The sequence below is a fragment of the Tetrao urogallus genome (genome assembly GCF_951394365.1).
Source record: "Tetrao urogallus genome assembly, chromosome: 19".
Taxonomy (NCBI): Eukaryota; Metazoa; Chordata; class Aves; order Galliformes; family Phasianidae; genus Tetrao; species Tetrao urogallus.
Window position 1 is genome coordinate 785,643 of NC_136832.1, and position 558,474 is coordinate 1,344,116.

At 53.2% G+C, this 558,474-nt stretch overlaps 29 protein-coding genes across 32 annotated transcripts in view; 20 read left to right on the plus strand and 9 right to left on the minus strand.

The window, feature by feature from the left end:
- Positions 1-1,916: 1,916 nt before the first annotated feature.
- On the minus strand, positions 1,917-2,417 carry RNF224 (ring finger protein 224; the record flags this gene model as incomplete). Its single annotated transcript, XM_079544671.1, has 1 exon — positions 1,917-2,417. The coding sequence occupies one exon, from the start codon at positions 2,415-2,417 to the stop codon at positions 1,917-1,919; it is 501 nt and encodes a 166-aa protein (XP_079400797.1).
- Positions 2,418-8,272: 5,855 nt separating this feature from the next.
- On the minus strand, positions 8,273-8,656 carry LOC306953756 (uncharacterized protein; the record flags this gene model as incomplete). Its single annotated transcript, XM_079544728.1, has 1 exon — positions 8,273-8,656. The coding sequence occupies one exon, from the start codon at positions 8,654-8,656 to the stop codon at positions 8,273-8,275; it is 384 nt and encodes a 127-aa protein (XP_079400854.1).
- Positions 8,657-21,894: 13,238 nt separating this feature from the next.
- On the plus strand, positions 21,895-22,716 carry RNF208 (ring finger protein 208; the record flags this gene model as incomplete). Its single annotated transcript, XM_079544894.1, has 1 exon — positions 21,895-22,716. The coding sequence occupies one exon, from the start codon at positions 21,895-21,897 to the stop codon at positions 22,714-22,716; it is 822 nt and encodes a 273-aa protein (XP_079401020.1).
- A 4,363-nt stretch (positions 22,717-27,079) lies between these two features.
- On the minus strand, positions 27,080-28,045 carry LOC306953700 (ring finger protein-like; the record flags this gene model as incomplete). Its single annotated transcript, XM_079544673.1, has 1 exon — positions 27,080-28,045. The coding sequence occupies one exon, from the start codon at positions 28,043-28,045 to the stop codon at positions 27,080-27,082; it is 966 nt and encodes a 321-aa protein (XP_079400799.1).
- Positions 28,046-30,080: 2,035 nt separating this feature from the next.
- NDOR1 (NADPH dependent diflavin oxidoreductase 1) lies at positions 30,081-43,074 on the minus strand (the record flags this gene model as incomplete). The annotated part of the gene is made up of 14 exons (XM_079544624.1): positions 30,081-30,225; positions 32,407-32,501; positions 35,026-35,144; positions 35,716-35,862; positions 36,245-36,359; positions 36,966-37,073; positions 37,449-37,669; positions 39,433-39,554; positions 39,883-40,089; positions 40,470-40,571; positions 41,007-41,105; positions 41,823-41,920; positions 42,398-42,475; positions 42,940-43,074. The coding sequence occupies 14 exons, from the start codon at positions 43,072-43,074 to the stop codon at positions 30,081-30,083; spliced, it is 1,791 nt and encodes a 596-aa protein (XP_079400750.1).
- Positions 43,075-44,071: 997 nt separating this feature from the next.
- Positions 44,072-44,545, plus strand: TMEM203 (transmembrane protein 203; the record flags this gene model as incomplete). Its single annotated transcript, XM_079544735.1, has 1 exon — positions 44,072-44,545. One exon carries the CDS (start codon positions 44,072-44,074, stop codon positions 44,480-44,482), a length of 411 nt encoding a protein of 136 aa, XP_079400861.1. The 3' UTR covers positions 44,483-44,545.
- A 9,145-nt stretch (positions 44,546-53,690) lies between these two features.
- Positions 53,691-59,966, plus strand: LOC306953792 (ectonucleoside triphosphate diphosphohydrolase 8-like; the record flags this gene model as incomplete). Its single annotated transcript, XM_079544775.1, has 9 exons — positions 53,691-53,813; positions 54,632-54,749; positions 55,438-55,588; positions 56,349-56,508; positions 57,020-57,253; positions 58,220-58,492; positions 58,857-58,967; positions 59,572-59,709; positions 59,784-59,966. 9 exons carry the CDS (start codon positions 53,691-53,693, stop codon positions 59,964-59,966), a joined length of 1,491 nt encoding a protein of 496 aa, XP_079400901.1.
- Positions 59,967-62,118: 2,152 nt separating this feature from the next.
- LOC306953759 (ectonucleoside triphosphate diphosphohydrolase 8-like) lies at positions 62,119-66,672 on the minus strand (the record flags this gene model as incomplete). The annotated part of the gene is made up of 9 exons (XM_079544732.1): positions 62,119-62,328; positions 62,502-62,639; positions 62,921-63,031; positions 63,387-63,650; positions 64,531-64,761; positions 65,070-65,229; positions 65,494-65,644; positions 66,277-66,394; positions 66,553-66,672. The coding sequence occupies 9 exons, from the start codon at positions 66,670-66,672 to the stop codon at positions 62,119-62,121; spliced, it is 1,503 nt and encodes a 500-aa protein (XP_079400858.1).
- Positions 66,673-69,985: 3,313 nt separating this feature from the next.
- ENTPD8 (ectonucleoside triphosphate diphosphohydrolase 8) lies at positions 69,986-76,285 on the plus strand (the record flags this gene model as incomplete). Its single annotated transcript, XM_079544814.1, has 9 exons — positions 69,986-70,105; positions 70,524-70,641; positions 71,440-71,590; positions 72,274-72,433; positions 72,946-73,176; positions 74,279-74,542; positions 75,097-75,207; positions 75,349-75,483; positions 76,094-76,285. The coding sequence occupies 9 exons, from the start codon at positions 69,986-69,988 to the stop codon at positions 76,283-76,285; spliced, it is 1,482 nt and encodes a 493-aa protein (XP_079400940.1).
- A 1,413-nt stretch (positions 76,286-77,698) lies between these two features.
- Positions 77,699-90,981, minus strand: NOXA1 (NADPH oxidase activator 1; the record flags this gene model as incomplete). The annotated part of the gene is made up of 15 exons (XM_079544605.1): positions 77,699-77,790; positions 77,985-78,108; positions 78,201-78,306; positions 78,900-79,069; positions 79,989-80,047; positions 80,234-80,306; positions 81,179-81,232; positions 82,516-82,657; positions 83,168-83,205; positions 83,796-83,855; positions 84,570-84,677; positions 85,706-85,840; positions 87,986-88,094; positions 89,478-89,560; positions 90,808-90,981. The coding sequence occupies 15 exons, from the start codon at positions 90,979-90,981 to the stop codon at positions 77,699-77,701; spliced, it is 1,527 nt and encodes a 508-aa protein (XP_079400731.1).
- A 114-nt stretch (positions 90,982-91,095) lies between these two features.
- EXD3 (exonuclease 3'-5' domain containing 3) lies at positions 91,096-333,845 on the plus strand (the record flags this gene model as incomplete). Its single annotated transcript, XM_079544674.1, has 20 exons — positions 91,096-91,138; positions 171,772-171,836; positions 175,870-176,037; positions 177,292-177,459; positions 187,327-187,380; positions 187,868-188,007; positions 188,776-188,876; positions 196,026-196,099; positions 199,081-199,119; positions 216,421-216,587; positions 221,122-221,260; positions 221,629-221,842; positions 222,550-222,659; positions 223,661-223,871; positions 224,902-225,068; positions 229,669-229,839; positions 235,586-235,639; positions 237,169-237,300; positions 327,957-328,050; positions 333,532-333,845. The coding sequence occupies 20 exons, from the start codon at positions 91,096-91,098 to the stop codon at positions 333,843-333,845; spliced, it is 2,625 nt and encodes an 874-aa protein (XP_079400800.1).
- A 6,221-nt stretch (positions 333,846-340,066) lies between these two features.
- On the plus strand, positions 340,067-340,411 carry NRARP (NOTCH regulated ankyrin repeat protein; the record flags this gene model as incomplete). Its single annotated transcript, XM_079544763.1, has 1 exon — positions 340,067-340,411. One exon carries the CDS (start codon positions 340,067-340,069, stop codon positions 340,409-340,411), a length of 345 nt encoding a protein of 114 aa, XP_079400889.1.
- Positions 340,412-352,671: 12,260 nt separating this feature from the next.
- AMBP (alpha-1-microglobulin/bikunin precursor) lies at positions 352,672-357,739 on the plus strand (the record flags this gene model as incomplete). The annotated part of the gene is made up of 10 exons (XM_079544759.1): positions 352,672-352,782; positions 353,534-353,676; positions 353,826-353,902; positions 354,446-354,559; positions 354,816-354,917; positions 355,513-355,550; positions 356,216-356,294; positions 356,372-356,539; positions 356,681-356,857; positions 357,708-357,739. The coding sequence occupies 10 exons, from the start codon at positions 352,672-352,674 to the stop codon at positions 357,737-357,739; spliced, it is 1,041 nt and encodes a 346-aa protein (XP_079400885.1).
- A 1,279-nt stretch (positions 357,740-359,018) lies between these two features.
- On the plus strand, positions 359,019-409,040 carry RABL6 (RAB, member RAS oncogene family like 6; the record flags this gene model as incomplete). The annotated part of the gene is made up of 15 exons (XM_079544756.1): positions 359,019-359,148; positions 365,021-365,155; positions 370,487-370,534; positions 378,676-378,728; positions 380,315-380,406; positions 381,266-381,406; positions 382,471-382,576; positions 386,766-386,869; positions 395,258-395,616; positions 397,784-397,946; positions 403,123-403,341; positions 404,049-404,391; positions 406,192-406,363; positions 408,197-408,246; positions 408,837-409,040. The coding sequence occupies 15 exons, from the start codon at positions 359,019-359,021 to the stop codon at positions 409,038-409,040; spliced, it is 2,319 nt and encodes a 772-aa protein (XP_079400882.1).
- A 9,682-nt stretch (positions 409,041-418,722) lies between these two features.
- AJM1 (apical junction component 1 homolog) lies at positions 418,723-421,980 on the plus strand (the record flags this gene model as incomplete). Its single annotated transcript, XM_079544754.1, has 1 exon — positions 418,723-421,980. One exon carries the CDS (start codon positions 418,723-418,725, stop codon positions 421,978-421,980), a length of 3,258 nt encoding a protein of 1,085 aa, XP_079400880.1.
- A 782-nt stretch (positions 421,981-422,762) lies between these two features.
- On the plus strand, positions 422,763-424,042 carry PHPT1 (phosphohistidine phosphatase 1; the record flags this gene model as incomplete). Its single annotated transcript, XM_079544764.1, has 3 exons — positions 422,763-422,916; positions 423,132-423,256; positions 423,950-424,042. 3 exons carry the CDS (start codon positions 422,763-422,765, stop codon positions 424,040-424,042), a joined length of 372 nt encoding a protein of 123 aa, XP_079400890.1.
- Positions 424,043-425,828: 1,786 nt separating this feature from the next.
- Positions 425,829-435,139, plus strand: MAMDC4 (MAM domain containing 4; the record flags this gene model as incomplete). The annotated part of the gene is made up of 29 exons (XM_079544755.1): positions 425,829-425,934; positions 426,596-426,709; positions 426,797-426,970; positions 427,141-427,266; positions 427,478-427,623; positions 427,701-427,785; positions 428,010-428,132; positions 428,352-428,498; positions 428,604-428,689; positions 428,961-429,119; positions 429,700-429,784; positions 429,880-430,062; positions 430,177-430,290; positions 430,478-430,609; positions 430,708-430,838; positions 430,908-431,013; positions 431,208-431,324; positions 431,550-431,684; positions 431,782-431,912; positions 432,004-432,214; positions 432,376-432,513; positions 432,638-432,759; positions 432,885-432,975; positions 433,092-433,238; positions 433,570-433,704; positions 433,933-434,060; positions 434,135-434,249; positions 434,335-434,510; positions 435,092-435,139. 29 exons carry the CDS (start codon positions 425,829-425,831, stop codon positions 435,137-435,139), a joined length of 3,711 nt encoding a protein of 1,236 aa, XP_079400881.1.
- A 1,268-nt stretch (positions 435,140-436,407) lies between these two features.
- Positions 436,408-439,435, minus strand: EDF1 (endothelial differentiation related factor 1; the record flags this gene model as incomplete). 3 transcript variants are annotated; one of them, XM_079544762.1, is made up of 5 exons in its annotated part: positions 436,408-436,972; positions 437,530-437,623; positions 438,299-438,396; positions 439,124-439,175; positions 439,358-439,435. In XM_079544762.1, the coding sequence occupies 5 exons, from the start codon at positions 439,433-439,435 to the stop codon at positions 436,911-436,913; spliced, it is 384 nt and encodes a 127-aa protein (XP_079400888.1). In that variant the 3' UTR covers positions 436,408-436,910. The 3 variants fall into 3 exon arrangements, with proteins under 3 accessions (XP_079400888.1, XP_079400887.1, XP_079400886.1); XM_079544761.1 differs by having other exon boundaries at positions 438,290-438,396; XM_079544760.1 differs by having other exon boundaries at positions 438,236-438,396.
- A 2,210-nt stretch (positions 439,436-441,645) lies between these two features.
- On the plus strand, positions 441,646-456,754 carry TRAF2 (TNF receptor associated factor 2; the record flags this gene model as incomplete). The annotated part of the gene is made up of 10 exons (XM_079544758.1): positions 441,646-441,833; positions 442,279-442,357; positions 442,732-442,830; positions 449,240-449,401; positions 451,455-451,529; positions 452,285-452,359; positions 453,044-453,403; positions 454,173-454,350; positions 455,849-455,997; positions 456,536-456,754. The coding sequence occupies 10 exons, from the start codon at positions 441,646-441,648 to the stop codon at positions 456,752-456,754; spliced, it is 1,584 nt and encodes a 527-aa protein (XP_079400884.1).
- A 4,559-nt stretch (positions 456,755-461,313) lies between these two features.
- FBXW5 (F-box and WD repeat domain containing 5) lies at positions 461,314-471,727 on the minus strand (the record flags this gene model as incomplete). Its single annotated transcript, XM_079544539.1, has 8 exons — positions 461,314-461,560; positions 462,190-462,402; positions 463,294-463,441; positions 465,688-466,174; positions 467,514-467,662; positions 468,514-468,688; positions 469,298-469,455; positions 471,538-471,727. The coding sequence occupies 8 exons, from the start codon at positions 471,725-471,727 to the stop codon at positions 461,314-461,316; spliced, it is 1,767 nt and encodes a 588-aa protein (XP_079400665.1).
- A 533-nt stretch (positions 471,728-472,260) lies between these two features.
- C8G (complement C8 gamma chain) lies at positions 472,261-474,852 on the plus strand (the record flags this gene model as incomplete). The annotated part of the gene is made up of 7 exons (XM_079544675.1): positions 472,261-472,392; positions 472,955-473,094; positions 473,659-473,729; positions 473,990-474,097; positions 474,208-474,309; positions 474,466-474,504; positions 474,839-474,852. The coding sequence occupies 7 exons, from the start codon at positions 472,261-472,263 to the stop codon at positions 474,850-474,852; spliced, it is 606 nt and encodes a 201-aa protein (XP_079400801.1).
- Positions 474,853-477,194: 2,342 nt separating this feature from the next.
- On the plus strand, positions 477,195-479,148 carry LOC306953623 (lipocalin-like; the record flags this gene model as incomplete). The annotated part of the gene is made up of 7 exons (XM_079544585.1): positions 477,195-477,293; positions 477,812-477,951; positions 478,081-478,157; positions 478,262-478,375; positions 478,518-478,619; positions 478,772-478,797; positions 479,007-479,148. The coding sequence occupies 6 exons, from the start codon at positions 477,195-477,197 to the stop codon at positions 478,795-478,797; spliced, it is 558 nt and encodes a 185-aa protein (XP_079400711.1). The 3' UTR covers positions 479,007-479,148.
- An 821-nt stretch (positions 479,149-479,969) lies between these two features.
- LOC306953703 (lipocalin-15-like) lies at positions 479,970-483,220 on the plus strand (the record flags this gene model as incomplete). Its single annotated transcript, XM_079544676.1, has 6 exons — positions 479,970-480,083; positions 480,828-480,967; positions 481,106-481,176; positions 481,378-481,491; positions 481,900-482,001; positions 483,129-483,220. The coding sequence occupies exons 1-6, from the start codon at positions 479,988-479,990 to the stop codon at positions 483,218-483,220; spliced, it is 615 nt and encodes a 204-aa protein (XP_079400802.1). The 5' UTR covers positions 479,970-479,987.
- Positions 483,221-483,274: 54 nt separating this feature from the next.
- LOC306953704 (extracellular fatty acid-binding protein-like) lies at positions 483,275-485,512 on the plus strand (the record flags this gene model as incomplete). The annotated part of the gene is made up of 6 exons (XM_079544677.1): positions 483,275-483,364; positions 483,586-483,725; positions 484,085-484,155; positions 484,695-484,805; positions 485,147-485,248; positions 485,487-485,512. The coding sequence occupies 6 exons, from the start codon at positions 483,275-483,277 to the stop codon at positions 485,510-485,512; spliced, it is 540 nt and encodes a 179-aa protein (XP_079400803.1).
- Positions 485,513-496,418: 10,906 nt separating this feature from the next.
- On the plus strand, positions 496,419-497,483 carry LOC306953705 (olfactory receptor 2A5-like; the record flags this gene model as incomplete). Its single annotated transcript, XM_079544678.1, has 1 exon — positions 496,419-497,483. The coding sequence occupies one exon, from the start codon at positions 496,419-496,421 to the stop codon at positions 497,481-497,483; it is 1,065 nt and encodes a 354-aa protein (XP_079400804.1).
- An 18,725-nt stretch (positions 497,484-516,208) lies between these two features.
- NPDC1 (neural proliferation, differentiation and control 1) lies at positions 516,209-523,237 on the plus strand (the record flags this gene model as incomplete). The annotated part of the gene is given in 11 exon segments (XM_079544679.1): positions 516,209-516,231; positions 516,564-516,732; positions 516,736-516,766; positions 516,910-517,053; positions 520,181-520,288; positions 521,270-521,446; positions 521,539-521,605; positions 522,013-522,097; positions 522,204-522,283; positions 522,449-522,545; positions 523,160-523,237. Coding segments are annotated over 11 exon segments (1,059 nt in total).
- Positions 523,238-528,054: 4,817 nt separating this feature from the next.
- LOC306953629 (POU domain, class 5, transcription factor 3) lies at positions 528,055-531,001 on the plus strand (the record flags this gene model as incomplete). The annotated part of the gene is made up of 5 exons (XM_079544591.1): positions 528,055-528,564; positions 529,733-529,844; positions 530,013-530,143; positions 530,397-530,561; positions 530,750-531,001. 5 exons carry the CDS (start codon positions 528,055-528,057, stop codon positions 530,999-531,001), a joined length of 1,170 nt encoding a protein of 389 aa, XP_079400717.1.
- Positions 531,002-533,518: 2,517 nt separating this feature from the next.
- On the minus strand, positions 533,519-534,562 carry FUT7 (fucosyltransferase 7; the record flags this gene model as incomplete). Its single annotated transcript, XM_079544634.1, has 1 exon — positions 533,519-534,562. One exon carries the CDS (start codon positions 534,560-534,562, stop codon positions 533,519-533,521), a length of 1,044 nt encoding a protein of 347 aa, XP_079400760.1.
- Positions 534,563-539,517: 4,955 nt separating this feature from the next.
- Positions 539,518-558,474, plus strand: part of ABCA2 (ATP binding cassette subfamily A member 2) — a gene marked incomplete at both ends in the record, with an annotated part of 30,790 nt that continues 11,833 nt past the window's right edge. The window contains 24 exons of one of the 2 annotated variants that reach the window (XM_079544794.1): positions 539,518-539,583; positions 544,919-545,012; positions 547,286-547,397; positions 547,811-547,977; positions 548,135-548,262; positions 548,469-548,573; positions 549,031-549,216; positions 549,315-549,533; positions 550,125-550,456; positions 550,728-550,887; positions 551,105-551,233; positions 551,516-551,683; positions 551,991-552,087; positions 552,472-552,645; positions 552,732-552,834; positions 553,524-553,638; positions 554,284-554,474; positions 554,855-555,005; positions 555,310-555,514; positions 556,123-556,287; positions 556,517-556,697; positions 556,976-557,188; positions 557,486-557,682; positions 558,017-558,199. In XM_079544794.1, the coding sequence (XP_079400920.1) occupies positions 539,518-539,583; positions 544,919-545,012; positions 547,286-547,397; positions 547,811-547,977; positions 548,135-548,262; positions 548,469-548,573; positions 549,031-549,216; positions 549,315-549,533; positions 550,125-550,456; positions 550,728-550,887; positions 551,105-551,233; positions 551,516-551,683; positions 551,991-552,087; positions 552,472-552,645; positions 552,732-552,834; positions 553,524-553,638; positions 554,284-554,474; positions 554,855-555,005; positions 555,310-555,514; positions 556,123-556,287; positions 556,517-556,697; positions 556,976-557,188; positions 557,486-557,682; positions 558,017-558,199 (3,841 nt within the window). Of the gene's footprint in view, positions 539,584-544,918; positions 545,013-545,619; positions 545,840-547,285; positions 547,398-547,810; positions 547,978-548,134; positions 548,263-548,468; positions 548,574-549,030; positions 549,217-549,314; positions 549,534-550,124; positions 550,457-550,727; positions 550,888-551,104; positions 551,234-551,515; positions 551,684-551,990; positions 552,088-552,471; positions 552,646-552,731; positions 552,835-553,523; positions 553,639-554,283; positions 554,475-554,854; positions 555,006-555,309; positions 555,515-556,122; positions 556,288-556,516; positions 556,698-556,975; positions 557,189-557,485; positions 557,683-558,016; positions 558,200-558,474 lie in introns of those variants that run through there. The other variant, XM_079544793.1, reaches the window with a different exon arrangement.

Below are 558,474 nucleotides of genomic sequence, written 5' to 3' on the forward strand. Positions count from 1 at the left end.
ATGGCTCCTTTGCCATTTGGGACCCAGGAGACTTCCTGCCACCCCTGCAGAACCTGCACCCCCAGCCAGATCTGGGATGTTCTCAGATCCGGGGCAGGAGCGGCAGGCAGACCGGTTTATTAATAGCCTCTAGAGGAGCTTTGATTTGTTTATCTACCCTGCAGCAAACTCAGTATGCTGCATTAATCCCCATCTGGAAATAATTCAGAGGAATCTTCCTACCCAGCCCAGCCCAGCCCTGGTAGGGCACAGCCACGCTCCACAGAGCCCTGCAGCACCCACTAATGTGCAGCACCCTGGAATGGATGCGGATTTGAGTTTTCAGGGACCCAGTGCACTCAGAGGTTCATTGCCCAATGCACCAAGGTGCAAAAATGATCAAGAAAAAGATTACAAGGTCATTTCCAGCAAAAGCTCAGGGAGCCCATTGAAGATGTGAAGCATCTCAGAGCTCTCACTCACTGCCACTCTGCAGCACACCTCAGTGACAAGTGGCAAGATGCATCTCCACCAGTGGGCCTGGCACCCCAGCAGTGTCACCACCATCCTCTCACTATCCCTGTAAGTCCTCTGCTGGGCACCCTGTTCCCAACACCAACAGCAGTATGGCCCTTTGGGTCCCTTTCACTCATCCCTTCTCTGGACAGGGAGCATAGCATCTGCAAGTCCCCATCCTCAGCTAGGGCTGCACACCACAGCAATGCCTCCTTTGGAGATTTTGGGCTCCTAAGCCCAGCCCCATGGCCAGCACCAGGTGTGGCTCTGAGCATCCCTGTTCTACAGCAGTAGCACTAGGGCTGTGCTGGTTGGCAGTGGTCCTGAAGGCACTGCACAAGGGGATTGAAATGGGGTGCCCAGACAACAGGCCAAAACCATTCCCAAAATGAAGCGATGGAGATGCAGGTGCCTGGACTCTGCTATACACAGCTCGGGGCTCCGACTCTTCTATGATAGGTGACACCAAGTGGCAGAACTGTGAATGTGCTGCGCACACCGTGGGTGCCCCACCAAGTGAGCGCACTGGGATCTTGCAGCTGCAGTCCTGGCACCTGGCGCAGGGCAGAACTGAGGTGGCACCGTGGTGCCCAGCAATGGGATGCTGCAAGAACTCATCAGCCACATGGAAATGGACTCAGAGTCCACCCAGCCCTCCCCAGGAGCTGCATTAACATCACCCTAGTGCACCCCAGACCTCCACATTTGGCATCTGCTAAGCCCACATTGTGCTAGAGCACAGCAGTTGGAGGCAAGATCAATCCAAAGAGCCCCAGTGACAATGTCATCCTCAATTTTCACTGTCCAGCTGCCCCAGTGCCCCATATTTCTCACGCAAATGACAAACAAAGCAAGCAAAGAAAAGCAATTGGGCAAAGCGGGTCCCTGCTTCCTGCTCTGGGTGCAAGACTTGCCCCGAGTTAGCATGAGGATGAACAACAAATGCAACATGTGCAGCTTAGGAGATGTTTAATGGATGTGGGACCTCCAGGCTGTGGCACACTCCCTGAAGCATCCCTGAGTCAGTGTGCTGTGCCAGGCTCCCATGCCACCTGTCCTGGTGAAGGTGTCCCCACTGCAGAGCTGCATTCATGAAGAAGCTGTGCTGTTAGGTCCTGGGAGCATCTGTGATGGCTGGAGCAGGTTTGAAGCTGCCGGAGGGGTCAGTCGGCAGGGTGAAGGATGGGAGCACTCTCATCCCCCTTGTTGCAGCCCAAATCCCAGCAGAATGGGAAAAAGCCCATGGACAAGCTGGAGCCCTTCCTAGACTACCAGAACAACCCCACCACTGCTATCCACAATGACTCTGGGGCGTGGCGTGGAGATTCCCATAATGTGACCCAGGCAGCACCCCAAGAGCTCAGCTTGGAGGCACAGAATGCTTCAGTCCACCAAACCCTGCTGTCCTCATGTCCCCACATTCAGATCTCAAAAGCTGCCGTCACCCCACAGCAGATGCATGGCCGGCAGCAGCCACGGTTCGGTGCCCGGGGCACTGCGTCCTGGCACAGCCCCAGCGGCTGCTGAGTGACCGGCGGCTCCTTGCACAAGTCCTTGGTGGCCACATCCTGCAGGGAGCGTGCGGCCACCCGGGGATGCTCCTTGTCAGCCTTGACGAGGAGAAAAGTGGCCAGGTCGAGGTCGAGCATGGTGACACCGCCGCGTGGTGTGGGCGTATTTTGGCGGCACTGTGGGCAAGGGATCCAGCGCTGCTCATTGGCGACAGCGTCCAGGCGCTTGAGGCAGGTCTGGCAGAAGGTATGGCCGCAGTAGAGCCGGCGAGGCAGCCGGCCACACAGGTCATATGAGGAGTAGCAGATGATGCACTCAAGCTTCTGGCTGCCCCGGCTTGGGGTGCGCGTGTGTGCCTCGGCACGTGGCCCCCCGTCCTCTGCACAGGGGCTGCTACCAGCCTGGGACATGCTGGGGGGGGGAGGAGGGTGGGAGGGAGGAGGGAAGAAAATGTGTCAGTGCTAAAGCTGGGGAAAGGACATCAGCTTGTAGCCGAAGTGCAGGAAGCAGCTCCATGCAGCTGGAGTGGCTGTGGGTTCCTGGGGCTACTGGGGACCCTGCCCTATGGTGGGCTCTGGGGTGCCCTCATCCATGGGGCTATGCTATCCATGTGTCACCCTGTGTCCCCACCGTGAGCTGTGCTGAATGCCCCTTTCCTCCCAAAAGATTTGGGGGTGGCCGGATCCCAGTTGCCTTCATGGGGCTATGGGTCAGTGGGCACCATGGGGTGGGGAGGAGCTGGGAGCTGTGCACAGAGGGCCAGGCCATGCCACAGCCCTGCTCCATGCCAGCCCTGGAGCACTGTGCTGTGGATGCCAGCAGCAGGGAACATGCAGGTTGGTGGGGGGGAACTGGGGTGGGTTCAGCATCATCTCAACACATTTGCAACCCTCTCCCAGAGATCACCAGGACCCCACTTCCTCTCCAAAAGGCATTTTGGTCCACGTGGGTACCCCTTCTTCCCCCATTCCTGTCCCCCATCCCTACCTGAATGCTCTCCTCCCCAAGTCCTCAGGGGAGGCGGCAGAGGGGCTGCACCACCCTGGGGGGCTGTGTCAGTCCTGGGAGCAGCATTGGGTCTGGCGACTGCCCGGCTGCGTAATGTGAAGGGGCTCGCCTTTCAGGGGCAGATGAGTATCAGATCTGCTGCTGGAAGCCAAGCCTGGGAGATTGGATTACGAGCACCCAGATAACAAAGCCCTCTGAAATCGAAGCCCTCTCCTCCTGGGAGCATTCGTTAGCCACCTGTTCTGCCTCCTTGGCAGGAGAAACTGTTCCTGTGAGACCAGGCTGAAACACAGGAGGACACAGGCTGTACCTGGGCAGCAGCAAAGTCGTCTCCATCTTCATCCAGGCACCTCTGGGCAGATGTCGGCCAGCAGACGTCCCATCGCCCTGTGGATGCTCTGGGACATGCATGGGACAGATGTCACCAAAAGGTGAGGACAACAAGGGCTGGGCTTGGGGAGCTTGGGCTGCTACAGAGACACCACAGCTTCTGCCTGGCACGTGGGTTCCACGTGCAGGGAAATACAGGGAGACGGAGTCCCTGCACAGTGCTCTTCTGGAAACGATGCTCATTGCCAGACTTGGGGGGCAGAGCCTGGACCCTCGGGAGCTCCTGTCAGGTCCGTGCTGGTGCCTGGCCCGGGGGTAGTGGCAGCCTGGGGCGAGTAGCAGCGTCACAGCCGTGCAGGGAGAGCAGAGGGCTTGGAAAGACAAATCCAGAATCCCGGAAGAGCACAGCCAGGAGCCCTCAGCACTTCTGCCTGCGGGCAGGAGAGGGCAGCAGGCAGCAATGCAGGCAGGAGCGGGTTCCCAATCTGTTCCCACGAAGCCAGAACTGGAAGAGCCGGAGGGGGCGAGGGGGGAGTGAGCTGGAGACCGAGACCCCCGTGCTCGGGAGCAGAACAGTACCGCAGCTTTGGGGTCGAAGCAGTTGTATCCTGACGTGTCCTCGGCAGCACAGACCGGATGGGATCCCACTGCCGGGACCGCGTTGGGGGTAGCATCCCCATGCTGGCAGCCAGGGCAGCGCTGGGCATACCGATGGGCACTGGGTGCTCCATTCAGTAACCATCTGCTCGGGGATGGCTGGGCACCCGGCAGCCTGGGGATGTCCTGCATGTCCCAAAGCTGGCAAGGAGAGCAGGCTTAGGGGGATCCCATCAATAAGTGCCTGCACAGAGGGGCTGTGGGGTCTCTGAAGCCACGCGGTCCTGGTCACCCTGTGCTGCAGCAGGGATAGGACCAGGTGGACACTGAGCTGCCTCCAGCCTCAGCCCTGCTGTGATTCCTGCAGACTGGGACACATGGGACCTGTGGTCAGGGCTGGGGTGGGGCAGGGAGACCCCTGGGTGGCATGGGTACACTGAGGGACATGCTGCCTGAAACCAGCTCAGCTCTGCGTGCCCTGCGGAGACACCCAAACCTGGGCGCGGGGCAATTAGCAGCAGCCAGTGGGTGGGAAAAGTGTTTATCTGTTCCCAGCACTCAGCTGCAAACCGTCCCAGGAGCCGTGGGGACCTTTGGCACTGCAGAATAGGGAGAGGCCCCATCTGCAGAGTACAAAGGTCTGCTACAGATGAGCCGGGGCTGCGCATCACCACCCACACCGCACCCACATGGGACAGCAGCGCCCTCCCCACACCCAGCACCCTGCCAACACCCCACCTCTATAGAGAATTGCCCCTATACCAACACACACAGCGCAAGAAAGAAGTAGGAGGAGTTGGGAACCGTGGTACAGTTGGAAAACTGTGACCTTATTGCTGTCGTGAAAACATGGTGGGATGGTTCACATCACTGGAATGCCACCGTTGAGAGCTATAAGCTTTTGTAAAGGGATAGGCGAGGTAGGAGAGGTGGGGGAGTTGCCCTCTGTGTTAAAAAATGGATATACCACGAGGAGCTGCCTCTGAGAAACAGTTGGGAACAGGTGGAGAGCCTGTGGGTTAAGATTTGAGATCAGATGAGTAGAGGACAGCTGGTGGTCAGGGTCTGCTGCAGGCTGCCTGATCACAGGGAACTGATTGCCTAAACGTTCTTGCTTCGGCTGCAAGAACTGTCATACTCACAGGCTCTCATCCTGGTGGGGGATTTCAACCACATGGATCTCTGATGGGAAAACAACACAGCAAGCTGTAAGCAATCCAGGAGACTCCTGGAATCCATTGATGATAACTTGGACAGATAGATCAGAGGCGAAGCGTTGCTGAACCTGGGGCTCACCAACATGGAGGAGAACATTAAAGATATAAAGATGGGTGGCAGCCTGGGCTGCAGTGAGCATGCCCTGGTTGAATTCATAGTCTTGAGGAATGTGGGCCTGGCAAAAAGTGGCTTCAGGACCCTGAAATTCAGGAGGGCCAACTTCAGGCTGTGTAAGGAGCTGTTGGATGAGATCTCCTGGGGAGACAAAGGAGTGGAGCAAAGCTGGATACTTTTCAAGGACGCCTGTCTGAGAGCACGACAGCTCTCCATTCCTCAGAATAAGAAAGCAGGCAGAGGAGGCATGGCATGGCCTGGCCAGGATGTGCTGGTCAGGCTGAGGGATAAGGGCACGTACAGGCAGTGGAAGCAAGGATGTGTCACCAGGGCAGAATACAGGGATGCTGTCCAGACATGCACAGATGGGATCAGGAATGCCAAGGTGCAGATGGACTTGCAACAAGAAGGGATTCTTCAGGTACAGAGGTCACAAGGGACAGACCAAAGAGCTCCTCTGCTAGATGGGAAAGGAGAACTGGCTACAACAGACGTGGAGAAGGCTGAGGCATCCAATGGGTTCTTTGCCTCAGTCTTCACTGGCAGCCAGGATTCTTGTATTTCTCTCATCCCTGAACATCACATCCCAGAACCTCTAGGTGGGATCTGGAGGAGCAAATTCCCCCGCACTGTGAGGGCAGAGCAAGTCCGAGGCTGACTCATGAGAATGAATGCATACAAGTCTATGGGGCTGGATGACATGCATCCCAGGGCTGATGTGGTTGCTGAGCCGCTCTCCATCATGTTAGAAAAGTCGTGGCTGTCAGGTGAAGGGATTGTCCCCCCTCTGCTCTGCTCTCATGAGGGGGCATCTGAACGACTGCATCCAGTTCTGGGGCCCAGCACAGAAAGGACGTGGAGATTTTGGACTGGGTTGGACCCACAACTGAGGGGTTGTGGGTGTCCATTCTTGGATGTGGAAGGGGCCCCGAGCAGCCTGAGCTGGGCTTGATCTAGCAGTTAGAAACCCTTCCTGCCAAACTGTACCTGATGATCCTTGTGGTCCCTTCCAACCCAAGCCATTCCATGGTTCTATGATTCTTACAGAATTAATGATCCCATGAACACAGGCAGCACCCATCGCCCCCCCCCGCCAGCATCACCCAAAGCCCCACGTGGCCATCCCAGTGCCCATCCCCAAGCCCTCCTCTGCCCACCTCAGCTTAATCATTGCCCAGGGGCTGGCAGGCGGCGCCCTGCAGCCGTGTTTGTCATCTGCCCAAGGTTACACAGAGCGAAGGGCAGAGCTGACACACAGTGCTGCTGCAGGGAGATGGGCTCTGCCCCACGGCACATCCCCACACGTGTGTCACCATCATGCCACCACCTCCACGCTGCGGGTGGGCTCTGGGGTGGGGAAGGGCTGACAGCCAGGACAGGGAGCCCACAAAGCAAACACAGGTGGGTGGGTCAGTTTGTTTCGCTGTCAGCACTGCTTGTCTCCATGTCAGCACTGCCAGTGTCCAGACAAGAGCTCCTTGTGCAGGACGTGTGTGGAGCCACATCCCTGCCAGCATCGTCCTGTGAGAGGCAACACCCTCTGGCACCCATCAGCGTGGGATGTGGGCCAGGTGGAAGAGCCAAGCTGGCAGGGCCCCATCCCAAGCCTCTGCCTCTCTGGCCCCGGAAGTCTTGGGGTGATGGGAACAGAGGAGTAGTGGGAAACGAGGGGTGGTGGGAACCCGAGGGGTGTTGGGCTGCCAGTGCTGGTGGGCTTCTATAGGGGTGGTCACCCACAGAGGTAGGCTTCCAGTGCTGGTGGCCTCCCAGGAGTCGCAGCCAGCCCAGGCAGTGCCATGAAGGCCCCCATGCCCCAGCTGCCCCAGCCAGGACCCCAGCTCTTCCCCAACCACCCCCAAAGCTGAGTTCTCTCTTTCTAAGGGCTGGGACTACACACAGGGCTAGGTCAAGCACTTGGGCAGCATCCCCAGGCTGGCCACAGTGGGTTGTGCTGGAAGCACCCAGGTAGGGGGAGGCAGGAGGGGGGCTGGCAGCAGTGAGGTGAGGAGCTCAGCCAGCGGTGAAGGAGTTAAGCTTTGGGGAAGGGCAAGGACTGCGTGCCCCCCACACTGCACTACAGAGCCCAGCTGGAGAAGCAAGAAGTAACTTGAGGATCCCGGAAAAGCAAGGGCAGAGGGAAGAGGCGTACCTTGGCAGGGCAGGAGGTGGCTGTCATTTATTTGTGGCGCACTGAAGTCATCCGCTCACACCCGCGCTCTTTCCAGGCCCCTGCCCCATCCCCGCAGCCGCCACAAGTGCTTACGCAGCTGCCCCAGGACAAGGGCTGGTTTGTTCCCCAGTCCAGACCTGAATGCTGAGCTGCCCTGGCGTGCTGTAAGGAGGGCAGTGGGCCCCGCTCCCACTGCTCGCAGTGCTCAGCAGTGGCAGAGGGCTGGGGATGGTGCACTGCCAGCTTCGTATGGCACAGCAAAGGGTCCTGGCACCCCAATACCTGCACTGTGCCAACACTGCTCCAGAGTGCTGCCAGCACTCGGCTCTGCTTTGTCTGTCTGTCTCTCCTGCCTCTTTCCCTCTGTCAGGCGAGCGGTGTGGCAAGGAGTGGTGGTACCCCCTGAGCTCATCACTGCAGCACTCCGGGACATTGCATGGGGACACTGCTGGGAGAGGGCAGGGCATCCCCAGCCCAGGCAGGGATGCGTTCCTGACCACTCCGCACTGGTTCCCCAGACAGGGCACAGTGGGAAGCTCAGCTCAGCACCATCCCCATTGTGAGCACTTTCTCAGTGGCATCTACATTGGCACACATTGTCCCCAGGGTTCCTTGGCCTCCGCTGGGTCAGCAGATCGAACCTTCTCCCCCACGCTCCATTCTGAGCTCTCAGGATGCTGCAGGTGTCCATCACTGGTGCAACTGGCTGCACAGCTCACGGGTGACAACCAGATGAAATCACCTCCCAGCAGCCAGAGCAGGCAATGGGGCAGCGAACCGGGGTGTCCAGACCAGGTGGCCACATCCCTGCACATCCCACCTGTCCCCTTAGGAGATGACACAGCAGCACTTTCTGCAGCAGGGGAAGCACCTGCGGCAGCCGCTCCTCCTGCCATCTTCATGCCCTTGGCCCTTGGGTGGCTTGTCCAGGGTGACAGTGTAGAAGGAGTTGGGTGATTCCCCGTTGGGCATCTTCATGCTGGCATAGGGATTGAGAGGCCGGGACCAGGACTTCTCTGTGGAAACGGGCTGCTTGTCCCAGCTGCCCGCCTGCTCCTCTGTGCTGTGCACAGGCACGACGGTGGGGTTGGCAATGATGGTGGGTGATGCAGGTTCATCCTCCAGGTAGCGAGTGATGAAGCTCTGCTGGAACTGGGACCGTGGGATGTTCACGCTGGCGTAGGGGTTCTCCAGGGTAACACCGCGATCCATGTCCCCGTCTGTGCCTGATGGCAGCGCTCAGTCCCCACCTCCTGCAAGACAGGGACCTCATGAAGCCAGGGCACGGGGCGGGTAGGTACCTGTGGGGACAGTGGGGAGCAGAGCACTCCCATGTCCCTGGCAGCCCCCCAGGAGCCCAACAAGTGACCCGTTCGTGTGGCCCTCAGAGTGGGGCGACAGTGAAGGTGACACCTGAGCAGCCATGGGGGCAGGCGGAGTGCTGGGGCCAGGAAGGAGCAGGTGAGGCGGGAGCTTCGGGAGGGCGAGCCTGGGAGAAAGGGGGGAGTTAGGAGGGAGAGAGGACAGACGGAGGAAGAGAGGAGACAGGACGGGTGGGAAGAAAGGGAACGGGGCAGGGGGCCGGGGCGGGGAAGGCGGGGCTCGGGGCAGGGGGCTGCCGGTACTCACCGAGCCGCGCGGCTCCGGCCGGCTGCACGGCGGCTCTGCCCCGGGCTGCGCTTCCTCCTGCGGCGGCACAGCTCGGCCCGCCCCGGCCCGCCCCGCCCGGCCCCGGCAGCCGCGCTGGGCACTGGCACGGGCAGCGGGCGGCGGCACCGCGCACCGCACCCTCCGCACCCCGCAACCCTCCCAGCCACGCTCCTCCTGCCCCCAGTCCCCTGCGCACTGTTTCCCGCAGCCCGGAGGTCTCTTGAGCTCCTCCTGGCTGCGTCCCTCCTCAGTGCTGGATCCCCACTGAGCTCCACAACACTGTGCCGGTGAGAGTGGCACAAACCAAAGGGGCTGGACCAGAGCTGCCCGCTGTGGAGATGGGCAGTGGGAAGGGTACAGGCAGTTCTGCTGTGGGACCTTGGCTTCATACGAGCTGGAACCCACTGAACAGAGCCTTTTCCACAATGGATTTGAGAGTCTTAACCCTGTGCCTGCCCTCAGGGCATCTTTAGGGAGTGAAGCACACAGGGAGGGTGGATGAGGGGCGCAGCTGGCATGAAGCTTGGGTCACTGGCTCTGGACCAGCTGTGCTGCAAAAGGAGATGCTGATTTCCAGCACCCTGTACCAGAGAGCGGGCAGGGATGTCACACAGGGACACTCCATGTGAGACCCAACTCCCAGTCCTGCACCAAGGTGAGGCTTTTCAGAAGATGCCAACTGAAAACCCAGCCCCCAGGCCAAGCCCCACTGCCGTGGATCCTTCCACATTCCCAGAGCCACAAGGCCAGCGTCTCCACTATCATCAGCTGCCAGGCCTTCCCCAGCTCCCCACCTCTGCCCCTGTGGAGCTGTGGGCTGCCGGCAGGGGCAGCACTCCCCAGCTCCTTGCTTCCCATTTGGAAGCAAGGATGGAAGCTCCCTAGATGGATCTGGGCCAGCACCTGCATGAGGACAAGTCGCATGGAAGTGGCACCACCACAGCCTCACTGCTACTCTCTAACCTCACAGGACACCCGTGTGTCCCCTGTGTGTCACCCCTGGGTCCAAAGTGGGCATTTTGCTTCAGGCTGCAGGACTTCGGGCTGTGTTCCTGTGCACCACATCCACATGTCAGGTGCTTGGGGACAGATCCCCAGGCATGGGTACAGCTCCTGTCCCACGCTGCCTGCAGCCACATGGTCTCTCCTGTGTCAGTGGCCAAACGCTGCTGGGCAGCACAGGGCTGCTGCGGATCCCCAGCTCCAGCCATGTCTCTGCCGTAGGATGATGCTGTGGTCAGCACAGACACCTCCAAAGTGCAGAGCCCCAGTGCCTTCCCACAAGCGGCTGAGTGCAGGATCCCATCCCACGGGGGAGCTGTTGGGATGCGGGAATGGGGCCGTGCACGTGGAGCTGGGGAGCAGCGTGGCTCCGAATCGCTGCTGACCCCTCCGGGACTCGAACTACGTTTCCCACAGCACTTTGCAGAACGAACTGCCCCGTCCTCCGGGTTCTGCGGGACAGGACTGCATTTCCCAGCCGGCCACGCCGGGAGCGCCGCGCGTAGTGCGCCGAGGTCCGCAGCGCCGGGTAAGTGGGGCTGGGGAGAGCCGGGAGAGGTGGGACCGGGTGCAGAGATCGGGGTGGGCTTTGGGATAACTGCGAGGTCGGACCTCCCCAGGGCCGCCCGGCTCCGTGCCTCAGTTTCCCCCCAGCGCGGGGACCGGGAGGAGCGCTGTGGCACCACGGCACCCAGCGTTGGGTGGGAAGAACCCGCAGCTCCTGATGGCAACGCGGAGCTGTCTCCCCAAGGAAAGACTCCTGCATTTATTGAGATGTAGGCTTAAAAATCCACGACGCAGCGTCCTGCCTGCCATCCCTCTGCCCCGCCGTGTCGCTGCTCGCACGGGCGGTGTCGCTGCGGGACCCGGCAGCAGCTGCCCTGCGCTCTGCCCCCGCGCCCCACGCACGGCCCCGCTCACGAGTGGGCTCCGCTTACCGACACCTGCGGGGATCCCCATTGCCCGTCCCCTCCCGGGGGGGTCTCAAAAGCGAAGATCCCATCGCTAGCGCCTCGGAGAGCACTGCAGTCTCTGTGGTCAGCGGACAGCCTTCATACGAATTCCCCCCCATCCCCGCTGCCCCCCCCGTGGCAGCTGGCAGCGCTGGGGGATGCTCTGGCCCAGCCCACGCTCTCCTGGATAATGTCGTTGCGCGCAGCCTCCGGCGCCGGCTCGGCTCTCTGCAGCCTCCGGAAGCCCTCTCAGCTCTAGCTGCTGCTCTCCTGCTCCAGAGCTGGTGGCCTGCTGCTTCCCAGCCTCCATTTACCAACGGGTGATCTGGTCTTGTGCCAGCTCTGTCTTTAATCCCTGCAAGGGTGCCCGGCAAGATGAGGGCTTCAGGTTCCTGCAGCAAGCAGGGTGTGAGGCTGGGGCTGCTGTCCCCAGGAGGGATTGAGGTTCAGCAGCAGCTGCTTCCTGGTACCAAGAGCTTCCCCAAAACATCCTGTGCTTTGCCCATGTCACACCATCTCCAAAATCCATGCATGCTCCTGTGCATAGACACGTCCAGTTTAGCTCCAAGCTGAAATTTGGGTGCCCTGCAGGGAAAGGAACAGGAGCAGCTACAATCTCTTTAGTCTCTACAGAGTCTTTACCAAGTCAGCTTTCCTGCTTGAGAGTAGTTGGGCTGATGCCTGAAGCCAAAATGTCCCCAGCACTTGGTGAATTCGGGCTCACAGCAGCATGCCCTTCCTCCCCAGAGCTCACCAGCCCTGTGCCATTCCCAGGGAGCTTTGACCCAGATTCTCCCACATTCTGAGAACCAAGGCTGGAGGGCACAGGGCTGGGTTCAGCAGGGAGGGCTGGGCTGGACAGGGCGGCTGGCAGAGCCAATGCTCCATACTGATGCATTTTATCTGAGATGCTTGTAGGGTGAAAAACTCTCTTGAAGAGCTACAATGACCCACAGGATGCTCTTCAGGCATTCAGCACTGAGTTCCAGTCACTGGTGAGGCAGCTGCTGCTGGTGCCTATGCCAGCTCCTCCTTGTTTTCAGCACAGGGAACATTATGGAGCCATGGGTTTGTCTCTGCCACCATAGCAGCCTGGTGTTTTGCTGGTATTTGTCCATGGGACGTTTGTACTTCACCCTGCCTGGGCAGGCTGGGGGGTAAATGGGAGGAATTAGAATGATTTTGCTTTCTTCTGGCAGATGCTGAGAACCTGGCAGAGGAGGAGGTGGAGGTTGTGGCACGCTGAGAAGCACAGGGACATGCTGCTGGGAACACAGCAGGGTGGCTGTGATGACCCTCTCCATCCTGGGGACAATGGTGAGAGCCCTCATCCCAAACATTTCAATGGCAGAGGGCACAAGCACAGGAGGGGTTCAGCAGATGGGCACCAGCGTGGGCATCCTGCCCTGACCCTGTGGGAAGCACATCACTCCTTTGGCCACCACGTCATTCCCCAGGAGGGCAATTCAGAGCAGAAAGCCTGGATCTGCCCTTGGCAGCATCCAAAAGCGTCACCCCTCCTCCTGTCCCCAGAACCGGCCCATCCTGTGGCAGCCACATGACAAAATCCTTCAGTGTCTGTCTGTCCAGCACTGTGCAAGGGACAGACAGTGCCAGCTGAGAGCTGCAGCCACGCACCTGGTGCTTGCTTTGCACATATGGAAATTATGGGCAGGATATGGCTCCAGCCTGAGCTCCGAGCAGCGGACCCAGCTGTGGTTTGGGACTACTGTGATTTGGGACCAGCCGGACTGCAGCCGATGGTTGCTTAGGAACTGCACACTCACAGCAAGAAACGGCTGAGAAGTAAGGCGTGTGATCACTGCAGAACTGCCTCGTTTTCTGCAGTTGTCGGCAGAAAAAAAATGCAACTGAAAGGCAGGAGCCACCCGAGGTGCGTGGCATTCTGGGCGAGGTGCAGGAGGGGAGGCTTCCGTGGTCACGACACGAGTGCTGTCTCTGTGCATCCATTCTCCAATGGACAAGAGGGAGAAGAAGCCCCACTGGCGGAGGCAGCATGCAGAAATGTGGGACTGCACAAAATGGGAAGCTCGAAGGGGCAGACCCCTGGAAGGCACCGGCACTCCCAGCAGGTCCCAGTGTCCCCAGTGCAGGCAGCCCTCCACAGGTCTGCAGTGCAGTGAATGCTGCAGGGACAGATCTGAGCACAGCAGTGAGACAAGCAGTACATGGCCCTGGGGACAGCTGCCCACCCTGAGGCAGCCCCACTGGTCACAGGATGCTGCTTATTGCGTGCCAGCCCTCACACTGCTACTCTGCATATGTCATTTTATGATGTCCAGGACAGGAGGAAGGTGCTGGGCTCAACAGCTTCCAAAATATACTCCGGTCTTCATGGCAGGGCCATGGCACCCACCGCACGGCCCATCATGACCAACTCAGAGCTTTTTGGTGGTTTTTTTTGACAAACACCAGAACCTACAATGATCTCACAGGACACCTCACCCCACTCGAGCTCTGAGGACCCTCACAATCCCTCTGTTAACCCCAGAACACCACAGACAGTCCCACCACAGGGAATCCTTCCGCCGGGGGCCGCACTCCTGTCCCAGGGCTCTCACAGTCACCAGACCTGCACCACACTTTGGACCGGTATCGCATGGGTCAGCCCCCCCCCGGCTGGCTGCCGGGTGTCCCCATGCAGGAACCAGGCCAGCAGCTGCTTTTCTTATCGCCGCCTGCACCCGTGTGCTGTCCCTCTCCCCTGCGGCTTGCAGCCCAGCTCACGTGGGGGCTTGGCAGCAGCACAGGGAAGCTTGCATTGTGGCTGCCCACTGTGGCCGTGCTGCGGGAGAAAGCAAGGATTTCCTGGCCTGGAGCAAGTCCTTCCCGTCTCCTCCCTGCAGTCCAGTGCTGGGGCTGGGAACCTGCCCAGGAGGCAGCAAGTGGAGCTGAGGTGCTTTGATTGGCATCGCACTCCAGCACCCACACGGTGCCCCAGCAGCTCATTCCAGGCACAAAATGCCTAACTGGGGGACCATGGGGATGGGGCTGCTGCGGGGTGGCCTCACAGCATTGCACTCTTGGGAAAAGCCCACTTGGGGAAGTGACCCATGGTGGGATTTGTGTCCCTGGGCTGCAGCTGCCATCCCTTGCTCTGAGCTGGGGGCAGCCCAGAGCGCAGCCAAGGGAAAGCATTTGTGCACTGAAAAATGGCCCCAAGAGCCCCAGCTGGGGACACCTGGCCCGGCAGCTCACGTGCACAGGCACGGGCCTCCTGCTTCAAATATCAGTGCTCCTCTGAGCTGAGAAATCGCTTCCTGCAGATGGAGGGGCCAGGCGTGCTGCTGGCAGCAGCGCTGACGCACAGCCATGCTCAACCACTTTTGGTTTCACTGTGAGCAGCTGTGTGCAGCGACGCCGTGACCTCGTGGTTCAGCGGTGCCACAGCCACACAGAGATGTCACATCAGCTGCAACGAGGGACGTTTTTAGGCTGTTTCCTGTTATTTTTTCCATGATGGGGAATTCCATGTACAGGGGATGGCCTCAGTGGGAATGGTTGTCACCTCTGCGCTGACCCGGTGCCTCTCAGAACTTTGCCATTGCCCCACCAGTCCCCATGCTGGGGACAGCATGGGCATCACGTCCCCAGCAAAGAGCTGGGCTGGAGCAGGGGCACTGTACCCACGGGAAGCTTTAGGCCCGCTCAGCACCCAGCTCCCAGCCAAGCCCTTGGCTCCGGCTCGCTCTCAGCAGAGCTCTGCTTTCTGTCCTGCCGCCCGCTTGTCCTCGCTCGGCTCAAACAGTCCCCGTTTGTTTGGCTCTCACTGCCGGCTGGAGCTGGGGCCGCGTGCCGGGGCCGCCTATGCACAAGGGCCCCTTGTTTGCTGCCGCTCACCGGCCTTCCCCCTCCTCGCTCACCCCTCTCCTGCTGTAGCAATTATCCCAATTAGCCATGCCCCTCCCTGCTGCGGGCTGCCCCACAGACCCCCGTCCTTCCCTCTCCGTGGTGGTGGCATCAGCACTGCTCCATGCGTGGGGACACCCGATGGGCCACCGCCATGGGGACGTGGGCACCTGGGATGGAGCTGCTTGCTTGGAGTGGGCTATTGCCAAATTCTGGTGTCTGGAGGCTGTGGCTCCCTGTATGCCCTATTCGGAGGATGAGCATGGCACTGCCTGGTCCTGCAGCTGCCAGCCCTGCAGCGTTGGCTGCCCCACATCGCACTGGTTTCCATTCTGTCCCAACCTCAGGGTCAGGCAGTGTGGGCGCAGCTCGATGCCTTCCTCTGCACTACACACCTCAGCCGGCACCTTCCTCCCATAGCTGCTGGCCTCACAACACCTAGGGCAGGCGCATGAAATTTCCACTCGCCGACGCAGGCTGGGGTTGTGGCTTTCCCCAGCCATTCCCATGCATCAAGGCCGTCTTCCCCTCCTTAGCCCTGGGATTGTGCTGGGGGTCCTTAAGCAGGAGCACCCCCAGACAGGGCAGAGCACGGCAGAGCATTTATTTCTTCACCCTGGCAATGTGCATCCCCTATGAATCTGGGCAGACAGACCTCACATTCTCTGCCCATGAGCTCTAGGGTGAGCAGAGCCCCACTGCATGGTGGCAGCGTGGAGGCGAGACCCCCCCAGCAGAACCACACAGCGGTCATGCCAGGACACAGCATTGCAGTGCAGGCATCAGGAGGCAGTGCAGTGCTGCTGGGATGGCTCAGAGCACGCCATCTCGTGCTGACAGCAGCCCTGAGCTCCCAGGGTTGGAGCTTGGCGTCTCGAGTCAGCCTGTCTGCTCCCATTTGTGTCTGCCGTGTTTGTGAGCACTGGGCTCACACAGCCTAGCAGCCCCGTGTTGCTGCAGCCTCCTGCACCACTCAGGGTCCTCCCATGACCCCATCACACATCAGCAAAGCCCTGTTCTGCACTTGCCCTCGGGTGTGCACCCAGAGCAGCACTTTCATCCTTGTCGACAGGACTCATCCTCATAGGAGTCCTCATCCTTGTCCAGGAATGCTGCAGAGCATCCTGCAGGCTGTGTGGTGCCTGGAGCTCTGCACAGCTTCCCGCACCCCCCAGATCCATGCATGCCCCTGACACGTAGTGTCAATTCACAATGGTGCAAGTCTGTGCACAGCGCTGCCCTTGGTGGCTCCCCCAGCAGCCAAGTCCCCTTCCAGACTGCAGCTCTCTCTTCCGGCTTTCACTTGGAGCTGGCCCTGGGGTAACGGCTCTGTTCCCTGCACCCTGTGGAAGCACCTAGAGGATGGAAGAAATCAATAAGAGGAAGGAGGCAGTGGAAACCAAGGCCAGGTGATGCCCATCAGCCCTGGAAACCACCTTGTTACTGGAGCACCCCACAGCCATCACTGCCATGCAGGAGGAAGCCCCCTCCTGTGGGAGTCGGGTACTGCCCATTGTGCTGCCGGGGAATTCCCAGCTCCCCAGGCCCCGGCCTGTCCCAGCTCTGCGCATCACTGCACTTTTCCTGTGCTCTGCGCATCACTGTACTTTTCCTGTGCTGAGCCCTGTGCTGCAGCTCTGCGTGCTGCACGCTGTGCTCAGCCCTGCTCAAACCACAGCAAAGGCACAGGCACCTGGGGCCCCATGTTCCCCTATAGCCGCAGAGCCGGGCGGGCTGCTGCACACCCACACTGCTCCCACAGGTAAAGCAAAAGCCTCGGGTTCAGCTTCACCCCCAAGTGAGCTGGAAATGCAATGCAGTGCTGTGTGCGCAGGTGCCAGCTGCCCAAGCTGGGCTGGCACGATAGCAGGAGATCTGGGGCTGTGCCCACACCCTGCTGGGGACCCAAACAAAGCAAAGCTGGGGACAGCAGAGTCACAGCTGCAATGACACAGTGCATCCCTCCCATACAGCAGTCCAGGCACCAGGGCTGCTACACTGACTCCCAGCAGAAGAGCTGGAAAAACCATAGCACCGCTCCTGAGCCCCAGATGGCTGAGCACACCCGGTCTGCAAGCAGGGAGTTGGGGGGTCACGGTCACCACGGCCAGGAGGGAGGTGATGGCAGTCAGACCCCCCTGCCTCAGTTTCCCTTCATCATGTCCATCTGTCCCATCCTGCCATGGAGCACTGGGAGGCATGGGGGCACTGGGAGGCGTGGTGGATGTGCAGCACCAGCGGTGTGATTCAAGCATAAAGATAATGCTCATCACTCCTGGGATCTTGGTGGGGCTTTTGGAACCCACAGAGACTGTGTGTACAGAATTCAGCGTCCCTGCAGCCCCCGGGTGCATGGCAACACAGGGACGAGACATGGACATTATGGGAACTTTGCAGATATTCTGAGCACCTCATTTCTCATGTTGGGGGTCGTGTACAGGGTTGGAAGCCCACAAAGAACCACTTCCAACCCTGCAGATGCATTCAAACAGTGCACAAATGGTCAGGGCCTGATGGCCCCCAGCCCACGCACTGCTGCTGCTGCAAAGAGCAACCAGGGCAGAAATAGCAGCTCACAGCAAGAATTCCACCGCCTCCTTGGCCAATGTTCCAACAGCATTCCTTCTTCAGAGCTGTGTTGGCTCACCCTGGGCAAGCACCCGTCTGTGGGAGCCCAGCCCTGACCCTGCACTGCATGGGGCTCACCCTGTGCCATTGCAGCAGCGCCACTTCAGCTGGGTGCAGTTGGGATCCTATCCTGACCCCACTGCTGCTCAAGACTGCGCAGAAGGAAAGAGACAACCAGGTACCTGATAGGGCCCAGCTGAGCACAGCTGCTCTCTGCAAAGCTGGAAGTGAGCTCATTTTTGGGTGCATTATCAGTGTGCTGAGTGATTCACCTGTACACAACCTGGTCATTGCAAGGAGCTGGCTGCATTTTGGAATGAGCTGTTGATGTGTACAAGGCCCAGACAAACAAACTCCGTAAGAAGAGTGGCAGGCAACAAATAGACAGGACATGAATCATCAGCAGGGCAGGTATGCAGGTGGCTGTGGGGACACGATGGAGCACAGCGTGTGCCGGGAGCTCAATGCTGGGGCAGTGTGCAGCGCCGGGGCTGTTGGCACTTGTCCTGTTGGATGAGCAACAACCCTATTGGAGCAGATCGCTGAACGCACTGTTAATCCAGATGTGCAATAAAGTGCTGAGTGTGTGACTGGATCGAGCAGTTGTGGGGTGATGGGGCTGACAGGGAAGAAATGTAAGGTCAGGTTATCTTATGGCATAACCGTGTGTATCTGTGTGGTTGCACCATTGGTGCTACAACTTGCACTACATCTGTAGCATCAAGGTTTGGAAATGATGGATGTATGACACTGGGAAGCAACGGGCACCTTGGCACCAACACACTTTTATTCAGCAGGAAGGATCCCTGATAGTATTTGTGATTGTTTTTAAATAGAGCTGTTGCTTAACTTGCCAAATAGCAGTGTAATAACGCCGCGTGGCTGGGTCAGCACAGGGATGCCACAGGAATTAATAACAGAAAATGGCTCACACTCACTCACTTCCTGCAATTTCCTTTGCTCTGTGAGTTCAGGCAGAACACATCGGTTCTTGCTATCTGCATCCAAAAGTGCCAGTGGGAAACCAGGCAAAAAATGACATGGAGGACAGGGAAGATCAAAGGGAATCTCTGTTTTGCACCGTGAAGATGTGGGACAGCAGCAGCCCCATGCCACATGGGGGTGGTGATCAAAGAGTGGCACTCGAAGGGACAGCAGCAGCAGGGGGACAAAGTTGAAAATGCATAGGCTCTGTACATGTGAAAGCAGCAGTGTGAAGCACGGTGCCCATTTCTGGTCCCAGCGCAGCCCCAGACTCCACAGCTCAGGGATTTCATTGTGGTGAGTGCTCAGCGGAGTCCTGGTACAGAGATCCCTGGCTGGAAATGGGCACTGCAACTAGGGAGGAGAAGCTCAGAACCAGACAAAATCCTGAGGCCAGCTGGCCAGAAGGAAAAGGAAGAGAGCAAGAGGGTGCCAAAGGTCTGCCCAGCAGTACCCAAAGGAGCACAGTGAGCACCCTGCTCCAAACTGAGAGAGCAGCCCTGCACGCTGCACTCCTGATGCTGAGTTGGGTGCCCAGAGCCGCACACTGTGCCGAGCCCAGCAATGCCACCTTTAAAGCCATGGCACAGCAAGAGCTCCCAGGAAGCGGGATGATGCTCAGTGGGGCTTGGACCTCAGGTGCGTGTGGGGGTTCATCTGCAGAGCTGGGCAGCAGGTCTGGCAACGGAGCCGTGGGCTGCAGGTGGGCTGCGTGGGGCTGGCCCAGCAGCAGGGCCAGGGGGCAGCGTGCCATCGGCTCAGGACATTGCTCAGCCCGAATCCCGCGTGGCACGCAGCGACATCCCCGTGGGCTGCCTCCCTAACCGCCCCAGCAGAACTGCCCCCACCAGCAGCGCAATGCTGAGTCACCGCGCCCCCCCCTCCCCCCCTCCCCACGCCGTAGCTGGGGACGACACGGAGCGGGCGGACCCCCCGGGGGGCAGCGTGTTGGGGAGAGGGAGGGCAGGAAGGAAGCGGGGCCGAGCCCCAGGGGGGGCGGCGGCGTGCGGAGGGGGCGGGCGCGGGGCGGAGGGCGATGCGGCCGCGGGCCCCGCGCTGCCGCTGCTGAGCGAGAGAAATGTGAGCCGGCTGCACCACTGCAGCGGCACTGCGGGCGCCGGGAGCGCGCAGGGAGCGCGGCCGCGCCGCCGGCAGCGCTGAGCCCCGCGGGACGGCGGGGAGGGAACCGGCACCGCGCGGAGCCGCTCGCCTGCACCTGCCGAACCCAGCCGAGCCCCCCCTCAGCCCGGCGGCCGCTTGCATCAGCCCTCGGCGGGGCACGGCGCGGCGGCCGGGGGGGCGGCGGGACCGAGGACGGGGGCTGCCCGGCTGCGGGGCTCTGCGGTGCCCCCAGGGCCTTTGTCCGAAGGATCGTCTCTCCCACCAACGCCGGGAGCGGGGAAGCGGCCGGAGGCTGCCGCCGGGCCGTGGGAAGCGGGAGGGAGGCGGCGCGGAACCGGCAGCATCCCCGCGGAACCGAAGCCGGAGCCGCATCCCCGCGCCTTTCAGATAACCTTTAGCCGCACCGAGCGGGGCCGGAACGAGGCGCAGGGCCGCACCGGGACCCTGCGTCCGGAGCACCGTCCGCAGAGCCGCAGCCCCGCAGGTAAGGACGGTCGCGGGCCGGGAGCATCACCCTGCGGGCGCGCAGGCGCGCATGTATGCCGGGGCACATGTATGTGCATGTATGTACGTGTACATGTATGTATGTGCACGTGTGTACGCGTGTATGTGCACATGTGTGCGTGCACAGCTGGGCTGCGGCTGTGGCTGCGGCTTTGCGGGGCTTTGCGCTGGGAGCGGAGAGCAGGAGCCGGGTGTGCGGAGAGCCGGGGAGGACTGGGGGGGGGGCTGCGTCGCCCCGGGGGTTCGGTGTCGCTGCGGGGCCTGCGCGGAGGGGTGTGACGGCGGACGCTGCCCGGATGGCCGTATCCGTGCGCTGCTGCGGGTGAGTGCGGGGGCTTCGGGGTGCGGGGCTCCCGGGATGCCCGTGGGGTGCGGGGTGCGGGACGGGATGCTCACAGGACCCCACAGCAGTTCCCCCCCCCCCCCCCCCCCCCCCCGTGTCACCCCTCGAGGTCAGCCGGGCTCCATCCCCAGCAGCTCTCGGGTATCCAAGGCAGAACACGTCGCTGACCCCTCCCCAAGCAGATGCCCCCCCCCCCCCCCCCGGCCCCCTCCGTCAGGCCTGGCAGGGAGCAGGCGTCCTGCTAACAGGATTTGCGGCATGATGGAGGAGAGCACAGCAGAGCGCCTTCACACTTCCCGGATTGGGGGGGCTGTCACCGCGCTGTCCCAGGCAGAAAATGTCCCCAGGGAGCTGCCCGCCTCCCCCTCTGTCCCCGAACCCCGGGCCGAGGGCAGGGAGCGGCGGAGGAGGAGAGGAGGAGGAGGAGGGAACGATGGTAGCAGGGACAGATCAGGAGCGCGCGATAGAGGTAAAAATAGATCCACAGAGCAGAGGAGGGGCTAAACGTGAGCGAGAGCCCTGAGCAGAGGAGGGCCGGCGGGAGCCCCCCCGGGAAGGTGCTGTGTGTGCCGGTCGGGGTGCCGGGGACCCCGCGCTGCGGGGCGCATCCCCCGGGGCAAAGGGCTCTGCGGGGCCCTTCCCAAGAGGGGCCTCGGGGGAAATGGGGCAGACGGAGGGACCGGTAGGGCCGGTGCTGAGAGAGCGAACCGCGGGATGGAGGCACGCAGCCACCGCCAGCACTGTGCGGGCAGAGCCCCGGGGAGCACAGCAGCCAACATCCTCCTGCTTTTCATTTGCAGTGAGCACAGAGCTGAGCTGGAAACAGAGGCACCGACACCGCAACGAGGAGGCACGTGGCAGCCCCGGCCCCGGGCGGGATGAGCCGCACGGCCCGTGAGAGCCCGCGGTGACGGCGAGCGGGAGAGCCGGGAAGTCAGCGCTGAGGAATCTGCACCAACGCCACGAGGATCCGCACGGCGTACACAGGAGCCGAGGCTGGGAGGAGGCGGGCGCCCTCCCCGCGGCGCTGCCCACACTCCCGCCGCGCTTCCCTGCCCCAAATCGTCCCGCATTGCCCCGCACCGTGGGCATCCGCTCACCCCTCCCGGTGCGGGGCTGCCACCGAGGCAAAAGGGAGCTGCTGGTGACACCGCCGCTGACAGCGATGTCACGCTGACATCCCGCGGGGAGCAGATGCTTTGATCGCCTGCCCAAGCGCATCCTCAAAGGCAGTTTGGGCAGGATGCGGCCGTGAGCAGCGCCTTCCCGCCTGCACCCTGGGGCGCTCAGAACAGGGTACACAGCGCCCGCACATCCCCCCGTCCCCAGGATGCGCTCCCACACCGCCGGCTGCCCACCGTGCTCCTACTCCAGAACAAGACTGAAAGCACTGCATGCTGCTGGCATGTTGTAGCCTCATGCAGGCGTCCCTCGGAGACCCCAGAGCGGTGGACGGTAATGTGAAAACGATCCTCATGTCGTGTCTGAAAGGGCAACAGGTCATCATTAAAATGGAGGCGATGAAGATCATCCACCCGGAAAAGTTCTCGGAGCTGCAGGCGGCACCTCCACGCTACACACCCGCGCCGCGCCGGGAGCCGCCCCTGGTGGCCAAACGAGCGTGGCCCTCTGAGTCCGAGATCATCGTCAACCAGGCGTGCGGGGACATCCCGGCGTTGGATGCAGCCCCCGCGCCGCTGCCGCTGCCCCGGACTCCCCCTCTGCCGCGGCGCGAGCGTGGGTACCAGAGCCAGCGGAAGGGCAGCTCAGAGGTGTGCTTCCACCGGCAGCCGCCATCAGATGAGGTGATCGTCAACCAGTACGTGCTGCACCCCTCGACGCCCTGCGAGCCCCTCGAATGCCCCACCTGCGGCCACATGTACAACTTCACCAACAAGCGGCCGCGCATCCTCTCCTGCCTGCACTCGGTGTGCGAGGAGTGTCTGCAGATCCTCTACGAGTCGTGCCCCAAGTACAAGTTCATCTCCTGCCCCACCTGCAAGCGGGAGACCGTGCTCTTCACCGACTACGGGCTGGCGGCGTTGGCCGTCAACACCAGTATCCTGAACAGACTGCCGGCCGAGGCCCTGGCCGCCAACCCCGTGCAGTGGAGCAGCGACACCGACCGCAGCTGCTACCAGACCTTCCGCCAGTACTGCGGGGCCGCCTGCACCTGCCACATCCGAAATCCGCTGTCTTCTTGCACCATCATGTGAACCCTGTGCCCCGGCCCCAGGAGGGAGAGGACGGCAGCGTATGTGTCAGCAGCGCCCGGCGTGGGATGCTCCGTGCGCGTGGGGATGCGCCGGCCCTCAGCACGGCCACGGACATGGGCTGGCGGTGGGATGCTGCGCCTTGGGACGTGGCGCAGAGCCGGTGGCAGCCCCCCAAGCACCCGTGGTACTGGGGAGGGGGATGTGGGGGCACGGCCCGTCCCTGTGCGTCCCCAGCGCTGAGCACCCTCCCCCGGGCTCCTTCTCTCCAGAGCAGACGCTGTCCTGATGGTGGCACTGATCTCGTCGCCCCGTGGCTGTGGAGCCCCAAGGAGATGCGGTGCCCAGCGATGGGCACCAGGACAGCCCCACCGCCCCCCTCTCTGTAATTTATTTGCCAAAGCTTTCGTCTCAGAGGCCACGCTCCGTGCGCCCGAGTCGCAGCCACACCGAGCAGACACGTGGCCGTGCCCTCCGCCAGCCCTTGAGGAAAGCTCCTGTTCATCCTCATTTTGGAGGATTTTTCCCCATCCGTCCCAGGCCGCTACGTGTTCACAAAGGCATTGAGCTGCACCTGTTCTCTGTGGCCCACCCACCCGGGGCTGCGATGGACCCTGTGTCCAGCACATCCTGTGCACGGTCTTGCTTTCCCCAGAGCATCTGGATGGGGAAGTTTGCTGCCAAAAGAGCAAAAAACAAAAACAAAAAAACAAAAAACCTAAAATAAAAAAAAGAAGAAAAAAGAAAAAGAAAAAGCCATAATTTGCAAGTGCTCCCTCAGGGCCGAGCACCGCAGCACTGGGGCAGGAGGCTGAGCCCCAGCACGGCCCCCAGGACACCGGGGCTGGGGGAGCCGGGGGCCCCATTGAGCTGCCCCCTCCCACCCTACATGTCTGGAGCCAGGAGCAGCCCCCAGAGCACAGCACCCACTGGGGATGGGGCTGCGGAGCGGTGGGGCAGGCGATGCCTTGGCACTGCCCTGCTGCCCGGAGCTGAGGGCGCAGGGAATGGGGGCCGATCCCGATTCTGTTCTGCTCTGCCAACGCCTCCCGCCGCTGGTTGTGACAATGACCATGTTTTATACCCGGCCTTGTTCAACCCCACCAGTCTCCCCAATAAAGATTATATTGGAACGAAGGGCGAGCTGGCGTATCGGGCTGTGATGCTGTGGGGCTGTGGGACTGCGTAGCACCGGGACACCGCACCATGTCCCCATGTGCTCTGTGGGGCACTGGTGATGTGGGCGGACCCCAAGGATGGGCTTCCCAGGAGCAGGAGGTGCCGCATCCCCCTCTGGTTCATCCCCTCTCCACCCAATGCCAACCCCATGGGCACTCATGGCGGGACACGGGGGCACCTGGAGCAGCACCGCTGCAAGAGCAGGGCCAGACCAGGGGGTTGGCACAAGGGAGGATGTTCTGCGTGACACCACGTGGCTGCACCCTGAGCAAACAGCACCTGCAGGGAGCCCCTGGTGCCTATCCCAAGTGAGCAGCGGGCTTGCTGCTGGAGAGATGTGCAGCTGGGCCATGCAGCATAGCACACACTGGTGCATATCCAGCCTCAGTAGTGGGATGGCCTCAACCCCCTCTCCAGCAGAAACACCGCATTGCCCTGAGCAATGCTCGGTTCTCCAGCCCTGGAGAACTCCTCTGGCTGTCCTCCGTGCCCCAAAGGGAGCGAAGCCCCACATGTGCAGCCCTGGGGCAGCTCTGCCCTCCAAGCAGGGATTTGCCCTATTTGTTACATAAGGATGAAGGGTACAGCGCGTCCTCCCCTCTCTGCGGCACCTCTTGAGCACAGAGCAAATTTAATGCCACTAATTTGATTTTGAGTTGCAATTAAGGAAGAAATGGGGCCTTTCAGGGCTGAGTGCTGGGTGCCAGCATTTCTGCAGACCTATTAACCTCGAACAAGTGCTCACTAGGGCAGGGGCCCAAGCACACTACTAGGGGACAGGACCTAAGTCCCAGCTGTAGGGGGAACTCAGAGCCTGCCAGAGGCCCCCCAGCACCCCAAAAACCCCATCAGGCTCTCAGAGCTGTGACCAGGCAGAGCTATGGGCCTCCAGGTTGTATTTTCCAAGCACGCTGAGTTCCATTGGCTGCAAAAACAACAGAGAGCTCTGCCCCGTCCTGCCCAAGTTGCACAATGCTGCTGTGCAGCCTGCATGGGGAACCTGGGCACAGGGCAACCATGGGAGCAGGGAGGAAGCTGCTTGCAACAGCTCCTTCCAGGAGCCTTGCACAACAGAGTGCAACCCCAAGATGCAAAGATAACGGGATGTGGCACAGAGCCTAAGCAGCTGGGACAGATCCTGGGGCAGCACTGGCCCCACACTGTGGGGCCCAAAAACCCCAGCTCTGAGAACTGACATGCTCAGTGCATGCCTCTGGTGGCATGCAACATGGGTGCTGCCCAGCACGACCCTTCTCACAGCCCCAGTGTCCCCACTGCCACCTGCCAGAAACCCAGGAGAGCTTCAGAGAGAGTTGCCAGGGGAGAGGTGTTGCTGGGTGTGCAGGGATGGGGACGGCCACATCACTGCACTGGGGACACCAGGCACCCCCCTCTTGCCATCAGCTGCGGGGGGCTGTGAAGCATTTGGGGCACAATCGTGTGAGAGGAGCTGGTAGGGCTTAGGGTGGGGGCAGTGGGGTGGGGGCTGGGATGGAGGGGGAGAGGAACTATGGGATACAAGGGGATGATGGGGCAGGTTTAATGTGGGGGGAGGGCTGCAGGGAGATGTGTATGGAAGGGTTCTGGGGGCCACAGGGGGTGTGCATGGGGAGATAGGGCTGTGGGACATAGCACGGCACTGTGCATGTGGGAGCAGCTCTGGGGGGTTGAGCTATGCGCCCCTCTGCAGCCTCCCCAGCCCTCAGCAGACTGCTATCAGTGCTAAATATAACAGAGTCCTTGTGAACAGACACGGCTGCCACATTCCTGCAGGACAGCCCTGCCTGCACTCTCCAGTGCCGCCACCCCATAGCTGGGACCCCATCCCTGGGGGTCTGGGGGGCATTCACCCTCTTCCAGCCCCCAGTCTGGAGAGGGGAGAGCGAATCGCTGGAGGATAGCACTGAGTGTGGTGCTCCCGTGCTGGTCCCCACGGAGCTGCTGTGTTCTGGTTTGCCCCAAAAAACCTGTCCCCCTCCACAATGTAATGTAGAGCAGGGACATGTGTCAGGTGTCCCATGTGGTGACAGAGCCCCCCCAGCAAGCCCTCCTCTCCCTGCAGGCCCAACAGAGCCAAAAAATGCCCCCAGCCAGGCTAAGCTTGTCCTTCTCCTAATGGAGCTGCTCCACTTTGTATAAATAATTGTCCCTCAGTGTGATGGGGGTGTGGGGCAGGGGGGTCTGCTCTTCTGCCTGAGCCATTTTAGGGTGCCCTTCTCCGTCCTGTTTGTCATGAAGCACTGACACAGTGACAGCGCCCTGCAGTCCCCACGGTCACAGCCCTGTGCAGGGACCTGCAGTGCATTTCTAGGGAAGGAGGGCAAAGTGGAGGCACGTGGCTGCTTGCAAAACTCCACAGGGCACAGCGGTGCCAGCCAGGCCTTGTGGAGGTAGCAGGGTGCGGACGGAGGGGGGGACAGCATGGGGAAGAAAGGAGAAACGCTGGTGCTGAGGTTCTTCCCAGCCCATGCAGGAGGTGCCCAGTGGTGCCCAGCAGCACTATGGACTCCTCTCCCCGTCCCCTGTGTCCTGCCCAGTGCTGCCCACGTGCAGCTGTTGGGAGCACAGTGGTGTTTGCTCTCTTATCTCCAAGCGGGGGGAGGTGAGAGGTGTGAGAAAGGTACCAGCGCCGGCTGGCACCATGCTGTGGGGTGCTGGGAATACAGGTGCCCTCTGCCAGGGGGCTGGAGACCACTGTGTGTCCCCGTCCTCTCCTCAAGGCTCTGTTGAGCCCCCAGGAGCAGTGTGGTGGATGCAGACCCTGCCTTGATGTTCCCTCTCAGAATACAGTAGGACCAGCACTCAGCACCCAGCACCTCCCACCATTCCCATCCCCATCCGGCACCCAGCACCATGCCACCCACCAGGCACCAAACTCAGCTGGACCTCATCGCGGTGCAAACACAATTTGTATTTTCAGTCTGTACTTGGAGAATACCAATCCATCTCTTGCAACCACACACAGCTCAGTTCTGCTCTGCCAGCAGAGCCCCTCCGAGGACATGCCCTCAGTGCGGGCAGGCAGAGCCCAGCTCCTGCCCGTATTCACCATCCCTTTGCAGCCGTGGCATCGCACCATGCTGTGCCCCACAGGACGCAGGCAATGCCTGGCTTTGGGGCCGCCTCACCTGCTCAGGGCTCACCGGCAGCATGCAGCACTGCAGCTCCCAGGGGCACAACCACAGCGCTATTTATCGAGGATGAGGAAGAGCAGCACCATCAGGACGATGGGGAGGAAGATGAGCAGCAGGCTGAGCAGCTCGGCCACCAGCAGCAGGGCCAGCAGCAGGAGGTAGCAGCAGCGGCAGCGGCCCTGCAGCCGCCCCAGCGCGCGGATGAGGCCGGCCGGGTAACGCACACAGGGCAGGCACCCGAACATGCGGCTGGTGTGGAAGCGCACCTGGAAGTGATGCTCCAGGGCGCCGGCCAGGCCCGGGCGGCGAGGCGGGAGCACGGGAGGCCGGGGGTCGGTCAGGGCAGTGGGGGGCCCAGGCTCGGCATGCAGCAGCAGCAGCTCCTCCTGCAGCTTGCAGATCTCCCACTCCAGCATCGGGGTCTTCTGGCGGCAGATGGGGCAGCGCACGCGGCCAAACTCGGCGCCATCGGCCGTGTCCATGATGGCGCGCAGGCAGGCGTGGCACAGCCCGTGGTTGCAGTTGAGCAGGGCTGCTTTGTGCCGCTCGTTGTCGTAGGGCTCTGTGCAGATGGGGCACTCGTCCTCGCTGCCCGCCGGCGCGCAGCACAGCCCTGGTGCTGTGCTCTCACTGCTCGCCGTCTCGCTGTCCTCGCCTGAGAAGCTCAGGGTGGAGCTGGAGGAGCTCTCCAGGCCGGGTGACCCCTCCGCGGGCAGCGGGCTCTCTTCATGGGGCAGCGCAGGGTCGGGGGCGGTGGGGGGACCCTGACCGTCTGCCAGGGCGGAGCTGCGGCCAGGCGGCTCGTCGCAGCCACGCAGCAGCGATTCTGTCACATCCTCAGCCACCGCCGGGCTCCAGCCGCCCCAGGCCGCGCCGCGTGCCTCACTGCAGAGCGGGGATGGCTCCTCGGGGCCCCCCCGCCCCCCGCGTTCATCCCGATGCCCAGCTGGGCCGCTTTCTGCAGCTGTCTGTGTGCATCGGAGGCCGGGCCCCGGCTCCTCGCCTGCCAGCAGCTCCATGGACGAGCTTCAGCCCCACTGCCAGGAGGGCGTCAGGGCAGCAGCACAGGATCCCCTCATCCCTCCGGCACGGCCTGGGGGCCGCGTGCCAGGTCAAGCGCTAGAAGCCCTCGCAGCCAGGTGTGTCCCATCAGCCCCGGAGCACCCCAACAGGGGCATCAGCGGCAGCGTCCGTCCACCGCCTCCTCCTCCCCAGCGCTGCCGCAGCACCGACCCACCGCCGTCCGGAGAAATCCAACGCGGCACGCGATGCCAGGCGCTCCCCGCACGGCGCAGGGCCGCCACCGGCCCAGCTCTCACCGGTCTGGTTTGTCGGCTTCTGGAAGCCGCTCAAATGCAGGCGGCCCGGGGCAGGCGGCCGCGGCCACACCAATCAGCTCCGTGGGAGCCGGGGAGGAGCTGGGACCGCGGCCGCCTCTTCCCCTCACCCGGGATCCACGCCCCAGGGAGCAACGTGGAGCCCTGTGGCCAACGCTCTTGGGGACACGGGCATGGAGCTGCGCCCAGCTCAACACCACCCCGGTACGGCCTGCAGCGCAGACCGCACTGCCCCAGCACAGCACTGGTGCACAACCCGCATCATGGCTCCATGTCCCCATTGACCCTTGCTGCCTGCATACGGTCTGGAAGGTCTTGCCATTGGGAGAGACCAGTTCACCCCTGTCCCCTGTGCTGGGATCCTCTCCCTGCCATGACCCTTCAGGTTGTTATGACAGAACAAGGGGAAATGGCTTCAAATTAAAGGAGGGGAGATTGAGACTGGGACATAAGGCAGTTTTTTACATTCAGGGCAGTGAGGCACTGCACAGATTGCATAGAGAGGTGGTGATGCCCCGTCCCTGCAGACAGCCATGGTCAGGCTGCTGGGGCTCTGAGCACTGCTGGAGCTGTGGGTGTCCCTGTGCACTGCAGGGAGTGGGACCTGATGGTCCCTCCAACTCAGTTCTATGGTGCCCACAGTGACTTGCAGGCATTGGAAGAGAGAGCATAGCCTGGACAGTGCCTGTGCAGGACACTGTCACCATCATGACGACTGTCACGCAGCAGCTCTGTGCAGCTCTCCAGCCATCCCCAGGGCACAGAGGAAATGCAGCAGGGTGGGGAAACCAAAAACTTCCCTGCTTCCTCTCATTACAGCTCCAGCAATGCCCTGGAGCACCACACACCCACTCTGGACCCCATGATCCCACGCGTGGGAGTGCAGCTGGGTCACAGGCACAGTGGCACCCCTGCCCCTTCCTGTCCCAGGGATTGTCCCTGGCTCTGAGTCATCACAGCCTGGTCCCTAATTGCTATTTACACTGGGGCATGGAGTTCAAGGAACTGGGTTAGGAAGATGGTGGCACTGGTCCCAGTGGGGCACAAGGAGGGCTGGCAGTATGAGGGATGCCAAGGGAAAGGGCTGGGGACCACAGACTTGCTTAAGCCTGGATTGAGGCAGGTCACCAGCTGGGGCAGAGGATGGGTCCAGCAGCTCATGGAATGGGAAACTATCAGTGGCACTCCAGGAGCTCAGCACCAAACCTCCTGTGCCTGTCCCTGCTGGCCTCAGCCACCAGAGACAGGAGGAACAGGTCTGTCGGGGCAGCCTCCCACTGCAGGCACTGCTGCTGCTGACTAACACCGGGTGGGGAGGCTGCCATGCAACAGCTCACTTCCTTTAGGTCCTACCACAAACAACCGCTGCAGCCAAGGCCATAGCTACAGCAATGCCTGCGGGTGCTGCCGGCCCAGTGTGGGGGCACTGTAAGCTGAGGACCCAGGAAGGCAGCTCAGCGTCATGCAGGAGACAGCCAGTAGCCTCCCACTACAGAGACCCCTGTCCCCAAACCGAGGGGGAGTGCACACAGGGAGCCAGGCCTCACCCACAGCCCCAGCAGGTTCCCCCACCATTCCCTGGGAATGGGATCGGATTAACGAACACCCTCTGCCAGGCCCCTGCCCTGGCTGGAATAACCTCAGCCCAAGGACGATGCCAAAGGCAGATCATTCTGCTGGCTCCTTTATTCAGGCACAGCTCAGGCAGAGCAGAGGCTTATGACCAGGTTTCGGACTGGAAGCGCTGGGACCGTTCCAGGGCTGATAAATACTCTTCTGCTTCAGAGGGCGACAGGCCACCTTCCAGCTGCAGCACTGACTGCAGGGCTTCAGCCACCGCCGCTGGCATCTGCTTGGCATTTCTGGAAAAGAGAGCAGTGGTGTGACAGAGGAGGAGCAGGAAAACCAAGGCTCATCCACCTCCCCCCTGCTCCAGTGGGGCAGCCAGACCCAGTGCCCCAGCACACTGCCTGGCTGCAGTGGTAACCCGCCTCACCCACAATGCGGGCTCCCTGCCACCAATAAATGGCAGCTTCAGGACACAGCTGCACCACTCCCTAGAAAGCAGAGCTGTTACCCCACGCAGGGCTTCTAAGCACTGGCATCTGCAGGCAAAGATGTGCCCTCAGTACCCATTGCGGAGCTGAGAGCACCACAGCTCAGTGCCCTCAGTTCTGGCCCCTGTACTTCCCATCAGCATCATTAGAGAAACACAGGGAACAGTTCCTAGTCATAATTTCACTGCAGGAGGGCGGGAAATAACCCTTTCATCTCAGGGAGGCATTCAATGGCAGAGGTGCCTGATCCTGAGCTGGGCAGGACAACGGCTGCAAGGGAGCAGGATGAAGGCACCACTGCCTCAGCCTTCTGCCAATAAAGCCAAAACGTTTGTTTTGATGGTGGCAGTTACAATGGAATTTAGTTCAAACCTCAAAGTAAGAGAAATGGTGAAGTAAACACAAGCTCCTGTGTAAAAATACCCAAATAGGATTCACAACACTTTCAAGTGCAATTATTTCTAACGGGAAATAAGGAATTCAGACTTTTTCTGTGAGTTTCATTTGAAGAACTGTGTGACAAAAAAACATTCAATAAAGAAAAATTCCCAGGCAGTCCTAACTGGAGCGAGCACATCCATGCTGTTTCCCAAGAACCAGGGAGAATTCTGACTTGCATTGAAGCTGATTAATGTCTCAAAATACACAGAAAGGAGGTCTTCTGTTTTTAGAAGAGTCGTACTGCTTCTGAGTCAGGCACTGATATGTGTGTGCAAGATAGTGGAACCGTGGCTGTGATGGAGAACAAGCCAAATCTGTTTTCTGTAGGAGACACCCTCAGCTCATTGGCCCTGGGCTGGATAAGCTGGGCACAGCCAGCAAGGAGGGACAGCCCTGAGTCCCCAGCTGCTCACTTAGGGTGAACCACAGGTCAAAGCCCACCTATGCTAGTAAGTCCCAGAGTGACCTGACATCCATCCATCCTCATGGCCCTTCCAAAATCCCAGACCAGGGAGCCATGCAAGCTCCGATCTATCCAAGACATTCAACTTTGGGAAAGAAACCAAACCAAGCCCCACACCTGTGGGTTACAGGTCCCAGACAGCACTGCAATACAGTGCACAGTTGAGCAGGCAGCACAACCAGCACAGAAACAATGAGGCAGCCACTGGCCCTTCCTGGGTAGTAAACACAAATCTCATTCTCCCAGGAATGCAGTGAGGCCAGTCTCACCCTGCAAGGCACCGGAAGTGTGAGATGTGCAGGAAAGAGACTCCTGCAATCACTGCTTATATCAACAGCAAGGTACATTTGTTGGGCTTGTGTCCTGCCTTCCAGGTCACGTAGGTGCAGGGCAAACACCATTGCTTCTCTCTTATCAACTTGTGGAGCCCGAAGTCTTTCACGATGCTCTCACCTGGGCAGCCTCCCCCCTGCTCAAGCAGCACCAGGGCAGGCAGGTGAAAGGATTTATCCGGGAAAGGAGCTGCAAACACTGCCTCTGAATGCTCCCAGCTTCTGGACACCAGCTTTTGGCCACTGGTTGAGGATTTCCAAGAAGCTCACGTGAGCAGCTGAGTCAGTCCCAAAAGCAGCCGCTCAAGAGCTACAGCACAGTTGCAGCCCTGTTACATACTGCTTCAGGAGCCTCCCACCCATCCAAGCAGCAGAACTGCAGTTCTTTGGCCCACTTTGACTGGAGGAGAGCAGTGCGAAAAGATAAAGGGTTCTGCCACAGATGGACTTGCTGTGGGTCAGAGCTGAGGCAGCCCTGGACAGTGCTACCATGGTTGCAGCTCTGCCCCTCCTAACTGGAGTGCAGGCTAGGTAAGAAAAGGCCCCTCAACCCAGGGCTTTCCAAGCAGACTGCAAGGAGGGCAGGAACCAGCTGGTCCCTCTGCAGCAGCCATTGCAGCTCCCCAACACCTGCTGGGTGCAGGGTGTGCTTGCTTTGGTGGCTGAGCCATGGGAAAGCCTCCAGGGAGCTGGAGAAGCATCAATGCAAGGCCCTGCTCCCCCTGGTCCCTGTGGAGAAACCTCACTCACCCAGCCAGGTAGATGTGAGCGCTTTGGCCATTCAGCAGCTCCCATAGCAGCCGTCCATTCTCCCGGATGCGGTGCTGAACATACACTTTCTCCTCCTGCAAGAAACAATGCTGAGCCCACCAGCAGTACCAATACCCACCTGGCCCTCAGTGCACAAACAGATTGCTCTCAGGGTCTGCTTGCAAGAGCTCAAGGCTGTGCAGCCCCTTTGGAGAATGGAGGGCATCAGGTGCTCATCAAAGCAGATCAATTCTTGCACAGGGCAGAACTCCATGTGCATGTCAGTGCACTCTGACAGATCAGTGGGAGATAGGTGCAAGCAGCAGGAGCTTCAGAGGGGAAAGCCCCTAAATCCTTTGGCTGCTTCCTGCCTGCTGCCAGCTCCATTGAACAGCCCAGGGTGCAGGGCTGTGAGCCCCATGAAGGCTCCTCCTCTCCCTGAGTGGACAGAGGCCTCACAGCCCCTCATACCAGGGCTGCTGTGAAGTACAGCCTCTCCTGCACCTTTGGCTGCTGGTCGCAGTCACCCACTGGAGGCCTGGAACAGCTCAAAAGTGCAGGAAACCCGGAGGGAGTCCCACCCCCTTCCTCTCCAGTGCTTAGAGACTGGGTACAACTGGCTCTCAGCAAAGCACAGACCAGCAGAGTAGAGTTCCCAAAGGGTTAATCCTCAACACTTCAGGCATCCTGCCTGCAGCCCTGGCGCCTGCCCAAAAGGAACTCCATTGCCAACGTGCTTGAATTCACTGCCGGCCCAGACAGCTCCCCCGTGACAAAGGTGACACTGTGATGCAGACCAGGCCCTCTGCTGCATGTCCCACCATGCTGGGCCCTGCAAAGGGGCGAGGTGAGCCGCAGGCACAGCCTCCTCCCTGCATTGTCACACCTCCCATCCACCCTGAGGCAATAAGGCTCCTGACCCATTTCAGGCTCTGGAGGTGTGTGTGGGAGCACCCCAAGCAGCCTTGGCCCCATTTGTCCCAGCAAGTCTCACAGTGCACTCAGGTCCCACATAGCGCCAGCAGCAGCAGCGCACAGGAGAGTCAAGTCACCTCTGGGCACAGCTACGCAGCCCTGACCCACTGCAGGAGGTAAGTAAGCCCATTGCAAGCACAAACACAGCCAGCCAGCTGCCCGACCTCAGCATAATTAACGTTAATCAGCTAAGTGCTGATAGAGGCTCTATCAATAAGGCCAGGGCTCTGAGCAGATCGTTTATGGACCTAGCTACCTAGAAACCAGAGCACCCAAGAGACAAACTCAGGTCATAATGTCTCAGCTAAAGCCCAGGGCATCCTGCTGAGAATTAGTGACGGCCGCATTAGGAAGGGATCAATCTGCTCTGCAGGGCAGAAGCGATGTGACAGAAGGTCGCTACATGGGAACCTTACAGAAGAAGAGGGAAATCCTGCTCAGCTATGGAGCATCCCAGCTCCTGTCAGGCTCTTTAAAAAGAAATTTTTGATGAGTTAACATCTGTGGCATCTGCTGGAGCTGCAGGCACAGCAGCTCCACATCCCACCTAGCCATGCTGCTGAGCAGCTCCCTGTGCAGAACTGCAGAGACACAGTGGCAGCAGAACCCAATCCGTTTTATGCCACAAAATCTGCAAAGCTGGAGGAGCCAAGAGGAACACACTGCTGTAAGCCCTGGCCCTACAGTCTGCGAGGGCAGGAAGAGTCTCTGGGGCTGCCCTCCAGATTTGAGGAGCTGCGTGTCTCCCATCCACTGTGTGAGCCAATGGAAAAAAGGCAGAATACTCATCCAAAAAGCCTCTGCTCTACCACTCCTGTTAATCAAAGACTCAGAAAGCCTTCACAGAGGCATCTAACTCACGCCTTACAAGTAACCAGATAAAAGACGCTGGCTTAATGTCAGTGCATGCACACAGCCAGGAGAAAAGGACTGGCACAGCTGAGCTACCTAGGAATACCATTCTCACTGACCCTTTTTATCAGATATCTCTGTTTCAAAGGCAGGCTGAGCTTTTCATACCATCAAAGGATCGGGCAAGGCAGTCAAACAGGGACTCACTGAGCCACTCCCGCAACTTAAAAACCTTGCAGCTCAGAGAGGGGCTGAGGGAGAGATGCCCACCAAAGGCACTGGCTGGGAAGTAAGGGAGGTGTGGGGTGCTCTTCCCTCCTGGGAGCTTCTGCCTACACCACTGAGACTCTGGGAAGCTGGCACAACAGTACCATGAAATGGGGCAGGAAGCCAAGCTCTTCAGCTTCAGCTGGTGATCAGAGGGACACAGTGGGGATGGCAGCATTCAACCAAGAAAAGTTATTGCCTGTTGACCCTCCCCCCCATTCCAAAGAGGCCTGAGAGCTGCTCACGTGGCTCAGACAAACAAAGCTGGCTAACACCTTATCTGCTCTGGCACTTACCAGCTGCGTCTCAGTGACCTTTCCAACTCAGCACAGCCAGCTGTGTCACAGATTGGCCCCTGTGCTGCTGCTGGTAATCTTGGCCAGCACCCAGGTGGTGCAGGGGAGCGAGGTGATCACTGTGCCATACCACCAGGTCCGTCACAGGCACAGGGGCAAAAACCCCCGCAGGTTCCCATCAGCGCAGCCAAGGTGCTTCTGCGTACAACCTGCTCCTCCAAGAACTAACCTGGTCCCTGGAGAAGGCCGTGAAAAGCATCAGGAAGCCCTTTGTCACCAGTTCTTCCCACTCTGCCTGGCAGTAGAAGTCTTTGGATTTCTGGCGGCAGCCAAAGAACAAGCAGTTCCCTGTGGAGAGCAGATCAGAAGGGCTGTGCTGGGTGAACGAAATGCCCCGTGAGGGCCATCAGTACCCATGCAACTCAAGAACTGTGTAAGCATGAATGCACGTGACCTGCGACAACCAGAGGCTGGAAATGTGGGGTGTGGTGGGCAAGTAGGGCAGGGCAGGGTGAGCCCGTGCAGGGCTGCCAGCTCCCCTCCACCAGCCTATTAGCAGCCTTCTGCAGAGATACACAAGTGGGCCAGGGCAGTGATGATAGGACAAGGGCAGAGGGAAAACTGCTTGCACAGCAGCAATCTCAGCAACCCAACTCCACTTCCAGGGAACCAAGAAAGAGGCATTTCAGAGCCCTGCCCTGCCCCAACAAGCAGCCTGGCAGCCCAGCCTGTGAATAACCACATAGTCTGCACATATCAGGCTCTCTCTGGTGCTGACCTCCCTCAGAGCCCAGCCTGCTTCCAACTACAGTAAAGCTCGAGCCCGTCCAAACCCACAGGAGCACCCAGTTCCTCATTCCTCCTATATGCTGAACATAGACTTGCCAGCAGCAAGGGGCACCTCATGCCCACCCCTCACCTTTCTGTCCTTGTGCCACTCGCTCCTGTATAGCTGCTCGGAAAGGTGCCACCCCTGTGCCAGGGCCAATCATGATTACAGGAGTGTCAGGGTCACCTGGGAATTTCATTCCTCCTTTCTTCACCCAAAGAGGTACCCGGACATCACCTGCAAACAGACTCAGCATTCAACACTGCTGGAGATGTCCAGCAATAAGAGCAATATCAGCTGCAGGAAGCGAGGAGCAGCCCTCTGTAAGGACTGCAGAGCACACCGGTGCTGGGAGTAGGAGGGTCAAACGAGTGGGAGTAAGTCAGGAGCTCACAGTGCTCAGGGCAAGCTAGGGGAGCACATCATGCTCCAAAGATGGGAGCAGTGAGGAAGGCTGTGCATTTAGCCTGTCCTGCTGGCATTGGTGCTCCACCAACGGTTGAGACAACTCCAGCATGCAGCCAGCACACAGGTTGCTGCCAGCTCCATCAGCGCTGTGCAATCCATGCTGTGCTTTGAAGGAAGCACACAGGACCTCACATAGTCCAATTAATGTTACCTTGCTCTGGGTTGAGAGACGCCAACCACGTAGAGCAGAGACCACGGCGGGGCCTGCTGAGCCGCGTCTTGTACCGCACTACTGCCACGAGGATCTGGATCCGGCCGGGATGAGCCTGTGTGCAGACAGCAGCCATGAGAACCAAGACACCCAGTACAGCTCAGCAAGGAGCACTCAATACCTCTAACAGGGACAGACTCCATTGCCCAACTCATACCAGGCAACACTCATCCCAGCCTGAAACAGGTGCTCAGACACAGACAGAGCAGGCTAAAAGGGTTTTCCTAGTGCAGCACAGCGATAGGAATGCTCTGTGCAGCTGGCAATGGTGACAGAGACACTTCAAGCCAAGAGCCCTCCATGGAAAGCAACTGCCACCAGTGCTCGGGCTGACATCTGCCAAGGCACCGGGGCTGGGTCCCACCGCCACCTCCCGGCAGCAGCAGGAAGCAGCACAACCCTCTTCCTGCAGCCAGGACCTGCCAGCCTCTACAGTACCAGGTCTCACTGCTCCCTGTGACAGTGCAGAGTCTGCACCGTGCCAGCCCCAGTACATGCGAGCACCTTAACCTGCAGTGGGGGTTCAGGTGGGCTGTGGATATTCACAGGGTCAGGCAGTGCAGCCTGAACACCCGTGGTGCACTGTGCTGGTGCAGCACCAGCAGTGTCCTGGCACTAAGTTCAGCACCTGACATGCGGCTGAGAAGGGCCAAGCTCTTACCAGCAAGGAGGAGGCGATGGAGAAGGCGCGGGGTCTGATGCGAGGGATGAGGTCCAGCAGGTACTCGGGTGGAATTGCAGATGTGGTGTGAGGGAAATCCCAGAGGGCCTGCAAAGCCACGGAGAGCAGAGCTCGTGCATCTCAGAAAGCAGCCTGCCTGCTTTTCTGGGGCAGCAGAGGTCGTCCTGTAGCACTGCCACCCTCACCCAAAGGCCCAACAGCAGGGGTTCTCTGAGCACCAATCTGCCTGTCCCACTGCCCTACCCTTGTCCCCAGGCTGCAACACAAAAACCACAATAGAGCCTAAGAATTTGGAAGCAAGCCTTAGCCTGCTTATTCCAAGGACAACTGAGAAAATGAGCGAAGTAAATTAAATTCCTCAGTCAATAAATTGCTGCTCATCATCTGTCTCCTCTGCCTTGGCTGCTTTATTTCTATGGCACAGTCCTCAAGGATGGGTCTGCTGTGCTCCCCCAGGCCAACCTCAAGGGTGGTCCTGCGAGGTCGGTTGCAGTAGCTGTACAACTCTTCCTGGCCCTGTGCAGAGCTGAACTCCTGCAGCTTCTCCCGCTCCAGCTCGTTCGTAGAGAAGTGGGACAAGAGCTCAAAGAAGGAGCGCCGTGGCACACAGGAGATGTCCAGGTAGTGGGTGACCAGGTGTCGGATGGTGCAGGGCTGCAGCAAGTGAGCAGGGAGGGCTGTGCCTGCAAGAGAGGCACCAGAGAGAGCTCAGGGCCAGCTCTGGTACTCTCCAGCCCTGCTGCACGAGGGCATCCACATGCTACAGGAAGGTCTAATGGAGCTGACGTTAGCCACCACCACTGCTGCTTCCCACCATACACCCCCACTCCATCCTGTTCTTCCCAGCTTGCTTTGCAAGCTCACATGCTTGCAACAGAGAACATCAGCGGTGCTGAGCACTCCCTTACTTTTTCTAAGTACTTCTGGACAATGCCTTATCCATATGGTTCCCACCATGCCCACACACCGCAATGGAAATAACCAGCAGCGCCCTATGTGCCAGGCCTGTCCTTGTCTCCTCCTTCTCTTACAGGGGTACAACAAGTAGCTAGAATTTCTCTGGGGTTTGCTTCCCAGGCCCAAATCCCAGCACTGACAGTCAGTCAAGAGACGGTGGGAGAAGGCAGGACATATAGTCTTGAAGTAGCAATTACTGGCTAAAAAGAAGGGGTCTACTGCAACCTCTATGGGTATTCAGAACATCTCAGTGCAACAGCAGGTGGGGTGAAAGGAAAGATAAAAAGAGTTCCAGCCACTGCTACCTAAAAAAAGACCACAGAATCGCTCTGCAAAATCTGGCATCTGACCAATCAAACCAAACCGGTACTGAAGTGTTTCAAAGCATGACAGACTACTGAGAGGACAGGGATGCTCACATGCTGATCTGCAGGTGCACCAACCAGGATCTGTGATTCTTCATGAGACGCAGATCCCTGCAGGTGAACTGAAATGCCAGGACAAATGCTGGGACATATCAGGATCAAGAGTGCTCAGAGATGGCAGGGATGGAGCTCTGGCATCTTGGAGACAGAGCACCTGTTCCCTGCTATGTAGCTTAGACACTTCCATAGAAGCCTGTTAGGAGGTCCTCACAGCGCTGTCTAGCCTCAGGTGGCATCAAGCAGAGGGGCTGGCAATTGCCCTGCATCCTTTGTAAGGTCCAGGACTTCTCCATTCCTGGTGCTGACCACACCAATCACGCTGCAGAGGAGGATATCAAGGGATTTATGTGCTCTCCATGTATGGGCAAAAAGACTGTGATGCTGAAGATGTCTGCTGGGTTCTTTCACTTCTGGAGGCAATCAGGAAAAAAAGGAGCAAACCAAAGCACAGTTTAAAGTACAAAGGAAAGTCTTGGGGTGATGTTTTCCAGTAGATCTCATATTGACTTCCTGTGGTCTTCAGTTCCCCAGACCAGGGAGGTGATGAGCACTCAGTGGGGAGGAAAGAAGAGAAACCAACCACTCCTGGCATCATGCAGGCTGCAGAGCCATAGCAATGCCTGGTGAGTGGGTGCCTCCAGGAGGATTTTCTGGTTGTTGGTGCCAGTGCGTGGCTGCAAAAGCACCTCCATCAGGACTCTGAGGTGTAGGCAGAGCCAGGGGACCTGCATGCCCCAGCAAAGAATCATAGGCATGGATGGGGGCAGAAGTGAGAGCAACCTGATTTGGGTCTTGGGCTGGTGAGCATGCAGGATCTTTCACACTCTGAGCTGGTGAAGATATAAGGCAGCTCTGGTACCACCGGGTCCCTTCCATAAGCCTAATGAAAGACCTATATGCATAGAGAGTTGGGAGAGAAGGAGAGTCCCAGCACTGCAGGGCAGGCAGATGTCTTGTATCAGCCAGGCACAAATCCTTATTTCCTTAACTACTGGATCTAAAGCAAAGGAAAAGCAGATCTCCAGGCTTGGCAGAGAGGTAAAGGAGTGGCCAGCAGCACTTACCAGGCTCTGTGGGCTTCAGCAAAAAGCATTGGTCTGGATCCAAGCGAAGGAGCTGGCAGAACTGCTGCACATCTTCAGGGCAGTTCTGGGGCTGGATCATCACCACGTCTCCAGCGCTGAACCTGCAGATGCAGCAGGAACTGCTGAGCATGGCCACAGGCAATCCTACAGGCAGAGCACTCTGACCCAACCAGCACCCACAACAGAGGAGAGGCCACAGCTCAGCCAAATTCCCACTGCCACTAACACTAAGCTCCCTAACCTGACAAGGCATAGCTGGCCCACAAAACAGGACCCACGCTACTGTACATCTCCTATGTCCTGACTCTGTCATGGAGTGGGACAGCACAGAGGCTGCAGTCTCTGAAGAAGGACAGAGGAAATAAGCAAGATTATAGGACATTTGATCTTGCACTAAAAAAAGCTTGGGGGAGTCAGAAAAACACTCACGTGATCCCTGATCCTGTGACATCGAACTCGATGAGCCGGACATCCTGGAAATGGGATTCAGCCGTGATGCGCTGGTTGGACACCATACGGGCAGCAAAGGGATGAAGCTCAGAAGGAAGAGCCCTGGGTGGTGTTGGCTGGAGCAGGCTGCTGTCAGAGTGCAGAGAGTCCTCAGCCAAGTAGTGCAGGGTGTATCTAGGGGGCAGGCTGCAGGAATTACAGCAATGCAGTCAATTCTATGCCACAGCTCATCCACTTAGCTTTACATAGCTATGGCCTTATACAGGGAGGCAGGGACACTCTGAAGTCTCCCACAACATCCACCACCCACTATCCCTGTTCCTTGGAGCTGACTTATGGTAAGAGATCACAATGCAACAATACTGTCAGGAGGAGATCTCAAAGATGCTGGAACAGAGCAAAGTAAGCCTGTCTAGTGGAAGCAGTTAGGTCTTAGGGATGCTTGGGACATCAGTAGCTTTGTGAGGAGGTGTCTTGGCCTCCACCCTAGAAGCATCTCTCCACTCCAGAGAACAGTCACAGAAGACATTTCACACCAGCCATTTCCAGCAAACCTCAACACTCACCATACATCAGGACTGATGACCTCAAGGCCAGGAGGGAGAGGATACAGGGCAAGGATCTTGTCCCATAAGGCCAGGAGCCACAGATCAACCACTGCATCTGGCCTGCAAGTGAGACACTGAGGTTGCAACAGAGTTGTGCCTCCCTCACCATCCTTCCACGAACCAGCAATGCTACTCCTGCCGTCTGCACTACTGTCAGAGCTCAGGGAGGCTGCAGTGCCACAGACAACTGTGGCTTTGCATCCCTTGGTGGGTCTGACATCTTCTTGGACAGTGCTGGACCTGCCCTGGGACACAATCTCTGATGCCCTTTCGCAGCACAGGCGTTCACCCCTTGCAGTTCCACCAGACCTAGGCAATATACTGGGAGTCATGGGATACCCCAGTGAAACAAGTGACCCCAGCCTCGGCACAGAAGAGCCCTGAGCAGAGACCAGCATGCTCACACAGAGCAGGAGGCCACTGCCTATGTCTGGAGTGTAGGAGCACTAGTGCAACACAGCCCCCCACCTCATCACCTCTCCATGAGGCACTTACCCCAAGTCGTGCTGGTCATCTCCCAATGCAACGGACAGCAGTGGGTTGCCCCCAAGCTGTAGCAGCCGTTTGTGCAGCTTCTTGGCAATAAAATTAAACCTAGGCAGAGAATAATCACAGCTGTAGAGGGCAGGCTCCTCCAGCAGGACAGACATTGTAGCCAATTGGCTACACAGGCCAGCATGTGCAGCACACACAGCCTTGCCCAGCCCTCCATTGTGGGACAGCTCGGAGATGCAGCAGCTGTTACTGCTTGCTAGGCCACACAGGCTGTACCCAACTTTGGAGGGACTCTTCAAGGGGTCCAGTTTCCCTTCAGGCCAGCTCCCAGAGGGAGAAACACTTCCCTCCCTGTCCCTGTCCCTCACAGTCCCACGCTACCACTGTAGCTCTGTTGGGCACACGGGGATAACAACTGGGAGAGAACTGAGACCAGTGGGGCTGGCTGTCACCTCTAACTATGTTTGATGCCTTCTTCTGGCTTGGTCCAGAAATTTCTGCGGCACAGGCTTTCCCGCAATTCAGAGAGCTGTGTGTCTGTAACAGCTGACCAGAAAACAATGTCTGCAACAATACAGCAAAGTATCTGCTTGAAGAGGCTAGGAGGAAGGACGTGGCAAAAGCCTAGCTCCTGGGGGTTAGAAGGGACATAGACTTGTAGGGTAAGAATTTTGAAGGCAGGTGGAATTAGGTTTTGCCTGAACCGCTGCTCTAGAGTCAGGCTTTGATTCTGCTTGTCCACTCCATTCCCCACCCTCTCACCCAAGCTGCCAGGATTAGCTGTTGGGGCAGGCAAGGAGTGCAGGAGCTGCTTACTTGGGATAGGAGGAATCACCGAGGCCCAGCACAGCATAGTCCATCTGGCAAAGGGAAGCAGGAGGCAGGTTCTTCCGGAACAGAAACCGCCAGAACATCTGCAAAGGACAGGGCCAGGAGTCACACTGCTGTGCACAGATGCCTTCCCGCCCTGCTGGAACACACCACAGGGCTCCTTCAGCCCTCTGCTGAGTCCTGACAGAGAGGGGAGCACAGCCTTCTGCAGAAGTGACTCCTGAAAGCAGCTATGCTGGCGATGGGAGGGGGACAGTGCTTTGTGAGCCCTCTGCAGACCTGAGAATGTTACTGTGGCAGGGTCCCTTTCGGCTGCCAAAGCTGCTGAAATCTCACCAGCCTGCAGTACAGCAGTAACACGAGATGCTCCTTAGCCCTACAAAGGTTGGCACTAGGGGACTACGGCCATTCTGACTAAGCCAACATCTGCTTCACACTTCACACTGCCCCAAAAGAGTCCTCTCCCCCCCAAAAATAGCACTCAAGATACTTGAAGGAATAAATCAGATCAGTGGATCAGAGACACAAAAGCAACATGGACATACATATACATATCCTACCTTCATGTTGTCGGGTGGGTCACCCTGGCCAGTGGTTGCACACACAAATACCACCAACAGCTCATTGATGAGGTTTGCCTGCAGGCAGAAACAAGCTTGCGAAGGTGCATCCAGCTGCATACAGCAGCTTACAGATGTGCCTCACTGTCCAGACCCAGCTGCTCTCATGGCACTGGGCTCACAGACAGACCACAGTCAGTATAAAACCCACAGTCCTACCCAGTACAGCCTCCTCTACAGGCACTGCAGCAGCATCTGCTGCCCATGTGCTGACTGCAGCATCAGTTCCCTGGTGCTCTACCTTGCAGGAACACAAAGCATGGCTGAGCAACTGCCACCCAACACGGACTCCCAAGTCATTGTGCAGTTTTTATATTTTCAGCTGGATTAAGCATAAACCACCCTCAGGAGGGGCACAGAGCTGGGGTCTGGTGAAGTACATGTCACAGCAAGGGTGGAAGCTGTCTGAGTCCCAGAAATGATGTTGGTGGGGATGAAGCAAGACCAGAACTGCCTACGCAGCTCCCTGGCTGGCCACTCACCACATCATAGCTGTCCAGAGCCTCTACTCTGCACTGAAAGTGCCGACGTTTGGCTTCTCTGCCAATTCTTTCAGCTGTATCTTGAGCAGTCCCAGTTTGGCTGCCAAAAAGAATAAGGAGTCTTCGTTCTGTCATCTGCAAGAAACAAACCCAAAGAAAACAGCAGGAGATTAGGTGTTGCTAGACCAACAACTACCCTAGCTTCAGAGAAGTGCTGGCAGCTGTGGGTTTGAGTGAAATTAGAATGCAGCAAACAGCAAGCATGGGGGTAGCCAAACAGTATGGTGAGAGTTGCACAATTCAAGGTGCCCATCCCCAAACAGTACTGATGCATGACACCCTCTTCACTGCAGCACCCAGGTTTGCAGGAGCAGCAGGGACACTGCTGTTGCCCAGCTGTCAACACTGACAACAAAGGGAGAATCCAGGGACAGAAATTCACATTCTGGCTCATTTTAGCTTTCCTCACCACCTGTGCTCAGCGCATGGGTCACCCTGCGCTTCTGATTTCAGCACGTCTACCCCGGTGCCATAAGCACCCAAACCCAAGCGGCCTAGGGCAGCACCCAAAGCCCAGTAACGCAGCCAGGTGTGCTGGGTCGCGATGCTTACACTGCACGGCTACACAGCCGCCTCCCTCAGCAAGGGCCCTGAACTCCCATCCCCAGGAAACCCGGCGTCCCCACGGGCAGCCTGTGCTGCTCCAGAACAGCCAAAAAAAAAGCCGAAAGAAAGCAGCGCCCCCGTCACAGAGCAGCTCCTGCAGCACCAGCGGGCCCAGAGCGGAGCGCATCGGGGAACGGGACACGGGAGACCCGGTGGAGAGAAATACCCGAGAACACGGACACCGGGTAAGAGGGGATGCTCGGGGGAACGGAGGCACCTGGGGAAGGAAGTCAGCTGAAAAGGAAACGAGGAGCGAGAGCGACAGCAACACAACCGCACCGCACTCACCGCACATCACCCCCACCCTGCCGCCACTTCCGGCTCAGCCACTTCCGGCTCATCCATTTCCGGTGACGTCATCGCGCGGCGCCGCGTCCTGCTGGGCGCAGGGAGGGGGCGGTGCGGCCGGGCCTGGCCCGGTGGCCCGGGGCCCCGTGAGCGGCGGGAGCGGAGGGACGGAGGGACGATGCTGTTCTCCCTGCGGGAGCTGGTGCAGTGGCTGGGCTTCGCCACTTTCGAGATCTTCTTGCACGGCCTCGCCCTGCTGGTGTTCTCCGTGCTGCTGGTGCTGAAGGTGGACAGCGAGGCCTCGCCGCTCTCCTGGTGGGTCGTTTTCGTCCCCTTCTTCGTCGCAGACGGCCTCAGCACCTATTTCACCGCCATCGTGTCGGTGCGGCTCTTCCAGGACGGCGAGAAGCGGCTGGCAGTGCTGCGGCTCTTCTGGATCCTCACCATCCTCAGCCTCAAGTTCGTCTTCGAGATGCTGCTGTGCCAGAAGCTGGTGGAGCGCACGCGGGAGCTGTGGTATGGACTCATCATGTCGCCCGTCTTCATCCTTCTGCAGCTCCTCATGATTAGGGCCTGCCGTGTGAACTGAGCCTTCGGGGCCGTCCCCGGCCCGGCGCTGTGCAGTGAGGCTGGGTGCAGGGTTTGGGAGGAGCACGCCGTTCTGCTGCAGAGCATTTTGTTTCTTCAGAAACTGCTTTTGCATTTCAGGCTCACTCAGTCCATGGTGTGAGTCTTAAAATATCCCAAGTGCAGGCACTTTATGGTATGCCAGGTGTATTATTTTAAAATAAAAGTGCATGGAATAATTTGGTTTATTCCTCTATTCCTTTCTTCCCCAGAAAGTATCTGTACTTAAAACTGCTTCCTGAAGAGCACATGGAGGTGAAATTAATTGCTTCTGTACGGCCAAGAGCTCTGCAGCCACCATCTCATGCACTGCCTGAGACCGTGGTCATAATGATCCATTATCTTCAGTAGAATTGCTTATTTATCTCTATCTTGCTCCTGATCAGTGCTGCATGCCTTCATTGTGCTGGCAGCATTTTATGGGGCTGAGCTCTGAGCCAGAGAGAGCTGCTGTGCATATTTTTGGACAGAAATGTGTATTTTTATTTTCTATTGTGGATCCGTTCCCTACAGGTAGGCAATGGGGTGCTGGCAGGGGTAGCTCAGCCCTTCAAGAAAGTGAGTGGATCAGTGTGTTAGATGCCAGTGCCTGAGGGAACTCTGTGTCGCAGTGTCACAGCCACCACAAGCATGTCAAGAACCTGGGTCTGCCCCTTGACCTGTCTGTGAGACATCAAGTTTTGCTTTGATGTCGAGGCCCTGACAACTCTTCTCTTCTTTGTAATGAGAGCAGCAAAAAATTCGTCTCCTGGTAGTGGGGACCTCCAGCTTCAGCTGCTCCTCCACCCATCCTGCCTGCCCCATATACGCAGCTGCTGGCACCACCCTGGGCTCTCTGCACTCTCAGGATCTGTTTCATGGAGATAAGCTGTTGAGAAGTGCTACAGTGCAGGGCTCGTGAACCTGGGGGACAACAAGGGGTGTAGCGGGCAGAGCATGCATTAAAAGAAGCTGAGATTTGCTGTGATGTGATCTGAGGAATTCAGTTGCTTCTGAAGTTTCATGAAGGAGACTTTTCCAGCTTTGTACCTGAGTTCTAGAAAACCTGTAATTGTCTGGTCTCTTGCATAACTTGTGTTTGCTTTTAGCGTTTTGAAAGCATGCAGGAAGGAAAGGACCAATGTCCCAATTTCTTCTTTGGTGTGCTGGTTATATAAACTCGTGGTGTGAGTTCAGAGCAGATCTCATGGGATATTCCTTATCACCTTCCCTTTTGAAAAAGCTCTCTACAGCAAAGTGCCTGGTGCTTCATTCAGGGAACAACAGCTTTGTTACAGATTGCCTCTGAGGCCTGCATGAGGAGCACACAGGACATTACCATGTTGATTAATGGCAGAAACTGCAGGCTTCAAGGAGAGAATTTGATAAATCACCCTTCCCAAGGGCTGCTCGTGCCTGGAAGCTGGGATATGAGGACCTGTGTGCTGTCCTTGTGAGCAGATGTGGGCGCATAGGCTAGGAAACGTGGCCCAGGTAAACAAGTGTTGGCCAAGAGCATACATCTAAGTAATTAATCTTAATAATCTAGTATTTCAGTGAAACGCTGAAGCTCCCATTGATTCTTTTGCTTTTTAGCTGCAATTGCTGGAGATAACAGATAACTCAGATAATATGTTGATAATATGTATTGAATATATGTCAAGTTTAGACAAAGGCTAGTAAGTATACTGGAGGTGTGAAAAGCCATTTGCTGCTCCCACAGTGCTCTCATTCACGATGACTGATGATGTTCTTTGTGTCTTCTGAGTTAATGTGACACCAAGCCAGATGTGAGAGCCACCTTGTGGCGTTACTGCTGCCAACATCCCCATATGTGTGATGAGGATTCAGGTCCTGGGCCATGTTGGTGGTACAAACCCTCCTGGGCTGCCTGGGGCTGCTGAGGACGTGCAGACGTGGCGGCATCCACACGCAGCGATGAGGACGGATGGCACCAACCAAACACATGGCTGGGCCACAGACAGATGTCTGCATCTGCAGTGTAATGAGCAGTTAAAGGGCACGGGGGAGCTGTGCCTGCCTGCGGTCACCAGTACCCACGCAGTGAGAGAAGGGGTTGCTGCTGAGCTAAGTGCAGTGTTGCAGAGCAAGGTAGAAGAAGGAACTGACTGAATGTGTACAAGGGAGTGATTAGTGTTGGTTTCGACTGCTCCTGGCATATTTCTCTCACTCTGCTGTGCTGCTGGTGAGTGTGCTTGTGGTGAGCGAGCTGTGTGGCCAGACTGAGCAGAGGGAGCTGGGATGCTGGGGAATCACAGAATGGCTTGGGTAGAAGTGACCTTACAGCCCCCCAGCCCCACTCCTGCCGTGGGTTTGTTGTCCCCCACCAGCTTAGGCTGCCCAGGGCCCCATTCACTGCCTGGGCACTTCCAAGAATAGGCACCCACAGTTTCTCTGGGCAGCAGTGCCAGTGCCACTTCCTATCTGGGAGGTTGGGAAGTGAATCCCACCAAGGAGATGCATACCTGAGGTGCCAGCAAAGTGCTCATGGGCTGACTAGTGGGAGAGGGGATGTGCTGCTTCTCCATCCCAGCCACATCTTCTGGGCCCTGGGCTCCCCTTCTCTCCTTTGCCTGTAGCCAAAGGAAAGGCCCCCAGGCTGCTGCTGAGCCCTTGCCCTTCTGGCTCTCACCAAGCTCAGTTCAGGCTGTCCAACAGGTCTGGCCATCGCTAGCAAGGCATCAGTGGGCAGATAGAGAGGAGCACCGTGGTGGCTTAAACCTTTTCTTCCCCAGCAGCCAGGTGAGACTGAGTGGTTCCAGGCAGGGGTTGGCATTTGGGGCATGGTCAAAGGCAACTACTGCCTGTCGGGACATTGGCAGTGCCCTGTGAGTACAGGGCAGACCTCTCCCAGCCCTGGGAGATGCTCTGATGGCAATGAGACAGATGGCTGCTGCTTTTCTCCCTAGTGAGCTGCTTTTCTCCCTTGTGCACAAGGAGGGAATTTCCACTGGTGATGAAGGTTGTCCCTGCATGCTGGTGCTTGCTCATCCGGGCTGTCACAGAGAGGCAGTGGCAGAACCGGTGTCAGTCGAGCAGGATCCCTCAGCTGGCACCTCAGGCTGGGCCGTGTGGTGTGACCTGCTTCTGGACTGGGTGTCCCCAGTGACTCTAAGTGGCTTGTGCTAGCCTTGGATCACTGCAAATAGAGGACAGGAGTGCCCATTTAGCTTGGTCCTTTTGAACCTTTAGGTGGCGCCGGCACTCGGATGTGGGGAGCTGGCTCCTCTGCTTCTGCATCTCCTTTGAAGTGGTTTTCCAGGGCTTGGTGCCAACCAGGTGAGACCATGCTGTTCCCAAGCTTAACTTGAGTCAGTCCACTTGGAGCCAGCTGTTGCTCACTTGCGTCACGTTATGGTGCCCCAAGGTCACAGCACCTGGGAAGAAGCAGGAGCTGTTTCTCGTCCTCTCCCTGCTTGCACGACAAGTTCATCCCCACTCTTGGAGTCCCCATGCTGCGGTTGCACCCACAAAGCCACAAGTCATGGTCCACAGGCACTGTGTCACCTCACTGACTTCTTCACATGGGGCTGGGGTGAGGACTGGGGGTGGTGTGGTGAGGGTGGGACAGGGCTGGCGTGGGTGGTGGCACTGCCAGGGTCTGCTGAAGTGTGTGAAGGACACAGAGGAGGAAGGACATGGTGGGACATGGGGATGGAGAAGAGTGGGAAGCAGGAGGAATCTCTGAGTCAGGGGAGGACGCTCACTGAGTCCTTTGGGGATGGATGGATGCCTTTGGGCTGCCGGCGCTCCCCACCCACCCAGCTAATTAACACAGGAAAGGGGCACACCACGAGAAGATCAGAGAGATGATGGTATCCCACAGCCTCGCTGTGACATGGGGCAGCTCCTGGCACTGAGCAGTGGTGGGGCTTGCCCAGCCCCATCAGACCCAACCTGACTGTGTCACCAGGCTGTGGGGTGTGACACGGGATGATGCCACATCCACCTGTATGCGGCTCGTCCTGCATTTCGTGCACCCCCAGCTCTGTTCTCCAAGGCCAGGCAAGCTCTCAGGTGCGTTTGGGGACACAGGGGTGGCATGGAAATGTGGGTGCTGCCCTCAGGGAGGGCATGAGGACTGCATACACAGTGGGGAGGTTGTGGTGTTCTGGCACCTGGAGCAGCCAGGCTGCTTCCTGGGAATCGCTTCATGCTCAGGGACACAAGTCCTGCAGCAAAACTTCTCGCTGAACCAATGTGGTTGGGGTGATATGAGCTGTGAATGTTCCTGGGAGCATCCAGGAACCCCCGTGCTGGGGTTGAGCCTGTGGCAGGGGCGGCCCCACAACCGGCTGTCACCCCTCTCTGTGTCCCAGCACTCCCTCTGCAACAGGAGCAGCTCTTGGATAGATAGCTTTGTGTGGGGGTGACCATGCTGGAGGGAGACCAGTCTGGTTTTGCCCTGTCTGTATCATTCCTTCAGAGCATAGCCCAGGCCAGGACACCCTGACCAGGCTTCATATATGGGAGGAACAAGTATCCAGTATGACCTGAGATACCACAGGGACATGAGGGATCCCAAAGCAGACAGCTGTGATGACTTGGTCCCAGCAGCATCCAACTGCATTTTGATATGGGAACACCTGGGAGCCTTCTCAACATGGCTGTGGCTTTCACATGGCAGTGTGCTGGGAGTCAGGAGCTGGGAGCTGCGCCTCTGGAAGGATGCTTGGGCTGTGGTTTGGACAGCATCCTGCTTTGCCCCAAGTTGGTGGGAGCAGATGTGCCATGTGAGCAAGCACACATGGGCTGTCTGAGGAAAATGATGTGGGAGATATAGAGTACCTGGACCAGGTGACACCATTGGTGCTATTGCCATGGTGGGAGCCCCAGCCCCTGGATATGGGCTGTGTTTTCCAGAGCCATTCTGTCATGTGTAGATGTCTGGAGCTGCCCTCAAGTAAACCCAAGTCTTGCAAGCCCTAACTGGGAGCAGCCACTGACTGCTGGGTTTGCTGAGGGAAAGGTAAGAAAAGGCCAAATTTTAGTTGGACTTTGAGGCTGGGCACAGTCATCTCAAATATCTCCACTTCATCTCCACTAAGCACACTTCTGACATCTGCCTCCCAGCTGGGCTGCAGCTGTGGTGCCAAGCCATGCGGCACACTGCGATGTGCACTGCCACCCGGGGCTCATGTCTGGGCTGCCTCATCTCTTCAAATCCTAGAGACTGAGGTTTGTGAGTGGGGCAGAGCCTTTACTGACTCATCTCCATCAGCTGCTCTCTGTGCTTGAAACTCACCAGCTTTTTGCAATGTTCAGTGCAGAGGATTAGTAACCCTGGCAGCAAGCCTGGATGATTTCTTTCTTTCAGCCATTCATTTCCACACGTGCAAGGGAAATACAGCTTAAGTAAGAACCATCTGTTGCTCAAAAAGAAGCCCTTCACTGGTGTGCTTCCCCCTCTCACTGCCCCTGCCAGACTCGCTGCGCATCCCAGATGCTGTCTGTAGGGCAGACCCATCCGGTCCTTGGATGCTTATCACCAGCATAGAGGGCAATGTCACTCGTTGGTGCTCCCCACCTCCACAGCACCCACACCCCTTTCATCCCACTCACTGTGCCGGCCTCTTTGCTGCAAAGTGGTGGGGGACTGTGGCAAGACACGCATGGAAGGAAACCAGGGATGTGGACACTCTTTCAGAGGGCTACAGAGAGTGAGACACCAAGATCAGAAAGGAGCTCACTGGTTTACTGTGTGTGCAGGAGGTAGAGACAACACATGGGTGTCAGGAGTGGGAATTCTATGATGTGCTGATGGGCTTCCCAGCTGATCCTGTATTCCCATAATTAAGCTTTGTTTTGTGTTCAATAAGCTCCTGTTCAGAGGACATGTCTTACCTCTGTGTAGATGACAGCAAATTGCAGCCCTGGTGGCTCAGCTCCAAACTGCTGGGAGCACTGGCACAAAGTGATCAGAGAACACCTAGAAAATGAAGAAATAAGCAGTGCTTCATCTCAGTTTGTCAAGAAACCATGTGAACATAAGCTGGCATCCTTTTCTTATGGGTGACAGTCCCTTTAGAGATAAGAGAGTCCTGCAGCCTCATTTTTGTTGGATTTTGCAACTGCATTTTATTAGAGAACTGCATTTTATCAGAGAAGTGGTCCCAAGGAGCCTGCGCGATGGTCTTCGGTAGTTTGTGTGAGAATGAGCTTGGCTGCCAGGAGTTGGAGCACACAGCCTTACAGCAGTACTTACAGGCACCTCCCAGAGCACAGGGGCTTCCTGATCTCCTGCAGCCTCCAGCCTTGCAGAGGGAAACCTCCACCACGTCACTGTTCCACCTTCTACCTCTTCCCTATGGCCCTGCTGATTGCACAGAGCAGCTCTGCAAGGAGATCTCGATGTTAGGATGCTCTTGTTCGGCTTTGGCTAATTCAGGGCTTGGGTTGTGGAAAAAGTAGTGGCCAGTGGGAGGGAAGCCCAGAGAACAGGACTTTGGTTGTGAGCCCGTCTGTGGGCTATGCGTGGGGCTGTGCAGTCAGAGCCATCAGGGCACGTGTGGAAAGAGCACAGGGAGGAAAGGTCTGACGTGCTATTTACCCTCCAAGAACTGTAGGAGTATGGGGGCGCACATCCCTTGGGCAGCTCTGAATGTCTCCAGCTCCAGCAGTCCTGCTGGAATAAGGGCACCAGGCACTGGCACTGCCTGCACACACGTAGCAGCTGTGGTCAGGTGCTGGGCTGCACAGAGCCTCCTGCTGATCCGTGACTTCCTTCTGGGTCTCAGAGTCACGTGAAGGCCTGGGGACAAAGACATGGCCCTCAAGAGCAGATCAAATAGGTGTGTGCATGTACTCTGGCCGTGCCTCCTGCTAAAAGCAGATTTGTCAGTCTACAGTTGGAAGAATGGGGCTGTTGGGTCACTTTTGAAGTTATGAGCAAACACCACTTTCCGCTCCATCACAGCACATCCCTGACGGCAAACAGGGCCGGGGCTCACCAGAACCAGGACTCAGCACCCACGGCTAAGTGTGCAGCCCCTGCCCATGCTTTTATAGACCACTCCCTCAAGTGGCATCACTCTCTGGCATGGAGTCAGGGCTGCTATCACCTCCCAGAGCCCAGCTGGGACAGTGACACCCATGAGAAAGTGCACATGGGCAGATGTTGGGGGAACCAGCCTTGTGCCTCCTGAGAAAAGATGGGGCTGGTGCTCAACCTAGAGGTAATTATCTGATTTGATTATCCAGGGTGGAAGCAAGCCTACTAAGAAAGGAGGCACTAAGAAAGGAAGCAAAGCTGCATGCTAACGACATGATGCAGGTTTGGGAAGGGATCTACTGCACGTGGCCTCCAGTTCATCCCCGCACCCCACTCTCTCCTGTTCCAGATGTATCTGCGAGGAGAGTTGTGTCAACAAGATCACTAAGCCCTTCCCTGTGACTTGCCTCAAGATTTTCTATCTGAGCTGTTTAAAGGCAGCGTTCCCACTCCCAGCAAAGCCTCTGCCCTGCCCTGTACCTGCCCAGAGCCGTGTGCCCACTGCAGCCCTGCCCCAGCCCTGCCAGCCCCCGGCACCAGGCAGGCTGTTTGCTCAGGGACAGTGCAGGGGAACTGGTTCTCCTGCCTTCACTCCTCCACAGTTCCTTGCAAGACTCATCCATATTTCCTCCTAGGGGAAAGGTGGATGTGTGAGGGATCTCGGCTGGTCAGTGCCCCCGATCCTGCCTGGAGATGGGGCCCCGCTTCTCAGAAAGCCCCGTCCTGGCTGCTGCACAGACAGCAGGAAATCTTCAGACCCAGGGAGGGAGAGGACACTCATCCATTCTCATCCAGTGAAGCAACCAACTTGGGTCCGAAGGTTGTGTGGTGGGTGGAGACTGGAGTGGAGTGGTGCCACAGTCTGGGCTCCAGGTCTCCCTCAGCAGCACGTGGCAATGTGAGGGACACCATGGTGACAGGCTGGGCAGTCTGTGCTGCAGACAGAGAGTTCAGGGGTGGCTGAGCCCCTGATTTCACAGGGAGTTAAGCTGGAGCACACAGCCATAGGGCAGAGTGCTCCAGGAAGGTCAGACAGTGCAACAAGAGCTCCTCCCTACCAGCACCTCTGTGTTTGACTCAGCTGAGATAAGGCAGCCAGAAAGTACATCTTTCCACCGCAACCAGCCCCGTGACAGCTGGGTCATACGCAGGGAATGGCTGGCTGCCCCAGCTGGGCCATGCTGATGTCCTACCCTGCACCCCCTGGCAAAGATCGGGGAACAATGCTGAGACCCCCATCAGGACCACCCTCCTGTTCCATCACAGTAAAACCTCCGGTCGAGTTGCCTTCGCTCTGTGTGTGATCCAGGGCAGACTGGAAACATCTCTCACCTCTTAGCCCTGCTGAAGCTCAAAATGGAAGTGTTAGGACTGGTGAGAGGGAAGAGAGAACAGAAGTGTATGCATGAGAGGAGAGCGGAGGAGTAAGAGTTAACCATGATCAAAGCCAAGGTGTGACCCAGCTGCTGCAGGACTCTCATGCATGATTCCATTCAAATGAGGAGGAGGAACCTACTGGGCAAGGGTAAGGTGTCAGAAAAATGCAGGAGCCGAGTCGTAAATACACGTTAATCAATCAAGAGTTTTCTCTAACTTTCTGATGAAGTTTGAGGTAAAATAATGGGGAGACGACCTTCAAGCAGTGTCCACTTCCAAAGGACATAAACGGAGCCCCAGCTGGGCAGCGGAGGAGCTCTGAGCCGTGGTGAGGACACACAGCAGCTCCGGAGCCACAGGTGAGCTGAACACACAGATTCTGCAATGGCATCACTGCCCCTTTCTGCAATACCTCTCAGTGAGTTTTGTTGTGATTTCCCATGTCCCCCTCTGTTTGGCACAGTGTTTTTGTGCTTCTGCCAGACCTGATCCCTTCCCATAGCCATGAGCTGAGCAGGAGGGGCTGCGGGGAATAGAGGACCACTTGTCCCTACCACGGTTGTGCCAGGCTGCTGGGGACCTGTCCCTCTATCCACAGCCCCACGCTTTTATCCTGATACTGCTGCTCTCAGGAAAAATTTCATTATCCACTGAGGACCTTTGTGCCTGTGATAGCATCAGTCTGGGGAGAGCTTTTGAGGATGCTCTCTTTGCAGCTCCTGCTGACCAGTGCTTCTCCCAGCCAGCTGTGCCCACCCACCCCCCTTGTACCTCTGTTTGGGTTTGCAGGTGCCTTCCTGTGATGTTCATTAACAAGAAGCTCTTCACCACTGCCCTCCTCGGGCTGCTGGTCACACTGTCCATCATCGCCCTCGTCCTCAGCCTGGTGAGGGTTGAAGATGTCACTCTGCCACCCACAGTCCAGGTGAGCCAAAAAAGGGTCCCAGAGCAGCACTGTGCAGGTGAGAACCAATGGCTTGTCTTTGGGGTTGGGGCTGACAGAGTTGCTGGGACCTGCTGTGTTGCAGGTGGGTGTTTCACTTCCATTCCTGGTTAATACAGCCTGAGCAGCAGAGAAAAGCCTTCTCTGAAACCCACTGCACACTCACACGTAGGTAGGGCAGAGTTCTGCCCGCTCCCTCTGCGCTGCAGCACGACGCACCTCCACGTGGCCTTTGTCCCTGCAGCTCCCTGGGCTCCATCCCGGCTGCTCTCACAGCAGCACCACTCTGCAGCTCCTCCTGTGCAGCCTGGCACCCCACCTGGTTGCCAGGTGCAGCGGGGGCCGGGTTCCCATATTGAGTGGAGGTGGAGGGTTTTAGGGGGCTGGTGGTGCAGCTGGCTGCTCACGGGCTGCGTGGGGCTCTGCCAGGCTGGGGAGCAGGGAGTGCTGAGATGGGGAGCTGCTGGCCCAGGGGTGGGGCTGGAGCAGACACGAGAGGTATTCAACCAATAAAGAAAATAAGAAAGCATGAGGAAACCACCAAGCAAATGCTTGAGTGAGCTGGCATTATTGAACGGCCCTGAGCAGAAGGAGCTAAAAGTCTCTCAGCTGCTGTGGTAAGTGCCTGTGCTGAGGCTGTGTGTGGATGGGATGTGTCCTATTACCGCTGCGCTCTGCCCGGTGCACACAGCCCTACCTCACAGAGCTGCTTTTGAGGCACGCCCTGGGCTGATGAACCTGGCAAAGCCGTGGTCAGGCTGCTCCTCCCGCCAGCGTGATATCTTGGTTGTTCCTTCCAGTACGGGATGGTGTTTGATGCAGGCTCATCCCACACCTCTCTGTTTGTCTACGAGTGGGACTCAGACAAGCAGAACAACACCGGTGTGGTCAGCCAGACCTTTTCCTGTGACGTCCAGGGTCAGTATTCCCTGGGCAAGGGCTTGCGTGGTGGGTGGGTTGACCTGGCCTCCCTCTCCTTGGCCTGTGTCTTGGCCTTCCTCTGAATTTCATCCTCCACTTTGTACTGCACAAGTTGTCCTGAGGGGGAAGGTCTCGTCCTGAAACAGTGCATCTAGGGGGTTGTGGTGGGGACCCTCAGATAGCTCTTGCCCTTTCTGGCTGATGCTTTGGTTTACTCAGTGTTTGGAGGTGGCAGGTCCCACTGCTTCTGCTTTCAACTTCTTGGGCTCTGCTTTGCCTCTGTGCTCTCTGTGCTCCTGTTCTGGCATCTAAAGAGGATGCAAGCATGGGCAAAGCCTCACCATCATGGTATGGCACTGACACTGCACAAGGGACTTCTTAATGGGGAGGAAAGGGACTGGGAAGAATAGCGTGCCTCTTGATGGGTGGGTGCAGAGAGCCCAAACCCGTCTAATCGCAGTGATGAAACGTGGACGAGTGTTACACACCTGCACAGGGCTCGGCTAGGACTGTAGGTACAGTGGACCAGCCTGCAGAGGGGGAGATCTGTGAGCCAGGTCCTGCAGGACAGGGGGACCCTGATAAAGAGCCCATTCTTGCTAAGAGGTGACAGATCTCACTGCCCTGTGTCTTCCCATCCTTTGTCTGTTCCTCATTAGCCTGTCCCAGCCTGATTCTCTTCCAGGGCCAGGCATAACAAGCTATGCCAATGATCCCCCGAAAGCTGGTGATTCCTTAAGAGAGTGCCTGGAAGAAGCCCTGAAAGTTGTTCCTGCTGCAAAGCAGAGGGATGTCTCAGTTTACTTTGGAGCAACAGCAGGCATGAGACTACTGAGGTACTGCTGTGGGGTGTGGGGCTGGCGGGGCGCTGCATCCTGTAAGGGGCTGGGCTGCCAAGGGCTCTCAGCTCTCCTGCTGTCCTGAGCCAACTATAGGCAGGGGTCAGGGAGGCTGCCTGGGACTCTACAGCCCAGTAGGGTCCTGTGTCTGCCAAGATGTGATGGTGGGAGGGCAGGGCAGAGGCAGGAGGCAAAGGGGTGCTGCGGGACCTGGCCTTTCCCCATCTAGTATTAATTCTCTTCAAATGTCAGCTTTCATTTCATGGCTCTTGGTTTTATGGTTACACATTTCTAACATTATTTCAGTGCCTTGTTAATGTGATCCCTTCTCTGTGGAGGAGCTGGGTCATACCCTGAGGGTTACTTGCTTCAGACACTGAGCACAGCCCACAGCCCCACACACTCTGCCCCACTCAGAGGTCTGAAGCCATTCTGGCCCTGTCCTGGCAGAACCTCCCGAGCTCAGCAGCCAGTCATATGTGAGTGGTCACCTGTGACCCTCAGCACATTTGAGGATGACACCAAGCTGAGTGGTGCAGTCACATTCTGGAGAGAAGGGCTGCCACCGAGAGGAAGCTGGTCAGGATGCAGAAAAGATGGCGAGGGACTCTGTCATAGAGTGTAGTGATGGCTTTAAATAGGTCGGTTTAAGTTAGATATAAGGCACAAATTCTTCAGTATGAGGGCTGTGAGGCACTGGAGGATGCCCAGAGAAACTGTGATGTCTCATCCTAGGTCCCATCCTTTGAATCCTTAGGGAACAGAACAGCTCAGCTGCAGACCAAGTCCTGGCCGAAGTTGCTAAAACCATACAAGAATATCCTGTGGCTTTCTGTGGGGCTCAGATCATTACAGGAGAAGAGGAGGGAGCTTATGGTTGGATCACCATCAACTACCTGCTGGAGTCCTTCACCAAGGTGAGGGGGGAGAAGCACTTGTTTCTTTGCCAGCACAGAAGGAAGGGTCACTAGCAGTGATCTGAGGGAAGCAGCCAGTGTTCCTCTGACTTGTTTACAGTGAAAGACGGGAAAAATCAGGAATGGGGGTGTTCCTGCAGAAAAATGGGGGCACATCTTTGCACCACGTGGACATGGGAATCCTTTAGGAACCATGCAGCCCAATGAGGACAGTCTGTTTGCTCCTGCTGGCTTTGCCTCACTGCCTAGGGAAAGTCCACGTCCACGTGGTGCTGGGAGGCCTCAGTTTGGGTTCCATTTGTCACACTGAAGGAAGCTGGAGCCAAACACCCTGTTCCCTTGCTCCCAGTGGGACAACGGGACCTCATGTACATGAAGAGCCAGCCTAATATCCTTAATCCACCAAATTTAATAGCAACCCCCCATTGACTTACATGGGGTGAAATTTTGCTGAGGGCAAGTAATTCCAGTAGTCCCATACTCCTCTTCCTCTCCTGCTTTTTCTTGACAGTACTCCCCAAAAGCACACATGTGGGTCCATCCAGAGGCAGACGACAGTTTTGGGGCGCTGGATCTTGGAGGAGCATCAACTCAGATCAGCTTTGTCCCCAAAGGTTCATTTATAAACTGGAACGAAACCTCCAGGTTCACGCTGTATGGTTACAACTACAGCATCTACACTCACAGCTACACCTGCTATGGGCAGAACGAGATGTGGAAGCGCCTGGCAAAAGAGTTAATTGTGGTGAGAGGAGAACTGGGGTGGGTGGGGGAGAATTAGATTCTATTCTTGTGATACCACACACCCTCTTGTTAATATAGTAAAAATATGAATAGATAATGCTCATTCAGAGAGGCATCAGGAGAGACTGAGAACTGGCAAAGGCTCCCTGGGTTTGGGTAGGCTGGCGTGGTGAGGAGCATGGTATCAGAAGGGAAGTCTTGGGAGGGTTTGTCTGGATTTGTGCATCTGTCTCACAGAAGGGTGCAGAAATGTCAGGATCGGACTCTTCTTGGAGATGCAAGGTGACATTTCCACAAGCAGGAGCATGGGACCAGGTGCAGGGAAAACTTCCTTCCCAATAATGGTGGACAAATATCAGATTGGGCCAGAAATGCTATGTAGTCTCCGTTCTAAACTTGATGGGACAAGGCTCTGAGCAACCCAACCTTGTCAGTGATGCTTTAAGGAGAGGGTTGGTACAGTCTCTGATAGCTGCTCCCCAGTTGCTTTATGTCTGTATGAACATGAGGAAAGAGGACAGATACATTTCTCAGGGCATTTCTGGAAGGTCAGAGGGGAAGAAGGTCTTCATGGAGGAGCAGCCTGAGAGCAGAAGCATTTGCTCTTGCTGCACATCCAGGAAGGTCTCCTGGTGTCCCTGGCTGGGGCTGGAACTGGAGACAGGTAAGAGCTGGGATGGAAAGGGTTCTGTATGTCCCAGAAGACCCTGCTGGGGCTGCAGCATTTGACTGCTTCAGTGGAAAGGAGTAGCACTTGGGACTGGACAAGATGTGGGGAGAACCAGAGCTAAGCTCTGGGTGGAACTGTGGACAGACAAGGTCAGAATTGAAGTGTGAAGGTCATTCCCTGCTGAAGAGGTGGGAGATGCCTGCACACCTATGTCCTGGGAGGAAGCCACCCAGCATACCCAGCAAGAGGTCTGGAGGAAGCTGCAGCCTGCAAATCATTGGATTTTGCTGTTCTCAGGAGTCGCCCTCCAGCACGCTAGTTGAACACCCTTGCTACCCCAAAGACTACGAGGAAACCATCTCGCTGTCTTCCTTCCGCACCAGCCCCTGCACCAACCAGAGTGACCCACACCTGCCTCTTGATGACAGAAACGTGACCCTGGAAGGCAGGAGCAATGCCAGCGGGTGTTTGGCTGCTGTCAAGAAGCTCTTCAACTTCTCGGCATGTGGGCAGAGCCAGGACTGCTCTTTCGATGGCATCTACCAGCCCCCTGTCAGCGGGCAGTTCATTGTAAGGCAAACCCCGTCCTCCTCCCCCCAGCTGTGTGTCCCCCCAGTGCTGCAGTGTCCCACTGAGCCCCGTGCCAATGTCACCTCCCTGCAACAGAGCGGGGCAAGCAGCACCCACACTGCCAGTGCCCCACAGCGCACCAGGGGTTCCAGGCAGCTCTCAAAATGGGACCCTTCCAATAAAACAGATGCTTAGTGAGACCCCCAGCCATCATCTCTTCTGGGACAGAGATACTGATGCTTGGGGTTGGGCAAGGCTGGGACAGTCCCAGCGAAAGCCATTTATGCAAGCAGGCTCTGTTGCTTGGAGGGAGAACAGCATCCCTCATTGTAACTCACTGGTATTTCTACCTCTTGCTTTTCAGGCCTTTTCTGCTTTTTACTACAACTTCAAGTTTCTCAACCTGACTGAGGGACAGTCACTGGCCACCGTCAGGGAGACCATTGAGCATTTCTGTGCAAGAACCTGGGAGGACGTATGTTTCTTGTTATGGGAAGCTATGGGGAAGTTTCAAAAGCAAATGGGTGGGGGAAGAGGAGCAGTGACTCTGCCAGGTTGCTAAGCTGTGTCCTACGTAGCCATCCCAGAGTCCAAAGGGGCAAATAAGGCCAAGAGATGTGGTAGCACCACTGTGGGACAGAGAGCAGGACCCCCTTGCACAATAAGGCTGAGATAGGAGAATGTGGAGTGAGAGGACCTCCATCCAATGTCTATTTCACATGGAAATTAGATTTTCCTGAGAGGAGGTGTCCTATGTGGACTGGTCCAAAACACCACAATTTATAGAAACTAGAGCTGGACAAGACCTGCAGGGATCACCAAGACCAACCCGGCCCCACAAAGCACCACTCAAACCCCAACCCTACCGCTGAGAGCAGTGTCCCAGTGCCCCCTGAGCACCTAGAGCCGTGTCTGCTGCCCTGGGAGCTGTGCCATGCCTTGCATCCAGGTCATTAATCATGACATTAAAGACAACTGGTCCTAAAATGGAGCCCTGTGGACCCCTACTAGTGTCTGCTTTCCAACCTGGAAATTGCCTACAAATAACTTCATTTCTTCCTCTAACATGCTCCTCCCAGCTGTCTTCTAATTACCCTGAAGAGAATCCTGAGCGACTGCCTAAATACTGCGCCAACGCCAATTACATCCTAACACTCCTCCTTGATGCCTACAAGTTCAATGAGGTCAGCTGGAACAACATCTTCTTCCAGATAAAGGTCAGCAGGGAACTTGGCCAGCAGGTGGGAACATGCAGCACTGGGCTAACTCAGCATCTCTTCTCCTCGGGCAGGTGGGAAGCACCAGCGTGGGCTGGACACTGGGCTACATGCTGAACCTCACCAACATGATCCCTGCAGAGGCTCCAGTGTGGGTGAAGGGGCACACACCCTCCTTGTGGGCTGCAGCTGTCGCCTTCATCACCCTCGCCTTGGCCTTGGGGCTCGTTGTGCTGCTTGTGCTTTTGTGGACGTAGGAATGGTAACCTCTACCACACTGAAGAACCCAGGGTTGGCTCATAGAACTGTCCCCAGACATGCAGACAGGCATCACAGGGGGTTTCCTGAGGATCCCCTCGAGGGATCAGCCTACACACCACAGCCAGGCCAATCCACCTCCTCACACCATTAATCCTGTAAGAGATTTGTCCTCCACCCCACTGGCTGGAGCTTGGAGAGCCCACCTGGCTGTGCAGGGCCTGAGTGGCAGACCATCATGGGTGCTGGCAGATGGGTGCGAGGTGCTTCCTCCAGTGCTGGGTCTGACCATGGTCAGCAAGGAAGGTTCCTGCCAGCTGTGCCAGTCTGAGTGCACAGATGGTTCTGTGATGCCCCAGCTGGCTTTCCTTATGAACCTACTGCCTGGGCTCAGCTGTTGGCCTAGGAGTTGAAATGCAAATTGAATATCCACAGCCAGAAAGGTAGTCCATGTCCCTGCAGAGCGCATCTCATCATCTCATCTCATCTCATCTCATCTCAACATCTCTTTTCTTACAGGATAGAGGGATCATTATTCCGCAGTGCCTTCCTGGACACCAGACTGTGTACTGTGGATGCCAGGCTGCAAATGCAGATCTTGCCCTGACCTGTGCATAGTGCTGAGCTGGATCTTCCCCATGGCTGTGCCCTTACCTTTGCCTTTGGTTCTGCTCACTCCTTATCTACCCCACGCATGATTCACTTTGTTATTTGCTGGGAGCAAGTCTGCCTCCCAGCAGCACGGAACTGACCTTTGCAGTTGTTGCAGAAAGGCAGGCACCCAGCCACTCTTGTTATCCAGAAGTAAACACTGGAAAAGGCAGTGAAGATGGAAATGCTTGTTATTTTGCTCCTGAGCCGATAAGATTTTATTGCTTCCGCCTCAGAGGTAAGGGCTGGTAATGGCAATGGGGACACAGGAGAAAGGGGACAGGACTTCTGCCTCAGCCGCTGGAAGCAATACGAGGCTCCTCCTCAGCATTGTTCAGTGCTGGAGATCACAGCACCCACCAAACTTTGGTGGGGAATGAGGACAAGGCCCTTTGCTTCCAAGAGGGGTCTGCCAAACTCCTGTGTGCTGAAAGGAATGGTGAGATGTGTGCCTGGCACAGACATGGGGCACAGCCAACAGGAGATTGACCTTGTGCAGGAAAGCAGGGGGGCTGCTGACATCTATTTTCTACCCTGACTTCAGTGGGGCCTCGACACCATCCTCTAGAATAACCTCATAGAGAAGCTGCTGACATAAGGGCTGGATGGGCAGTGAAATGGATTGATGGGCCAAACCCAGAAACAGTGGCAGTGGCACTAAAGCTGATTGGAACCAGACATCTATCCCAGGGGTCAGCACCCAGCCCAGTTCTTTTTAACATCTCCATTAACGATCTGAATGATGGGGAAGAGTGTTCCCTCAGCAAGTTTGCAGAGGATACAAAACTGTGTAGCGTGGCTGATGCACTGGAGGGTCATGCAGCCTTCCAGAGCGACTGTGACAGGTGGGAGCAACCCCAAGGATGACAGCAGCCTCATGGAGCTCAACACGGAGCAGAACCAAGTCCTGTTCCTGGGGAGGAACAGCCCCAGCATCAGGACATGCTGGGATCACACAGCAGAAAGCAGCCCAGCTACTGTTCCTCTGCCCAGCACCGGCAGTGGGCTGTGTGGGCCCTTGCCCTGCAGTGAGGCAGGGTTATCAGGGTTATCTCTGCCCCATGTGGTTGTCTCCCATAGGCAGTAACCAGCCCTGCAATGATACAGTTGCTGCCAAACACATCTTCTCTCTTTCCTGCCCTTTGGGCCCCCCATCTCTAGCTGCCCCATGTCACTGGTGTCCCCATGTCACCAGCGCCAAGCCCTGCCCCACACAGCCATGCCTCCTCTCCAACCAGCAGTGAGAGCAAAAGAAAACCACACAGCACTGTTGTCTCCCGGTCTCCCAGGGGAGCGGAACGGGTGCTTACTGCAACACAGCACACAGTTACAGGGAGGTTTTTACAAGACTTGTGCTGCTCCTAGCTCACCAGGCCAGGTTCCCAACATTACAAGTTTGCAGCTCCAGGACACGGCGTTGATTCCCCCAGCGGCAGCTCTCACAATTAGTTTTGCACCAGCAGCACCAGGAGGCTGCAGCAGGCTCTGAAGCCAGCACTGCTAGAGGCTCTCATAGCCAGAGGAGTCCTTCCAGCAGCATACGGCCGCCATCAGGCAGAAGATGAGAACGAATAGGACGGCCAGTATGACTGTGGCTGCTGTCCATTTGCTTTTTGGGAGCCACACAACTCTCTGGGGCATCTCCGAGGGAATCATGTTGGTGAGATTGAGCATATAGCCCAGAGTCCAGCCAACGTCCACATTTGAGACCTGTGCAGACAGAGAAGGAAGAGAGATGTAAAGGGCTGCAAAGTACCAGGCAATCCCAGACATGGGTGGTGGACTGTACCAACCCATCGTCCTGCACCCGAGGCACAGGGGCAGGGCAGGCACAAGTGAGCAAGCTTTGTGAACCAGCTGTGAAGCGAAGGGGGCCTTCTCACCTGCTTTCGGAAGTGGATGTTGAGCCAGGTCTTGTTGTTGAATTTGTAGCCTTGCACCAGGAGGGTGAGGACGTAGGAGCTGGCTGCACAGGAGTCACGGAGGTGGATCCTGCTCCTGGTGGGAAAGTCCTTCTGCAACTGTAGATGAGGAAGAGCAAGGTGGGGATGCATGTACAGAGCAATGCTCGGTGCACCCAGACTGTAGGGAAAGTGCAGTCAGGAGCAAAGACCTGGGAAGCAAGGAGCACATGGGAGGATGCTGGCTGCTCTCCCACCCAGCCCAGAGACCTTTGTGTTCACTCCAGCTCCCCCAGTGGCCCTTTCACACAGCAGAGGACACGCTGTGGACCCCAAGCCAGGCGGTGCCCAGACTGAGCAAGATAATGGCAGGGATCAGAAGCTCCTGGGCAGGATCTCACCGTCATCCAATTTCTGGAGCAGAATTTCCATAGAGTGTCATTGACGGAACTCAGGGACTGGTCTTCAGTCAGGTTCAGGAAGTGAAGGTTGTAATAAAATGCTGAAAAAGCCTGTGGGTATTTATGACCAAAGGCAGAGGTTAGTGATGCACCCAAGCCCCTGGCAGCCTTCTGCCCCTCACTTGGGGTGCTCTGCAGGGATCCCCAGGGCAGGCCACACCAGGTGCTGCCTGCTGACCAGCTTCAGGAGAGCACTGGGGACTGCACCCTGTGCTGAAATACAGAACATGGCAGTCGGAGTCTGGCACACAGCTGAGCACCCTGCATGTCTCCATGCATCAGGTGCATCCCAGCTTTCAAGGCATCCATTGTCACTCTTTCCTACAGCAGGTTTTCTGGAGCATTGACCAAACTGGTGTCCCACAGCCCCGCACCCACACCAGCACCAACAGCCGAGGCTCCTTACAAAGAACTGTCCCCTCACAGGTGGCTGATAGACCCCGTCGAACCCACACGTCCTGTTGGCCCCACAGGTGAAGTTGAAGAGCTTCAGGATGGCGGTGCGGCACGCCGCCGGGTTCCCCGTCCCTGTTACTGTGAGGATCTGTGCAGGGCTGAGCGTGCTTGGAATGGGGACGCAGGGACTGTCGTAGAGCTCTGCTACGGTGATGTTCTCCTGGTATCCCTTGGGGTAGCAGGGGTGTGATATCTGCTGGGCGTACCGGCTGTCCTGTTGAGAGAGAGGGAGCTGTTGGCATCACACTGGCATTGGGGCTGAGGATGGAAAGGTGAGAAGCAGCCCACAGACACTGCCTGTTCAAACAACCAGGCACAGGACGCAGACACCCTGCCGTCACTCTGGCTCCACTGCTCATGGGGTGACATCTGCACCGGCACAACACCACACTATGGGGTGCAGGCACAGCGTTGTAGGGACAGCCAGGCCGTGCCATGCTGCAGTAAGCAATCAGCTACAGCAATAGCTGTGTGCCCAGGGCACTGGGCGTTAGTCCTCTGTGGTGGGCATGCATACATTTTGTCCCCACTCTTTCATCATAGTGTCATCAGAGCCAGGGGCGCAGCCAAAACTGAGAAACCACTTTATCAAAAATGAAGTGGAGGCTGATTTCTTTCTGCTAACATGCAATGGACATCACCTTTTGCCTATTCTTGCTCCAACCACCACGAGGCACCGAGCCCTCAACCCACAGCCGTGTTACAGATATTAAGGCTCCCCCAAGCAGCAATGGACCTTCCTCCACTCCCCAGCACCTGCCTCTGAAGACCAGCCTATTCAGATTCCTCCCCTTAAACCTACATTATTCCCAGCTTCCCGGCACCCAGGATGTTCTCTCCTCCAGGAAACTCAGGTCTTTCCAGCCTCTGTGAGTGAGTCTGTGCTGACACAGACCCTCTACTGGGACAGGGATGTCTCTGCCCTAGTATTGGGACATGCCTGTGTGGGTCCCTGTTGAGGTATCCACCCTCAGTGGTGCTTGCACAACAGCACCAAGCCCCATGGTTGTGATACCCAGTGTGTGTTGCCTGCCCAGCTCAGTGAGAACATGGCTTTGGCTGCAGCAGAGGAGCACAAGGCTGGAGGCAATTACCTGGTGTAAAGATGCCAAGAGCCTCTTCAGGACTTCCTTTTGTCCGTAGCAGAGGTAGCTGTGGGTGTAAACTGAATAGTTGGTCCCATACAGTCTGAGGAGGGCACTTGTGTTCTTGTCATCTGTTGTGGTCCCAGGGAGAAACGTGATCTGGGTTGAAGCCCCACCAAGGTCCAGAGCTCCGACAACATTCTCCACTGGTGGATGGGTCCATTTGCCTGTGAAGGAGTACTGCCCCACACAGAGAATTACTCACAGGGTGCATGGACCTGATTCAGAGTGAGCACAGGGATACTGGCTTCCCTGACTGAACTGTGGTGCAGCAGGGAGGAGGGACCCACAATCCACAGCCTCTGGAACTCCTCCAGACACTGTAGGGGCTGATAGGCCTCCAGGTTTCCCTGTTTCACCATGAAGCAGTGACTGACTCCCAAGGGGTCCCAGCCTCAATGCCCAGTAGCCTGCAGAGGCTCTAATGCAGCAAGATCTCCCAGTGCAGCGAGATCCTCCTGCTCGTCTGCCCTCTCACCACCCCGCACCTTGATGAGTGTCTCCAGCAGGTAGTTGACGGTGATCCAGCCAAAGGCACCCTCCTCATTCCCAGAGAGGATCTGAGCTCCACGGAAGTCCACAGGATACTCACAAATGGCCTTGGCGACCTCCTCAAAGACCTGCTTAGCTTTTGTGATGTTCTGCTCCCTGCCAAGAGAAGGAGGGAGATGCTGGTGGAGGGAGCACGGTGCTGGCAGCAGATGTGATATGGAACCACAAAGTCAGTGGTTCCCCATCCCAGAAGGCTTGACATCAGGCATCAGAGACACCAGCCAGGATGGCAAAGTGCCACTTCACCTCACAAGGTCATCTCACCAGCATCCCAGACCCACTGCAGCTGCGATTGGAGAGCAGTCTCTGAGGGCTCAGGGCAGGGCTGTGGGGGTGCAGGGATGCAGGCAGTGCCCGTACCTCAGCAGCCGCATCCCCGCTGTGGCTCCAAGGTAGGTGGGTGTCTCCTGCTGCTGCTCTGCAGGGATGATCGTCATGGCCTTGTCCAGGCAGGGCTTCAGGCTGGCTCCAGCCTCAGCGGGGTTATCTGCATAGCTGGAAATGCCAGATCCTGCAACAGAGCACCTTGTGATGGAGCCAGCCCAGGAGGAACAGAAGAGTGGGGACACCTCCTCCCACTCTCACGTCAAGGGTTGTTTCTCATCCTCTTAAGCAATACCCAGAAGCCACAATCACAGCTCAAAATGCTGTGCTTGGGGCTGTGCAAATATATGGAAAAAGATAATTGTTAACTCAAAGTGGAGATAGGAACTGAAAGCAAAAATAGCCAGCAGAGACACATTTAGATCTAGTGAGTTCTGCAAAGCTTCTAGCAGGCCCTGTGGGAAGAAGTGTAAAGAGATGTTCCAGGAAGCGGCTGCAGAGGGGAGGTTACAAGCATTGCACATCTAACAGCCAAGGTGCAAGGCAATGCACAGCAGTGGGCTGCACAACAGGGCTGAGTCCATGAGCCGTGATGCTAACTGCGGGCTGAGCTTCTGACCGACCTCTGGGCAGCACAGCCCCCACTATTACAGGGACCTTTAAACCGCAGCCGCTCCTCTGCACCAGCTCCATCGGGCTCTTCCGGGCCGCCTCCGTTTGGCCCAGCCCAGGCTGAGGGGCTCAGATCCCCCACTGCGCTGCAGGAGCCGGGGGCAGCGACGTGGGGAGGAGGGACGCTTCCCAGCGCTCCGCTCTCACCATTCACAATGCAGGACTCCACCTGGGAGACGATGCCCGTGCCGTTCTCCTTGTCTGCGGGCCACTGGTAGATGTAGAGAGCCGTGTGCGTGGAGCCGGCGTCGAACACCAGGCCGTACTGCAGAGAGAGGCCGATGGTTGCGGGGCGCGGAGCCCGGCCGTCCCGCAGCGCCTTCCGAGCCCGAGCGGGTCTGCCCAGCACCGGGACCGCGGGCTGCGGGCTGCCCGGCCGCGCACCGGGAAGGGCGGGTGGTCGTCCCGGCCCCGGACACCTACTTTTTTCCCGTCTACGGGACGGTCCCGGGACGCGCTCAGCAATAAGAGGAGGGCGGCGGCTGCCAGCATGGACAGCCCGGCCAACACCGGCAGCGCGAGCACCGGGCGCTCGGGCCGCATGTCGGAGCTCCGCACGGCCGGCACGGCGCGGCGCCTCGGGCGGAACCCGCGGGGCAAAGCGAAAAAGAAAGCCGGCCCGGCTACCACGTCCGGGTACCGCCCAGCCCGGCCCGGGGCGGGCGCTCAGCGCGGCCCTGAGAGGGGACGGACCTGCGGGACGGAGCGGCGCTGGGAGCCGCGGATCGGCAGTGGGGACAGCGGGACGGGGCGGGTGGGTGCAGAGCCCCCGTCGTGGGATAGAGGGACCCTCCAGTCCGGGAACGGAACTGTGGCTGTGGGGACGGACGGGGACCTCACCGAGAGGAGAGAGGGACGCTGGCTGTGGGAGCCAGCCCAAATCTGTGGGGACAGCCGTGTGGCTGGGAGGGACCCCAACCGTGGGATGGAGCCCTAACCGTGGGATGGAGCCCCCTGGGGACAGATGGGGTCCTGGCTGTGGTGGCAGCTCCCTGGCACTGGGGATGTTTTTCCGTGAGGACGGGTCCCCACCTGCCAGGTCTCTCCTATTCCTGCCCTGGGCAGCTCTGCCAGCCTGGCCCTGCTTGCAGCAGCAGAATAGAAGAGCAGAGGGTGGCAGCTGGGGTGCAGGTGACAGGCTCGGCCACGCCTTGCCCTGCAGCAGCTGTGGGACTGGGAGATCTGTGGACTACAGCTCCTCTCCCAGATCTCAGGCTTTGTCCCGATGCCAACGCACTCACCAGCTCCCTCGAGGCGTGGATACCGTCAGCATCAAGGAGAGCGCTGCCAGGCACCTCCAAACAGCCCCCAAGGGCGAGGATCCCAGGGCACAGCCTGTCCACCAGCACCGAGGTGGTTAAACGGGCTCTATTCCAGCCCCGGCCCTGCCGCTTGCAGGGGAGGTTGCTGGTTTGAGGCCAAGGGGAGGGCCATGCAGGGGACTCCTGGGCAGCCTTTGTCCCAGGCTCAGCGCCCGCACTCCAGGTACACGCTGACACCGAGGTGAGCAGCAGCTGGCCCCACTGGCAGCAGCACAGGTGAGCATGGACAGGGGATGGCAATGGGCGACCTCGGCGAGGCTTGTCTGTGGGGAGATTGATGCAGGGGTGAGATGGGAGGCAAGTGAGAGGGTGCCGTGGTTCGTGGCTCAGGTGCCTTCAGTGCATGCAGGGGATGTGGAGGGCACTGCTGGACCTCATGTTGGTGGCAGGGTGGGAGGTTGGGTGCTGCTCTGCCTGGCAAAGGGACTCCTAGCTTGCATATCCCCCCTTCCTTGTAACATTAAGAGCCCTTTTGACCCCAAATCCCACATGTGCACAGCAACACATCTTCCCAAGCAGCACACAGTTTATGGCCAGCAGTGCCCATGAGTCTGAACTTTGAGGCTCCCCTCCTTCCTCTCAAGAGACTCTGCAAGGGGCTGTGAGCAGCTGTCAGCACTTTGCTGTGTCTGGTCACATACCAACCGGTGCAGGAGCAGCTCAAGCAGCATGCACAGCTGCAAGCTTTCTGCACACTGAAACATCTGGGCATTGCTCCTTGTGGAGCCATACAGCAGCATGGCTTGACTGCAGCTCTGAAGGCATCACCACCCTTCTATCCCTTCCGCTTGTGCCCCAAACCTGCTGTACAAGGGCGCTGTGCCAGACACAGTAGCACAAAACAGCCTGAAGTGCCACAGAAATTCTGGGCAGACCCATCGGCTTCTCACACCCCTCCCTCTTTGTTTTCTGCTTGCTTGCTCCTTCCCCATGCTCCACTCTCCTCCCCTGTCCCTGCAGACTCAGTGCTGCCTGCAGTTGTTGCCTGCTGCTGAGATAAGATAGAAATTTGGCCTTACCGAGGGCAGGTGAAGGTGGTTTGACATGGTGCAATTTATCACCGTCGCACACTGCCTGGGGCAGAATTTTCCAAGATGTGTGCTGCTATTGGGACCTTTTCCTTTGCTGTTAAACCAGGAGCAAGGGAAGCACTTCTCAGCTGCATGGTTACATCTGTGCAAACCAGCAGGGCTAATAGGTCTGGAGATGGCACAATAGAGTTCATCACCTTGCATATGATATCTTCTGCCCTTCATTACCGTATGGGGCAGGGCTCTTGGCCATAGGATAAGGTCTGATAAAGGTTTCCTATCCCACGTCCCTTGTCCCATGACGTGGAACAGAAAAGAACGTTATCCATTATACATAGCATGTCCTATAGGGCACTGGTCACCCTCATTTATCACTGGAGATACTGACTGAAACAGGAATCGCCGTCTTTTGTGACTTTGCCAAAGGTCTTCCTTTCCTATTAAATTGCTGACCTGGACTGGCTACAAGGTAAGGGTATTTTCTATGTGTTCCTGGGAGAAATGTGCAGCCCAGTGAGCTCTCCAGGGTGCACCCCATGGCAGTGACTGGGTTAGAATCATTTCTTTAGGCTGTTTCCAGGGCTTTCAGGGCATCTGCTGCTCAGCTGCAGCCCAGTGCTGTGCAGGCTTGGCTGTACGAGGTCAGGCTTACTGCCTGCAGTCACACGATGGTAGTACAGAGCAGGGTGATGCAGGAAGAGAAGGGAGAACTTTGTGTAGAAAAGCACATCTGGAGCAGACATGGGGTGCTGAGCATGAGGACGTGTCAGCTGCTCTGTGCTGTGGGACTGTAGAGAACCAGGCCCTTGGGTTTCACTTCTCCATTGCAATTTATTGCTGATGCCTCAGGGATGATGATGCTGGGAGCTGAGCTCTGACCAGGTGAGCAGAGCTGGACCATGCAGGAGACACATGGATGGAGATGCTGTTCCCCTGCCTGGAGAAAGACCAAGGATAGTCTGATACTGTTGGGCAACAGATGTTTTAATTCCCCATTATTGGAGGTTTTCAAGATGGGATTGGTTAGATAGTCTCATTTAGGCTTGCCATGAGAAGCTGGACTTGATTGTCTCTTGAGGTCCTTTCAACCTGTACTGTCCCATGATTCTATGATTCTATATGACCTGCTGGTCACAAGTCTGTGGGATGGATTGTGTGAGGTAGTGCAGGGTATAATGGCAGAATGTGGGTGCCAGGGGGATGCAGCTCTGCACTCCAAAGATATCAACCCAGTGGGAACCTGCCAGGACATGGCCCCGCTCTGGGTGTCCCTGCTTTAGCAGGGGTTGGACCAGGTGGACCCAATGGTCTCTTCCAACCTCAGCCATACTGGAATTCTGTGACTGTGATTCCAAGAATGGTTTAAAGCCCCTTTTTCAGACATGGGAGAAGGTCCATCTTGACAGGTCCCACCCCATCCGTGAGATTTGCATTTCAAATCTGGCCTTGCAAATACAGGAGCGCTAAGCTGGGCTTGGGGTGTTTTTGCAGGTTGGAAGAGGAATGGAGTACAAAGCCAAGGTCGTTGCAGGTCTCCTGGCAGCCACCTGTGTCTTCAGCATCGTTGCCCTCATACTGAGTGCTGTAAATGTGAAGGATGTGTTGCTGCCTCCTGGCACTAAGGTAAAGCCTTTGGCAGAAGCCCATCTACCTTCTCTCACTCGAGTGTTGTCTAACCTCTTATCTGAGATTTTCCCCAGCTTTAGGCAGGCTGTGCTGTTATTCACCAAGATGGGGACAAACTGCCGTGCAGGGTGGCACGTCAAATGGGTTTGTCACAGTTTTCCTGCTTACGGCACATACAGCCTTTTCACTGCAGAGAACCAAGGGAACTTCCCCACTAGCTCACAAAGAGCCTTGGCCTCAGTACAGCTGGCGACTGCGATGTCACGCTTTCCCTGCTCCGGTGACACTTTTGGCTTGGTCACGGGGGCCACTCCCTGCCCACTGGCAGCTCTGCCTGCTCACCTGGAGCTCTGCAGCCAGCTAAATCTGCTTTGCACTTCCTGAAACCCTGCATCCCATCGGCCTCTCTCTGCAGTACGGCCTGGTGTTCGACGCCGGCTCCACGCACACGGCTCTCTACGTCTACCAGTGGCCTGCAGACAAGGAGAACGGCACGGGCATCGTCTCCCAGGTGGAGTCCTGCACTGTGAATGGTGAGAGTGCTGGGACGTGTCTGTCCCTCTCCCCGCCCTCTGCTCAGCCTAGGGACACCAGGCTGGAGGCTGTTCTGGGCAGTCGGTTAAAAGGGACTGACAAAGGCCACTGACCTAGGGCAGAGTGCCTGGGCAAGGGGTGGGAGATTGTAGAGCCTGCCCTGATGGCAAATCAAGGCTCTGCAGCTACAGTGTGTCAGTTACTGGTTAACTGTGCTCCAAAGCAAAGGTCTGGTGAAGGGCAAAGGGTAAATGAAAGGGCACTGGGGCTGGTGGAGGACCTGGAGTGCAGAGCTTGGAGGAAAGGTAAATAGTGATATTGGCTGCCTCCACCCAGTGCAGGACCACGCTGGGAGCTCAGATCTAGCACCAGCCTATAAAAATAAGAGCGTGTTTGTGCTGAGCTGCATGGAGAGCACCTCTGTGCTTGTATCAGCTCCACACGTCCTCTCCAAAGGACAATTGGGAGAATCCCCCTTTGCCAGGGAAGTAAGGAACCGTGCTAACCATGCTATTTGTCAACTGACTGCTGGGAAACTGGGATTAACCACACACTCAGCATCACAGCAGCTCCCCACTCCTTGGAGAGCAGGAGTCTCTGTCTGCTCCTGCAGCATGCATGTGCCACCTCCAGGCAAGCCAGCTCTGAGCAGTGCCCTTCTGGAGATGCCCTTGGAAGGGCATGATTGGTCTTGGTACATGGGGAAAACCTGTGGGGTCCTCCTGGCTTTCAGGGTGGATGTGTCTCCTGTTATCCTGTTCTGCTCCTCCTGGACATCACAAGGTGCTCTGTTACAGGATCTGGCATCTCCAGCTATGCAGATGATCCCACTGGAGCTGGTGCCAGTCTGAAGCCCTGCCTGGACAAGGCCATGGCAGTCATCCCTGCAGAGCAGCAGTGGCAGACACCCACCTACCTGGGGGCCACAGCGGGGATGAGGCTGCTGAGGTACGGGCACTGCTGCCCCCCCACATTTCAGCATCTTAGAAGGGGTGTGGGGTTGGGATTGGGGGCAGATCATCAGATCATCATCACATGGCTGAGCATCCATTTCTGCAGCCCGCTGGGGTTGGCCAACATAGCCAGCTCACTGCTCCATGGGATACCCCACAGCCTACACTGGTGCCTGCCCGGCAGTACCCTGGAGGAGGAACAACCTCCTTTGCTAGACTTGAATTCATAGAATGTCTTGGGTTGGAAGGAACCTTAAAGCCTATCCATTTCCAACCCCCTGCCATAGGCACAGATACCTCTCACCGGATCAGGCTGCCCAGGGACTCATCCAGCCTGATCATGAACACTTCCAGGGATGGGGCATCCACAGTTCTGGGCATCCTGACAGTGCCTCCCCACGCTAATTGTGAAAAATTTCCTTTTATCCAATCTAAATCTCTCCTCTTTCAGTTTAAAACCATTGTCCCTTATCCTGTCATTACAGGTTCTAGTAAAACATCTTTCTCCATCTTTTTTTATAATCTCTTTATATGATTAAAAGCAATGGATGAATGGGGTATATGCTGTCACTGTATAGTCCCACTCCTTTGCAGGTCACAGCCTTTTACTGTTAGCCTGCTCTGAAAGCTCCCCTGCAGTTGCATCTTCCACCACATGGGATTTGTCTGCTTCTGCAGGGAGCAGAACAGCACAAAGGCTGAGCAGGTCTTCGCTGAGGTCACCAAGGCCATTCGTGAGTACCCTGTGGACTTCCGTGGAGCTCAGATCCTCACCGGGAATGAGGAGGGCTCCTTTGGCTGGATCACTGTCAACTACCTGCTGGACACACTTATCAAGGTCCGGGCCAGAGGAGAGGGCACGAGGTGGTTGGGGGGATGCATCGTGTGTGTGTCTTCCTGTCTGTGTAAAGACCAGATTTCTTTATTCCTACAGGGGAGTGAAATGTCTTTTTAGAGTGATGGTCATCCAAACAAATGTAGCATGTTGTTGTGAACTGCACCTTTTACTCTACAGGTGTGATTAGGAGAGTCGAGAGCAGGAGGATCTTTGTGTCCAGCTCATCCTGGTCCTGTGCCTTCCATTGATATATGGGTTGATTTTGATGTCACAGCAGTATCAGAGTCCAGAACATTACACTTTTCCTCCTCAAATTCCCTGGATCCAAGCTGATGTGCAGCAGCCAAGGGCTCAAACCTTAGCATTATACAGAGATCTATGTGGGTTGAGGTGGATGTGGGCAGCAAGGGGTTAAACAGGGACATAGGATGTGGAAGGTCTCCCAGAGGCTTTTGAGATCACAGAACCTTTAGGGAAGGGACAGACTAACACTGACTGCCTTATGGGGCCAGTTTTCCTTCACAGGAAAATGGGAACATCCACAAAACACTGAGGTCCTGGGAGCTCTGGATCTTGGAGGAGCCTCAACACAAATAACCTTCCAGCCTGGAGTCACCGTTGAAGACAAAAACACGTCTGTCCTCTTCAGGCTGTATGGCACCAACTACTCACTCTACACCCACAGCTACCTGTGCTATGGGCAGATGCAGGCCTTGAAAAGGCTGATGGCAGCTCTCCATCAGGTATCGCAGCCACGGGGCAGTAGAAGCTGCTCAACCATTTCCCATCGCCATGAAAAATGTCTTCCAGAAAATTTGTACACATATGTAGAAAAAGTGGTAGGGAACTTTCACAGATTCAAGAACCTGAGAAAGGCTTTTATTTTATGTACTAGACTAAAAAATTTTATCATTTGAGTGGAAGTAATGGTGGTCCCGTGCAGGGCTCTCACCTCCCCAGATTTTGTCATATAACAGCATTTTCCATCATTTCCCAAGTTCAGACGTAGCTTTATATTCTTCCCTGTTCTCACAGATACCCACATAAAGTGTTTCCTTGCCTGGATGGTTTGCAGGGATCAGCTTCATTGTATGTGAAGTGATTTAAAAGCCAACCAGGTCCTTCCTTGGACAGCAGGTGCAGCATTCAGTTAGAAGACACAAAGTGCAGTCAGCCAAAGACATGGTCTGGCACCTCCTGGCCAGGATGATCAAATGTCCAAACTGTGAGCCCCTCCATAAGAGAGCAGATTGGGTGGGGAGCTGAGACTGCACACAGCTCAGTGCAGAGATTATAGCTGTTAATGGGAGTTACATTCACCTGCCCCTTTGACTTTTTCTCAGTGAGGATTCCAGACACCCTCTCCTGCTCACTGCTCCACCAACAGCCAGAAATTTTCCCATCTCAGCTCAGATGGGGAGGTGAGATGCCCAATGCCGTGGGAGATGGAGATAGTTGAGGAGCGTGCAGATGGAACGCACCTTCAGCCCTTTCTGGGTTAGAACCTGCAAGATGTGGTGGGGACAAACCAGGTACCAAAAACGACAACTTCTCCACACAGCAGAGAGGCAGTGGCCATGGGAGCGAGATTCCAGCCTTACAGGCACCTTACAGGCTTCACAGTGGCACCACCACCGCAGTCCTGCTCAGCAGCAGTGGCAGGACTAACAGAATGCATCGGCATGTTAAAGGCATCCAAAGGTTGGATTCTGCTTTTGCTCAAGTCCTCCTGGGATCTAGATCCTGCTTTCAGGGGGGGTGTAAGCACAGGCTGAGCTGCGGGGTAAGTTATCACTGGCATCCCACATTGAGCACAAGAGGTAATGGCTGCTTCTCTCTCAACAGGACAGCCGGTACGCCCAGCAGATATCACACCCCTGCTACCCCAAGGGATACCAGGAGAACATCACCGTAGCAGAGCTCTACGACAGTCCCTGCGTCCCCATTCCAAGCACGCTCAGCCCTGCACAGATCCTCACAGTAACAGGGACGGGGAACCCGGCGGCATGCCGCACTGCCATCCTGAAGCTCTTCAACTTCACCTGTGGGGCCAACAGGACGTGTGGGTTCGACGGGGTCTATCAGCCACCTGTGAGGGGACAGTTCTTTGTAAGGAGCCTCGGCTGTTGGTGCTGGTGTGGGTGCGGGGATGGAGGGTGGAAGTCTTCCCTACTGTTGGTTGTGAGAAGGGGAAGCAAAAGAGGGGACTTCAAAGCTGGCCCCATCTGCAAACCTCTGCCCCTAAGCTGGAAGGTGGATTCTGCCTTCTGCAATGTCCCAGCTCCCCCTGAGGGAAATGGGAAGATTTTGTCCATGAAGAACAAGCCTGAGCTGGCCAGGCTCCTGAGCACAAACAGAAACCAAAGGCTTGTCCATGGCCTCCAAGTGTTGTAGACTATCAGGTAGATGCAGAACCACAGAGATCACATGGAAATCTGCCCCCGGCAGAGGGTCTGTTGGGTCAGGCTTTACTCTAAGATCTGATCCAAGAGGTTGCAGTGAGATGCTCTGCCACAGGCTCAGCCAGCCCTCTTAATCTGATACCCCACTTGTCTGAGGCAGGGATGGCAGTGCTGACCCCAAGCCCAGAGGTGCTGTGAGAAGAGGCCTTCTTTTGGGTGAGGAGGGAGATGCAGTTTTTACCATCCCCCCTTCTTCTCCAGGCCTTTGCTGGGTTCTACTACACCTTCTCCTTCCTGAACCTGACCAGCCAGCAGTCTCTAAGCCATGTCAATGCCACAGTCTGGGACTTCTGCAACAAGAACTGGTCCAAGGTGAGAGCCTTGTAAAGGGCACCAAGGAGTCCTCTGCCTGTCCTCTCCCAAATCCCTGCCCAGAAAGCACGTGCTCTGCTGTTCTCTGGGCCAGGGAAGGTTTCATTCCTCATTATATTGTGTCCCTTGATGACTCTGAAGCTGGTGGAGACCTTCCCAGACAATAAGGAGCACCTACACACGTACTGCGTGGTGGGACTTTACATCTTGACACTGCTGGTCGATGGCTATAAGTTTGATGAGCGCACGTGGAGCAACATCCACTTCAGCCAGAAGGTAAAAAAAAGCCTCGTGGGGCAGAGGGAACAGGCAGGCAGCTGTGGCCACGTCCTTGCCCTGGCCCAGGGACACAGTGCTTTGCAGGGGGGCTGCACTCGATGATCTCTACAATCCCTACAATTCTGTGATTCAGGAGCACCATCCCTGGAATCTCCTGCACCAGAAATGTGTCCTTGCCTCATGTCTGGGGATCCCAGCACAGCTTCAGTCCTGCCTGCCCTCAAACCACTGACCCCAGCTCTTATGTACTCTGATGGAAACATAAGCTAATTTTAAGGGGGTGAGAGAAGTGCAGAGTAAGATTCAGCCACTTTGATCTCTAATGCTGTGCAGAATTCACATAAACAGCAGGGAAGCGATTGTGGCCCCATGAGCCACGTGAACCGGAATGAAATCAAATTTGAAGGATTTTAAGGGGAGGAAAACACAGGTCACAGAGGCACATCTGCACAACAGCAGCTGCCCTTTAAGCCCTTGGGAAAGGGGAGAGCAAAGCTGCTGTGTAACTGGCACTGGTGGGACCAGGTCTGCCACCGTCCCTCACACTAAAGCCACCGCTGCCCCAGGGAGGCACTTTCTGATGATCTCCTGTGTTCTGTCACCTCAGGCAGGAAACACAGATATTGGCTGGACGCTGGGCTTCATGCTGAACCTCACCAACATGATCCCCACGGAGGCTCTGGAACACGTCAAGGGGCAGCAGCCCAGTCTGTGGGCAGGAGCCATCTCCTTCATTGTGCTGGCTATAGTTACAGGCCTGGTGGCAATTCTCCTCCAGTGTTTCTGGAAATCCAAGTAGCTCCAAGTAGCTCCAAGAAGCCTACGGGCACCCTGCCTTCTAAACCAGGCAGGGAGGGTGGTGCAAGAAAAGGTGGAAGCAAGAGAGGGAAGAAGGCATTAAGCCCCACCTCCATTGCTCATGAAGTCTTCTTGAACCACATCTGTAAAGACATCAAAGGCATCTTGAGCTCCCTACAAACCTCAACGAGGAAATGATGCCAGAAACCTCTTCAATCTGGCTGACAAAGGCCAAACTGAGATGTGGCGGCCATAAGAATTCAAGCTAGAAATAAAGCCCTTTTTGTTTTTCAAATACAAAGGTCGCTAACAAGCAGAGCTTCCATCCCTCGGCACTTCCACACCTGCGGGGTTGGCTCTCCCAGCTGCAGCTGTGGAAGGCAATGGGTGCTGGAGAGCAGTGGTGGTCACCTAGGCTCTGGGGAGAGGACTGGCATTTTCTGTATCCTGTCTTGTATAAGATGTGCAAGATTTCTGTAGTATGTGGTAGAATATCTTTCCAAGGACAGACTGTCAGCTGTCTATAAGTTATTTACAATCATATCTCAGCAAAAAAAATACAATTGGAACTTGATTTAAGAGCTGCCAACTCTGCTCAGTGTTTATTTCACGTTCAAGTTATATACTCCAGCTTTGTCAGACACTAAATCCATAGCAGGCTCCAGCTCCAGGCACTTGAGTGTTTTATCTACATCAGCAGAGCCCAGCACAGCTCAGCTGCAGGAATCAGACAGTCCTCTCAGTCCTTCCAGCTCCAGCCACCAGGTCAGCACTGCAGTGCCCAGCCTGCCTTCTGCACAGACCCTCCAAGCCTCTGCTAGAGCCCCAGGCTGGTGTGAGCAGGGTCTCCATAGCTGCCTCTCTTTGCTGCAGGACCCCTGACCACACAGCAAGAAGTAGGAAAATCCAGGCAGGACTGCTTAGGGGCTTGAGAAAACAACCAAAGGCATCTGGGCTGCGAAAGAATCAGAGCTCTTTGGCTCTTTCAGATCCACAGAGTATTCACTGTGTGAAGATGATATATGATGGTCCTAACCATCATGGAGAGGGAGTAAACTCTCCTGCCCAAAAGGAACCTTTTCCCACCCTGCAGTGTGACACATGGCACGTGGACATTTCCTGTAGCCAAACACAGTCCCCTCCTTTCTCTCTGCCCTATACAGGAACATCTTTGGCAGTGGAACCACAGAGGTAAAAATGTCAGGTCTGGGAACAGGCTGCAGGAAATGCTGCCAAGTGAGTGCTGGAACAGACCTCACGGGATCTGTCAGTGCAGGACATCTGTTCAGGTTGAGCAGAGCTCCTGTCTGGGCCAGCTGTGTCCAGATGAGCTGGTTCTGGTGTCTCCTACCCCTGGCAGATGGGACCGATGGCAGCGGGCTCCTCACGTAGTCAGACAGAAGGCTCCTGTTCCCTATGGGAAGGCACAACTGGTCTGGGTTGCAAAGCATTTAGGGAAGATGCCAGTCTTGCCGTTGCAGTGCCCTTCAAGCCAGTCCTTGTTCACTGAGAAAACAAAAAGAATCAAGATAAGCTCTGGCTCACGGGAGCAAGGTTAGTGAGCTTTCATGGCTCAAAGTTAACTCTGGTCTGCACCTCCTGCTGTCACAAACTTGAAACAGCACTGAAAAAGTCATCCACTCCTCTGTCACATTTACATCAGACTTTCAGAGAGCCTGTAGATAGGACTGGAGAGCTACCTTCAGAGAGAATATCCAGCACATCCCCCTTGCTGAACTCCAGGTCTCCTGGTCCCTGTGCAGGGTACGAGTGCTGAGCCAGCATCCGGTAGAGGATGGGTCTGCCTGAGTGGGAGTCCAAGTCCTACAGCAGAAAATCAGCATGAAGGTTGCAAGGAAAAGCAGAGACAAGATTAGAGCCCAGTATAGCAGAGATGCTTGTCACAGCCCACGTACCTGGCAGCAGAGTGTGATCCTGCCATCTGTCAGCTGCTGCCACATCTTCCCTAGATCTTCCTCTCCTGAAACTGCACCTAGTTCTTTGCCATCCAAATGCCTGTAGCTGTAAGGGTTCATTAACATGACTCAAATCATATGATCTAAAGACATTTAGGCAAATCTAGCCTTCTACAACCTTCAGTCTGCAAAACTCTCTTTGTAAACCAGCTCCAAGCTCGTCACCTTGTGCAATGACAAGGGGCCACCTTGCATGCTCAATGGGCACAAACGGGCACACATTTGTTGGGGAGGGTCTTGCCTCCTCAGACACTTGAGGGGTAGGTCTGAATCTCTTATGTCTGCACCAACTGTGAGTCCCCAGGGATGTCATGGTCAGGGATACCCACCCCAGGACTAGCTAACACCGGACTCCCAGATTGCTCTGCATTGATTCCAGTGTGTCTTTAAGGCCATGCATAAGAAAATTCAATACACAGCTGTTGCATTTGCACAGAGTTTTTCCTTCTGTTCCCTCTTTTCTTGACAATGACACAGTTTCCTTGGAAAGATCCTCCAGGTCTCCAGAGCCTGTGGATCACACGCTGTTCCCCATTGACCAGAGACCAGACGCAGTCAGACGCCCGCGTCCTCAGGGAAATCACTGCTGCCAAACACTGCAAGGACAGGGTGCACAGTGAGTGCTGGAGGACGCCATACCTCAGCCTCCCACGCTCTGCCTGCTGGCCAAAACGCTGCCGGAGCAGCGCCCGCAGCGCCGGCACGGAGGGCACCTCGCCTGCCCTCAGCACCACCGTGCACTCGCAAAGCACCCGCAGCACAGCTGGTCTGTCCGAGCTGGAGGAAGTGTCTCTGTGGGTCAGTGGGACCTGTGAGAGATGTGGCAACACAGACAGCCTGGTTATTCAGGGAGCTCTTATCACGAGAGCTGGCAGACGCAGGATCTGGCTTCGGTGCTGCCGCAGAGACCGTGAAAGATCAAAATGAAGATTTGAGTTTTAGAGAGGGAAAATGTGGGGTCAAAGCCTAGGACCAAATGCTCCTGCCATGACCCAGGAAGCCTGTTTCTGGCTCAGATAAAAACAACCTCTGAATGTAAACCTCTATGAGCCGAGCCCCAAGTCCTCCACATATCTGGAGAGGTGCAGCCAGGTCCTGCTGCCTTCTGTCAGAAGTACAGCTCCAAAACAAGACCCCCAAATCCCTGCAAACGCGGGCAGCGAAGGCAAAGGGGATAAGAGCTGATCTGCCCCTGGCACTGCTAGAGAGGTGCTGACCCCAAGTGGACACAAAATCAGTTCCAGCTGCACCACACACCGGCTGGCAACGACATGGAGCTGCATTAGATGGCATTATCCCAGAAGAAAGCTGCTATGGATGTTTGAATTATCATCATAAGCAGACTGACAAGGACAGAAAATGTTACGCGGGAGGAGGGAACCAGGGATAGCAGGTAGTTCAAAGGCAAAATGGCTGCAAACTGGGCACTGTTGTGCCTGGGGCTTTTGGCTCCGGGAGGATGGCAAAAGAGTTCCGACCTGGGAAACCTCAACTTCGGGGCTGCCTCACAAAGCTGTAGGGTCATGAAATCAGGAGCGATGGAGGAAAGGCCCCACGGGCTCTCTGTGGAAATGAAAAATGGACAAAGGAAGAGGTTTTTTTTCCCCAGCGATTCTGGGGTAGCTCAGGAACTTTGAAGCACCTGGCCATAATCTGACCCCTTGCGCTTTTTATATCCTTCATTTCCTAGGGCAGTGAGTGGCAGCTTCAGTTTGTTAAACACCTTACTTCAAAATCCACTTGGGATCCGGAATCATTTGCAGAAACATTTTCTTCCCCAGGAGATTCTGCAGAATGAGAACACAAAAACAGCACCTGCAGTCAGCAGAGGCCACACACAGCACTTCTGCAACCCACCAGCACACAGGCAGCCACTGCTTCAGAGGGCAGCAACCTCCCCATGCACCCTAAAGCCCCTTTGGGCACAGCAGCTTCACAAAACACCCACAGAGGTCCTGGGCCCACAAGACTACCTGGCGTCTGCTTCACGTGGAGCCGGCTGGGAGGGACCTGGGCAGGAGGGAGAGGAATCCCATCATTGATCTTCTGCAACAGAACAGTGTAAGAAAGGAGTGAGCAGAAGACACTGGAGGGTGGGCAAGGCCAGTGTTCAGGTCAGAGGCTGCAACAGATTACAAATTTTCCCAGGGAGACCAGTTCATGAAGCAAATGCCCAAGTGAGCGTTATGGCCAGGGATTCATATGGAGGAAAAGAATCATAGCAGAATTAAAACAAAAATCTCTTGTGGGGAACTAGAGCCTGTATAACACGTTGCAGCATTGGGTTCAGACTGGAGAAGGACTGGGATCACGTGTGGAAATGCCTATGGAGGAGATGGGAGATGAAGAAATATTTCCCTGAGTCAAAGGCAAGGATTGAGGGCTTAAGCACATGGCCTCTGTGCAAAAAGCTGTGTCTGTCTGGAATTTCTGTCCCATTGCAGATTCCCCTGCTCTGTGCTGGTGAACCAGAACATATGAGCACTCCTCACCCATTTCTGTGCTGTCTGATAGCTGTAGGGAGCAGGCTGGCCAATTACACGCTGGCTGCCCTCACGATTATTGTGACAACAACGTGACAGTTGGTCATGAGAGCTGTGGCAGCTTCTCTTGTCAGCCCCAGTAAATAAGAGATAACAACACCTAGATCAGCCCGTGATGTGCGACACCGAGGCCTGGGCATGCATCTACACTTTGCCATACAGAGATCAGATGTACAGAAACTAATAAGCATTTTTCCTGCTCTTAACCCTGCTGTTGTTCAAGAGCACTCAGTCTTTGCTCACGATGTCTAAGCTCAAATGCAGTGCTTGCCTTATGCTACCATTCTATCCTGTGATAGTCTTACAAACAAAAGTTCTGAACATATATTTCTCAGTCATTTCTTCTTCCCCTGGGTTGTGAGGCTGTTCGCTCACCCATTTATCCATCTTTGAGGCAGGCTCCAGGATAGAGGTCGGTATGTGCAGCTTCTGTGGGACAAAGAGCGAATCATTGAGACAGGAGCTGCTGCTGTGGGAGCTCCAGCCTACCCAGCTCCATCTTCTGTTAACCCCAGTTACACTGCTTGTGCCCTTACAAAGCATCACTTGATTGCAATACAAATGTGCCCATGGCAGGTCCAGCCACGGGCAGCATTAAAAAAAGGTTCGTTCCCAGAAATTGCTGAAAAACATCCAGCAGTCCTTTTGCATCGTTTTCTGCCAAAAGCAGTTTTAGTAATCGAGTGGCTGTGAAGTGACAGACCAAATACCCCCCAGGCCCAACACCCTGCTCCTCAAACACATGCTTAGGGAGAGAAGCAGCAATGCTGAGGAGTACCAGCCCAGCAGTGTTCTTTGTCTTCCAACAGTCTCTCCTACAGAGCTATTCATTCCAACTGATCATTGTGAATAATTACGCTTTTTGTTTTTTTTTTCCAGTGTGTGCAACATTTAATTCCTCTTTTCTTTGATATTCATCTGACACTTTATTGACTAAACCAGCACATTCAGATCCTTCTGCGGCTCCAGGTCTGTGCTTCAGGCCATGTTGAATGGTTTGACTGCCTTAAGAAACACACTGTACTGCTGTCACTGTGCCACTCAGGGATCTGCTAAAGGACAGATCCTGGTAGGACACCCTTTCTTAAAAACAAGCAAACAATTAATTTACATTCACCTTTTATTCCTCTTCTAATCTGTTATCAGTCCTCAAAGCACAGTCTCTCTTGCTTAATGAGCTCAAGCTATCTTCCGTGGTTCTGTGTAGAATTTTTTATTAATTTAAAAGCAGGTAAATAACTGTGCGTTGGCTCCTTCAAATAACTTAATTACACATGAGAAGTCATCAAAAGACTTTTCCATGTTGTATCTCTGTATTCCACCCGCTTGCCAATTCTATCTAGTTAAGGACCAAGCTCTCTCTTTGGCTCTCTTAGAGCTCTCAGCTGACAAATCCTGCTCCATACTGTAACCCTTTGTGAGGTCTATGATCCTACCTGATTCCACCATAGGATCCCCCAAAGTGAAGAGCACAAGTGCCCAAAAGGACACTTCTGTGGAGCTGCAGAGGTGAACAGGAGAAGCTGGGGAGAGCCAAGAGTCAGAGACATCACGTCTGCAGTTAGCAACTGCTCTGCAGAAATGAGCTCCTGAACTCAGCTCTTCGGTGCTACAGGTGGGTCCAGAGGACACACTCAGAGGGCTGCATTGAGCTCCTGTTTGCAGACAGGACTGTGGTCTCTGCTGGAAATCCCATCTGTTTTTTTTCTTACCTGCCCATCATGTATGGCTATAGCCCAGCCATCTGCTCCTCTTGCCAGCACAAAGACCAGGCTGCTGGCTTTCACTGCCAACTTCTCCACACCCTCAGGGTAATAATGGGACAAAACTCGATAATAGCCTGATTCACGGTCTCTGGAAAGAAAGAATGAGAATAACGATAAAATCTTCCAGATCAAAGCAATGACTGAATTCAGCTTCGAATTTCTGTTGTTACATTATCACCAGAACAATTTTCATGTTTTTTTGAACCACTTAGTGAATACTTGGGAATTTTATACTGAGAACTAGATCTGGACTGCTGAGCATCCTCTGCCACTGACCGGGGCAGATCCTACAGCCTCTCTCTGCCCCCATTTCCCAGCCAGAATATGATCTTTGCCTATATCCCAAGATCACTGAATCGGTTCCTGCAAACTGTCCCAATATCTCTGTAGAGCTGCTACTGAACTGCCACACTCTTGCCAGGTGCAGTGTTTCTTGCAGCCACACAAGCCTTTATGTATTCAACATTCATTCCACCCTTGGGGCAGGTGGGTGTGAATCACAAAGAGTCCTCAGACAGAGATATGGGAAAACAAAACATGATTTTTTGAACAGAAACAGTGAGAGAAGAGTTAGACCAGGGTAGAACTGAACACATACCTCACAGCATCAGCACTGGGTTCATAAAAGCCCTGTTTCTGTGGGAGGACAACAGCATATAACAGTATGTTACACAGCAACATTACGACCTTATTTACTGTCCCTATGAATAGGAGGGAGCTTCACATATGGTACTTTCTGTAATCCCTGTTTGTCACACCACAACATCCAGAGAGAAGTCTGCTGTTCTACACCTTGCCAGGATGAACCTGCCTCTTCTTGTTCTCCTTCTTTATCCATCGCAAGCAGAGTAGCAAACCACTGACTCCAAGACACTCACATAACTGCAAACCAGCTATGCCTGTGCTGACAGACTTAAGAAAGTAAATTTACAAACGTGCATTGAGTGCAGTGAAATCTCCACTACTCTTCGGACACAGCGAAGAGACAAAAGCGCATCATCCAAGGGTTGGAGACTCATTTTGCCAAGTCCTTCCCAGTCAACATCAAAGCACTCCAGCTGGCTCTGAAAGCCCTCTGGATCTGGTCTTCAGAGACAGAAATAGCGCTGCTTTTCCATTAATATTTCATATTAATATCCATTAACATTGATGGTGTTAGGATCTGAGGCCCTACATGGAGCTCTATGACTGCCCCATTCCATTTTTCACAGCAACGTCCTGCTCACCTGTGGCCTGAGAGGTTCAAAGCCAATGTACTCATCATTGGGAATGATGGATGAGATCACCTGTGCAAGGAGAAAATAACGACTTAATCTAGGCTGGATGAAGAGATGCTCATACTTCCTGTGAGGCTTTCACTCGGACCACTTCCTTCTGACATCTTGAGTGGTCAGGCTTAAAGCAGAGCAATGCATTTAGTGGAAAATGCAGCTTCAACAGTTTTTGTCCATGTATTTTCCATCTTTACAAAGCCCTTCAAAGTATGAGTGGATTATTTTCCCTTTCCTTTGTTCATGCTGGAGCGATCTGGCCTGCGGCACTTCTGCTGACTGTGCTGGTCATGGAAAGGATTGGAAGAATTCTCTGCTGGTTTGCATTAAAGCACATAGCAAAGCATTTTTCTGCAAAGTGCATGTTTGTCCCATTGGGAATGCAGTAACAAATAGGAGGAATGTGCTCCTTTGAAAATGTTGTTGTCAGCAAAATGACAGCCACAGGGATTCGTAAGCACCTGCTCAGCTGTGGTTGGTGGGTTTTTTCCAGTTTAAAGTGGCCAAGATTGGGAAGGATTTTAGCTGCAATGTGCATTTTTGATAGAAAAGGCGTCACTTCTAACAGATTTTGGCTTGTGTGTCCCAGATGCCCTGACTGAGAGCCCTGCCACTGGGTCTCCACCAGTGCAGCGATGGGTGGAGTGGGCAGCAATGACACTCTGCAGATGTCAGAAGGTGGGGTGTTAATCCGTTTGCTGTTTATCTCAATCATCACGTGGCTGTTACCTTGGGTTTCCCCAGGAAATCTTTTGAATCCAGCTGTTCAACTTCCTTCTTTCGCGGTCTGAAAAATTCCCCCAGGGGAACCTGCATAGGCTCTAAAAATAGATGGTTCTGGGGCGTGGGAAGAAGATAAAGGAAAAGCCATCAGTTAATATGAAATGAATCACAGCAGCAAGTGAAAAGCAAATATAGCTTCTGTGTGTGAGAGAGATCGGCTCCAGGAAGACATTGGGGCAAAAAATAAAGCTGTGAACTTGATAAAGGTCACTAAGTTTTAACCAGCACGTGAAAAATAGAAGCCCAGCAGCCACTGCCTAGTATGGAGTCAAAGGCTGACTGTCAGCATAGGAGCAGTGGGAAGGGAGGGCAGTGGAATAAAGTCTGTTAAACAAGTCTCCAAATGTCTCTAGTTGATTTCAGATATTTTGTTTCGCCTGTCTGTGCAGCAGCTGAGGAGCAGGTAAATAGTGAATGTAAATCATATGCTAACGTAAAGCACAAACATGATGCTAGATGGGAAGATTAGATTACTAAAGTGATAACTCTTTAGAAAGGAGACAAACAAAACAAGGAAGTATGGAAGCAACAAAATAATGAACCCTCCAGGGAAAGTAAATCAGATACCTGTATGTCGTTCCTGATCGTAAAAGTCTTTAACAGGAAACTATTATGTAGAATCATCTCCATAAACACGCTTGCACTGTATTTAAGCTCTAAAGGTGATTGTCATTAATGTCTGAGCTGCTACCAATTGTCACCAGAGCCAAAGGGATTCAAAGAAGTCTGCCAGCTTTGTGAAAAGCGAGACTCTCCAAATCTGCATTCAAATACTCCATGAGGCAACTTGTTTCACAGTGCAAGTATGAATAGGGCCGAGCTCCTGAACAGCAAGGTCTAGGAAGTACTGACTTCAACGTGAAGGTAAGCCCATAATTCCCAGCTCTGGTGCTTCTATGCCATAAAGCTCCTGGAAGTGACAGAAGTTAGCTGAAGCTCGCTAGAGCATCACACAGCAATTGCTTGGAGTGTCATCAGGTGACCAAACCGCTGGGGCAGACAGGAAAACCCAAAGACATAAAACACTGCAATTCTTCTCTCGGGTTCCTCAGCTCGAGCCCAAAGCACTTCCCCAGTCTTACCTGCACTCGCTCAAGGGCCAGGGCCAGCGTTGCCGATCTTCCTTCAGGTCTCCACACGACGGCCTTCTCTAGGGTCTCTCTGGCCTCCTGCCACTGCTGCAGCCGGCACTGCGTGGCAGCAGTGCTGTACAGCACCTGAGGCCAGAAAGCAGGGAGCACAGCTGTCCTCCTGCTGCTCCAAGGGCAGCAGCTGAACGGCACCCAGTGCTACCGACTGGGCTCAGCCAGGCAAGAGACCTGGCACTGAACCACCACGAAAAGAGCCTGCTCCCCACTGCTCACAGGAAAGGCACCATGAGGAGCACAGCTGAGAAAACTTCATAATCAGAGTGGAAAGAGATCAAAGCTGTGCTTTCAGCTGGCACTGCCAGTTCTGTTCAAAGCACGGACAGGCATGGGGAAGAACAGATGAAGACTGTGTTACCAAACAGGTTTTCATCTTATTCTTCCTGTGTCCAAAAGGCTAGTAAGGCAAACCGTATGGGTATCTTTCTATATGAAACTAGGTAATCTTTTTTGCTGCACAGAATTGTAATCTTCTCTTTCACTTTGGGATAACCTAACTGAAATTTCTGCCCTTTGCGTGGGTTCTGAAGGTGCAGGTTGCAGGTGTAGCTTGCTACCCAGCATGTAAATACGCTCTTTGAAGAGGTGGTGTGAGAGTACTACGGACTGGGCGTCAGGAAGCCTCAGTCTGTATGCTTAAGTGAGAGGAAGAGAGTTCTTTTCCACTTTCCATTGGGCATCAGAGTATGGAAACGCTGCTGTCCAACAAGGCAGAAGCATGGTCTAACAGACTCATTCAGATAACCACATCATGTAAGATAGTAAGGTATCAGTTTGCAAATTGCTTTCTGGTATTTGGACAAAAAGCAGTACTTGGAACTGAAGTGCAGGCAGTAGGAATAAAGGAAAAGCAACCTACATCATAATTGAATATCGGTCTTTCAAGGTGGAATGATCATGCTGAACATCTATTGGAACTGCAGAGATACTCCTCCTTGGAAAGACAGCAGTCTCAATTCAGCTCAGAAGTATCAGCTCCACCAGAGGCAAAAAATGCCTGGATTTCCAGACCATACACCAAAATCTCTCTCTTGAGAGGATCAGATGCAGCCCACAAGAGGTTTCTCATGTGGAAAGCTGATGGCGCAGCTCTGTAAGAGGGTTTTGTTTGTGCAATTTGAAAAAACAAGCTGCAGGTAGCTGTAGCAGTGAGATAGAAATGAATCAGGATGAGATCCTGAATCCAGTGTCAGAATAGTGAGAGCACACAGCCTGGCAGCACCTGGAGCACATGGAGAGAGGGACTGGATATTCATCACACAACCAGTGCCATCTTCCTCCAGGTGGACTGGGCACTCCTGTAGCCCTGTGCATTTTAAAGGAAGCCTTTGTTCCCAAGTGCATTTGAGCTCAAATACAGCAGTACTGTGGCACTGAAACTGTTAAAAACAGTAAGGTTTGGGAAGCATCACAGATGCCAAGGGTAACTCCTTCCTGCCAGGTACAACGTGATGTAAACTAAAGAAGGCTGAATGACAAGTTCCAAGGCACGCTTGATTTGCGTTGCACAATGACTCCTTGCTCTCGCGGAAGTAAGGTTTAAATATTTGTTCCTGTATCTGCTTCTCGGTCTGTGTACATGGAGTTGGGAATGCAAAATGAATCTTCCCAGTAAGGCATGCACAGCTTTTATGAGTCCTTCACAAACTAAACATGAAGGTGCTTACAGCCAGTTCTGACTCAGACTTTCTTTAATGGCACGCAGCAGGCTGATTCTGTGGGACAGCCTAAGAGCTGCACACAGAGGGTTGCAGTAGCAATATGCTGCTTGCAGCCCAGTGAGGTTAGACACAGAGATAACATTGAGACCAGTTGCTACAGTTGGAAAAATGGCTTTTGTGAACAAAACTTTCAAAAGATCTTTATTCTATACAAATTTTGTTCCTATCTGTCTATAATTCAATCTATTTCAACTTTTTAAAGCTGAAGAGTTGATAAAATTTGTGTATGTATTACTACAAGCAAGCTTAAAAAAAATTTCATGGGAATCTGCTTCAAACGATTTCACATCTTAGAGTCACTTGTTAAAACTCTTCAGAGATGATATTGCTTTATGAGTGCTTTTAAAGAAACTGAATCATGGAAGTGAAAGCATTTTTTCTACTGTCCTAACACAGGGCTTTAAAAAGCTTTTGGGTTACTCATGCCTGCTGCTGAAAACCTGATGAACGACTCAACAGGGGGGAAAGACAGCGGAGTCAGAAGTACCCTTACCTCCCATGCATAGAGAATGTGCCTCAGCCCCAGCTGCTTGTAATCAATGAAGGGATTTTTTCTTAGATGACTGAAGGCCAGATGATAGTCAGAGAGAGCTTCTTCATACCTGCAATGCAGAAATGACAGGTGAAACTGAGACTAAAAAGCTAAACTCTAATTACAGAGTTCAAGAGTAAACCAGCAAAAATACGCACTCTGCCTAACAGCCTGCATGAGGAGAGAAGCAGCAGGGATGTGTGTCATCTTGAGACCACAGAAAATTCTCTGTCCTATCCTTGTAGTTATTACAAGATGAATCTGGTGAGTCTCTCCTCTAGGACTATCTGCACCACTTTACTATTTGGGATAAAAGACAGGCTTTGGTCCAATTTGATACAATTGCATTTCTGCAATTAATGTAAAATGCAAAGAACAAAGCTTTACAAATGCTGTCAGCTCCCTACCCAGCTTGTTGCTGGCAGTTCTGCCCTGGCAACATCTCAGAGAAGAAGCAAGGGTTACGAAACCCCTGCTGATGGTGAACATATACAGACAGAGCACTGTTCATAGAATCATAGCATTGCTCAGGTTGGAAAAGACCTCCAGGTCCAACCACAACTACTAGTAGAAATTTGGAGAAACTCCTAGAGCAGAGGGTTAGTCTGAGTTTACACCACTGTCAACTGAAATCAAAACAGGTCCCACTGAGATAGCAGGCTGAGAAATGAAGGGTTCAGGAAGGGCTGTGCAATGGTCACCCCATCAAGGGGCAGAGGGGAACAGCTGCAGCCCCGGCCAAGGCACAACCATCCATGAGCATGGCTCTGCTGGTGGTGGCACACAGCATGTAACTGCTCACTCATCTCATTTCCAAAGGTAAAGATAGTAGTTCTGAGAACTTAACTGGGAAAAAATGGGAAAAATAACAGGAAAGAGTAACTGAAGGTCAGAGGAGACCTGTGAAGTCTTCCACGCACCTCTGTGAGCAGGATGTCACTGAGGTTTAACCCCAGAAACAGGGAACAATCCCACGATGACTGTGGAGCAATTCTACTGTTAAATCAGTGAGCAAGATAAGGCTGACAGCAACCAGTCAGCAGAGGGTCGGACAGCAGGGCAGACTGTGGGCTTGGGAAGGCCAGACTTGCATGTAACATATGAAGACACACAAGACAGTGCAACTATAAGTTTTTCACTTCTTGTGACAAACTGAATGGCAACGTAACCCTCCATCAGCCCAGCATACAGGAGTGGCTTTGGCTTCTTTCCCTGCGTGTACAGGTCAATAATGGTACATATCAGCCACTGTTGGGGTTCTGAAGCTGCACAGCTTGCATCTGCTCAGTTCTCCTCTGTAAATGGAAGATGAGACTTGCTGACCTGTAACACGGTTTATAAGACCAAACCAGACCATATAAAATGCTTAAAATTAGTGGAGGATCAAGTTTTAGGAATAAAGCTATACTAAAAGCAGAAAACAAAAGAATGAGCAGGAAAGAATATTACTTACATTTCCAACTGCAGGCAAACAAACCCTCTCTGAAAGTAGCCAACAGCGAGGGAGTTGTCCTTTGTAACTGTTTTATCAAATGCCTATGGAGAAAAACAGACATCTTGGGGATGAGTGAGGACTCCTCCATCAGTGCCTGGGCATACGCCCAGCTAGGTGCAGAAGGCACCCCTAGGCTTGTGAACAGCTTGTCTGCTCTGAGAAATGTGGAGCTGTGATCCCAGCTGAGGGGCAGGAAATGGCTCCAAGTCCTCTCTCAGGTTTTGCCTCTCCATGAGCTGAGCTTCAAGATTTTACCCTTCCTTGGGAAAAAAAGACTGAATGCAACAAATGAGCCCTGTCTGCCGTTCGATGTCTTGCAACCTGCGAGCCCTGTTGCCTGGAGCAGAGCTTGATCTAACAGCAGGCTGTTTGAATCTGCCTACAGTGATCTGTGCATAAAGAGAGAAACCGAAGGGCTTCACAAACTGCACTTAAATTCAATATTTCTGCTTCCAGTTTCCAGCTGAATATCAGCAAAGCCGGTAACAGCTTGTGGCCAACGGTTCAAAGTTTCCCACTCTGTTACAGAACAGCCTTCCCGAGAATCTGCCTGAGAATGCTGGGAGGCCTCTTCGCACAACTACTGCAGCGTGGCAGCATGAAGACAGTGAATCGAGCCTGGCCCTCTGGGCGTCCTCATGTTGCCCAGCACCGCAGTGAGGAAAACGCACTGCAGGACTCAGGGTGTCGGTGTCCCTTTGGCAGGGTGTCTGGCTCCTCCTGTGGCTCAGCCAGCACTCCTTGCTCTGCTCTGCTGTTCTATAAGAGGACAAAACAACCAACTGTTGGTCTACACAGAAGCACAGCCGAGCCGTGTCCCCGCTCCCTGGGGCTGTTCAGAGGCTCTCAGGCACCGTCTCTCACAGGTATGAGACACAGCTCTGCCCCTTCCAGCACAGCCTGAATTCTGCCTTCTGCTGTTCGAGAGTACCATATACACCTCGGCGGGCTGCTGACAGCGAGCTGTGCAGATGCCTGGCTGCTGGAAGCTGCAATGAGGCTTTTTCCCAGCACTTGCACGCCCGCCCCACATCGCACCAGACGCGATATTCCGCGATAGCGGCTCCTCTCGGCAAACTCAGCTCGTACAGCATCGCCAGGGGACGCGCAGAGCTGCAGAGCTCCCTGTTTTACGCCCACTGGTTCTCTCTGACAGGCATCAAGACCGGTAGATTTCACCAGTTCGAGAAAGGCGTCGTGGAGGAGCGCGTGGGGCGTTTTTCCCTCACACACCGGGTCGAGCAGAGCAGCCCGAGCCCCCCGCCGCGCCCCGCCGCGCCGCCCTCACCCGCAGGGCGTCCCGCAGCCGCCCGGCTCGCAGATGCACGCAGCCCACGTTGAAGCAGATCCTGGCCGGCGGCTCCTCGATGCCGCAGAACGCGTCCAAGGCCGCGTCCCAATCCCCGTCGTCCGCTGCCAGCACGGCTCGGTGCCAGCGCTTCAGCAGCTCCCGATACGCCATCGCGCACAGCCGGCTCCCGCACGGCCTCACCTGTGTGCGGGGCGGGCGGAGGCGGACAACGAGGAAGTGCTGCGCCCGGCTCCCTCCTGCCCGGGGCGGCTGAAGGGAGGCGGAATGCGGGACCACGCCACGGCCCTGCGGGTGCGAGCCCTGCTGGGTGGGGGTGTGGGGGCGTGCGGGCACTCAGGCACTGTGCGGGCGACATTTTGGGGGAAAAGCTGAGATAAGAAGTCATAAACGCGACAGGAGCAGGGGGATGCGGGCTCTGACCAATGGAAGGTCAAAAAGCCACCAATAAATCAGCGCGGAGAGCAGCCCCTGATGGGGCAGCTGCAGGAGCAGCACAGCCCATAGCGCTGCTTTTTGAAACGTTTAAATAAAGATGCACTCTCGCTGCCGCACCGCATTCCCATTAAGTACAGTAAATACGGTAGGCGGACGGCAGCCCCGCGTTCCGGTCACTACGGTACATCCCTCCCGCCCCGCCCCTCGGGGCTCGCGGCGCTGCTGCGGATTGTAGCGCCCCCTGTCGGCGCAGCGTGCGGTGTCCACAGGAATGAGGTCCGGCGGCGCGCGGGACCGGAGCGGGGAGTTCCGGGAGCGGCAGCTGCAGGGAAGGATTTGAGCATCGGACGCGGGGGGGGGGCTGGCGTTGCCGCTTCCGGGTAGGCGCCAGGTGAGTGGAGCTGCGCGCAGAGCGGGGGAGGATCGCCGTGTCTGTTCGTTTTCACTGCAGAGCAGGGCCGTGTCTCTGTTCGTGCAGTAGGAAGCTGGCAGACAGTGGCTTGCAGGGTTCAGCTGCGCCAGTGACACAGTCTGAACTTTGATGTTATGGGAAGAATTGATTGGTTTGGTTGTTGGTTTTTTTTTTCCTTCTAAAAGAGAACCAAGTTGGAGTGATTGTGTGCTCCTCCATATGGCTCCTAGAGCACGAGCTCCAGTTCTAGCAGCCCTTCAGCGGGGTTTGAAAATCCTGGAGGCCACAGCAGTGTTCTGTTTCTGGAAAACGAGGCCTGCAGCAGATCTGCTGAGCTCGGTGTGCTCAGGAACACCCCAGAGAAGAGCTTTCAGTCCCTTTGTGTAAAGCTGTGCCTATGGCAGAGTTGTTTGGCAGTTGAACGTTTGTGGTCTTTCTACCAAAAGTATAATGAGCCCTGGTAACTGAAAGTCAAAGCTATGCAGATTCTTTAAAATACGACACAATTTGCTAGCAGTGGTGGATGTTAATTACAGGAGTCGTTTCCAAGAGAGGTTAAAGGTTGCCATTTGCTGGGGCTTTTTGGCTGGAGTCAGATAATGCCGTGGAAGGAAGGCTTCAGTGTGGGAGCTCAGGATGCCCAGGTGGCTGGGGGGAAATCTGCGAGTCAGCTGCTGGGACTGCGCTTACACTGCTTGTTCTTCCCCTTCAGAAGAGGAAGAAGCTGCAGAAATAGCAGGATTTTGTGTGTTTCTGAAAGTTTTCATTGTAAATTAAGGTTGCTTTAACGTGTCATGCTTTTGTATGGACCTCCACTTTAAGGAGGAAGCATGATTTTCTTTCCAGGGGAAGTTTAGCTTAAGTTAGTGGATTTCTTCCTCCACTGTTCTCAGTCATCAGAATTGAGTCACAGAGAGCAGAGTCAGAGCTGGGCAGCTGGGGAACTGTGTGAGTTCAGAGCATCCCTCGTTCAGTATATCCTCCACATGGAGGTGACACAGCCTGCAGTCTGCCCCATGCTGGGAGGGATTTCCAGCCAAGTCAAGTCTGAAAGGCATGAGACGGGCTTTTCACCTCCAGATGAACAGTTTTCATGCTGGGACTTCCTGCTGACACACTTTTTATCTCATTAGGTTCTTCTGAAGGGCTTTTGGATCCATTTGTGCCCATTTATTGTTTTGATAGGATAAGAGTGCTTCCAAGGTTATAAAAATATACTGAGTGATGGACTCAACTAGAGGATCTGTTGACTCACTCTGAAATTATGAAGTTTTGTTTAAAAAAGTAAAAAGCTTCCCGTGCTTCCATGAATACTGGAAGTCTCTTAGGCAGCATCGGGTGTTTTGGTGTTCCCTGTGGTTTTCTATGGAAACAGGCTCATGGCTGTGACAGCTTTTTGGCACAAGTGTCACTAATAGCCGTAACTTTGGTTTCCATGTTTTTTTCTCACTGTTTATTGCAAACAATAGAGCAGGAATAATCAGAAATTTTAGCATGGGGAGCAGAACCAGCAAAACACGTACCCCGCAATGTAAATTAATCTGCCAAGAAACTTTGATTTGGAATTTTTTAGGCAGTAATGCTGTCTATTTCAAGTAAGCGTAATGCTCACGTGCACAAAGTTTTGTTGCTTACAGCGTAGCAGTTACAGCAAACTTTTCTCAGCTTTGTTGGGAGAGCTGAAGAAGCTGCTCTTGTGAAACTGCAGTGAAACTGCATCAGAACAGACATTGCTGCTAACAGAGGTTTGGGAGGACTAAACTGCAGCATTTGAACTGGTTCCTTTTCCACTGACATAAAGTAGTGTGAGCTGGCAAAGCTTGAGACAAACGTAACTTCTGTGTGCTCCAGAGGCAGCTTGGAGAGAGGGAAAGGGAGGAGTGGGTGTTCTCTGTGCATAGGCTCAGCACTGTGAGCTCTTGGCTCCGTTAGGTTACAGCTGGGAGCTCAGTGCAGAGGCAGGTAGGTCGGCTCACAGCTGCACCGGGAGCACGCCTGCGCATTTTTGCCCTGTGGCAGCCAGCAAAATTGCTCCTGAAGTAAAATAATGTTCTCCAGAGTTGTGCTGAGTCCTTGTTGGTGTGTGATGAGTCCTGGGAGGAGTGGGGTGAGGGGACGCAACGCAGGTCACCCTGTGCTAACTGAGAAGCAGCGAGTGCTTTTCCCCTGAACTAAGTTCTGTTTTGATGCAAAGGTAATTACTGAGCTGAGCAGAACGCCTATGACTTCAACATAATTTTTTTTTTAATCTCTCTGAGAATCCTTGGTGCTATGCAGGCAAATAGCAGCAGCCCACTCAAGCAGCTCTGTGCTGTAATGGTGTGTGTTGGAGCAAGGGATGGCCATAAAGGAACTGAGAGGCGTGTGAGAGGAGTGGAATTACATGAACAGAAATGAGTTATGCTGAATGCTGAACATCCTTCCATTTCCCATTCTCATCTTTTAATTGAATTAATGTCTAGTAAATTAATACAGTGTGGGAAGAACTGTGGTAGACGTGAGTGATAAAAGCCTGAAAAATTATTGTGAGAAACAATGAAAGAGGAGAGTGTGAACGCCTGGGATAAGGGAAGGCTGAAGAGACACTGCAGTTAGATTTGTATCAGAAGAGGAGGCTGGAAAGCTCCTTTCCCAGGGGATGAAAGTCTTGTTTCTTCTGTGAATACACAATGCAGGTTTAGTGTTGCAACATCAGCAAATGGCATTAAGTTGGGCCTGCAAGACGGGAGTGCTGTCGAACTGCTTGGGACTGGGAGCAGTGTGCTCCCTCCCAGCTGTGTGAATTCCTTGCTAGGTGAATTGGGGCAAAGAATGCTTTATGGTCTGCAGATAATGATCAAACGTAATTAATTACCTCTCTTTGGCAGCCACTCACTTGAGATGACACTTTGGGTGCTTGGTGTTGGCTCCAAGCAGCAGTAGACCTGTTGGAGAGTTACAACAATTGCTGTTTTCAAACAAATTTCTATATAAGAAAGAATGATGTTTTTTAGAACAACCCTCTGCAGTGTGTTCTGCAATGCACAGATAGACCGAAGAAGTTAAAGAAAGATCAAATATCTTGGAATCTGATCGTACCAGCAACAGCTAAAAGTCCTTCAGCTCCTGCCCAGTCCCATGTGAAACATGGGCTCCTGTTCCTCCTCTGAGCAGTACGTCCTGCTGGCGCTCTCTGTGTGTTACCTGCACTTCCAGCTGCAACACTGCAGATCCAGAAGGAGAAAGGAATTGCTAATAAACAGAATGCAGATGTAGATAATGGAAGAACAGAGTAAAAGAAAGTTGGTTCTTATTTACGTTACGTAAACATTTAAACAGCAACAGCGCCTGAAACAGTTTTGAAACCAAGACATGGTTAAACTGGAGCTGCTGTGCCTACCTGCTGTTGCTAGTGATGGTAGCTACCAAGAAAATAAAAGCAGTGGTGTCAATGCATTGTTTTCTTGTGGTATGGAAACCAGGTTCCCCACTGCATGCCCAGGTCTGAAAGCATGGCTGTGTTCTTAGAATTATGTTTGTACCACTACCTGTGGGATCTGCTCCTGTGCAGCTTGTGAAGCGCATCTGCTGAGCAGAGCTGCATGTTAATTCTCCTTCTGTTGCACCCAGAGCAGGAGAGGCTGCAGCTCTGCATGGACTGCACACATTGCAACGTGTTCCTTCTCTCTTGGTCGCCCCTCCAGCTGTGCCAAGGTTATCATCTGACTTTGCGTTAAGTGCAAGTGTATGGCTGCTGTCATTTCAGAGACTTCTTTTCTGGTTAAAATATTGCTGTTCCTATGTTATAGTCAGCTAGGACCATGCAGAGGGATTTATTCTTGGCTGACGTTGCTCTTACCTTCAGAAGCAGAACATTTTACAGTACTGGGGCTTCCCCTATAGGTCTGCTCGCAGCCATGTGGCTCAGGTACCAATGCTCATGTTCTGCAATGAACTTCAATATTTAAACTTTTGCTGTGTGGGAATTGCCACGGCTCAGAGCAGCAGTTACAGCTCAGGCTGCAAAGTACTGTAACTCTCAGTCTGTGTTATTTTTTTGTGCTCACGTTTCCCATTCTGCACCAAAACTTTCCGCTGTGTGGTTCTAAAGGTACTGCGGCCACTGCTGATTTTCATGCGGACTCACTGAGCCTTGTTTGGATTACATGTTCGTGGAAGAAAAATCCCTTTTTCAAAACATGCAGGACACTGCCTGCCCGCTGCTGATCTTTTTAATGTCAAACTCTGCCTGAACCTCCTCGAGGAATAAGCTGTTATGTCAGAAAAAGAGTTGCCTGGAACATAACAGTGCTGTGAGGAATGTGTGAAGATGTGGGAGGAGGACCTTTGCACTGCTTGGGAAGTGCTTGCTGCATTACACTGCTTCACGTGGGTTTTTTTACATTGAACAACTGCTTGTAAGTTTTTGGGAAATATTCCTTGGGGACTGAAGTCTCCCACTGTTAGAAACTAAAGGGAAATTGGTTTGGTTTTTTGAGATAGAGAATGCCATCTTGCTTTACAAAGCAAAGCTGTGTGTAAGCACCAGACTGTGTCAGGCTGGTTTTTAGTAGCCATGTTTGAATGCTTTATAGTTTGGGTTTTGTGTTTTTGGTTTTGTTTTGGGAATTGATTGTTGCCTGTAGGTCATTCAGATGAATGGCAGTGGAGTTCTGGCGGTGTTCTGTCGTTAAAGTCTGCCTGGAAGAGGACAGTGGTGCCATTAAGGTTGTGTAACATTTGCGTGGAGTTCTTACTGTCCTTGTGACTCTCAAACACGTGATCATAACCTTACAGCAAAGGTGTTTGGCAAGAAGCAAAAAGATTGGCAAGTATGTAAGGCCGTGTTTGATGAAACACTGTGTAACTAGTGATAAAACGAGAGGGAATGGCCTCAAGTTGTGTCACCAGAGGTTCAGGTTGGACGTTAGGAAACATTTATTCTGCTAAACAATGGTCAGGCACTGGAATGGCACCCAGGGAGGTGGTGGAGTCACCATCCCTGGAGGTGTTCAAGGAACAAGCAGATGTTGTACTGATGGACGTGGTTTAGTGGGGAAATACACCTGGCAGGAGGACGGCTGGGCTGTGAGCTCGAAGGTCTTTTCCAGCCTTGGTGACTCTGTGATTCTAAAGAAAATGCTTCACGTGTGCTTGAATCGCTGTCCCCCCAAGGTAACACTTCACTGTGTCCTGTCAGTGAGCGCGCAGAAAGCTGTGTGTGCTAACCACAGGCTTTGGTTCATTGCAGGTCTGTGAGCCTTGGGTCCCCCAGCCATCTGTCGGAGCTAGCAGGGTCACCATCCTCCTCTGGTGAGTTTGATTTTATTCATTTGTTTGCAGGATGTTTTTCAAAGTATGTGTGCTTATGTAGGTAGGGGACAGTGAACTGGACAGTAAACCAAGTTCCACTCATACAAACTTGTAGGGAGTTGTTTCATCTCTGTATTTACATAACTGCTCTTAAAATGAAGACATCCCTTCAGAAAAGCAGTACTTTTTGATACTGCAGTGTATTAGGGAGTGGGTTTATGAGGATTCAATTTTGTGTTGCGAACTTCATGACATTGCTATTTTTGTAGAGGTTAGCTTGACTGAACCTCATGTTGAAAAGCTCCCCAGCAGTTCCTTATGGATAAAGCAGATCCTGTAGAACTCAGTTATCTTTAAGTTGTACATGGCCAGGTGCCCTGGTACCACATCTCATCCGGATTTCTTTCTCAGAAAGTGAGAATTCTGAATTTTTCCATTTTTCTCTTTTGTCCTCTTTCCTACTTACATGTTTACCAATGGAGGCTTGCATAATAGAAAGGAATATAAAACGTCTGTGCAGGAACAGTCAGCAGTCAGTGTGTTTGTCCCTTTTGTTCAATGGAAAACAAAGCTTAGAGTTTAATGAGAAATTTCTGGAAAGTCTCATTTGGGATTTTTCTGGTCTCCTGTGCGTGTTGTGAAACGGCTGCAGCTTCGTTAGAGGGCACTCTTGAATAGCACACGGCGAGGCTGCTGTCGGACAGCATTCAGCACATCCTCTGCTGGGAAAAAGGAGTCCTGGGGGAGATGTAACGTGCTGCTCCGGAGCACAGAGCTTGAAGCCTGGGATGGATTGCCCCGTGCACCTCCCTATCTTATGCAAGGCAAGGTTGACTGTATTGTGGGCTAACTTAAAGCTAGCACTGTACTTGGAAGCCATCTATTAAATAATTCACTATAGTTTTCCAACAGTGGATTCATTTATTTAAATAATACCCCATAAACTGCCTCGATCTTAAATGTATGTTCTTATGAGAACTTTTTTGTATTCTGCTATTGTCTTCAAAAAACAAAAAAATCCTTTAGAAGCAATAAGAAACTCTTCAGAATCTCTTGGATTTTGATCCCAACCCTTATGTGAGTTCCTTCTGTGCCTTTGACAAATTGCTTATTCTCTTCTTTCACTTTCCTTCTGTAATAAAGAGGATAATAGTTTTTACCTTGGGAGAATTAGTCAATGTATATAAATGTGCCCTGAAATCTCAAGTGCTGTAGACTTTTTAAAATATAATTAAGATGTTGAACAAAGCAGGAGTCAGGAAACTTGAACTTAAGACAGTGATTGCTAAACTGCTCTGGGGCTTCTTCTGCTCTGGCAAGATTACAGAGCCAGATCATTTGCATTCGTTTTGACTTTTCTTGATGCTTTTAGTTTTTGTGCAGGAAGAAGCATTCTTTGTATGTGGGAGTCAGATTGTACGTAAACATAAACACAATCTTTGCTTTGCTCAAAACATACCTTGTTTTGCTTTTATAAAAGCATACCAAACTGGTGTAACTCAAAACATTCTTCTGAGCAATTAGCTCTGAATCAGCCCTGCACTGATTAGGCTTGGCTAACTGAAGCACACGTTTCCTATGCAGGAATGACGCCTGCAGTGCAGAAACCTCAGCAGCTTTTATATATTGCTTTACTTATCCTTTAAATTCCCTCTTCTGTTTTAGCATCAGTGCTACCAGCTGGGTTCTGTGTAAGCACTTGCAGGTGGTGCTTGTGTGCCTCTAAAGGGGCACCGCACGGGGTGCAGCGTGCTGAAGGTGGTGGAGCAGGTAGTGCCTGCTGTGGGCAGGGACAGTTCTCTGGCTGGCTGCCCATCTCCTTACTGCGACATCTTCCTCCCAGCTGGGAACTGTGGCTCTATCTGGCCAGGAGCTTTACATCCCAGAGTGCCAGCTGTGCTTTATAGATGGGAAAGACAACCTGAGAGCTTATCAAAACTAGAAGACTGTACTTTGCTTGGCATCCTGAATAACCGTGTACTTCTTCCATGAACTCTAATGTCATGAGGGCTCAATTCTCCAAAATAAAAATTAAAGGAGAATAATAATAATAAAAAGCAGGCCTTCTTAGGCTGTCTTTCTTCTCCTAGTCTTTATCTCTTTTTGCTTTTTCCCTTTCTGTCCCACTGGTGTGGCTCCTTGTTGGCAAAGAGCGATTTAAGGAAGGAGGGAAGACTGAGATGTTCTAGATGTATGAATGTAGTGCTTTGGAGTCTGTCCCAGCCAGATGGTCAGTGAGGAGGCAGCAGGGGCCGAGCTGAGACGTGGGCTGTATGCATGGCTGCAGATGGGAAGGAGATAGGAAGAAGAGAGAGATTTCTACCTCCATAGCAAATGGAACTTAAGATGAAATAGAATAAATCGGGACTTTCCTGGCAGAATACCAAAGTTAGGGATCCTGAAGTATTTTCATCTGTGGGGCTGGGGGCTGTATTTATAATGGTTTTGAAGAAGCCCATTTCTTGTGATTCCTGTAAGCAATATTAGGAAGGATGTTTTGAAAGAAGAGTTTCAGCCAAAATCTTCGCCTTCTCAGTGTCACTACTCTGTGCCATATGCAGATGCCCTCTCATGTTTTATTGCACATACAGTATAGGAATTCTGAAAAATAATACTAATCTTGTAGCTGATGACATTACAGAATGTGCTGAAGAAGAGCTGCAGCGTTCTGGAACAAAACGCTTTTCTCTAGTGTTGAGTAGCATCTCCTACGAATATTTCCTCACAGAACATTCCCATCAAACTGACAAATTATCTTTATACTGATTTATGTTTTGGTCTTTGTCATTCTTTAGAGACTGGCTGGTGTTGTGTGGTGACATTTGCATGGGTTAGCCACTGCCATCTTTGTGGCGTCAGGCATCCAGTCATTAGTAGATGCTGGTGTCCTCTGTCCTAGCTGTGCAGTCGGTTTCAGGTACCATCTGATTTCAGTTAAAGAGATGGCTGCAGTTCATGGTCCCATCTACAGTTACAACCAGTGTCACACTTAAAATGTTCGGCCAAATCCTCCTTGTTGTCAGTGTGCCTCAGCATCAGCTTGTCGTTTGGGATCCAGAGACCAAACGCGTGTTTCTGGTGGTGTTTTGAGGACGGTGCCTGCAGCTTCTCGAGCACCTCACTCAGGTTAGTGCCCATCTAAGGAGTGAGGTTCTGATACAGCAAGTAATTGTGCAGGTCTCAGAAGGTGCTGCAGGAGAAATTGCTGTCTGACACCGGTAACAGCAACAACCAACGAGTTCCTTGCTTGATTATGAGTGAATATTAGCCTCTGCTAATAGAATTGAAGAAAAGAAGTAAAACATTCACTTGTTAAAACACAGGAGAAGAGCATAGTGGGGAGAAAGCATACATTCAGGCCACTCTGTTTAATGTAGTAAAGTAAATGAAGCAACCAATTTTTTTTCTTTTCCAGTAGGAGCAGTGCAGCTGAGAGCCCAGAGGTGCCGGCTGGCTGACCTGTCGTGGCTCTAAGTGCCAAAAAGTAAATATTTTTAAGCAAAACAAATGAGAAACTTTGGGGATATACTTTAAAAAAAAAAAAAAGAAAAAGGCCAAAAAAAGAACAAAACCAAAGAAGCTGTTTTGTGTGCAGTGTCCAGAGTGATTTAAAAATGCTCTTGCTCCATGTCTAAGTAAATGGTTGTTTCAGCCAAATAAATCTTTCCTATTGATTTATTGCCCCAATTTAGATATAAGCCCTCTGTGCACGATTGTCAGTTCAACAGAACAGCTTTCTTTCTCCTTTCAGATTTAATCCACATGTTGTTGTATCAACAGAGCCTTTGTCTCTGCTTAGTTATGAGTTAGCCTTTTTTATTAAAAAAAAAAAGTGAAAACACATGGTTTTTAATAGCACTGTTACATCTATTACAAAAGAGCATAAGATGACATATGGGAGAGGTGACCATCAAATGGTGGCAGTGATGTGTAGGTAACTTCAAAGTGTTGCTGCAAATGAAAGAGTGAGAATCAAACCTTTCACCTCTCCCCGTAGAAAGCCCAACAGTGACAGGAGGAGGCAGCATTATCTGTACCCAGGATTTCCTAGTTTTTTCCCAGCTTGTGCAGTGATGCTAAACATACTCTCTTTAGTTAACTCCAATTTCCTCCCTTTTTGTAAAGGGGGACTTACCCAGAGGTGTGTGTAATTCGCATTTCCTTCCTTCCTGACGCCCTCCCTGCAGAGAAGAATTTCTTTCTTGGACCCCTCCTGTTTTTCAGGTAGGGGAGAATTACTCTCAGGAAACTCATGAGTTTGGTATGACTTCTATACTGGGTTTCATGAGAAAACATTTATTGGAGCACCAAAGCTCACCTGGTACCTGCATGTGAGTTCAGAAGTGAATGCTGGAGCTGATATGCAAGAGCTTGATAAAGCACTTTTCTACATCTACATTTGCTTGGACCTTATCGTGCAGTTAACATCATGCAGCATCATGAATTGCTTCTGAAGATTTACTTCAGTCCATCCTGGCAGCTCAGTGGGCTGAATGCAGCCAAAGGCAGAACAGTTGCAACTTCTGTCTCTCTGGTGCTGGCCTCGTTCCTTCCAGCTTGGCTGGGTTCCTGGCAGTCTTCACCATCTCCCTGAATTCTCTTTCAGATGTCAGCACAGCAAATCCCACCTCAGTGTCTGTATAATTATTTGATGTGATGTGATGTGAAAAGAAGCTAGTAGTAACGACTACAATGGGAAGCAATTTCTCTGGCATCTGAGAAATGTGACACGGTCCTATTCTACATCTAAAAGCTAAAGAAGCTGACCACTATTCTTAACAGCAGCTAGCCATTATTACTTCTCTCTGAACAACTCAGAACTTGAATCTTTCCAGAGCAGTAGTAAATGAAAGGGGTATTCAGCTAGCAGGAACAATTTCTTTATATGTGGATTTTGCATGGCATTGTACTGTGTTGAGCTTTCATCTAGAATATCCTTGGGTAACCTCATCCATCTTTGAAGTTGGCCTTCTTTGAGCAGAGGATTGGCCTGGAAGCCTCTAGAGGTCCCTCTCTGACGAATTTATTCAGTAATTGTGTGCTGTGGTAGAGTTCTGGCAAGGATGCTTCTTTTGGCTTTGCTTATATCTCCTTTCATGCTCGACAGCTTTCATCATGTTCTCATCATAAGCAGTTCTTTAAACTGAAGTGATGCGTAAACATCAGGGATGGTTTCCAAAGTGTAACACGAGTTTCCTTCCTTCATAGCTTAGACTGTTTTCAGACTGTGCCATATTCAGATATGAAAAATTCATTTTTTTCATTGTTTTTTATTACAATGATCCCCTTAATTTTTTTCCTCAGACACAAATGTGTTACCATGGGGCGTAGCAAGGGAAGATTTTCTTAAAGCTACTGGATCTTGTTCTAAGGTCAGCTTTGTGCCTTTGCTCTATTTCTTTAAGGGAAGACAAAGAGAAATGTGTCTTGCAACTTGGGATTTATGAAACTACATTGTTGCTGCTTTTTTGAGAGAGACTGTTGCATTTTTTGTTAAAAAATGATGTTAAGAAAAATATTTTTAAATTAGGTATTGGTACCTATTGTTCAGACACTTCAGGTCGTAATTAACTTTTTGCTGTACCATATTTTGCTTAAAATTTAAGCAGTTGCTTGACTGCTTGGGGTAGTAGTTAACTTCATGATGTGTCCTGGTAATTCAGAGACTGAACGCTTGATGCAGGAATGCTGACAGCTTGTTGGCTCACTTCGATTCACTGTTTTGTTCTGAGGGCAGAACAGGATGGTGGGACAATTAGATGGAGTTGCATACACCAAATGTGTTGTTTCTCACATATGTACCCAGATCTGAATTTGACTAATCCTGGAGCTCATGCTCGCTGCGCGTTCAGTCTTTAACCTCTCTGTTTAGATTGCCAACATGGTGCCAATTAGTGGGACTGTGATGTGGACACTGAGGAATATAACTCACTTCACATGGGTTACCAAACAGCTAGCAGATGTTAAGCTAATGGTTTTTGGCTACTACCAGCCTGACTTGGATTTCAAGCCAGAGGTGAAAGAATTTATTTCTCTCCCATTACCATTTCCCTTGGGCCATATTGTCCCTAGCGTTGAAAATTCCTCCAACTTAACTCGAGAAGATGATGTAAATGTTCCCCTCCCCCTTAAACCTGTTCTCACGGTTCCTTGAGTGTTTTTTATTTTAAGTTGTCTTTTTGGTATTACACTGGTAATCTTTGTGTGTGTGTGTGTGTGTGTGTGTGTGTGAGAATGAAAAATGTAAACAAAACATAAAACTGCAGTTCTTAATAAGAGAAGGCTGTGCTGGGTTCAGTGGTAGTTCGTGTCCTTTACATGCTGCTACACCTCATGGACTGACAAAATGTCTGTTTTAGGACTAGCATTGTATAGCAAGAGCCACAGAGAGTGCTAGCCTCCCTTACCTGGGATCTTGCTTTTTTTCTTTTCTTATTGCTGGGCATTATATTCTGAAACCCTGCAAAGCATCCAGAACCGCAAGGCCCATAGACTTAATTCTAGGGTTGAGTCAATGCTGAATTGAAACTAACAGATTCTGCAGCTTCTTCAGTGTGATTTCAAGCAAGAGTCAGTATTTGTTACTCAAGAGGGTTTAAAATATGGTGTGAAATGCAGTGTGTTCGCCGAGAGCTTCAAGCACTTTCATTTTCTTTTCTGAGCTCTTTCAAGTGATGAGTGTGATAAGGAGATATTTGTCCACAGAACCTTATTAACTTCAGGAAGAGGCGAGGCAGGATAATAAAAGGGCCAGCTGAATGAAAATGAACACTTCAATGTTTGGTAATGTTTAAACTCCTCACATAACTTGCTGCAATCATCTGTCCTGCTTAACTGGTGTGTGTCATGTTAGGGGTGATGGTTTTTCTTCTCTCTCTGGTAACTTTCTTATCTTTGCTTCTGTGAGCATTCAGCCCTTGATCTAAAAATGTTGTTTGTAATGTAGAGCACCCAGTTTTTCAGCACTGCTTGAAGTCACTCACTCTTCAGCAAAAAGTGCTATTAGCAAAGCAGGTATTTAGAAATTTCTCTCTAAATATGATTTTGTTTTTCAGTGATGTACCATCTGCAGGATACCCAGCATGATCAGAGTCAACATGAAGATCAACAGGAAGAGCTGGGTTAGGATTAAATGATTGTTGTAGTTAAGTTCCAGCAAGCACTGCAAATAAACCAAGGTCCTGCTGGCTTTTGATTTTTTTCAAGGTTCTAAACCTTGCTTTACTAAGATGATCAGAGGGCTGGAGCTCCTCTCCTATGAGGAAAGGTTGAGGGAACTGGGCTTGTTGAGCTTGGAGAGGAGGAGGCTGCAGGGAGACCTCATGGTGGCCTTCCAGTACTTGAAGGGAGCAGATAAACAGGAGGGGGAACGGCTGTTTGTGAGGGTGGATGGTGATGGGACAAGGGGAATGGTTTTAAAGTGAGACAGGGAGGTTTAGGTTGGATGTTAGGAGGAAGTTTTTGAGCCAGAGGGTGGTGAGGCACTGGCACAGGTTGCCCAAGGAGGCTGTGGATGCCCCATCCCTGCAGGCATTCAAGGCCAGGCTGGATGTGGCTCTGGGCAGCCTGGGCTGCTGGTTGGTGACCTGCACACAGCAGGGGGTTGGCACTGGGTGAGCACTGTGCTCCTTTGCAACCCAGGCCGTGCTGTGATTCTGTGATTAAAGCAGTTGGTGATGCATTGATCCTCAACTTCCAAAGAGGGCAATTATTTTTAATTTCTATTTTTAATTTCTGTCCTGTGGATACTTCTGTACTGAGAATAATGTAGCAGAAGTAATAGAAAGAAGTTATTTACTTAGATGATCAATAATATCTGAACACTAATTATCTTTCATGAGTAATTAAAAGCTTTCACATTTTCCTTAGAGTGAACGGAGAAAACTCAGCACGACAAGCTGAAGTCCGAGGTGCACTGTGTGCTTTTCAGAAATGGCAGCCATACAGTTCTGGCTGTCAGGAGACAAAATCCGACAGCAGTCTGTAACTACATACGCTCTTCTCGTTCAGCATCAAAGTCCATAAGATGCAGCCTTTCTCCAGCTATTTTGTTGTCTTTCTCTGCCTCCAGACTTCTATGAAACCCTGCATAATAAATTGCTCTCTTTCTTTCCCGTTCTTTTTTTCAAGAGATCTCTCTGTTCTCTTATGGGTTTTAGTGTTTAGCTTCAGGGAGACACTAAAATGATAATAAATATTGAAAAAAAATGAAGTGCATTGTCATGCTAATGTATGTACTTCAGAAACACAACTTAATCTGAGAAACAAGATGTGAGATTCCCCTCCTCCCCTGGGGTTGCTGGCTTAATTAATGTAGGCTTGTCTATTGACAGTAATGACTAGAAAATATACTTACTGGTTTGTTTTTTCTTATCATACAAATATGTAGCGTTTGTGGGTGGCAAACAGTAGCAGAAAAACTTCAGATGTCCAGGAGAAACTAGAATGCTGCTTGCAAGAATTCAGTAGATAATTATTCAAGCAACAGCTCCCAACTTTTCTAGAACTCTTTTATTCTGTGACTGAAATTTGCATTTACCATGTTTGCTTTGTCATTGAAATTTTTCATTATTTGATGCACAGCTTTTCTCCCCTTAGATGATTATTGACTTAACATGAGAAAGTAGAAAATTAGGCCAGATGCGTATGTATTTCTAGGCAGATTGTGAAATCTTAAGAAATAAGGTGGATTACCACAGAAGTTTGGCTTTTGTGTGAAGTTGAATAGGGCTGTAAGGAGACTGATGGCAGGAAAACTTCATTTGAACACCCTTCTATCAAGTCACAGGTGATATAAATAAGAAGGAGAGGCTCAAACTCATAAGGAAATTATGTGGTGTCTTAAAGCTGAAGATCAAACGGAGAAAATAACTCTTAGAATCCTTAGGATTTCAAGTTTTGCAAACTTGTAGGTCAGAGAAGTATAGAATAATACAAACTATGCAGCTTTTCGAGTAGAAAACAGAATTGGAGAAGATTGACATCCCAGTCCTCTTAAGCCCCACGAATGGCACCTCTGAGAAACACGTAGGCAGCTTCATGGAGAGGAGAATGCTTCGACTTTCTTCTGAGAGTTGTGCAGAACTTGGGGCGCAGTTTTCGTGCTGGCGGCCCCCTGTAGGTGTGAACGCAGGCGTACTTCACATCCTTGCGGAAGAAATCCAAGCCAAGGGTATGGAAGCTTGTTAAAAAGAGACTGAAAGGAGCAGAGGAAAGGATGAGATGTTTGTAGGTGGTGTGAAGATTATTTAAAAATATTTTACTGCAGAGAAATGCCCCAGCCCTATCAAAAGCTGAGAGAGGGAGAAAAACTATGATGTGAAACAGCAGGGAAGAAAGGCTTTAGTTTGAGGCATCCATCCAAAAGCTGAAGTCATGACCAAGTGAGGATGATAGAAAAGAACAAACACTTTGAAAGGCCAAAAACTTAGAGGAACAGCTTTCAGTAAGTATAAAAATACCAGTTCTTTTCCAAATGTGTGGGAAATAAGATGGTTGTCTAAAAGTTTGCCCAGACCTTTAAGTTCTAATGTGTGAAGGAAGCACTTGGAGAAGGTGGAATTGACAGAGAAATCAGTTCTGTGGCACCTATGTTCCGCATGGTTTCTGCACCAGAACCGGTCTCAAGCTGATCCACCACAGCAAGATGTAAGAAGGCAGTGAAAAATAATGAAGTGCGGGGACCAGATGTTGTTAGAGCACAGGAGAGATTCGAGGGAGAAACTGCTGAGTTATTTACACTTTCACTGAAAACATCCTCAACCCCAGCAAACCAAAGATAGGGTGGTATGATACCAGCTTGGAAAAGACTTTCAGGGAGACTGTGGAACTGCATGCTGAGAAATCTAGCTTAAAGTGGGCAGTTCCATCAAAACAGATCAGAATTATTGAGCATATGATTAACCTTCTGTGAGCATGAAAGAATCTACGTGTCTTTTTTAGAATGAGTTTAACAAATCAAAGGACTGGAAAGGTAATCAAACAGCTGAATTAGGATGTCTCAGTCCTCAGATTTTCAAACAGTTTCAGACAGGATCCTTTGCTACAACTTCTAAAGACAAACAGTCTTTCATGGAGTGAGAAAGAGCACTATTTAGTTGACTGATTAAAAGAGGAGAAAACGCGTAGCACTAGCAGTAGTAGCAGTAGTAGTTGATAGAGTGGAGGGAGTTTACAATTAGAGTCCTGCAGGATTCCTTAGGAGACCTGTGCTGTTTAGTCCTCTCATTCTGTAACAAAAAGTCTGTACATCAAATGGAAGCGAGAAGTTCAAAAGAAGCAAAAAGAAATAGTTTGCATGATGCTTAAAATGCAGTGGCTACGGAAACAAGACTCTAGCGCTGAGAGTTTGCATGAAGGTGTTGGGCACGTTCTTGGAAGAATGATCTACAAATTTAGTTCAAAGTGAGACCTGGAGCAGGGAAATCATGAGCCATAATTTGTTGCAAACCCTAGGAACATGTTGGGCAATATAACTGCCTGCTGCTCTTCTTAAGCTGTTGACTGCTAACCACTGTGCAAGAAGTCGTACTGGAAGTGTGAAGATGCAAGCTGAGTTGGCATGGCTTGATTTTGGTGCCTTGTTTTAATCATGTTTGGCTCTATCTGTACCTGTCTGTTCAAACTAATCCCTCTCAGATACTCCTACAAAATAAATGAAGCATGGTCTTTAAGAAAACAAACTTTTTGTTTGTTGGTTGTTTTTGTGAAATATGTTGAGTTGCCATGAGTGTGAGTGAGTTTATTGTGTTTGCCGACAGACTTCTTGGACAGAAAATGGAGCTGCTTCTTAAGCATTTCCATATGTGCTCAGCTATATTCTTCACCTAATGTAACTGCTGAAAATAAATGTGTTTGAAATGATGCTTTCACATATTGGTAAGGAGTTAAAAGAACAAGAAAATGTTCCAGATCTGTATTTGTCCCTGCTGTGGTTCAAAAGAAGGCTGTGTCAAGTCCTGCGAGGTTTCAAGCAACCTACTACTTTGTCTCTATGGATTTGATGGCAAATTAGTTGAATACAATCCTCCTGACATTAGAACACAGCAGAATACTTGAACATTAGCAAGTTTTTTTCATGTATAAGTGAGTTGTTTGTTAAAAGTGGAGAGAACAATCCTGACTCTGCCAAGTACATGCTAGGCGTACGCAGCCCTGCTGGCCTCAGACATAACGTGTTGTCAATTTTGTTTTTATTTAGGGCAGATTTGCAAAGCTGGTGTGTTGATAGAGACATAAGGGAGTGTGTGATATTTCCCATCTGTGTAAATTTGGTTTTCCTATCTGCTGTGTTGCACAGATGGTATGCTTTTATCGGGCTTTTTTATTTCACACTTGAAGCTGAAGAAGCCAGGTTAGAGGAGATGTTCTGTACTGATTTTGTCACTTGGAAACTTGACATAAGTTTGTTGGTGAAGGGGTGAGCAGCAGGATAGAATGGTCACCTCTGTCATTGGAATCACTCCCTCAATCTTCCCAGCAGTTCCCATTCAGCATATAAAACTCAGGTTCCATTTGTGGAATTGAACCATTTATCACTGAAGGAAGTGGGAGCCCTGACATGAAGAGCATTATCTCCCTGTCTTCTGCTTGAAAAAATACTTGCACATAAATGAACATCTTGGCAGTTGCTCTGATTTTGTCCGTTTTCTAGTTCCCAGCTTTTCTGTCATCACTGGAAATGAATGAAATAGGAACAGTTGGGCGAGGTTTGAATAGCCGGGATCAGGGCAAAGACCGTAGCCTTTGTGTACAAGGAGAAATCAGTTCTGGACTCCTGCAGGATGCGTGAGTTAATTTGTGATGCTTGGGGAGCCTGTTGGTTATTCCTGGCCAAAACTGCCAATGTCTCCTTAGTGTCTCTGTAAAAAGTATAGGAAGAAGAATTGAGGCAAGTCCTCATAACACTGAAGGCACTGGGGATACTCTAGAAGCACGTATTCTTTACTGAGGCGTGGTCACCCTGTGAGTGTGTGTCAGGAGTGTGTGTAACATTGCCTACCTTGAAATCAAAGAGAATGCAATCATCAAAATAAAAATTCGGATCAGAATTCAGGTTCCTTTTGTAACTTCCTATTTTTGTGACTTAATTAAGGGAGGCTGCGCAGAGCGTTTGTTAGGATTTGACAGACTTAGAAGGAAAGGTGCCTGGGTGGCTTGGAAGAGCCTCCTCAAAGGAAATAGTGCAGAGAGCACAGTTTATTGCAGTAGGATGGGAAGGATGGCTGTTGTTCCAGGGCTGCAGGAAGCAAGCTCAGGTACCACAGAGGAGCTGCTGGTACAGGTGCTGCTTGAGAGAAGGGGGGAGGAAGCTGGATAATGTGTTTTTCCATCCCTTGGCTGACAGTGACTTACAGCTGGAAACAGAACTCCATAGCCAGAGGGAGCAGGAGGGGGCAGAAGGAGCATGGATTTAGGTTTGTAGGCCTGGCCTCTGTTGAGTCTTCATAAAAACACAGTCAGTGTACTCTGAGTTCTCCGAGAGCTCCCAGCTCTGTTCCGCGGTCAGCGTCTAATCAGGAATTCAGGCATCTTGGCACATGCTGTACAGCTTGGCTGCGGGAAATCTCTTCTGCATAGTTCCTCTCTTCTGACAGCCATGGCTGAGGCTGCAAAAGAGGGTCCAGGGTTTTTCTTGAGTTTACCAACTGAATGATTTTTCTCAGACTCCTCTCTGCTCAAAGGTATAAATCTTTTAGAAATACTATCACAGGAATCCTTTTGTCTTGTCTACAGTGTTTACCATGTAACTCTGCGGCCCGATCTCTTTGATATGCCTCCAAAAAATAGCAAAAATTGAAAACTAATCTTGGAAGCCATCTCAGAAGAACTTATTCCTTCTGGTGAACTTAAAAAGTATCGTCCTTTACCAGACACAGGAGTTTAAAGACTAGAAATGATGATTGAAATGATAGTTTCCTCTCCTGCATAACACTGTCCACCTCTGTTTGCATTTTAACTTCTTTAAAAAGTGTGCATAGAGGCATCATCTCTGAAAGGCAGAACTGCAGAAACACAGTAGCCCTCTAAAAATGCTATTACCACCTCTTTGTCCATTTATGTGCTTAGTAGGGAATCCTGATACTAATTTAAAATCTCTGCACTATCTTTTTTTAATAATCATATTTTGCTTTTAAATTTATTTTTATTTTTATTTTTTTGCTTGGACTGAAGTAGTAGCTGGGAGAGGCGAGCAATTTCAGCTTGGTTTCCTTGCAGCTTGGTGCATTGTTACCACCTACTTCTTTGTCTTCCCTGAAATTGCCTTATTTGCAATTTCCCAGAACTGTAATCAAAAGGGAATTTGCTCACAGCCCTCCCCAGGCTCAGAGCATGCTATGGTTGGGACATTTAAAGAAATCTAAGTTTCACCTTCTAGCCATTCTTTACTAAGCAATTGCAAATGAGGGTTTTTCTGTGCCGTAGACTCTGTCTAAGTGAGGAGATGTTAATGAGAACAGCAAAAACACATCCGGGTATGGAAAACACACCTTTCAGAAATGGAGGAAATGCTTATGAAGGAATTCTCCAATGCAATCAGTTGAGCAATTTCCATCAAGGAAATGCACTGCTAGATAAAGTTTCATGAAATTACAAGTATTTTCAAGTCAGAAGCACTTTGCATTCATATTGTTGGAGCTGCGTAATCTGGTATGTAATCCTGTTGGGCTTTTCTAGAAGTGACAGTACCTTGAAATCAACCAGCTTTGTGCTTTGACTGCATTCACAGTTTTCAGTATTTGCCTTCAGCTGCGTGTTGATGTATTTTGGTTTTGTGTGGTTTGTTGTTTATTTAAATAGGGCCCAAAAGAGCTTTGCAGTGACCAGCCCAGCAGAGCTGCCGTGCAGCAGTGCTGTGAAACCTGCTTCTCTTCCCATTGCCCAGAGTAAGGTCAGCCACTGTGTTTGGCTGAAGTGAGAGAAGAGCCCTGCCTGTCTCTGAAAGGGGACTGAATGCAGACACCTGCTGTGCCCCGCAGGGCTGGAACCCAGGATTCACAGAGTCAGAGGAGAGAAGTTTCTAGGGCAAGATTCAGATTATCCCAAAGTGCTCCAGCTAAGTAATCATTTTAGAAGTGCATCTCACTTTTGACCACAGGAGCAGCCTTAGGAGACCTGGCAGGCTGTGTTCAGCTGGGTGAGACAGAATCCACAGCCTGTACCTCATAGAAATGCTAGGGAAGTAGGGGAGGAAACAAGGCAACGTGCTCCAAAATGGGAGCCTGTCTACAACCAGACAGAGATGTTCCTGTTCAGATGTTGCTATGGAGTACTCAGTTGTGAAACTGCTTTCAGGAACAAAGTTCTTGAGCCTGCTTCACCCTTTTCTTATTTGTTTTTGTCTCGGTTCCCATTTCCTGTGTCACTGTTACGGTCCTTTACCATGAGCTGTCTGCATTTCACTATGGACATGCTGAACTCTGTCTGCCATATGTATGAAGACATTTGCCAGAACCCCCCAAAGCAACATGGTGTGCAAAGCAGTTTTCTTCTGCTGTCTCCTATCTGTGCTTACACAAACCCCACAGGGATACAGTTGTAAAATCCTGTGCAGCAGGAGCTGGGCCAGATCCCTGCTGACTGATGCCCTGAGGAAGGGGTGTAAGTCTATGGGGAATACAACAGGAGGCTGAAAATGCCATGGTTACAATCTGTTTCAGCTAACTAAATATACATCATCTTTTAGCCAAAGTTTTGCTAAAACTGCTCAGTACAAAGATATACCAGATCCCCAATTGGGCTCAGTGTGTTTGTTCAGCTGAAGAAGGCATCCTTTCCCAGACACCATGAACACATCAGTATGGCTGGAAAGAACTGAATATTCCATTGTGAAGACAGTGGTATTAGTGGAGCTGAGATCTGTGAGAGGATTTTGGAGCCATCATTGCCAAGAGTTGTGGAATATGGAGGTGTGCATTGGTGCTCACAGAACACAATTTGTACTCACTGCTCCTCTCATTGCTTGGTAGATGTCCACGTGCCACTGAGCCACCTGTAGAAGGAAACCATGTTTCAGCCTTGCGGCAGATAGATTTGTTCTATTCCCTAAGATCCTGTCCTGATTTTTCTTGTTATCAGGAAATGTTGGTGTTGTGCAGGATTCATAACATGCAGTCTTGTGGAAAATTCATAAATATTTAAAAATGTAATTTTTAAATGAATTTTAGGAGTAAAAACAACAAACATCGTGACAGTTCCTCCTTCCTTGGTTCCTGGATGATGTCAGTGTTGTTGCATGTCTTCCTAAGCCTTTCCCACTGCACTGTGCCTTCTAGAGACACATCCAGCTGTACCAGTGCAGAAAAAACAATCTCTTGAATTCTTCTGTTACTTAATTTTACAATTATATAGAAAGCATGAAGATTGTGTGGAATGCCTATTTGACTTTCCTTTTCTCGCTCAGTGGCAGCTTTGCAAGCAGAACTTCAAAGGTACTCTGTTTACTACGGTTCAGTTTTACCAGTTGGCTGAAATGGAGACCAGAATCTTCCTTTCTTAGCTCTGCATTGCGGAAGGTCAGTACATTTTTGGAAATAAGGGTTATCTGGAATTCCTGATTCACACAGGCTTGGAAACGTTTGTCTAGCTGCTCAGTATTGCTGGGTGCAGTATGCAGTTGTCAGCACAGCTTTGTCTGCTCTTGAACTGCGGGGTGAGTTGGAAGGAAGCAGCTTATCACAGTGCATGCCCTGCTGCCCAGCTCCATGGAGAGCCCTCAACCAAACAGCTGTGGGAGGTTAAAAGTATATCGCTCCCCAAAGTCCTTTCCAGTCATATATTCTCATTGTTCTTATAATTGGAAAGGATTTAAATGAAAATCAATGCTGGTGGCATAGTCACAGCTCTCCTATTCATTTTGTATTTATTACCTCCTTTAGGAACAGCAGCATTAAATTAAGAGGAATGTGCATCATTATTTTCCTCTGTACAAGAGACTGGAAGGTCCTTTTCCATTGTTTCGGGCAGTAGGTTAATAATAATGGTAAAAAGGATACAGGGCTCAGCAGATCCATTTAACTGAAGCCCTGCTCTATTTATCTTCTGTATTTGCTTGAGCAGATGACCTGGAGGTGTTCAGTGTTAGATGTTAGAATAAACAACTCGCTGCTGTGCTTTCTTACTGATAGCAGAATTTATCCGCTGTCTCTTTAACTGCTGCAGAAGTAAATGTAAAGGGAGTCTGTTAGCTCTTAAAGCCTTCACCAGAGCTGCTGGCATTCATGTCTGAGTTCTTTGGAGGTGTAGCTGAAGGTAGCGAGCCCAGACTTCGTGACACTGCAAAGGCAGCTCTTGCTGGTGCTTATGAGAATGATCCATGTTCGTGTTCTTCATCAGAAATGGATTGATTTACCAAATCCAAACTGTGCGTGTTTAATTTACTGAATTGCGTGCTTCCATCCGGTTATATTTCTAGAAGAAAAAGAGCAAAACTAAATTTATATAATTTTTCTGCTGGTGTAATGGCCAAAAGAAAATAAATGGCGCTTCCCTGTGGTCTTATATTTTAAACTGTAATCTCTCAGCATTCCTGAGAGCAAAACTTTGTTCCTCTGAAAAAGGATCACATGCAGAAATCTGTATTTCTCAACATTTAACTTCATTTTTTTAAATTTGTTCTCGGCTGCTTTCCAGCTGTTGTGACAACTTCCTGAGATGGAGCTGGTTTTTGATATCGAGGGTCCCAGCTGCTGACCACCCTATGTAGATGTTTGTTAGTGAAAGAAAGAGCAGGAGTAGGGAGAGACTGTGGACGATCTCTTCTAATACTAGACTTAGGGGACTTGACATTAACAGTGGAAAGGTTTAGGTCATAGTGTCTGACCTTCTGACTTGCCTGACTACAGTGAGTGAAGAGGAATTGCCTTGGGCACGTATACATAAAATACACAATATAGTTCATGTCTATAAGTAACAAAAGTTCTTTTTTATATGTATTTTTAATTGAAACGTAAAGAAATGAGGGCAACAAAAACATAAAACCATTGGAATATATGATCTTGTTTTTATGGAACGAAGCATCACTGTCTGGTTTGAAGGCAGAGGTTGCAATTCTTAATGAGTTTTCAAGGTGCTCATCAGAGATTTTTGATCTATTTGTACTCTTCCTGTGCTTCATCCATGAGAACAGTTGTTCACAAAGGTACATACTGCCAAAAAGTGATGACATGAAGGCTGTCTGAGAAGTGAGGGGTATTTCTGTCTGGTAGGGGAAGGCTTATGAAAGCCTGGTAAAGAGATGAGATCACATTTTTCTTGCAGTGGAATGTCTGATTGCAACAAACACTACACATCCAATACAATTTGCAGGTCATGTATTTATGTCAACTGAAGATGGAGTCCCAAGTATACATAGAAATTGATGACTTTTTGGGAAATCTTCAAACCTATTCTCAAATTCCTTTATCAAAATGGAAAGCAGGCTGCGTGTTTTCGCTGCTCACAGGACTGAGTTTAGCTGCAGTAGTTACGGTTTGAAACACAGCACAGATAAGCTGATTTCCACCTTGGAGACTCAAGCTGGCCCCAGCTGGCATGGGCTGCGTGTGGCCTGTGGCCTCAGGTTGGACACACCTGGCTTAGATCAAATGCAAGTTACTTTTTAATGTATCATAGATGAGTTATGGACATTTGATGCGTAGTAGCGTGTGCTGGAGGCTTTGTGACTCTAAAACAACTGAAGAAGTTAGTAGGAGAAAGTTCCATCAAAGACTTCTACAACGCAGCCTCCATATCAAGCTCAAATTCCTGCAGTGGAAGTCTATGTCAACCAAGTGTCTCTTTACACCTTTTCCATTTTAACTCCCTCTGTTTCTGCTGCTGTCCACCTCTGGGAGCAGGATGCTGACTAGAGGATCCTTTGCTCTGCACATGCTCCAATCTCCGAGGGCAGTGCCTGCTCTTCTGTCCTATGAGTGCCTTCAGTGGCCAGCAGCTAGCCCAAGGGATGGGTGACTCTGGGGAGCACTCAAATAAAGAGATGGCAGAACACAGATCAGAGATGCTCAGAAGTTATCCGTGGGTGCAAGGAGCTGCTGTTACCCAAAGCACTGCCTATTTGGTGTTAAGCTTGTGGGTAGCCTAGGGCTGAAGAATCTTGCTGTGAGTGGTGCCCATCCAGCTGCCCTGGAAGGCTGATGGCAGCTTGGCACAGTGAGGCCAGGGCCACATCTCTGCGTCCTCTTCTGCATCTCTGGCCTGGCTGCCAAGTAATTGGCTCTCGTCTTCTTAGGAGGCTGCATGGGGGGCTGACAAATTCAGCACTTACGAGAGGGGAAGAATGTTTAAGTTGGGCAGTGTGATTGTTTGCAGCAGGATAGTCTCCTGAATAAACTGTTTATCTGCTTGCTAAGCTCCTGTTTGTTTGGGTGTTGTGGCCAACTCCTGCCAGTCAGCCGGTGAAAGGGAAGCTTTGGCATTTGTTTTAACCTGCAGTAGCATCTGAAACAGCTGCTCCAATGTGGAAGCGTGAGAGGTAAGTACATGGCAGGCCCATCTGTGACCTTGGGTGCCAGGAGATGCTCACGTTGTTCCTGTGTTCCTTACAGTTTGGGAATCTTCCATAGGAAAAAGCTGCTGGTGCTTCTGCTGTGCTTCAGGAAACTGGAGTGAACTGGAGAGGATGAGGCAAAGACAGAAAAGCACTTTGGCCAACCAGCCATTTTCAGTGTTTCCATTGCTACCATCTGCCCTTGGAAGAGAGTCGCTTCTCCTCCATGTGTGTCTTCAAATGTTCTGTTCCTCTCTGACATTTTTTTCTTTTTTCTTTTTTTCCTTTTAATCAAGTTCAGACCTCTTGTTTCCCCAAAAGCTTTATTCTGTGTGTCAGTTTTCTGCTCCTCAGTATCCCCAGTGAATTCTGCCTTACAAAATCCGTGGACATAAATTGACCCATCATTAATACAAAAATAAAATAACAATGAAGGGACACTCCCAGATCCCTTCTGGTCTTTGGTGTGGTCTGTCTCAAGACCATATCCCTGCTAGTGAGGGACTTGGGGCCTGTATGGGGCAGTGCTTAATGGCAACACCACAGATCCAGTGGTGAGGTCATGGTCTTCTCTTCACAGAAATCGGATCTGGAAATTGTCTTAGTAACACGTTTAATCCATTTCCTTGCCATTGTCTGATTCTTTCCTGCAGTACATTTGTTGGTGGTATGCCCAGTCTCTCATAAAATACCCACGCAAAAGCGCTTCCACCGATTCCCTTAGGAATAATTCCCTATATTGATTCTCACTCTTGAAGATGTTTTTCCCAGCCACTGAGCCTACCTTTTGCTCTTGCTTCATTTCGCTGCGGCCTTGCCCACCTCTTGCAGCACTCCTCGGTGTTGTGCATCAGTTCTTCCACTGCCGAGCCTTGTGCTGCTCACTCAGACATCCCAGCACTGGGGCTGATCCACAGCCCTGCAGCCTCAGCTCCCAGCCTGCGCCCAAGGGCTTCCTGATCCCTGGCAGGTCTGCTGCAAGTACCCTGTGCACAGTGCTTCCTGAGAAGGAGATGCCAGCATCTCAGAAGATGCATCATTACGTAGCACCGCTCACCCCAGCAGGCAGTTAAGATCTTCCCAAGCAGTTCCTCATGTGCAGAGCAGAGCAGACATTTCTGTGTCTGCATTGCTGTCTTCTGGAAAGTGCCATGCACGCCTTTACGCACTCAGCCATTCTTGCTTACTCTTCTCCATTTAGTTTTGTGCATTTTTCCAATGTACATTTAGTTTACTTTTCTTTCTTTCCCCTCCAGCTTCCTTTATTTTTCTTTCATAAGCCTGAGGTTACGCAGAGTTCTTCAGTTTTATTAACTTCTGCCAAAACATTTGAATAAGGATAATCCACAGTTTTTTAACATACTTACCAGTTGTTTGGAATTATGTAAGAAAGGTGGAGCCAAACTACAGCATCTTCCCAAAGGCATCTAAATCAATGATGGCTGTGAGCTTTTCTGTAGTGTTGTTGGACATTCTACCTGAATTTTGTATGTTCATGAAAAAAGAAATTTAATCATTCTGGTTAGTCTGGCAAGGTTTGTTTTCCATGGATCTGTCTGTGGGTCTGTCATCACTTTAGAAAACCAATCTTAAAAGTATTTAACTCAGTGGCAAACTACAGAATCAAGCTATTGATATACTGCTATGTCATATTTAAGATTACATAGCTAAATCATCTGTGCTTTCCCTTTTGTTTGTTTTACTAGTACGTTTTATTTCTGCTGCATAAGATGCACCTTTATTAATGAGCACTAACAGCTGAGATTATCATCTGCATAAGCTGTGTGGCACATAGGAACTAAATGTTGCTACTTTGCAAAGTGAGAATGGAGCTGTTGTAAAAGGTCGTGAAAGAGGTGGTGTGTGGTGAGGATGCTCAGCACCTTGCTTAGCAGCTGCACTCTGTGAGGGGGGTGTGGGTTCGTGCGCTCGTGGGGGAACAAGGTTTGTCCTTATGCTCTTCTGGGAACCTCCGAGCCTGGGCTGATGCACAGGAAAGCTGCCCCCAGCTTGTTCTGACTGGGTTTGCATTCACAGGAGAGCTAACGCATGTTTGCTTGCTGAAAATGCTTCTTCTTTGGAAGGAAATACAAAGCCTATGTCATGTAAGTGACTTTGAAGTTCCCAGTTTGAAAAGAGTGATGCAAGAGCCCTTACTGTTTCTGTGCCAGACTGTCAGAGCCCTCAGCAGCCGGCGCGGCCCATTGTTCTCGGCGTGCTGCTGGCACCCTGCTGCAGCAGATGGGGCGCAGCGGTGAGCGCCGCTCTGTGCCGCGGGGCCGGCCGTGGAGGGGAAGCGGCTGCTCCCACCTGGCAGAGGGACTGGAAGATCTCTGCCGCATTCCTGAACGGAGCCAGCTATGAATGTAACTGCAGGTTTCAATAGCGTCATCACTAAACACTCCTTTAAAACGGGAACTGCTTTTCTTTTGCCTTTCACACCCTCTCTTTCTTAAAACAGCAATACCGCCTTCTGTTAATTCCTACTGCAAGGAAGAAACTTTGTGGTGAAACTTTGTAAGCACTGTCCGTACATTGAAACCTTTTCTTTGGCTGCGATATAATACTGTTTACCTGTTTTCTGCACGGCTGGGACGATGCCTTACACATGTAGGATGCAACCCATTTCTTATATGATTCTTCTGTCAAACAGGTGAAAGTTGAGACGTGCACAGCAGTAACGTTCTGAGCTGAAGCTTGAGTTAATATCCCCAAATTTACACGCAGGTTGTGAAAGTTGGTAAGATTAAACAGTGTGATGTAGAAGTAACAGCCGAAGCTCTGATCGCATTTCAGTAGCGCTGCAAAGTTTCTGCAGTGCTCATAAGCATGTTCTTGTGAGTACTTTGCTACAAATATCCATTTTTTTTACTCACTGGGCACAGTGATAATCTAATAATGGTATTTTTGTAAAGACATCATATGTGCAATTATTCCTGAGTCTGGAAATTGTTTTTAGAAGTGATCTGGGGGTGAAATCTTAAAGAACAAAAGCCAGTTGCACGCAGTATTCTTAGAGGCCAGAAAAATGAGTGGGTACAGATTTTAGTAACAGTCTGTGAATGAGATCCAGAAAAGTCTGTTCCTGGCTGGGACGTCTGTGTTAACCGAAGGGTTTCCAAAGAACGCTCTGGGAAGTCATTTCAGGATACGTAAAAGCATCACAGCCTGGAAAGGGTCTCCATGTATGTGGTTTTAGCAAGGGCAAAAATCCTGGCTTCCCTGAGCTCATGCAGAATAGAACATAATGTTCTCTTTAGAGGAAGGCTACTTGGAGAACAGCTGCTTCACAGTGCTGCAGTGCTTGGTGAGCGTGCTGCTGTGCATCTGGGAAGAGACGCAGTTGTTTCTTGAACGTTGAGCTGTGGTCTGAATGCATTCACCTCAGTGTGTGCCGTTGTGTACTTACAGTCGGGGTAAAAAGACTGCACAAAAACAACACTGGAAGAGCAATGTCAGACACAGAATGGTAGGTCTGGTAGGACCTCCAGAACTCATCTAGTCCAGCCCCTCTGCAAAGCAGGCTCCCCACGCCAGGCGTCACACGTTTTCCTTTCACAACCTCCTTCCTGTTGGAATAACGAGTGTTTGGCTTGAACACTGGATGGGATGAGGGTTACTGGTGAGCGGGCACTGTCGCTCAGCCCTGCCATGAGAGATGTGCTGGGAGTGCCATCTCATCCTGCGCATGGCAATAGCAGCTGCTGCTGGTGAGCACTGTGCTCATTGAAGCTCTTAGCTGTCCGCTGAGCTCGAGTCATGTGTAAACCTATTATGGAATGTGTGAGCATGTGTTCAGCCCTCTCCTGTGTTCTTGTGGAAGAGGGCGGCAATCTGGCAGCTCAAAGTGTATCGGAGAACATTTTTTTCTGTAATATACCTCTAAAAAGCTTTCAAACTTTCAACTGCTAAATTTGCCTTTTATCTCTGAAAGCAAAGTTGGCTGGTTTAATTCAGCGATTTTTTTAGGTTGCCAGTTGAAAATGGACTGTTTCCTCTTCTTAATTACCAATTAACAATTCTTCCTGCATTCAGATCGCCTTGACACCTTCACATACTGCCACATGTCTCAGTTTAATCCATGCATCACTGAATACTAAGAATTGCAACCGTTTTGCTGAGGAGAATGAATCCAATGGTAGGCTTCTTCTTTGGATCTCAAAGGCTGCACAGAGACAGAGACCTGCTTGTTGAGAGGACTTGGACTCCATGGCGTTTAAGTGTCCCATCCAACTTAAATGGTTCCATGATTCTGTGATACAAGCATGAGTGGGACTGAATCATCAGAAAAGAATAAACAGATCTGTAAGAAGCCAACACGAAGGGTGCACCAACATTTTGCTTATATTACATCCCTGTTTTCTGGAGATTCTTTTCTTTTTCATTGTAAACCTGGAAGTAATATATTAGTCTAGGCCAATAGAAAACTGTTGTCTTACTTTTCTATTCATTTATAAATGTAAAAAATGATAGTTGATTTCCATGTTGGTTTCAGGACTGATCAAAGCAATGACACAGCACCATCTCACTACTGCAGAAACTGCTTTCTTCCCAGATTATATTTAAAAACAGCCTCCTAGGATCGTTTGCACATTTTGGCAGAGAACTGTTAACTTTGTTACATGCAACAGAAAATAACCACGTACTATTGAACTGTTAACAAAAAAGCTAAATTTCATGTTTTACATTTGTCCTATGGGTCCTTCCTACCAAAGGACTGATGGAAGGACTGGTGAGCACATCCTTTCATTCTCTGCTGCATTTTCAGTAAGCTGCCTGGTTGTGCTGCCCTGTCCTTGTCCCAGGCTCCAGTAGAAGCACAGGCAGCAGAAGAGGCCTCTTCCTCTGCCTGATGGATGGTCAGCCTGGAAGCAGAGGAGCTCTGCATCCCCTTACTCACAGATGGGCTTCTTGAGGCACGATCCCATGGTTCATTGGGACCCAAGCTTTTACAAAGCACAGCTTGCCAAAACTCGACTTAAAACTTCCTTGCGTTACATGGAATCCAGATTGCTTAAATGCAGTGTGTTTCATTAAAATGATCCCCCTGGCAAAGCTTTTTCTTTTGTTCTGGAGGTTGTTGGTACAATCCTTGCAGGGCGCAGGCATTTCACCTTTATTAACAATTATTTGCTGTTGTTAATTCCAGGTAGCAAGGAAAGAGAGCTGCTCTAGCAGTGATGCTTTTACACACGGCAGTCCCTTGGGAGCAGGTTTGCTGCTGGCTTGCAGTTTCTGCTTTTCCTGACTTTTCTTTAATCTTATTCTTTCCTTTCTATTCCTTATCCGCTTATTAACATGACATTAAGTGGGTTCTTAGTCATGCTTTATTTAGCATAGAATTCTGCTACTATTTTGTTGGAGAGAATGGCTTTTTACCTCAGACATTACCTTGAAGAATCTCAGTTATTTTACTTCCTTTCGGGGCAGATGGAAGGCATTTCGCCCAACCAGCGATGCCATGCCAGCTGTATGGAGCTGTTCTGTGCTTTCACTGACGTAACTGAATTTAATCATGTGCAGCTTGCTAAATGCTATCATGTGATAAAATACCATGGCAGAATTTGGCATGAACCATGAGAACCTCTTATTAGGCAGAATAATTGCAGTCACATTTGCTCTGAATTACACTAGAAATTAATTTAACGCACCATTGCTTGCAAAACACGTAGGATGACAAAAATAGTCCAAACTGCCCACAAGGGCTCCTGAATTGTTTCTGAAAATTGTCTTAACTCTTGTGCTTCCTTCCTTAGCACCCTAAAAATACACTGGGCTAAAAGAAAAGTACTAGTATTCATTTTATTCATGTTAGTACTCTATTATTAATTGTGGAGGTTGGCGGCCCTGCATGTGGCAGGGGGTTGGAGATTCATGACCCCTTCTAACCCTGGCCATTCTGCGATTCTGTGAAAAGACCACAGATCATCCAAATTAAAAGAAACTGCTAGAAAATGTGTGTATTTTTGTGTTGAATGTAATCATTGACTGTGCGTCTCACTGTTCAGACTGTATGCAGAATGGCTGTACTTTGTCACATTGTACTGATTAAATGTGCGTGTGATTGTTTTGGGGTTAGAAAGTGAAGGTGAACGGGTGACATTTAAGACAGGAACAAGTAGGCTTGAAGTAGAAATCTGTTGTAGAGAGGCAGTCGATAAGCTGAGTTGGGGAGGAATTATTGCAAGTGTGGAGGTGTGCTATGTTAAATGATCTTGGGGAGATTGGAGAAAAGGCCTAAAAAAAAAACTGTGGTTCAGGTATGGTAAGTAGAAGGCTCGATGTGAAGGTGAGAATTACCACGGGTTCAGAGTGGGAGGCAGGAGGCGGTGCAGCAGTTGTGTGAACTGCTGGGACTCGGGCCCGCACTGCTCTGCTGCAGCTCTCAGCGTGCGGCATGGAGGGAGCAGCCCGTGCCGATATCTGTAAGAGGGGCAACAGCACTGCTGTAGCACTGAGCCACAGTAAGGCCGCCGACTGCAGGGACGCAGCTGGGATGCTGCATGAGAGGAAAACGGGGGGCTGCTAAGAGAGAAGAGCTGAGTGAGTAGGGCCAGAAAATGAGATTTGAGACAAGGTGGGAGGTGAGTTATTCGCTCTGGACAAGGAGGATGTAACACTTGTTAGCAATCCAAAAGCAGTAAGCTGTCTTTCCTGTATGTTTTGAACAGAAATAATGAAAGGCTGGAATTTAGTCCCTTGGGAATTGTCAAGTCTCCAATCTGGAAAGGTTTTAAGAGTGGATTAGACAAGTATTGTTTAAAGTGGAGGAACTACAGTTGATTCTGCCTTAAAGCCTAAGGGCTGGACTGCACGAGCTCTTAAGGGCCGTTCCAGCTCTGTGCTCTGATTCCCTTCTACAGCAAAACATTTTCATAGTGTTCATTATTGTCATCACAAATGCAGCTGACCGAGAACAGATCATTGCAGCAGTGTTGTCAGGCAAATTGAGTGACAGTTTGTGTACTTAGTATGAACACACTGCCAGGAGTTTTCCAATCTTTTCCAGCATGCGAAGTTAAAGAAGTTAGAGTAAATAACGATATCTGCATATTTAGACATGGATTAATCAGTATTTGAGATTGTCAGGGGTGGTAGAGGAGGGTCCTGTGCACCCAGCCATCTGGAGGACAATACTGAAGCTCCCTGGAGATGTTGCTTTGTGCAATAGCTGATGCTCATGCCTTACCTTCAAGATGTCTAGACAGAAAACATGTGGAGGGTGAAAGGCAAAACATAAACACTGAGCAGGAAAGATGTAGTAAAGCTGGCCCAGGCACGGCATGAGCTGACTGCGAGATCCAGACAGCGAGGGTTGCGTTGTTCAAACAGGAAATCAGAGGAACGTTTCCCCTTCAAAGCCTGGAAGCTGAGAAGTGCTATCAACTAATTGTTATGCTGTGCTGGAGCTGGGGGGATAATGAGGAGAAATCTGTCCCCTAGCTGCTGTGTTGCTGTTCCCATAGGAAGAGCTGCAGAGTGCATTCCCAGAGAGAGATCCTTCACCAGAGCTCTGCCTGCTCTCCTCTGTGCAACAGGACCATGGCTGAACCATTGGTCTGCTCTCTTTGGAAGCTTGAAAGAGGCAATCAGTGGTTCAGCCCTGAGGAAAGGAGCTTTATCTACCAGCTGGGCTGATGAATCTCCTCATCAAAGCCAGATCTGTGATTAGGAAGTAAACAGATACAGCAATAATGGATGCCCTACTAGCTTTGTTAAAAGCTGTACTTGTCATGTGAGCTGTGCAAGGGAAACAGCAGCTTCCAACTGATGCTTTTTGAAGATTCTTAATAATAATAGCGTTCTGTTGAAGAAAAACTCAGCAAGGCAAAACCAGCATCACTGTTAGTCTTTGGTTTCTTTGTGGCCAAGGAAAGTCTAACAGTGGTGTTCCTCGTGGGGTAAGGGACCTGCTTATGGTTCCTTGTCTGAGTTGTGTGGTTTCTGTGTCTTGGTGATGGACTGCTCATTTGTGCTGTAGTTCTAAAATACTGTATCAACATCACTACACATTGATGTATGCTGGATACACCCCAGAGATATGTTATATTCCCACTACTGCTGCCTGTGTCCACCTTTTCCCTGCTCTGCCCCATTTCTCCGAGCCTGGGCCATGCTGCCATGTTCAGATGGAATGCTGCCAGCCCCTTTTGCTTCCTCCCACCGACAGAGGAGAGGTGGTGGGTGAGAGCTCTGATCTCCACAAGCCCTCACTGTGGCAATGGGTGAGATCTGCATGGCGGTGGAGGATCCACAGTTCAGAAGGAGCAAGGAGTCAGGAGGTCTGCTTTACCCACTGCTGGCCGTGGAGTCCCCGCATAGGGACTGATGTGATGAGAATGTGATGAATATTTAAGGAGCCCACCTTTCATGCCTGTCCAGGTCCCTCTGGATGGCATCAACATCTCTTCTTTCTGTTGTATCAGCTGCACCACTCAGCTTGGTGCTGTCTGCAAACTGCTGAGGCTGCACTCAGTCCTGCTGTCTGTGTCATTGATAAAGATGTTGAAGAGAACCAGTCCCAGGATGGACCCCTGGGGGACACCACTCGTGACTGAGCTCCCCCTGGCCTGAGCCATAACCATAACCCACAGTCAGAAAGATTTTTTAAAAATACGAATTAATTTAGAAGATTCAGAAGATGTGTTCAAACCCAATTGCAGCAAATTATTATAATGATCTATTAATAACTTCAAATACATGAAAAGCCCAATGCATTAGATGGCAAATACTGTCTTTTTCTGTCTGCCTAGAAGTTCACACTGAGAAATGTCTGTTTTCAAAAAGGCTTTATTACTTGTAGCTAGTTTTGCTTTTAGAGATGTGAATATAAATAATAAATGATCTTTCTTCCTAATGACTTGCTTTTACTGCTTTGACTAACATTTGCTCTGTCTTAAAATTTCTCTTTTCTTCCTCTTGGGAATGAGCATAACTCCATCACTGAAGTATTTAAATTCAACACCACAGCGATTGCTGTTGTCATTATTTTGTACCCCAGGGACCTTACAGAATCCTTCAATGCCATGCTGCCAATGGCATTGTTTCTCCCTTTGGCCAAACCCCCAGAATGATGACAGTGTTCCCTCAGTGCCTTCAGGCCTCAGTGGCACCTGATATTTGATTAAACAGGGGAAAACTTCTTGGCAGAGATGTCAGAGCTGACTACTTGTCATGAATGTAGGAATGACCATCTGGAGACATAAGGAGAGCTTCTGGAAGGGTACACCTGAAGCAGGCTTCATGGTGAAGGATACAGCTCCTGCTGCTTCACCACTGAGGGACGTGTAGAACACACTGAGTGAGCCTGAAACCAACTGGGTTTACCAACAGGAGTGCTTCAAGAGTAGCTAGAGTAACAACTGCATTATTTTGCAATTGCTTATTTGCTTATCACATTAATAATCCTACGTTGTTCTTAAGACTCAGCAATCAAATGAATCAAAACCACAATCTTTTGTAGCTCCCACTTACCAAAATTAAATATCGTCACCCAATCCTGAGTCCTGTTAAATGCAGCATGGCACCTGAGAAGTCACAAATGTGGGGTTGCTTCCCCAAGGACTGTGTGTGTGTGTAAGCATGCATGTGCACAGCATTCATGCCCTTTGCGAGTGACCTCCCAGGATGCTTCATAATGAGAATCCAACTGGGAGGTTTTTTTGAGATGCCACAAGGGATGCAGCTATTCTCCTTCCCTTGCGTGGCGAGAGTTTTGCCACCTCCCTTTAACCACAGCTCAGCTGATGCTTTTGTTATCTGAGCTGGACGCAATGGAGATGAGCTACCAGGCGTTGTCTCTGTGCTGGTAATCCTGCATCCTGCCCATCCAGCGGCCCCACATGTTAAATCTGAGGGGTCATAAATGAAGGCCATACGATAACGATGTGGTTTAGATAGGAAAGGACCTTTGGAGGTTACCCATGCCTCATTTTCTTAGCACAGTACCAGCTTCTGTTACATCAGGCTTCTTGGGGCCTATTCCTTGCTCTGTCTATAAGGATGGAGATACCATAACCTTTCTGCATGTCTGTTTTTTATTACTCCTGTGAAGTCCTCCCAACCTTAATATCTAATTAGCACTCTGTGGTTGAACTTGAGTCTGTTGCTCTCCATCTTTGAGCTCTTCACAAGCCTCACCTTGAGGATACCCTGGGAAGAGAAGCAGTTGTGATATTTTCTGGAGGAAAAACTGAAAACTACAGAAGCACAACGCTGTTTGTTCCCTTCTACGCTTGGACCCTCAAATCGATGGAACCAGAATACACAGTGAAGCCAGCAGAGTTTCATTTGCATCCACCAGCAGCTGGAGAGCTTGAGCAATGTGCCGATGTAGTGCTGTTATTGCATTCAGTCACCAACACAGTTTATGGAAATTACAGAGAACTGGAGGCTTGTTACAGGGAGGCTGCTGACAGGCTAACTGGACTCCTGGAAAGTGTGTTATTCTCCACTGACTGCGTCTCTGTATTGCTAGTGTAGTGAACCTCATTGAGGAAGCCAAGAGCAGGAATTACCCTGTACCTACAGCTTTCATTTGCACTGCAGTGAAGAAGAGGACGTGTCTGCTTCAGCCACCTGTTTCTAATTAGCTGCATCCTGAGTGCGGTGTAGTCGTGCTTCTGCCTACAGGGTGCCTCACTGCTGCTGCTGAGGAAGATGGAGTTTCTTCTTCAGACTTCAGAGCTGTGTTTTAAGCAAGAGGAGCAATGAGGAGGCAGGCTCTGTCACGTGTTACATTTCTTACCAACTCAAAATTGCTTCTGAGAATCACTGCCCTACTTGGCATGTCTCCTCAGCATTTCTTCTAACAGATTAGCTGTTCAGAGGGCAGATACTGAAAGTCAAATTTTTGGCACACTTCTATTTGAAGTTTTAACCCCATGGTGTTTCTTATGCAGGAATTCCCTCCTTACCGCTGGATAAAAATTTTTCCAAGTCTTATTCTTAAACCTGAAGCCACTCGATCAAATCCCTGTCTCAGAAATAGACCATTATATTGTTAGTCAAGAAGTGACATTTCATTTAATTCAGTAATTCTGATAGAGGAAGAGAGGAGCAGAAAATTGTTTGTTCTGTAGGTTAGGGTAGAAGTTTTTCACGTCTGGGAATCATGCGCTGAGCACTGCCAAGTGTTCTCATTTTATCAGGTAGTTACTGTTGTTTTGGTGAAATGCAGCTGATGAAATGCACAGCTTGGCTTCTTGTGCAAAGGGAGCCCTTCTGAGGAAGCGGGAACTCCTGCAGCATGAGTAACTGATTAGTGCCGGATTGCAAGAACTCGTAAAATGATTTGGAGTTGGTTGAAGAAGTAAGAAATAAAATAAGAAACTAAAATGAATTGCAGATGTGTGTTGTAGATTTTAAACTGGGAATCCTAAAACCACTTGCCTAAGTTGAACCACATTAAGGGCTTGAGAAACACCAGGTCCATGGGAATCCTGCGCTTGTTGGCATGGTGTCCAGAAGCCTCTGTTTTTCAGGCTAGACACCACATTTTCAGCTAGAGACTATTTGGGTTCCAAGCAGATTTTTTTCATTTCGTTTTAAGCTAAATTAAAAAAAAAAAAAAAAAAAAAAAAAAGCATCCAGCAGCCAGGAGAATATTTGGCTTTTCTTTCTGTACCAGCTGTTTTCATTCTCGGAAACTCATTTTAGCTCCTGGTGTGTTTCTTCAATTTGTAGCTCATGACTCGCAGGAGCAGATGATTCGCTGCTGAGTGCACCTCGGCCTGGGGCGGCCTGTGGGAACCGGGAGGCGAGCAGCTCGCCCTGCATTCCTAGAAAGAAGGAGCTCCGGGCGAAGGTCACTGCATGGCTGCTGTGGCGGGGAAGCCGACTCCATCCCACAGCTCCATCCTGCCCTGCTGCCCTGCCCTCGGGTATGGCCGGCTCTCTCCTCCAGCTCCAGGAGCAGCTCCAGGCCCGCAGGTTGGCCGCACGCTGGTGGCAGTGCTCCTCATCTCGGCCATTTTCCACCTTTCCTGCCTGTTCTCCCAGCAGCCGCTTTGATCTGCCCCATTGCAGACCCACGCGGAGGAGCAGCGTGGCCTCATGCTGCTCACGGCGTTGGTATTCTTTTGTTTGTTTGTTTGGCGTAAGAACGAAGAAGAAAAAGGTTGTGCTTGAGCATAACGTGTGTGGCCTTGGCCTTGCTCGTGGCCTTGGCCGTGTCAGCCCGCGTCCCCTCTGAGCAGCTGACGTTCCAGTTCTGCTCTTTCATCTCAGCCCTCTGCCCTCCCTGCAGCGCTGAGATGTCAAAGCGTGCCGTGCTTTGTCGTGGCTGCAATTTTTGGTGCGGTGAGAGTGCTTGTGCGCTCAGCTCGCGATGCAGGTCTGCCGTGGGCTGGCAGTGTGTGCGAGGAGCCAGGGCTTGCAGCTGCAGGGGAACTGGCCGGGTTTGTCTGCTGAAGAATTATTTTCTACAGACATTGCTTTTTCTGCGCACTTAATTTATGGTGCGGTATGGTAAAAACATTACTTAGATTTCAAATACAAGTAGCCTAAAATGAGGAAATGCCAGAGTTAAGGATGCCTGCACAACACCAACCTACCGCAATGTGGGTGTGAATTATGGCAGTCTTTAATTACATGACCACATACTGACTTTTCTTATTTTCTTTCCAGAGAACTGTTGCTCTTCACAGCACTGGAGGGATGTGCTCCGGAGCACACAGCTAAGCAAGCGCTTGTCTGCCAGGCGCCCGCAGCCGGACGGGCAGCCATGCAGCGCTGCAGGAAGCACTGCATTCCTACAGAGCCCCAGTTGCTATTTTTATTTCTTCCATAGAGGTCTTGCACAGAGGCAGATATGCTCAAGCTAAGGACAATTGAGAACAGTTGTTCAGACTATCATTAAAATTTCAGTAATGGAGGGGATCTTATAAACAGGAGGGAGAATGACTTTTTGCATGGTTAGAAGGAATGGCTTTAAACTAAAAGAGAGAAGGGTGAGGTTGTATATTAAGAGGAAATCCTTTCCTCAGAGGCCCCAGCACTGTGCCCAGAGCTGTGGGTGCCCATCCCTGGAGGTGCCCCACGGATGGGCCCTGGGCATCCTGAGCTGGAGGGCAGCCAGTCTATGGCAGGGGTGGGGCTGGGGGCTGTGAGGGCCCTTCAACCCAACTGTGCTGCGATCTCCGACACAAAAAGGGATGGGATATGTGGAAGTAGGAGCTGTAGGAGCAGGATGCTGTGGGGGAGTGGGAAGAGAGATGATGGGAGAATCCCCTTTTAGAAGGAAAGAGCCAGGTCTGTAGTTTATAACCTGCAGGATATGGTCATCTGAGAGAGGAATACATTTTAGTGACAGAAAATGTTGCTTTCTGTCTAAAATCTCATATTTTTTTCTACAGTACTGGTTGGGTAGTTTAATAAAATGAGACTTAATGACAAACCTGTAGCTAGAACAGCTGCCCAGAGAGGCTGTGATGCCCCGTCCATCCCTGGAGGTGTTCAAGGCCACGATGGATGGGGCCCTGGGCAGCCTGGGCTGCTCTGAAATGTGGAGGTTGGTGGCCCTGTGTGTGGCAGGGTGTTGGAGCTTCGTGATCCTTGAGGTCCCTTCCAACCCAACCCAAGCCATTCTATAATTCTGTGATTCTATGAAACCTAGAGTAACGTAGGTAAAATGGTACCACTTAGTGTATATTTTTTTATTTTTTTACTTTTTAAAGCATTTAGCTTGAGCACACAAGTTCCTGAGATCTCATGGTGTGTTCCTCACCATGGTGCTGTTTTGTTTCCTACATTTCAGTTCGCCACCTGAAAAATAAAGGTAGCACTGCCTGGTACACTTTGCTCCTCACCTCATGGCTTCCAACCTCAGTACTTCTGTCTGCTTTTGTTCATCACCCTCTGTTCTGTGGGGGTTCAGCTCTCCCCCGAGAATCCAGCGCTGGTCTCTGAGGTAGGAGATGCTGGTTGTCTCATGGGCTGAAAGCTCCTTGGAATTCTTCTACTTTTGATATTCCCACTAGAATTGGAGTTAGCGTAGCGTTGTTAACTACTGTACCACAGCTAACTTGGGTTTTGTTATACTGTATTTATGCTGTGCTTCTCTATTGCTTAAAATTAAATGTAAGAACAAAAGAATGAACAGAGGCAGGCTTTGAGGAGAATTGTCTGTTTTCAGAATCTTTGGCAGCAGATATACTTTGATAGGTTTTAAATTACCTTCATCCCCTTGTGCCAGCACAGTGCAGGGTGTTGGGCTCACGGCATGCTGAGGCTGCTATGCAGAATTTAAAAAACTCTGTACATCTAACAGATAAAAATGAGAGAATAATGTACTTCTAACAGAGAAAATGCAATTGGGTGTTGATTTTAAGGCTCCTACAACTGTTGCAAAAACTCCACTAGCTGCTGCAAAAACTGATTTCTTATTGGTATTTTTACGTACTGTTGGATTTGGGATGGTTAATCACTTTGCAGGGTGAGAACATGGATGATTCCCGAATACCTTTACAGCATGTCTGTTGCATTCTGTTTTCCAGGAGATCCCTGCGCTCTGTAGTGAATCCCATAGGACTGGAAGGGGGGAGGACCCCTTGGATGAATAGCAGATTGTTGTAATCTTTTAATTTCAAATTCTCTTCTGTCCTAAACATGTTCAAAACTGAGGCTTGGGCAGCTTGGGAAAAAAAAAGAAAAAGAAAAAGATGAGAATTTACTTTTAACTTTCGTCTTACTAAGGCCAGTTGTTGTTTTAATTATCCATTGTTATTGTTTGTGACCTTCCACTAGGGCTGTTCAGTGTGAGTTTAGAAGGATTCCTGCTTTCATGTGAGGAGGGTGTGACTGTGAGGAAGTTTTTCCAGTTGGGTGGGACGACTTATCTTTCTTGTGCTTTTTGTGGATGATCCTCTGCAGTTGAATGCTGCAGGATCACTTACTGAATTGTTTATCCAAAAGAGTATTTTGTATTTGGGAGACTGGATCCTACGTTCCCCTAAAAGCACCAGGTGATTCTTTGGCTGGGGGGGAAATGCTGGCAGGAAAAAGGCACTGTCAGTACCCTCTCCTTCAGCGTACAGGGAAAGGAGGGAGAGCTTGGAGGTGAGGAACTGGGCAAACCCACGCTGTGCAGAGAAGCTGCCCTGTGCAATCCACATCTTCAATGTTTGGATTGTGCAATGTAGCCACGAGGCAGTAACTGAACGCCCTTCAATGAATGGAGTATGAAAACTGTCCTCGTGTAATTTGTAGCTGGTGTATTTCTGTTTTGTGTCTTGAGGAGTTAAATTCCCGTGTGATGGAGTCAGGATTTTGAAGTAATGTTGGAAAGCAAGCGCTGCCAAATTGGAGTCCCTGGCTTTTGCAATTGGCGGCCCTACTGCGTTATCCGAAACAAACGGACGGCTCAGATGCTTTATGTTTGTAGAGCTAATTTCCTAATCTAAGTGCCAATTTAAGAGCTCTGGTTTAATGTTTCTTTTCTCGGTGACCATGTTGTATTGAGGGATTGAGTTTCAGATCAGAGCCTTCGTACATCTTGCTACACAGTCCTGTGCTCTCTGAACTTTCTAAATGTGAAGGAAGGCGATTTGAACGCTCCTGTTGCACACAGATTATGCGGAATACCCTGGAGGTTAGAACTTGTTAAGTCTGACTGAGCAGTCAGTCTAATGCCAATATCTACTGGGTGCATTCTTAAATTTGTCTAACATACAGGGTTGGATTTGCAGCTTGTTCTATAAGAAGAGCTACACAGATGGGTATTTATATGTTCTGTGCACCTGAGTTTGCATTTAGTTTGCCAATTCTAAGAACCTGTCAGTCTTTAAACCGAGCTACAGTCTTATGTTTTACATCTGTGCAGTGTATTTCAGTGATTTGTTTGGAGCAGGAAAGAAGTGAAATCACCAAAGGGTTGGCCCAAGATCTCAGTGCAATTACCAGATATACGGGTTAGATGTGTGTGTAGCAGTGTCAAGTAAAATAGATGAATATATATTAGGAAAAAAAAAAAAAGTTTCCTAATGGCAATGAAGACTTTTGAAGTTGGAAGCTACAGAAACCAGTGTATCATTTCAGAACATGCACATTTGGGAACAGGTTTGTGTTCAGCTTCTTAAAACCATCACCTCTTATTTTAATCAGTAACACTCCTGTTGAAAACACGCTGAACCTCCTGAGGGGAAAACAAGTGAATAATGTCCCACTTTTCATTAGACTCTAATTAGTTTTGCAGTTATGAGCTATAAATCAAAAAAAGGTAAGCAAAAGCAGCAGTTCCCAAAGCAGAGGGCTGTGCAGGCTCCTGCTAATGGCCGTCTGGCTCCTTATGCCTTATGTCAGTCAGAGGCTGGAATTCAGCAGGGCATGGTGAGCTTTTCAGCCTTGTGTGGTTAGTATAGATAGCAGCAGGAAAATCCTCCTGTGAGCATACCTGTTTGAAAGTGGTTTCTGATTTGCATGGATTTGAAGGGATGGGAAATGTGCTCAGCAGAGCATTCTCAGGGGCTGCGCTCACAGGGTATTTGAGCACGCTTCACTTGGCCCGAAGAAGATGCATTTTTCAAGAACTTCTGCTGTGATTGTGAAAAACATTTTTAAAAAGAGAGCTTAATTGAAACTTCTGCTCTCGGATGTGTTTTGCAATGCGGCAGTTTTAATTTTAGAGAAATATGGACATTGTGAAACTGCAGAGATCTGAAAGTGGGCACAAAAAGAAAGGAAACTTACAATGCATTCCCTTCACACACGGCTTGTGCAAACTTATGGCAAACCAGACAGTGGCAAAAGCAGGGCGGAACGGTTCATGGCTTAGGGCTCAAACAAAACTGGGGGAAGCAAAGATGGGGAATGTGCTTCATTCTGTGCAGTATCTCCAGCAGTGTGGGGAAGATCTGCGTGGGGAAGATGTGTGGGGAAGTGATAGATGAGATTTCTCCCCGAAGCTGACGTGATGCTCTGCTCCTTCCCATCCCTCTGTTTCGGGGGATCAGAAGATCCCTTTCCCTGGCCAGGGGGGCTCAGGGCTGTCAGGAAATGCTCCCCTTGCACCGATGCTGTGCTGTGTTCTGCTTTGTCAGCTGGATCCAGCTGAGAAAATACCTTTTGTTGGCTGCTCCTTTATGCACACACAGGACCCACGCAGGCTGCAGTGAACTGGGGAGGGTTTTCATTCCTGAGGCCTTCAGGACAAAGCTAGGCTGGTTTTGTGTTTGTGGTTGTGGCTGCTTAAGCATGCAGCTTTTATTATAAATAGAGCAGATAGCATACGGCAGTTCAAGGGGAGGAAAATGTCTCTAGCTGAACCGAATTGTATGGAAAATCAATTCTTCTTTTCAGCATTAGAACAAAGACTATTGCTTTGCACTGCGTAACGCTGAGATGTGCAATTTCTAACAGAGGTACTGTCTTACAGAAACAAACTCATGGGGCCCGAACAGATTTAATAGCTGAGATTGGAGGGCACATGCAAGTCTGTTCAAAATCTGTTGTAATTTGACATGTGCTTTGATTTCCTGCCAGCCCGAAAATGTAGGTCAGGAAAAACAGGTACTTGTTTCTACAATTGTGTGATTGCTGTGGTGCAGCTTGCAGAAGCACTCTCCTTTTTTAAAAAAGATTTGCATGGGTACATAAATCTCTGCACTTAGAGAAGGAAATTGGTATTTTGTTGTTTTGTTTTTATTTTTTTTTTTCCAGAAGGGCTTCATTCTTTCCACAATATGTGTGTGGAAATCTGAACGCTCTGCTACTTGGAGAGCAGAGGAAAAGAAAGCGGAGTGCTCACCAGGGTAAAATGCCTGGTGTTTGTGGGAGCAGCACAGGCTGCACTGAGAAGCATTCCGAGCCTTTCCCTGCCACATTCTCTGTGATGCCATGTGGCCTCTAGGCCACTATTGCCATGGGTATGGTTTAAAACTTGGCTGCAGCAATGAGGTGGTGAGGGAACGTGAGGGAAGGAGAAAAGAAAAAGACAAAAAAGGGAAGGGTAGAAAAAAAAGAGACATAGAGCTTTGGTTGTTTGTTACAGATACATAAATGTTTGCAATTTTACTAGGATAACATCATTTTGGCTTTTGTTTTATATACTTCATTTGGGATGTCTCCTTTACACTTGCTGAGTTTAACTTGGATTGAGATGAGGAACTGAGCGTGGGTCTGTAATATCTCCCTTGGTCTTAGATTAGAAATAAAAATAGAGCAATTTCACTTTTTTTTTCCTGTTCTGGTCTAGATGAGCGCAAAGAGAAGCAGCCCTTCTGCTGTGCTGCTCTCCTGGACTTTGCTCTGCTGCGCAGAAGTCACCGGGGCACTGCCTGCGTTACTGCTGCATGTTCTGCAGAGCAGATTTCTCCCATCCAGGCTGCCCCAGAGCCAGGCTGCTCGGGACAGGAAGAGCATCATTCCTCTTGTGTTCCTTTGCTAGCAGAGGGTTTGGTAATAGGTTATCAATGATGCTAAAAATGAGTGGTCTGCAAGGGACTCTGAGCTTTCCTTTGATGGGCACTGAAAGGTTTTCATGTCTGGGTAGAATTTAGCTTTTCCATACCACCACACCATTCCCTTCTACTCCTCAGCTCTCCTACAAAAATATCCATTTCCTTGTCTCACGGTGGCACCCTGGCACCAGGTGGCCCCATGGCTAGCACGGACCACGGGCTGCAGTGCCATGAGCACCGATGTCCCAGGGCTGTGTGCCATGGCCCTGTGTGGCTGCCAAGGATGGTTCAGCAATAGCTGTAGCTTTTGTCATGACGGTCTGTGGGGATGCTGGAGGCGTGGGGCCTTTTGCAGGAGTTTGCAGGAGGAAGCGCCAGGTGTGCCATGAGAGGGAGGTGCTGGCACACCTCTGGGGTGCTGCCAATGAGACCAAGGCTGCCCTCGTTCCGCATGACAAAACATTTGGCCTCTTGCTCATGATCTGCGTGTGCGCGCAGGGTGACGCTGGACAGGCTGTCCCTGCCATCGCCGCTGCTTATCCCCAGAAGCGCAGCTTCGGGTCTGTAACGAACAGCCAGCAGCACTGCGGCCGTCACTGCGCAGATGTACGAGAGGTCCGATGCCATCTGATAAAAGCTGCATCGTTTGCAAGCTCTTTCTGCCTTGGTGCTGAAGTCAAAAGGGGCTGCTGGAAATGCTTTCAGTTTAGCATCTTTCGCAGATTGTAGATCGATACAGTTGTAATTGTCAATTCTATCCAGGAATGGCTTCTGCCTCCCTGCTAATTGTTCGCTCGGCCCTTCAGAGGCCCAGGGACTCGTCAGATTGGCTGTGACTGCGTGTGAGGCGTCCCTGTGTGCGGCGTGGCTTCGGATGCTGTGTGCAGCGCTGTGAGAGGGGCAGGGTGACAGATGAGCGGAGCTTCCCAGGCAGCCGGGGGAGAAAAAGAGGAGAAAGGCAGATTATCCCATTGTGTTTGCAGGGCATCGGTCGCACAGACAGCGACCATCCTCTTTGACGAGAGGATTGTTTAATTAGTTAAGGGTTTGATAAAGAGATGACTGAGCACGCAGCGCTCTGAAGGCATCTGCCTGTTTAGTACAGCAGGCATATCCTCCGAGCTCACTCAGTGCCCTTCCTCCTGGGGGGCCTCTGGGGGTCTCCAGCAGCTCTTACAAATCTCAGAGCTGCTTACTGTGAGCATATTAAATTGAGTTTCTGTTATCTGAGAAACAAATTATAATTTAGCTGCTGGTAAACTAGTTCTGACCATTCAGAGCGAGGAGAGTTGTACTCGGAAGGCGTGTTTTTAATGTATCATGTGCTCTGGTATCCTCACGCCTCTTATCTTTCCAGCTTTTCCGTGTATGCTTTGTCTTTATTTTCAATTTGTTGCAAGTATCACCAGCTTAGATTCCCTCCCACAGACTCTGAACTGCTGCACAATGGGAATCTGTGTAAACAGATGACCATTTATTTTGCATAGGAAAGAGGGTGTGAGTCAGTGGCACCTAGAGTAAATGTTACTGTGGTCATAAGTGCAGTGTTACACCATCTCTGCCATGCTCCTGAACTTGACCATAAAATCTAATTTGAAATACAGAAACAACAGAGCAAATACTTTTGATCTATTAGCTTGAGTTGTCAGGTCATGGCCAGAGATGGTTGGTATCCAGCCTTCCGAGTCCACCAGGGATTGTGCATCCGCACTGACCGTGCTGCACTGGGACAAACCGCCACTGTGTGTGCAGTTACTGATCACTGTGTGTGCAGTTACTGATTGCTATGTGTGCAGTTACTGCTCCCCTTTGTCTGCTCAGGGTGACAACTGGGGAGGCTGTGCTGAGTGTCAGCGTCCTTCCTCCTCTGGGCTGGGAGTGACAATGCGTCCGTGTTGCGGAGGAGCAAAGCCACAACAAAGCTGCAGACGCCGATGGAAGCGTAGGTCAGACAGGCTGCAGTCTCACACCATGGCTTCCCAGTGCTCCTGTCTCAAAATGGCTGGGCTGCAAGTGTGCCCCAGCCCTCAGTGCATGAACTCTTAGAGCCTTTCTGAGGCTTAATTAATATGTATGGATGTGAATGCAGCCTGATCCTTAGAAGAGCCTTTCTGGAGGCAAGCACTGCCATGCTTCCAGGGACTTTTCAGTGCTTGATGCTGAGCACAGCAGCACACACAGGAGAGCACTTACAGAACTTTTGCAGCTCAGAGCCAGTGCCTCGCTTGCTACTTTTCTGTTAGGGCTCTGCAGGAAGATACACAGTTCTCTTAAAAGATGTTATTCCTCCCAGCAGGTAGCAAGCAGTGCTGTGTTGCCATTGATGAGCAGCTGCCCTCCTCCTGTAGCACCCCTAGCTCAGGCCACTACTGACCCAGCTGTGTGTGCCTGTCTTCCATCAGCTCTTGGGTGACAGAGGTGGGGGAAGGACTTCTGGAGAAAGCCCAGCCTGAGCATCTCACCAGCACTGGTGGCTGCTTTGTGCTTTCTGCTTGATCATCACTATCCAGTTTCCCTTCGGTTTGAGCTGTGCCAACCTTACCAACCACAGCTTGGACAAATGGTACTGCTTCAGCATTTGAAGTGATTAATAACTGTTAGGAGTTTGCAGTTTTCCATTTCAGCATGTCTCCTCTGATTTCCTGCTTGTGTCCCAGAAGTTTCTGTAGCAGGTGAGAGGCACAGGGAGAAGCATTTGTGTGATCACTGCAGATCTTCCGAAAACGCACTGTGTCCACCCAGCCCTGTTTGATAACAAAGGCAGAGGTTTCCTCAGTTGCAGCATCTCATCCTCGCTGTGGCAGGAAAATCCCACTTTGATTCACACAGATGTGTTTTGAAGCATTACAACACAGGCAGTCCCTCTGCTTCTGCCTTTTGCTGCGCTGCTCCTCTCTGTCATGGAGCTTCTTCTTTATTAACCAAATATTGCTGTCTGTAAACACCGTCAGGCTGTGAGAAATTTCCTCTCCAATAAGTAGTTTAAATAACAACTTTCCTGCACCTTAATTCCATCACTAGTCTGATTAATTCCCTGAAGAGGGCCTGGAACAGCCTGCAGTTATGCACAGCTTTAAGCAGCTGGGCTGCATTTACCTGCAGGGAGTCCAAGGCATCTTCCACTGAGGCGGAGAGCGAGAGCGGTTTTTCTCTGAGCTAATGCATGCTTGACAGATCCCCTTCCTCTTTTGGAGCAGTCAACAAAAATAGTTCAATAGCATCACAACCGAGCTTCCCAGTGTGGAAGGCCACTAGGGAGGATCGGTGAAGGAAGAGGTGGTGTTTGGGACTGTCCATAAAAACTTTTAAGAAAGTTTTAAAAGCATGTAAGAAAGGGACGCAGTGTGAACAATTTAAAGGCAAGCAGATGTGGCACAGCAACGTATGGCAAATGCTGGCCAAAGCACCCACCAGTCTTGTTGTCATACATCCCTTGGGCGATGCGCAGTGCCAGTCCCATTCAGCCAGGTGCCTCTCTGGGGTTAGGAAGGAGCTAGAGGTGCTGCTCTCTCTTCAGCTGAAGCACACAGCAGTTCTGGGGATTTTGGGAAGAGCATGTAGCATCCTGTTCCTTTTACCAACCACCTAAGCATCGCCTCCGCAGTGCCTGCCAGCTGAATTAGTGAAACCAGAGGAGAAATCAGGGTTCCCTTTTTGTTTGCTTTTCAGTCCCTGCAGTTTGTAGGAGGCATCTGCACAAGCAGACTTGCAGACTGGAGAGCTTTGCAGGAGAGCTGTGCAGGGTGGGATCTCTGCGGTGGTTACTTTGATCAAGTGTGTACTTGTGCATATGTAAAGCTTCACAAGAGACACTTCATGGCCTTGTGGCAAAGCAGTGGAGTCACGCTTGCTTGAAGTAGCTAACTTGCTGCCCTGTGAACAAGTGAATTAGATTGTATCACCCCTGAGCAGACATTTTGTGTAGAAATGAAAAGGGAAAGAATCCTGATCTTTTCAGCGGTTGCCCACAGCTTTGCTATTTAACTTTGAGTTTGCTGCCAGTTGTTCAGACGCCAAATCATTTGGCAGACATAAATCAGATATTCCTGCCCATGCTTAGGGGAGAATAATATGTTGGTTCAACTTTCTTATTGTTTTATGAGTTGATTCGTCATTACTTGAAGGTCTTTCAAAAGGTGGTTAAAACTATGCATAAGCTGAAGTACTTGGTGAAAAATTAGACCATCATCATTGCAACTGTAAGTACAGCTAATAAATCATACTGAGAAAAACACATGCCTTTCAGGTTAATAATATTGTTTATGGATATCTAACAATCCCAAAGCTGGCTAATACAACATTTTGCTCAAGTTCTGTGGGCAATGGTGGAGGTTTTTCTATCACGCTGGCATCTCTTGGTCTGAGCAGCCAGTCTCACAGCAACCATGTGCAGCCCTGTGCACACCACTTCTGGGAACTAATCTGAGCCTTTGAGTACTCTGTTTCTCCTGAAATTGTGAGATCCATTTGCTGAGTGGTGGTGAGGAGGATGGAAAGGAAAGCCCTGGCTGGCTCCCATAGCAGGTAAGCAAAGGGCAGTGAGAGAGTCACTGCAGACCCATCTTCCAGTGCAGAACCCTGGCTCCCACCCCAGGTGGTTGAGGTAGGGTTTGTTATTATGTAATGCCACAGGAAGGAATGCTGTGAGGAAAGCAAAGTTTCAGCTTCAAAATCTTCCTTGTTCTGAACAGTACCAACACCCCTGAACGCGATTACAAACCTGTCTCCCATGTGAAAGATGTTTCCACCACCAACTGTGACTTCATTAATCCAGCTCATGGCATAAACACTGCATTCAAAGCCTACTTACTGAAGACCTTCTCTAAGCTTTTTCAGGAGACAAAAGGTGAGAAAGAACTCTCACATCAGCTTACTATCACACATGGTATGGATAGCACTGAAACGGCTTGGGAAGGGACCAAAATTTGGCACGCACTGTGTGCCACATTGTATATTGTAAAAAACGTGATCAGATTTTATTTGGCTTTCCAGACTTTCACATGAGCCTTGCACCATGGGAAGATAGTGTATCTTGCTGTGAGTGGAAGGTGAGGAGCTGTGCAGGGTAAGCGTGGTGAAGTCATTGGCTTCCAGTTCTGGGAGCTTGACAGAGACTTGGTTGACCTTGAGAAGCAATCTTGATTGACCTTGATGTCATTCGGAAATGACAGCAAAACCAAAACTTGCTCGGACAGAAACAGCAAGGAGCCTTGCACTAAGGATAAGAGTGAGGATAAGAGTGAGTCCCCGTGGGGCTTTTAGTCCCTTGGATGTAATAGCTGAGCTCTGTGAGACAGTGGTCTTCTCAGTACTCAAACAAGGCCACCAGTGCCATCTGATGTTCTGCCTCCTTGCTGCCCTCTTTCTCAGGATGTCAGGTCTCTCTGAAACTGAGATTGCTCTTAAAGCAATTCAGGCTTTTATAAGGTAAGGGGTTCATGAAGTAATAGCGAAATGGCCGGCCCTGTTTCTTGCATTTCTGGCCTTTAATGAAGATGTTCCCTGAAGGGGATCAGGGGACCTATACATAGAGATGCTCACATCACAGCCAAACATAAATAAGAGGTAAAACTTATTAGAACAACAGACTTCATGTTGTTGACAAGGCATATCAGATCTTAAGTGAGAAAAACCTGAAGAAAATCTGGGTCAAGCCTGACAAGATAACCTAGAAATGAAAATGCCAATAGCTTGTGGAATTCCTCCTGAATTCTGGCAGTTTGTACGAGGCATACTGTGACAGTGCCTGCAGAAAATGAAGGTGGTGCCAGCAATTTGAGTGTAGCCTGAATCCTGTGTGAGCTGCAGAGCACTGCTGTAACTCCGGTCTGGGACGGAAGATGCAAAGCTGCAGACGGTTGGGATCTGAGGGATTTGCTCATGACAGCAATAACAGAGGAATGTCAATTTGAGAGGAAATCCTTGGATTATTGTAGTGTTTAGACCTGGTCTGGAGTGAATATTATCAAAAATAAATCAGCATGGCATAGTTTAAGCTCCTCTGAGTGAACAGAAAGGGAGATTAGCAAAGGAAGCAGATCAAGATGGAGAAAATTTACTGGATTGGTGAGATTACTCATTCATCCAGTAAAAGCTTATGTGTTCAGTGTTGTGTCTATAGCTACAGCTGTTAGGGCAAAGCCCCCAGGAGCAGGAAAGCTTCAACTCTGTTTTGTCAAAAACAAACCTTCCTCCCTCCCTCCTGCCCTAAAGGACACGATTCTTAAAATTGCATCCGTTTTGTCTGGAAGTTTGCTTGAGCATCTGTGAGTCAGGAAGCGATGATTTCTACTGCAAGTTTACCAACTCGTTTGTGCTTCCAAAGCTCTGCAGTGCAGATAGGGCTGAAGTCCCTCTCCTGGTGATCCCTAGGGAGCGACCCCGAAGTGAAGCATTCAGCAGAAGGTAAAAGTTCAGATCATGCTCCTGCCTGCATTGATGATCCATATTAGAGTTCTGACTCACATCTGCTGGCCAGACAGCTGCAACAATTTAGGACATGATTGTTCCCCACTGTTTATTAGTGCTGCAGAAGGAACGTGTCCTTGTATCTCGGTTCCTCTAGCTCAGAGCACAGCAGTTTCGCACAACTACTTTCACCCACTGCTCACGTTAATGTGCCAAAATGGAAAGCAGAGCCGTGTGCTGCGCAGGTTTGGGCCAGCTGTGCTCCCGGGCAGAATCTGCTGGCAGGGGAAGGTGGGCTAGCAGCTGGCACGAGTGGCAACCTCAGCTGTCATGGCCATGCTCCCAGAGCCCCTCAGTCAGAGCCCTTTGGAAGTGTTGGACTCTGGAGGATGGCTCATGTGTTCAAAAAGATAACAAATAGGTTTGTGCAGAGTAGTGAAACTTCCTCTGCAATCCAGGAGAAAGCATTCACATGCTCTCTGTCACACATTGCTGGACAGATGTTAACAGTGCTGGCTTCGTTGCTTAATCGTGGTGCCTAAACTTGAAATCAAACTGCTGGGAAGCAAAGAGCCTGAAGAAGTCAAAACGAAACTGCTCCAGCTCTGTTTTGGGAAGCAGTGAAGTCTGCAAAGCTATTCTGGTTATGCTGTTAGCATGAGTTTCTTCTATGATTGGAAATAAAACAGTGCACTAAGATTAAAGTGGGGGGGAGGAATGGGAGGGAGCACTCAGCTTACTGAACTGTCAACATTTACAGCACGTTTACACTGTGTCTTCTAGTAAGAAGGCGCTACATGTTCCATTGCAGCCACCACCATTGCTGGGTCCTATAGCTTTGCAAGGCTTCTTTTCCACATTGTGTCTGTTGCAGTTATTTTCAATTGTGTTCTGCAACTTGGAATGAAATTGGTAAATTGTGTGCCACCTTCACCTGCTTTTCTATTTTCTTTGAAATTTTTATTTAAATTTTGATTCTGGTTAAAAATTCTGCGTTGTGTATTTCCAAAGTTTGTGTAAGTTTTAAAGGTTCACTAGGAAGCACAGTGCTGTGCTGGGAAAGCCTTGGTCTGGTACCACCTTCAGGTTCTTGAAAGAGCATTTAGAAAATACCAGCACAAATGGAAAGCCTGGAAAGCTTTCCTCTGGTTTACCAGCATAAGCAAACTGGCAAGCAGAGCTTATTCTTTGGGCCTTTTCTTCATGTGAATACAGAAAAAGCAAGCAGCAGAAAAATGCAGATAAGACTGAGGCTGAAAATCATCCTCTCGTGTTAACACCTCTCAGAAGGTTGAGTTTCTATTTCACTGCTGCCTTTACACAGAATATTCTCTGTTCATTGTTCAGCTGGAATCCTGAAGTGGTCAGGGTGCATCAAGCCAATAGCCTAGCTAAGCTAACCTTTCATTCCACTGCCAGAGAGTTTGGGTGCTGCAGGTCCCACTCATACATCTTGGTGTACCTGCATCACTTGGCAGGTTACTCAAAGGTTACTGCAGGTCTCACCTGCATGAGACCTGTGTGCAGGACACGTTGTGGGGTCGGTGCTGGGTGTGTGGCAGAGGTGTGTGTGACCACATCTTCCCTCCCCTGCTGCAGGGTGGCACAGAGTCCTGCCAGGCCCAGCTCCTGCTTCCACCTCCTCTGCTCCTGCAGAAGTATGGAACTGGGTCTGCACCGTTCACTGATGCCAGAGTTTGACCCACGCGCTTTGGGTTTTGCCCTTGTCATCTTCCAAACTGGTGTTGGATTTAGGCTGCCTTCCTGATATGTGCCTTTTTGGGATGAAGGGAGAGGAAGGGTTTGCACACAAGGTGCTGGAGGGCAGTGGTAGGTGGAGAGGATGAGAAATACAGAAGGTTTTAGGAAACAAAGATACAAGAGTAGGGTGGCTTTTGTTATGCTGTGGGCTCACTTACCAGAGCAAATCAGCAAACCAAGATGAAGGAGGTACACCTGTAATCAGTATTATCCTGCAGAAATATTTGAATAAACAAATAGGAGGTAAGGCATTTTAAGTCTCACGATGCCCTTCTAGAAAAGGAGCTGAGGATTACATCAGCACCATGCGGCCCTTCCAGCCTGCAACTTGTGGGCTTGCTGCTGGGCTGAGCGGCTCGGCGGTGGTTTGTCAGCAGAGGGTGCCCGAGTCCAGCAAACAGGGCTGCGCTGCTGCGGCCTCTGAAGGGAGCCGTGGGTGTGCGCTGCAGCACCTCGCAGATCCTGGCAGAGCCAGCATCCTTCGTAGCACCGTGCTGCGGAATGAGCCCTGGGCACCGGGGAGGGACCCGCAGCCCTGCCCTGGCTTTCAGCAGTGCCTCGGGTTGGGCCTCTTGTTTGCAGCGTGAAATTTCCAAAAGACCGAATGTGATGGAAGCGTAAGGGCAGCGAGATGGGCAGGGGGAAATTGCTCTGTGGAGCTGCTGATGGAGCAGGAAGGCTTCATAAGTACTTTGAAGAGATGGAGGGAAATAAGAAAGGGCAGAGACCAGCAGCCGTAGTGCTGCACATGAACTTACAGAGGTTTGTGCTTGTGTGTGCTGTTGGCCTGTGGGAGCCTCTTGGTGGGAGTGGAGGTTTGCAGGTGATGAAGGATGTCAGGCTGGAGCCCTTCTGATGCTCCAAGCCGGCATACAGTGGCAGGGCAGGCTGTGAGCAGGCTTCTTCCTCTTGGTGCAATTAGCTTCTAGGAAGTCAGGTAGCAAACTGTCCCCCAGGAAATTCTGGAGGCTGCAAGAATTCTTAAGAATCATGTATTTACTTTGTTATCCATAGTCATGAGTGTTCAGATTTACGGGAAGAAAGGACAAGCAGTATTCTCACCAAATGCTCTGATAGGCAAATGCCTGGGCACTGATCTGCGTGGGACAAGTAGCAACAGAAGCCCTGTGTGGGTGAGTGTGTGCCTGAGCTCCTTCCTATGACTCACACGTGCCTTGGGAGTCACCGTGTACCTCAAGTGGGAGAGTTTGGAGGCAGAAGGCACTGAAGCATCACATTTAAAGGTCTTCTATGCTTTCAGGGATTCAAGTTTCAGCTGTGATTTTTATTTTTATTTTTTTTTTTAATATTTATTCCTTTCCTTTGAAAAGGAGGCTTCATCTCATTGCAGGAAGTTCTGTTAGGTTTATCTCTGCCCAGCCCCAGTATCTCCTGGATGTAATCTCAGAATCACAGACTGGCTTAGGTTAGAAGGGCTCTCCCAGCTCCCAGTCCCATCCCTGCCATGGGCTGGCTGCCCCTCAGCTCAGGATGCCCAGGGCCCATCCATGGCCTTGGGCACCTCCAGGGATGGGGCAGCACAGCTCTGGGCACGGTGCTGGGGCCTCACTGCCCTTTGGGTAAAGAATTTCCCTCTAACATCTAACCTAAATTTCCCTTCTTTTGGTTTAAAATCATTCTCCCCTGTCCTGCCACTATCACGCAGTGTAAGAAGTCATTCTCCCTGCTGTTTATAAGCTCCCCCGAAGAACTGGAAGGCTGCAGTGCGGTCTCCCCGCAGCCTGCTCTCCTCCAGGCTCAGCACCCCCAGCTCCTCAGCCTGTCTTTGCAGCAGAGGTGCTGCAGCCCTCTGAGTGTCCTCGTGGCCTCCTCTGGACCCGCTCCAGCAGCCCCACGTCTTTCCTGCGCCGGGGGCCCCAGGCCTGGACGCAGTACTGCAGATGGGGCCTCACGAGGGCAGAGCAGAGGGGGACAATCCCCTCCCTGCCCGCTGCCAGCCCTCTGTTGGTGCAGCCCAGGGTGCTGCTGGCCTCCCGGGCTGCGGGCGCACACTGCTGCTCGTGTGCAGTTCTGTGCCCACCAGGACCCCCACGTCCTTCTCTGCACGGCTGCTCTTAAGTTCTTCCATCTGTACTCATATCTGGCATTGCCCCGACCCATTTTCAGCACCTCACACTTGGCCTTGTTGAGCCTCATTGAGGAGCACTGATCCCAGGATGGACCCCCAGGGGTCACTGCTCGTCGCTGGCCTCTACCTGGACATAGAGCTGCTGACTACAGCCCTCTGGTTCTGACCATCCAACCAATTTCTTATCCACCAAATAGTCCACCATTCGCATCCATAGCTCTCCAGTTTAGAGATAAGGATGCAGTGTTGGACCTTACCAGAGGCCTTGCAGATGTAGTGTAGTCACTGCATTACCTTCAGTCAGACACTGCTTCCCATGCAGGAAGGGAAGAGGTGAGTCTGCTGTTTGAATAAGGGAAGGTGAGCTCTACTGTCAGGAGTACAGCGTGTACAAAATGAAGTGGCAGTTTCACCATGCTGAAGTTGAAAGCCGTGGCAATCCATAGCAGTGTTGGATATCTGTTGATATTTTGTCAGCTGCTTTCTAATTCCTCCTAATGAGGCAGAGGAGGTACTCTAGAATGTCATGACTCTACTCATTTCTGTTTCAAGCCATCAGCTGTTCCAGTGAATCTTATTATGATAATAATGGTGTAAAATAATTTCCGTAACTGTTCCAAAGCCAATGAGCATTTTGAAAGAATTCCATTTACATGAAGCAAAGAGAGATCTCATTGGGACCCAGTGGCAATCCAAAGGCACAACAGGAGGCAGTTAGCTTCCCACCACCCCATATCCTTAGCACAGAGAAGTGAAGTTTCTCATTAGTTAAAAGACTGATGTGATAAACAATTTATTATAAAGACAGATGAAACTGCGTTTCAGTGTGAGCTACAAAGGTGGATGGATGAAACTTTTTTCCACTTTGAAATCACAGTCTGCTGGGATTGCTTGTGAACACACTCAGCAGTAGGCAGTGACAAAGTGTGACAGACTGAAGTCTGAGGTGACATAATCCAGGAATGCAGCAGAGATTTGGGTGCTGTGTGTTCCCAGTCTGGAGCTCAGTGCTGGGAAGAGATTGATTTTGTGACTGATAGAAGCTGGAAACCCAAATCTGGCTCCAGGACTGCTGAAATGGATTTAGTCCAGGATCCAAAGTCTGTAAAAGTCGGTTAAGAGACACTCGTGGACTTTGGATAAGGCTTTCAGTAGGGCTTCTGGGGCAAGCCTTACCCGCACTTCTGATTCATTTGCTTTTGAGAAAGGAATCCTTGATGCTGGTCTCTTTGGCTGTGTGTGCTTGTACATTCCGTAACAATAAAGCAATAAAAGCCAGGTTGCAAGAATGTGAGGTAGGCTTAGCAATCCCAGCATGGAGAATACAAATAAACATCACTTCCTGGTCGCTGTCCTCTTTGTTTCTGACACTTTCAGTTACTCTCACTTCACACTTTCACATTGTTTTCCATAGCTGAGCGGAATTGAAACCTCCTGCTTGCTTTGGTGAGGCTGCTTTCTGGGGGGAGAGGTTTGTGAGCATGCTGCTCGGGCCCTGAGGAGCTGGGTGCAGCGGGGTGGGACGGCATGCTGCGAGGGAGGCTGCTGCTCATCCCTGCTGGTGCTGGGCCCAGCGCCCTGCTCCCGTTCTGCAGCAACGGCTGGCCCTGTCTGAGCAGTCTGCAGCTCCTGGTGTGGTGTTTTGTAGTGTGAGGAAGCAGAGCCGTGAGCAGTGCTGGCTGTGCCTCCCCACCTGCGCCATCACGGCCACGGGACATTTGCTAGGTGCTCTGCTTCACAGCGCACGTGTTGTTCAACGCACGTGTTATGTGTGAGCTAAAACACTCCTGCCTGGCACTAGTCTCCAAACCAAGGGCTTAACATAAAATAGAGAGAGAAAGAGCCAGGAAAATGCTCAGAGGGCTGCAGCGCTTTTCCTGTGAAGACAGGCGAGGAGCTGGGGGCGTTCAGCCTGGAGAGGAGAGGGCTGCAGGGAGACCTGTGGCCTTCCAGCATCTGAAGGGAGCTTACAAGCAGGAGGGACACCAACTTTATACCTGGTGACAGGACTAGGGCGAATGGCTTTAAACTAACAGAGGGGAGATGTAGGTTAGATGTGAGGGGGAAATGCTTTCTGCAGAGAGCAGTGAGGCCCCGGCACGTATCCAGAGCTGTGGGTGCCCATCCCTGGAGGCACTCAAGGCTGGGTTGGATAGGCCAGGGCCAAACTGAGCTGGTGTGGGCAACCCTGCCTGTGGGAGGGGGTGGGAAGTGGGTGATCTTTGAGGTCCCTTCCAACCAAAGCCATTCAGTGACTCTGACAATGTCTCTGGTGGAGCAGTTTGGCAGCAATTTGCAGAAGCGTTTTTCTTCAACTGTTCTGTTGCTGTATGAGGAATGCACTGAACCAAGCAGAAGACATCCATCACAGCCATTACCTACTAATATGGTGTTATTCCCCACTGGAAACTGATGGGAACGCACTGTGAGATGGAAGACATAAAGCTATGCCCTCCCTCAGGTCACTGCTGACTTAGGCCAAAGTTGAGCTGGGATGAGTAATTTTGATATTTAAACAGAATTTGCTCTCTATTTCACTTTATGCCCATTGCCTCTTATCACAGCATCAAAAAGAGTCTGGCACTATTGACCTCCTTGTAGGTATATTAATACAAAAAGCACAGGCAATTAAAGTAACCTTTAAGAAAGAGTAGGCAGTAGATTGAAAACACCAAATTTCAGAAGAGTTACATTTGTTTGTTTCATGCTGGTGCTTTGCCTGGCAATATCTGGTGTGTTTCTGTATGTGCTGTGTATGAGCCAGCACATGCATATATTCAACTCTGGGGAGAATTAATGGTATGGAGGGAAATCAATTGGTTAGACATTCAGTTAGACTAGTCCAGACTCTCTGGATGGTCAGTGGAGATACTGGTTTTCCATAGGCATTTCTTTATGGTCAGCAGTGTCCAGGGGAGCTCCTGGGGGTGCCCCATCTCCACTGGTCAGTGGAAGGGCCCAGGTCGTGTGAGCTGCATGTGATGGATGGATCCCAGCTGAAGCGCCCACAGAGGGGCCGTGTGTCTCCAGAGCAGCACCAGTACCCCCTGCAGTTGGTTTGAGAGGTGCTTCTGGTGTGGTGATCACTGCAGTCCTGGAGTTTAACGAGCAAATGCAGCAGATGGCTGTGGGGAACAGAAGCTTGTAGGCTACGTGGCGGGATGGCTGCCCTCAGGCCGGGCTCCTTTAGGGAAGAGGCTCTTCCTTGCAGTGTGGCTGGTGCTCCAGCAGAGCACCTTTGGCACTCAGGCTGTGTCTGCGGGGCAGACCTGGCCCATAGCTGTCCTGCAGCCCAGGGCAGCCCTGTGCACCAGAGCATGAGAGCATCTGGCGTGGGCCTGTTCTTGGGGCAGCCGGCCAGGCATGTTGTGTGCTGTTTGAAAGCTGCTCTAGATCTATGAACGTGACCACACAACACCGTGGCTTCATTTGGGTTCCCTGCCCCCCAAAAGACAGTTCTTCTGGAATCCTCTACAGTGACATTTAAAAGGGAGTGTGACAGAAGTCTTGTCAGAGCTCCGGGAATCTGCCCAGGCACCTTCATGTCGGTTACTGTAGGCGCTCTCTCAGGAGAAGCCATGACTTGCAGGTAGGGAAATGCTGCTTCTTTGCCCAACTGCTGAACAGAGCCAAATTCTTCAGAATCCTGGAGCGTGAGCTTGCTGTATCAGAGGGTTGTGTACTGCGACACACTGCAGACGAATACAATCCTTTTGTTTTCTGGGAGGCTGATGGGGAAAGCTATGCTTAGGTTAAAAATATTTGCTCCATTTCTGCTATCTCCTTCCACTGTACATTTAATTTTGGCTGAAAACCTTAAAGAAAGTGAAGGCCCTTTGCTGTTACAAGATGCTGAGGTTAATTCTGACCCTAAGATCACACTCTACAGCTGCTTGCACTTAGCAGCTTAGTGTGTAATGCTACAAAAAGTGACCTTCGCAGTGCCTGGTAAGAGTATAAACCTTTGGATCTCCCCCCTCAGAGTAACGTCTGCCTAATGCTCAACGTGGGATGGATGTTTCTGAAGTTACGTATCATCTTTTGAAGACCAGGGGGCTGTTACTCTGAGCACATCTGGATGCACTGCTTGCTCTGTGTAATGTCCTGCTAGATGGTGCCTTCTTCATACTGCTGCAAACAAAAGCTGAAATGCTGATGTACCTTTAGCCTGTTGTACAGTGACTTAAATCACTTGTTGTTATTCCTGCTACATGTGTATTTTTCTAAGCACTTGTGTTCCACCAGCACACTCAGAGTGAGTACTCTCAAGGGGGAATTTCCTTCCTGATAAACAATTCTGCAGTGTGATTCAGCAGGAAGGATGTTGTGGTTAAGGCACTGGATTGGGATTTGGGAGACATGGGTTCTGTTCCCAACTCTACCACAATCAAGATGTGATGAGTAGAAGGGCAAGCAAACAAAGAGGAGGAGCTGTTTGTGGCAAAAACATGCTTTCATGTTCACTGTCCACTTTGGAGGTTAGTTAGGTCTGTTTTTTGGCTGTCTCAATCAAGTAAACAGTGATAAAGACTCCTGTTGGTGCAATTGAAAACTGAAATCTAATCTTGTGCTATTCCAGGAACCAGATGTAGTTTTAACTGTATGCAGTGACTTTCATGAGGTTTCACATGCCGGTGTTTGGTGACTTTTTAGTTGACTTTACCAATTCCCTGCTCACTTCTTTGATCTCCAGGCAATGTACTGTGATTTCTGTGAGAAGCCATGAACTCACATAGTTTGTCCACTACCTTGGTTACACAGAAAGGCTGTGCACCATACACACGATATTTCCTTTGCCACACAGGGTTCAGTTCCTACAGTTCGATCATGACACTGCCTTCCTCTTTTTCAGAAGCAAGAGCTTGGCCCACCAACTCCGAGCTGTAGGCCATTAACCTCAGCATCCTAATTCGGTGCCAACTGTGGGAGGATGAGTCAAGAGGGCAACTCAAGTGATCAGCCTGCTGGTGAGTTTTCTGCTCCTCTCGACATTTACCTGTCCTTTTTGGCATTTGGCATCGTTTCTTTTCCATTTGCTATGGGAGGAGAATGCTGAGTCACAAGCAGAGCAAAAGCGTTGAATTCAGTGCCACACTGCACGCCACGCAGGTGGTCAGATCTCGGAGGTTTCGTGGGTGCACAGCTAGATATCAGTGTTTATTTGTATCCCAGGTTGAAAATGTTTACAACAATTTCTCAGTAACTTCCCACAAATTCAGAAGTGTGTACCATTTTTATTACTGTATTACACAGCTCATTCACATTTTATCTATAATTCAGTTTTCTCTTGAATTTCTTCTGTAATTGCTTTATAAAGTAAGACCAAGGGAAGATGCACACACATACTGTTGTCATGTCCCACAAAGTTTTGGTGTCTGGGTCCTTGGTGCAGAGACTGAATGGACAGGAATTCATTATTTTGGCTCAGTCCTGCCAAAAATTTCCTCTCTTCTTCCATCCCCATCTTTGGTTACTGGAATTCAGTATCATCTGGTTCTTCTGGCAGTTTCTGCAAAGAACTGCCTGGGAGACACGTAAGCCAGAAGCTGTGCCTGACAGCCTCCCAGGCTCAGCTGTGTGCTTTTTTGGATGTGTAAAGGGGCATTCTTGTTTCTGACGTGAGGGCTATTTTTTGACAGTTTCCATTGTTCCCCACTCTTTGTTAATGGGGGAGGTCTTTAGTCTGATTCCTTTTTCAGAATAGAGACTGTTATGGGAGCTGTCTGCTCACAAGTTTGGGGGATTTCTTTCTTGCTTGCTTTCTTGCTTTCTTGCTTGCTTGCTTTTGCTTTTGTTCTTTCTTTTTCTTTTTCTTTTTCTTCTTCTTTTTCTTTTTCTTTTTCTTTTTCTTTTTCTTTTTCTTTTTCTTTTTCTTTTTCTTTTTCTTTTTCTTTTTCTTTTTCTTTTTCTTTTTCTTTTTCTTTTTCTTTTTCTTTTCCTTTTCCTTTTCCTTTTCCTTTTCCTTTTCCTTTTTCTCTGGTCAAGACAGTTTCTTCCTCCCTGTTTAGACTTGCTCAAGCAAACCCATCCAGACTGTGTCTACCTGGAGGGATTGTTAGAATATCCCCTTACTGGTACAGCAGAGAGAGCTGTCCTCATGGTTGCCACCCTTCTGCCACACTGTTTTGCTGTCACTGTCCATATGTGTGTAGGCAGAGCAAATTGTTGAGTTTGGGATTCTGAACACTGAAGATCTTGTCTGTGGAATTGAATCTTAGAATTCAAGGGTGGAAATATTTTAAGCAATTCTTTTGGTAGCTTGGAAGAAAAGGGGATCTTTTGTTGTTCGTTTCTGCACTGCCCAGCTTGCCGTGGGGACGAGAAGAGAGAATCTCTCTTCTTTAGAACTCTGACATGCTTTTACTGCTGTGAATGTGTCTCGATTGCACATCAGGATGTCGTGCACATTCATGAGTCATGCACAGAAGGACTTCAGGCAGGGTCTTTGGAAAAAGGCCTTTGAGGGAAGACGCCATAATACAAGCCTTCCTGGGAGCTGAGAGAGAGGTGTGGGTCATCCAGTCAAAACATTCACAGATTGCTTATTGCAACATTATTTTGGGAGAAATAATAGATGTTCTGAGTTTAGATCTGCTCTCTAGGAAACAGGCACTAGAACGAAGCTGTCAGCAGGGACACACTGCCAGCCTACTTCAGTGTATTTTAAGCCTTACTCTTGCAGTCAAAGTTCTGGGTTACACAGGTCTGATCAACTGATGATTTACGTTTTGGCTGGAGATAGGGATCTTGACATTTGGGTCTGTGTGCTCAGCTTCCAGCACCAGGCTTCTGTAGCCTCCTAAGTTTTCCATTGTCAATTCATTTCATTATCTAAGTCTTGCTAGCAATGTAGCTATAGTTAGAGAGGAAGGATATTATAATCTTGTGAAAGATTAAAATATTTTTACTGTAATCCAGCTGGAAGGGCAGCACTTTTCTCAGGATAGGAGACAGCCAAGGCTTTTCCCATTCTGTCCAGCCCTTGTATAGAGGAAGGAAGTGCTGGCAAGGGCCTCCACAGCTTCCTGTCGACTTCGGAGCACATTTCCAGACACAACCTTCTCCGCCATCCATCACCCAGCCCAGGCAAACAATCACAGCAGTGCAGGGTGAAAAACACACATCTCACATAAACACTTTGGAGGCAACCTGAGTGCAAACTGCTGGAATTTGTGTGCAGCCCTGTTTGATCTGTAGAGCTTTGTCTGGCAGCAGGCTGCTGAGGAGCTTCCCTTCCTTTCCTAGTGAAGTATCACAATAATCAACATTCTTCTTTAGAATAAGATTAACAAAGGAAAAAAAAAATTAAAAAACGGCTGATGTTTGATAAAGAAGCTGCTGGGCTGGCAGACTGTGGAGCCTTAAGCCGAGGAGGTGAGCAGGGATGCTCTGTTCCACAACAGCCCTGGGTGATGTGTCTGGCTGCAGGGGAAGGAAGTGAGCATTGTCTGCATTATGGAGGCAGAGATTTCTGTCAGGTCTGCAGGGTAGGGCAGTGATGAGGCAAAGTTAGTCTGTGATGCTTTGCAGGAGGAAATAAATAAGGCGGAAGCCTCACCTTTAAATGAATCACCTCTGCTGAATACAGTTCCTTGCCTCTCTCCAGAAAAGGGCTCTGAACTGAATCTTGGTCTTTTTCTCATATTACTGGCTTTGTTTAAAAGCTGCATTACAATATTTAAGTATTATTTTTAGACCTGTCTGTCCTGTGACCTTTTTTAACCATTCCCTAAGCCAACTGTTTGGTTTTCTTTCTTCAGTGTGGGTTCAGAATTCTTACCAAGTTTGAGCTGGGAATTTCATTTAGTTTCTGATAGCGGCAGCCACACCTGCAAAGATCAGCTGTTAGGAGGTGATGCACTCACTGGAACATCTCTCAAGGCAGCTGTATAATCCTGCAGAATGACTGGATGTCACAGAGTATTTGATTGGGAAGCAAAGTTCCAATGTTTGAGGTTCAGTTTTCCCTGTACATCTAGTCTGAACGATGATCTAGGCTGAGCACCTAGCTTAGTCTTCTGAAGGTGGGCAGGCACATGGTCAGAGCTCTGGCTGTGTTACCATGTACCCTGCATCGTCCTGTAGATGTTGTTGAAGCCATCGATTGCTCTTTGATGTAAAGTGCTCCAAAATTCCCTCCCACAGCTGGTATCCAACAGCAAGGGAACTGGTTTGAGCTTGAGATTGAAGGAAAGGAGGGCTATCAGCCATCAAAGCAAGCGTGTCTGCCCTCCTTGCTCCACATGAACGCTGCCTGTTGGATTGCACTCCATGCCTGAGCCCACCGCTCTGCGTCAGCGAATCACAGCAGCTGGGGCATGATGGTGTGTTAGTACACCTCCAATTTTCCGTCCCCGTGTCATTGGAGAGCTGAGGTAACATTCATCTCAAGAGTCCAGCTTAATGGTAAATCTGCAACTCACCTTGAGATTTTCTCTCTGTACTAACTTACATGATAGCTGTGTGGCAACACCTTTCAGTGCAGTTGGTTCTGTTATGTAAAAAGCTGTGGGTAATTCTTAACAGCTTTATGAGTCTGAAACCAGCCCAGCTCCATGCTGGCTACCTGCAGGAGCACCGTGCTGTGCAGCCAGATGTGTTTGCTGGTGCTGTGCCGTTCTCTTTCTTCTGACTCTTCCTTTTGTTGTCCTTCGTCTGGGCTTGTAGAAGGTGGGTGGGGAGTAAGCTCTCACATGCCTTCAGATGCTCTGTGGGATGGGAATTATTTATTGTGTAAGGTCTTTGGAGACCGCAGCACTCTGCAGTCCTTGTTTGAAATCTGAAGGCATCTCTGAAATGCTAACATTTATTTTTAAGTCTACTAAAAATGGGCATGGATAACACCAAATGAAAAAGGAGGTAAAATGGGCTGAGCAGAGGGAGGTGGTAAGGATCAGTAATAGCTGTGTGTTTGTAAAAACAATAGCAGAAGTAAGCAAACAAAACCCTTCCCCATCAGGGCAAAGGGCTGGAACTAAGAAAAGTCTGATTTCTCCCCAGTGAAGGCTGAGAGAAGGTGCTGTCAGTTTGAAGCTGTACCATCATTTAAAGGCAAAATAGCAAAACCGGGCACCCAAAGCTTCAAGATCCTGTCTTAGACGTAAAGTCCCCAGGTAGAGAAACAAGGTGTCAAATCCACACACTGTTTAATAAAAGTGTTATTCCTCCCCTTTAGGAAGCTGTTTGACTAGACTTGGGAAAGAGTTCACGCTGACAGCATGCAACATTTCCTAGCATCCTTGTAGCAGGCAATTTATTGTGAGCCCACCTCTGCTGTCCGCTCCCGAGGAAGAAGAACCCTCCAGCAGCAGCGGGTGCAGCGCTGCTCAGTTCCTACACTCACCAGTCTCTTACCTTTCTCATCTAGCTGTGTCCTGTAACAGCAATGGGTTAAAAGAAAATGAGACGGGGCTGACAGCGTCCCTCTTAAGTATAGGAGGGCCAACTTGAAATCAATCCACCGCATGCTAACTCAGCAATGCGAGGAACGCGGGGCGGCAGTAACACAATCGGATCTGCTCAAACCACTGAGCCAAAGTGGTGCTGTGCTCAGAGGGGCTGTGAGGGACGCGGTGCTTGTTTCCAGAGATCGTGGCCATGGAGGGTGGAGGAGAGCAGGGAGAGGGTCATCAGCCCATTGGGTGCTGGTGGCCAGCATGGCTCAAGGGAAGTAAACCCTCTCTGCAGAATGCCTCTGAGAAGTCAAAGAAAGAGGCAAATTGCCCAGAGGTACCATTGTGACTGAGAGAATTATGTTGAGATTGACACGGAGTCGTGGGGCATAAAGTGTTTGGTATCAAAGAAGGTTTCCCTGGGTTGTCTGCTGGTGTCTGAGTTCCCCTTTGCGGGAAGGGGTGAAGTATGAGAGCTGCATCTTCCCACTCTGCCCCTTTCAGATACATTCAGGAGAGGCAAAGGATGTAGTTAAAGCCAGCAGCCCACACAGCCTGGTGCGAGTAACAAACATCGGCAGAAAATTGTGCTGTGAAATCAAAGGGGAGCTTCTCAGTGCTGGTGCATCAGAGGTGATTAGTTGTAGGGACGTGTGCCATACCCCTGCTCTGCCACCTGCTGCCGCTGCAGCATGATGAGAGCTGCCGGGGCTTTCTGCGCCCGCTTTGTCCTTCTCCACAGCCCTGGGTCACTGGATGGAAGTCGTAAGGAGCCTGCAGGAGCAGAGGGGCCTGTGGCACTTAGCTGCACATCTTCACACCCAAGGTGTCTGCCCCTTAACAAAAGGGGTTGGGAGTAAAATGTGGCCTCCCTTCGTGTGGGGAGGGAGGGAGGGATGGCTGTGCCGCTGCGGGGACTCGTTTGTGTTTTAGTGGGAACCACAGGGCAATGGAAGTGTTCTGCTCCGAGACTAAAGCCGTGTTTGCTGTGTGTGATTGTGCATTCTTTTAAATTAAACTATTTTGCAAGCACTTCCTTCCTGCATTTCTCAGAAGGAGGGAGGGGGGTGTGCAAAGAATGTTTAACTGCCTTTGACGGAGGAGGAAAACTGAAGAAAACAAGCGATGCAATCCTAACTACTGACCTTTTACTTGAGCCTGGTGATGTTTTTCAGCAGCAGAGCCTCCAGGGAGTAACAGCATCCTCCTTGCTATTGTGCTGCCTGCCCAAAAAGGGGGCTAAAGTTCAGCTTTTATGATGTTCTCACTCTGGGCTTGTGGGAAAAAGGCCACATTCCCTTTCTTAGGTCATACGAGTGCAAGAGATGACAGAGTCCTACAGTCTAACCCCAGGGCATTAGGCCAGCACAGACTGAGACGGGGATAGACAGCTTGGTAAATATGCAGCCTGCTCTTTCTCCTTGCAAGATTCACAGCAGGTGGGAGGGTAATTTACATTGTTAAATTAAAAAGCACTGATTTATTTCATGTTGGTGTGTTATTGTTTCATAAAAGCACATGGTCGCTATTGCTCATGATGGACTCTTGCACTTTATTGTTAAATACTCCTTTTCCACTTTGGTCGACAGTTACTGGAAGTGAACGTAGCCTCTTGTTTTTGCCTTAGTGGGTAACTAAGCATTAAACAAAAACCCAACCTCATCCCTGACAGACCGCTTGTTTTTAGGAAACTCTTTCCAGTTCTGAGGATTGAGATGATTGCAGTTGATGTTCTCATACAGCCTTGCCCATCGAACTGTGTGCTCCCCTTGCCCTCTGCTAGAGGTTATGGGCCAGAGAGCTGTGGGTCCCTGGGCTCACGGGTTCAGGTCAGGCTCCCTGCCTCCCACGTTTTTGGCTAGCAGCACGGTAGGATGAATGCTGCCCATTCCCTTACAGCTTCTAGCACTTCTATCTGTTGAACTTCCCTTCAGCCTCACTGCTGAAATGTTGTCCAGTGGATACTGAGCTGGAGTTTCTGAAGGGCACGATCCTGGCTGTGGAGAGGAGCAGAGCCTGGGGCTGGAGGTGCTTCTGCCTGGGAAGGCTGCCTACTTCAAGGACGCAGGTGCTATTTACAAGTGCTTTAAAGTTGCTTAACACATACTGTTTAGAAAATAAACCTGAATGATCCTGACCTCTGCACATTTGCATCCTTTCAACAGCACTTGCAGCTCCTGCGGCAGCATGTCAGCCTGGCCACGTGCTGCTGTGCGTTTAGAGCTGCTGATGTGACAAGGTCTGGGTTATCTGAGCTTTGCACCACACCTTGTGCATGGTGGAGGGCACAAACCTCAGCGTGATATCTGCCTGCCCTGCAGCTCAGTGGGGAGCACATACCACTGCTGTGTCTTTCTGCCAGCAGCCTGGGACCAGCTCACGCAGGGTGTGCTGGCTGAGGTACAAGCAAACACACATTGCACACACTTGGGATACGCGTGTATGCCAAAGCACACCTTTGTGCGGCTGTTAGATGTTGCCCCAAGACACACTTTCACCTTTGTGGTCTCACACCATGGCAGGGTGGAACATGAGGTTGCGGGGCCAGCTGCACCACCCCTGGGATTTCCATTGTCCTTTAACATCGAGCCTTGTTCTTCGTGGCATCTTGCAATGACTCCTTTCTTTTCCTGGCCGTCAAATCTGGTAAATGCAAGTATCTTGTTAGAATCACAGAATCATTGTCGCCTGAGATGTAGATGCTTGTATTTTTGGATGCAGGCAGGTATTTATATATTTAGAGGTGAAATAAGTGGTACTTGAGTCTGTCAACCCTGTGGTGTTTCTAGTTATCACGGTGAGTGGTAAAAGACAAATTAATGGTGAGAGAATTGTCTTGAAGTTGAGGGAGGTTTGCTGCTGGACCCGTGGTGCGGGTGAGATGCAGGTAAGCCCAGAAGTGCTCCCATCAGGACAGAACTGTGGTTCTTTTGATAGACTTGGTTCTAAGCTGACTTTTGGGCTTGCAGGTATTGATTTCCATGCATAAAGCCGACCAGCTGTGGCTGTCGGGCATTGAGGTCGGTGTGCTGCTGGGCACTTCCAGCCCACAGCATGCAGTGAGGAGCTGCTGCGTCAGGAGCCTTCAGGAGCAATGCTGGAGATCGGAACAGAGCCTTTGCCTCTGCACAGCATCCCTTTAGCCTGATTGTGTAGGCTCACTTAATTTTGCCTAATTTGGGGAGGTGTCTTTTTTCATTTTCTTCCAGATGCTCTTTCTACTTGGCTACCCTGGCATTGGGAGGGGGAAGAATTTTTCAAAGCTTGTTTTGTTTTTTTTCTTGTGAAAAAGAAATGAAGATTTATTATCCATTTTCACTCTCCAGAGTTCTACCTCAGAAAAATCTTCTGCAAAGCAAATTTCAGCTTTTACTGCATCAAGTATGCAGCAAGCTCTCAGCATTCAGCATAACAAAAGTTCATGCAGTTCAGGGCTTTCCCGATTGCAGCGGATCTTTTCTTGGGATTTTTAAAATGTCCTTAGACACAATTAAAGGAATTTCTCAGCAAGGAGAGTGCAAGCTGGGGACTCTCCGGCAGATGTAATCACTCAAGGAAAACGTTGTTTGGCTTGGCTGGGTCCTGCCTTCGTTCCACGCTTTCATCCCGCCGCCCGTCTTTGTCCCTCAGCGCTGTGCAGTGTCTCTCTGTGTGTCTTTGTCCGTCTTTCTGTCTGCCCCACATTCCCTTGCAGGCTGAATGGGGCAGCGTTAACCTGGCTACTTCCAAGACAAACAGCACATCGAAGTGCAGGAGGGGGCCTTTGGTTGTCAGCAGTCTTCGCGGTCACTCACTTCCTAGAATTAAAGGCTGGGAGCTGATCTGTAAGCCAGCCAAGCCGGAGACAATGATTGGGTTCCCATTCTGTTCCTTTGATACTGACTTAAATATGCGCACCAAATGGGCAAACAGCATTTACATAAAAGTAAGTAGGAGTCTGCTTTCTCACAGAAGTGTTCTGCACTGCGTCTTCTCACAGGTAGTAAAACTCATCTGCTTTTTCCTGAAGGACTTCCCCTGCTCAGAGAGAACTGATTTGTCCTGGAATTGAATTCCTGACAGTGGTGTGCTTTCTGGTTTTGTTTTTTTGGTAGCTGTGAGGAGATGGTGCTGCTGCAGCTGGAATCCCAGTGGGCAGGAGGAGACACAGCGGTGTGGCGGCTCCAGGCATGGCTGCTGGGGGACGTGGAGCCCCTGTGGCCCCTGCCTGGGTCTGAGCCTTCTGTGGGGGACTGGAGCTGGGCAGCCAGGAGTGTGTGCAGGAAACCCAGCATCTACCAGCACTGTAAACGGCAATGTATGGCCTGGAGGGCAGCTGGTTAAGGAGGCTGACACTTGCTCGAGGTAGAAAAGGAAAAATATAAACATTGAGGGCTCAGCGTCTCCCAAGCAATACACATCTCTGGGCAGTCATTGTGATGCTGCTTCACTGAGCACTGCTGCTGTGCGGTGTGTCTTGGTAGTGTCAGGGAGCAGCTTCAGTTGGAGAGGACCTCGGAGGACATCCAGTTCCAGCCTGCCTGTTGCAGGCCTTGCAAGAGAGTGATCAAGCGATCGCAGAAAGCACTGCAAAGGATATTAGTAGGGACATAAATTCTTGGCTGCCTGCAAATCTTACAGGGAGGTTTCAAACCCCTTTATTTCAAATGTCTTTTAAAGAAATAGCAGTGGAAGAGATCGACCAGATGGAAAATATTTTAGGTGACTGCAGCTCACAAACTCACGCACAGTGTGGTAGGTTGCTCAAATAGGGCTTGGTGTTGTTTCTGCATTGCCAAGGAAGCCAGTGCAGACATCCTGATTGGCTTTGGTGCTCCCAGGGGCTCAGAGCCATCGCCTTCCCTCCTGGCCGAGCCACAAGCCATCGTGGTTCATAAATTCTGCTGCAACTCCTGGATGGAAGATGCTCTAGAGAATGCAAAGAACTACTGCAGCTAAGTGTTACGTTCACCCTTTTCAAGATCGAGTTGTTGTGCAGGCACTTGGTTGTGTTAATCCCTGGCCAACTGCACTGTGGTCTCCTTGGAGAGCTGTCCCAGTCTACCTCCTCCTCTCCGCTGCTCACTGTTACAGCCTATATATTTCTCATCCTTCAGAATGTGATTGAACTCATTTTTATTTTAAGATTTTTTATACTTTATCGCATCATCATTTTTCTTATGCTCCAAAATGTCTGTGGTGGCTGATGCAGGGCAAGGCAAACTGTTGTTAAAAGCAGATCTTTAGTGTCAGCCTCTAACAGTATACAATGACATAACTGCTTTTGAAGGGATGGAGAAGTGCAGTGTACAGTTTGGTTCTGCCATTCTGCCATGGAATATTCAAAAGGCCTTAATGAATATTATGTTTTACATTAAATGTGCATCCTAAATAGACAAAGCTATGAATAAATGAATGTGGGAAGGACTGTCGAACTTCCCTGCTTTAGCTAATTTTCGGACACCCCTAACCCGAAAACTTGGCAGTATAAATGAGTGAGGCTGAAGACTGAGGAGACTTGAACTCTAGTCATTCCTTAAGAGGAATGAACCCTCAGGAAGTCAGGCTGGATCAAGCTGTGCATCTCTTCAACTTTCTGTTTGGCTCCATGTAAACCATTCTGAGTGGTTTACATATGCCAAATGCCTCCTAAAACAGAGGGATGTCCCACTCCCAGCCGCTCACTTAACTCCTCCATCTTCCTTGCTGAGCACCCCATTCTTTGTGATACCACAGCAAGATGGCAGCTGACAAATAACATTCTGGGCTGGAATTCTTGTGTTTCTCACATACTGGTGTCTGTGTGTACCTCATCCTCTCTCACTGCCCACTGGGAGTTTTCCTCTTTTCCCAGCTGAAGAGGAACGGTGTGTTAAACAAACTGTGGGCTGACTCTTGGTAACCCAGCAGAATTGCTCAATCAGTTCTTGCTTTCGGTATTATTCATTTGCCCTGGAGCTGCAGGCTTCTAGCCCAGCATGTTGCCCATGCATGCAGGTGACTGGAGCGTGGATGTGATGACCAGAACCTGCCTACTGCTCCAGAGCCTGTAGGACATCGCTGTGTGTTTTGGACATGCTCTTTGTTTTATGCCATGGGCCGCAGCTTGTCCTGATCAGTGGGCAGCAGTGCCTGCAGCGCCGTGCTCTGCTCTGCCATTCTGACGTGTGAGTTCCTCAACTCTTGGAATGGCAATAAGACATGCAGAGGCACTGATGGACTTCTGAAGTGCTCCGTAGTACCTGTGATGGTTAAGCAGGTGGACTGAAAGCCCACGGGCCTGAGAACTCCTTCAAAATAGTGCCCAGAGCCACAGATTGCTGTATAGTCCAGCCTGGCTTCCCTGGGTAGCAGCAGCACCTCACAGTGCCCCACTTGACAGTGCCCCACCGTCAGCAGTGCCTGCAGTGAGCACAGACCTTTGGAAGCTGCAGGACATTGCAGACTAAGCTGTTTTTCTCACTTTTGATTCAGCAGTGTAACTCAGTATCTCGCTCTAAAAGGACTTTCCATTGGTATGCAGGGCTCATATAACAGCTCCTGCACTGTTTCTTGCGGGTAAGGAGGGAGAGGATCTTTCCATGCATAATTTAATCCCATTCAGCAGTTCAGCGTTTGGATTTATTCTTTTTCCCATAGAAAATCTTTAGCATCTAGTTAGTTAAATCTGATACTTTTAGAAATGTCTGTGAGCGAGCTTATCTTGTGCATTCAGATAAACACCTCTCAGCATCCTGTTTTTCTTATGTCATACGAACAGGAAGAGAACGATTGTTTGAGATGTGCGTCAGTCATCATTGTAACCAGGCAGTCACGCTGCCCTCCCCGTTTACCATGGAAACCAGCAGATCTCTTCAAACATGCTGGTGGTGGCTGTCAGGTATCCTTTCTTTTCTGCTTAACCTCCCAAGAGCTGCAGCTTTGCAAGCTGTGTATATTGGGACCTCTCAATGATTTTATTTTTACTGAAGAGGGAACACTTAGAAATTTCGCAGATGAATGCCCATCCCTGCTTTTATCTGAAGTAGCCATGATGTCTTTTGTTCTGCGTTGTACCTATTGTTAGAAACACTGCAAACCCAAGACTAGCTGTGGGTTACTGAAATGTGTATGGCAGTCTCATGGAGGAGAGCTTGGTGCATGTAGGGAACAGATCCCACAGCAAGGGAACCTTGCAGAGGAATGGGAAGAGCGCCTGGCACCTTAGGGTGACGTTTCTGAAAGCAGCAAAGGGAACAAATATGCACTTGAAGAACACATCATCTGAATGTCTTTGCTTTTATGGCAGTAACTGTTAGTGCTGGAGGTGTTCTAATGTAACACCCTGAGATCTAATTAGCTAGAAAAAGAGGAAGTACTTTTACCATTATTTTCTTCAGAATAAGCAAAAGATTAATTGCATTCTGCATACAGAGAGCCTGATTCAGCCTGGACAAACACGTCTTCTCCTCCTCCAATTTAATTACATGATATTTAATGTGAAGGAAAGTTAAAAAGCTATTTCAGATTAGTATCTAAAGCAAATCTGGAGCCTGGATCAGAGATGCCCACTCCTGACCCATGCAGCTGCTGATCACAGCCCATCCCCACAGCCAGGCAGGGCTGGAGAAGCACAGTGCTGGTGCCTGGGCTTTTGCCTGGAGAAACACAGCGTGAGGGGAGGGAAGAGCTAGAACCTGCTGGGCTGGAATCACAGAACAACAGAATCGTATCTTGAGTTGGGACCCGCGGGGATCACCGAGTCCAACCCGTTTCCACACAGGACCACCCAAACCCAGGCTCAAACAAGCCAAGGGACGTCTGCTGCTGCTCATGCAATTGCCCTCCAGACCCTTCCCCATGTCTGCAGCTCTCCTTCGGAGTCCCTCCGATGGCTTCATGTCCTTCTGATATCCAGCACTCAGAGCTGCACACAGTGCCCAAGATGAGGCAACCCAGGGCTCATTTGGCCCTTAGGGCTCCAGGGCACACAGCTGCTCACACTCACCTTGCCGTCCCCAGAGCCCTCAGGTCCCTGTCCCTGTGCTGCTGCTTTCCAGCCTCTCTCCAGGCACTGGCTCTGGATCAGGGGCAGTTGTGAGGTCTGAGAGCAGCATGGAGCAAGGTGAAGCTCCCAGAAGGTGCTGTTCAGCTTGCAGATGTGGGAGTCAGCGCGGGCTGAAGCGTCGTACAGAATTGTCATGCATCTACAAAAAGTGATTGAAGGTAAAAGCTGGAGAGACATTTGTTTCACTTTTCCGTATCTTTTCCTCTCAGCAGGTTTGTTAAAGGTAGCAGAACACATGCGCGTGGGGAGAAGACATTAGGATCTGTTGCAGATTTAAGCTTCTCTTCACTTTGTTTCATTTCTCAACTCATGGGGAAGGTTTGTGTTGTAATGCATGCTGGATGGAGCATTGAAGAGGAGCCGCTGTACTGATATTGGAAATCTCTGAGATTCACATTCAATAGAAGCAATAACTGGCAAAATGTGATGTGTTCTTAAATTCCTAAGCCTCAAGATGTTTAGGTTTCAGGCTCTAGCTGAAATACGTCGGTGCCATTTGGCTGGGACAGATTCAGACACTCTGACTTTTTCAGTTAAGAGCTGAGTCTTTGTGTTTGGGCACCAAATGCACCACGTATTCCTACCTGTGCATTAACCACACAACCTAAGTACTGTGCTAACATCAGCTCTCAACACGCCAAACTGCCTATTTCTAGTTTTAAAAACAATTAAATCTCCTTGGGATGCTTTTAGGGCAAAGCTTCCTTAAAACCAGTTACTTCTTTTTCGGTGATCTAAATGGTTTCAGCTAGTAACAGGCATCAACAAAGTGCCTCTCTGTTTCCATATGCTTCTGAAATGCCGGCGTAAAAGCTGATGTGTTGTTCATGCTTGGGTTGGGTCTCTCAGGTGTAACTGCTAGATTGTTTGGGGTGATCGCATTGTCCAGCCAGAGATGAAAACAGATTTTGTGATGGATCTTAAATACCGGCTGTGGGTCATTGATTTTCACTTCAGATTGAACCAGCAGCTCATCAGCGAGTCATCGAGCTGTGCTGGGTTTCCCAGGAAAAGCCTCCGTACGGAGGACTGGGAACACGCAGGCTGTGGGGTTGTGACTCATCATCCCATGTCCGTGGGACGTGTCTCTTCCAGGCTCATTTGCCTTCACCTAAACCTCTGGAAGCTAAAGAGTATCATTATGGCAGCATCCTCGCGTTTAATCTCAGAGATGACCTGATACGCTGCAGGTGAGCATTTGGGTTAGAAAACCTGGTTCATCGGCTTGCTTGCTTGTCTTGGCTGCACGAGTCATGGAATCACAGAACCATAGAATGGGTTGGGTTGGAAGGAAGCTCTAAAATCATCAGTTTCCACCCCCTCCTGTAGGCAGGGACACCTCCCACAGACCTGGTTGGCCTTCTGGGCTGCACACACACGCAGCTGCTCATGTTGAGTCTTTCATCAGCTGGGTCGGTGTGTAACTCACCCGTCCCTTCTCTAAGGGCAGGCTGAGCTCAGCAGCAGGCACAAGTGTTTCTTGGTTCTCCTGGACCATGAAAGTGGTATCTGTCAGTAATTAACACAATTAACATCTTCCTTAGTGTTAGCCTTCACAACTGAAAATGGCAGCCCATTCCTCCCCTGTGGCAGAGTGGAGGTTGCTGCTTTATAAAGAAAACCGGAGGGCTTCAAAACTTGTCCTGGTGTTTCCTGATACTAACAGTTGTTTTTTTTCATGGAAACGGATTTGGAAGAGATGGTTAAAGGCTTTTGGGCTGATTAGGTTTAGAACATGGGGATTTCCAGATATGTCTGGAAGTGAAAAAATGTTATTTTTTTAGCTTGATGATAGCGCTTTGCCTCCAGTGCTTCCTTCCTAAATTGTCGTTCAGTCTGCTGCTGCTCCAGCAGACACCGACTAGCCAAGAAATGAGGAGATGGAAGAATCCCTCCCTGTTATCCTGGGCAGTATTTGTTTTCTTCTTCCAATAAGGGGGGAAAGAATCCAAATGGGATGAGGGAGTGCCTCCATCCTGCGTGTGCCCCAGCTCCCATCGCTCAGCAGCTCTGCATTCTCCCGGGCCAGGGTCCGTTTTGCTATCTTTGTGCCTAATAACCCTTGGTATTGAGGTCATAGCCCATGTAACAGATGAGGAAAGCATTGCCGACTGCACAAGATTAACACTTGCTGTATTTTTAGGCTTTCATTAATTTGGATTTCATTACCTGCCTAGAAAGCATTCCTCTTAGCAGTGCCATTCACTGAAAGGCGATGCACTGTCCTGTGCAAAATGAGGCAGTGTGAAGCTGTGTGCTGGGAGCTGATGGCTGAGATGCTGTGCTGGGCACCTTCCGCACGTGTGCTGCATGCCTGCAGTGCCTGCACGTCGCTGCTGTTCAGGTGGCTGTGCAGCAGCGTGGAGGACAGTGCCCAGCTGTGGCCTGGTTTGGGATGGGGATGGGGATGGGGGGCACTGCCCAAAGCAAGTGCTGGTGAGCAGGCTGCCCTTCCCATTGACAGAAGGCACAAATGAAATAAGAGGCAAACATAGCTGGCTGTTCAGCTTGGGCAAACAAGCCTTTTATTTTAATGAGAGTGCATTTTGTTTGATCTGCGTTTTTGGGGGGGTATGATGAATTTTAGCCATTATGAAAACAAAAGCCATGGTTATTTGTAAGAATTGCTTTATAAGAAGCATATGTGTGCTTTATTATTCTTCTGCTTGAAGTGTGGGGATTGTTTTCAGTTGGGAGGTTGCATTAGAAGAATGTGAACTTCTGACTCACTGAGAAATAGAGCCTGTATTAGCAAAATCGTGAGGTTTCCTATGATGTTTTCATAACTCACATTTCTCAGAATGGAAGCAATCTTTTCTGCCTTTAGTGAAAGAATGACTTTTACTGCCATTGAGAAAGAACGGATTCTTCTTCTAGAAAAAACTTGTATTGCATTTAATAACTTCTACTCAACTCGTTATTCTTCATTTCCCTTTTTCTTCTCTCCAGCATGCAAGTTTGTCTCTCTGAGGGTGTTCTGCCAGGGCAGCTCCTCCAGTGACCGCATTTCTGTTTCATCTCTTAATGTTGACTTTTCCACAACGATGCAGTCAGCAGCAAAGACCGAGGTGGGGCTTATCCCAGCGACCCCAAGAAGAGGGGGACTCACTAATGGCACCTGAGGAATTCCAGCTTTCCTCTAGGAGAACCATATGGGAAACGTGACGTTGCTTTGAATGCTTCGCTGGTTTGTGATGAGCGTTTGCAGAGATGCTGGGGAAAATTCTCCTATGTTGAGCTAGTTCAGAGACCTCCCAAGGGTTTCAATCTTCAGTGCTAAAATTACAGGGGAGCTGTGTGGGGTGTGCAGTTTTTAGGACTGTGGGAGCTGCGTGTGGTTGCTTCCCTTCCAAGATCTGAAGCCTTCTGTGTGGTGCGTTCAAAGCCCTGTTGGTCAGAAAGCCATAGCTAGAGCTGGAAACTGAGCTTGAGACTGGAGCGAGCCAAATATACCTTGTTGGGAAGGGCCTCATTGCCTTATTGTTCGAATTCAGCTAAACCAACACAGTCAGACATTTTAAAAGCATATTTGTCTTTTGCGGGAGAAGCATTTAAGGAATGGTGGCTGGGCGTGCTGAGTGAGTTTGGGAGCTCTGGAAATTGTGCTAAAGCAGCGCAATTTATTGCTTCTGAAATGAAATAGTTTTGTGACATCTGATCCTCTTGTAAATTTTGCACTGGAGAATTCGGTGGTGGGGCATAATTAGCATTGAAATGGGTCGGGATGCCGGCAGTGCCGCTCCGCCCGTCTGCAGGCACAGTGCAGCCTTTCCCTGCGTCTGAGGCACTTCCATTCTGATGGGAATCCAGAGGTGGCAGCCGGTGGGATCCTGAGGAATCACCACATGATTATCCCTCAGTCACAGTGCTCTTGGATCTGCTCTCGTTCCTGGAAGTAGCTGTTTCTGCTAAGCTGGAGCCTCTGCCCCGAGGAAGATTTGAAAAGCCTTTGAACCCTTTGGTGCAGGTGCATCTGGAACAGGAGTGGGTGATCTTCTGCAAAACCTCCCTTGCCCACAAGATAATGCGTAGTTACATTTTGCAGGTCATTTTGCTGGAGACGGTGTGGGCAGTGCTGCTGGGGATTCTGTGCTGCCTTGGTGATGGAGGCTGCGGTTCCAGGCAGGGCAGCTTCAGCTGGGGAGCAATCTCCAGCCTCACTGCAGATTGTCTGCCTCAGGAAGAGGGCAGATGCAACCCTTGTGCAGTGGCACTGGCTGCTTTGGAACCAGCCCTGCTAGCATGGCTTCGGAGCTCTGCCAGTTTTGATTGCCTGCCGGTTGTTTGGTTTATCATTCTTTGTGAGGAGAGTTCGTACTGGGGAAAACAACAGCTCTATTTCCCTCCCCCCATCTGCACTTAGACCTTCCTTCATACAATATGGTGTCTATTGAGCAAATTGTGACTTTTATAACCAAAAACTGAACTGAATGAGAACAGTGAAAAGCCACAGAACCACGAAGGTTGGAGAAGACCTCTAAGATCATGTCCAACCATCAGCCTATTAGCACCATTCCCACTGAACTATGTCCCCAAGCATTTAAGCTGCCTGCAACAGGCTCAGACTCAATGCAGACTGTCTGCTTACCCTAAATATCTGCCACCACCACGCCAACACCATGCCACAGCCCTCCCACAAACACCATAGGGCCATCAAACCCCGTAGCCAGCTCCTAGGAACAAACTCACTGTAACACGTCAACAAACACCCTTCATTGCATAGGTTGATGCTCATTGCATTAATGAGCATCATTGCTCATTATTTCAGAGCTCATACACTCCCTGGACCCTGCCCTATTCCTCATCTCGTGTTTGATCCCAACACATGGCTGTTTGCACATAGAATCATAGAATCAGTGAGGTTGGAAAGACAAAATCATAGAATCACAGAATCACCAAAGCTGGAAAAGACCTCCAAGATGATCCAGTCCAACAGTCCATCTGTCACTGATAGGCCTTGGGTGTGTAGAAAATGGGGCTTGTCTCACCTGTGCTCTCGTACCAGTGTGACTGCGATGGAAGCAAAGGTTTCCTTTCATTGTGGATGAAGAAGGAGATACAGTCCTTGGCACGGCTTGGAAAAATACAGGCAAATTACATCTGTGCCATTAGAAGTCATTTGGAACACGTGTTCTCAGTAAGAGATGGAAAATAGTTTGGTGCAAGGCGGATGGCTCGGCAGCACTGACAGACCCACTGCTGGGATGGGGCACCTGCTGAGCTCAGGTCTGTCCATACAGGGCCAGGTGCTGCCATGGCTGAGCACAGAGCTGGGCTGCCTCCCCCAGCACCAGGCTGTGCGCAAGCTGGGTGCTCCAGGGGCTGGAGTACAGCAGTTCCCCCAAAAGGAGCAGTAAAAAGCAGGAAGCTGCCCCAGGTTCCCAACCCTTGGGAGCACGCTTCCTTTCTCTTTTTCCCTTCTATTTCTCCTTCTCCTTTTCCCTTTTCCCCTTTCCCCTCCTTCCTCTCTGCTTTCCTCTCTCCCCTTTCCTCCTTCCTCTTTCTTCCTTTCTCTTTCTCCTTTTCTCCATTCCCCTTTTCATTTTCCCCTTTCACCTCTTCTCTCTTCTGTAAGTGACCACAGCAGCTCTGACTGGTGAATGTAAGTTCCAGCTGTATATCTTTACGCTTGCTGCTGGTTACACAGCATGTTAAGTATCTTTCCCCATCCCATATCCTGTGATAAGTCCAAGTAAGAACACATCACTGAAAAAGTCTCCTGCAGGAGGAGCAGAGCACTCCCACGCCCCACCAGCTAATATCTGCCATTGTACTTGTATATCCTAAAACTGTTTTGGTGTATTTTAAATGCCGTTTTGCAGTGGAAAGGGAAATTATATCTGGAATCATTTCCTCAAGCTCAAAAATATGTGAACCGGATTGGAAGGTTTGTGTTGTGTGCATTGATTAAAAGCAGGGACAAAAACACGTAGATGTAAAAATCTGTGATTTCCTATGGAGAACAACGATTTGGTTTCTTTTCAGCTAAGTCAGCTGGTTCTTAGAGATTGAAAACGTGTCTCAGAGAATGTATCTTTTCATTCTGTGCTCCATCCAAGGATGTTCCCATTCCGTGTCGGCCTTCTCTTCTACAAACGTGCCGCGCTCGCTGTGAGCTACACACGCCATTCAGAGCAGAAATCCAGCAAAGTATGTTTTTGTGAGAGACCTTGATTGATTCTTAGTCCACATAACGTCATGTTTGTTCGTTTTCAGATGTAATCATGGCATTTAAATTACACAGTGCTGGTGCAGCCGTGCTGCTGCCGGGCTGGGGCTGCTGGCTGCAGAATGGAGCTGCTCCCCACCATCCCCATCACATATCACCTGCATTGCCTCCAGATTTTAATTCTCCAGTGCAAAAGGACACTTTGCTGGCATGGAACGGCTTAGGAGCTTTGTTTTCCCTTCTGAAGAGTATCTCAGATGTTTGTTCAGGTTGGCAGGAGGTTTTTCAGAGGGCAGATTTCAGGCACTGATTGGAAGGACTCAAGAACAGCACATTCTGTATAGTAAAAATTTACTGATTCTTTAGTGTGGGGAGTACTTTGCACGTTTTGTTGTATATTGCATTAAATGTAATAAGTTAATTTGGGAGGCAGAGATGTAAGCTGGCTGCCTAAAGAAGTTTTAAGCTCTCTCACCATCTGACCTTTTCTGTCCAGGAGTGCTGGCTGCCCTTGGCTGCTTGGCGTGCTCTTGCATTTCAGTCACATTATCCCCTTTTCCTTTTCCTTTTTCATTTTTTCTTTTCCTTTTTGTTTTTCTTTTTTCTTCTTATTGCATTCTGTGTCTTTTAATGAGTTGACTGTAATTCTCCCAGGTCTCCGGCCGCGGGGCGTTCAATGGCTTTTGACACAAAGAAAAAGTGTTGAGAGATTTTTCATTGGTAAATTCCTCCTCTGGGGTTTGATGTCTCACTTTCCCTATTGGAGACGCACAAGCAGCCTCAGTCACAAAGGAGGGTTTCTCCTGCCAGGGCATTTCAGCAGAATCGGTGAATAATGCAGCAGAACTCTTCAAGGACGCAATGGCAAAACCAGCACTGTTACCTCAGCAGCCTGCGGGCACCACTGGTGTTGTGATCACAGCAGGTCTGAGTGCACAAGGGAAAAGGAGAGAATGAACAGAAAGTAGTTTATGGCTTTCCTCAAAGACACTTTTCTAACTCAAAAATACAAGCCTTGTGGTTTATATGGTTTTGAAATGTAACCGCAGCTATTGAGAACTGGAAAAGATTTCATTTACCATCTTCTCCAGTTTTGGTACCAGATTCAGGGCACAGGAACTTTTTTTTGTAAAGAAAAATACTGAAAGGAAATGCATTCCTGTCTAAGTTTTTCTAATAGGGTCATATTTGGAGAAACTCTGCAACAAAGGAACCTGGGTCACCTGTGCCTTGGAGGGGCGGGTGCAGATGTGTCCTCTGCTGCCTGCAGCGAGGTGCTGTCAGCTTGCTGTGGGGAAGCTTTGCTGGCACATGGTGGTCTGCAGCTTCCTTTCTTGGAGCAGAAAGGATCACTGTCAGAACACGGGCTTTGGCTTTGAGCTTGATTTAGGATCTGAATGGGATCGGCTGTGCGGGGCACATCCCCGCCTCTCCAGCCTGGGAGCCCGGTGGGACCCGGCCAGAGCTGGCAGCTCATGGCTAGGAGCAGAGAGCTGGTTCCCCCGACTCACCACACTGTGGGGTTTTTAATGCTGTTTTCTTGTCTGCTCATTAAGTGACCCTCTTGCTGATAGTTGGGTATCTTTCCGATATGCGAGAGTCTGCAGAATGTGACTTTTCTTTAAAAGGGAAGATTCTGGATGGTCGTGACTCATACCATGTAAAGGTGTTTTTCTGGCCTCCAGGATCTATCCTTGCTTTTGCTGACGCTGCTCTGTAATTGTTTAAAAATGTTTATCAAACTTTATCCTAGTAATTGCTGCTGCTTGCTCCTCTGAGTTGAGCCCAGATGTGCCTGTGGTTCAGCTGTGGCCATTTGGTTCTCAGGCGCTTTGTTCTTTCTTACCTTCTGTTTCTGCCCCTCTCCTTTTTGCACTGAGCAACATCTCCCTCCATTTGTTCTGGAAGCCTTATAAAGCCCCTTGCAAGGTCCTTGTTCTTTCTCCTTGGGTATCCTGCCATTAGTTTCCTGCTGCTATGCTGGTTCCTCCTAAATGTGGGTGAGCAGGATCGTGTCTGCTATTCTGATGGGGACTTAGTAGTGCTGTTTCTGTTCCATTGTCTCTGCCATGAATGACATGGACTTTCCCATCTACATCTTTCCTAGCCACTGCGTAGCTATGGGCAGCATCCCAAGGCCCAGCATGAGCTGCACCACCTTCTGAGACCAGGCAAAAGAAGAGTGTTGCTCCATTTCCCATTTGTGTTTGGCTCTAGGAGTATCTGTTTGATGGGTGTTTGGTTGTGTTTCGCTGGCTGTGTTTCACCCTTAGGTAGTCCCAAGGTTTTGCCCAGTAAGGTAAGACACTAACTGCTCCCACATCAGCATGCCACAGTTACCAGCTGTACTTCCTCTGCTCCTTAGTTCTGGAGAGCCATCTCCTTCCACACTGAACAGGGAGAGCACGACCCTTCTGCCAGGCCGTGCCTGAAGATGAGTGGCTGCACTGCACCTTGAGCCCTCCTTCTACCAGGGGTTGGCCCTACTGCATCCCACTGCACCCCGCTGCACCCCACTTCATCCCAGTGTATCCCACTGCATCCTGCTGCATTGCGTGGAAGTCACCCTACTGGGTGTTTTCACTCCAGTGCTCAGAGGGTTGGGTTTCCTCCTCACCTGTGCTCACACAGCAGCGTGCTGGCACCACACTGAGTTGTTTAAAATTGACCAGAGATGGTTTCTTTGGGAGCTGGGCAGGAGCAGCAGCACGCACACATGGGCTGAGTTTGACTGTTAGCTGCTAATGCTGTGGGGAATGAATGGGGATCCAGGTCTTTTCCCATTTTGTTATAAGAAGAGACTTCTCTTTTTCCAGACGAGAAGCAGTAGCTTGGAACTGTTTGGAGAGCTCAAGATTTCAGAGTAGAGATGAGAGAAAATGTTACGTTATGAACTGTAAATGTGGCGTTTTAAATTTGACTGCTGTACCCCCGAGGTTGGCAGATAATGGGAAAGCCATCAGAGCCCAAGCAGCCATCAGCTCACAGCTTCGCAGGCTTTGTGAGTGCAGTGCCTGGGAGCTGAGCTGGATGAGGCTGAGCTCCTCACAGCTGGACTGGCTCTTGCAACCTGAAATATGAAGTGAGCCAGCACACCAAGCTGAGCGCCCTGAGACTGCTTGCATGGGGCTGTGGAAGGCAGAAGGGGATTTAAAAGGATATTTCCTTTTCAGCTTTTTTCTGAACATTTTTCTTTGGCATTTCTGGAAGCAGAAGAGATGCAGTGAATGGATGAGGAACATTTTGCAACAGCTAGCTCAGATTTTTTCATGTTGCTCCCCGCAGATTTCCATTCAGAGCATTCTGAATCCAAGTTTTGTAAGGGAATGTCTACAGATTAAATAGAACCAGATATTAAAAATGTTACTGCTTTTAAAACTGAATGCTCCTGAACATATCATTCAGAAATAACAGTGTGATGAATGGTGTGATTAGCAATGCTAGGTACTACATTACAGCTGGACGCGAGTTTGCAAATAACTAAGTGAACAGTAAAAGAATCATTGCAAATATCCTCCTTTTGAGATGGTGGATCACCTTCTCTCCATGGGCTCAGCAGCACCATGGGAGCGTTCCAGCTCTCCATTCTCCCACACCTCTCACCCCCATCCCGTGGCAGCCTGGAGCGGGTGAGATGAGAGCTTCAGAGCCGTTTCCTTGAAGTCTGTGTTGAGAACTCCTTTCCAGGCTGCCCAACTCTTCCAGGAGAGTTTTGAATTAATACTGAGAAGGGGGAGCGGGGGAGCACCGTTGTGGTTGTGTGATTTGGTTGTAAATGCAGCGATGGGGCCTTTCAGCCTGTGAGCCCGCGTGGGTGTTGAGTTAAAGCCATGCATGGATGATGCCTGTTATTTTGTTAGGGTCTCAGAGCGAGGGGTTTTAGCACTTTAATCCTGACTGGCAGTTGGAAGGTTGGTGGTTTCAAACACAGTGGCACGGAGTGGCTGATTTCGCTTCGGTGAAACAATGCACCAGTGTGTCTAGGCTGCCTCACAGAGCCAATAAATCTGTTTTGTTTTGTTTTTCCCCCCCTTCTCTCTCTCTCCCTCTCGCCCTTTCTTCCCCCCAATCCAGGCCAAGACCCGCTGCTACTGCTGAAAACCCTCCAGCTTCTCTGGACAAAGAAAGAGATGAAGAAGGTAAGGCTGTGTAGCGGCCTCCCCTCCTCGCTGCCGATGGTGGCTGCATGCAGAGCATGTCCAGGCACAGAACGTGGGTCAGCCTGCAATTCTTCATGACTGCTTTCAGTCCCAGCACACAGGGAGTGAGCCTGCGCGTCTGCAGCGAGAAGCGCAAAGAAAAGGTAGCTCTGTGTGCAGCAAAGGGGCTCCTGTGAAAGAGCTGAAGTGTGCAGGGCTGAGTTGCAAGCAGAAAAAAAAAAACCTCAAAGTTGCTTTTGTTTTCTTTTTTGTCTGTTACACTGAGTGTCTTAGGAAGAGTGTGAAGAATGTTTTGAGAAGCCGAAAAAATGAGGGTTGAAGTCAATAGAAAAGTGCTTTTTGCCAAGTGGAATGATATCAAATCCTTTGTGTTCAAGATATTTTTACCCTTTTGTTTTGTTTGATTTGGTTTTGCCTTTTAGAGTGGTGAATGCAATTTACACTGCTTCTCTAAAATTAGTGCTATATTTTTATACAGCACCCTATGGGCTCTACGTGGAGATTTCTCAGAAGGAGTAAAATATACTTCATCTAAATTTGGGAGCTCAAAAGCTAACAAAAACAGTAGATGTATGCCCTTCATGGTTAGTTTCCCATATCAAACTCTGTGCTGCTCAGACAGGTCCAGAGCTGAAATGTTCTTTTCTAAAGAACTCCGAAGCCAGCAGCTCACCGCAGAGCTGTGGAATGTGGGTTGTGTGAAGTGGCAGCTGTGGCTCAGCACACTGGGGTACACACTGCATCCTAGAAACCAGTGTTGGGTCACTCTTCTTGCCTGTTCCCTTCCTGTGGTTTCCAGCTTGAGTAATTAAACCACTGGAAACCCGGCATGAGATGTGCCTTTCCAAACGGCCCATCACCGCCGTAGACTTGAGCTCAGCAACTGTGAAGCTTTGAGCTTTCTATCAAGTTTTGTTAGAGTTGCAGGAAAAAAAATATTGTTTGTTAGGTTTTGAGGGCAGCTAATCCCACAGAACAACAGTAAGAAAGAATAATCATCAAAGTCTCTGTTCTGCGTACCCTGGGATACGTGTGGACTGTGAAGAAAAATACTCTGAAAAAGACAAAGCCTCCCACCGGCGTGTCCTTGGGCACAGAGCACCACAGCTTTTCTGCTGAGGATGGAAAAGCACGAGGATCCCCATGTGCCATGCTGGCAGCTCCGTTTGCTTGCTTCTGGACCAGTCTCTCCAATAAGGTGCACGGTGGTGCAGAGCGTCCGCGCTGCAGCTTCACAGCGGGGCAGGTCTGGCCTCCCAGCGCCCACCCTGCAGTGCAGTGCTGGCTGCACAACCACAGCTCTAAGCTTGGGCGCTGCATTTCTGAGCCAGGACGAGGTCGTTCTGGGAAGGTGTGGAGCGTGGTTGCTGGAGACAGTCTCAGGAGCTGCCTCAAAGGGGGGAAGTGCAGAATGGATGGCCTCAGTGGTATCCGACACGTGCCCATCACAGTGCTACCGGGATGCCCCAGTAGGTTCTCATAACGTTACCAGCCTTAGCAAGGCGCCCACAGCAAGGCACTTTTTCCAGGGGCACCTGCTGCCCTGCCTCTGCGTGCAGCTCAGCACACAGCGCTGCTCGTGTCCTAAGCACACCACTATCCAACATTCCAGTTAAAATAAATGAGGGAAGTTGGCTTAAGTAGAACACAGCTTGCTGCGCTGACATTTAAATGGCAGGGAGCTTCTTTGCCTTATGCTCTGTGTGGGTGTAAGTCAATACTGGCAATTAGGTGATGTGTGAATCAGTCCTCTCTATGAGACGATGCCCATCAGTCTCAAATCAGTGAAGATGAACAGAAGGAGTGTACCTGTCCCTGGAGTGACGTCAATCCTGGGACATGGTTAAAGAACATGACCATTTCCTACATAAAGACAGTTTTGCAGTAACAAGGATACATCAGCAGAGTGCCCTGAGCTGAGAAATAAGGGACCAAAACTGAACGAAGGACTGTGCACTTGGAGCACCAGCAAAGTTTTCCAATTCCCATGATCTGTCAGGCTGTAGAAATCCCCCAAGGAGCATTCCCTGCCATGGGAATCCATTGAAATGGAAATGGCAATTACATGTTTGAGAGGAATCCTTCTCTGGCACAGAGAGGAGCCAGGCAGCACAGCACTCTTTCCTCTCTGATTTAGGTGCTTTTTGTTTTTTTGTTTTTTATCTTTTCATCCCAAACCACACATACCATAGTTGAAGTCTTCAGACTGCCAAGAGGTTTGGGGGTAGGCTTTGCCCCTTTTTAAAAGTGGAGCCAATAGGAGTGTGAGGCTCAGTCTGGCCGTGCTGTTAGCGCTCTTGCCAGCTGTGTAGGTGTCTGGAGATGCGCTGCGTGTGAAAGCAGGCTTGTGCTCTCGCAGGACATGGTGTCTGCTGGCGACGGTCCTGCCAAAGGCCAGGCTCAGGATGCAGCTGAAGGAGGAGCTGAGTGGTGTGGTGAAAGCTCTAGTTTGGTCTAAATATGCTGAAGTGGAGCTTTGGGGGAAAAAAGAGGCCATCTATAAACAGCGCAGTTGAGTTGGCCGGTCACTTTGTTTTCCTTTGGCTGTTGTGCTGGATATTTGTGGTCGGATAAGAGTTTGCCTGCTCCTTCTGCTGAATCTTGCAGTGAAGTTGGAGCCCTGTGTTTAACATTGCAAATTCTTACCACAGGGAGAAAGCTGTTATCTCAAGTCACATCTTTGTTAGTCATCGGCTTTTTCTTACTGCATCTAATAATCTAGTGAGAAGGAAACAGTTTCTGTCGTAAACGATAGGTTTTGTGGTTTTTCCCAACATGAAAGACGCTATGGAAAATAACTGCCTTCCAGTAAATATTGTTGATGAACAAAAAAGAACAAATTCACTGGCAAATTTTCTGTAGATTTGCTGTTGCTTTTCATACCATTCTTCAGACTTTATGTTGTTTCCGTTGGAAGCTATGACTGGGGCCATCATATACAGTAAATTACAATTGCTGACTGCAGGCGGGAATGAGCATCTTTTGGGTTTTGCTTTTTAGCCAGAAAAGAAAGAGAGCAGCTGCTCGTAGTGACTTCTTGTTTTCTGTCTCTGCTTTTGCCTCGCTCCACGCCAGTACCACGCGGTGAAAGGTCCTGTGTGGGTACTGAAGGATGCCACTTCTGCACCCTGCCAACCCTCCGAGCTCCTTGGAAACTACTTCTAATGTAAACATTATAAAGATATTGCTCGGCACTGCTAATTTATCACTTCTACCAGATGGGTAGTAAGTAGCCTATTAACATTCACAAAGTGAGTGTCCAATTCCTTCACATTTCTAAGCACATCACCCTGGGATCCCTAAGATTTATGGTGCAGCATTTTCCCATGTTCCAGGCCCCTTCCTACAGCCTTTAGCTGTGCTGCAGCGTGGGTGCTTGCAGCAGTTACCTTGCTCGGGTGGCCTTGGAGCACAGGAGGACAGATTTCGTTTCTTGGGTGGCAGAGTATGACAGGATGTGAACTTGGATCTTTCTTTTCATTCCTATATGTAAAATCCAAACCATTTCAGTGCTCCCACATGTTGAGGAGCTGAGTTATGCCATCGTGGCTCAAGTCAGTATAAAGTCAAACACAAAATTTGTGGCACGGGAGGAGGAGCTTATGTGCTTCATTACCTGTAGGTCTATCAGAAGATGAGTAGGTTGGTGAGCCCAATTATCTACCTTCCCTACTGCCATTTCCTAATAACGCCCCTTTCTCCTGCTCACTTCTCCCCCTCCCCCAAATCCCAAGCCCCTTTGTCTGCCCCACAGAACAACTTCTCTGTCTTTATGGGATAATTAGTGTGGACAATTGCTGCTTTTCCCATTGGGTTTGAGGTGCAGTGAGCCATGAAGGAATCTGTAATGACATGAAAAGTCACTGGAGGCGCGGATGGTGGCTGAATAGCAACAGTTACCTCTCTGAATAGATTAAATAAAAAAAATAAAATAAAGCTTTGTGTTGAGCTGGGGGAAGGGAGGATTCACTAATCTTTTTGTACATGACAATGTGTTTTTGTATCTCTGCAGCTCAAGGAAGAAATCAGGCGGGGCTTTGCGGGACTGGAGGACCCACTGGCAGGGCTGCTGGACATGCTGGAGAGCAGCGGTGATTGGAAGGGGAAAGGGCATTCCCTCGGGTATTGCATCAGCAGTGAGCTGCAGCTTTGGATGAAAGAGCATCCTGCTGTTCAACAGGTTAGAAAAGGAGAGAGCGAGAGACCTCGGGCAGAGGAGAAGGCAGCTGATTTTAACGTCCCTCGAATGGCCCCAGTTTCACCTCGTTCCATAGTCTTGTGTCTTCTCTGTGGCCTCATAAGCACACGGTGTGACAAGGTGTAAAACTCCTACTGAGATGTTGTGATCTGGTGATGCTGCTCTGCAAATGGAGTAACAGCAGAAGCTATGATGTGAGAGCCCTGTTTTCCCCTTCCAAGTTGGGATTCCCATCTTTCCAGATCAAACCGTTCTGATCAAGCATGGGTCTGATAGCCTTTGCTGGCTGGAGGCATTCCCACTGGAGCTCACATCACTGCTGTCAGGATAAACCCAATTGCAGCAATCTACTCTGCATATTCTTCCAGTTCTGCAAATAGAAGCCAGTTACTGTACGATTGCTTAACTCCTACCATCTGGTGGGGGAGCTTTTATCATTAGGAATGCAGAAAATGGTAACAGTATGGCTTTTCAGATGAATGATTAACTTTGTAACGTTGGGTCGTTAGATTATACGTCCTAATGTTTACCATTCCTTATGCCATCGTGTATTCTGACCTCCCAAGATTTTCCCTGTTTTCTGTGCTTTTACCTTTGAACTGTGAAATGCTTTCATATCTGTTTTGTTTGACTCCTTATTTTTCCAAATGGCTCTTTTTAGACTTTCATCTCTGTTTAGATTCTCTGAGAGAATTGCCATTCCAGTATTGCAAAATGCAGAGAAGTGCTACTGGCACTGAAAATCCTGTGTCATAAGAGAGTGGTCATATAAGACCACAAGGGTTAATGCTTGTGTCTGTGCGTCTTGCTGCAGTGCTTCTGCTTTTCCTGCCCTTCTTGCACCCAGATTGAATTCCTATGCCTGATAGGTGAGATTTCCCTTGAGAGGCATTGCTGTGTGAAAGATTTTCTGCTGGGAATGGAGTGTTAGAATAGCTGTGTTAGAAAATAATAGCTGTGTTAGAAAAAGAGAGCGTTTTTCCAGTTTCATGCTTTACTTTTGCAATTCTTGCAGAATTACCCTGCAAACATTTAATGTTTTTAAATTGGATGCTGTGAAAAAAACTGCATATCATCTTGTTCTGATTTCTGTTTGCAGACTCCATGGGGAAATTGGAGAATCCCTTCCCAAGGAATTGGCTTCTTCCCCTGTTTAAACAAGCTGAATTTTTAAGTGCCATTGAACTGTAGCCATCTTTACTAAATCTGTGTCTGATTTTTTTTTTTTTTTAACAGTCTGGCATGAAGCTGAAGAAGCTGCAGGCCCGTGTATTCAGAATACTAGACCAGTGCCCAGCTAATCTTTTTGACCCTCTGATTAGCATTTACCAGCTCCATACAGCAGACCGGAACTATTTGCTTGGACACGTCAGTCATCTTTATCACAAGGGCGATTACAAAGAGGTGGGTCATGTCTTTCAAATAAATTCACCTTCCCAGCTCTCTGGTGCTCTGTTAAGGTCTGTGTCTTTTTTTTGGATGCATTTCAATGTGAATTCCATTTCATCACAGCAGCTGCACGCTGTGAATGGTGCAGCTTAGCATGGTCTTCTCGTGTACATGAGTAGACTGTGCTCAACCTCAGTTTTTATAATAGCTGAGTACAGAATGACCGTGAGTTTTTCTCCTGGAGCTTTTCTGACCTTTGAAAGCAAGGGGTTAATAGGGTCTAATTTGGAGAATTTAAGAGGATGATTGTATTCTTTTTTGTTTTTTCTTGTCCTTGGCAGGAGAAGAAGGGATTTTAGTAGTTGGTCATAGATCTGCTATGCTATCTCCAGTCTGCTTGCAGCTACAAGGGGGTGGACAGCCTCTGCTCCCTGACTGCCCTAGCCAAAGGGCTCTCAGCTTGAGGAGATTCTGAGTGTTAATAATATCTTCTAAGTGTGTGTTATTGCTCCTGTATTTTCATTTGAGTGACTGGCAGGAGTTCAGAAAAACCAGAATTTGATGTGTTTTACCTTGTATTTTTGAGTTCTTGCTGCATCTCTGGTATCACAGTGATGTCTTGATATCCTTGGAGTGTTTTCAGGGGCAAAATACAGTACTGTTCATGATTTCTTCTTCTTTTTTTTTCGGCAAAAAAGTATAAGTTTGTTTCTTTTCACAGGGAAGTTGTTTGCTTTGACTGTGTAAAGCATCCTGATCTTGCATAGAATAGAAAAAAGTGAAAGAGCATTTTTATGCCCTGTTCTTCAGTAAAGCCTAACTCCCTTGTGATCATGGAATTCCATCCTTGCTGGTTTTGTGAATACAGAAAGAAGGCTATTTCATATTTGATTACAAGTCTGCAGGTAGTTACTTGAAGCTTACTCTTTTGTTCAGTAACTCTTTGAACGCGAGTGTTTTAAAATCTTAACAAGAGTGTATTATTTGAGTATATTTGAGTGTGATTTTTAAACTTGTGACTTCAAAGATAGCTATTGTTTTCTTTTAGAATTGCAAATCTTTTTAGATCAGGTTTTTGGAAAGCTCTGTTTTTTTTGGTGGAATTATTTGTTCTGTTCTTTCTTCCTCAGAGAAGCTTACTTGCTAGTTATTCCAAGTGTGAAGAACAGGAAACCTCAACTGGTGATTATTCTCAGCCATAACTTTCTTCTAGTTCTGTTTTACTGCCAGAAGGATGAATAGAATTATCTTCAAGAATAACAGGAAATCTTTTGTTCTCCTTGGAGATTGATTGTACCTAATTTCACAGAATCACAGAATTGTAGGGGTTGGAAGGGACCTGCAGAGATCATCGAGTCCAACCCCCTGCCAAAGCAGGTTCCCTACAGCAGGTCGCACAGGTTGGCATCCAGGCAGGTCTTGAACATCTCCAGAAAAGGAGACTCCACCACCTCCCTGGGCAGCCTGTTCCAGTGCTCCGTCACCTCACTGTACAGAAGTTCCTTTGCACATTTGTGCAGAACTTCCTATGCTGCAGTTTCCAGCCATTTCCCCTTGTCCTGTCTCCACTCACCAGTGAAAAGAGTCCGGCCTCGCCATTCTGCCCCCCACACCTTAGATATTTGTAGACCTGGATCAGGTCCCCTCTCAGTAAGCAGCTTTCACAGCAGCTGTGCTGAAAGAACCTAGCTCTGAACATCTAGGGCAGGCTGTGTCTTGTGTTTTCATCCTGTGCTTCCCCATCTTTCACATGGGATAGTAAAGCAGATTCAAATGCAAGTTTTCTGGCAATTGTGTGTCTCACCTGAAAGGACAGATGTTCTTATAAATCCTTACTTTCGTTATTTATTTTCAGGCCCATTTGCTGTTCTACAATAAGGCACCAGACTTTTATTCTAGAACACATAATTCCGTTTACCTGTTCTGATGCATTTTGTTCTCTGTGTGCACGCTTAGAGGTCCACAGCTTTGCTCTGCTGGTTGAGGTTCCTTTCCTTCACAAAGATTTAAGGTGAAGAACCTCTTTAGAAAATGAGACCCCAGAGACTGCTGGGGATGACACGGCAGTTATTTGGATCTGAAGCACATCCGAACCTCCCTGCACTGATTCCTATTAGTAGCAGATTGGGTCAGAAGCTGAACCAATTTGTTGAATACACCAGCCTGAAGTTTTGCAGTTGAGATGAGCAGCTCCTTGGAGCAGCCTGCTGTAGCAGTAGGCCCTGACCTTTCAGGGTGCAGCTATTGTGTGGTTCATAACAGGAAGAAAAATCATCAGCCATGTGAAGAGACGGTACATTTGTTGGTAGGTGGTGTAGGTGAGGAAACATTTATATATATAACATTTATATAACATATATATGTAGCAGTGCAGAACAGCAGCTGTAGTTGGGAGGCACCTGATGGAAATGCAGGATCAGGTGAGCCGCCAGTGGATGGCACTATTGCTCCCGTGACTCCAAGAGCAAGCAGATGAGTGATAGCTGAAGTAAAAAAACAGACATAAAAGTGTGCTTTGGAGTCGTCTGGCACATTTGGGGTTTTTATCCATTCTTTTGTGAATGAGGTTTGCAGCTGCTGGAGGAAGACAGTCTGAGGCCTTGCATGGCTACCTGTGGGGAAGAGCAGGGAAGAGGGTTTCCAAGCTCGCTCCTCGTGGCCTGTAGAAGATGGAAACTCCTCTTTTAGAGGAAGATCTGGATGGATGGGTTGTGACATCCCTCCCTGGTGCCTCCGGCTAAGATGTCTCCAGCTGCAACCCCTCCTGGGCCTGCTTTGAGGCACTCTGTGTCCCTGGGACCTGGACGGCCATGAGGCACCATGTGTCCGTGGGATGGGGCAGCCATGAGGCACTGTGTGTCCATGGGATGGGGCGGCCATGAGGCACCGTGTGTCTGTGGGATGGGGCGGCCATGAGGCACTGCACATCAGGCAGGACCAGTGGCTGGCGGCACCGCAGCCTTTCATCGGCGGCTCCTCGGGCGCGTGGCCCCGGTGCCGGTGGACGGCTTTGTGGGAAGGCCAATGGCTGCTGGTGGGGCCGGGACAATGCGGGGATTCAGCAGACCGGGGGTAATGCAGTGCGAGCGAGTCTGTAAGAGGCCCTGAATAGGCCAGGCTGTGCTTGAGAAGAATGAGGGGTAGGCAGAAGGCAAGCTAGTGTTTCATGATCATCTTATGTTACACTTCAGCCTTTCAAAGAGTGTCTGGGGCTGGTTGAATGAACCTCTCTTGCACTGCGAATGCGGGAGGCTAAAGACAAAGGAGACTCTTGTCACTCGCAGGCCCCTTTCGGGAATAAAAGCCATTGTCACATGAACAGGGGCAGTCTGGCAGGCTGTGCATGCTTCAGTGCCCCATGATATCGCTAAGTCTCAGCAGAAATCACATTCAGGGCCCTGTCAGCTTTGATTAGCGGGGTCTCATGACTTAATGTGCTGCGATATTTCATGTCTAAGGGTGGCGGCTGTCTTTCTGTGGAATGAATGCCCTCTATTGTCCGCAGAGTTATTTTATTTACATTTTTTTAAACAGCTTATAAAGGTAAAAAGATAGCTGTGCTTTAAAAAAAAATCAAATTCCTTTGCTTCTGGATCAGTAGTAAGTGCTGCTCGGGTCAGATACAGTGAAACTTGTTTTCACAGTCAGCATCAAAGTTCTCATCTTGTTTAACAGCTTTATAGTAAATTCTGAACAGGTGGCAGTGGAGCTGGGTTTAGGAAGGAAACAATAAATAATCTTTTTAGCCTCTGACAAGCAGAAATATTCCTGGGCCCGAGAGCTCCCAGTCCGACTGCCCCGCGCCGTGCCTGGCCGTGCTTCTTCGCGCCTCCGTCCGTTTGTCTCTGAAACAAGAACGCAGGTCGGAGCTGTCAGTGCAGTGGGCACTATTTGCTTTTCAACAAATTGCTGTTGTCTGTCCGGATTTCTCTGTTTTCTAAAGCTGAGTGTATTTTTCTACGGATGCTTTGTCTGTCAGTTTATACAGAAAGGGGAGGTTGATTCTATACATTAAGATCCTTTAATATTTGCTATTTCAGTTAGAATAGTGTGGGTTACCCTATTGAAATTCAGTCATTACAATGTGTTGTAAAAGAAGTTAGAATAGCTGCTGAAAAGGCTTCACAGGCACAAAATACAAAGTTTCTGTCAGCAGCGCACTGTAATACACAAGTTGTTTGATAGTTCAGCAGGAAGAGAATTTGACCAAAGATCAGCTGAACTTAAAGGAATACAAATATGCTAAGTCTGGACAAGCATAATTCAATCAGCAGCGTGTCCTTAAGTGCTTGTCTGCAGGGATGTTTTGAACACTGTTTCAGGGATGGTGTCCTTGTAGTCCTCGTCGTAGTGGTGCTGGAGTATACACTGTGTATGTGTGTAAATCCAGCAGTATAGGTCAGTGTTAAAATTCATTGGACACCTTAATGGATGTTCAGATTTTGGATTTCTTCACTCTGAACTTTGAGCTATTCTCAGGTCTGTGAAAATGTCTCTGATATTGCTTTGTTCTCCAGTTCCCCACCTTAATTGTTCATTTCATATGGTATTTCTGTGCACTTTAGGATATAAAATGTACACACTTGATCTTCTTGCTTCTTTTAAATTAAACAGTATGGTGAGGAAACCAAGGAAAATGTAACAGGAGGTATTTCTCCTGTAAAGATGATAGAACTGGTCTCAATCTTTTCTTCCTGTCAACCTACTGTTGTGGCACATTGCCTGCAAGATGCAGAGCCACGCTCTGCTCCAGGCCTGTTCCAAACACTGCAGCTTCTGGAGCCACTGCCTGCTGCTGGCATCTTCTGCTGAGGTGCTTGGGAAGGAGCTTGTATGTTGGTGGGAAGTAATAATTCAGATGACACTGTGCTGCCTTTGCTGTGACACTGGGATCTTGGCAAGCAAAGAGAGGGCTTCTGAGAAAAGGTGTGAAAGTGCAGAAGATCTAAACGCAGAGAGTCTGGGTCTGGAGAATCTGGTGAAGGTGAGCGGCCTGTGAGCACAGGAAACCTGAGCAGTGGGAGAGGTTCACTGAGTTGTAAGTGTGCACTGAGCAGTTAAACCAAGGTTAAAAATGCTTTGAGTGACCTGAGGAAATCAGTGTTTGTTTCAGTTCCCTCCTCCCTTCACCTGTATACACCTGTATTCCAACCTCGACTTCTGCCTCTCTACCTCAAATTCCTTGTCTATGACTAACCCATCACTACTTGCTTTTGACTGTCTCACCCTTTATAAAACGTGGCCATGCTCTCTTGAGAGTAGACCTGTTAAATCTCATGTTTTTCGTGTTTCTGAAGATCTTCGTATGGACAGCTGTGTATATCGTATACTCTTTTAGCAGGAAGTAATTAAACATATAACTTGATGTCATGCACTGTGCAGCAATGCTTTCTGAGAGTTTGTGCAGAGCTGATTAGCCACAAGTTTGAAATGAGCGATTGTGAAAACACAAAACAGATGTTCCCAATGATTAATAAGTGGTGTGCCTTTTACTCAGTTATTTCTACCGTTGCATGTATCTCTGCTTTGATCACCGTGATTCTTCGTAGAGCTGGCGCTGAGTCCTCCTCAGCAAATCTCAGTCTGTTCTTTGGTTTGTTCGATGGCTTGTCAGAAATTCCTTCACTATTTGTTCAGAAACACTTCAGTAAGTGAAGCACAGGCATATTTACCTTTGTGTTGTCTCAACTTGCTTACAACAGGACCAAGTAATGCAGCAGTCATCACAAACTGTTTGTGTCTGTCCTTCATCATCACTCCAAGCAGTGTTACTAGCAAGAGGTTATTCCTCTGATGCTAACCCCACCGTGGGAAAATTGCCTAAATTGTCAGCATAGACACCACCCAAGTGCGCATAGCCTTGCAGATAAGATCTTGTGTGGCTTCCTGCGCTTCGTACTGTATGTGGAAAGAACAGTCATTTTTAGATGAGACAGAGCCAAATGCATTCAAAACAAGCAGAGAGGATCAGGTATTGATGTGTGTGTGTTCACTTAGAAACTGTCACCGTTTTCTCATGATCTTGTTCTTGCAGTCGCATGACTCGAAGAGTGGTGGTTGTGCAGCAGCAGCGCCTCGTGCTCATGGCTTGGCCTGAATGCATCAAATCAGTGTCCCTTCCCCCCATGCTGTGGTCTATTGCACCTCCACACTTTCTAGATAAAAATTAAAGCAGTATTCAAATTCTTCAAATTCTTCTCCATCTTCATCCAGCCCTTCTCCGCTGTATTTTGAAGTGCTCACCTTCAGTAAGCAAAACAGCAACTAATTTTCAAAACAGGATTTTTGCTTTCTCCATCCTTATTTAAAGAATGACCCAAAGCTCCTTGAAAACAATCAGAAGTCTCAAAAACTCTGATGGGATCTGAGTCAGATTATGCTTCATCGCCTTTTTGTCCTGTACTAAGCAGTGGCTTCATCACATTTCCTGTATGCTTGGGAACAAATGGCAAGAGTGGGATGCAGTGCTGGGGCAGTTGGGGTTTTAGTGCAGGTCAAATGCTTTACAACTGTTTACGAGGGTGGATGGTGATAGGACAAGGGGAATGGTCTTACACTGAGACAGGGGAGGTTTAGGTTGGATGTTAGGAAGAAGTTTTTGAGCCAGAGGGTGGTGAGGCACTGGCACAGGTTGCCCAAGGAGGCTGTGGATGCCCCATCCCTGCAGGCATTCAAGGCCAGGCTGGATGTGGCTCTGGGCAGCCTGGGCTGCTGGTTGGTGACCTGCACACAGCAGGGGATTGGCACTGGGTGAGCACTGTGCTCCTTTGCAACCCAGGCCATTCTAGGATTCTATGAGTCTATGATAAGTTGTAGCATACTAGAATTCAGCAGAGCTTTCTGGTGTTCCCGTGCAGAAGTTGTCTTTTTGCTCTTGTTACTCAGCTGGTGATCTGGGGAAGACATCTGCTGCTTAGGATTTCCGTTGCCTTGCAGATCCAACCCGACTCTGGGGATCTGTAGGCAGACAGACACGACTGTTAGCTTCCAGCCCCACGGCTGGTCTGCTCACACAGCTTGCCGGGTGCCACATATGGGGAAACACTTGGTTCTTGGATGGGGAGGGGGATTCTCACCATTTCAGTTGCAGCATGCTGTCTGCCTCATTAATGTGTTTGTTTTCTAACTACAAAATGAATCTGCGAGTGAGGTGTGAGCTTTTCTGGAGATCTTATCATCTCTAAACAGACTGTTAAAAATAGGGTCGTTTTACACAAAACTTGTTTGTGGAGCAAAACGATTCAAAACACGATAATAACAAAACAGAATCTTAAAATAGCCTAAAGTTGAGACCACAGGCACAGCTGCCAAGCACTTTCATCTTTATTACAGTTACTCATATCTCTTCTCTTATTATTCCCATTGTAAACACACTGATTTTATCTAAGTTTTCCTCCCTATTCAGCCAGCCAGCCCATGTCAGTGCACCCCGCAGCCCAGCTGCTTGTTCCTAAGGCCTTGGCTGCACGTCCCCATCCAGCACAGCAGTGTGCAGGGCTGTGGCGTGGAACTGCCCCAGGTGGGTGAGTGTCCTCTGAGTGCCAGGAGCAGGCTGTGCTGCAGCAGCATTTGAAGATTGGCGTCTCCCATGTTGGCTGAGTGTCATCACTATGCCCTGCGTGAAAGAGGTGAAGCCATGCTAACACAATGTGTGCTCACCTCATTAAGGCACCTGTACTCGTAGTGGAGGTGCAGGTAACACCACTCCAGTTAGATAACGGTTCTGCAATGAGGTTAATCTGAACGTGCGTGTCAGCATTAAAAAGCTATTGCGGAAACCACTGCACGCTTGCATGCTGAGGCTCACAGATTACTTGTTTCATAACAAATGGTGAAAGGAGACTTTTAGAGGTTCAGGTCTCCTTTTTTTGTTATTCAGCTAATGGAGATAGCTGGGAGGGACAAAAAAAAAAAAAAAAAAAAAAAAAAGGAAAAAAAGAAACAAAGTTTTGGAGACACAAAGCTCTTCTGTGCATCCAAAGCAGACGTAGCAATGCTCAGCCTGTATACAACCTGAGAACGATCTCTGTGCTTGCACTTTGTGATGTCAGTCTGGTAATTTCAGAGAAAAGACACTTATGCACATGATGAAGCAGAGCAGTTTAGGCCCTAAACAGATGGGATTTTAGTTATCAGATCTGGAGTGAGAATTTCACAGAATCACAGAATGGCCGGGGTTGGAAGGGACCTCAACCATCATGAATTTCCAACCCCCTGCCACACGCAGGGCCACCAACCTCCCCATTTCACAGCAGCCCAGGCTGCCCAGGGCCCCATGCATCGTGGCCTTGAACACCTCCAGGGATGGACGGGGCATCACAGCCTCTCTGGGCAGCTGTTCCAGCACCTCACCACTCTCATAGCAAAGAACTTCCCCTGACATCCAACCTCAGTCTTCCCTCCCTCAACTTTGAACCATTTCCCCTTGTCCTGCAGTTATCAACCCTTTCAAAGAGTTGAGAATTTGTTGCAGTTATGTGGGCTGGGACGCTGTAATGTGACTTTCTGTTCAGTACCTGATTTGTAGCATACAGTGTCTGTATTAAGGTTAATTCCTAAAGTTCTTTGGTTCATTTCTTTTTTGGATATCAATCCTGGGCAGTCAGTGATGCAGTGTTTGTTTGCTTAAAAAAAATTGAAAAATGTTTTCCCACTGACAGTGGGGCATCTCTATGCTTCTGGCCAGTCAGACAGACCAACTCAGGTGGTATGTGTTGTTCATTTGCTTTTGTACACAGTCCTCAGTGCAGGGGATGTGGAAATGCAACCCACAGCTTTGTTGTGAGCAGTGCTGGCTCTGCAGTGCTGGGCTGAGTCTGCAGGACTTGTGCATCCAGCGATTACACGAGGTGTCACTTGAATGGTAGGAGAGGTCCCAGAAAAAGGTATAAAGGTGTGTTCCTACTCCACTCTGGTAGTTTTTCTTGTTAAATTTTTCTGTACATGTTTTGTGAAAGTGAGGTGTAAATGCGAGGTTTGCATTTGCACTTCTACTGTAATACCTTTGTTTACATATTCTAACAAGTAGCAGATCAAGAAGGCCATCCATGAAAAAAGGAATTCATAATATTCATTATCTCTTTCTCTCAAAGCAAAATGAATGACAGAATAGAAACCCGTCTAAGAGCATAGCTTGGTCTGTAAGTCCCACCTTACTGTTTTTATCCTCATCTGAATAAATTGGCATTTGTGACTTCTGCTGATAAAAGACTCTTCTCCTGTGGCTGCTGCTTAGTGTAAAGCATGCTGCAGGAGGCTCAGAGATGCAGCACCATCAAACATGTACATTTACAACCAGCATGGAAAATGGGGAATTTCTTCACAGGGAGAGCGGTGCGGTGCTGGAACAGCTGCCCAGAGAGGCTGTGGATGCTCCATCCCTGGAGGTGTTCAAGGCCAGGTTGGATGCAGCCTAGATCTAGAGGCTGGTAGCCCTGCGTGGCAGAAGGGTTGGAACTTGATGATCCTTGGGGTCCCCTCCAACCCAAGGCATTCTGTGATTCTGTGCCTCTAAGATTGGACTTAGGAAGTTATGGCGGATCAAGTTTTTTGATATTATAGAATAATTGTTTGATATTGGATATTGTTAGAAAATATCCTCCTTGGCTAGGCTTCTACAAGCACTTTGCTTTCTCCCTCTTTCTGCCAGACAACCTGATCTTTGTTTTTACACTGCTCACAGCATGCATTGTTGCCATGGGTGCTTTGGTACATTTTGAAGTGGACTGTACGTGGACAGATGTTTGTACTTGAAAACCTAACAGAAATAATTATCTCACAGAAACTTTCTGTAATAGCATATATACTTCAGTGTGAAATAGTGCCTGTTTACCCACTGTGTTATTCTTTTCCTAAATACACGTTTTTTAAATTATTTTCTAGGCAGCCATCCTGAGTATTAAGCTAAAACTACAGTCAGATCAAGATGTGGAGAAGGTGAGTCATTTCCTCTGCAGACTTCTCTGTCTTCAGATCCACCTTTTGTTAAGCAGGAATTCCATCAAAGCCCTCTAAGTTGTGATGTGTTTCACTTGAGGCTTTATCTCGTTTGCAAGAAGTCACTGCTCCATGGCTAAAGTACCTTTACCTCTAGAGGAGTGACAGAGTATATTTTGTTAGGCCCTTTACTAGACTGTTTTCCTACTTAGAGCCACTACAATCAAAAATTCTAGCTGTGTTCTTGGCAAATAATCATTTTGGTAAAGTTTATTGGTTTTACTGCTTTGAAGCTTTGCCGCTTTCTCTAATAGTTGTGTTGAAAATGCACCATCTGTCTTTTAGACAGCACAAGTTGGTTAAGTAAGGGTTTGGCGATTTAGAGCTCTTCCACACCTCCTGTTTGCTGCAGCACTGACCATTCTGATCAAAGGCAGGGCATAATTCTTAACATCCAGCACAAATAACCTCGAATTTCTTTTCCTAGATGTGTGCACCGCTACTGTTTCAAGACAAAATTAACCTGGTTGAAGATTATGTGGGAGAACATCCTGAGCTCCAGTGCAGGCTCTTACAGATCCTGGACACCTGGTGTGAACCTGATTTTAATATCAGAGATATGGCAAGGTAGAAATATTTGTTGAACTTATAAACAGCTGTGCTGACAGCGTGTTCTCTGCTTGCCTACCTAAGATCATTTTCTCAGCATAACGGACTGCAACGTATCTACTTTTCAGCTGAGGATGGGGACACTCTGGTATCTGTGCCAGAGTCGTTTCAAACCCTTTGCTGGTAAGGCAGAGATATCTTTCCTATTGACAGATGCTTCATCCTGTCAGGAGAGAGGAGTGCAAAATGAGAAGTGTGCAGCAGATCTCAGCAATATGAAAATATGAAAGCTCCCTCCAGGAGGTTGTGCTAATCGCACTCCTGTGCTTTGCTGGAGACAAGGCTGAGTTTCAGTATCGGTTGTACAGGTTTGGCAGGAAGATAACACTGTGATGAAGGGGCAGAAAAACTAGAGATACTTGTGGTTAATCTTCATGTTGTTGTGAAATAGTTGTGTGTGTTTTAATTTATAAATTGCCTCTCACTAGAATAGCTCCTGTCAGTCACAAAGCCAGCAGTACAATAAAAGTCACAATGTAGATGCAATGGTTGCAGTCATAGTTTTGAGAGAAGATGAGAGGGAATTGCTGTCTTTCTCTTTCCCGGTCACTGACTGGGAAATTTGTGTGGCTGTATTGCTGGCTTTTTCCTATAACTCAGGAAAGGTAGGGGTCTGTTCTTGCCAACACCTACCAAACCCTGGTACCTCTACTGCTAAGTATCTGCTGTTTGCAAAACCGTAAGCAATTCCACAAGTACGGAATTTATTTGTTTTTTTGCTTACAGACAATATCAAGGTCTGTCCAGGTACAAGCCAGATAAACTGAACCGCAAAATGCTGAGCAAGCTGATCTTCAGACTCCTGGAGCGATTTAACGTAGATCCAGGTATGTGATGCTGCAGCATACTCTGGAGCCACCTCAGTAATACAGAACAGATGAAGTCAGTTGTCTTCTTCCGTGTTTAGCAAGGAATCTCTGCTGTAATTTATCATGGGTAGTTTCAGAGTTTAATTAATGGTATTCCAAAACAAGGCTGGTAAGTTATGGGAATTATCACTTTGTGCTGTCGGAGAATGAAGTGCTTGTGACTAATAGGCTGCTTCTTCCATGATATGAAATAAATCTTGACCTCAGAATGGCTCTACATAAACACATGATGGCCAGCTTTGAGTTACGACTCCATTCCGCTCTCATAAGAAGCAAGTCATTACTCATCTCAGGATCTGTTTTCTTGAGTTATGAGTCCACCAGTTGTGAAGAGATAACCCTTTGGAAGCAGAAGCCTTGCAGTCCTTTGTATTCTTTTTGTAAAATAGGGTTGGCAGCAGGGAACTTGAAGACTTGCAGTTTCCTGAGAGAAGTAAAGCACTTTACATCACTGAATAGATCTGCTACACTACCAGTTGTCTAATCAAATCTGCTTCATCCTGCTTTTTGTTGTTAGTGAGCGCTGTTAATTTTTGCCACCCTTTGGGACCATACATTGGAAACCTTTAGGTGCACTGTTAGGTTTCACCCTACGAAGCTTTCCATCATCTCCACAAGATACGCAGTTCTCTTTCCTTGGACTGAAAAGTGGTTTCTAACCACAAACTGTGGGCTTATTATGCCTGGCAGCAACGCTGTATTGCATATTAATCTTCACGTTTTCAACCTGCAGCTCAGAAGTTAATAAGATAATCCTTGCAGACCCTCACTGGAGGATAAGTAAATACAATTAAGCTTAGCACTCTGGTGTGGAATCTGAGGCACAAGGGGGTGATTTATTTAACATTTAAAACATTCCTTGGAGTTTACTAGTCTTCAGTAATTTTTCCTTCTTTGTGAGGTTAATCATTCACTAGGCTGTATTGTCCTTCATGATCTGTAAAGGGCATTGAGCTGTTGCCCTTTCGTTATGAAAGATGCACCACAGATATACCTTTAGCTATAAATGTGAAATGCCATAATTGTTCCCCTGCAAAGTCCTGAGGTAGTAGGACGATAATAATAAAAATTCTAGGAGAAAGAAGAATATGGAGCTGTTGATCTCAGTTGCTCTCTATTGGCTGGTAGTGTGTCAGCCTGGTGAGAGCGTCCCAGGAATTGTACTGCCATGAGTAATGGCAGTCTCTAACTGGACCTCCACAGTGGATCCGCAGGTGAGGAGTTTCCCTGAGACTCAGAATGAGTCTCCCCTACAGACATTATTCCTGCCAGCAGTTCCAGAGAGTGACTTGTCCCACACTACAATGCAGGGTGAGCCACAGGCTAGAGGGAACTGACTCACCTACTGTGTGAGATGGCATGTGGTCCTTCTTCTGCTTCTTCTGCTTTTGAAACAACGTCATACTTGGCCCAGCTACAGCCAAGGTTGGCTGACTCTCACTCATAGATGTGGATGTGAAAGTGGATATTCATTTTTTTACCTCATATCACAGAATCACAGAATTGTAGGGGTTGGAAGGGACCATCAAGTCCAATATCACATGTAATTCAGAGCAGCACTTGACACTTTGCTAAACCAGGGGCCTTGTAGTCTCCTTTGAAATACTTTGGAAATTTTTCAAGCATGTGAAATTTTGTTTTCGATCTTGAACTGAACTGAAAGTGGTGGCAGCTGGAATAACGTGACTTTCCTCTTCTCTGCTCCTCTTTCCCTTCTTTAGTGCACATAGATCTTAACTGTGAGAAAAGAGTGCAAGAAGGAAACAGACTTGGTAGAATGGACAGATTCTAAAAACCTTCTTCTGAGATCTCCTCTTGTCCTGAACAGCTCCACCAAAAGCAAGCAGTGAGGTGAAACTCACACTTGGTGTTACCTAACCTGATTGTGGGCTTGCTCGATGCCGCAGCCTTCGGCTGCTTGCTGTCTCCTTTCATGACTCCCACTTGCTGAGAGAGGCTGAGAGCAGCAGCAGCAGAGGGAAGTGGCTTTTGGTGAGAAAGGCTGGAGGAGGACAGGGTTTCTTGGTATGAGAAGGCAAGCTTGTACGTGACTCAGTTACTGTAGTTCCAAATCCACTTTCATTCTTCCTCTACCCAAGAGCTCTCCGCTGTCCTCTCAGAAAATGTCAGTGAGCCTAAGCAGAACTTTGGTGTGTTCAGCCTCTAAGACTTGAAACATCTCTTGGAACTGCCAGTTTTACCTTTCAGAGCCTGACAGGAGGTGGCCCAATAAAAATAATAGGTCTGGAGCCTCAGAGCAAATAAACCATCGGCTTAGGTTAGTCCACCTCATCTTTTTCTGAACTGCATCCCAGCATCCCTGCTAAACACAAAGCAGGGCACGGTAAGTGGGAGATTTTCTGCTGAGTCCCAGGGGCGTCCTCAGAAACTGTGTGTGGATTCCATATAATTAGCTTTATTGGGGAAGGAAGAAGTCTGGCAGAAATGGCGTGTGATTGAGGAAATGGCGTTTTACAGAGTCTTTTCTCACACCTGGGTCAGTGTGCTCTGGTTTAACGAGCCTTGTAGCTATTGCTGCCTAATTGCTTAATGCTCTTTGGAGACTCTCAGAGGTCGACTTAGATTTGCAAAACAATTGTTAGTCCAAAGCAGATCTCTGAGATGGGGGAGCAGACCCTGAGTTTGGAATGGTTTTGTTTATTTGTCTGTATCTTTACACAGCCAATTTACCCCCAGCAGCTCAGCGTTGGCTTTAGATGTGACAGTTCATCATTTGTGAGATAGGAAGGGAATCAGAGCCGTCACCTCTCAGGCTCAGCTTTCGTGTGACAGTAAAGCAGTGATAGAGAAGGGATGGGAATTGAAGGTATGGCGAAAAAGTCCTGCAGCAGCATCGTGAGCCGCCTGAGCACCTCGATGCCCGGGCACTCTGAATGTCTGTGGAAAGTGGTTTTTTGGCATAAACCGAGCGAAACGCTCCTGGTTTGGTCAGCAGGTTGGTTGTTCCCTGAAAGCTGAAGCTTTGCTGCCTTACGGGTCTCTGCAAGGAGCGCTGCCCGCAGTGCCGCCGTGCCCGGCGCGGTGTCCCGGGGCAGCAGGGGGCGGACGAGGGCCGCCCGGCAGCGGGCACAGCCCGGAGGAGATGCGCTGGAGGAAGGAGGGGCTGGGCCGGCTCCTGGCTGGGGGAGATTTCAAACGTTTTCACCTTTTGCTTGTTAAGAGCAGGACGTGGTTCTTTTCCTTTGCAGTTGCTTTGCAGTGGCTGTGCGCCCTGCGGCCGCCGTGGCGTTCCTCCAGGTTTGTTAGCCCTCGTGGTGCATACCAGCTCGTTCCTGTATTGCACTGTAGGCTTACACACCAGGTCCGAGCGTCCTGACCTGGGCTGCACTTGGGCTGCTGGAGAAGGGAACGTGTCAGCTCCATCCTTGGTCCTTACCTTCTCCAACGTGTTTGCCTGTGCTGAAACACAAAGGGTGCATGACCTGCTGTAGGCAAGCCAAGGCGCCCAGCAGCTCCATGCTGTCCCTTGCAAACGTCACACCAGTCCTGGTGTTCTGGCTGTGAATACATCCTATCTATACTTGTGGAGAGACCACACCAGAGCGATTTTTCCTGTAGGCACTGATCGAAAGCCATGTGCTACGCTCTCCCTGCACAGGGTCAGCCAACACTTCTGGCAGCAAAACCAGCAGGGAGCTCGAGGGTTTGGGGCCAGACTTGGGCTTCTGCTCCCCTTCCCTTCCGAGGACTGCTCAGCCCAACCTGCAGTGGCTCAGAGCACTGTGAGAGACAATGCATCTTTGAGGTTACAACAAAAAGAGGTTTTCTTGAGTCTTGCCTTACCCTCCACTGATTTGCACTCAGGGAATACTCTCATCATAATATACAGCGATTAATGCACAGCTCGCTCCTCATCAGGTTCCCCAGCAGTCCTTAGCAGTACCGGGATAAAAGCCTCTAGGATTTCAGGTTCTCTGATTTTATTAAACCAAGGCTGCTTTACTTTGTCCCACAACAAAGTCTGCTTTGTGTGGGCCCTCCTGTTCTGCCAGGGCAGAGTAAAGGAGTCCCATTGTGAATGGAGTCAGGCACTCCGTGTAACGAGAGGGCCCTGTCCTCATCCCAGCTCAGGAGGAGTCATTTGTGACCTGAAAGCAACAGTCACACACCCAGAAATGCATTGCACCATGTACCGGTGTTACATGAATGAAACAGGTGTGTATTAGTGGTTTCACATCCGATGTGACAAACAGATTTCATTTTTACTTCCTCTCCGTTGCTAATAGTCATTAATTCCCTGCTAATGGCTGAGAGCAGAGTGGAATTTTTGCTTCTGAGTCAGTCCCAGATGTGTACCTCTGTGCAGCACTGTTGTGGAGCTGTCATGGAGGTGCTTCCCTATTGTTATGTTGAAAGGGTAGGAAATGGTTTGAAGTTGAGGGAGGGCAGATCGAGGTTGGATGTCAGGGGGAAGTTCTTTGCTATGAGAGTGGTGAGGTGCTGGAACAGCTGCCCAGAGAGGCTGTGATGCCCCGTCCATCCCTGGAGGTGTTCAAGGCCATGATGGATGGGGCCCTGGACAGCCTGGGCTGCTCTGAAATGTGGAGGTTGGTGGCCCTGCATGTGGCAGGGGGTTGGAGCTTCGTGATCCTTGAAGTCCCTTCCAACCCTGGCCATTCTGTGATTCTGTGTTTCTGTGTTACACTGTTTGTGCTCCACTCGTGCTTCACAGCCCAGCCATGATTCCCAAGCTCCCCAAGTACAGCTGCAGAATAGGAAGATGGTTATTATCCTGCAAACAAAACACCTGTTTTGACTCAGATCCGAGTTCAGATTTGTGCTTGGTCCTAATCAGTACGTGGCCTTGGAGAAGTTGCTCTTCCCTGAAGTGAATTGGTTTCTGCAGTCATGAAACTGCAGTGAAAAGGCTCAGCAAAGATTCTGCAGTGCCGCCCTCATCACGCTCAGTGCCCACAGCCACAGGGCTCCCCTTCTGCTGCTTCTGTATAAAGTCTGTAACCTATTCTTACTGACCTCCAAGGTGGAAAGCTTGCAGCATCCCATGCAACCTATGGTGTTCTTCTCTAGCCATTCCATTAGGTGGTTTTTTTTCTTCCAGAATGCTAACTGAAGTTTCTCTTGCTGCAAAACAAGTCCATTACCAGCAGCTTTGTCCACTGTAAATGTGGGAGTCTTGAAAACTCACAAAATGCTGCATTTAAGAGTACAGAGAACCTTACTGTAACAAAGATGAGCAATACCTGGCCCATACACAGCTTTCCTCCTCTGTGCAGGGACTTGCTGGCACTTTCCCCGGTCTTCCTCTTTTTACAGATTTATTTTTAGCAAGATTTTTTCTGCCTTTATGGTTCTTGGTGGATGCATCTCATGTTTAACTTTAAGCTTTCTGACTTTACATGTTTGCATTCTTCCTTGGCCTGTGTCTAATTCAGTTCCACTTTCTGTGCACTTCCTTGTTGTATCTGAGGCCTTTCAGTGAGACTCAGCCCTTTTCTAGCTCTCTGCCTCAGTGTCATAGATCTTCTGATATAGCAGTTATTCTCTTACTTCACTTCCAGTTTTCCATTTCCAGCTCTTCTGAACCTCTTTTTCCCTTACCAGCGATATGAAATCTTACCTGCCAGTTCACTGAGGTCCATTTTGGTTTTATTTTGCTGTTTTTCCTTTAAACTCATCTTTGTTCCACCAATTTACTTTTCATCCTCACGTTTTCCATTCTCTGTTGTTTGTAATAAGATACTGAAAATGGATTCAAGTTCAATTCTTCCATATCAGAGTGGAAAACATCACTGGTGTCTTTAAAATTGTACAGAGTGTCTGTGTCCCTCTATCCTGACATGTGAAATCCCTTGGTTCAACCAAGTACCATCCTTTGGAAATTTCCTCTGGGGTCTCTCAGAAAAAAAAAAAAAAAAAGCCTTTAACAGATTCTCTTTGGTGATCTGAAGCAGTCCCACTATATTTTTCTCTGAAGTGCTTTGAAATCTTTAGGGTAGGAGGTATAACCTTGCTTTGAGGTTATATGGTCACACTGGAAGATGAACTTAAACATAACAGCTTTAAACATTGGTGTTTGAGATGGCAGCGCTCAGGCTATAAGCAGTGATTCACTGGGCTCTGAAAGCTGCACTGCTCGGGACTGGTGGTCAGAGATCTCTCTTCACTCTGTTTTCAGTCCTCTGGGCACACCACGTGTGACATGGAGCATCCTGTGGAGAGCACCCTCTGGGCAGCAGCACTGCTTCCTCCTGCTGTCAGCTCATTACAGGGAGGCTGCGGAGCGTTTTCTCTTTACTGTTGCCTGATAGCATTTCCGATTGCTGATCCTTCTCCTTCCGGCTCCCAGGATGGCTTTAGCCACTGAAACCCAACGGAGGGTTTGGTTCCACCTTTCCATGCACACACATCCCAGCATCCTGCGAGAACTGACAGATATGTATGCCAATCCTATTCAATCTGTTTTATCTCCTGCATTTATCTCTCACTGCACTGGATTTCAAAACAATGTGCTATGTGAAGATCTGATTTTTTGCAGTTGTAATGCAGCGTATCTAATGAAGATGACAGTAATAAAAACAAAAACAACTGTTGCTTGCTAGCTCAGCAACATGGTAGTCACTTCCCTCTTTTGTATGGATATGGAGTCTCTTTCCTGTGTATGTATTTTATTGGATGAACTTTAGCCACAAGTGTAAATCCTGAGCAATGTGTTCAAAACTGCTCAAATGAGCCAACAGCACAGCTTCCATTCAAATCAAAATTAATACAACCTTTAGACACTGGAGGTGGTACTTCTGAGAGGATGCAATGTAATTAAAGGTGTGAAGTCATTGACTGTGAAGGATATTGAACCAGCAGGTGATCTTATCAGTCAGGGGTGGTGCAACCAGAGATATCAGTAGCCAAGGATTAGCATTGGTAATCATGGTTGAAAGTGTAAATAACAGTTTATAGTTGAGATAAGCTGACTGTGTGTGTCTGTCCCTCATTGTTCTGAGTTTGATGGCATCCTGCCTTTCTCTTACTTAGTTTGAAGCTGGGGAAGAAAAAATCTAATGGCGAGGCAGTAAAGCTTATTGGAAGTTCAGTTATGTTGTATACTCACATGCCTTTTTTTCCTTTTAGCTCTCTGTCCTAATGTCATAAATCAGCGGCACTTGAGAACTCTGAATTATCTCTTTTACAAGAGGTTTGTGGAGGTATGTTTCTGTATTGTGTGGCATGGCTGTGGATGAGTTTTTATTTGTTTCCGCATTCTGAATGACTGGTATCACAGAAATACATGTATATATATATATACACTGTATGTGAACAAGCTCCTGTGGTAGTTACCATGTAGGCGTGCTGGGTGTGCTGCTGGACCTGTGCGTTCTGTTAGAGAAAAGCTGCTGTGTCCATTCATATTCCAATGAGCAGTAGTGGTAATTACACAGATCTGGGTCCTTGTTCACCTGTGTCCTCAGCAGTGCCCTGGGACACGTGTACATCAGCACATAGCTGGTAAGGGGGGACTCTCCACTGGTCTGGTTTCTCTCAACCATCACAAACAGACTGGAGAAATACTGCATAGAGAAGACTTCATCTTTTATTTTCTGAATTTAAGAGCACCGCTGTGTAAGCACTCCGCATTGCTCTGTTCCTTGTAGTCACTTCTTTGTTACTGGTGGCCCGCCTGTGATAGGTTCAGTCCCAAGCCTGCCACAGACAGTTTTTGTGCTAGCAGCCCTGTTACTACTGAGCCAAATGGGAGTGCTTTCAGCTCCTGAACGACTGTCTGAACTAACTGTACTATTGCCCAACTTCCGAGTCCTCTTTGCAAGCACACTGTTACATGTCCTGGCACTGAGGGCTCCTAAAAACAGGAAGATGCCATTAATTCTTTCTGAGGAGCATTTTCCAGGAGGCAGCCTGGAGTTTGACTTGCAGTTAATTGCAGAATTGCTTGACAGTGCTTTCTCCTCCCCTCTCATGAGTGTGCTGAGCCAAGTCACTGCCCTTGGAATCACAGAATCACACACAGAATGGCCCGGGTTGGAAGGGACCATCATGAATCTCCAACCCCCTGCCACACGCAGGGCCACCAACCTCCACATTTCAGAGCAGCCCAGGCTGTCCAGGGCCCCATCTAACCTGGCCTTGAACACCTCCAGGGATGGACGGGGCATCACAGCCTCTCTGGGCAGCTGTTCCAGCACCTCACCACTCTCTCTGTAAAGAACTTTCCCCTGATATCCAACCTCAATCTTCCCTCCCTCAACGTCAAACCATTTCCCCTCGTCCTGCTGTTATCCACCCTTTCCAAGAGTTTATAGGCTCCCTTTAGGCACTGGAAGGCTGCAGTGAGGTCACCCCACAGACTTCTTTTCTCCAGGCTGAACAAGCCCAGCTCCCTCATCCTGTCTGATCATCTTTGTGGCCCTCCTCTGCACCCTCTCCGACAGCTCCCTGTCTTTCTTTGGATGCACACTGCAGAGGGAAGCTCATTTCCCTTCTTGTTAACTGTTTTGGTGCTTTTCTTGATTTTCTGGCATTCCCCATCACCCTGGGCCTGGCAGATTGTCTCAGCTGAGAATCAATTTTGTTCACTTCTTCTTCTTTCATGGCGTGGTATTTCACCAGTTGCAGTTCGTAGAGGACTTCTTCCCTGTGGTTGCAGGAAGCTCTTTAGCAGCGATTTCAGCGGCCCTGCATGTTGTTCCCAATTGATCCAGTCTTCAGAGATCCACTTTGCAGGAAATGAGGCACCTTCTCCAGAAGTGCTTTGTCTTTTTTTCAGAAGAGGATTAGTTTGAAGTTTGCTTTGAAAGGGAAGATGTGGTCAAGTGGTGGTCGTCTGATGACACTGCTCTGGCACATGCAGTTCTGCTTCAGGCCCTCCTGATCCAGAAGTAAGGCTGTGATTCCTGCCTAGCAGAAGCACTGACGCAGACCTGGGGAGGCGTGGGCCATTCTGCATCCTTCATCACAAGGCTGTGGTGTTGGACAATGTCATTCTAGGGAGCATTCACTGTGAAAGCATTTGTCCAGGTGTATTTATTTAGCAGAGTGAAATGGATTCTTTATCTGGTGTTCTGCTCTCCCTGGCTTTCCATTTCCTTTGTTTTGCAGTATATGCTTGATTTAAAGTATCCAAGCTGGCCAGTGACTTCAATTAAGGTACATTTGGCAGCTGTTTCTGGACACCATCCCTTCTGAGAGCTCTTCGGTGTTCTGTTTACCATTCTCAGCTGTGTACGAGGTCTGGTCAAATGGCTCCTTCATCTCACTAGTATTTAGATTACATGCTTGTATATCTCCAAGATGTTTTCTGTGAGGCTCTTACTCCCTGTTTGCTCCCTACCTTTCTACTAGTCTCTACCTTTACCTACTAGTGCCATAGAAGTGGCACTAGTAGTCACTGTTACTCTGCCAGAAGCTGGGGGTGAGGCTCTGGCATCCATGGCAGATCAGTCTCTTGCAGCCTGCTTTCTTGGCAGAGTGGAGAACAGCTCCTGTCCCAAGTTTCTCCCAAAGTTGGCTCTGAATTACACTTGAATGGGAATTTTAGCTTATCGGTTTCCTTTCCCAGGCCTCATGATTTCAGAGGATTTTTCATGACTTGGCTGTGGAGAAGAGTTTGTCCTTTCATATTCTGGAGGCTCAGCATTGCAGATAATCCCTGAGATCATTTCCGTACTGCAGCCCATGGGGATGCTTTCTGTCAGGCTGTGCCACAGAGGGGAACATTCTATGGACACACTGCACACCTCCTGAGGAGAAGGCAGCAGCAACAATCCACGTGTTCCACCACACTATGGCCCGTTTCAGCTTTGCTCAGTGATGCTTTGGTCGTTGCAGGAGCACCACTCGAGTAAAGGTGACTGCTTTTGTAAGTGAGTCCCAGCTCTGGGTAGTGAGGAGTGCTTGAGGCACTGCTGGGTGAGGAGCTGTGTTGCCCATGTGCTTTGATCAGATTGGGGCTTTTGTCTTTTGTGATGTAGCTGCCCAAATTACACGGTCTGGGCTGTGTTTTTCTGCCATTCTCCGGCTGGTGACATATGAGAAGCACAGGTTTCCCATGCATTCCTGTACGCATTCCTCAATTGATGGCAGTGTTTAGGATGGTGTGTTAAATTTCATCTTGTTGTATGTAGCATTCTCCTCTTTGTACGATAGCTCAGGAGTCATTTTGTCTTTTCAGAAAACCATGACTCAGGAGAATTGGACAGATCACGTCCAGGTGAGTATGGATTTCTCTCTCCCATTTTCTCAGGCTTTATTTGGTTGGGGGCTATTTTACGGGGTTCAGAGTAGACAACCAAATATTGGAGCCCAACTATTAGAGTTTTATACTTTGTGTAAAACCTCAGACAGCAAAACAGAGGGTGCAGGGAAGAGCAAGGAAGAAAAACTATATTTGAATTCCTGTGAGACTTTAAACAATCCTGGTTTAACTTTAGCTTTTGGATGATGTTATCAAATGCATTCTTTTGCTTCCTGGTGCTTATTTGTACAAATAATGAGGATGCTTAATTATGAGGAGGAAGAGAAGAAATTTTCTTCAGGCAGCTGGCAAACTGTGTGAGTAAAACCAAACAAATGTCAGACTGGCCACTGAACAGCCCACTTGGAATAACTCCCAGCAGGTTCATGTGTGGCTGTTAGGCACTGTGACTTCTACATCTTGTGCTCTCAGACATGAGCAGTTTTAATAACGCAGGAAAAAGTATTTTGTTTTTCCTTAATGTACAACGGGAGAGCTCAGGCAACTGCGTTTTGGCCTGAAACTGCAATAAATACATAATAGGACAATGAGATACTGGGAAATTCTATGGTGATACACCATTAGTGACAATGTATACACCCAGGCATGTGAGATGTTGTGCACTATCTGTACACACCAGATTTGGGTGCACTTTCAACATGAGATGTTTCTTCTCCCTTCCGTGAGGTAGAAGGAAAAGGGACAGTGCCAATTCATGAGGAAGGGTTTCTTCAGACAGATGGTTGATAAGATGGCCAGCATCCCTTCGTGGTAATTGTGAAACCTACTCTGTGTCTTTCTGAGCTGGATATTTAACTTCCACATGTAGCATATTGTACCCTTGCAAGAGGCCAGACTTTGTGAGGGAAGATTTGGTCTTGGCTCTTGATCTCAGTGATCTTTTAAGCATATTTGTGGTTTTCCTTTGATTCCCACAGGCTTGAAGGCCAACACAAGTGCTGGCTTCTTGCTGGATCAGGACCTGAGATGGGATTGGACATGAGGGTGTAGCAGACTTCATGTCACAGCTTTGTTGCATGCAGTGAAGGAGTTTCTGCCAGTGCCATGGTGTGGATAGTGGGAAAAAACTCTAATTAACATACACAGTTACAGACCATGTCAGTCATCTGTAGCGATGGGACGCATGGCAATAGATGCTCAGGAAAGTTTGGTGGCTGGTGGGAGCTCAGCGGGATGATGGACTGTGGCAGGAGATCATCTTTGCTTTCTCCAACCAATGCAAACACTGCGTTTCCTGACTGCTACAGCTTACCCAGTTTTGATAGCTGTGTAATTATCACATGGGTAGTGCTTAAACTTGCCTGTTATCAGTCCTAGCTCTTCTTGCTATCAGAGATTACTGTCTTTGGCATCGCATTAAAGCAATCAGAACCTGTACCTGTGCATCTGGAGGAAACTGAAATAACTGCATGTGCAGCTAAGCTGCTGCTCCACGCTTCTAGCAGCATGGCTGCTTCAAGGAGAAGAAAAGGAAAATCTCTGGACATGCTTTGTTTACCAGTGCAAAACTCAAGGCTGACTGTAACTGTTTTTTTGCAAGATTGGGCTTTACCTGAGGGAAAAAGTGTACTTCTCACTCGGAATTTCACTAATGACTTGGCATGTTTTGACCAAACAACAACAACAAAAGTCTGTTAGGCAGTGCCTTGTAGGGCTGGAAATAGCTGCGGTTGGTGTTGTGTGTTCCATCTGTGCATGTAGTTCAGGCTCACTGCAAGTTTTGGTGTTTGGAGCTCTGCCTGGTGATGCAGCGCTGAGTGGGAAGCAGGGGGAGGAATGCAGAGTGACTTCTGGGTCCTCTGGGGCAGTGGGAACCAAAACTCCCTGAAAACTCCATGATTGACAACAGCCAGAACCTTTGTATAGTATTTTTTTTCTGTTTTAAGTCAAAAGACGCTGAAAGTTTCCATGGGTTTAAAGCCCTTTTTTTTTTTTTTTTTTCCCTTTTGGTTAAATTCTGTGCTGCATCCATAACAAAAGTCTTAAATTATACAGATATCAAGAGCCCTGGTGCAGCCCCCCTTATTCACTGGGGCTGACCACATTCGGTATGGCGAGTGTGGTGTTTCTTTCTGTTCACCCAAAGCAGTACAAGTGCAGAATTTTCCTGTTCCTATCCTGTAGGATGAACGAAGGTGTAAAGCTGACTGCTCCTACAAAAGGCAGAAGCCCTGTAGTTAATCATGGGGCCAACAGAACCTGTTCTCAGCCCTGTAGGAAACTGGTTTTGCCCTCTCCTGCCTGCCGTGCTGGCCAGGCTGCGGCTGAGCAGGCAGGGATGGCAGCCGTGGGCAGGCAGGGGCTGGAGGGAAAGCAAAGGAATCAAAATGTCTTCATCCCGTAGGGAAAGTGCCCTCATCAACCGCCTGTTGGCAAGCCCTGCCAGCCCAGGAGGAGAGCTACGCTTTGTGTGTCTTCTCCAAGCACAGATACCTCGGGGCACAGGGAGGGGAAGAGCACTCTTCTTGCACAGTGCCAGCTGTGCTGCTCTGCATTAGCTCGCCTAACTGAGCCTGTGAGCCGCGTGGAAACACGCAGGGAGAGTGCCTGTCCTCACAAGCACAGAGGAAGGTGTGTAGGGTACTGATGGTAGATATGCAGGAGAAAAACAGGCAGGGCATGAGCCAGCTGTCTGCTTTGCTGCGTGCCCTTCTGCTCCCATTTTTGCATGTTTAATGTTTTTCATAGCCTTAGCCAGCTGCATAAGGTTAATAGAATTGGGTACAAAAACTGCAGACCAACCGGTGCAATGCTGATGTTGAGGAGCAGTCTGCCTGCCAGGGAAATCCTGCCAGAAAGAACCACTTGGAGACTAAAAAGGGTGGTAGGCATTTTTTGTGGAATTACTGAGTTGGAAGGGACCCTTACAGCCATCAGGTCCCACTCCCTGCAGTGCACAGGGACACCCACAGCTCCAGCAGTGCTCAGAGCCCCAACAGCCTGACGTTGGCTGTCTGCAGGGATGAGGCACCACCACCTCTCTGTGCAACCGGTGCAGTGCCTCACCGCCCTGAGCGTAAAAAAAGCTTCTCCCTTATGTTCAGTCTCAATCTCCCCTCCTTTAGTTTGAAGCCATTTCCCCTTGTCCTGTCATAACAGCCCCTGCTGAAGAGTCTGTCCCCTCCCTTCTCACAGCCCTGTAGGTACTGATAGGGTGCCCTCAGCTCTCCCCACAGCTTTCTCTTCTCCAGGCTGCGCAGCCCCAACTCTCAGCTTGTCCTCACAGGGAGGTGTTCCATCCCTGCCATCATTTTTGTGGCCCTCCAACAGCTCTGTGTCTCTCCTGCACTGAGCACTCCCCACCGGGACGCAGTGCTCCAGGTGAGGTGTCACAGCACAGAGCAGAGGGGCAGATCCCCTCCCTGCCCTGCTGGCACGTGGCTTTGGATGCAGCCCAGGGTACGGCTGGCTCTCTGGGCTGCAAGGGCACATTGCTGGCTCATGTCCAGCTGCTGTCCAGCAGTATCACCAGGTCTTTTTTGGCAGGACTGTGCTGTGTCCTTACATCCTCCAGCTTGCACTGATAGCTGAGGTGCCAGACCTTGTACTTAGAACCCCATGAGGTTCTCCTGGGCCCACGGCTCAGCCTGAATGGGTCCCTCTGGATGGCATCCCATCCCTCGGGTGTGTAGAACGCACCTCACAGCTTGGTGTCATCTGCAAACTGCTGAGGGTGCATCAACCCACTGATGAAGATGTTAAGGAGCACTGGTCCCAGCACTGACCCCTGCGGGACACCACTTATCTCTGAGCTCCATCTGGACACTGAGTCTTGCTTTTTTTATCATCTGCCAAGCTTTTAAAAAGTGAGCACACATGGACCAGTGACGTGGGTGAGGGACGTAGGGAAGCGACTCAGCTTGCTAATGGCACATCTCACTAGTTTAGCTGTCAGACAGAATCTGACTGATGCAATGCTGGTGACACAGCAGGGCACCTACTTGGAGAGCACTCTGTTCGTTCTGAGTGGCTGCTGGGGGCCGAGGGCATCTCACACTGCACCCATCACCTGGCTTTGGTGCTCTGAAGATCTCTGGTTAAAGCAGGAGCGGGAGGGTCGGGTACTTTGCTGCACCTCTCAGGATGCTGTGTTCCCAGGGATGCTTCTGGGGTGATCTTGCAGTTGTGCCCATCCAGTGCCACAGTGCTCCTTTCATGTAAAGTCACCCATGACCCTTCAGATCCAGTCTGGTCTGTGGAGCAGGAACTGAGAGCTGCCAGGGAAGCTCAGGTCCTGATACACCCACAGGTAACACTCTTGTATTGGCAAGGAAAGGCTGGGATATCCAAGTTGGGTACAGGGGAATGATGGAATACTGTGGGTGTTTTCTGAACAATTAGATCTCAGAAAGCACATGCACGCTTGGCAGTTCTAACATCTGGAGTATTTTTTCAGGAAATCATTCAACTGCAGCAGAACTAACCAGTTAGAACAGTTTGAAATGTTATTTCAAGGTACTTTAATCTGGGAACTATATGTATGTTTGCGTGGACTTCTGCTGTGAAATTCCTTTTCCCATGGAGCAGAGCGGGGTGACAGAGAACAGCAAAATGACTCTTAATTTGGGGCAATAACTAGAATATGGTGTTGAACAAAGTTAAAACCAGTTTGTTTATTTAGGACTGTGAGAGTATAATTACTTATTTTGCAAGATCTCTGGGACAGTGAAGTGGTAGATACGGTGATGTTGAGCCAAAGGTCTTTTGGTGGCTAAATCAAAAAGCTTCCCACGGTCGTTTTTGTGCTACTGTTTGCACAGGGGAAACTGTCCATTTATTCCTCATATTTTAAATCCTAACCCGTTCCAAAAGGAGCACTCAGAAAAAATGCTGGTGTTTGAAACAATGCTCCATGTTCTTCAGGCATTCACTGTGAGCGTGGCTCAGCGTTCATCCGTTCATCCATCTGCCCGTCCATCCGTCTGTCCAACCCTTTTGCCAGCAAGTTGTTGGCACCAATCTGTCCTTCACGTGGCATGTGTGAATTGGGAGAAGGGCACCTGGAAAAGCAGCCCCTGTAGTGCAGTCTCCATCGTGCTCTGGTCTTGCATGAGATCAGAGCAGATGAGCTGTGCAGCTGTTCCCCGTGTGCGGCGCTGGGAGAGGCTGCAGCAAATCTCCTTCTCCAGCTGTGACAATGAGATAACTTATTTATTTTCAAATTTCTGACCATGCAAATCAAACCCTGTGAGCTCATAAGTCTTGTTGTCTGGGTGGCTGGGGGTGAGATGCTGGTAATTCAGAGCAAATGTATAACCTGAGTTCCACTAACATTCTAGGGATGTTATTCTACATTACAGCCAGCATGTAGAGATCTGTCAAGCAGCAGACGTAAAAGTAAAGCGCCTTCCTTTATGCACGATACATTTGAAAAGCTTTTGCAATTTCTGGTCCTTAGTAGGTATAAGTTATCTTACACTACAGCAAGGAATTGATGGAGTCTTACTTATTTTGGCAGTTAAATAAAGAGAAAAATCTAAATGGCAAACATCCTCAGTGACACTAAGATCTAATGCAGTGTCTCTGGACAGGACCATTTTGACCCTGATTAAAATGTAACCACGTATGGAATAAAATGTAAGAGCTGTTATGCTCACGAAAGTGATTTTGAGGGGTATTTAAATAGCAGAATGCAATTACTCTTTTTTTTTTTTAAGTTCTTGTGGCCAGAACACCTGGCCAATAATCCTTCTCTGGGGAATCTTTAATAAGAACAAGAGGTCAGAAAGGCCTCTTTGCAAATAGCCATATCTGGTGTCTTTCCCTAGGAGCCCTGAGCTGAGGCAAACTTTTAAATTGGCTGGAGATTGTTTTGAGTACTGCAGTGTCCCCGTAGTGTAAGTAACTTAATATCTGTAGGGAATTAGGCAATCTCTGCAGTGCAAACGGGAATTATATTCAGGAGGTGATTAATAAACGATGTGTTTTGCAGTGTAAGTCTGCCTGTCAAATTACCTTTCACTCTCTTTGAGCGGACTGTTTATTCAGGGATGTAATGGATTTCATCACTCAGACGTTAAATCTACACTGGCTGTTTTCCTGGAAGGTAGAAACCAGAAGGAGTTCAGCCAGGCGCCGTGTGGCGGCCCTCAGTAGAGCGTATGGCCTCTTTGCCTGCGGGCACAGAGCTGGTGGGTGATTGGTTTGGCTCCTGGCCCTACAGCCGTGGGGGAAATCAGTGCTCAGGAACTGCTCAGAGCTCTGCCCCGTGCTGGGCTCAGGTGCTGTCCCTGGGGTCCCTGGAGTGAAGCTTTCTATCTGTTGAAACCTTCCCACATGCTGCTCTCATTGCTCTTCCCATTCCTCTTCCTACAATTTGTCCCCTGCTCAGAGGACGGTCACCAGCTCAGTGATGGTGGGAATGTTTCCATTCTTGATCCTGGCAACCAACTCCTCTGCTTCTGCCTCAGCCCTTTTTCTGTACGTTTACTGCTCTTATCAGAGGTCTGTGGAGAGACCATAGAGCCACAACATGATGTAAGAGAATATTGTACCTGGGGGGATAGTAAAGCATGGAGAAATTGGGCAGTGCAAGTAGCAGGCAATGTAAGGATTTCCTTCTATTTTTCAGTTCAGTTTGTAAGTGGCGCTGTGCACTTATTGACAGCTGAAACACCAGCAGGGCTGATGCAGAAAACAGGGACATCCGTGGATGTGTCTGGAAAAGCATAGCGTGATTCTTCAGTTACATTCTGCTTTCTGCATGGAGAGCAGTAAAATATGTGTCTCTACTAATGAAGTTAGCACTGTTGTTCTAAAAGAAATGGGAACTTCTCATTTAACAAACTACAGCTGTTATGGGGGAAATACATGGGAAAGGCCAAAGATGCTGTGCCTTCCGTACCTTCCTATCTAGAGGAAAGTTAGCAAAGTTCGATATATATATGCTTGAAAATAAAGACCTGTGTGTTACCTCCTGCACATCTCAGAGAGGATTGCTATGTGGCAGACCTGGAGGGCAGCTGTGCCTAATAACCCTTATCATCGTTTTATTTATAATCCAGCTATTTCTAGATAAATTGTGGTCAAGCACAATCATGCAGATGTATTTTATGTGAATTTTATGTGGAATTTTATGTTAGGTGCAAATGAGCCGTGGATAATGACAGTTTTTTTCCATGGTGTCCATGAAAGTGTCAAAAAGATAAGACAGAGTCCGCTGCAAGTTTTTCTGGAGGGGTGGGAGATGTGTTTGTTCAATAACCTTGGAAAATCAGCTCACATTTGCTTAAATAAGAGTCTACAAGGGCCAAGCTCTGGGAATTCAGCAGAGGCTTGTGGGATCTGAGTGTCCATCTCCTGCTTCAGTGAGCTGTTGGTAAGGAATTATTCTGAGAGCCCAGCACCTCTGTTGTAAAAAGTGTGTCCAAATAGCCTTTATGTACACACACAGCACCAGAGACTGAAGAGAAGGAAACTGGAGAGAACCCTGGGGAAAAAAATTACTCTTAGAATTGTTTCAGTATGTTAGAGATGCTTTCTGACCTTAAAACTCCTGCAGCCAGACAGCACTAGCTTGCTGCTAAGCAGCATAATAACATTTCTGTCACTGGCATGCATTCATTCAAAAGCACAGCTTCATCAGAAAGAGATTTGGTATGGTATAAAAAAGAGGGTAATTGGCTTATGGCTGTAGGTTGAAAGGTCAGCGCTACATTAAAGAGTGAGACCTTCAGCAAGCTGTTAGACTCAACCGATAGGCCCTGGTGGGATGCTTAATTCAACCAAATTGGAAAAACATTGCTTTTGTGGGTAATGCAGGAAGTACTGTCATTCAGAACTTTATAGGAACGTGTGGGACATCGAGGTGCTTGAAAGCTACATCAGGAGTCTGTGGTGGTAGTTTCCTGGATGCCTTTTACTGACTCCAAACTGCATCAGATGTAGGGATTTGTGCCACAAAGAAAAAGTAAGGACAGTGTCACTGTCTAGAGCTTCAAGCAAACAAATATCCTTGTTCCTGCTGCTCTAATGCAAAGGGAATTTTATGAGGAGTGCTAGCAGTGGCTCCTCCAGCAGAAACAGGCAAAGAAGAGGACGAGACATTGAGCTTTCTGCTTCCTATGGTAGCACAGGAAGACAGACTGCCCATTTGCCAAAGCTTTGCACATATTCACACACAGCACAGGTCCACTCCCATGTTCTTATCCGGCCAACAGTAAAGCTACCCGGTCATTCAATAATCATCCCAGCTTATTTAGAGAACCCTGTAATCGATCGGTGCCTGCCTGAGTGCTCCCACAGGTAGATACCAGGCTGTAAAGGCCTGTGCAAATCAGCTGCCTCTCACAAAGATGGCTGGGCCATTTGCAATTGATAGTTTGGCTGTCTTGCACTTCTAGGCAAGATTAGTTCACCAGTTCCCTGCCAAGAGGGGAACCACATAAACAGAGGATTGTTTGAGAAGGAAAAAGGCTCCTCTGGATGGAGAAGTCATGTAAATAGGAAGAAACAGGAAACTAATCTTCCCTTGTTCTCTCTGAAAGAATGTGTATCTCTGAGGAATGTTGTAATTATGGATTTAGGAAATCAGTCCAATTTGCCGGGGTGTGAATTTCAGAGTTCATTCAGTCAACCCTCTCAAGTATTTCTCCTTCAGAACAAAAAATCACTGGGAGTGTAAATGCACCAAAAGAGATTAAAGGAGAGGAAAAGCCTCTGCCAAGCTTTCCTTTTGGTAAAGATCCCACAGAGATACCTTTATTGCGTTGGCTCTGAGCCAGGTGGGGTTTGCGATGGGTAAAATAAGTGGTAACTCACGTTTTTCTTGCGGGTGTCTATTTATCATTGGCCAAGGATGGCAGGAGTGAGGGCTCCCAAACAAAAATTTCCAACGCCAACTTTTCGCTTATTCACCTGGATTTCCTCAATACAAAATGCCCCCTGTTACAGGCCTTCTCACTGAGGCAGTGATGCAGCTGAGAACCTGCAGCTCTTTGATGACCTGCCTTTCATGGAGCTGTTTCCACACGAGAAGTGCAGCTCAGAGGGGCATTGCCAGGCATTAGCTGCATCCAGACAGCGTGGTATGGAAGGAGCCCTATGGGAGGCTGAGGCAGGACAAAGTATTGGGGGATTCCTGTTTTGTTGTTTGCCCTCGTAACAGCATTTGGACCTGAGCAGAGAGAGTGGAGTAGGAAGAGAAGGAGAAAGAGGTTTGCAAGGCTCTTCCCTTACCAACAGGTTCTGCTGAGTCCGCGTTGGCTGTGTGGAGCTGACCTGGGCACCAGCAATGAATCCTCCTGCCCTGCTGGGAACCAACAGAATTCCACCTCTCCTTACAAAGGAGTTTATGAATTCTCATTACGCATGTGACTGTGCATGGGAACACTTAATTGAGTGATTGGTTAGGTTAATTGGTATACTGGTTTAGCTTGTTAGGGTTAATATTATGGTTTTCCAAGACAAATGGGAAGGCGTCGTGGTGGCTTCAGTTGCTCTGCATCCTGATAAACTGATTAAGTGTAATGCTGAGCCTCACAGCAGAGGAGACACAGCGACAGTGGTTTTGTTCCTGCAGGCTCTTCCTCTTGGCACATCTGCAGCTCTCGCAGTCCTGCAGTGAAGCAGTGCTTTACTCTCTGTTCTCATCCCCACAACACCGTTGTTCTCTGGCAGTGTGTGGCTGTCGCTGCAGTCCTTGCTGTGTTTTTGTAGGTGGAGTGGAGCTCTTGCAGACAGATCCTGCGGTGTGAGTGGATGTCAGACACTTCTGCTAAGTTGCATTTTGAAATAATCACGTTCTGATAGCGATCCTTCAGGCGGCCTCAGACTTCTGCTAGGTCATAGTTTAACAGGAAGCGCCATATTTTCCTTGCGCAGGATTTCATGCTTCAAGATGCAAAATAAAATAGAGTTATGTTATGGTGACATTTGTAGAAAGTTTATGAAAGTGCTTGGCAAGTATATGAACCCTCTTAGGCTTGAGGGAACAGGGGAGGGTTGTTGGATCGTAAGAAGATCAGGCTGGTTGAACTCCAGTAGCAGCGTAGGTCACAGTGTGCAATGTATGGTGGGAGCCCTCGCTTTCTTAAACTGGGGAGCAATTGGCTGTTTGCCACCGTGACACTTTGTTCGTGTGTGTGTGACAGGATGACAAAAGTCTGATAGATAAACGCTACTTCAGAATACACTGGGAAGATAAGGGATGCCAGTTTGTCTTCAATGCACTGTTATTGGTCTCAGACAAAGCATCTACTGTGATAAGTAACATATTACTTTGCACTCTGAAAGAGCTTGGCCCATTTCCCCATCCTCATTCATCTTCAGTCTTGCCAAGTGCTGGAATCTTCCCAGAAAATATCTCCAGCCTGCCATCGTGGGACCAAGAGGTGTGAGAAATCTGGAAGCATATAAAAACTGAGCAGCTTATTTATTCGGAGCAAGTCCATGGTCCTTTGCTGATCCCTGTGATGAATAATATTCAGCAATCTGGGGGCCAGGGTTAGATTAGAATTCAGAAGATGCCTCTGCAGCAGTAGTGAAAAAGAATTTTCAGTCCATTTGTTAAGAAATTGTATTCATTTTGGATTTATAAGGATGCCATGTAATTATTTCTTTCTTCAAATAACTGGCCCTGTCTGAATAGGGTTAGTTTGGCTCTACAGCGCATAAGGACATATGTCTGCGACATTCCCTGAGCAAGTAGTGGAGGGGAGGATAAGTACTGCAGGTGAACGCATCCAGATTTTGTGCATCCATATACCTGGAACTGTTGTGGGATGTAGATAAGGAACGTGAGTTAATTATGGGTTAAAAAGACAGAAGTTCTGATGTTCCCTCTATGAAAGTCCCTCAAAGTGTCAGGCTGTACCTACGCTACTGAACAGAAGAGGACCATGAAGTGATCCCTGGCCCAGCCCAGGAGTCACTGGCCAACACATCCACCTGGCTTGGGCTGCCTTCCCTCCTGTGAGGTCTGGCTGACACAGACAGTGACATGAATGGAGGGACAGATGCATAAGCATGGAGGAATGGAATCGTTTGCTAATGTCATTCTGCAGGCCCAGCAGTGACGGCTGGTCAGACAGTAAGAGCAGATTTTTCAGAGCAGCACTGAAGAGGCTGTGTCCATATGCTGGAGGGCATCAGTGAGGATTCAGCCACAGTGCTGTGTGTTAGTCTTACGTATGTATCATGATGCTCTCTTTCCTAAATCTCCTGGCATCCTGAAACAGCTGGGGGATTGTGGGGCAGACCTTTCCTTGGGCATACTGGGAGCACTTTGTAGAGTATTACCCTTTTGCTGTATACCTGTGTTCTGGTTGGCTACTAGAGCTGCGATGTTTGGGTCAGATTCAGGGAAGTAAAATTTTGTATGGAGAACTTTTTTATCTCTGAAGTGGGAAGTTTCATGTGCCCTACAACGTGGAGCTGTGAGCAGCAGTTGGCTCATCTGTCACAGCTCTGAGCTGGCTGATGGTTGCTGTGAAGAGCTGCTCAGTTGCTCATAGTTGTGTTTTTTGTTGTTTTTTTTAAGTCTCAAGTTCTTGCGTAACATTTGTTGAAAATGCTCACTCTTCAGTTCCAACTTTGAAAGCAGAGTTCATTCTTTTACCTCTGTACCTTCTCTCGCCCGTGGCAGGATGAGCAGATTTTGGAGACATGATGATTTCATTTGGCGAGGATGAAGAACTTCCCTCAGGGGCTGCCTGCTACGAGTTTGGAAAGAATCCCAATGCAGGAAATGTATTTTGGATCTCCATGTCATATTGTTGAGCGTGATCAGGGCCATCCTGTACTCTGGTTAGACGAGATCTTGGGTGTTCTCAGCTGGGGAGGTGCTGGGGACTTGAAAGCAGCCGTTGCTGCAAGAAGCTGCGTGTCTTTGTGAAGAGAACAGCTGCGATGCAGGGCAGGGCAGCACTGATCACAGAACCAGAGTAGTTTCAGCTTGAAGGTGGAGGCCCTGCCTGGCTCCACAGCCCCCCTGGACTCGTTTCAGCGCTTTGGCACGCTCACTTTTTTTTTCCTGTATAAAAATCATAGAATGGCTTAAATTGGAAGGGACCTTAAAGATCATCCAGTTCCAACCTCCCACCAGCTCAGCTGCTCAGGATCCCATCCAACCCAGCCTCGAGTGCCTCCAGGGTTGGGGGCCCACAGCTCTGGGCAGCAGTGCCAGGGCCTCACCGCCCTCTGAGGAAAGGATTTTCCCTTCACATCTCAACTAAGACTCCTCTTATAGCTTAACGCCATTCCCCCTACCACTACCACACAGTGTAAAAAGTTGGACCCCTTCCTTCTTGCAAGCTCCCTTAAGTGCCTACTTGTCATTTCTGAAAGGCTCCGCCTCTGTTTTTTTCCCCGACAGCCCGTGGTACAGCAGAAAAGCACAGTTATATTCCTGCATAGCCCCAGCTCAGCCTTCCTTGGGCTGACCGAGCCGAGCTCCTCGTGCAGTGCTGCAGCCCAGCAGCAGCTCAGGGCTCCCTGCTGACCTCTCTCCTATTTATCTGCTTCTTGTTTGCACTGGGTGCCAAAACCAAGCCCCGGGTCCCAGAGCCAAACCCCAAGTCCCAAAACCATGCCCTGAATCCCAAAACCGGGCTCCGAGTCCCAGTACAATGTCCCGATGTGGTCTCCACGCACAGAGCAGAGGGCAGGAGCCCTTCCCTCAGCCCCTGGCTGTGCCACGGATGGGCTTGCAGGTCTCCCGGTGGATTTTAACAGACAAGCTAGACGTTCGCATTTCTTCTGGCCACCGTCTGATGCGGCGTCTGGACTTCTGAGCAACAAGCTGCACGGGTGAGATCGTAAGGGCTGCAGAGGGGAAGCAGTCCGAGCGCAGCCCCAGCCGGGGCTCACAACCAAGCGCTCCTCCCAGGTGTCCCAGGAGCACGCAGCTCCCCCAGGGGAGCCCAGCACGTTGTCTTCCGTCGTTGCTTTCGCCTTGATCCGAGAGATATGGTAAGTTAGGCTCCTCTGAATGGCCTCTCAAAGAGGCCAGCTGATGGCGGGGAGGCTGGGAAGCCGGGGCTCCCGATACACAAAGGTAGTGTGAACATGCCCCAGGGAGCCCATTGCCAAAGCTGTGTTGAAAGAGAGAAGAAAGACCACTTCCCCGCCATTGATGTGGTAATGGCCTCCAGAACACTGAAGTGTGGCTCTGTCAATGACGCACTGATCGCTATCTGAAAGTCAGTCTTCGGGGATATGAATGGAGGCTATTTTGTTCTTCTTCGGTTCCTAAATTAGTGCATCTGAGCAGCCAGCGCTGGGAGAGAGAGCGCAGCTCAAGTGGTGAGAAAGTCCGTCTTTCTCATGCTGCCGCCTTTGTGCGCTGCCCGCGGGTGAGCGGCCGGCTGCTCTCGCACGGAGCCTTGCACTGCAGTGCGAGCTGGCTGGCACCTCCCAGCCCAGAGCCGTCGGTGCAGGGCGCCTGCAGGTCAGGATGCTCTTCGCCGGGGGAACACGCCGCGGTGCCGCTCGGGGTCCCCGCTCCGCTCCCAGCTGTAAATCCTTTCCGTAAATGAGTTACTAACGGTGCGACTGCAATGCAGAAACCTCCATCACAAATGAAGCAACAGTGACAGCACGGTAGGATGCTCCGGGGAACCTGGAGGCACCTGCAGCATCGCAGTGACCCCATGAGTGCTCCTCACCTCCTCCGTGGCTTACAGCAGTTCTGTCCTTCAGAGCTCAGGTTTCACTTTCCCCTCCCTTACAGTGTCGGGCTCCTACGTGACATTTTCTCTGTGTTAGCAGGACGTTTTTCTGCTGTTTCTAGCAGCACTGAATAGCAGAGGAAATTGGCCAACACATTCAAAAGTTAAATTAAAATGTAGCTGCAAATATTGGTGTCACTGCAGCATGAATAACTTCACTGCCTGGTTAAAGATACTGGGGGAAAGTGGAGAATCGTATCAGGCAGAAATGCAGCTCAACTCACACAGATAAAAGTAACCCAGGGCAGCTGAGGGTGACTTCCAGAACAGATATTGTGTATTTGAATTCCACATTACCAATAGCAGTGGAGGAATTGCTGTGCCGTGGGTTAAGATCAGGGCATTCCATGATTCTGTGGCATTGCTGGCCTTGTTCTGTACTGACTGCTAGGATCTGTATGAGGTGTTTGGCTGGGGAAGAACTGGATTTACAAGTAGGTAATCTGCAGCAGTCATTTTGGAAAGCTTTAATCATGGGTTGTTGGTGGTGTCAGGCATTTTGTGTGGATTAAAGAATGTATGATACGTCTAGAACCCACAGAAGTAACCAAGCCTCCTGGTACAGTCATCTTCTCTCACTAGGATGTGTGGCTGATGCTCATCAAACCACTGCGCCGCTTTCCTCTCCATGTGTCCTGAAAACAAAAGGCATGAAATGTCACCCCAAGTGCAGTGTTTGTCCCTCCATCCGGACCCACGTCTTGTGGGACCGCTTTCCACATTCTTGCTCCTTGCTGAGCTGTTGCGGTGGAAGCCTTTCCCCTTTAGAGCAATGTTATTTCTTTTCATTCAAAGAAACAACAAATAACAAACACAGCTATTTTCCATTTCAGAGTGCAAGATGTAATATCTCTGGAGACGTTAACCTTCTTTCCAGAGTTGTTTTTGTGGTTGAAAGAATAAATCTGTTATCATTAAAAAAAGAGAAAGATCTGCACCTCATTATTTCCAGAAATAAAGCTGACACGAGGAGATTTATTAACAATTGAACTGAAGAGAGATCCACCCCCAAAGACTTTGTGTTGTAGGAAAAAAGACAGAAAGACAATGGGATGGACACAGGGGAACCTAGAAGAGGGAATTGCTCTGTAATGTTAATAAGAAAATATGTTCTTTTGGGGAGGACTGTGAGAAGCGGCTTGGCAGAGCAGGCAGGAGTTCTCCCAGCGCCCTTCTTGTCCAAGGTGCTTGGCTGAGCTCAGCTGCATGGAGCAGAGATGTGAGATGCAGTGTGTGGGCTGGCATGGCCGAGGGAGGTCTCAGGGGGGAGGAAACGTGGAGTGCAAAAGCTGCAGTGTGGCAGCTGATCCTTTCCTGCACTGCCCATCGCTGTGTCTCCCTTTCCTGCTTCCCCCCTGCAGCCGAGCTCTGGGCTCCCTGTGCTCCCCCCATCCTGCTGGCACTGCTCCTGCTGTGCCTCCGAGGAGCAGCAGTGAAAGTCCTGCTTGTACCCATGGGAAGAGCTGCGTTGTGGCAGCTGGTGAAGTGGCAGGGCACAGACACGGTGCTGAGGTGGCAGTTTTTAGGGGCAGGTTGGCTTCCTGTGAGCACTACCTGGGATGCCAGATGTCCGTGGCTCTTCTTCCAGGCCTGTGCCCCCTCCAACACCTCTCTGGGGTTTTTGGTTTGGGGCGTTTTTGTTTGTTTGTTTCTTTCTTTCTTTATTTTCCTTCCTTCCTTTACCTTGAGGCCGTCGCCAGGTTTGTTTCCTGATCTCTGCTCAGGGCTGTCTGCTTTGAAGAAAACTTCTCACCTTTTAGTTACTGAAGGAATGTGAGGAATGAGGCCCCGTGGCCCCTGCGTTACCACCCAGCACTGCTGGCACATGCAGGGGAGGAAAAGCAAGGTGCCCACACCTGGGAACAGCCTCTGACCTGCGGGAGCTTGGTGGGGCAGCAAAGGAGGGATAGCAGTAATGTGCACACCTGGGCACTTCATTCCTGTGGCCTTTTGCTACCCTAAAAAATACCTGTTGGTAGTGCTAGCAGCAGTGTAGCTGTATATCTGCAGAACCTGATCCGCCGTGTAGAGTTTCAACTTGTTGTAGCAATTAAGTTTCCTTGACAATATTAACTTCTAAGGGAGATGGGTGAGTAAATCAGTCAGCAGGGCTGTCTGGAGGAATGTGGGTCTGGCTGCGGTGGCTCTGAGCCATGTGTGAGCACAGGTGGGCTGGCTGGGCAGGAGGGGTTGCTGCCACCCCCTGCAGCTCTCCTGGTTGTCAGATCACCATACTCCAACTACCTATTACAGCTGCTGCGTCGCAGCACCCTGAAGAGCATCCAGCAGGGTGGTGAACGAGAGAACAGAGCTTTGGTGGATCTGAGTGTCAAAGTGGAGACTATTGTGGGCCCCATTCATCTGCTCATGGCAGCTCCGTGGTGCCAGCATGAGCAACGAGCTGTGCTTCCCCACTGGATTAAGCCACAGGCAGCAGTGAGTTTGTGCTTGTGCTCTTCTGAGCTCTGAAATGCGCTCAGGCACATGCACACTGTGTTCACTCCCACCAGAAAACATCTGGGGACAGGGAACATCTCAAACGGCCTTCCCCATTTGCAGGTGTGCATAACTCAGGCTCCTGCAGTGACACTTGAGATTGTGTTTGTCTGTGTAAGCAATAAGGCAGTCATCATGTCCACAGAGACCTGGAATAGATACTAAAGGAGAAATATCTGCTCTGGATACCTCTTGTTATCAGTGGGGTTAAAGTCGGATTTCCAGAGCAAACGATTTCCAGTCCAGGAGGGGACCACTGCCTGCCTGGACCCACTGGCTGTGCTGGCTAGGTCTGTGCTGGTGTTGCAGGATGTCTGCTTAACATCTGCTGCATTTTGCTGCAGAAGGGACCTGGTGGCCCTGTTTTCACAGCAGTGGTGTGCAAACTGAGCAATGAGCATTATCCTCACAGTGAACATCAGAGTGTGCTGCTCAAGAAAGCTTTGCTGTGTCCTGCTTTGAACCCGCATGTGACTGACAAATTGTAGAGTCCTAGTTATCCACACAGGTAATCCCAAAGCTGGGAGAAACCCAATGCTGCTGTCTTATCTGCAGCCATCCTATGGCCTTTTCCAGCACATCAGCATCCCTTCAGACCCATGTGTGCACACAGCATGTAAATCAACCCAGAAGCCATGCAGTTAGCTGGCTGATGAGTCCAAAGAGCTGTACTCACTGCTCAGTCACTGCTTCTGATGGTGCTGAATCTAATTAGTGTCTGAGATCAACCAAACAATATGCTAGCCACTGGCCTGGCTACATGGCATTGCTTTACCCTCACTTATCTCTGCTGCACCCATGGCTTTCAGACAGATATTTCCTGAATACAATACACAAATACAGTTCAGAGGTGCCTTGCTATTGAAGAATCCAAAGAGCCTGGTAAGCTCTTGGCATCCAGAGGTGCTCTGTCTCCTGGCAGAAAGAGGTGCAGCCCTTGCTGGGCTTGAATAGTGCGAGTCCTGCACTGCAGGCATTCCTGCTCCTCTCTGCACTAATTCAGGGCCCCTGGGAGGATGGTCTCTCCTTAGAGGGGTGAGATACACCACAATGGACGTTTCAGTGACATCTCTTCACCTCTGATTCCTTCCAGAGCACAGTTGGAGAGAATCGATGGCTTCAGGGGCACCTGATACAGTTGCTGCTCAGATACTGTGATCTGAACGCAGCAGCAAGATGGGCACAACACTGCAATTTGCCTGAGGAGATGCTGCCTTCTGAAGTGGCTGATGAGCTTCAAAAGCTTGAGATCCAAGAGAGGTAAATACCCCATTTTGTGCCTCTTCAGTGTAGATTACTTATCATACAAGGACTGTGTATTTGCTTAAAATAATCTGCTGTAGTGCTTCCTTGGTGAGATAGTTTTGCAAAAACTTCCTCCATTTAGTAAGATCACATCTTGGTGATAAACATGGCACATTTGCTTTTCATATGCCTGGAATTGTCTGGAAAGGTGCACTTAAAGCTCACTTGTGAGAATTTAGAAGCTGTATGAGGTTGTTTCCTGCTGTGGAGGGGTCTTCAGACTCTCTGCTGGATCACCAGCACAAATGAAATGGTGTGTGCAGGATCTGAACACGCATTTACCTTATTGAGTTGATTGCATGTTTTCCATATGCTCTGCATCCCCCACTGCACTCTAACCTGGTTTAATGTCTTTTGGGAGACTTGTGGACAACAAAGTAGTTTTAAAATTCCTCAAAATTTCCTAATTATATTTGTTTGCTTCCTCCTTTGACAGCTGTTAACCCAGTCTGGAGGTTTTACTTTATCCAACACTGTGAGAAGTAATGGGGATTTTTGATGATCCTAGAGGAGTTACGTTAATAGAATTTGATGAAACCAGACTCTCAGGCACAAATCTACCCAGTGGTGTTCAGATGCCCTCAGGCCTCTGGTTAGTTTCTGTCCCCCTTCCTTCCTCTAATGCAGTCCCCACAGTGCAGTGCCACAGTTCCCCTCCTGCTTTGGAACCCCATGTTCCATGCAGCAGGTGAGCCAACCACAGTGGGCTCCATGTGAAGGTGTACCAAAGCTTTGCAGTCCTGGTTCTGTGTCTTCTGGATGTTCTGTGCTGTGTATTTTGGAGTTAATAGCCCCACGTCATCCTCCTTGTGCAGCAGTGTCCTCCAGTTGCTTACTTGTGCTGTATGGAGGTATAATGGTATAATGGTATATGGTATAATGTGCTGAGCCTCAGTTGCTTGCTCATGAGTGAGGGTGTTTCTGCCACACTTCAATGGCTCTGCCCACAAGCATTTTAAAGCAGATCTCTAAGGTAGTGTCGTGTTCGGCACTATTTCTTAAAGCATTTTTTTCCTGCAGAAAGATCTGCACACTGCTGCTGGCTTCTGCAAGTCCTGAGGAACTGCAAAGACTGCAGGTGGTGCTTGTGGGCTCTTCTCAGGATCTCACCCAGGAAATCTGGAACCTCGGGCTGGGTGAGGTCTGGTCCTGTGAACCCAGGCTGGCAGCCTCTGTGCCCACATGTGTTCACCAGCCAAACTCCTGCAAGGCTGCAGGCTACCACAGCCCTTGGGGTCAGAGTAATTACTGTCGCTTTGCTGGCCTGTTGCAAGCAGCATTTTCTCTACTTGTTGAAGGGCAGGAATTTATCTAATTGGATTCTGTGCACAGAAGAGCACCAACCCCTGAACACTCAATGCAAATGCAGGACAGCTGTGGCTGTGTGGTTTTGGTGGAGCATAGCTCAAAGCCTTGCTGACGTTCGAGGAGCAGTCGCATATTTCCAGGTAGAGTCAGGGCTTTTGTCAAAAAACAAAAGAAGCAGCAGAACCACAGTGCATTATGTCCCTTAGGACTCCACTCTTATAGGCAGTCACCTTACTGCAGGGTGCTGGGACTCAGCCCCTCTTACTTGATGCCTTTGTTTTACCTTTCTGTCCTCAATTGTGAAATGTGGCGTTGGGTTTGAGATTGTTATTTTTTAACGTGGAGATTGGTGTTTCTAGTTCAAAAACATGGTGAGATTAGAGGAGAGTTTGTGAGAAAATCTTGACCACTCCCAAGAGGTAACTATTTACATTTTTGTACAAGCTGATAGCTCATATCTTTAGCATCCTTCAAACATAACCCTTGGAACCAGTAACATGAGGGAATAAGTTCATGTATGGGGCTGAACTTTGCAGTGCACGTGATGGAAATCTGCGATTGGAAATGGGTTGTGGGGCCTTTTGGAGAAGTTGGCATCACACATTGCCCGTTTGGGAAGGATTAAAGCCAGCAGAAGATGAACCATCACTGCTCTTTTGGTAGCAAATTGGAAGCTTTCAGCCCCAATTCAGCACCAGTTGCTTGGTGCAACAAGCAGAGGCAGGGGCTGCATTCTCTTCCTCCTCTGCTCCTCCACATTGTCTGAGGCTCTCACATGCTGCTGCAGAATGTGCAGTTCCATCCACACGATTTGGGTTCTTCCTCTTACCTTACATTCTTAGCATTGAACTTTCCTACTGATGTTGTATGTCAGATTTATGAACTCCCTCCAACAGTTAGAATCTGTTCTGGGGTGCCTGGTTAATGCTGACCCCTCGCCAAGGGGACCGTATTAAACAGAGCAAGCCTGAGACTGGGCAAGGTTACCTGCTCTAACAAGTTCAGTGTCAGGTATCAGTGTCTTGTTTTCAGCACTAGAGCACTGGAGCAGATTTCCATCCCTGGAAGAGGTGATTCTGAAAAAAAAGAAACCAAAAAGCCGGAGCTTTTCTTGGCTAAAAAGTCATAGTTTAGGAGTATAGTCTGGATTAACTTGCTTTAATTAGAAGATGAATGAGTACATAATGTATCACTATTTTTAATGGTAATGAACTGGGGAGGAGATCACTGATGGCCTTTAACAGTTCACGTGCTGAAGTTCATGGATCTGATCTTTCTCCCAGTGCGGAGCTGCACGGGTTGGTGTTCAGGCCCAATGTACCCTTGAGGAATGTGACCCAGATGTACTCACACTGAAAGCACTGTCCACAAAGACCCACTTCTCCAAACAGTACATGGCTTTCTTGGAGCACAGGAAACTTGTCTGTCAAGGACATGTTCTGCTTAGATCTGATGCATCGTGGAGCTGCTTTCTCCCCCTTACTGAAGCTGCACGACTGCCTGCTGGGAGCCAGGAGGTTTTTGCATGAGGTGTAATCCCTCAGAACACAAAGGGGTGGTTAACAGGAGTGTGACCTAGCCACAAACTGTGCATCTCAGGAGATAAAAACCAAAGAGGTCGGGAATCTCAGGGCATGCCTCTGCTTCAGGAAGCCTCAGTATTGTGCGGGTGGAGTGAAGGCACACTGATCAGCAGGTGCTCTGCCATCCATGCGGAGCTGTAGCAGACAAGCAAAATCCTTTGTTGCTGCAGTTTTGCTCATCCGGTTGCGATAGCTACTGTAAGATTAGTGGAGCCATGGAACCTAATAAAACAGTCTGTCTGCCTTATTATTTGTTGAGCTAACAGTGCAGCAGGTTGCCAGAGAGGATGTTCACACTGTAGAGGACAAGGTGATACCTGCACATAAATAATATTATCTCTCCACTGGCCGCAGCTCATGTCCCTCCTGAGCTCTGCAGATGAGAATATTCCTGGAGACCTGAGACTGCACACCTTCATCAAATATTTTACACAAATATTGACTTCCCCGTGCACACAAATGCATGGAAAGGAGTGTTTGTACAGTGAAAGCTGCACTGATGCAAAATTAGTCACACAGTCCCCTAAACATAAGCTTAGTCAATATTTTCTCAAATAATAACCCATTTCAAGTCTCTATGGGAAAGAGACTATCCAGAAATTTGTGACATGTCCAAAATAGCTGGATATTTTTATTAGCTTCTTTCCTCTGATTGCATCATCTGGCTGAGACGCCGCAGCAATACACTGACTTTCAGCTATGAGGCCATTCCAGGAGGCTTTGCTGTGTTTTGTAAGGACAGAATGCTGTCTGAGATCTGCTGTGGGCAATCAGCAAGCTCGTTCCTGCAGGCATCTTCCCAACAGGCCCACAGTGTTAATGCAGACACCAAATCTCTGTGTGGCACATCTGAACACCAAGGCACGTGTTCTGTGGGTCAGCTGGCAGCGTGTTCTTGTTCAGCTCATGTGGTCATTTTACAGGGAAGGGGAAGGAGAAGGAAGAAGCTGGATGGCAGCAGGCAACGCGTGAATCCTTTGCTACAAAAACAGTGAGACAGAGTCACCCGTTCCCTCTGGGAGCAATCCTAGCGTGGAGCAGCCTGAGGTTCTCGTTCTGAGCCAGTTTATGCTGTGGGGAAGCGAGAAGCTCCTGTCTGGACGCATTGCTGGTCTGTGCTGCCTTTGTTATGCATCACACCACGGGAGCTAATGGACTTCTGTGTTAACCTCAGGGGCCAGTGGCTGTATCTCTAAAATGTGTTATCTCTGTCAACATGGAAACGACTGCCCAACGTTGTCATCCACACTTCATCAGTTCTGGGAGAGAGCAGAGCACTGAGGACAGGGACTGAGTCTGTCACAGGTGCTTTGATTTAATTGTTCTCTGCTGTGGATACAGTACATGAGCATGGCGAGATCTCAGACAGTGCCATTTCAGTGATGGTTTATGGAAATAAAACGGGGAGGTGAGTCAGGATGAAGGAGACTGAAGTTATAGGGAAGTGGAGGAAAGAAGAGGTAAGAGAAAGAGTGGAGTGTCAGGGGGGAAATGCAGGGCCAGGGCGAAATAAGGGGCTTAAGGCTCTCCAGGGTTCCTCCAAACCAGCATTTCCCCTCACTGAATACTTTAAAGCTGTTGTATCTGCTTCTGTGCAGGGTAGAAGAGGCAACCAAAGAAGAGAATTACAAAGAGGTTAAGAAGAAGGATTATTACCAGCTTCCTATTCCACGTGCGAATATTCACTTACTGCAGAATTGGGAAGATATGATGCAATGCTGTGAAAAGGTGCTGCAGGTGAGCATTACTGTGGTGTTTAAGCCGGAAGATCAGGGAGCAGAAACTGCATAACAGGCTGGTACATGGGAGTGCTTATGGGTGCCATTAACACCTCCCTCCTCAAGCCAAGGACTGCAGTGAGGCCTGTAGGCTTGTCAGCCTGGGTAGCATGCTGGGAATTGCTGTGGCAGGGAAACCCCACAGGTGTACTTTGCGTGAACTGTGAATGTCACTTGAGATTGGTGTCTTTTGCACCCCTGCAAAGAGACGCAGCTGTTGAAAAAGTAATACGTGTATCCTGGGTAGTAACTGTTTTTCAAGCTGGTTCAGGCAATTTTTAAGCGTGGACAGTCTGCAAGTGCAGAAAGCTTTTGTCTGTGTTGCAGCCTGGGCAGATTGTTGGCATTGACATGGAGTGGAGGCCTTCGTTTGGCATGGTCGGGAAGCCCCGCGTCTCCCTCCTTCAACTCGCTGTGAGGGATGAGGTGTTCCTGCTCGATTTGCCACGGCTCCTTGAGCAAGCTGAAGTCAAGGGTGAGAATGAGAAGCTTCCCCATATCATCCAGAGGCTCTACTCAGATGCAGCCATCACTAAACTAGGTAACGTGCTTCTCCCCTGCCTCGGGTGTTGAAGGCAGCTCAGCTCGTGTGAAGTGCCTGGGTCCTGCTGGGGTTGTCATTCTCTCAGTCCAGTTAGCATGGGATGACTTTTGTATCCTGGGTATTCAAAGACTGCCTATATGAATAAGCAGGGTGAACGGGATGGCTGGTAATGGTAGATATCTCCCTTTTTTGAGCTAGATTTCCAAGTTAGCCTCCCCACTCAGGCTTGGGATTGTCTTGGTTAGTTCCATACCAAACCCTGACCTTCAGATGTGTGGGGAAGCTGTGTTTTCTGGATTGGTTGAGCCTGTCCCAAAGCAGACTTGCTGGACACCAACATTCTGCAGCTTACCACACTGATTTTAGGCCCTGTTTGGAAGCCCTTGCAGAGGAGTTCAAGGGCTATTTCATTATCCATCCTCTGAAGTTCACAGAGGCTAAAGGCTTGTGGAGTTTATTCTGTTCACCTTTCCCTGATCTAGCAGATTTTAACAAAACTGAGCTTAAACTCAGCGCTTTTCATCCACTTGTTCTGTCTCAGGATTAGGAAAGATTGGAAGTCTGCGATGTTCTCTATCCAAACAGACTTTCTACCAAAGTATATATATATATCATTAACATTTTGTCTTCAAACTAGAAAAAGCTGCAGCATGTTAGCCATAATTTGAGTTTTGCTAATCATGTGATTATTTTTTCCTTTCCAGGTTATGGGATGTCTGGAGATCTTAGCAGTCTTGCAGCCACATGCTCCACTTTGAAAGGCATGGATAAGCAGTCACAAAGCGTAGTGGACCTACTCACAATAGACAAACTAGTAAGGATTAACACTTGAAAACATGGCAAATTGTGTCTTCTGCCTGCGCTGGTAGATAACTGGCATGATTTCACAGCTTTGTGTTTTTGTATCCTGTACTGGCAGGGAGATGGCTGAGTGAGTGAACAGACCTTTTCTGTTTTTGACCTTCAAGGGAAATCTGATTCTGTAGCAAAACAGAAGCATTCAGTTTTCATCAACTAAAAAGTTAGTGCTTGGTATACTAATAACCTTTCACAGGCTTTGTGCGAGCTGTGGAAAAATGGAACCAAGTGGAGACATAGCTCCATTCAACTAGGGAAAGGTTTTGAACGCGGCGCTGCAGGTGAGTTCAGCACAGCAGTGTCTGTTCAGCTGAGATGCAGATGTCTGCGGTCAGCACACAGCAGCTCAGCGATCTGCAGAGTTCTTGAGGACAGCCGCTTTAATGGGTCAAATTTGCAGAGGACATTTCAGGCTTCAGGCTGGGAGGACCCAGATATTTGGGATGGAGAGCTTAACCTGGGAAGTGCAGTGGTGTCTGAAGTACCTGCAGAAGTATTGGCTCATTTTTATCTGAGAAGTGGCAACTTCAGAAGGGCTGTTGCCCACTGTGTTGCAGGAAGATCTTTCCTCTGGATCCAGGAGGAGAAAGGTGCCGAACCACTGCTGTGCTTTTATTGAGGTGGTGTTCAGCAGCCTTTAGTTTGGCTGAGTACCCCTGCAAACCTCCAGAGAGCCTCAGTCACAACCCTGCTGCTGGGATGCGATGTTGTCAGACAGTGAACATCTTTTCCTTCTCAGGAAGGAAGGATTTCTTTCCAGCAAATGCATTTGTTAAGCAAATAATCAGAAGCTTTATATATCTAATGCCACCCCAGCCCTTGTCTGCGACAATGGGATTCAGTGTGCCAGGCAAGATCTAAAAATGATAGGGTTGCTGTGTGTCCCCACCCACCGAAAAAGGAGGTGTTGTAGGATTTGTTTTATAACCACGTTTTGTATCCTTCTCCTTCCATCAGCTGCAAAAGAGCTCCATTGACTGGAAGAAGGGCAGCCTAAAGGTCGATGCGCTGCCCCCAGAGCAGAGCTGTGAGGATGAAGGGCTCAGGCAGCCAGAAAAAGGGCTCAGCCTCCTGGTGCAACACGTCCTGGGAAAACCACTAGATAAAACAGAGCAGATGTCTAACTGGGAGAAACGACCACTGCGGGAGGAACAGATCCTCTATGCAGGTCTGCTCACTGACTGCCTCAAGGTGCATTTCTCCCTTGGAGACCGTGTTTGTCTGATGTCTGTCACCAGTAAAATCATTAAGCGGCAAATGGCGATTCACTCCTGTATGGAGGAGCCCGCACATGTTCTGTTTGTCCTTTTGTGGACGTGGTTTTAATGGTTGAAGTTTAAACTGCCCAGTGATTCATTATTTCCCTTATGAAGGAATTCCTGTGCTTTGCAGATTCTGTCTGATGAAACATCCCAGTGGAAACTCCTCTCAGTAAATGAAAGGAAGAAAGTCCACTTCCTTCTGCCTCATTTCACAGCCTTTCTGGGAAACAAATGCTGTGTTCATTTGTCACAGTGAAGCGCTTGTTAGAGTTAAAAGTGGGTAGACGTGGTGTCAGAGACTGTAGCACAGGATCTGTGCTGTGGAGGCAACGGTGGCATTTAGTGCTGATTACCCCAGAGTCAGAAGTCTGAGTCTCAATCTTTTCCCGAGGCATCAGAGGACAGCCTGCTGAAGCGAACCAGCCCTTTGTTCGCTCGGCTATCCTTGAAGTTGACACAGTTCCCACAAAAGTTAATCACTAAGACTTGTAAAACTGGCTTGGAGACTTGGCTCCCATTGCGCGGAGCAGAGGCCGCATGGCAGTGCGTGTGGGCAGGTGATTGCAAACAGCTCACTTATTGCTTTTTAAGATATTGCATCTAATGGGGAAGCTGCCTTCCCATAGCTGAGATGCCGTAATAAACCATGGGCAAACCACTTCTCAGGAACAATGGAGAGTAAAATGGTTTGGCTGAAGCTGTCCTACCTGGTGCTTAAGCAGGCACACTGCAATTTGCATTACGTTAGAGCAGAGGTAACAGAGGGCTGTCACTTTTTCAGTTGCTCTGCGTCTATTTTGTGATTGTGCAGTAAAAGAGTACAGGGTATAATGTTAGTAAGTGGAATTTACAAAGATGAAGATTATTCCTTGCACTGGGAAGTCTATTTGACTTTTGAGTGAATCCAGCTCATGCTCATGTTTTGCTTTTTTTCAGCTTCAGATGCATACTGCTTGTTGGAGGTCTACGAGAAACTGTGTAAGGATCCAGAAAGCTTTGGTCTGAGTTCAGACCTGACTGAAAGTCTGGTGGGAAAAGCAAGTGTAAAACCCAGGGCAAAGAAGCAGCTGAATAAACAAGAGGTACCGTCACCTTCTGGACAGGTTTGTAAACAGCTTCAAAGAGCTGCATGTTACTCAAGACCCCTGTAAATCATATGTTGCTTTGTCTCTCAGTCATAATATTAGCTATGCCTGGCATGCCTGGTTGTAGTCTGTTCTCAGGACTATTGCAGCAAATATCTTCCTTGCTCCTCCCCTTCACGGCTAAGATGTATTTCCTCCTTTGCATACCTCAGTTTGGCTTTCCCTGCAGTTTTAGCTTTATTTGTCCTTGCAAATTTGTCCTTGGTGCAGATCTGTGTGGCATAATCCAGCTGACTTTGCTGGTAGAAATGCTTCTTCTCTGTTTCCTCATTGGTGTGGGCTTGAATTCTGTAGCCTAGGTGTTGCATTAATCAGGTTTCAAAACTCTGGCTTCCTTACTTTTGCTTTTAACTGAACTTCTACACTTTGGTTTCATAATGGGAATGCCCCTTTTATTGCATCCGCAGTAAAAGTCTGCTAAATTAAAAACAATTCATCAAAAAGTCTTTCTGCTGGTGGTTTGTGTCTGGGCCCCAGCCCCAGCCCACCATTGCACACTCTGGATCTGTCCTCCCCCCTGCATCGTACCTTGTGGCCGAACTTCAAAACTCAGTTGGCAACTTGTAGTGTGAATGCTGAACTATTTTGGAACGTGACTTGTCCTTCTCTCTTGGTAACAAAGTTTTACTTTCAAAATGCAGACATCTGATTGTTTATGCACCTATGAGAACGTTTGCAGGAAGCAAGATTTGTTTATTAACAGACAAGACTCACTGGTCTGTGTTTCTTTCCAAATATTCTCAAATGTGAATGCAGTGCTACCTTCTGTAGACTCATAGAATCATTGAATGGCTTATTTTGGAAGGAACCTTAAAGCCTATACAGTTCAAACACCTCTGCCATGGTCTGGTTGTCAAACACTGTATCAGGCTGTCCAGGGCCCCGTCCAGCCTGGCATTGAATGTGTCCAGGGATGGGCACCCACAGCTTCTGTGGGCAGCACTGCCAGGGCCTCATTGCCCTCTGGATAACAATTTCTTCCTAACATCTCATCTAGATTTCCCCTCCTCATTTAAAGTCATTCCCCCCCCTGTCCTGTCAGTATCAGACTGTGTAAAAAGTTCTCCTTCCTGATCATAATCCCCCTTCAACATGCGAGGATCACAATGCGGTCTCCCCGCAGCCTGCTCTCCTCCAGGCTGAGCACCCCCAGCTCCTCAGCCTGTCTTTGCAGCAGAGGTGCTGCAGCCCTCTGAGTGTCCTCGTGGCCTCCTCTGGACCCGCTCCAGCAGCCCCACGTCTTTCCTGCGCCGGGGGCCCCAGGCCTGGACGCAGTACTGCAGATGGGGCCTCACGAGGGCAGAGCAGAGGGGGACAATCCCCTCCCTGCCCGCTGCCAGCCCTCTGTTGGTGCAGCCCAGGGTGCTGCTGGCCTCCCGGGCTGCGGGCGCACACTGCTGCTCGTGTGCAGCTCTGTGCCCACCAGGACCCCCACATCTTTCTCTGCACGGCTGCTGTCAAATTCCTCTCCCATCTGTACTCATATCTGGCATTGCCCCAACTCAAGTGCAATACCTCGCGCTTGGCCTTGTTGAACCTCACTCAGTTTACATGGGGCCACTTGTCAAGCTTGTCCAGGTCTATCTGGATGGCATCCCTTTCTGCTGTTGTATCAGCTGCATCACTCAGCTTTGTGTCATCTGCAAACTTGCTGAGAGTGCATTCAATCCCAGTGTCTGTGTCACTAATAAAAATGTTCAAGAGCCCTGGTCCCAAGATGGACCCCCAGGGGACATCACTCGTCACCGACCTCCACCTGGACCTAGAGCTGCTGGCCACAACCCTTTGTCTGTGACCATCCAACCAGTTTCTTATTCCACCCTTCAAATCCATCTCTCTCCGGTTTAGAGATACAGATGTGGTGTGGGACCATAGCGAAGGCTTTGTGAATCCAGGTAGTTGGCATCAGTTGTCCTCCCTTTGTCCACTAATGCCATCACTCCATCATAGAAGGCCACCAGATGGGTCAGGCACAATGTGCTGTTGGTGAAGACATGCTGACTGTCTCAGATCATCTCCTTACCATTCATGTGCCTTAACATCTCTTCCAGGAGGATCTGATCCGTGATCTTTTCAGGCACGGAGGCGAGGCGCTCCAGCCTGTAGTTCCCCAGGTCTTCCTTTCTTCGTTTCTTATAAATGGGAGTGATGTTTCCCTTTTTCTCTTCCAGTCCCTGGGAACTTCACCTGACAGCCATGACTTTTCAGATATGACAGAGTGGCTCAGCAGCCACTTCAGCCAGTTCCTTCAGGATCCTGGGATACATGTTATCCAGCCCCATAGACTTGTTCTGCCTCATGAGGTGATCTCAGACTTGAACTCAGATCTCTGCTCTTACAGTGGGAGGGATTTTGCTTCCCTGACCCCTGCCTAGAGATTCAGGGGCATGAGAGGCATGGGAAGCCTGGCTGCCAGTTAAGACTGAAGCAGAGAACTCATTAAGTACCTCAGCCTTCTCCATATCTGAAGAAACCCCCCCAAAATCCTCTGGGACAAATCTGAGGCTTTCCCCAGTTTCTTCCTAAGGTGACTGTATTCCCTGGCTTTTCTTTGTCACTCAGCAGTTCATCCCCTTCCCTTGTCAAATCTAGCTTCAAGCTCTAGTCCAGCCAGCTTGCTGCCCAGTGTGTTCTTGCCCCTCCTGGTGAGCTGCATCTCATCCAATGTCAGCATTCACAGTCATTTGAAGGTACATCCTAGGTCATGGAACCCAAAGCCCTGGACATAACGCCATCCACACAGCCATTCTTTCAGCTGGTCTGTTCTCCTCCTTCTGCCCAGATCCCAGTCTCCAGTGCTCTCGATCCCTTCAATGTATTCCCAAGGGACTTAAAGTCTTTTTTGATGTTTTTTGATTTCCCAGTCAGAGCCTCATGTGACTCAGCTTGAAAGATCAGGAGTGGACAGTAGTCCTCCAGCTTTATCATACATGGTGTCCTCTTCCTGATGTCACAAATGTGGGCTCATGGCAGTCAGCAGACTCTAGAGAGGCTTGCTGTCCATGGTTGGGCAGAGATACTCTTGATCACAGCTACCTTTCCAGTATCCTCCTTATCAAATGTGTACATCTGCAGTATCCCATTATTCAGATAGAGATGTGCAAAGCCGCTCAGTAGTTTCCTAATTCCTTGGGCTTTGTGTTCATGGGAGTATTGTGCATTACAACATACCTGACTGGCTGCTGCAGGGATGGGAAAAGTGAGTACTTCAGGCTTGAATTACCTTGTGAACTCCTGGGTCATCTTTGTATTCTGTACAGTCAGATTCATTAACCACGAGGTAGCTGGTAAAACCCGGACTGGGACTCAGAAAAGCAGACTTTGCCTGCCTGCATCCTGCCTGACTCCAAGCTCTCAGTGTTTCTTTATCCACTACCCAAAGTGGGGCTAATGACACTGTTCTCCTTTAGAAGCCTTTTGCATTCTGCTGGGATGAAACATGAGAAAAAAGCTACATATGGCACAGTTAGCCACTGAATAAACACAACTAAGAGCCAGCTGCTGCTCCTCTACATCTGTTGGAAGGGAGGCAGCACCACATGCTTAAGTATTTTCCGACTACCTCAACACTGAAGGGCCAACTTGATCTGTTATCACAGCACCCTGACGCCTCAGGACATGTCTGTGTTCACCAGGGTCCTTCCAGGAGCTGGGGACAGCCCAGCCTCTCCACGCAGTGCTGCAGAGCCTGCATTGCATGTAGCAGCTTCTGGGAGTGCAGCATCTCACAAATTGAGCCCTGGAGTCTGAGCTGGTTTTAAGAGTCAGCCCAGGTGTGTCTGAATGGTGCTCTGCTGTGTTTCCAAGGCTGAATCAGCTCCTGCATAAAATGAAGTGCTGCAAGGATAGCATAGAATCACAGAATCATAGCCCTGCATAGATGGTGTCTGTTCCCTTCTGTCATCCCAGCAGATTCAAGTTCCTGAAGGCAGTGCTGAACCCTGGAGGCTCCTTATTAACTTCCCTTCTCCGTGCATTGTAGTGGGAGCCTCCCAGAGACAAAGTCTCCAACTGCAGGAACTCCCCCAGCAGCAATTTGAAATAAAATAAACACAATTCAGGCACTGCCTATTTTTAAACTTCCGAAGATAACAAGGCCAACATGACTGCTTTGTCTACCTGTTTCTCCCCGTCTGTCAGATCCCCTTCCCACAGAATAACCTTGGAACATCTATATTGATTGCAGTCTAATTTCATAGGGGGATAGCAGTGTGTAAGATATATTTCTGTCTGTGTAAAGCATAGAGGCCAAGGTGGCATTTCTCAAGGGAAAGGCTGCAGATCCTTGCTTTGGGTGACCGGGTGTCTGCAGGTAGATGGCTAGTTCCAGATTAGCCCCACCGTGTGCTGCCTTCTGCTCAGGCTGTAGGTGGTTGTTGAAGAGTTGAAGAAAGGATGTGAAGGAGGAGCTGGGGGTGCTGCAGGATGTGGGGGCAGCTGTAACACATGATAGGGGACAGCTGGGTTTGTCACGGTGGGAAGATGCAGGGAGGCAGAACAGGCATGGTGACAGTCAACCTTCTTCTCTGCTGCTTACAGATCTCTTGCTTTTCCGTAGCAATGCAGAGGATCTGACAAAGAGATCTCATGTCCCCCTGCTCCCATCTCCCCAAAGGAGTTCAGCGTGGTCTGTGATAACATGCTGCAGGGCCTTGGGCGCTATCTCCGCTGCCTTGGTGTGGACGTCCGGATGCTGGAGAATGAGGATGACCATAGGAAAGCAGCTGAGGTCAGTGGTGTGTGTGTGTTTATAACTCCCATCTGCACTCCTTGGAGCAGCTTACTAAATTACCAGTAAGTCACTCTCAGGAGCTGCAAGCACACGGCTGAGTCCCAGCTCTCTGGTTCAACCCAAGAAGCTGTGCTGTGTGGCAACTGGAATTTGGTAGTCCCTGCAACAGTGTGTGGGCTTGGTGTCCCATTTCCAGGAGGAAGGAAGTGAGCAGAGTGTGCTGTGAACTCAAATCTCTTACAAGTCTGTGTGTTTGATGGAATGTAATGGAATAGAACAGTTCAGTTGGAAGTTCAGAGATCATTAAGCCCAACTATCCAACAACTTTGGGGCTGACCAAAAGGTAAAGCATATCAATGAGGACATCATCCAAATGCTTCTTGAACACTGACAGGCCTGGGGTACCAACCACCTGTCTAGGAAGCCTGTCCCAGTGTCCACAGTAAAGAAATTTTTCCTATCTCCAGTCTGAACCTCCCTGGTACAGCTTTGTGCTGTTCCTGTGCATCTTGTCAGTGGTTATTCAGAGAAGAGACCAGAGCCTCCTTTTGCACTTCCTCTCCTTGGGACATTGTAGAGAGCAGTGAGCTCATCTCTTGGCCTCTTTCTCAGACCAGAAGATTGAGGTGTCTCAGCACACACCTTGCCAGCTTTCTTGCCCTCCTCTGGGCATCCAAATTGTTGACAGCTGGGATGCTTCAAGTCATTAGAGGAATATGAACAGTACAGAGGTGTGACCTCAGTCTCAAGTGACTTTGACAGGGGTGGTTCTTTAGCAACTTGTCAGTGATCAGAGAACAGAAGCCAAAATTCACTTCGGTTTCTAATGGACTCCAGATTGGACTTACAGGGAAGGTATTTGCCTGCCTTGTGCCTGGGTCAATCAAGGAGAAACATAATCAAAAGATGAGTGTTCATTACGAACGGAAACATTTCCATAATGAAGTGCAGTGTGACTTCTAGCTGGCTGCCAGTTGTGAAATGTCTCAGAGGTGATCAGCCACAAATTGCACTGACGTGTTTGGGTAAGGAAGAAGTCTCTAACATGCGTGGGGACAACAAACATTGATCTGGACTCCCATAACTACTTTGACCCTCTGCCTTTCAGAGGAGAGACTCATGCTTCTTCATTTCAGGCATATTTCTACTATGCCAGAAATGGAGATATCCAGCCCACACAGTGTGCTGCTATCAAATGCACGCTGATCACCCGGCCTGGTGCACAGGATGTTTCCTCTTCAGATGTCTTTTTGGCCTGAATACTGGGCAAGCTCAACTTCTGCAGAAATAATTAATATCTCGTCTCTGCCAAAATTGCAAAAGTTTAAACAAACTGGTTCTCACTGCCTCCCCCCAGAGCCCCGTCTCCACTTCTCATCCTGATACCTTATCGTGCTATGGACAGGATGTTTTACATTTTTTTCTCTATGGTGACCACACAAACATCCTGTCACTATCAAAAGCCCTTGGAGTGTTACCGTCTTGCAGAGCCTTTGATCTGTGCTTGGATAATCAAAGATAAAAATAGGCTCCTCCCATCCTGCTTTATATCTAGCAGTCTTGGTTTAATAAATGGTGCATGTTGACCACTGTACACTCAAAAAGCAGCAAATGTTTTTGCAAAGATTGGGATAAAGGCTTGGATCCTGGTCACCAAACACAAGATATGCAGTTTGGGTATTGTCCCACGCAGTCTCAAACTGTGCCATAGGGAACACAGGTGTGCATAGAGTTGGTTTTTGTTCTTCATTAAAGTCATTTCATGAAAATGATTTGTCAGCCATGTTACACATCTTGTTCCAAACACTCCTGAGCAGCCTGACGTTTGCTCCATGTTGTTCTCATAAGTGAGGCATTATGAGCATCGAAGTGACTTCCAGTATTGGTAGACAGATGGGTCTTGTCCTTCACCTTCTATTATCTGAGATCAAACTTGAAAGCCCGATAGCTTTGTAGATTGTGCTGAGGCTTGTCAATGTGTGCTTAGGCAGCTACTGATTTTTACTTTTTTAGATTAATGCATCCGATAGCAATAGGAGGCTTGATGGAATCTCAAAGCCCCTTCAGCTGAGTTGTGAGTTTTGTTCAGTTTTTTTAATGGATGTCCTTAAAACCATCTTCATCTCTAAGTATAACCCACACACTGAGGCAAACTTGGTATCTTTTGAGATGCAATAGTTTTCCAAAGGCTGGTAGAACTGCCAGGGGCAGAAAGTTCCTTCACAACATTATGTGTAGTCCCCAAAACTTGTGGTGAGACGACAAGTCAAAGAGGAGACTCCTACATGGAGCAGGGAGAGCAACATGTGCCTGGTCTGGTTTGGAGACACAAAGGGACCTCTAACACTGCCATTAGCAGAGCTTCATGTGATGATGGAATCTAATCTCTCATCTTGTCTCATTTTGAACATCTTTCTCCATGGTTTTGATGTAATCACGTTGTTGGGGTGTGCTGTGCTGGTCTTCTGCATCCCCACCAGCATGCAAATTGAATTCACTGAGGGCAGATGGGGAACCAACAAAGCTTTCAGACTTCTGTTCTGCTTTGGAGATCAAGACTTAGCTTTTGATGTTGGGTCAGCAGAAAGAGAATTTCTTTGGAGACGTAGATACAAATGTTGTCTGCAGTAAGAAACAAAGCTAGCTTTATGGTTTAATCTCCTGCTTAAGGCCATGTTACAAAATCATAGCTTGCTCTTTGCAATTTGTGACTTTCAGGAATGCTGAGGAGAAGTCTAGGGTTAGAACACCAGCAGTACTGCAAGTGTCCTGCAGCACTGGGCTGAGCATTCATAATTATTAAGTTAACTGGGGTATTTTGAGAGCCTCACACTGCAGGTCAGGGATGTCAGGGTTGGGTTGAGGTTTGTGAGCCACTTTCCAGTAGATCCTTGGCACTGCTGGGCCTCTGACACTGCAGGGGGTCACAGCTTTTCCTGCACTGCTACCTTGCAGTGGGAGTGCTTGCAGTTTGCCTCTTCTAGGACGCATCACTTTGTCCAACACGTGTCATGCAAAGGCTTGGCAGCAATTTCAAGCAGTTTCTCTTACCTTTGAATTACAAATCTATGGCTTTGCTCTGCTGGTTTTTGAAACCTTCTTTGGCCTTAGTTCAGGATCCTTCAGGTTATCACGAATCATTTTGTTGCTGGTGCTGGCTTCGAAACGTGGGATCTGTCTCTGCCCTCTTCTGTTTGTTGTTGCCCTTCCAGATCTGTCTTGTAGTAATTCACTGTGCTCATTCACCCCTGCCAGATGAAAGTGAGCTGAACAGACAGAACTAGGTAATAATTCCAAGTTATTAGGGAGTGCTCTTCATCCCGACGGTCTGAGCTGATGCTATCTTTCTTCATACAACAGCTGCTCTGAAAGTAATGCCTCCTCTTTTACTGTGCTGGCCCTTGATGTTGGAGGCGCATGTGGGTGGGATGACAGCAGAGGTTGAACCTTCCCACTGATGTTCCATTAAATTCTATTATTAAATTGCCGTGTGATAGCTGACAGCAGAGGGGTAGTCTGAAAAATTGCTGTCTAATATAGAGGCATGTATGGAGCAAAGGTGTGGAATTGAGTTCCTCCATGTGGAAAAAATGGCACCCGTTGACATTCATCCAAGCTTGTGAGCAGTGATGGAAAGCAAGCAGTGGATGTGAGCACCAATCATACATCTCCCAGATGGTGCCAGTGCTGAACTTCATGACTTCTCTCAGGGGAAGAGAAGGAGCTGTTCTCTTTCCTCCATCATGTATCTTCTGCGGGTTGCAGTCAGATGTGTGCTATCACATGCATTTTCTGGCTCTGCCTGCTTCTCCCAGTGATTGTTCCAGAACCAGAAAAACATGCTGGAAGAGTCACTGCTTTCCTCCTTTTTATTTGATGTTCTTTGCTGGTACTCTGCAGAGTCATTTAGATAAGGGGATTTATCAAGCTTGAACTAATTAACCCTGAATGCAGGAAGTCAGAATGGAGCGTTCAGCTGTGAAATCCTCAGGCTTATCCTGAAGCACACATGGGTCTGAAGGAATTTCCTATCTCCCTTCCCGTGTCGGCGAACCACTGTGGTGGAGTTTTGCCTTTGCCTTAATGGACTTCTCTTGCTGATGTGCCTTGAGGGTGATTTGTTAGCAGGTCCATTCTGTAAGCCAGGCTGCTTGTAGTGGCGTCATGTGCAGCAAGGGCTGTCTCTGCTCCAAGGTTCCTGTGCCTAGAGTTTTTTTTCCTTTACTTCTGAGAGAGGGTTGATTTTGCCTGCAGGATGATGCTTTAGAAGTTGTTGCCAATTGCTTTCTCAATGCAGAATTGGCAGCCAAAGCAGTGACTTCATATAAAAAAGGAGGAAAGAGGCTACCTGAAAGGTCACGATAGGAACAAAATGATCACTGCTTTTACTGCAAGGGCAGTTGGTGCCTTGGGAGCATTCTCAGCCTTGTTTCATGTTGCTGTGAGTCAGGTGGGTCTTAAGAGAAGAGCAGTCCAAGGCAGAGTTTGTAACATCTCAGTCTATAATTCGTCGGCGTTCCCTGGCTGTACTTGGTGCTGTCAGACTGCCTGGGAAGTGCATCAAGGCTCAGATCCCCAATGTATCCCACTGCCAGGGTTACACAGTGATCCAGAGAGAGCTTCTGAGGCAGATCCAGAAGAGAGACCTCCATGACACACATCTGGAAACAGTGAAAAACACGAGGGCTTCCAGCAGAATGGAAGCCAGAAAAGAGAAAACATGGTGCCTACTCCAAGTGCCAATCTCTTGTCAGCACCAGCAGAGCAGAAGTGCTGGTTCACATGGGAACCCTTCCATTCCTATGGAGGCGAAGAGGTTCCTCTGTTAGAGGAGAGGACGAAGGGGTGGGAGGGAGCAATGTCATTTCATCATACGAGGATCAGCCACACTTTCATCTCTGTGAAGAACTGCATTTCCAGATTTAGTATGTTCTTTTGGCACCAAAACGTCTGAACGTTTCTCTTACTCCATTGCAAAGGTTGCGAGTGTGGATGATGAGACCCCTGCTCGTGCAGTGCAGAGCTTTCCCCTGAGGACCAGGCCTCTGATAAAAGCACAGGGTCGCAACCAGGAAGGGACAGGCTCTCACGGAGATGTTCTTGATAGCCTCAAAAGGATGCAGAATTGCTGTGTGTCTGCCTGTGGGCTGCTGGGAAAATAGCACCATCTTATCTCTGAGGGCTGGAGTGAGCGTAGTTCTGTGAATGTCTGTGAAGATCATAGTGGCATACAATGGCACTTTGGTGTTGTTGCTGGGATTACCTGCAGAAAGTGTTTTTCCTTTCTCACCTGTGTATTTCTATGGGAGCAGAACTGCTTGCTTCATTGTGAACCACACTGGGGAAACAGAGGTGGTCTGGGTTAAGGCAGTAAACAAGAAAAAGAAAGAAAGAAAAAAAGAAGAAAAAGAAAGAACACTTTCTGATAGGATTATTTCAAGGTGGATCCGTTCCCTGCACCATCTGCAATGCAGATGCACAAGTAGCTGTTCCAGCACATGTGAGACAGGCGGGGGTTGGCAGGGAGGCGACGTGTGCTGAGCGAGCCATACCTTAAGCTGCTGTTGCTGTCAGAAGCATCTTGCTGAACTGGACCCAGATCCTCTTGGCAAGTGCACATCCACATGCAGAGAAAGAGCCCATGTCACCAGTTCATGTTCTCTCTGTTTTGACTGAGTCCAGTGTCAGCTTCAGTCCACGTTCCTTACAATTTGTACTGTTGTTTTGTTGGCTTTTTTTCCAGATTGCCAGACAGGAGGGAAGGGTCATTTTAACCTCTGGACTCCCATATCAGACTGTAAGTATTCAGGGCATTTTTCTGGTGTTGTACCATTGCATGATGTGGAATGAGCAGAGTAGAGAAGAGGACCAGTCTGATGAGAAGGCAGTTGCTGTTTTGGCTTTTGGATGTTTCCTGCACTAAGAATTATGTAGGGTCCTGAGAGGCTGGCTGTTGTTTCTGAATGGCCGAAGGTTGGGGTGAAAAGTCTTCTACACACAGCACTTCATCAGAGGGGAGTGCAATTGACTTCCATTAAGGAAACTAAAAAAATAAAAAATCAAGCTCAGCAATCTCAGAATGAAGTGTTTCTGTTTGGCCTCACAGGCAGGTGAGAAGCAGCTCAGTTCCCATGCCTTTTATCACAGAGATCCTTGTTTACTGACCGCTCCTCACTGACACAGTTTCAACACTTAGAGACTTTTCTTTGGGTTTGGAAGGGAGAGACGGGAAGCCACCAAGCATGAGTCCAGGTGGAAGCTGTGAAGGCTTACTGTTTCTAAACACACACACAAAAAAAAGCCAGCAGAGTGAAACCAAACCTTGCCCTCAGCACCAGATGTTCAGAGCCCTTTGTGAGACATACTTCAAAACAGCGTTGATGGGAATATATTGAACCTGTTATATCACTGGTTGCAATGCTGTAATGCCTGCTGCAAGTCTGTTGCAGTTTGTTATTACTCAAACATTCATTTGGAAATTTCTCTGTATTACACACATGAGCCAGAGTGCAGGGCTTTGTTTTTTTGCTACAAACTACTGATACAATAGTTCCCAATAACTCAAATAGTTTCTTAGAGTATTTGCTGAGCTTAGGTGGTTAATTTCCTAGATAGCAGCTAGGCACTGAGGAAAGCTCTCCCCACGACATGATGCTGTGAGGTGACTGCAGCTGTGCTCTGCTGCAGGTTCCTGATCTGGGCTGTTCCCAGAGCCTAAAGCTGATGCAGCAGGTAATTCAGAGGCCAGCATGATCTTATTTGGCCAAACTTCAGTTTCAAAGCACCATGTAGAAAGTGCAAAAGGGAAATAACTGCTTTGCAGTGTACAGGACTGCCCTGGGAAGTATCTGGTCCCTTTGCTCCTTGCCTCTGTGTGTGCTGCGCTCAGACAGGATGGCTGTGCTGGGCTCCTTCTCACAAGTACAAGACGTGGCTGGGCCCAGCTTGCTGTCAGTGCTCATCATGTTGATAAAGATGTGTCGGAACCCTTCCCAGTCCTTTTTTTTCTTCACACTTTTCTGCCAAGTGTGAACCAAACGTCAAGGGAGTGTCCACATCAATCTCTTCCAACTCTTTGGCCATCAGTGAGCTCCAGGTAAAGGTGGATAAGGGGTGAAGTGACAAAGCTGTCATCAGACACCACCTCGGCGGTGCCTTTACCTCCAGCATGAGATCCAGCCGCGTTTCACGTGTGATCAAACTCAGCTTCCAGTGTTATTTGTAATTAAAACCAAACTAAGCAGGGGAAAAAGAGGGGGAAAGAAAAAACAAATTGGGATGCACGGAGTGCCTCATTTCTTTTGGTTTGTGCCTTGTCTCTTCCAGCTGCAGTCCCAGGTGGGGGAAGGAAGGTGCTTCTCTGTGAACTGCTCAGAAAAGGCCAAGGAGCAGGCGCTGCAGGTGCTGAAGCACTTCAACGTTCGCGTGACGCTGGCGGACATCTTCAGCCGCTGCCAGGTAGGACGAGTGCTGGCCATTGCACGCCTTCTCGCTGTCCTGACGCCCCAGCAGCCGCTGCCTCTGCTCTTGGGGTTTTGCACTCTGCTTGGTTTCCAAGGTTTCTGCTCGAACTCTGTGCGAAGCCGTGAGTTTGGGGCCTGCTGACATCCAGCAGAGGTGCTGATGAGGTCAGAATTGTGGAGGCACTGCTCCTGCGCCTCGCTCCCAACTGCGGTGTTCCAGTTTTTGGTACTTGGCACGTGTTTTGGCATTGGCTGTTTCAGTTACATTCTCTTTGTTCCTGCGTTCTCTGTCTAGGACACACGCTGTTTTAATTATAAACCGTGTTTAATTATGGCTCTGTGACTCTGATAACACTTAATTACTTTAATAGAAGGACTTTTTTTTAGGACCATTTCATTTCAGTAGCGATTAGGATAATTCATGTCCATGCTAGTTGATGACTCCAGATTGCGTTTGGCACCAAATGTCTGCAGGTTGTTTTTAAGAAGAAATTTTAATTGCGTTAGTTCAAATCTCCATCCTTTCCAATTTCTCTCTTGTATTTGTTACAGTAACACGCCACAGCCCATCCCTTCAAAACCTGTTATATAAACCAAATGGCAGCTTCACCATCTCTCACCTTATCAGCGTTCACATAGAGAAAAAGAAGAAACTGCAAAGCTCTCTGCTAGGAGTAAATAAGCCAGTAAATCCTGACTCTGTGCCTTTCAGTCAATCTTAGCAGAGTCTGCTGGCCCAGTGCAATGCACATGTTCTGTAGAAGCAGCAGTGACTCCTGGGCAGAGAGCAATATCTAGAACTCTGCGTGTACCTGATGCTGGTTGCCGAAACCATGTCTGTACCCTGTAGCAAAAGTGAGAGTTGTCCACCTGTGCAGGTTGTCTGTAAGATGAGAATGATGTAACAGCACATAGATGGGATCAGCGCAACGTGGGCTGATGGGCTGATCCTACTGCAAGATAAACATGTGTGCTCAGGTGTCAGATAGTGCGTTCAGTCTCGTGTTTTTATTGCTCCAAGAACGGATCTCAGTTGTTACGTAGTGACCTGCTGGCTTTTTTGCTGTTTAGAAAAGACAACTTACGGATTCAGTGATTCTCTGAGTTCCCATAACGTGTGAGTGCTCTTCCTGGTGGTTGCTGAAATGTCACCTGAAGGAGCATGTCACCTGAAGGAGCATGCACAAAAAAACCCTGCAGGAAACTGCAGCGTCTGTCATAAATGCAGAAGGCTGTGAAGCATCCAGTCTGAATCCAGCCCCTTGCTCACGGTCTGGGGTCTGAAACTGCTTAGCTGTGCAGCATTTTTAGTACGTGCTGTCTTAATTTACAGTATAAATAGGGGTAATCAATCTGGCTAGGAATATATATGGAGTGTTCTCTCACTTCTAGGAGAAATGCCTTCCTCATAAATTGTGGTGGTAGAACAGCTGCATGTTTTATACTGCTAGGCATGGGAAGATGCTATTATTTGTCAAACTGCTCTGTGTTCTGAATCATGTATTTGCCTGCATTTAAGGCATTTCGGAGCTGATTTTGTTCAGCTGTCCTCTGCAGCCTATGCAAGTTTCATTGCTGTGATGCTGTTGCCCTGGGGGTGAATCCTGCAGTGCACAGCTGTCTCCATGCAGACACCGGCCCTGTGCAGCATGTGGGGAGAGCTGGGGTCAGAGGGTTGAGTGGGATCAGGGTGGTGCTGCCTAATTGCTTCCTGAAGAAATGGCAGATTTCTGCATTTTAAAGGGTCCTCAAGGCTGGCTGTGGCCAACAGAGGCCTCAGTGCTTCATCTTCAGGTTCTCTCTAAAGCGTCCTAATTCTCTGCAAACCTAGCACTTAATTAGGATGGAGGCTCCTCTTCCCCCCCACGGTCCCTGTTCTGGTCTCTAACCAGGTTACAGATCTCAGGGCTTGAGTTCTGCCACCTCCTCCCAGAAATGTGCATTGCTGATGGCTGGCTGGGACCTGGGACTGTCCCTGGAGCAGGGGAGGGCAGCAGGCAGGCCTGCCTTGCAGGAACACCAAGAGCAGGAGGTGCCCAGGCCACAGCAGCTCACGGCCAAGGCACAGCACAGCTCTGCTCACCAGCACTGGAAGTCCCTTATCAGCTGCGGTCGCCTCACGTAGATAAGGGTTTGCTGCATGTCACAGGAAGCAGTGTGGCATCCTGCCTGCCTCGCACTGTCTCATGGAGCAAGGGTTTGTTTTGTCTCTTGAGGTTCTCGTGCAAATGATTGGAGTGAATACATCAGCAAATGTTGTTGCAGTAACAATTAATGCGTGTAGTGTGGAGCAGATGGTAAAAATGGGGCTCAATTCAATGCTGTAGCCAGGATTGCTGTAAAATATATTTCCTACGTCGGGTCCCTCAGTGGGGATGGACGGTGTCCATTTTGCAGATATAGAGAGTGGACTGGCTTTGTAACTCTGCCAGAGCACCACCACTTTCTGCTAGAACAATGGCAAACACCAGTTACCTCTGTCTGACTTCCCTCAGCAAGTGCAAGGAGAACTTTACCTACATGCTTCTCACCATCTCTGCCTTCTGCAGCATGATTGCTCTGCTCAAAAGCCCCAGGAACAGAGGAGCCACCAGCAGGGCTGGACACATCCTTCCTGGTGTGCCCATCACACACATCCCTTGTGTGCTGCATCCTGGGGCTTGGTGGTGCTTGTGGAGAGCCGCCTGTGCCCAGCAGCCTGAGCCAGGGCTCCTGTTATCCTCAGTGAGGAACATACTAGATTGCTTGAGCAGAAATAAAATGAAATTTGTCTTTTGATGCCAAAAGGCCTCAAGACGTTATGTGCTTCTTTAGCTTCAAAATCTGTGAAATAAACCTCTTTCCTCCATCCATCAGAAATGCAGATGTGCTCATTTGATTATCTCATATCCACCTTTTCTTCTTTCCCAATAGTCAGAGGTCACCCTTTTGGGAGCGGCGATGCGAAGCGGAGCTCAGCACTGCGGTGCCTTTGGTGCCCAGCAGGGCTGCATGGAGCCGTCAGGGGCTGTAAGCAGCATTAGGGCTTCTGCCAAATGGCCTCGAGTGGAGGGTCAGCCCGTGTGGCACAGAGGAGGTTTTCAGGCACCCTGCCTTTGAGAAAAATCAGTGTCTGCTAATGAAGGTGTCCACGAGAACAGCTGTGTTCTGGGTGCAGATGGGGGACAGCTGGGTTGTTTTACCTGGCGTTTGACATTTGGCACTCTCACCGGTCTGTCTGTGCACGGACTCTTGGAAACAAATTTGCTGCCGGCAGACATGGCCTGGATGACTGACTCACCTTCTCCCATCTTGCTTTCTGTGCTGTCTCACTGAGTGGGGCAGGCTGCATCTGATGACCCCGAGTGTGGACAGTGCCTCTGTTTGCTGCCCCATCTCACAGTGAGCCTCAGCCACCAAAGGATTTCTTTCCTCAGGCTGAGGTTTGGCACAGGACTGGCTGCCGGTGCCACTGAGACTCTACTTCCGCAAGAACAGCACAGATCTGGAGGGGCTGGGAGCCCCTGGCAGTGAGTGGGGCTCGGTGCAGACTGAAATCAGATTGGAACTGTTTATCTGAGGAGAAGATGAACAGTGTGAGTTGTTGCTTTTAAACCTGTGTATCACCAGTGTTTATCACAGAGGTTCAAAGGGAAAACAGTGTGTGTGGTGGTAGAAAGGCTGGTAAATCCTTCCTGGTACAGAAGAACCCATCATGAAAGGTTTGTAACTGCTGCAGTCCTTGCTGGTTTGCAGTGCCAAAGGGAGATTCTGAGTCAGGAGGGCGCATCTGTCTTCCCATTGACCTGAGGGTGTAAAAGCTACCCAGCTGAGCACTGAGGTTTAGGGGGATTCTGCTGAGCTCATCCCTTGCGCTGGGCATGAGAATAGCGGGGTTGCCTGATCCTGCGGCTGCTCCTGCTGCAGAGCAGGGACCCCTCCGAGCAGTGATACCCAATGGGATCTGCACCTACAGTGCAGTGGGGTCTGCACCTTCTACAAAGTTTTGAAGCTTTCCTGCGAACAAAAACGACTGCCATTACATCCCCTGTGAAAACAAGCGTGCAGGGAACAAAACACCTCAGGCTCCAAGTGCAGTTTCTGCAACTGGACAGCCCTGCATTTGTTACGGGATTATCTGCAAATTCAAATAGGTCGTCTCTTTCACTTCACTGAACACTCTGATCCTAAATAAGCAAATGACATCACCTATTCTGATGTCCTGTTTAACTTATGACCTCAGCCCGAGCCCCGCAGGATGTGAGAGATAACTGCTTTATTTCATTGTCTGGAGATCTGATACGTTTTCTCTCTCCCCCCTTCCCTGCTCTTTCAGTTCCGCTCACCCCATCCCTTCGGAGAGGTGTTCGCATGGGATCAGGAGTAGGTGGGGGGCTGGAGGGGGTGGGAGGAGAGGAAACCACCATTTATTTTTTTCAAATGAGGTGCAAAAGTGTTATAACAGTTACAGCAAAGGTTGCTGGTTTTTGTGGTTAAGGTAACGAATTTCAGTGCTGCAAAGCTCATCATGTGCAAACTGATTTACGCAGCGAGCCTTGTACAGAGCAATCCATTTAGCAGGGACAAAGAGAAAGTCCTTATGATGAGATGAAAAACTCAGTGCTTGGGGCACTTTGCAAGAACCTTTGAAGCCGGCCTGGGAACTCTGGCAATATTAGTCGATAATTAGTAATATAGATCCCCCAAGCTGTTGTTTAGGTTGAAAATGTGCGCGTCTCTCATGAGCCTCTGTCACACCAATCTGATCAGCAGGCTTTTTTGTTCCTTTTATGTGGGTTGCTCTGTCGGTCCAGATGATGATGAGAACTCCCAGACATCATCTTTCTCACTTACTTGTGAGCCACACAGCCATCTCCCTGCTCTGTCATGTCGTGGAAGTGGGACCGGGGCAATTTTGTTTTGTGGTCACCTTTCTTGGCCCGGACAACAGTCATTTCATTCTTCTAAATGTAGCAGTTGTGCTTCCCCATGCTCCAGGGGAATAGAATGTAAAGGCTACGTATTTCATGAACTGCTTCTGCCCTAAAAGACAGCAGGAGATTTGTCTCAGGAGTTGCTCAGGACAAAGAGTGTCTGCAGCTGAAATGGGACTGAGAGATCATCAAAGAATTTTGAAGATGCCTGTGCTCAGATCCCACCTTTCAGCTTTGAGATGTCGTTTGCTGACAGAACATGCTGTCCCTCTTGGCTTCCTGTCCACCCCAGCATCTCCTTAGAGAGGGACGTGTTGCCATTGGAATGAAGAACTCCATGCACTGGATTCTGTAGACTTGGGAACGCTGAGAAAGAGAATATCGTTCCTAAACCCTCTGTGGTTTAATAAAAGCTTCATCCCTGGGACGCAATTTGTCAGCGCCTACAGGTCAGGAGAACCCGTGATTTACAGCACCTGTGGGTTCCCCAGATGTGAGAGCTGCTCACCAGCCCTTAGGCTGAAACGAAAGCTCAGCCCTGTGCTACCCACAACATGGGCTGTGATTTCTTGGTTCAGAGTGTGATTGTTCAGCACAAAGAGTAAGGCCCTCTTAATCTTTTTGTTTATCCTGGGCTTGGCAATTTAGATGTAATCTGCAACTTGTGCTGCTTACGTTCTGTCCGGGAAGCACAGCTGGTATTATTCTGCCTCTACAGACATTGTTGAAGGAGTGAATTGATCTCAAAAGGTGCTTGTCCCTGGGCCTGTCTGAGTGTGAGCATTCAGTGGTGAAAGCAGCTAGCCGTGCGACAGCAGCACTGCGTTCAGAGGATGTGGCTCTTTCTGTTTGGAGAGGCTCTACGTGACGGTTGTTCAATCACACTGGGGCTGGTGATAATTTGTCATAACAAACTGTGCTCCTTCCGAGCCTTGAGATTTTTATTTGTTGACCTGTGGGGCTTTATAACTGATAGTGAGAGGTGCAGCAAGCACATTGCGGGCAGGGCAGGGTGGGCTCAGCAGGGCCAGCTGCTCACCCTGCGTGCCCCCAAGCTGCAGATAGCCAGCAGCCCTCCCAGCCTTCACTGCCAGGATTTATGTATCTTCAGTGGGAAGGGTGGGTGTAGCTGTGCTGTGCTGATGATGGAAGGGTTGTGCAGAGCAAGCTGCTGGGGATGACCCCTATGTGCAAGGCAGGGTGATGAGCCAGCACTCCCCTGAGACAGCAAGGAGCACAGCACAGCACACGAATGCAGCAGCACAAGTCGTGCACAGCTCCCAGCCTGTAACTTGCCTAGCTCTGCCTCGTCATGTGTAAAGCTCAGAGCTCCCTGAAAGCAAGGCTCAGCTGGGCCTAATTCTCAGCAGCGAGCCTGGACAGTAGTGCCTGGTTCCCACAGACTGTACACTTCCCTGCCAAGATTTCAGTATCTTCAGAAATTCAGCGGAGCATGAAGGTCACAGCGAGGGAAGAATGACAGCCTGAGACTTTTTTCCCCTTTCAGCAGCTAGGAGCAGACTGTTGTCTCTCTCGCATGTTGACTGTTTTCATAGGGTTAGCGTGAAAGTTTATGTTTTACACAGACCAGTGGAAGTCAGATATGGGAATGCAGCAGATCAGCTGTGTTTCTTCAAGGAAGACGGTCTCATGTTGCAGACTTGCTTTCTCAGTGTCTGCAAAGGCTTGATTTCCAGTGAAATTTCCTTTACAGATCTTTGTAGGCTTTTTGTGGACGCATGTGAGACTGTACCCAAGGTTTTGGTTTGTGTGTTTATTTCCTTTCTCTCCTTTTGCTTGTAAAGCTGCAGGCGAATATTGAACTTCAGGGGGAAGAGAGCTGTTAATTTTTCACGCTGTTATGTATTACACTGCTCAGAGCGATGATGGCAGGCGAGCTATTAGAGGTCAAACCTCAGCTGACAGTGAATGTTTTCTTTTGAGGAAATCAGCCTTATTCCTGGGAACCTGGCTTTGTTCTCCTGTGCTAACTGCAAGAAAGGTATGAGTGTGTGTTTTTTCCTGGAGGGCAACACTAGCAGGAAAAATGCTGGTTTTAGCCAGCAGAAACAGAACAAGCAAACAACGATTGGCAGTGAAAACAGCACTTGTATTTAGACTAGCATAGAAAAGAAGGAACAATGCAGTGCAGAGTAAACGTCCCTTTCTGCAGTTCTGTGCAGGGCTTTTTCTTCCTCGCGTGGATTTGGATGGATCAGGAAGTGCATCGGTCAGCAGTGCTGCTGGTGTCACTGGGAGAAAGTAAGGGGAGGTCAGCGGGTGACAGTGATGGAGTGACTGCAGGGAGAGCAGTCTCTGGAGAAGGCACTGACACAGCCATAACTCCCAGGCGTCCCAAAGAAACCGTCCCCATGTTTTCTCTCAAATGTCATGAGAAAACAAGAGATTTAAGTTCTGTTGGTTTCCAGTCCCCTGTGCCTCCTGAGGTCAGAGTTCAGTGTATTGACTGTGTCAAGAAGTCAAAATTCCCATGTTTTATACACTGTGGAGTTTCTCCTCCTTTCTGACATGGGTGCCCTTATCATGCTCGTTGTTTGTGTGTCGTGGTAAGGATTGGGTGTCCAGCTCTTGGTGTTTGGACGGCTGTATATTTATACTGCTGGGTTCTCAGGATAATGATCCTACACATAGACCAGCAGTACAGTTAATGGGCCTCGTGATTTGAGATATCTCATACCTTAAAAGGGAAATAATGTCAAAGTTCTTGTTTTTACGGTGGAGTATCCAGCTTCGTTAGTCGTTTGGGTGAAGTGGATTGGTTTGAACTAAGCCAGAAGGCCTCCAGGGCTTTATTTTCACCTTGTCGATCAAGATGATCGAATGGAGGTGGACAGGAGCCTTTCTTGGAAGTGTTTTGATGTGGACCATCTTACAGCGTGTGCAGTACCACACTAATGGTTTCCAGTGCCCGCTGAGGATGCTGCACAAACTCTTGCCCCACAGTTTCAAATGCAATAGAAGAACTCCTGTGCCCTTCAGGGGGAGTGAATGGCTTTGCAGTCGTCACGGTTTTATTTTGCCTGGGCAGCTGCTGACACTGGCTGCAGACCTTTCTTTTCTCCGGAAGAATGTGTGATCTCGAGGCATTTTTAGAGCTTTCATTTGAGTCAGCACTGCACACCGAGGTGCACATACTTGACCTCACTGCAAAATTTGCCAGATCTGTAATTGCTTGACGGCGTTTATCTGAAGACCTTTAGGCGTTAAACGGTGTAACTTCCTATTGGCATCAATTGAAACATATCGCTCCTTCGTGGTATTACTGATGTGAGAAGACACCCCACAGCAAAGAAAATCTTACGGCTGTAGAGCCCTGTGGGATATGGTTCATGATTTCCTGTTTCATCTGCTGCTCTGAAGCTATTTTCAGCCAGAAGCAGCTAATTATGAGGATGGGAAGCAATGAAAGTGGGGTTGGGGCTCTTCAGGACCTTGTCCCCAAAGCTGCACATGGTCTAAATGACTTACATAATGTAAATGGAGACCACTTTGTGTTCATATGAACTCCTTCATCCATGATAATACACCGTTTCAGAAACAGGCAGGTACAGCAGATGCTGGTGAAATGTAGAAAGAGAAACAGAAAGCTTTCACATGATTTTTGCAATTCTTACCTTGTGTCAGACTTGAAGAGGATGATATTTTGCAGTTACATTAAGGAAACACAATCATATTGTGTGCCAAAGCCAGCCCAGGATTTTGCTTAGCAGATGCTGTTTTTGATTCAGTCATTTATAAGAAGCTCAGGGTACATTTATCTTATTCTTCCCCCAGGAAAGCAATAGAAGACATCTGATAGCACCAAGGGCTTTGTAGTGAGCGTACCTGAGTGGGTGCTGATCTGGAAAAAGGCCTCCTTACAGCACAAATAGAGCCCCAGTACCCTCTGACTTCCTGGCAATGGGAGTGGTAGCTCAGGGGGAGAATGACAGCATAGGAGTTTTGGCAAAGGTGGAACATAGAACATTCAGGGCACGGTTCTTGTGAGTCACTGTGCTTCTTCTGGAGAAGTGGATTTAGATGATTTACCTCTCTTAATTCGAGATATGCAGTCTGAGTTGGTCATCCATTTGATCCAGGAAGGGCTGGGGCGAGATGCAAGTGAAAACCTGTTTTTCACTCATCCTCAGCATCCTCTGTGTTCCCAGCCCTCTCTCCCCTAGCTTTCCCCTTTGCGGGTCCCCGTGGACCTGTGTCTCCAGGAGACCCAGTGGACTCCTAAGTGATGTAGGGGAATGTCTGATGGTGAGAACAGATGGGTTTATTCCCCTTACAGCGATGTGGTGACAACCAGGTGAGCCCAGCCCCAGGCTGTCTTGCTGCCAGGAGAGTGGCCCAGCATCTCGTGGTCCTTGTGCACTTCTTCTTTTGTGTTTGCAGCTCCTGCTTGGGAAGGAAGCATGTGGGGAGCCAGGTGCTGAAAGCAGTCCAGCTGAAATGGGACTGAGGATCCATCTGAAGCTAGGTTAGGCACAAGGAGCAAGTTCTGGCTCTGGTGTACCACCAGCATGGATCCTTCCGTCTCTGGTAGCCAGTTCCTGGTGCTATGCCCCTGGTATAGCGTGGGGCATGGCAATGAAGTGACATGGACAGACCATAATCTCTGCAGCTATTAAATTTTTAATTTAGCTGTCTAAATTCATGGACTTTGAAGAAGGGGAGATCGTGGGGCTGGGTCATGCAGGAGGAAATGAGCTGGTGGTTGGAAAGAGGAAGCTGGTGACAGAGGAGTCAGATGAGGAACACGGTTCCCTACTAACAGGGTCATGTGAATGGCTGCTTGGTGACAGGACAGAGTGATCGATGTGCAAGGATAATAGGTCACTGGGGAGTCAGCATGAAAGCTGAAGCCTCACGGAATGTATAGGACACAGTAGAGAAGAAAGTTAAAAAGACATCAAGTAAAGCCAAAGCATTTCTTGTACACCAGCCTGGCTTGCAGTTCTAGTTAGCTCACTTCTCTTGGCTTACTTTGCACACTCCAGCGTGTGGATATGTGAGTTGGGCACTTGATGGTGATCGTGGGTCCCTCTGAGCTGACACAGGGCTGAGCCCCTGCTCCCAGGGGTGAACCCATCCCTGGGCTCTGCTCACCCCGGCTGCCTTCTCTGGAGCAGGGCTGTCTGGGATCAGCAACATTTCGTGGCATTTACTGGAGGGCTCAGATTACCCCAGTGAAAATAATCGGTTATGCAAAGTTACGCTGTTTAGATTGGGTTTCTTCTGTGTGGCCAGCGAGGTGTGAAAGTCAATCTATTCTGCAAACCCTGAGGGCAGTTTCTGTGCGCTGATTCTGTAGGATCCCTCTGGGTTCAGCTGTCGTAAGAGAAACGCCAGCCCTGAGTTCTGTTCGAAGGAGTGCAGGTGGTTGGGGCTGAGCTGTGGGGATGGGACGAGGCATGGGGCCGTGGGGCCTGCAGGTGGTGGGCTGTATCCATGAGGGGTGGAGGTGTGCAGCCTGGCTGTCCGCAGCACGCTGGGTGCTCTGCTTCACTGACCCATCGTCAGTGCGTTAATCGGCAGCGTGCTTAGGGAGTTCTCATCACTAGGAGGAGGCCTTCCTGCAGCAGGAATGTTTTGTGATGTCCGACTCTTTGCATCATCACATTCCTTGTCTGCCCAGCACTCCACGTATTTGGGGTTGCAATGCGAGAACAGAAGCAGGAAAGTCCCCCTGAACAGCCCCTCCCCGTGCATCCCAACTGCAGGCAGTGCTGCCCAGAGGAATGCAGTGGCCCCAGATTTGGGCTGGTGGGTGATGGGCTGATGTCCCCGAGCACGCTGTAAGCACGAGGGACGGTCTGTGGGCTGCTGCCTTGCCCAGGTGCTGCAGATGCTGTGTAACCCAGCCATGCGGGCCAGCAGCACATGCATATTGAAATCGGCGTCAATTTATGCTGCTGCTGCTCTGTGGCTTAGCGCGGTGTCATTCATATTCAGCCGTAGTGCCAAAAGCAATACTCGGCTGCTTTCTTATTTCTTAATGAAAAATACCTCTTTAGGGTTTCTTTGAAGTCCCCACCCCTGAAAATCCCCACTATATTGTCATCATTGTTACTGTTAACAGCCCCTGCCAGTACCGGGAGCCTTTCCTGACAGATATCTCCGCGGGGGCTTTGTCAAACCCTGCAATTCAGCCCTCCGCTATAGACAGTTTTAAATGGCTAATGACGGACCTCCCGGGGGAGTTCTGCCAGACTCTCAAAGACCTCCCAGGTTTGGCAGTGGCAGGGTGTCCTTTCCCTGGGGCCGGCGCAGGAGGAATGCACGCCGTCAGATTCTCCTACCTAAGCTGCATCAGCCTGCTTATTTTTTGCAGTTGCAAAGACTCATCCATGCGTACAGAGCCGGTTGCTTAGCAGAGGAGAGATGGCTGTGTCAGTAGAGGACATGGAACAAAAAGGCCAAACCTCCAAGGAAAAAGAACCCGCTGGTAGAGGTGTTACTGCATTTTAGCATTGGAAATATCTTTGGTTGAAAGTAACAGAAAAATCTGGAATTACAGAATGAGTCATTTGAGTTGGAAGGGACCTTAAAGGCCATCCAGTCTGTGGATGCAGTGAACGGGGACATCCTCAGCTCCATCAGTGCTCGCAGCCTGGGCCAAAAGGCTGAGAAGTTTGTCCCGGTTTCTGTCAGAGGCCCCGTTCTTCCCCGGTGTGTGAGACGGGGATCTTGATGGGAGAAAAGTGGGAATGGGAATGGTGTCTAAATGTGCTGGGCACCTGCATGCTGTTTTCCGAAGGGACAGGAGAACACTTGAGGAGCAGTGAGGGCCTGTTGGAAACACATCACAGACCCCTCTGCCTGTGATCTCAGGAGTTTCGGGTCGGTGCAGGCTGGCACAGAGCAGACAACACCAAGCTTCCCCATTTATCCATAGTGCAAAAGGCTCTTCTCAGAGATTAGCAAATGAATTCCCTGGAGAGTTTGCTAGAATTGGTTCTTTCCTTGCACTCGTGCTACCAAATGCAATGAAACCTTTTCCCTTTCTAAAGTAATCAAAATCAATACTTTCTGTTTTGCATTAAAACAATCTTTGGGTTTTTTCACTTGAGGGTCAGCTCCCATCTCTCAGTGATTCTGTGCCTTTAACTGGGCTGCTGTTACACAGAATGGTTGAAGCTTCATTTAGCCTGAATGAAAAACGTAATGTGTGTTGCTGAAGAGAGGAAACTGGTAGTGGATGATTTACTTGGCATGCCCTGCAGCAAGGAGGGTATAAATGAAGCGGGGGAACACTGAGAGTGCTGCGACCTGAACCAGAGGAAATGCACGAAGCCTTGGTGTGACCTCATGGAAATTCCTAACGACAGACTTGACTCATTCTGTCAGGAGGGGTGAAGATCAAAATAACACCAGCCTAGAAATGCGAAGGCCTTTAGATAATGCAGATGAGTGTAATGTTACACAGGGCTGAAAGCCACCCCGGCTCTGCATGACCGGCCCAGCACACAGGTGCTGCTCCTCCTCGTGCCCAGTGCCCAGGGCCTCCGCCTCCATCCCTGTGCCAGAGCTGCCTCTACGTTTAAGTAGAAGCCAATGTGTTTCTGCTCGGGGTGCCCTCAGATGCTGGTAGCGCGCAGACCCGCACACGGCCACGTGTAAGGAGCACTGCCTGGCTCCTTGAGGCGGCTGTCCTGCTGCACGGGGACAGCAATACCATGAGCAGAAGCAGAGCAGCAGGAGGGGTCACCAAGCTTTGCCCTTCTCACTGAGGCTGGTTCCCGACGCGAGGCCGTGTGGGCATATGTTCAGTGTGACAGTGTCAGAAACTGATGCAGAGACTGTCAAGACCAAATTCCTGTGCTATTTCGAGAGCTTGAGATTTTGTCCTCTGTGCTCGCGTTCAGCTCCTGGATTCGTTCTCCTGTCGTACTGATGGATTTGTGACAGCGTGGTCGTGTACTGTCAGCTGCTTATCACCAGGTCTGATCCCTAAGCTCTCGGCTTCTCCGCGCTGCTATTTTGCAGCGTTTGCACAGTGAGGTGCCCAGATGCACTGAACATCTGTGAAACGCTGGCTGCTGAAGTCTCCTGAGCTTCATTCGAAATACCAGATTAATTGATTTACTTAGATTCATAAACAGCAGTGGAGAGCGGGAGGCTCTGACCCAGTGAGAAACTGCGGATGTGGCTCTGAACAGCAGGCTAATGAAGATGAAAAACCTCCCCTGTCCAGAGTAATCCAAACACAGCCTTACATATTAGTCTGTTGGCCCAAGTGCAGCTGTTTGTCTTTTCAGTAATCCGAAGCCGGAGCGGTGCCCTGAGCAGCAGAGGGGAGGTGACAGCAGGGACGGCCAGGAGGCCGGCGGTGCCCTCAGTGGAGCTGCAGAGCTGCCTTGGTGGCAGCAGTGCCGTCCCAGCTGGGGCCGTGCTGCCATGGCAGAGCCCGGCGCAGCCAGGAGCCCGGTGTCTTCCCTTCGGAGGGAAGCTGGAAAATCATCCTTGTGTTTAAAGTTCCCATGGCTGCAGTTTGAATTTGGCACACAGTTGGCCGTGGGGTTATCTGAGGTCATGTACTCAAATAGTTGTAGATAAAACAAGGGCCTGTTTGGATTGGAAATCTCCAGAGGGCTTTTCCTTTGCGCGAGGGTAATGATATTGCAAGAGGACATGAGCCAAAATAAAGATTCGGCTCCGTATGCAGTAGCTCAGTAAAATAAAATGAGCAGTGGAAAAAAAAAAAAAGGAAAGAAAAGAAAAAAAAAAAAAAAAAGAGGGGGAGGGGGTGGAAAAGGACTGTTTTCATGACGTTATTTTCTGGAGGTGCTGTGAGATGGAGGAATTGCAGCCAAGGGGTGGGAGTCCTGCAGTGCAGCACATCCAGCTCAGCAGGTCAGCCCTGCTCCCACCTGCTTTGGGTCCCCACGCCGCGCTGTGCAGCACCAGCATGAGCAGCTCTGCTGCCAAGGGGCGCTTCCAGAGCCCCCTACCAGCCAGGGCAGCTGTAAAGAAGGAGAAATGAATGGGTTTTGAAAGTTAAAGACGGAATCAGATTCTGTTAGACTCTTTCACGGGCCCTTGGGCCTTTATGGGAAACTATTTACTCACCACTTAATGGAAGACTGCAGAGCAGAGCACATTTGGACAAGAAATGTGGTTCAGTACTTTTCCAAGTTGCCATTAGAGAAAAGCATGTGCTTGTAGCAGCAGCTCTCTTCCTCGCTCATTGCCGGCTACAACAATCTCGGTGACTCTGCAGCCTTGTTTTTATACAAATAATTGAAATTCAAAAGCAAAATGACAAAGCTGGGGAGCAAATCAGGCCTTTGGGGGCTTTCTGTCTTCTTGCAGCACGCTGAGATGCGGTGCTGATGGATGCTGCTATAAAAGCATCTCTCAACAGGTAGTGAGAAAGTGAAGATGAGATAGGGAGAAAAAACTGGAGGAAATGATGTTCTCTGTCCTCTGCTGCAGGCTGGGGCTCCGGGCGCTGGGTAAGCCAAATGGGGACTGGCTTTCCTCCTAGGGCCACAGCACCCTTCCCATTTGCAGGCTGTGTGGGGCAGCCTCATGGCGTGCAGACCTGCACGGCCCCAGGAGTTTGCCCCTGAGAGCTGGGAGCTAGAAATGCTAGATGCAGACTTCATTTCAGCCTGCAAGTTATCTGAAGATGGCTTGCAGCTTTGTTACACTTGTTTATTATGTTGTTTTTAAGAGTGCTTGCTGAGGAACCCCAGACATGAATGCTTAATTGTTGGCTGTGGACCCGAGGAGCCCAGCTCCCACCACGTTTAATGGCATTGGTGGATCCTCCTCCTCTGGGCTGCTGACAAGAGCTCAGCTCTGCTGACAAATCTTTATCTCTGTGTCCATTCGGGTTTACTCAGGATGTTCACTGGAGACTTTGGGAGTCTGAAAGGTTGAATTCATCATTTGTTTTATCTCAGTCTTCTGTTCTGGTGAGGATATCTTCACAATTCAGATTTTACTAGAATGTGCTTAAAATGTATATTCGCATTCTCTCTGTTAGCCTGGTTTGTTAGTGGGGAAGGAGTCATGAAAAGGTCGTGTATTCATCAGGATTCATTTTTAGAAAGGGAACAAGCCTCTGTGCATGTCTCCTTGGAGCACTGGCCCTGCTTTTCTCCTTATAGGGACTATTTAATAATGGCAACACTGTGGTTCTTCAGCTCCATAAGCTGAAAGAGACGTAGAGCAACATTACCAAAATGTCTTTGTGCATCCTGTGTTGTTGTATGGTGTATAGTGATGTGACAAGGGGAATGGCTCTAAACTGGAAGAGGGCAGAGTTAGATAATTAGGAAGAAATTCTCTGTTGTGAGGGCTATGAGGTACTGCAACAGGTTCACAGTGAGGCTGTGAATGCCCCCTCCATGGAAGCATCCAAGGCCAGGCTGGATGGGGCTGTGAGCAGCCTGGTGCGGTGGGAGGTGTCCCTCCTATAGCAGGGGGTTGGAACAGGTGATCTGAAAGGTTCCTTCCAACCCAAACCATTCTGTGGTTCTGTGATTCTATGTTATATAGCTTTCTGCATCTCATAGGCACAGTGTTTCTTAATGTGCTTGCAGCATGCTTTTTGTGCTCAACTCCCAAGACAAAGTACTGTTCAAGTGCTTTAGGTCTGTGGTGTTCTTTCAGAAGCGCTTCTGACCTGCTGGCTTTCTTTCCTGGGAAAAAAAGCAACAGCAAGTCTTCACCGAGCAGAGATGGGAGGACCTGGTGCCTGAATGGGTCCTTATGATGGCATACAGACCAATATGAAAATGGCATCTTCTCCACAGAAGGTATGAGAGCAAACCTCGTCCAGGCGATTGTGAAAAAGGAGCGGTTCATTGCCCTGAGTTGTGCCCAGGGCCACTTACCCCTGTGCCAGCCAGGAGGGGACAGAGGTGACTGCTGTGATATGCAGCAGTGCCCTTCCAGCAAAAGGCCAGCCAGCACAAGGTAGTTTGGGTTTTTTGTTTGTTTTGTGTTTTTTTTTAGTTCTTTGTGGGAATATGAACAGGCTCCCTAATTTTTGTGTTGTTAGTGCTGTCTCATGTGCCTTTGATCCCATACCAGAAGCATTGAGGCTGGATTTGCTGTATTGTCACACTGCAGCCCGGCGCTCACTCACTTCCCGTGGGCAACAGTGCATCTGAAAAAACACCCACACCTGAGTTCAGCAGGATTATTCTGGCTCCAAAGAAACAGAGGACTTGACAGAAGTAAATGCAAAGGTTTGAAATGCATTTGGCAAAGCTGGGGGACAGGGGAGAAATTTGTCACCCGAAGGTTCAGTGTGATTTGCCATCTGGCAGTTTTATGGTGGTGACATTTTGCATTTTTTTCCCCCAGTGGTAGAGCAAAAATTAATCAGAAATGCAGTGGAAGGCCAACTGTGTTATGGTTATCATAGCGGGAGTGCAGGAGGAGGTTTGTCATCGTGGCAGCCTTGGAGCAAATTTGCTGAGGCATTCAGCTGCCTTGAGATCTCCTCTAGAGAACTTGTGTTTCTGGTCGTGGGTCACTTGTGCTAATTTGGCATCTCTTTTAGAGCAATTTACATTTTTCTTTCAGCAGAAACACTTACCCTGCCCAGAAATGAGAACGCTCCTGTGCTTGGGTTTGGGGGTGGTGGTGAAAGTAGTTCAAATCTGAAGGGAGGCAGCTGTTCTCCTTGGCTCTCCAGCACGTCTCAGGCATTTGTTGAGCCTACAGAGGAAACACATTCTTAAAGTCTGTGTCAGGAAACCAGCTCCTAAGGCAGAAAAGTCGTGTGAATTTTCAGTGTTCCTGTGCGACCTATAATTTGTTACAGCACTGCGGGTGCTGCAGTTCGTTTGCGGTGTTCGTTAGTGAGGCCCCGTGGGATTTACACCGCAACACTTGGAGCAGATTTTACTCTGCTGTGATGGGGCTGAATCACAAGCTGCTGCATGAGGAGGCACTGCAGTGCCGGGTGGCTGCTGGTGCACAGAGCTGGCCTGACCTGAGCACAGCCCGTGGCTCTGAGCTTGCGCTGCCTGGCAAAGTGGGGCTTTTTCCAAGGCAATACAAATGAGATTGTTCCTAAGGTATTTGAGCATGAAATGTATGAAGTAAAGCACAGCTCCTGCCCTCTCCTGTGCGTCCCAGTGCTGGAAAAACAGCGAGACAGTTGTCACTGAGCTGCTTGATGCTGATGGGCTGGAGGGCTCCGGGGAGCGGTTTGTTGGGGAGGAAAGGAGATGGTGGGACTGAACATGGACCAGCTTCTTCAGCTTCACAGACCTCCCGTCTGTACCAGCAAGCTTTGATTTCGGGTTTAAGGTAAAAAATGTGATTCAGATAAGTCCTTCAAGACTAGGTAACATCTTTCCCAATACATAAAAGTGCAAAACAGCCACTTCCCAGGAGCAGAAGACCTCTGGCAGGGGGATTATTTGTGTGTTGCTTGTCCAAGTGACAATGATGAAACGTTTCTCAGCAGGCCTGCTCCCTCGTTAGAGATTTGAGCCGCCGCTTTGAAGTTCCGTCTCCAGCTGGAAACTTGCACAAACCTTTGGGCCAAGAGCTGTTTTTTTCCCCCTGAAATGTTTGATATCAGTGCTTTGGTGCAAATCTACGATTCTTCCCCTTTCTTCTGTTTGAATGTAGAAACTTTTAACTCTCCTTCACATGAAACATGGGTCATTTGGAGACAGATAACATAATAACGTGTGTCAGAAATCCTTTGTCCTTTTGCAATTAGGGAGTATTTTAAATAAAGCTTTGAACTGCAGCCCTCTAGTTTAGCCCTCACAGGCTTGGGAGCTCCGGATCAGGATGCAGTTGTGGTTGTGAAAGGAAAGAGCTGTGCTGTGTGCACATGGCAAGCTCAGGGCGTGCGGGACTGCTCTGCTTTGGTTGTCTGTCCTCTGCAGCAGTGAGCGTGTAAAAAGGAACGATGATGTGCTGGGAGCAGCCGTGTGAGTGCATCTGTTCCTTCTCTTAAAATGCATCCCCAAGACACCCAGGAGGAATGAGCCTCTGGGCCGTGCTGCAGGCAGACCTGCTGGTGGTGGCCATTCGCCCTGTGGTCCAGCACACACCTGGACTCTGGGTTTCTCTCTGGTGCTGGAAGATGTCAGCGCCGTTCATGTGTGGCCGGTGGAACACAGCGTGCTCTCATTGCTACTGCTGTGGCATCCCAGCAGGCCGGGGTGGGTGCCGGGTGGACGCATCCTGCTCGCAGGGATGCTTGGTAAAGCATTTCCATGGAAGAAAGTCCTGTCCCATCATCTCCTCCCCTACCCCCAGTCACAAGCATCTTTGTGTAGCCCTTCCCTGTCGCTGTTTTCCCATGGCAAGAAGTGCCTAGTTCAGAAAGCATCAGCCCCAAGCCCTTTGATCTTTTCTTTCTCAAGAGAAAAAAGATTAAAAAGAGACAAGAAGTTAAGGATTTGTGAGGGGGAACGGAACATGAATAGCAAATTCTGCTGCGGAGGTCACCTCCCCCCGGCTTTCTTCCTGTGTGATCAGAGGACGGGCAGGGTGGAAGGGTGCTGAGTGGGTCTATTGGGGAATCCAGGGAGGAGGGGAGTAAATTGGGGGCAGAGGAGTGGGGGTGGAGTGGCGAGCCCTTCAAAAGGAACAATGCTTGCAGGCTTCTGCATTGTTAGGCGGCCTTTTACAGAGTGCCATGAATACAGGTTATAAATTCTTTGGCCATTGAGAGAGCTCTCCAAACCTGACTCCATCCTGCACTAAACCGGGCCTGAGCCCTATCAGTTGCATAGCAATGAATTCATTTACATCTGGATAGTTAATCTCCAATTCACTTGACAGTTTATCTCACCCTTGGAAGAGCCAGCAGTGCCTGTTCTATTGTGTGGAAGCAAGTCTATGATCATCAGCTAGGCCAGCACCTCTCCTTTGTGGCACAAAGATAAGAAGGCAGGCTGTTGGTATCTGGCTTATGAAACACGCAGTTATTGCCCCAAGCCGTGTGATCCTGCCTGGCTTTCACTTGACATCCTTCCCATTTTCACCCTTTGCCTCTTCTACCTGGAAATGCCATCTGACCATATCAGTGACTGATGCTCCAGCTGAAGTGCTGCTTTTCTAGCACGGGTGGTATAGATGGATTATTTGCCCAAGCCAGAACTATTTGGTTTGCTCACATTGTTTGGTTTGTTCTGCGCTGTTCTTTATCCCTGGATATTTTATACAGCTCCTGCAGGGAGGAAGCACTGCTCTTGCCCCAGCTCAGCAGACCATGTTCAGGGCATCCATGCAGCTGCTGCACAGGAGGATGCTGAGATGCCCACAGAGATGGGAGAGGCGTCGTTCACCCCAAACCCCTGCAAGATGAAGCAAAGCAACCAGTGAGCCAAACCCTGTGGAATAGCACTGGTTGGGTCCGTTGTGACTGGGGAAAAAGCACCCACACATCCCAGCGGGCAGGGAGGTAGAAGGCAGAGCCATGCGGGCATGCGGAGGTGAGAACAGAGCCAGCTGTGGCAGACAGACTGACTTTGTGTTTGTGTTAGGAAAGTGGCTCAGGAAAGGAGACCTTGGGAGTCAGAGGACAAATTTAAGCATGAGAATTCCTTGATTTATTCGTATTTTTAACTCTCCAACTTTAATTTCCTGCACTCGATATTTGTTCGTATTTGATGTGGTTTGGACATGATCTATAGAAAGGCCACTCCAATCAAAGCATCCCTCTTTTATCTAGAGAGTTAACTGTCCGTTTTGTTTCCTCTCACACACGGTGCACTTCATTCTGCTCTGCTTGTGAGAGTTATGTCTGAAAAGCTGTCCCAGCAGTTAACGCTAAACAGTGAAAAACAGAGAGGAAAAGTGAAAAATGTGGTGACCTCCATTGAGGAGAGAGAGTAGCTTTGGCTTCTTCTAAGTGCTATGAAATCTTTGGTTTGCCTGCAGCCAGGCTGGGAACGTTGTGGCTCAGTGGCCATTGTGTATTGCTGATCTTCCTTAAGGCCAGTGGGGCTCAGGTGTATCTCTGAGTCCCGTTTGCTTTCTTTCTGATGTTGTCCTTAGGGAGGCCATGAGAAACCAACTTAATCAGCGTTCTGTGTCTTCTGGTGTCAAATGTGATGGGTTGGTACTGCTTTCTTGAGTAACGCTGCTGCTAGCATTGTGGTAGTGATACGGTAAGTGCAGTACAAACACAGGGCAAAAAGAGAACCCACCCTACCCCACAGGATTCATTTTGTAGATACAGAAATATGGGGACAGAAGGGAGAGTGCAAGGGGACCGGGCAGGGCGCCGTGCTGCAGGGCTCGTCTGGTCTGTGGGGCAGCTTCTGCTTCCCGGGGCAGGCAGAGGGCGGGTGGGAGGAGCCCACGGGAAGGGGATGGGGAAAGTAGGGCCCAAGGGCAGAGAGGGAGAGCGTGCTGGGGGTGGCAGGGATGGGCCGCAGCGTGAGCCGCTCTGATCTCCCTCAGCCCCTCGTGGTGCCTTAAACATGGTGATGGAGTGTGTGTGTGTGTGTGCTGAGAATGGCACTGCGTGAACGTTTCCAGGACGGTACTGAGAGTGAGCTGAGAGATGTTATCTCTGCAGAGATAGCATAAGGCAGGTGTTCCCAAGCTGGCTCTGTCCGTGCCTGATCACTGCACTGCAGCAGTGCTGGCGTCTCTCCTGGTGATGTCGTGCAGGACGCTGCCATGTGAGGCATACAAAGAACCACCCGGAGCTCAGAGTTCAAACTTCGGGCCGTGTCTGGGTATGGGGGCCATCCCTGCAGGCCTGGGCTGCTTGCCCTCAGCCTCCTGCACACGGCTGTGCTGCTGACCACCAGGCTGAACTGCTCCCCTGCAGCATGTGGACATGCATTTTTAGTTATTAAATGCTCACGTTTTCCTTTGCCAACACGATTTTCCAGTTCCGTTTACTCCGTGCTCTTTCTTTTCTTAGGATGCTGCTGTGGAACAAGCGTAACAATGTTTTAAAAGCATTCCTTACTTAGCTTTGGTAACCTGGAGACTTTCTTCAGCATACAAAGCTGGAGAAGCCGTGGTGAAGCTGTCACAGCAGTGCTCTGCCCTGATGCTGCAGCTCAGCCCAGCCTGCACACTCCGTCCCTTCCAGCCACACTTTTTTCCCCACTGCATGTCTGGCGTTGCTCAGTGCATGGAGCTGTGTCCGTGGCAGCTGGAGGCCAGGTGCTGGCTGTAGGGAGGAGCATCGAGGCGGTGGGAGCTTGGCATAAGAGGACACAAAGTGGAATTTGCCTCCTTACAGTGAGTTTATATTTGCTTTTGAAAAGGACCACGCTACCCCACATTGGCCATTTCCCATTCTTTGCCTGAGCTGTGTAAGAGCATTTCCCCTAACTGTGCCGTGTTGTTCCTGCTGCTGGAAGGATCTCCTGCTTTCCTCCCTGTGAGCTACAAGTGGGGATGACAGAACCCTTGCAAGCAGTAAGCATTCACTATTAAGAGATACTGGCATTTCTCTCTATTTTTTCTGCTTTGTGAGACAAGAGCCATTTTATTTCAAAGCAGGAATGTGTTTGTGGCAGGAAACGTGCAGCCACTGCAGCACGGCGCAGGGAGCAGCTGTGTGGCTGAGCACAGCCAGCACCTGGGAAGGACCTCTCTGGCCAGATTGCCCATTTCCATTGTTTTGTTGTACTCGTGTGGAGGACCGTTCCTCCTCTATGTGTTTAAGTGCATTTTTTATTCCCTTGGTATAGGAGCAAATCGCTATTCCTGGTGTTAGTGTACCAACCCACTGCCATCTCTCTGCATGAAAGATGTTTTCTGTGATGTGCACTTTTAAGTGAAAATAAATTATAATAAATAGCATTAATACAAATATTATGGTTAAGATTTAAACTAAACAAAATTAGGGTGTTTAAGCTGTGTTCTCCATAGCAGCTGATGAAACCCCCTTCTGCTTCAGCTCAAGGTGGTCTGTGCAGTGGGCTCATGGCATATTGTGTGTGGGACGTGGATGGGACAGAGTGAGACACTGCCTTGGCACACTGGGCATTGAAAGGTTGTCATAAAGTCTCACTGGATTGCATGGGCTTGGATTCCTAACTTTTTTTTTTTAATTAGGAGTAGAGTTTTCATTTCTTTTTCACTCAACCTGTTTGAGGATGGGCATGGGTAAGTGCCGGGGAGTGGGTGCTCCTGGCAGCACTCAATGTGGAGACGGGAGGTGATGTGGTCATAGAACCACAGCGTGGCGTGGTTTGAAGGGACAGTGATGCCCCTGCAGAGCCTCACCGCCCTCTTAGTAAAAGGTCTCCTTCTCACATCTAACTCCAGTCTCCCATCTTGGAGTTTAGAAGCATTCCGCCTTGTTCCATCCCTGTCTGCATGTTGTGTTTCCTTGTGCAGTCGCAGAGATGAGTGTCTCACTGAGCACTGTCCTCCTCAAGTCTGAAGGTTTAGGTCACATTGTGTTTATAAGCAGGTTTCAGACTTTACAGATGCATATGGGATGCATCTGGAAAATGTCTTAATTAACCAGTGATAAACATCACGTTTTCATGCTCAGCTCTCTGAAAACCAGCCTGCATGAAATGCTTTTGCAGGGACTGCATGAAATGCTTTTGCTCGGCGGGGTGTTTGTCAGTGTCTAGCTGTGGGAATTACTGCCCAGTTCACTCCTGAAGAACTGAGCCTCCAACTCTGAGTGTGGGTTGTACTGGAGGACCCCCCAGTGCTGTGGGGCAGGAGCTCTTTCCTTCACAGAGACTGCAGCATCGTGCAAACATTTGTTATCTTCCACGATGAAAGCCAGATGAATAATTGCTGCTACTTATACTATTGAACTTTCCAGAAGAAATTCTCCACTGGGTTAAGAACAGGCATGACAAATCTCAACCCAAAGGACACGGGGAAGGTGGCTGTTAGCTTCTAAGCAAAAAAAAAAACTAGAGCTCTCCATGACAAACACCTCCACACCCGAAGCACTTGGCACTCAGTGGCCAACGGTGCAGCTTATGTGTTTGGTGCTGCCAGGAGAAAACAGGGAGCACGGCCGTGCCTCCAGCCAGCACCAGCACTGCCTGTTGGGTGCTGGGTGCAGCCCCTGCGCTGAATGCAGGTCTGGAGAGCAGACGGGGCTCCGACAGCATCCTTCTGCTCTGGGCAGAGCAGCTCTGGGTGGTGTGCAGATGGCAGTGTTGCTGTGTGAGGCGAAGTGCCCCTGCATGTGGTGCCCAGTGCCCTGCCTGTGGGTCATGGGGGCTGTGGGGTTGGAGGCTGCTCTGATGATGCCAGAGGTCTGGGAGCACTACCTGTGATTGTGCTCCCCGCATGCCCAACGTGGGGGCCAGAGGCATATTCAAACCTCAGAGGAATATTTGAGGGAGGGGAAAAAATGTGTTTTCTTCTCGAACTAATGCAAAAAACAAAGAGCTTGTTTCAGTGCTTTCCTCCACTTTCAAACTGGACGGGATCCTGGATTTTTTAAAAGAAAACAAAGCATATTTCAAATACAGGCATTCTTTTCTTCTTTTTTCCCCCTTCCAGTTGCTTTCTGCTTGCTGACAGAGCTTTTGGAGCCCTGGGGAAGGTACATCTGCCAATGATAATCTCAGCGCTTTGGGAAGCCGGGAGCAGTGGGGGGGCGGCGGGGGGGCCTCTGTGTCTGCTCACCCAGCAGGGATCGGGGCTGAGCCTGGGCCCACAGTGGCACCTGGATGGGAAAAGAGCAGCTTTGGGCTGGATGCACATCTGTCCTCACCTCCCCTTTGTCCAGCAGCTTCAGGTGCTCAGGGCACACCTGGTGCTGCATTCCGTAAGGGCTCAGGCAGTTCCCAGCACTTTTGCAGGCAGCCGCCTTTGCAAGCTTATGAACAGTGGCTGACAGCTCCCGGTTTTGCTCCTGGGTGAACTGAGGCAGTGAGACAATTAAGTGGCCTGTGGGAGCATCGTGGCAAAGCCCCACTTCCCAGAGACAGCCCAGGACACACCGGGGCCAGAGGGGATGCGTCAGAGCCGTGCCGTGGTGTTGGCTTGATGTTAACCACTAGCCAAGAGGCCTGACAAGTGGCAGGAGCCAGAACCTTAGCGGTGCCCTCCTGTGCCTTATCAGAGGGCAATAAATCTTGACTGATTAGTTTTTTAAATTAGAATTCTCGGCAAATAAATGAGCTGCCTGCGCGGTGATAATAGCCTGCTTGGAAAGCAGCTCTGTGTACTGTGTAAGTTGCTGGAAGTCATCAAAACCATCTTATCCCATGGAGTCTCCTATGCTGAACTTGTGTTTACAATATCGGACAGAAAAAGGAATTTTTCAGTGGATATTGTCTGATAACTTTTTAGCCAAGCAGCAGTGTGATTCGGGCCTCTCTGCGTGAGACCAGGCTGTCTTTGCTGGCTGTGGAGGTTTGGCAGCCTCCTCTCCATCCATTTCTTACTGTTTTGACACATTTTGCTCCAGTTTAAATTATTCCGCTGAAGTTTGGTGGACTGTGAGCATCCCATTCTTTGGTTGCCATTGGCCCGCAGGACAAGCTGTTGCTCAGGTGATGAGCGCACTGCTGCTGCTCCTTATCCTGTGGTACAGGGCTGAGCACGAGGGACAGCTGGGAAGGATGCAGGTTCTGATCACACGGTACCACAGACTCACGGTATGGTTGGGTTGAGGGGCCCTTACGGCCCCCAGCCCCAGCCCTGCCATAGACTGGCTGCCCCCCAGCTCAGTTTGCCCAGGGCCCCTCCTTGGCTTTGGGCACCTCCAGGGATGGGCACCCACAGCTCTGGGCAGCAGTGCTGGGGCCTCACCGCCCTCTGAGGAAAGAGTTTCTTCCCGACATCCAACCTGAATCTCCTCTCCTTTAGTTTAAAGTCATTCCTCTTTGACCTGTGATTATCAGACTGCATAACAAGTCACTCTCCCTCCTGTTTACCCATTCCTTATAAGTACTGGACGGATGCAATGAGGTGTCCCTGGACGTTCTTCCCCTAAGGGGATCTTCTGACAATACTGCTTGCTGTGATTTAGCATTGCTTTTTTTGCATCAGCTACCTTCTGCTTATTTTAGCAAGCTTTTCTGAATAATTATTACTAGAATAATCACTAGTCCTAAGCTGGACTAGGAACAACCTCTCCAAGGATGGTCATAAATATTCGATCATGCTTCACAGTGCCGTTCGTTTCCCCCGATCTTCGCCTCTCTCCTTCCTTTCCAGCTATCATCTCCTTTATAAAGATCCCTTTGTACAGTTCCTGCTAAAAGTCAGGGCTGGATAATTGACCCATTTCCTGCATGCTGTTTTGTGCACTCCTTGTGCTGACACTCATCTCCATTGCTGTGCGTCGAGGTCGTCTCTACTGGAGAAGAGCAGTAGCTGTGCCCACGGGTCAGCTCTTGGAAAGAGCTGTGCAAAGCCAGAGCTTGGAATGCAGTGTGCTGGCAGCGTGCAGTTGTAATCGCTTCCTTCAGCAGGAAAGGAAACGTGTGCTCTGCTGAGTGATGCTGAGACCACGCTCTGTAGAGAGCACTGGAGGAGAACCTAGAAGTGATTCGGATTAAACGGCCGCGTCCAGCATTAGGTAACCATGGAAAAAATGCAAGCTGAACTTGAAGCCCAATCTCCCAATTGTGCGTGTGTGAAATCTCTTGGCATCTCACATCTCCTTTCTGAAAAGCTGGTATTTTTAGATTTACGGCTGGAGGCCGTAAAACTGTTCTGACATGAACCCAAGCTATGCTGCTACCTTAAAAAATGAAGTCTTAAATGAGAACTGAAACTTATTGAACTATATTTCAATGACAGTATAGCAGAGCACTTTAACATGTGCATGGAAACATGCCTGGGAGGAAGGGGAAAAAAACTGAAAACATCTCTGAAACTGGAGCTCTGCTCCGAAACTGAAGCACTGCATCGCTTACCCCTCTCTGGAGCTGCACCCTGGAGAAATCAGCTTTGCATGCGAGGCGATCGCAGCGCAGCTGTGAAACCCAGCTGAAATGTAAACTTCTCTTAAGTGTTCACGGGAGGCTCGCATCTGTGTCTGTGCCTGATTAGCTAGAATTGTGAAACTGCAAGCTTTCTCCTTGCCAGTTCTTTCCTCCTCACCTTGACCTATGGCTTCATAGTCTCGTGCGCTTTGTCTTTGGCTGGAAACTGCCGTTCCCAGGTGTGCTGCACGGCAGGACCCTGTGCCCCAGCTGCAGCCCGCGCAGGGACTGAGGGCGGCTTCTGATGGCAGCGGGCGTTCGTGTGCACACAGCTCACCTGGGGCTGGGGGGACGCACCGGGACTGGAGGTGCTTGTGGGCGCTGCTGTAATAGGATTTCCATGATGGTTTGCCTCCCCTGTCATGTTGTTTCAAATTCCTGACAAGCCATACTTTTCACAGTCTGGATTTTCTCTCATGAATTTCTCAAGGGGCTATCTGGAGGGGAAACTATTTCTCACCATAACAAACAACCAAAGCCTTCATCGTTAAAAATAAAGCACTAACATGGCCCTACAATGGCCCCCTTTGTCGAATCACATCTGTTTAGATCACCAGAAATGATAAGCCTTTACTTTTGAATGTAACTTTCTTTTATCAAAATAGGAAAGAGGACTGCAAATCATTCAGAAAAAAATCAGCATGCAGGCTAAGGCATGTGACAGCAGTGCTGTTGTACGTAGCGGAATCAGATTCCATGGCCTACACGTGCAAGTGTTGGGCTTACACTCTTACAGCACAACTCAGGGACGGCTCTGTAGCAGAGCTTGCTGCTGTGCTAATATGAAAACAGGGTGAAATAAATATCTGACCTGCTAGATTGCAAAGCTCTGATTTCAGTGCTAATCCAAATTACCTTGTTTTTTAACTTCAGACTTAAAATCGTTTTCCCAGAAGTTGTCTGCTGGCGATTGCCAAATTGCAAAGCAAGAGGATTCACATGGGGAATGAAGGAAAATACTCTGTGAGATGTATTTGATCATCTGAGTTAAATAATCCTCAGACATCCTCAGACACCATCCCAAGTGGTAAAACTGCCTGCACACCCAGAGAATTCAGAATTGAGACTCGGCTGCATTACGCAGAGCTTTCAGACAGGGATGCTGGTGCTGAGGAAGAAGCTGCTGCCCAGAACCCTGCTGCCTGCAGCTTTGCACCTTCCAGCAAAGCTGCTCTGACAGTGCTGCTCTTCTGCAGACAAGGAGATGGAAGCCACCGCCACTGCAGCAACGCACCTCAGCTCTGCCCTTGCACTTGCCCAAATCAATCCACTCATTTGGAAGAGATGTGGCAGGGCAACAAGCTGCAGGACGGCAAGTTTAGCCCAGCTCTCCCTGGATCATAAAGCTTTCCTGGGTGCTTCTGAAAACCCGGGTCATGTGGATGCTCACCTTTACAGAAGGTCCATGCGCTGAATTCATTGGGTTTGGATTCCGCAGGGTTTGGCCCAGCATTCCTACTGGCACTGAGACTTGGGGGAATTGAGATGAACTCAGCGGGAGCGTTTAGGAAATAGGGCGAACCGGGTCTGGGTTGATAGAAGTATTTTGTGGAGAGTCCTGCTCTCTCTGAGGTCACATCAGATTTGCTGCTGCCCTTAGTGGGACAGTGAATGGGTCCCTGCTTTCCACTGAGCTGAAACACAGCCTGCACTCATCCTCTTTCACCTGCAGCTCTTCAGCCACGGTTGCTGCATCACCACGGGAAGTTTCACCAGCGGTTAACTGAAATGTCGCAAGCCTCCAATCTGATGTGAAGCTGGAAATAAACTGAATTCGCCTACGCTCACAACTGAAGGTCATGTGTTCATAAAACCATGACAGCATCTTCTCTAGATTAGAAGAGGGAGAAAAAGAGGCAAAGTTGTCTGTGATGAAGCATTCTTCCCGTTAGGAAGTCCTTCAAAGCCTCTTCAGAGGCACCATCAATAGAGATGAATTGCAGACCATTCCTCTGCACCCAACAAAGGCAATGGTTACAGAACTTCCTCTAATTACGTACAATTGGTTTTGAAATTAAATGATCTGGAATATCAGTGAGTGACTCTGAGCAGCATCATTGGGTAAAGGAAAGTAGCAGCCTGTTGGAAGGAGGTAAAGGCACAGAAACAATTATGGCAGTGATTAGTTTCAAGGCTCATGAAGACAGTATAAATGGGGCCAGTTCAATCAGTGCATGCAGATGGTTCCCCAGTTGATTCCTGCACTGCAGCGCTGTGTTCTGGCAGCTGCCAGGTGCTGGGAGCACCTTTGGCTTCTTTAAGGGCAAAAGCTGAGCAGTGTGTGCTGAGGCAAAGTGGGCAGATGTCAGTCCTTCCCATTTTCAGTGTGAAGTAATAGAAAGCAGAGCTGCTGCTTCTCTGTGCTCTCCCCAGGAGTCTGTGACTTTATTCATTCATAAATGCACTGTCTGGGCTGCCCTGTCGTGCCAAGTATGCAACTGTCTGGGTAAAAATGTGCAAACAAGGTGTGCCTGATTCCTGCATGTAGTTACCATAACAAGTGCAAACATGCGGTAGGAATTTGAATACACGAATGAACAGACATCTAGATGAGCAGAGAACTGAATGCAGAGACCTGATTTGAGCAACACGTCATGGCATCTGTTTGTGTAAATTATGTGCACCACTGCACACAGATTTTGAAACTGTTTCTGAAGAATGTAGGTATTTCTATGTATTAGACCACAAAGCTTATCTGAGTTCCCCTTTTTAACCACAGTGATGAGATCACTGGAAAAAGAGTTACCCACTGCTCATCATCCTTCCTCATTTTGTATGTGTTAAACATCATGCAGTGATTAGATCAGAGCTTGGCTGTCTAGGGAAAACAAGATCCAGAAATGAAGAAGGAAGGATGAGGGGACCCCTAAACTGCAGAGCTGCATTGGGAGCAGGAGGAGGGTTCCCTGCATGTGCACTGCAAAGAGATGGAAAACATACAGAATCCAGCTCCTGAGCTCCAGGAGCCCACAGCTTTTCAGGGGGGGAGAGGCGGCCAGTCTGGGAAGGACCTCGGTGCCCTCTCCAAGCCACCCGTCCTTTGTCACTGCCATGAACAGCAGCAGGATGGAGCCTAAAGCAGCACAATGATGCAGGGATCTCTGCTTGCCGACCCCTGGCTGCTCCATCCCTGGGGGTCTGTGCCAGAGATTCTTCTTTCAGGGCTGTTGCATTTTTTGCTGTATCGTACGTGCGTCCTTCCTCGTGCACTTTCCTCAGACAGAGGGCAAGAAAGGACTCTGACCCCTGGGGCGCCCCGACCTGCAGCCAGCCTGGAGCTGCAAACCTGTCCATTACCGTGCTTATTGTGCTTAATGCTGTCTGCTCTGCCACTTCTAAATGTGGTTTACAAATACCTGGACTTGGCCACAAGCATGTGCAGTCTGAGACCAGATGAGAGCCTGCTGCTTGCTGAGCATTTCCAGCTCAGCTGTTGTCTGGGCTCCTGGGTAGCATCAGTGCTGCCCGTGCTCCTCAGCTCCACTGTAGCAGCAGTCGTTTGTGTTATTACTGTGCTGTGCTGAAGAGGAAATGCTGTTTCCTTTTTTGGAGCTTTTGAAGACTCTTATTTTTCAAAGTGTCTTTTAGAAATGCAGCTTGGAAAATGGTGTTTAATTAGCATATGCTCACTGCCACTGGACAGCTGAAGCAATGGAACGAGGGCAAAGTATGTTTAGTGACGTAATGCGTGCAAAAAATTCTGGGGAAAAAATTTAAAATAATAATAAAAAAAAAGACATGGAACGCAAATGATTTGTCTTCTTGCAGGGTTACATGCAGCACAAAGGAGTTCACAGGCTTGGTTTACCGCATCAGCCAACAAATAACTGTGTCAGCATATACTTGGGCGCAGTGCGTGCAGGGCTGGGTGCAACACCCCGAGCTGACAAGAAAAGGGACGAGGGCTGACATGGACGTGTGCCTGCAGAGAGCAGCGTAACCTTGGGGCACAGCTGTTACTTCCCCAGCATCCCCTTTTTCCTTGTTACTTTGCTGTCATAGAAGAATGTTGGGGATGCTGAGTGTGACCCTACCGTAACCCTGAGAAAGAAGGCTGTGCTGCAGGTGCCTGGGCACAATGAATGTGATGGTACAGCTGTGCATTATTTCTCACTTTTATATTTTGTCTTGAATCTTTTCACCCATTTATGGATGCTTCTGCTGCCTTAAGTCCCCATCCACTTTCAGTTCCCTGTAGGTGTCAGTGCCAAGTGGGGCACTGTGACAAAACAGAGGTGTTGAAGTCCGCCCACATGCTCTGCCTCCAAGCTGCACTCCATCCCCCGGGGTTTGGCTGGGCAGAGGAAGGCACCCACATGGCCTTCAGGAGCCGTGCTGTCCTCCCCTGCCCAGCACAGCCCCTGCCAATGGCTGGCAGCTGCTCCCGGGGCAGCAGGATGTGGCCCTGCCTGCCTCGGCCCCCTGCACAGCTGGCTTCCCCCCATGGCGGTGATGGTGCTGCCTGCCGCTCCTTGCTCTGCTTTGAATTAACTTGCGAGGGGCAAGGAGGGGAGTGGGAAGTTGGAGTGTGGGGCAGGCAGCTGAGCAGGGCTGTGCCCAGGGCCTGCTGTGAGCACACGAGCGTCTGAGCAAAGCTGTCTGCATGGCTGCAGGAGCGTGGCGCTCTCAGAGCTCACAGATGGGGCTGAGCCCTCAAGGAGGATGCACAGCGAGAGCCTTGCTGCCCTGCATCTGAGTGCCTGTGCCACCAGCACTGCATGCCCTGCACAGCTGCAGGACCTGGGCTTCTGCTGTCAGACGCAGTGGAGAGCAGCCAAGGAGAGCAACAAGCTGTTGTCGCGTGCAGAGGCAGTTGAGAAGGAGCAGCCCCAGTGGTGCCCCAGGCCTGCAGCCCTTTGAGGCCCGGGCTGCTTAGCACAAGCAGGAGGAGCTGTGCACACCACAATCTGGAGGACATCCATCTATCAAAGAGATTCTAGTTTTCCTGCCCTGCCCGGGTGCAGGGAGGGCCAGTGCCCACTCAGCTGGGCTGGAATGGGCAGCCGTGCTGCGAGCTGCCACAGCTGTGGTTGTGGTGCGGTTCTCAGGCTATTTCTGAAGCTAGAAATACAAGTGTAACCAAGTCTTCAGCATTTTCCCACACCTTTCATGTGACGGGACTGTGCCCAGTCATAGGACTCAGTCAGTAGAACCCAATGAATTGTCACAGTTTCACTTCCCTGGTGTTCTTTTCCTTCCTTTTTGGAGGCAGCAGCGCTGTTGGTTCCCTCTGCTACCATGATAGCTGCCTGGGGATCTGCGCGGTTGGGCTCCTTTCCGAGACAGGACTGTCATCAGAGGATTCTCTGCGGTTTGGGGCAGTTCCTGCAGGCACATCGTGCCCTTCTCGCTCTCTCCAGGTGTGTTTCACATCAGCTGATCAGTGTCTTAAGATACAGAACCAACTGTTGGAGTGAAAGAAAAGAGCTTGCAGGTCGTTGTGTGCGCAGCTCTCGCCTCGGTTAGCGCCCACCTGAGTCGGTTCAGATCAACATGTAAAAGCAGTGAAACGTACAGCAGTTTGTATCTTTATAGTGAGATGCTTACAGAAGGGCAAACCCCTGCACGCACTGCTTACACAGCCACAGCTCTTGGATCTCTCTGTGAGTCTTTGCTCCTCTGCTGCATGAAGGGCACGACCTGGGGAGCTGCACAGCAAACATGCAGAGAAAATCGCTGCTAGAAAATGCTTTGATTGTACATGTACATCTCAAAATGTATAGGGAGGAACAGGCTCGCTGCTTCAATTGCAGTCATGGCCGTGGCACTGATCATTACGAGTGCTCAAGCAGCTGTATGATTTTTAAGTTGCCGGTGTTCCTTTAATTCTAACACACAATTAGAGTGTTAATTAAAAAAGCATACCAAAATGAACTGCTCCTAGGAGAACCGAGAACCTGTCATTTGCCTGAAAACCCTGGATTATAAACTGCTTCTTCTACTTTTGCTGCCAAATATGCAAAGTAAATTGCACAATCTCAGGGATGCAGTTCAGCCGCTTCATGTTTTCCTTTCTCCAACTGAAAAGAAACATTTTCTTCAATCTGAGGGGGAGGCACTTGTTTTTCTTGCAGTTTAGCACATGTGGGCCCTCATCAACAGCAACAAAACAACTTTTCCACCATTTCTTATCTCAGTTTATCACAAGGTTTTGATTTTTCTTAGACAACGGTTGTTTGCTTGCTTTGTTTGTTTGCTGTAATTTCTGAGTTCTTTTTCTTAGTAGAATTTAGCAATAAAAGCAGCAATCACAGTTGTGTGTTGCACTGGGTCTATTTCCCATCCTTGCTCAGTCGTGAGAATTCTCTCAGCACGTGGGACTGTTCCCATCCAGATTGCTCTCTTCCGTAGCTGTCAAATACCCAAATCCTCGTACCCAGCCTTCATCCATGGATTGCACAATCAATTACTGCTGCATGACAGATGCTGCGATCCTTTCTTATCAGTCAGTTAGCACTTTTTTTTTAATTGCGAGATTATAAAATGTTGGATCATGTTTCACCAGCACTGTGGTACGTCCCATGAGAAAGGGATGGGGAATTTTTAGAAACCTATCACAATAAATCCTTAAAATCATGTGCCTGCGACTCAGTCACTGAGAATGGTTTATGGGTGCCATCTCCTCAGTGGGAAGGGGAAGTTGGCATAGGATGTGGGTGTTTTGTGGTGAATGTTTATTGCAGAAAACTTCCACAATGTCTTTAGAGCATTTAGAATCTGATGGGCTTAAAATCTGTTTGTATTATATAAATGAGAATGGTTCTGGCGTTCAGTCATGTTTGTATGCAAGTTGTGCTGACAGCTCAGTGGCCACCAAAAGTGCCCAAGTCTTGTTCCACGGGTGGGACAGCCAGTTGCACATCTCCTCCACAGGCTTTGTAGCCTGCCAGCCATCCCAGCAGAGCATCCCACCCCTGCAGCACTTCAGCCCCATCGAGATGGAGAACTGTTTTGCTGCCACCGAAGTTGGTGGGTTTGTCCCCCAAAGCATATAGCCACAAAAAAAGAGAAACATGGCGTGGATTCCTACAATAACTGAGATTGGAAGGGGCCTCTGGGGATCCCTGTGGTCCCTTTGGGACTGACAGGTAGATTGATTTTAGTGCAGAAAAGGACTGTGAGTGCTGACAGGAACTGTTTCTTGGGACCCGTGTCAGGTCCTTCTGAAATCAGCACAGAAACTGCTTTAAACACTGAGTGGCAGATCTGGGGTCCCAGTGGACATTCCTAACCTTGAACTCCTGACAACTGGGCAGCTGGTGTAAGCTCCTGGTAGGGACACGGCCCCCTCCAGGGCCTCTTTCACCAGTCCTGAGGGGCACCTGGGGATGTAAGCGAGCTGCAGATCCCATCTCAGTCTACCAGCCTTTGTGATCCCCTCTGTGATCTGCCCGGTGCTGTGAGGAGCCTTCAACTCGGCAAGGAGCTTAAGGTGCCTGAGATGTATACAAACTGAAACGAGTTCTTGTTTTCTTCCTCGTTTCAGAAAAAAAAGTGTTTGTTGAGGGAGATTTCAGTCTGTGATAAAACAAACGACCTGTGAGTTCATCACATCTCTTCAGGGTTTGCTGCAGCTCAGAGCCTGAGTGCTGTTTTATGGAGGGTTCTGATGCTTCTGCTGCACGGCTTGACTGTGAGCAGAGGAGGGCTCGGCCAGCAGGACTTAAGCCCAGAAGCTGACAGCATTAGGCTGTTACCATTATGTGGGCTTACTTGCCCTCAAAATATGTTAAGAGACAAGAACTTGGGAGTTTCCAGGAAATCCACCCAAAAAAAGCCCGCAACAGAAGAGCAGCATCTGTGACACACCGTGCCATGAGACTGCAGCAGTGGAAAGCAGCTGGCTCCTTCTTCCCCTTCTTCCTTCAAAGAAAATCAGCAGTTAAAAAAGCTGCAGTCATTTTGCAGGTGGAATTCAGCCCCCACCACAAATGCTGGGAACTGCAAAGCAAATGTAGAGCAGAAAGGTGCAGGCACTCCATGGTAGTGATGTGCTGGTGAGCTTTGTGACCAAACATGTGGCCTGAGCTGAGCTGCCTCCTGCCATTGCTCCTGCCTGTTCCGTGCAGGAGATTCCATGCAGGAGCCCACGTGGTTGCAGCACAGGGTGTCTCATGGCAGTGTTTATGGATGTGAAAGTGTTATCAGCCCACCGTGTGTGCAAGGTGAAATCTGAGGGCTGAGCTACCCATCTGTGCATGAAGGCTTTATTCACAGCCTTTTCTAAGCAAAAATGTTGAGACAATGCAGAATATTGACTTCTGCACATCTAGGCCACCTGGATGTGTTAGACAGAACCAGGCTTACATCCTTTCAAACTGATGTCAAAACCTCTCTTTGACTAATGCAGGCCTGGAATTGCCCTGCACCCCTCAAGCACCGCATGGGCAGAGTGGGGTGTTGAATCCCGCTGCATCCTGCCCTTGCTAACAACTCCATTTCTCAGTTCTGCATCTCAGCCAGGTGTCATTTTTTGAGGCTGTTCAAAGGAGAGGGAGACAAAGTAGTGAACTGCAAGAGAGTGGCTGCTCTGAGATGCTGTGGGGCTGCAGTGCTGCTACTCGTGCTTCTGGTGTCCAGAGCCCCCGCAGCCCTCTCTCACAAAATCATCTTGTAAGGCTGATGTCGAGTTCCTGACAGGCTCCTAATCCGTCCTGACATGCACACAGATGCTCAGTTGAGTGTCATTTCCTGCTCTGAGGAGCCCAGATTGTTCCTGACTGGCCCTTGGGTTTGAGCAATCAGTTTAATTTTTCTCTCTCATTTATTTATTTGCCTAAGGGAGCTGTGCCTCAGCCCCCTCCTGTAAATCTCCTTATCATACAGCATGCCAAATGCACTCAGCAAGGGCAGGAGCTTTATTTATGAGCTGTATTGCTGCTAGGTTCCACGATGCTGCAGCACAGGTTTGCTCTGGGTACTTTGCAGTTCCAGGCTTTGCTTGCATGCACCCTCCTTGCTCTGCACAGTTTCTGCAGGAGCCCACTGCTGTTGAACCAAAGCAAGATTTAGGCTTAGAGTGAAGAGCAAAGTGTGATTCCTTTCCAGGTTGCTTGCTTCTGCTTTCACACCTAGGACAGCCAGACCGCAGCAGGAACCCGGCTGGGGCCACGCAGAGGAACTGCAGCAGCAGCAGCTGTCTTGGGACCGCTCCGTCTGCTCACTCTTCAGAAGGGAATACTCCACTCACAGTCCTTTCCAAAGCAATTTGAGGTTAATTAGCAACTTCTGGCTTCACTGTCTAGCTGTTTTGTTTATCTTTGGTCTGAGCGAGTTCTCTTCCTGTTGTTGTTCCTTCTTCCTGAGCATCGGGGGGAGCCCCGCAGACACCCGTCCCCCTCTGTGTGCGGGGGACTCTCCAGCCAGCGCAGGCTCTGCTCCCTCTCCCAGATGTGTCAGCCAGTCCTCGCCTTCTCAGCTGGCTCTCCTTAATCTTCAGTTTTGCTTCTGCTTAAATGAGTGCCATGTGAATGCGAGGTGATGGAGGAGAGAAGCACAGTGCTGGGCTCTGTGGTTAGAAGGGAGCGCTTTGCTCTGCCATGGGCTGCACTTAACAGCTTGGTCTCAGCTCCTGTGGGGAGGCACAGACGTGGTGGCCGTGCTGGCCAGGAGCTGGGGTGCAGAGGCCCTTTGGCACATTGCCACAGCCCGTGGGTGGGTGTTGGAGCAGGGAGGTGACATCTGAGCTGCCCTCAGCCCCTCCTTGGAGCCCAGCTGCTAACACTGGTGGACGGGATCCAAATACCAGCACATGGGCTGAAGCTCAGCCGTGGGGCAACCCCTGCTTTGCAGCGGGCAGGCACCGGCCGTAAATGTAGTCCTCCGTGTTAATAATGCCTCCACCGTGAATGTTGTGTGTGACCTCATAAACTACGTAGCAGTAAGCTTGTAAAGTCTGCGGCCTTTGCTGGACTCGCATTTTAGGCAAAAAGCCTGGAAGAGCCAGGCCATCTGTGGTGGTAATGAGTTTCTCATCCTTTAAGAAAGAGAATAGTCCCTTGGTGGCCTTCCCCGTGCTGAGGGCTGCATGGGATTTTGCTAACTTGCATGAAAGTGGAGGATCGAGCAGTGCAGCAGGGAGACCCCGCAATGAAACTACTGGATATGGCCCTTAAATTCATCTGTCAAACTGCTGCCATCATGGGACAGGTGAAACAACAGACACCAAGCATGGAAAGATCATCTGCATGCAGAGCTATTGCTCAGTGTGTGAATGATCCCCAGTTCCATGCAAATCCAGAGGTGCTTCTGAATGCAGCTGTTTGCTTCGGGTTGAATTAAGCTTGAACAGCCCCCTGCAGACTGGGTGGCAGAGGCTGACATCATGGGAGGCTGGAGCACTTATCTCCTAGCACTTCTGCCTGCACTTCTCTGTCTCAATCCCTTCTGAGCTCCCAGCACAGAGGACTCGCAGCACAGAGGACTCGACCCTTCCTTCCCATCTCCTCATGCTCTGTGGGGTGCCCAGCCCTGCAGTGGTTGTGCCAAGAAGGTCCTCATGAGGCTCAGCTCTGTCTCACGGGAGTCCCTGGCTCTCCCTTGGCTCCTCTCATTGTGAAAATCCTTTCTGCTCTCCTCCTGCTGTCCTGTGCAGTGCAGGCAGATGGTTCCTGTGGCAGCTGTCGCACCGCAGCTGTGCTGCTGCACTCAGGAAACCCAACTGCAGCTCCCCGCAGCCTGCTCACTCTGTGCTGCACCCAGCCCACTCCTGCCCCATCCCCAGTGTGCCCATGCACAGGTGATGGGCTCTGGGCAGCTCACAGACAGCAGCGATAGACTGGATCACACTTCTCCCTTTTGCAGTTTTTTTGACAATTCTTTGACAATTTTAGAACCTGCTCAAGTGAGTCAGCAGCTCATGGGCATGCTTAAGGAGAAGTCCCTTTGTTGCTGAGTGAGTGAAGTCTTCACTCCAACCCACAGGTTTAACCTCTCAGTGGTTTTGCTGTGTTTCAGGTCACTTCCTTGCATGCCCCTTTGCAGTGACTGCTGCTGCACCTCTGCATGACCCCTATGGTGAACTCTTTGTTCCTGCTGGGTCTTAGAGCACATGTCCAGAGATTGCCTTCCACCAGGCCTAGGTTGTATTTGGGTTGGCAGCAGCATAATAAGAAGGCAGTAAGGGAAGAGCTGTGAAATGGACTGTCCCCTCATGCAGGGACTGAGCAGAAAGCAGTTTTGGAAATACCCAGTGAGAGATGTGCGTGGCCATGCATCTCCCAGTATCAGATGGCTTGTTCCTGCAGCCAGTCATCAGGTCACACAGAAGAGAAGGCGTCTGTCTGGAAATCTCATTTTCACACTCCCACTGTCTGTGTTTTCAATTCAGATGCTGCCCCAAACACGCATCTCCTTTCGTTTCTTTTTTTTTTTTGGCTTTTATTTTGTGCTTTTTCCCCCTATTTGAAGCATTTTTCAGGACTAAGGTGGGCAGGAAGGAGTAGCCAAGGTCCCACGGTTGCTGTTTGCATGCTCTGCTCCGCCAGGCCCCACTCCCATGCCCATGTTCCCAACTGGCCCACAGTTCCCAAACCATATCACCTCTCTGCCAGGATGAGCGCAGGATTTTAGCTGGTTGCTCCTTTCCACAGCACTTTTCTCAGAAATCTAGGTCGTGAGAAATCTGTGCGAATCCTTTCCAGTTTTCCTGGCTTTTATTTCCCTCATTGACCTCAGACTCTCAGCAGCCTCCATCTGCCCGCCCCGCATGCCGTGGGCTCCTTGGCAGTGGGATTTCCCATGGAAGAGCCCCTCATGGCCTTCCTTCTTTTCTTGGTGAGTGGGTGGGAGACACCAGTGCTTGTTCTCTGGCTGCCAGCTTGGTCCGGGGGGGTCTGTGCTCTTCACACTGTGTTGAATGCTCTCCAATATTCAATGGGATTTCGTTTGTATCAGTAGCAGTTCGCATGGTGTAGCTTCTGGGTTCAGCCTCATTCCCTGCCAGGGAAGTTGTGTCCTGGAGAAACCAGCCAACTGTGAGCTGCATGTGGGGCTGATATCATTGCAACCAATCTTGGCCCCATGCATGGGAGAAATGAGCCTTGGCAGAGTGCTGTGCTCTGCTCTGCTGTTTCACTCCTGCCTGCAATGTGCTCCTGTGAGGCGGCACCAGGGACCCACTCCCACTCCATGTTGATTCCAGAGCACCCCCACACCTGTCCCTGATCCCCACTGCAGCCCTTTAACTGATAAATGCATGCAGGCCTCATGTGAGCACCCAGAGCTCACCAACAGTGCCCATGCACAAGCAAGGGGAGGCCTTTTTGGGGAAGGATGGGGGCTGGCTTCCAAAATTTGGCCCAGGCTCCGGGGCAGTGCAGGAGGATGCTACTGGGAGGTGCAGTGCAAACCTCTGCCTGCAGCCAGGAGAGGAGGAAGAGGTAACTGGGGAAGGCTGATCCCAGCTCAGAGGTGGCAGCTTCCTTCCTGTCTTCATCAGCTGTCAGTATGCACTGAGAGCTTCAGAGCAGATCTGCCGGTCTCCTCCAGCCCAGTGCCACGGCTCTGGAAAGGCACTGGGTGGGTGAGGTAACACCACGCTCTTCAGGGAGGTTTTCCTCATCAGAACTCTTCCACACCAGGAGAGCAGAGATGCCTCCAGGTGTTGGGCATGGTGAGGGGAGCACATAGCTGGCCCTAGTCCTGCATGGTGGTGGAGGTCGGGACACAGGATGAAGTCCAATCAGGGGAATGGCTCCAGCCCACCTTTGCTTGCTTGTGCTCCTGTGCCTCTGCCACGATTTGCAACAATGGCATTACTGAGAGAAAACCAAGAGAGGAGTCCATATGGTCTCTGGATGACCCTGTTTTAACCCTTGGAGATGACTGAGCATGGTCTGGGTCTCTTCTTTGTAGGGCACAGCCCAGCTCTGCTGCCTCTGCTTTCTTTTCCCCTGCTCCAGGTCTTTATTGGGAATCTGAGCCTTTCCATAGCTCAAGCCCATCTGCCAAGCCTGGAAATTGCTCTAAACAACCTCTCAGCTGCACCTGTGTGCCATTAACAGTAACAAAACAGCTGGTAGGAGACCAAGTTTGAGAACTGCAATGTGGGGGACAGTCCGGAGCCCTGTGCTGCTCCACTGGGTCTGCAGGAGGGTGGGATGCTCGGCGGCCAGATGGGCAGTGGAGGACATGCAGGGTCAGGGTCTGAGTTTGGATGTGACACATCTGCAGCTGCTCCTGATTGCGATGGTGTAACTCACGGGTGGGAAAATCCCTGCTAATTGGTGGGAAGTTGGGTCAAGAGGATTAAGAAAGGGAATGGTAATGGGCCAAGGCACGTCATTCCTCTCCTGAACTTAAAGTATGCATTGAGCTAAGAAGCACTCAGTATGGGAAGCAGTTGAGAGCAGTTGACAGGTGAGGAACCATAAAGCCTTCCAACTTTGTGTGTGAGACAACGTGCCTGTTTCCACCTCCTGCTGCCCGTGGTGCCCCCGAGATGCGCCTCACCCTGGGCCCAGCAGGGCAGAAAGCAGCAGTGGCAGCAGCCAGAGCCTGGATACTGAGTGCTGACTGCAGGACCCTTCCTCAGTGCACCCCTGCTTCTCCTCTGAAGAGTCTGTGCACTTAGCAGTGTGGGATCTCACGCGTGTGTAAGCAGCTTGCTGCTATGAGACGCTGCCTCTGACCACAAATTGCAAGTATTTAGGCAGTCAAATTCGTTTCCGTTCCCATGCTGCTGTTGTAGATAGCTTGGTGCAGGTCAAAAGGCACAGTGCCGTGATGTGCAGAGCCCGGTGGCTTGGCGTGCTGTTCTCGTTGGGAGGGCTGATAGCCCATCAGAGGTGTGGGGAAAATAAACAGAGCAAATCTGAGAGCAGAAAATGCGGGCTGGCCTCTGACACACCGAAGCCTCACCCCACAGCTTCATCTCACAACTGTTACCTATGATTAAGAGTCCGTATCAATCTCAATGTCATGAAAGTCACACAGGCCGTGAAATCCCCACGTTCGATGTTGAAATACAGCATTTGATGCATTTTTGTTTGAAATGCGTAAAATCTGAGTTAGGGATGGCACAGGGAGTGCTCTGGGCCCCATCAGCCAGCAGCAAGCCTCTCACTTCTCCCCCTGTATTCACCACCATGTGTAATGTTTTCTCCCCAGCTCATCCATGACAAAACTGTTAAAATTGTAGGGATGTTTGCCACGGCCAGCCTGTGAAATCAGCCTCCTCTCTAGGAATGAGAGGCCTCTGTAGCTGTGAGCCTGGGCTGCTCTGCCTGCTGCTGGTTCCCTGCTGGAGAGCAGCACCTAGGAGCTGAGGGATGGGGCAGCACAGCAGAGATGGGTGATGGAACAAGGATGATGGAGGTGGGTGCTGGAGCAAGGTGGTGGGATGGGACAGAGTGATGGAGCTAGGAGATTGGACGGGGAGTGGGACAGTTAGTGTGAGCTGGGTGATGGAGCAATGTGTCAGGGTTTGCTTGTGTGCAGAATAACAGAATTGTAAGAGTTGGAAGGGACCTCTGGAGATCATCTGTCCTCCTGCTCTAGGCTCGGGTTACTCAGGAAAGTGTTCAGGTGTGTTCTGAGTACGCCCACAGGAGGAGATTCCACCAGCTCTCTGGATAACTTCTTCCAGGGCTCTGCCACCGTTAAAGTACAAAGGCTTTTCTTCATGTTTGTATGGAGCTTCCTGTGCTCCAGTTTGTGCCCACTGCCCCCCGTCCTGTTGCTGCACTCAGCAGAGCCTGGCCCCATCCACTTGACTCCTGCCCATTAAATACGTACAGTCACTGATCAGATCCCCTCTCCCCTTCCCTCCTGCAGCTGAACAGCCCCGGGGCTCTCAGCCTTTCCCCATCAGGAGGTGCTCCAGGCCCCCACCATCTCTGCACCCTGTGTTGGGCTCCGTGCAGCAGTTCGCTCTGCCTGGAGCTGGGGAGCCCAGCATTGAACACAGTACTGCAGTTTCTACCATGCAAGAGAGATAGAAAAGCAGAGTGAAACTAAGAGGCTTCAGCAGTCTGGCCACTTCTCTGTTAACCTGGCACTTGCATGCTTGGTGGAAAGGAGTTCTAGCGGTTCTGACATGAGCAGTACTCTCTGGATGAGAGTCTCCGCTGGCAAGTATGAAGTGGTTTAGCAGCCAGACAGCCCCAGGGATGTCCCCGCTCGTTCCGTGCACCCCATGGGATTCCTACTTGCACCTGCAGCTAAGGGGGAAGCAGTGAAGTCTGCTGTGCCGTGCCAGAGGAGCTGCTTGTCACTGCAGCAGGGCTCAGGGTCTGCCCTGGGTTCCGTACAGCTCCTCTCTGTGCAGTCAGTTTCACTGACTCGCTGATTGATAACTCTCTGGAGTGCGTTTTCCCTTTCCTGTCCACGTTTGTCCCAAGCTTGGCTCTCCCTTTGACATTTCCCACTTGTGGAGCAAAGACTGGGGTTTGTCCGAAAAAGGGGCCTGCTGGGGAGGCCGGAGCAGCTCCGTTGCTGAGCGTGGTGGCCTGGCAGCGTTTGTTTGTGAGAGGTAGAGTTCTCACGCTCTAAATATACAATCTGTGATAAGGGAAGGGAAAGAGCCCAGCATGGAAATATTCCTTCTGTAAGAGAAATAATTTGCTGCTGCTAAAAATATATGTTCATATTATTCCTGCCTTGGTCTCCAGCTCGATGGGAGAGAGTGCACGCAGGCTGCCCTCAGGGGACCCGGCTCCGCTGCAAATACCCGGCGCTGAGCTGCGCCTCCGCTGGGGCCGGAGGATCACGGGGGGGTGAGGGGTCGGCATCTTCGCCCTGGTTTATCATCCCCATCTCTTTCTCAGGGCAGTAAAACCTCGGTACGGGGTTACCCTGGAGGTCATAGGCAGTAACCTCTAAGCAGGTGCTGACAGTGGGAAAGGAAAGTGATCCGTGGAGTTCCCAGAGCCCATGCGCACAGAGGCAGGAATGGCTTTGTTGAAGGGGCCGCAGGCTCGGAGCGGTGGGATGTGTGTAATCCCTTCCTGTCTCATCTGCGAGCATCCCGGCCCTGCTGCTTCCTTCCCCGATTGCCGCTCCCGGGACCCCCGTTCCCACCCGCTTCCGCTCCCCTGAGCGAACACAGCAGCCGCCCTGGGGGGCAGCACCGGATTTCCCAGGGACTGCCCTGGCCAGGGACAAAGCCAGCCTGGTGGAGTCCTGCCTGCTGCTTTTCCACTGCTCTCTGATACGGAATGAGCAGCAAGTCGTGTGCGCTGCTGATGCAGGGGCCCACGTCCACGGGTGGCTGGAAGGGGCTGTGTCACTGTCTCCAGCCCCTTCTCAGCCCTCACCACCCCTGCACACAGAGCCTGAGGTTCTTATTAACAGGTGAAATCCTAAACCACGGCCTGGAGAATGAGCGTTATAAGGTCCCAATAGCCCCATGCCACGTGCCACAGGGACATGAGTGGCTCCGGGGGGCCCAGGTCAGGTCCTCCTGCACATCTGTTCCTGAGCAGCACGGGGCTGGGAGAGCTGAAATCCCAGTGAAACCTTTGGCATTTTCTTGCAGGTCTGTCTCCAGTCTGGCAGGAGGGCACAGCCCCTGCCCTGGAGCAGCGGTGCAGGTGGTATCTCCCATCCTGGGGTCATGCTCAGGGGGCTGGGGTGCTGAGGAGCTGCCAGCAAAGGCTGATCACAAACCAGCAGGCCTCTGCAAGGCACTTCATTCAATGTCTTGGCATTGCTTTTTCATTCTCAGGTAACTCCTTTGGGGCCGGTTGTCTGCCCTCCAAGCATCTCCTGACCATTGTTTCTGAAATTGCACTAATTTCCAGCTAGGTGTTGAGAGATAACAGCTTAGGTTCAGTTCAGGATTCAGCAGCTGGATCGCTTGGTAGGAAAAGCATCACTGCAAAAATGAAATACTGCTTCTTTGTATACATTCTAGTTTAGACACCCTTATCATTCTTATTTCAGTAAGGTAATGAGTAAGGTAAGGTTCCACATCCATCCTGGCACTGGGTGAGGAATGCGTGCACCAGGCAGGCCTGGCAGGGCGGGGAGCTGCTGCAGGAAGAAAGGGAAAAGCTGCCTCCTTGCTCTTCCTGCCTCAGCCCCTGTCCCGTTTCAATGGCTGGGAAAGGCAGGGCTCAGCTGGCCCAAGGTTGCGTCTTTCTGCCGCCTGGCCCCAGGCCAGCGTGCGTGAGAGCCGCCGGACGCAGCCCAGCACTGTGTCACGCAGCACTGCAGCCCAGCACCATGCCAGCCCCATCCCTGTCACACCGGGTGCTGGGTTCTGCCCTGCCAGGAGTCCAGCTGCTCGTGGGGTGTGGGGAGGGTAGGGAGAAGCAGCTTGATTTAACCAAGGAGACAAAAGGGAGGCTGGGGCCTCTGCTCAGCCTGTGTTACGGGCAGCCAAATGGTGAGGACCCGTTCTGTCTGTGTCCTTGAGCCCAGGCAGTGTTTGCCTGCTGGATGCATTGCTTGAAGCAATGTTTGATCCTCGGTAAGAAATTGGAGCAAAATCACATCAGCTGCTGCACTGGCAAGGCAGGGTAGTAACAGTGCCATGTCTTATTTAGGATCAGTTGGTAACTGCTTTAATGCATCTTTGAATACAGGGGAGATGGAGCAGATCTTACTGTGTGCAGAGTTATTTATCAGTGGCTGCTTGTCAGGCTCACCCTGCTCTGTGGCCACACGCTGCAAACATCACTGCCAGGGGCTGAGGCACGGCAAGACTTCTCTCTTCCTGCAGTGGTAAAAGGTGAGCGTCTGTCCTTTGAATGGAGGTGGATTTGGAGTGGAGCTGAGGACAAGCACGTCAAGTGCTTGGATGGATTTTTGTTTTCATTGTTGCCTGCTTTCCTGCCTCTCCTCCCCTGCCAAGTGAGCTGAGTACCCACAGAGTGGCCATGCCCTGGCACACAGTGATGGCAGGGTTGTGCCGTAGCAAAACCTGGCAGTGCGGTAACATCACAGGCTGGAAGTGGGGAGATGAAACAGTATGTGACATGTCCAGTGTGACAGGAGAAGCTGGGGCAGCGCCAGGCCTGGTCTTCTGAGCCCCGATGCAGAATCCGAGTCTCATGGTTTGGCTGAGGGCTTTGCCTCTTGTCCTGGCAGCATTTAGTGGGAAGCCAGGACTGTGCCTGGTACAACTCCTGGTACTCAGCAGCTTGCTGCTCTGCCTTCGCTGCATGTGGGTTTGAACGTAGAGCTGTATCTGGGTTGCTCAGCATGTCCCTCCTCCTGCTGGCTCCTCAGCATCGCCTGGGTGTGACACTGCATGGCATCGCAGAGCAGCCCACGGTGCAAAACTCAGATCCGGCAGCAGAGCCAGTGGAGCAGGGCTCTGCGGGGCTGGGATGCTGGGGCTCACTTGCCCACCAGTAACCTTGGCCACCTTGCTGCAACCCAGGTAGGGCAGGGTTAACGTGGGGAGCGTCCCTCTGCAGTGGGCTTTTTGTCTGCTTCGATCCAGAGCGTTTCCTGGTGGAGCGCTTTGCGTCCGGTCGTTAGGGCTGCTTGGCAGCCGAGCAGAGAGGAAGGCTGGAAGTAAACACAGGCACTTTTGGATCGGTAGCTGGGAAAACCAGTGAGAAGCTGCATGGGATTGCCGTCTCCAGAAGCTCCTTGCTTCCTCGCCTTGCAGACAAATGGCTTCCTGCAGGGCACAGCGCTCGGCTCCGCAGCCACCAACCCGTCCCCAGCTCTGCCTCTCATGGGGCTTCCAGTGAGGCGAATGCATCAGGAGATGGAGGCGTCACTGGGCTTTGTGTGCCAACTCTAAGTGGCTGCATGGAAAATCCCAGGCTGTATTAACTTAATAATAAAGATGGGTCTGCCTTGGGTCTGTTGTTCTCACCATCCTGCAGAGCTGGGGCGGAGGGACCTGCTGCCTCAGCCTATCCTCACAGCCTCTCCTCGTGCTCGGGCTGTTCACCCTGGACGTACAGTTGCCTTGTGGCAGGATGGCAGTGCCATTTGGGGCTGCTAAATTCCTAATTTCTGAGCTTTCGCTTTTCTCCTTTGAACCAGGCCTGAGGTTTCCTAGAGTGAAAGGAAGAAATGCATTTCTAGATCCCTGGGGTCGGATAGGAAGACATCATCTTTCTGAACAGCATAAGGCTGAGTCATAGTAGGACGTGACTCTCCCATGGCTGTTCAGCAGTGAGAGCAGGGCTCCGTCCCTCGAGTGCTCGGTTCAGGACAGCAGCAGCTCAGCTGCCCATGCAGAGGTGTTCACATTTGACTTCGACAGACGGTGGTCACAGTGCTCTGCACTTCCCTGCAGTCCCTTCACCTCTTCCAGGTTTTCCTCTTTTCTGATTGCTAATGAAAAGCAATTTTTCTCATGACTTCTCCCTGGTTTGGGCATATAGAAGCATACAAAGTCCAGGGTTGACAGGAGGTCACAGATTTTCTTCCATAAATGAGACGGCTACAGGAATGGCCAACACAGACAAAAGAATGAGAGGTTGTTTGAGTCCACTGCGCTGAGCACGTCTGCCAGGAGGATTTCCCAAATAATGAAAACATTCGCCTGTTTCTGCTGTTCTTTATCCTGTGCAAAAAAAAGGGAAGGTTTTAGGATTTTCTTTATGGCTCTGTTTTGGGTGGTGTACCTAGTGTTTGGCTCCATCCCATGGAGCTGTGGCTGAGGTTCAGCATCTCGACTCTGCTCTGATCTGTGCAGAGGACGGCACCCACCTGGGCAATCCAACACAAATACCCTTCCTTTCTCATGAAGACACAGAAGAAAAAGGCTCTTTCCTCAACCTGAACTGTCTGCCACAAGTTCAGCAATCGCAATGTGCACCAGACCAGAGGGCAGGGGGATCCCACTCACAGCATTTTCCACATCTCCCGTTTGTTCTGTAGCTGTGAATGGGAATCCATCGTGACTTCATTGGTCTGCAATGCGGTCGCTGGCGGCCTTGGGAACGACAGCCTTCATCCTGGCGGTGAGTCTGCCTGCGATTCCCGCTGGGGCCTCATTTGAATGTGATGTCTCAGTGCAGAAGGGCAGTTGGCTGATTCCATGTTCCACTGTCTCTGCTCTTCTCTGCTTGTATCTGTGAGCTTTCCTGGATTTTCCCTGGAAGGAGACTCAACCTGCCGTTTTCCCATTTTTTTCATGTCACTGCTCTTTCAGCCATCTGCAAGGTGCAGGAAGATCCGCGTCACATTCTTGTGAGAGCATCCTGGCAGCCTGGAAGTGAAGGGGCTGCCCTGATCTGAGCGGCTGCGGGACCATCCCGATGGCACTGGCATTGGCTGTGGTTGTCACACGGTGCCCCTGGGTCTCGAGAAACCCCCATCCTGCCCAGTGATGTGCTGCTGCTGGGTGCTGCATCTCCATTGCCATCATGGTGGGGCTGGGCTTGTCTGATTGTCCTGCTGAGCTCTTTGCTCACTCTAGCAGGACTAAAGATTTGGGCTTTGCCATTGGTGTGTGCTGACAGCTGCCCTATCAGTATCTCCTTGTCCTTCAGGAGTAGCCATGTATCTGAGAGTCCCCCTCCAGATTGATGCTCCTGCAGGGAGCGGTGGTGTCCGCCTAACCCAGACCCTAACCCTAACCTGAGCACTGTGTTCCCTTCCCATGCCCGACACTCCGTCCTCATTCCACAGTCACAGTCAGCCCTTTCAGCTCCTCCTGTTTGGGTATTGAGGATTATCTCTCAGCCCAGCTCTGCATGTTGGTGAGCAGTTCTTCCCTTCAGGTTCCCCATGCATGGCACAGTTGACCTCAGGTTCCCCAGCCCTGCCCCGAGGCCAAGTCTGTCTGCTGGTAGAGCAGGGGAACCCACGGCACATGGAAGTGTCTCCTGAGGAGCCAAGAATACAATCTGTGTCTCTTGGCTGCCCCTAACCATTAAAGCCAAGCTGTTTAGTCAGTGTGTGACCTTTCCTGCTTTGTATAAACATCACCGTGATTATAATGTATCACCAGGCTCCGTTATTCCCTCAACACGTGTCCGACATCTCCTCAGTGCTGTGGAACAGCTGAGGAATCTGGTTCTGCTTTTCTTCCCAGCGCCAGGATAGCCCAGGGGCCACGGGACTTTCTGAACAGAGGAATTCAGCTTCCTGCAGCAGTAGGGTGAGCTTCAGGTTAAGGCATGAGGTTAACCCAGGAGCAGCCTCCATCCGAACGTCACGGGTCTCCCAGCTGCTTTGGAGGTTTTGCCACAGGTTCTCCATCCAGCAGCCCTTCCTGGCATCCCTGTGCATGTTGCAGAGGACGTTGCTCTGTCTGCGCGTCAGCACAGATGGTGCAAGGCCATGCACATCACTCAGCTCTTCTATGTCTGGGTGCAGAGGTCTGTGTTGGACTGGCTCTGTTCACGTTCCTGTTTGAACAGAGGTGGGCAGAGCGGTACTTGATCATGCTGCAAGGGCTGGCAGTGCCCCAGGACCTCGGGCTGCTGGGACGTGTGCTTGCCTCTGGGGACAAGCCTGCAGGAAGTGCAGTCCCTCCAGCATTCATCTCATTGCCCTGCTCCTGGGGCTTGGTACCCATCCCACAGCCCAACACCGCCTTCCCTGCGGCTGTTGATCACTGAGGCTGCCAGGACTTCATGGTCATCTGGCATGGAGGTGTCCCCATGCTGCTGTGAGCAAAGGTTGTTGCATGTGGGGTGGAGAACCAGCTTTCTGTCTTCACTGACTTTGTAAATAGAAGGAAGTAGGAGAAACTTGAAATCTCTGATTATCTTCCAAGGGGACTCCCATCCCCTCCAAGGCACAAGGCATGTCTCAACGTCCCAGCCAAGGCTGGAGCCCTTCCAAGAGCTGCAGTGTTTCTCGTTCTCTTTTGAAGAGCTTTGCTCCTCTCGGTACAAACGCTGCAAGGTGGCAGTGCCCCAGGGCTGGCGCAGGAGCAGCCCGCAGGCAGGGCATGCAGCTGACAGTCAGGCTCCCACGTCTCCTCCTGCCACAGGGCAGACCTGGCTGGGGCAGAGCACCTGGCAGCAGGCTCCATGCGGGGCTGCAGGGTTGGAGTCCTGCTCCTGGGGTTTGTGCATCTGTGAGCTGGGTGTGTATCAGGACCCTCTGGCAGGACTGCAGTGCGTGGTCCTCCTTCCTGCAGCAAGGTGTGCTCATGCAGAGCTGTTTCCCAAGGCAAGTTCCTAGTGCTTCCCTCCTCCCACCTACCTCTTTCCTCCAATTTTGTGGATATTTTGTGGGTTTGCACTAAAGGCACTCTGTGCTGCATGGCTCAGCAAAGCCTTTAATGGTTTTGGAGAGTTCTGAAAGGAGAGATCTAAAAAGAAAAGCTGTTGTGAGCAAGCTCTGCATGATTCTAAGAATTTCCCCTGGCCCCGTGGGCTGCAATGAGTGCAAGCACCTGTCCACATCGCTCCTCTCGTGCCTGGTGTGGGCCAGCAGGGCACAAGGCTGGAGGTAAGCACCGCAATTCAGGTGTTGCTTCTGGACATCCCCACCCAGCAGGCCCATGGCAGGGTTAACTGCTCCGTCCCGTGGCCGAATGCAAACAGGATGGCCCCTGGCCTTGCAGCCAGGAAGGCTGTGAGTCAACAGCAGCTCCCTCCTGCTGATAGAAAGCCCTGCCAGCTTCCCGCAGCGCTGGGCAGGGCTGGGGGCTGCGGGGCTGAAAGCAAGGCTGAGCACAACCTTGTCAGGGTTATTAAAGGAAATGGCAAATGGTGGGTTGTGAAACTCCTGGAAGGCGTCCAGCCATATGAATGAGAAGGGAAGCCGGGAAGAAGAAGTGGGGCTGGTGTGTGCCGAGGATGGGATGGAGATGAAAGGTAAGCTAAGTATAGTCCTGAAACAAAACGAACACTTTGCCCTGGTTTTCGGTAGCGATGGAGATGTAGGCTGGGAGGAGGTGACTCATGTGCTTGGGAAAGGGAAACACCAGAACCAAAATGGAAGCAGCATTTGAGTCCTCCTTGCAGGCAGGTAGGACCGGCCAGCTTCTCCAGAAATAGGAAAGTACCAGCAGCAAGCCAGAGTCACGGAAGAAGGGTTTGCAGTAAATCTGTCAAAGCACAGGGGCTGGTGGTTTGGATGGAGAACAGCAAATAGGTCGATTTATTGGGGCAGGGAGAATGTGTGCTCGGCACGTAGGAGTCTATTAGTCTGAATCTTGTAGTATGCAAAGCTTTAGAATGAACATTAAAATAGAGAATAATTAAGAACATGGAAAATGGATAAGATGAGATACGGATTTTCTGAAAGTAAGTGATGCCAGGGTAGATAAAAAACCTGATCTTCTCGACAAAGCAGATGGGAGCTGCCCAGGTTGTCTGGGCTTCAGCACAAGAGCAAGAAGGTGCTGGGCTGTGAGGGCTCTGCTGGGTGGGTTTCTCAAAATCAGCTGTGGAAATGATGTTTCATATTTTTCTTAATGGCTTTGGCACAAGCCATAGAAATCGCTAATGAAATTCAGTAATTACCATAATTGGGAATCATCATCAAAACAAAGGAGTTGGGGGAAATTGTGCATAAAGAGCCAGATGCCCTTCAGGATAAGAGAAGTACTGCAGTCTAAAATGTCCCTCCTGGATTTGCTTTCCACCACTTCCACAGGCCTGTTACTTCTTGTGCCATTGACTGCAGAGTCCCTTCCATATGTTGGTGCTGCTGGAGCGTGCCAAAAAACGATCTGAGTGCAGCCCTGTCTTTTTCCAATAGCCCCATGGAACAGTGCTCTGCACTGTAACACCAGAGGTGGTAAAGGGGAAGAAAATAAACCTGTTACAAAGTCTGAGCTCGCTTAATACTCAGACAGCACTGGGGGATGAGTGCTGAGTGATCCACCAGGCCTGCAGTCGCACGGTGGCACATTGCCAGGGCGCAGCACCTGAGCCTAGAAGTGAACGACTGAGTTGGGAACCCATCAGGGAACAGAGCTCGTCCTGCTGCTGGTGCTCCCATCTGCAGGAAGCTTTTAAAAAATTTGGTGATTATTGATGTAAACACGAGGCGGTACCGGCACCGCTGGGATCATCTCCTATCTCAGGTGCTGGCAAGGAGCCTCCAGCCCTCCCCTGTGCGGCGCTGGGAACGCGGTCCATTCACCACCAGCTCTGGCAAAGTGTTTTTTCAATCCATTCCTGTTTAAGCAGCATGGTATCAAGGGGATAATTGCTCTTTGGAATTGATCCCAGAAGAAAATCATTCAGTTCTTTCTTATCAGGTCCTTTCTTGCAGGGTGAGATACCCACAAGACTTATCTCCCCGTTCAGCACTGGCCTCTAATTACTATTTAAACAGCTCATTAGAAAACTTTCAGTTAAGTGCTGTGGTGGAAGCTGCAGATCAGCGCGGGGTCGCACTGTGGTGCAGCACTGCCCTCAGGGCACAGCGGGGGCACTGAGCCCAGCGCCTCTGCCCGGCCGTGCGCCCCCAGAGCAGGGCAGGGCTGTGTGCTGGGCCCGGAGCTGTGGGGTGAGAAGCATGGGATGTGAATGGATTTGCCGGCGAGGGTCCGTGCTTGGGGTGAGGGGTGGGGTTAGGGTTAGATTTAGGATCGGGGTGAGGATTGGGGTTAGGGTTAGTGTGAGGTTCTCCATCAAAACCCCTCTTTGGTTTTGGGTTAGGGTTATGGTTTGGGTTAGAGTTGGGGTTGGGGTTAAGGCTAGGCGTAGGATTAGGGTCGGGGTTATGGTTAGAATCTCCATCAGTACCCCTATCATGGTTAACGCTGGGGTTAGAGTTAGGGCTGGGGTTAGGGTTAGAGCCTGCTCTGGCTCAGCACGGCACGGGTTCCCCCAGCAATGCTCCTGTGCTGTGGATGGAGCAGCCGCTCTGTGTCCTGGCTCCCAGACAGCTCCGGCCCCAGAGGAGCCACTTTTTGGCATTCATCTCTTACTGGGTTTTTCAGCAGGAAAACCGCAAATGTTTAATAAATATCGTTGTGAAAAGCATGCCAGGCAGCACCCAGCAAAGTGTGCATGCATGCCCTTTGGGCTGGCGTACACGCTTCGCAGAAGTGGGCCCTGTAAATATTTTCTTGACATTTAGGAAGTTAGGAGGAGTGCTTATTATGTTGCTGCCAATTTGAGGATCGTGGCATGGGGAGCGCAGGAGGCGTGCAGGCGGCCTCAGAACAGTGCAGCTCTGGGCTCAGGGATCACTGGTTTGCTTCAGAGGGCTGCAGAGGTGGGCTCGGGGCGCTCCTCACTCCCTTTAGATATTCATAAGTGTTGGTCTTAGAATCACAGAATGGCCTGGGTTGAAAAGGACCACAATGATCATCAAGTTTCTACTCCCTGCCAAGTGCAGGGTCACCAACCACCAGACCAGGCTGCCCAGAGTCACATCCAGCCTGGCCTTGAATGCCTCCAGGGATGGTCAGATCCCCTCTCCCCTTCCCTCCTGCAGCTGAACAGCCCCGGGGCTCTCAGCCTTTCCCCATCAGGAGGTGCTCCAGGCCCCCACCATCTCTGCACCCTGTGCTGGGCTCTGTGCAGCAGTTTGCTCTGCCTGGAGCTGGGGAGCCCAGCACTGCACACAGTGCTCCAGCAGTGCCCTCCCCAGTGCAGAGCAGGGTGGGGGGATCACCTGTCCCACCCTGCTGGCCAGGCTTTTTGTAATGCATCCAGGGGTTCCATTTGCATTCTTTGCCACCTGGACATGCTGCTGCCTCGTGGCCAACCACTGGTCAACCAGAACTCCCATGTCCATCTCCTGCAGGTCCTTCCCTTTCAGCATATTCCAGTGAGTGATGGAAACGCTTGTGGAGCCAGCAGCTTTGTGAAACTCCAGTCTTTATATTTTCCTTATCAATGTTAATGTTTTCTTTCTAAGGATGAGGACAGTGGAGTCCTCCCCATCATACAGGGCTATAGGCATTGCTGCAGCAGCCATTAGCTCTTTCTCTTTCCTCATTTCTGCTGTGTTCCTTGTACTCTTTCCACGTGGTTTCTTTGTCTCTCTGTGTCCCTGCTGCAGGTTTCCTTACTTGCATAGTGACAGCCCGCAGGGCAGGGGCGGTCCCTGGCAGCCCTCATGGAGGGCCAGGCAGTGCTTTGTTGTGCAGAAGACGCTTCCAATGCAGCCACTGCTCCTTGCTCTGTGAAATGCACTTTTTGTCCAAAATGGTGTTCTCTGAATAGCAAGCCAGGTGACAAAATGCTTTCCAATGACACGTTTGTTCAAGGAAAAGTATATATTTTTTAATCAAACTATTTTGAACAGGAAGAATAACTTCTCCTTTCATAAGGAGTCAGACCACAGTTTCCCCAGCATCCAAGCACTGAGCAGCGCGGTGCTGCAGGACTGCTCTGGAGCTGCAGCAGCCCCTGGAGTTCCTCAGCTCTGCTCACTCTGCACCCTCTTCCCAGGTGCAGCTCTTCCCTTAGGTGTGGCAGTCTATGGATTCTGGTCCATGAGCCACCCTGTCCGTGTGCCCACAGCAGCAGTGGGAGCGCAGAGCTGCAGCTCCTTCTGTCCCATTGAACTTTTCTCTGTTGTTCCTGGGGTCAGCCCGGCTGGGGAAATGAGGGCTGGGGCCATGGAAAACTCGGACCCCAGCACCACCTCCTATTATATAGATATAAATGGAATGGAAAATTATTTCGGATAAAAGTGCACTGCCCTCTGAGAAATGTTCTCACAGAACCGCCTCCGAGAGCGCCTGAACTCCATAGCCCAGCGTGGGGCTGTGCTGGGGGGGCTCCTGCGGGCAGAGGGGTGTGCAGGGTGCATCCGGCTCTGCTCAAGTTCCTTTGACACGTGGCAGTGGGCAGTGCAGAGCACAGGGCAGGGATGTGTGCAGCCGTTCCCCATCCATCCCCAGCCTGTCGCTTCTGAGCTGTGCTGTGCTCACTGCTGGAAGCAGAGGGAGAGCAGCGCTGGGCTGTGCTGCTGCAGTCCTGCAGGGCTGAGGGCTCTCCCCATTGCAGTCAGGCTCCGTCTCTCCTGCTGCCTCCCAGCACCTCCTAAAGCCGGAGGGTGCTTCCTCCCTATTGCCATTTAGGTGCCAACGTCCAGCTGCGTTGTTCTCCAGCCATAACCACACACCTGCATGGCCCTGTGAGTGTGGGTTGGGCTACAGGATGTGAGCAGGAACAAAAGTCAGCCAGCTTGCACGAGCACGTGCACAAAGAGGCAACTGGGCAGATATTTTATTTGCTTTTTAACCATTTTGAAGCATCCACTTGAGGACTCCATCAAGGGCAGAAGTCAAATCTCAGCAGTCAATTCATGCAAAACTTTGTGGCGAAACACGGAGTCCTAATTTGGTACCCAGAATGAGATTGGCTTGGTCAGTAAAAAATTCATTTGTAAGTAAGAAAATCAACACTGATAGAAACCAGGCACTAGAGGCTGGCCAAAAGCAAATGTCTGTTTCCCAGTGTCTGAAGAGCCCTGCTGGGTAAGGGGAGGAAGGAAGGCAGAAGCACCAGCGCTCCGGGTTCTGCAGTGACCCCTTGGTTTGTGTGTCTCATTTCAGTTCTGAAGAGGAGCTGATCTGCAGGCCAGGACTGCTCCCCACCTGAATTCATAGAGAGGCTCCTGAGCTCCCTACAGGGCAGAGGCAGAGAGCGTTGCATCCTGAAGCTGTTTGGTTTTGTGTTTACTTTCATTGCTGTAATTGTTATTAAATTTCATTTTAATAATAAAATTGGTCTGGTTACGCTCAGCGCAGAGACAACGAGAGTGCCTTGTGCAAGTCCCCTGCTGCCCCTCTGCACTTATCCAGCACAGCACTCTGCAGGCAGAACACACAGATCCACATAGATGGTTTAAGTCAAGTGTGGTTCTTTGGGAAATAGAGCTGCAGCCTTAGGAAAGCCAGTGCAGATAAGTTGAGCAAACATAATGTAAGGTGAGGCTTTGGAAGACAGGAGCTCCTGATCAGAGTGCTGGCACCTGAGCAGACAGCCTGAAAAAGCAGCTCCCGTGGAGAGGTAGAATAGGAAGATAGGGACATTGCTCAAAAACAAATGGGATCCGACCCCCTCAGCCAATGGAGCACATGGCAAAAATGCAGTCCGTTCTGACAAGGAGACTTCATCCACGCATGGAGGAGGTTGCGTGCCCCAAGGTGATGGCTGCTCTGCTCCCTGGCCTTGTTGTGCTGTCGGCTCATCTTTGCTATGCTCATCTCAGGGGCAGGTAGTGCATTTTCCAGCTGGGTTTTGCTGTGTGCCCGCAGGCTGCAGGTTTCTGTTGGGAACACTCAGCAGCATTCAGCTGCTGCCTGTGGGCTTCAGGATGCTGGGATCAGTATCAAGAGGTGGGAACCTCCATCCTACATGGGCATATCAGACACGGCCCTGTTTGGCATGCTTCCTGTGGGCTCGTGACCCACGTTGCTCAAGGAAAGTCAGAGCACAGCGAGAATAAATGGTGAGGTCACTGGGGGGGCTGCTGCATGGAGCCGACTTCGAACTCTGCAGGAGAGACGTGAGGCACAGTGCTGGAGCAGGTGGCTGTCCCCACGTGCAGGCTGGGTGCCACCAGCACCATGCAGTGGCAATGCCCTGCCTCCTCCCATGTGTCCCTGTGCAGCGGCAGGCTGGCGGCTGGGCTCACCAGCAATGCTGGGAGTGCTTTTTTTCCCAGGCAGATTACGTCGCCGTTTTAGCTTCATTCCCCCCCAACACACCCCCCTTCCTCTGTTATTTTGGTGCCTTTCCCCTAGGGAAACAAAGTTAGCTCAAATGCTGTTCCCACCAGAAAGGCAAAAGCTCCCCCCCCCCCTTTTTCCTTCCTCTTTTGGGTTCATGGTAATGCGTCCCATGACAAAACAAGCACAAATCCATGCACAAAATGCTTTGCCTTTCTCCTTAAAGGGAGAGTCCTTCTCCAGGGCTGGTGCCTGGGGCCAAGCTGCCATCATTCAGAGGTACCCCTCAGATGGAAGGAAGGGCAAAGCTGACTTAATTTGTGGAGGAAGCAGCCCAGGCCAAGACACGATGTCTGGTGGGAGGAAATAGGTCTTGTAGATGGGCAGTGTCATAGAATTGCAGCGTCGTTGAGTTGGAAGGGACCTTACAGTCCCCCAGCCCCACCCCTGCCATGGGCTGCTGCACCCCTCTAGCTCAGGATGCCCAGGGCCCATCCGTGGTCTTGAGCACCTCCTGCACTGGGACACCCACAGCTCTGGGCAGCCTGCAGCTGGGTATGGATGTGAGAATTGGCTATGAGTATGGAGATGGTTTTGAAGGGGGATCAATGGTGTGGCCCAAAAAGCTGCGCTGGAGGTCTTCTGGCTTCACTTCAGCTATTCTTGGTGGAGAAGTCTCCATGAGAATGGGTTGCTTGTGCTCCTCTGTAACCCGAAGGGAGAAAAGTCCCCTCCTGGCACTCCAATGTCAACATCCAAACTCAACTGGGGACTCAGAATGCACACTTGTGCTGTATGTAGGAGTAGTGATAGGAGAGTTATTTTTAATTCCAAACTAAAATGAAGACATGGTAGGCCCATGTGTAGGGACAGACCTGATCAGCCCAAGCAACCAGTCAAGTTTGGTTACAAGAAGTGTCCGTGGAAGCGTCCAAGGGAACCCCTCTCACCATGCATGAGCCCATCCCTGGTGCCCCAGATCTGGAGTACAGCAGCCAAAGCTCCCCGGGTCCAAGATGGAGCCTGAACATCAGCTGTACCCAAATCCAAGGCCTTACCCCACTGGCAGTGCTTCCAGCATGGGCTTTCTCCCAGTACTGCTGTCAGCACTCAGTGTACCATTTCCCTTGTGACTCAGGACATTCCCTTCCAACTCAAGATATTCTGTTACGGTTTGGGCTGTGGGGGATCCTGTGTGGAAGCACAAGTTGGACTCTATGATCCTTGTGAGTTCCTTCCATTTGTACATATCCTATGATTCTATGAGAACATTTAAGCTGCCTTTGGTGTATGTGGCCACCAGAGCCCTGGAGCTGATTCCACTGGGAACAAAACATCTCTACTCCATGCAGTGTGCCCACCCGACCCCAACCCCCAGCATGGTCACCACATGTTTAACACACTGCATTTCAGTACATCCTCCTAAACGGAGAGGCTGTACCTGTTTGTGTTTCCTTGCTGGTGAATGAATGGTGGGAGCCCAGGGAAGGAGTGTCATTTCCTATTTTTGCAACTCAGTGATTCTTCATAATGAAACATTGGCAGTGGGCAGTTCATGCTTAGTGCCTGCTCCTGTGGTAAGGTGGTGAAAAGGAAAAAATACAGAATAACAATTGAATTAAAACCCAAATGCGAGTAGCTGCTCCTGATGGGAAAGGCAAAGTGTATCTTTAATTTAGATTTGAGGTTTGAAAAAATAGGAGAGAAGTGGAGAGTGGAGTGGAGTGAAAATAGAAGGAGGAGGGGAGAAGAGAGGAGAGGAGAGGAGAGGAGAGGAGAGGAGAGGAGAGGAGAGGAGAGGAGAGGAGAGGAGAGGAGAGGAGAGGAGAGGAGAGGAGAGGAGAGGAGAGGAGAGGAGAGGAGAGGAGAGGAGAGGAGAGGAGAGGAGAGGAGAGGAGAGGAGAGGAGAGGAGAAGAAGGAAAAAATACATAAAATACATTGCTCCAAAGATTTTGAAAATTGAGACTTTCATCTTGTTTCAAACATTTGCAATACAGAACTTGGAAAAGCAGGAAAGTTTGTTGGGGGCATTCCTGCCTGATGACCAGGGGACTTTGGCAGCCTGGGTGCTGCCCCTGCTCAAGTGCTGCTGTTGGACAGGGTTGCCATTCCCATCCTGTGTGCTTTGGGATTGGTGACAAAAGGTGAAGCGCTGACCTCCAGGCTGGTGTGTGATGCTGAGCGACCTCTTGGTCCCATAGGTGGGGATGTGGGAGAACCGCAGAGCTCCCGACATGGGAGCGATGCAGCCCGGCTCATCCGTCAGGAATGGAGGGGACGTTCATTGCGGAGTCAGCATGGGAAAATATTTTATCAAAGAAACTGGGAATCAAAAAATAAAATTAAAATCTAAACATGAGCGTTTGACACAGTGCCACACGAGGGCTATTTTTAATTTCCTTCCTGATCGTTCCGCTTGTTTTCGTCGTCGGCAAGGCTCTGGATGCTGGAATTCATCACCGTGCGCCAGATGAAGTCAGCGGAGCACCAGGCTTCCCAGGGAGCCCAGCGGAGGTGGGAGCCGCGCTGCGGGGCTGGCGGCACCAGGGACAGCGCCGGCGGGGCCGCGGAGCCCCGCGCTGGGAAGGGCCGATGGTGGGACGGCGGGGCGCCCCGTGGTCACCGGGTGCAGCATCATCCGTGGGGTTAGGAAGAGGGAAGGCAGGCCGGTGCTCCTCACTCGCTGCTCTGCTGTTCTGGTCTGGTTTGGTTTCAGTGAACCCGAGGAGCTCATTACCGTCACCCACCGAGAGTCACCCACCCAGCCGAGAGCGTCACCCCCTATGGGCTTGATGTGCTCCTGTGGGCGGGCGAAGGGAGGAAGAGGAGCTGAGCACCGAGTGCCAGTGCCAGCAGATGCAAAACTGGGTTTTCCCTGGGCACCAGGTCCTGGACCCACGGGCTGTGGGGGCTGCAGGGGCTGTCGCACACTATAATGGCAGCCTCTGCCTGTGCCAGCTGCACCGCGCACGTTCTTTCTGCCTGTTCCATCTCCCTGTACATACAACAAAGGGCAATACCAACTTCTTCCATTTTCGCTTGCAAGGCTGTGTCTGTGTGCACTGATTTCCTGAAGAAAAAAAAAAAGAGAAGGTGCTCTGGTTGATATCACAGCTGGGAGGTGCTTGGCAGCGTAACTGGAGAAGACATGCTGCTTGCTGGAGGATCCCTGCAATTATCCTGTAACAACGCAGAGCCGTTAAGAGCGCTTTCCATCTTGCAGAACGCAGCCCAACATCAGCTAATCTATTTACTAATCCTGCAGACTGATCTCCTGGAGTTAATGGGAGTTATTTGAAAGCTGAAGTGTGCAAAGTGAGCTTTGGAGCTGGATGGTAATAATGCCCGTTTGTCACAGTGGCACTGTGCTTCCTGGGAATCTTTTTTTAGGCAAATTCTGATGCATTTGAAATTTTGTTTCTTAAGCATGGTATCTGCTCCACGTTTCTCCGATGTGCTCATAACTGATAAGCTTTGATCCCATTTGTCTGTAAAATTATACCCAACAAATGTCCACTTGGGCATTGATTCCAGTGCTGGTCTCATCTCTGATTCCCATTTCACAATAAATTAATGTCCAAGAAGCATTAAAATCACCTCACAGAAGGGTCGAGTCCTGTCAAGTGGCTGCATTTTGGATTGTGCTTTTTTAGTTGGGAGGTTTCTGGTGGTTTTTTGCTGGGCTGGGCTACAGAGGAGAGCTGAGGGCGATGGGAATTCCAGTTGGGCACATCCTCATGGACAGCAATGGCTGGCGGTGCTCCTCGTTCAGATGTGAGGATAAGAGGAGGAAAGGAGGGTGTCGGGGAGGACACTGAGTGTCTTTGAGGTTTCCAGTGGACAGGAACCTAAATAGACCCACCTGACCGATATCAAAGCTCCCACTGGTTGGCAGACCCATTGATGTCTGATCTCCCAAGTTTTCCCACTGAAGGCTCACAGGCTCTGCTTTTGGGGCTGGAGCCGCTCCTGCGTGCTTCAATGCAGACACAGGGCTGGGAGTGTCGCCCTGTGCTCCTGCCCTCCCCATAGCACCGCTGCCAGCCCCAGTGCGGAGCCACAGCAGCAGCACGTCTCTCCAAACCTCTCCCCCACCCCAGTCCTGCTCTCGCCTTTGTGAGCACACGGGGTACCCTGGCAGACCCCGTTCCCACACTCATAATCCCTGGGTCAGCGGAGGCACAAAGGAGCTGCTGGGAGCCGGGCTGTGGGGCAGAGCCGGCCCTGCTGCCGCTGCCGCCTTTCTTTCTCACTGCAGATGACCTTCAGTTTTCTCTGCTAATCCCTCCCTTTAATCCCCTTCACCTCTCCTTGCCAGGATCGGGGCATTTTCTCGTGTCCCCCAGCAGCCCCATCCTGGAGTTGGTGGTGGATCCCAGTAGAGATGTCTCCGCCCCACACACCACACCATGATGTCCTGCTGCTTTCTGGCGTCTCAGAGCCGCCGCTTGGTGCTGCCATCGGTTATCAGAGCCTGTGTGGAGCATCCCAAAGAGCTGTGGGGCAGCGGGAGGACAAGCTGACCCTCGGCCCCAAGGCAAAGCTTTGTCCCATGTGTACACCTCACACAGCCCTCAGCGCTGCTAGGTGTAGCCATGAGGTGAATAACGAATGCTATGGGTCAATTGCAGCTGGAGGACCATGGGGTGCCTGGGAGCTGTGCTCAGCCTCACTCTGACTTTTGGTCCTGTTTGGGGAATCTTGGGCTCCAACACCAACACTCCCAAGTGTTCTTTATTAATCTGTCCCATGCAGTTGATTTCCAGTCAGCACTGCAGCTAGCAGGCAGTGGTCAGCTGCAGAGGAACTGAAGCAGTTTTCATTTACAGTAGTTACATTGGTAGTGGAAAGCTCCCAGCCTCATGTCCAGGGTTGTGCCAGGGACCCGAGGACTGGGAGATAAGCGATGTGTCTGCACCTCGAGTTGCATTCCAGGGCAGAAGCTGTTCTGTGGAAGTCACCTACAGATCAGCCTTTCTCAGGGGTTCCTGCCCTGATACTTCTGCACGTGGCATGGCCCTGACCTCCTGATGGACATGTCCATGGGTTTGTCCTGGTGCTAAACTTCATCTCTTGACGAGATCCAGGCTCTGGGCTCACGCACAGAGCAGAGCACGAAGTCCATTCTGCATCCCCACATTGCCTAGGATTGGGAAAGCAGTGAGAAGAAAGCAAAGCTGAGGTGGGAGGAGCAGCTCGGGATGGGAGATAAGCTCTTCCTGTTTCCCACAGCGCCCCGGGCCTCTTATCTGCAGCCCTGCACATAGCCAACGCACAGCCAGCCCGGCTGATTCCCACTGTGCAGGGAGGACCCACCAATGCCTGCTTTCCCAGCAGCTCCTGAGTCCGCAGGAGGATGCTGGGCCCCAGAATGGGCTTCTCATCCAGGTTGGTTGTGCACATCAGGCGCCACTGTGCAAGGGGAAACTGGGGCTGTTTCCTTTCAGCACCAGCTGCTCAGGATTTGGCTCTTCCCATAGCCCTGTACTTCCTTAGCCCTTTTCAGGGACGATGAATTACCAGCACCCTCCTCACTAACAGCCACATCCCCCTGTTGTTCTGGGTCCCTGCAGGGCTGTGAGCTGTGCGTGGCTGTGCCGTTTGCTGCCTGCTCCCCCTGGCTCACTCCTCCTTTTGTGCTTCTTTACTGAATGATTTGACCCTAAAACCAAGAGTAGCTCCACATTTCTGCTGTGATCCACATCCCTGCTCTTAGATGCACATCCCTGCACTGTTGCCATCCATCCCATGGCACGGGCAGACATCCCAGGGTGCTTTCTGAACAGCCAGGAGCTTTCTTGCCCTGTAGCACGGTAACCCTAGCAGGACGGGGCTCTGAGCACCTGATGGAGTCATGGGTGTCCCTGTTCCTTGCAGAGAAGTTGGGCCAGATGGCCTGTAGGGATCCCTTCCAACTCGAAGGATTCTGTGTTTCTATGCCCTCAGTATCGTGGTGGTTCCCACAGGCCCTGGGCAGGGCCAGGGAGGACACACTGCCTCACTGCCCTGCTGCAGGCTGCTGGAGGTTGAAGACCCCACGCTGCCTTGGAGCCCCACTGGTGATTGCTGGAAAGTGGAATGTTTTACTTTAGAGCTCAGTAATGCAGAATCATTCTTTATTGAAAACGCTGGAAAAGGGTTTCACGAAGGCTGTAAAACAGCAAGGCAGCTAAAAGCAGATAAATCCGCTAATTATTTGCTCATTATAAAAGCCTTCCAATAAATCCTTTTAAGGTGATCCCATAAATCTCTCCAACATCATTAAGGCCAGTTGTCTTCAATTCTTATCTCCCCCTGGGGAAGCCTTTTATGGGTCTACAAACACAGTGCTTGTAAGATATCTATCACAAACGCAACCTGAGGCTGGTGGGACCGTCCCAGCAGGGAGCCCCATCCCCCAGCAGCGATCACAGGGCACTGCACCCCCCGGCAGTGCTCACCCCCAGGAACTGGTGGGCGCTGTGGGGCTGTGGGACACAACAGGTCTGCACATCCTGGTTGCTTTTCCCCTCTCCTTCTTCAGATGGCCATGGGTTCAGCACCTGCTTTTATTTCTCGTCCAATCCCAGTGCCCCCCCAGCAGCCTCTGGCTGTGTGTTTTTCCCAGTTGTGCGGCACAGCGAGGGCTGCACCCCGCTTCTGTTGGGGCGGCTGCAGGCTTCATTCTGTTCCTTGGTTTTATGGCTCTAAAGATTACAGACAGTGCAGGGGGCTGCTGGTAACCATCCTCCTTGTGCTGAGATGGTGTGTCACTGCCTGTGCCAAGCCTTGAATCTTTCACAGTCAGGCCAGGCTGCTGAAATCCTCTGCAGGCACCGGGGCTCCGTGTCCCAGATACGCAATAGTGTCATCATTCCTTCCAAAAAAAAGGAAAAGTGAAGAACGTGTTCATCTCAGCACACGTAGGCTCCTGTGGCTGCGTTCGCACCGCTGTCCCGCATCGCTGCAGGGCAGTGTCAGCTGGGCGCCGTGCGGAGCTGCGGTGGCACGGGGGGTGCAGCGGAGCAGCAAGCACGGATCCGTGCTGGGTGCAGCTGCAGTGCGGTGCGTCCATCCTGCGCCAGGTACGGCCACGGTGCCCGCGCTGCCGGCTGCGGCATCTCCCACGGCCTCCCGCATCCCTCCGCTGCGGGTGCTGGAGGAGGAGGTGACAACGGCGATGTCCCCGCGGCGCTGCTTCCTGCTGGCACCGAGGCGGTGAGGCGCGGTCCGTCCCATCCCGCTCCCCGCGCCGCCGGCTCCGTTCGCAGTTATTTACTACAACAACACGCACTGTGTGAACTCCCTCCAGGCCAAAAATAACTGCCGCCCCATTAACTCGAACTGTTTGTTTGTTTTTGGCTCCGCGGTGCCCTGATCCCAGCACGGGGCTGCCACCCCAACAGCTCAGCTGCGCCCGATGACAGCAGCAGAAGCGTAGCGCACGTATGGCTGATTGGGGTTCTTGTTTGTTCTGTTTTGCATTGGGTCTCCCCTGTGGAGGCTGAGAATTACAGGGCTCGGGGACCTTTGCTGGCACTGGGGAGCATGGGGACTGGTGGCATCCAGCACAGACACGGGAGAAAGGACCTTCCTCCTGCTCAGAAGGACGCTGTGCATCTGGGGCTTCTTTTTGTGCGGACTGAGCAGAGAGCATGGCTGTTCTGTTTGTTAACCCAGCTGAGACGTTTGTGGTTGTCAGCAGATTGATTTCTGGTTTCAGGAGGCTCTGGCCACTGTTTCTCTCCTCTTCTGACAGTGGAACACTTTCCCACCCAGACAGCTTCCTCCTACCTGACAGCTGTAACTGAGGGCTGATAGGTGTGTGTGGAAGCAAGCACAGCTGGCAGGCAGGGCATCCCATGTGGGTCCTGGTGGGCACAGAGCTGCACACGAGCAGCAGTGTGCGCCCGCAGCCCGGGAGGCCAGCAGCACCCTGGGCTGCACCAACAGAGGGCTGGCAGCGGGCAGGGAGGGGATTGTCCCCCTCTGCTCTGCCCTCGTGAGGCCCCATCTGCAGTACTGCGTCCAGGCCTGGGGTCCCCGGCGCAGGAAAGACGTGGGGCTGCTGGAGCGGGTCCAGAAGAGGCCACGAGGACACTCAGAGGGCTGCAGCACCTCTGCTGCAAAGACAGGCTGAGGAGCTGGGCTGGCACTGGTGCCAAGGAACTGTGTTCCCAATGGTTCGTGTGATGGCATTTTCCTCTTTGGAGGTGCAAAGGAGCAGGAGGTGTTTATGGTGTGGGTTGGCATGGGAGGTTTGTCACTTCTGCTTTCTCCTCTGGGAAAGTGTTCATAAAACAGAAACTAATAAATTTTAAAGGACACAATATTTTCTTTTTTTTTTTTTTTTTTTTTTTTTGAGTCAGCAAAGAAGTCAGTGCTGTGTTTGTTAAAGATAATGGATGGGATGGATGTTTAATGCATGGAAGCAGCCACACCTGATTTGCTCACCAGTCTGTCACCTGCACAGCCTCTGACAGCTCACACAGATGGAGTTTGGAACTCCCAGCGCTGCCTTCAGGGCAGAGATGGGCTGCAGTGCCTCTCAACGTCTCCTTGGCTGCCACTTGCGGTGGTCAAACCCCGGTCCTTCGGCTGGACCATCTCTAAATGCAGGGAGCTTTGAAGGCTGCAGAGCTGTCCCCTCTGCCACCTGAACATGTGTTCCATCTTCAGAGTGGCTATAGAATGCCTGTGGCTGGGAAAATATGCTCGGGAATAAAGGCAGCAGAGTACAGGAAACGTGTGCATTGGGGTATGGGTATGGGCAGGCATGAGGTACAGGTGTGGGTGTGGGTGTGGGTATGTGTAGGATATAGGTATGGGTGTGGGTATGGGTATGTGCTGGTAGAGATATGGCTGTGAGTATGGGTGTGCATTGGGTATGGCTATGGGTCTGTGCGTGAATTGCATTGGGGTATGGGTATGTATTTGGTATAGGTATGGGTGTGGGATGGGCGTAGGTACGGGTATGCATTGGATATAGGTGTGGGTATGGGTATGGGTTGGCGGTGGGTATGGGTGTGAGTTGGAAGAACAGCGGGGCCATCGGGTGGGAGAGCTGTGCGCAGTGATCCAGGCCCAACAGGACCGGTGCCCTCGTGCCTGTGGCTGCTCCTGCCCAGGGTGAAGAAGGGGTCCTGTGTGCAGAACACCACGGGAACCATCCCGCTCAGCACCTCGTCCTGCACAGCCCTGAGCCTGGCAGCAGGGCAGCAAACCCATGCACGCACTGACTGCTGCTTATGCCTTGCTGCAGCCCCATGGGCTCCCAGCTGAACTCCTGAGCACTGCGGCCGCTGCGCCTTTTCGTTTCCTTGTTCACACATTTTTCTGGACTCTGCGTTTTCACGTCTCCTGTTTGTTTTAAGTGCTGGAGCTGGGGGAGGGAAGGAGTGATGATGGTGAGTTCCCAGCCTGGAGCATGCTGTGCTGGCCGCCTTCAGACATGGGGTGGGGGGTGTGAAGGCACCCGCTCTGAGCACTGTCGTGCAGTGACCGCATGTTTGCAGCCCCGAGCTCCTCATGCAGCTGCAGTGGGAGGGTGAAGGGCAGCGCTGTGCCCTTTGGGAAGGATGTGTCTGCAGCCAGAAGGAGGAATCAGGCATTTGATCTGCTCTGCTCCACAGGGGATGAGGAAGAGGAAGGTGAGAGCAGGCTGTGCTTACCAGGACGACACAAACACCGAGGCCATGTGGGTTGGGCTGAGGTTTCTTCCCAGTTCCACCAGCCCCCCTTAGATGAGGCTGGGCCATGCCAGTGCTGTCCCACTGTGAGCACCAGTGTTTCCTGGGGTGTTGCTGTGCCGCAGCAGAAGTTCCTGCTGACAAAGATGTGCGTGGATGAGCAGCACGGCACATCCAAGGCTGTGTGATGCAGCTCTTCTGCTATTGGGGATGTCCAGGAGCCCGGCTCTGCTGCAGCTCTGAGGGATTCCCCCATCCTCCTGCCTGCACAGCACCAGAGCTGCCCTGGGAAATCAGAACACCACTGGCCTGGAAGATCTGCACCCGAATTAAGCAAAACACTCGACATGCTAACATTAGCATTTCAGTGTGGGCTTCAAATCTACCTTCTTTATTTAAGTCCGTAAGTCTCACTGCTCTCTAGGGTGTTTTTACTCAGAGCTGATGGTTCCCAACGACTGGAACTGGCACAGGGCTGGGATTCCCACTGCTGCCCCATGGCTGCACGTGCACCTGCTGTATTCCAGTATCCCCAGCTTGGCCCTGTTGTCCCCCAGCCTGGGGAAGGGACCCTGGGGAAGGTTCTCCCATCACAATCCCTCCTGACTGAGTGGTGCAATGGCAGCCCTACAGCACATAGCCCTGCAGGAGCAGCCCTGATTTTAGGGAACCAGAGGAGTGGAGGGGAAAGTCCTTTTTTGCTACAGAAAAATATAATGCTGTAGTGGGAAGGGTCAGAAATTCCCAAACCATGCAGCCATGGCTTTGAATCTGAGGCTGCCTGTGACCTGGGGCATTTTCTGGCACACAGCGTGTTAGGAAGAGATGGGGCTGCAAGTAGGGGACAGCAGCCATGATAGCGGCTCCCTGGGCTCTGCCAGCCCTTGCCCACAGCTGAGATGATACCAATGTGGACACAACTTGGGTTAATCCTAAACATGTCCCCTGAGCTCAGCAAGGCTCGTGCAGCTCATTCCCATCTCCAACCCCAGGCAGAAGTGCTGCTCTCCGCTGCTGATCCTTCAGCCTGGGGGCCTCCAGCTGAGTGCTGAGGATCACATCCCCAGAGGGTGTGGGGCACTGCTCCCCTTCCCCCCTTCTCCACTGCTCCCCTTCACAGCTGCACGCTCAGCACCTCCTGGCAGACCAAGGCCATGCAGTGCTTGTATGAAGTCAGGCTTGGAGCGGGGCCCAATGGATGCTGCATGTTCAGCCCGGGGTCTGCGTCCTTCCCAGATGAGATGAGTCCTAGCAGAGCCACAGGGCAGCTTTGAGAGTTCTTCCCTGGGGACGCAATGGGCTGCAGCAGGGAGCAGCCTTCAGGTCCCTGGCCACTCTGCATGCCCTGCTCGCGGTGCCAGGACTCACGCCAGCCCTCAGTGATACCAGTGCGTGGAGCAAGGCTGTGCCCTGCGAGGGGAAAGCCCCCAGCTCCCTGCTCCCACCTCGGCCGCTCAGCCCTGAACAGTTGTTACTGCTTCACTTTCGGCTCGATTCTGGGACACAAAGACCAAAGCTGCCAGTTTGCCCGGAGTGACCCCCGGTGCCCTACAGATCTAACCCCTTCCTTGAAAAGACAAAAATCCCATTGCCTTGCACCTCCATCTGTTTAGAGAACAGTTTAACCTAACAAGATTAGCATTGGAGGTCGTCTCTTCTTCTTTTACTTTTTTTCCCTGCCGTTCGCAAAGAAAACAGCATTGGATTTGGGACAAAAGCTTGAAAACCCTCATTTGTAAGTAGCGAAGCCTTTGGAAACTGTTTTGTTCCTGAGTTATCTTGGAAGGGGCTCACGAATCCTCCAGCAGAGCAAGCAGGGGGACAGGCCACACGAGGATGGAACAGGGACCACACGGGTCTTCTGCTGTGGCCGTGGCGGCAGGGAGCTGTGTCACTCACCGCCCTGACAAGACGTGCCCAGGAGGGCTGTCTGGCAGGGGGTGCTGCAGGGTGAGGGATGGGGACTCACGTCGCCTGCTCCCACGCGTGCCCACAGCAGCACTCCCACATGCCTCCATCCCACATCAGATGCAGCTGCAGTGGAAGCATGGGAGCAGAGCAGCAAACCCTGGAGCCCATCTTCCCAGAGGACAGCAGTGCTCGCTGCGTGCGTGCTGCCTGTGCTGCAGTCAGGGGCTGGGGAGTCCCTGGGGAATCAGCGGGGGAAAGGTAGAAGGTTTGATTTTCATTCTTTGGGACTGTTTCCCCTCCCTCTCTCCCACTCTCCCCTCCCTCCCCCCAGCCCCCCCTTTTTGCCACATTGTGCTGAGCTTGAATCAGACCTTCACAAAGGGGATTAGAGGCTCGGTGCTGATAAATAGCAAAGCAGGTTGGAAGCGTGGGAACCAGCCATGGCGCAGCGCAGAGGGACATTCCTGCTCCGGAGGGCCGGGCAGGAGCAAAAGTCCGGGCTAACCCCGGGTCACCGGGGGGACCCAGCGCCTGAGAAGATTTGTTCGGACACTGGCTTTTGTTGTGCACAGTTCCGTGTCAGCCCAGCGTGCATCTCGCTGCTATTGATGGGGAAGGAAAGCACTATTGTCAGGCGTGCGAGGGCCCCCCGCTCACTGCCATGCTCTCGGGTTATGTGGGAATTGCGGTGCTGTGGTGCCGGCCCGGTGCTCGGGGCACACCGGGGTGCCCTGCGTTCGTAGCCCTGGAGCTGGTGGAGGGGCTGGCAGCGTGCTTTTCCCCTCACTTACTGGGTTTGACTTACACAGGGCTTACTGGGTGTGGGGAGGGAGCTTGGAGGTGTTTTGCTTTATCTCAGCCTCAGTGTTATCAGTATATTTCCCAGCTGGAGCAGACGAGGCAGGGCCATGCCAAAAGTCACGCCAGGAAACTGGTGCTGGAGGTGAGTGCGCTGCCCACCACCAGCCATGTCCCCCTGTAGATCCAGCAGTGGCCGTGCGCTGCTCTCTGGGTGTCTGAGCATTTCCATTGATCTCCAGTCAGTTCCAGTCGCCATGCAGGCACGCCAGCAGAGATGGGAGAAGGGCCTGGGGCAGCACAGAGCTGGGTCCAGCCCACACCACAGAGCCTCCTGCTCCGGCCTCTTTTTGGGAAAAGAACGGGTGGGGAATTTCCCTGATGAAACACTGTGTAGTGTACAGTAAAGCTGCCCTGAGAGGCTTAATGAAGCTCAGCTGCTTTGCATCTGGTGCCCAGGCTTGCTACAGCATCGCGGAGCATCTGGAGCTACGCAGCATGCCAGGGTGGGAGCCTGCTGGGAAAATCCCTCTATCCCTCCTCCAGCTTTCCCCTGTGACCTGGCAGTGAGGGCCTACAGATGACCTCAAACCCTGCAAGTTGCCTTTTTCTGTCAGGGTTTTGCACATCTCTCATGTCCAAAAATAAGCTGAGCTCCAAGAGTCCCCTCAGGGTGCCTGGGACTTGTGCTGTACCAGCGTGGTCGGCTGTGGCTTTTGTCCTCTCGTCCTTCAGGGTTCCCACTGGGGATGTGTGGCTCCAAAGCCACCCCAAATCTCCACAGTGCTGCAGCCAAACAGGCTGAATAGCCACGTCCCAGCACAACCCTGAGGCTTTGTGCCGAGGCTTCCAGCAGGGAGGCAGAAGGGGGGAGCAATGACCGCGCTTGCTGCTTGCCCGTGCTCCAGCCGCACTCTGCCACGTTGGAGATCTCAGGAATGAAAAACAAAAGCCTGCTCTGTGAACTGGAATTACCCTGGAGAAATGAGGCAGCACGAGTGGGACAGAGGAGAGTGGGGCCGTTACCGAAAGCCCGAGCTGCTCGGCTGCAGCTCCTCTCCAGGACTGCACGTTGCCCTCCCTGGGAAATCTGTGTGGGCAGCAGCATAAATAGTCCTGGCGGCCGCTTGGGAGTCTAGGAGCTGGAGGGGCAGCTTAGCTCAGTTAGGGCTGGGCAACGGCCAATTTTTTTCAAAGAGACGTGAAAAAAATGGAAAACAGCTTCTGAGAAGCTGGATTGCAGTGCACGCTGCTTCGGTTCTCCTGGGGGCGAAGAAGTGAGTCGCCACCTGTCTGCATCTGTGTGCCCTTTCCCAAAATGCCACCGCAGCCCTGTGCGTGCCCGAGGCCAAGTCCCAGCACGTGCCACAGCACTGTTGGTTTGTGCCCAGGTGCCGAGTCAGCACCTGGTGAGCGCGGGGTGTTCCCAGTGCGCTGGGGAGCACGTGTGGCTGCGGGGCGAGGATGAGGACGGGGATGGCATGGGGACAGTGGTACTTCTCTACTGCTTGGAGCAGGCGGATGCTTTCAGACACAACGCCCCCCGGGGTCAGCTCATACTTGCCCCAAGCCAAAGCAGCTGTGCTCCCTGGGCTGCTGCTGATGCTGTGGACCCCACCTCCTCGCATTCCCTGGCACATAGGGCCAGAGGGAACCGCATCCTGCCCCACCGGTGCACAGGCACGGAGAGGCAGTCCCCGCTATGCCTGGGGATGATGCTCTGGGTGAGGATCCCAGCTGCTCCCTCCAGCCTCTGCCTCTTGGGGACCCCATCTGCTGCAGAAGCATTTTCTTCACACACTGACCTGCACCATGCACTCAGCAGCACACACCACCAGCCCGTGTGGTACCTCTGGGGAGCTGGGATAAGCCATCCACGTGTGTTATCGTTGGCTCTCCCACCCCTGCAGATCTGCTGAAAGGACCCTGCCTGCCTCCTCCCGCTGTCTGATGGGCTGTTTACTTTCTGTTTGATTTTCCTATAGAAAATAAATAGTGCTGCAACAGGAGGGGATTTTTTTTATTGTTATTCCCAGGCTATCGGAGCCACCAAATTAGCTCTGCCTAATCGAATGCAGCTGTTTCCTGTGCACTCAACAACAGGCCTGTTGCTGCATCTCCCGGAGGGTTTATTTAAATAGGTGAGATCCGGATTTCCAGAGAGAAACAAATAGCACAGGGTGGCACAGCCCTGCAGCCCCCCTGCCCAGCGCTGCCTCTGCCACCTCTGCAAGATCTCCTCTGTCACCAGGACAGAGCAGGAAGTGCTGCACGCACCTGCCTGAGCTCTTCTGCTGGATTAAAGCACACATGCACCGAGGGCAAATGTCCCCATGTCCCAACAGACTGCATTTCTTTGAGTCCAGGGACCCTTTCTACAAGGTGAATTTAAATTTGTGTGGACTTCAAACTTCTGGGTTCAGCAAGGCTATAAAACAATTCAATAAGCAACTGATATTAATTGCTTCCTTTTCACTGCTATTCAGCATTTGATCGGGCAGAAAACAGGCTTGAGGATGGGATCTGTGGTGCCCCATAAGGATTTGTGATGTGCAGTGCAAACTTCCCCAAATCCTCCCACTGTGGCCAGGTGTAAGGGGTGTTGGATGGGAAGGGCAAGGTGGGTGCTGGCTTTCCCTGCTGTTTCACCACTGCTTCTCTGTCCCTCTTTCTGTGACTCAGAATGCAGCTGGGAGCTGTGGTTGCTCTTTAGACCATTCCTGTTCTGCTTTAGAGCATCTTCCCCCCCACCCCCCACAAGCATCAACCATTCATCACTTTTGCTCTTAGCAGAAGAAACATTTGGTGGAGTGTGAACTCTCGGGTGTTAGTTACAGCCTTTTTGGGTGCAGTTATGTGACATAGCAAAGGTGATGTGGAGCTTCTCAACACCGAGTGCCAGTGCTGTGCCCATCCTGGCATTGTGCAAACCCCACTGCATGCAGCACCACTGACCCCGGGCAGGCAGCTACACCAACAGCAGTTTCTTCATTTGCTTTTCTGCTCTCTCACCTCTGTAGGGTGGGAGCCACCAGAGCCCACATGTCCTTGGGCCTGGACCTTGCAGGGATAAGCATGACTGAGCAGGGGCTGAGTGACAATGCTCTGCTGCTCCTGCTTGCTTCTGTGGCTGAAGCAAGCGTGAGGCAAAAGCATTTCTTGTGCTCGCTGCCAGCACTGGCTCTGCTCCTTGTCACTGCTGGTGCGTGGTGCCTCAGGGCAGCTCCCAGCCCTGGGCTGCTGGAGGCACCATGTGTAGCTCAGAGATGCTGCTGATGTCACACAGGAGTTCTGGTTCTGGGTGCTTGGGTGCATCTTTTCTTCCCCTTTTTCTTTTCCTGTCCCTTTTCCTGTCCCTTTTCCTTCCCCTTCTTCTCTCTTTCTCCTCCTCCTTTTCTCCCTTCTCTCTCTTTTTCTCTTTTCTCTTTTTTTCCATTTTTTTCCTTCTCCTTCTCTTCCTCTTTCTTGGTCTCATTCTCTTCCAGTTTCTCCCATTACCCAGCTGCATTCTCCTTGCACCTGGTACCCGTCAGCACACTATTTAATGCCGCCTGTAAGGATTCACAGTCCTCCAGCCATGCCCCGGTCCCCAGACACCCCAGTGGGCACCATGATGGGGACATGTAGGTTTAACAGCCACCTCCTGGGCCTGCCATCACCGTGTCGGCAGGCAGCGATGGCGGGCAGGCTGCAGCCAGGCCCCGCAGGCCGCGGCCATTTGGGCGCAGTGCTGGTGGACCCCACGCTGTTCACACCTCCACAGGCTGGCCGAGATGAAAGAGCCGCACGTCTGGAGATGAAAGAGCCGGCAGGGAGGGGCCGGGAGGGGAGGGCAGCCCAGCAGTTGGCTTCCCTGTCATCTCCGCTGCTGAGCTTTCCCAGGCAGAGCCGCGTGGCCATGTTGGGGCTTTAGCCGCGGTGAGGCCCGAGCGCTGGGGCTTGGCGTCAGCCTGGGAGGAGCGCGGTGGCACATTGGCACTGCTGCTCCCAGCCCCTGTGGCTCTCATCGTTGTGCAGAGGCCCCGCGTCGCGGCACCCCGTGCTGCTCCCCTCCCATTTCATCCACACCATCCACCGCCCCGCTGATGTGATGGGGACAGCTCTGTCCCTGGGCAGCGGCCAGAACAGGGCTGCTGCCCTCGGGAGTGCGCACAACTCAGCCCTGCGTTTTGCCTTCAGCAGAAAAACTGATTTTTCTACTTAGTCCCTCTTGTTCTCCCCAGTTTGCACCCAGCTCTTGCTAACCTGCATGTGCGTGGAGCAGCAGAGCAAAGGGAAGAGCGGCACCAAGCAGCGCTCATAGCTGTGCCGTGCCATGCCGTGCCATGCAGTGCTATGCCAAGCTGTGCTCCCATCAGCTCCACTCCGGGCTTTGGGATGCAGCTGTGGCTCCTGCAGCTCCAAGATCGACTGGCAGCTGCCAAACAAAAGCTCGAGCCTTCTGCTGGAGTATTTTTTCCATAATTCTGTTTGCCTTCATGGTGAAGCCCAGGAAAGTGAGAGTGTGTGAATCCTGAATATCTACAGCACTGCCAGTGACTCTAGGAAGTCTGTTTCCGAGGGCTGAAATTAGGCTGGAGGTGGGAAGGGGAAGGCACCAGCTTGGTCTTGGGTCCTTTGATTCCTACCCGCCTGTGGGAGAGGGTGACAGCCCCCAGGCTTCAAGCAGTGTGTGCCACCCCATGCACCGAGCCAGCCTTGGTGGGGTGGAGTTTTCTGGGCAATTTGTAGTGATTTATGGTTCTGTGCTGACGGTGAGAAAATCTTGCTGCTTTTCCCAGAGAGCAGGCAACACTTGGCAGGGGGGCTGAGTGCTACTTTGGATGGGATGCCAGCAGGAAACGTGGGATTTGAGCCATGGGGGGCCCAGCAGCCCTGACACTCCCCCGTCCCCTCCAAGACTCCCCAAAATTTCACACATGCCTCTGCAGCATTCAGAACTGGCCGGAGATGTGGAGCCAGCATTATGGGGTGAGACTGCCCGTTTGCAACAGTATATGCTGAGTTTGGGAGCACCAGAGTCACGCTCTGTGCTGAAGTCCTGGCAGCAGATCCCTAGAGGAGATCAGGAAATCTCTGATTCTTCTGGGACTGCTTGGTGCTGCGGAGGACAGGACAGCATGATCCATCTCTGCCTGCATTGCCCGGGAGCCGCACAGTCAAACCCCGTGTGCCACATACATATGGTCCTGGGATGAGTGTGTCTTGTTGCCCCCTGTCATTCCCAGCCCAAAGCAGGAGTCAGGCAACACTGTGCAGCACATAGGGTCGGGGCTGTGCTGTCCCTGTATTGGCCATAGGGGCTACTTGCATCAGTCCAGCTTTTCAGATTGATTTTTCAATGCCTCTTCTGCCATCTGACTCTGATTCTGTGTTCTGGCAGGGCACAGAAAGCACCAATGTGGGTCCCCTTTGTGCAATCCTTGGGCCTGGACAAAAGCTGCAATCAGCTTTTGGGGGGGGAGCAGCAATCAGGCTCAACACAAACCTAGTGGGTGTCTCCGAGGCTGTTGGGGACACTTCAAAGGTCCTGGTAACCTCCTGCTTTTGTGAGGTTTTCCCCAGTGTCTCATACAGAGCACTGGGACCAGAGGCCACTGCGCTGGCAGGTGTTCACAGTCCCAGAAGGACTGGGACCTTCAGGACTGGATTTTGACTTGCTTTGCACTCTGAGGTTTAGCCTTGAAGACCAAACTGCGTATTGCTTTCCCCTAAGACTCCACCTAGGTACCTGATTATATTGCGTTTTTCATTTTTGTGCATCATCTCTACATGTAAGTGCTTTTGGGCTGATGCTCTGGGGATGGCTGCCAGCATCCAAGGAAGGCATCTGAGCCCTCTGGCATTGCAGGTGGGGGTCAGCAAGGCTTTGGGGACCAGCAGAGAGTGCTTGGTAGTGATAACGGCGGAGCCAAAGAAGTCTCTGAATTGGGATTTGCAAGCCCACGGCTGTAATGTGCTCGTTGTTGCATGGACTGAACTGAAAAAGTTGTGGGGGGCAGGGAGGCATTCACTAAGTTTTCACTTTAGTTTTTTAAACTTAAAATGTTGCATATGGAGTTAATTTTCATTGCTTGGTTGTTTCTTAGCCTGTTTGAAACCACATTCAGGCAGACCTCAGGCAGACGATTTGGGGCCAACCTCTAAAATGATTTCCCATTTGTGTCTCCTGGCTGGAGTCCAGGTCTCCCAGCAGGTTTGGGGCCACTGCATTGCCCAGGAACAAGTGTGCTTTCATGGATGCCACCATGCATTTTCCACGCTGGACCCATGCAGGCCCCAAGCACAGTGCTGGGGACGAGCAGCAGGGAGCCCAGCTGGGGCGAAGGCACTGTGTGAGCCCTCCTGGCCCATCCTCACTCGTGGCAGCAGTGTGATCACCTCTGCTCTGCCTCCCTGGAGAGCACAAGTGGTTTCAGGGCCTTTGCAGTTTGGCCAGCGGTGGGAAGGCCAGGGACGATGGCTGGGAGGACTGGGCTCCTGGCCATGCCCCTGGCTCAGCTCTGCACCTCCCCTCTGCACCAGTTCCTGCCACATCCGTGCCAGCTGCTGGTTAAGGATTGCATTTCATCTCACACAAAACTTCCCTCCCGTGAACTGGCTTCAAGTTGTGGCTCAAAAGTGTTCCTGAACTGCATCCATGGGGTGGCCTGCGTGCTGACCTCTGCTCCCTGGACATGACGCTGCCATGTTCTGTACAAGTATGCTTTGTACAAGTTGCCTGCCATGGGAACATGTGTAAGCCAACATCCCACAACACAGCTCTGCCTGCCTGCAACACACACACTTTGCTCCAGAGTGAACCAAGGGCTCCTTGAAACCAGTGCAGAAATGCAGTGGGTGACAGCCTGTGTTTATCATGCTTTTGCTTCCCTCTGAATTTCAATCCTCTAGCACCTTCAGGCCAAACCCGATGACCCAAGTCAGACTTGCAGCAATCGAAAAGAAAAGAGACTTCCTTAAAAGCACAGCTCAACCAATGCAGGAGAGCAGCTACAGGTGGCTCAGTGCAGGGAGAGCAGCCCAGGCCACATGGAGACATCCCACTGGGTTTAGTTCAACTCCTGTGCCAAGCGGGATTCTCCAGCAGCTCCTTCACTGCATCACAAGGAGGCAGCGAAGCCTCTGGAAGAGTTTTGCCCACAGCCTGTGAGAAATGATTTTGTGGTCTTGGCCAGGATCTAATAAATGTGTGATGCCAAACCCACCTGCCTGTCTGCAGTGGTGCACATCCAGGGGGGAGCTGCCTTCACAGCTGGCTGCAGAGTGGGTGCAGGGGGAAGCAAGCAGGGAAGGAAGCAATAAGGGGGGGAAATATGGTGTAAAAATAGGCCTGTGTCCCTCCTTCCTCCTGCTCTCCTCATCAGACACAATGATCTGGTTGAGGCTGCAGGGCTACGAATGAACCAGGAGCCCCAGGGGGTTTCCCAGCGATGCAGGAAAACAGATGTGTGTCCAGGGGTGTGAAACCCTCATGGGTTGTGCTTCTGAAAGCTGGTCAAGGATTCAGCACTTGTTGTGGGCACCTCCCGAGACCAATTTCTCCAGCTAACAAAGGTCTCCAGCCCAAAATGGGACAGATGATCAGGTAAAGAAACCAGGGAAACTCCTTTCCATTCCAGATCTCTGCTCTACAGCCTGTGTTATCTCAGCTTCAAGAAGCTGCAATGGGCAGAAGCTCAGGTTTCTGCCTTTGGCAGGTCTCCTTTAATTAACAGCTTGGGAAAGGAGGACATTACTCCAACTGTTCATATTCTCAAGCAGTGCCTGCTGGCATCCAAGGAAGGCATAGGAGCCGTCCCCTGTGCTCATCCTGCTGGCCTGCAGTCTCACTCACCCTGCTGATGATTTTCCCATAGGTCTCACAGACCTGTGATGCTCTCCCAGCCCCGCTGAGCAGCTGCTGGGAGTGGGTGGGGAGAGCAGCATGGCAGCTCCCAGAAAGGAACCTGAAGGGGAGTGGGGATTCCGGGCCACGCAGGCTGCACTGTGCTTTGCTCAGCAGCACAGGACCCTGCAGGGTGCTCAGGGGAAGCCTGGAGCAGCCATGGTGGCACTGGTGGTGAGAAGGGCTCTGCCAGCTGGGCATCCCCTCCCTTGGGGACAGCCAGGCAGTGTGCCCAGGCTGCTCTCCGCAGTGCACCCATACCCACAGCTCCATCAGTCCCACAATGAGGGAACAAGCAAAGGGAGTCCAGGAGCTGCCCTTGCTCGAAAGCCCCATCCCCCTCATAGCACTGGTGGGGGCTCACCGTGTCCCCACAGTACCAAGAGGACGGCTGGCCCCGAAGCCCCTGCTAAGTGCTTGTTGGGTTGGTTTTTTTTTCCACTCCTGGGAACAAACTGTCAGCTTTTGTTGGCGAACAGACTGTAGCTTTCATGTGAAAAGGTTAGTACAGTATGTTAGTTCCTAATGAGGGGATAATAGAGTCTGATTCTCACACCCCGGGGACTGCGAGGTGACAGCAGCACGGGAGAAGGGCATTTAACACCTTCATCCTGGGAACCTTTTCCCTCTGCAGCTGGCGTCCCCCTGCCTTGCCCAGAGAGGGGAGGAGGAGCGCATCGCGGTGCCTTTATCCCCGCCGCGCTCCATCCCGGCGGCACGCGCTTCCTTCCGGAGGGAGAAGCCTGGGAAACAAGTGGCCGACAGGTCAGGGTCCGAGCCGCACCACCGGCTGCTGGTGTCCCAGTGCTCTGCGCTGCCCAGTCGTGAGCACCCCGGGGAGAGCAGGAAGGCTGCTGGATGCGCCCCGTGGCACTGCGGTCCCCATAGCCGTCACCTCCTGCTGTGTCTCGGGACGCAAAGCAGAGCTGGGGCTCTCAGAACAGCTCAGGGGAGACCTGGAGCTGGGGATGGATGTGTCTTGCACAGCCCACCACAGTACAGCCTGCTTGTCTGGCTAAGAGCATGCAAGGTCGTCGCTACCAGGGCTTGGTAGCTCTTGAAAAATCAAGATTTCTGCCTAAAATCCAACTGTCCTGCTGCAGCAGCATGGTCAGGCAGGGGATGAGCCCTGTAGATGTCCCCATCCCAGGATGGCTCCTGCTGTGGGGCTGCGAGCCCTAGGCACTCACGTGCCATCCCAGCACACTGCGGGTGCTGCTCAGCATCCTGCTGTGCCAGGCTGGCAGTTCCCTGCAGGGCACAGAACAGCCTTGGTGCTTTCCAAGTGAAGGGGCTCGAGATGGATAACCCCCAGCTGCTGTGTTTATCCAGTTAGTTTAATTCAGACTGCCCGCACAGGGCGTTGGAATGTCCTCGGAGCAGGAGAGACCAGTTCTGCCAAATTCCACCCCCACGGGATGCCAAATTACAGTGTCCTCACACGGGCTGTCCCTGCGATCCCAGCCTTGAAGGGCACAGCACTTTCCCACTACCCAGCAATTTCAGAAATTGCAGATTTTCATGGTAACCCTTTCTTGGGTGTCAAGAGCGTCAGCAAGCGGCACAATTTGTGGCAGGGGTGGAACTGCAGCTCATGCCCAGCACTGTTCTGTGATGTTGACCCGACTGCAGGCCCAGTGAACAACAGCCACCTTGCTGTATCATGCAGCAGCTTAGGAGGGTTTCCTTGGTTTGGCTAATTTCTCGTGCTGAGGAAATTTCTCATGTGGAAGCAACCAGCTCCTGCGGCTCCAGCAAAACCAAGCGTGGTTTGCTCCTCTGGCCTCATGTCAGGTGGGGTGAGTAGGTCCCAGTTCCCACCTTGCATGGGCTTCTTTCTGAAACTGTTTCTGGGACATCCTCTTGGAGAAGAGCCACAAGAGCTGCCGGTGCCCCTGTAGCTAAGATGCACGTGCTCATTCCCTACAAAGGTGGTGCTCCCCCTCAGATCCTCTATGTTGAAAGTGTTGCCAGAGCCCATCTGCAGCCATTGCATCACATCACTCAAACCTTCCAAAGGTTTCTGGCACCAGCCTGTTCCACTCTTGTTCCACCGAAGGCTTCTCTGTAGGTTTGCAGCCCCTGAGACAGCACATCCCATGCACTTTATGTGGTCTGTGCATGGAAACGAGGTGCTGAGGGATTTTTGAGACTGTGTGTCTGATAAAGTGCAGAGGGCTGGTGGCTGGGTGCTGCCAAGAAGGGCCCCTGTGGTGGTGCTCACCTGGCATCAGGCATCGCAGTGCTGGGTATTGAGGGGACCTGCAGAGGGGCAGATTGAACCCTGTGCCCCTCTGTTCATTTGCTGTGGTTGAGGAGTCCCGGCACTCCCTGCAGTGCTTGGCTTTGTTTCTCTGCTCTTTTGTGCTGTTTTGTTTGTTCTTCGCTCTTTGAAATAGCACCATGCCAGCTCTGGCCTTGCCTGGTTTTACGGCAGCACTGCTTGAAGGGTTCCCATGTCTCAGCTCAGAGCTCACACACAGCTGATGGCAGTGAGGCAGATTCACGGCCTTTCAGCAGTGGGCAATCTGAGGGTCTTAGAGGCCATGCTCAGGGTGGCCCCGAGCCTGGCTCCGCATTGCACCTGGGGCAGCCGCACACTCAGGACGTGATCTGTTCAGTTTGCAATGCCCCACATCCCCAGGACACAGCCCCGACCCTCAGCTCCAGGCAGTGAAGGCAGGTCTCCCACCCTGCCGTGTGCATTCGCATCGCTGCAGGCTGAGGGGAGTCTTTCTGGGTCACACTGTGCGAGGCTGTTCACACCAGAGGAGATGTTTTCCAGCTGAGATCGCCTGGGCCTGAGAAGCAGACATTCCCTTGCTTGAGTGTGCTGAAATGTTTAATTAGAGTTTAACAGCAGCCTGGGAAAAAGGTGTCTTGTCATATTTCTGGGCTGCGTTTTGTTTTTTAACTGCTTGCCTTCTACACGCACAGCCGAGGGAGACCCGCGGCACAATAAGTCCTTTATGTGCCTCTCCCTGCAGCTCGCCCCGACCCTGAACTTTCCCATCAGCTGCTGGCACTGTGCCCTCGCTCATGTGCCCGGGAGGGAGCCGGCACGGGGATGGGAGCACGGAGCGGCCGGAGCTCCTACAGCCTCACCCTGCACCCCAATTTCCATTCGGGTCTTTTGGTGCTGGAGGAGAGAGTGTGCCTCCAGCTGTGCTTGGGTGGGCAGGTGAGCCCGAGGATTCCCAGTGTGTGGGCAAGCTGGTGGCCGTGGGGACACAACGCTGTAGCCGTGCATGTGGCAGGACGTGGGGCACTGCAGACAGAGCGATGGCACCCAGGGATGCAGTGCTGGTTGGTGAGAGATCTACATCTGAACAATGCTGAGAGCAGCTCAAATACATGTGAGGTTTCGTGTGTTAGCACAGCCCCCAGTGGGGACACAGCCCCACGGCGAGGAGCAGAGCCCCAGCCCTGCCTGGAGCCAGCAAGGCTCCCACCTCCCAGCCCAGCCGCCATCCTGGCCACAGTGACCCTGCCACCATCCCACAGGAGTGGGGAGGAATGCAAGGAATGGGTGCACACCACCCTTCCCCAGCACAACCTCCAAGAGCCCAGCAGCACTTTCCATTCGCAGGTGTTGGGTTTTTTTGAGATTCAGGTTTTGCACATGCTGGCTGATGCCACGCTACTCCGTGAAAGAGCAGAAACAGGCGCTGCAGTGGGGCTGCATCACTCCTCTCTCTGTCTGTCTCCCTCTCCAGACTCTCTCTTCTCCAGTTTGCTGCTGAAAGCATAGACAGCAAAACCCCTGGGACCAGAAAAAGCCTAAACTCTGCCACTAGTTGATGTGTTATTACCTTTCTTTTACCCTTCTGTGCGTGTGACACAGCATGCAGTGTGTGAGCTCTTGGGAGCCCGACTGTGTGCTGGGTGTGCTCGCACAGCACTGATGTGCATCTGATGGGATCACGGCACCACATCTGAAGGCTGGAGATGGTGGGAATCAGTGTGGCATCTCCTTGCAGAGATTTCCTGGGGTCTTCTGGCACGGACTCAGTGTTGTAGCTGCTCACCCCTGATGTCTCCCATGCATTTTCCCCCTGTAGGTCCCAGTTCCCACCTTGCATGGGCTTCTTTCTGAAACTGTTTCTGGGACATCCTCTTGGAGAAGAGCCACAAGAGCTGCCGGTGCCCCTGTAGCTAAGATGCACGTGTTCATTCCCTACAAAGGTGGTGCTCCCCCTCAGATCCTCTGTGTTGAAAGTGTTGCCAGAGCCCATCTGCAGCCATTGCATCACATCACTCAAACCTTCCAAAGGTTTCTGGCACCAGCCTGCTTCTCACTGGACCCCCTTCTTCCACTCTTGTTCTGCCAAAGGCTTTTCCTTAGGCAGCACGTCCTGTACAGGTTTATTCCTGTCCTGCAGCCGTGTCAATCCAGGTTTAGACCTGGAGGCCCATCGGCACTCAGCCAATGAAGATGTGTTACAAAGGCAGGAGGCCTGTCCCAGTAAAATATGTCCCTGCCAGGGAATAAATTACCATCCCTGGGGATGCTCTGGCTGTCCTATCAGTAGTATCAAGTTTGGTGAACCAAACCAAAATATCCTCACACAGCTGCTGACTTTCCTAACTGGGTGCAGCTGCAGGAAACCAAAAGGACCATGGGACCATGCCAGGGGCCATGGTGTGGGGCTGGCCGCCTTCCCCCAGAGCTGCCTAGATGGATCAGGAACGTTGGTCTGGATGCTGCAATTACTCCCCAGAGCCACTCAGAGTGCTGGCAGCTTCCCCTGCCCTGGAACAGCTTCTGGAGCTCCCACCCCATCCGTGTGCCTGAAGCCCCATCCCACAGCAAGGTATTTGTCAGGAATCTGACCCAGAGCCACTGCCTTGCAAGAGGATTGTACTGAGAATGACAGCCACCCCTACAAGCGTGGCTGGTTTTGATCTATCAGAGCAAATACAGTCCAGAGTGTGGGATTCCTGTACCCTCCATGGAGATGGGGACAAGTCCTGACTCACAGCAGGGAAGATTCACGCTAGTGCTTTAGCTGTAAGGAGAGCAAAGCCTACAGACGTTGGGCATCTCCATCAGCAGAGGTTGTTAGCCATGATGGAGGCAGAGGGGTAGTTCTGGTCCTCACTGACAGCCTCTGGTGACACGGTGGCCCTCCATATCTGGAACACCTGGACAGCTGCTGCATTGCCAGGGCTGTATCTGGGCTGGGACCACAGAAAGGAGGCCTGGGCAGAGAGCAGCCCTGACGCCATGAGGGTCAGGCTGGGATGCTGGTGGGCAGAATGGGGTGGGCACTGCTGAGTCCGTGTGGTCAGACTGGTGCCGCAGGGTCACTGGGGCTATGATAGGGATGTGCAGCCATCAGAGAGAAAAGGGCAGCCAGGATGAAATAGGATGTAAAACCTGTCTTGGGGAATCCATTTCTTTGCCCTGAGCTCCTGGCTGGTGGAAGATTCTGGCTCGGGAAACAGAGAAGTCACCAGGAGAGACCCAAAGGACAATGTGGTGACAAATGGCAACCTTGGGAGAAGTGGATCCGCTTGGCCAGCCCATGTCCCTGCTTGGGCTCTGAAAGATTACGTGAGAGATAGCACGTTCCTGCTTCACAATATCTGTAATGGCAACAATCGCATTTGCAAAGGCAAATATTTGCTCCTTCTTCCCACCTGCTGACCCAGGAAAGCCAGCCATTGTGGCAGGCTGTGTACAGGATGGGGTCACGGTTTAATTTTCCAGAGGTACCAAGAAGCTCCAGCTCCCCAGGATGCCACCACCCTCACCCATGGGTGACAGCTGGGGGGACGTCTGGCTGTGTTGGTGGCTGCACACATCCGCCAGCCCTCAGCAGTGTGTGCCACCACCTCCCCACAGAGCTGCACCCCTGCTGCGGTGGGACCAGGGGTGCATGGTGGTGGCAAACACCCCCAGGCTGAGCTGTCAGATGTCTCGCAAAGCTGACAGTTGGAATAGAAACCTTCAGTAGGAGGCCTGTGTGAGGTTATTTCCTCTTCATTCCCCAGCATCACTCCTTCCCCTTCTGTTCTGCAAAATGTCAAATCTGCTTTCATCTGTTTGCTTCTCTTCTAACCATTTTCCACCCATGTGTGGGTATGCTTTCTGCTGTGCTGCCAGGACCTGCTGTGCTCTGCAGGGCTGGAGCTGGCTGTGAGGGCACCTCATGCAGAGCCCTGGGCTGTGGGGATTGTGGTTCAAACTGGGCATTGGTAATAATTTCTTTTCTGTGATGGTGGTCAAATGATGGAGCAGGGTTCTGAGAGAGGTGGTCGGTTCCTCAGGCCGGTCAGTGTTCAAGAGGCATTTGGATGATGCCCTGAATAAGGTGCTTTAAGTTCTGGTTAGCACTGAGGGGGTCAGATGGTTGGACCGGAAGGTCCCTTCCAACTGAACTGAGCTGTTCTGTTCTATTCCGTTCTATTTTGTTCTTAAAAAAAAAAAAAGAAAGAGAAAAATACGAAAGGACTGGATGGGCTTTGCTAAACCTAAGAAGGCTGCTGGGATTTCTAGCAGTAGGACTCTGGTGTCACCCCCATAGAGGGGCTCATAGCTGGGGCTGCCCCAGCTGCACACGTGGGCTGGGTGCCAGGTGCCACAACCTGGAGCGGGCATGTCAGCAAGACAAGAAGGAGCTGAAGTGCATCTGGTTAGAAAGGCCTCGGAGATTATAGGGATGGGAAAAAGAGCAAGGAAGAGCTTGGCATTAAATAAATTTGGTTGGCACGGGGGGGAATTGGCACAGAGGTGATAGGATGGGGGCAGCCAGCATGGAAGCACCGGAGTGAAGTGAGACAGGAGGTGAGTGCTGCAGGGGTGCTGGGGGACGGGGGGGTCCGGGCTGTGGAGCTCAGCTGGGAGGTGCTGTGATGGGAAGCAAAGGCTGCGTTGAGGGGTGCTGCTTCCGCCCATGGTGCCACTTGTGTGGCAGAGCTGTGTGTGGGAGAGGAGCCCCAGCATCACTGCCCGTGGGTCGCACAGCCCCACATGGCTCCGGGCTGCCTGAGCAGAGAGCTGGGCAGGGGTTGTTCCTCGCCCGGACATTGTGAGTGAGAACATGCCAAAGAGGGGCCAAGTGCGTGCCTCCACCGGGCTGCTGGCGAGCTGCCCAAGGGGCCCCACAGTGTTGCAAATGCGGTATCTCTGCCTTAGGATCTTTATTTCATTACTGAACTGCAGGCTGGCTTTGCCTGTCGGCTGTCCGGGGCTCGTCTCGATGCATGTCGCGGGTGCTCGGGGAACACCACAGCTGATCCGTGCAGGTTCCTGACCCGCGGTCCTGAACCAGCTGTGGGCTCTGGTTCAGCTCGGGGACCCAAAGCGGCTTCAGGCCACGCAGACAATGCCTGGGGCCTGAACCCAGAGCCCCCGCCCGCCTGCCACAGTTGTCCTGTGCTGCTCCCTGCCAGATAACTGGGGAATCCGGGGCCCCACGCGCTGCTCGCTGAGTGGAGCGGGCTGGGAAGGCCAGGCGGCGTGCTGGGAACCCAGCTGCAGCCTGAGAGGGCTGGCGAGTGTGTCAAAGCAGAAAAATGTGCTGGGAACGGCTTTGCCCTTGCTCTCTTTGGCTCCTCCTGCACACGCCAGGCGAGGCCAAGTCCTGGGGCAGGCAGGGAGCGCGCCGCCAGAGCGAGGTGGGGGATGCCAGAGGGCCGGGGACAGCTTGGCACATGGAGGTGCAAAGTGTGGGGCTGCAAAGTGCTGGAGTTGCTTTACCTGCCCTGCTGCGTGCACCAGGCTGGTAGCAAGGATGTGTCTGGGAGGGACAGACTGGCGGGTTGCCCTCGCACTGATGTGCCTGCATCACTCGTCTGCACCCCTGCAGGTTTTAAGGCACTCTCCACTGTGGGATGTGGGGTGAAGGGAAGGAGCTGTGGAGCTGCGTCTGTGCTCCTGACGCACAGGGCTGCACTGGTGCCCAGGCAGGTCTGTGCCATCACCAACACTTCCCCCCTCCTGGAGGTACCCCAGACCCGCCTTTGGAGCAACCTTCCTCGGGGCTAATCCCATCCTCAGGGCTAACTGCAGCCTGGACGCTAACCTCAGCCAAGTTACTGATGGGAGCCGAGCTCCAGCCGGAGGAGCCGAGCTGCGCGTTGCCCTGTGGGGCTGCTGCGCTGCCCAGGCACTGCGGGAAGGGCACGGCGGGGCGGCAGCCCGGCCCTGCTGCAGGGTTGTTTTGCAGGCTGTGAGCTCAGGGTTGGCCTTCCCGTCCCCTCCTTCAGCCGTTCCCAGCCTATTCTACCTTATGTGTAGGAACTGGTTTTTCTTCCTGGGCTATTGTTTCCGCTGGATTGGTTAGATCGCTCCAGGCCTTGCTCAGATTTCCTTTCTCACGCTTTTTTTTTTTTTTTTTTTTTTTTTTTTTAAATTCCCGTTTTCTGCTGCAGCTTCTGGTCTCGCCCCAATTAAAGGAGCAGGCCTGCTGCCGGCCAGGGGACCAAGGGGGCTCAGCTGCCCTGGTGCCCATCACAGAGGCTCTGGGCTGTGCTCTGATGCTGCCCATGATGTTGCTGCTCCAAAATGGTGTTCCTGGGTCTGGGAGAGCACTGCCAGGTTAGGGTGACCAGGTCCTGGCTTGAGTCCCTGCCCAGCGCAGCCTGCAAGCCAAGAAAGCACCTTGGGCTTTAGATGCTTCCATTTTATTGTAACCCTATCAACTAAATCTATTTTGTCACTTTCTAAACAAAATCCCGCAGATCCAACACAGTGCCACCGTCACAGGTCCTGGCTCCATACCAATGTTCTGAGCTGTGCAGGGGGATGGCAGGAGCCACCCATGGGCGCCGAGCCAGTGACCAGCCGGGCTGCTCGGAGTGCTGCTGTCACAGCCTGCGTGGCTCCTCGCCGTGATGCTGCCACCACTCGCATGCCCTCTTCCCTTACCAGCCCAAACTCACCCTGCTGCCTTCCAACTGCAGGGGCCAGAGGTGAATCCTGGCCATCCTGGGGTGGCCATGGCATGGGTTTGGGGCCGGGCTTGAACAGGGACATGTGCACCCACTGCCGGCACTGCTGGTGGCGTGCTGGGTGCCAGACAGTTGGGCGTGATGAGGAGTAGGACATCCACACTCCCCTGCCCTGCACACCTCAGGCAGGGATGCCTGGGTGCCTCGGAAGATGCTGCCCTCTCGCAGGAGGTCTGGCACGCTGACAAGGAAGGCAGGTAGCGAGCTGATGCTATCTGGCTCCAGCTGGGGAGGCAGCGCATCCCCCAGGGGCCTCTGGGGGCCTCCGGATTGCACCACGGGCAGGCTTTGGTTCCCAGATAAAAATAGAAGCTGAAACGTGAGCCCGGCTTCCCCGGCCACCACCATCGCCACCCAGCTCAGCCCCCGCTCACGTGCCCCTGCCCAGGCCTCTGCAGGAGGCAGCAGGGAGCGGGTTGGGGTGCCGAAGACATGAGCTGGCTGGAGGGCGTATGGAGCAGCTGGCACACGGTGTCCTGGGCCCTTTGCACAAGGCTGCAGGCTGCTCTGGGGAAAATCAGAGCCCTTCCTGGGCAAGGATGGTAGCTGGGAAAACTTGGAGGGCTCAGTGCGGGGCAAGGGGAGAAACCCTCCGGCATATGTTATACAGATGGCCCTTGACCCCAACTGTCCTGAGGGACAGCTGCCAGAGGAAGGCAGGGGAAGCCGGAATAAGGGTAGCATTTGGCTTAGTACACTGTAAACGTAATTTCCTAATGCTTTCCTAGCACCTGCAGCAGAGAGCAGAGCCCCGATATTAGTTTCACTTGAAACTGCATGAGCTGGTGCAGAGAGAGAGGGCAGAGCGAGGGCTCTGCCTGCAGCAGCGTGTGGCACCTGAATCAGGCAGAAAACAACTTTCAGTAGGGCCGGTGTGCATTTTGGTGATGCCCAGCAGTGCTGTGTGGAACTGCTAGCAATCTGAGGGGTGGATTTCCCTGTAGAAAGAAGGGCTGGGCAAGATATTCCTGCTCCTGCTGTGGCGCAGACTCTTAAGGCATAGCTCAGGACCAGCCCCACAGGAGGTGTGTTCCTTGGAGCCGATGGCTGCAGGATGCCCATATGCACACCTGGGAGGGTTTCACCCTTGCTTAGAGGGTGGATATAAAGCAGGGAGGTTGATTTATGCAGGCAAAAAGCAAAGTGTCAGCATAGGGCTGGAGGAGCCGAGGCAGAGGTGGTCAGGCAGGGGAAGGGAAGGGGCCAGCCCTGGAGCTCCTGGCATGGAACTCGCCCTGAAATAAAGGCACTGGGGATGCCTCATTATAAGGTGGTTATTATTGTTCTGGCTTTGTTATTAAACTTGTTGTAACCCCTAGGATCCTGTCCCGGAGCAGCACCCTGTTGTGCTGGGTGCTGTACAAACAGGGCTTGAGGCTACGGTTAAGGTTGGGTCAAGGGTGCTGCAGCAGACCGAGTCTTCCAGAGGGGCTCAGCCCCCACATCTGCAGCTTGCAGCCCAGCTCTGCTAGTCTGTAGGAGAAACCAAGCAAGTGAGGCTTGAGATGGCTGAGACACAGCTGTGGGAAATGGAGAGATGTGGGGGGGTGCATGTGAGCATACGCAGCGGGAGCGGGGGGTTGAGCATCTTACTTTTTTTCCCCTGGGAAATTCAGCTTTGCATGTGGGTTTAGGTGCAATGTCGGGTGAGATTCTCATCACTGCAAAGGCCTTGAGGTACGGAAAAGGGTTTTTGGTGTCACTGACAATTAAGTCGCCCTCAGTGCAGCCGACTACCCCGGGCAGAGCGATGGCGAGGCGGCAGCGGGATGGGGTTTGTGGTCAGGGACCTGCTGCTGTGAGCACGTGTGTGTGGAGAGGGGTGAGCGCCTTCAGTAGTCAGCTGCTGCAGCTGGCATGGCACCGAATGGCATGGCATCACACAGCACACGTGGTGCGGCGCTACACGGCACTGCGTGGCACAGCTGCCACCACCAGAAGGGCAGCCCCACGGGTGCTCCCCAGTGGGCACCCACCTGCCGGGGTCCCAAGAGGAGCACGTGCTGATGTGGAGGAATGAGTGAGCGTGCGCGGGGAGAAGTGAAGGACGGGATGCCTGGGAGCTCAGGGCAGAGGTGGAAGGCAAACCCCAGCCCTGCTGGATGCTGAGCCCACTCTGGCAGCCTTCCCAAGCCACCTGAGGACTTGTGTGTGCTTCCCTTCCCCTCTCCTTCCCCAGAGCGGCTGTGTGCTGGCATGTGGCAGCTGAGAGTTGGTTGTCGCAAAGAAGGGAGGCCTGGAGCCAGAGCGCTGCCCGCCGCGGGTTGCAGCAGCCCTGGCCACTTTTCTGCTCCCCGGGGCTGACCTCCGCTGGCTCTATCTCCCCAATCTTGTCAGCTCCACTAATCTGCCTGTTTCAGTGCCCGTGGTTCTTGTTTCGTGCTCCCAGACAAATGAGGCCCTTCTAGCTGTCAGGTGAGCCTTTCCCAGAGCTTATGCAAATGATACTAATTAAAGGCATTCTTATCTGTTCAATTTCCCACACCTTTTGCCTCCGAGGGGGATAGAAAACTTCATGTTTTAACTCCGTATTTCGTGGCAATCGGAAGGACTGCCTAGGGAAAGCGTTGGGAAATGCAGCAGGTCACTCATGAGAAGAGCTGGCTTATGCAAGTGTTGAAACACTTTATTATGCATGAGAAACCTTCCAGAAACAGATGACTAACAGCAAAGCGGGAGCAGAGAAAGCAGTGGGAACGCCATACCGGGCTGGCATGGGATCCCATGTCATCTTACCAGCTTAGCAGGGTTGGGCTAGGTCAGCACTTGCCTAAGAGACCTCTCAGAGTACCTGGCTGGTGATGAGGGAAGTGATGTTAATGAGTCAATAAACAGAGCCCTTCCCTCTTTGTGAACCAGAATGCCCCTGCGTGATCCCAGGAACCCCCCAGCAGCCCCGTGTTTCCACGTTACCTGCCTCTCGTGGCCATACTCACACCGGTGCTCCTTGCACAGCAGACGGTACCCAGGTTGCCATCCCGTATGGCGACCCATGTCCCAGCATGGCTTCTGCTGGCACCCAAGGCAGGAGTGCCACGTGCAGCAGCAGCATACTGATGACATGACACTGGATGAGTCAAGCCCTTGGCTCTCCAGGGAAGGGGAGCAGTAAGCCCTCTGCTTTCTGACCCCCCCCTTAGACGTGTGGCTGTCCCAGGGGCTGTGCTTGGAGGTGGCCTTTGTACCCACAGTGTCTACACTTTGTGCATGGGGCTCAGAGATGCTGAGGGGAATTCAGCCCCACATTTGTTAGAGAAGGAAAAGAGCATTTGAAGATGAAAGCTGTAACTGCAGCAAGAAGGAGCTAGAGAGTTGGGAAAAAGCATGAGAAAATACACACATGGAGGAAGATGAGCATGAGGCATCAAACCCTGACTTGTGATTGGAATTTGCCAGTGACGGTTACCTGATTTTCTTGTCAATGACATTCTCACAATCCCCCTCCCTCCTGGGCAGCCCCTGCTCTGGGGTTCCACAGAGGCAGGCCTGTCTGTGCAATGGGACAGCAACGTGGGCAACCTTTGCTGGGCCAGAGCATCCTCCATGCCCAGTGTGCTGAGCGTTCCATCTCAGAATGTCCCCGAAAGAAACTCCTGGATGCTCAAGGGCTGTGGTTTCACAACCAGGATGAGAGTTGCAAGCTCTATCCGGAGGAGTGGCCCTTTCACCACATGATATCCATCTTGGAGAGAGGGAAAGAAAGGAAGGGAAGAGGGTAGGCGGTGAGTAGGAAAAGAGATATCACTGCAGGTGGCGGTTGGATGGCCCTGTGATATGGCAAGCAGAAGACGCGCAGGGAATTGTCCTGACATGAGCTGCCCTGAATTGCCCCGGAGAGTTCACTCCGGGCACTACTGATGTTGCCCTTTACAGCCAGTGTTGGTACACTGAGGATTTCCTAAGCCAGAATCTCTCCAGGCAGGGAGTTGCGCATCACCAGCAAAACCAGTGCCAAGAAGAGCCTCGGCGCTGGTGAGTGATGTTGGCCTGATGTCGTGTGTCTGCAGAGCGAATGGGAGAAACCCACACTTCTGGACACCATTATGGGGCCAACTCTTCTATCAGCAAAGTGACTCCAGAGCACTTTGTTGGAGCAGAGGAAGGACAGGACAGGCCCCTCTCCAGCCAGCAGCAGGTGCCAGGCATCAACCTCTGAGCCTCCACCTGGGCTCAGGGCAGCTCCCAGGGCCCTTCTAAAGACCCAGAACCTTTGGCTTCTGTGATCTCTTGAACTTGGGACAGGATGAGGATGCTGAGATGGCCCAGGAGCTCCAGGCTGGTGCATCCAGTCCCTCGAGTCCTGGGAGGTTCATGCGTCACTGCGGTGCAGTTCCCCCTGGGGGGCTGGGAGAGGCAAGGATCACTGTCCGAAACAAAAAAGCCACTGGACAGCACAGCATTGCAAAAGGCATCTGGGGGCCTTGTACTCCTTGTGCTGTGCAGGCAGAGCTGGGACTGCTCGGGCTGCTCGGGCTGGGGATGTCCCAGCACGAGGTGCCGGCTGAGCTGACTCGCTGTGGTGTCATGGTCTGGGGCTGACGGTGTCATCCCTTCTAATCCCCTTCGAATAAGTCTCAGTGGTGGCATTGCAGAACACCTGCAAGTTTCTGTGTGTGCGGTGGGTGCTGGGCAGTGGGACAGCAGGTGCAGAGCTGCTGGTTCCTGCACTGCGGTACAGAACTGGTGGGCAGAGGGGAGCAGAAAACAACCGAAAAAGGCCATAGCAGGGACAGCAGGTCGGGCCGGCACGGACCAGATTCATTCCTTACCCTTGACGCAGACGTGGTGAGCAGAGACCAAGAGAACACACAGATCTCAGCGCCCAGCACACCCGGCACGGTGATGGGAGCCGGGGTGCACTCGCCTGGCTGTGCCCGGCCGGCTGCCAGCAGCACCGGTGCCCGTGCGCCTGCACGTGTGCCACGCCGGGCACTCAGCACCGGCCCCGCTCCCGCTGCCCGCGCCGGGGCTGATTCACACGGGGCGCTGGAAGCCGGGCTGCCGTGGGAAAGCGCACCCGCCATGGCTCCCGAGCGCTGGGATTGCTTCAGCGGGGGTGCAGCCAAGATCCGTTTCACAGCGGGCAGAGCAGATCTCGGCTGGGATTTACCAGTGACTAAGCGTGTGCTGGCAAAGGGCTGCCCTAGCGTGAGAAAGAACGAGCTGCTCCTCCTCGGAGGTGTGCTGCGGGCTGCGCCGGGACGCACGGCCCCGGGCACCTGCGGGGACAGGCACCATCCGTGCCGCGCAGCGCGGGGCTGCCGGAGCCCGCGGGGAGCTGCCCCGTCCCGCTCCCATCGGTGAGGCTCTCCCCTGCCCTCACTCGCAAACGGTCGTACCAAAACTGCTCCCAGCCCCCGGGATGCAGGAGTGGAGCATCCGGCCCAAGGCCACCGCTGGCCCCCGTGCCTTACTGAGGTGGCAGGCTGCCCCGCTCACCTCGTTTCTTCTGTCTCGTTTTGGCAGGGCGTTACAAGAAAAAATGAATTGCAGTTTTTATTACAGCTAATTGGCGCTGCTGCTAAGTGGCTTGTCTGGCTCTGGAGCGTGCCCTGTGCTTGGAGCTGAGGATGGGGAAGGCCCAGGGGCTGTGGAGGTGGTGGGGGCACAGAACCTCCCAGCTGTGTTTGGGAGCCCCAGGCAATAGGAAACACATGGCCATGGTGTATGTGGCCCCAGGGGCTGCACTGTCCCTGGATCACAGCAGTGCTGGATTTCAGCAAAGCAGAGGAATTTTCCTGAGGTAGGGAAGAGCAGGGCATTGAGCAGGGGGGAGCTGTGGCCAGAACACCCCAATGTGAGGGCTGCAGGACAGCTGTGATGTCAGGGCAGCCGTGGGGCTGGGCTGTGGGGGCTGGGACATCCTTGAGCTGCAGAATCCGGCTCCGCTGCACAGCAGCTCCAGGATTGTGCAGTCCCAGAGCAGCAGGTGACACCTGCCCTATACACAGGATCAGGTCTGCCCGTCTTCTATGCCCACCTCTGAATCCCTTCGTGCTCCTTTTTTCTTCTCTGCCATCTTCCAGCATGGACCTGGCCCCCCGCCTTCCCAGGAGCTGCTCACAGGCACAGCTGAGCTGGGGCAGAGCTGAAGAAGGGAGAGGGAAGGTGAGAGGCAGAGGGAACACGGGCTGTGAGATCTCCAGCTCTGCCTCCTCTGAGCACTCAAAGCCTGAGATCAGATCAGATGGGATCAGGCAGCCTCCGCCAGTTATTGTCATGTCGGCAGTGAAATTAGAAAGTGACATCTCCTTCATGATCTGATAACTCAAAGTGCTGATGTGGCCCCTCAGAAAATTGAGGTTCTCACAGGAGAGGGATCTTTCTTCTGCTGTCCCGGGGTTTTGTAGTTTCATCTCCTCTGTGCTCCTGGCTTTGGGTTTGAATGGGAAAGCCTGGGGGCTGAGCTGGGGCTGTGTGCTGCTCTCCATCCTGAAGGGCATGGAGGTGACGCTGCTGTGGAAGTGCCAAGGATGTGGCTGGGACACCTGGCTGTGGTGGCACGGCTCTGCCTGCCTCAGTCTCTGCCTTCAGGGACTGGAGCCTGGTGTCTTCTGGGATCAAGCGATGCTCTTGCAGATGTTGTGAGGCTGCAGATGGAAATCACTCTTCCTGCTGTGGGGCAGAGCTTGCTTTCAAACAGATGATCCTTGCTGAGGCAGCTGTGTGGGAAGAAGGGGCATCTTTGCACCTCGCTGTGACCCTGGTGCCGTTCCAGCCAGCACTCTGCAAACATGCTGAGGGCCCACATGGTGCCCGCTTGGGCAGTGGAAACCTTTCTGGTTTCAACAGGCTTTGGAGCAAACCCCCAGGCAGGAAACTTGTTCTGGTTGGTGAAGTTATGCACCTGTCTCAGTGCTTTCCTTCGATGCAGCATGCCCAAATTGCTCTGCAAGCAAAAAACAGCCCCTCAAAACAAATAGCGAACAAAAGGCATCGTGGAACATCCCGGCAATCAACCTGCTGCTTTCCAGTACCTTACAGTGCTCTCAGGGAGGGCAAAGGAAGGCTGAGCATGCCAGGCTGCTGGCAGCGCCCTGAGCTCGGTGGGACGTGCCTCAGTGTCCCCACGTGTGCAGTTGGGAAGCCCAGGGATGAGGCCGGTGCTCGAGGTTACAGACATCCCAGCCATCACCTCACCATCTCCCCCCGCTCTTTTCCTAGGTGTGCAACTGTGACAAATACCTGAAAGTCCCAAAGGAGAGGATGAGGCAGCTGGTAGAGGGCAGCAGGAACTCGCTGGGGGACAACAGCACAGGTGAGAGGGCAGTGGGGGGAGTGCAGGCAGAGATTCGTGTCCCACTGCCGCCCCAGGGCTGTGTGCACCAGATCTCTCCCCGATGAAGGATGGAGACCCTCAGCACCAGGCTGCAGCGGGGTGTGGACCTGCTGAGCCTTGCAGAGCCCCCCCCCACCCGCTCCATTCCGTTACACTCATACACGTCCCAGCACAGCCTCAGTTTGCCCATCTGCCTGAGCTTGCAGTGCAAGGCACGGGCTGCTGTGTGCTCCTGGCCAGCTGTGGCTTTGCTGGGAGCCACACGTGTGGCTCAGGGACAGTGAACGTGGTGACTTTTCCCATGGTGCCAGCAGCCTGGGAGCACTGCGCTTCCAGAAAGGCTGGGGCATCCTCCTGGTGGTTTCTCTGGTGAGGGCACTCACTGTTTGTGTGTACCCAGGGACCAGCCCGGCCTGTTCCTCCAGTTCTGGAGTATGGGAAATAGCAATGCTGTGGTTTGCATTAAGCCGTGTGAGCAGTTTCCCCTTCCCCCATCAGGTGGGGGTGATGGAGCTGGGGGGGCTCACATGGCACCATTATTTCTCTACGTGGCCTCTCTGAGGACCCTCAGCTGCTGCACCCTCCACAACCTCTTGTGCAATGGGGAACATCGCCCACATCCCTTCTCCCCCTGTTGCAGAGGAATGGGGTCAGTGAGGAAGGATCCAGGGCTGCAGGAGCCCCACACAGGCCATGGCCATGTGAGGGAGCATCCCTCAGGGCAGCCAGCAGGAGCAAACACTTCAGCATCCTCATGGTGTTGGTGTTCTGCTGCCACAGAAACATGAAATTAAAGCTGACTTGTGCCAGCTGGGCTCTGCCTGAGCTGCGGATGCCAGGGAGCTGCCAGGCAGTCCCTCGTGACCCTGTGCTCAGCCACGCTTGGATTTCTGACCCTATTTAGAGTTCTCTGGGTGTTGCTGGGATTCAGAGCATCCGTGTGAGCTGAAGTAGGATGGGCAGAAGGGAGCAGTTCTGCCCCACACACAGCATGGGGGTTTGGCACCCTGCTGCTCACCCACATGGGCAATTCATCAGCTCAGATTTATCTCCGGGACCGTGGGCAGACACTCATCCAGCACCCAGCCTTGGCAAGAAGCCTCACACCTAGGTTGTTGTTTTCCCTGACACAGCTGCATTTTCCTTGCATGAGGCTTTGATGGAAGTGCTGAAAGTCACTTCAAGCCCAGACGGCTTTGCCTCATGATGCCTTTGTCCCATTGGGGTGCTCAGAGCAGCTTTCCTGGTGGGCTGTTTGCTCGAAGCAGGCTGGGGACAAAGCAGTGAGAGGTGACGCTGCTGTGGGTCCCCACGTGGCACAGGCAAGGTGTGATGTGGCTGGAGGCCGTTGGCAGCATGCATGCTCCTGGATGACCCAGGTGGATGGGTTGTGTCACAGGCTCTTGTCTGGCCAAGGGAAGCTTCTTGCTTAGTCAGTGTGGTAAAACCACCTGGCATGGCGCCCTGGTGCTTGGAGATGCTCTGCAAATGCAGGCAGGCAAAGGAAAAACTGCAGGACGGCAGCGAGTGGGCAGGGAGCACAGCAGTTCCCAGGCAGGGCATTGGGGTCCAGAGCCTTTTCCTCAGCCAGGGGCTCTGCACCCTCGTGTCCAAAACCTTGAGGATGGATGCGTATTTTCTTACCCTGCTTCCAGGATCTGCAGCAAGTGGCTTTGCTCTGAGCGTCAGACCAGTCTGACTGGCACATGGGAAGGGTGCGCGGTCCCTGTGCCATCCCACAACTGCTCTCACACCCGTGGAGCATCCTGGGCCTCCTCCCCACCTCAGCTAGAGCACAGCCCCAGTATGCAGGAGCAGCCAACAGCCCTGCACACGTCGGGCTGCTCTGCAAGCAGGGAAGGGGACTGGACCTGCATCAGTCCCCAGGAGGCTGCACCCACAGAGCTGGGGTGTAACTCCTTCAGGCCCAAACCAAGCAACAAGTCTCCTACCCCATGGGGTGCAGCGGGGTACTGGGGGCTTCCACATGGGTCAGGGATGGGACTGAGGACCTACTGTGCAGTACTGGGAGCAGGCATTATGGCAGGAGCAAACACAGGGGCTACACAAGCTTTGCTCCTGCCCGGCTGCCAACTTTGGGTGCAAGAACCGGTGAGCTTTGTTCCCACAGCTGCACAGCAATTGGAGCTGCTGAAGGTGCCCCTTTGCCTTGAGCTCCTCCGCCCAGCACCACCCTGGGAACGTCTCAAGAACGTGGCCTGGCCGCTGCAGCCCGGGTTGCACAATCACAAGTCCTTTGTCCTCGGCTTATCTGACTTAGAGAGGAGGAAAAGATAACCAGGCATCTTCAGCGCCCTGCAATCCAGTGTGTTTCTCAGGCTTGTAACTCCTCTTATCAAGTTCAATCTTTCACCACGGTGAGGTTTCCCATGCACCTTTGTACTCCAAGAATGCTCCCAGGTCTGCTTTCAGACTTGTGCAAAGTCTTTACGATGCGCGCTTTCTCCAAAACACCCAATCCTTAATTGCCTAATTACGAACGAGTCTCCCGTGTGTGTGCGATGACAGCTGGGTGCGGCTGCGGGGCTGTGGGAAGGGCTCAGCTTGCACAAGGGCTGCCAAAGCCTCTGGGGCCAGGCAGGAGAGTGCGGCACAGGATCGACTTGGGGAGCACAGGGAGACCCGGGCTGGAAGTGGGGCCGGGGGGCAGGATGTGCTGTGGGAACAAAGGGCAGCTCGGGGATGTTGGGGTTCTCACCGATGTCCTGGCACTGAACCTCCAGGGTGCCCAGGGTGGGGGAGGTGTTGTTTGTTCTGAGAAAAGGAATAGGAACACGTCTGTCCCTGCTCCCCGGGCCGTCCCATGCCCCTGTCCCGCAGTGAGGGCTCCCAGAGCTGTTCAGCCGACCCAAGGCTCTGCAGAATAAACAGGGTGTGGGGGCTGCAGTTCACCAGCGCCACTCACCTTCACGGCGTGCTTTGAGTGGCCCTGCAGTGCCGGGGCTGCAGGGTGCACATCATCCCTGCCCACTGCAGACAGAACCTCACGGCTGCAGCTCCTGGCCCACGCTTCTCCTGGGGTCCCTGGGACAAGACTGCTGCCACCCCACCCTGCAGCACCTGAGCAGGGTCCCTGCATGGTGTCCCCTCCTCAGAGCTGCTGGCTATGCATCCCCCGTGGTGATAGTGCCATCAGAATCATAGACCCACACATCATCCCGAGCTGGAACAGACCCTCGTTGGGATCACGAGCCCAACCCAGCCCCATGCAGCACCACCCGAACCCCAACCCTAAAGCTGAGAGCGGTGTCCCAATGCTCCCTGAGCTCCAGCAGCTCGGGGCCGTGCCCACTGCCCTGGGAGCTGAGCCGTGCCCAGCCCTGACCCCATCGCTCTGTAAGCCCTGCACAGCCTGCCCGGTTCCATCGTCCCTGGGTGACCCAGGCAAGAGTGGGAGAGGTGAGCGAGAGGCCAAAGGGCTTTTTATTTTCATGATGTTTTATAATGGGATTATTAGTTCCCAAGAGGTGTTTCGAATTGATTCGGTAAGGAATTGCTTTCATTTCTCCTCTGCAGAGCTGCGGTGGGAATGCAGCCTTTGGTGCAAAGCGCCACAGACCTCTTGAAACTGTAGATCTCAGAACCACGGTGTGCCAGAAAGCCTCACCCCCAGCCCCAACACACTGAGTGCTGCATCCCAGTGTGCCCAGCACCCGTGGGGGTGTCACAGGGTACCCCCCCCCCCTCCCCCCACTGGAGCAAATTGACGAGAGGAGGAAAAATTCCCTCCTTCCCAAAGTTTTTTCCCCCAGGAAAGCCATTTCTGTTCCGGGGCTCTGACCTTTTCCCAGCCTGGTTTTCCCCGCAGAAGCTCCCAGCCAGCACCCTGTGCCCATCTTCAAAAGCCCCGCGAAGAATTTGGTGGGAGGGGGAGAGGGGGTTTTACAATCTCCCATTCAAAAATGGTTACTTTGAAGTGATGTAGCATTTTCAACCCTTTGAAGCGCCACAATTAGGGAGGGGGCTGGTGCAGGCCAAAGGCATAACACTGGGTGACTATCACTGCCTTTCTCTCCCCAGGCTTTTAAGGGATGAACTTTTCCTCCCTGCCTGCCTCTTTCTCACGAGACACCGACCAGGGGGATGGGATCGGGGTGTTTGGGAGTCAGAAGTGTGGCAGGGAAGAAGGGGGGGGTCCTGTTTGGCAAGAGCCAGGTTGGCGCTGGGGGGATGGATGGAGCTTGCCCAAAGGGAGAGCAGATTGCTGGGGGTATGGGGCTGTAAGTGCCCTGCTGTGGGGCTGAGATACTGCAGGACTGGGATGCTGCAGGGATGGGATGCTGAGGAGCTTTTAGGGGGTTTCATGGTGAGGAAACGTCTTTGCTGTCATTGTGGTGATGATTGAATCCATGGGGTCCTGAGAGCAGGCACCATGAATAGAAAAGGGGGGAAAAGCCATATTTTTGTCTGCGTGTTATGAACTGAGACTGAAAGAAAGCAAGTGCCTGGCCTGGGGTGAGGCAGGCAGCCCAGTCAGTGTGCTTGGAGCTGCAGCACAGAGCCTGTCCCTGTGCACCAGGCTGCGGGTGTCTGATGCCGGGTTGGGGTTGGGTTAAGGCTAGGGTTGGGGCTGGGGTTGGGGTTAGGGTCAGTCCTCCCACTGGTGGGCTCTGTCCTGGACAAACCCCCAGAATCAGAGCTTTCCCTCTGCTGTTCCACTCTGGGCAGCTCAGGGATCTGAGGAGAATCCCAATTCTGCACCAGATACCAAAAATTGGAGATGAAGGGAAACTGAACTTTTTTTGTTCCCTGAAGGAATGAATGTTGGTGTCCCAGACAGATGCAGAACGCAGAGCAGCCCTCAGTCTTGCTTTCCCCACTGAAATTCCCGGTGTGCCGATGCAGGGACGAGCCAGCCAGGAGCGCTGGTGCCCCCTCCGGCACGGTTGGCTCCCCACAAAGCTCCCACCGATCCTCGCAAGGGGCCGGTTGGAAGCCCCAGAGATGCCGCTGGAGAGCCGCAAGATGCCTTTTGTCGCCTTAATTGACGCTGGGCAGGATGAGTCCCCCCTGCCGAAATGAGTCATCCCGTAGCAGCCAGCGCAGCCCGCCCCGTGTCCCCGGCTGCCAGGCATCCTGATGGATGAGAGTCAGCTCAGCCCTCGCTTCCGCTGCCCGGATCCAACAACCCGCTGTGCCCGCGCCGCGGGGACGCGAGCAGCGAGAGCCCGCACCGAGCTGCCAAAAATGCCGTGGGTTTTGCGGTGCTTTGGTTGCGATGGCAGCGATCCGCCGGCGCGGCGGGGACACAGCCGGGTCGTGCAGGGACAGCGCTTGGGACGCGTCCCCCCCGCAGTGCCCCGCAGTCGCCTCCCAAACGCGTGCGGTGCTCCTCCCGGAGGTGCAGCCCGGCAAGGTGGGCCGTTCCCATGGCTGAGCACAGACCTCGCTCATCACACTGGCGGCTGACTGTTTCTCTGTTGTTTCCCATCCCTGCAGGCTGCCCGACGTCGTGCGAGGAGAAGCCCGGCCGGACCCGCAGCGCTGCTCAGCCCACCGGCACCACAGCGGGAGAGCGGCTGGAGAGCACGGGGTCTTGTGGAGCAGATGTGGGGCTGGTGGGGGGCACAGCCCTGCAGGTGGCTGCCATCCCCCCCGGGGTGCTGGACAAAGCTGAGCTCACTGACTTCTACTGCTGCACGCGCTGTGGGAAGGTGTTCTGGGAAGGCTCTCATTTTGGACGCATCGTCTCACAGTTTCAGGACATTCTGGTCACCACGGGGGATGAGCAGCGTGTCTATGAGCTGAGCTGAGGGCAGCAAGGGGCTTGGGATGGCTCAGCGGCAGGATGGGGACTGCAGGGATGCGCTCCCCTGTGAGCTCGGGCAGGTCTGCGGGGAGTGGGCTTGGGTTTGCGGTGTAAGGCTGGACAGCAGGCTCGTGTTTTGGGGTCTGCGGGGTAGGGGGCTCTCATGTTTGCACTGATGTGGTGACGGTTGGCAACACGGCCTCCGTGGGAGCATTAAATCAGAGGCACCTGGGGAACGGATCTGTTGCTTTATTTCTGCCTCTCTCCAGGCTGGGCACGGCAAGAGGATTGCAGAGCTCTCCCAAATGTCACCAGGTGCTGCCGCCCCCATGGCACCCATCGGTGCCCAGCATGTCACCCCGGAGAGGTGTGTCCCTGTCCAGCAAAGCCCCTCTGCTCTCCGTGGGAGGATCACTGAGGGAGGTCTCTGCTCTGTGCCCCTTCCAGCTGCTGCCCCCAAGATCAAGAAAGCGCCTCCAGTGCCCAGTGTGCTCTGTGGGTATGGGACACGTGTCTGCGTGCCACCCTGGTCCCACAGCTCTGGGCACTGCCGACTGCTGCATCCCAGCCCGCGGATGGGCTGAAAGCACTCCACCCTGTAAGAGAGGAGCATTTGCAAAATTCCTCCCCTAATCCCGGTTAACTGCCAGGCACTGATGTTATTGCTAACAGGGCCCGAGGGGCTCTTGGCTTAAGTGCGACATTTACGGGCCAGCAAAAAGCCTGCCCGGGCAGCTTACACAGCGGAGCCGATGTGCTCTCCCTCTCCAAACGCTCGTGGCGATGCAATGCTGAGGGCTCCTTCCCCTGGGGATGTTACACCCAACGCTTCTCACCTCCCGAGTCAGAAGGGCATCGAGGCAGCTCCCCACAGTCTCTCAGACACTGTGCTCCCTTCCTCTCCTCCATGCTGTTAATGTCCATCAGCCCTACCTGGCAGTCCCTACTTTGCACTGTTGCAGTGCAAATGTTTCACATCATTTTCAAGCAAATGACAGCAGAGAGGATTTGGGATACCCCCACCGCAGCCTGTGCCTCCCCTCTGACCCCATCACCAGCAGTGCAGCACCTGCAGGACTGTGCCCATGGACCAGCCAGCCTTGTTTACCGCTCGCTGCCATGTGAGCTGGTGCAGCAGTTGGGTTTTGGTGCTGGCTGCATACACATCGGCTCTAAGATCTAAGCACACTTCTACTCACCTCCCAGTCTGTCTCTGGGGGGTCACAAAGCAAAGCTGCACTGCTGATGCACAGCCAGAGCTGCCCATGCCTGGCTGCCATCACCATTTTGCCTCTTCTCCCAGCTGTGAAGGAGGGTAATGCTGTGTTCCCCACGGGGTCACATCCTGCACAGCCACATTGGTTTCCTTTAATTCCCTGTCCCCAGGTGTCCCCAGGTGTCCCCAGGTGTCCCTAGGGTCCTGTAGCCCTGCCGTGCTCCATGGCCACCTGGGAGCTGCTGGCCGCTCTCACCTGGAGCTCACCAACTGAAACTGCTCTGTTTTAGCAGCAGTTCTCCCAGGCACCTGCACAGCCCTGTGTGAGGTTTGGTGGCTTCCCCTGTGCTGTGCCAGGCAGGCAGGCTGCTGGACACTGCCACAAAGGACCGTCCACACACAGGCAGTGCCACCTCAAGTCGTGTGGTGTGCTGGGGATTATCTCTCCTAATAGGATTAAAATGCCTTCTTCTGATCTTGCCCTTAGCCATCATCATTTTTCTATTGATCCTTACAGCTTCCCACTCTGTTGTCCGCATTTTTTATTTCTTTTTTTTTTTTTTTTTTTTTTAGCATAACCTTAAGGAATTGTGTTTCATTTCCTGGTTTTCCAGACCTGCACTCTTTCTAGGTGCTAACTCATTTTTCTTAATTCTCTCTTCAGCTGGAATCGGAATTTCCTCTTCTCTTTTACCCCAGGGTCACTTTTGCAGCGGTTGTGGTGTAGCAGCCGCTCCACCAGGCCGGGCACCACGGGCTGAGCACAGGCAGCTCTGCAGCACTGCGTTTGCCCACGGGCAGCGTGGGGGCACGGCACGATGTGGGTGGGTGTGGAGTGGTGCCGCTGTGCCCCCGGGCAGAGGACGTGGAGGTGCAGTGAGGTCGTCCCCAGGCAGGGCCACAGTCAGCATCAAACTGCCGAGCCGGGCCGGCCTTGAGCAGCATCCAGGAAGCAATAAATCGTCCGGTTTTCAATGGTGGAGACGGATCAAAGAGAATTAAGCCGGCTTTTTAATCAGCCTGCAATATTGTTTCCCTATCTGGCTTCTTTTGAAAAAACAAATAAATAAGCAAACCTACCTCGCTGCCTGTGCTGTAGTAATATTTAACGTTTATCGGGGCAGTAAGGGGCCTTTTGTGCTTTTATGGGGCTGTTTGATGGTGCGTTCGCAGGGCAGCGGGGGCAGCTCCCGCAGAGCCGCCCGGTCCCCGCGATGCCACATGAGTGCGCCGCTCTGCCTCCGCCTGCTGCTGGGGGACGCTGCCGTAGGACAGCGCCGGAGGAGAAGGAAAGCAGCCGGCGGGGGCTGAAGGGAGGGGAAGGGAATGGATCCGGTCCCTTCAGTCTCACGACGTGGCTTCACCTTTGGACCCTGAGCTGAGAGCTCGGGAAGGGATGGGGGTAAGGTGGGGGAGCAGAGTCTGGGCTGGATGAAAACGGTGCAAAAAAAGCTGTTTCCTGGGTGGCGTGCAGCTGTTCCCGGGGACATCCTGCTCACTCTGCACCTGCTGCAGCAGGAGCGCAGCACCTCCAGCTCCCCACGCACTGCGTGCTTTGCTGTGCAGCTCTGGGGCGGCTCCGGTTTGCCCTGCAGAGCCCTGAGAACTCACACACCGCATCGGATATCGGGCAGTTCCTCTCCTCGCCTTGTGTATTTCTTGCATATCCTTCGCAGTTTGATGGGGACAAGGTGTTTGGCACCGGGGCCAGCTTTAGTTTACAAATGAATCTATCAACACTGTTCCTCATCAGGCAGGAATGCGCTTCCCTCCCTTCTCCCCCACCTTATCCCCATCCCCTTCCGAGCAAACTTCCTTCCTTGTGCAATCTGGATCGGAAGCCATGCCGCATACTTGACCGGCTCAAGGAAAGCGGCTCGGCTCCCCGTGCCTTTGTGGCTCACATGGGGCCGGCGGGCGCAGAGCAGACCGGGGGCCGAGGCTCCCCGCAAGCTATGGATGCTCCACGTGAGCTCCCTGTTTCTCGGTCACCATTTCCAAACAATCTGGCACGTTTCTGGGTACAGGCCCAGCCCTGGAGAGCCTGAGGTTGGCTGTGAGCTGCAGGCCCCGTGCAGTGCTCCATTGGCCAGGGGCAGCAGAGAGGTGTCAGTGCCACACGAGGGGACATTTGGCCCGGAGGATCTGCTCGCTGGGACCCGCTCCTTTTCCATCAGCCTGCCAACACCTGGGCACGACTTCCAGGCCAATGCGCTCCCATCCTCTCGCATCACTCCTCACTGCACGTCCTGCAGAGTCACGGCTGCGTCACTCCCGAGCCCACCCGACACACGCGGCCTCAAACCCAGCTCGGGAACGGCAGAGAGCCGCTCCACGGGGCCGCAGCCGGAGAGCCCCGCACGCAGCCGAGGGCTGAAGCAGCGAGCAGCTCTCCATCTCCGAGCGCGTCAAATCCGGCGGCTGTCCGCCTGGACGGCGTTTTCCCGCTGTCACGCACGGGCCGTGCGCTCCCGCAGCACCGCCGGCGGGACGGGGCCGGGACCGAGCGGGGTGAACGCGCGGGGTGGGCTGCGGCAGGACGGCGGGACCCGCTCCGCCCGCGGGCACCGTGCCCTGAGGTGCGCCCACCGCCCCGCGGCCCCCCCACTGTGACCGCCCCCCTGCGGCCCCCCGGGACGAAGACGCCCCCCGGCCCGCCTCGATCTGCGGCCGTTCCCTGCGGGAGCGCGCGTGCGCGCCCTCGGCCGGGTCCGTGCGCTGGGAAGAAAAGCCGCCGCCTTTCCCACGCTCTCCGACACATTTTAATGAATTAAATGGGGGCACGCCCCCTCGCCGCCCGCTCCGCTCCGCTCCGTCCCCCGCCGCTCCCGCTCCCTGCGCGGAGCCCCCGGCGCTGCCGCCCGAGCGCTGCGGTGCCCGGACCGACCGCTGCCCGCTCTGCTCCCGGGCGGAGCTCCGGCACGGCCCGGCCCCGAGCCCCGCTAACACCGGAGCGGAGCTGGCTCTGCCCGTCTACGGTTCGCCCGTCCGTCCCGTCCCGTCGTCGGAGCGGCTCTGTTTACAAAACAGAAACGCGAATCGGAGCTGAAATGCGCGCTTTCAAAACTGTTTTGTTTTTCTTCTCTATTTTTCCTGCCCCTCCGGCCCCGTTCCCGGGAGGGGTCCCGCCCCCACCTGCCAGCGAGTGACACTTGCATGGCTGGGATCCTGCTGCCCCGGTCCGGCCCCAGCCGGGGGTGCGGGCAGCTCCCGCTCTGCTGCTCTTCCACTCGCTGCTGACACCCCGCAGGGTTCTGCCTTCCTGCCCCAAAGCGGTGCCCCGGGGGGTCGTTCGGGAGCAGACGGGCCGAGCGCGGTCCCGCAGTGAGCTGCTCCTGCTCGTGGTGAGGAGGGACCCCGTGGGGTGAGGACGGTCTGGAAGTGTGAGCAAAGTGCGCTGCGCACCGTGTGTTACGGGGGATGTCACGGGGACATCCCAGGGCACTCCAACCCGGTGTCCCAACGGGAGCGCAGTGCCCGTAGCCACCGTGCTGCACCACCATCACATCACATCACATCACATCACATCGCATCGCATCGCATCGCATCACATCACATCACATCACATCGCATCATCACATCGTATCATCTCCGTTAGAACTTTGGTACAGTCGTGTTGGCAGGGGAGAGCTCCCGTTTGGGGAAACCAAACGGGGTGGGAATGAGAATGAGGATGGGATGGAGATGGAGGCGAGACGGGGACTGGGATGGGAATGGGCATGGGCATGGGAATGGAATGAAGATGGGAATGAGATGAGGATGGAAATGGAAATGGAATAGGGACTGGGTTGGGGATGATGTGGGGACACGATGTGGATTGGGAGATGGATGGCATAGGAAGAGACGGGATGAGATTGGGAATGAGGATTTGGTTGAGATGGGAATGGAATAGGGATAGGGATGGGGTGCACGGGGATGTGGATGGAGATGGGTGATGGAGACCGGGATGGGATGGGCGGGGAATGGATGAGGATAGCGGTGGGGCTCAGCCTTCCCTCACCATGGGGAAAAGCCACGGGAAAACCCCGCAGGGAAGCCCGCGCCCCGAGCTCGCACCCAAGGCCGGTTGCTCTATGTCAGCAGAGCTCAGCTCTTGGCTGATCGGTGCCGTTCCATCCCCAGACCGATGGGGCACACGGCCGGAGGCGGTTGTCCGAGGTGACAGTTGTGGGGTCCCGGCAGCACCCCCCGGTTTTACGGGCCTCTCCTTCCCCTCCCTGCACCCCTCCCCGCTCGGGCCGGGGGTCCCCGCTTCCCGCCGCCCTCTGCCATTCGCTCTGCCCCGGACCAAACGGGCACTGCGTGCCGCGGCACCTCGGCTTTCCCAGCACGTTCGGTCGCCGCGCGCCCTCGGCTGCGCTGTTACGGCCCCCTCCGCCCCGCAGCGCCGGCGCACCGCATCCGCCCCCGGGGCAGCGCTCCCAGCGCTCGGTCACCGAACCCCGGGCAGTGCCGAGGGGCAGCTCGGTGGCACCAGACTACGCCGAGGCGAGCCGGGTGAAACACCGTGGTGCGGGGCCCAGCCGAGCTGGGAGACAGCCGGTGGCGCCGTGCAGGGCTACGCCGTGCCGAGCCGAGCCGAGCCGAGCCGAGGCGAGCCGGCGAAGCCCGGCCGCCCCCAGCAGAGCCGTCTCGCACCGTTCCGCGCCGGGCCGCCCCCTCCCCCCTCGGCCGGGGGCGGAGCCAGGGCGCGCGAACGGGGCGGGACTTCTCTCTGCCCCGCCCACAGAGGGGAGGGCGTTCCAATGGGCGCGCGGCGTCTCGCCCCGCCCCGCGGCGTCCGTCACGCCGTGCCATTGTTATGCAAATAAAAGCGGGCTAAAAGGCGCGCCGCGGGGCCGGCTCCGCTCCAGAGAGGCCCGGGCGCGGCGCGGCGGCGGAGCGCGGCGGAGGGGGCGGCGCGGAGCCGCTGTGCGCCCGCAGCCCGCAGCGCATGCCCGGCCGCGCGGGGTAGCGGCGGCGGGAGCGCCGTCCATGCGGGGCGAGAGGCTCGGCGGGGCCGCGGCAGCATGAGCCAGAGCGACGTGTCGCCGTGCGCGGCGCCGCCCAGCCAGCGCGTCTTCCAGGAGGCCGTGCGGCGCGGCAACACCAAGGAGCTGCAGTCGCTGCTGCAGAACATGACGAACTGCGAGTTCAACGTGAACTCCTTCGGGCCCGAGGGGCAGACGGCGCTGCACCAGTCCGTCATCGACGGCAACCTGGAGCTCGTCAAGCTGCTCGTCAAGTTCGGCGCCGACATCCGCCTGGCCAACCGCGACGGCTGGAGCGCGCTGCACATCGCCGCCTTCGGGGGCCACCAGGACATCGTGCTCTACCTGATCACCAAGGCCAAATACTCCGCCGGCGCGCGGTGATGCCGGGCCGCCCCCGACGCGTCGAAGCCGCTCGGACCGCGCGCTCCGTGCTTCCGCCCCGCCGCTCAGCCGCTTCCGAGTTCGTTGTTTGGTTCGGTTTGGTTTTCCTTCCGAGGGTTGTTTTCCTACTGTAATTTTTTTTTTCCGTCTACCTCGGCTGCACTCACAGTATTCACGGTTTCAGTTTGACGTCTGCTCAGATGCTTTAAAACTCTCCCGCCCCCCGGTGATATTTAATCCTCCCCCCCGACCCCTCACCCGTCCCTCGGTTTTAAAGCACTCTGCCGCAGAACGAGTTCATTTCAACACTCCGCCCCTCCCGTCCCCCCGGCGCTGTAGCACTGCAGGTGCCCCGGCCCGGCGGCTCCGGGCTGATCTCCTCCTGCGAGGTTTTTTTGGTTTTTATTTTTTTTCGGAGGCAACTCCATTGGATATGACAGACATGCCCTGCCTGGTTCTTTTTTTTTTTTTTTTTTTTTTTTTTTTCCCCCCCCCCTTTTTAAGTTGGTTTTTTTTTTTTTTTTTTCCTTTTCCTTTGGGGGTGTCCGAAGAAAGGCTGCATCCTCAGCTGGTCCTTGAATCCATTTAGCACACGTGAGACCACAGGAAAAGACATTGAATCCTTCCTCCCGGCGTCGTGCGTGCGTGTGTGTGTGAGAGGGGAGGGGGGGGGGAGATCAGCAAATCCTGAACTTATTTTTTAATTAAAAAAAAAATTAAAAAGGAAAAAAAAATAGGTGAAATAAACTGTAAGAGGCAGAGGATTTGCTTTGCACAGAAGAGGGGCGCGAGCGCTCTCTGCTGCCTCGAGAGGTGCCTGAAAACTACTGAGAAATAGTTTGGGAACTTTGGTTGTTCTTTTGGTGAAACTTGGATAACGCTTCTCAATGCAGAACAGTCCCTTTGTGCGTAGAGCCCGCCCGCCTTTTATATGGTGTGTGTGTGTGTATATATATATATATATATATATATATATATATATATGTGCCCGAACCGAGATATATATATTTATAAAGGAAAGGGAGGGGGAGGAGCGAGCCGCCCCGATCGCATTTCGAAGTGACTGCACGTCTAATGGCAATGCTGCTTTTATTGCTGTGGCACAGAAGCGTCCATTTGGAAAATGCGGAACGTTTCAGAACCCCCTCATCCCTCTTCTGCCCGTCTGCACTAAAGCAACCACTGCCGCCCCGCCCTCGCTCCCCTCCCCCGAACCGTTACGATGAAAAAGGAAAAAGGAAAAAAAGAAAGAAAGAAAGAAAGAAAATAGTTACCTGCTGGTTTCTGGGGCCGTCTTGAAACTATTTATCATGTCTGTATATTGGTGGGTGACGTTTGTGAGCCTGCTCTTGTTGGATGCTGGCGGTGAGTGTTTCAAATGTAGGGGAAGCACGCCTTTTTCCCCCCTTCTTTCCCCCCCCCAGTTTTACCGTATCTACAACTCGACTCTGCCGTGATTTCCCGTTGCACTGAGCGTTCTCCTTTGGCTCGCGGTTCCACCTGCAGTCCGTGCTGTTGGAGGCGCAGCGCTGCAGACCCGGGGAAGCGGAGGAGCTCCGGGTCCGCGCAGCGCCGGCTCCGCTCCGGGGTGGGAACAAAACCTTTCCCAGTGAGGCTGTGTTGTCGTTACCGGATGGTTGCACATCTTATTTTATTTTTTAATTGTTTTCTTTTTTTTTTTTTTTTTTTTTTTCCTAAACGGATTTGCCACGATGGAAATGTCATAACATTTATGACATGATATTAAAAAAAAAAAAAAAGAAAGAAAAGTGTACTTTAAAGCCAAGTTCTAGATGGATTTTTAAAAAGAAATCTTGGTTATAAACCCGGTCTAAAGGGAGCTCTGTCCAGTGTTGTAAAGACAACGTGATGTAACCCATATTTATATTTTTATAAAATACCTATTGAGACTGTGAATCTCCTGTGTGAATCGCTGAGTGAGGTGAAGAAAAGTATTGTTCCTTTCCAGCTTCCTGGAGCTGTGGACGCGCTGAGATTTTGGAAACTGTACGCCGGGGGGGGGGGGGAGGGGGGGTTGCTCTGAAATTGTGAGTTGATGTATTTTTACATCCCTGTGTATTTTAATGAAAAGCTGCTGCCCTCCCTCGTCCCTCCAGTTCCAATGTTCTATGCAACCCCGCGCCCCCCACCTCTCTCCATCCTGAGAAGTGAAAGGGATGCAGATCGATTCAGAGATAGAAACGAGGGCCCCCCCGCTCCCCCACCCCCCGCGTTGGCTCATAGTGCTGCTGACCCTCGTGCCAAAATGGGGGGCACACGACAGGCAGGCGGGGGGGCCCTCCGTGCGTGGCTGCTCACCTGATGGCGGTCGTCTTCTTAATTATTATTATTATTTTTGTAAGAAGAATATATTGATAATGTCAGTGGAATAAGCAGACATTGAAGCTGATGCACAGATTGCTCCAGAAAGGAGTTTTTCTGTAGGTTTTTCTTTAGATGCGAATACCTTTTTTAATTATGTTAATTAATGTTAAGAATTTTTAGGCTTATATTGAAGCTGTATGTGGGTCACTATATGATCATTTCTAACTGGATAAAGTCTGTACAGTACAGCATATTCCTGAGTGTATGATATAGACATGTAGCCCCAGAGTGCGAAATTTATAAATAAATTTTTCATTGATCTTTTTATAAAAAAAAAAAAAAATAACAACAAATGGCTGCTGCGTGTTCTTTGCCAGGGCGAGGGGCCCACGGCTTCCCGTGTCCCCATCTGGGTCACCGCGTTCTGCTTGGAGTCCCCACAGCTCCTCTGGGCTGCGTGTGTCCCTAAGGCTGCCGGGGGTTGGTCTGTGGGTGTCCCTGTCCCTTGGTGTGTGGCTGAGGGTGCAGCCCCACGGCGTGTGGGGTTCAGTCCCGTGGAGGGCAGGGGAGCAGCGCAACCCAGCTGCCCTGGTCCCGGTGCCGGGCTGCAGTGGCTGGCTGCGGGCCCCCATGCGAGGCACGGCGCTCATCTCACAGCAGCACCCAGCTCTGCTCAAAGCACTGCACACCCAGCTGCCCTTATTGCTGCAGGGGCTGAGCTCAGCTCACCCTATGGCTTTCCATCACACACCTCGCCCCGCTGGGGCTGCACGGGACACGAGCTCCAGGACAGGTTTCCCAAGGAGAAGCAGGTCTGGGTGCCCCGGAGCCCCTTTGCAGGCATTTCGGCTGGGTGCCGAGTGCCAATCTCACATCTCCAGCAGTGAGGCTGGGGGTTGTGCATGGGGACGGTGTGGTGCTCAGCCCTCAGCTGCCCCCGGCCCCACTGCACTGCCTGCACCGCCCCGCTTTGCAGCGCTCGTCTCTAAAGAAACCCAGTCCAAGAAATCTAGGAACTCCAAAGGCTTGCTCTTTGCTTTTCTTTTCTTTTTTTTTTTTCCCTTTCTATTTCTGTTCCAACGAAACAAAAATATTGGAACGTTTTGTGTCGTAAGCACATTCTTCTGGCATTTTTGTGTGTCCCTGGCTGCGTGTTATTGTCCGCTGGCCACATTACGTAGGTTCTGTTGTTCCAAGAGAAACCAAAGAAAGAATTTGAACTTTCAAGTGCTTCCTGCCATTGTCTTTTGCTTTTGTTTGTGCTACTGACTCCAAAACAGATGGATCGGTCTCCTGTCCGTCCGCAGGGGTGATGGGAAGTCAACAGAGCCCCGAGAAGTTTGACAGCTTTGTCTTCTCTTGTATTCGCCTTCATTTGTCAAGCCCAGACATCAGAGCTGAATCAAACAGCGCATATGGGTTGGGGGGGGGGGGGGGGAAGGAGATGGGATTTTATTTGAATTTTGGGGAGCTTAACACAGTAAGTAATGAATGAGAAAGAAAGACAGCGAGCGAGCGAGAGGGGACGGGCCGTAATCAAAATTCAGTACATTTTAAATAGATGCTTTGTTGGGCATTTGTATGACTATGATAATGCCACAGCCCGGAGATCCGAATAGGAGTTACCTTTTTGAAAACCACAATTGGGTGCTGGGGAGGAGGCAGCAGCTCAGTCTGCCTGGCCCAGCTCTCCTCCTTCCCAGCATCAGCACTTTGCCACTTCTCAGTCACCAGTCGCCCGCTGCTGGGGTGACAACCCTTGATGTGAGCACAGGGGGGCGGTGGGGTGGCCGCAGCACACTGCCTGTAGCAGCACCTCAGGGCCGGAGCACATGAGGCCCTGCAGACACATCCCACAGGGCCCTCTGATATCATCCCATTTTGCCATGGCCCAAACCCACCGTGATGTAGGATGTGGGACTGAGCCGCACCTGGTTGTGAAGGTTCAGATCCCTCCTCTGCTGGGGTTGGAGGCTGCCGTCCCGTTCCTGCAGTGCTCCCACGATCGCTGTCCCCCAGTGGAGCTCACAAAGAGTGGGAGGCAGAGATAGGGATGTAAGGCAGTTCTTCTGTTATCAGCTTGCTCTTGCTGACCACAGCGCTGTCCTGGTTTGGTTTTCTCTGGGGAGGGCAGCGGAGGTGGGGGAGGCTGCGTGGATGGAGGGATGGGGTTACAGAGGGGATCTGGGGCCAGCAGGTGAGATGGGGATGGATGAAAGGATTGATGGGAATGGAAGGAGAGAATGAGGATGGAAGGGGTTGGAAGAAAGGGGAATGGGAGTGTGGCCAGGGAGGCAGAGAGGAATGGGCAGACAGAGGGGACGCTGGGCAGCTGTGTGGGTGACAGGAAGGGGTGCTGGGACAACTGCATGCGCTGGAAACTCTTTGCTGAGCCTGAATCCAACACATGCTTAGTGCTGCTCGGGGGCTGCTGCTTTCAAGGAAGGCGCTCTCCTTTCTGCACCATACCTGACCTGGGCAGCAGCTCTGGCAGCACACAGTAGCTCAGAGAGTCACAGACACCCAGACACAGCATTGGCTGTTTGCTGCAGATCCGCCAAGTCCATTCTTGCCTCTGCCCAACCCAACACTCACCAGCCCCACTGTAGGTGCACCCAGCTCTGCTGGATGAGTGCCCTGCTCTGGGGAATGCTGCAGCAGCTGGCAGATCTGCAGAACATTGCTGGGAGCTGGATGGTGTGCTGAGCCTTTGCACAAGGCCCAAAGGAACTATGCAGCTCTGGCTGGAAATGAGAGGTGCAGAGGAGGAGAGTGCCTGGAAACAGCACCATTCACCTCTGGGAGTGCACTGCAACCTCATTTCTTGTTTTCTCCAGCTAGCAAAACATGTCTCACCTATCCCCAGCCAAAAGTAATGTTATCACATATGATGCAATTGCAAAGATGGGCTCCAAACGTGCCCAGAATCCTCCCAGGTTCTCTGTGCAACACCAGACCCCTGGCAGTTCACCCCCGCATGCACAGGAGCTCTCACTGGGATGCTGCAGCGTGTCAGGCTCTCCTACAGCAAAGCCACAAGAATGGAGTGGCAGCTCCCTGATTTCCCATAGTGACACCTAAAGCTGGGGAGCTGGCAGAGGGGCTGACGCTGCAGGCGTGCAGAGTGCCCTATGGTGAGCAGTGGGATCTTGCAGCAACCTCAGCACTTTGGAGCATGCACCGGGAAACCCCCCAGGCCAGAGGATCCCACGGCCCTGTCTGCTCTGTGCAGCATCAGTAGGGTCAGGGCTTGGAGTCCCCAGTGCCAGCAGGAGGAGCAGTGAGCAGCACCCAGCACCCTGCATGTGGCACCAGGAGCGTGTCCTCATCCCCAGCACAGCACCCAGCTGTGCTGCCGTCCCCAGCAGCTCCCTGCATTTCACCCTGCTCACATTCACAGTGATGGTGACAACGCCGAGCCTCCCCCCCCCCCGTCCACTCACAACTCCCCCCCGTTCAAAGCTCTGTCCTTTTAAGCTATTTTTTTCCCTCCTATTCATTTCCCGGACGCCTCTATCCTTTTCTCTTGACTAGCCCCTCTCAGGGAGCAGCTGCTATGCTAATAAGCATGAGGCAGAAAAGGGAGAGAGCCTTTGCAGTGGCTGGGGAGGAGAGAAAGACCCCGAGCCCTCCAAATGCCAAATAAATCCCGGGCTGGAGCAGCATCCCCGAACAAAGAGGCCTGGCCTCCCCCCCCTTCCCTCTTCCCAATTCCACCACCTTTTCACATTCAAATCTATTAAACAGCGAGCAGAAAGACCCCGAGTATTCATAGCATTGCATTAAAGAGAAAGCCCCGTGGTCCCTCTCCATGCAGCCATGGAGGGAAGGGCTCGCACCCGTTGTGCTGCCTGGGCACCAGGGAGGTGCCGTGGGACAAAAGGGCCCCAGTACCGCACAAGGAGAGGCTGTGCTTCCACCTGGGCCATGTCTTTTGTCCCTGGGTCTGCTGGGCTCCTCTGTCAGGGCTGTGCTCACCCTGGGTGGTGGAATTGGGAGCTTTGGGGCATAAGGAGGTGACACCCCAGTGTCTGTGGTGTGACAGCAGGGATGGGGCTGGGGACACCCTATGCCTGATCCCAACGGGCAGGGCAGCCGGTCTTGGAGGATGGATGAGGAAGGGGAGGCCATTCCTGGTGCTCCCATCACAGTGCAGGACGGGACCCCACTGCTCTCCATATGGCATGGCCTGTACATAGCACCCAGAGTGATCAGATGGGGCAGTCCCACAGCATGCAGCAGGGGTGAGGAACCCCTCACTGGGGGTTGCAGGTCCCACTGTGGCAGGTGGTGAGACACCTATGGGCATGAGGCTGTTCTCTGGGAAGGAGAATGGATGAGCATGGACATTTTCTTCTTGTACCTTCCAGGATGGAAATGAGATGCAGCTCTAGAAATATGTCATGTTCTTACACGGTAACAAGTTTTTGATGGAGTCCTAAGGCTCCAGCAGCTGGGGCTATTGGTAATACTGAAAAGTGTGGTTATGGGGTGGCAGCAATAACCAAGCACAGCCTATGCAGCTTGATCAAAGGTGTGGGATTCAGCTCACAGAATCACAGAATGGCCAGGGTTGGAAAGGACCTCAAGGATCATTGAGGTCAAAGGACCTCAAGAATCTCCAACCCAAACCCTGGGGAAGCCTCTGAGGTGGTGCCTGGTCTTCCTCGTGGGCGTGAGGACAGGGAGTGATGGAGGTGCTCACACCTAAGCTCCTTCTGCTGCCTGAGGTATCCCGTCACGTCCCAGCTGGTCTTTGCCCAGGCTCTAGAGGACATCTCATTTCCTTCCATGGATGTCATGTGCACACTAGGACACCTCAAGAGGACACAATTTCAGTGCTTGAATCAATACAGTCAAGAGTCTGGAAGGCGACTGAGATCACAGTGGTGCGCCTTCTCCATGGACTGGGCCGTGCCCCAGCACGGGTCCTGCAGCTGTGGTTGTGTGGTCACCAGGGCTCCATCCTGCCCATCACAGCACTGCGTGGCTCCGGGCTGCACAGGGCACTGAGGTGGGGCTGTCAGATAGCATAGGTCAGCAAGAGATCTAGGGTGGGAGGTGGTGACAGGTGGGACAGGCCTTGGAAAACAGAGAACAGAGAATGGCACCAGCTTCTGTAAGGGACATGGGACAAGAGAGCTCAGAACTCTGTCCTCACAGTGAAAGGCCACAAATCTGTGTGTGTAGCATAGCAAACTGTGTCCTTGCATGGGAACCTGGGCTCCCAGGGTGCTCCTAACAGCACCGGATCCCTGCATGCTTTCAGAGCTGATGCTTTAGGGCTGTTGGGCTTTGCTGACCCACCGTGTCCCTGCCCTGCACTGCAGGCCTCCAGATTCTTGGCCTGGAAAACCCTTGCTGGGCTCCACCAGAGATGCGTTCCCCAAGAAACAGAGTTCTCTGGGATGAACGCCAGCAGGGACCTCGAGAGGATTCCAAGAACAGCCTCCCCCATCCTGCAAAGGAAACAGCTCCAAACAGAAAGTGTCAGCCTCAAACTCCAATTAACAGAGGAGAGGGATGTTTCCACCCCTTCTGTTGGAGATCTCTGTGTGCAAGCACGAAGCAGCAATCCAACCCAGTAGCAACACAGAGCAGGACGTACTGCTGCAGTTTGCCATCAGGGCATCAGCCTTGGGCAGAGGCAGCATGCACCAGTCCGGAACTCTCTGACCAGGTGACTTGCATGGAGCTGCTGCTCTCTGCTCCTTGCCTGACTCAAGTCCTTCATCAGCCGCACACAGGTGGCACAGCGCAGGAGAATGACAGAATCACAGCACGGTTGGTTTGGAAGGGTCCTGAAAGCCCCCCTCAGCACCACCCCCTGCCATGGGCTGGATGCCCCCCTCCAGCTCAGGCTGCCCAGGGCCACATTCAGCTTGGTCTTGGGCACCTTAACTTGAGGGTGGTCCAGTGGGACGGGCCCAGGTAGTCGGGTGGGACAGGGCTCACCTGCAGGGCAGGTAGGGCGGGGGCCGGTGGTCTCCTCGGGCTGGCTAGGGAGAAAGGACCCTGCTTAGAGATGCAGGAATGCAGCGGGCTGAATGCGGCGGGGCGGGTCTGATCTGGTGCCCCACTAAGCCCCCATTCTTTCCCAGCCTGGTGCATCTCGTATTCAGGCTGCCCGCTCCTAAGCAGAGTGTCTTTAATCCTTCCCTTGTCTCCTCCATTCCCTTTCAGGCCCTTGGCCAATGGGAAGGGGATGAGCAGCTCTCTCCAGGAAGGAAATTAAAAGCGGGGAGGAGGTGGGGAGGAGGAGTGCGCGGGGAGGGGGACTTGGACGGGGAGACAATCCTAGAGTGGAGATGCCAGTCATCGGGGTCTCAATAGCCCCATTCACCCTGCCCAGCCACACAGAAAATCAGGGTCACCAGGATCCATGCCCTGCCTGGAGACAACTGTTGCTTTATTCTTTTTAATTGCTGGAAAACGCAGAAAAGTTCACTTGTGTGTGTGGCTGGCTCTGGTGGGGGCTGCGAGGGGGGCGCGAGCGGTGGCGGGGAGGGACGGGTGGGGTGAGGGCGGCACGCAGAGGGGGACACAAAAAGCACCGCACGTGAGGGTGGAGGCTGCGACCCGGCGCGGTGCCGGAGCCATCTGCACGGCTGGGGCCACGCCGCGGCGGGGACAGCGATGGGGACAGCGATGGGGACAGCGATGGGGACAGCGATGCTTCGCTGCCAGCTCGCCTGTGGAAGACCCTCGGGGCTGGGGGGGGGGGGGGGGGGAGGGGACAGCCCCAGGAGAATGACCTGCAGATGCATGCAGGCGGATGGACAGATGTCCTCACGTTGCTGGGTGTGGAGATGCCTGGGTTGATGGTTCTGGCTGGAGACAAACAGCCGGGCATCCAGGCACCCTGACCCAAGGATGCTGAAACACCTTCCAGCCTTGCCACCGCCATCCTGAGACCTTGCTCCATTGCCACCTCAGTCAGATGAGTCACTTCCCTCCCTGGTCCACGACGCAGGGCACAAATGCAAATGCTTCCAGATTGATGCTGGATGCACAAGGGGAAATGGAGAGCTTGGTATCACATAGCAGCATCATGCGCTGGGATGGGGCCTGGCAGAAGGAGGCTGAGGGATGAGTGAAACAGCAGAGAGCTGCTACCAGCTGCATAGGAGTGACAGAGGGGTACAGAAGGGAGGTGGGTTATGTAGGGTGAAACCGCAAAAGGTAGCAGGGAAAAGTGCATCAAGGAATCCTCATAGGTGAAAACCCCAGACTGATAACAAAAACGTAAAATTGAGATTGCACATGATGAGAACAGGAAGTTGTGTAGAAACACAAAGCGAGATCAGAGCTCACGCCAAGTGGGATGGACAGCACGGCCGGGTCGGCTGCAGGAAATGTGGATGCAGGAAATGTCTCCTGGGTCTGTAATCCACAGCAAAAGATCTGCTCTGGATCTTGAGTGCTTGGGGAACTGCGCTGTACTAAAAAGCACAGCACGGCTGGGTTTAACAGTTTGGGAGGACAGGGAGGGCTCTATGTAAAATCCGGGAACACTACCCCCAAAAAGCACAAATCTCAAGGCCCTAGAGATGGGCTACAGGGTGTTACATGGGGTGTGAGGAGCTTGGGTAAAATGCCACCATTCAAAAGGGAAAAATGAAGTGGTTCAACAACCCTTTCCTGGAGAGTTAAATGGAGGCGCTACAGAAAACACCAATGTTTTGGAAAGAGAAATCTTGCCTGGGAGAGAACAGGGAAGCCCATGAGAACTGTCAGGTCAGCTGGAAACCGGAGACTAAAAAGCTAAAACCGAATGTACAACAGAAGATGGTTGAAGGATATCCCTTAAAGCACCGAGTCAGAAGGTGGTTAGCCTCAGAACTGGGAGCCACCACTGATCTGATTTCAGATGACTGTTAATGGGCAGAACAGCCAAAAACAATCATCAAAATGCTGTGTGATCAGAAAGGGAACAAGATGGAAAGAGTTTTGATATGTAGGAAACCATGGGTGCTGTGGGCTTGAGTTCCTGTTCACACAGCTGAAGGAAGAGATGAGGAGTCAACTTTCTTCAGACTTGCTCTGGGATAACTGATGAGATGAAGAGCCTGATGGGTGAGAGGAGCCTAGAGAGGCCGAGAGCATCCTGTTAGGACATGGGAAGGCCAAGGGCAGATATGACTGCAAAATCATGAGTGATCAGGAGTGGTGGACAAAGCGGAGCGTGAGGTTGTAACACTGACTGTAATACTCCAATAGTCCTTGGAGTAAGGAGATGGGCTGAAAACAGAAAAAAAAAAGATATAACTTCTTTACATGGAGAGTTTTGAGCTTGCAGGGCTTGTTGCTGGCAGGACCAGAAAAAGACAGGATGAGCCTAGGGACTGCAGGTTTGCAAAGGGACACTGAAAGGATGAGACCTCCTCAATGCTGAGATTCACAGGGTCTGCTGGGAGCGGGAGAGGAGGGCAGCGCATGCAGTCCCTGCAGACACACAGTTGTACGCCGGATCCCAGCAGCCGCTATCCTGCAGGGCCCGCCTGATGCCAGGAACCGCCGGGGCACTGCGAGACGCCAGCAGGGCCTGCAGGAGAGCGGCCGGATCCGAGCGGAGCAGAAGGAAGGCCGGAGGCAGAGCGGCAGCGCCCGGGGGTTCGGTCCGCAGGAATTTCGTGGCGGCTTCTCCCCGCATTTGGTTTCTGTCCAAACCGAGGCTCTGGCCGCCCCTCCTGTCGGCCGGCAGCCGCCCGCAGCTCCCGCAGGAGCCCCGCGGTCCCGAGCGCTGCCGGAGCGCCCCGCGTCCCGCTGCCCCAACCCGCGGCACGGCGAGCCGACAGGGGCTGCCACCACCGTCCCTGGCGGTCCCGGAGCGAACGCGACCGCAGCCGCGGGGACAGGGATGGGGCCGGCGGGCGCGTTCTCAGCAGCGCCCGTTTGGCTGGCGGTCGCACCGCTCCCCGATCTCTCCCGGCACGGGGCGGGCGGTCGAGGAGCGGAGCTCCACAGCCCGTACACGGCGGTGACGCAGCGCGCACGGCGCCGCCCGGATCCGCTTCGCTCCGCAGCGGGGCATTCCTGGCCGCCGGCTGCCACCTAGCGTCGCCGGGCGGGGACGGGGCGCGGTGCGGGCAGCAGCCGGAGCTGGAGGGCTCCGAGCGCCGCGAGGGCACCCGGCCCTGCCCCGCTCCGAGGGCCCGAGGCCGGAGCCGACACGGCCCGCAGCTCCCCGCCGGGCCCGCCGACCCCCGGGCAGCGCGTCGGCACAGCGGCGCTGCGAGGTGAAAGTCCGTCCGGCTTCTGCCAGCGTGCCCGGAGCCTGGGCCGGCTCTGCAAATATTGGGTTACGGGCCAGCTGGAAAAGAGGCTCCTGCCCTTTGCTCTGTTTGCCATTTCCCTCTGGCTGTTTGGTTTCAGTTAATCATCTTGAGAAGGCAAACAGCAGCGGGGAGGGATGGCGTGTCCTCGCTACCCACACTTGCCCCTCAGGGTGGGTGACACCGGCTCGCCCAGGTGCCTGGGACCTCTGTGAGGGTCTCACCCCGCCGCCAAGAGGGAGCTGGCAGGTGGGCTCTGCCCTGTTCAGCCCCTGCCCCAATACATGCTGGGGGCTTCTTGATGCTCTGCTGCCTGCAGATAATGCTGTACCTGCACAGGGCTCTCTGCAGGATCCCGGGGCAGGAGTGTGAATCACAGCATTGCATAAGGCAGACTGGCAGGTGCTGGCCCAGATCTGGACCAGGTGAAGAGAGGAGCTCAGAAGGATGCTCGCCCCTGTGCCCCATAGGCCATGGTGAACCCAGGCCATATGGCGGGCGTGCGGGACCAGGAGCTGTGCCCACGCCTCCCAGCCTGGCCCTCCCCAGGTTGGCCGCTCCAGCAGCCCTGCTCTCCGTGGTCTGAAGGTCACGCTGCTGCGCACTGGGGACAGTGCAGAGTCCCCGATCCTGCTCAGTAGAGCTCTGAAATTTCCAGGCATGATGTTTTGGGGTCTTCTTTCCCTCCTCCTCTTTGCTGTGGCCAGCGGGACGCCCATTGGTGACCAGGATGAGGACATCCAAGTGCAGGAGAATTTTGAGCCTGAGCGGGTAAAGTGGCTTGGCGGTCCCTGGAATTTGGGGGCAGAAGGGATGGGGGAAGTTTTGTTTCACTTTCCTCCCAAAAGGAAGATGATTTCCCATAATGGGCTGTGCGGGGCAGGCCTCCCTTGATGCCAGTCATGGGGACCCAGCCCTTGGGATGGCCTCACCCCAGCAAACACACGGACAGGGCAAACGAGTCCCAGCCCAGCCTGAGCTGTGGGGAGATGCAGAGTGTTTACGGGATGCATTCTGCCTCGGAGCAGGCCTGTGGGTCTCCAGCAGGCACCCTGCCTGGCTGTGCACACCCAGCAGCAAGGGTCTGGGCTCTCCTGGGGCACACAGCAGGCATGAGACCCTGCCTGGTGGGCGGAGGACACAGGGACACTGTCTTGAGCTTAGAGACCCCTCTCAGTTCCCAAAGGACTGCCTAGCCCCTATACAAGAGACCAAGGCAGAGAGCAGGAGAAAGAGCTCTGCTAGTGTGAGCATCCATGGGAACAAGTGTCCAGCTTGCTCCTCAAACTGTTTAGATCCAAGCTCAAAAGCCTGGGAAGCCATGTGAGATGGGCGACCATGGAGTTGGAAATCCTACTGAGTGCTGATCACTTTCCTTCAGCAGCTCTTGCCACGACACACTGCACCATAGCTCACCAACTTACTTCCTGGCCACGAGAATGTCGGCTCTGCAGAAAGCTATGGGATGCACTACCTCAGTGGAGGGATCCCGTGGTGGAGTCATCTCTTTTTTTCCCCACAGATGTATGGGAAATGGTATGATGTAGCTGTTGCCACCACCTGCAAGTGGATGAAGAATTACAAGGAGAAGTTCAGCATGGGCACACTGGTGCTGGGCCCTGGCCCCAGCACTGACCAGATCAGTACCATCAGCACCAGGCTGCGGTATGGGCATTGCTGTGGGTGCTCAGGGGTTTCAGGGATCCTACGCCATGGCCAGTTTTGGTGCTCCAGCAAATGATGTTTTTGTTTATCATAAGATAAACAAAAAAGAGGTCATTCCAATCAGATGGTTGTTTTCCTCCTCCCTCCAGGCAAGGTGACTGCAAACGCGTCTCAGGAGAGTACCAGAAAACCGGCACCCCTGGCAAATACACCTACTATAGCCCCAGTAAGTTGGGCTTGCTGCTGGCCTGCTGGGTCCCGAGAGCCACTGTGCAGTCAGGGGGTATGAACCAGGTCTGGACCTCAGAAGATGACACAGCTGGTGGCTGGGAGAGTGGTTCAGGGCAGCAGGGCTCAATGAAGAGGAAGACTCTCCATAGTTCAGGTCATTTCCAACCAAGAAAGCAGGGAGCAAGGTCTCGGGGGGGCTGCTTCAGAGCTGCCTGTGTAGGTACAGGATTATGAGGTATTCCAGCAGATCCCTCCCATCCCCAGGGTTCCAAGATGGGATAAGCACCCCCCAGCCATGTTTCAGGAGCGTTGGTGGTATCCCATTATCTGCAACCCTAGGATTCCAGTCTCCTTGACTAACAAGAGGATGGTGAGGTCAGGGTCAGGGTTGTGCCCAGGTCAGTAGCTGCCTCCCAGTAATCTGACAGTTTCTTGAATTAGCTGCCTGATTTCACTCCCCAGTTCTGGGACTGCCTTCTACACCCCTGTTCCTCCCTAAGGGCAGCAATGATGTCCTTTGTATCCCTTTCTCACCCAGAGTGGGATGTGTCTATCAAGTCCTACGTGCTTCGCACCAACTATGAAGAATACGCGGTCATTCTGATGAAGAAGACAAGTAATTTTGGCCCAACCACCACACTGAAGCTGTATGGTATGTCTGCTGTGGCACTGTGGGCAAGCAAACTCTGGGGTGGGCTCAGTAACACTGCTCTATGGCTCTGGAGCTGGTGCCTTCAGTCAACTCTGGCATCAAATGAGTTGGAGTTTTATGGCTCAGCTTAGAGACATATCATACAATGAACATTGAGAGCAGACTGTTGTTTGAGATGAACATGATTTGTGTGGGAGAAACTCAGATCTGGAAGCAGCAGACACCAGCTGACAGTCCTTTCCTTGCCGTCACCCAGGGAGAAGCCCAGAGCTGCGGGAAGAGCTCACCGAGGCTTTCCAGCAGCTGGCTCTGGAGATGGGCATCCCTGCAGATTCCATCTTCATCCTGGCCAACAAAGGTAACCTGTGTGCGGTGTGCACCTCTCCTGCTGCCTGTGTCCTCAGTGTGACAGTGTGCTGAGGCTGTTCCTTCTTGGTACACAGGGATGAGGAGAAGAGACAGCCAGGATGGAGGGAGGACAAACGAGGGCTTTGCTGGGACAGGGTAGGAAGGGGATGAGGCTAAGAATCAGCCAGGCTTCCACTAGCACCCAGTTTTCTGCAATATCCAGGGTAGTTGGTGGGATTCTTTCTAGGCTGTCAGGTTGATGCAACCCAACATGGCTGTTCTGGAGCCATTCATATATCTGGAGCAGGACACTGCAGGAACACCCACAGCTTCTCCCCGTGGCTGTGGACTCCTAGGATGTGATGGGTGCCTTGCTCAACAGGGAGTGACAGCAAATGCTTGATGCAGATAGGCATGGGGATTTTAGGGTAGTGCTTCTGAGAGCAGGAAGTAGAGAACAGCAAGGGTGGGTGTTAGGGTGAAGCCAGGAGGGAACCCCTTCCTGAAGGACCTGTAAGAGCACAGTGTAGGGCCATGGTGAGAGGACTTCGTTGAAAAGCCATCACTCTCAAGCTTCTGACCTTCTCTCTTGTCATCTGGGCTAGGTGAATGTGTCCCACAGGAGACTGTCACTGCCCCTGAGGTGAGTGATCCAGCTAGAACCTTCTGAGATGGATCAAGACTGGGGATGGGGTTTGCCAGAGAGGATGGAACACAGGCTGCAGGGATGAGAGTCCTGAGTGCTTCGGGTGGCACCAAGGCTCACTTCCAAGTGGAAGGCAATGTCTCTTTCCTGTTCTGATTCTTTCACGGGGTAGATTCCTGTACAGGGAGCCTGGTGTCTCCTTACCCCTTGCCTGCCCATGAGTGCTCCAGCTGGGCTGGGGATTCCCCTCTGTGGTGGGGGAGGCAGCTCATTGCCTTGCTGATGCTCTGGCTGCTATCACCCAGCGTGTCCCAGTCTCATTGTGTTGAGTTTAGAAGGATTTTCAAGAGGAGACGGAACTTCGTAAGAGAAATAGCACAGTTCAGGGCAGATATAATACATGGAGGATGCACACTATGTATCAGTGTGAGGAGAGATGCATGCTGAGCCCAGCACAGGGCATGGCTGTTGCACTTTGAGTGTCATCATCCAAAATGTTTGATTCTAGTCCCCGCCTGGGACCAGTACAGGGCTGGGAATGCCACGAGGCGTGGAGTGACCATGGCCTGCTGACCCCAGGCAGATGTCTGGAGACACATGGGGGTACCAGGGAAGTGGGGTTGGCATGGCTGATGGCAGCTGTCTGTTTCCTCCTGGAGCAGAGAACACGGAGAGCAGTGCTGCCACCCGAGGAGGGCTCAGCTGCAGGCCCTCTGCCCACGTATGTTGGCAACAAAGAAGGTGGGTCCTGGTGGAGGGGCTGCGGTGGGTCCCATGCCCCCATCGCCCACTCCAACCCGCGTTGCGCCCACCTGCAGATGCGTGCCGGCTGAACCGGGACCCGGGGCCCTGCAGCGGGATGCTCTCCCGCTTCTTCTACAACACCTCCTCCATGGCCTGCGAGACTTTCCTCTATGGCGGCTGCCTGGGCAACGGCAACAACTTCTACTCAGAGAAGGAGTGCCTGCAGGCCTGCCGGACCGAGGGTGAGTGGGAATGGGGCCACACCAGGGCGAGGGGACACAGAGAGGGGACACTGCAGAAGGAACTGCGGCTGGCCCCGAGCCCTGTGTGTGCAGCACAGGATCCCGGTTCTGCCAGCCTTCTACAGTCTCCTCTCTCCACAGCTGCCTGCAGGCTGCCCATCGCCCAGGGGCCCTGCCAGAAACCAGTGATACGCTGGGCCTTTGATGCGGCTCAGGGCAAGTGCATCAGGTTCAGCTATGGAGGCTGCAAAGGCAATGGCAACAAGTTCTACTCAGAGAAGGAGTGCAAGGAGTACTGCGGGGCTCCTCCACAGGCAGGTATGGCTTATTGCTGCACTGGGGACCAGGCAGGCGCTGCTTGTGCATCCCATCCTGCTTGAGGCTGTGTCCCTGTGCTGGGCATTCCTGCAGCTGTGGTTGGTCCATCCTGGGCCAGAGACTCTGATGGATTGAGAAAAAAAGATTGTTAATCTGCAGCAACATCACATATAGGGACTGTATGAGCTACATGCACCAAGGCCAGGACTGTACTTCAAAATGCTCACGATAACAGGGGGGAAGGCTGTAAGCAGGGCAGAGCACAGCAGGGAGCAGTGGAGGTGTCAACAGGAGGAGCAGCTGAAAGATTTGGAGGCATTAGGAATCCTGACACTGGATAGGGACCGAACAGGGGAACCCGCTTGGGATGAACTCTCCATGATTGTCTGATCACTCTCCAGCTTTAGTCAGCACAGAATTTTCCTCTTTGTGAGGTTCAATGGCACTGCTTTGCCCCCACGATGGATGGACAAGCAATCTCATTTTCAGCAATGTAGCAGGGAAGATTTTACTGCAGAGAGTGATTAGCTACAGACCTGGGTGAACCTGGTCTTGATGTGGCAAGTGGAGCTGGTAGCCCAAGAGGTGGGAGATGGGGACAAAGTAAGGGGTCATGGAGCAGAATCTGTTTTCTATTATCCTGCTGCCAGTTTGAAGTGCAATAATGCCACTATGGTGGGACATCTCAGGACAGCAAGGGGATGTGCAGAGGGTCTGAACCACTTTCCCTATCACTGCCAATCAGGACAAAGCAGGAAGCATCAGCCATCACCTGTTCGTGGGGTATGAGTGGGGGTGAGGGTGGTGTCTGTGGGTCTGTCTGTCACACTGCACACTGTTCTGCTTGCAGAGGATGAGGAGTTTCTGCGTCTGTCAAACTGACAAGGGTGAAGGACGAACACTGAGCACAGGAGCTGGGGCCTCACAGGAGCTCCTGCCTGTACAGGAATTATCTCCAACAATAAATGTCTCTGAAGTGACCAATGAGCCCACTGTCCATCCCAGAGCTGTCAGGGAGCTGGGCAGGGGGCTCCAGGAGAGGCAGGAGATGCTGTTGAGTCACTGCTGGCCTCCCTGGTGGGGGTCCCTCCTGTCCTGAGCCCCTGCCCATATCTCAGCCCCAACCATCCCGCTGGATGTGCGTCCTGGGTCAGCTGGGAAGGGGCAGCGAAGGGGGACAGGCACCCGCTTCTCTTTGAGGGTGAATGACCCGTGCTGCACTACTGTCACATTGGGCAGGGCACAGTGGGACCCTGGAGCTCTGCATCAAGGCTCAGCGCCGCACGGCCTCAGGCCCATCCCATAGGTGTGAGTGCCTCAGTGCCTTCCAGTCCTGCTCCCCCAGACAATACAGGCTCCCCTGGAGCTCTGACGGGGAGCCCAGCAATGCGGGGCTCAGAGCCCCCACAGCACCTCGGGCCTCAGCTGGAGCCCACGGTGCCAGCTGGGAAACGGAGGTGGGGGGCACAGGGGCTGAGGGGTCACGGGGCGGGAGAGACAACGAGGGGTGTGGGGAGGGAGGAGCATCCCAAAGGGGTGATGAGAGCGGATTTGGGGGTCGGAGCAAGCTGCGGGATGAGGGGGGCACGGGACTGCGGGCTTGGGGGCCACAGGCTGCCGGGGGGGTCACAGAACGGAATTTCGGGGGCATGTGGGTGTGACGGCGAGGCCCTGGGGTTAGAAGAGAGGGCTAAAGGGGCTGCGATGGCTCTGCGGGATGTGGTGCTCGAGGCCCGCGTCCCGCCGCCGCTCCGCGTCCCGCCGTCTTTTGGCCCCTGGCGGTTTCCGTAGCGGCGCCGCGCGCGCTCCGTCTCTCGCGGCGAAGCGGAAGAGGCAAGATGGCGGCGGCGGGAGCTCCGCGCCCGGCCCTGAGCGGCGCCCGGCGAAGCTGAGCCGCTCCCCCGACCCTCCGCGCCACCGCCGCCCGCAGGAGCCGCCCGCCACGGGCCATGCCCGGTTAGCGCCCCGTCCCGGTACACGGCGGGGCTCGGCCGAGCCCCTTCACCGCCGCGCCGCCCCGCGCCCCGTTGGCACCCCATGGCCCTGCCCCGGCTCTGAGCGCCGCCCGGCCCTATGGTCCCCGCGGGGCCGCGCTGCCCCTGAGCCCGCGGCGGCGGCGGCCCTTTTCCTGTAGCGGCGGCGAAGGCGCGGGAGTGGAACGATGTTCTCGGCGCTGAAGAAGCTGGTGGGCTCGGACCAGGCGGCGGTCCGAGACAAGAACATCCCCGCGGGGCTGCAGTCCATGAACCAGGCTCTGCAGAGGAGGTTCGCCAAAGGAGTCCAGTACAACAGTGAGTCCCGGCCCGGGGCGCCGCCTCCGCTCCCGTTATTGCCGTGCGGCTCCGTGCTGGGGCGGGCCGGGGGCTGCGAGCGGTGTGCGGGGGGTTGCGGTGCGGCCGCATCGCTGTGGCACCGGGCAGGGTTCTTTGTGAATGGATTGATGTCACTTCGGGTGTGGGGGAATAACTGCCCAGGGCGGGTGAGTGCCCTTCCCGCAGCACGGTGTCCTTGCTCCGGTGGTTGTGTGATAAGGGTCTGTGCCCTGCCACGGCTTAGCAGCAGGTGAGTGCTGTGTGCATTTATGCATCTTTGGCAGGTAATGCCATTCTGGTTATCTGTCTCTGTACCTGATACAGCTGGCTCAGAGTTGTGTTTTTCTCCCTGGGGCTCAGTAAAGTATGAAAAAAGTAAAGTAAATTATTCCTAATACATTTCAGGAAGGCGCTGCAAATATGTGAATCCATCTTCAAGTAACAATAGCAAGACAGGGTCAGTAGTTACACCATCCCAGCTGAAGATAGAGCTGTGAGCAGGAACACTGTGAGGATCGGCTCGCTTGTGTGGGGTCAGGCACACAGCAGCAGCTTCAGGCAGCTGAGATTGGCAGCTCAGAACAGGGCCACTCTGTGAGCACAGTGCTGAGCATTCCTGTGCCCGCAGACACATTGGAGGAACAGATGTGAAGGCAGAGGTTAGCAGGGCAGGGCCTGGGTTGAGTTTTTTTGGGGTTTTTTTTTTCTTCTTTTTTTAGTGTTATCACCCTTGAATGTTTTTTTGAACTGAGAGATTTTAGGAGCTCGCAGCTTTACTGGGGAGAGCATTTGGTGCATTTAACCAGAGCACGTTTGTTAGATATGCCGACAGTATTTTAATTCAGAAAGTAGCAACTTAGCAAGCAGTCATAAATATGAGCAGAAGCATGTTGTTTCTGCTGACAGATGAGTGGTGAGGCTGCAACTGTTGTACCTTGACACACAGCACTGCACCATCAGACACATACCTGGAGATCTCCTGCCTGAGGTCCATCCATCTCTGCAGAGTTGTAGCAGTGCCCACAGAGCAGAGCGCAGCCATGTGCTTCAGTGTTACATGGGTGAGCTCGGGTAGCTTCTATCCGCTTGTGAATTATGTAAGAGAAGGGAGCTGGTGTTCCAGACAGTGAGTGAGTGTGCCGTGCAGATCAGCTGCATCCTGCTGGCACAGCAGCAGTAGGGGACAGCCCTTTGCTGGGTGGTGACTAACTGTGTCGTCACCTAACCTGTGTGCATGCCTACCTGCTTGTCATTTGTAGAGCAGGACCAAAATTGCAAACAGCTGAGCTTTGTTGTTTTTTGTCTCGTTAGCAAAAGCCTTTGGAGAAGCTTTCTGTTTTGAGCACTGCCTTGTCAGGATCTGTGTTCTAATTATTGCTGTTATATCAGGAATAAAGCTGCATCTTTCTGTCCTGCCGTAAGGGAAGCTTTCCAATCTCCATAGTAACTCTTCCCAGTATCACTGTTATATAACGGTTGTAGGAGATACAGGCAGGGTTATGAAAGAGTTTTGAAGCACCCTCCTAGCCATAGCACTGGGAAATAGGGAGGGTTCTGAGCTGAGCTTAGGCTGGCAGAGGTTGGCATGACAAGCCATTGCTAAGGGAAGGGCAGAGCTGCATATCCCAGTGCTATCAGTGTGCCTTCATTAGGAAATACATGAAAATGAACAGAGGGTTGTGGAATGCATTTTGTAGTCTTCAACACAGATCTTTATAACTCTTCCTTTTCCCCATAACTCTAATCCAAAGGATGCTATTATGAGTGGTTCTACAGAAATGTTTCTGTGCTTTTACAGTCCATTATTGTGAACTGAAGCCTGTTTCACAGAACTGTAGGGGTAAGAAGGGACCCTCTGGAGATCATCGAGTCCACCCCCATTGCAAGCAGGCCTCCTACAGCAGGCTGCACAGCTCAGCATCCAGATGGGTATTGAATATCTCCAGAGAAGGAGACTCCACAACCTCCCCGTGCAGCCTGTTCCAGTGCTCTGTCACCTCACTGTGAAGAAATTCCTTCGCGTATTGGTGCAGAACTTCCTGTGCTCCATTTTATGGCTGTTTCTCCTGGTGCTGTCCCCACAGACCACTGAAAAGAGGCTGGCCGTGTGCCTTTGTCTCGCTCTTAAGATATTTGTAAACATCTCTATATAGAAATATATGTAATGTGCTGAGAATGCTTCAGGTTGCTTGCTGATAAAAGTGGCAGCGTGTGGGCAGGATGGGGCCTTATGGCGTGGTGCGCAGCGCCTGGCGGGGGGTTCAGAGCAGGCCAGGCTCTGCCAGCTTAGTGGCTGTCAGGTATATATCATAACTGGACAGCCCATCAACAGGTTTGTGTCGCTGGTGTCCCTCCCACTCGAGTAAGTTTTCGAAAGGAAGAAAGTTGCAGGATAGAAGGTTTTAGATTTCTGGTAAGAGCAAAGGCTGCTAACAGCTTTGGCAGCAGCCGCTTCACAACCTAGGTGCTGTCGTTCACAGATCACACACTCCTTATTCCTTCTCATTATCATTCGGATGGAGCTCTTCTGTTTTATTCACCATGGCCCAAATAACAGCACAGTTCCCAAAGCACTGTGGAAGGTACAGAGAAACCACAAACGCTGTCTGGGTCTGAACCAATCTCTGTAGCTCAGGTGTTTGTGTCTTTGTAAAAACTTGCTGCTTTTGTAAAAACTTGAATCAGCTGCATCACTGTTCAGCAGGTGGGTTTGGTGGGGAGAGGAAGAGGTGGTGGCTTAAGCACCTTACAGGACAAATTATAGACGGAGTTACCAGTAGCAGGTTATTCAAACGTGAAGGTCAGTGATGGCCAAGGTGAAATGAACGGCTCTGGCTGGGTGACACAGATAAGAGGGTTTCCTGGGAGCTACCACTGCTCAGTGATGGGAGCAAAAGATGTGGAAGTGCAGAAGTTTCAGATGCAGTGCTCCCGTTCCCCAGAACGCAGCGTGCCTTCTGCACTGAGCTTTACTCTGGAAGCTGTGTCCCGTGTGCACGCAGCCAGCAGAACCACCGCTGTGTGTGCCTGGGGCTCAGGCTGCCATGCCTTGGTGTGCATCAGCCTGCTCCAAACGTTCAGCATGGCTGAACTGCTACTACTGCTGAAGTGAGTAGTTCCAGGAATTCTTACTTCTTTTCTTCCAAAAATGTGCTTCAAGAAAAAAAACAAACTTAAGGAATAGTGCATGTTCTTTTTGTGAGCATCGCGGTCCTTCCTTTGTGTTGTTCTAAGTGTTACTTCCTGGCTTCTGATTGTAGCTTTGTTAAATATTTACCTTCTGCACCGCTTCCCAAGGAAGCACCTTCCCCTTCCCGCCACATCCCACCTCCTCTCCCACCTCCATCTGCAGGTGCCCGGTGTTGTGCACTGTGTGGCACACTGCTTTGCTGGTGGTTGGACTGTTCCCCATGGAATTGTGCTTGGGCACTTCTGCACATCACATCTTGCTTCTTGCAGCAGCACCAGCTTTTGATGTTTGAATGGCCTTGTAGTCCCAGTCTCAAACACTTTAATGAGGATAATGCTGTGATACGGGATTATTAGCAGAGATGTTCAGAAATCTTTGCTGTGGAATCTATGCTTCTCAGCTGGTCAGCATCCTCAGCAGTGCTGGGCATTCTGGGTGTCTGGTTCTGAGTTGGTCGCAGGCCTGTTCTCAGGGCTCTGCTTCCATTTCCCCAGTGGAAATGCCTGCATTTTTCCTGACACAGTGACAATATGAAAGAGAAGTGATCTGCTTAGTTCTTTTCCTCACATTTTTATCTATTCCTCATCCCTACCTTTTCTTCCTACAGATAGTTCTGCTGTCTTTGCTACAAGCCTGTGGCTGTTGGCATTAAGTGCCAATTTAACTGGAAACTGAAGCAGGGCAGCAGCAGAGCGTGTCCCGCAGGGAGCAGCACTGACCTTGCCCCGACGGCTGCTCTCATTCTCACAGCCCAGCACTGCTACCTGGCTGCCCGTGCGCTGAGCTCACGGCTCTCCCTCTCTCGCAGATGTCTGTCATTGGGTAGACCTGCCCCATCCAAAGTGCCAAATACGGAAACTGCTTTGTTGGGAATTGTTTATGTGATCTGCTGCCTTCCTGCTTGATTTGTAAAGGCTTTTCCTACCTGCTGGAATAAGTCAGTGAAAATGAATGCGTTATGTAGGATGAAAGATCCTGACACAGAGACTGCAGCAGCTGACGAGGGCCAGTAAACACATCCAACAGGAGCACGTGGTGCCATCAGCACCCTCAGCTGATCTCAGTGTGAGCTGCTGGCTGCCCAGGGCTCTCCTTGCCATGTTAATGCCTCCTCGTGCTGCTCCCACTGCTCATGCAGGCAGGCGCTTGAGCGAGAGGAGAAAATGGAGTGTGCTGAGAATGAGTGACATAGGGGAGAGTTCCAGCTGGTTCCATTCCTTGGTGCAGCTCAGCAGCGACTGCGTGAGTGATGGTGTTGGCAGCAGGAAACCTGGGGGAGGTGAGGTCGTTCCTTTTGGAGAAGAGCTTGCAGCTGAGTCATCCTGGAGTGATCCTGAAGCTGCGCCCCAAGAGCAGTCTGACCACTGCAGGGTCTGCTGGTCCCACAGCACTCTCTGCTTCGGTATCTCATGTAGTGTTTTGTGAGGGAATCTGGACTTTAAAATGTCTCTCTAGACTGACCTGTGAGAGCATTTCAAGAGATTCAAGTTCTAAAAGGGACAATCAGGATCTTGTTCTTCCTCCATCACGGATCTGCTGCGTTCATTAAGAGAAATGAAGACAATCCACCTTTGAATTTTTTTTTATTTTTTTATTTTTTTTCCTTCTGTAAGCAGGAAACAGGATCTCATGCAGGGCAATAGGAAATGGTTTGCTGTCTCTGCAGAGATGCTCTGGTACCTGTAAATGAAGGCAGCCTATAAATACTAAATTAATTTGTGCCTTTATGACCCTTTTAATGAGGAACTTTGTAAAAGAGTAAACAGCAATACCTCCTAGTGGGCAAGAGCAGAACAGCCACGATGGTTGCCCAGCAGAACTGCGGCACAGAGCCCTTCACAGGCATGGTGTCTGCTGGCTGTTCCTGCAGATGTGCTGCTCTTACACTTTTCTCTGAACTGACTGCAGTAACTCCTCATTTCAACAGAAGGCAGCCTTCGGTCTGCCATTTCCTGCCCGGCAGATGACACACAGCCTAATGCTGATCACCTGAAGCTGCCATTAGATTCTCTGAGCGGCCCATTTCCTAGTGCATTATTGCAGCTCTTGGGGATCAAATGCAAGCGTAAACATTCTGGTCCTGTGCAAGTCAGCTTATGGCTCCCAGCAGCCTTGTGGTTACCACGAGAAACAAAAATGCCATAATGCAACAGAAGGTTTTGAAAACAACACATGCCATATTCAGAAAGAACAAAGTAAGACTGATGGGATGCTCGTGTTGTTATTTGCTGCAGAACTCTGCTGAGCTGTGTATGGCTAATGGCAGCAGTACAGCCGATGTGGTGTTTTACCCTCACGAGGATGTTTTGGACACTTCTTTCCTTGGGATGGGTTTGAATGCGCCTTTCCCTGCACGCTGCTGGCTGTGTATGGCAGAAGGCAGCGGGGTGAGAGAAGCAAAGGCACAGCTGGCTGCTCTCACACATGTTCTGAATTTCCAATCTTCTTGTGGGTTCTTTTTGCTGAGCTGGTGTGAGCTGCTGAATGAGCACTGATTGTAATGACTGAGGCTCGTGTTTTCTAACAGAACCCATAATGCCTGTGTAATATGGGAGAACAAACTGCGTCTGAATAACGCTTGCAAAAAGTTAACATGCTTTTCACAGCGTTCTTTCGTTTGTTTTTAATGAGTTCTGTTGATCTGCTTGCTCTTTTCTGCAGTGAAAATTGTTATCCGAGGGGACAGGAACACTGGGAAAACCACACTCTGGCACCGGCTACAGGGAAAGAAATTTATTGAGGAATACATTCCAACTCAGGAGATCCAAGTCACCAGCATCCACTGGAATTATAAAAGTAAGAGGAAGGAGAGGGTGGAGGGGGTGACATTCGTGGGACAGTGCATCTCTGTGCCTTGAGGTGGAACTGGCACTGCAGCCTTATTTGCTTCTTCCGTGTCTGCTTGGGAGATAAAGTGGGCTATCGTCACTTTAATGTATTATTCACAGTTCCTCAGCTGTGTTTTTAGTAGCACTATTTCTCGGAAATGATGAGGGCTGCTCTGAAAGCACTGCATCCTGTTTGATGATGTTGGCCCGCAACACCAGGAGCAGGCGTTGGTGGGATGGCAGCAGAGGCCAAACCTTCCCACCAGCATCCCGTTGTGTTGTTGCTGTGACTGATGGCAGCAGAGGGCACTCTGGTAGGATGGCACCTGCCATGGAGTAAGGGATGGAAGTGAGTTCCTCCGTGTGGAGAAAAGGGCTCCCGCCGGTGTTCATCCGCACTTGTAACGTTGATGGAGACCAAAGATGGATGTGGACGCGGCGAGGGCTGGTTTCAGCAGCGCCCACAGTGACAGTGGTCACCTCTACTGGTGCAGGTTTTTACAGGTAACATGCAGGCTCTTGTTCATTGCTGATGAAAACGCAGGGCTAACAGTGGTGACTGAAAAATAGTGTTTTGTAGCTGAGAATTTGCTCTGTCCAACAGTGTTATTGTGCTCTTTGTATCTGTTGTAGTTTCCTTGGAAATAAAAAGGAGGTGTTACTTTCCAAGTGACCTACATATTTGCTGTAAGAGCTAAAAAAATAAGCTTTTGTTGATGGCAATTCAAGGAAGGTTTTTAATTCATGATCCGAAAGATTTTGAAAAATATGCGTGATGTGCTTGACTTGCTAATGACAACAGGTTTGTGGTGAAAGTCTGTCTCTGATGCTGACCCTGGTTAGTGTCGCAGTACTGTGTGCAGGTGAAGACCTTGGTGCAAACTATTCTTTCACTGATTAAGATTAAACTAGTGGTGAGGATGTTTTAAAATGGTTGTAGCACTGATAATTCCAGGCTGAGTTACTGAAGCACAGAAGTAGCTTTTTTAAGTGCTTGTTTGAATTTGAGAGATGAGGTGTGATTTTTCCCATCTGCTCTGGCACTGTAAAGTAAGTGGCTCTGAAAGCCTGAATCTAGCCTGGAGAAGACACTGCAGGCACAGTGGTTGTATAAGCAGTGCATTAAGTCCAGCTCTTGGGCTCCTGAACAAAAAATGCCACAGCCTTGCAGGCTGCACTGACTCAGCATGAGCTTGCTCTATGAGACTCATTTTGCTTTTAAAAAAGGAAAAAAGGTCAGCACTTAGTTTGTCATTACCAAGTGTTGCTGAAGCATGTACTCTGCTTCCTTATGCCTGAAACAAAGGCTTACAGCTGGGGTAAACACTGAATTGAATGCTCTGTCTAATTTATCGATGAAGCTGTGTTTAAATGATGCCACAATGCCCAAGTCTTGCGTTAATGATGGCAGAACCCCAGCGTGTGTTGGCGGGCAGTGTGCCACCAGGGATACAGCACTTACCATCCCTTGGCTTCGTAGGCTTCATCGCAAGGAGGGGAAGCAGATACTGCCATTGTGTGTTTGCAGTGTGCAGGTAAGCACAGTTTTGGGGCTCTTGTGCCCTTCTGCAGGCAGGCTTCCACCTGAGCCAGCTGTCTCTTGACAGAGGTTGAAGAGATTGGTAAGGATGGAGAGCTGTGAATTGCCTTGGTTAGGGGAGGAGTGCAGGTCAGCTTTGCTCAGTCCAGCTAGTGGTTTTCTCTCGCGTTCTGGATCTGATGATGAGCTGAGTCTGATGTCACAACTTTTTAGATTCTTTCTCCGGGAGTCTCTGTGTGGCAGTGCTGCAAAGGTGTGCTGGTTACCTTCTGCACGTCTTCATTAGGTGCCTTGATGTTGGGCACCATCTCATGGGAGCTCTGCCTCAGCTCTCACAAGGTGTTGATGTCTGCAGCGTTCACACAGCGGTGGTGTCCAGCTGCAGCGAAGCGGCTGGCGCTGTGTTGGAGCTGTGGCACCTTCCCTCCACGCCCTTCCTCTTCTCTCTCAGAATGTGGTCCCATTCTGGGACGTGGATATAGTGCTTAGAAGGTGTTTGAAGGGTGGAGACTATCTCCAGAATCAAACTTGAATGCCTCAGCCTAAGCAGACAGATCAGAGTAAGGCACAGGTTAATTCATTTTTCAGTTGTCTTAAGTTGAAAGGATAGACTGCATTAATTGTGAACTGCTAATTGTGGTTTTCTGCAATATCGCAGGTAAAAACCTGTTTTCTTTCTTCTCTAATCTTTGTCAGTAATAAAGGCACTGTTTGTAAATACAGATTTTGATTTCTAAGAGGCTTGTCCATGCCTGTTGTTGTGTACGTGAACAGTTACAAGCAAAAAGGCGTTTGAAGGCTGTTCCTGCTTTAGAAAGATGTGCTCATCTCACAGGTTTCTGCACGTTTTAGGGACAGCGTCTCCCTTCACTGCCAAGCTGCTGGAAGAAGTGTTTCCCTTGGTGTTTCTTTCACTTGATCAAATCCTATTATTTCCTTACTAATAATCTGCAGTAGGAAATTCTACACCGACCTAAAAACTTGCAGAAATAACTCCCTTTTTACAGATCTTGCCAGGTGTGTGTCCTGCTGAGTAAACCTTCCATCTACCACAGGCAATGTGAGAAATGGCCTCTGAGCTGATTACTGCCCTGTTCGCTGAGTTAATCTGTAGAGGAAGAATTAAGTTTGTTTTTCCTCTGATTGTGCTCTCATGCCACCTTAAATAAACATTATGAGGTAGCTGGCAGCAAATATTTACAGATGTTAATTATATTGTTGTGCAATATTCAAGGATTCTTACGTTGCTTGGTATTAGATTTACCTTTTAGGCAGGGAACACATCACCTTGTCACAACTTCAGAAGTTTTATACTGGAGGAATTAATGAGAGCAGCACTGAAGTTATTTCTTCCTCCTCAGAATGAACCAAATTGCTTTTCAGTGCCAGTTGTCTTTATTATGGAAATTTTTCTACCCAAGTAAGGAATTACCATTTCTGACTTTAATGTACGCTTTTTTAGTTTTTAGTTGTCATCAATTTTATTCTTCTTTTAGTGGTCTGAGAACAAAAGAAAAAATAGCAAATGCTTTTGTTCCAATGCTTCGAGTGCTTTATAGATTGCTGTGTTGCATTCTGTGCTCTGCAATCCGAAGGGTAAGAAGCGAGTCACGTAACTGCCTGAGAGCAAGTATGATCCCTCCCATAAAGCAGTGACTCTTATTTTTAAATAAGGTTTCTTGCAGTTGGAGTCTTCTCAAAGTAATTGTAACCAGAGGGAGGAAGAAAAAGGTTCTGGTAAAATGCTTGCTAGAAATTGGTAGTCTTTGGTTGCTGAAGATTGAACATTTGCTGAAAAGAGCTGTCGTTCTCAGCGGAAATCTCTTCCCACAGCATTTTAGGTTTAGAGGGGAAATGTAGATGAGTGGTTGGGCTGGGTGGTCTTGGAGGTCTTTTCCAACCTTGGTGATTGTGATTCTCACCTCATCACCATTTTTTGGGTGAACAGTGTCTTACAGTACCACTGGCTGCAGAGTACTGAGCCGAACAGTGGAGGGGTTTGAGTGGTTTGATCTATGAATGCAAGTTATTGAATTAAAATGATGCTGTGGTGCTCTCTTTGCTGCAGTACGTCTTCAGAGCTGGCAGGGTGAGACTCCGCTCGTGCTGCTGTGAGTCATATGGAAGCCAACGCAGCAGTGCTGTGCTTACCTCCCCTGTGCTCAGGGCAATCAGGAACGAAGCTGGTGGTGAAGAGGAAGAACTTACTGGGTACTGATAAACAGGAGCACTGGTGCTGAAAGGGAAGAAGAACAGCACGTGCAAAGTGGTTTTCTAGGATCTCATATAGGTTTCTTAGCAAAGTTCTGTGCTGTCCCTCAGAGAAAAGGGCATAGAGAGGGCAAGCAGTTCAGCTCCTCAGCAATCCAGCAGCGCTGCTGCTCAGCAGAAAGGCAGTGGTGGGGAAATTACTCACCAGGAGAGTGCATTTGGCGTTAGGATAAGGAGCTGGCGGCTGCTGGAGCTTGGGAACAACACCCCAGTACCAGCAGCAGGCGGGTGGGTGATGGGCAGTGTGGTGCCGGAGCCCTGCTGGCTGCGGTGCTCTGTGGGAAAGACGTGGTGTGCAGGTCTGAGCAGAGGCTGCGGCAGTGCAGGTGCTGCAGTGCTGTCAGCCCTGGCACGGCTCCTCACCCCGTGCCGCTGCTGCTGGGAGGGACATCAGTGGGAGCTGCTGCAAGGGAAAATGGGCTGATTTTGTTTTGTGCATGAACCTAAGAGGAGGTGTTTCACCAGAAGCAGGGGATCAGAAGCTTTTTCTTTATTTAGAGCCTGTCTTTGCAACATTTTGAAGCATTTGAGCAACAATGAATTCTGGAGAGAAAATATTTTCCTGGCTTGAGAATGACACTTAGCTAAACTCTCATGTCATGCTAAGAGATTATTTTCTCCTTTCAGACATTCTCTCTCCGTTCCACTGCTTTATGTTCAGAGCTGCTCCATGTGGAAGCTTTTGCTTCATACCCTGTAGCATCTCTGAGGAGCAGCTGTGTCTCAGCACAGCCTTGTGAAGATCAGACTGCTTATTCCAATGCAGTGAAGGCACCCATGCAGAGCCGCCCATCTTTGTGCCCTCTGAAAGTTCACCTGCTAGCTGCCAGTCCTTGCTGTAGTATTCTTCCAGTGATTGTTTTGTTTGTCTTGTTTCAGATTTTAGCAGCTGAAATCTACCTTGCTGCCCGTTATTTACTGACTTTGTAGCTCATAGAGAGGCAAAATTGCTTGTATTTCATAGAGTGTGTCTTGAAATGTGTGTAGAGCATAATGGATTTCTGTGGCTGCAGGGCTGCCTGCAGTGTTTGTCGTGTTTACGTGAACATGTCACTAGTGGGATTGATTTTCCTTAGATGTGTGTTCCCTTGGCTTTCAGCTGAACGCCTGGCTTTTAGACCAGGCACTATTTTCCAAAATTAAGTGTATATCTTTTCTGAAAGAGAACGAGAACCCCTGTGTGTTAAGAAAAGAATGCGTGCAGTATTTGTAACACATTTCAAATCGGTGATAAATGCAAAGAAAAATACCACATAGCTGAGAATCCTGAAGAAGTTCTGTAGATAAGGCGGTACTGGAGTACAGCCTGTTCCCTCCGCAGCACCCATTCGTTCAGTGATGTGTAGGTTTTCCCCAACTCGAGCATCACTGCTGTGCTTTTGGCTGTGACCTGCTGCTGTGGGCTCCAGGCTGGGCTCCGTGAGGGGGGCGGGCACTGTTCATTTTGCTGACACCCTTTTGCTGACACTCTTCTTTTTGTGCTTTTAGCCACTGACGATATTGTTAAAGTTGAAGTGTGGGATGTAGTTGACAAAGGTAAGCTTTATAAGTTCCTTTCTATTGGACATTCATTGTTTCTCGTTGTTGTTTTTCTTTTTCCCCTTGTAGTTTTAATTAAGAACTTACCTGGAATCAGATGTACCTGTTTACTTCTGTTTTCTGTAGAAAAAGGCATGTATTTATTTTAGTCAGCTACGTGGCTATTACTTCCTCGGAAAATATAGAAGGGAGAGCAGAGTCTCATGTGCTGGAGCCCGCTGTTTGCAGTCTGAACTTCAGATCAAACCCAGTATTTGGAAGCAGATGTTTGATGTCCTGTGCAGTAGATGAGAGCCTGCTACTGGGTTACAGTAGAGTTCAGAGAAGCTGAATAAACTTCATCTTCTCTCCTTTTACTTTTAGCCAGATACTGCGCTCTGCATTCTGCTTATAAAATATTTGCCAAGCTGCTTTTCAAAGAAGAGACATTGGTAAATGATAAAATGTTACCTGCTGTGAATAACGTGTGCAGGAGGGAAGGATGAAAGAGCAGCCAATTACTTCCATCTTTCCTAAGTGCTTACAACAGAATCGTTAAGATGTGTAAATACATGTTTCAGTAATTTTCAGGTTTTGCCAGGATGTAAAGTTCTATTTTGTTAAATAAGTAAGATAGACATACTTGAAGGTACGATCTGAATGCCATCCAATGGGTTACTAGAACAGGTGGAGGGCTCGTAACAACCTATTCCATAGCCCCACGTGCGCGTTCTTTGGCTTTTAAGAGGTGTGCTGTACCAGGCGGGCTTCTAGTTCAAAGTGTGAGTATGGCCAGGAAAGCAGTTCTGCAAGTGGATGTGTTACGCTCTGCGGGTGTGTGTGCTTCTCTCACTCAGGTCTGTTGACCACAAATGTGAGTGAAACATAACCTTTTATGGTTTGCCTGTTGACACATTGCCTCTGCAGGGCTGCCTCTGAAGCACACTCCTCCAGTGCACCCCGTGTGCTGCTTACACAGGCGTAAATGCCAAATAAGAAGATGGCAAAGGTAGAGTGGGGCAAAGGGAGGAGAATTTTTCAGATCAGCTATGACGTGTCTAAAAGAATGAAATTGGAATGCTAAGTAAAGATAGCACCTGTGGTTCAGACAAGGAAGCCTCGATGTTAAACTTGAACCAGTAACTTCAGGTCACAATCCTGGGCACTTTATCTTTTCACTGTTTTAAACTGTTTTATGCAGTGTAGGCAAAACCTTGCTTAGGTTTTTAGGTTTCAGAGGTACTGCTGAAGTCAGACTGGTCACAGTGTGACTTTCAGACCGTGGGATAATGTGCACAGGGGCAGAATCTGAGCAAAACATCTGTTTTCTCTCCTCCTTGCAACTTTGGTATGTATAGATAGACATTTAATTTGGGAATCGTGTGATTCCAGCATTTATTTCTGTGAACAGCTTCTCTGAGCACAGTCATCTTCTAAACTAGAGACTTGTCATTTTTTTGGCGAAATGGATTGGATTTGATATGAGCAGATGTTGTTAACAGCTCTTCTGATACCGCCTTCATTTCTGGCAGTGGAACATGTATTAGAAATCTGAAGGGACGCTTTACCTCCACTCTGTATTCAAGATGGAACTCATTCTGTTAAGATCCCTACTTATGGACCACGAATGTGTATTTTTACATAGTTGAATGTATTCGATCTGTGTAGTGTGAAAATTTACTTTGCCACGATGTAACAAAATCAAATCCTTTCCCATTGCCATAGAATTGCAGGTTCTTGATAAATGCAACTTTAGGAAAATGTGTTGATCAAATAGCTTGATCATCTTTAAGGTTAACATTATTTAATGACATTTTTGTTCTTCCTTCTGTATGTTTAGGACAAAAAATCCTCCTGCGCGATGTTTTTGGTGAGAGTGGCACCAACGTAGGCAGTAGACTTCAAGTAGTGAAGTATTCAGTGCTGCTAGAGCAGAGTGCTGATGAGACCTGATCCTCCTCCATTTTTTCCCCTGCCCTTACAAGATCCTGGCTGGTGTGCCCGTTTTGTGCAGAATGCTGCTTTTATCAGGCTGGGTTGGACCTGCCAGAAATGCGTGTTCTGAATGTGCACTTTGATGTACACTGTTTTCCAGGCTAAATTTCTTCAGTGAGTGTTTCCCCATCGTGGAACAATTGTTCCTTGTTAAAGAAAATTAAGAGACACCTGTTTAAATTTAGAAAACCCATCTTGGAAATGAACCCACTTGTGGGTATGTTGCTGCTAAAGGATGTACAGTTGAACTGCAGTGTTCAACTTCAGTCTTGTAGAGCAGCTTCAGCCATTTCTGTGTCATGCAGCACTGCCATTCTTTGTATCTCAGTGTGAAAATGCATGGGAGAGTATGGGGAACCTCAGTAATCTGCACCCTGAAAAGCTGCGTGTACATTTTTGCACGGAGTTAAATGTGGTTTGGTTGTGTTTTGCCTAGCTCTTAGCATTGTGCCTCCCTATCCTTGTTGGCTCAGCAGCGTGCTTGGATTTTGCTCTCCAGACTGTTAGGAAGACAGGAAACAGCACTGTTGGCCCTGCCTGACTGATGAATGGTGAATCGGTGCCATTTGTTTGGCATAAAGACGTTAATTGGGAAGTAAGGGGGAAAGGGCTGCTGGGTGAGCTTGGAGGTGTGAGGCAGGTTAGTGCATGGGAGCAGGAGGGAATGCAACTGTTACACTGCGCTGCTCCTCTTACCTTTTTTTTTTTTTACCTCTAGACTCACTGGACTGGGCTTATCTGCAGCCTGCTGGGTTTTCCCTGGGCCTACTGGGGGAGCTCCTTTGTGTAATGATGCCATTTGTTAAACGCTTAGCAAGTAAAGCTTGCTCCCAGCTATGGATTGTATTGAATTGTATCCAATACTTTATTAAGTACAACCTCCTTTGCTGCCCTTGAACTAAAAGAACATAGAAGAGATGTCTGTCAGCAGAAGTCACAGTCCTGACTCATCTTTCTGGCTTTGCAGCACGTTGTGTAACTGCTGCAGGTCGTGGAGCTGTAACTCCACGTAAGATCCTGAATGCAAAGAAGCTGCTTGAAATTCAGATGATCTTCTATCTTTTGCTAGTTAGGTTCCTGCATCTTTTTCATACGCAAACTGAAGGGATCAAGTCATAGATTGTTTTTCTGTGGCCCCTGGAATCACGTAAGCCCTTTCCACTGTACTGGAAATTGATTTCTTTTCCTGTCACTCTTCTCCCTCTCAGAGATTTGTTGTAAGAGTAGGGAAGGATCAGAATGAATACTTCTGTTATTTTCTAACATCAAAAGTTAGAGGACTCGGGAGACAGTTTAGAACTGTGCAGTTTGGTAGGATGTGCAGAAGTGTTTCTCTCAAGCTGTGGACAGCATCTGCTGGCAAGCTTTACTGAATCCTTGCTATCCCGCAACACATGTGGTAGTGTGCAGAGGCTGTCAGGTGCTGGCCACGAATGCTGTCTTTGGGTGTCCGGAGGAACTGTCCTGTAGTCCTTGGGTTGCTGCAAGGAGGTTATTTGGTTCTGTGTTTCACCTTTGTTTTTTAATCAAGGCTCCTAAATCACACAGCACTGCAACCTAACCCACAGGACTTTGTGCAATCACACAGTTATCTTTGCACACTTGCCTTTACAGCCTGACCTGCACCTTTTCACTACATATGTCTTTCTCTGGCTCATCTTGCAGTTTTTGTTCCAGAAATAGGCGTTGCACATGAGTATGTACACACGTGGGCTTTTCAGCTGTTACTGCAGTGTAGGTGACCTCCTCTGTAGCCATGAGGAGCATCACATCGGAGTGCTGGTGTTTGCTCTTGGTCTGCAGTTAAAGCCATCGGCAGGGAGAGGTGTGCACGTTGCATTCTGTCTCATGCAGTAGTTGTAAATATGTCCAGGTTAGAAAGACAGAAGGACAAGAGACATTTGTGAACTGTGGAGAGTTTTGGACGAGTGTTTGTAGCTACTTGGATTTCTGTTTTACCATTAGAAATTCAGGCCAGCAAAACCGAGCAGTAACTAGAGAAATGGTGTTGTTTTGACATTGAGAAGAGCCACGTCGTTTCCACTGACCTGAAATTGATTCAAGTGGGGACAGGTGTGCACATCCAAGCCATCCCACCACTTCAGTTGCATTGGGTAAAATCAGGGCACGTTGAGGGAGATAGATTGCAAGAATGGAGAAGGATCAGGATTAATATTTCTATTGTTTTCAGATGACAAAATAAATGACACCAGGGCTGTGAATATTTCAGAAATACCTACATTTTGCAGTGATGTACAGAAGCATTGCCAGATGTGCTGTCAAGGTGTTGAGACTGCTTCTGTGTCCTGGAGCACTTGCAGAGCTGATTTGCAAGGCCTGCTGACTGTTATTCCACAGCTCCTTCCATTCAGAAGGTGCCCCAAACTCTTGTTTCCATAGCTGACACTGATTGCTTGGCAGCTAACAGGTGGTACAGTTAACAGAAATTTACTAAATGTAACCTGCAAAGTTGTGCAAGAGAAGTGTTGCAAACTTCTTAATTAGGGCTACCAGCCAACACAGCCTTCAGCAGCCTACGGCTGAATTCACAGGGGATGTATGTGATATCTGTGCACATTTCCTATAATAGAGCGTTGGATGGGTGATTTCTCTAATGCAATTTTTCTTCACTTAAGTAGGGAAGCACCTGAGAAATAAATCTTTCAGAAATAACTTTGTATTTCATAACTAACCTTGACCTGCGTGCCAGAAGAATAAAACACTTAGTTTTCCCCAGTGTCATGTGCAGAACCACAGATTTCACAAGTAATCACTTGATGTTCATCAGCTGGTTTTGTCCCATGTTGCAGACTCTTAGAAGAGTCAGCAGGGGTGGCTTTGTGGGCACCTCTGAGCTGCCAAACATCTTGCATTGTCAGTGACAGGGTGAATTTCTAGAAATTATGGGAAGGAATTCCAAGTCTCTGTGATGCCATTATTGTTTAGTTAACTCACCGCTGTTCAGACTGGAATAAAGTTGATTTAGAAGTACAGCTCTTGATTGCTGTCCATAACATCTGGAGGATATTTGATATCTGCAAAGCATGTCTCTAGACCTTGCAGGTCTGTTTACTGCACAGTGCTGCTCATTTGATAAAGCTCTGGAAACTACTGTACATAGCTAGAGTTTAAACAATCCCTGGGGGCAAGGACAGATTTGTTCATGGTATGTCCACACTACATTTCTTCAGCGCTAGGTGAAAAAAATGTGTGCTCTTGCATACGGGGATTCGTAGCAACAGGTGGTGGTGAGTGCCTACACTGAGAAGTGGTGATAGCTGATGGCCACTGTGCTGATGCTGGTTACTGGTTCATGGTGCTCACCTTGGTCCTGGGCTCTAAGGTTTGGAATTGTGATTACAGTGTTACTGATGTTACAGGAAGCTTTAAGTTAAACCCTGACTTGTTTTCTGGTGATGCTGAGTCACAAGGGATGCAGTCAGGGAGTGAGGAGGGTGCATAGCAAGCTCAGTACCCTGGACTTCAGGAGAGCAGCCTTTGGTCTCTTAAGGGTCTGCTTGGTAGAGCACCATGGGATAAAGTCCTGGAGGGAACAGGGGCCCCAAAGAATTTGGTTAGCCTTCAAGGATCATTTCCCTTATGGCGATGCGTCTCAAGACTGAGGCTCTCTACAACTTTTTTGTCTCAGTCTTCACTGAGTCCTGTAGACACGGTGCCCAAGTCACAAAAGGCAAAGACAGGAGCTAGGAGAACAAAGGACTGCATGCTGTAGGAAAAGATAAGGTTCAAGACCAGCTAAGGGATCTGAAGGTGCACAAGTCAGTGGGACCTGCTGAGATGCATGCAAAGGTTCCAAGGAAACTGGTAGATGAAATGTCGTATTTGAGAAGTTGTGGCAGTCAGATGAAGTTCCCAGAGACCATAAAATGGGAAATGCAACCTCCATATTAAAAAAAAAAAAAAAAAAAAAAAAGGGAAAACAAAACAAAACAAAAAAAGACCTGGGGGAAGTACAGGCCAGTCAGTCTCACCTCTGTGCTGGGTAGGATCATGGAGCAGATCCTCCTGGAAACTATGTTAAGGCACATGGAAAAGAGAAGTGGTTGATGACATAAAGCGCAGTTTCACTAAAGGCAGATCGTGCCTAACAAATTTGGTGGGCTTCCACAATGGGATAAGGGTTGGTGGATAAGGGGGGAGCGACTGGCATCATCTTCCTTGACTTGAGCAGAGCATTTGGCACTGCCTTGCACAACGTCCTCATCCCTAAAGAGACAGGCCTGTGGTGGATGGACTTCAGTGGGTAAGGGATTGGCTGGATGCTTGTGTCCAAAGAGGCATGGCCAACAGCTTGATGTCCAGGCGGGGACCAAGAATGAGTGGTGTTCCTCAGGGTCTGTATTGGTACTGTATTGGGAGTGGGGGCGGCAGGGCAAGGGAAATGATTGTCCCCCTCTGTTCTGCCCTTGTGAGACTCAACCTACAGTGCTGCTTCAGCTCTGGGCACCCAGCACGAGAAAGATGTGGGGCTGTTGGAGTGAGTGTGGAGGATGCTGTGAAGATGCTCAGAGGACTGGAGCATCTTTGCTATGGAGATGAGGCTGAGAGAACTGGGCTTGTTCAGCCTAGGGCAGCAAAGGTTCTGGGAAGACCTTAAACAACCTTCCAGATCCTAAAAGAAAGCTGTGGAGGAACTTCTTGCAGGGACAAGTAGTGATAAGACAAGGAGTAATGGCTTTAAAGTAAAAGAGGAGAGATTTAGAGTAGATATAAGGAAGAAATTCTCCACAGTAATGGTGGTGAAGCACTGAGACAAATTGCCAGAGAAGCTGTGCATCTTGTCTTCATCCCTGGAGCCGTTAAGGCCGAATTGGGTGTGGATTGGGGCATCCTGATCTGGTGGTTGGTATCCTTGCCTGTGGTAGGTAGTGGGAGTTGGGTGGTCTTTAAGGTCCCTTCCAACTCTGTGATTCTATGAAATACCAGTGGTACTTTAAAATGTCAATCTGTGAGCTTAATCAGAGCTTACTGAGGCTGTAAGAAAAGGGAGAAGTCATAGAGGATCTCACCTTTAGGAATAACGGCTGCATTTTAGCATATACCTTAGCAGAAGCAGGTGAGTTGGAGAGAAATGTGAAGATTTATCTAGATGGGATTATGGCCATGAGGTAACAGAAGTCTTTATGCTAATTTTCTAGTGTCTTCTCCAGTTGTGTAGTCTGTTGCCTTTTGCACTTTCCTATGAGGTTGATGGGAACTTTATCTATCCCCAGGTCTGGGCTCCCCAGTACAGGAAAGATGTGGAGCTGTTGGAGAGGGCTGGAGCTCATCCCTTACGAAGACAGGCTGAGGGAGCTGGGCTTTTTTAGCCTTGGAGAAGAGACTTCATTGAAGCTTTCCAGTATTTAAAAGGCGACTATAAATAGGAGGGGAATCATCTCTTTACAAGGGCAGATAGTGATAGGAGAGGGGGCAATGGTTTTGAGCTCAAGGAGGGAAGGTTTAGATGTGAAGGGGAAGTTCTTTACAGAGAGTGGTGAGGTGCTGGAACAGCTGCCCAAAGGGCCTGTGGATGCTCCATCCCTGGAGGTGTTCAAGGCCAGGTTGGATGGAGCCCTGGGCAGCCTGGGCTGTTACCAGATCTGGAGGTTGGTGGCCCTGCTTGTAGCAGGGGATTGGAACTTGATGATCTCTTCCAACCCAAGCCATTCTGTGATTCTAGCTTATTCTTGTGTGCGTGTCACAAGGCCAGTGTCAGTACAGTAGTACAGCAGCATCACAGCATGTCTTGTAAGGCTGTGTATGGTGATTGTGCAGCTCATTTTTAACAGCCTTATGGTCTTCTGCTTCTTCAACACTAGTGCAAGAAGTATGACAGGACAGCTTCTTTTGTGGTCTGAGGATATGCCAAAACTGTTATTATTGAGTCATTGGGATTTAATGTTGTGAAGAGCATGGTTTAAGCTGCTGCAGACTTCCTTCGTGTTCATCTTTGAATTAGGCTAGCTGATGGTTGGTTGGTGGTTGGTTTTCTTTTGCAAGGTATGCCTGCCCCACCCCCCCTTTTCCCAACGCTTATAATAGAGTTTGGATCTGCTTTCAGGCCATGGTCCAAATGCTGTGGTCCTGACCAAGGATTCACAGATCCATCTTGGAGTTCTCTGCACAGTGTAATGCATTTATTTTTTATAATTCTTTTTAAGGAAAATGCAAAAAACGAGGAGATGGCTTGAAACTGGAAAATGACCCTCAGGAGGTGAGTCACCTTGAATGTCGATATCTGCCTCTCAGCAGGAGGCCTCTTGTCCACCTTTGGTCCGTGGAGAGTAAGTTCTGTATTTGTTTCTACTGTAAGGCTGACCCAGAGGGTGAATAAGGGACGGTGTGATCCTTGATGCTCTTCACTCTTTTGCCTGTGCTTTTTATCCCTGTTTGTGCCCCTATCACAGCTTTCCTGCTGTTCGCTGTTTGCCTTTTGGGACCGACCCCAGCTGTTTACTCTGTAGGTTTGTACCTGTTTGTACACAGGGAGTGTCAGGAAGCCCTTTTGTAATGGGCTTCCTGAGAAAAACGAAGAAATCAAGAAATCGCTGAATGCCACCTTGCTGCTCCTTAAAACTGGTCTAGCAATTACCTCTTAACACCCTTTGAAATGTAGAGGAGGCAGCGGCAGTAGAAGTGCCACTTGTGTGTAAACGTAAATAGTGGCTTCCTCCAGGCTCCTGCACAGATGCGTGTCCTTGGATCTGCTGCTGTAGAATGAAGTGCCATATGGGAGAGTGTAATCTCACATTCCACAAACTGCATTTGGGCTACCAGTGCGTTTCTGTGGTATCTTTTCCAAAAGCTGTACTATCTTATCCTCAGGAAAAGTCAGTTTAAAGGCGTTTGATTGCGTGATCTCTACTGCAGATCTTAAAGAGCTTTATCCCTCCTGCTCGTACATGGCTGCATTTTGGGGTGCAGTGCATGGGCAGAGTTCTGGTACTTGCTCAGTAACCTCTTGAAAACCACTAAAAATTGATGCAAAATCTGGTGTTACTGATAGGCAGGTTGCTGAGCACTCAGGTATGGGGATGAGTCAAGGCAGTAGTTTTCTGGCACTGAGGGTGGCAGTCCTCCTCAATCCATGTGATCAGATCTGAAAGATTTTCTTTAGAAATGTTCTCTCCTTATGGAAAAAGGCCTCTATGAGAGCAGTTGCGGCAGCTGCTTCTTCCTTCCCAGTTCTGTCTACATTTTTTACTCTTGGAAAGTGAGTCAGAGTTGTTCTATTGGTACCAAACTGCAGCAGGAGCCTTGCAGGTTCAGTTGTGACCAGCGTTGTATTTTATGCAGAGTCCAAGCAATATGAAAACCAAACTGACTGCTAGTACATAATTTTGAACTCTGTGTGGAAGAAATCAGTAGAAACTACATTCTAGCTGTACGCTTCAGAAGCATTAGAAATAAGGTCAATATTTGGGTTGGCAAAGAGATGGAATATAGGAGGCAAGTTCTCTGCACTCTGTTCTGTAGATTATACAGACTTACCTTGCTAATGCAGGATTTGGGGGCACAGGGAGCGAGGAAGGAGTGCATTTCAGGGCTTCCTGTCAGTCGTGGTTTCTTTTTTCTCAGAGGCTGCCAGGTGATGCATGTCCTGGTCCTGTGGGCACTGCGAGCTGTGACCCACCAGGCACCTTTTCCAAATGATGATAATGTGAACTCCATAGGTACTTACAGTGGCTGGCACTTCTGGCAGTTTGCCTATTCAGTGCTGTATCTGTTGTATTCTGCATGAACCTGAAGTTGAATTATTTACTGCTCTTTTTGCTTTTCTTCTTTTTTTTTTTTCCTCAGGCAGAGTCAGAAATGGCTCTGGATGCAGAGTTTCTGGACGTGTATAAAAATTGCAATGGTGTAGTGATGATGTTTGACATCACCAAACAGTGGTAAGGCATCTTCAGCAGCATGCACTACATCACATGATTCTCACTTGTCTGGTGAGAGCAAGTGGCTTCTGGACCTCTTGATTCCCACGTGGCCTCTGATGCTGATAAGCAGCCTAATGAGTCAAAGCTAGCTTGTATCCCTTGAAATAATAGCTTTATCTTCTGGCATGTCTTTTAATATGCTCCTCTCCTGGGTTTGAAACCAGCAGTCTCCCTGTGGATTTGTGGGCTGCAGTTTCTGCCATACTGCTGTCTGAGGCTTGGTAATTAGCACTGTCACAGGTGCAGTGTATGGTGGGCACAATATGCCTTGCTGTACAGACCACAAGGGGAAAGGGAAAGCTAGAAAGTCTCAGGAAGGCAGGTGTTGGTAAGGATTCTTTAGATGCTCTGAGCTGCATTAATACACAGAAATAACAAGCTGTTAATTTTGCACATATGAGGAGGAGGGGAAGAGTCATGTGGGAGCAAGAATTGAAGGAGGAGATGGTATGGATTCCTGCTTTATACTTCAGCTTGTGTTATGCAGGTTTGGTATGGTTCAGTGAGCTTGCATGAGTGGGGGAACTCTTCTGCTTACCTCATAGAATTTTGTAGAACTGAGGGAAAGATTGCAGCAAGAGCTGCGAGGTCTCTGCTAGAAGTGCATTATTGAACTTGTCATTTTTGAATAAAGAACGACACACATGTACTTACAGTTAATGTATTAGGGGTGAGGGGGAAGGGGGAGGCCACAGCGTTGAAGGGAGGTTGGGTGAAATTCTCACTTTGTGTCTTTTTTCTGTGGTTTGTGCATGCAACTGCTTACAGAGTGATGGTTCGCTCTCATTTGCCTGTGTCTGTCTCTCCTTTGGTGAAGGACATTCAACTATATTCTGAGGGAGCTTCCTAAAGTGCCGACCCACGTTCCAGTGTGCGTGCTGGGGAACTACCGGGACATGGGGGAGCACCGGGTCATTCTGCCTGGTGACGTGCGGGACTTCATTGACAATCTGAACAGGTAAAGGGGTGGCACCGTGCTCAGCAGACAGGGCAGCAGGCTTTCGCTGTACTCTGTCATCATCCATGGGGAACTGTTGCTGCTGTGTTTCAAATCTACAGCATCTCCGGAGAATGTTTCCTGGTTACAGCCAAAACATGCTCTTCCTTTGCCAGCCAGGCAAGTTTTTTCATCTTAGAGGTCTCCGAGGCTCTCTAAGTAATATCATAAGATATTACTGATCAATAGATAGTACCTTTCAGTGCGGGTTTATGTTTTTAAGGCAATTTTTCATCTTCTCAGTCTTTATGACTGTTATGCATACAGCAATGGTATCAGTATCGGGGCTTGATCATTTCTTTACAAATATACCCTTATATGTGACTCAGCTAAGTTTAATGCATAGTGCAGATGCTTAAGTAGGTGACTTAACGTAGATCTGCTTCTTGTTTTCATTTCTCAGTTAAGGTTCTATTTCAAATAGCTTACATTTCTGTGAACCCCCTCCAGATCAGTAAACCAATGACCCAATGTCCTGACACAGGACCTCTCAGTCTACCATGACACTGCAGCCCCACAACAGCTGCATTCCAGCCTTTTCTGCTGCCCTTCAGGAGGGACGGAGTCTGAGTACAAGTGTGGAGTTGAATTCCTCCGTGTGGAAAAAACTGTACCTGTTAACATTTATTGGTGTTTGCTGAATGTTTATGGAGATCAGACAGTGGTGTGAGCACAGTGAGGTGGGGGGGTGCATTTCAGCAGTGGCGACAGCAGCTTGAAAAGCAAGCCATGTTCCATTTGGCCACAGACAGCTGTTGCACCACAAAACGAAGAGCGTCTCAATCAGCTCATCCATGCAAGTTAGCTAATGGTGGTAACTTTTGAAAAATATCATTTTGTAGCTGAGCATTTGCTCTATCAAATAATGTCATTGTGTTCTTCGTACATGTTGTAGTTTCCATGGAAATACATAGGAGACATTGCTTTTGGAGGATGGTTCATGGAACGTAATTCAGCAAGTGTCCTGTGTATATGCATGTCCTTTGTATGTTTTTTCTTTCTCTTTGTCTTTCTGGTTGAGACAGGCCTCCTGGGTCCTCATATTTTCGCTATGCTGAGTCTTCCATGAAGAACAGCTTTGGCCTCAAGTACCTGCATAAGTTCTTCAACATCCCCTTCTTGCAGCTGCAGGTAAGAGACGCTGCTTCCGTGACGTGTGCAGGGTTCATGGCATTTGGCTTTATATGTGGGATTTTTTGTTATGGTTGATCAAGGATCCTGAGCAGATTTTTGTTTTCATAAAAGTGTAGTTAACAAAATTGTATGTTGGTGCCTGTGACTTGAAATTGTCTCTGAAGAAGGACGTGGGGGTCCTGGTGGGCACAGAGCTGCACACGAGCAGCAGTGTGCGCCCGCAGCCCGGGAGGCCAGCAGCACCCTGGGCTGCACCAACAGAGGGCTGGCAGCGGGCAGGGAGGGGATTGTCCCCCTCTGCTCTGCCCTCGTGAGGCCCCATCTGCAGTACTGCGTCCAGGCCTGGGGCCCCCGGCGCAGGAAAGACGTGGGGCTGCTGGAGCGGGTCCAGAGGAGGCCACGAGGACACTCAGAGGGCTGCAGCACCTCTGCTGCAAAGACAGGCTGAGGAGCTGGGGGTGCTGAGCCTGGAGGAGAGCAGGCTGCGGGGAGACCTTCCAGAAGTTGAAGGGAGCTTATAAGCAGAGGGAAAACCAATTTGTAACACGTGCAGCTGGTGATAGGACAAGGGGGAATGGCTTTAAATGAAAAGAGGGGAAATTTAGGTTAGATGTTAGGAAGAAATTCTTTACTCAGTGAGTGGTGAGGTATTGAAACAGGTTACCCAAAGAAGCTGTGGGTGCCCATCCCTGGAGGTGCCCAGGGCCGTGGCTGCATGGGGCTCTGGGCAGCCTGACCTGGTGTGGGGCAGCCAACCCATGGCAGGGGTCAGAACTGAGTGATCTTTGGGGCCCCTTCTAACCTAAGCCATTATACGAGTCTCTGCTTGTGAAAGGATTCTTCCTTGCCGTGTTTGAAAGTGCTTGTGTAGGAAGGCTCCAGGGTGATGAGTATCGCTATCAAGATAACAGCAACCAGTGTTATAACGACCAAGTCGAAATATTGCACTTATTTTTTAACTTTCTATTTAAATTCTGTTTTGTCAATCAGTTAAAACTCAGATGAGAAAATAGTATGGACTGAATAGTTCAAAGACAACTGATTTCTGAAAATCCTTGTCCTAATCTGAATGGTGTCTGATCTGCTTGGATCCTGTAGGAACCGACCCAACTCTCTGATTTCTGTCATAATTGAGCCATCTTGGCTCGACTGAGAGAAAAGGTGAGGGCTGAATGGGCATGGCAGGGTGAAATTCTCAGCTGTGGTCCTTCAGAAGAGGACCTTAAGGTGTCATCCATCTTAAGGGGGTCCTCAATGCCTTTAGGGGTGCAAATGATGTTATGTAGGTGCTTTTTTGGTTTATTTTTTTAATGAAAAAATTCAGATTTTTTTTTTCTTGATTTTCTTTTGCTGGTAAGTGAAATGTCTGTTTGCATTTTTGTACATAATCCAAACCGATATCAGCATGGGCTTCCAGCCGCATTTGTCTGAAAGCTGCTAGTATGGTGTTCTTAATGGTCACTACGTGCAATGGTGTTCCTAAATATGGATGTAAGCAGGAAGGTCTTGCATGGGAGGAGCTTTAGGGTGAGAGTCTTAGGGATGTTTCATTTAAATGTATATTTAAATGAATATAAATAGGTGTTATCTATTAGCCTAAGACTGGAAGGACACATGAACAAGGTAGTTGGCTCCAAAGCCAGGGAACTTCTTGAACAGATCTCAGTCTTCGGGGAAGTAGGAGAAATAAACCTGGTATGGCCTTCAGCATGTGGTGAGGTGACAGGGGCAGCTGTCCAAGATAAGGAGAGGGGAAGGGGTGACCGGTCCTCCATTGCTCTCCTGTGCAGTGGGCGTGGGGTGGCACTGGGGACCATCCAGAGCACCAGGTGCACGTGCTGTGTGTGGGTTGAGCTCAGTTATTGGACTGTCAGATCCTGTGTTTTGGTTTGGTTTTAATTCAGAGAGACTTGGCATTTGGAGGCCTGGAAAGCAATAATAGGGGTAAGCAGGTACTTGGGTGCAAAGGGTTAAAGAAGAGGTCCTGCCACGCACTAAATGCAGGCAGGATTTCATTGGCCTCAGTTGTTTCTGAGATTTGTGTGCTGCCTGCCTGCTCTCCCACAGCTCCCTGGGGGCAGAGGAGCTGCTGGGCAGCACGCGTGGCTCCGCTGTGTCCTTCACGGAGCCGCTGTTCAGCGCCCTGCTTTCGGGTTGCATGTCTTTGTGTTCAGCTTCCCCATGCATCTTTCATGAAGGAAGCAGCAGTGAAATCCATACCCCCGGTAAGGAGCAAGCTCCCCCTGGCAGCCTGGCCTCTTCAATTATTTATCAGCTCCTTTGCAGGGGAAGGAGCCTCAGCTCTGAGGACGTAGGTTAGCCCTGGTGCAGCCAGTGGTGGGGTCGGGTCAGCCGGGCCTTCGGAGCGCTGCAGAGTCCTGCAGGTTCTGAAGCTGCCTTCTCCCAGAAAGCACTTGAAAGTGGCATTCAGCCGAAGCGCTGGTCTGCAGCACGTGCTTTATGCCCTTCTTTTGGGTCACTGCTAAAAATAAGCTGCTGCTTTAATATTTTAATGCCAGTGCAGTAAAATAGAATTTATTTTTATGTATTTAGAAGCCCGCTATTAGTAATGAGTTTTTCTTGATTAAATCCAAGTTCTGAGTTTACTGCAACCTGGGAAAATAGAAATAAATAAAACCTCAGGTGCACGTCATATTGCTGAAGGCATTCCCCTTGTTTAATGAAAGCCATTATCAAAGTGCCTAAGTAAGCATTGGAGAGCATGTCCCCTTTGTCTCTGTTTATTCAGCTAATTTGATCAACATTTCATTCTTGTTTAGGGAAAACAGAGGACAAAGAAGCAGGGATATTTCCTGTATGATTTTTTTTTTTTTTTTTTCCAATCTAGGAATAATAAAAAAGGATGAAATTGTTACTTCTGAAATGTTGGATGCAGGCACCGTGGAGCAAGCATTTGAAGTCACTTAGTACAAATCAGTGCTTCTGTTTAGTGCAGCAAGTTTAAATGTATAGCATGTTTTGCTGAAACTTCCTTGTATAACACAATGAGGGGAATTCAAGTTAACAACTGGCTTCATAATTCTTTGTATACGTTTTAATTGAGTTCACATTTCTGTCTGCGTAGCGCTTGTGAATATGAAGAATAAGAAGTACCTAGTGAAGGAAAAGTGGATTAACACAATAAGAAAGCATAAAAATTAAGAATGTCAGTATCTGCTAAGTAGTGAATTAATGATCATGGAAGTGCTGAGGAAGGCCTTGTCTTCCAGCAGATTAACACGTTTTGCAGTTATCAGTCCATATGAATCACCTGGCCAGGAGATGCTGGAGCTTTGGCTGCTGCAGTGGGCCCCATGCCGGCCCTTGGGGTGCTGCAGCTGCTGGTGCTGCTGCCGTGCAGCTCTGTCTGAGCAGCTGCTGCAGTCCAGCCCTCAAGCTGGGAGTGCGGCTCAGCACAGCGTGTGGGTGTTGAGCTGTTCGTGGTGCCTTTCAGGCGATCAGGAGAGTTGTGCCAGGGCCTTTTGCAGATGCTCTAGAGTCCTTTAAGATGTCACTTCCCCTCAGCTGAGGCTTCTGCTTGCGATCTTGGGAATGAGCAAAGAGAAGAACCAAATGAAAATAACTCGCCCCATTTTAGGTCAGTGAAACGCTCTTTATTTCAGTTTCACGTGGACTGCAGTGTCTGTCTCTCACCTGTGAGGCAGCAACTGAAGACAGAGGGGCAGTGACTTCTAAAATTCCTCTTTGCTGGCAGGCTGTGATCCCTCATCTGTCCCAACAGTAGAAGGAAAAAATGTGAGGTTTGGCACCAGTTGAGTCCTACTCACAGGAAGGCTTTTTTTATTGCAAAGAAAAAAAAAGATCAGAATGAACTGGTTGCACAACTGCTCTCCACAGGGGTGGATGCTGCTCTCCAAATGCAACTAGTGATCCTGCTTCTGGAAATCACTCGTTACTGGTTGATGATCTGATCCTGTGTGGCTCGCAGAACAGATTGCTTTCATACGACCAGACTGTTTGGACTATGTGCTTTTTTTCTCTACCACTTCTGCTTCCTATCATGCAGAAGTATTTAAACTGAACACCATGAGGTGGACCAAAGCTCCTGTTTAATTAATTGCTGTGGGTAGAGTGATGACACCAGATCTTGGTGCACCCTGAGAGTGCACAGAGATCTGTTACGATGACCCTTCCTACTCAACCAAGCTTGTTTTCCTTTCTTTAGAGGGAGACGTTGCTACGGCAGCTGGAGACAAATCAGCTGGATATTGATGCGACTTTGGAGGAGCTGTCAGTGCAGCAAGAGACAGAAGATCAAAACTACGAACTGTATGTCATTGAGCATCTTTTCTAACTGTTTTGTTGCAGCCTGGGTATCATACAGGTGTTGTACAGCCCCAGCTATGGCTTGTAGCCAGTGAGTGACATTTAGGATTTCTTTGGAAGTTGTAAAACATCACCTTAAGTGATGTCTCCCAAAATAAAGCATGAAGCACTTTGGGATCCCTGTCAAAGGGTCTGTTACCTACAAGCTACAAGCATGTGACCTGTGGGAGGGCAATGGAGGTGGAGCTGAGCAGTACACCTGGAAGCAGTACATGGTAATGGGGTTATAGATAAGTATGTTGTAGCCTCTGATGCTGAAAGGGGATATTTTCCATCTCTGTAGTGTTCAGCATGCAAGTTGATTCCTTTTCTTCTAGCTGTGGCATTCCTGAGTATGGTGTGTCTTGTGAAAGGCAGCTGCAGCGTGGTTGTCTTTTGTTCTCTTTGAATACTTAGTCTCCTCTTAGTCTTTCTGGTTCCAAGCAGTGACTGGTTTCCTGCTGCCTTGTTTGTTCAGCACCTCATCTGTTTGCTTGCTGCTTGAAATGAGCATCTGCCAGTGTTAGTCCTGCAAAGCCAGTGCATCTGATGCTCTTCAGATTTGTATGTTGTTGGCAAATGGGTTCCATGAAGTCCTACTGCAAGGTCTTTATTTCACTAATGTGCAAGGTGAGTCAACCCAGAATGGTTTGGAAGAAGATTCTTTACAGGCAGCTTTCGCTGGAAGTTGGAATCGATGATTATGAAATATTCATGCACAGCCATTTGACAGGCACTTTTAGACCAAGTGTCAAATTCTGTAACCTTGGTCAGTGTGTTTTCCTTTTGCGAGCGCACTGAAACTGCCCATATAAACACAAAGCATTTGTTTCCAGAGCAGTCACCTCACTCCATTCTTTAGGGAATCATCGCCTCCTGCCTGCAGCACTTCTCTTGGTGTCCCTTCTCAAAGGGCTGGACTGCAAGAGCTGTATTGTCAGGTTGATTTTCAGTCTTTTTTCTTTCTGCATCAGTAAAAGGAAGATAGTTAAAAGAATGGAGACTTGGCAGAGCTGTTCCAAACTTACACCAGGAGATCTTGCTGCTTAGTCATTGTTCTCCTATACCTTATGTCTTTTGCTTTAGCATTTGCTGGACCCTCTCATGAACCAACTCGGCTCACAGATGCTGCTGAAAACTATTTTCTACCAATATCCACTTCTGGATTCTTTTTTGTTTGGTTGGATTTTTTTTTTTTTTTTTTTTTCCATACGAGTGAGTGGGACTTCTCTGAGAAGCATCTGCTCAAAGGAAACAGCAGGGGATGGGATGGGGCTGATCTAGTAGGATGGCAGGACCTTCTAATTCCAGCCATGGATGCTTTACTGGATCCTTCCACCCTGTCTAACTGCACCATCGTACGTTTTGTAACATTGGGTGCTTCCACTGCAAGAGAGTACTCTTCCTGCAGCACCTTCCTGCAGAAATACTGCAGTTACTAAGGAACATGGTTTACAGTGTGTCAGTGTCCAGAATCCTAAGACCAAGCAGGCCTCAATGGTGCAGGCAGTATGCACAGTAAGTCAAGAGCTGTGTGCTTGCCTTTTGCAACCTCAGAATACCTTTCATGCAGCGTGTAGTGGAAAATAGCACTTCCATAGAGTCCTCAGGATCATCTGCAGAAACTCTAAAGCCAGACAATCACTTAGCCTGCGTCAGCTCTCTGTTGTTTCCCAAACCAGCTTGTGAGCACAGGAAGGTGACATCTGTGCACCTGAAGTACTACAAAGATAGCCATGGCCAGGCTGGGCAGAGAACTGCCCTTCTGTGCTGCAGAGATCTGCTGTAGCAAGGGGCTGCAGCTCACCTGCTGGGGAGAGCTTGCACTGCGGGTGACTGACTGCACTGTTGGGCTGTGTAATTGGCTGCACGTGGCACAGGAAGTGTCCTGGCAATGATAGCTGGGAGGAGTTGCTAAAAAATTAAAAGAAAAAAAAATTTCTAGGGTTCTGGTTTAGTAGCTGAGCTGACCTTTTTATGCAACTGGCCAAATCCTGCTTTCATTTCAGCAACAGCAAGTTGGTCTGCACACTTGGGCAGTGTTCTTTGCTTTCAGAAGGTAATGTGGTTTTTTTTAGAGAAATGTCTTTAAAATATCAGTGGATGCTTCCTGAGCCACTGATCCCAGAAGAAAAACGCCAGGCTCTGTCGTGGCCGAGCACCTTGACTGCACTGACTAAAATAGAGCATTATTTTAGAGCTGCTGAGATTTTGTCTGCACCCCCGCTTGAAATGAAGAGTGCTTCAAAGGCACACCAGCAGTACCAGGCAGGGGTCAGAAATTGCAGTTGAAGCAGGATTTCATACTCCTTAATAGAGCTTGGGAAGATCCTTGCATCCTTGCTTGACAGCTTCCCATCCTCTTGTCCTGAGATATCGTTTTTAACAGTGACTGCGCTCCTGGTCAAAGTGAACACCTGCTGTGTTGTGCACATGGGTGCTGCAGTGTGAGCTGTTGTCCCTTGGCAGATGGGAAACCCTAGGGTTGGTTGCTTGGGTTTAGATGGTACTTGGAGCCTTGCTGTTGGTCACCACGACTGCTCAGCATGGAGAGGTGTCTGCAGGCCTGCGTGCTGCTTCACCTGCTCTGAGGTTCCTGCTGTCCTTGTTCTCCAGCTCGCAGTGCCATCAGTCAGGCAGTGGAACAAGGCAGGATGGCTGTGCTGGGACAGCTCTCTTATTTCATTCACCCCTGTGTCTGGCTGCTGGCTGCCGGCAAAATGACTGATGCTAAATTTGGATCAGTGAGAACAGAAGGAGCACAAGAACGCTTCATCCTGCTGTGGCTGGGTACCTGAGGACAAAGCGTCACTGCTCTAAATTGTGCATCCCAAAGAAAACACGAGGTGGCACACAACTCTGCCTCATCTGGCTTATGTAAGCAGTCCCTTGGCAGCTGCTGGCCAGGCTTTGCCTGTGTAAGATGTGTTTGGAGGCTTCCAGCTCTTTCTTTGTGCCTGGTCTCTGCCTGCTGCACCTCTTGCTCTGACAAGTTCTCTGTCCTGTCTCAGGTTTTGCGTTTTCAGTGCTGCTAAAAACATCTCAGCCCTTCTTCAGTTGCAGAATTCTTATTAAGTAATTGCTTTTCTGACTGTTCTGAGTCTGTGATTTATTCAGTTTTCCTGTGTTTAATTGTGTCCATCTTAGCTCATGTCACAAAGAAAACTTTTTATGTACTGTGTTTGTTGAGTTACAGCATGCGTTCTCCTTCACTGAGTGGTACTCATGGAGCAGTGCTTTTAGGGAATGATGGCAGCTCTTTCTCCTTCTCTTTTTCCAGGAGGGAGGTGCTCCTTTGCAGATATTGTAAGAAGCTAATCTAATGCGTGTTTTTGATACACTCATATTGTTTTGGTGCATTTTTCTGCCTTTTGTTATCAAAAGGTGGAATTAAATTTTAAGGAGATGATTCTTTTTAAATTACCTTCCCCCCTACCTTGATGGTAATAAAAATTGCTCAATACTTAACTCTTTTTTTTTTTTTTTTCTAATAAGAAATCTCGTTTTCTTTGACAGTCACTTTTGAGAAAGCCAGGAACTTGTCAGCTATGAACCACTTTTTTTTTTAAACCACATTGCTTGATTTGTAAGCATGTGAAGTTCAACCTTTTCACATGAATTGTTCATTAGAAACAAATTGTCACGTCATGAACTCTGTGTGTTGAAGAGCTCATAAGCAAAGTGTTAGTCAGGCTTTGCAAAAATATATTCAAAGCAGTTGGTCTTCAGATTATCTGAGAATGCTGTATGATGCTGGCTACAACTTCAGCAGCAGCAGAGTCTGCCCCAGGTTTGCTGTGTTAGAAGTCCTAGGCACTTCCTCAGTGCTGCCACACAGCTGGCATCTGCATTGCCAGGTCATCCTGGGTAGCCAGGTGCTGCTGCCCAGATAGAGAAGGTGACAAATCAGTGACTGATTCTCTCATCATTGATCTTGCTGGAGAAGTGGGAGACATGGGATATATACAGACTGGTGTGGAGGGCTGTTGTCCTGTGCATTGGTTTTGTGTCAGATGGAAAACCTGAGGAACAGCTGGGCAGAGTCAACCCCTCTGAGGCCTGGCAGCCAGCTTCAGCCCAGCTTCTGCTGGCAGTGAATTGATTTCACATCCAGGAGCATGGGCTCGAGGGGGTATCAGGTTCAGGAGGCCAAAACAAACATGGAAATGTAGCCCTCTGTGCAATAACCCCAGTGAAATTGGTGTCACGAGGTCTGTTAATCCTCTTTTCACAATTAATAAAATAACCTGTTGTATTTCTTGCCACAAGAAATACATTTGAAAAATTGATCACAGTGCATTAGAACCAGGAGCCAAAAGCTTCAGGCTGCTGCCATCTTCAATAGCAAATGAACACAACACTGTTAATTTTAGGGCTGTGAAGCTAATGAATCCTTTCACTCTTCTTAGGTTTGTTCTGTGCAAAGAACAATAGCCACCTCAGGCCCTGGTAAATTTTTATTCCCATGGAGCATGTTCATCTTTAAAATTGCATGAAAGTCTCCTGCCCAGCACGCAGTGAGATACCCAGGAGTTTTGAGGATACGAACTTGTTATTCAGCCTGAAACTGAAGGATTAAAATGCAAACAGGTTGCCCATGGGGATGTGGACAGAAACCCATCTGGGCTTACGTGGCACGTTTGCTGTCTCTAAAACAAGAACAAATGCACCCAGGTCACGGCGTGAGTTCATCTTGTGCATCAGCTGTCTACCAAACCTAACATGGATGTGAAACAGCTTGTTTGGCAGTAAGATTTTGAGTGAGTCCTTTCACGAAGGCCTGCCAAAAATTTAAAAATGAACAAGGAACACAGTGGCCAGATTGTATTGAATATGAGAAAAAAACAGGCACATGGCAGGTTTGACCCGGTGTGTTCCTAAAACAGCCTCACTAGTGCTTCAGAAGAGTGTGTGTAAAGCCAGAGAAAGCATTCATGCATTATGTAGTATTTTTCAAGTGTGGAGGATGCTTAGACACCTCCACCCTGGAAATTACTGAGAGCTTGCTGGCAGCATTTTCACGTATGCTGTTTTTCCACCCACCTCTTCCAAGGAAGAAGATATGAATATGAAAGCTGAGCACAGCCTATGCAGCCAGCCCATGTAAAACCAGCAGCAGAACGTTCCTATTTCTCCAGCATCGTGGCTCACAACAGTTTGGTCCACGTGCATAGCTGGGGACGAGGAAGGTCACGTGAGGCACACGTGCCAGAGCTCTCCAGTGCTGTGCTGAAGTAAGAGCCTGTGTCACGCTGTCCCCAGATAACCACTTGTACCTTTCTGCTAAAAATAACTTGCTGTGTCTTATTCTTGTGCCCTTCATTTAATGTAGATGAGCAAGGCATAGGAGCAGGTGCAGAAGGGAGCCAGCGTGTGTGCTGCTCTCCAGACTATCAGAGCTGCTGGGAGGAATGACACTCTTTACACTTCAATCATGTAGCATTTTTACCCTCCAGCTCTTAAAATTCGTGTTTTCTTCAGGAGAAACAGGTGGTAGTCACAGCCCTCCTTCCTTCTGGAGCTGGCCACTTGCCCAGAACAAAGCAGGTTGTTTCCAAAATGGGCAGTAAGTCTTCTAATATCCTGATATTATAAAGTGTCCTGCACTGCTTTGGTGTCAGCTTTAAGTACTCTTCGAGATTTAGGCTTTGTCCTCAACTGATTCTGGATGTTCTTTGTATGTAATTTGTATAGGATCTGCTCTTCAGTCTTCAGTATGCAGTGGTCTTTTCTACCTGGGTCACCCAGCTGCCTCCCAGTCAACAACTCGGGAGTTGTTTGGTTCTCTGTTCATGTAGCACTGGTGAGTTGGGTGCCCACAGAGCTGCCCTCAGCCGGAAAGCCCAGCCAGAGAGAGAAGAGCTGGCATTAGAATGCTGGATGAAGCAGTGACCAAGCTTGCAGGCCTTCCAGCCAGAAGCACTGTTGCTATAAACAGGAATAGGGATGCATACAGATCAGCTGGGATTAATTTTCCCTCACAGTTAGAAAGCTGGAGTCTTTAACCCTGAGCAAGACTCAGGAGGAGGAATTGCTCCTACAAAACGGAGCTGCCCAGCATCCCTGCCTTCAGCTTGCTGGTGCAGAGCCTGGAGGTGTGGGCTGGTAGAATTCGGCCCTGGCTGCTTTTGGTGTAGAGCTGCAGAGCTGCATGACCTGAGCCGAGACAAGTGTCTCAGAGGGCTTTTCAGGCCATAGCTGTTTGGTGGTTTCAGAGCATTCACTTTATTGAGCAGAGCTGCGTTGCAGATACCCTTGGCTTATCTTTGCTTCACCATGGACGTGATGCATGGCCTGCCCTGCAGGATGCTGAGTTTTGTGTGCTGTGACCCGTTTGTCAGGAGAGGAACAATGTGTAATTGCTCAGTCCCACAGCACAGTGAAAGAGTTGCACTGAAAATATGCTGGTAGAGCTTTGCAGTGTGGTAGTGCATGTGATGCATCACGCACCTTCCAAATCAGCCTGATGCCTCTCCACACAGCTCTGTGTTTGTGTGTGCAGGAGTTAAGATCTCTCATGTTTTCTCTTTGGTGCGTGAGAAATCCGTGCATCGTTTTCAGTGGAGCGTGTTGTCACACAGCTCACCTCAGCTGTGAGTCCCATGGCAGGGAGGGTGCTGGGATGGCTGCTCTGTCATGTGCTGGGATTGCAGCTCTGCTGGGAGCGTGTAGAGTTGTGGTCAGCCTGGGTAGAATAGACGTGCAGGCCGTGCTCTAGGTCCTGGTGGGAGCATCAGTGAGGCTGGCAGAGCAGCCTCAGGGGATAGCAGTGGCAGCCTGGCTCCTCTCTGCTCCTCGCAGGCAGTGCTGCGTTTACAGCCCTCGAGCCTGGTCTGGCATGAGCGAGACAAGCTCAGATGTGGTGGACTTGGAGCAAGATTTGTTCCCCAGCCCTCAAGCAGACGACTGTTTCCTCTGCATTGTTGAACGTCTTCGCATTTCTGCTGTTCATAATCATCCTGTTCTTTCTGTACCCTGTCCCTATCCTGTGTGTTGATGCTGTCTCCTGACTTGCAATTTCATGGTCCTTAAGTGCTCAAATAATTTCAAGGCTAATCCTTGAGTAATTCTGTCAAGGGCTTCTGTCTAATATTGCTGTTTGTGCAATATTTAGTCTTCCTTTTAGTCCATCCTTTACTTAGGATTCCTATTTTTCCAGGTTATCTAGCAGCATCCTGGGGGTGTTGTTTGCCAGGACTGCAGGCATCTGTGGTCACGGAGCATGTTGATTTGTTTCATTAAGTGTATTGGGTTGCTGCTCAGTAGGAAATGATATCTCAAGGAGGTTGTAGAGTCACTTAGCCCTTACTTTTAGCTTTCTGCTTTGAAATCATTCCCACTACAGTGTTGCCTGAACTCCGTGCAGGCCAGGGTGGTGCTCAGTATTGAAAAGTGGTCTCCACCACGACCAATGCATTGCCTGCAGCACAGCAGATGCAGTTGAACCCACAGCTGTTGTGCACATGAGTTCATGGGGCTTGATGAAACCCCATGAGATGATGGCTAGACTTTATACACAATATATTTTGGCTATCCTTTTTGTATCTCTTACGTGCCTGATGTGTAGCAGATCTTATTTTGAGGCCACTTCCTAGTAAAAGCCTTTTCATTTCAAAAAGCTTGTGAAACGGCTGCTAACCAAAGGGGCTGCAGCAGGCTCTGGCGTGGTGGTGTTGTTCAGAAGGACAGAGCATTTTGCCCTTTTGGACAATGCAGGCTTTAGTGCTCTGAGTCAGGAATCCAGCCGGCACCGCAGCGTGTTCCTGAGTTTCTGCTGCTTGGCTCCCTCAGCTCCCACACATGGTGTGTTTGTGTGCAGGGGGAGAGACTGCACTTATGTCTGCTTGTTGTAAGGGTAATTGCAGTCAGCCCTCTGTGAGCCTGTGGATAGCTCTTTTCTTTTGACATTCAAGGATTCTCCTCGCAAATCCATTCTTGGCTGAAATAAGAGGTTTTTATAGCGTTCAAATTTTCCTGAATACTTTGATCTCTTCTGCAGAATATGGAAATGTGCCAGCCCTGAAGCACTTACTCCCCTAGAGACACACGTCCAAGAACTGACATAACGTTGAGTTTCAAGCCCTGGCACACTGTTACAATCTGTCTGCCCAGGGAGTTCCCAGCAGTGCTGCAAATGCTGATTTCATCCTGCAGCACAAGGCAGGTTGGGGTTCTCCACACTTCAGTGTAGATGGTGTGAGTTTAGCTCTCGTGGGTGAACCATACTGAGCACAGCCCAGGGATGTCACAGGCCCGTACCCTCGCGGCTCAGCATGTAGCCAAAGCAGCGCAGCCCCCTGCTCTGGGCATATTTTCTCTACTGATTATATTTGCATTTTCTCTTCCTTGCAGCTTCCTTGAAATGATGGAAGCCCGCAGTCGAGGGCACGCATCACCACTGACAACTAATGGGCAGAGCCCTTCCTCTGGCTCCCAGTCACCCATAGTACCTCCGAGCTCCACATCAACAGGCAGCTCCAGCCCTGGCACCCCGCAGCCCCCACAGCCGCCTTCCACAAGCTCCACCGTCTCTCCTGACCCCCCCTCATCCTTCTCACCAGTGCCTGCACCTGAGGCCCAGCCACCTCACGCGCCTCCACCAGCTGCTGCTTCCCCAGCCCCTCCAGCAGCAGCCCCGCCACCGAAGCGCAGCATCATTTCACGGCTCTTTGGGACGTCTCCTGCACCTGACCCCTCTCCTCCCCAGCCAGGTGGGTCTAGGCATGTATTTCTCTATTTTCCTTTCTCTTGTTTGGTTTTTTTCTTTTTTTTAATCCTCGTGAGAGGCTAGGCAGACAGGTGGCCAACAAATGTTTGTTCTGTGTGTGTGCGGCATGTGTCCAGTAAAGCTGCATGCTCACCCTCTTCTGTTGTCCCAGTTGGCGTTTTGGTTTGTCTCTGTGCTGGACTTGGACGGGGACTCTGTCCGTCCAGCTGGCTGGGAGCTGTAGTGTGCTTTGTGACAGAGGCACACAGGGGACATAAGAAAATAACTGTCATCTGCTTAGTGGGAGCACACATGCCTCTGGAAAAGCAAGAAAAATCATTAGAGAAGCTATTTGAAGTGCTGTCTTCACAAAAGTCTTACAGCTCAAAGGGGCTCCTGTTTGTTAGCAGAGAATAGCAGAGTGCTAGTTTTAAAGGTTATTCAACCATAAATGATCACGTAAGTCCAGGCTCTGTAACGGATTCCCCTCTGGGGAAATGTACTCCTTCCGAGATGCTCTGAGGAGGGCAGCATGTCTTCACTTCTTCCATAACGCCAGTGAACAATGGAGCAGAGCAGCGCGACGTCCAGTCCGAACCTCAGCTGGATGAAGTTGCAGGGCAGAGGCATTGAGGGGTTTGCTGCATTCATTTTTACTGATCTGGACCTTAATTTGCCTGTATTCACTTTGTTTATGAAGCCAGCTGGAGAGCTGCAGAGCTGGCACTGCCTAAAATCATAAGCACGACGTGGTTTGAATCAGCCTTTGGAAATACCTTCCCTCTCAAACTGTCAGGCCTCAGAGCTCGCGGTGTTCTTGAAACAACGGCACAAAGGAAGGAGGGGTTCTGGGACAGGGCTTTGTAGTTTCAGATGTTGACATCTTTCACTTTTAGGCTTGTACACAATGTTGCTGGATCTGTTACCAGGTGTGACACAGTGCTCTCATTTTGGTTTATCTGTGATTCTTCCCACACAGAAACAAACAATAAAAGAGGAGAAAATCCTTCATCAACAAAAGACTTGGTCATATTGTTAAGTACAAAAAAGATAAGCAATTACCACAAGTGTCACAACTTTGGGTTTTTCTGGCTTTGGATTTTTTTTTTTAATCTGTCACTGAGCTCAAGAACTGTTCAGGTTTGTAGCCTGCAGCCCTGGGATCTCAAGATTGCTTTCTAAGAGGGCTGCAAAAGGCAGCAGGGGAAAGCTGATCAGTCATTGAGGTTTATACAGTGTGCCAAGGATTTGCATCTCTACTGGAACCTGCCTCAGGACTAGCAAATTGGAAGGCAGCTGAAAATCACTATCACAGACATTTTCTGTGGGAGCTGCTGTGCTGCATTTTTCTTGATGCCTTGCAGCAGTAATTCTTTTAGCTGTGTTTTTTCTTACACTGAAGTTACAGTGTAATGTTAGCAATAGTGCTATTCTATGCAGTAACTGTAAGCTGTGCTAGTAGGGCACAGTGGGGCAAAATCTATATTCATAGTGAAGGCTTGCTCACCCAAAAGAAAATAGCCTAAATGTGAAGTGAAATCCAGGCAGGAGAAAAAGGCTTAACATCATAGATTCTGCGAAGGTTAATCTGTTCAGGCTTCCAGCATTCATCTTGATTCCTTGATGGGCAAGGATGTCTCTACAAATAACCTATATTAAAGTGAGTCTATTTGCAGCAGCACTTGAGCTTTTGGTTACACAAGACACCTGAGAGCAGTGTGAACGATGCTGCTTTTCACAGATACAGTTCAGTGAATGAGCGAACTGAACAGTCTGGAAAGGGTGAAAGAATATTGAAGGGATATCACACTGGAGTGATGCTCACAGCATAGGTATAAAAATCTGGTTGTGATCTAGTCAATCAGTGCCAGTACTCACTGTAGAGCAGAATGAGCTACCGTGCTCGAGGGCTTTTCAGACTGGTTTGGGAGCCTGAATCTGCCTGGAGCTTTGTAAACCACAGTGACTGTGTGTGGTCTGTGAGTGCCATCCTGTGAGCTTCTGGGCTGCCTTCAGTATCCTGTTATATGGTTTTCCTCTTCCTTTGCTGTGTAGATGAGGTGGCTGTTACCTGTGTGCTGAAGATGCCCTGAGCAGGATAGATCTGTAAAAAGCAAATTTCTGTCTCGTTTGTGGTGAACTGTGTTTTACAACTGCTGTTGCTGATGCAGATGCTGCTGCTGCTGCTCCTCCCCACCCTGCAGCCCCTGCAAAAGTACAGAGCGTGGAGGACTTTGTTCCTGAGGACAGCCTGGATCACAGCTTTTTAGAAGACTCAGCCCCACAGAAGGATAAAGGGAAACCACAGACAAAGCACCATGTTGATAGTGAAAGGTAAGGGAAGGAGGATGGAAGGAAGGTGAGACGGGGGCTTACCATGGTGCACAGTCTGAAGAATTGCTCAGGCCTTGCCAGCTTATTGCAACTGTTCAGAAGATGACTGCAGAGCAATTTGTTCTCCCCTACTTTTCTCTCTTCTGCTGACTCCTCCTTAATGATGCACACTGCTATTGGGAATCAAGGAATGGCAGTAGAAGCTCATTACCACCTTCTTGGTTTTGACGTCTCCCTTCCCTGCTCAGTGTTTAACATTTAACACTGGTTTGCTTTGTGCCAGGAAGACATTTTTCTTCTAAGTGTGATGAAACATTAGAGGTACTTTCCTTCTAGCATGCAATGCACTTTGCAGTATTACTGTATTTTGCCTTATGAATACAGTGCCACTGCCCAAAGAACAGGCATGTTCCTGCATGGCCTCTGCAGCCATTGTAGAAATGTAACTGCTGGGAGCCCTCCATGGTTTATTGGAAGGAAGGCTGGAGATGGTTGTACTCCTTTGGAAATATCTTTGCATGCTTGCCTGCGGATTCCAGAAAATCTTAGAGAGAGACTTTCTTTTCCTCTGTCTATTTCTACTCTCCCTTCCCAGCATTCTCAGAATGGAGGAGAGCTGAGCTTATGTTCTTCTTTTTTTTCCCTCCTGACTTTGGCTTTTTTATCAAAAAAAAAAAAAAAAGAACAAAAGATTGTGGTGTATTGAGCTGCTCACACAAGAGGATGTGCAGCAAGGCTGTCTGAAAGCATGCTGTCATTTGAGAGGTGACCTAAGTGCACTCACAGGCTTTGCATCCATCTGCTTGGAATAGTCCACACCGATTGTTTCTTGTCATCACCACTGTATTAACTAGGAGAGTAATTAAACACTGATACAGCTTGTCTGTGAACGTCATGGATTCTGCATCTTTTGACGGCTTTGTCATGATTCAGTGTTCTCTAGTTTAACCACGACAGCTTAAAATCAATGTTGTATGCAAGGCTCAATGCCTGTCTAATGCAGGTCAGCCTGAATCATCGTCCCTTGTGGCAGCAGAATACGTGGATGGTTTTTGTTACAAAAAAAAAAAAGAAAGAAAGAAAAAGGAAGGAAAGGAAGAAAAAGGTAGTAGTTGCTAGAAGTGTGCTGGCCTACAAAGCGTCTTGTTCGTGGCTGTGGACAAGCTGGATTATTATTCTGTGTTTAACAGAGAGATGTCAGGAGATCCAACCTTCCTGGGGTTTGCTGGGTGCCCTTAGAGCTCTTTAGCTGCCACTCTTGCTGTAGGAAGGACACTGGATATTTAGCACAGGCTTCTCTTCTACCAGACAGTTGTTGTTGGAAGCAAATTGGTGTTAAACTGTAAAAAAAGCCAAGCATCCCCAACGGTGATGCCATGCTTCTTGGCTGTAGAGTTGCTGCATTCTTGGCTGCAGTGATGCCCTTCTGTGCATTGTCCCCAATCTTGGTGGTCTTCCAGTGTGCACAACTGATGGGGGCAGAAAAGAAACACCTTTGGGCTTTCCCAGGGTACAGAGAGGGCAGTTGTTCACAGCTTTGTCTTCTGATGACAGCGATAATTATGTACAGCTGGAACAATGCTGCTTCACTAAGAGAAGACCTTGCAGCACATCCTTGAGAATTCAGGTGCTCGTTACCTCTCTGCAGCTTGGCATCTGTTGTCGTCTGCTGGTTTCTTGTATAGCTCACACCATTTTCTCAGTTCTATGGCAGTTTTACCTTCCATTTCTTGCCAAAAAGCTGCTGTGAACCAGGCGTACTGAAATTTGGAGGTGCGGTGTGTTGTTCTGTCCATCGCCTGCAATCACTGATCTCCTTAAGGATGCCTGCTACAGCCCTGCGGTGCCCAGGAGCAGTGTAAGGGTTCTGTAAGCCCCATCCCTAACAATCAGCCTCTACTCCAGCATGTAGATGACTGCATGTAGATGGCAACAAAATCTACTGCTGCAGAAATTTATCTCTGACCTGACCTCTGACCATTATAGAGATTATATTTGTTTTAAAAAACAGAAAAATGGGAAGGTGCTTACCCCTTACACCAGTGCACAGCGTGTTTCCTAGGTGAAGCAGAGGTAGTTACTTCCTGGAAGCAGGATGCTGTGTAACCAGCCTGCATCCTGGACTCAGCACCATTTGCTTCCATTTGAAAGAATTTGTTTTGAGCTTCGGAAAGAGGCTGTAAAGTCTGCTATCACGTGTTTTAGTAACACTGGATTGTTTTTCCCTGTGGTGTCGTGCAAACATCTCCCTTTCCGTTTTCATAACATCTCATTGAGCAGTGGAACAACAGTTGACATGAGGAGTACAGTCGGAAAAAAAATGTTTGTTTCTGAAGCATGCCAACCACGAGGAAGGAGTTGTGGCACTTCTTCCCCAAAGATCAGACAGCTGCTGAGACTTTCAGCACTTGCTGACATCTCTTGGTGTTGCAGCACAGATTAATGAAGTTAAAGAGATTAATGACGTTCTACCCTTTGTTTCGTGGTGTATTACGGTTCTCCAGCCTGCAACAGAGTGCTCCCCAAATCAGTTTCCAGTTACCAGTTGACAGTCCGTTTATTCCAGTTTGCTGTTTCAGACCTCACTGTGCTGCTCTTTAGCCTGGTGCCCAGGGGCAGTGTGTGTGTGTCCATGCCAGAGCAGCCAGCCTGGCTCCGGACTCCCCTGGTCCCTGCTGCTGGCCCAGGCTGCCTGCCTCCATGGATGGGCTGCAGGTGTCTATTTGGAAGTGGGCTTACAGTAAAGTTAACGGGATTCTTGTTGAGTTTTCTCCACGTCACTAGACATCCATCATAAACATTGGTTAGATTTCCACATCCTTCTACCTGGCGGGCTTCTAACTGGTTCTTTGCCTTGTCACCTGTGTTATTTATATAGTGATCTGCAGCCATGCTAGACGAAGCAAGAGACCCTGAGGGCATCGTTTGGTGCATGCTAGAAGACTCCCATCTCCTAGAATATAGCCATGCAGGCCCATCTTGTGGCATGAGATTCCTTCAGCTTAGCTGCTTTATTAGAGTTCGGGATTTTCCTCTTTCCTTAGCCCCAAAAACTGATGTGGCAGGAGCATTCTGCTGGCTCCTGCTGGAGCTCGCTCCCCTGGCTGTTTGGCAGGGCTGCTGGGATGATGTCAAGCCAGGTCTGAGAGCGTATGCTCAGACTGCAGCAGGATTTTTTTCACTATCAGAAGCTGTTCCTTGCACACAACAGTGGGTTACTCTGAGGAAACCCCGCTGTGCTCTTTAGCCAGTAACCCACGGGCACACTTGTTTCTGGTGGGTACCTGTGCCTGCAGTCATGTTGGCTCAACACTGATGCAGGCTTGGCTGTGTGTCAGGTGTTGGCAAGAGTGTTGCAATGTGCTTGTTGCTGCATGCTCTGAATTCCATCCTGCTGGAATTTCAGGACCACGAGCTGATACTAATTTTGCATCGTCAGAGCTTGTTTATACTGCAGCAGTGATTTTCCTGCTGTATATTGGCTTATTTGCTTTGCTTTTAAACTGTCATTCAGCAGTTTGAGTGGAAGTTAGAGAGGGAAGTGGTGCATTCACTGCAAAGAGAGCTGACCCACTTTGTGTGTGTGTGTGTGTGTGTGTTACACACGTGGATGTTCTCTTTAGACTGGGAATGCCTTAGAGGCTGTAAGTCTAATGTGGTGTGTGGTGGAAGGACAGTGGCATTAGCAGCACTCTGAAGAGTTCCCATGCTTAGCAGAGCAGTAAGATGGTGAAGAAATGCAGTGTCAGGATAATATGCTGCCACTTTTTTTAGGATGCAACTCCATTTTCTTTTCAGCACAATTCAAGAGGAAGCACATAACTCAGAAATCCCTCACTTGTAATTTCTCCAGCCAGTGTGGCACTTGGAGCTGCTTTGGGCCACAGTTCTCCTTTGTGTGGGCCAGGCACTTCTGGCTCGGTTTGAGAGCGGCAGTGTTTGTGATGAAGGGGCTCTTGAGCAGCCTGCTCCTGCTGAGCTGGGAGCTGAGCTCTGAGTCCTGAGAGCAGAGGAGTCTTTCAGGATTCCGCATGGAAGGAGCACGGAACAGATGTTACTCCTGCTATAACCCAGACAGGCATTAATTGCAGTAGCTCTTAATGTGCTGTGGCAGCCCCTGTCAGCACAGTGTCCCTTGTAACACAAATGCTCTGCTGTCTGGTGGCAAATATATTAGGTCCTTAACTTGTAAAGCACTAACTAGCCATAAGAAGAGCCAGTGAGTTGTACAATCAGCTGCACCAGGTTAGTGCCTCAGCATTTCCACTGCACAGTCCTGTGCAGGCTGTCTGCTGGAACAGTTTCCTTCCAGATTAAGGATTGTAGATTTTGTTGGTTTCTTTTGTGCCTCTCAGATCTGATCTGTTCCAGGCTATAGTCTTTTTTTTTTTTTTTTTTTTTTTTTTTCTGTTGTCTCTGCCTAAGAACAAGTGCTGTTTGTACAGCCTGTATTGATTTGTTAAAGGATGTGGGGATGATACACAGCAGGTTACTAGGAAGCAACCAAGTGTCTGTTGCAGAGAAAGGAAATAGAATCAGGGAAGGTAACTCAAAGGTTCATGAGACCATGAAAAATGTCTGTATCCCTGGCATGAGCAAATCCATCAGAGGGTATTAAAATTGTTGAGTCCTGCAGAAATGCAGACAAGAATCCTTCAGCTGGGGATTTCAGCTGTGAAGCTCTCTATCTAAAGATCACTCAGAAGGCATAACTGTATTACATTCAAGGATCCTAGCAGACTCTTAGCTGTGTCCTTAGGTTAATTCAATTTGGGGAATGCTAAAGGATAGTTATGGTGCCTGAGTATCTGCCTGCTCCAGGGAGCACCAGAGAAACAGAAATAATTCTCAGACACTGATAGTTGCAAATGAATCCCCACAGAAGTGGCAGTATATGATCAAGCTTAATTACAGGATGAGGAGATCAAGGCAGTCGGTTCCCACTCCGTAATTGTCTCATCCTTGCGTGTTGGACCAGATATGTTGTGGTTGAGGCCCTGCTGAGGTCACAGGCTGCTCTGCAGCAGTGAGACCAACGGTGTGGCTGCCCCGCATAGGGGGAAGATGAGCCTGACCTTAGCCCTGAATGCCTGTGAGTGGCACTCTGCTTCCAAGGGGAGGCATGTCTGTCCTAGAATGTCCTGAGGGTGTTGTCTAATCATTGTCCACTCTGCAGTGATGGAGAGGCACCTGGGGGGAACCCCATGGTGGCGGGTTTCCAAGACGACCTTGACCTGGATGACAAAATCCCCAGCAGAGCTGTGCTGGCAACAGAGCGGGTGCCCAGCAAGAACATCACCCTGTCCAGTGAGGAGGAGGAGGAGGAAGAGGCTAAGGACTCCAGGGTCACACTCATACCTGACGAAAGCATTGACATGGAACGTGAAATAAAAAGGTATGAGGCACAGCCTGAGGAGTGGGATTGTGCTGGGAAACTCGAGTCTCTTCTCACTCCTCCCCTTCTGCTCGGCTCAGGGAAAACCTGATGTCTCTCTGAGCCCATTCCTTCCGCTGTAAGTTGGAGCTGCATTTGCTTGAGCTGGAACTGCTTTATGCAGTATTTTCTGAGGGGTAGTGGTACTTCTAGCAGTCTTTACGATAAGCTGCACCACTCCTCAGTAGTTTACTTCTGAGAACTGTGCTTCTGTGGTTGCTGGCACATTTATGTTTGCACAAGAGATTCTAACAGCTGCTGAAGGTCTGTGTGAGGAGGACAGAGCAGTCAGGTCTTGCCGTGGAAGTCATTCTCCACACCCTGTGCTGGAGGACAGTGAATTGAATCACGTTCTCTGCATATCATATCCTGTGGGTAATGTGATTGGATTTGGCCAACTGATGTGGGCACCTCTGCACCAGCATCCTTAGGGATGCAAGAACTTTCAGCCTTTGACTTCCTGCTAGAAATACTGAGTGGTTTCTGTGAGAACACACACGTTTCCCCGGGATGAGCTATGTCTCCGAGTCTCCTGTTGAGATGCACATTGAAGCCCTTGAGGCAAGTTCAGCTGTTAATTGGTGGCTGTGCTCTGTCTCACAGAAGCAGAGTGGGGATGTACACAGGCTCTGACAACTTTTTTTTTTTTTTCCTTTTTTTCTTTCCAGGTCTTCCAGAAATTCTGTGAAACCACAAAGCGAAGCAGTTCTGACCAAAGCAACTGACCCGAAGCCTCCCGACAGTTTACCTCCACATTCTGGGTCTGAAAGAAGCAGCAGCAGCAAGCTCAGTGCTGGTCTGCCAGCTGCTGCCACCATGCCGGCAGTTCAGGCCCCAAAGACCACTTCCCAAAGCAAAGGACATGCTCTTAAACAGAAAGTGGTCAAAGACGAAAAGCCTGAGGAGTCTGACAGTGATCAAGAGGGACCAATAGCTACTCAAATGCTCTCATTTGTTATGGATGATCCAGACTTTGAAAGTGAGGAGTCTGACAGCCAGAGGAAGAAAATGGTAAATAGCATGCATGGATTGCTGCGCACTGCTGCAGAGCTGAGCTTGAAGTGTTGAGGCACCTCAGTGAGCAGGGCTTTCATCTGCTTTCGTGGTCTCTCAGCAGCAGTCACAGCAAGTCAGGTGCTAAGCAACCTGAAGAGGCTGATTTAAGCACGAGCCCACTAACACTGTGATTGTTGAAGCCATGTGGCAGCAACGTTTGTGCTTGCAGACTTTGATGTGCTGTTTATTCTTAGTGAATTTGCAGTGTTCGGTCCAGCAGCGTGGAAGGTGTGAAGTGCAAAGCCGGTAGATCATTTCACCCAAAGTTTAATACGTAGAAGCATGCACACATGAGAGAAAGAGCAAGTGAGCTCCTTGCAGCCAATCCAGCAATCAAAAGGCCATAACAAATTTCTTACTGAAGCAGGAAAATCTGTCTGAGAAAGCCTGTCTGTAGCTGGGCTAGTTGTAATGTATCTGTGATGTTCAGGATGTGGGTGGCTGCCCGGTGCTGGCTGCAGGGCTCTACCCAAACACGAGGTGCAGCAGAGTCCCTTCTGGACCTGTCACGTATTAAAGATGTAGAAAACACAGGCATCTTCTCTGGGCTCATAGGAAGTTCTGCTCTGCATCTAGGTATCCCTGATTTCGGTGATCCGCACTGGTAGCCAGCAGAATAATCTCTGAAGAAACTGCAAATCATTATTTGTGGTGAAGTTGCTTTTCAGATGTACTCCCAGTGTCTGGGTCAGCTATTGCTCAGGAGTGTTTTATATGTTTGCCTCATTCCAGAAACCTGCAGGAGGATGGTTGTCCCAGTTTCTCTGACCTTGGCTGTGTGTCCTGCTGTTGTTTATTAAGTAGTTTTCCATTCATTTAGCATTTCAGTACCTGCTTTTCCTGGCACCTGAATATAAAAGCGATGGCATTTGGAAAGAGTTTGCTTCTGGTAACTGTGAGATAAATGATGACGGGAAATGAGGTTTGCGAGGGCACCAGCTGATGCAGCCGTGTCAGGGAAATGCCCAGCCACTTATGAGTGCTGTTCAAGTACCAGGTTTACTGGTCAGGTAAAGCAGTAAAACCATTTGCAAGAAGGAGAGGGATGTTGCCTAAATCAGCAGCAGAGTGAGGTCAGAATGGAGGGTGTAAAGAAAAAGAGGTTGACAAATTCTGAAGAGGATCAGTTGGCACACAGAGAAGATTATTAAACTTCACTTTCATTCCCATTGTGCAGAGAGACAGGGGATTTTGGGGGATAGCCAGTCTCTGCAGCATCCTGTTTTTAGCCCACATTAAAGGGGAAAATTTGCACGGGGAGCACATTCCCTTTCGAGTTGATGAAGGGATTTATTCTGCAAACGCAGGCTGCTTTCTTGGCCCTGCTGCACGTTGCCTCTGCTGTGCTGGACCTCAGAGCAGGAGAGGTTTTGTCTGTCAGATATGGAAGCGTTTTCAGCTTGTTAGATTTGATTTTCCCCAGAACAGAGGTGCATCTCCAGGGCAATTAAAGGCTGTTGCTGTTGAGCTAAAACAGTTGAAGGTCTCATTTAATCCCTTTACATCAGGAATTTGATTTTGGTACCATGGATGTTGAGTCATCCGCGTGTGATTTCCAGGACCGATGCTGCTTTAGCTCCTTTACCACAGTGAGAAATACAGAGAGCTTATAGGATCACAGTCATTGATTTCCAGCTAACACCAGCTCAGTTCAGCTGCCCTTTCCTTCCTTCTTCCCCACCTGCTGCCACCTCACATCTCCCTGCACTGGTTGTCTGTAGATTTTGGTTGAACGCTTTGCCTTTCTTTCTCTAGGATGAGTTCCCTGTCCGGGAAGATCTCTCTGAAATATCTGATGATGAAACCTCATTGGCAAAGCCACCGCAGCCTGTGAAATCAACAGTCCACTCCTTTAGAATGAAAAATGACTCAGACCTCTTTGGTTTGGGTTTGGAAGAAACCGGTCCCAAGGAGAGCAGCGAAGAAGGTAAAGGTCACACTGTTTCCCCTCTTGCTGGTGTCATTTGTCAGGCACCAGTTTTTTTCCAAAATGGTGTAAGCAAACCCATTTGCACTAAATGAAACACCCTGTAATTTCACACAGTGCCCTGCGTGAGTCTTTCATGTGGTCTAACACAGCATAAAGAACTAAAGTTTTTCCCCCTGGGGGCTGGGGAAACTTGGCTCATCTGAGGCCTCAGCCATGTATTATTTCTGTCCCAGCTGGAAGCAGGCTCACATCTTTCACCAGCTGCTTCTGTCAGGCTTCCTGCTTAGGTTTACATGCCTGGGAGCTCTGAGGCTCAGCACTGCAGTGTCCACTCCCTTGACAGTTCAGCTCAATGTGAGCAAAATGCTTGGATGTACTTTGCCAGTTTGTTCTACCTTTGGGAAACGTGGGGTGAGGTTCTTGTTCTAACCTGAGCGTTCCTTTCCCCCTCTCCACCACCCACTGAGGGAACAAATCTTAGTTGTGCAAGTACTTCCTGCTGTCTTGGCATTTCTACAAAGCATCTCCTTATAGATCTGCCTCTAATGTCACCCAGAAAGATGGAAATTAGAACCTTTCTAAGGGGAGAAAAAGCTGTAAGCAGTACAAGTGAGATTTATCCTTGAATGGTTACTCTATCAATGTAAGGAAGCTCGTGATGGCTTCCTTGAATGGTTACTCTATCAATGTAAGGAAGCTCGTGATGGCTTCATTGCCTCAGCACTTCCTGCTGCTGAGCAGCACAGCTTGCAGTACATACAAGTCTATGTGCAGAGGCCCAGGTTGGTAACTAAACATCCATCAGGCTCTCTTATTAATCCAACGTGTGTTCCTCCTGTCTCCTCTTTCTGGGATAAATATAACAGCATGTCAGTGATCAGTTGGTTGGAGTTTAAGCAGCAGTTTGAGCGTGTGGGTGTCAGGTACCACAGTGTGAAATACGGTGCAGTTACGAAGCGTCCCGTGTAACAGCCAGACAGATCCTCCCCCATTCAGGGAGTCTTTGTGCAAAACCATTGCACGTTCAGCACTCGCAGCAGCAGCTGAGCTGCCAGCACAGCCGTGTGGGACAAACACTGACAGCGATGGACTCGGGCCTCATTCAGTGCCGTGAAAACAGCTGCTGCTGTCGAGCAGGGCTGCAGCATGGGCGCTTTGGCTCACGGTGACATCATTTCCACATGCAGCTTTAACTGCAGTGAGTGCTGGCTTGCCAGGGCTCCTGTCTTCCAGCATGGTGTCTTGAGTCTTCCATTACTAGCTGGACCAAAAGAAACACAAGCCGTGCCTGTGGAATTTCCATCTGCCTTCAGATGTTTAGCAGTCAGAGGCAAATCTGTGGTTCTTCTTTAGTTCTGGAATTAATAGCCTGGTGCCCTGTTCAAGTCTTTGGACCAGTTTGTAGAGCTGATGTCTGTCTTTGTTTCATTGGCTGTTGTACAATGAGGACCCAGGTCAGTTTTCATAGCACAAATAATGCAGACAATGTAATACTTACAATTAAACTGGATGTATATAGTTAAATGAGAGCCTGTTGTGCAGGGGGCAGTGAGGCCCCAGCGCTGTGCCCAGAGCTGTGGGTGCCCATCCCTGCAGGTGCCCCAGGCCATGGATGGGCCCAGGGCAGCCTGAGCTGGGGGGCAGCCAGCCCATGGCAGGGGTGGGGATGGGGGCTGTGAGGGCCCTTCAACCCCACCGTGCTGTGATTCTATGAATACCTTTGCATGTGGCTTCAGGACAGAGCATTTTGTTCTGAGGAATAGAGGCAGGGCAGAATTGCATGGATTGCTGTTTAAATGGTGTTTTTTTTCTGTTTGTTTGTTTGAACAGATAAACATGCTTCTAAGGAGAAAAAGAAGAAAAAGAAGAAAAGCAAAGAGGTACTATATAATTCATCAGAGCTGATCTGCTGTATTATCTGGCAGCCAGGGAGCAGGTGGCTGCCCACAGTGTTCCTGGTGGACTGCCTTCCATTCTGGCTTCCTGTGCTCCTCAGGGTCTGCAGACCATTAACCACTTCTCAGTCTAAAAGCAAACTTTAAGAACCACTGAATTTTGAAAATGTCTGAGTTTGTGAAGTGAAGCAGAGCAGTGCATGTCTTCTGAGTGGAATCTGATGATAGCAACCTGGCTTTTTCCAGGCAGAGGGACGTCTCAGACAGAGCTAATCTCAGAGACAGCAAGAGAAGTCTGTAGGAGGCATCATCTTTGACATTTCTTCTTGTCCGGTACAGTGCTATCATTGGGCACAAACTGCCTGACAGACCCTTGCTGTGTGGAAACCAGATGGTCTTCCCTCTCTTCTGTCCAAACTCGCAGGGGGGTCTTCTGGAATTAGTGCCCAGCCAGCCTCAGTGGTCCCTGCCTCTCCCTCTGTAAGGCTCCCATCAGAGCCAGGTCTCAGGGCGATTTGTGCTGGCTTACTGGCATGCTCAGAGGATTTATTAATGAACATTTTCTCATTCTGCAGGAAGAAGAGAAGTCTGTGAAAAAGAAGAGCAAACACAAGAAGGGCAAAGAGAAAGAGGAGAGCAAAGAGGAGAAAGACAAAAAGAAAAAGAAGAAGAGGAGCAAGGAGAAGAACAGTGAGATAGATGAACTGGAGGCTTTTCTTGGAGGAGGAGGAGCCAGCACGAGCAAGCCACGAGGAGGTGGGGACTACGAGGAGCTGTAGGCTGCCCACAGTTTCAGCAGCGGACTCTTCTGTCGTGGCTGTCTTCATCTTTCTGTACAGGTCACACCAGGATGGGTGCAGATGTGGAAAGCTTTTTGCCGTATATTCACTCAAAACGGAGCTGGCAGAACAAAAGCTTTACATCTGCACTGCTGTTCTGGTGGTTCGTTACACAGAGAAAATCCAGCAGAGATGTGTGTGAGTAAGGGGAAGGTTCAGGGCATGGTTCTCAGGCCCGTTTCCAGGCTGTGATTTCTCCTTCCAGAGATGCCCCTTCGGGTTGCTGGCAGGGTGTAGGAGGTGAAGGGAACCCTCTTCCAGCTCCGCCCCTGCTAATGCCACTCCTGCACACCTGAAGCTCCTGTCTTGTTAAGAGGAGTACAACAAACCGTGCTGCATGAATGCATCGTGCTCGCCTGTCTCAAGTCTTCAACTTTTTAACCTTCCTATTTTTTAATGAGAGAGGTGTGTTGGCCATTGCTCCGATCAGCAGTCGATGCTTTAAATCGAGCAGATCGTGTGATGGTACAGCAGCTGCAGGACCAGAGTGAAAAAGAGCGCGTGTGATTGTGGAGTCCTTTGAAAGGGACCTTTCTGCACAGCAGCTTAATTAGCACTCACTGGTGCTGCTGTTGGAATTCATGAAACCCCATTGATTTCCGTGGCCCCAGTGTCTCAGACACTACATGTAAGCTGCTATGCAGTTTGGGAAAACAATGCAAAGTGCAAAGCAAACCTGAAAAAGAAAGAGGAAAAAAATCAGTGCTTTTCTGCATTTCCCACCCTTGAATTTGCATACAGTAGAATCCCCTCCTTTCGGTACCTCTCAGGGACATGACTCATGAAATGAAGATACCCAGAGCTTCAGGACTGTCTGCAGGGCAGCGTTAGCATGGCAAGGCGTTTGCTTCTCAGGCCATTTACAGTCACGCTTTAAAGCTCCGGCTGCCTCTGCGCAGAGGGACAGCAGCCGTGGCTCTGAGAGCCCTTCCCAGCCCGACCAGTGGGTGTTGAGAGCCCCCCACAGCGCCGCCCTTCCCTCCCCAGGCAGGGAGCTTCCTCCTACCCCGTGAGCTGGGGAAGCCGTTTGATTTTTTGCTTTGAACGTGGACCCGTGGATGAGTGCCTGCTCAGTAACGTGGGCTGCAGCTGGGTGGGCGCTGCAGAGCTGCCACTGTGTTTGATGCAGCTTGTCAGTTCTCATCCCCTTCTCTTTTGGTTCTGCTGTCCCTTCTGCAGCTCCCTGCGTGTGCGGTGCATTACATTGCCCCATTGCACCTGGGTTGATCTGAGGTTTGGTTTTGTTCTTCCTCTCCCATTTTTGTTGTAAACTGTCAACCATGAGATCCAAGTGGGGATTTCCTGCTGCGTCCTCACAAGGCAAGGTGTTCTTTTGATTCCTTGTCCACTTCAGAGCTGTTTAGATTAGCAGGCAATTAGCGGCGCTCTTTTTTTCCCCCGGCCCCCAAAATGCTCTTGTCACTGTTTCCTTACAAAAATAGCTGGGTTTTTCTGCATGAGCAGCATATTGTTCAGGTCTGTTTTCCTTTAGCACTTGCTAATTCTCTGAGCATTGCTGCATTTCTTGCAACACTGTAAGGAAATTGCATGGGGCAGTTCAACCTTTGCACGTGTGGGGAGGAATGTTGGCGGGGATGCAACCATTCTGTGGCCTCACCTGGGAGAAGGCAGGCGGGCATCGGAGCTTCAGCTGCCTGCATTCCTGAAAGCGCTTCTGTTCTGTAAAGATTTGGGTCGTGTTCCATTCTGCATCGAAGAATCTGGTACAATCCATTTGACTATAAAGCTCTGTTGTACAACCGCCTCTGTACATCGTCTTCTCCACTGCTCGTGTGTCTGCCTGGCTGTGAGCTGTGTCCCCTCCAGGACTGTTTCACGGGAGGCGATGCACAGTTCTGTCGCATTCTCAGACGTGGAGGAAATGGGCGCTGAATTAAAAATGATTGAGGAAGAGTTGAACTGAACAACCACGAGCTTTTGCCCCCAGGTGGAGGTCTGTCCTGAGGGAGCTGCTGTTGCACACAGCGTTAGGGGGACGGCAGCGCTGCTCAGCTCCACCTCCTGCGTGCAGCTCGGGGCTCAGCAGAAGGCAGCGCAGGCGCCGCGTTCCTCTTGGCACGAGTTTCTCTCTCACCTGGGCCAGATTTGTCAGCCAGCAGGAGCCTCTCTGCTCCCTGCAGCTCGGGCTCAGTGTCAGCACAGGGAGCTGCGACAACAGCAAGCAGGGATGAGTCACTGTGTTCTAAAATCCTCTTCTAAAAGAGAAGCAGAGGCGGGCGCTCTCCTCACATTAGAGCCCAGGGAGGGGATGTGGCACGTCTTGGCTTTGGGAGCAAGGCCAGAGCCATCCCTCCCCCTGATGTGGGTAAAGTGGGAAAGTGGAAGGGAACAGGAGCAAGAAGGACTTCTTAGACTTCTATTTCTCCCTTTTTCGAGAAATGCTGAACTGTTTGGGCTACAGTGTGGTGTAATCCAGTTCTGGCATCAGGAGTGAATGGAGAAAGAAATAGGCCTTGTCTGAGTTGGTCTTACCCATACCCAGCCTTTGGAATAATCTAAATATAAGGAGTGTGTGTACGTGCCTGTCACCGCAGGGAAGCTTCTGCAGGATCACACTGATGAATATGGTTCCTCTGAGCATCTCTAGAGGTACCAGTGGGTTTGCTTTGGGGTCTGTGTTAAAAAAAAAAAAAAGACCTTGAGGCTGAAGAGACATCTTACAATGTCTCAGTTGGTACTGAGAGGAGGGAGAAGTGCAAATCCATCGCTGTCTGTGGCCTGCTGCTGCTGAAGGCCGGCGGGCAGCTGGTATAGCTGCTGCTCTGGGGTGCGGGGGGGCTGCGTGCCCCGCATTTATTTGGGGGAGCATTCGTGGCCACCTCCTCCCTGGGGAGGCACAGCAGGACGGTCAGCAGCTGCTGTCGCTGTTGGCAGTCCGTGTGTGTGATGTGCTGCAGCTCTTGGGATGGGACCAAGGTGAAGTCGTGCTCACAGCAGGCAGACGGGTGTCGGTCTGTCGGTCTGCCCGTGTGCCGGCAGTGCCGCAGTGCAGCCGCGTGGCCTCGAGGGTGGCTGCGCCCACCCTGCAGTCCTGGGCAAAGCCTGCGTGGTCCTTCTTAGGCCCGAGTCTTGGTGCAGGTGCCCAGCCCTGCTTGCCAAAGCTCTCACTGGTGTTAATCTGTTGGTGGCTGTCACAGAACTCTTCCCTGCAAGAGAACCGAGCTGCTTAGTGCTGCTGCTGAGCTGAAGGCCCGGCTCCTTGCCTGACCTGTGCTTTGCTCCATCTCCTTGCCAAAATACCAGGTAGAAAAATAGCACAGGACAGACGGACTGCTCCTGGCAGCTCCCATGCCTGCAGGCCAGCTCCACTACCAACGTCCTTGCAGGAAACTGTGCTGCTGCCTCCGGGCTGAGGAGCTCTCTGATAATTGCTGTCCACTTTTATTCTTGGCCAGTTTATGCTTATTTGTTCCTTTGCCAGCACTGCTGTTGGGTGCTGCTGCCCCAGCCCTGTGTGGCAGTGCTACGTGTGCCATCCTTGCTGTGCTTCCAGCTGGCCTTGGCACCGCTTCTGCTTTGAGTTCATCTTTCTGAGGCTGTCAGTCCAGATCAGGTTGTGCCAGGGCTCATACTGAATGCTTCCCATCTAATGCATCTCCTGCAGTATCCTGCGTGGTGCTGGCCTTGTTCACAGCCGTACCTTGCTGCAGGCTTGCAGGTGGCACTTGGTCATTCCCCAAGAGACAGGAAAAGGGCCAAGTGTGAGGAGCGTGGTGCTGCCGTGCTTTGGGGCACTCAGTTTCACTCTATTTCTCTTGTTCTTGTAAGGTTGTAAGATTTTCCCCTGGCTTGCCAAGGCCTGGTGTGGGAATTTGCTTCCTTCCCCCCAGCAGTGAGTGTGAAATGGTTACTGAAGCTCGGGTGCTGCCTGCGGTGGGGCTCTGTTCCTCGCCAGCCCCTGCTGCTCACCCAACCTGCGCTGCCCCGCGCTCACCAATGCGGGTCCTGGGGAAATCCCGCAGTAGGATGGGCTTAGGGACCGGTTGCTGTAACCTAGCAACAGCCTCCATCGCGGTATAATGTAATTAATCCGGAGTTGGCTCCGTCTGCTGCTTGAAGACACCGGGACACGTGGCTGAGCCTTTTTAACTTGCGGCTTTGCCTCCAAAGCCGTCCTCCCGCACCGCAGGCTGCAGATGTGTGCCGGGCACAGCCAGCGCCCCGAGCTGCGCTCAGCCCTTCCCAGGGCGGCTGCTGAGCGCGGAGTTCCAACCCAGCGCTGCACCCACAGCCGCAGCTCGGCCCAAGGAGCGCTGCGGGGCCGCTGGCTGATGCCCGGGTTGGTGCGGCGCGGAAGAGGCCAGGACAGCGCTCGGGGTTCGGCCGGGAGCTGTTATCTGTGCGCACGTGTGCCCGAATCGCGGCTCCCGGAGCATCCCGGGGCTCGCGGAGACCTCCGGAGAAACACGGGCCATGAAACGTGCAGAGGAGCAGCCGGAGCAGCCCCGGAGCGATGGTTTGCTCTTCGGTCCCGCTCAGCAGGGCACCCGGCAGCGGTGCTGAGCCGGCAGCGCCACGGGCTCGGGCATCGGTGAACGATGCGCTGAAACAAAGGCAGCGGTGCGGGGCCGCGGCCGCAGCGCAAACCCCGCCGGGAGCTCGGCACGAAGCTGACCCGAGAGCTTCTGCAGCGTGAGGCGGCGGCGCCCCCTGACCAACCCCGCTGGAGCCGTCGCGCCCCGCGTCCCCGTTCCGTCACCCCGCGGCACGACCGCGGTGACAGCGGCTGCGGCCCCGGGCCGCGCTCACGGCTCTGCCGCTCCCCGTCCCGCGGCCGTGCGGTGCCGCTCTCGCTGCCACGGGCGGTCCCGAACCCTCGGGGGCGGTTCGTGCCGCCTGGGCCCGGGGTTGCGAGGGCAGCCCTTGGCGGTGGCTCGGCCCCAAACCCGCCTGACGCGTTCCGGGTTTCGTCCCTCTGCGGCGGCCGCAGGGCGCTTCCCCGGCGCCGGGACGGGTCCCGCATCGTTTGGGCGGCTCCCGCGGATTTCGCTTCGCTTCGTGCCCGGCTCCCAGCCGCGCTGCCCGGAGCTCTGCCCCCCGCCCCGTGCCCGTGCTGAGTCCGTGCGAGCGCTGCCCCGAGCGATGCGATGAGCCGCGTCGGGACTCGGCGCTGGCGCGGGGCCGTCAGCAGACGGGGAGCAGATGGAGCAGCGCGGAGGGGTCGGGGGCGGCCGAAAACGTCCCGCAGGGAGGAAAATGGAAGCGCCGGGGTGGGGACCGAGCACCGGGCACTCCGGGGGCCGCCCGCGGCGAGATGGGGCTGTGCGGTCCCCTCCCGTACTGCGCTCCCGGGGCTCAGCGCCAGCAGCTCTGCGCGGCAGCCCGGGGACACGGAGTCGCTGCGTCCGCGTCGTCACGGAGCGGGGGGGCGGGGGAGAACCGGTGGGGGCCGGGTTGGAGCCGAACGGAGCCGAACCGGGGCCGGGCGGGGAGCGGGAGGCGGTGCCGGGGGTGGTGGCCCGGTCCGGCCCGGCCCGGCCCCGGCTGGTAACTCCGCCTGCTGTATTTATGAGAAAACAAGCGGCGGCAGAGCCGGGTGGCCGCGGAAGGAGCGCCGTGCCGTGCCGAGCCGCGCCGCGCCGCGCCGCGCCGTTCCGCACCGTATCGGGCGGAGCCGGGCCGCGCTATGGGCATCGGGGCGGCAGCGGGCCGAGCCTAACGCGGCGGCGGCGGGAATGCAGCGGGGGGTCCGCCGGGACGGCGGGCGCGGAGCAGGTAAGGGGGGGAATGGGGCGGGTAGTCGGGGCCTTCTGCACCCCCGGGACCCCGGCAGGGCATCCCCCCGCGGCCCCCCGGGCCATTCCTACCAATCCCATCGCATCTCTTCCCATCGCATGCCCGCTATGCTTCCTCCATTCCGCACATCTCCATCCCTTCCCCCCATGGCCCAGCGCCCTGCCCTCCTCATCCCATCGTATCGCCGGCGCCCTCTCAGGCCATCCCCATCTTCATCCTCATCTCATTCCCATCCCCATCCCATCCCCGTGCCTCCATCACCGCGCTGCAGTGCCGTCTGTCCCCGGGGCCCGGCTCAGCACCCGGCGCGGCCCAGCGTCACCCGGTGCCGGTGCGCAGTGCGGGGCCACCGCCCCAGGACCGGCAGCTCTGCTTTCCCCGGCCGCGTCCCCTCGCCCAGCCGGGCACCGCATTCCGGGCAGGTAATGGGGAAAGACAATGCGGGGGTGACAGTGGGCCTGGCGATGCCACCCGGCACTGTGCCCCCTGCACCAGGCTGCCCCATCTGTGTCCATCTGCGGGTGCCCCTCGGGGCGGGGAGCCCCAGGCCCGGCCCTAAAGAGGAGAACGGGCCGGGGCACACAGGGAGGGGGCATCAGCGCAACCGGGGGGTCCTTGCACGGAGCACCCAGGCCTGGGCTGCAAGTGCAGCAGGCACAGTGCACTGGTCATGCGTGCAGCATGCCTTGCACAGCGCAGGAGCACACACACAGCGTGCCCGGGGCCACAGGGCCGTGCAGTGGCAGCCAGCTCAGTGCAGTGCAGTGGCAGCACGATTGTGCTGTGAGTGCGGTGCTGCTGCAGCAGCTGCTCGGTGCGGTGCGTGTAGGCAGCGTGTTGGCGGTACAGGCGGGGGCTGAGCTGGCAGCACACCGTGAGCAGCACGCCCAGGGCGTTCTGTGTGATGGGCACAAGGGTGCAGCAATGCCCAGGGGCTGGCAGCGCGCTTGGGGCGGCGTGCGGCTGAGCCGGGTGGGCTGAAGGGCAGTGCTCAGTGCTGAGCCCGCCGTGGGTACGGGACAGGCTGGGGGGCAGAGCGGGTTGGGGGCAGCGGCACTGCACAGCCCTCGTGCCGCCTGCCAGTGCCGCGTGCAGGGAGCGACCCAATTCTCGGAGCCTCCTTCAGCCCGGGGTCTCTGCTGGCCCCAAATGCCCTCGTGCTGCTCCCTGCACGCTGCTGGAAAGGCAGTGCTGGGTCCCTCGGTGCACTGTGGGGTCACAGCTGTGGGCAGCGCTGCTGGCACACGCAGGGCAGAGGCGTCCCCCAGCAGCAGAGGTGTGGGGAGCTGCGACAAACCACAGGGGCCCTCCCCGGGAGAGCCTGCAGTGGAATGCGGGTGGTGGGTTTGCCGTGCCCCCAGAGGGTGCCATGGGTCCCATACAGGCCCCATGCAGAGAGCATCTGCAGTCCCGAAACGCTGCCAGCCGGTGGCGGCATCCTCCGGGGGATACAGGAGGAACCCAGCGGGGCTGGGGGCAGAACGGGGCTGCCGGCACCTACCAGAGGGAGGCAGGAGAGTGGGCGGGGGCAAAATCCTCTCCATGCAGAAGGGAGCAGCGACCAGTAGCACTCAGGACTCGTGGGCAGTGGGAGCGTGGCAGTGCACCTGTCTGCATACAGACGCAGTCCCACACCTCGCTGCCCCCGGGGCTCAGGCCACTCCTGGGGGCCCTGCTGAGTTCTGCCTGAGCGCCCACATGGGGCTGCTGTGTCACACCGGTGTCCGTCCCACCATAGACAGCCACAGCAGGACCGTCCCTGCCGTGCCCCAGATGCGCAGTGGATGCCCATGTGGCTGCTCCCCGTGCACTGCTGCAGAGCCCCCCCCGGCCCCCTGCCGCGCAGCCTCCCCACGCACCCACGCCATCCTCGCAGAGGAGGAATAATTTGGGGAAACCATGGCAACCCAGGGATGCACCACGCTGTCCCCGGGTTCCCCCGGCAGCGCGACCTCGCACAGCTCAGCGGGCGTCGTGGTGTCCGTGTGATGCAGAGCCCACATCCCTGGAGCTCTCTGCGCCCCGTGGCCCCGGCAGCCACCTGCTCTCACGGCCAGGACCCTCACACACCTCTTTTATTTTGCAGCGCTGGGATGGAGCCGCCGCGGGGCCCTCGGCCAGCTCAGCCCACCCGCCCCATCCCTGCTGCTGCTGGACCAGGTAGGACCCTGGCCAATGAGCCACGGTTCCCTGCCTGCGAGCAGCCCGACGCCGTGGGGATGGGCTGCCCGGTGCCGCTGCTGGCATCGCTGTGCAGGGGTGCTGCCCTCCTGTGCCCAAGGTGCTCCAAAGGCACCTCCTGACCTTCCCAGACTGGCACCAAGCACTCCCTGGACACCAGGCTCCCCGTTCCCTTGGGCAGAGGATCCTGCCGCCTCCCACTGCCTTACTACCTTCACCCCCTCCCCAGCACCTATGTCCACTCCCAGCCCCCAGCTTAAGGACAAGACAGGGCTTTATCCAGATGGGAAATGAGGGCTACAGGACCCCCTGCCACATCCATGCATAGTCAACACTGCACCTTGCCAAATAAAGTCTGTTCCTTTTCTCCCTGAAATGCATTCCCTGTGGTCCTCTGCTTCTTGTTTAAAACAAAATGCATTCTGACTCCCTTTGAAATGCACCTTTTTGTCTCCTGCAGCAGCCTGCACAGCCCCATGCTCCCAGGCCCCCCAGCCAGGTGGTCCACGTTCTGAGTGTTAGGGCCGGGCGGCCGTACCCACCAGCAGACGGGCTGCGCTCAGTGCTGGCTGCGGGCCGCAGCTGTTCCCCCCATGCACTTTCACTGAAGATGACTGCAGAACCCACCAGGCGCCTGGCTGAGCCACCCTGCCTTCTCTCCTGCTCACCTTGGCATGCCAGCAGCACACAGCGTCCCTTTGCCACACAACTATCCCACATGCAGCCAGGGGCTCTGATCCCTGCACTGGATCATTGCAGTGGTGGCTCTGTGCCCGTTCTGTGCCCGTCCCCTCGCTGACCCCCATCCCGCTCCTTCAGCCAGGGAGACCCATCCTGGTGCAGGGCAGCACAGGATGTGGGAGAGGACAAAGCTGGATGGTGCTGAGTGAGCACAGCCTCTCTGGAGCTGGGTCACCTGAGCCACAGGTGATGAGGGAGCGGCTGAGGAGCTGCTGCTGCCCTCTGGGTGGGGGCATGGCCACAGCAGCCCTGCTGCCTCTGTGCCGGTCTTCACGAGCCCCAGGGAGTGCTGTGGCTGCGAGCAGCCAGAACTGCTGCCACTTCAGGGCACTCATGGGCTGTGGGTGTGCGGAGCTTTCCTGCCCATTGCAGTGGGTGCCCACAGTACCCATCTTCAGGTGATGCTCCCAGTGGTGCCCACGTGGCATGAGGGCGCACGTGGTCCTGGGAGCCCACATGGCTGCTTGGATGGTCGCAGCGCACTGCCAGAAACATCCCCATCTGCTACAGAAACTCCCTTGCTGAGTCCCCCGAGCCCTGCTCAGAGCTGCTGATGCTGCAGGAGGGTCTCCGTGTCCCAGGCCTGTCTCCAGCAGCTCGGTGCGGCAGTTAGTGGCCTCCTGCCCTTGGTGAGCAGGCACCTGCAGGTGCCATGGCATTTGTGTGCCCTCTGGACAGCCAACCTCTCTGAACAGCGTTTCGATGGTTCTCCCCAGCAGGAGCAGTGCGCTAACAGCAGCGGCAGGGCAGAGACACCCCCAACCTCCCTGCTCTGAAGAGGTGGCCAAGCCCCCCTGAGCCGAGGATGTGGGGTTTGATCCCACGCTGCCGTGGCCCCGAGCTCCTCGCCGGGATTTAGGGACCTTTCTGTTCTCTTGCAGGGCCAGCCGCCTTCCCCTGAGGCCATCTGAAGGAAGCTGGCGACAGAAGCGTCTCTTTTAAGATGACACGAACAGACCCACCTGACATCCTGGTGTCTACGGTGTACCAAGACATAAAGGTGGCCTCCGCAGCCCCCGGGGATTCCATTGTCCGCCAGCCCCTGGCGCGATGTGACGCCTCCATGTCCTCCTCCCTGCCCCGCGACCCGCAGCCCTTCAACAAACGCCACTGCCGGAGCTTCGACTTCCTCGAGTCGCTGGACGAGCCGCTGGGCGCTCCTCCGGCCATGGAGCGGCCGTGCCCACAGCCCGGCAACCCCGAGCCCACCCCAGGGCCGCCAGGCCGGCGCGTGCCCCCCAAGCCAGACCCGTACGGCAGCAGGGCCCCACCACCGGCCAGGGACGCTCCGCGGGGCGAGCCGAAGCCGCGGGCCCGCTCCAAGAGCGCGCCGCGGATGAAGCCCTCCTTCACACCGGTGCCCATCGCCGTCTCGGCGTCACCACCCCCGGCCCGGCGCGGACGCGAAGCGCTGCGGGTGGAGCGGGGGCCGCCACGTGCCGAGCCGTCGCCGCGCCGCGAGAGCCACGTGCCGCTGCGAGCGCTGGCCAACGAGGTGCATCCCATCAAGCTGCAGCCGCAGCGCAGCAGCGTCAGCCGCATCTCCCCGCTCTGCGTGGGCAGCAACTGCTTTGAGGAGGGGCCAGGCGCCAAGGTGGGCGCCAGCCCCCACGTCAAGTGCCGCATGGACATCAAACCGGACGAGGCGGTGTTGGTGCACACCGCGCGCAGCCTGCGGGCCGCGCAGAGCCGGCCGGAGCCGCCGCAATGGCCCCGCGCCCCTGGGGCCGCCCGCAGCCTGGCAGTACCAGGCAGCAGGCAGGTGTCCGTGTCCCGCACGCCCACCCCCAGTGACTCCTACAGCGGGGACCCCCCGCTCCTGCCCTACCCCACTGAGTACTTTGAGGCGGATCCACGGGCGCTGGCATACCAGACGGTGCCGGTGCCGGCCTCACGGGAATTCAGGGAGTACCCCGAGAGGGGCTGCATGACCTTCTCGGCGGCCGGCGTCCCCACCAAGTTCTTCTATGCGGAGGAGCCGATGAGGTGCCCCAGCCCCGCTGTGCCGCTGCGGAGCGCGGGCTACGCCAGCTACCCCTACCCTGTGCGCCACGGCCCCCCGCAGCACTTCTACGTGGAGGACCCGGCCAGGGCGGGCGTGCAGACTGTGCCACCGCGGACGTTGTACGTGGAGGAGGCACGGGGCTTCCCCATGCAGGAGGCACCTGCCCACGCCTTCTACAGAGAGGAGCCCCGCTTCTACACCCCACGCAGCACCCCCGTCAAGGCCCTGTACGCGGAGGATGCCCGGACATACCCAGCACTCGGCTCCTCAGCCAGGGTCTTCTACGCCGAGGACTACGGGAAGTACCGTGAGCGGGAGGTGCTCTCTCGAACGTGCCCCCCTCCCCGTAGCACCCAGCCCTTGCACTTCAGCGACTGGTACTGCCCCGAGCGGAGCGCGCTGCCCTACCAGAGCTTGCAGGTGTCACGCTTTGCCCCACAGCCGGCCGGGCGCGAGGCCATGCTCTCCTCCTGGCACGCCAGCTACAGCACAAACCCACCGCGGCTGGGCCGGGACAGCCAGAACTACTCCAAGTCCTGGGATAACATCCTGGCACCGGCGGCACGCAGGGAAGAGGCCTTGCAGCGCGGGCGCAGCTACGAGAACCTGCTCGTCCAGGAGCAGCACCGTGCCTTATCCCCTGACGAGCGCCGGCAGCCAGTGGTGATCAACCTGTCGAGCTCGCCCAAGCGCTACGCTGCCCTGTCCCTGTCGGAGAGCTCCATCCTCGAGCGGGTGCACAGCGACAGCGGCCGTGGCCCCCTGGGCCGTTCCTGGTACGTCACGCCAGAGATCACCATCACCGACAACGACATCCGCGCCAATGGGATGGGCCGCAGTGAGCGGCGCTCGGCCAGCTGGGACGTGCTGGATGCAGGACGGGAGCAGACGCCCTACGCTGCGCCCTACGCCCCGCAGCCCGTCCCCAAGGAGAGTGGCTCAGCGCGCCAGCGCAGCCTGGAGCAGCTGGATGAGCTCATCACCGATCTCGTCATCGACTACAAGCCGGCACCGGGCCACCGTGCAGGGGACAGAGACAGTTTGGCTGAGCAGCTCAAGAAGCTCCTGAGCAGCAGCGCGCCAGGACCACCTCGACGGGGTGAGGGGAGGAAGGTTCCCCCCAGTGTGCCTGAGAGTTTCCGGCCCACGAAGGAGCAGCCGGGTCCCAGCTCTTTTGGCGGCGCCCCGCGCCCACAGCCTTCCCCACCAGCCAGCAGCACTTTTGAGAAGCCTCTGGAGAACTGCTCGCCTGACCTGAGCGCGGAGGAGGATGACATGATGATGTGCTCCAACGCCAAGTGCCGGCGGACAGAGACCATGTTCAATGCCTGCCTCTACTTCAAGTCGTGCCACAGCTGCTACACATATTACTGTTCCCGGCACTGCCGCCGCGAGGACTGGGACACGCACAAGGAGAGCTGCGTCTACGGACGCGTGGGCAGCGTCTGCCGCCACGTGCTGCAGTTCTGCCGGGAGAATGCCGAGGTGCACAAGGCCTTCTCGCGCATCGCCAAGGTGGGTTACCTGTCCCGCGGCCGCGGTGTGCTCTTCCTGGGCTTCCCCAACTCAGGCTCGGCTGAGAACTTCCTGCAGTTCGGGCTGGAGAGCCTGCTGATGTCCCCCACCTACCTGTCCCTGCGGGAGCTGGAGAGCTACTCGGACAACCTGGGGGAGTACGCCCGGGAGCTGCGGGAGACCGGCAACCAGTACGACCCCGACGAATGTTTCCTCTTGAATGTAACCGTGGCCGTGGCTCAAAAAGTGCCCGAGAGGCCGTCTCCAAAGGTGCAGGTGCCGACAGTCAGAAAATACGCCAAGGTGGCCTTAGCCTCCTCCAGCCCCGAGAAGAAGATCCCAAAGAAGGAGAGGGATATGGAGACGTTGATCCTGACACCGCCACCCGGCACGGCGGACATCGACAAGGAGGGCGAGGAGGGCCGCAAGGCGCGGGAGGTTTGCTTCATCAACATCCAGCGGGAGCTGCGCATCCGCGGCGTCTTCCTGCGGCACGAGTTCCCGGCCGTCTACGAGCAGCTCTGCGATTTTGTGGAGAGCAACAAGCGCTTCACCCCCACCACCATTTACCCCATCGACAAAAGGACAGGCAAACAGTTCATGTGCATGATCATGGCCGCCTCCGAGCCCCGCACGCTGGACTGGGTGGCCAGCCCCAACCTCCTGGACGACATCATGTGAACGTGGCACTCGGACCCCAGCGGCCGCGCGGTCCCTCTGTAGATAGGCGTTTTCCCGGCGGGGCGGTGGGATGGGCACCCTCTGCTCCCCGGGGAGGAGGCCGAGGGTGGTGGGGGGGATTAACGGAGCCGCCGGGTGCCGGGGTGCGGCGCCAGCAGCATCCCGCGGGTCTCCACGTGCCGCACCGCAGCACCCCGCACCCCGCTCACACTCGGGGCCCGGCGCGGCGCGTCCCCCGGCCGGCACCCTCCCCTGGCGGGGCCCCGCAGAGCGCTGCTGGGCTACAGCAGATGCTGCCTGGGGGACGGCGAGGCTCCGTGGGGCCGGGTGGGAGCGGGGCTGCGTCAGATCTCTGTGCTGTGCAATGCCGTGTCCTGAGCGTGGCACCGCGTATGAGCCGCAGGGGCGGCCCAGAGCCGGGGCAGGGACAGGGCTGGGGGGGGACAGAGCGGGGACAGAGCCCGGCCCCGTGCCGGGCCCTACCTGGAGCAGGGCCCCGCCCTCCGACCGGCACCGCTGCCCCGTTCCGCGCGGCCGGTTGCAGCTCCGGTACCGCCGCGGGTCTCAGGGCTCGGGGCGCGGCCTGCCGCACCGCACCGCGGGACCGACGCTACCCCGCGCCGCGCACCCACAGCTCGCAGCCCCGCGCGCACCGCCCCTGGGCTGGGCGCGGCCGGAAGGGGAGGGGCCAACACACCTGCCGCGGGGCGTGCCCCGGCGCTGATTGGCCGCGCTGCGCCGCACGCCCCGGAAGGGGCGGGGTCGCCGTCGGGGCGGGAGCGATGGCGGCGGCGGCGCTGCAGCGGGTGGCGGACGTGGATATCGACGATGGCGGCGTGTTCAAGTACGTCCTGCTGCGTGTGCGGCACCGCGCTGCCGGCGCCTCGGAGCCCGGGAAGGAGGTGGTGCGCGGGCACGGCTGGGCCGAGTACCACGGTGAGAGCCGGGCGGCGGGGCGGCGGCCGGGCGCGGTTCCTGCGGAGCGGCTGCGGGTCTCCTTTCGGCAGCGCGCTCCCGGGCTCGGCGCCCCTTCCTTCCCGTATCGCCGGGGCTTCGGGGCGCCGCGGGACGGGGCTGCGGGGATTACGGCGGGCGCGGTCCCCCCGGCGCCGTCCCGGGGCCGCCTGACCCCGCGGTGCGCTCTCCCGCAGCCGATATCTACGACAAGGCGGCGGCCGAGCTGGAGCCGCAGGGTTTCGACTGCGAGTGCCTGGGCGGCGGCCGCATCTCCCACCAGAGCCAGGAGAAGAAGATCCACGTCTACGGGTACTCGGTGGTGAGTGGCGCTGCGGTGCCGCGGAAGCGGCCCCGTGTGCGGCGCCGCTGTGAGGTGGGCTGGGGTCGGGCTGCCCCTTCGCGGGGTGGTTGGCAGTCCTGAGGCCTCGTGCCCTGCTGGTTGTGTTGGATCAGAGTGCGGCTCCTGCTTTGCTAGCTGTGGCTGTGCCCGTGCGTGTCCTGCAGCCCAGCGCAGGGCGGTGGTGGGAGGCTGAGTGCAGACCGCAGCTGAACGGCCGCTGTGCTGTGCTGGGGGTGCCTGCAGGAGCTGCAATTCCACACTACTGCTTTCCCTCCACCCCCATTAGTCAGTGCTTTCCTGCTTCCCTTTGTCTGTCACTGTTCCCCTTCTATGCTGAAGCTGTCACCTGCTCCCCAGGGAGCTCAGAATGCACTCTGAGGGTGGCAGTGACACCAGCTCTGCTCCCAGTTCCATCTCCAGGGGTTACTTTTGCTGGTGGGTGGCACTGCACTCAGATGGGAGCTGTGCTGCCTGGCAGCCTCCTTCAGGCTGAGCTGTGCATGGCCTGAGCCAGTGCTGTGCTTCAGTTGCAGCTATTCAGCTTGCACAAACGTAGGACCTGTCCTTTCTCCCAGGGCATCTGATTGCTTTGACTGACTCAGTGGCTCTCTCAGCTCTTCTGCAGGTGGTAACTGCATGTGCTTTACTCCTGAATTCCCTTTCGTCTTGCAGGGCTTTGGGCGAGCAAATCACTCTGTAACTACAGAGAAGCTGAAAGCCAAGTATCCAGACTATGAGATCACCTGGGCAGATGAAGGCTACTGATGTGACCTGGCAAGGCAGCAGCACCAGCCCGCAGCTGGTGGGATCGCTTCCAGCACTCACAAAATGGCAGCGGGGTCTCCGTGCTCAGCAGTGCCCTGAGCTCTGCTGGGCTTCTCTCTTGAACTCGCTGCACTGATGAGCTTCCATCCTCTGGGGGAACTCGCCCATCTCTGCTGTCACCACACTTCCCATGTGCCATGGACTATTCCCATCTCCCTGCCACGGAGCCGCAAAGCCTGCGGGCAAAGTCCTTACCTGGGTGAAGCTGGTGGGCGCTCGGCTTCCCCTGTGGCAAGGATTTGTCCATGTATATGTGAGAATTAAACATGTTGGGGAGCGCCGCTGGCCCTGCTTGGTTCTGTGTTAATGGCACAGCTCCTTCCTGCATGTCTGGTGCTTCCTACTAGTGGGAGCGTGTGAGGAGCGAGTCCCCAGGCTTCCAGCTCTGCAGACGTCTGTTGGAGGCAGTGCTTTGGGACTGACAGCAGAGTGCGTGTCAGGATTACCCTTGGGAGCAGCTGCAGTCAGCAGTGTGGGCTCTGAAAATAGTGCCTGTCCTGCAGCACTGAGAGCACCAAGCAGAGCTGGGAGACAACTGCAAGAGAGGGATGGGTCCCCATTGCCTGACAAAGGGGAGGGCAAAGTGTGTGCTCAGTCTTCTCGGGCAGAAGGAGCAGATCAGTGACAGTAGCCTGCAGAATGTGTGTCTTCATCTTCTGCCCCCAGCCACTGGGAAACCACAGAGCTTCCAGGGAGCGTGGGCAGATTGATCACACCTCAGTCCTCCTTGAATTTAACCCTCTGGACAGCTAGTACTTGCTTCTCTGCCTTGGTATTTCCCAGTTCGCTCTCCAGGGGAACTTTCTGCTTACACTTCCGTGGTGAGGGAGATATCGGGAATGAGAGGCTGGGTGAAGCAGCAGAGGAAGCTGCGGAAGTTTGGGTGTCAGGAGAGCTCAGAGTGCTGCAGGTCAGGCTGGCTGTGTAGGTTGCTCCATTGCTGCCTCCTATGAGGGCAGGGAAGTTATTTGACATGGACGAGAGTGGTTTGAGCTGGAAGGGATGTTAAAGATCACTGTTCTGACTCCCTGCTGTGGGCTGGGCACAGCTCAGGCTGCCCAGGGCCCCATCCACCCTTGTCTTGGGCACCTCCGGGGATGGGGCACCCACAGCTTCTCTGGGCCTCAGTGCCAGGGCCTCACCACTCAAGGAGTGAAGAATTCCTCACATCCTAAATCTCTCTTTCAGTATAGAGCACTTACCCTTTGTCCTGTCACTACACTCCCTGATAAAGTGTCCCCCTGAGGCAGCATCTTGTCACCTTCACTGGGGAAGGATCAAACTACCCCAGGGAGAGACAAGGCACAGAGCTCGTGTCTGCAAGCAAGGAAGTCGTCTAACAGAGAGCGTTGCAGCGTAGTACCCTGGTAAAGCAGCTGCTTCCTGGTATCTGGAGTCCCATTCCCTGAATCCAAACAGACATCAGGCATCAAACTCAGGAAAGAGAGAAGTGTTGTGGATCTGTGGGAAAAGCCCCACAGGGAATGCCCTGCAGTGTGGCTCGGTGCCCCCTGTGTGGCAATGGGGTGCCCCAGATGGAGTGACTCCTCTGTGGGAGGGCACAGGGTTCCTCATCTCCACGTGTCCCCTCTCACACTCAGGAATTGGGCCCCATCTTTTACTACGCCTGTTGCAATCGCACTGCGCAGCAGCACAGATAACAGAGGGGCTGAAGTCCAGAGAGGAGCAGGTCCTGGGGAGCAGATTCCAGCCTGAGGCTTGTGGCATGGCTTCTCCCAGCTGCTGCCTCTCCCGACTCTCTTCTGCTCTCCTCACATCCCTTCTGCCTGTGATGTCAGGGCTCACACTCCTCCTGGCCCTGCTGCTGCTGGGTGAGTTGATGCTGTGCTGGGCCAGTGCCTCGGGTTGTGCTGGGGGTGAGAGGGGCTGTAGTTCTACAGGGCCCACCCATGCCAGCCCCACTGGGGGCTTGCTGCACCTCGCAGCTCTGTGGAAGCTTTCCCAACTTCGGGGGCAGAAACAATCCCCAACCAGGTCTCTCCTCATGTAGACACAAGGGGGATTCCCTGGAAATACCAGGGACGGTCCCAGTCAGGCTGTGCAACATTGATGGCTTTGCTCAGCATTGGGAGGAAATGCCCAAACTTTCCCAGCTCTCTCCTAGATGGTGGCTGGGGCCTGGACTAGGAGTGTGATTTAATGGGGTGACAGCAGCAGGGTTGGTGCCGCTGCCCTGGTGGTCTCTGGTGCTGAGTGCTGGTGGTGGGAGATGCCAATCCATGAGGGCAGGGGGGAGCAGGACCACAGGCCAGCAGGATTTGGCCTCACTGCAGGCTCTACCATGGCTACCAGCCTATTGGCAGTGGTGGAGGTCCTATCCAAGGGATGATGCTGCTGAGAGCCCAGTGCTCTCCCACGCAGGGTCCCAAATGGGGTTGCACAGCTGCATGGATGCATGTGCCCTCTGTTACCCACGGTGGCCCCTTGCCCAGCACCTCCATGGGGTTTTCAGCCCCTTCCTCTCTCTGGCAGCCGGGTCCATCCCCTCCAGCAGGGCTGCTGCTGTCAACAGCTGTGGCAGCGTGGCTGAGCAGCTCTGCGACTTCGTGTGCCACTGCGGTGACTGCTCCGACGAGAACCAGTGCGGTGAGTGCCGTGAGAGGGTGATGGAGCACGGGCACCACAGCTCCCTAGGCTGACCCAGCTGTGCCCTGATCCCTTCCCTTACCCCAGGGTACCTGGGGATCTCGGCTGTGCTCGGCTCCCCCTTCACCTGTGATTTCGAGGATGATGACTGTGGCTGGCGGGATGTGAGCACCTCCACCTACAGATGGGTGCGGAGCCGGGCCAGCCTGGACTCATGGGGCACAGGGCCGCACTCAGACCACACTGTGGGCACGGACCGGGGTAAGCAGAGGCTGCAGCGTGGGCTCTCACTCCTCTGGTCCAGGGTGCTTTGGGAGCACTGGCTCTCCTGTCCTGGCAGGCTGCCTGGGCAAAGCCTGCAGGAGCAGTGCTGGCCGCAGTGCTGGTGCTGCTCCATGGGTGCGGCCCCCGCTCTGCTCTGCCCTCCTCAGGGTGGTTCATGATGACGATGTCCCCGCCGGCAAAGGCCACAGCCACCGCCTGGCTCCAGTCACCAGTCATGCAGGAGGCGACTGCCACGTGCGAGATCTGGGCTTCGTACCACCTCTCAGGAAGTGGTGAGTGCACCCAGGATCCTGCAGTGGGTACCGGGGCAAGGAGGCGACCATGGGGGCAATGGGGAGGGACAGAACACCTCAAGATAGGTCTCTGCCATCTCGCTCACCTCTTTGTGCCCAATACATGGAGGTAGCAGGACCTAAGTGTCCCCAGCCCAAGTCACCCCATAGCACAGGCCCATTTCAGTGGCCACCTGTGGGTTCTCTGCAGGGCTCAACGAGACTGCGTGCCCGCTGTTGCGCCTGGCTGTGGCATTTGGGAACACAGTGGTGGAGCTGTGGCGGAGCCCCGAGAACAGGGCTGAGGGCTGGCACCAGCTGGTGGCGTACCCTGGCCGGATCAAGGGGCAGTTCCAGGTGAGATGGGGATGCTGGGCTGCACCGGGAGCTGAGGCTGTCGGGGAGGCTCACCCAGCCCTCACCTCTCTCTGCAGCTCACCTTCGCCCTGACACAGCCGCCCACGTGTGGGGCAGTGCTGGCACTCGATGACATCGTCTTCAGGAACTGCGGCTTGCCGGGTGAGTGCTGTGGCTGCTGGGATGGTGCTGGGACCCCGGGGAGGTGGTTGGCCTTGGCGTTCTGTGCAAGCTCTCCCACTGCCCGTGATGCCCTGGGGTCAACTGTCCTGGCCAGGACACGTAGTGGGCAGAGAGAGTCCATCCCTTGGGTGTGGGGAGCAGCCTGGGGGACAGAGCGGGGAGCCCGGCACAGAGCGGTGCTGACGCTGTGTCCCACGGCCCAGCGGCTGGGCAGCAGACCTGCGGGGCAGAGGAGAGCAACTGCAGCAGAGGATCCTGCCTGGCCCTGGACCGCTTCTGTGATGGCACCGATGACTGCGGGGACGGCTCTGATGAAGAGCAGTGCCGTGAGCATCTCCAGCCCTGGGGCTGGGGGAGGCAGATGGGCAGAGGGCCTGAGCCCATGGCACCATGGGTTGGCATGTGGATGGCATGAGTTATCCCAGCTCTGTCCCAGAGCTGCAGGGACAAAACCACCCACCAGGTTTTGCACCGCCTATTGCGCAGCCCCTTGCCTGGAGAGGGCTGGCCTTCGTCCGTGTGTCACTGCTCTCACTGTCCCACAGAACTCTTCACCTTCTGCTCCTTCGAGGAAGACCTTTGCAGCTGGGAAGTAGAGGCTGGGCTGCCGGCATGGGGGAGGAACACAAGCATGGACCTGGGGACCACCTCTGGTGTTCCCACCCGGGATCACAGCAACAACAGCGCTACAGGTGTGTGCTGGCAGTGGGTCCCCCATGCCTCCCACCATCCTTCTTCCTTCTGCCTTTCTGACCGCGTGCCCAGCCCTGCTCAGAGCCATCTTGGTGTCTCCTCAGGCTATTTCCTCCATACCATCACTGGAGGTGACAGCAGCGTGGCCAGGTTGAGCAGCCCCACTTTCCAGGCCACCAACTCCTGCTCTGTGAGTCACTACGGGCACTTGTGTGCAGGGCAGGGGACAGCAGCCCCACGGGAATGGAGGTGGTGAGGGACAGGATCCCCATTTGCAGGGACCCCTGCATGGGGTCAGGGCTGCCATGGCTCTTTGCCTGGGGAGGACGATGGGTCTAGGGTGGTTGGTGGCATCTCAGTACCTGGTGGGAGCACTGAGCTTCTCCAGCCCCACAAGTGCCCCATGGGGTGTGAGGACTTTGTGCCCCTGCTCAGCCCTCACTGCCACCACCCGGCCCCAGCTCGTGTTGTACTGCCATCTCCACGGCTCAGCCACCAGCAGCCTCAGCATCTCCTATGTGATCAACTCCACCGAGTACCTGGTGAGAGAGAGAACAGGGGACACAGGCAGCTGTTGGGTCCGTGAGCGAGTGGACTTCAATTTGACAGAGAGCTTCAAGGTGGGCTGGGACTGTGCTGGGTGGTTGGGGTACCCACGGCCCCTCTCAAACTGGGGACCTGGCAGGGGCACTGCCCTGGCCCCAAAGCCTTGCCCCTACAGCAGCCTCCACCAGCACTGCCCCAAGACAAGGGGCTCCCCCATGCCATGTCTCTGGTCTGTGCACCCCCAGTGTGCTCTCATGGGACCAGTGATAACGGTTGGGCTGGGAACCAGAGGCCAGGGCTGAGCCTCCTGATGCGTCCCCACATCCCTTATTTACAAATCCCCCCAGAGCCCAAAAACCACCCTGCCGGAGTAGGGAGCAGTCCTCACACGCACCATGTCACCCCACAACTTCCCCCAGCCCATCTGCCCTCCCCTATGGCCACCCACCTGCCCAACACCTCCCAGCTGCGGGGGCACCCATATTGGCACCCCAGCAGCACCCGGTGGCACGCTGGGCAGCTGCAGGATGTGGGACATGCACAAGGGAAGAACCACTACCCCAAACCCACTGCTTGCAGCCGCAGCGTCACCCTAACCCCCACACAGACCCTTCCCCAGGGGTGTGTTGACCACCACCGCTGCACTTCCTACAGGTGCTGATCACAGGGGAGGCAGGCAGCGGGGGCACCGTGGCTGTGGATGACCTGATCCTGTCTCCAGGCTGTGTGCAGCAGCAGGGTGAGCTGGGGTGGGGAGCACGTGGTGGGGCTGCGGCTGGAAGGGCAGTGCTAGTGCTGCTGCCTGGAGCCAGGCTCAGCCTCACACCCTGCCAGTGCCACACTCTAGTCTGGTGCTTTTGCCATCAGAGCCAGCTCCCATGGAACTGCCGGACCGGCCCCGTGCCAGCCCCTGCACGGCCGAGGAATTCTCCTGTGATGATGGGGGCTGTGTCAGTGCCGAGCTGGCCTGTGACTTCGCCAAGGCGTGTGCTGATGGCTCAGATGAGAACAACTGTGGTGAGAGCCAGCAGTGCATGTGGGGCACCCAGCTCACCTTGCCTGCAGCCCTCGCAGTGCCGGGGGGTCCTGGAAGCGCCGTGGCGTGGTTGTGCTGAGCTATGAGTGTTGCAGGAGCGACCACCTTCGAGGAAGGGGCCGGGGGTTGGCACGACACCAGCGTGGGCCAGCTGCGCTGGGCTGTGCAGAGGGTCACCGAGCCCACAGCCACTGCCCTTGTGGGAACAGGTGAGGCCATTCCACCACACAGACAATGCTCCCCAGGACCACAGGAGGCCGGGAGGCACAGAGCCTGCTCCTGCTTGGGTGGAAGGATGTCTTCATGGGAGGGATAGAGGTGATGGGAACAGGGTGCTTCTCCTGGGGGTGCTGTGTGGGGCTCTGCCCCCACCTCTCAGGCTGTTTCCTTGCCCAGGAGCTTTCTTGGCCCTTCAGAGGGGAGAAGGACAAATGGTGGCTCCCGCCAAGGTGCGCACACCTCTGCTGGGTCCCTCCGGCCTGGCCTGCGCCATGGAGATGAGCTACATCCTGCACAGTGGCCCCCAAGGTATCCCTGCCTGGCCGAGCCCTGCCAGCCCTGTGGCTGCAGGCTGAGTGGTGCTGGGCAGTGCTGCCCTTGTCCCCAGCACCGTCTCTTATGCTCAGGTTTCCTTGCTGTTGCTGTCACGGAGCACTCCACGGACATGACGCACCTGGCCTGGCACACGCGGGGGGACAGCAGCACAACCTGGGAGCACGTCCATGTCCCACTGGGGGAAAGGACCCGGCCCTTCCAGGTATTGCCAAGGGATGGCCTGGCTGGGTGCAGGGCCGTGGCCCCCAGGGCTCACCACCACCACCCACAGGTCGAGCTGCTGGGGATGGCGGAGCTGCAGGACACAGCGGAAATCGCCATCGACAACGTGACGTTCGTGCAGTGCGACCCTGCCACGGTGCCCCTGGGGGCTGCAGGTGTGTGGGGACACATGGGTGTCCTGAGCTGCAGGGGCTGCCGGGTGCCCTCAGTGTCCCCAGCCCTGCAGCTGGGCTCTGGGCCGGGCTGAGCACACCTCCTGTCCCCAGCACTCACTGCTGCCTGGAGCAGGTGGCAGGGAGATGCGCCGGGTGCCTTATCTGCACTGCCCTCACCACCTCACTCTGGGCAGAACTGTCCTGCAACTTCGAGGTGGACCTGTGCGGCTGGTACCAGGACCGGGGCAGCGACTTCCAGTGGATCCGCAGCACAGGAAAGGGGCAGGGCTCTGACCACACCACCGGATCGGGTAAGGGCCTGGCTCCTCTCGTGACATCCTGGGCAGCTGGAGTGGCCCTGCTGCTCCAGTCCCCAGGGTTGGATGTGCCTTGTGCGTTGTGGCAGCCCTGGGAGCGAGGGGAGTAAGCTCAGCTGAGCAGCACGGGGGCACTCAGTCCATGCACTGGGGACGTGGCAGTGAGAGGATGGGTGAGTGCAGCTCGGTGAGTGCAGCTCGGTTGTTCCCACTGATCAGGATACTTCCTTGCTGCGGACCCCTCGGCACCGTGGAGCCGTGGGCAGCGCGCACAGCTCACCACCTACAGCCAGGAGCCAGCTGCTGCCCCGCGCTGCCTCACCTTCTGGTACCGCCTGGCTGGCCCGCAGATCGGTATGCAGCCCTCTGTCCTCACCAGCACGCCCCAGGCTCTGTGGTGCCACATTGAGGCCGGATGCAACACCGGCTCCCACCGCTGCCCTCCTTCCAGGCACTCTGAGCCTCAAGCTGCAGCTGCAGGGAGCGGAGGAGACGGTGCTGTGGACCCAGCGGGGCAGCCGGGGCAGCGTGTGGCACCGCGGGCTGGCGACGCTCCCTGCCACGGGGCAGCAGCACTACCAGGTGAGGGCAAGGGGTGTGAGGTGGCATGGGGCTGTGCTGGGCCGGGGGGCACAGACCAGGCTGCTCTGAAGCCGCTGTCTCCCGGAGGCAGCTGGCCTTCGAGGCGCTGCGGGACGGCTTTGTGGGCGACATGGCGCTGGACGACGTGACGCTGACGGCGGGTGCCTGCGGGGCCGAGCTCTCCTGCTCCTTTGAGGCGGGCGCCTGCGGGCTGGCGGGCAGTGGGCAGTGGTGGTGGCAGAGCGGCGGCACCGGCATCACCATTGGCCCTGTGGCTGACCACACCACTGGTGATACCACAGGTACTGGGGCTGGGGCTCGGGGCGCACTGCTGTCTGCCCTGCCCGTGTGGCTGCAGCTGTCAGCCCACGGCCCCAGCCACGTGGGGGCTGCCCACGCAGATCAGTGCCCCCGGGAGAGCCAGGCATGGGGCAGTCACAGCACGGGGCTTCTTTATCGCCAGGACATTATATGGTGGTGAACACCAGCAAGCACTCGCTGCCCACGGGGCACGTGGCCACACTCAGCTCTGCGCTGTACCAGCGCTCTGTGCCTGCCCAGTGCCTGGCTTTCTGGTACCAGCTGAGTGATGCAGACCCAGGTGAGCTCTGCGTGCTCCGAGCCATGTCCCCCACTCAGCACAGGTTGGGTGCCATGGACTGAGTGCTCCCTTGTGCCATGGACATGCAGTGTGGTGCCATTCAGCATCTCCTTGCCCCGGGCAGGGACTCTCCGCGTCCTCGTGGACGAGAATGGTGAGCAGAGGAAGCTGTTCAGCATCAGTGCGATGGAGGGTGATACCTGGCACCGTGGGCACGTCACTGTTCAGGCAGACACAGATTGGAAGGTGAGGAAGGTCCCAGGCAGCTCCCGGTGGGATGGAGGCTGCAGGAGGGGCCATGCTGACAATGGGTAAAATGGGTGTCCCCCCTACAATTCGTGGCTGCCAGCCTCAGCGTGCCCTCCCCACAGGTGGTGTTTGAGGCAGTGGGAGCTGGGAATGAGCACAGCTACATAGCACTGGATGACTTGCACGTGTCAGATGGAGCCTGCCCTGAGCCAGGTGGAAGCATGCGTGCTGGGCACCCCATGGGGACACATGGGCACAGGGATGGGGACAGCCCTTCCATCCACCACCAGCACCAAGCAGAGCGTGTCTTAACCCCTGTTTCCCCCCAGCATCCTGTGACTTTGAGTGGGACACGTGTGGCTGGAGCAGCCCTTCAGATGAGCGCCTGCATGGCTTCGCCTGGGGCTGGAAGAGTGGGGTCCCCCTGGCCAAGTACCCCGGCCCCGAGCAGGACCACACCCTGGGCACAGAGGATGGTAGGGGACCCTCAGGGTGACCTGGTGTGGTTTGGGGGAAGCGACAGGAGCTGTGGAGGGATGGGATTACCAGTGAACGTTCCCTCCACTGCGGATGGAGTGGAGGCCTAAAAGGGCTGGGATGCAGATCATCAGCTATGTCCTGGCTCCAGGCATGGGCTGGTACATAAGGGACAGACCTCTCGAGGGCTGCTGCCCCCCAGTCAGCAGCACAGCCCTGCACGCGCTGTGTCAGCTGGCTGTACCGTGGCCCACATCCTGTGCCCAAAGGCAGTGAGAAGCAGGAGGGCTGTGGGGCAGGGGCCATCCTGCATGCCACCCTGTCCTCCAGGTCACTACGTGCACTTCGACACCCGTGTGCTGGGTGCAGGGGGCACCGCTGCCCAGCTGGAGAGCCAGCACCTCCCCGCCACCACTGCCGGCTGCCTGCACTTCTGGTACCACATGGACATCCCGGAGCACCTCTGTGAGAGCATTGCCAGGGGGTGGGCAAGGGAGGGTGCTGCCCCTGGGGAGGGGGCTTTAGCCTATAGCGGGAGCCAGGGGACGGCTGGGGGCCGTGTGGGGGCAGCCTGGCACAGCTCTTGCAGGGCAGTGGGGTTCTGCCAAGCACTGCAGTCCCACAGAGGGCCTGGGCTGCTCCTGTGGGCTCCGAGCTGCTGCTGATAGGGACAGCTGTCACCCTATGCTGCAGCTGGCGGGGAGCTGCAGGTGAAGCTGCAGAGTGTGATGGGGCAGCGCACAGCATGGAGCGTGGCAGGGCAGAGGAGCCAAGGCTGGCAAGGCAGCACGGTGCCTTTGGAGAGTTCCAGTGAGTTCCAGGTGAGCGGGTGCCCTCCCAGGACGCTGGGTGCCCTCCCTGCACACCGAGCCCAGCATCGCACCTTCCCACGCAGATTGTCTTTGAGATCGCCTCGCGGATGTGGCCAATGGAGGGGACCGTGGCACTGGATGATATCGAGTACAGTGCCACTGGAGGCTGTGACTCCAACACAGAGGCGCCAGGGAAAGGTGTGGGTCATCCCCAACAACAGTAACACAAATTCTTTGTGATCGTGGTCCCCGCAAACCTGGCAGCATCTTTCTTCCTCTGTAGTGAAGTCTTCCAGTGGCTTTGTGGCAGAAGTGGTGCTTGGCCTGCTGCTGGCTGCCATCGTGCTGGCACTGGCGGCGGTTGGTTGCCGGTACTGGCTGAAGAGGAGAGTGCAGGGGAGTGGGATGGCCGTGGAGAGCAACACTCCTCAGGGCTTCGACAACATCACTTTTCGAGATGTAAGCAGCAGCTCTGGTGCTGGGGGATGTGCAGGACTCTCCTGTTGGCTCAGCTGCCCCCAGCAGCGCCATAACAATGCTTTCTAAAAGCTCAGCAAATCCCGGAAGGCATTCGGTGAGCCCACGGCCTGCCAACACGTCAGAGAGGGGCAAAGGGCTCTGCCCCTTATCTGAGCACTGGCAAATGAGTGACCCCAGGGCTGCGGGACTGAGCTGGATACTTTGCTGCTGTGATCAGGCATTTGTTCCAGAAACAGCTGAGGCTGCGCTCCTGCTCCCCACAGCCCTGCTGGGAGCGGGTCGTGCAAACATTGTTCCTTCTCAGCAAGCCAGCACCTCCAGACCTGCAGAGGCAGCTGAAACTACATTCAGTTTCCTTTAAGGAGATTGTGCCCCACAGCCCCCAGCAGAGCCACCACTTCCCACAGCTGTGCCGGGGCCGATCCCAAAGGATGCAGCCCTTCTGGCCTCGCAATGCAGCATGGCTGCTGGGCCCCCCATGCTGGCACAGGGGTCAGAACCTTACATTTCCTATCAGACTATGCTTACTGCAACCAATTCACGCTGACCTTTCTTTACAGGACAAGGTCACTATAGCACAAGTGCCAAAAGAACGGGATGAAGACTGAACTAAGCCAGCACCACCCTCCACCTCCTCGCCCCACGAGGTGTGCCCAGGGCAGAGCATCCCTCCCGCAGAACCTCGCACTCCATCCAGCTCACAGCTGCAGCCCCACAGCATGCTCACTGCCCCACGTCTCACACGGCAGAGCAGCAGCCCTGGGGGCACAGTGCAGCCGTTTCCACCACTACCTCCCCACGCGTGGGAACAGCACTGCTGTTTTTTACAACATGAACTTTCCACACCACATGGAGATGGCGTGATGTGTGCGTGCATTGACAGTCACAGGATTAAGCCCCAGGGAGCAACCTAGCAGCTCCCAGGGCACAGGAGATCCCGGGCAGCCAGGTAGGACTGGGGAGGGTGGAGGTGGTGGGGCAGGAAGCACCGTGCAGCACAGCTGCTGGCAGCCAACAGCCCAGCCGCACAGGACAGCCCACCCTTGTTTCAAGGACTCTTCAGACTTCACATTTCAGTTTCACTGGGAAATGAAAAGCTCTCTCAAGGCACAGGATGGACTCAGGACCACATCATTCACTGCTGCAGCCAGGCCCTGGCACACTCTTAAGCCCGGGATCACTCATTTTTTCCCCACGGCTCCAAAAACAATTTCATCCCCTTGCCCTTGGCAAGCCTGCCATGTAACTGCAACAGCAGACAAACTCGTTCAGCCTCTGGGGAGGCAAACGTCTGCAAGGAGGCAAGCCTGCTCTCCTAAAACTCCCAGTGCTTGGCTGAAGGGAACACGGCATGCCACTGTTGTGGTTTGCAGCAGAAGCCTGCCTTTCCTCTCGTCCTGCTGCAGACAACTCTCCCTTCAGCTCTTTTCCACTTAGGACATGCCACAGAGTCCCATCAAGCACAGGTATTAAAGCTCCACCCCTGCTCCCACTCTGGCAGTGCACAACAGGAAGGTTAACAAGGACATAAGGAGGGCTTTGGCTTCACATGAATGCCCCATTACCTCTGCATCAGCCTTGATTTGTGCAATGCCAGAGACTCCACTCAGCTCTGCACAAGATAAAAACAGTATTGATTTCATCTCTGGGCTGTAAGCCAAAGCTGCAGTGCTAATAGGCAGGGGAAGAAGCAGAGCAGTGAAGATGCTGTGACAACATCAGCTGTTACCCTGCACGCTTCAGGTGGATCCGTAATGCTCCCAGAAGAGCCAGGGTGCTAAGAGCACCAGTAACATCCAACCACAAACATTTACAGCCAGCTGGTAAACACAAAGCAACCACCTGAAGGGTGCAACGGAAGGGTATCAAACTTTATTATAGATCTCTTTAAAACAGGCTGGAAGGAACAAAAATGTCATTGCAATGCAGTGACTTAGTCATCATTTCAAATGCGGACACTGATCAAACCCCAACTCTCCCAAGTTATTTATAATATATCCCACCCTTCCCCAAAACTGCTCCAATCAAATGATCACATTTCAGACAACCCCAAGTGTCTTAACATGAGCTGCTTCTAAACACCAAGACGTACATGTTTTCTGGCAAATCAGATGCAGTTATTTTTTTTGGAGGGGGAGTGGGAAGAGGGAAGAGGTTTAGTTCATCAATCTCTGAAAAGGAGGAAGGAAAAAACAAAATCAGGACAATCGCTTCTTTAAGGTTGCCTTTTTACAGCAGGTACAGATTCTGCAGATTTCCCCCCCAAAGCAAGTCTGAAACCCTCTTGTTCAGCTTGGCAATACGAAGAGAGATTCCGGTGGCTAAGGAGAACCAGCCAGACGAGATCAGTCTGAGCAAACTGATTTCGAGGCTTTGTTGTCATTTCCCTTTGGGGCCAGTTTCGAGGGGTTTTCCAATATCCTTCCCACGCAGTTTAAGGCCTGCAGTAAGACAGAGGAGACAACCATCAGCTGTTGTGCACTCGATCATTCACAGCTTTACAATCTTTGCTACAAAGGAAGAGAGTGTCCAGAAAAGAAGGCAAGGAAATCAAATTCATATTTCAGCTCATAGGAGCGTGAGAAGTTACCAGAAAGGCTCCGGTTTGCTCATGTATTGACTGTGTTTCTAAAAAATGGTATCTGAACAGGAGCAGCACAGCAACATCAACACTAGAGGATGCAAGATACTCTCCTGAGTTAACATGAGACCTTCAAGCACCACAGCATATCATGAATTTTTAGAGGGGCCATATACCATGTGTGGTATGTCCCAAGGGCTCATATCTGCACATAATATTGGAGAGCAAAGGGGAATAAGAGCTTTGCATTCTTGTTTCAGTCAGCAGATACAAGCTTTTTATCAGCACACAGCTTAATGACACCACAGCCTCAATAACCTCCAGTCAGGAGCAGGTGCTAACATGGAAGTATGAATAATTTAAAAGCACTGTTAGACACTGGAAGCACTGTTTGTGAAGCCTACTTTCTCAACTTACCAATGGCTCTTTCAATCTTGCCCATAACCTGGTTATTGGGGATTGCTCTTCCTGATTCGTAGTCAGCAATGACTTGTGGTTTTTCATTGATTTTCTAAAAAGAGATTATATGCCTCAAACATTGGCTCCATACAAAGTAAACACTCAGAACCAAACTCCCAATACTCACACAGATAAGTAACAGCCTCTAATTGTGCCAGAGGATAATTAGATTAGGATCAGAGGACACAGCACCTACTTCTAGGCTTGCAGTGCAGTCAGTCGATCACCTCCCTCCACAAACTGGGTGTCACAGTGATAGTGACACATCCTGGACAGACTTCTCTGAGCATCTCAGGAGCAAAACCACCAAGTACTAAAGCTCGTTAGTAAAGCAATGAGCTTCTGAACACGGTATCAGGCACAGAGAGTAGACACAAAACTCACTGGTGCTCAGCCCATGGGAAGAGGAGCAGGGAGAAGCCTCCAGCTCATCGGCAGTGACACTGCCTGGGCTCTAAGCAGATGTTCAAAGGCTGCAGGAATGATCCCCTAAGCCTATACAACTAATTCTCCTGGAGATTAGACATCAGAGATGTTATGTTCACCAAACTTCATAGCACCCATGTGGAAACAGGAGATAAGTCTAACTTCAGCTGCCTCGAGGTGACTGTATTCATCTCCAGACTGTGAGAGCAGAGGCCAGAGGGTGCTGGGCAATACTTACTGTGGCCAAGTCCTTCTGTGTCATGCCCTTGCTCTGCCGACCCTGCTGGATTACTTTGCCCACCTCTAGGGGAACTCTGTCATGGTGCAGCTCTTCTGTCTCTCGGTCGAGCTTGGCTGTGTTCTTTGTGATGAAGTGTTGTTTGTTTTGGCCTGCTGCCCCTATCATTCAAAGCAAGAACAAAAAAACACAAGAACAAACAAAACAAGGCTCAGAGCTGCACCAAGAGGAATCAAAACACTCAGCTGCCCAGGGAGCTTTCAAGGATTCGTGCCAACATCAGCAGTGACCTCAACAGTATCCTGCCTGCCGAAGGTCAGGGAATGTTATCTCACTCCTGTTAAAGCTGACATCTAAACACAGTCATTCCAAGCCCTCCCTTTTCTTTACTGCAACATCTGAGGCATCATTCCATATATGCAAATTTTTGCTACTACTTGGGGATTTTATGTTCTGATTTCGTTCCGTGCATGCATGTTTTTGCTATGGCACAGGGGGATTTAATATTTGAACTCAGGACTCGTTCGCTTACTTACAGGGCCGCTTCCACCCAAGTTTCTGATGCTATTGAGAAGCAAGCAGTAACAGTGCAGCTTTGCTGTAAGCTGCAGGTTCAGAAGTATGCTGCTTGCCTTGTTACTTAAGCAGAACACCGTGGTCAGTTTGAATCCCTAACGTCAGAGTCTGACGCTCAGCGCCGGGCCGTCCCTGCCGCGTGTGCCTTTACAGCAGCGCGGGGAACAGCTTCACCAGCCAGGAAACGGGGCATTTTAAAGAGCTGCCCCACGTAAGGCGGCGCAGCCACGGGACTTCTCCAGCGTGCGCGATCAGCAGGAGGCACGGCCGCCGCCCGCCCATCTCGGGGATCCCGGGCCGCGCCGTACTCACACTTCTTGGAGGTCTCCACGTCCTCGCCCCGCCGCTGCGCCGCCAGCACCGCCTGCGGGAGCGAAGGGCCGTGCTCAGCCGTCGCCGCTCGGGAGCCACCCGCGGGCAGCCGAGGCCCGGCCCGGCCCCGCCCCGGCCCTTGCATCAGCCGAGCCGCGGCGCCCCCCGGGCCTCGACCGCGCTTCCCTCCGCGCCTCGGCCCCGGCCGGGCCGCCCCGCCGCCGCCCCGCTGACCTGCTTGGACTTGGCCTGGGCCGCGCTGGGGCCCTTCTTGCGCAGCACCGTCACCGTGTCCCAGTCGCTCTCCGCCATGACGCCGCCGCCGCTCGCCCCGCCCCTGCCTCGGTGCCGCGCCCGCCGCTCCGGCAGCGCCGCCCGCTGATTGGGCGCGGGACGGGCCCTGCCGCCCTCCCACCGGCCGCCTCGCTCTCCGATAGGTTTGTGCTCACGCCCGTCAGGGAAGGCGACCTCTCCGGAGCGGGGGGCGGGACTAGGGGCTCCTTGCTGGACTTTGGCAGAACGAGAAATTCCTTGGCAGGTGTGACGCTCTTCCTCTTCATAGGTACGGCGCACTGACAATCAACCTGCCTCCGGCTCTCATTGGCTAGTGTGCGCGGCATGCTGGAGACGGGCGCACACATCTTTGCGTTCTGATAGGCTACTGTAACTGCCAATAAGTCTACGCCAAGAAGCGATTGGTTTAAACCGCGGAGGCTGTCAGGATCGCTGACCAATAGCCGCACCCAGGTGGACGGAACGGTGTTCCGCGTAAGGGTAGCGCATGCGCGAGGCGCCCTGCCAGCGCGTTGAGGCGCTGCAGCTGCCGCCCGTTGCCGGCGCCGTTCCGTTCCGCTTTGTCCCGCGACCTCGGTGCGAAAGCCCGACAGCCGCGGTCCCTTCTGGGCGGCGTCTCACGGCCTTCGTGTAACGCCGTGCCCAGCCGCGGGACACACGTGGCTGTTTGGGCCTCGGCCCTGCAAAGCGGCTTCTGTTGCTCCGGAAGCCTCCGTGCCCGGTGCCCGGATCTCCTCCCCGCTCCCGCTGCGGCCCCGCTGATGTCTGTGGGCGGCGGTGGCGCCCGGGCCTCCATCAGGTCCGCCGCAGCACCCGCGTCGCCCCGCAGCTCCCAGCTCACACCAGAGCTGCACGCGGGTTCCGAGGGCCCGGCTCGGGCATCGTCGATCTGCCCCGCCCGGCTGCGGCCGAGCGGGATTCCCCAGCCCTGAGCGAATTCCCCTCGGGGTGAGAACGAGACCCGGTGCCCTGCCCGCACCGCGGGGCAGCGGAGCCGCGCCCCCAGCTCCGGGCCTTCGGGCCGGCCGCGGCTTCCCGCGGGGTGCAGGCGGGGCACCGCCGCGGGGCTGGGCGCTGCGGAGGCGGCTGCTGCGTGAGCTCCGGCAGCGCCGAGTTCCCCTGCAGAAAGCACCTCGGCGTGACCTCACCGCCACGCGGCGGGCGCTCGTGTTTCCCCGTCGCCTCCTGGGACGCGGAAACCCGCTCGGCCTCCGGCTGCCGCCGCGCCGTGTCGGTGCGGGGCCGCGAGCCATGGCGCTGTGCGTGCAGGTAGGGCTGCGCTCGCTGCTGGGACTCGCCTGGGCGGTGCGGAGCCGCGGTGAGGGGGTAGCGGGGTGGGCGCGGGACGGCGGCTGAGCCGGGAGGCTCCTGGGTGCGGCGTAGGGGCTGTGGGGCGGTGCCGGCCGCTGCTGTCCCCAGGGAGCCCGGTCCTGGCGCGGTGCTGCCCGGGCCCAGGGGACAGTGCCGAGAACCTGGGCAGTGGGGTGCAGGTGTAGGGTGGGGCCGGGGTTGGGTGACAGCGGGGAGGGGGGGCAGGTGACTGCAGGGGTGACACGCAGCGGGGCAGCGTGGGGGGGCGACTTGGGGTGGGAAAGAGGGGAAGGGGGGCAGGGTATCTCCACGGGAGGAGCGGCGGGGTGCGGCCGTACCGGGCGCGGCCGCGCTGCCCCGTCTCCAGCCGCCCGTCGCCACGGGCGCGGCCGTCGCCGGATCCGTTGCCGGGCGGTGGCGCAGTGCGGGGCGGGCCGCGCTCCACGTGTCCGGCGGGCGGGGCCTGCGCGCGTTTCCGGTGCGGGGCGCGGACGGACGGGGCCGGTGAGTACGGCGCCGCCGCCGGGCTGCCCTCGGGGGGCGGGGGCGCGGCGGGGGCTCGGGGCGGGCCGCGGGAGGCGGGCTCTGCCCCGCTCTGCCCCGTGGGAACGCGCTCCGCCCCCCCGCCCGGCCCGGCCGCCTCGGAGATCGCCGCCGCCCTGGAGCGGCCGGGCCGCGGGGCCGGGTCGGCGCCTTCGGGTCGTTCCCCGGAGCTGCCGGCGGCGCGGGGCTCCCGGTCGCGGCGTTCCCTGCGCGGAGCTGCGGGCGCTGAGCCGGGCCGGCTTCGTCCCGTGCCTCGCGGCGCGGTTTGCCGGTGCTCCGCGATAGCGAGGCGTTGCCGTCCTCCAGGTATAACCAAACAGGGAACGTATTTTTATTTCCAGGCTCTGGGTGTACAGCCGGAATTTTTTGTTCCCATGGCAGCAGCAAATTCGACTCCGCCCGGCTCTCTGGACCTGAACCAGCCCGGGTTTGCGAAGGAGATCCTGGGAACGAAACTGGAGGTGAAGTACCTCTGCTCGGACTGCAGGAACATACTGAGGCGGCCCTTCCAGGCTCAGTGCGGGCATCGCTACTGCTCCTATTGCTTGAAGAAAATTATAAGGTAAATTTGTGCCTTCGGCCTTAAAGTGAAGGCTTAGGAGCGAGCGGAGGAGATGAAGGAGCTGAAGGACCATCGAGGGAAGGAGCTGTGTGTAACCTCTGAGGTTCAGCGTCAGGGATGTGTGATGTCCGATGTGCCTTTATTTGTCTGCGGGCTCCCTCCGTTTGCTCCTGGACTGATGGGTGCCTTTTGTGCCCAAACGTGAGGCGCACGGTTCAGAGGATTCGCTTCTCTTCCCTCTCACTGTTGCCTTCGAGTGGAGCTGAGGAGAGCAGTGACTCACAAGGCGAATAAAAAGCCCCTAATAGCAGAAATGGGCACCCAAACTACAGCTGAGCAGAGGCTCGGCAGATTGTCTAAAGGATAAGGAAATCACTGTACTAAGTTATTAGAAGCCAATTATACCATAAATTGGGTGTTTGATTATTGTTTTTGTGTCTGCTAGTTCTGGGCCTCAAAAGTGTGCAAGCTGCATTCAAGAAGGAATATATGAAGAAGGAGTTTCTATTTTGGAAACCAGCTCTGTAAGTAAAAGTGGAAAAGAAAAAAATCCCTGTTGTTAATGCTGCTTGTAGCTTTCCTTTAAAACACAAGACTTTTGGGATCCTTGCGCTCTTTGGAAGCGTTCTGTTGAGCAGTGAGAGTTACAATTAGTGAGGTGAACTCCCCAACTGGTAAAATCCAGGTCATGGGAATATAGCAATGACCTACTTAAGTATGATAATAAAGATCTGTTTGCCATTAGCACGCCTCTGAGGATGTGGCAACTGGCACGGGGAGGAGTCCTTTCTTTATTTGTTTTACATTTTTGTTAGGAATGGTTAACGAAGAATGGAGAGGCCAGACCGTGTTTGTACCCCTCAGTGATTTCTGTGCTTTTCTACCTTTTCCACTGCAGGCTTTCCCAGACAACGCAGCTCGCCGGGAGGTGGAAAGTCTGCCTGCAGTCTGTATTAACGAGGGCTGCACGTGGAAGGGGACTATTAAGGAATATGAGGTAAATCTCGGAGGAGGGCTTTTGGGATCTGCACACTCTTTCTTTCCTCTGTGTGCCGACAGGAGAGGTTTGGGGGGGTTTGCTTTCTTCTGAAGCTGGCAGTGATGGTGGGAGCTTTCACCTCTGCTTCGCTGTAAGCAAAGCCCTCTGGGAGCTGCAGAGATTTCCTCACGGAGCCGGGTTTGTGCATCCTGCTGAGGGCATGGGTTGAACTGGAAGAGTTTGCTTATCATCTCAGGCTCTGAATTCTTCACTTCCACAACGAGAACCACTTGTTCTACCTCTAATTGCTTTCTGCGCAAAGAGATGAGGAAACTGTCAAGGAACTGTGCCTTACAGCGAGATTGTTGTTAAGTTTGCTGTGCTGTGTGAACCTGCAGTCTGTTACTGAGCTGTGAGCTTGGAGCAGGCAGCCTGGCCATCCGCAGTCTTGTTTCCAGCCAGCTGCAGGGCCAAGTAGCTCCTGCAGAAAAAGGGCAGGGGGTTTGGGTGTCATTTGCTGGCTCAGCACACGCCGCCCCAAATAGCTCCGTGCCACCAGGATGTTTTCTGCTCATCTTTAGAAAGGTTTTCATCTGCCCTTCCTGCTCCAGGCCTTTGGACTTTAGCATGCATACGGCTACTATTATTCACGCAAAGTGTTCTGGGGACTGCAGTGAGCCACTTGCTTCCCTGTGCCTTCCTACAGGTCAGCTCTGCTGTGCAGAAAGCATCGTTAAACTCTGTTGGCAGTTGGGAGCCATGTTTGCCCACCTGTGAAGTTGTGCTGCTCCTGAAGGATCGTATTGTCATCCATAATGGAATGGATGAACCATTATGCAAAGGGCCCCAAATAAAAGTAATAAACCTTCTTTCCCCCAGCACTGTCCCTAGATAGAGGCTGTTGCCTGGTTGTTCACCAGGCTGAGATGCGTATCAGGAAGGAGTTTCAGCTGTGGATTCTCTTGGCAATGCCACTGCAGGATGGCATGAAGAGGCAGCGTGGCTCTGAGCTCCTGCCCACAGCTGTGCTGCTGCTGTGCTTCCCTGCCCTCCTGCCTGGAGCTTCCAGCTTCTTTGCACTGGCACATTCTGAAAGATAAGTGGGTATAGGATGCTAAAAGCTTCTCCTGCTTCAAACCTCTTCTTCTTAGATCTCTAAGTAGTACGTGGTGTGGATGCATGTGCCTGGACAAATCTGAAGTTAAAAGCTTGATGCCAATACAGCACAGATCGCCGAGGAACCTCACTGCAGAGTGCAGTGTTTTGCTGAGATTCGTGACCCAAGCTGTTGTGCTGGTGTGTGTGCAGGCCTTGTCGCATGCTGTGGTTGTGCTGGTGACCTGCTCCGTATGGCACGCAGGTCTCATGCTTGCTGCAGTGCTCTGAATGCCAATTGCAGTGAACAAGCTTATCTCCATCAGCCTGAACCAAATGAGGTTTGTCAGCAGCTTACCGTACTCATGTCAGGGTGCTGTTGCTGAGGGCTCTTTTGAACTCTTTCTCCTGGATTAAAGAAGTCCTGATAAATGGCTCCTGCAGGGCTCAGCACAAGTTGTCACGTGCCAAAGATCCACTCAGTGTGTCTGAGAAGCCTCTCGGGGCAGCAGGCTGCCCAGCAATGGATCTCCCTTCCCTTGGGTGCATGCTGTGGCGCTTTGGGTTCTTGTGCACGGCTTCCAGAGCTCCTGGAGTGATGAGGTGCTGGGAGGCAATGCGTGGGGCTGAGGGCCCACGTGAGGGAAGGAGAGGCGGGCTGAGTGTTAAGCCAGTGCTCTGTGCGTGTGTTTGGCTGTCAGCAGTGCCCCTCGGGCTCATAGCTCAGTGTGATGGTGGTGGCACAGCTCAGCTCTGCAGTTTGCCCTCTGCTGTTGCGTTGCAGGCAGCAGTGTGTGCCGGCGTGCGTAACGTCCTGCGGCAGCAGTGCTCCTGTGATGGAAAGTCCCTTGCTGTGCTATTTCCGACAGGACATGGAAAGTCCCTCCAAGCTAATTCATTGTTTGCTCATTTAAGACTTGTGCAGTGTTGATAATGAGAGGCTGATTTGGCTGCTCTCCACTTAGAAATCAAGAGATACCGTCACTTCTGGTTTGCTAAAGTTATCAGGGCACGAGTGAGAAAAAAATGTCCTGCAGCTGCACAGCTCTACAAAAAAACAAGGACAAAGTTAAGCTCAGTTTTGCTTTCTGTTCAAGCCCCTGATCACATCTCACAGGGACGTGCAGAACCGAAAGAGTGAAATCTGCTCAGACATGACTTGCAGTTCTGCTTAAAGTTGTGCAAAGCGTACAGAATGTGTAAGCACTTAGAACATGCCTGGGTTATAAATGCATTTTTCTGACTGTTGGATGCAGTTGTAAATATTTAGCGGCGTTCAGCTGAAGTGTTTTGTGGTGGGGCTGGCGGGGGTTTTCCTTTTAATCTGCACCCCCTTTTCAGATGTAGGTTTCCTGATAATTGGTCTGAATGTGCGTACAGGAAGGCGAGCTGTGGGCAGGGGCCTTTAGGTGCAGGCGGAAAATCTGAGCAGGGGCAGAGAAACTAAAACAATCCCCTGAGAGCAAAAGAAAAGACTAAGAAAGCATGTCCCGTGGTGTCCAGGAACTTGGGGGAGCAATGCAAATATGGGCTGGGTCTGCCCAACAAGTTCTGAAGGGGAGCTCTGTTTTAAGCTTAATCGTGATGGCAGTATTTAAGCTGATTTGCTTCAGCCATGCTGATAACCTGTCCTAATCCAAGTCAGAGAGGGCACTTTGGTTCTGCGTGATCCTTCTGCCCTGGGCTCTGCAGCAGTGTGGGAGGTGGTGAGGCATCCCCACTGCCCTCTGTGTAGAAAGAGCTGCTCCTCTCCAGGATGTGGTTGGGACCCTGTGCAGTGCTTCACTACTGGGTGGCATCAGCTGTGTCCCTGAGAGTGCCCTGGTAGCTCTTGGTGGTGGCTTTCAGCCTCAGGCTGTGGTTTGGAGCAGAGCTGCTGGTCTTGGAAATACTCACCTGGTTCCTATTGCCTCTGAAATGTGCTGCTGGATATTTTATAGCAGCACCACCAGCATAGATGCAGCTTTCTTAGAGTTGTGGCAAGAGCACTTGATGACTCTGTACCCAAGCAACCAGAGTTCCTTATAGAATCAGAGATTGGAAGATTTTGGCTCCAGGTTGCAACATGGGGTTCAGTGTATTTTGCAGGTGGCTGATGAGGATCAGATTGCTTCTTCCCAGGAGGACCCATGTGCTGCAGTACCCCATGGCAGCACGTAGGGGTGTCCAGAAGGGCCTCCTGTTGCAGCAGAAGGGACGAGATGTGCCTTTGCTCACAGGAGCTGAAGCCCACAAACAGTGCCTGCCTGTGGGGAGCAGCAGTGGCTGGCAGCTCCATCCAGGCTGTGCGGTGGGAGGTGAGCATGGGGAGCACCAGGCACGTGGGAGGAGCTGGAAAGCCCCGCCAGCCACCATGTGCTCACAGCACACTGCTGGGAGCTGCTCAGCCTCATTGCGGTGGCCCACCTTGTTCGAGGCTTAGCTCGAGCCTTTGAAGACCAAGAGCTGCACCTGGCTGACTTGAAGCCGGGAGGGAGTGATGCGTCCCATTAAAGCCTGTGTGAAAACCCTTAGAAGCCTCTATGCACGGCTGTTGGCATTTTGGGGCAGCACTTCACTGCCAGCTAAGAATTCCTTGGATTCCAGAGATCAGGCGACTGCCAGAGCCCGAATCACGCACACCCTTCTTTAAAAGATAAAGAGATTCTGTCAGCTCTTTGCACAAAGCAAAGCGAGAGGGCTTGAGCCTCTCACCACTGGTTTGCCTTTTCCATTTTGTGAAATCTGCCCTTCTCCACATGCCTGTGTAGTTCTTGGCCTCGAGTTGCAGCCACCCTTCTGCTGGGCACAGCCTCAGCTGAGGGCACAGCGCAGCCTGCCCTGCCCTGCCTCTGCATCCATCGCCTTTGCTGCGTGCTTGGTGTCACTGAGGTTTCAGCCAGGTGCTCATTTTGGTGCAGGAGATCCAGCTGTGTGCTGCTGGAGCGATGCTGCTTGGAGCGATGGTGTGCGACCTGTTGGCGTGGCTGGGCTGTGCTGGGTGAGGAGATGTTGTCTTGGGCAGCACATAAAGAGGTTGCTCTGAAAGTAATGCCTCCTCTGTGTTTCCATGGAAGCTGCAACAAAGACAGTGAGCACAGTAAAGCTGTTTGGTGGATCGAATTCTCAGCTACAAAATGCTGTTTTCCAGCGATGTAGTCACTACATCAGCTCTCTGCATTTTCGTCAGTGATGAACAAACCCACACCAGCAGAGGTGACCACTGCCGCTGTCACCACTGCTGAAATGCACCACCACCCCTCGCTGTGCTCACATCCCCTCTTTGGTCTCCATCAGTGTTCACAAGCATCAATGAATGGCACTCACTGCCATTTTTTCTGCACGGGGGAATTCAATTCCACGTTTGCTCCATACACACTCCCATGTCATGCACCATTCTGTCACACAGCAACACAACGGGATGTTGATGGGAAGGTTTGGCCTCTGCTGCCATCCCACCAATGTCTGTTTCTGGTGTTGTGAGCCAACACCATAAAACAGAAGGCAGTACTTTCAGAGCAGCCCCTGCAAAGTACATAATATAGGTAATGTGAGTAACAAAGCATTTTAATTTTTAATATATTTGTCATTAAAACATAAAAAAGAGAGCAACAAAGCCATGCCATGGGCTGGATGCGCCCTGTCAGAGGAGGGGAGAGCTCTGCAGAGCAGCGGAGCCCTGAGGGCTGCTTGGGGTGTTGGGTGGTGTGCATGGAACAGGGTAGGCTTTCCTGCTGCTGGCGCCTGGCAGGGTTTGGCTGTCAGGATCACGCAGCAGTGGTGAGTTCAGATGTGTGCTATGAAACGTGCAGTGCTGGGCAGGACAGCGTGATAGGGCTGTGTGCCCAGTGGCAGCTTGTTCTGAGGCCCTGACCTTGGTTGATGCGGGCAGCACCTCTTGGGGCTTGGCCAAGTGGCTGCTTGGTAACTGGGAGCTGGCCGTGTTGTTATCTCTGTTTGCAGTTCCTTTGAACCTCCTTCTTATCGAGCAGCAGTTTACCACAACTCATTAGAGCCCGCTATGGTAACGCTGAATCTCCTTGGCAGGCAGGTTTGGTTGTCTGTGCGGATGGAGCAGCTCCCACCCAGCAGGAGCTCGGGCTGCTCCAACTGAGAGCTGAGTCCTCCTGGCAAAACCCATCCTCTGGGCTGGTGGGGATTGCGAAAGAAGAAACTGGGGAAAGCATCCTTGGATGCCCCACGGCGTTGTGTTACTCAAGCAGTAGGAAAGGCAGAGTCCATCCCAGGAAATGGTAGACCTGCTGCTGCTGCTTTCAGTGTTTCTCGTGGTGCTGGCCCTGCCCAGACCCCACTGCTGCCCCTTGAGCTGCTTCGTTGTCAGAAACACCGCCTCGAATTCTTTCTACCTCTGGATACCAAATCAATCATCTGTCTCATCGGTCCTAAAGGCTGATTAATAAAACCATAGAAAGCAGAAGTTCTGCAGCAGAGGTCCTCATTTTGCAAGCAGAATTGGGGGAGGCCCTGTGGAAGCCATAACATCACCTCTGCCAACTTTGGTGCTGCACTCCAGCAAGCACCGTGCGGGCAGCCATGGTTTCCATGTCCTGGGTGCGCCCGGCCGCAGCTCTGAGCAGTGAGTGGTGGCTGATCTGCACACCAGCTGTAGGTTCAGCAGTTTTTGAGGCTGAATTAGTTCTGCTGCGCTGTCTGGGCTGGCAGTGCCACAGCTCTGGCCATCCTCTGTATGCCAGTCCCCTTCCAGCAGTTTCTCCTCTGCTTTCCTGCAAGTTTTCCTTCCTCTTAGCTGCTCCGTCCTTGCTGCCACCCCCTTTGGCTTTGTGCACGTCTTGCTGTTTCCATGCTCGGAGCACTTTCCCGGAGCAGCCTGCACTCCTGGGATGCTGTGTGGAGCACTGCAGGGTGCAGCCTGGCCTATGCTGTGTGCAGATAACCAGGGGCTCGCAGCAAAGTGCTGCTGGCTGTTCTCAGCTGCCTGCTTCGTGCCCAGCATTGTGGCGTGCTGATGGATTTCCCAATACAACTGAGAAACCTTCTTGGAATAGAGGTGCATTTGTGCCATGTTTGGAGCAGGGCATCTGGGGGCAAGGACGCATCCTGTTCCACCACCACGACGTGGGGTTGGTGACTTTCAGCAGCAGTTCGAGTTCAGCAGAGCTTTTGATACCTGGAGCAGCAGTCGGCTTAAACTGCAGTTTTCCTTTTTGTTTCATTTACGCAGGCCCAGCAAAGCAGCTCCTCCTGGCATTCCTTAGCAGATGATCATTCCGGCTCTGGGGTCAGCTGCTGTTGCTAAGCCCAGCTTCTCTGCCCTGTGTGTGTCTGCTTTCCTGTCTGGCTGTACTGAACTGTGCTGCTCTCCCTGTCACAGAGCTGCCATGAGGGGAACTGCCCGTTCCTGCTGATTGAGTGCCAGGCATGCAGGGCTGTGATCCCTCTGAATGAGAAGGAGCGCCACTCTGAGCGGGAGTGCCCCGAGAGAACCCTCAACTGCAAATACTGCAAATCACTTTTCTACTTCCCAGATATTAAGGTACGAGAGTCATATCCTGCGCACCGCAGGCTGCTGCGGGACTGGAGGTGAGGGGAGGAGTGCTGTGCTGCAGTGGTTGTCCGTGAGCGTGGGGCTGTCCTGGCCCTGGGAGGCTGCTGGAGGCCGCTTTCCCAGCCGCTCAGCTCCTGCAGAATTGCCTGTCCTTGCAGGGTGCAGCCGATGCGCTTTGTTTTTAGGGAGGGAGGTCGATCTGTGAGATCAGCCGAGGGCTTTGGTGCTGTTGAGCAGGAAGGAGGAGGTGTTGGTGTGGAGGCTGAGTTCTGCCCATGTTTGTTTTTCTCCTGCTGCAAGCAGCTGAGCCACTGCAGTTGGTGCTGAGGTAGCAGAGGACGGTCTGACTTGGGCTGTGCTCTTCCAGCTCGGCTCTAATTCCTTTATTGCTGTCTCCTCCCTCCTCCCGCATCTAACTCTGAACTAGTTCACAGCAGGAGAGTGACTCGCTCTTACCTGGCACAGTGGCATCAGTGGTTTTCCAGTGCTGCTTGCAGCTGGTGCCAGGCATCAGAGCTGCCTGTGTGCAGCTGTGGGTTTGGGAGAGCTGTGGCAGGGGGATTGCCTCATCCCTGGGTGCTGCAGCTCAGGCTCGTGTGCCTCCCCCAGCTGCTGGGCAGGGTGAGTTTCGGCAGACGGCATTCCTGTGTGATGCAGCACCCACACAGAGTGGGCAGGGACAGAAGTAGGGGTTCTGGAGGAGCCCTGCACTGTTGATACTCAAATGTCCTATGAAGCAGGAGGTTTGGGTCTGTGCCGGTCGGAGCTCACGTTGCTGAGCGGCACTTTGGAGCCATGCAGAGCTGTTTGCAGCACTTTGGCTGTGAGCTCAGCAACCATCGCAGGGCTGTGTGTTGTGGGGAGCTGCCAGCACAGAGAGGAGCACTGCCAGGTGGGAGGCTGCAAACGACTGCGCGGTGATTTCACACATCACTGTTGGTGCAGAAGTGCAAAATCCCCTCTTTCAAGTGGCTGTATCTGCAGTGGCTCCTGCTTCAGCCAGAGTGCAGCATCTGTTGCTGTGCCAGCACTCTGTGGGTCGTGAGGAAGTTGTTGTCTGATGCTGTAGAACCAGAGAGCAGGAGCAGCTGGAGGAAAGGGCTCAGCCCCTCTGCAGGCTGCCTCTGCCTTCCTCTGCCCACCAACGGAACCAGGGGGTGACTGTTCAGGGACAGCACTGTGAGCCTTTGGCTCTGCCTGCTCATCTCAAGTATGAAAAGGAGAGAGTTCCCAGCATGCCAAGCCTGAGCCATTGTGGGTTTCACTTTCCAGTTTGTGATGTAAGAGAACAGCTTGCACGTGTCCCCCCTCCTGGAGGCGGTGACTTGTTTTAATACAGGTAAACGTGAGCAGGTTTTCAAGGCATCTGGTTTCAGACAGCTGCTTTGTAAATATGTCATCATTTTTTTCTGCTACTGCCAGAAGGGTGTTGTTAAACACGCTGCTCTTCTAGCCTCAGTTCCGATCTGCCCGTTAATGGAATTTGCATTGGTGGAAGCTCACGTAAGCTCGGACAGAAAAGCGAGAGGTGATTTCTGGATCCCTCGTTACAGAAGCCAAATATGGGTTGTTCCAGTGGGCTGTGCACAAGGAGATGGGTTGGAGCTGTGTGGAAGCAGCACGGGGCACAGCAGTGCTCCAGCAGTGCCCATGGAGCAGTGTGTGCTGCGGGCAGAGCGTGGCACTGCTGTGATCCTTGTCATGACATGTGATACATGGGGTGCTTTAAAATGATTTCCCTTTCTGGCTGAAAAATGCATTTCTGTTGAGCTGATCCCAAAAACTTACAGCTGTGACCTTGCTGAGATGCTGCCCCAGTGCGCCTTTCTGTGCAGAGCCGTGCGTGGAGCTTCCTCTTGGTTATTCATCAAAGCTGTTATCTCTTTTTTTTTCCTTTAAATTTTATAGCAGCTCTTTAAATGGAGGCTGAGGCTCGCTCAGCTGCGTACGCACCCTAAGCGCTGGCAGCCTGGAGATCACAGAGCTGAGCCAGCACAGAGAGTTCTGAGCACACCAAAGCTTCCTGTCTGTTCTTTTACAGGCTCACGATGAGGTCTGCCCAAAATTTCCACTGACTTGTGATGGCTGCGGGAAGAAGAAGATCCCCAGAGAGAAGGTATGCGGCTGCCGGGGGGCAGCAGAGCTGGGGGGAGCTGAGACCATCCAGGAGCAGAGTGGGGGAGCAGGGAGGTGGCAGCCCGCTGTGCACATGTGGCTTTTCCGTGAGGCTGAGCACAGTGGTGGGAAATCAGAGACGAGGATGTTTCCTTGTCAAAAGGATGGGGAAACATCCAGCATAAGGAGGGACTTTGTGCTGTGAGCTCTGGGCGTGCTGGAGCCCAGCAATGGGCTCATAGGCTCACACTGCTGGGATTCCGGTGGCTGCTCCGTCCATCGGCTGCTGCTCGGATCTCTCCCCTGCAGTGTGGGACTGAGCAACCTGGGGCTGCGCCTGGAAGCTTTTCAGAAAGTGGTTTAAAACTGTTTTGACATCTGTTGCAGCAGACGTGGGTGTTCAGTGGGCTGCTCACAACAGACCACTGATAGCTGACAGTGGGAGGCATGGCAGAAACAAGATAGCAGCGTGCCAGTGCTGCTTGGCACCGGTCACACGCTGCCTGGGAATCCAGACGAGCCATCTCAGAGGCGGTGGGTTATTGGCACTGCTTGCAGAGCTCCAGCCTTGGCCTCCGTGCTTCAGGGCAGCCGCCAGCTGTGAGCAGGCTGAGGTGCAGCGCGGCTGCCAGCGACCAGCATTGGTTTGAGGCTGTTCTTCCGTTTGTCTTTGGGTTCCCAGACCTGCAGTGAGCTGGAGAGGGAGTGGCCTGTGTGACATAAGACCTGTTTAACGTTATCTTCTTTCTCTTCTAGTTTCAGGACCACGTGAAGAATTGTGGCAAATGTAAAGTGCCTTGCAGATTCGAGGTTGTCGGCTGTGCTGAGATGGTAAGGGTGCTCTTGTCTGTCTTGTTTTCAGTTCCAGTGTTAGCTATGAGCTGCAGATGGCTGTAGCCCGACCTGTTGCAGGTGCGGGTGCTCAGCTATTACTGCAGAGTGGTGTTTTAGACCCTTTGTAAATGCCACTTGACATTATCTACTGCCCAGATTTGGGGTACCAGAGAATGAGCAATGCAGAAGGGCATTTTGAGACCTGCACCAAATGCTTTGAGGCTCCAAGTGGTTACAGTGCTGGCAGCATGGACCTGGGCATCCCACAGCTTGTTGCACTGCTGGAGCTTGGGCAGGGCAGTATTTGTATGTGATGTGGTTTTCTTGGCTCCTACTGGTGATGTCAGCGTAAATCCCTTCTCAGGAGGATTATGTGAGGCTTTGTCCTTTGGTGCTGTTAAGTCAGTCTGACAGAGCCCTTCTGCAAAGGGCTGGAGGAGGGCAGGATAGGACAGTGTGTGCAGCTGAGGGAACATTAAGCATCCGTTACTGCTTATGATCACAGCTTTTCTGTAATAAAACAAAAACACCAACAAAATCCACGTTTTTTAAACCATTTTTCTTTGATTTTTTTTTCCTTTTATAATTTGAAGCTAACATTGTGGCCTCGAGAAGAGGACATTTTTCTGTGGATGGTGACAGCTTGAGCTTGCTGAATGGGATATATTTCTCTTCATGTAGGTGGAAAATGAAAAGCTACCAGAACACGAAAGCAAGTGTCTGGCAGAGCATCTATACATGCTGCTGAGTTTTGTGCTCAGCCTCAAGAGTGGATCCGCAGGCCTGAAGCACCTTCCTGCCCTTCCCTCATCACAGAGCGGCTCCCCGCTGCTGGCAGCAAACTCCCTGTGCCCAGAGTCGGAGCTCTTCAAGTCCCTGGAGCTCTTGGGAAGGTGCGACGCCCTGGAGAAGAAAACAGTGACCTTTGAGAACATTGTCTGCGTGCTCAATAGAGAGGTGGAAAGGGTGTCTCTGACAGCAGAAGCGTACAGCCGGCAGCACCGATTAGACCAGGAGCAGATCGAGACGCTGAGTAACAAGGTGTGCAGTGCCTGGGCTCCCTGCGCTGAGCAGAGCCTTCTGCCAGCTCCCTTCCGTGTTGTTAGCAGAGCTCCACCTGCATCCCGTCTCTCCCTAAATCTGAAGATAGCACTAAGATACCATTTGTGACTGTGCCCAACCTGGAGAGCTTCCCGGAAAAGATGGGAATTGAATTGACCTGAAGCAAATGCTGTAGGGTCTCTTAGTAATTAAGTGAGGTGAAGTCCTCCAGCTGGACAGGGAGGAGCTGGCGTTGCACTCAATCTCTTTGCATTCCCAGCCACTCGTGGCAGAAGTGTGATGGCGGGGGCTCAGCCTGAGAGCAGGAGCTCTCCCAGCTCTGTGCTCCAGCACGGTGCCCTTACATTGGGGCCCTGGGAATTGTGGGCTTGTAGTTTCTGTGCTCTCTCAGTGTAGGATCTGCCAATGCAGACGTAACCCTGCTGCCTCACAGTGACAAACTTGGTTGGCTGTGTACAGGTCCTCCTGTTTCTCAATCTGCTTTTGTCGCAAAGGTGACTTTCGTTGTTTTCCCCCAACCTCACCCCTTGTTCTGCAACACCGCAGAAGTGCTCACGGGGGGAGGTTTTCCGTTCTCAGCAGGCGGGTTTCGGCTCAGACACTGAGTTGTGTTTGTGTGTGTTCTCCAGAACGAGGGGGTTCCAAAGGAGGTGGTGGTGGATTGCCTTACACTCCTGCACTTTTAGCCCTGGCCCTTTGCTCGCTGCGGTGTGTCTGACCAGGCTGCGCCGTCTGTCGCACTGAGCAGGTCCGGCAGCTGGAAAGGAGCATTGGGCTGAAAGACCTGGCCATGGCTGAGATGGAGGAGAAGATCCGCAACATGGAGGCTTCCACCTACGATGGCGTTTTCATCTGGAAGATAACAGAGTTTGCCAGGAAGCGCCAGGAGGCGATCACAGGCCGCTCTCCTGCGATCTTCTCTCCAGGTTACTGCCCCAAAATAGAAAAAGCCTTTTTGTTCCTCATCTGGCTGTGGGGTTTTAATGGTGGCCTTGGCGTGTGGAATGCGTGGCCGCCCTGTTGCGCTTCTGGTCTTCTCTCTTTCCCAGGGAAATCTGAGCCATCTTCCGGTTTGTTTTGTGTTCATAAGGAGGATTGGGCTGAATGGAAGCGCTCTGCTGGAGGAGGTGCTTCCTGCATTGTAGAGGACGTTTTAATTTCTCAGTGGAAGATGCAGCTGTCTTGGCTTGGGAATTGCTCTTCACGGCACTTTCTAAAACTGGCCAGAGCTGCGTGTGAGCCGGGGGCACAGATGCTGCACTGCTTCCTGGTGTAATGAAAAACCAGATCGTTGCTGGGCCAGGAAATAAAAGCAGTGGCACTTTTAAAACTACTGTTAACTGTCTCCTGGGTGAAGGCTGTCTGGAGTCCTTTTGGTAATGAAAACCTGAAAGCAAAAAGGATTCCCCCTTCTTGAAGAGAACTCAACTGCCACTGAAACTGCATGCAATTAGCATTTCCTTCAAAAAGTCAGTGACAGCTGTGGAAAACCCCTGGTCTCTGTCCTATTCTAGAAAGGCGGCACTTCCTTCCTTCTCAGAGCAACTAGATGGGGTTCAGATCTGTTTGGCTCAGAGATCGGACCTTAACCCCTGCGCCCCATTTCCTGCCCAGCACTCAGGAGTTTATTGACCTCAGCAGCTGCTCAGGCTGCAGTTTTGGGTTAGAGCCCAGAGCGAGGTGGTGGCTCCTGGGCCCTGCTGCTCCCTTGCCATAAAGGAGCTCCCACCGCAGTGCCCTCACTAGGGGACCCAGCTTGTGTCTGAAGCCAAGACCAAGTCAGCTCCTGGAGGGGCATGAGCAGGCAGCTGCAGGGAAGGGAAGATTGCCTCTGCCTGGCACAGCGGGATGTCTGTGCAAGGGGCAGGGCTGTCTTTTCCTTTTGCAAGAGTAGGGTTGCACACCTTTCTTCCTGCAGTAGTTGATTGTGCTGCTTAGATGAGAAGTTTCCATTCCACGTGCTGAGGAACTGGGCTGAGAAGCAAATGCTGTTTGGTTTAGAAAAAAAGTCGTTAGGAGGTGGTTTTCCCTCTTACAAAGCAAAATGGGCAGATGGGTGTTGTTCAGATTGGGAAGGAGCAGAGGGGCTAGGCTGGGAAAGGAAAATGAGTACAATTGTTGGGTTTGTATTAAAATGCAGGAGCAGAGAGCAGATAAAATCCGTTGTAGAGCAAATAGAAGGAAGTTACCGCCCCGTGGCTTTGTCAGGAGGCGGCCGCTGGGCTGCTCTGCTGGGGCCGTGTGGGGCTGCACCCCTCCCTGCAGCTCTGGGGAATGAGGGGTGTTCAGTGTTGCTGTCCCTCCTCCCCCCACTGCCCTGTAAAACCGCAGCCTGGATTCTTCTGGGGTCCCAACTGTAGAGTCTTTGGAGGATGCTTGGTGCCAGGCTTCGTGCTTTCTGACGCACGCTGTGTTTGTTTGCAGCTTTCTACACAAGCAAGTATGGCTACAAGATGTGTCTGCGCGTTTACCTGAATGGGGACGGCACCGGGCGTGGGACCCACCTGTCTCTGTTCTTCGTGGTGATGAAAGGACCCAACGACGCGCTGCTGCGCTGGCCCTTCAACCAGAAGGTGGGTTTGGGTCGGAGCCCCTGCATGGCCTGCGGCCACAGCTGCTCTGGGGCTGAAAGCATCCCATCACGTGGGCAGGAGTTGGGGAACAGCGAGGGCTGCGGGACGGCGTGCTGGAGAGAGCAGAGCTGCCACGGGGCCGACCCGCCTCTGTGCTGTGCTGCCTGCAGATGGTGCTTGCACAGCATCACCTGTTCAGATTGCAGCTCCTGGGCTTTGCGAAACGCCTCAGGCTGAGCGTTCTGCCCTTTTCTTGATGGGATGGGAGCCTTCGGGGACCTAAGCAGATAGCCGTGTGGGAGGCAGGAGCTCCGTGCCTGCTGTAGGATTGCTCAGTCTGTGGCTGTTCTGCCACCCAGGGGTTTCCAGTGACTGGGCTGATGTTCCGTGCTGCCCTGGCTGTGGGTGTCTCTGATCTGTGGACGTGCAGTGTTATATTTCTGTGTGTGTGTTTCACAGCCAAGTGACTGAGCCACCAAGATGGGCTCCTCTGTCCTTTTCCTTCAGCTGCTCTCATGTGTTCTCACACCTCCCACAGGTGACCCTGATGCTCTTGGATCAGAACAACCGGGAGCACATCATCGATGCGTTCCGACCCGACGTGACCTCCTCCTCCTTCCAGCGCCCAGTCACAGAGATGAACATTGCCAGCGGCTGCCCGCTGTTCTGCCCCGTCTCCGTGATGGAAGCCAAGAACTCCTACGTCCGCGATGATGCCATCTTCATTAAAGCCATCGTTGACCTCTCAGGCCTTTAACCCTCTCAGCACGGAGCAGGGAATGCAGAGCCAGCCCTGGGCACTGCCCTGCAGGCAGGTCTCAGAGCAAGGAGGGGCGGAAGCGTGGACCTGGCCCTTCCCCAAAAGGGACCTTCTTACTGCTGAATGGAAACAAGGTGTCTGAGGGGGGCCCTCTTCCCTGGCATCAGAGAGACCTTTCTGGAGAAGACGGGTGGATGCTGGCAGGCTGTGTGGTGCAGGGATTCCTGCAGGGACTCGGTTGTCTGAACCACCGTGCTCCAGTTTCCCAGAGGCAGTGAGCACAGCTCGCCCAGCTGCTTCAGCGCGTGGCCTCAGAGCTCTGGAGAGAGGCAGGGCTTTGGCCCCAGCACTGCAGTCAGGCAGCTGTGTGTCCTGGGAGCAGGGCTGTCCCGAGGAGCACCGCTGGGCCGCGCGCTGCCTCACAGCTGGGAGGCTGCTGTGCTCAGCTGTTGGCGGGGCTGCACTGCGTGCTGCAGGACTGCTGCCTCTACTGTCTGCAGAGAGGAGGCACAGGGGAGCCCTGCGTCCCTGTGACTTTGTTTTTGGTCAGGTGTGCTCAGGGCAGGTTGGGCCGGCAGTGCTGGCTGCCTGGGACATACAGGGCCACAGCAGGGCTGCCTGTGGTGGAAGATGGAAATGCCTGTCCCCTGAAACCTGGGCTCATGTGCTGTAGGGGAGCTGCGTAGCAGCGGACTCTGGCAGTGGCAGGGGCAGTGCTGGCAGCAAGCCTGAGGTGTGCACCCTCATGGTCCTGTGCTTTAACCCTGGTCGTGGGATGGCTGCTGCACTGCGGGCACCCCAACATGCCCCAGCCCCACCGTGCCCTGCTCTTCAGCATCACCTGGTCGTCCCTCCCTCCCCAGGCCCAGCCCTCATCCTCCTGGAGAGCCTTTGGTACTGGGGCTGGAGTAGGCCCTGAGGGAAGCTTGCTGTCGCCCTTGCTGTTTCTGGATTGCTTGCACTGCACCCTTCTGGGCAAGTGCCCTGCACCTGTACCCCAGAGAAGGTCTCTGTTTCGTGGAGAAGAGCCTACTGTCACATCCCTCCATCGCGGCCCGTGTGTCCCTCTGGAGTTGTTCTGTGGTGGCCACGTGTAACACCAGACTGGCCGCTGGCCGTGCTGGCCCCTCTCAGCTTTCTTCCTTTCCTCCTCGCGCTTTTCCTCCCCCTTCTCACTGCCCCAGGAGCTGTGGGAGTGGTGAGGTGGGAGAGCTGAGCCCTTATCCCTGCCTAGGTCCTCTCCAGCCCCAGCACTGCTCCTTTGCCCTGGAGGACAGGCAGAGAGGCGGCTGCCGCCGCTTGGAGAGCAGTGACCCCCCCTCACCCTCCCGGTGCTCGGGCTGCGATTGCTGCCTCTGTGAGGGGAGTGCATCTCCCTCGGTTCGGGGCAGCGGTTGCTGCCACCAGCCCTGTGAGTGCTGTGCTGCTGTGCTCTCCGTGGAGGAGGCCCTGGGCTCCACAGCCCCCTGCCTGGAACAGAGAGGGAGCAGCTGGGATTTGGAAGTGAAAAATGACCCCAGGCTGCTCTGCAGCTCTGCAGGCATGTATTAAAGCCCAGCAAGGGGCCGGGGCTGTGCCCGCAGCATCCCTTCTCCTTTGGAGCAGCGCTGGGTACTGCGTGGGCCCTGTGCCCAGTTCCTCGCTGCAGTCCTGCTTTGTGCAAAGGCAAAGGCTGCAGCTCGCTTGGGGGCCGTGCGTTTTTTCCAGGCTGGGCAGTGCAGGGGGTGGCTGTGGAGTGGGACTGGGATGCTCCTTGCTGTTTGCTCCCTGCCTGCAGCCTTGCCGCTCTGCACAGACCCTCTCTCTCCCCGCCTGTCTCCAGGCTCTGCCGGGCCCAGCAGAACCACTTCACCTCAGTGCCTTAGGAGGGAACGTAGCCTGGCAAAGGCCGTGCTCTGCAGACCATTCTGTGGAAATAGTTGCCAAGGAGCCAACATCTGCCCTGAGTGGGTGGTCAGCTCTGCTAGTTTAGATTGGGAATGGTGTAGTGGGGGGGGATGAGTGGGAATTACACGTATTGCAGCGCAGCGACGTGGTGTGCTGAGCGCCCTCTGCCAGGGGGCCGCAGTCTGGCTCTGTGGTGCTGGCACTGCTCAGCTGGGTGGTCAGGGAGGCTGTCGGGAGCTGTGGGTGGCAGCGGGGCGATGGGGAGGATGCGGCACGGCAGCCCACTGCTGTTCCCTGCTGCTGCTTCCCTGCACCGCGGCGGCGGAGCGCTGGTGCTGACATCGCTGCCTGCTCCTTTTCCGTGTCTTTTAGCATCTCCTGTGGTTGAGGGTTAATGCAGCGTGCGTTCCTTGCAGCTGCACACTGCAGGCTGTGGGTTAGGGGCTCCCCTGGATGCAGCGCTGAACCGCGCTGTAAGATGGACGTTTGGCACAAAGCACAGCTGGAGTGTTGATTCTTTTTTTTCCTTTGTTTCTTGTTTTCCCCGTTTGACCACAGCTATGAGGGGACACCTGCCTCAGCCTGTCACTGTGAAGTAGTTTTTCCTCGAGGATGGTGTGTGGTGAAAACCTCCAATAAAAGCAGTGTGAGGAGCTGCAGTGCTGTGTAACTCGTGGGAGGCTCCATCGCTGCGTGGGGCTGACGAGGCAGTGCTGGGCCAGGGGAGCAGCAGGGCTGTGCTGTGGGCTCCTGCTGCCATAGCGCACTCACGCTCTGCCCCACACCCAGAGCCCCCTGGGCTGAGCTGACCCCCAGCTCAGCTGCTTTCCTGCAGACAGGGTAAGGAAGGACACGAAGAAGGCAGCACTGCCCCAGTCCTGTCCTGCAGCTCCTTCTGCAAGGACTGCAGCACACAGAGCAGTGCTGTACGTCTGGCTTCAGTTTTGCTTATGTAGAAAAAAATAGTACAAAGAAAAACAAACTTACATCGCCGAGATGCTTTAGCAGAGTATTTATTCAACGCCATGGTGAAGAGCAAAACTTGGTACAAACATAAACCCTCAGTGCCTTGCTCACCACTACGCTGTGCCAAGGGAGAAAAACAGGATTTGCTATCCTGGGTCAGGAGGGAAGATGTAGAAAGGTGGAGACTGTTCCTTTGCTGTGTAAGGGGACGAGAGCTGGGTTTAGATCTTGAGTGCACACCCATACACACACACACGAAGGACTCCCTTGTTTCTAGAAGTCCTGTGATGACAGAAGACCTGAGTACAGGGGTTCTGGATAAAGCCATGGGCACCTGCTGGGGCAGAGCAAAAGAAGGGTGCAAAATCCTCTCGCTGAGGGCTGGAGGAGCTTTTAAAGCCATCAGTGCATATTATGACAGCAGCCACTGCTTCCATGAAGACTGTTTGCAACCTGAGGCTGTGAGTGGCACAGACACCTGCCCTGGTGCTCCTGAGCTGGGGGGAGCCCAGCAGCAGGTGCAGCTCCTGGGATCAATGCTGGCCTGGGAGCTTCAGCCCCTGCTGTCCGGGCCAAGTGAAGATTAGAAGCTTAATTTTAGACTAACAGTTGGCTAATGGCTGGAGAGAAAAAAGCTTCAGGGACAAATACGGAATAAACAACACTGAGTTCATAAAGTGAGCCAGCTTCCCCCATCAGAGGGAGCTGATCACCAACCCCAAGGTGAGTCAGCCCACGTGGAAGGAGGCTTATTCACACTCGTTCCTTCAGGCAGGAAGGCTGCACCTCCACCTGTTCACCTGCTCACAGAGAACATACCAAGAGAACCTAAAGTGCCACAATTTGAGTAGCATAGGAGGGAGCTGACCGTGGAACCCGTCATCACAGCTTATCCCTTGGTAGGGACAGCAGATCCCCTGGAATAAATATGTTACCAATGCCATGCTTTATTTAGGTGCTACAGAACAGAGGAAGACCAGGGCAAAGCTAGATTCGTGTTACCCCCAGCCCTCCCCACTCTCAGATTTGTAAACTGATGGTATCAGGACTTAGTTGTAAGAGAAACCAATGGCTGGGCAGCCCTGCCCCTCCAGCTCCATCCCAGCACTGCCTCCCCCACCACCTTTTCAGCCCTCTGATCCTTCCTGCCCTCCCTTCGTGGCCCAAACACTGTGTGGGGCAGCACTGGGCACACCCAGCATCCAGAAAAGTTGCCCACAGAGGTTGGGACAAACAAACAATAATAAAACTACTATATTAAAAGAGTCCCCGCAGTAGGGCAGCACAGCACTGTACCACTGCTTCTGCAGGTGCTCTGTAGCCGGTAGCTGTCAGCAAAGTCAGTCACGTCCCAGGCCCACACAGTACAAACCCTAGAGACGTGCCTCAGTCTGTTCTGAGACCAAAGCTCACCCAGAGAGAGCCGTGACCAAGTAGCAGCGTGTGATAAGCTGTGGGGAGGCTGCCCTGCAGTGACCAGCTCAGGCTGCTGCCCACCGGACCCAGGCACAGGTCCTCAGCCCTTACGTTCTGTCTTTGAAGCAGACGCCCCGAGGAGGAAGCCATTACCACTGCTGGGTCCCTCCTACCTCAGCTGACGGGATTGGTGCGCCCAGAGCTCGTCTCCGTTGTGCAGGGCTCAAAGCTCTGCAAGCTCCAGAGGTGGCTGCAGTGAAGAAGCCGCAGGAGCAGTGTACCTGGGTTCAGCTTTTCTGGTTCATGAGCCAGGAAAAGAGCAGCTTCCTGGGCCTGGGCTTCCTGGCCTGCTGGATTCGCACGGTGCGAGGGGATCGCCACACCTTGATGGTTGTGTCATCGCTGGCTGTCAGGAGCAGCTCCTGCTCCACTGGGCTGAAGGCCACCGAGTTGACCACGTTGTCGTGCTGCAGCTTGGCCAGGCAGATGTTGTAGTGCCGGTCCCAGATGTAGCCGTGGCGATCTTCTGCCCCGCTGCAGCAGACAGACAGCGGTGAGGACAGGCAGGCTCTGCCTGCCACACTGAGCGCCCTGGCCCAGCCAGAGGCCCCAGCCTTCGTCTGCACTGCTGTCACCCACGGGCACTCGCCCTAGGGGGGCAGATCCCCTTTGTGACCCAGGCCCTGCCACAGACACAGGTGTGTTTCCAGAAGTGGAGCCTGAAATGAGGTCTCACAGCAGCAGCGATTAAAGCCCTTCAGAGCAGCACGAGCACAAGGGCTGTGTGCCTGGGCCTGCAGCCACACTCACACTGTGGCACCTGCAGCAAGCCAGCTCTGTTCTGGGCTGTAGTGAGGCTGCTCCAGCCATCCCAACCTGCCCTCTTACACCTGCTGCATGCAGCCCTCAGGAGGGGCACCTGCCACCCACTGACAAACACGCCACAGCCCCGCATTTCCTCTTTCCTTGCTGATTTCAGGACCAAAGCAGACATCCTCCAGCAGCACCCTCTGACTGCTCCTCACAAGCCTCTCTTCCCGCTCTGCTCACATCAGCCTCCAGCTCCCAGACCAGCCCTGCCTGCAGCACACCAGCCCCCAGCGCAACACCCAAGGCCATCCCGTACCTGGGGCAGGATCCTGCCCACCCCCAGTGCCACACACCTTGCCACGAAGTCCCTGCTGACATCCAGGAAGATGAAGAAGCACTCCTCGTTGGGGGTGTAGGCCCGATGCGCACGCAGGGCTCGTTTCACTTCTTTCATTGTCTTCAAGTCAAACACGTGCAGATCGATCTCCTCAGCAATAGGAGGCGGCTGCATGGGGTCGGAGATGACGCAGTCCCGAGGCCAGGCACGGCTGTTCACGTACAGGTATCTTGGGGAGGGGAGCAGAGGGTTACCCCACACTCAGAGCCACACCATAAATCCTCTCCCCTCGCACAGACAGGCAGGGCAGGGACCGCGCAGTTACCCTGGTCCTTAGCAGGCCTGCAGCTCTGAAACACGGGCAGAAACAGCACAGTGCTGAGCTGCTCCCTGCCTCCCTTTAAAGGAAGGGGTTAGAGTTGGAGAGCTACAGACCGGGTTGAGCCTCTTTTGTCTCATTAAAATCAGTACTAAAGACAGCAGCCTATCCCACTGCCTCAGGAATGAAATGCAGTGCTGCAGGAAGCTCCTTCACTCTGCCATGACTCCAAGCTGAACTGGGCTCAGAGACACAGAGGGAGGAAAGGTTTCCTGACAGGACTGGGAGAGATGCTCAGATGTTCACCTTTCATCAGCATGGGATGCAAGTGTCTGAGGTGGCCAGGACAGGATCCCCGTCCCAGGCCAACACAGGGCCCTCCTTCTGCCAGCAGCACAGGTCTGAAACTGCCCCCAGCTCTGGATAAAGGCAGCAGGGCCACAGGTGACTGCGCTTTCCAGAAGGTGAAGTTTACTGCTAGCACTCAAGGAAAGACAAGTGACCACTGTTGTGACAGCCACATGCAGGTATGCAAATGGGTCCATGTGGTTAACCAGCCAAAGGGCATTTGACTGAGGTGGCCCAACTGCTTCGTTTTACCACGTTGTGCAGTCAGTAAGTGGCAGCCACGTGCCCTAATGCAGTGCCTCCCCCAGCCTGACGCACAGAGGTTTGCCCTTGGGGCAGAATGCCATTTCTCCTCCCATTCACTCCAAAGCCCCCACACAGCTATAACCCAAACCCTCTGGTGCCCAGGCCAGCAGAGCAGCAGGCGGCTTCCTCCCCCACCCCGTCACTCACCGGTGGTCAGGGGAGAGACCCATGCCAATGATGTGCCCGTGGATGTCAATGACGTGATCCAGCGAGTCAAAGAACTCATCCGAACGCCTCTCCTCCCCAAGCACTGGCCCAGCAGTCGTCATCTGATGGGGCAGGATCCTTTTAATCCCTTGGGAACAGAAAGGAGGATCATACCAGCCTGGGCTTCTGCCACAGACCAGCAGGGCTGATGGAAGCCCATTGGCTTCAAGAAGGGACTTCCCTCAGCACTGCTAAGAAAGGATGACTGGATTGTTTCCAGCCAGGGGCTGAGGGAAGGGCTGGCACAGAGCTCCTATCCCTGCCAGCTGCTTCCAGGCTCCCACTAGCAGTAGCTTGGGCTGGAACAGTGCCTATAAGCGACACACTGGCACACTGAGCCCTAGTGCTAAGAAGCCTAGCGCCCAGCTGCCAACCCACCCGCTACAGCCTCACCTGGCTACATGCCTCTGCAGCACAAGGAAGCTGTGCTGGCCACAGAGGCTCTCTGCTTGCAGAAAGGCTCTTCCTGTGGAGCCCCAGGGCTGGGCCCACCTCCTGCAGCCCTCAGACTCAGGGAGCTCAGCAGGCACACACCACATGGTGTTTCCTCCAGCTGCTGTGATGCACAGCCGTGGGTCAGCCCAGGAAGCTCCAGGCACAAGGGCTGAGACCAGGACCAGACTCAGTGGTTTACAGTTTCCAAACTGCATGCTGTGGGTCAAGCTCTCTCCCCCCAAAGCTCCAGACAGAGGTCTCAAACACAGCCCCCTGTGATGGCCTCCCGGAGGGACCTGTAGGCCTCAGCAGTTCTTGGGCACACATGTACTCAGCACCCTCCATATGTCCAAATGGGAAGATCCTGCCCCCTGCCCAAGGGAGCTTTAATGCCACCCTTGACATAGCTACCTCTCACAGAGGAAGGCCAGGACTCCCCCACACCGTGCCTGCAGCCCAAGGCCTGTACATCTCTGCAGCTGAGCTGAGAAACCCAGGCCCTTCGCTTCCTACCCAACTTGCTGCTCCCCAGCAGATTCTTCCTCCCTCAGGTAGCACCAGGGGAAAGAGGAGCTCCAAGGGAATTCCTGCAGAAGTGCTTGCACTTCTGGCAACAAATCGGCAACAAAGCTGTGATGCTCATAAGCAGGCCCTGCTGCACCAGGAGCACGGCTCCCAGCAGCTTCCAAGAGACACCCAGCAGCACCAGCTCCCAGGGACAGGCAGCCACCACACAGAGACTGACTCAGTTCACGCACTATGGGCCAGCGAAGCATTTGGCAGCAGCTCAGGGCTGGGCAAGGAGCTGAGACACCTCAGCCACGCAGCTCCCGCTGGCAGCTGAGAACAAGAGCACCGTGTCACAGTTCTGTGCAGCCCAGGCTGCGCTCCTATCTTTGGTGTACAGAGTGGCTCTTCTCCAGGCACAGCTGGAAACAGCCCTTCCCTGCCTTACTGCAGTGGTGCAGGCCAGGAAAGTGAGAAGAGGCTGCAGCAGGAAAGAGGATGTACCAAAAGGAACAGAAGTTGTCTGGCTTTACAGAAGTCTTCTCACCTGGACGCAGCTCTGTTCCTCCTCACATTTTTACCCATGTCTGGTCCTTCCCACTCAACATGTAGGCTACTTTCAGGAGTTTTTGGAGAAGCAGCCAGACTATCTACCTCTGCTCATCACTGCATTGATTTCCTATACCTTCAGTCTCATCTAGTTCCAGCTCCTCACCAGGTGTGCCCGGAATGAACTGGTGAAGTTCTAAGCCAGACAGAGACCCCCAGCAGTGCCCATGCTTGGCCTATGCTGCAGTTACAACCCCTCGTACCCAACTAAGAACCAGCAAGCTGTCACCAGCAGCTTGCCAGCCAATCTCCTCCCGCGCCAGGCCAGCTGTTCAGCTCTAAGGACCCACATCCCACCAGGCTGGGTGGCACGGGGGCTCCGTCCCACAGGGATGGGGCGCTGCACAAGCAACACAATCACAAACTCCAAGCAGCTCAGACGTGCCTCGTCCTGACACCCTCTCCACACCGCACACCTGGCTCTCCCACAAGCCCTTGTCAGGGCAACCTCTGCCCCTCCTAGCCTCTCATTTGTGCATGTCTCATGGCTGATGTTAAGTCAGGAGCTCACTCTTGGTCTCCCGCTTAGCCCTTGCCGTGACATGTGGCCAAGCGTCAAGCCTGGCAGCAATAAAACCACGAGGCAAGTGCCTGGGGCAAACCACCTCCAGAAAGTGGAGGAGTCTCAAAACCTGTACAGAGAACCCGGCCCGAGCAAAACTGCAACTGGCCACAAACAAGCAGCAAACAACACGGGTCTTTTCCAGATTAACATCCAGACTGCAGCTGCAGCCCGCACCCCTAAGAAGGCCGATGTGCCCTGGAGCTCAACCACAGCCTTACCTATCTGGTGCGGAGAGTAGGTGAGGCACCCTGTGGTGAAAATTAAGTATTTTGTCTTGCTGTTGCTGTCCGTGGGAAGCAGGTTCACCTCAGGCGGTTTAGTTCTGTTGCGTATGAACAGCTCAGCCACTTTGTTCTCCAGCTCAGCTTCAGTCATGGCAGGCCGCACGCAGCCCCCCATGATATCATCAAAGAACTGCTGCAGCTCATCCTCCGCTGGCACACCCCCATCATCCGGCAATTCCTGTACTGCTGGCTCTGGAGTCTGCCTGGGCTTGGACTCCTCTTCTTCGCTGTCGCTGCCGAGATCAAAGACCGGGCAGGTGGAGGAGGAAGAGGCAGCCAGCTGCTCCTCGTAGTCCAGGAGCAGGTCTGGGGAATCGTACCGGCTGCAGTCAGCCACCATCACGGTCCGGATGGTGCTGGCATTCAGATTCTGGATTTTGAACAGTCTCTTCACTACGTTCACATTCTCAGACTCTATGCCCTGGGAGCAGAAAAGAGAAGTAAGCGGGAATCCCCTCAGCACGGCGCTGGTCCTACAGCCTCCGCACAGCCACTGCCCACAGCCTGAGCCCACCCTGCAGGCTGCGGTCACACGCTGACCTCCCAGCACTGCTCTACGGGCATCTCTAAGCATTACCATCAGGACTTGCCTGAGATGCCAGCCAGCTCTGTTACGCTCCTTCCCATCCTGGAGGTGGGTGAGATGAGACAAAAAGCCAGGGCCAGGCTTTTGCAGGAAAACATCTGAGCTGGGAACACAGAGGCCAGGCAGCCTTGCTCCCACCTCCCTGCCTGAGGTCATCAGCTGGCACTGCTGAGAATTTCAGGAACAGGCTGTGTGATAAACAGGTGAAGTGCAAAGCACCATTCCTCCAGCCTACGTGAAGCAAAGGGAAACGTGCTCCTGGAGCTTGCATGTGCCCCTCAGCAGAATCAGCTGGATTGTCAGCTCCCAGAAACAAGCTGCAAGTCTCTCCCCACCTAACTGCTTTGGCTGTCCGCAGCCACACTTCAACATTTCTGACAAAGCAGTCAAGGTCCTTCCATGCCTCCTGGAGATGCACGAGTTAATGCTGCAGCATCAGGTGCAACACAGAGATGTGATTGTTGGAAAGGTCCCTGCCACCACAGGGAATTCCATCTAGAGCCAGCATCAAAGCTTTGAGTCAAAGACACAAAACACCAGGATGTGCAGCTGTGACAACAGGACAGAGGCAAGACATGGAAGAGCAACGTGTCTGAGAAGCACAAGCAGCAGAGAACAAACGAGCAGCACACAGGCTGAGGCCAGCACACGCTCCATCTGTAGGTCTCGTCACAGCGCAGCAGACAGCATCTGGCCCACACATCTCAGCAGTGGCAGGCAGGACAGAGCCAGCCTCCCAGCCACCTCCAGGAACATCACAACGAGCTGCCAAGTGGGACAATGGCCACTGCTCAACACCTGCCAGGCTGCAGCCATCCCACCCAGCCTCACACCAAGCCTCCGTAACCCTGCTGTGGTTCATCTGCCCTCCTGTTCAGCAACACTCGCTCCACAACTCTGCACCCAACTCCTCATCCCAATTAATAAGGCAGGAAATAATGGAAGCAAAGGGTAGAATAAGGCTATTGCAATGAGTCCCACAACACCAAGGATGGGAAACTCCATGCCAGGGTTGCCTCAAGCTCAATATCCAGAAGGTGAGTCAGAGGAGATAAACAGGGCAGACAAGGGTCTGAGCCACTGCTTCCCTCTCACATCTCCCCCGCAGCTTTTCCTCCCACAGGAACCAGCAGGAAGCTGCACTGCCTGAGGAGCTGGAACAGAGGCACCTCACCTGGAAAGCGTTGTTCAGCCACAGCACAGAACAGGAGGTTATACGCCCAATCCGATGCAGATTGCCAGATATCAAGTTGGTTTCATTCAGCCAACAGCCAAACACATCATAAGGTTTATTCCTCACCCTGGAAAGCAACGTGAAGTTCTCTGGAAGAGAAGGGAACCAGGAACGTGAGACGATGGCTCCAGACAGGGGATCTGGAGAAACCACTGCAGAAGGAATGGGAAACGCAGTCGGGTCTCAGCCCACGGCAGGGGAGGCACTGAACATCACTGCAAGCTGAGCAGACGCTGCCCAACCACAGAGCAGCCCCAAGGCACGGCTGCAGACACAGATCATTTCTCCCTGTTACAGAGATCTGTGTGAAGTACACGCAGAGGGAAAGCAAAACACAAGGGCGGCCAGATAGAACCAGACCAGAGTGCAGCCTAGCTACACAGCCTTCCTCCAAGCATGGCCCAAAGCAGCTGCCCCAAGGACAAGAACAAGTCAAACACACACAGATCTTCACACAATCCCAGCCTCCCACCCCATGGGAACCATTCCAAGCAGGAAAGCATTTAGCAGCACCTCTTGGTCGTGGCACAGAGGTGGCAAGAGACAGCGCAGCTTTCACAGCAGGTTTCAGGGTGACTGCATCTCAAAGGCACGTGAGACCTCAGGGCAGAACCAACTCTGCTTGAGGCAGAAATGGTGGCTTCAGGACAGCTGGGGACACGGGCACCTCACACCTTGCCCAGACTCTCACTTAGAGACAAGAAATGAGAACACCCATGGCACACTGCACTTTCAGGTGACGACATGCGTTATCCCTGAGGATATCCAGAAGGCCTGCCCAAACAAACCACAACCAGGACCCCTTCGTGCAGGTGGTGGAAAGAAGGACAAGCAGAGGTCAAGCCCACAGCATGCAAAAGGCGAGGGGCAGAAGAGAACCCCATTTCCCATCACTTTACACCTCTCGGGAAGGCTCGGTGAAGGCAAAGGCATAATTTACCCATGCTGATTACGGCAATCTCTCCTGATGAGGAGTTGTGAGGCCCCACAAAGACACCTGATACCAGAAGGAGGGAGTCATCGGAGTTGAACTGGGAGAACTGTGTGTAGCTCCAGTTGTACGGCCTCATGTTGGAGCTGTGCTGCAGGGAGATGTCCAGTTCATTGCTCCAGATCTACAGGCAGATGGACAAACAGTTAGGAAGCTGCAAGAAGCCCAAAGGCTGTCCTGCTTCACCTGTCCTGTCAGCACTCACCAGTCAAAGGAAAAAAAAGTTACTGAAAGCCTTATTTAAACACCTTCAAGGCCCAAATTCCCTGCCAACCCCACTGACAGGGAACAGCCGCAGCTCTGGAGAGCAGCTGAACACTGCATTTCTCCAAACTTCTCCATCAGCCAGGCAGCAAAAGTTAGCAATGCAGCTGGATTTTTAAGCATGTTGACAGAGATTTCTCCCAAGACAACCACTCATGCAAGACAGCTTCTGCAGCAGGTCATTATCACTGTTAGTCATAATGAGGGACTGGCTTGCACCTGGAAGCAGCCAGAGCCAGGTAGGCATCTCTACCACCTTCAGATGGGCTGAAGCTGGAATGTGCTGCTCTCAAGGTGGCAAAAAGCCATTCGTTTTTGTGGCTCTGAGAACAACTCAGCAGCTACAGATGAAAAGCCCAGTCACCCGGTCAAGCCTCACCTCTCCACAGGTTTCCTGAATGCTGCTCTCACAGACGAGCCCGACAAAACCAAAACTGAAAGCTCTGTGCAGGGAGCACCACCACCTTACCTTAACTGTACAGTCTTTGGAGCACGATGCAAACAAACAGCCGGAGTGAGAGAAGCTGAGGTGCAAAACCTGGTCGTTGTGCTCCTTCAGGGCCTGCACTTCAATGCAAGGGATGGTGTCGTAGAGCCTCTGGAACTCATCGTACCAGGAGACGGCAGCTGGAACACAAGCAGGGTCGCATGACAAGAGTGCACACGGGAGGGAAGTGACAGCCCTGAGGTGAACACTGCAGCACAGAATCAGGCTCTCGTAATGCACAGTGCTTGCAGGAGCTCTGCTGTGGCCACAATTTCTGCAGCTTCACCTGTGTTCGCAGGACTTTACATTTTTCTCAGTAGTTTTCCCACTCCTACATGCACACAAAAAATATCTTTTCTTCCAAGGAACACAACTTCTCACCACATCACTACTTTCTAAGGCACTGCAGCCACGATAAGAAACACCTAACAGCTATTAGCTCTCTAACAAAAACTTTGCTCAGGACAAACCAGAAGTCAGAACTGCAGACGTGCTCCAGCACACTGCAAGCACATCTGCCTTGTAATGAAAGAGAAGCTGCTCCTCGGGGTACTGGGCTCCACTCTGTCTTGTCTGACACAGAACTAAGAAGGTTCCAGAAGGGGTACTGAGATCAGGACAAAGCACCTGCATCAGTCAAGAAAGAGGGGAAGCTGAAGAGAAGAGCTGGAGCTGGATGCAAGGCATCAAGGCAAAAAGGAGCCGTGCAAGGAGGAAAGCCTGGAGCACACTGCGAGGTTACACCGACTGCCAGTAAAGAGATAAATAAAAAGGATTTCTAACAAAGTGCCTATAGAGTTGTGGCAGCAAGTCCCAAGAAAGTAAAGAGGATTAGACATCTGTATGGATAACGGCCAACTTTCCTAGTTACACTGAGCAGGACAGAAGTTTTCTGGAACTCGCTGCAGCCTGGGAGGCACCCTCCCCTGGGGCAGGGCACAGCTTGCTGCCAGGGAATCCCAGCATTGCTCAGTGGGCAGACTGCTTTGGCACCCCCCCTCCAAGTCCTTGGTTTCCATCTGCCAAACACTTCCAATGCTTCCCCTTACAGCCCCCTGAATGCTCAGACAGTGCTGTTCAGGGCTGGCAGGGCACTCCCCAGCTCCCAGGAAGGCCCACCTGCCATCACCAAGGGGGACAATCCCTGCAGCCCGGGAAGAGCCACATCTGTTACTGAGCTACCCTGGCATCCCCATGGTCTGAAGAACAGGGCTGCCAGCTTACATGCCAGCTTACATTGAGGAGACATGAAGTGACTGAGCCTGCCCAATGTGTCTCAAACAAAACTCAGTGATAGCATCTTTAATCTAAAGGAGCTCTACAGACTGTGCAAGTGAAACCAAGCAGCCTGTGCTGTCACATCCACATCTCCTTTCTCGAAGCCCTTGTGTGCTAATGTTTCCTGCTGCAGAGGGTTTCCCACTGCTTGATTCTCCTTGCTTCTTCCCATCCTCCTGTAGCCATCACAGATCACAGCTAGCGAGCAGGAACTCGGTTCTGTGCCACAGCCGACGCTGGGAGCACCACGCACAACCTGGGGACAGAACTGAGCACAGCCCTCCTGGGCCACCACATTTCTGCCTCTCAGAGACACCCCTGGTGACAAGGGGCCCTGTTCCCAGAACGGCTCAGGGCACAGCACTGGGTTACCCCTCTAGACAAGGCTTTGCATGCCCATTCCTCAGCAAGAGAGCAGCAGTGCACCATGGGCTGCCCTCACAGAGGCTGCTGACAGCTCTCCTCAGGGAGGGCCGTGCAGGACAGCCAGCCAACGCTGTTAATGGGTCATTTCCCTATTGCAGGTGCTAAGATCAAGTCTGACATGCCCCAGCAAAGTGGGTCAGGCGCCGCGTTAGCATTTGCCCTCTGTACAATTAGGCTGCTGCACATTCATCCATTGCAAGGCTCTCCTCTGCCAGTCAGGCTGCAGCCGCTGCCCACACCTTATGGAAATAGCCTGAGCTACTAACGCGCGCCCGCAGCCCTTCCTAGGGCAGATGAGAAAGGGACAGAGCCCGGAGCGGAGCCGGAAGGCCGCGATCAGGAAAAGCCAGCAGCGATCGCCACGGCACGCCGTGACTCACCGCAGGGCCGGCAGGGAGAGCCGAAGCGCCCGGGCCTTCTGACGGCCCTCCGCAGGGCGCGGGGCGGCTCCCGAGCCCCTTTCGGGCACATCACGGCCCGGCCGCGCCCGCCCGCCCGCGGAGCCCCGAGCGGCGCACCTGGGTGCCGGGGCACGTCCCGGGACACGCGGTAGTAGCGGTAGAAGAGCTCCTTCCACAGGAACTCGTCGCGGGCCACGGCGCGCCACTGCCGGCACACGAGGCCCACCGCGAGCACGTCGGCGTGGTCCAGGTACAGGAAGATCTCGAAGAGCACGCTGTCCGGGAGCAGGGGGCCGCCCGCGGCCATCGTGTCATCCTGCCGCCGCACCGCGAGCGAGCGGCGCTCAGCTCGGGCCCGGCCCGGAGACGGCGCTCGCCCTGCGCCCGCCTCCCTGCCCCACACTTCCGGCCTCCCCGCCCCGCACTTCCGCTCCGGCTCCACGGGCCGCTCTAGGCCGCCCTCTCGGTGGTTTTGCCTTTCCGCCCGCGGCGACGCTCGCCGCCCCGGACACAGCGAGCAGCGCCATCGCTCTCGGTCTCCCCGCCCCGTGCGGTCGGACCGCGCCCCCGGTGTTCGGGCTCCGCCCGCCGCTTCGTGGCTCCGGGTCTCCCAGGCAGTGAGCTCGCGGCCGGCGGGCGTGGTGCTGTCAGAGCTGCCCGCCGCGCCGCGGGGCCCTGAGAGCCCCCACCGCCACCACCCCGCCCCGGCTGCTCTCAGTGGAGGCCCGCGCAGCCCCAGCCCGGCCCCCGGCTCCGTGCCCCTGACCCCTGTGCCGTGACCCCGTGCCCGCCCGGCTGTGCCCGGCCGCGCCGCTTCCCGGCACGGGGCTCCGCTGCGCCATGGCCGCCCCGCGCTCCCTCCTGCTCCTTTCCCTGCTCCTCGCCGCGCTGCAGGGACGGGGACAGCGGCCGCCCCCTCCCCGCAGCCCTCTTGAGAAAGTGGTGACCGAGGGGAACCTCGGCCTCGGTGAGGTGAGGCCAGGCGTCCCCCGCGGGTAGGGGCACTGGGAGCAGCGCCGGGGCTGCGGTGTGGCCCCTGCTGCTCCCCTTTCCGATCCGGCCCCATAGCACACCCCCAGCCCACGCCTGGCCCCGCAGCATGTCCCGGCGTGCTGCCCACACAGCTCTGCTCCAGGCACTGCCATCAGGCCTCCGGGTGCTTGTGGAGCTGCCCCATGGGGGTCTGGGGGCTCATGGGGAGCATGGGGCTGGGCTGCAGGGTCCCAACCGGAGCTATGGGGTGGGAGCAGTCTGTGGGATGCTTGTCTGCCACATACTCAGTGCTGCATGCAGTTGGTGTGTGTGTTGTGGGGCGACGTCCTGGGCACCCCATTGTGCTGCTGCTCCTGAATGAGGGTCCACAGTGAGCAGCACTCCAAGCACGGGGCCAGGCTGCAGGCAACAGTGCCGAGCAAGCGGGGAGAGCACGAAATGTGGGAGTGGGTGCTCAGCACAACGAAGTGGCAGCAACCTTGGGCAGGGGTAACCCCAGGGCCCGGGCCTCGATGACCAGTGCCCACCTGGTGCTGTGCAGCTGGTGGGGAGGTGGTTCCTGGTCGGCATGGCATCCCGCTGCAGCTACCTGGCAGAGAACAGCCACCGACTGGAGGCCACAGCAATGACAGTGGCTGTCCCGGATGGGCAGAGCCTGGCCATCAGCATCTTCAGGAAGCTGTGAGTGATGCTGGCTGCTGATGGGATGGGATGCTGCAGATGGGCTGGAGCAGGCCAGCACCTGGCTGTGGGCTGCAAGGGGGAAGAGCTGCCCTGGAGCAGTGCGAGGGGATCTCTGGGATGTTTTGTACTAGCAGTCTTGATTGTGGTGAACCCGACACCCTGCAAGCCACAGGGCTGCCATCACAGGGTGGAGTTAGGGTGCCCAGGTGGGATATGGGACAGGCAGCCTGGGGAGTCTGGGGCACGAAGCAGGTGTGTGGCTGCTCCACAGCTGCTTGCTCAGGGATCGCTTCCCAAGGGCTCCCACAACAGCAGCACAGCTGATGTCTGGCTGTCTGTGGGTGGCCGTGGGTGACACAGCTGTGTGGGGTGTCAGGGGTAGGAGCTGCAAGGAGGGATAGGGGTGGCTGACACGTGGTGCTCAGCAGTTACTGGGCTTCCCTTACATTGGTGCCCAGTGGAGGAAATCTCCTGAGAAAACACATCCCATGTAGAAGCTGGAAGGGCAAAGCTGGGGGCCAAGTGCAGCCTGCCCTGCACTGTGCTTCTCTCCCTGCACAGAGATGGGCAGTGCTGGGAGATCAGGCAGCGTTACGTCCCTGCAGGAGCCCACGGGCGCTTTTCCGTGAGAGGTGAGCATGGGGCTGGGTGGGCGCCATGGAGTGGCCCCTCCTGCTCCCACGGGGCTTTGGCGCAAGTGGTTTCCCCCAGTGCTTCCCACTGTGCCACCTCTGCCGTCCAATTGTGTCCCTGTGCCAAGTGCCGCCATCGGCAAGGCCATGGAGATGTGTGCGCCCTTGGTGCCCATCACACCCCTCGTGCCCTCTGGTGCTGACGCGAGGCCCCGGGACGGTGCCCAGCTGGGCCACACCTGCCCCAGTGTCCCCCGCAGGCCGTGGCTATGACAGCAAGATGGAGGTGGTGGTGGGAGAGGCGGACCCCCGCAGCTATGCCATCATCTACTACCAGGACAGCCAAGGCCTCTCTGTCAAGCTCTATGGTGGGTTGGCATAGGGCAGTGGATGCCTGTGCCCCACGCCGTGCCCCACACCGGGCCTGCTATGGGGCGCGGGGCCGGCAGCAGGGCTGTGATGGTGGGTTTCCCCGCAGGCCGCAGCAGCCAGCTCAGCGACGCCATAGTGGACAGGTTTGAGCAGCGCGCCAGGGCCGTGGACCTGAGTGAGGATGTGAGCTACTACTTCCCCACGTATGGTGGGTGCCACGCAGCTGCCAGGAGCGGGGGCAGCTGAAGGGGGCCAGCGCTGGTTGGGGTCTGGTACCAGCAGGGCAGAGGGGAGAGGGACATCCACGTGGGTTTGGGAACCCCCGCACAGGGCAGCTGACCGTCCCAGGCCCTTTCTCTCACAGGGTTCTGCGACTCTGCGGATGATTTCCACATCCTTGACGGTGAGCACGGCTCCACGCTGCCGCAACCCTGCCTTGCAGTGCTGCCACAGCACGGGGCAGGAGTCCCTCGGTGCCCTGGTGTGGGGCTGGGAGATGGCAGAGCGTCACCCAGCGCAGCCTCTGCCCTGTTTGGCCTCTATGTGGGTCCGGCTGGGCTTAGCGGTGTCTGTACCGGGATGAGGGTCTGGGATGGGGCGTCCTGGGATGGAGACAACATGGCTGTTCTCAAAGGTGACTCCACCGTTTGTCATTGGTGCCTGGGGAGGCAGAGGTGAGTCCCAACCCTGGCACTGGGCTCTGCCCCAACTCCTCAGCACCTCTCCTTCCCTTCCAGAAACAGAGCTGTAGATGGAAGCAGTGTTTCCAGGATGTGCCCAGCGCTGATCTCTCACCTCGTGCAGCTGCCTGTGGACACAACCACATAGGGACGAGCTGGGGCTTGGCCAGAGCCTGCTGCTGCTCTGCAGTGCTGGGAGCACACCCTGGCCTCCCCTGTTCCTCCAGCCTGGCTGTGTCACCCCATGGCTTCATGCCCTTTGCCCCATGCCCTTCAGCAACCGGCAACACCCCAATAAACACAAGGAAAAGCTCTGTGTCTAGGCAAGGCAGAGTGCCTGGCAGCCTGCGGAAGTATGGCACGGGGAGCTCACAGCTCACTTGGTGCCTTGGGGCTGGTGGGCTTGGGGGCCCTGGGAGCCTGCATTGGGTCAGCTCTTCCCCCAGGGACCTCAGGAGAGGAAAATGCAGCCTTGTAGCTCTCCTGCTTTCTGTCTTCAGGGCTGGTAAAGCAGCTGTGACCCTGCCTGGGCCCTGTGGACCATGGTCTCCAAGAGGCTGTTGCCACCTGGGCCATACCCCTGAGAGCACCCAGCTGACAGCCAGGCAGAGGACATGCCTGGAGTCCTCTGCACGGACTGCAGGGTTACCCCTAGGGGCTCAGGGCCCCCAGCAGCCTGATACACGTCCAACCTGGCAGGGCTGCTTTGGTTCCGACCTCCCAGTGCAGGCTGGAGTTGGAGAGGAAGGGGCAACACCCCGAGAGGAGCCCCAAGCCGTTTCTGCTGAGGCAGCAGCAGGCTGGAAAGCCCCTTCCCCACAGTCGCCCCACAGCAGGCTGGTCTGCAGCCCCTGGGGTGGGAGCAGCCCTCTGCCCCCGGCACTGACGTTTTGCAATCTTAGCGGAAACTGGTAACACGTGTTGTTTATCAGGGTCTTATGTAAGGATCCGCCACGTGACCCGTCCTAAGCCAGCCGCTGTCCTGCTGCCCACGTCTGGGGCAGCCATGTCTGGCCACGCTCACAGAGCTGCCAGGCCACCTGCTGAGCCCACTGCCTTGGAGTCAGGGCGCTATGGGCCCGAGCCACCCCATAGAGCTTGCTTCACCAAGCATGGAGCTGCTCCCCAGAAGCAGCAATATCGTGGTGGAAGCACGGCGTGGCGATGGGAGCCATGGGCTCTTCCAGCCTGGCCTGCAGCCACCTGGCATCAACCCGCTGGGACCCTGTGCGCTCCTCAGCGTCTCTGCCAGGCACACGGGGTGCTGCACGCCTCCGTTTCCCAATGGAGAGAGCTTTCCCCAGCATCCCGCACCCCGAGGGGCCCACGGAGTGCACCCACACCAACCAAGGGTGGGCTCGGCCCAGGGCTGAAAGTGGCATGCGGGGGCCCAGGGTGCTCTCATGATGCTCGATCCTGCCCGGCTCAGCTTTTGTTTTGTTTTAATAAATCCGCAGCAGCAGGGCCAGCCCAGCCCCCGGCACATGCTGTGCTGCACAGGCTTGGCTCGCAGCTGGATGTGGAGAAGGGAATGTACTCAGGCGGCCAGGCAGGGTGGGCTGCCGAGAGGAAAAAAACAGCTGCTATGAAAACATGCTCCTTATGTAAAGAGCCTTGGAAGGGCTGTGCTGCACAGAGAGCCGCAGGCTGGCAGTGGGCACCTGCCAGAGCCACAGCCCAGGGCAGCACGACCTGCCTGTGCTCTGTTCCGTGCAGTCCTGCCCAGCTCCACAGGGCCACCAGTAACAGCAGTGATCACCCCCAGCCCTCGCCCTGCTGCAGCCCCAATCCAACAGAGACAGCTGCTCCTGGAGAAGGGTGCGGGGTGAGATGGGGTCTGTCTGACTGCATGCTGTTGTCCGGGAGCTGTGCAGGGATTGGGGTCAGCACAAGGCAGGGGGTTCCCATGGGTGTACCCAAAGGTACCCACAGATCCCGTGGATCACATCAGGACCTGGCAGGCACTTGTGCTGTGCTTAGTCCCCTCTCTGGGTCTGAACGATGTTTTTCTGCAAGGCAGGGGCAGGCAGCAAAACCTGACCCTGGCGTCCCCATGCTCTGCCCATGGCAGCCCCTCTTCCCCCAGACCCTGTGCTGTGCAGCCCTGGGGCAAGGATAGCCAGTGAACTGGCCGCCAGCTGTGTTTGTGCTGCAGAGCAGTTTGGCACCCCGAGGCAAACATGTAATATCAACAGGAAAGAAAAATTCACAGGTTCCCAGCCTGCCCTTTGGATTCAGCTCTTGCCCCTGCTCCTGCTTGCATAACGGCACGGGGGGGAGACAGGGCTGGCCCGCCCGCCCGCCTCACCAGCCCCCTGGGGCGGCTGCGCTGCCTGTCCATAAATAGGGGCTCAGTGCTGCGTCCAGCACTGCCTGCAGCTTCCACTCGGCTCAGCTCTGCTCGGCTGCGGACATGCAAGCCACGCTGCTCAGCATCCTGGGGCTGGCCCTGCTTGGGGCTCTGCACGCGCAGAACAGCATTCCTGTGCAAGCTGACTTCCAGCAGGACAAGGTGATCCAGCCCGGCCAGCCTTGCTGCGTGGGGCCGGGGTGTGTGGGATGCTCCTCTCCCCAAAAATGTGCAGCGAGGGGGGTACTGGTGGGCTGGGGGCCCTACTGCCCTGGGAACAAGGAGAAGGGGGCACCTGTTGCATCCTCAGCCCAGCACTGGAGTCCCAACAAGCGGGGGCACGGGCTGTGCTGCTGGGTCCTACAAGGAGCCCCTGGGAGAGTCTGGGTGGCACAGCTGCCCCGAAGAGGTGATGGGGAAGGGCGCAGATCCATGCTGACCCCAGCCTGGGCTGGTCCGTGGTCTTGGCCGCTGTTTGTCTCAAGCCCTGGCCCATTCCTTGTGCTGCGAATGGACGCAAATGGCACTTCTGCTCTGCTTGGCCCTGTCCTGGGTTGGCCCTGTCTGGATGGGAGGATGGGGAGGGCAGCAATATGCTCAGTTAGCCACGGCTCTGCCGGCCGTGAGGGCTGCAGCATGGCACAGCCCTCCTGCCCACGCTGAGCAGAGTTTGTGTACAGCTCGCAGGGAGATGGTACAGCATCGGCCTGGCCTCCAACTCCAACTGGTTCAAGGACAAGAAGCACCTCATGAAGATGTGTACCACAGACATCACTGTCACTGCAGATGGCAACATGGAGGTCACCTCCACCTATCCCAAGTACGGGTGGCGGGGAGCTGGGGGGGCACAGTGCAGCGCTGGGGGCTGCTGGGTGGGCGCTGGGGGTACTGAGCTCCACCCTTCCCCCCCCCCCCGTGGTCCTTCTGACGGCCCTGTGCTGCTCCCCAGGGGTGATCAGTGCGAGAAGAGGAACAGCCTCTATATCCGGACAGAGCAGCCCGGGAGGTTCAGCTACACCAGCCCACGTGAGTCTCTGGGCCCTTGTCTCAACCCTGCAGCAATGTGGCCCTTGGAGGTGGGGGGCCCGGGCTCAGCGCTGGGCTGAATGGTGCCCTTTCCATTCCCACAGGCTGGGGCAGCAACCACGACATTCGTGTGGTGGAGACCAACTATGACGAGTACGCCCTGGTGGCCACCCAGATCTCCAAGAGCACCGGCTCCTCCAACATGGTGCTGCTCTACAGTACGTCTCCACGCCGCTGCTGAGACCCCTGGGCTTTCCTCAGAGGGGATCTGTCCTGCAGGGCGGGTGATGGGACGGCACCCCCGCGCCGGGTCCCCTCCCCTGGCTCCCTGGGGCTGCCCTCACCCTGCTCTCACCGCAGGCCGCACCAAGGAGCTTGCACCCCAGCGCCTGGAAAGGTTCATGCAGTTCTCCCGGGAGCAGGGCCTGAAGGACGAGGAGATCCTCATCCTGCCAAAGACAGGTACGGGTGGGCAGCTCACAGTGGCTCCTGGCCACGCTCAGCCTATAGGGGTGGAGGGAGGAGGTGGAGGTGCTTGGAGGGTTGTACCAGATCCCGGGGCAGCAGTGCCCCTAACCACCAGAAGATGATCTCTGCTTTTCTTCTTTCTGCAGACAAGTGCATGGCAGACGCTGCCTAGGTGAGTCCCGCCCCCGATGGCGGCTGGGGCTTCCCAGCATTGCCTCCACCCTGCAGAGCCCTGGTGCCGTCAGAGCTGCTCAGCTCTCACTGGGGCATCACTCATCTCCCTTTGGGGTGGCCCTGCATGGGGGGTGTGGGGTGGCAGTACCTCTGCCAGCCAACCCACCACCAGCTCAGCAGTGCTCATTTCTCCTCTCTCCCATGCAGACTGCTGCTGGATGGAGCTCCAAGAGTGCCATGAGCCGACAACCGCTCCATCCTGACCCCAGTGCCATAATCTACCTTTGCTTCCTGGCTTTGCACCCCGCATATCTGCCCCTGTCCTTATTAAAGCCCATATAAACCACTGTTCCCCTGCTCGTGTCTGTTGGGTTGTTGTGGAGTGGGGCCCAGTGGGCGTTCCTGGGGTCCTGCTCAGTTGAGGTTGGAAGGCACTGCAGTGCAGGGAAGGTGATGGTATATACCCTGTATGCACACACACGGTGCTGCCTGGTCACGAAACCTGCCTCATCTGGGACGAAGGGGTCCCAGGGCTGAGAAGGGCTGAGACCAGCTATGGGGATCAGATCCCGTCTGCCACATTGGCCACGCCAGCCTCCCTGCCTCAATTTCCCCTCTGGAGAATAGGCTGGCTGTGTGGGCATGTGGTAATGAGCGATCACAGAGGGGATCTCCAAAACCACAGCAAGAGGATGGACACAAACCAGACGGATGCTCAGTCCCAGCTGCCCCAGTGCTCCCCGGGCCGTGCCCCAGTCCTGCCCTGGAGCTGGGTCTGCACCCACCGGCAGCAGGCTGCAGACTGACCCCAGACTTAAGCCCCATCCCACTGCTCTTCCCATCCTGACACAGCCGGATCCTGGGAGGGAAGCCAGGGGACACCTCTACACCCACGGCCCCTTCCCTGGACCCACTTTGGCACAGATGGTTCCAGTCCCCAACATGCTCTGTGCTGGGTCTGACACAATGCCACATTCATTTGGGACAGAGCAATTAGACTGGGAAGGGGCCAAAGTTGTCACCTAACACGGGGACAACTTATCACTGCTCTTGTGTAACCTGTTGCATAAAGTGGGGCGGGTGGGGGGTGCTGCCAGCAGTGGGGGCTATAAAGGTAGGTGCAGGAAAAGGCAGCACCACGCAGCCTCTCCTGCAGCATCCAGACAGCATCCAGACCCCAAAGCGAGGATGACAGCGGTGCTGCCGAGCCTGGTGCTGACCCTGCTCTGCCTGCTGCGGGCAGGGGCTGAGGTCCCTGTGCAGCTGGACTTCGACACCAAGAAGGTAATGGCATAGGGTGCCAGCCTGCCTGGGCTGGGCAGGGTGGCAGAGCTGCATCCCCAGGTACCCCCTGATCTCAGCTCTGAGTCTTCTCTAGAGCCTCTGCTGTGAGGCTGTGGGTACCGACGCACAACCAGACCAGTGCTGGACCGCTGTACTGTGGGAATACAACACCCTGGGGCTATGGTGGCCCAGGGAACGAGGAGCTGCCCCAGGGAATGTGGGCCGAATGCCATGCTCACCCCTGCAGCACAAGGCAGGAGCGCTCTGTGTGCAGGGAGGTGGCAGGTCCCCATGCTAGGTTTGGCTGGTCCCTACAGCAGGAGGCAGGTCCCCGCAGAGAACAGCAGGTCCCCATGGCATGTGACAGGTCCCAGTGCAGAAAGGCAGGTCCCCATTGGAGATGGCAGGTTCCTGCAGTGGGGTGACAGTGTGACAGGTGCCTGCCATGGGGTGGCAGGTCCCCCAGGGCAGGTGGCAGGTCCCTACAGTACAACAAGTCCCTGCGAGGGGGTGGAAAGTCCCTATAGCAGCTGACAAGTCCCCTTCCACAAGCTGAATGGGCCCCATGGTGGCTACAGGTCCCCCAGGTGAGTGGCAGGACCCAGTGGTGGGTGGCAGGTCGCTACCTTGGGGTGGCAGGTCTTCCACCACTGGCTGACAGGACCCACAGTGGGTATAGGTCCCCCTGGCGGGTGGTAGCTCCCCAGATCTTCCCCAAACCCTGGCAGTGATGGCTCGCTGCAGTTTGCAGGGATGTGGCACATCATGGCTGCTGTTTCCAACTGCCCTGTGTTCCTGAGCATGAAGGACAAGATGACATCATCTGTCACCACCATCAGCTTCACGCCAGAGGGACACATGGCCATGGAGACGGTCCTCCCACTGTGAGTCCCATTGCAGTGGTACCTCCTGGGCCGGGCACTGCCCAAGCTGTGGGCTGCACGGCCCCACATGTCCTGGCTGCCTGGCGTGCCGCCCTCTGGCTCCAAGCCTCATTTGCTGTTTCATTTTTCCCCTTCCAGGCCAGAAGAATGCAAAAAGATTCTGATGCTGTTCCAGCATGGTGGGCAGGCAGGGCACTACATCGGCACAGGTATGTGTGGGCAGGGGCCCTGAAATGCAGGGTGGGCAGCACCTGTCCTGCTGCGCCCAGGGGCAGAAGGAGGTGGGTCGGCTCCTCTGCCTCCACCCGTGACTGCACACAGCTGCCGGCTCTGCACAGCACCTCCCTTCTCAGACCCCGCTGGGCACATTGCAGCCACAGCCTGACTGGGCGCTCTCTGGGGTCTTTTAGAAAAAGGAGAGAAGAGGGATCTGCGCGTGATGGACACAGACTACGAGCACTACGCCGTCGTGTACACTCAGAAGAAAGACAGCCAGGAGCCCAGCACCATGCTGCAGCTCTACAGTGGGTGCCCATCCCGTGGGGGGGGCAGGGCTGGGACCCCCATTGCCACCCAAGGCCACTGCGTCAGCACCCAGCACACCAGCACCTTCCCGTGCCCAGAGTCCTTTTTGGAGCGAACAAAACATGACATTGGCGATATCCCCAGTTACCAACGACCCCATTTTGCACCGTTTTGAACTAAATCCCCACCTGCAGCATGCCACTCAAGCTGCAGACCCCCATGGCTGCTGGGGCTGTATGGGGTGCACAGCGCCCAGGGTGTGGCCACAGAGGTGCCTGGTGGCCGTCCCGCACCCTGTCCCCCACTGCTTTGCCCATCCCAGGGGTCCCACTGTGGGACCACCCCCAGGTGCGGTGCTGGCTGTAGGACCCCTCACTCACAGCTCCCGCTTTGGTCTCCACTTGCAGCAAGGAATCAGGACGTGAGCCCACAGCTCCTGCAGAAGTTCAAGAAGCTCTTCCACTCCGTGGGCCTGACTGAGGACATGCTGGTCGTGCTGCCGCACTCGGGTGAGTGCCAGAAGGGAGGTGGCATTCATGTCCCCTCTGTGTGGGGACGCTCCGCTGGGACTCAGCACTCGCAGTGAGGGGCTCATCCCTCTTCACACACTGAACAGATCGGTGCACCAAGACTCGCAAGTGAGCACAGGCTGAGGATGCACAGCCCCTCCAAGTGCCTGCTGACCCCACGTCCATCTGTCCATCCATCCTGCCTCCCTGCAGCTGAGGGGCTGACACAGGGCTGTGCGTCCTCAGGACCTGGCTCAGTGGCCACTCCGTGCTGCCCCTTCCCAGCCCTGCTGCTCCATCCTGGGAGCACACCTCTCCGCTTGAAATAAACAGATGCAGAAGCTGCCCCTGAGCTCAGTGCTTTTGTTGTCAGAGCTGGGGATGCTGACCACAGCCCTGCACCAAACCCATCCCTCCAGAACCACAGGGCAGTCTGGAGGCTCCTTTGCTGTGTGGTTTGCAGAGCCCACCCTGCGCGGGGAGCCCAGCTGGGCAGAATGGAAGCAGGCAGCCCCTAGGACACCCAGCTCCCTGCACACCTGGGCAAAGGGCTGCCCTATGTCTAATCAGGGCCCCCACATCCACCTGCCACCCACCGCCCCATCTGCCTACTGGCAAAGAGCCGTGGGGGAAGTGGGGCTGTGCCCCCATCCCCTCTGTATTCCCCAACAAGTGGTGGCCGAGAAAGGGGGGTCCCTCAGCACACACCTGGGTGTGTTTGTGAGGATGCAACACGAGCCTTTGGAACCCTGTAGCCCCTAAGAGCCAGGGCAGAGGGACAGCACACCCTGGCCAGGAAGACACGCGTGTCAGCAGGACGCTGCGCTGCCATCCAGGCGTGGGGTTGCCGATGGGAGCGGCCTCGGGGCGGGTGCCAGTCACAGCTGTGCCGGGGCTGCCCATGGACGCTGTGCCGGGAACGACCTCCCCGCTTCTCCCGGCAGTTCTCAGCCGGGAAACAAGAAGTACTTTTGTTCTTTCACAAGAGGCTTCAAGAAAACAAGAAACTCTTCATTTTCAGCTGTGGTGCAATAGCAGTCCTGCAACCCCACCGCTCAGACCCCTCCTCGGGGCTTGCAACACTTTCCTCTTTCCGTAAGCCTCTGTTTACCCTGGGACGGTTTCAGCTCCCACAGCAGCACCTCGCCCCACGCCAACAATAGCAGCGCTCTCCGTGCGGCGCAGCACGCAGGCGGGGGGGCTGAGCGCAGCCCTATAAAGCCGACAGCACCCAGCGCTCCCCGTCCCGCGGTGACGCCGGAGGCTGCGCGACATGAGGATGACGCTGGCCCTGAGCCTGGCGCTGGCCCTGCTCTGCTTGCTGCGCGCGGGGGCTGCAGCCGCAGTGCCGGACAGGAGCGAGGTGACCTGCGGAGCGCCGGGGAAGGGACTGTGGGCTCTGCTCACTAGGATGGGGGTGGGAGGACCTTTGGGTGGCTGGGGACAGCTGGACACCACGGCTAACGCTGGAAGCGCTGCACGCCCGGCCCAGCACAGTGATGCAGCAGGGGTTTGGGTGTCCGTATGGGATGCAGGTGATGTCCTGCCAGGTGCACCAGGCTCACAGCCCATTCCCACCGCCAGATTGCAGGGAAATGGTACGTTGTTGCTCTGGCCTCCAACACCGAGTTCTTCCTGCGTGAGAAAGGCAACATGAAGATGGCAATGGTCAGAATCTCTTTCCCAAGAGAGGACGAGCTGGAGGTCTCCTATGCTGTCCCCAAGTAAGTGCCAGGTGCTTCTGTCCCTTGGCTTTGGTCAGCGGGTGCCTATCCAGGTGCCCCTACCCAGTACACCCACAAACCTGGTGGGAGACTGAATTGGGGCACCAGCTGTCAGCAGCCGAAGGTCCCCTCTGCTGCCCAGTATAAGTGCCAGGTTCTGTTCTCCCTGTCCTGCTCTGGCAGCCATCGCTGCACGAGTGGCGGCTCTCCCCTGGACACACCATCCTCTATCAGCACCTCCTGTGTTGGAGGTGTGACCCCGACTCCAAAGCTTGTGTCCTGGGGAGGGAACCTCACCCAGCAGGGCCAAAACCAGGTGGCTCTGAGCACACCTTGAGAATGTGTTCCTTGCCTTGCAGGCCAACGGGGTGCAGAAAATGGGAGACTACCTTCAAGAAGACCAGTGACAGCGGTGAAGTCTACTACTCAGGTGAGTGGGGACAGAGTTATGGGCAGAGTCAGAGGCACACCAACTGTCCCTGGGACCAGGGACATCCCCCAGCACTGGTCCCAACCACCCACCCAACACCACTCCATGCCGGGGCCATGGCCCACCATGGTGAGCCTTCTGGGAAGCTGCTTGCAGGAGGACAGCCTCATACCACATGAGCCTGACTGTGGGTGAAGCAGAGTCATTTTGCAACAGGACAGAACAGCAGTGCTTTCCCCCATCCCCACCCAAGTGCTAGTCCCAAATTGGCCAGGATGCTCTGCTGCCCACGGCGGCCACCCCCAGACCCTCCTGCACTCAAGGTCCCAGTCGCTCTGCTGATCTGCGCCATGATCTGTGGGCTCTCCAGGCTTTTGGAGGAGCCTTATCAAGAGGGAAAGACGGGAAAAGGGATGCAGTAGAAATACGGGCAGGGTGGATCAATGGATGGGCATTCACGCTCTTATAGTCCTTTTGCAGCATGGGAGCTCTCAGGGGCATGTAGCAAATTTTTCACTTTGCTCCATGTCATTTTTCAGAGGAAGCCAAGAAAACGGTGGAAGTGCTGGACACTGACTACAAGAGCTATGCAGTGATCTTTGCAACTAGAGTGAAGGATGGGAGGACTTTGCACATGATGAGGCTCTACAGTGCGTAGCCAAGCTGGGGCTGTGGGCATGAGGGGCAAGGGGAGGATGGGACATGGAGACACCTTGTGCTGCAACTGCCCACAGTCCTAGTTTAGTAGATGGATCAAGGCAATGGAAGGGGAAGGGGAAGTAGCAGCATTTTGGGGCTGGGTCTCGGGTTTCTGCACTGTGCCAGGTATCTGTGGCCTCGGTAAGTCATTTGGTGAAACGAAGCTAAGAGCTGCAAGGAGTGGTCAGAAAGGGTGGGGGTGGGATCCTGGAGACACTGGGCTGCCCAGGGACCCTGGTGCCAGGGCATCCATCACCCGTCCCACCAGCCAGCAGCTAACTCCTTCCTTCAGGCAGAAGCCGTGAGGTGAGCCCCGCAGTCGCAGCGACCTTCAGGAAGCTTGCTAGGGAGCGCAGCTACACGGACGAGATGGTCACCATGCTGCCCAGCCAGGGTGAGTGTGGCCAAGTGCTGTGTTCAGAGCCACCTGGCTGGCTCAGTCCTCACGGGGAGCCTGAGTGGGCTGGCAGGGACTGGTTGGTGGTGTGGGCAGCCAGGAGATGATGAGGGGCTTGGCTCGCGGTGACTTCTGTCTCGCTCGTGTTCCTGGATTGTCTGCCCCCTGCTGTGGGTGCTAAATGGGACTGGCAAGACCAAAGCCCTGCTCTCAGCCTTTCTCTTTATTTTCACAGACGAATGCAGCGTTGATGAAGTGTAGGTAAGTTGCTGCAGTGCAGTGCAGTATTTGCAGTGTATCCTCACCTGAAAATTTCCCCCTTGGTACCCGAACACGGGGCCACCATGAGTTCCTCAAATTACTCTGGGGGCTGAGTTGTTTGAAGATGTGCTGGAGCACACATCCAGGTAGGATGGATTCTTCCCTGCAGTGGGGAGCACAGGGATGCAGTGGAGGTACAGCTGCCCGATGGTGGGCAGCAACAACTGAATCAAAACCTGCTCAGTGGAGAAATGGCTGCTGAGTTCATCCAATGGCAAGGGCCAGGACTGGATCTTGCCGAAGGGACTGCAATGAAATGAACCAGTAAAGCTGGCAAATCGGGGTTGGTGTCTCACCATGCAAAACATGCTGGCTGTCAGCCCACTGGGCAGCCCTGGCATTCATTTCCCCCCCACAGCAGTGCACATTTAGTTGTAAGGGGAGACCAGAAACTCATCCCCGGGATGGCTGAAGCCCAGAGAGCAGAGGAAGGCCCTGCCCGCTCCGCTGGCCTCCCACCTCAAATACTCAGCACACCTCTCCTGGCTGTTCTCCACAGGATGGCTGATGAATGCTTCTTCCTAAAAGAACAAGACTAATGTGCCAAAGCTCCAGGCTGCTGCTCTGCCCCCCTATCATGGCTCTGAGGCATCTCCCGCTTCACCAGCACACGGTCCCTCCTTTTTGCCCAAATAAACAGAAACTTTCCCAACAGCCTGGTGTAACCGTCTGGGCAGAATCTGCGGGGTCTGGGCAGAATCTGCGGGGTCTGGGCAGAATCTGCGGGGTCTGGGCAGAATCTGCGGGGTCTGGGCAGGTGCTGCCGCCTGCTGTCCTCCTGGGGTTTTCGGACGGAAGGAAAACAACCGGGCTGGTCCTGCAGTGAGCTCACCCCGGCGGATCTGCCTCCCTGCTGCTCTCTGCTGGCAAGGACATTGGCACGGTCCGTCCCAGCGCTGAGCTCATCGGGATTTTCCCAGCTGCTCCTTCCCCATCACAGGCACTGGGAAAATATGCTTGAGAAATTTCCCCTCCCGGTCTTGGCGCTGAGCAGAAGTGGGAGCTGGACACGTCCCGACAGTGGTTGGGCAGGGGAACCCACTGGGACTTCCAGAGCCAGCATCTCTTCCGCCTTCCTTGGGAAGAAGCCCAGTGCTTCCAGCAGGAATTTGTCCTGCTGCTCAACCTGGACAGCTGAGGAACAGCTCAGAACCTGCAGTGCTCCCGAGAATGCTGGGCCCACACGTGGCTTTGCCTCGAGGCTTGTTTTCCGTACGCTTGTTGATGCGGATCACAACATCCTGCTGCCAGTAATGCCCTCTTCTAAGAGCTCTCTATGACAGGGAGTCCCAGTGCCTCCACACTGTGTTCCAGCCAAATATTTCCTTCTGCCATGTGTGGGCATCACCCAGCCCGGTGGCAGTGAAATCGTTCCTCTCTGCCACTTGCATTTCCCACTCCTCCTTTTGCCCATCTGCTTTCTCCCCATGCCCAACTGGCTGCCCAGACCAATTCTGCACAGCAGTTTCTGCTTCGCCATCATTTCTGACCCATTTCTGCGTGCAGCACCCCTTCCTGCAGAGAGGGGAACTGTCCTTACTGCAGGCCTCACCATCCACACTGAGCATATCGCTGTAGCTGGCGTTCACCCAAAACCAAGGGAGCTTTCACCACCATGTTCTTGGTAGCCAAGTGCCATCCTGGGAGTCCAGCGCAGGGTGCTGTGGGTCTGGGTGCCGGGGTGCTGGGTGCCAGGGCACAGCTCCTGCCCTGCCTGGCTGTTGTGCCATGTTGCACTGCACGTCTCCTTGCAGACTGTGCTCTCAGATAATAGGTAGAGGGCAAAGAGGAGCAAGTGGGACAAGAAGAAAGGAGGTGATATCTGCAATACTTGAACCTCCCAGCAAGCCTGTCCAGATATCATGGTATAGTCAGTGATTTCCAAGGGACTTTCACCCTGAATTTATGCAAAAGATTTCACAGAATCAATCACACAATGGCCAGGGTTGGAAGGGACCTCAAGGATCATGACTCTCCAACCCCCTGCCGCCAACCTCCACATTTCACAGCAGCCCAGGCTGTCCAGGGCCCCATCCAACCTGGCCTTGCACACCTCCAGGGATGGACGGGGCATCACAGCCTCTCTGGGCAGCTGTTCCAGCTCCTCACCACTCTCTCTGTAAAGAACTTCCCCCTGACATCCAACCTCAATCTTCCCTCCCTCAACTTAAAACTATTTCCCCTTGTCCTGCTGTTATCTCCCCTTTCCAAGAGTTGATTCCCCTCCTGTCTGTAGGCTCCCTTTAGGTACTGCAGGCTGCACTGAGGTCACCCCGCAGCTTCTCTTCTCCAGGCTGAACAAGCCCAGCTCCCTCAGCCTGTCTTCATAGGGGAGGTGCTGCAGCCCCCTGCTCATCTTTGTGGCTCCTCTGGACCCTCTCCAACAGCTCCCTGTCTTTCTTGTACTGGGGGCTCCAGACCTGGACGCAGTGCTGCAGATGGGGCCTCACAAGAGCAGAGCAGAGGGGGACGATCACCTCCCTGCCCTGCTGGCCACCCCTCTGCTGATGGAGCCCAGGATCCCATTTGCTTTCTGAGCTGCAATGCCACTGCTGGCTCACATCCAGTTTTTCACCCACCAGGACCCCCAGGTCCTTCTCTGCAGGGCTGCTCTCAAGGAATCCTCCCAGTCTGTACAGATGCCCGAATTCCTCTGGCCCTCTACACTTTGCTGTCTTGAACCTCATTAGATTCACCCAGGCCCACCTTTCAAGTCTGCTGAAGTCAGTTTCCTGGGGCCTTGGCAGCATCCTGCAGAGAGGAGCAGATGGGTGCAGCTGAGCACAACCAGGCACCTAGCTGGTAGGGACGGCTTGCAGGGGAGGGAGCAGAGTGGTGATGGGGCAAGGGAGGTCCTTAGCAGCTGGGAGGTGCTGAACTCTTTATTTATTAACTCTTGGAGACTTCGCAGTCAAGGGCTGCAGTGCCTGCCTGTAATAACGAGTGATCTTCACACCCTGGAAAACTGATTGCGTTTTTTTCTCTCTCAAGTAAGGATCTTCTTCCCCATCAGTGGCAAAGTGTCCTCTGCAAGCTTTAAAACCCTTCCAAGATTATGAGATAATGTCCAACATTCCTATCTTGTTGACTCCTCCACAGATTCTGTTTTTGAGGTGTGACTTTCCAGGCAAAAGTTGGATTTTGCCTGCCTTGTGACATAGTTCGTCCGTGCACCAACCATTTCTCCCATTAGTTACATCTCTTGCAAGCACCTGCCTGCTCTGCAAAGTGCACTGACTTCTATGTTGTCACTTTACCGCCGACAACCTCTTCAAAATCCAGCACAACATTTGCTTCCTGTAGCTTTCTGATGCAAATTAGAGCTACCAAGGATGAGCCAGAACAGTAGATGACTTGGTACAGTGAGACGTTTGAGTTTCATACTTAGTTTATGTGGACTGGAAATGCCATCTCCTCTGTTTCACTGCTGTCTTGCTCCTCTGTTTTGGCAGGACAGAGCCTCTCAATTGTTTGTAGAAGGGATCTTCCAGGCTGGGGATCTAACAAAGCTTCTTCTCAGCTAAGGCAGTTGCAGTGGTTTTTTTTTTGCTTTCCCATCTTTTCCTTGAATATTCAACCTGAATCTGACCAGCTCCTGATCAAGCAGATTCCAATGTTCAATTCCTGGTCCTGGAACATTTGAAGTAGAGGCTGTAAGTGCAGATGCTGTCCCTCAAAGAAAGTGGCCAAATTCTGGTGCCTTCATTGCTTGCCTTCTTTTACTGCTGATGAATTTACCAGAGCTCAATGTACTGCCTTCTCATGGATGTAACTTCCACAAATTTAAGAGCATCTATCTTATTTTTGATCAGCTTCTTTAAACTGATTTAGTCATTCTGGTTTCCCTTTATAACGCTGTTTAGGGTTTGTATTTTCTAATATCAATTTAAGCACTCTGAGTAAAGCTCTAAGCTGGACTTTCTAAACAATCTCTGTGCCATATGTGGTATTTAATCCTCCTGACTTTTTTTTTCTTTTCCATTTAAAAATAGAATGCAACTGTGTTGGAGCATCTCTGTCTCTAAGCACGGCACTGGCTGTCATGAGAACAGCCTTTTGATTTCTGCCCCATGAACCAAGTCCTGCCAGAGGCTCATAGCCTGGACGTTCTCAGCCATCCCACGTGTGGGGCCTAAAACCTCTGCGCCATGCCTCATGGGTGCACATCCAACCACCCAGAGCAACCGTGTGTTAGAACCTCGTGGGTGCCCCACTGGGCATCCCTGCCTGCAGCGGGTGGTACGGTCACTGCAGCAGGAGCTGGATCTCGCCCATCCATCTTGGATCACGTGGGGTGAGACCATGGGCTTCCCCAGGTGCAGCAGAACGTGGGACCTGGCTCGTGTCAGCCCACCTGAGCCATCCCTCGGCCCATCTGTTGGGATCTATTCCCCCTGGGGACCTGTGCCAGTGGGCAATAGCTCTGCAGCACAGGCACAATCCACCTCAACTCTCCTGGGTCAGGAGTGAGTTACACTTAAATTGCCAATTACTGCCTGTTGACTCCTCTGTGCTGGGTCTGAGCCCCACAGAGGAATAAACAGTTTTTGTTCCCAAGTTTGTGAAGGGGCAAATATAGCTCCTGTCTCCAGGTGCTGCAGTGACACAACAAGCCCCTTGGAGCCTTTTCAGAAGTTGAGGCTGCAGAAGTTCAGAAACTTTAATGACATCAACTGAGACCTGACTGTTCCTGGGGCAGCAAGGTGTCCTTTGGGCCATAACTTCATGAGACACGGGCACTGGGGACACAACAGGCTTTGGGAATTGCTGCTTCCTCCAGAGGTTCTGTTGAAGGCATGTGGCTATTTTCAGCTTGGATCACAACAGGATGTGTTTTAATGCTTTGGCTCTATGACTGGCTGACCCAACGCAGCCAACGGGACATGTCTGGTGGCCTGAAAGCACGAAACAACACGGCTGGGGACTTCCCAAGCTGTCAGCGCCAGCATCCCCTGACATGCATGAAGATGTGTCAGTCCTACAGTGCCCGGTAGCAGTGACAACGTGCCTCTTGGGGACAGCAAAGCTCTGGGTTGTGCCGGCAGACAGGGCTGCCATTCAGAGAGGCATCGGTAGCCCACAGAAACAGGGAAGAATGAACCCCTGATGTTCAGCCAAGGCTGCTGCAAATTCTTGCCCCTGGGGAGGTTAACCCCATGCCACAAGGCTGTACAGCCAGTGGGCAACAAGCTGTGCTGCAGGCAGCAGGCAACCAGCGCAGCCTGGTGTGGGCTAACGAAGGGCAGCTCCAGGAGCACTTGTGGAAGTGCCACTGCACGGAAGGGCCCACGCTGGGGCTGCACAGGGCAGGAAATGCCCTGGCTAACGCAGCAAGGATGGGGGAGCGATGAAGAGGGGGGCATGAAGCTGGCCAGGGCCTGCAGTACAGCATGTCTGATGAGAGGCTGAGAGCTGGGCTGGGTTGGCCCTCAGAAGAGAAGGAATCTCTGACTGCTATCTCCAGCTGCCCGAAGGCAGCACAAGGAGAAGGTGCAGGCAGGCCCTGCCTGGGGTGCAGCGCGGCGAGGCGAAGGGCGCAGACACAAGCTGTAACACGGGACATCTCTGTCAGACAAAAGGAAACAAATGGTTCTTCATAGTGAAGATGGTCCCACACTGGAGCAGGTCTCCAAAGGGCCCCTGTCCTTGGAGGAGCCCAAACTGAGCAGCAAGTCCTGGCAGAGCCTGGTCTGACAGGACCAGAGGCCCCGAGCACCTTCCAGCAGAAATCCCAGGCCAAGAAATGACACTAATTACCAAGAATCCACCCAGACACCACTAGCAGAGCACCTAGCACTCAGCGACTACTTGTTAATTACTGGCCATCCAATATTAATTAGGCTCATGATCAAGACCAGAGGAAAGGCCCACCCCTCACACCTTGCTCCCTGCCCCCCAGCCTTCCAGGCGCAGAGCAGGGAGGACCAATGCTGCCATGGGGAGGCAGAGGGAGGGAGACTTCAGCTCTAAAATACACTTCTGTGGGGGGAAATGGAGGCTGTGCTGGCAGTAGAAGAAAGGCTGAGTCCAAAGGAGCTCCGTGTCATGGAGGGAGTCTCCTGTTCGTGCCCAGCTGCACCATCACTTCCTCACCAGAGGTGGGAATGCTCTCAGGCCCCATTCTGGCCTTTGCAGACTGGTGTGGGGAAAGCCTTCTTCCCAGAGCCCCAAACTGCTCAGAGCTGAGAGGTTCCTGAGTAGCTTCTGGAAGCAGAGAAGCAGTGCACCTTGCTGGAGCCCCGTAAGTCACTCTTCAATCCAGATCAGCTGTCTAGAGGAAACCAAGGTTATCAAAGAAAGCTATTCTGGGTCACAAAAATGAGGAAAACAAGCTGGAAAAGAGAGCAGGCAGAAAGGCCTAACTGACATATTCCCGGACTCGGGCTCTTTCTCATGGGTGTCTCTGAGACCACAGGGCTGCAGAGCCTGCAGTGCTGCGCCATCCCACAGCAGGATCAGCACTGAGCGCAGCGGCCAGGATGCTCAGGAAGCTTCAGACCAGCCCAGTCCCAGCCTCTGGGGAGCTGGCACAGCATCCTCAGGACTCTGCTGCCTTTACTCACTGTGTGCTCCCATAGCATCCCAAACCGCTCTGCCTAAGTGGCTGTGCCTGAGCAATTACGTGCTCTGCTGTAACAGGGGATCCTTTCCCACGTGCCCCCGAGGCGTATATCAAATTCACCCCGCTGTCCCAAATTTCTAGCGCTGCCAGATGCACCTGTTGTGAAGAGAGGAAGCATCATCTCCAGGTAAGCTGTGAGGCACTGGGTCACCAGTGTTTACCATGTGGGTAACCATGGTACCACTGGGTCACCATGTGTTTAAAAACTGTCTGTATGTGGTGCTCAGGTCCTGATTTAGCAGAGGGTTGTTAGGGTAGTTTGGTTAGGCTGCAGTTGGATTTGATGATCTTTAAGGTCTTTCCCAACCTGAGCTATTCTGTGATTCTATGATCAGAATCTACGATCAGGACCCTACAGAATCCTACAGCCAACAAGCTAGGTAAATACTCAACAACAGGACAGCTATAGGGTCAAGGAAGGAAGGAGTTCACCTCACACATGATCCTGCAAGACCAGAACAGGCAGATATGTGTCCTTGCAGTGCTACTTGGCAGCTTGAGTACCCAGTGGCCTGGGACACGTCCCAAAGTTCACCCATCTGCAGCTTGCCTGCATGTAGCACCAGAGGAACCTTGCCCTATCTGCAAACACTGCTCTGAGCAGGAACAGACACATTGCTTGCTTGTGTGTTGCTGCATTTGCCATCTGCTCCCAGCCTTGCCATGATGTGGTTCTGCAAACCTACAGAGACCATGGTGTAGGCATGTGCTTCGCGAGGAGGAGAGCTGATCTGCTGCTCTATCTTGAGCTCGCCTGTCTCATATTAGGTTTGATAGCAAATCAAAATCAATTTAATTAGCAGAAAGGCAAACAGACACTTCCAATGACTGCAGATTTAACTGCAAACCCATATAGTTATTAGAAAATGAAACAAAGGTGCCACTTGTATACCATTTGCTCAACAGCTTTGACATTTCCTCTTCCCTCTCAGGGCTGGCAGGGGGCACATGCAACCTGCTCTGGCTCAGCCCTCCTGCTGCCAGCACCCTCCACTGAAGCAACTAGTTCATAGGGAGACTGCAGTCTGGGTATGTCCCCAGGTGCAGGGAGGCAGAGAGCCATGGAGTGCAGGGAGGGACTGGAGTGGGTGCTGGGTTTGTCTGTGTGCTGTCTTCCAGGGGAACCAGGCATGTGATTTTCCACCTCCACATTATTAAACTGACACAAAAGGCTCTGTGGACGCCTACTTACAGTTAGAGCAGTTTTATTCTAAGTAAAGGTAACAGTTCTAAGTGGTCACAGATTTAGGAACCAGATCCCCTCCTGCCTTTACCCTGGTTCATTATCCAAGCCTTGGTGCATTAGAACTGAGGAGATTCCTGGGTTCAAGCCGCTTCTGAAACAGTTCAAGCTGCTAGCTGACACAGGTTTGTCTGTGCCAGGTTCACCCGCAGCAGCATGCTCTGCGCAGGGCTCTGCTCCCCATGCAGCAGCCTGCTCCCTTCTGGTCTCTGCTTCTCCAGGATGGCTATGTAACGCCATGCCCCCTCCCTTTGCCAGGCTCAGTGCCACAGCACAGCAGCTCCCTCCTGCTGCAGCGGGTCCTTCCTCCCTGTGCACCATCAGCAAGGTCTCACTAATGTTCTTTGGTATTGGTATTTTCCCATACAGATTACAAACTATTCCTGCTGTTGCCAAGGCCAGTTTGGCTTCTCTGCTACACTCACAATTGTCATTACCCCATACTGACTGGACTGTGGGTATCCAGCAGAGTCCCTGTCGGCGCCCTTCTCCTGGTCCCAGAGGTCCTGTGCACAGCCATTAGCACCCCCAGCAATTGGTTTCCTATTTGCAACACATCACAGCCCTTGGTGTTTTGATCTAGAATGATGTTGCTGGGGCCAGCCTCTCCCCTAGGTCTCCCACGAGCCTTCCTGTTGCTCCCTGCTCTTTCACCCCTGCTCCTCCCCGAGTTAACCGAGCTTGGGAGTTGTTTTCTGAGATCTAGGCAACTGATAGCTGTGTCATTCCCACTGTTGGAAAAAAAACAAGTGTCTTACAAAGACTGGACAGCTAGTTTTTCCAGCACAATCTCCCTTTGGAAGATTGTACTCCCCTCCTGCAGCCCCCTGATGTGCAGCAGACCTCTGAAGACTTTCCTCCCTGTGTGATGCTGCTGCCCCCATGCCTTCGGGTTGTCCTGGTCACCCTGTACCATAAATTGCCACTGCTCTCCTGGAAAACTGTGGCTGGGTGTGCTCTGACCTCACAGAGCTGAGAAACACCCCATGGCTGCCTGTACTTCAACTACATGGCTGAAAAGCGTATATTAATCTCTTAAGACTGCACAGAGTTTTCATTATCTCCCTGTACTCCTTCATCTTTCAGTAGAGACTCCTCTTACGGCTTTTTCTTTTCTTTCCTTGCAGGCATTCCACTTGTTCCAAACATTGTCCTCAGGGTACGTATGCTGCTTGCTTGCTTGAATCACAGAATGATCGAAGTTGGAAGGATCCTCTGAAGGTCATCTTGCCCTCCCTCAAGCTTGGGAGGACGTTTTAGACAGGCTTCACCTTTGGCTTCACAAAGCATCATTCATTTTCTATGTTTGCGTACTTGAATTCCCAAATCTGTCCAGCTGCAATAACTTGCTTTCCTGACCTGTGCATGATCACAGATACAGCCACCATTCTGCTCTTACTGATCTTCCCATTTACACAAAATGACACTGACTCATGCTTACTCTAGCTGAAGTTATTTTCTACAAATAGCTTTTCTATAAGCAGCCTGTTTTTCAGGAACAAGAACAAAAACCCCATCAGATCACTTCATGCTGTGACCTGGTAAGAGCGTGTGAGATGACACATCCAAGGGTATTTGGAGTGCCTCTAATAGACCAGTGATTTATAGCCTCCCCCCCTCCAAAGATGTACTCTTCCTGGCAGAATTTCTCTCCTTAGGCTTTGTCCTTGCTGCAGTCTGGCTGAGATCTGAGCACATCTTCCTTCCCCAGGAAGTCTTCTGGATCCAGTATCTTTCAAGGTGTTGTGCTGTGCTCCCCTTCCCCATCTCCCTTTCTTGCACTCTCCTCCTAGAATTAGATGATCTTTGAGGTTCCTTCCAACTCCATCCATTCTATGATTCTGTGATTCTCCACTGTCTGCTCTGCTTACAGCAGCTATTTCTCTGACCTCCAGGAATATCTGCTGTTATGGGACACTTCATGTAGAAGTTTGAGCTCCTCCATGTTGGCTTTGCCTGACGCCACAACCATTTATGTTATTTCCTATGGACCATCTGCTCTTCCTGAGCCAGAGATGAGCCTTTTGTTTAGCTGTGCTGTTTTCCCAGCTGCCATTATCTCTACAGGTTCTTCCCTTTCCTCTGTCTCTCCCCTCTGTGGTCATGCCCTTGTTTACCAGCACATGCCGTACTGAGCATGGGGAGTGCACGCCTCTCCGTCAGCCTCCAGTCCCTTCGTGGTTTAAAGCCTGATGTGTCACTTCTCCCACACTGGATCTTGAAAGTCTTCTCCTCTCCTGCCGAATGCCTCCATGCATTGGAAGGAGTGTGTTCTTGGAGGTTCCCAGTTCTGCAAGCACCACAGAATTGCTCATGAGACCGAACCCCGGGCTGTCAGCTCCTCCCTCCCTCCCCAGTTATACACCTTCCTCATTTGCTGGGCACCAGCACAGATGTACAGCCCAGCCCTGAATTCCCACATAGTTGATCACATGCCTACGTGGTGGGCACTGCTTCTGTTTTCCCTTGTTTAACAGTTCCTGGGATCCTTACTAACCACAGTGTGAGATCCCTGCTTTCTGGTGTTACTTGGGCAATGCAGAGTTTTGCCTCACTTAACAGCAGTCCTGTCTTAGCTCAGAAGGTGACATGGGGAGGTGGCTTTGGTGGCTTTTTTTGCTGGTTTGCATGGCTTTGCCATGAGTTCTTCAAGCCACTGCCTGAAGAGCTGGAGCCATTTTGGCCAGGTCTGTCTGTTTTCTACCTAAGCCTGCTGGCAACTCTTGGGGTAAGCGGCCAGAGAGCAGCCCCTGTGCCAGCTGAAAAAGCTCTGGGGCAGTGGGAACACGCAGGGGAATGCATGTGTGGTTCCTGCGGTGTTGACTTGAGGACTGAAACCCCATGGGCTGAGACTCACCACCTGCTTGCAGACTTCTCCCATCTCAGAGCCCTTTGAGCCAGTTGTGAGATCTAAGGATTGCCAGAGACTGTGGCACAGCTTCAGCCCATGACACAGAAGAACAGAGGGATGGAGATGTCCCATGGCAGGGCTGAGCTTTCACCTCCTTCTGCCTGTCCCGCATCTCTTCTTGCTCTCCCCACAGATGAACCCCAAGTCCTTGCAAGGGGGAAATCTCAGCAGCCCCACCTCGTTTCTTCTCTTGGGGTTTTCCACTGCCTACAGAACACAAGTGCTCCTCTGCATGGGCTTCTCGCTCATTTACCTGGTGACTGTGCTGGGGAACCTGCTCGTGATGACCCTGGTCTGGCTGGACGCTCACCTGCAGTCCCCCATGTACTACTTCCTGGGCCACCTCTCCTTCCTGGACATCTGCTACTCCTCCGTCACGCTGCCCAAGATCCTCAGAGACTCCTTCTCACCACAGAAGACCATTTCCCTGGTGGGCTGCATCACACAGATCTACTTCTTCCTTTGCTTTGGGGGCTGTGAGTGTGTGCTCCTGGCTGCCATGGCCTACGATAGGTACCTGGCCATCTGCCACCCCCTGCACTACACAGCACTCATGAGCAAGAAGATCTGCCGCTGCCTGGTGGCTGTCTCGTGGTTGAGTGGCTCCCTCTCATCTCTGATCCAGGCCCTCCTCACAGCCCACTTACACTTCTGTGGGTCCAACGTGATCAACCATTTGTTTTGTGAGATCCCCTTCTTGCTGGAGGTGTCCTGCAGCCCTAATGCTCTTCTCAACAAGGCTGTCTCATATGCTTTGGCTGCGACTATTGCCGTGGGCTCTTTCCTCCTTACTCTCGCATCATACGTTCCCATCCTCCAGGCTGTGCTGCACAAGGGAGCAGGGAGGCAGAAGGCCTTTGCCACCTGCACCTCCCACCTGACCGTGGTGTCCCTGTTCTTTGGTGCTGGGGCTGTTACGTACCTGGTGCCTCAATCCAGCAGCTCCGAGGAGATGGACAAGGTCCTCGCCCTGATGTATGCCATCATAACCCCCATGCTGAACCCCATCATCTACAGCTTAAGGAACAGCGAGTTCCAAGGGGCCATCAGGAAAGCCCTGTGCAGGGGTATCACTGACATCCCCCACGGGCAGAGCAACCTCTGTCCTCACCACGCTGCAGGTGACCCAACGTGATGGGGGCAGCTGGGACCCTCAGACCAGTGACAGGCAGAAGGGCTGTGAGCAGACCAGGAGCAGATCCGTAACACTGCTATGTCTTGGCCACAGCTTTCCCAATAAATAATTCTGGGAGCTGTTTTCTTAAGAAATAGGTATTGTCCAGGTAAAGAAGTTGTACTGAATGTCCACACAGTGCCTTTGTTGTGACAGCGCCCTTGGTAAGAGCTGGTTTTTTTTATTAATCATTTATCTGCAGTGGGGCTTTGTCAGGCTTTCTAGAAGCCTTTTTATTCCTAAGCAAAGCTTTTATTCCTTCACCTCTTTCTGAGGTGAAACAACATGAAGTGCAGCAGTAGTGCTGTGCTGTAAGCATCTCCTGCTAAGTGGTGGATAATCTTGTCTGGGCTGGACTTGCAGACACTGCAGAGCCGGATGCTTTTCTCTTAATGCAATAAAATATGGATAAGTAGGGAAACCATTGTCATGGGATTGATCTTTGTAGTTTCAGGAATCAAAGCCAACCCTGGGAACAGACATCTGCTTCTGCATGCAGAACGGTAGTGACAAGGTGGGAGTGGAGGTGGCACCTGAGCATCCCTGGGGACAGCAGATTATTCTGGCTCATGCCATGCTTTCAGAAAGAATGCACGGGGCTTTTGGCATCATACAGAGCTGGGAAAACGTTGTTTGCGGGTCACAGATAAAGGCAATTGAAAAGACACTGCAACTGCATCTCGTGTACAAGAAAATATGCTTACAGGCACAGTGAAACACATCCTTCTTGGACCTCAGCCGAATGCTGAGCTGTGGTGTCTCTGCAAGCAAGACTGGAGATTCCTACTCAGCAGAAATTGTGGGAACTGGTTTTCTGTGAGTAGAGACAGCTCCTCCTCTGGTGGAAAGAAGTGTTTCCCAGCAGGACTTAACCAGCTGAAGTGAGGCTGCTGCACATGCGCCCATAGTGTGTCTTTAAGACAGAGCCAATTTGGGAACCCGGATTGCAGGACAGCTACAAAATTGTCAGTATGACAGGAATGGACAAACTGAGCTTGACATAAAGAGCAGAGTCATAGAGATAAAGGAAACATTTCCCTTGTACAAGATTTATCTGCTTTCTCTGTAACAGTGGCCTCAAATGTTGGCTGCATGCACCCCAGTGCTGTGCAAGACAGTCCACTGGGGGTGGGAAGAAAATATTCTTTGTACCACCAATAAATAAAATACTTTAATACCATTTTAAAACATCACCTTTTCTCATTCTTTTACAGTTTCTATTTTTGATATGTTTTATAATATGCAGTAGCAGTACATGTATGTAATTTATGGTCTTGGTTTCAGCTAGGATTGAATTGTTTATTTGGTGTTTTGTATGATGTGATTTATCCTGCCAGGATTTACCCTCCAGGACCACAGCAGTCCATTTGGTGCCCAGCGTGGGGCTCAAAGGGTTGAGATAACAGCAGGCCTGACCGGAGCGTGTTAACATGGGCTGTTGTGGTGCTTTGATAATTGCTGGTCACAGTGTTGATTTTTTCCCTATTTATGTACTCTGATGCCATCATGTTGTAAAGGGGTAAAACCCATTGGTGTTTCTGGAGTGACAAGGGGATCCCACAAGCTAACTGTACTGGAGGCCAAAGTGAGCCTAACCAGAAATGAATGTCAGGAGCATCCTGTTGTGATTGGCCCAGAGGCTTCGCACATCCTTGGTACGGATTATCTCAGGAGAGAGTACTTCAAGGACCCAAAATGGTACCAAAATGGTGGGCTTTCGGACTGCCTTGGAGATGGAGGGCATGAAGCTGCTGTCTGCCTTGCCTGTCTCTCAGAAGACCCTTCTGCTGTGGGGTTGCTAAGAGCAGAAGATCAGCAGATGCATTGCTACAACAGCGCTGCACCAGTGGCAATGCTGCACCGTCTGGGAACGTCTCATTCCCGTTCATCGGTTGGTTCAACCACTGGAGAACCAAGGAGTGATCAGCACTGGTGCCATATGGCTGGTGAGAAAGTCCGGTGGAGAGTGGAGACTGACACTGGTATCGTGCCCGAAATGAAGCCACACCAGCGCTGAGTGCTGCTGTGCCAGGCGTGCTAGAGCTGCAGCATGAACCAGAGTCAAAGGCGCAGCGGTGTGCCACAGCTGACATAGCTGGGGTGTTCTTCAATGGGTTGACATAGCTGGGGTGTTCTTCAATGGGTTGACATAGCTGGGGTGTTCTTCTCAATGCCTTTGGCAGCAGGGTGCAGGCTGCAGTTGGCTTGTACTTGGGGTGTGCAGTACCTGGAATCAGCTGCTCTGGGGGCGGAAACACATGGGCTGATCCAGACTGCAGTGGAACAGGGGGAAGATCCTGAACACCTGCAGTACATTGGCAAAATCGTTGTGTGGGCAGCAGAAGTTCTTCCCTTCAGAAAGGGAAGAAAATAATTCAAATCCTTCTAAAGGCTGGTTTTGCCGTCGAGCAAAGTAAGGTGAAGTGTCGTTTTGGGCCCCTCAGTGCAAGAAAGACATTGAGGCCTGGAGCGGGTTTGAAGAAAGCAACAAAGCTGTGAGGGGTCTGGAGCACAGGGCTGATGAGGAGCGGCTGAAGGAGCTGGCAGTGTTCAGTGTGGAGGAGAGGAGGCTCAGGAGGACCTCACTGCTCTCCGTAACTGCCTGAAGGGAGTTGCAGTGAGCTGGACTTCGGCCTCTTCTCTCGTGTAACCGGTGATAGGACTGGAGGGAACGGCTTCAAGCTGTGCCAGGGGAGATTTAGGCTGGATGTTAGGAAATACTGCCTGTCTGAAAGAGTGGTCAGGCATTGGAATGGCTGCACAGGGAGGTGGTGGAGTCACCGAGCCTGGAGGTGTTGAAGGAACATTTGGACGTTGTGACGAGGGACGTGGTTTAGTGAGACCTGTTGGTGATGGGTGGATGGTTGCACTGGCTGATCCTGTGGGTCTTTTCCAACGTTGGTGATTCTATGATTCTATGACCTGCACAGAAGATCCAGTTCTTTGGAATAAAATGACAAGATGGACATTGTCAGATCCCCGTGGGTGCGATAAATAAACTGCTATGTCTCCACCAGCTAGCAAAAAGAAAACACAAACTTTCTTAGGTGTTGTGGGTTTCTGGAGAATGCATATTCTGGATTACAGTCTGATTGTAAATCCTTTCTATCAAGAGACTCGGAAGAATGATTTCAAGTGGGGTCCCGAGCAGCAACAGCCTTTGAAGAAGTTAAACAGGAGATAGTTCAGGCAGTAGGCCTTTGACCAGTCCAGAAAGGACAAGGTATAAAAAACTGCAGCCAGGGAGAATGGCCCCACTTGGAGGCTCTGGAAGAAAGCCCCAGGGGAGACTCTAGGACTGCCTCTAGGATTTTGGAGCTGAGGACACAGAGGATGTGAAGCCCGCTGTACTCCAGCTGAAGAAGAGATACTGGCAGCATATGAAGGAGTCCAAGCTGCTTTGGAAGTAGCCGGTAGTGAAACACAGCTCCTCTTGGCACTTCAACTGCCTGTGCTGTGCTGGATGTTCAGAGGAATGGTCCCTTCCACACATCGTGCAACTGGTGCTACGTGGAGTAACTGAGTAGCACTGATCACACAGTGAGCTCAAAAAGGGAACCCAGTCATCTAGGAATGCTAGAGGTGATTATGGACTGACCCCAAGGCAAAGGTTTTGGACTGTTCCAGAAGAGGAGGTGACAGGCACGGAAGAGGTTCCACCATATAATAAACTGTGAGAAAATGAGAAACAGTTTGCCCTGTTCATTGATGGGTCCTGCCGCACTGTGGGAAAGCATCATAGATGGAAGGCTGTATGGAACCCCACACGATAAGTTGCAGAAGCTACTGCAGGAAGGGGTGAATCGAGCCAATCTGCAGGAGCAAAAGGCATCCAACTGGCCTTAGTCATTGCTGAATGAGAAAAGTGGCAGTGCTCTGTGCTGACTCGTGGGTGTTGGAAACTGCCCTATGGCGGTGGTTACAGCAATGGAAGCAGAACAACTGACAGCATCAAAACAACCAGCAGGTGGATCCGGCTGCTAGGATTGAAGTGGCTCAGGTAGATGTGGGCTGGCAATGTGAGGTGAGCTATTTCTAGCTTGGTGGTCCCATGATGCTGCAGGCCACCAAGGAAGAGATGCAGTCTACAGAGGGGCTCGGGATCAAGGCACGGGCTTTACTGTGGATGCTATTGCACAGGTTACCCATGAATGGGAAATGTGCAGTAATTAAACAAGCCGAGTGGATAAAACCTCTTTGGTGTGGAGGACAGAGGCTGAAACATAAATATGGGGAGGCCTGACAGGCGGATTATATCACACTCCCACAAAGTTGATATGGCAAACACCACGTGCTTACAATGGTGGAAGAAACCACCAGATGTCTGGAAACATTTCCTGTGCCCCGTGCCACCGCCCAAAATACTACGCTGGGCCTTCCTGTGGTGACATGGCACCGAGAAGGAATTGAGTCTGGCAATGGGACTTGTTTCTGAAACAGCCTCATAACCACCTGGGCCAAACAGCATGGCATTCAGTGGGTGCATCACATCCCCTGTCACACACAGCCCCTGAAAAATGGAACAATACAACGGGCTGCTAAAGACTGCACTGAGAGCAATGGGTGCTGGGACATTCCAACACTGGGGCACAGCGTGGAGCAAAAGCCACCTGGCTAGTCAGTGCTCGGGGGTCTGCCAATCGAGCTGGTCCTGCCCAGCCCAACCTTCTGCATACTGCAGAAGGAGATAAATCCTGGTGCTGCACATGAAGTTACTGGGCAAGACAGTCTGGGTCATTCCTGCCTCGGGCAAAGCCAGGTTTACTGGTGGGATTGCTTTTGTTCAAGGACCTGAGTGTCGGTGGTGAGTAGTGTGGAACAGTGGGGATGTCATTGTGTACCTCAAGGTGATTTGATGCTGGGTGAGAACAGCCAATAATTTAAATTGTATGATGTTAAATTACTACATAACACTGCTGTCATCGTTATTATGGTCATTATGGTCTTGTTAACAGCAGTACAGTAAGGACTACCCAGGTTAAAGAATGAACACCAGTGGAACCAGAACTGGCTTCTGCATGCAGTAACCCAACACTGCGACTTGTCCCTCCTGCACTGAATGAGTGTCTTGACAGATGAAGCCAGAAGTTATGAACTGAATGAATATCATGGAAAATTTGCATGAATAGTATGTGTATATATATCAAAAAGCAAGGTAGGTGATGGTAATTAGTTGGGATGTGTAGAAACTGTGAGCCCTGAGCGTGATGTAAGTGCTGTGAAAGGGGTGGATATCGTCTCAGTTTCAGCTGACTTGTTTTCTTCAGCGTCTGGTCTGATGCTGTGTTTTGGTTCTAGGAGAAAGACCACGTTGACTGCACTCCGGTGTTTATAGCTGCTGCTCAGCAGTGTTATACAGAGCCAAGGCCATTCACAGTATAGACCCAAGGAGCTGGGAGAGAACAGAATTAGGGCAGCTGACTGAAACTGACCCAAGGGTATTCCATACCATATGGCATCAAGTGGAAGGAGTTCTGAAGGGGGCAAGGTTCATCTCACTCTTTTTCTGCTTGGGGGCTAGCTGGACATAGCTTGGGGGTGGTGAGCAATTGCTTGTGCATCATTTGTTATAGACATTCACACACATATATAATCATAACTATTTTCCTTTTCTCTATCTCAGTAAATAGTTTCATCTCAACCTGCAAGTTCTTTGTCGTTTGTTTGTTTGGTTTTTATTCTCTCCCCATCTCACCAGGAAGGGGGCAATGAGGGAACAACTGAGTGGTGCTAAGTCACCCGCCAGGTTAAACCACAGCATTTATAAAAATGGATGCGTACTGGAGGTGCTCAAGGCATTGGAGAACTCAAAAGTTCTTTACTGATAGAGTTGTGTGATCAAAAAGTGCAGAGAGCACTGCTCTACAACAGCATACCTGAGCAAAAATCATCTAGGGAACGGAGATTTAACCCACAGCAAATGAATATTTAGGGATGCAGTGCAGGTGACTTATGCAAACCAAACAAGCCCAAGTCCATGGGACAAGGCAGGGCCACCCAAGAGTGCCAAAAGCACTGATCTGGGCTCTGCATCACTCTTCTGAGCCTCCTGCGTTGTCCCTGTGGGCACTGTTGGTGGCAGGGAGTTTCCCCCCTTCTTCCTGACCCTCTGTGCCAGACCCAGCAGGAGCACACTTTTCGGGTGCAGCTGTCAATGCCACCTCTGCAATGGCTCCAAGCAGCACAAGGGTGGCCAAGGGGGCAGGGCTGGGTTTGCTGAGTGCCTCTGAGGAGCTGCACAAGGATAAAAATTGTGGACGCACTGCAGGCGTGCTGCAGGGTTGTGCCCAGCATGAGGCTGGCGCTCAAGATGAAAGTCATTTTCTGGTTCCTGCAGCTGTTGCTTCTGTCAGTGCTTCAGGCCTGGGGCAAAAAACCTTCAGATGGAATATTTTGGACCAGCAAAGCTCACACTGTTCAAGGGAATTTTTCCATAGTGGAGGGCAGGCAATCTGCCTTGCTTGGACACAGGCTCCACGAGGGTGGCGAGGTCAAGGACAGCCCACCTGTGTGTCCACGAGGACCCAGCTCCTGCTGGGAGTCAGACCCCCTCAAGCTTTCTGGCATTTGACAGCACAAATCTGGTGCTTCATGGCACAGCCAGCAGCCTAGTGAGGGCTACAGAGTACCTGAGTTTGTCCAAAAGTTCTTTGCATTCCCTTAGCTCTTCACAGCAGAGCTTTGCCCTGCATAAGAGCTGCTTTTCTAAACCCATCAGCACGTGAAGAGGGCGTATGGGGTTCCTGCTTTACCCCTGAATCTCCTGTTGTTTCCTGCTTTCGTTGGTGCAGTCATTCTTTCTAGTTTGCGGGGAGGTGGCACACCGCTGCCATAGCTTCCCAGTCCAGCTGGATTGAAGATCTCAAGAAAAATGGGAAGATGGCTTTAAGCACCATAAAACCAGAAAAGAATGGTGAAATTATCGTCAAAACTGATTTGTGGTTAAGTGTCGGTGTAAATCTTCTCATTTTCTGTAGCTTCCCCTATGGGCTCCTCTCCTTTTTACTTTCATCTCTGTTAGCTCTTCAGTTCTTCATACAATATAGGAAGAGTACATAGGTGCTCCTTTGGAGGCCACTGCTTCCTGATCTGGTAACGCGTGTGCTGATGGTGTGCATGGAGAAGAGCAGCCAATAACTCGCCTCTGTCCTCCAACCTGGAACGAGGAGGAGTAGGAAAACACAGAGGAGATGGGAGCAGCTGCCTGTGGCTGGAGGCTTCAGGAGATGAGAGCGGGGGCTGCTGTGCTCTCTGTCCAGGCCAGAGTTGTCCAACAGCTGCTTCTGCTCAGGGTTCAGCCTTGAAGTACAGCTCAGTCGGGAGCAGCGCAGCAAGGAACTGCGCAAGGAAACCTGGTGCGATGGGGGAGATTTTCTCCTTCCAGCTGTAGGTGGAGCCAGAGATTTAATGCGTCTGTGGGCGTTTGTAAAGCACCTTCAAGTGTGCAGTATGAGCAACCGCTCAGGATTATTGCTTCTGCACCACTACCAGGCTGTGTCAAGGACTGCAGGAGTGTCAGTAAATGACAAAAATGAGACAGAAACACCTTTGGATTTGATCTATATCCATGCAAGATTGCCTTCGGTTGTCATTTTCTGACCACATCTGAGAAGAGAGGCCAAAATCAAACGTGCTTCTCAATGGAAAAGATTGGCATGGCTTTGTATGCTTTATAAACCTGAAGAGAAAATTAGTTCTTTGTCTAGCACTGGCTATAGGATTCTGCTGGACCCACTTCGCCTCTGCATTCAGCTTAATTAATCATGTTGATGAACCTTCTAGAAAGGTGTCCAGTCTTGGTTAGAAAGTGATGAGAGACAGAAATCAGAGCATTTTCTTCACAGCCGCCACGGAGCTTCCCTGGGAAGGAAGGGCACAGGAGTTCAGCAAAGCCCCTGGTGTCGTGAGCCACAGGAGCAGCACTGGCCTTGGGAGTGGGCCCTGGGAATGGCGAGGAGTGCCCCAGGGGCACAGGCAGTCAGAGTGCTGGAGAGGGTGAGGGTGTGCAAAGGGCACAGAGGCGAGCGGAGATGTAGAGGAGGGGTGCAGGTTTGTAGGGTGGGGGGGCTCAGATGTGGGGTCAGAGGATGGGGCGGAGGCAGGTAGGATGCTTGTGGGAAGATGAACACCAGCCTGCATGGCAGCCAGGTGGTGCCTGAGGCTCCAGGAGCTGCTGGAGGCCAGGAGCCCCAGGCACAGGGAAGTTCAGCCCGTGCCTGGCAGGAGGAAATGTCCTGAGTTCATCTCCTTCCCATCCCATAGCTACCACATCCCTCCTTGGCTTATGGTACTGTCCCATCTCCATCCCTGGAGGCATGAAGCTCTCCCCTTGCCAGAAGAAGCCCTCTCCACTTTCTCTTGCAGTGGAAGATAACCTCATTTGCAGGCAGCTCAGTACAGCCTGTGGCAACTACACCATCCTCCTCAGTGACCACTTGTACCAGGGAATGACCATCTCAGTGCTGTTTCTCTACAGCAAACATTGAAGAAAGTACAGGAAAGCACAGCAAGAACCAGGGAGGTGTGGGTTGCATGGGCCAGGCCTTCCAGCAAGCAGGATGGAATTGCCGGACATTTTACCCAGTTGCTCTGGATTGTGTGGGGCTCTGGCAGGAGCACTGCACTCAGGTGTACAACCAGTGTCTGCCAGGAGGAGAACTGGGGCAGTTTTGGCCGGTCACAACACTGTCTGTCCCCTGCAGGCAGGGATGCTGAAGTGAAAGCCCACATGTTAGTGAAATTCAGACACCATGAGCCAGAGGAGCCTTCCCAAGGAGCAGATGATGGTGCTGCCTAAGGCCAGTAAGAGCAAGTGGCAGCGCCTGCCCCCGGTCCTCCAGGCCCTGTGCTGGGGTCTTGCACAGAGCACAGAAGTGGTGGCAGGGGATGGGGCAGGTCTGGAGGGGTGGGCACTTCCCTCGTGGCTGTTTCCTTTCAGACCACTGGCAACCACTGTGCAGAACCAGTTGTTGAGAGTGGCCGTGCACAGAGAGCATCTCTGAGCTGAGGTAGATGCAGCCCTTGCAGGAAATCCACAGGGTGAGAGGCAGAAGTGTTGCAAGGAAGTGGAATCTGCAGAGGATTTTAGCCTGTCTGTCCCTCTGGATGGGTGTTGAGCATCTTTCCCCTTTGCCATGTTACTCCTCAGTTTTCTTTCTGGGGCAGGAGACGGGCTTCATCCACCATTTTCTTGCCAGAGGTATGTACCCTGCATCAGAGCTCCAGCCTCCATCCTGCTGCTGGGGCCAGCTCCAGCACCCTGCCTCCCTCCTGCTCCTGGGTGCTGAGTGCCTTGCAGGGATGCAAGGATATCCCCTGCCTGGGTATGCAGCATGGGGAAAACCCCTCACAGACTCCTGCTTCCTTTCTCTACCAGCTTCTGACCTTCAGCCCACCCCACTCCATGAAAAGTCCCTGGATGGAGACAGAAGAGGAGGCATGCAGCAGGTGTAGCTTTTCCATGTCCTGGCCCCTACTTTTGCAGTCACACTGCAGACCCATGGTCCAGGTCATCTCTGCAGTGGCAGACCAGGTCCCTGTGCTCCTCACTCCACCAGGGGCCAGTGCCTGCTCCCACCCACACTGCAGTGTGTTCCCATCCTACAATCATAGAATCATTTAACTTAGAAGGGATCTTTAAAGGCCATCTGGTCCAACTTCCCTGCCATGAATGGGGACATACACAGCTCCGGCAGGTGCTCAGAGCCTCATCCTGACCCTAGCAGCTCCAGGTGAGCTGGTAACTCCCTGCCCTGCTCTCCATCCCCAGCAGAAAAGCGCTGCCTCCTGCGGTTTCCTGCTGTGCTGCCCTGGAGGTGCTCCCAGAGCTGCCCTGGGTCCCCCAGCCAGCATTGCCCTTTCCTTCTCCAGATCAGATCCAAAACATAACCATGGCTGAGCTTGGCCTCTATCCGTCTGTGACAAGGACAATGCAGGGCAGAAGCAAGGGCTTGGCCCTTTCATAGCACATTGAAATTACTGGGCTTATCAGGGCAAACAGGAGCAGGGTACAGATGTAGTCCGCACAGGACATCTGACCCTATGGAGCAGAGCTCTGCCAAGGGTCCTGCAATGGAGAACAGAAACCAGTAGTCTGGGGCTGCTGCCACAAACGCCGTATCCTGTGGTCTGGTCGCATCCCTGGCCGCTCGCTCCCAGCAAAGCCTGGAAAGCAATGGAGTGGGACCTGCCAGGACCTGCGGGTGCTCTAACAGGGCTCCTGCAGTCAGCCCGTCAGCTGGGGCTGAGCCCAGCCACGCGGCAGGAGCGCGCATCCCTCCTCCAAGGGTAAGGGCTGAAAACACAGCAAATGCCAGCCAGCAGGATCGCAGCGGCGTGGCTGTCAAGTGCTGCTCATATCACTGGCGCCAAGGCCTCAGGTCTGTGCCCAGCACTCGGGAAGGCAGACTGTGTGCCTGGGTTCTGCAAAGCTGTGCCTTGGCATCCTCTGCCAGCATGGGGAAATCCTTGCATGGCAGGGACAGGGCATGGCCCAGAGACCTAAGCACAAGCATGAGGGGATCCTGCATGCAGCTGAAGCTGAAGACAGGCAAGCGCAGAGCTCACAGCCATGTGCCACAGCTCCCAGCAGGCATGGATGTACCCTCAGCCCGGTGTTACTCCAGCAGCAATGCAGGACAAGCCTTGCATGTGACAAGTTCATAGACGGCACAAATTTGAGAGGAGAGGTGGACACACCAAAGGATCATAGAATCATAGAATCATAAAATTGCTCAGGTTGGAAAAGACCTTAAAGATCATCAAGTCCAGCTGCAGGGTCACACTGCCACCCAGATGGATCTTGACAGCAGTGAGAAATGGGTGACAGCAGCCACATGGAGCTCAATAAGGAGCAGTACCAAGTAGTGTCCTGGGGGAGGAACAGCCCCAGCACCAGGCCATGCTGGAGGCACCCAGCTGAAGCAGCCCGGCAGAGAAGCCCTGCAGGTGCCAGTGGGCACCAGGCTGACCACGAGCCAGACATGTGCCAACCACATGGAAAGCTAACGGTGTGCTGGGCCGCACTGAGCAATATAATGCCAGGAGGTGGGGGAGGCAATCCTTCCCCTCTATTCAGCACCAGTGAGGCCATACTTGGTGAACTGGGTCTGGTCCTGGGCTCCCCAGTACAAGAGACTTGGAGCCACTGGAGAGAGGCCAGTAAAGGGGCACGAAAACAAGGAAGGGACTGGAGCAAGTGTGCTGAGGAAACCTGAGAGAGCTGGGACTGCTCAGCCAGGGGAACGGGAGGTTCAGGGGCATCTCATCAATGTCTACAAATGCCCAGGGGGTGGGGAGGATGAAGACGGAGCCAGGCCGTGCTCCGCGGCGCCCAGTGCCAGGACAAGAAGCAATGGGCACCAACTGGAATACGAGAGGGTTCCTTGCGAACGTCAGGAAGCGCTTCAGGGCCGTGCGGGTGGCAGAGCAGTGGCACAGCTGCACAGAGGAGCTGCGGGGTCTCCTCGGAGATCTTCACAAGCCGCTCGGGCACGGCTCCGGGCACCCTGCGCTGGGCGTCCTGCTGGGCAGAGCGTGGACAGACGGACGCGGAGGTGCCTTCCAACCGCAGCCGCGCCGTGACGCCCCGCACGGCATTTCCTCGCTCCCCTTTGCAGAGCTTCTTCCCTCAGCTCCGCTCCCGGAGCTCCGCAGCAGCATCTCCGCCCCTCGCCGCTCTCTCCCGGGGCGAGGACCGCGTTTCTGGTTTCGGGACGTGACGTTATCCGCCCGCCGGCGCACGCAGAGACGACCGCACGCAAAGCGGCGGCGGCGCAAATGCAAACCGCGCTCAGGTGCGGCGGCGGCCCCGCGGCTCCGGCCCCGCAGCGAGCACCGCCCCGCCAGGGGGCGGCCGCCTCCGCCCCGCCCCGCCGAACCCGGCGCCGCCGCCCGCAGCCCCGCGGCCCCACGCCCGCCCGCGCCGCTGGAGGATGGTGGCGGCCGCCCGCCGCGGAGCGCTGCTGCTGCTGCTCGCCGCCCTCGGGGCCTGCCGCCCGCGCGCCGCCCGCACCGGTGAGTGCGCGCCGCGGCCTCGGCCCCCGCCCCGCCGCGCCCCGCCCCGCCCCGGGGACCCGCGCCTCGCCCCGGGGCCCGGCGCCCCCCGAGGCCGGGAGGCACCGCAGGGCCGCGTGCCGCCGCGCCGGGCTCGGGGCCGGGCCGTGCGGCGGGGAGGGGCGGAGGGGCCGCCGCGGGCCGGGGGCTGCCGGGGGTGGAGCCGAGGGAGCGGCTCCGCTTCCCTCCGGTGAGGGGTTCCCGGCGGGTGGGGGGGTCCGGGGTGCGGCACGCGGCGATGGGCCGAGAGCGGGATGGGAGCCGTCCCTCGGTGCGGCGCTCCCCGCGCTGCCGCCCGCCGTCCCGCGGCGCTCGTCCTTCGCTCCGGGACGGGTCCGAGGGCGGAGGTGTCCGGGGCGTCCCGCACCGCGTCCCGGAGGGGTGCCGGGCGGCCCGGGAGAGGGAACGGCGCCGAGAGCGAACGCCGCAGGGCTGTGCGCTGCGCTCCGGTGGCTGCGCTGAGAGCACAAACAAACGGAGCTGCTCTGCTGCCCGAGCGCCGGGGGATGCGTCAGTCCGGCAGGGCGCTGCCACCCCCCCGCTGCTGCGCGCTGTGCTGCGGGGCGCACATCGGGCGACGCGATAGCGGGAGCTGCTCCTGCTTTCCTTTTTCTTTCTTCTTCCCTTCCCAGCAGCTCTGTGCATGGCCTGCTTTCTCTTTTCTTCGGGGGATTTCGCTTTGTTTTGAAGGCCTGGTTGTCAGCGCGCAGCTCTGCAGGGCCCACTGAGTGCCCAGGGCTGTGATCCGGTGCCCCTCTGGGTGCTGCTGCAGAGATGGTGTTCCTGCACGGCTCTTGGCAGTGCTTTCTGCCCCACTGGCTGCTCAGGCCCGGGGCTGCCCTCTGCTCCCAGCATTGTTTGCAGGCAGGCATTGTTTGCCCAGCCTGCCTGGTGCTGTGCTGGCTGCAGACAGGTTTGGCCGTCTCCCCAGGGGGCTGCAGGCAGGTTTCTGTGTGGTCACACGCAGTGAGGATGAAGCCCAGTGTCACCCCGCTGGGGGCACGGCAGCCATCAGAGCCACCCAGGGACTGTGACGCACACTGCAGATGTGCTGGGCAGCCACCAGCCCTCCAGCGTAGCCTCTTCTGGCTCTGAATTTAAGGCCGCCGCAGAGCTAGGTGGTTCACCTGGAACTGTGGGCTCAGGGCAGCACTTCTCCTAGAGGAACCATTCCTGCATTGAGCTGGGGGATCCTCGGGGGCTGCCCTGGGCTGTAGGACCTGGTTTGTCCACAGCTGCACGGTGGCTTTGCAGCACGGCTCAGGCTGAAGCTCTGCTGCTGTTGGCTTTTCCCCAGGTGGAGGCTGGGGATGTGCTGCAGTTTGGAAGTGCCGACAGCAGCAGCATCCTGTGGCTGGGAGCTTGGATTTACAGGGCACGCAGCGACTCGTGGGCTCTATCTCCAGCAGCCTTTTGGGGCTGCCCTGCCCTGTCCCTCTGTGCCCGGCTGCTGTCCACTGGGGCACTGCTGCACAGCCAGGAAGGGAAGCACTGGTGCTCCTTTCCAGGAGGTCCAGCAGTCCCCTGGGACACAGATGGTGTGTGGCACAGAGACGTCTTCACCTTGTTCTGGGATGGAGGAGGGCGACAGCTGGTGCCGGAGGTGGTGCAGCTGATGCTGGAGCTTTGGTGTTCCCCACGTGTCTGCCCAATGTGCACAGCTCCCAGCAGCACTCGTGTTTCCTGGCTGGATTTTCCAGAGCATCAATGAGAGTCAAGACTTCTCACCGCTTCTTGAGAAATTTGGTCACCAAATTTGATCTGTTATTATAAATGAAAAGATTTCCCACATGGGATGGCAGCAGAGAGGGGTCTCGGAGCCCCACACCATGCAGGTTGTGGCGTTGCTGTTTCAGCCTGCGGCGAGCAGAGGCTTCCAGGCTTCTCTGCTTTTTCTTGAGACGCAGAGCATCATCTGAGTCATCGTGGTCACGATGGTCAATATCCTTCTCCATGCCTGTGTGACAGATGGATGTCACCCAAACCCCCGCTGCAGAGGGGGCTGCTGACCGTCCCTGCTGGCCAGGGCCACCGTGCTGAGTGATGCCACCCAGGACTGCAGCTGCCCCTTCTCCAGGCTCTACCCCCACAGCTGTTCTGCCACAGGAGACTCTGGTGCTGTCGTGGCCCCTGCAGAGCTGACCCCTCCAGCACACCCAGATGAGTTTGAGACATTTGCCTGAAACGGTCCTTCTGGGCCATCGGGGTATTAAGGAACGTAATCGGCTTAATACCGGCTTCGTGCTTAGGGGGTGGCTGGGGATGGGGGTGTCGCAGGGTGGGGGCCGATGGGGACAGATGGGTCACAGGGTTGGGGCTGATGGAGATGGGAGGGGTGGCCCTTCCCCTGGGGACGGGGGCAGCGATGGCTCCTGCCCTGCGCCTTAACCCCAGCCTGGGCCATGCATGTGGTGCTGTGTGCCCGCGCTGGGCCTGGGCTCTGCTCCCTGCAGGACAGGGCCCCAGGCTCCCGCCCCATGGTGCCACCGCCGGGTGTTTTTGTGGGGCTCTGCTCCCCACCTGCCCGGCCCTAGGGCCACATTGCCTCTCCCAGCCTGTGCTCTGCATGTTTTATCTACAGCAGCTGTTGCGAGGGTAATAAGAGCACCGAATGGAGGCAGCAGGCCTATAATTAGCCGTTTTACGAAGTAAGGATAATTGCAAGGGGAAGAAAGTGGCCGTTAAGTGCCTGGAGCTGGGCAGAAGCCCTTGGGTGGGCAGGATGGCAGTGTGGTGCTGCAGCAGGCCGGGGCTCGGGCAGCCCCAGATCGAAGCATTTTGTTCCCCCCACTCTGAGCGCTTTGCATGGGCTGCTGGAGCGTGCTGCACCGAGTCCTGTTCCCATATGGGCATTTTCCATTTCCTCCAATTGTGTGTTTTGAATTCAAGGAAGAAAACGCAGGCAGAGCGGGAGCCTTCACTCCATCCTCCCGCCCGCAGAGCGCCGCGATCACGGCTGCTCCGTTTTGTGCCCAGCCCCGTGCTGCCCCGAGCAGCGCCTTTCTGGCTTTCAGTCAGAGCCCGCGTGGCTCCTGCGCTTTTGTTTCCCTTCTGAGGAAGGAGGCGGAGGTGGCACAGAGTGGGGACAGAGTCCAGCTCTGTGCAGGGTGACGGTCCCGCTGCTGGGGATGCTGCGGCGCTGTGCGGCTGCCGGCGATTATCTGCGAGCCGCCCGCTAAGCTGGCAGAGAGAGACCCCGATAATCTGCCGGTAATGTGACCCGGGCTGGGCTGCGGCGCGCTGCCGGCAGCGCTAATTCTTGGCTTCCTGGCTGGAAACGAGAAGCTTTGCTTGAGCCAGCTTCTACCTCACTGGGGATAAAAAAAAAAAAAACAAAAGAAATTTCTGGGCACTTGCTCAGCTGTTTCACCTGCAGCCCTTCCCCGGGGGCCCTGGACGTGGCCGTGCTGTGGGAAAGCACCGTGCACCCAGTGAGGGCTGCAGGGCCACCTGTGAGGGGGACGTGCCCTCCGTGCCTGGAGCTGCGGGCGCTGCCCACATCCCTGGGCGCACTGGAGCTGGGGCTGCATTGGGGCTGGGGGCAGCGTGTGGTCGGGTGGCGTGGGCAGGTCGGGCAGACCCCCGCGCAGCTCACTCTGCTGCTGCCGCCTCCAAGCTGCTAGAGAGCGTTGTGTTAGCAAAATCGTGCCTGATCTGTCTTCACTAAAGGCTTCCAAATGTCTGCTGGAGGTGTGGGCCGCCAGCTGGGTGTGGGAGGGCTGTGGCTGTGGGAGCATCTGGCCCCGGTGGGCGCAGCGCTGCTGCTCTGAGGCCGTGGGTCTCTGCCGTCCCCGCCTGCTGCAGCCAGCAACTGTCGGGTCAGGCCACCAGAAGGAAGGTCGGTGGTATGTTAGGCTGCAAGGACAGCAAGGTGCTTTGTGGCACCGCTGACAGCCTGCGGTCCCCGTGGAGCCGCTTCAGGTCTCCCCTGCTCCATCCACATCCCATTGTGCCCCATCAGCCTGCCCCGGGAGAAGCCTACGTGCTGCTTGGTTTGCACCAAGGAAATTGCATGAAGCATCTGTTTCTCCTCCTCTTTCTTTCTTTCTTTTTTTTTTTTTTTTTATTTCTTCCTGATTATGTGAAGCTAATGATGCGTGGCTGGAGGGTAGCCCTGCTGCTGCAGAGCTGATACCAAAACCTCCCTCTGGAGCTGACCAAGAGCTGTTCCCAAGAGGAGGACAGTGTGACCACAGTGGCCACCGACCCACCTGCGGGTTCCTGTCCCTGTTCCCTGCTGCCCCCGGCTCTCTTGTGGCTCTGAGCGTGCCAGCAGCCTTGCCTGCTCTTGCAGCACTCGGGAACCATTTCCATCCCCCACTGCCATCTCCCTTTCCTGCAGCGCCCATTAATCCCACTCCCGTTTCCATAATGTGCCCAGCAAATTGCCAAGGCGGTGAATTGTAATTTTTCTGCCCAGTAAGGGGTTCTAGGAGCAGTGAAGTCCTGCTCCTACAGCTGGCACAGGGCAGGGCCCTTCTGGGAGAGGTTTCTTCTGCTGTGAGGCCCCTGTGCATTCTTTCCAGCAGTGAGGCTGGTGGTGGCGACCTCATCCCAGTGCGTTCCCCTGCCCTGTGCCACCTGGGGGCAGGCAGACCCAGCCCTGCCCCTTGTCACTGACCCTGGCACGGATCCTACCCGTGGCTGTGGCACGGGGCGCGCTGGGGGCAGCTGGTGCCGGATCCCTGCACCCGCCTGGCTGGCGAGCACAACATCCAAACAAGGCGAGCGCCGTGAGGCACGGGCTGGGGAAGGCGCTGGCGTTGCTCAACCAAACCTGCCAAACCAGGAGGTGGGCGAAGCTGCAGGGTGATTTATTTGCAGCCTTTGGCGTGGCACAGCAGGAGCGCTGATGCAGGCTGTGTGGGAGGTTGGTGGCGGCAGGGCAGCGGCGTGGGGTGCGGGCTGCGTGGCCGTGTGCTCAGCTCCCAGGAGCAGCAGTGCAATGTGGCTTGTGCAGGTTTTGCTGCCTGCTTCTAAGTGCACACGCCAGCTCTGCGTGCCTGTTGCAGAATCCAGTTGCTGGGGTTTGCACTTAGGGAAAGCGCTTGTGGAGCACCAGGGGCAGGAGGGGTCACTGCGCTGCATTTTGGTGACAGGAGCACAGCAGCGATGTGAGCAGAGTGACACTGCCAAGGGGCTGTGAGCTGAGGTCAAGCAGCACGTGGCCGTGCAAGGGAACACAGCCGCTGCTGCACACCTGGAGCGAGGCTGGGAGGAAAGCCCCAGCGCTGCCAGCTCACAGGAAAGGCTGGGGGCAGGCAGGCAGGCAATGAGCGGCTCCCACGTCACCAGGCCGGAGGAGGAGCAAACTTGGAGCACTGCTGCGGGCTCCCACCAGCTGTGCCGTGCCCTCTGCTGCCCTTACCTGTGCTGCTGAGTGATGTTGGGTCGTGCCTGCAGCGGTGCTGGAGGTTCTCCAGGAGCCTCTTGGGTGCACTGCTGCACTGCTGGGTGCATTGCTGCACTGCTAAGAGCACTGCTGAGCTCCTGAATGCCCCACTGGGTGTGCTGCGCTGGCACTGGCAGCAGAGCTGGGGCCCTGTTAGCCCAGAGGCTGGGTGTTACCCGTGTGCAGCACTCATATCAACCTCCTGCACTGATTAATTTCCCTCTTACGTTAACTTTTACCTTTTCACCTGCTGCATTTATGCACCAGGGAAGTTTCCTGTGTTCCATTAATACCCGGATATCCTCCTAGAATTTATTTCATTTTCACCTGTATGTTTTGGCCAGGATGTGAAAAAAACCAAAACCCTTTCCCTGGGGCTGTGAATGCCAGCAGCTCCATGTGCCGTCAGAGTGTCCTGGCAGGCATGCGGCCTTGGTGCCAGCTGTCCCCACGTGGGTCCGTGGGGATGGGGAGTGCTCTGGGGAGCTCTCTGACCCGGGTCACCCATTTTGGGGTGTGTGTGCGTGTGTGTTTGTGTGTGCGTGCACCAGCAGCTCTCTGAGCAGCTCCTGTGCTCGGCACTGGATCCACTCTCACATGCCCTTGGCTCAGGCTCACGCTGCTGTTTGTTTTTCCACGCTGGCTGCAAGGTATTGAGCTCTCTCAGCCCTCCTGTTGGGGCCTGCCCTTGGGGCACTGAGCCTTCCTCCATGGCTCCCCACCAGAACCTGGTGCCAGGCTGCCTTTGCCTGCGCTGGGGATCGCTGCCCACCTGCGGGAGGTTCGGTGGAGCATCCTGTTCCCAGTTGGGTGCTGGGCCCCACGGCCTGGCTGCTGGGGCACAGGGCAGGGCTTTGGAGGGCTCCGAGGGCCCCAGAGCCAGCATGGCAAAGCGGGGAGCCCCAGCAGCACACCCTGCGGCGATATCTGCTCGCTAAACACCGATTGATGAAACATCGGGAGCTTAATTAGATCAGTGCCCGTCTGTCTCGCTCCTAATCCCAACCCGTGACAGCTGCACAAGCACAGCTCGTTCCTCAAACAGAGATAACGACCTATTATATATTGCAGGCTGCTTTATTTAACTGGTTGCTGGGTGCTGGCTGAGCATGCCAGGGCTGTGTGTCCGTCACTGCCTCCCCTGGGGCCATGGGCGTCCCCGGCCCTGCGGCTGCCATGGAACCTTCTCTGCACTGAAGCTAATGTTTGAAGTTTTGGTGTGGTTTTAAATGAAATCAGCATGGCCTTGAGTGAGAGACGAGGGTGAGCGAGTGGCAAGTAGAGGAAGTCCAGCTCCTGTGCCTAAGCCCCCAGCTATTTTCCCATTGTGCATTAATTCACCTCTCTGCACAGTTCTGCACAGCTGAGCCCTGCGCTGGCTCCAAACAGATGGCCTTGGGCTGGGCTCTGACATCCCAACACCCTGCCATCCCAACACCCTGCCATCCCAACACCCTGACATTCCAACACCCTGACATTCCAACACCCTGGCAACCTGACACCCCAACACCTTGACATCCCAACGTCTTAACACTCTGACACCCTGCCATCCCAACACCCCAACACCTTGACTCCCCAACGCCCTGACAACTCAGCACCCCAACACCCGAGTCTCAGTCCTACGAGTTTCCCTTTCCTGTTCTTGCGGGACAAGTAGCGAAGTTGTTCCTGATGGTGACAAGCAGCAGTGCTGAGGCCCAGGAGCGGGCTTTTGCTTTTTCACCATTTTTGATGACAGCTCCCGCACGAGCATCGGCTGCGTGTTGATTTGGTTCTGGCTGCAGCCGCTCGGTTCTGTGTGGGTGCTGCGGGCGGGGGCTGAGCCCTCAGCACGGGACAGGGATGTGCAGGAGGCACCGAGGGGAGGTGGGGCCCTGGGGCTCGGGGTCCCAGGCAGCGCCCAGCCCCTGCTCCACCTGACGCCTCTCCTCCTGTCCGCAGCCGAGCCGTGTCCGCGGCGCCTGGACTGCGCCCTGCAGCGACGGAAGTTCTGCCCGCTGGGATCGAGCACCTGTGGCCCCTGCCTGCCCAACTTCCTGGAGGACAGCCATGGACACTGCCTGCAGGAGAAGCGCTCGCCCAGCGGTACGTGCCGGTACTTCAGCCCTGCACCCCATGGGAGGCGGTCCCGTGTCTTTGCCCCAAGCTGGGAGCACAGTGGCTCCGGCACAGCACCTCCCCCACCTTCATACCCATCCCTGGGAACAAGGAGCCTGTGCTGGGTGTGCCTGGGGGCCCTTCCTGCTGGATGGGCACCTCTGAATGGGAGGGGAGAACCACAAGGGGGTGATGGATGGGTGCTGGGTAGGGTCTGTTCGTGGCATTCAGCAGCAGGCAGGGGTGGGTGTCCTGCTTGTGTGCTCTGCTGGGGGGGTTGAGTTTATTCTGTGAAGTCTTGGGAGCAAATTTTCCTCTTAGAAGTGCTGCATCTCCATAGCAACCCAGCTCTGTGTCGGTGTGGCAGGGAGATGCGGGGCCACAAGCAGCATCCTCTGCTGGGGGTGCCTCCACCTCTGCTCCTCCCATCCCCACAGCCACCATCATCCTGGCTGTGGCTTCAGGCAGCATGCCGGCAGCTGGCTCGCCTTCGGCCCCTGTCTATGTAGAAGACAGAGACTCCTGAATCCTCTGTTTGAGCATACTGGAGTCCATCAGCATCCTTAGGCTGCCCACAGACCTTTGCAGGGAAGCACTGACGGCTCTCTGGGTGCTTTTGCATCCTAAGTGCTGATCCTGCATTTTGCTCAGGCAGTGCCTGGCTCCTGGCTGCATCAGTGCATCTGCAGGGTTCTGCAGGGGTGCAGAGGAGCTGCGACAGCTGCACTGTGGAGGGGAAGGGGGGGGAAGATGCAGCGCCAGCTTGGAAACTGTGGTTGCCATGCCCTCAAGGATGCCTAACCCTTTAAAGGGGCTGCCCACACAGCCGTGCTGCCCACGCCGCCCCTTTAAAGGGTCAGGCATCCTTCAGATGCTTGCGACTGCCAGTGACGCCGATCCTGGGATCCCAGCTGCTCACTGCAGTGCTGCTCCTGCGATTGGCTCCCGGCAGCAGCGTGGGCAGGAGCCAGGGCTCCTCTCCCTGGTGTGGGCACAGAGCTGTGCGCTGCCGGCTCGGCTGTGCGGGGTGAGAAGCGCCGCTTTGGGTCTGGAGCAGATGATGCACGTGAGCCGCGTGTTCCTGCCGTTGGTGACGGCGTGCATGGGGATCTCGGCGTACCCTGCGCAGCACCAGCACAGAGGTGAGACGGGCTGTGCGGGACTCTGCCTGCCTGCTGCGAGCCACCTCGGGCTTGTGGCGGGCTCTGAGCCCCCCGTGCTTTGGGAGGAGCGGGGCTGAAGTGGCGGTGAGTTTGTGCTCAGCGTCACTGCTGCTGCTGCTCGGTCCCCGTGGCATGGAGCCCGCAGCGCGGCTGGGGCTGGTGGAGATGGGGCTGGTCCTACAGAGTGTGAGGGAGAAGGAAGGGGGCTACTGGGCCGGCCCCCTCCCTTTAGCTGCACTTCCCAGCACTCAGCAGGGATCTGCAGCCTCGAGGCAGGATAGTGTGGATAAGGGGATTTGTAGCAAGGCTGCGCCTGCAGCATTTGGGCATTCCCACTGTCAATGCACCTGGGACAGCATCTCTCCTCCTGCCTTCCTCCGGAGAGCGTGGGCAGAGAGTGCGAGGCTGGGAGCTGCTACTGCCATCAGAGGGCACCCAAGCCCTGCTGTCCCCAGCCTGCCAGCCGCCCCCTGTGCCCCTGTGCTGCCCTTCACCCTCACACGTCCTGGGGCAGGGCTGCACTTCCTGCGCCGGTGCTTCACTGCTCCCTCCTCAGTGCCCCTCCCTGCACTGCAGGCAGACAGACGTGGTGGTCGCTGGGGAAGTTATTTCTCTGCTGCTGTTAAAATTAAATGCTTTTAAAAATGTAATGGCCAAGAATGAAGAGGCGAGCACTTGTTTCAAACCGAGTGAAATTGAGGCACGGGGATTTTTAGCAGCTGAAAGGGAATGTGGAAATAAGAACTGGTTGATGCAGGTGAGTCACTTGCCTGGGTTCTGCTGAAAGCGAGCACATGGCTGTAATGTTCTAACGCCGCTTTGAATGCACAGAGCTGTGCTCTGTGTCCCACAGAACCCTGTGAGCGGCCCTTTCTGTCTGCTCAGCGTTGGAGTGGTTTTTTGAGTTTTTTAGATTTTTTTAGGCACATCACATCGATGCTCTGGAAATATCAGCAGTTACAGCAGCATCTGCCCAAAGCATGGCTGTGACGTGGGCCCTGCACCCCAATACTGCAGGCACAGACACAGCCCAGTTCTCCCAGGGATTCAGGGTAGGGTTGGGATTGGGATTGAGGTTAAATTTGGAGTTAAGGCTGGGGTTAAGTTTAGGATTAGGGTTACAGCGATGGCTCTTCATGCTCATTTCGGAGCCTTGTGTGCACACATTTCAAACCAGGGGCTGAGATTCTCAGCCAAGCCTGTGATCCTAGAAGGCAGCAGTCAGGGAAGCACGAGGAGCAGTTCTGGGAACCATGAGGGCTGTGCCTCCCTCTGCTGAGCTAAAGTGGAACGGGTCACATAGGTGCTGAGCTGTGACCTCGCTGTCCTGCTGCACTCCAGCCCGGCCGTGGTTCCTGGGCCAGCCCACGGTGTCCCCGTTTGAGGCTGATGCTTGGCTTAGGCAGACAGGCAGTGGCTGTGAGTCACAAGGACAGGCGGGGGCGGCCGAGGGGCTCTGTGCCCAGCTGGGAAGGATCGGTGTTTATTTCCAAACACTCCAAGCGATGACAAATTCCAGAGGAGCTGTAATTGTTATAACCTTGAATTTTCCGGGAACCGAGCTGCCCGCACCTTGCCTTTGTAAGTCTTGATCTACCCTCCAGGGCTTCCCACTGGGGACAGCCTTAATGCAGCAACTGAGAGGGAGCAGGGAGGTCTTCTGGCTTTGAAGCTGAGTTTGATCCTGTTAAAAGCCGCATATGTGAGCAGCGGGCACCGCGAGCGAGGCTTGGTGCTTCGCCTCGGTGCTTCGCCTCCAGCTCCGTGCCGCTCTGCGCTGCAGCTCCACAGGAGGGCACCCCCGTGCTGTGCCACGCCGTGGGGCTGCAGGCTGAGCTCCACAGCACCGCCTCAGCCCCATCCAGGGTGATGCTCGCTCTGACCGCAGGCTGGCTTCTCCCCTGGCGGCCGGCCCGTGCGCCCACCTCACTCCCGTGTTTCTCTTGGTGCAGGGAGGACGTCTGTTCCCAGCTTAGAGGAAGAAATCGACTTTCTGGCAGACGTGCTGGCCAGGCAAGATGCTACCCGTCCCCACGCCCTGCGAGATGGCAAGCCCAGGAGTAAGTGCTGCTTGCGCTCAGTGAAGTCCCTCTCAGGCCCCTTGTGGGAGCTAATGGGGCAGGGGACTGCACCAGGGCTTCTGTCAGCTCCTGGATGGGACGGGGCGGCAGTGGCAGAGGCACAGGGCCACACGGCCCAGCCCTACTGCTGAGGTGTCCCCTGCTCGCCCAGTTCCTGACCCCAAGTGGTTTGGGTCGCACCAGCCCCAAACTGCATGGCTGCACATCAGGCACACCGCCCTGCTCACACCGCCCTGCTCACACCGCTCTGCTCACACGGCTCTGCTCACACCGCCCTGCTCACACAGCTCTGCTCACACAGCTCTGCTCACACGGCTCTGCTCACACCGCCCTGCTCACACAGCTCTGCTCACACAGCTCTGCTCACACCGCCCTGCTCACACAGCTCTGCTCACACAGCTCTGCTCACACGGCTCTGCTCACACCGCCCTGCTCACACAGCTCTGCTCACACAGCTCTGCTCACACCGCCCTGCTCACACAGCTCTGCTCACACGGCTCTGCTCACACGGCTCTGCTCACACCGCCCTGCTCACACAGCTCTGCTCACACGGCTCTGCTCACACGGCTCTGCTCACACCGCCCTGCTCACACAGCTCTGCTCACACAGCTCTGCTCACACCGCCCTGCTCACACAGCTCTGCTCACACGGCTCTGCTCACACGGCTCTGCTCACACCGCCCTGCTCACACAGCTCTGCTCACACAGCTCTGCTCACACCGCCCTGCTCACACAGCTCTGCTCACACAGCTCTGCTCACACCGCTCTGCTCACACCGCCCCGCTCACACCGCTCTGCTCCCTCCGCCCTGCTCACACTGCCCTGCTCACACAGCTCTGCTCACACAGCTCTGCTCACACTGCTCTGCTCACACCGCCCTGCTCACACCGCTCTGCTCACACCGCTCTGCTCACACTGCTCTGCTCCCTCCGCCCTGCTCACACCTGGCTTTGTCCTGCAGCCACCCCTTCCCCCACCGGGAGACAGCGAGCGCCCAGCAGGCTGAGGCAGGAGCTTCTGCAGCGGGGCCCGGCCAGCAGCAAGGCAGCTGTCACCCTCCTCACCTCTACCACTGCCACTTCACCGAAGTACCCCGTGGAGGCAGCCCCTGTCCCTTCGAATGACGATGTGGTGCTCGGTAAGGCCGACGACACGGGCGGTGACTGGGCTGGCTCTGCAGTGCTGGGGGTGCTGCTGCGCCCTGGGGCTCAGCACAGTTTCCCACTGCAGGGCTGATCGTGGTGTGCACACTGGCTGGGATCTCCGCTCTGATTGTGGCTGCAGTCTGCTGGTGCAGGTGAGCTGGGTCTGCTGGTAGCAGTAAAACACTCGGTGTCCCTCAGTGTCCCCGTGCCCAGGGAGCTCTTCTCATGCTCTTCTCTGGGGCTTGGAGAGGGCTTGGAGGAAAGGCAAGAGCTGTCTTCGATGGTCCCAATGCAGACACAATAGTGTTCGTGTCCCCTTGAAGTTGGGGCTGGAGGACAGGCTCCTGGGATCGGTGGCACCTGCTGTGGCATCACTGCAGCACTGGGTGCCAACACCACACATTGGTGGCTCATCTCCAGCTCCCTGTGTGCCATGGCCTGTGGGATGGAGGTGGCTGTGACTTTTCCTGTGCCATGGCACAGAACAGGAATCAGGGTGGGAGGGCACCTGCTCTTCCCTGGAGCTGCTCCTGCCAGCACTGTCCTCTCCTCCTGTCAGGCTGCAGAAGGAGGTCAGGCTGGCACAGAAAGCAGACTACTCGGCGCAGAGAGTGGCCAGTCCTCTGCCCTACGACAAGATCTCGGTAAGGAGCTGTCGCAGTGGGCTGGGATATGTTCCCCACGGGGCTCTGCTGGCTGGGCACTCTGCTCTCTGGAGCGCTGCCCTCACGCTGCCACTGCTCTCTCCAGCCTGGGGACAAGACGCTGGCTCAGAGCGCCCAGATGTACCACTACCAGCACCAAAAGCAGCAGATGCTCTCCATGGAGAAGTAAGCAGCCTCATCTTTGCCAGAGCTGCCAGGGCTGAGCATCCCAAAAGCTCAGAGGACAGCTCGTCCTTCCGGAACCCCCCCACCCCAGCTCTGTCCTCGGGCAGCACCATCTGGGTGGCTGTCCGTGAGCTCGGATCCCGTTGACCTCCCCTCTCGCCACAGGCATAAAGAAGAGCCCAAGGTGCCAGACTCCGCCTCATCCGATGAAGAGAACGAGGACGGAGACTTCACGGTGTACGAGTGCCCCGGGCTGGCTCCGGTAAGGCGGCTGCAGGGCGGCTGCGGGGGGGTGCGGGACCCGTGCCCACAAGTGGCAAGAAGGCTTCACCAAACCCCGAAGCAGCCGAGCCCGTCTGCCTTCCCGCTGTGCCCTCAGCCCCGAAGGCTGCTGCGCTGTGTCCCAAGATGTGTCCCGAGATGTGCCCCTCTATGGGGCCGGGACGTGGGCGCGGGGCGAGTGTCTCGTCCCGTCCCGGTGGCCCCGAGCACAGACTGTCGCGGCTCCTCGCCTCCCGGGGCTGGAGGGGCCACTTCTGGCCCAGCAGCTCGAAGGGACTCGAGGCAGGGCAGCTCCTGACAGCCCTGGGTACAAAGAGCACAAAGCGGTCTCGGAGCCGCCTTTCACATGGTAATGGTGCGGAGCCCGACCATCAGGGCTCAGATTAAGGGTCATCATTACGTCTTTACAGGCCCATTAAGGGACAGTTGACGCAGTCTGGGCGATGAACCCCACTGCTGCCAACGCGGCTCCGGTCCTCCCGGACGGGCTTCTGTGCCCCCCGAGGGCTCCGGGCCCAGCGCTGTGCACGAGGGAGGGGGGGGTTGACCCGCAGGCCCTGACCGGCCGCTTCTCTCCTCCATCTCGCTCTGCAGACCGGAGAAATGGAAGTGAGGAACCCGCTGTTCGACGACTCCTCCCTGCACCCCCCGAACCCCAGGGTGCACCCGTAGCGCCCCGCGCCCGAGCTCTCTGCGGACCGCACGACCCGGGCAGGGCACGGCCCCCCCCGGCGGACTGCTCGACGCCTGCCCAATAAACACCCACTAACAGCCGTGGGACGGGGGCTGCCCTGCTTCAAGCGTCCTTGTCCTCTTTGCCGCTGTGATCGCGTCCCTGCCGCCGCCCGCTGCTCGGGGCACCGAGGGGGCCGGGGATCCCCGCTGTGCTGTGCTTTGCGGAGGGCGGGGGTCCGTGTCCCGGTGCTGCATCCTCAGCGTGGCAGCGACCCGCTGTGAGGTGGCCCTGAGCCGCCCCGTGCAACCCGTGGGGCCGGAGCTGAGAGCAGTCCTGGAGCCGCTGAGCCCCGGGGTGGGGGGATCCTGTGGGCTCACTGCAGGCGGAGGTCGTCCTCGAGGCCATTGCAGCTCGCCAGGATCTGACCCCAGGCCTCGGTGCGGTGAACGGTCCGAAGGGGTTCAGCATTTCAGTTTTAAACCGATGGGGGAGGAAGGAGAGGAGCGCAGGAGCTGCAGGCCGGGGGCACTCGCTGTTCTGCAGTGCTGCGCTGCTCCCTGAGCCCCATGGTACCCACAGGGTGAGCGTGGCTGAGCCCAGTGCCGAGCAGAGGCACCCCCTGCACGCCATCTCCCCCAGCACCTGCCCTTCTCTGTGCCCACAGCCTGCCTGGCAGACCCACACCTTTCACAGCCTCCCTATGGAGCTGCCCCAAGCAGCTCTCTGTGACACGGGACAGCCTCCTTCCGTCCATCCTGGGCTCCCACCCTCCATCTGCACCCTCTGCCCGCATCTGTGTCCACGTAGAGCATGCAGGAGCCTGGGGCTTTGTGTCCTTGCCAGCTGCTGCCGACACATCCCTGATGCTCCAAGCCCAAAGTCTGCACTGCCCTCGGCCTGGGATGAGTTTGGGGTTGCTTTTCACAGATGTGGTTTCACATCCAGAGCCCTGCACAGGCATTGCAGCTGCAGGTGCCCCTGCTGCATGCAGGAGGCCCATTGCAGGCGCAGCACAGCGGGGATGGCAGCATGGCCCCGTGGCAGCATGGCAGTGCTGTGGGGCAGCGGTCATCACTGCACAGATCCTTTCTCTTTGCCGCGCTGTTACACGTGGGTCACTGCCCCTCTCCCTGAGACCATTGTTATTGTATGGATTGTAGTTATTTTAAAAGGAGATTTTATTAAACGACCATGTTTGAGACCCATGCGAGTGTGTGCTCTGCCCCGCCGCAGCTTTGCTCTGTGGCAGTTTATAGGTAGCAGGCTGGGGCCTCGGACCGGTGGGGGGTTGGGGTGCAAGGAGTCGGGGGGGCTGCTGCTGCTCCCCTGTTCTAAAACCTTCCCCAGGAGAGAGCGAGGGTGACCTCCCGCCCTCCTGCTCCAGCGGCAGAGCTCTCGGGCAGCGCTTCTCCCAGATGCAGCGAGACACAGTTTCATTTCTTGCTTCTCAGATGGGGGTGTTTGCCAAAACATGCCCCAGGTTGGGGCAGGTTTCCCTGCAGAGGCGCTGGATGGGAGCCCCCGGCTGCCTCTGCCCGCACCCACCCGGCCCTAAATCACCCGGGGCGGTCCCTCCCACCCCGCTAATCTCTCGCCCCCCGGGGCCGGGCCCTTCGCACCTCGGCGGGGCTGGCAGATAAGGGCTATCGGTGCCCCCTCCCGCCAGCCATTGTGTAGCCGTTGGAGCTGCTCTCCCGGCCCTTTGATCACGGCAGCCCCCTCACGCTGATACCATCTTGTCTCCTTCGGGTTTCGGCGCTGCAGGGTCGGGTGCTATTGTGCAGCCCCGGAGGGTCCTTCGCTGACTCATCTCCAAAGCACCCGAGTACCATCGGGGGGCTCGGCTCACCCCTGCTCCGGGCTGCCCCGCAGCTGGGGCACGTCTGGCACTGCCTGCACCCTGACACTGTGCTGGACTCCCCACCACACCGCCTGGTGTTCCTTCCTACGGGGGACTGTGGCCTCCAGCTGCAGCCCCGCATCCCTGCCCTGCAGGCAGCATCGCACCTCGCGTCACCAGGGCTGTGCTGTGCGCTGACCAGGGGAAATGCAGCTTTCACACAATCACTGCCCCCACAGCTCCTAGTTCTGGCTTTCCTTTGCTCCTGAAGCCCAACGGCCTCTCAAAGCACACCCGGGTCTTTTGGCTTTCCCCACCAAAAAGGCAGCAGAGAAGGAAGAGCTGCCAGGTTCAGGTGCAGCAGGGCGATACCCAAATCACACCCCAGGATCTGTACTGAGGAGGCCTTTCCAGGAAGAACAGTGCTCTGGGCACAGCCACCCTCCAGGATGCTCAGCTCAGCTCCTGTCAGCCCTCTTCAGCCCCTGCATCATCCTCAGCACTGCAGCAGCTCTCAGAGCCCAGAGAGCAGGGGGCCCCAGGCTGAGCAGAGGGGCATGGGAGCACAGCCATGGCTCAGGAAGGCACACTCAGCCCTGGCAGCTCTGCTGGTGGAGCCAAGCAAACCACGGTGCCATGGAGGAGAGGCAGTTATCCTCCTAGGGATGGGACTTTGGTGCTGAACCCAGTGCTCATGCTCCTCAGATGGGCCTGAGGTGCAGATGGGGACATGAGGTCCCGTCAGGCCCCATCCCCATCATGTGCAGGTCTGCAGCCCACCACACAGCTCTGCCTGGGCAGCACCAACTGAAACTGTGGCATCCAGCAGTGACGGCTGTGTCACTGACTGGCGGTGAATAAAACATCACCTTTGAGCACACACTCCTAATACCTTTTTTCTCCAAGGGAGAGCAAGCCAGAACACTTGGCAAAGGGAAGAGACAAATGTTTGCACATTTCTGCCGTCCCAGCTTGCTGCCTTCCTACCGAGCTGGGGAGCACACACAGTTCACTCCACTAAGCTTTTTCCAGCAGGATCCCACTGATCTCTGGCGGCTTACGGAGCTTGGGCTGCCAGCAGAGAATGCAGCTGGAGACCGAGTACAGAGAGCCTAAGGCATCCTGCCTGCAGCATCCCTTCCCTCCTGCCCCGGGCACGCAGCTCCAGGGCTGCCCACCCCAAAGGGAGAGGAGATGTGAGCCCCAGCCAGCGCTGCACAGTGACCCCCAGAACAGCCAGGCACCTCGTACAGGCCCAGAGATCGCCCCATTGAAATGTACAGGGGACGTCGAGGAACCCCACTGACTCGCTCCACATCCCCCAGCTAAAACCATCACCGCCACAATGGGCCTTGCTCCTACAAAGGGACAGTTCAAAGTCAACGTCTCCCTTCCCCTCTGCCTGTATATGAAAGGGAGCAGGAATGCGTTTGAGGCCCTGGCGGGCGGCCGGCCCGTCCCTGCTTCCTGGGGGGATGGAGAGAAAGAGCAGGTTGGCAGGAGGAGGGGGCCCGGCCCAAGAACAATAAATCAAAGGGGAAGGGGTTACTGCCCAACCGAGGCATCTTCTGAAACCCCGGGGCCGCAGCTGGAGCCCGGGAGGAGCCGGGGCTGATGGCTGCGATTGGAGCCCCACGGCGACACTTCCGCCACTGCGATGCGATGGCGCAGGGCATGGGGCGCTGCTGCTGCGGGGTGCGGTGCTGCATTTCTCTGCCCGATCTGCCCCAGGCCTGGCCGATACCGGCACCTGTGTCCGTTCCTGGGGCCGTGGAGCGAAGGGCCCCCACCAAACAGTTCCCATCCCAGGCGGCTCGCACAGATGTGGGGCTCTGCTTGGACTGCCCACGTCCCCACCAGCTTTTCGCATCCTTCCCAGGCCGTCCTGCTGGGGCTGCCTTCTGTCCTCAGAGCCACGGGGACGGGGTGAAGACCCACCGAGGTCAGCAGGACGACGGAGCTGGCCTCAACCCCTTTCGTCCCACCACTTTTCCCCTATATGACGGCCAATACAGGGGGCAGTTCCACTGCCTCTCGCACCCCTCCCGCTTCACCGCGGCGCACAGCGAAGGCTGCGGGAGCAGCAGCAGTGCCGTCCTGCCGAGCCTATCTCCTCAGCATATCTCAGGTGTGAGACTGCGGAGGCCAAACGGCGGCTCCCCGGTAATCCGGGTTAATAAACAGGAGAAGGTGCGGTCCAACGCCACGGCCCGCTTCTGGCCGCGGATCAGAGGGCCGGCCCCGAGCAGCGCTGGGGAGGAGGGAATGACGGGGGAAACGCTGCGAACCGCGGCCCGACAGCCGCACTGCGCCGGGGCAACGCGACAGGAGAGCTCTTCAGAGCAAATCTCAAGCGCTCCCATCGCGGGGCCGATCGGTGCGGGCAGAGGTCAGCACAGCGCACCGCAGCACTCCGTGCGGGGCGAAGGAGAGGAGCGCAGTGCTGCGGGGCCGGGCTGTGCCAGGGGAGCGCCGTGCGGGACACTGCGCCGATGGGCAGACGGAGGAGCGCGCTAAGGCCGTGCAGACACAGACGGCACCACCGTTCCCCCGTTCCCAGGCGTCAGGGCCGCTCCCGCTGCGCCCGTGCCATCTCCGTGCAACGCCCCATCACTGCCCCGGGCGGAAGATGCTGCGCGCAGAGCTCCGCAGGCGGGCAGGACGGTGCCCCCCCCTCCTTCGCCCAACTGCCCAGGGGGCAGCGCGACGCGAACCCGGCCCCCTCACCCCCCAGAGAAAGGGGATCAAGTTCACGCCCGACCCACCGGCGGGGCCGCGCCGCCGGGGCCAATGGGGCGGGGGCCCATTTCCATACGGTCCGGCCCGGCCCGGCCCGGCCCTGCGGCGCTCAGTGGCCCCGGCGGTGCGGAGGCATGGAGGCACCTCTCGGCGCCCCGCGCCCGGCTTGAGCGCGGCGGCCGGAACGAGCCGCAACCCCATCGGCGCCGCATGGAGCCCTAGGCCGCGGCCACCATGTTCAGCCCGGACGGGGGGCTGCCGGCCGCCCCATTCGGCCTTCTGCCCGACGGCGGCCCGCCCTTCCCGCGCGGAGGCTACGACGGCGCGGCCGCGCAGCAGCTCTTCTTCCCCTTCGCCTCCGAGCCCGACGGCGCCCGCGACGCCGCGACGGCCCGCGCCTGGCTGCCCCCTCCCGCGGGGCCGCCCGCCAAGGCGGAGGCGCGTCCGGCCCGGCCCTGCCGCCAAGGCTCCCCCGAGCCCCGCGCCGCGCCGCCCGCCACGCCCTGCTGCGGCCCCGCGTGGGCCGCGCCGCCCTGGCCCGGGCCCGCGCCCCCCGCGGCCACCGCCGTGCCCGGTCCGCCCTTTCCCGGCCCCGCGGCCGCCGCTTTCCCCGCCGCGCCCGGCCACGCGCTGTGCCCCGCCGCCCTGCAGCCGGGCTCCGGCGGCCTCGCCAACCTGGGCAGCAGCGGCAGCTCCAGCGGAGCCGCCAGCGAGGGCGGCCACTCCAGCGACAGCGGAGACGAGGTGAGCTCTCCCCCGCCCCGAGCCCCGCGCGGACGACTTCGCCGGGATGCGGCCGCCGCTCTCCCCGACGGCTGATCCGGTCCCGCCGACGCTGCCCGACCCCGAGAAAGTCGCGTGTCGGTCCCGTCGCGGCCGTCCGACTCTGCGCGGGGCCGCGGTGAGCGCTGCTCGCGATGGGGTCGGGCTGCTCCCGGTTTCCCGGCCGTCGGGGCCCCGCGGCTGCGGCTTGGGCAGCGCTTCCTCGCCCCAGCGACGTTCGCTCGCGCGGCGCGGCTGCCTCCGACGTCGAGGCGCGCGCGTGTGTGCAGCTTTGCGGTCTGCGGGACTTCTGTGGTTTTTAACGTTCGGAGGAAAGGAGAACTATAACGGCTCCGGGTGGCCGTGCGACATGCCCGGCTGCAGCCCTCGAGGCTGCGGTGGGAGTCCCCGTGCCTGTACTCTTGAGAAGACCCCGAGGGGCCCTTCGTCCGCTGTGCCCGCAGCATAGCGGGACATTTCTCTGCCGCGGAGGCAGGGAGATCTTCGGATGTCTCGGAGCGTTCGGCCCCTGCGGACTGTGGGTCCCGTCGGACCGCGCTCTGCGCTCTGCCCCGCTCCGCCTCCGAGCATCGCATTGGGGACGGACACCGCGTGCGCCCCCATGGGCGGCACCCACGGGTGGCTGACCGGCAGTTGTTCTTTGGGGGTTTTGAAGTTTTTTCTCGGCGTCGCGTAGAAGCGTCCATCCCAGGTAGATGCGCACCGGGGTCAACAGCGGCGGGGTTGGATGGCGATCGTTTCAAAGTTTCTGCGTGTTTTCTCTGCGTGGGCCGGCCGCTTTTGTGTGAGTGGCCGCTGCACGGCAGAGCTCCCGAGCCCGGTGGAAAGAGCCGGGGATGCTCCTGGCTCCCCGGGGTCGGCGAACGCGAGCGGTTAAGGCTGACGCTTGCCGGCAGGAGGCATGTATGTAAAAGCCAAAAACCTGCTGCGAATGTGTAACTGGGTAAAAGGGTTGCGAAATGCCCGCGGCAGCACTTGAGGCTGTAGCGGTGGCAGGAAGCCGATGCGCTCGGGAGAGCGGCCGTCCCGAAGTGCAGATCCTGGCTGGGGGAGCCACGTGAACCGCGCGGCTGTCCTCACCCGCGGTGTCTCGGGCCACTCACCGTGTGTCTGCTTCTGCCCCTGCCAGGATGCGCCGACCTCAGAGGAACTGGAACAGTTCGCCAAGGACCTCAAGCACAAGCGCATCATGCTGGGCTTCACGCAGGCTGACGTGGGGCTGGCTCTGGGCACGCTCTATGGTAAGAGGGGAACCCGGTGACCCAGCTGAGAGAGCAGCATGCTGGAACCGGGTACCCGAGGAAGGGGATCCTAGGGGCTGCGGGCTCAGCGCTGCTCCCGGGGGGGGGGCACAGGTCGGGGACCACGGTTTGGGGGAGCTGTGCGTGATGTGTGACCTCCCCGTGCAGGGAAGATGTTCAGCCAAACCACCATCTGCCGCTTCGAAGCTCTCCAGCTCAGCTTTAAGAACATGTGCAAGCTGAAGCCGCTGCTGCAGCGTTGGCTCAACGAGGCAGAGAACACGGACAACATGCAGGAGGTACAAGGCAGAAAATGCATCTGTGTCCCCTGTGTCTGCACGGTTCAGTGGTGGGGTGCTGGGTGTGGGGTCGGATGCAGGGAGTGAAGCAGCACTCTGAGCTTTCACTGCATCTCTGAGGCTGTGCTGGCACAGTTACAGGGAGAAAGCCTTTCCCTCGCAGAGCCCTGCAGCCAGCTCTGCCTGTCTGGGTGGGGGAACATGGACAGCCCTGGGTCACCCTGTGACTAAGTGTGGGGTCTCTTACTTCCAGATGTGCAATGCAGAGCAAGTGCTGGCCCAAGCCCGGAAGAGAAAACGTAGGACCAGCATTGAGACCAACGTGAAGGGAACACTGGAGAGCTTCTTCCGCAAATGTGTGAAGCCCAGTCCTCAGGAGATCTCCCAGATTGCCGAGGACCTCAACCTGGACAAAGACGTAGGTTTGGCAGGGTGGGGAGGGCGAGGGGGGTCCCAAACAGCTTCAGCTCCTGGGCGCCCTGTGGGGCCGGTTTGGTGCCAGGAGGTGGGGGGGTGGCTGCACTAGGCGCCCCCCAGGCGCTCACTGCGCAGTGCCACAGAGCCCCACTCATCCTTGCCCCTCCTCCCATCTCCCCTCCCTCACAGGTTGTCCGGGTCTGGTTCTGCAACCGGCGTCAGAAAGGCAAGCGGCTGCTGCTGCCCTTTGGCAACGAGTCAGAGGGGGTGATGTACGACATGAACCAGTCCCTGGTGCCCCCTGGTCTGCCCATCCCAGTGACATCCCAGGGCTACAGCCTGGCACCGTCCCCCCCCGTCTACATGCCACCTTTCCACAAGGCTGAGATGTTCCCCCCGCCTCTGCAGCCCGGGATCTCCATGAACAACAGCAGCCACTGAACAGCAGCGGGGGGCAGGCAGCGGTGCACGCATCCAGAGGCAGCGTCCCCCCCCCCAGCCCTTCCCCGCCATGTGAGCGCTGTCCCAGCAGCGGCCCTGTGTGGGGTCAGCCCCTCCTGGCTCCCCCTCCCTGTTACCTGCCTGGGGCCAGGGGGAGCCGCCTGTGCCAGGCCCCAGCCGAGCTCCTCTCCTGCGAGAACCAGAAAAAAGCATTTCTTAAATTGTTTTGGGGGTTGGGGGAGGGGGATTTGTTGTTTCTGGTTTTGGTATTTTTTTTAATGGTTTTGATTGTATTTCTAGTTTTTGAAAAGTGAAAATATCTTTGTAGTGATGGCTAGTTTCCCAGCTGCCTCCTCCCTGCCGTGTAGAGCAGGGCTGGGGTGCTGCGGGGCGGGGGGCTCCTGCAGGCTCTGCGCCTGTCTGGGCAGCCGGGGGGAGCCGAGGGCCGTGATGGTGCTGGGGGAGCCCGGCAGTCCCCACCCCCCTGCCCACAGCACAGGAGAAGGGGTTGTGTTGCACCCGCTGTGGGCAGAGTAGGGGGCAGGGAAGGCTGTGAGCCCACAGTGTCACCATGGAGCCAGTGGGGCTGACACCATCCTGTCCATGCTGCTAGCACCCCGTGCCTTTGAGCCTGCTGTAGTTGATGATTTATTTTTTTTTCCTTTAATCATATTCCCTCTGGCAATTAAATAAATCTCAGTGTTTTGGGGCACGAGAGCTAGTCAGCCCCTTCCTTTCTTTGCCTTTCTTTGCCAGGCCGGTCCAGCTGTGCATGGTGGGGGTGGGCTGATGTCTGTGTCCTGGCAGGAGCTCTGCAGAATGGCAGTATTCCAGATTGCAGCAGAGCTGCTGCTTCGTGCTGCCCCAGGCTGCTTGGGTCGGTGGGTGCTGGCCCTGGGGCTGCCCTGTGCTGTGGGACCAATAACCCGTGCACAGCTCCAGGGCTGGGTTGCAGATCAGTGGGAGCACACCGTCTTTTCCTCTGCAAAAGCAGGCATGTTAAGGAATATGCGTGTGTATGGAGTGGGAGGGGGTCACGTCACTTTCCACGCCTACAGGGCTGCTGTTTTTTCTGTAGCTGCTCTTAGGAAAGATGAAACTCAGCCTGGTGAGGGACATTGGTGCTGGTGTGCAAGTGGTGCCCAAACCAGGAGCGGGACACTGCCAGGGGCTGATACCTCAAGCAATGAAGTGACCAGAGCTCCGATGAAACCTCTGAAAAGCCCCTTATTTAGTTCAGTTGGTGCACGTAAACGATGCTCTTTGCCCTTTGGAGCTAGTTTATACCCTTGCTCCTTTGTGCTGTGCAGCACAGTTGGTGCAGGCTGCTGCTTGGGGCACCTGGGGATTCTGAAAAGGGGAGGAGTGGAAGCCCAGGCTGCATGCCAGCCCCACAGGGCAGCACCCCATTGGCTCACCCTTGTAGGTAAAGAACGGAGGGATGCACGGTGAGGGCCAGGGGATGCACAAAGCAAGACAGGGACAGATCAGGATTATCCCAGCCCTGTCGTGCCATCACCCAGTCTCGACATCTGCTGCTGGACCCAGACAGGGGCTTCTTGATGTGTGCGGAGGCTGCCCGGGGTGCAGGGTGGCCACAGAGCAGGCTCAGGGTGCAGGCACAGGAGCAGGCAGTGCCAAGCGGGCTGGGTGCTGGGTGCGCACAGCAGATGGTGTCTGCAGTGCAGGGTGTGTGATATGGGGTGTGTGCAGTGCAGGGTGCCCAGGGTGCATGGTGTGCAGGGGGCTGGCGGTGCCAGGGTGTTGGTGCCAAGGGTGCCAGCAGGGCAGGGTTTGCTCTCAGCTCGCTGTACAGCTCAGGACAGCCCATCTCAGCAGCTTCCTGTCACAGCATGCTGGCAGGGGAGTGAGAAACCACAGCCATTCTGCCCTGAGTCGCCTTGCACTGAGCAGGCTGTGATTGCTCTCAAGAGCATCCTGCTGGCACTGTGACAACTGTGGTGAGAGCGGGGTGGGAGAAATGGGTGCTGCAAGGCTGTGCTAGTGCAGAATTTGGGGCACAGTAACAAGGTCCCCTCCTTGGCTGCAGGGTGCTGGGCCCCCAGCAGGATGTGGCTTCTCGAGGTACAGGAGGGGTTGGCTCCCCCACCAAGCCAGAAATGCCACTGCAGAGGGAGCTTCTGCCACTGTGGAGTCATTGCTCAGATAGTGGGGGGAGCACAGAGCAATAGTAGGGCATAGGGGAAAGGGAGGCTGGGGGCTCGTAGTGCCCCTGGCTGCCCTCAGCCCTGCCCAGGCCTCGAGAGATGAGCAGAGCCTCAGGAAATCTGTGCTGTTTATTTCCAAAGCACCCTGTTGTTGCACGGTGGGGGGAGGCCAACATGGGCTGGTGGTGGTGTGCGGGAAGTTCTGTCACATGGCATTGCATAAGGTCACAGTGTGGCAACAGTGGGGCCAGGATGAGGTCCCACGTCCTCCCTGCCTGACATCCTGTTCTCAAGGACCACTCTGCCACCCCAATGCACCCCTGATGTCTCTGGCAGTGCCAGCCCCGCGCTAGGTGTTGAACCAGCTCTGCAGGTTGGGATAGAGGCGGCCCTGGGACAGGTGGGGGTGCACGGCACAGATGGTGCAGATGCGCTCCCTCCAATCTGCATAGAGCTTCACGCTGTACCTCTTCTGCCACGCAAAGAACTGCTGGTAGCGACTGGAGTTCATGGTCTTCAGGAAGGTGGCCAAATCCTCCAGGGAACCGAAGTCGTCAACGTGGATGAATGAGTCTGCAGGGATGAACTGCTCGTAGTTGGCCCGGGGGGGGCCCAGCACCACCGGCACGGTGCCAGCCAGCAGAGAGTTCCGCCAGAGCTTCTCAGTGATGTAGTCCTGGTGGATGGAGTTCTCAAAGGCCAGGTAGAACTTGGATTTGGATGTCGTGGGCAAAAGGCAGTCCTTGCAAAGCGGCTTCTTGGCTGCTTTCCCATAGAGGTTCACGTGGAGATACCTGGACAGGTTCTTATAGACTTCAGCTCTCTTCTGAGTCCTGTGATAGTTGCTGATAACCCAGGACACCAAGTTGGTCTTTGTGGGGATGCTCACAGTGGCTGACCGGTTGGGTACCAGCTTGCCATAGGGCATGAAGATGTCCGAGTCCCGCCTGTAGGTCATCACCCAGTTGAAGGTCTGGTTCCATCCTGCTAATGCTCTCGTGTTGGTGGGGGACTCCAGGGACACCCAGACCCAGCCCTGCCCATGCGGTCTGTCCCGGGGCAGCTTGTCCCGGCCCCGCGGGAGGGTGGTGTGAAGGAACACCACCACGTCAGCCTGGCTCAGGAGCCGCCGCTCCGTGCTGAGCCGGCAGCCCGCGATGCCGTACTGCTCACGGCAGACATCCCCGCTGAGGTCTGGGACCTGCCTCGAGGGCCATTCCCACACCAGGACCGTCAGCGCCTTCGTGTGCTTGAGGGCTTCGTCAGAGCTGTTGGGTGAGCGGATGAAGCACTTCAGGTTCCAGAGCACGGTGACCAACAGCCCTGCAGTTACGGCTGCCTTCACACTGGTCCGGCCCCACAACCACCGCAGCAGCAGCAGTGCCCTGGACATGGTGCCTGGGGTCTGCTGGCAGCTCCCTGGACAGAGAAGAGGCCCGTGAGGGCCATCAGCACAACCACCCAGCAGGGGGGCACAGGGCAGAGGGTTGGTGGGGTTGGAGGAGGACTTCTCTGTGCTTCCTCCACCCAAACCCTATGGGGTTCAAGCGTAGCAGAGCACATTGGGAACCCGGTGACACTGACCGCTGTGTGCCCACAGCACCTGCACCAGGGAAAAGTCCCACATGCAAAAGATCAAAAGGCTATGCCCAAGTCTACCTGGCAAGGCATGAAGAACAGGAGCCATCCTGTCCCCATCACTGCCCACAGCACCCCAGCACTGTCACATCACCCCCACATGCCCCTCCAGTGCCCCCATCTCTGGAGTGAGCAGTGATCTACCGAAGGGCACACAGAGCAGCATCCACCTGTGCTCTGGTCACAGCTGATGTGCACCACTCTCAGTGACACACACAAGGCATGTTTGCCTTGCCACTTGCCTTCCACCTCAGTTTCCCCATCTGATGAATGGACACAGTCCCTCTCCACACTTCTCGTTTTGCCTGGGGGGAGTTGAGATTGGGATGCAGCCAGGTTTGCTGCAGCAGAGCCCAAGAGGAACGTGGTGTTCTTCCTAGGGGCTGCAGGATGGAGATATGCACTAGGGATGAGGGGGTGATCTGGGTCCTGCCCCACTGCTGGGGGCAGGGAGCTGCAGGAAATGCCCATACTCTATGGCAAGGCCCCAGCTGTGAGCACACAGACAGATTTGCCCTCAAGACGTTCCTGGGAGCAACTGGCAAGTCCCAAACCTCAAGGTCAGAGTGCAGTGTCCTGCTCAAAACTTGTCCTCCTCACCCCGCACCCTCGTGCAGCAAAGGCAGTGTTCTTGCTGGCCTCAGGGTGTCTCCCCAGACCCCAAGCCATCCAGGCTGAGAGCTTGCCACGGGCACCTCAACGCCCATCCTTTATTTGCAGTGTGTCCCAGGTCCCCAGCCAGCAGGGCAGCGGGGGCTGCAGGGAGAGGGCCCTTCAGCTCCATAGAGCTGCAGCAGAGCTCAGCCCACAGGTGCAGGCCAGGGGTGGCTGCGGGGCTGTGAGGGGATTGCTCAAAACCCCCCCCGAGTGTCAGTCCCAGGCGCTGTACAGCAGGACTCCCTGGTTTTGCTGTGTCGGGTTGATGCTGGGTGGCAGGCCATGGGGCAAGCTGCAGAGCAGTTCCCCAGTTCTGCTCCCCCACCGTTCGGCAGCCTGCACTTCTGCTTGTGCTGCAGCCACATTCCTGGCAGGGCTCGGAGCCTGCAGGCTGCCCGCTGCATTCAGCACAAAGACCGTTTCCTTTCTGGGGAACCCCCCCCAAAGCCCACTGGATGCCTCTGACCCGCTGCTAGCCAGGGGTGCTGGCCCCTCTAATTTCAGAGGGCTGAGGAAGAGGTTGCTCCACTTTCTCAGCTGAGCTGCAGCAGCTTTGCTTTTGAAAATCCCTTCCCTGCTTTGGCCTGCTCGGTCTGTCATGCTAAAATACACGAGCTAAGTTTAGGCTTCAGAAGAAAATCATCATCCGCAGAAGGGAGGGCTGGGAAAGCTCTGCATGCTCTGCACACTGCGTGCAGGGCATGGCCCCCCACCCGCCTGTCCCCGCAGAGGGGACACTGCTCCGCTTTGGAGGGATGCTCTGGGGGCCTGCTGCCAGGCTGGCAGTGCCACACGTCGATGCACTGCTCAGCCCCAAGCCCGGTGCGTGGCAGTGCTTGCGCGTGGGCTCACTTACCGGGGAAGGGACCGTGGCACAGCGCGGCACGGCGCAGCCAGGGAAGGTGACGGCTGTCTGGGTGCCACGGGCAGCTGCTGGCTCTGGCCTGAAGTACTCGAGGGCTTCCTCTTTTCTGTGGTTTTGCTGGTTTTGCTGTGCAACTGCCTCTCACAGGGATCCTTCCTGGTATCAGAACTCTCTGAGCACTTCCCCCCATGCAGAACGGGTGGCAGTGTCAACCTTGGATGGGTGCATGCCCATGGCCACATGTGTGCCTGTGCCAGATGGGATCCTGCTGCCCCATGCAGTGTGCTGGCAGCCCAGCGGACACCACCCTTCCAGCTCCCTGTGCTGGATGTCCTGCCAACCACCCTCCCGCTTCCTCTCATCTCCTTGGCATGGCTGTGGCTCTGGGGGATCTTTGCAGAAGAGGCATTTGACCCTTTGTAGGGTTTCATTCTGCAAAGTGGTTTCTGATGAGTCAGCTTTGAAACTAAGAACAAAGAATACCTCCCTTCTGTTGAGCACCTTTCCCATCCCTGCTGCTATCCAGACCCACAATTAGCTGCAGCTTTCCCTTATACTGCCCCTGTTTTGGGGTTTGCACAGTGTCCCCATGTCCTTGCACCAGGGTGCTCTCACAAGCAGACAGGGATGAGGTCCATGCCTACAGTCTGAAGTCTCCAGCTCTCCCACCCTTTGCATGCCTTCTACTCCCACCCCACAGCAGGGGACAGGGAGGGGGCATAGGGTGACACTGGGGAAGTGACAGCAGGGACACACACTCAGCCTGGTCTGAGAAAACAGCAAGATGCTCCTTCGGCTCGGACTGAAACCTGCTGCAGCGTTTGTGTTCGCTTCAGCCCACTGCAGAGCTGAGAGGGGCACAAGGGAGCCCAGCTCTCAGCCTGGCACTGCCAGCAAGACCACCTGGCCCTGCTTAGGCTGGGGGCGACGCGTCCTGGCGAGCACTGGAAGGAGCCCTGGTGGGCATCCTGGGTCTGCGCCTGTGTTGAGACGGATGTGGCCCAGCCCTCAGCCACCCTGCATGCCACCCTGCAGTTGGGTTGAAAACAGGATGCCAGCCTGATTTTGGCTCACACTGACTCATCTTGAAACTGTCAGCTAAAGTGGCACCGGCAGCTCCTCTCTGCTCCCAGGCATGGCAGCTGAGGACAAAAGGGAAAGCTGGCATGTGTACGCTCCCACGGCACCTGCACAGAGGGCTGCTCCTGTGCCCAGGTCCATCCGTGCCACTGTTCTCATGCATCTTCCCACCTGGTTGTATCTTTGCTGGCATCTCTGTCCAGGCATCACCTTCCCCCACAGCCCTGGCAGGGTAAAGGGGGGGGAAATTGAAGGAGAGGCAGGGAGGAGAGCTCTGGGGCACGCAGTGTTGTCCTGTGTGGGCTGGCATTTTCATTGCACAGTGTGCTCAGAGTAGAGAGTGAAGTTCCGCCACGCTCTGTGCCCCTAAACCACTCCCTGGGCATCCTTGGGATGTTCGAGCAGCTCTGGGGGATGCCCCCATCGTACCCTTGTTCCTTTCCAGCCCTGGGCTGGTGGCACTGCCCTCTGGACCCACAGTGCTGGTGGAGCACAGAGGGCACCACAGACAACAGCTGGCACCAGGCTGGGCACAGCGCTGCGCCCCCATACCGGGGCGTAGCAGGGCTCTGTGGTTTCAGAGACCTCTGATGCCAACTGCAGCGCTGCGGTTGGGTGTTTTTCTCCCTTGTGCTCTGTTTCCTGTCACCTTTGTCACCCCTCCTTTCTGTGTCTCTTCTCCTCCCACGTTTCCAGCCGATACCAGGCGCTGCACACCCGAGGCCGCCCCGACCTGAGCACTGCTGGCAGCACTCCCTGCCCAGTGCTGTCCCTGTCCCCAGTACAGGTGGCCTCGGGGTTCCTATCACAGAGAGCAGTGCTATGGCCCAGCTTTCCCCGCTGCCGCTGAGAGCAAATACTGTCGGGGTTTCAGAGCAGGAGGAATGCTGCACGGGCATCCCCTGTCCTCAGCCACTGAACACTGGCCCTGGGAGGTGGCACTTGCCTGGCAGAGATGCCACACAAGGTTTCGCCCAGAAGTTTTTTGAATAATGGCACTTTATGACAGGACAAGGGAAGCTTTTGTGGTGCCCAGGCAGCTGCTCTGGAGCAAAGCCTGCAACGCCGTCACCCTTAGCAACACAACTCGGAGGCGGGCAGGCGAGGCACTCACTCACTGTGCTGCCCTTGGCCCTGGCAGCAGCGTGGGATTGGGATGGTAGGAAATACGGCAAGAGAGGAAGGGGAGCAGGGGTACAGAAGGGGAGCAGTGCAGCTGAGGGTCACAAGCCTGGCCCCAGAGCTGCCTCTGCACTTCTGCGAACATGAGCAACAGAGGGGGCACCCCCAAAGGCTCGTCCCCAGTGTGGTCCCCCAGGCAAGCCTTGCCGCAGGGGGTGGGCACAGCGGGTCCGTGACACTGCCAGGAGGGAAGAAGATCGAGGGTCGCTGCCGTGTGACAAAAGCAACCACCAGGAGGAGATGAGTCCACGTAAATCTGCCAATAACGGGTCCCCGGGCTACACCAAGGAAGAGCACTGTCCTGGGCACTCCTCGGGGTGACGATGTGCGCCATGACTGCCACGGGCTCGGCAGGGTCTGCGGCGCCACGGATCCACCGCCACTGCCGCCCAGAGCTGTGGGCGCCCATCCCTGGAGGTGTCCAAGGCCGTGGATGAGCCCCGGGCAGCCCGAGCTGGGGGGCAGACGGCCCACGGCAGGGGTGGCTCTGGGGGCTTTAAGGTCTCTCCAACCCGACCGCGCTGTAGCTGTGCTCCCTGACGGAGAGAGCAGCAGAGGCTGCTGGTGCCCCGCACGCCTCCGGGGCAGACGAGGGTACCGTGCTGTGCATCCCGCAGCGCGGCCGCGAGGTGCGTCACGCACAGCTCTGCCCCGCGCCCCGCGGCCGCCGCAGCGGAATCCCGGCGGTGCCTTTAAGGGGCGTCAGCCGCAGGTCGGAGGCGGTGCTGCGCAGGGCCGGGCCGGGGACGGCGGGGACGGCCGCCTGCTGCCAGCCCCGCCGATCCGAGCCGAGCCGAGCCGAGCCGAGCCGAGCCTGCTGCGGACAAAGGCGGCGGCCCGTGCCGGGTATGGCGGTGGGAGGTGGCTGAGCCGCGGCGCCGAGCGGAGCGGAGCGGGGCTCCCCCCGCGGCGGGGCCGGCGCGGCCATGGGGTTCCTGCACCAGCTCCATCTCCTGCTCTGGAAGAACGTGACGCTGAAGCGGCGCAGCCCGGTGAGCGCCGGCGGAACGCCGGGGGCCGTACGGCGCGGCAGGGCCCGCTGCGGGAGCGGCGCGGGGTGAACCGCGGCCCCCGGCCCGCAGGGTATCCCCGCGGCTCGGGGCCGGCTCGGGGCCGCGGCGCTGTGCGGGCCGAGCCGCGGCGTGAGCGCGGCCCATCGCCGGCGGACGATCTCCTCCCGGTGCCGCGGGGCGCTCCGCATCGCCGTGCGCCGGGCGGGGCCGTCCTGGGTTCGCCGCTCCCTTTGACGCCTCGGGTACCTTCTCCATTTCTTGGCCGGGCTCGGGGGATGAATAATTCATGGAGCGCTGGATGCGGAGATGTGGCGACGTCTGCTCGCCTCGGGGGCCGGACAAAAAGGAGCGCGGATGCCATCCGCGTACAAACGGTGCGGCCGAGGCTCGCCCCTCGCGCCCCGCAGCGCGGGCACGCGGCTCAGCAGCAACAGTTGGCTCTCGGCCTGCCCCGGGTCCCACCAGCCTCTGCCCTCCTTCGGCCCGCTTGCTGCCCGCGGGCTGTGCCTCCAGGCCGCGTCTCGGGGCTGAGCGCCTTCCCCAGCGCTCGCTATAAATAGGATTCCAAACCGTACGTGGGTCGGGGCTGCGGCTTCCCCGCGCGCCGGGCTCCTCGCGCCGCAGGCGGAGGGACGCGGGGCTCTGCGCATCCCCTCGGGCCCTCCTCGGCTCCCCGGGAGGTGCCGGTTCCCCGCTATCCGCCCCCGGGGGGCACCGGCACCGCGCTGCCAGACGTCCGTCTGTCCATCCACCCGTTGCGGTGCGCGCAACGCGCCGGGAACCGGATTAACCCTTCCGTGGCCTCGTCGGCCTCCGGCATGCAGGGGACGGGTGTGATGGGAGGAGGGGGGGTGTCGGGCTCTGTGTGCGGGAGGCGCGATGCCAGCGGATAGCCAGTCCTCCCCCCCCCGCTCCCCCAGCCCTGCTCGGTCCCCACGGCACGGAGGTCCCCGCGGCCCGGCGCGCACGCAGGGCTGGCCGGGGATGGGTGCGGGGAGCCGGTTATTTTTAGAGGCTGGGGGAGGGTGACGAACTGCTGCTCTCGAACTGGTAATGCTCGCTCCTCTTCCGAACGCCGTGCAGGCCGATCCTGCAGACTCTCCTTAACCATCCCGATACCCGCAGGGCTGCGCGGTTGGGCAGGGCTGGGTGAGGTCGTGCTGCAGGCAGGTGTCTGCCTGGGCAGCCCTGTGTATGGCTGAGGGCGATGTCCTTCGGCTGAGTCATCCCTCTCCTGCCCTGCACAGCTGGGGGCTGCCCGGTCCCCGTGTGGTACAGCCCGACCCGCAGGGCTGGTGCTGCACTCTCGACTCTCAGTGGCTGCCCTGGTGTGCTGCCCTGTAGCAGGCACTGAGCCTGGTGCTTTTACGGTCTGAGGATTGGGCACCCTTTGGGCATCCCTGTGCCCGTGCAGCCCTCCAACTCAGCTGGCAGTGCAAGAGTGCAGTGCTGAACGGAGCTGCCCGATGCTGGCTGGCCGGGGCAGTGTTAGGCCCTGTGCCAAAACCCAGCCTCGACAGCCCTGCGGCTGCCTGCAGCCTGCGCCCAGCTGAGATGCCCTGCCTGGATCCGGGCCCTGTCTGGAGGTGAACATCTCACAGAGTGCTGGCAGCCCTCAGTGCCCTGCACTGACCCTGCGGAGGTGAGCAGCCTCAGCAGGGTGTTGGAGCAGGATGGGGCTGAGAATGGGACTCCTCCCTGGCTGCAAAGCGGGGAGCGGCCGGGCTGCCACCCCTCTCACGGAGCCACGCGGTGCCAGTGGCTTTGCCCTGCCGGCAGCTGGAATGCGGCACTGCCCTGCTGTGTGCCTCCAAGCACAGCACCTGCTCCTCCCTGCTAACATCTGGGCCACGGGCTCGGGGGGAGCAGGGCAGGGGGTGGGAGAGGGTTTCTCTCAAGCAGGTGCCTCATGTTTGGCAGAGCTCAGGAGGGCTGGGGCCAGTCCCTTGTTCTGCCACTGAGCTGCTGGTGGCTGTGGGGAAGTCGCCATCATCCATGGCACATCACTTCATGGCCGGCTGTGCCCAGGATACTGCTTTCAGGGCAGACTTTTCCTCAGCCTCTGCCCTTGGCAAAGGCTTGGTTTGTTGACCTGTGGTGCAGCAGTGGCAGGTGCCAGCCTTGAGCAGGGTGGCTCGGAGAGGCACCTGGCCTTCTGTGCCATGTCACCTTCTGTGATCCTCTGTTTCCCAGGTCTCCCAGGAGATGGTTTGCTTTGTGCTTGAAGCCCAATCTGTGGTGATCGTGGTTTTATTCTTCCTAGGGCAGAATTCGAGGCAGGAGAGGTGCTGTGGAGGTTGTACCTTTGCAGCCAGAAGTGCATGGCCATGGGGCAGAATGGAGTGAGGGCATCATTCTGCAGTGCAGGGGGTGGTTCAGCAGCCCAGGGCGGTGAGGGCTGGAGAGGTGCCTCGACTGCTGGGATGGGGAGCAGAGTTGTGTGCATCTTGTTGAGGGATGGGCTCTCAGATAACTCTCAATAGTTAATTAAACCTACGTGGGGTGTAAAATGAACAGGTGAACTCAAGTTACCCTGGACACAGGGTAAAGCTGAGGGTGTTTGGCAGCCTTTCCTGGCTGCTTTCTGTGCAATTGTGGTTGGAACTGGAAGGCGGCTGCCACAAGACTTACTGGCTTTGAAGTGCCAGCGATGGAAGGGCACTGTTGGGTTTTATTGACATCTTTTTTGAAAGTGCAGGTTGCATAGGAGTCCTGGAGGAGTGGTGAACAGAAGGTGAGGCTCTGGGCGCTGCAGCTTGTCTCCAGTGTCAGCAGGGCCCCAGGGTGCAGGGCAGAGTTGACCCGGGCAGCAGCATGGCTGCTTCGTGCTGCAAAAGGCTTGTGTGCTTCCTAGTTCATTGCTGAAAGGCTGGGGAGCATCCCACTGCACAGGGAAATTGTCCTGAAGTCATTCTGACTGAGTAGGATGACCCCGATGCCCCTAGAATCAATGCTCAGGCATCATGCTATGGCATCCTGCTCCTGCCACAAGCTCCCAGAAGCTGTCCCAGACTGGGTGGGATCTGACATCAGCCCTGGCCAGGGATCACAGGGCTGGGCCCTGCACTGACTCAGGGTGCTCTTTGCCCCCTCTTTGTTTGCAGCCGGTGCCGGAGAGGTGCGGCAGTGCCAGGCAGCATCCCTGTGGGTCACCACCCTCTCCCAGGGGCTGTGGGTTTTGCGCAGCTCTGAATGCTGCCTTGGGGCGCTGAGCTCTGTGATACCCTTCTGGCAAGGACTGCATCTTGACGTCAGCTGTAATACCGTGTTGCCAATAAGCAGGCGTTTGGCAATGCTGTGATCAAAGTTTGGTGCCATCAAAACGTTTTCTTCAGCTTTAAAAGTTGGGCAGCAGGGCATTTCTGACTCCCTCCTCCCACAGGCAGAAATCATGCAAACCCTTGCCCCGGTGCCCTGTCCTGGGCAGTCCCAATCCCATACGCTCGCCCTCTGCCCCCAGTGTTCCGTGCCCATAGGCGGTGACCACCATGGCAGGTGGCCCTGCTGGCTGCCTCCCCTTAGCACTGACCGAGGCTGTGCTGGGGCAATGCCCTTCTTATCAGCAGGCCCCCACCTGCCTGCCCCCCGAGTGAGCGCCTGGTGCTGGGACAGGGACGAGGGGGGGGTTTTGCAGCCCAGCCCTGTTTCTGGTTTGATCCCGGGAAGGAGCTGAGCAGGAGGTCAATGACCCGCTTTAAAACACACAACAACAAACAGGCCCCTCCTTTTGCCAACAAGGACCAAACAGTCTCCAAGGGAGCCCTGCCTGGTACGGTCCCAGTGCAGAGGGCTGGGGGGGCAGCGCAGGGACGGACCCGCACCCATCTGCACACAGAGATGCCATTGTGTGCCTGGTAAACAGGCAATAGGCAGGGAGGGGTGCAGGCAGCCCATGGCAGCTGGACCAGAGGCAGGGCAGGTCGGGATGCTCCCTGCCAGCCTCCAGCACAGGGACGGTGACAGCAGGAATGGTACATAGGACCAGGGGTGCTGCACAAACAGGGATCCCCCATCCCTGGCGCTGCTCCCAGGCAGCCTGGCCTCCTTCCTGGGGCATCTTCCATTCCCATCCGCTCCGGACCTTGTTTTTCCATCATCTTCTTTCTCCCAGATCTGGTTCCCAACATGGAGTGGGCGGTGGAGAGGCTTCACGGGATGGGCTGGGAATGTGGTGGGCAGCACCCACAGAAGTATGGGAAAAGGCCAAGAGAGCAGGGGGACAGCCCAGCCAGGTGCCCTGTGATCCAGCCAGCATGGCCAGGCAGCACCAGGACTGAGCGTGGCAGGGCTTTGCTGCTCTCCAGCATATCTGACCCCCGCCCTAAGTCATGATGCGAGGTTGCCCGGTGTGGTTAGATTACCTGGGGTCTGGTCTGGCCCTGGAGCTGGTGGAGGTTGGCTCACCTCGCACTGTGCCTCAGTTTCCCCAGATGTGTTTCCCATTGTCCTTGCTGTGCAGGGCACCAGTGGGGCTGTGGTGTGGTCTCGGCACTCTTGGTGCAAACCAGCAGTAGCTGTGCCTGCATCCGCAGACGGCTGAAGGTGTTGGTGCCCTTCCTAGGGCCTCTGGGCACAGAGCCCAGCCTGGGCCGCTCGTGCTATTGGGGTCAGGGATTCCTGGGGATTTGCTGTGATTCACCATATGCTGCTGGTGGAAATCCTGTCCAGCTGTTGCCTTCTGGGAGGGCACAGAGGGGAGCCCCTGTACTGCCCCAGTCACACCTGGAGACGGTTGCAGCTCCTGACTGGGTGCCTCGTCACCCCAACAGCATCGAGGCCTGCTGCCTGCCTTGGCCCTGCCGCTGGGATGGGGCTGGGGGCTCTCTGGGATCCAGCTGGCCATGGGTAGAGCTGTCACATGGGGTAGGGGCACTTTGGACGCACCAGGTCATCCATGGGGACCCAGCAGGAAAATGAGGATGCCATGTCATGCCAGCTGCTGGCCAGGAGGGTACTGCCAGGAAGGTGTTTGTGGCTCTTCACAGGCGCTGAGCTGTCTTCCCAGTTGTGATGGCCCATCAGTGTCTGTGCTGGTGTCCTGGCACCCATCTACCAGGGACCCACCAGCCTGATGTGCTCCTACCCCGCTGTGCCCCTCGCAGGATGGGGTGGGCAGTTGGAGAAGTGTGGGTGTGTGTGGCAGTGTTTGTCGCTGGCAGAGCTGTGGTGCAGAATGTGGGCATAGTGCTGTGCTGCACTGGGATGCAAGCAGGGGGTACCGCTGGACCTCCATCCTGGTGATGCCCACGCTCCTCCCTGGCGATGGGGTCCTGGCCATGAGCATCATGGTCCATTTGCCTTGTGTCATCTGCAGTGGGTGCTGGCCTTCGAGATCTTCATCCCGCTGGTGCTATTCTTCATCCTCCTGGGGCTGAGGCAGAAGAAGCCGACCATCCCTGTGAAGGAAGGTGCGTGTGAGCGGGTGGTGCCCAGGGCATCCACACCTGGGGGAAGGATGGGGACACTGGGGAGCTGTTCCAACCCCCTGGGACAGCCTGGGGCTGAGGAGGATGCTGACAGCTGGCAGGGATCCCTTGGTGTCTTTGGAGGGGGCAGTGTAAAGGAGGGCCTGCGTACCAGAATGATGGGGTTAGAGAGCCAGAGGCATTCCCAACCAGGGGAGCTCCCCTGGGACCAGCCAAGCTTCCAGATGCCATGAACAGGGCATTTTTGTCTCTGCCTGGAGGCACTTCTGCAGGCAGAGGGGTGGTGGAGCTGGGTGGTGCCAGGACAGCTGCGGTACCCTGAGCTCTGAGGGGAGACTCTGGGGAGGGACACGGGCTGTGCTCTGCATGTAGCCCAGCACACGGCTGTGGAAGCTCAGAGGCTTGCAGGGCTGGGGCAAAGCCAGCGATGGATGGGGCAGGAACTCGAGGTGCCCTGAGGTGTACTGGAGGTGATGGGGCCATGCCACCAGGAGGAGAACTGTGTGGCAGCAAGATGCCTGGAGCTGGCCGCCCGGGGAGCACAGCGGGGCCAGGCAGAGGTGCTGGGAGCCGGCAGCTGTGTTCCTGCATGATGAAGCCTGAGCCTTTGTTTCAGCACATGCCGGCGAGGGAAAGCCCAGTGGAGGGCATTGATGGGCGATGCCTTGGTTCCTGCCCTGGTGCTGATGTGCACTCTGTGTTGTGTTTTTTGGTTGTTTTTTTCTTTCTTTTCTCTCATGTTTTCTTTTTCTTTCCCACCATTATCCCTGCCTGCCTGCCCTCCATGCCTCTACTGCATGCTCCAGTCTGTAAGTTGGTTGGACGGGTGGGTGCCTCTCCCCCTCCCCTGGCTTTGTCAGCCAGGAGTTTTGGGGAGACAGAGCCTGATTGGGATCAGCTCACTGTGGTCTAATCAGCACCTCTGTGACCTGTCGCCTTCCTCCCTGGCTGGTGAAGATGAACTTGAGCTGTTGTGCTCAGGGCCCCTCTGCTGCTGCCTGCAGTAGGTTTTTGTTACTAGCCCAGACTGAGGCTGGGTTCAGAGGGCGCCTGGGGCCACTGGCAGCTGTGACCCTGGCAGTTTGGGCTGTGTGGGGCTTCCCGGGCCAGGCAGATCCCTCCGTCATCTCTTCTGTGGCAAACCCTGCTGCCTGCAGAGTCCAGTGCAGCTTGTGGTTGCCCAGCTGTGCCTGTGTTCACCCCTGAATCAGCCAGGCTGCAGGCAGCTCTGGTCCCCTGCCACCAGGTCCCTGTCCCAGCCTCTGAGCTCTGGGATGGAGCCGGGACATGGCACTGTTGGAAGGAGCCAGAAGGACAGTGAGATGCCTCTCAGTGATGTCACCTCTCTGTGGCATGGCTGCCAGCATGGGGCCTATCCAGCCATGCTCTGCCTGGCCCTGTCTGCCCTGAACTGGCTCTGTCTGTGCACACAAGCCCATCTTCACCAGCCCTCCTGTCATGGCTGAGCTAACTGCACTGACCTGCCTCTAACTGGGGCACTGGGGGTGGGGCTCGTCCCTCTTGCAGGACCCCCGTCCCTGCCAGGCGCTGCCCAGTGACAGCCTTGGGTCCCCCTCAGGAGGGGTTGCTGGGCTTCCCCTGCCCAGAAAGAACTGGGGAAGGCTATGGCTGGTGAGGGCTCAGCCCTGGTCAGGGTGGGTGTTTGCTGTCTCCTTGCTGCTCCTTGTTTTTTCCATCTCCCCCCTTCCCGTGTCTCCATTTCTCACCTCCAGCAGCCGCACATCGAGGCAGCCGGGTGGGGAGGAGGATGGGTCTCAAGAGGGCCTAGGGGTCCTGGGAAGCTCTGGGGGCCAATTTTTTCCTGTTGTATTCCTCCTCTTTCTCTTCCTCTGGAAATCCAGCGGTGCCTCTGAGGTTACTAACAAGAGCAGCTGAGAGGCCGGGGGAGGTTGGCAGCACCCTGGTGGGCAAGCATCAGAAGTCAGCATTGTCCTGGGGCCAGGTGGCCGCTGCCACCCAGAGGGGAGCAGGCACGGGCTGTCGGGTGGGAGCTGAGTGGCCCTGGTGGCGGGCAGGAGCTGCCCCCAGCCCCAGGGAGCTGCTGGTGGGACAGCCTCGGTGGGCTGCAGACTTCTGAGCTTGGCTGCCCAACCTTCCCCTGGACCTCACTAGACGCGGTGTGTGCTTCTTTCTAAACTGAGTGTCTGTCTCCCTGGTGGCCCCTGCCTGCCCTTGCCTCTCCTCCTTCCTGCCCCTGCCTTCCCTTGCCTCTTCTGCACTCTTACTGGCTCCAGCTTTCTACACGGCGGCCCCGCTCACCTCGGCCGGGATCCTGCCTGTCATGCAGTCCCTGTGTCCTGACGGCCAGCGCGATGAGTTTGGCTTCCTGCAGTACTCCAACTCCACGTGAGTCGTGCCCTTCCCAATGCTCTTCTTGGTCCCATACATGCTCATGCACACACGTGCACATGCATGCTTGAATGCACACCTGTGCACGGCTCACCCGTTCTCACATTGGTGACATCCGACTGCATTCTGCACCAGAAGTTGCAGCAGTGCACATCCTCAGAAGCATTTGGGTGCAGAGTCCCTTGTCCCTAGGGGGCGGGGGGCACCTTAGCCCATTTGTTCCAAGTGACAGCATTTAGGGAGGAGGAAGGGGGTGGCCCTGGTGACACCTAGGATTACTGGCTCTATCCCCTGCATCCCAGGCACACGCATGGGTTTGATGTGCAGCTGCACGGTGCACCTGAGGGACTCATCCCTACAGGCTGCGTGTGCCCCGCACCTGGTGCTGCATAGTACTCTGCTCCCTGCAGGGTGACACAGCTCCTGGAGCACCTCAGCGAGGTGGTGGAGCAGAGCAACTTGTTTGACCCGGAGCACCCAGGCCTGGAGGAGGAGCTGGAGTCCCTGCGTCGGCGCCTGGAGGCCCTCAGCAGCAGCGAGCCCAGCTCCATGGAGACCCACTTCAGCAGCCAGGCAGGTCAGTAGGGGTCCCTGCAGTGGGCACCCAGCGACATGGCGGTGCCCAGCCACAGGTCTTTGTGGCAGGGCTAGCTCTGAGATGTCCCTTTGTGGGGCTGGGCCACGTCCTGGCCGCTCACAGGCTGCTCTCACCCCCCTGCTTTGCTTCTTGACAGGATCTAGTTTCACACTGGGGTGGGCAGCTAAGGACCGGGGGGAACTGCACCGCTTCCTCACGCAGAACTTGTCCCTCCCCAATGGCACAGCCGAGCTCCTCCTGGGCTCCAGCGTTGACCTGCGGGAGGTGGGTGACAGTGTGGGGTTTGCTGAGCTCAGTGCTGCAGCAGCTGGTGGGCACCTCCTGGCCCAGACTGAGCCCTGGCTGCCAGACCTGTGGGACTCCTGCTGTCCTGCCCTGTGGTCCCATTCACCCGACGCTGGGGCACTGCTGGCAGTGGGGTCCCTCTGCTGTCAGCATGCTCAGCAGCCCTGTTCCTGTCCTTGGTACAGGTGTACCGCCTGCTGTTTGGGGCCTCTCCTTTGGCACCTGATGACACCCACGAGCGAGACACGTGGGATCGGTTTGGACACGGTGAGAAGATGGCACAGCTGGAGGTGAGAAGCATGCAGGGATGTGGCAGAGCCAAGCTCATCCTCTACATCCCCTCTGCTATGCAGGGTTGTCTGAAGTTATTTGTCTTAGTAGGGACTCCGTCAGGTGGCCAGAGTGGCAGTAGGGCCCCCAAGGTTTCATCCTGGAACTGCCACTGATCCCTCAAGGCAGGCTGATGCCAGTGCCTCGATTTCCTGTGGCAAAGGGTGATGGCACTGCCAGGAGAGGAGGAGAAAATCATTACCCCTGTGGCCCCAGGTGCCCTTGGCTGTGGGGACAGAGCCCTGTGGCATGCCAAGGATGGTGCTCCCCCAGGTCTGCGTGTTCCTGTTGTCCCCACTGTGGACATGGGTGTCGCAGGGGCATTCGTGTGTGCTTGGGATGGAAGGGGCACTGGGGAACTCCCGTGCACCCGGGGAGCCCACACATCCCTATCAACCCCCATTGGTCCTCTTGCAGAAGAGCCTTCCCAGTGGCTGGAAGAGCCTGCGGGAGGGACTGGTCCACAGGGCCCTGCGCGATCCCTCTGCAGCCCTGCAGCGGCCAGCACTGCTCCGCCTGCTGTCCCAGGCCCTGGGCCTCGCCAGTGCTGCCGCAGCTCCCGCTGGCTCCTACAGTCCCCAGACCTTTGTTGCCGAGATGGAGGTGAGCAGCCAACCGTGGCGAGCCACGCTCTGTGGGGTGGGCACGGCCGTGGTGCATCCACCCCCACGGACAGCTCAGCCACGCTCCCCTCTGTACAGCGCATCCTCTTCACGGCACCGGTTCTGGAGCAGCTGACGTGTGAGCAGAGCTCGGGGACGCTGCGCCGCCTCCTGCGTGTGGCTCCCAGCCAGCAGCCGCTGCTGCAGGCGTACCGCGTGCTGGCGTGCAATGGCAGCCGGGCAGCCCGCGAGGAGCGCTTTGCTCAGCTGGCTGCCGAGCTGCGGGACCAGATGGACACCCCCAAGATTGTCAGCAGGGTGAGCGTGGGGCCGGGCCTGTGGGCATGGGGGGGGTGGTGGGGCAGGGCTGTCCCAGACTATTTTTCTCCAGCCACCAGGGGCTGTGCAGGGACCCTCGGCTGGCTCAGGTTTCTGAGATGTACTTCAGTACATGTCTTGGCCTGTCCTCAGCCTCCAGGGACCGTCCCCCTGCCCAGTCCCAAGGCCTGCTGGCTCCAGGGGCGGCTGGTGTCCCCCTCCGGGCACTTAATTCAGCACTGTCTGTTGGATGTGGTGTCCCCAGCGTCCTCCATGCTTGTCCCTCCTGCAGGGCCTACCCAGGGTTCCCTGGGTGCCATCAGTGAGCTGTGCACTCCTTAAGGCAGTCTCTGAGGTCCCCCTCCTCATCCATCTTTGTCTGATGGATGTCTCATATGTCCCCGGCAAGATCCTGCCAGCATTTGGCCATGTTCCTGCTGCCTTGATTGCTGCAGATGCGCTGTGATGTGTCCTGGTCACAGCTCCAGCCTTCTAACCAAGAAAGGGGACATGGCATCACTTGGCAGCAGGCGAGCAGGGCCACTTCAGTGCCCCGGCCACATGTAATCCCTTGTCTGCTTGTCCTCGCAGCTGCAGCTGGATGAGGTGAACAGCACAGCAGCCCAGCAACGACTCCGTGCCCTCCTGGAGGACCTTGTGGAGATGGAGAAGGTTCTCCGTGACATGGACATCCTCTCAGCGCTGGCCAGGCTCCTGCCCAGGGGGGCCTGTGCTGCCAAGGCTCCGCTGCCCACAGCCAACAGCACTGGCTGGGCCAGCACCAACACCACTGCCAGCAACACCACGATGGAGGAGGAGGGTGCTGGGGGGGACCCGGCGGGCAGCGACAACCCCCAGGGGCAGTTCTCAGCCTTTGTGCAGCTCTGGGCTGGGCTACAGCCTATCCTCTGCGGCAACAACCGGTAGGAGGCCTGGGAGGAGAATGGGACCAGGGGGCAGCCTAGGCCAGGTGCTCCTGCCATGGGGCTGAGTGGGGGAAGCCCCTTCTGCCTCTGCCAAGAGTGAAGGGACCTCACAGCGTGCAGGAGCTGGTGCTGCACCGTGTCCTTGTGCCATGGCTGGGGGAAGTTCTGGGGGAGCCCTGGGCAGGGACTGCGCTCAGCGAGGTTGTGGAGCTGGTGTGGGGCTGGTGTGGGGCTGGTGTGGGGTTTGCAGTCTGGGCTGTGTTTGCAGGACCATTGAACCCGAGGCGCTGAAGCAGGGCAACATGAGCTCTCTGGGCTTCACCAGCAAGGAGCAGCGAAACCTGGGCCTTCTTGTGCATCTTATGACCAGCAACCCCAAAATCCTGTATGCACCCGTGGGTACTGAAGTGGACAAAGTCATCCTGAAGGTGAGGGTGGCAGAGGCTGGGTGCCTGTCCATCCCCATGCGCCAGCCCTGCTGGATGGGCTTTGTGAGACAGGCACTGTGTGATGGTAGGGCTGAGCAGGAGGAGGCTGGCAGCTGCCAGGGTGGGCAGGGACCTCATGGCTGCTGGGTGTGCTGCAGCAGCAGCCTGGACAGAGGGTTGCCCTGCCTCCTCCTGCTGCATCACTTCCCTCCCACAGGCCAATGAGACCTTTGCCTTCGTGGGCAACGTCACCCACTATGCCAAGGTGTGGCTGAACATCTCCCCCGAGATCCGAGCCTACCTGGAGGAGGGCAGACTGCAGAGACGCATCCGCTGGCTGCAGCAGGTAGGGTGGTGGTGGGACTGAGCCTGCCTTGTTTTGCCCCAGGGGCAGAAAGGGGATGTCGTACCCTCAGGCACCCTCTGCTTCTGTATGTGAGGTGCTCCTGGGTGCCCAGCCTGCCTTGGCGAGGACCAGGCTGTCTCCCTGCTCGGTTTGGGTGCTGTCGTGCCATCCCCAGAAGGAGCACTGAGAAGTGTTGGTCCCAGCTGTGTTCACAACGGGGGCAGTGCTGAATGGCAGGGGGTACTCCAACCTCCCTCTCCCATCTCTTCCACACTGTTGCAGTTCACTGCTGACCTCCACAAGCACCCAGAGATCCTGAACGTCTCCGACAATGACCTTCTGCACAGCTTTCTCAAGGGCAACTTCTCCCTGCCCAACGCCAGCGTCCTGCTCCAGCAGCTGGACACCATTGATAATGCTGCCTGCGGCTGGGTCCACTTCATGGCCAAGGTGAGGCTGCACCCATCTGTGGGCACACAGGTGCTTGGAGCAGCACCTGTCACTCCTGGCTGTACTCTGCAGAGCCTGAGAGGGCTCAAGTCTGTTCAGGCATCCCTCAGGCTACAGGGTGGGAGAACTGGAGGAGGGGATGGTGGCCAGGAGCTTGAGGTGGAGATTTCAATGGCAGGTTCCCATCCCTTTGGGTTGAGGAGCTTGTGCAGCCACTGATGATGGCACATGCTGTGGCTTATGTATGGGGTCGATGACCAGACCTACGAGGGGCAGCGGGATCTTACTGGCCTTCCCATCCCTCCAGGTCAGCGTGGACATCTTCAAGGGCTTCCCAGATGAGGAGAGTATCGTCAACTACACGCTGAACCAGGCCTACCAGGACAATGTCACAGTCTTTGCCAGTATGTCCCTGAGAACAGCTCCTATAGAGGGGTCCCCAAAACCATGTCCAAAGCTGTGCCCCAGGCCTGGGGCCACTGGCTCTGGGATGTTGGCTGCCTCAGTCTGTGCGTCGGGTGAATGAATGACTCAAACATGCCAGCTCTCTTCACTTACCTCTCCCTCTGTGCTGTGCCTTGATCCTGGCCACTGTCCTGGCTCACCACGGGTGCCTGCAGTCAGAGTGGCCCCACATCCCATGCCAGGGCCACCCTCAGCCATCATAGCCCTTGTCTTGCTCTGGGCAGAGATATGCTGAGCCCTGGATCTTGGTCCCCACTGTGTCCCTGCCCATCAGTACAGGCTGGCTGGTGCCATCAGGCTCTCTGCCTTTCTGCTGCCCACAGGTGTGATCTTCCAGACCAACAAGGACGGCTCACTGCCCCCACATGTCATGTATAAGATCCGGCAGAATTCCAGCTTCACTGAGAAGACCAACGAGATCCGGCGGGCGTACTGGCGGCCCGGTCCCAACACTGGTGGCCGTTTCTATTTCCTCTATGGCTTTGTCTGGATTCAGGGTGAGTGTCAGCTGCCTGACCAGCTGCCCGTGCCCCTCAGCCCCTGCTTGTGCCGTCCCCTCAGCCTGGCCTTCCCTCCTCCCCAGACATGATGGAGCGTGCCCTCATCAACACCTTTGTTGGCCATGATGTGGTAGAACCTGGAAACTATGTGCAGATGTTCCCATATCCATGTTACACCCGGGATGAGTGAGTAACAGTTATCTGGGTGAGGAAGGGCAGGGGCATGACCTTCCCTCGTCTCATCAAGCAGTCCAGATTGGTCGGGACACTTCAGCTGGGAAACAGAGTCAAGCCTGGGGGCCTGAGAGAGACTGCTGACATTGGGAATGATGGGCAGCCAGTTACGCTGTGTCTTGAACTCCCTTGCCAAGCAAATGGGGAAAGATTTTTTTCCCCAGTTCATAGCTCAGATGATTTCATAGTTCAGTAGTTCATGGCTGCAGGGCATCTCAAAGTTTGCAGTACTCAGGAAGAACAAAGAGAAGTGTAGTAAATGGGTGACACATGAATCTGTCAGCAGTTATTGAACACAGTGATCTAAATGAAGCACTGAGACGTCCCAAACCAGTACCCACACCAGGGTAAGGAGGGCACTGGGATGGTCTGCACAGTGCTGCAGGCCTGGCTGCTGGAACCTGAAGGCCTGCACAGAAGGTATTCCACATTAGAGGAGCTCTGAGAAATGTTTTCTCCTCCTGTGTCTCAGTTTCCTCAATTATCAAGTGGAGATGGGAGCAGTAGCTAGCAGGTCACTGAGGAGCTGCTGAGGGCTGTAGTATTTCCTGGGTGGTAGCTGAGCCCCTCCACTGCCTGGTGGCCTGTTCTCAGGGTCTTCCCAGGCTCCAGTTCTCTCTTCTCTTCTTATACTCCATCAGCTTTCTCTTCGTCATTGAGCATATGATGCCCCTGTGCATGGTGATCTCCTGGGTCTACTCAGTGGCCATGATGATCCAGCATATTGTGACAGAGAAGGAACATCGCCTGAAAGAGGTGGGGATGGTGGGGGAAATCCCTGGGGATGAGCTGGTATCTTCCATGCCTGCCTGCCCAGGGCAGCCCAGGCACAGAAACTTGTGCCAAGTTGTGCCCTGTCACCAAGTTGCCCCATGTCATCCCATAATAGTTCCTAGACAGCAGCAGCCTAGAGTCCTGCCTGATAAGGGGAGAGCTCTACAGCCATCAAGAGTGTGTTCCAGCTGCTAGGCACAGTGCCAGGCTGAGCTGGCCTGTGTCTCAGGGAACCACCCTCAGCAGCCAGGGCAGCCTGCAGGAGAGCACTGACCCCAGCTCAGCCCAGAGCCCCAGTGCAGCACATCCTGCCATGTGCTGAGGCACTCGGCCTGGTGCTGCTGGGATAGGGACACCCACTGCGGGACCCTCGGCTCCCTCTGCACCCCTGGTGCCCCAGGCACAGATCTTACCTCCCAGGGCTCTGCTGCAGCTCATCTCTTTGCAGAGCTGGCTCTCCTGAGCATCCCTGGTGCAAGCCCTGGGCAGCACTGCAGGGAATGGAGCCTGTGAGCAGCCAGACCCTGGCTCTTCAGTGCTGCCCCTAGCTCTCCTAGCCCCAGAGGGTGAAGGGCTGGCAATGTGTGGGACAGGGGACAGCCTCACTAAGCAGTGTTGGCCTTGCAGGTGATGAAGATGATGGGCTTGAACAATGCAGTGCATTGGGTGGCTTGGTTCATCACCGGCTTTGTCCAGCTCTCCATCTCAGTCACGGCACTCACCGCCATCCTGAAGTATGGCAAGGTCCTGATGCACAGCGACGTCCTCATCATCTGGCTCTTTCTTGCCATCTACGCTGTGGCAACCATCATGTTCTGGTGAGCTGCCAGGCTCCCTCAGTAGGCTCAGGGGCCAGCAGCAGTGCCAGGTCCCTGACGGAATGTCCTTGTGCCATGGGGTGAGGGTGCTGGGAGCCCTGTGGTAAGGCTCCCAGGGAGGGAGGTGGAGGGACGCCCCAACCAGGCGATTTGAGGGGTGCCTTTATCACCTCAACACCAAAAGAATCAGTGTGGGCAATACCCTGGTGGGGCAGGATCCTGGGATGGGTGCTGGAGGGTTGGGTGCATCCTTGGCAGGGGCAGCTCAGCCCTCTCATCCCCAGTCAGAGGGTGGTGCTGGGTCCAATCAGCTCCTCGGGGTTGCAGGGTCACCTCTGCCTTGCAGTGGGGCTGGCAAGGTGACACTGTTATCTCTGCAGTTTCCTGGTATCGGTGCTCTACTCCAAAGCCAAGTTGGCTTCTGCCTGCGGTGGCATCATCTATTTCCTCAGCTACGTGCCCTACATGTATGTGGCCATCCGGGAGGAGGTGGCTCATGACAAGATCACTGCATTTGAGAAGTGCATCGCGGTGAGTTGTGTGCAGCTGTCAGGAGGTACCTGCCCCAGCATTTGCCTCAGGTACCCTATGTTCCCTGCATAGCTACCACCAACTCTTGGGCACCCCACATCTCACAGACGGGCCACAAACTGTAGGCAAATCTGTGCCCATGTGAACTGGCTCTCCATGGGACGTTGGAGGCGTCTCCAGAAGGTCTGGTGCCTCCCAGGGTGGGAAGCATCTCCATGGGTTCGGGTGGGGCAGAGCTAGATGGGAATTTACCCCGGAGTTGGCATGTGGCTCCTGCTGATGTGCCCCATCCTCCTCCCTGCAGTCTCTCATGTCTACCACGGCATTTGGGCTGGGCTCCAAGTACTTTGCACTGTACGAGGTGGCTGGTGTGGGCATCCAGTGGCACACCTTCAGCCAGTCGCCTGTGGAAGGAGATGACTTCAACCTCCTGCTGTCCATGATGATGCTGATCATCGATGCTGTGGTGTACGGGGTGCTCACGTGGTACATTGAGGCTGTGCACCCAGGTACGTGCAGTCAGAGGCAGTATTGGAGCACCTCCTCACTGGGGATGCTGTCATTTCCTGCCTGTGCTCAGCCCTGATACAACCAGATTCAGCCCAGTGTGCCTCTGTGTCCTCTTGGACACGTGCCCTCCTGCACACATGCCCTCACCCACAGGAATAGGGAACTCCCCTGTTCCTGACAGTTTGCTAGGAGATCTTCAGTCATGTTTTGGGTGGTTCTGGGTGCAACCAGGAGTTGGACTCGAGGGTCCTTGTAGTCTCTTCCAATTCAGGATAGTCTGTGGTTCTATGTGTCTGTTTACTGTCCAACTGGAGCAAAATATGGCATACACAGTTGGAGCATTACTCCCTCTCATTGCCTGTTTGAGAAGGAGTCCTGGCTGCGCTGGTTTTCTAGTAAAACTGAAGCATCAGGCAGGCCCAGTTTTACTTCGTTTCACTGCACAGCCCAGCAGCATTTCCGTGAGCGCTGGCAGACTGTCCTGGCTGCTGTTCCTGAGCAGGGAGATGGCCCTGCTCATCCCTGTGACTCTCTGTTCCATCCCTCGGCCGGCTTCTGCTTGGACACGCTGCAGGGTGGTGCTGACTGCACAGGGTTGTGCTTGCAGGCATGTTCGGCCTGCCGCGGCCCTGGTACTTCCCCTTCCAGAAGTCCTACTGGCTGGGCAACGGGCGAGTGGAGACCTGGGAGTGGACGTGGCCGTGGTCCCGCACCACACGCCTCAGCATCATGGAGGAGGATCAGGCCTGCGCCATGGAGAGCAGGAGGCTGGGTGAGCCGGCAGGTGGGGGTGGCGGCCGGGCTCCGGGGCTTGGCCCCTGTTGTGGGCACACAGCCTGTGCGTCCCACGTGCTGCATAGCGGGGGGCTGCTGCCCACAGCTCAGAGCAGGAAGGGCCAGGAGCTGGCACAGCCACTCCAGGGTGGAGGTGGGGAGATTTGCCCCCAGGAACCCTGCGCACTGTGCAGCTCCAACTCCTCACCGCCCTGCTTTCACGACAGAGGAGACACGGGGCATCGAGGAGGAGCCGACCCACCTCCCCTTGGTTGTCTGCATTGACAAGCTCACCAAGGTCTACAAAACTGACAAGAAGCTGGCGCTGAACAAGCTGAGCCTCAACCTCTATGAGAACCAGGTGGTGTCCTTCCTGGGGCACAATGGTGCAGGCAAAACCACCACCATGTGAGTTCCAACCATGGGCTGTGTCCTTCTGGTCAGTGATGAGTTGGGAAGGTGCCACAATGGCCATCCTCATTGGGCTCTATGGCTGATGTTGTGCCCAGGAGGAGGTGGTGTGGGTGTGAGAGAGGTGCAGAAGGGGAACAGGTGGCCAGCGCAAAGCCCTGCACTGATACTGCTCTGCCAGGGCCCAGCAGATACTCTGGGAAGTGGTGATTGGGATTAAAGACAGAGGAAGGCAGGCAAGGTTCCTCACTGCGTTCCTTTCTCCGTCCATCCAGGTCCATCCTGACTGGCTTATTCCCACCAACCTCAGGCTCAGCTACCATCTATGGCCATGATATCCGGACAGAGATGGATGAGATCCGGAAAAACCTGGGCATGTGTCCCCAGCACAATGTGCTCTTCGACAGACTGACGGTGGAAGAGCACCTCTGGTTCTACTCACAGCTCAAGAGCATGGCAGAGGAGGAGATCCGCAAGGAGATGGACAAGTAGGCACCCTCAGTTCCTTTTGCCCACATCTGCACCTTTTGCAGAAGCAGGTCCTGCTCTTCTGGCTGTGCCTGCGGGGAGTTGTCTGGGAGCAGGGATCACCCCTGCTGCAGCTCCAACAAGTGTTTTTGGAAACTTGGGGTATTGGGCTGGCTTAAGTTCCTTTCATAGTCTGGCTGTAGCTGGGCTGCCCTGACTGCCAAGAGCCATAGATGCTGGGTGGGAAAGAGAGGTGACATGCTCCCCGCAGGCACAGGCCAGCCCCAGCAGCCTGCTGCTTCTGTCCCTGTCCCCAGGATGATTGAGGACCTGGAGCTCTCCAACAAACGCCATTCCTTAGTGCAGACCCTCTCAGGGGGCATGAAGAGAAAACTGTCAGTGGCCATCGCCTTTGTGGGTGGGTCGCGGGCTGTGATCTTGGATGAGCCCACGGCTGGAGTTGACCCGTACGCACGCAGAGCCATCTGGGACCTCATCCTCAAGTACAAGCCAGGTGAGCAGGGAAGGGCAGAGCCATGCATGGGGCAGAAAACTGAACCTAGGCTTAAGAGTGGTGGGAAGACCCCTCGCTGTCCTCCTAAGAGGGACCAGATGTGCCTCTCCTGGCTCCCAGCCCAAGCTGTGGCATGGCTTCTCCCTACATCTGTCTCTATGTGGTGACTGAGCCAGGGGTCCCTGTGAGACCCTTGGGGAATCAGCCAGCTCCATGCCCTGGTTCCCCACACATCAGACAGCATGCCATGCCAAAGCAGTGCCTGGTAGGGCAGGCGGAGGCTGCGGCAGCCCTGGCACAACCCCACACCCTCTTCTAACACTCTGTGCCACAGGGAGGACCATCCTGCTGTCCACCCATCACATGGATGAGGCTGATTTGCTGGGCGACCGCATCGCTATCATCTCCCATGGCAAGCTCAAGTGCTGCGGCTCCCCACTCTTCCTCAAGAGCACCTATGGCGATGGCTACAAGCTGACAGTGGTAAAGAGGCAGTCGGACACCAGGAACAGTACAGGTCCGTGGGCCCAGCAGGACCTATGGTTTGGAGCATCAGTAGATGGGATCAGCCCTTTTTGTGTCCAGGAAAGGAGCAAGAGGTCAAAACCCAAATGCTCCCACCCCAAGTCTCCATAGGCCACATGGGGGGGCACAGTGGGACAGGACAGTGATGCAGGAAGTGGCACTGCCCAGCCCTGGTTTATCCCTCTGGGTCCCCGGTTTAAACCCCGGATGGAGGCGTTGCCCCCAGGTTCTGGTTGTTGTTCAGACTAGGGGCTGCCTGCTGATGCC